The following is a 576,716-nucleotide window of genomic DNA, read 5'->3' on the forward strand; positions in this document are numbered from 1 at the left end:
GATTCTCAGCGCCCTGGGGCGGGACGCAACTCCAGGGGCAGCCTCTGTCTTGCCTACTCCCCCCGCGCCCGACGTTCAGCCCAGAGCGCATTGAAGGGGGACGGAGGTAACCTCGCCAGTGGCTGGCTTTCCATGAATGGAGCGACTCCTGGCAGACTCCGCAGTCTGCTCGGGGATCGCTCTCCCCGAGCTAGAGGCGCCGAGATGCACAAACTGGCGGCACACAATACGGAGTCGATGAGTTAAACATCTCGTCTTATGTCACCGCTCCCCCAACGCCCATTCTGCTCTAATAGCTGGGAAGGGTTCCCGGCGGATTCGACCTGACTGCGCCTCCAGATCAAGGGGTTTAGGGAATGGAAACCCGCCTGTTACACAGTTTAGAGCCACGAACCTGCCTCTTCAGGCCAGGAGAGGGTTTTCTAAATTCTCTACCATCTCCCCTTCTCTAGCCAACCATCGCGGCTCTCTGCTAGAATGTGCGGAAGGAATATGCAGGTGAAGAAGAGAGGGGGAGGAGATTCGGAACAATTTCCAGCACCGTTTAATTGAGCAACAAAGGTGGAGAGTTCATCTCCCAAGCTGAAGTGTATCCCTGAGCTTGCGGATGCGAAGGAACCCCACTGGAACAGAACCCCTGCACTGCAACAGGGCCCTATAGAGAAGATAAGCACCGCAAGGGAGCCCCGCAGAGAACATTTGCACCCCAAGAGAATCCTGCATTAGAAAATCTGCGCCGCAACAGAACCTGCACAGAACTCTTGCACTGCAAGATAAACTCACGTAGAATCCTTGCACTGCAATAGAACCCAAATCCTGTAAAAGAACCTCCCGTAGAAACCGCCCACTGCAACAGAACCCCACACAAGACCCAAGTACTGCAACAGAACTGCAGGAGATCCCTGCGCTACACCAGAACCCCCGTGGTCCAACAGCACCCAGCACAGCAGCCTTGCCCTGCAACAGAACCCCACCACTGCAACAGAACCTCTCAAAATATCCCTGCCCTGCACCAGAACACCCCCTCCAAGAATATAGTGTCACGTTCTTATTTAATCATGGCCTCCCTCGCTTTTCTCAGGTTATGCACTCCTGTGCTGATTCCTCAAATGCTCCGTCAGTGTAACAGATCAGGCAGCACAGAGATCAGCGATGCTATAATAATCATAAAAAAAATCACAGAGAAAGAAAATAAATCACAAAGGAAGCAGCTGTTCACATTTCAGCAGCTGACACACAGATTTGAAACCCTGTAATTTCACCTGACGTTAATTTCAAATATTTATGGGAAATTTTTCCCTCCCCACTCCCCACTTTGCCGTCTATTTCAGAAAATATCGGTGGGGATTCCACCCCCCAAAAATATTTCTATTCTAAAGTCAAAAGTTTTCCTGGATGTTTCAAATAAGCTATTCAGAGGTCTTCAAAGTCACTACTGCATCTGCCCTCTAGTCTGGCTGAAAAGCTACCGCCCTCAGTTCAGCACCAAGGACAGAGGTACGCACGGGAGGTAGATGGGGGCGCTGAGCTTGTATCGCTCAGGGACCGACACGTGGGATCACTGTCCTCGGACAGGAATTTCTAGAATTTTGAATGCCGCGGATTGGTAGGAAAGTTGCTAGCAGAAAAACCTGGGGAAGAGGTTCCATGGGAAGAGGCCTCGCGATCACAGACAACCCCATGCTCCCCCGTTTAGCCATTGGAGATGGTCCTTCTTGAAAATCCACTCCAATCCCTGAAACCTTCAGCTCTTTACAAAGAGCTTCATACCAGCAAACTGATCGATGTAGTTCATTTACACCTAGCGCTAATGTTCTGCATCCTCTGCTGCATGTGAGAAAGGAGACCATGGCTCTTTCTCCCATGTAGGATTAGGGATAGGCTACAGCGGACGCCTGGGAGTCCCCGATTCATATCCCGCCACTACAAGGAGGGCAGGGCTGGGTAGGTTTCTTGCCTCTGCTGGAGTCCATTTTCCTCGCTTCATACTGATAAACTAGCACTGCCACAGAGGATTTATCCAAATCCAGTGAGCAAGATGTTTGCTTTTGAAATGGAGCAGGCTGCCCACGAGGGCGGGGATTTTTCAAAGACAAGACCTCCTCCTTCAAAAAATTGTAAACAATAACTCCTTTCTTGCCCCCCATACACTCGCTTTCAAACACTCGGTATAGTTTCCCAGGGACAAAGCATCAAAACACGGTTCCATAATATCTGATTTACCCCACAGTGCTGCCTTCTCTCGTGTAGCTATGAGAGCGGTTTTGTTAGGGAGGAAAAACAAATAAAAAGATTTCTCAATCCCTCCCTCCTCTCCGCACATACCCTTCCCCGCTGGAACACACGCGCACACACCCCTCAACCCACAACCCTTCTCCCTCCTCTTTGTTTCCACATACACGTACACACACTCTCTGCATACAAATCCTCCCTTTTCTGCACCCTTTCTCTCTCCCTCGCATGCACAACCCCCCCTCCCCCCCCCCCCCACCACCACCACCTACCTTTGGGACAGAGGAGTTATCACAGGTTAAGGGGGACAATTCTGCGGAAGCCCTTTGTTAAAATATTGGCAGTATTTCATAGTCGCAGGATTGCAGGAGAAACAGGGGCCCAGCCTGCAGTGCCCCCTCCTTGGAATCTCCTGCCCTAAGAATGGGGGAGATTTCTGAGTCACACCAAAGATAATGTTGTATTGTAATTTAGACAATTTTCTTTGCTGACACAGTTCCAAGGCTGGAAGTTTCCCTGCATCGCTCGGCACCCTGAGAAAGGTCAAGCAGGCAAGTCACTTGCATAAATTCCCATTGTGCTGTTCCCCATCAGCACCAAGAGGATCCTCCTCTTCTGGCTACTGCAGGGGCCAAAGACAAGCTCGCCACCGGCCAGTTCCTGGAACTTCTCAGTTAGTGCCAGTTGCAAGGCTGTTTGCAGGTGCCTTCTCTCCTGCCTCATCTGGAATTATCAGAATGGAATTATTTCCTAGCGCTAGGGCCAGGTTCTCAGCTGGTGCAAACCAGCACAGCCCCATTGACTTCAGTGGAGTTATGCTGATTTATATGATAAAGATCTACCTTCTTCCCTCCCTCCCTCCCCCCCCAATAACCCACACCCAGCTAAGGGGAAATGCCTCATATTAACCTGTTGTAGTGACTGGTGGGATGGCTAAAAGGCAGCCAAACAGTCAGGGTTTGTGTCGCCAGTCCTTGTCCAGCAGGGTCTCAGACCACGTCTACACTACAAACTTTGGTCAATGCAAGTTTTGTTGGCATAAAGCCACTGCAGTTAGTACATTGCTTGTGCGCATGTGCACTTGGCTCCTTGTGTGGGCATTGCACGAGCTCACCAGGAGTGCCTGTGTTGCTGCACAGTGCACCATGGGCAGGTATCCCAATGTGCAACCTGCCACCATCCAGCGCACTATCTTTTGGGACGTTTTGGCAATGTATGGTGGGGCTGAAGCGAGTTGCGCAGGGGTGACTGGGAGTAAGGGGTCAACTTGCTAGTGTGCAACTGTCTCCATCCCATAATGTCATCTATACCACATAATTTTCACACCTTTTCTCAAAATTCCACAAACCCACACAGTCCACCTTGCTGTCTGCCACCTCTGACAGAAGTATGGAGCCTGCACAGCTCTGTGCTATTGTCAAAAGCATTGTAAGCACAGCCTGCACAATCCTCCTGTATTTGCAGAACCTCAAGAAGAACCGAATCAGTGGGCATCATGACAAGTTCTTGGTGAACTAATTGCTGTGGGTCATAGCAAGAACCAATTCAAGCTTGTTGGGGGCACTGATGAAGGAGCTGCAGATGGTGGAGTGCCACTTTTGAGTCCAAGAAAGGAGCACTGATGGAAGGAACTGCATTGTAATGCAGGCTTGGGATGATGAGCAGTGGCTGCAGAACTTCTGGATGCACAAAGCCACATTCCTGGATCTGTGTGCCAAGCTCACCCCAGCCCTCTAGCATAGGGACACCAAAATGAGAGCTGCACTGACAGTGGAGAAATTAGTGGCAATCCACCGTGGAAAGCATTTTGGAGTTGGAAAATCCACTACAAGGGCCATTGTCATGAAAGTGTGCAAAAATGTGAAAGTTAATCATCTCCTGGTACACGGGACTGTGACTTTCGGCAATATGCAGGATCTAGTGGATGTATTTGCAGAAATGGGGCTCCTGAATGGCATTGGGGTGATAGACAACACGCATATCTCTATTTTGGCACTAGACCACCTTGCCATAGAGTAGATCAACGGAGTGGGCTACTTTTCTATGGTTATGCAAGCACTGGTGGATCACCGGGGATGCTTCACCAACATCAGTGTGGATTGGTCAGTGGAGGTGCCTGACACTCGCATCTTTAAGAACACAGGACTGTTCAGAAAGCTACAAGTAGGGATTTTCTTTCCCAGATGGCAGATTACCACTGGAAATATTGAAATGCCAATAGTGATCCGTGGGACCCAGCCTAGCGCCTGTTCCCCCAGCTCAAGAAGCCATACACTGGCCAACTTTACAGCACCAAGGAAAGATTCAACTACCCACTCAGCAGGTGCAGAATGATATTTGAATGTGCTTTTGGTAGATCGGAGGGATGCTGGCTGTGACCATGCAGGACTCACCCCTGCAGCGCCTCCTGCTGGTCGTCTCAGGAATTAGCTCTTCGCCAGCCTCCGAAGCACCCTCTGCAGGCTGGTGTCCCGCTACTGCTTGGGCCACACACCCCCTGTGTCCCTCCCAGAACCAGTGCCCTGTTATCTGGGGCGCTGCCCCCTGGCAGTAACCCCTTAGTCTTAGGGTCTCCCCTCCCTGGGGAACCCCCACCCACTATCCCCACCTTGCCCAGTATAAGGCTACTCCCAGTCATCATCTAGCCCCTCCCCCCCGACCCTGGGGCAGACTGCAGTATCAGCCCACTCATCACTGGCAAGGTTGGGTTTGGACCTGCTGCCTTGGCCTACCCCTGGGCCACCCTCTGCAACCACCCGTACCTGTCGGCCTTATGCTAGGCTGCAGCCTGGGGCTTTCCAGGCTGGAGCTCCCCAGATCCTCTGCCTTTCCCCATCCCTGCTCCACTCAGATACCCTGTCTCTAGCTCCCTGCAGCCAGGCCCTTCTCCCTCTACAGGCAGAAGGAGACTGTTTGGGCTCCTGGCTCACAGCCTTTTTATACAGGCCAGCTGTGGCCTGATTGGGGCATGGCCCAGCTGTGGCTGCTTCTCCAATCAGCCCAGATTTTAGAGCTGCAGCCCTCTCCAGGGCTGCTTTCCAGCCCTCCCAGGCAGGAGCGGTTGTCCACCCTGCTACACTGGCATTTTTGACTCACAAGATTGGATCTGAATGAGCAAAATATCCCAATGGTTATAGTTGCCTGCTGTGTCCTGCATAATATCTGTAAAGCAAATGGAGGAACGTTTCTGCTGTGAGGAAGGGCAGAGGTGGAGTGGCTATCTGCTCAGTTTGAACAGCCAGACACAGGGGATATTAAAAGAGCTCAACATGGAGCTATACAGTTTAGGGAGGGGCTTGCAAAGAGCACTTTAACTATGAGCCACGGTAATGCATTGTGGTGCACTGTGCTCTATCTGCCCCTGATGTTTTGGGGTCTGTTTGGAATTGTGTGGTGTTTGGTGTACATCTATGACAATTGCACTGTCAATGCAACTGTTAATTTTGCAATGCTTGCTGTACATTTATGGTGATTTCACTGTTTGTTACTGCTCTATGAGCTATGTTACATTGTACAGTAACAAGTAATGGGTTGCTTTCAAAACTGCTAGGCACTCTGAAGCATATGTTGTGAACTAATAAACATTAATTATGTTCCAAATAATAGAATTTTATTCAGTAACAAAACTGGTGAAAAGAAAAAAAATCCTGGCAATTTAAAAGCAAACACATTAAAAACTTAATAAATTAATATAAACTTTTGAAGGGGAAAGAACATTCATATCCATTTTAGCTAACCATGGCTTTCATGGGTCCATGTATGTGAAGCTGTAGTTGTCTTTAATGTACCCAGGGTGGAGTGGTAGGGGGAGGTCAGCGACCCCTGATGCCACATGGAATATTGAATGGGGCGGGGGAGGTGCTGCAGTGGAGTCCCTCATGGACTGCAGAGGGAGATGAGCTCAAGATTGTTGAACCTGTAGGTCCCCAAGAGTTAGCAGCATCTGTGTCTGCTGCCAGGGAGTCCCTATTATGTCCTGGTGCATCTCCCTCTCCTTTTCCTGCTGGGACTCTGGGGCTTTCTCCTCTGCACTCTTTCCTTCTCCAAGCTGTCCGCAACATTCACCTGCCAGGCACAATGCTCATGGTCTAAGTCAGCACTGGGTTGCAGGATCTCATTAAACATGTTATCCCGAGTCCTCTTCTTTCTCCTGCTTGTCTGGTCCAGGCATTCCATGGGTATGGAGGGGGACCCCCTCAAGGCTGCAGCAGCTGCAGATAAAACACACAGAGGTATCATTATCAGTCTACTCACAATGGAAAGCAAAACTTAAGATTCAGAACTCCCTTCCCTTGCTCCCTATAACTTTTAATTGAGACATGCTCATTGACACTTCTGCTTGGGAGAGCTTATGCACGACACCACTCACAGCATCAGCTCTGGTGAGTGTGAGCTGCAGGGGTGAGGGAAATGAGGAGAGAATTGCTCAGTTGCATGAAACTATGAGTGTAGGGCAATGGCACTGAGTACTGGCACCATTTTTTGCAGGCAGTGGTGATTATAGCTGATATCTCACTCCTGAGGGTAACAAAGGCACAGATGCTGGTGGTGTCCCAAAGCCTCCCTATGCCGCTAGTCTGTGTACTGCATGCTGCCTGCCAAAGTTATCACTGACTGGTGTGTGAAAGTGTCCTACTGCAGAGGAAGAAATAAGGCTGCCATCCCTAGAAATCTCCAGGAGAGCATTGCAGAGTACCTTCATGACAATTTCATCAAGATCTCTCAGGAGGATTCAAGGGACATCCTATGTACGTAAACAAGCTGCTCTGGATGCCCCCCCTTGCCTGACTCTCCCAGGGAATGAAAAGCAGAGAACAGCTCTACTTCTCTTTGTTGTAACATTATCTCTTCTAGTATAAGTAAATTAATGAAAAGTCAATCACTGAGTCCTGTTGAAGTTGGGGATGCCATCACTGTAATGGGAAATACATGTACACATGTACCAGAGGATGCTTCCCCTGCATCGGGCTCATCCATGCTCGATTGCCAGGACTGATTGGCCTGCAGTGAAATCTCACAAAGGTCCTGGCTTGCATCACAGCTGGACCTCCTGGTTGCATGTCTCCCATCCTCCTCCTCTTTCTCCTCCACCTTCACCTCATCCTCACTGTTCAAGCCAGGGGCCTGTGGCTCGGGCTCCTTGGAGATATCAACAATGGTTTGCCGGGTGGTGGTGGGGTCTCTGCCAAGTATGGCATGCAGCTCTTTGTAAAAGCAGCAGGTCTGTGGGTCAGCACCAGATTGAGTGTTGGCCTCCCTCGCCTTCTGATATGCCTTCACTTTCACATGGCACTGCTGCTGATACCTGCATCCCCCATGCAATCTGTTCCTATATATCAATGTTTCTACAGCTGGTCCATAGCTGTGCCTGTACAGCCTCTTCTCCACACAGGCCCAGAAGATCCAATATCTCCTCTCTACTCCAAGCCAGAGTGCAGCTGGAACGTGTAGCCAGCATGGGCACTTGGGCAGTTGCACACAACAATGGGAGCTGCTAGGTGTGCTTGCCAAGCTGGACAATCAGGAAAGGGTACTTCAAAAATTCACAGGGCTTTAAAGGGGGGGTAGTGGGCCTTGCAGTCTACATAACCCCTGAGCACTGGAGTTCACAACTGTGACCAGAGCGGTCAATGTTGGGCATTGTGGGACAGCTGCTGGAGGACTGTTAGGGTAGACAGAGGTAATGCAGTGTCTATACATGTGCTGTGTTGACTTCATTACACTGACCATGGCTCAATGCTGCTTGGAGATGTGGTGTTACTATGTTGGCATAACAGGGCACTTACATTGAGGGGGGGGGAGGCAAATTTAAAGTGTAGACACATGCACAGTTAGTTTGACTCAAAGCAGATTATGTTAACCTAACTTTGTGGTGTAGACCAGGCCTCAGGCTCAGCAATGCATACATGGTTAGATTAACATGAGCAAATTACAAGAACTAAACACCTCTGGGAAGCAGGAAGATCTATCATGAGCTACCTAAGAGAAGACATTCTGTCTCTGAGGATGGATTGTATGTGGGATGAGATGGGGACAAGAGATCCAGTCAAGGCAGGTCACTGGGGAAGCCAACCAAGTGGCAGACAGCATGCCCTTTTTACCCCCGAATAACTAAATTTCTGCATAGGCCAGGTCTGGTTGTAGTATAGGGCTGAGCTACTGTCCTTTCGGACTGGGGTTGCTATAGGTTTGCATGGCAAAAGACAAAATCCACTGACTAACAGTTACACTATCCTGACACTCCACCAGCCCTTTACAGTTCACTAAAGTCTTCAGTCAATCAATTTCCTCCTCCCCATCAACAAAAACTTCAGAGAAAACTTTAAGAAGTTTAGGAGGAAGGCAGCAGGCTGAGGAACTAGCTCAACATGTTATGCTTCAAAGACAATTAGATTACACAGTAGTTGTCTTATTTGACCAGGGCTCCTGTTTAAAGCCTGGGCTCCCCATGGATAGACATCAGACTGTAATGAACAGCAAGGAGTCTTCTTCCAGGGCTGATCAATCACCAAGATCAAAAAGTGTAATCAGATTAGAAGGAAAAAGCCTGTACTTTTAAACTTTTAACTCCCATCCTAGTTTTATTCAACCTCATTAGTCAAAAGAGCTCAGGTTTGCAAAAGTAAAAGTCTCCCCATGTGTAATCTTAGGAGAAATGGTGGTTGCTTCACTTACTTTGGAATGTTAATGTACTTGTTGTTGTTTCACCACCTGTTAGTAAATTACATTGGTCGCATTTTTCTTCACTCAGAATAGAAAATGACATTTCTTTCTCTCATAAGCCATTTGGATGGATGAACTGGCCAACAAGAAGTGGTGATTAACTACATCTCTCTCAACCAAGCTCCTGGCAATCTGGATTGTTGCCCACTCAGTCCCACCACTTGCAGATGTCCCCGAGATACTAAGACATTCCTGAAACTTTCATATTTTGCCACATCTTGGGGATGGAATTTTCCACTGACTTAAGTAGAACTGATTCCTAAATGCAAGAAAACGCCATGAAAATGTAATGGCTACACAGGTCCATTAAATGATGGACTTTGTAGACCCACCAGTGTTAAATGTGGAACAGTGACTTACCTGCATCTTTTCAGTAGTAATTCATTATTCTTTTCCAGGACAGAATAGACTCTTCTTACAATTATCAAGACCACACTCATCTTCTGAGTTTGTAGATCTACTGGGTGGGACCATTTTTGTGTTGTAAATTGGGATGTCAGCATATAAGAAGTTTTATTTAGTCCAGTTTTGTAGTCAATTGCATAGGGCCGTAAAGTGTAATCTTCTTGAGGCAGGGTTCTTGGCACCTTATTACTTTGTAGTTGAGTGCTATATAAACAATATGACAAATACTAATACTTATCTTTACAACTCCCAGACTCCGCTTGCTACTCAGCCTCTGGGACCTTGTTCTGAACTTGCCAATTTTCTCCCTGTACTTATGTGTATTAGTATATACCTAACAGTTCATCAATGACTGGTTTCACTTCAGACTTAATACCTCTCTGAAAAGAGAATACTCTCCCTTGAAAACAAAGGCCTGTAACATGCCCAGCCACTGGCCATCCTGGGTGATTTACACAACCGTGCCTCACAGTTCATCCAGCTGCAGTTAAAGGAAGAACATTTAATATCGTAAGGAAGTTAGAGTAGAAAGTAGTCATGGAGCTGGCTGTGTTTCATGTAACTGTGTGTCTCTGTTCTCTTTCTTCATCATCATATTTCTAGCATCTATTTTCAGATGGCTTCCTTTTTATAGTCTTTCCCATAAGCTTCACTATAATTCTGTCTGACCAGTCATTTCTTCTTCTCCATTATCTGTTGGCAAGAATCCACCAAGATCCTCTTGCTCTAAATCTCCTCTGTTCCCAAATCATTTTATACTCCTGGAAATCTACAAATCCACTTTGCCCTTTGAACACTTAACTCAGTGGTGTTTAGGCTCCTGAAGATCCTGAGGTTAAGTGGGCTAAAAGGCAGATGACCATTTTTGATGCTGTTTCTTCATTGCCACTTGCCATCCATAATCATCTCTCCAGAAGACGAATGGTCTTGTGGTTAAGGCATTGAACTGGGATTAATCAAGAGATTAATAGGTTTTAAAACCAGGAGAGACCATTATGATCATTTAGTTGGACCTCCAGCATAACACAGGCCATTTAATTTCACCCAGTAATTCCTGCATAAATCCCAGTGATTGTATTAGCAGGTAGCTTTTAGAAAGCCAGTCAGCCTGGGTTCAGTTCGCCAGAGCTAGTGCACTTTCCCTGTGTGACCTTAAGCCTGTCTGTGCCTTAGTTCCTCCTGTGTAAAATGAAGAGACACCTTCCTTTCTCATGCCCTGTCTGTCTGATTGCCAGGGACTGTCTCTCACTATGGGTCGGTAACCCACATAGCACAATGAACCCCTGATCATGGCTGGGGTCTTTAGAGACTACCATAATACACACTTAAACGAAGGTCACATAACCAGATACCAGCCCTCAGCTGCGGGTGAATTACAAAGAGATTCCAGTGACAACGGTCCTTGGCCTGCTTCTCTTGGCATGGTAACTTCATGCAGGTGGCATGACTGCCTCCTAGTACCAGCCCTTTCAACCTGGAGAAACATCATCCATAGCTCTCCTGATTTAAACGACCAAAGCCATAAATGAGCCTGTAATTCGTGGTGCCACCTGCCTGAGACAGCCCTGCCTCCCCGCTCCTGTCTGGGGAGCATCTTTCTCACCGCCTTTGCATGCATCCCCATAACCCCCTCCCCCCCGCCCCAGGCTCTTTGCCCCTCACCGAGCGCCCCAGCTCCTTTCTCCGCAGTGAAATCTCCTTGGCTCGCCTCGCCCCCCACCCCCACCCCCCAGTGAGCCGGGCTGGGGGGCAGCGCCAATCTGGGAAGAACCTGGTTCCGCCCCGAGGTGTCCGGCGCAGGAGGTGGCTGGGAGGAGGCATGGGGGGGGGGGGGGGCAGAAGTGCAGCCTAGGGAAAGAGGTGACGGGGGAAGCGGGAGGTCCAGGCCCACACGCGGCCCTTCTCATGCCTCCCCCCATCCACACACAAACCCGGCTGGAGCAAGCCGCCGAGCTTTATTATTCAGACCCGGCCGGGGGTAAAGCGAGCGTGGCGGGTATTTCCATTGCAAATAGCTCGTAATAACCCACCCCCGGAGTCAGCCCGGCGCGAAATGCTCATCCCGCCAGCAGCCGCAAAACAGGAGGGGGGGGAGCCAGAGACTCCAGCCCGTCCCGGCGCCCCCCGAAGGGAGAGCGACCCCGAGCCACCGGCGGGCTAGCGCTGCTGCCAGGCACGGAAGGAGACAACCCGGGGGCGGGGGGGAGCCCGGCCCCTGGAGCTGCGCTCTGCCTTGCAGCCTGGGGGGCGGATCGCCCAGCTGGGGCCCCTTCCCCGCAGAGCAGAGCAATGGGGCGGGGGGCTGTGATCCGCCACAGCTGTAACCGGAGCTGCGGGGCTCCGGGCACGCTGCCCTGCGGTCACCAGCCCCCAGCCCGGCTGGCTCCGTCCCCGGCCACCGCCCGGGACTCTGGGGTGCTACTGAGGCTGCCCCAAGCCGGGCTCCCGGCAGACCCATTCCCTTGGCACCGGGGTCCGTCCCCCCTCCAGCCACGGGGGCCCTCGGCCAGTGTGGGAGCCGGGCCGCAGCCCTGCTCATGGCTCTGGGTGGGCCGGGGGAGGGAACTGGCAAATCGCCTCCAAGGCAACACCCGCCTCTCCCCTGATAAACCCCGAGCGGGAGCGGAGCTGCGGGAACATTGACAAAGTGATTAGCCCGGGAGCGGGGCTGAGCAGCTGCGTTTACACCCCCGAGCAGGACGCGGGCTGCTGCCTCCCTGAGCCAGGAGACGCGGCCAGGTGTGAGCGCAAAGTCCCGGCCTCCACCACCCCTCATGGGCACCTGCCATCCCTGGCTCTCCCCGTCCGGCAGGTGCCGCCGCCCCCTCATTAGCGTTTAGGAAACGAGTCCTGGCCTGAGTGGGGACCCACTTATGTGGGTGTAAAGCAGGGAGTCGTGCCCGCGCCCGCGCGAGGAGAATCCGACCCCCGAGCGAACCCACCCCAGGGAGGGCGGTGGGAGCAGGGTGGCTGCACGGCTAGAGGAGAGGGAAGGGTTAAAACTCGGCCTGGCCCCTGCAGCGCTGTCCCAGCACCCGAGGGTGGTGCTCCGGACACAGCCACACGCCGGTTGTTTGATCACAGCGCGCAGAGACCCAATGATTCAGCCCGCGGGCGTGTTAGGCAGCTCGCTTAAAGCTCCCCTGTCGTCCCACCCCCCACCCCTCCCGGGCTGCTCGGAAAGACAAGCCAGTGGACTGGGGGTTTCATTCGTTTGTAATATAGTGCCGGGGAAAGCTGCCAGCCAGACCGCTCCGGGGAACGGACTCCTGTGTGTAGCCACGGAGCAGGTGCAACCCCAACACCAGGAGTGTACACCGGCCCCCCCAGGGCCCGCCCCAGCCTGGCCTGAGGGACCATGGGCTGGGGAGGGGACGAGAGTTCAGTCTCCGTGACCCATTCAGTCCTTGATTTCTCTGCCGAGGCTGCCGCCAGAGAGGCCGATTGGCTGTGAAGGGGAGTGTTGAGAGAGCTGTGGAAATGCATCCACTAATACAATTCACACAAGCCACTGAGCAGCCATAAAAAGGGACCAAGGCTTGTCTGATGTTTATCGTAGGGCTACATGAATACTGGGCAGAAGCCCCTCGCTGTTGTAAAAGATTGTTGTTGTGCACTCTAGGGGCCCAGTTGGCAAACTTGGGTGCCTACAGTCAGAGGCTTAATTATCCCATTTCAAGCTCTGAGCTGATTTAGGTGCCTGCACAGAGACTTAGGTGCTTAGTGCGAGGCGCCCACGTTTGGAAATGAGGCCTGGCTTGTAATGTTAGCGTTTGTCAATATTAGACAACTAGCAGCTATTCATCAGTCAGACAAAGGAACACTGAAACATGTTTAGAGCACCGACTGGGGAATTTTGTAGACAACAGCTCTCTAAGCAAAACAGCAGATGAACTGTTAGGCTATGCTACATTTAAAGTGCCCTTCTCCAGTATTGTTTAGACGAGTTACCATTTCTGGATACAGCCAGAAAGAGAAAAATAGCGGAATCTTTCTTGATCTGATTTAGAAGCTTTTAGAGAGACAGTCTGAATCCAATTCAGAATGGTGCAGTCATAGCTCTTCCCTGATCTGTTAGCAACTAGTATGATCAAATCAGCCAGTTCATTCCCTGAGCAGTGCCTCACAAAAGGGCCAAAGAAGTGGCATTTCACAGTGAGCCCCAGGACCATGCAAGCATTCCCTCCTTGCCAAAGTAGACTGGTGGCCATGAATTCATGACAATAAGTGAGCTACAAAGAGGATTTCTCCCTCCTGTTAGAATTAAATACAATATTCCACCCCCCATCCTGGTGCACTGCACTCTCTTCAAGTCAATACTCATCTGCTTTTGGGATTTGAAAAGACTGCTGCTGCTATTTTAAGGTTGCACTCAATTTTGTCACATTTACCATATAAGCACGACTTGGAATATTTCAATATAATTGTTTTGCTGCATTCTCCATTTTTGCAACTCTTATTTTTTTTCTGGTTAATAGAGGGGTTAAGTGTCTCTGAATCACTCCTTTTATACTTATTGTTCAACAAACCCCAACACCTCAAAATGTAGGCTGGGGCTGCTTTATTGGTATGCCATTAACGTGTAGCTTCCCATGCTGCAGCAGAGGAGAATCAGAACTCCCTAGTAATTTATGAAACAGTGGGTCAATTACAGCCTCAACTAGGGACATTAATGCCCACCCACATTGGAGGAAACACCAGTTCTAACAGTGATCCCCAACTTTCTCAGTCAACTGTACCAGTCCAGCAGATTAAGACCTTGACTGCACCAGCCAGTGCCTGCCCATAAGTTCCAAACCCCAGTCCAGCCATCATAAGACCCATTGAGGGTTACGAGCATACACAGGTGACTGGTCACTGGACCCCAGTGGAGCCCTGCAAGGAGGCTTATCACTAAAGCTGGGAGGTGGAACATACAGTAACAGTCACAGAAACCAGAGAATCACTGTTCTAGAGCCTATGTGAGCTGAGCTGGGGAGCTGAGCTGGGGAGACAAAAATATTGCTTAGGCTACAGTAACAACAAATTCTCATTCGCAACCCCAATCAGGCAACAACAGTCTTGGCACAGCTCCCGCTTTCAGCATCAGCCAAAGAGTCTGGACTCTGCTGATTTGAGGCAGTGTGAGCATAATTACAATGTACACAGTAATGTCAATAGAGGCAAAAGCAGGTCCTTATGGGAGAGTTACTCAGAAATCTAATCAAGTAATCAGCTGCGCAGTGCTTGGGAACCAGGGCACTGTAGGGGAGCGAATGAAGAACAGAATTCACCTTGGGAAAAAACTGCACATTTCCATAATGTTCCATGTCTGATGACAATGAAGAACAAGTGGTTACACAAGTTTCCAACTACAAACCAAACCTTGGGAATGTGCTTGGAATGTGACCTCCTCTCTTTAGTGATTGTCAGCCAAATCGTGTCCCACATCTTGGGAAACTCTGGAAGGAAAGAGGAAGTAGAGGAAAATCCCCCTTGTGCTAGGGAAAGGGCACACAGATCCTATACAGCTGCGCCATAGTTATTGTCTGGCCAGAAGTAACATGCATCTCAATGACAGGAATAAACTAAAGGGCCAGATCCTCAGCTGGTCTAAATTGGCCTAGTTCCATTGAAGTCAGTGTACTGAAGTCAATAGAGTGACAGTGATGTGCACCACCTGAACATCTTCCCAAAATGTTGTTTGATAGTAAAAGCCACCAGTGGGGATCTGTGGATGTGGAGACAAAAATAAGCTTAGAATGACCCAGAGCGGGGGTCCCAAACTTCACAGGCAATTGTCCCTCAGATTGAGAGCTCAGCTGCACCAGCCAAGACCTGCTAGCCCACAGTCAGTAGCACACACACTGTCCCATTTGTGCTGCTTCAAGCCCAAATCTTAATTTCAAGAGGCCCAAGCTCCTTTGGGGGCAGGATGCGGTTTAGAGAGCAAGCAATTACATGAGTCAGGCAGTGGCAGTCTATCAGGGCTCAGCTCAGAGGCTTATCATTTAGGTAGGGAAGGGGAATCTAGAGTATCCGCCACTCAAGCCTTCAGTACCAGCACTATGCATGAACCAGCAGCTAGGCCCCTTGACCCAGAGAACCATGGTGCAAGCTGCTGTGTCCTGTGGAGGAAATGCACCCCAGGCAGGGGGCTAGCACAAGCCATATATACTACCTGAGTCCCACTCAAGCTCTGTTTTGAAGGCATAAATGGGACCTCAGTTGTGCATAGGCATTGCACTAGCCCTCTGCACAGGAGGTGAATTTCCAAGTCATGCCATTAGCTGTTGCATTTGCTTGCAGCACCCTGGACAGAGAATTTAGAAGCATCACCTCTAATTAGGAAGCATTAATAAATGAACCAGCAGTCATGCCTTTTTTCCACCTCTCTTGTTCATATTTAATTCACTAGGAAGTTTGGTGAAGCCTGGCTTGTAATAAGTATGCAGCCTAATAAATATTTGCCTTAATGAACTCACTGGTAAATGTTTCTATTAACAAGAAGAGGAAAGGCTCTCTGCTTGAGATAATCGCCATTGCTGCTTGGGGACAATGAATGGTGCATGTGTCACCCCAGGCAGCTCTCCTCAACCCTGGCGTTTGGACAGGATTGCAGCCACCCACGCACATATTTACCTAAGTTAGATACCTCATTAATATTAATGCCATCCACAGACCTGTTCAAAAGGGAATCAAACCAGGGGGAACATTGCTGCTTAAAGCCCATGAAGCATTAACCTGACCTTTTGTGCAAGTGTGCAAAAACCACAGCAGTTACAAAACAGTAGGCAATTGCTATGTCAATATAGAATTTAATACAGCCAGAGTACAGCTTGTAATTTCTTCCCTTGAGGAAATGCATGCTCTAGCTTTTGCAGCCCCTTTGTGGGAGTGTTTGTATGAACTGATAACTCTAAACCAGCCATGTGATTCTCCCCCCTGCCCCATCTGTCCCCTTGCAAAGGGAATGGCTCACCCTGAAGTCAGCTCCATAGCTTATAGCAACAAAAAGGAGCAAACCATCATTTTCTGATTCCAAAGCTGGGCTCTGCTAGCCTGCAGGAGAGACTCCCACTGCTCTAGCCATAGGATAGTATGATGTTAGTGAGCAGGCCCTACACAGTCAGACATTGAGTCTACTCGCCAATGGCTGGGTGGCAGTTCACATAAGCTTCTCCAGGACAATTATTGCTAGAAATGGAAGGAGCTACTAGGCTTTGGGCCTGAGTTCAGTGAACAGCTCAAGAGGTTTTGGCCAGCTGAGGGCCTCTGCCAATTTACTATGAACCTGAAGGCTGCCTCTAAAAAATGGAGCCATCCTCATTTGCAGTATAAAGATGCAGCTCAAAGAGACTACAGGTCCCAGCATGCAATGCAGCCAGACACAGAGATCCTGATGCGGCACCCGCACACTGCAACTTGTCCTCTGTGCCCTGCGTCTCTCTATAATGATGAGAGAATGGCCAACATTAGCTTACCCGAGTACAAATCAGAGACCCTACATTCTTTTTCTATAAGTTGACACTTGCTACCTTGTCAATCACTTGCTCCCAGTTCCATTCAAAGTGTCCTGGGTTAGATTAAAGCGTCTGCTCCTACTGCTGGTCTCAGAGGCTGGGTGTTGGAATCCAGATTTCAGAAAAGGGATGAAGACCACATCTGGTTGCCCCTGAAGGTACTCCTCTGCCCCTCCCCAAAGCCCCATTAGAATTGTTTTTTTCTACACAAATACATGCAATGTCTGTAACTGAGGCCAGGGTGACTGGGATAGAGGAAGAGGAGAACAGGGCTGGCTTCAGGTCCACAATGCTCAGCTTGTTCACACTCATCATTGTATGTGGTGGCATGTACAAGAGAAGAGAAGAGCTGAACTCTGTCTCTGGCTCCCTGTGAAGGCTCCTGCAGCCTGTAGCATTGGCCTTCTGGAGATAGACTGGATCAAATGCATGCACTTGTCCTGGATCTGTTGCAGAGGTTGGGGAGGCTGCAGTGGAAACCCCCCTGAGGTAGTGAACCCCAGACACTGCTCTAGTCTGCCCTGCCCCCAGGAGGACAACATGCTTCCAAACTTCCAGTCACTCCAGCTTTGCGTCTATCCGGTTTGCTAACGAAATGCACTAAGAGAAGGAGCTTCTCTCCTCTCCTTGGCAGATGGTCATGCTGGAAGTGCTAGATCCAGGCAAAGCAGGTAGTTGGTGAAGGCGCTTTCCCTTTTCAACCCAGCTTGTCAGGCTCATCTGCAACAGGATTAACACAGCAAAGATACATCGTCTTCCTGTGATCTGCTGCTTCTCTTCTAAAGTGGCACCTACTTGAACTAAAGGGAGACTGAAGAATGTGGAGATCCCGAGCATGCAGGTGTTATAATGAGGAATCTTCTCCTTTGCTCTCCGCTCCCCCGCGCAGCCTTACTACGCTTACCTGGTACTTGGGTTCATTATACTGACACTGTGCTCATGGCTATTGTATTTCAGCCACTACCATAGCACTGGTTGGCTAGCCCAGGATGCTGTAACCAGCTAGATGGAGGGTGGTAGGACCAAGCCAAAGATCCTCCACCTGGCATGTGGGTGTGTGAGAACCAGAGAATCAGAAAGAAAAGGCAGAAAAGACCCACCTGGCCCCAGTCAAGAGTTCAGGATTGGCACAAAGACTTCACTAAACCAAAAGCTTCCTGGATTTGTTTACTTCCTCTTTGCTTCCATTTCCATCTCTCCTTTTCCTTCCCACCCTCCCTCTAGTTCTGGTACTTTTCTCCTTATTCTTTCTGCCCATCTGTCTCTCACTTTCATTCCTATTCACATCTTTCTCTCCTCTTCCTGACTCCACCTTTTCTCTTCCAACCTCTCCCTGGCCCTTTCCTCTCCCTTTCCAATTCTCCCCTCACTCTGCTGCAGTTTCCTTTTCCTCTCCCCCTTTCAAGAGTTCCATTTTCCCTTCTCACTCTCTTCCAAGCACCATTGGCTCTCTCCATAGGACCACCCACCTCTCCTTTCCCCCATGGACTCCTATCCCTGGCGTGCTCTAGCCTGGGTCTTGCCTCTACACACACCTCGGGAGGCCCGCTGAGGTGGGTGCTGGAGTACAGGAGCTAGGGGGCAGCACACAAAGGGGTGACAGCAGCAGCAGTGAGGAGGAGCCAGCAGCTATGCTCAGCAGGTCAGACCCCAGTCTGTGCATGGGTCTGGGCTTCATGGATGGGGGAGGGGGGCAGTTTCCTGAGCACCCACATATGCTGCAAGAGATTCAGACCAGCTCTGCAGCCAGTGTAACCTGGACCCCTGAAGTGCCACAGGTGCCATTTGCTATTAGCTTGCTTGCTCAATGGTTAGTCCTGACCTTCTACTGCTATGCTCGGAGCATCTTGTGCTGCAAGTGGCTCTCCCCAGCAAGCTGCATGCAAGGACCACTGCTGTGCAAAGACAGAGCCGAGAATAAGCATTACTAAGGAGCTACTGCGAGAAGCAAGAGCCCATTTCTCAAGGAGGAGCCAGGGAGTGTGGAGACTCAGGCAGCAGAATGAGCGGGCTCTGTTCTCTGCCAGCCAGGCTAATAACCCTCTATTCAATTACTGGCTGGGTTTTTTTTAATCGGCTGTCTCGTTAGCTTTATCCGCATAATTCCTGATCCTGCCTTGTCGGGGAGCATTATGATAATCTCCATACTGTATCCTTGGGGGCATAGTGGGGAAAGCGAGGGGCAGGCCTGGGAGCTGGGGAGACGCAGCAGCAGCACCGTCCCACTCTCAGACCCAGCTCCAGTTCTGAGCTGGTGAGGGTGTCAGAGCTGCAGAACTTTTCTCTCTGGATCAATGTGCATGAAAGAGGGAAGCGTGTGTATGTGGGTTATTCTACAGGCCCTTTCACTATAAAGGATCCTAAGGCACTTTGCTGAAATGCGGCCACCTCTGCAGTGCAGAGCAACAGCCAACATACAGTACAAAAGAAGCACCAGGGAAAAGGGAGATTTGGCTCTGTGGGTTTCAAACCTGAGGCTGAGACCATAAAGCCACTTCCCTTGTCTGCCCCATAGAGCCAATGGCCATCCCTGCCCTGCTACTTGGGCTCTGGGAGCTTACTGATGGATACTGCGATGCATTTTCAGCAAGGCACTGCAAGAAAGCAAGCCTGTATTGGGGAATGTTAGTGGCCACATGGAAGTCATTGAGGAAGGTGCGCCCAGGAAAGGGTGTTTTATTGTCAGTTGGTGTTCTACACAGCACCACTGTATGGCACACAATCCCTTTGTGCTCTTCTAAACAATCCCTTCCTCTGCTGGGTAAGAAACATAAAGGGGGCTTAGAAGACGTCACGTCAAAAGTATTTACTGTACAGTGCCCGCGAGCTACAGCTGAACAGTGAAGAGTAGGAGAAGAAAGCCATTAGCAATGGCAGCAGCACCCCATTTCAGAGTGGACTGGGGCAGAGACGGTCATTCTTTTCCTCTCTCCTCTGAATCACGCACCAGCCCCATACCTTGTGGTGGAGAGTTCTCATTTGCACTAAAGCAGTTAATGCCTCACCCTGTGTTTGCCAGGAGCCCACATGGCATAATTTTAGTACACTGGGCTGTGTTTCATCAGCACGTCTTCCTCATCCAGCCATTAGAAAGCTTATGAGGCAAAGGCAGGATGGCCCAGTGCTTAGGGCAGTAGCCTAGGCATTGGGAGACCTCGGTTCAAGTCCCTGCATCTCCACAGACATCCTGGCTGACCATGGGCTAGTCACTTATTAATGTTGTTCCTGGGTTTCCCCCCCTGTAAAACGGGGATAACAGCACTTCCCTCCAAGGGAGTGTGGTAAGGATAAATACCCTACAGGTTGTGAGGTACTGTAATGAAGGCCTATAAGCACATCACATAGATAAAGCAAACAGCAGCCTGTGCTGAGAAGAGGCCCATCATAGAGCCAAAGGAGAGGCATCCCAGTGACTGTGTGCTACATTACTGATAAATGCCAATACAGGTAACCAAGCTGAAAACAAGACTAATCCTGGCTTGATGGTTAAATACCATCAAAGTCACCCGAGGGACCTCAGAAATTCTATGGGTCAGGGCCAGATTAGGGCAGTTCAGCTATTTTAATAGGCATAGGGAGGCAATATTCCTCTCCAGGGCTCCTCAAAGTTCCAAGAACCCCTGTTCCTCTCATCTGTTTGTTGGACGTTTAGTGTCCCTGGCTAGGAGAGATTTAATATCAGCTCTTGTTCTGCTCCTTCAGCAGGTGGCTCTGTAGGGAATGAGAAAGCAGGAGTGGATGTGGGGAGAGCTCCCAGCTACTGCAGTTCTCTCTCTCAACAGGAGGTGTTGCAGGGAAGGACAGGGGCAGAGGCTGAAAGGCACTCCCAGATACTCCAGTCCTGGACTCTTTCAGCAAGGTGCACTGTAGAGGCAGGGCTAGAGGGGCAACAGTGGGGAGTTCACAGCTACTCGAATGCTGGTGTCTCCCTGAAGGAGTCTTTGTGGAATGGTGCAGGAGCACTGGCTCAGGCTCCCAGCTACTCCAGTCCCAGCCTCTTCCAGCAGGAGGTGCTAGGGGGAACAGTGCAGGAGCACCAGCCCTAGGGGCTCCCCCTGGGCTGAGATCCCTCACAAGATTGCACGAGGAAGATTGTTTTTAGAATGAGTGCAGGCAAATCCTGAGGATCCAGTGAAGCTTAATTCCCGGTAATGGCATCATTTATTTAAATAAGGCTCAGAGCAGAAAGTGTAGTGAGGGGAGGGTGGGGAGGCCAGCCTCGCCCAGCCAGCCATCCCTAACACTTGTTTTCTCATGTCATCCTGAGAACCGAGATCCATAGGGCTGATTCTGTCAAGCTACAAGTCTCTATCACCCCCCTTCCCCCGCTCCACTCCTAATTGCAACAGCTGCAGCTGGGCAGCTCTGCATTTCGCCCCACACAGCGGGATCCACGTCAGGCCGAGACATGGAATCTGTTTCGTAGCCCTGCCCTGCTTGTTCTGTTTATAAACACTTGCTTGGCAGAATGCAAAGCACAGGCTGTTTTGTTCCCCAGCCTTTCAGTGGTGATTTTGCATGGAGAACCCTTTGCCCTAACAAGCACTAGCCCACAGCTGTGCCTGTGTCACAGTGGGAGGGGGAACAGTGCCTCTTGGATCAGTTTGCAACGATGTCAGTGGTACTCACTGTCAGTGGGTCTGCTCCTCAGCTTTACCACGAGAGGGATGCAGGCAAGGAGTCCAGCAAGGGCTTCTGGCAGCATTCCTCTCCCCACAGACACGGCTTGCATCACCAGACAGGCAACTCACATCCATCAAGGCTAAATGGCGATCCCTCCCTGCTCTCTGATACTCAGTCCCCCCTTGGCCAACGGAAGCGTGGAATGCAAAGCCCCACTCCTGCCCCCGCCCCGATGGGCCCAGCCAGTGGGCTCCCCCCTGCACCCAGGTGAATGCCTGCGCTCCCACTCCCAAGAGTCAGCAGGGGTGGGAGGGAACAGCATCTGCCTCTCTGTGATTGCAATCGCTTTCCCACCCCAAGCAGAGCTGGAGTCATCAGCAACCCTCACTTCTACAGTGTCCCCTGGCATGGCCGTCAGCTCTTAACAGCGCGGGAGGAGCTTGAGTCCGATTCCACCCAACTCCCACACTATTGATTTTATTTATTTCTATGGAGTTCTTTAGATTCTCCCATCCCGCTCTGGGCTCATGGACTCGAAACACAACAACAAACCTTATGGATAAACCAACAGCACAGGGTGAGCTCTTCTCTCCCCTGCAGCCTGTCTGGAGTCAGAAACACCTGAGCCCCCCATCCCTCCTCCTAGCCCAAGAGAACAGACAGACCCTGCAGCAGGTCACCAGGCTCAGGTTCTGCCAGAGCAAGGGGCAAGTGCAGGTTCCATGCCCACATTCCCCTCATGGTTAAACTTGGGGACTGTCAGCTCTCGTGCCTTGGGGGTGTCAATTGCTGCAGGATCACATCAGGTGCAGCTCTGAGGTAACCAGGGACCAAACCAGTCAGGGCTTTCTAGACTGGAATCAAAGCTTTCAGTTGCACCTCGGAATGATCTGTCTGCCAGTGCAGCTGCCAGAGCCCCAGGTAACGTAGCCCTATGGGGTTCGCCCCAGCCCCGTTCTGCACCAGCTGATGTACACATTGTGCGGATCCACACTTGAGGCCTGGGGAACTGTAGCAGAGGCCTCACATCCACAAAATAAGAACAGATGACAAAGACGTATGCTTGGCTGTCAAGGTTCCTTCCCCACTCTGAACTTTAGGGTACAGATGTGGGGACCTGCATGAAAACTTCTAAGCTTAACTACCAGCTTAGATCTGGTTTTGTTGCCACCACTCCCAAGTGCTAACTCCTTTCCCTGGGTAGCCTTGAGAGACTCCTCCACCAATTCCCTGGTGAATACAGATCCAAACCCCTTGGATCTTAAAACAAGGAAAAATCAATCAGGTTCTTAAAAAAAAAAGGCTTTTAATTAAAGAAAGAAAGGTAAAAATCATCTCTGTAAAATCAGGATGGAAAATAACTTTACAGGAACCCCCTCTAGCCTTAGGTTCAAAGTTACAGCAAATAGAGGTAAACACTCTAGCAAAAGGAACATTTACAAGTTGAGAAAACAAAGATAAACCTAACACGCCTTGCCTGGCTGTTACTTACAAGTCTGAAATATGAGAGACTTGTTCAGAAGATTTGGAGAGCATGGATTGATGTCTGGTCCCTCTTAGTCCCCAGAGCGAACAACCCCCAAAACAAAGAGCACAAACAAAAACCTTCCCCCCCACCAAGATTTGAAAGTATCTTGTCCCCTTATTGGTCCTTTGGGTCAGGTGTCAGCCAGGTTACCTGAGCTTCTTAACCCTTTACAGGTAAAAGGATTTTGGAGTCTCTGGCCAGGAGGGATTTTATAGTATTGTACACAGGAGGGCCGTTACCCTTCCCTTTATAGTGACGACATTGGCCATTGCTATGCCTGGGCATCCAGAGGTAGCTGGGGATCCACTCCGACACCCAGGCCCGGCAGGCAGGGAGACAGCATGCCCTTGGTCAAATCTCCCCATCACGTCCCCCATCCAACAGCTCACCTCAGTCTTGTCTGGGTTGCATCTGAGACAGCGCACCCCCATCTAGGAGCCCTGTTGGTGGCTGGGAACATGACTCCACTGCACCAGGTCAGACCGAGGGGCTTAAATACAATGGGAGAGAAGGTGGGGAAAAGAGAGGAATTCAGGGGAATGGAGAGAATGAGGGGGAGGAGAAAAAACTGATGGAAGAGAGGAGGAGGAGGAGGAGGAGGAAGACAAACAGCAGTGGAAAGAGAGAAGAGAATAAGAACCAGGAGCTCTGACCTAGGAGCCTGTCACACCCACTGAGATGGTGCCGGCACACTCTGGGGGCTTTTCCCCCGCCCACCAGGGACTGTTCAGCTACTGAAAGGCAACAGCCCCACCAGAGTCTCCGTCAGAACCCCAGCTGCATTCACACAGCTATCAGCAGCCACCAGCTGGGTATCCCCACCCATGTGTCTGCTCCCCAGTGGGCTGGCTTGGCCAGAGCAGAGAGGGAGAGGGAGACAAACACAGCAGAAAAATAAAAACCACCTGATGGTTTTATTAAATAAAAAGAGCCTCTGATGGGACTTAACTTCCAGCCTTTCAGAGATTAGGAGCAGTGCTGGGATCTAGCCCAAGAACCCGGAGACAATGAGCAGAGAACAGAAGTGACAGGACTGGAGGGGAATGAATGAGAACCATTAGGGCCAGCTAGAGAAAGGCTCAGACCATGTGAGTGAGAACTGAGGGCCCTGTTTGAAATGGCAAAGGAATTCAGGTGCTGCTCTGCAATCAGTAAGAGAAAGGAGAGAAGCAGTCAATATGACTAATGCAAAATCAAACACATGTAATTGCCTCACTCAAAACAGGGCACTTGAAGTAGCAGCAATATTAACCCCAGTGATCAATTAAGGGGATGCTTTGGCCAAGGGAAAGGGAACCTGAAACTAGTTTGAGACCCTGCATTTAGGTGACAATCCTGCAAATATTTATACCCAAGAGTAATTTTACACACATCCCATTTTATACACGTCCCATTAACTCTATGCAGGGCAGCTCCAGGCACCAGCGCACGAAGCGCGTGCCTGGGGCGGCAAGCCGGGGGGGGGTGGCCTGCCGGTCGCCGTGAGGGCAACAGTCAGGCTGCCTTTGGCGGCGTGCCTGAGGGAGATCCGCCGGTCCTGCGGTTTCGGTGGCAATTCGGTGGCGGGTACGCCGAAGGCGCGGGACTGGTGGACCTCCCGCAGACGCACCGCCGAAAGATGCCTGCCTGCCGTGCTTGGGGTGGCAAAATACATAGAGCCGCCCCTGACTCTATGGGAACCCCCACATGCCTAAAGTTACTCTCCTGTATCGATGTTTATGAGATCAAGGCCTTCAGTTTTAGCAGCCCCACTAAATCACAGCCAGGTGAGTCGGGTTGCCTAGAGGTACCAAACCGATCACCTAGGTGCTAACATTACTACCACGGTGCCTGTCTGACAGCTCAGGGGCATGCAGCTCCTGGGCTGAATATGTTCCAGAGTCCTGACTATGAAGGGCAGGGCTTCTGTTACAAGCTATTTTGCCATGCGTGTTTAGGGAGCCACCTGAGTGTGATGGAATCAGAGCAGCTTCCCTCACACCCTCTCTCTGTGCACAGAACCCCAGAGCTGCAGGTGTGCTGCTGTTGCTTGGTATTTATTCACAGTGGATGTGTCCATCAAAGGAAGTGGTTTTCTAAGGAGGGACAAATTATTATGAGACCCACATCAAATCAGAGCTCACTGCAGACCTAGGGGAAGTCGTACAGTCCAGCCCACGACTCCCCCAGCCAGATGGAAGGAGTGGCTGAGTGTTCATGGCTCCCCAGATCATATGCACAGTGAGCATTCCTTAGCATCCTGACACTCAGAGCTAGGGGAGACATTGTCACTCCCACTGTGGCCTTTCCCAGCCACAGGATCGTCTCTCACATGGCCATTCCCCCCATGGTTTGCCCAGGCACATCTCAAAGCCCCTCCCTTGCACTACTTCTCACTGTCAGGACTGGTCTCCTGCTCAGAGGTGCTGGAGCTAAGGGTGCTGAGCGTTGGCAGCACACCCTGGCTTGAAGAGGTTTCCATCATATACAGGGTTTACAGTTTGATTTGCTGGCTCTCAGCACCCCACTATACAAATTCTTCCAGCCCCCCTGGTCCTGCCAGTGTACCTACATCTGCCCTTTCCCACACCTGCTCCTCCCAGCTCTAATGCCCCCGGGCACCACCCTCAGCAAGCCCTCTCCCTGCTTGGTGTTTACATCCTTCCAGACACACAGGCATTTCTTACCTCTCCCCTTTGTTATGGCTTACCAAGCTACGCCTATTTAGCTCTTTTAATCTCCCCTCAGAAATCAATCCCTCCAGTTGTTCGCTATTTGTGTTGCTTTTCTCTGAACCCCCTCCAGTTTGCATCTGGCAGGTGCTGGTTTCCCTGCCTTTGAAATGGGAGCTGCGGGCACTCTGATAAATGGATTGAAAGATCGTCTAGTTTCATTCTTGTTACTGCAAAGTGCTTCTGTCTCCTCTGCTGAAATGCTGCTCAGTAACTTTCTGCAGCGATACCCGTCAGTGAGCCACAGCCCAGATCCCCTGCAGCAGCCATAGCATGGTGGGGGGCATGTTTCCTCTTCCCTCCCCAGCAGTAGGAGCGCAGCACCGTTCCAGGGGGCTCTGCTCCCTGCCCCTTACAACACAGAGGCCTACAGGGCCTGGCTGGAAACTGCAGCCCCAAACAAATCAGCATTCTGGAAAAAGAGCGCTAAAGAGGCGAGTGTGTGCCCCAAGGATGGTTTGTTACCAACTGGCAGGGAGGGAATGTGCAAAACATTCAGACAGCACACAGCCCATGGCAAACGCCATCCAGCCCCCTGGATGGGCAGAACGGCACAGGAATCATTAGAGTCTGAGATCAGGGCAGCGGAGCACGAAGCACCAAGCCTAGGAATCTGCCTGGCCATGTGAAACTGTCCCAGATTCCTGGGAAGCAGCAGCCCCAGTCCAGTCTCACACACTGCACAAGGATGGCTGAGGGTGGAGTAGCTAGTGGCTGGGTTTCAGAGTCTGTCCTTTTGGATGGGCCAGACAGTCCCTTAGCAGCTGGGCTCAACTCCTTAATGAGCATAGAGTAAACAACAAACATTTGCAAACCTTCCTCCGCCTCACAGCTGTATCAGAGAGACCATTGTGTCTGAATGCATCAAACCCCACAGACAGCTGGGGAGAGGAAGGGGCTGGAGACAGCCCAACCCTCAAAAACCAGAACAATAGGAGAGCAAAGCACTGAGCCCCCGAGGCAGGTTTACACAGTAACCAGTATTGGGGAGCCCAAGGGGGGGGGCCTCACCCCACAGAGAGGAAGGGCCCAATCCTGCATGGTGCTCAGCTCCCCCGACCACTAAGCACTTCCCAAGGTAGGTTCAGCACCCCTAGCAGAGCAAAGAGGGACCTTTAGCTCCTGTCCAGGCTCTCTGAGGCAGAGGCTGTCACTCAGTATATGCCTGCACAGCACCTAGCACAATGGGGCTGGCCTGGTTGAGGCCTTAGGGCTATGGCAATGTAAATGTTAAATAACAACACTAAACCCGAGGCAGGGCTATTGCTTTGGTCCCTTCCATGACTCCACCCTCTAAGCTCTGATTCATCAGCATCTCTGGGGGTGCTGAGAAGAGAGATTTCAGGGTAAATCTTGGTGGCTCCAATACCGCCCCTCCCCACATCCTGCCGTTGGCATAGAGATGGGATTATCATCATTATATACAGAGCGCTGACAACACACCTGGCCTTGTACAAACACAGCCGAAGGGCTGCCTGCCCCAAGGTGCTTGCACAGTGCCGGGGCTGCATCACAAGGTGACACTGGGACGGTGAGGTGACCGCTCCGGAGGCCGTAATGGCAGGTGACTCCGGGCCCGGCCCAATAGGACACCCTGCCAGCAGCACAGTGCCTGCTGCAGAGGTTGAAGTCACAGAGCCAGGCACTGTTGTGTGTGGAGATGTCACCTGCGCAGCAGCAGACTAATCCCCATGTAATTTAAGCAGGAAACTCCTCATTAGGGCTCCCTCTCATGCAGCCTCGCAGGGAGCAGAGCTCAGCTCAGCCACTAAAGATGCTATTTGTCTGACAGCCAACTCTGTGCGCATTAGCAACTCCCCTGACAGCAGTGGCTTCTAAACCCCAGCACACAGAGCTAGCAGGGCTGGCAGCAAATCTGGCTCTGGGAGCTTACTGGGGCACTTTGGCATTATGTTCCCTGGGCAGCAAATGGAGGCCCCACAGAGGACAAGGGAAATGGCAGGAGCAGGAAACAACAAAGCCTCCTCACCCTTTATCTCCATTTTCTCCTTCCACCTGCCTCTCCCCTGCTCAGTAACTGGGAGACAAGAAAACCTGCTCATAGAAGGACCTCATGCTCACCAGAGCTGTCTGGGCAGGGCTGACCTCAGGTGTTACACAGGGGCCGTTGGAGTTAACACTCCCTTTATGCTGAATGGTCTCTCTAGCAGTCCAGCATCCTTCTCTGCTCTGGCTATAGGAAAACTAGGCAGCTGCCTTAGGTGGCAGATTCTGACTAGGGCAGCTGGGCAAAACCTGAGAGAGTGGCCCTGAAACTTGAAGCTTGGTTCCCCCATTTCTACTGCAACCACTGAACCATCATAAGGCTCTTCACCTCCCCGACCAAAAGTACACCCCCAGCCCCGAGTTGAAAACCTCTGTTGGGGTTTAAGAGCACAGTGAAGTTTTGCCTAGAGCAGCAGATTGTCCTGAGCAGTCTCTGTTCTGGACTCTAATACCAGGCTGGGAGGCTGAGATTTGAACCTGTGAGCTTTAAACTCAAATGCATGGTAGCTAGTTTAGTGACATCTGTGTGTCCAGAAAAAGCCAAGGTGAGAACACGCTCACTGCCACAAACCAACTGTGCTCAGCAAAGAAAGAATGGAAGAGCTGCAGAACCCCCCCCCCCCCCGCCCCACCCCAAAACAGCCTCACAGTGCATGGCGCCCCTTGGGTTTCCACTCTGCCAAGGGGTAGCTGAGCTCAGACACAATGACAGCAGCAGGAGTGTGGGACCCATCCCTAGGCAGCTGGTCCACATTAACCAGACTAAGAGCTTAGCTGCCCCAGCCAATGCCCACTGCTTCCTGCTGTGTGGTGCTACACCGACCTATCTCAGAGACTGGGCTGGTTAGTGCACACACCCAAGAATGGCATAGGATATAGGCAGCAGCAGCAATACACTGGGGCCCAGCAGAGATCCCCCTTGCTAAGGTTGGGAGAGGGGAGCGTAGAGTAACTGCCTGAAATGAGGGCTCTGAAGTGCCAGCATGGAGCCAGATGGCCCAGTCGGATCATATCAGCTATTGCCATTTGACTGTAACTTTCTATCTCAAACCCTTTCTAAGGGGGAACCTAAAGCCAGCTGACCTTTCCACTGATCTTTCTCACATCCTCAGAGCTGGGTGACATATTTTGGACAAATAGTAAATGAGCCAGAAAATGCAGTTTTGGTCGACCTGAGACTATTTGCGGGTTTGACACAAATTGGCCAAATAGTTTTGGCCAGAAAAAAAAATCAGGCTAGATTTACAAACCAGCTGCTGGCGGGGAGGTGATCACATGATAACTTTTAGCCCAGCTGTTAGCACTCCGGGATGTGGGGGACACAGGTCTAACTGCTCACTTGGAGCAGGGACTCAAACCCAGTTCTCTCCCTTTCAATGCGTGTGCTGTAACCATGGTGCTAAAAGTGATACGGTGAGCACCAGCCCTCTCCTCCCACCCCCGTTGTGTTTGTGAATCTAGCCCTTTAAAAATAGTTCAGATCTAACTACATGTTTTCTTTGACCCAAAACAAATGTTTCTGATTCACAAAAAAAAAAATCTTCTGGATTCGGGTTGGACCCAGTTCTTTTCCAATTCTTCACAACTTCCAGGGAACTGAAAAATCAGTTATTTACCCAGCTCTGCTCACCACGTGCTCCGTAGCTCCAGATGTGCTTTCTGATCGGCTCAAAGAGGGGCAGGGGATTTACAGGGGATTGGATGAAAAATATAAAATTGTCAGCTTCACCCCATCCAAACGCTGCAAGGACCAGACAAGGTTGTTTCCCAGCTTGTAGGGTCCGCGTGGGCTTGGCTCCAGCAGGGCAGAGGCTCGAGAACAAAGGAATCTGTGTGTGACAGGTCCAGAAGGGAGGGAAGAAGCCGAAGCCTGTGGCAGCCCGGCCTCTGATTTGTTATCCTGAGGCACAAGTGCTGCTGGCTGAGGATTACTGAGGTTTCTTGCTTTCTCTTCTCGTGTCCTGGGCATGTCCCTCAGTCTGGCTGGAGGAGAGTGATCTGTCAGAGGCTGATCTGATCCAGAGTGGGTTGGTCAGAGCCCTCATGGAGTGTGTCCCCTGCTCTTCCCTTCCCAGCCTGCGCACCAGTGACACCAGCCTTTTGTTCTTCCTCTCCGCGTTCGCCCTGGTGAAAGCAGCGTTGTCACTATCCAGTGGATGCAGGCACTGGTAAGCGAAAGGCTCACACACACAGCAGTGCCTTGCTTTTCTAGGAATTAGGCCTGAGAGCTGACCCAGAACATTTCCTCTGGGGGATGCCACAGGCTGATAGAGCCTGAAAGAGAACTGGATCGGAGCACAAAGGAGGCATGCACCAAAACATCTCAGTGAGCTCAGGGGAGCTGCCGGGCCAGTGGGAGGGTGAGGGGCTCTCGCAGAGAATTGGGCTGCCACTCAGAGTAGCTCTTCCCAAGTGATGGGAACATGTGGTGGCAAACATTAGGAGTAAGACATCTTCCCTCTGCACTAAGACAGCCACAGGTCTGGGAGTGGGGGGTGCATCCCACTGAGCATTCTTCCAAATGGTTTATAAGCATTTCTCTGGCCCCCATTAGTGGTGTGTCTGAGCCCCTCACTGTCACTCCTGAATCCATCCTCGCAGCACCCCGGGGGACAGGAATCATAGAATATCAGAGTTGGAAGGGACCTCAAGAGGTCATCTAGTCCAACCCCCTGCTCAAAGCAGGACCAAAAGTACCACGATCCCCATTTCACAGACAGGGAGCTCGGCCCAGAGAAACTGAGGCCAACATTTTCAACAGAGGCTCCAGCTGTCAGGGGCTTCAAGAGTTTGGTGCCCGACTTGAGCCCCCATTTTCAGAAGTGCTGAGCACCCTACAGTGAGCCCCTGGCTGGCTTCCATTGGGCACCCAAATCAGGGGCCACTTTTGAAAGTCTTGACCGAAGTGATTTGCCCAAGTCACAGCTGGAATCTGTGGCCGAGCTGGCTATTGAGCTCAGGGCTCCTGATTCCAAGCCCAGAGCCTTAGCGTTCAGGCCAGCACCGCTCGGAGCTGCCTAACTGTCAATCTGCCAGCATCTGATCTCCCCTCAGTGCAAGCCTTCAACCAAGCGCTGGCACTTCCGGCGCTTCGCGGTTGGTGTCTAGCTGCTGTATTGATGGGTACACCAGACGGGCTCAGGACTACATGAGACCAGGCCCTGCCATCTCACTTGGCTCAGCACACGCTGGAAACACGTCAGCACAGCAAGCACAGGTCAGTGCTGGGGGTCCAGCCTTCATTAGGAGAGAACAATGCACATATATGCCAGAAAAATGGGCTCCTTGGTGCCAAGTCAACATGGCATTTCTTTCAGAGCATGGCAGAGGCAAGGGCAGCGCAGCCTCTGACCCACTGCAGGTTGCTCTCAGGTCTGCATTAGGCATCACAACAGAGTCTGGTAAAGCCATTGTTTTAATCTATGCAACATTGAAAGCCCATTCTGCTGCACCAGGCTTGGGCATGCCAGGATTTCCTGAGCCCAGAGCTCCTGCACCAGCAGCAACTGCAGGGCCTCATTGCCTTCACTCCCCTGAGAGAGAAGAACCCATAGGTGATGCAACACAGCAACCACCGTCCTCTGGAGCAAGAGCCACAGTAACTGTGGTGGTTTAGGAAGCAGCTTCCCTCACTGATGAACCTGCCAGAGGAACTCACATTGTCAAACTGTCTCTGGGGCAGTTCTTGGAAGACTAGGATCTGAGCTTGTCATCAGCTTTGCCAGGGCAGCAGGAGGCAATATAGGGAATGTCACAGGAGCACCAGCGGCAAGGTCGCACCCTGATACCTTGGTCCCTGACTCTGCCAGCAGCAGGTGCCTTAGGGAAAGATGCATGCAGGAGTACTGGCTGTTACTAGGGGTCACCGCTGTTGCAATCTCAGCATCTCCAAGTGGAGAGCAGCCTGCACCAGGGCAGGATGGCATTGTAACCCGGTTGGAGAAGCAGAACTGTGAGGCGTGGCGGGAATGCAGGTGGAACAGCTGTCTGCACTGGGGCTGTGTGTCTGCAAGGGCTTGGGAGATTTCAGTGCTCCAGCTGTTTCCTAAAGGATATGACTTGGTGCAAACCCAGCTCCAGCAGCAGCAGTTGTTCCCGCAAAGGCTTGGGAAATAAGCCACCACAGCACCACCACAATGGGATCTGAACAGTGACAGCCTGCAGCGCGGGAATAGGCCTCCCTGCAGGAACCCCCTGCCTGCCTCAGCATCCCAGGTCAGGAGTCCCTCTGTTATTCATCTTCTTGATCAATAGAGATGGATGTGTGACAGGTAGAGCTGAAATGTTACCATCATTATCGAGCTGGGATTCTTCAAACAGCTCTGAACTGTGACACAAATTGTACTTTTATGAGGCCCATTAGGCCATCTGGATGGACTTAAACAGCCTTAATTGAGATGGAGCAGGGGCTGCTTAAAGGAAAAAGAATCTCAGCAGCTTCAGCTCATTTGCCATCCTAAACTAAACATTTGAATTGAGCGATCTGGGGATAGGGACTTGTGTCAGCAGCCGGGAAGGGCCTAGCAGTGGCAGGATGTGGTTAGCTGGCTCCCTCCCCCACTTATTGTGAGAATAGAAGGGCCTTCAGCAGGGGTGCCTACCCCCATGTACTCTGCCCTCCCTGCTTTCAGATTGCAAGTCCCCCTCCCCGCATCCTCTGGGTGACCAAGACTGCCCAGGTGCTGCCCTTCCCAGGGGACATCTTGAGCTGAAACAGGGGGAGGTTAACCATGGAGGGTGAGGGGGAAGGAACCTTTGTGTGTAAGGGGCCTTCCCCCTGCATTTCCTTTGGGCTCCCCAAGTAGCTGCACTCAAGCAGCATTGTGGCCCAGGGCTTGGTGCTCTCTGCTGGCCCTTGGGAGCCCTGGGTTCAGTTCTCACGGGACCCAGAACCAAGAGGCAAGGAATGGGGAGCATGAAGCTGGAAATGCGGGAGAAGAGGCTTGTAGAGATGAAGTGCTGGAGATGGCTAGAGCATGTGTACCAGTTTCCAAGCCCTCCTAGCACAGAGCACAACCCCAAGACCCTTTCCCCAGGCTCAGGCCAGGCTAGAGGGTATCGGGACTGTAACCGGTAAGAGGCTCTGTTAGGGTTCCCTTCAGGCAGGGCCGGCTCTGGCTTTTTGGCCGGCCCAAGCAAAAAGAAAAAAAAAAAAGAATGGCGGCACCACCGGAGCGCAGGTGCAGGGGGACCGGCTGGTGGGGGGAAGGGGAGCAGCCAGGGCTACAGCGGGGCGCTGCCACGCGGCCCCTCCCGCCGCGCCGCCTGCCGGGAGGGCTCCGCTCCGGTCGGCAGGGAGGGAAGGACGAGGACTGCCCTGCCGGGCTTGCTGCAGGGCGCTCCTGTCCTCCGCGCCGCTGCCCCCTACAGGGCGGCCGGAGCGGAACAAAAAAAAAAAAGCGGCCGTGCCACCCTAAGATTGAGCAGAATGCCGCCTCGCTCAATCTGCCACCCCAAGCACCAGCTTGCTCGGCTGGTGCCTGGAGCCGGCCCTGCCTTCAGGAGCAGTTCTCCTCTGCAGACTGCCTATTGGACCACAGGCCAGCTCTAACCCAGGCCTATTCCAGGCTTGAGCCGGACAGAAAGCTGCTTCCCCTGCTAGGAGGTACTTGGTGTGGGGCTGACTCACTGCCCAAACCTGGCACTGACAAACTTCTTCCTGTCCACAGAAGGGGCCACCCACTTCTCCCCTCCGCCCCCGGAAAGACAAAACCAGGGGGAGGGAAGCTGCTCTGCTCTCCCCCTGGTAACCCAGCAGATGCCATGAATCTGCAGACAGTGCTGTGGAACAGGCAGCTCTGAGCAAAGGGTGGCATTCCACACCTGGAAGTGCTCCTCAGCGGCAGGAGTTCAGTGCTGCTGCACAGAGCCCAAGCCTCACACACCCATCATCCCCTCCCCTTGACACCAGGAGCAGCCCCAAGAGGGGGGCTCAGGGGGGTTGGATTCTTTTCTTATTCAGCTGCCAGAGTGATGAATGAATGTGGAGTTAGGGAAGGGGCTCACAAGGTGCGCCAGCCGAGTTAAAGCCTTACTAGTTCAAGCCTTATTTCCCTCCTAGCACTCCAGTGTGCCAACAGCCCAGGCACCTGCAGTCTGCACCCCCGTGCTGGGCTGGCAGAGGCGGCATTACAGTAGGCATTTAGCGAGCTGAAAAGAAAGCAAAGGAGCTGCGTGAAACAATTGAAATCTAAATAGATTCGAGTTCCACTCAGGCATTGTGGAGCCAGAACAAAAACCAAAGCAAAAAACCAGAAGGGAGGGGATGGCTGTGTAGGCAGTGACTGGCTAATACGCTATCAGCTGCATTAAGAGGGATTTGTTAGAAGGGCTTTCCCTAGAGGAGAGCTAATTTATTCTCTAGTTTATTATACCTCAAACAAGAGTCTGCGATCCCTCCAGGGAGGAAAAATACAGAGGCTGCAAAAACCATTCGCAAAGGATCAGCAGGACAGGCCGAAGGTGGAGGACAGGGAAAACAGCTCTCAGCCCTTGTGGGGACCTGCCCCAGTTTATGCAAACTAAGAGTTTGGCTTCCCCCACCTGCTGTGCCACTGACCCATCTCTTAGCCCCAACCGCTCCAAACACCAATCTCTCCCTCACGGAACAGGGGACTGACAGAGGCGCTAAACAGAACAGCCTGTACGTCCTTCATCAACCAACGGTACATGCTGTGACCTTGGTACCAGGATTAGCAGCTTTTAGTCACATCATCACACTTGGGGCTCATGTTTACTTGGTATCCACTATGACCGTACCTCCCATAAGGCTTTATGGGAATAACTGGAATATGTTTTGTGCTGCCTGTGCCATGTAACATAGCTCTGTAAAGGTTATGGTCTACTATATCTATTCATCCTATTTGTACAAATATATCATTTTGTACTTGAGGTTAAGAATATTGGCCGTATACTTGCTTGATTTCTAAGTAAGCTGTGTGAGGCATTTGGTCAGCTTCTTTAAGAAGGAATTTGCAAGGTTACATACCCCATCAGGAAGCACTTGGGGAATAATGCATCTTGGAATGCTCCAATCCACATAAGAAGTCTTCCTGGCGACATACAAGATACCATGTGGACAATGGCTTCTGCCTGTAAAGACTGTGAGTCATGCATGGACATGTGACTTGCCCAGGTGACTCCAGAACTCCATCTTGGAGCTGGACTTTGCATAGGAGTGAGGAGGGGGGTCTCCACCCACAAGAGAAAGTCTATTTAAACCCGTGGGAGACCCTCCTTTTTGTCTTCAGCTGGCTAAAGAGAGAGCTTCCCTACCCCGCAGGATACTTGGAAGAAACTGGAACAAAGGGGTGTGAGTGATTGCTGGACCCAGCCTAAAAGGAGATTAGTCCGTAAAAGGGAGCATTCTGGAACTGGTGAGGATCTTATCTGTATTCAGTGTTTGATTGGACATAGATTTGCACATTTTATTTTATTTTGCTTAGTGACTTACTTTGTTCTGTCTGTTACTACTTGGAACCACTTAAATCCTACTTTCTGTATTTAATAAAATCACCTTTTACTTATTAATTAACTCAGAGTATGTATTAATACCTGAGGGAGCAAACAACTGTGCATATCTCTCTATCAGTGTTATAGAGGGCGAACAATTTATGAGTTTACCCTGCATAAGCTTTATACAGGGTAAAATGGATTTATTTGGGTTTAGACCCCATTGGGAGTTGGGCATCTGAGTGCTAAAGACAAGCACACTTCTGTGAGCTGTTTTCAGGTAAACCTGCAGCTTTGGGGCAAGTAATTCATACCCTGGGTCTTTGTTGGAGCAGACAGGAGTGTCTGGCTTAGCAAGACAGGGTGCTGGGACCCAGAGCTGGCAGGGAAAACAGGAGCAGAGGTAGCCTTGGCATATTAGGTGGCAGCTCCCAAGGGAGTTTCTGTGATCCAACCCATCACATCCACTATGATTCCTAAGTCCTTTTCTGAGTCTAAAATACAGTTCCCCACCCTACTAATGTGACCTACATTCATAGTTCTTAATTGTCTGACCTTGCATCTAGCTGTAGTAAAATAGTCTAATGCTGCATAGTGCTATTTATTTTTAATCAATGTCATGCACTAAGTCTAAATCTATTATGCCAACACTGTTACCGTTCACCAAACTTGTGATCTCATCACAAAATGATATCATGTGGGTCTTTCCCAGCTCTTTTTGTAACAAATCCATCTTCAGGGCTCTCGCTTGGTCATTTCCCAGGGTTCTTAGCCTGTCACTTTGGACAGAATGTGCACTTAGAACCAGTAGCTCCAAACTCCTGAAAGACTGCTAGAATATTAGTTCAAGAGAGAGCAGCTTGGGTGTTGGGAGGGGGTGGGGTTTACAAAGGAATAACATCTTTGTCCTTTGATTCCGGAGCTGGAATTCATTACAAACATTGGCAGAGTCCAGTGGTGGCTTAGGAGAAGGCTTATGTGATTTTGACAGGAAGTACACACTGGATATCCCTCTTCCCAGTCCAAGAAAGGGTAGACTCTGTGCTCCACCAAGCATAGCTCTGGTTGACCCTAGAAGAGATGTGTAGCCTGGGCTGGACCTGGAGACTGAGCCCAGGTCACATGCCAGGATAGGGTGTAACCCCAAGCCTATGGCTGGAGAGTGCAAAAGTGTGGCCCAAAAGCTGAATGAACTTGGAGGACACAGTCACAATGGACATACATTGGTGTAGCACTGAGGGAAAGCAGGGGCAATAAAATGAAGGAAAAGCCCAGGACTGAATGAACACAGAGACTGAAATCTCTCTGCAGAAGAACACCATGGGATGCCATGTTGGTGTCCCTTGGGCAAGCAGCATGGGAGATACAATGGGCTAAATTAACAACACTGAATTCTCATCTCATACAGAGCATGGTGGTCTTCTCAGCTCAGGCTGCTGTCAGAGGCACACTGCAGCATGACCAGAGAACACAGCAACTCTGAGTGAGAGTGAATCAATGGAGGAAGGTTATTGCTGCGGCTGCTATTGCAAATCCTGGTCTCAGGTTTGCATGTCAGACCACTCCGCACAGGGCAGGTTCCTGCAGCCGGAGCACTGATTTCACATTACAAAACATAAAACTGTATTTGTCATTCTACTTGTCAGGGTGGTTACACCACTTCCCAGTGCCCGATCGCTGCTACTTAATGGCTGAGTTTGGCCACTCAGAAAAACAAAAAAAAACCAACCAGCCTTGTTTCCTCCGTGAATAATGGTTTTAATTAGCATTTGCTTTGATGCAGATGATTAGCACGGGGCTGCTAGCAGTTTCCGTGGGAACTTTTGCGGTGGGCAGACAGATAAGTGCAGCCCTTTGTACTGCCATAGCATTTAAACACTTTAATGTCACCTCCCTCAGAGCTGCCAGTCAGTCTTCATTAGGCCATTGGAGTCTCATCTAATTAGGTCTGTGATTGAACCATTAGATGCAGAGGCGGAGGTGACTGCATGGAGGCCTTAACTGTTTCAACGAGATCAAGTTCATGAGCAAAATCATGAGGACTTCCTGACAGAAAAACACTCCAGTTCCCTCTCTAATCACCTGCACTCTCCAGCTACCAAATACCATTGAACAAGAGCTGCCTCTCTCCTGCTGTGGAGGGAAGGGGTGTGTGCGGGGGTGGAAGAATGGCTATTCTAGCATTACTGACACTGCCGAAGCACCCAGAGGCCACAGTCAGGATCATTGTGCGGGGCCCTGCACAGCCACAAGGTAAGAGCATTCCTTGCTCTGAAGAGCTTCCAATGCAACAAGTGAGTGTAGCAAACAGGAGGGAAGGGGCTGATGGTGTCTAACAAGGTCATGCAGCCACACAGGTTTGCAATGCAGCCACCTTGAGGGTTCCAACACAGCCAGTATTTTCCTGCTTCCAATAAGTAAAGTCAGCTGAGCCGGTCAGTCCCTTCGCCACCGCTGGTGGGGTGATTTCGTGAAAGGATTCAGATCACAGCACAAATGAGTCTTGAGAAGGGAGGTGGCGAGAGCTCTGGCTTTAGGGGTTACTTCTGTGTCTTACCTACAATTACTGCTTCGTGTGGGTCACTCCAATCCATACCCTCGCTCTGTTTGAAGGAGCATTTTCCCACGCTTAACCTTTCCCTCTTTGTTGGTTGAGCCACTTTGCTGATTTCAGCACCCAGGACAGGGGACACCTCCTTTTCAGCTGGGCCCCAACCTGGAAGGAACTTAGAAAATCCATGAGTGATTGCTCATCTTTCACTAAGGTGTCTATTGCAAAGTACCAAGCATCTTCTCCACAAGGCTCTTATTAACTGGTAGAGTCCCTGCCCAGGGAATTATATTAGCAGAGATGAGAGACCTTGCTAGGGTGAATGGAAGAGCAGAAAGTTGGGTTTTAGAAGCCACATGTCAAAGTGCTTTGGAGCCTGTTAGACTGCTCTGAATTGGCTGGTCAGCATTCTGAGAATGCTGTGCCAATAACAGGAACTCGCTTAGCCCCCAATTGGGTCTGAAGTCAGCCACAAAAATAAATAATCTCCAATTAAAATTTCCCTGTAATAGGGCCGCTTTGCCCTGTGCTCTGCTCTGAAGGAGAGATTAGAGCCAATTTGATCAGAGCCAATCCATGATCCTATCAGGGTATTACAGTACTATTGAACTGGGAATTGAGAAAACTATTTTAATAGCTACGATCTTATCAGAAGTCTAGCATTAAACTCCAGGAGAGGCAATGACTCCTAGTGCTTTCTCTGCTGCAAGCCAATAATTGCAAGACACAGAATTCTTGAGGGTAAAAGTATTTTCACCTCTGCCCCCAGATTTATACACAAACACCATCAATTGGAGCCAATAAAATTGTATTATTTATCAGGCACTGACTGTGTGCTGGTAGCATTACAAACATCCCAGGAGACTGATCCTGCCTCAGGGAGTGTGAATTCTAGTTCAGACACCAAGTGCCTGGTGCTGGTGGAGTGAGGGAAGGCTGAGCAGGAGGTGGGAGTTGACCACTCACTTTCTGAGCAACTGATATTTACAGGACTGTGTCCTGGAAAGTGGTGACTCTGAAAAGGATTTAGGGGGTCATAATGGACAAGCAACTCCATCTCAGCTCCTAGTGCAATGCTGTAACGTGCCAATGTGCTTCTTGGCCATATAAACAGGAGAGGAGCAAGTAAGAGTAGGGAGTAGTTTTACCTCTGGATACAGCATTGGTGAGCCCATACTGGAATACTGTGTCCAGTTCTGGTGTCCACATTTTTAAAAAGCTGTTGAAAAGGTGGAGAGGGTGCAGGAAAGAGCCACTAAATTGATTGAAGCTGGAGAAGATGCCTTGCAGGGAGATTTGAGGAACTCATTGTCTTTAGTTTAGCAAAAAGACGACTCAGGTGACTAGATTAGTGTGTAAGTACCTTCATGGGGAGAAAATACCCAGTACTAATGGGCTGTTTCACCTAGGGGAGAAAGGCATTATAAGAACCAATGACTAGGGGAAGTGCTGGATTCTCCATCTCTTGATGTCATCTAATCAAGACTGGCTACCTTCTGGAAACTATGCTTTAGCCAATCACAAGTTATTGGGCTCCATAAAGGGGTAGGTGGGGAAAAGGTAACAGCCTGCAAATGTGCAGGTGGTCAGACTCGATGGTATAATGGTCCTTTCTGGCTTTAAACTCGCTGACTCTCAGAATTTATCCAACCTCTGCAGTCTCTACCACCTATGAAAGCTCATCCTCTTCTCGCCTCACCCAGCTAATTGTTAGTCCTCCATTGGCAGGGAGTCTGGGTTAGTCCATCTGACAGGAGGAGCTTGACTGGAGTTGCTGCCTCAGCAGAATGGCACAGGGACAGTCACAGCAGGCAGAGCCCCTCTTATCTCAGCTCTTCACCCTGGCATTGCCCCAGGCTGGTCCATTTATACCACTCCTTACTACTATCTGAGAAGTCAGCATTGCAGGGGAGGGAAGAATGGAGCTGCTCCCAGTGGGGGCACTGCAAGGCCCATCCCCATTGTCAGCCTTTCCTCCCTGCATGAAGATTTTCTCCCCTCAGCTTCTGGCAAGGAGTGTCAGCCCCTCATGGGCACCGTGGGCTGGGTACCATGCCTGGTTGTGTGCACTTGTGCTGAGTATTTTATTGGGTGGCACAGGGCTGGCAGAGTTTCCTTGGGAACTTTTGCAGTGGGCACAAAGGGTCAGACCCTATGATACAAACACAGGGAAGACTGGAGAGAGGGTCTGTGGCAGGGTGTATTAGGCCCAGAGGCCCCCTGCTGGAGGTCTTGTGGTCCGACCACACCCATTCCAGAAGGGAGCAGTGGAGGTGAATCCTTCAAGCTGCCCAGAGTGGCTATGTGAGAAGCAGCCAATTGGAAAGCGGCTGCAGGGAGCAGGCAATCAGGGCTCAGTAGGGCCATATAGAAAGAGCTGCAGTCACTATGGCCCGATCAGTCACTGGAGCTGCAGGAGTGAGGACTGTGTTCCTGGCTGGCTGAAGGAGCGGCAGGACCACAGACAGATCAGTTGCTGGCTGGGACTGGGGGAAGCAAGAGGGAGCTCCTGGCTGGCTGCTGGGACTGAGGAAAAGACTTCAGCCCTATGGTATGGGTCAAGCCATGGGGAAGTGACCCATGGAACTGTAGCAGCAGAGTGACTAGCTAAAGGGGATGCAGCGGCCTGTGGCTGCTATTCAAAGGGTCCCAGGGCTGGGACCCAGAGTCGTGGGCGGGACTGGGTCCCCCACCAGCCACTAGGGAAGTGGCTTAAGCCCTGGGGAAGGGAGTTGAGAAAGTCCAGAGAAAGGGCTGCATATTGAACTGTGAAACACTCCCAGAAGGGGATCAGATGGTTTAGTGGCCCAGCTGGAGAGCTGGGGTCAGTGAAAGGCCCAGAGCGGATGAAGACAGTGTCTCCAGGGAGGAGGCCCCATAGGTAGGGCCCCATACCAGGGCCAGGCCAATTAAAAGATTGAGCCCGGGAGGGCTTCAGAGATACCAACGGATGGGTACTAGGATAGGCCCGTTGGATTGTATGCCCTGGAAGGGGTCTGTTTTGTTTCACATACAGACTGTGTGAGACTCAGCCGGAGGGTTGTTGAAAACTCGCCTGAGAAACCACCAACAGAGGTCACAGCAGACTGAGTGCAGGCACACGCACCTGGCCAGCAGGGGCTCGCGAGAGGCGGGTGCCATCCCATTACAGGGTCCCTTACCAATCAACATTGTTCCCCATTGCTCACACTGCCCTTGACTTCTTTCACTGTCGATGGTGACTCAAAGGGATGAAACCCCCTCTCTAGAAAAGGATCCTGCTGCTAATTCCATAGAGCAGCCACCTTCATCTGCTCTCACGTTCTTGTTTATACTCCAGACAAAAGTTTCACGGGGTCAGGAGTGTTTCTGCCTGTGAAGGGAGGGGCAGATCCAGCAGCAGCTGCAGTTTTGTCTGAGCGTGCAGTTGGCTTTTTGACCTTGTCCTTGGACCTTCAAGGCATAAGCTAAATGTACAAAGAAGAATAGGATACTCTTAGAGGGCCATGCTCTGTGTTTGGGGGGTAGGTAGGGGGAAGCATTAGACAGAGCCTGAGCTGTAATCTAAGAAAAGAAAAGACAGTTACCTGTTCCGTAACTGGTGTTCTTCAAGATGTGTTGCTCATGTCTATTCCACAATAGGTGTGCGTGCTCGCCATGTGCACCGATGCTGGAAGATTTTCCCCTAGCAGTACCCATAGGGGAGTGCCCCAGCGACCTCGGGAGTGGCGCCTCCATGGCATGGTATAAGGAGTGCTGCGCGCTCCCCCCACCCTCAGTTACTTCTTGCCAGACAACTCCGACAGAGGGGAAGGAGGGCAGGATGTGGAATGGACATGAGCAACACATCTCGAAGAACACCAGTTACGGAAAAGGTAACTGTCTTTTCTTCTTCGAGTGATTGCTCATGTGTATTCCGTAATAGGTGATTCCAAGCTATATCTGTTGGAGGTGGGAAGGAGTTCACAAATTCTCGGGACGGAGCACAGCCCTGCCGAACCCGGCGACATCCCTGGTCTGGGAGACGATCGCATAGTGCGAGGTGAACGTGTGAACTGAAGACCATGTAGCAGCCCTACAAATGTCCTAAATGGGGACTTGGGCCAAAAAGGCAGCTGACGAGGCCTGCGCCCAAGTCGAGTGCGCCTTCACAATTGGTGGCGGAGGGATTCCCACCAGGTCATAACAGGTACAGATGCATGAGGTGATCCAGTTGGAGAGCCGCTGAGTGGAGATCGGCCGACCTATCATGCGCTCGGCCGAGGCAACGAACAGTTGCGAGGACTTTCTGAATGGCTTAGTCCGCTCCAGGTAGAAAGCCAGAGCCCGTCTCACATCCAGCGTGTGGAGGTGGCGCTCCTCACTGGACACATGGGGCTTGTGGCAGAGGACTGGGAGAAAAATGTCCTGACCCATGTGATAGGCGGAGACCACCTTCGGGAGGAACGAAGGGTGTGGGTGGAGCTGGACCTTATCCTTATGAAACACCGTGTATGGGGGCTCGGTGGTCAGGGCCCTGAACTCTGAGACCCGCCTAGCCAATGTGATTGCAACCAGGAAGGTCACCTTCCACGAGAGGTGTGACCAGGAGCACGTGGCCAGCAGCTCAAACAGGGGTCTTGTGAGACGGGCCAACACCAAGTTTAGGTCCCACTATGGGACTGGGGGCCTAACATACGGGAAGAGACGATCCAAACCCTTAAGGAATAGGCCAGTCATAGCATGGGAGAATACCATGTGGCCCTGCACCAGCAGATGGAAGGCCGATATGGCCGCCAGGTGCACCTTGACTGACGAGGGCGCCAGGCCCTGGGCTCTAAGCTGAAGGAGGTAGTCCAGAATAAGATGGATCAGGGCGGCCACCGGGGAAACACCGAGCTCGTTCGCCCATCTGGAAAACCAAGACCACTTTGCCAAGTAGGCTCAGCGCATGGAGGGCAGCCTGCTTTCTAGGAGGATGCGCTGAACCCCTTCTAAGCACGTCCTTTCCTCCCGACCTAACCATTGAGCAGCCACGCCGTGAGGTGGATTGCCGCTAGGTTGGGGTGGAGGAGGCAGCCCTGGTCCTGAGAGAGCAGGTCCGGGCGGGATGGTAATGGCCAGGGCATGACGACTGCCAGGCCCATGAGGGTCCCGTACCAATGCCGTCTGCACCATGCCGGGCCAATCAGAAGGACCCGGGCCTTGTCCATCTTTTTCTCTTCCAGGACCTTGCTGATCAGCGGGAATAGGGGAAAGGCATAGAGAAACTGGCCTGACCAGGACGGAGATAGTGCCCCGTCCCAGCCCCACCGGAGCAGAACTAGGGACAGTGACAGTTCTGCTGAGTAGTGAACAGGTCCACCTGGGGAGTTTCCCACATTTGGAAAATTCTATGCACCACCTCTGGGTGGAGAGATCTCTTGTGCTGAGAGGAGAAATCCCTGCTCAAGCGATCCGCCTGCGCGTTCCGGGCCGCGTTCCAGGTGCTCAGCAGATGGAAGGCCTGTAGGCAGATGTCATGGGCTATACAAAAATCCCACAGCCTGAGGGCTTTGCAGCAGAGGGCAAAGGATCGGGCCCCGCCTTGCCTGTTGATGTAGAACATCAAGGCAGTGTTGTCCATGAGGACCCTGACTACCCGGCCCTCCAGGTGTGAATGGAAGGCTATGCACGCCAGCTGTACTGCCCTGGGGTCCTTGACGTTTATGTGGAGGGTCAGATCCCAAGCTGACCACAGACCTTGGGTCTGAACGTTCCCCACATGGGCCCCCCATCCCAGGTCAAACGCGGCAGACACCAGCTCCTGCGATGGGGCCCTGCCCCTGAACGGGACCCCTTGGAGCATGTTCCTCTGAGAGGACCACCACCGTAGGGAGGTGATCATTGGCTTGGGTACAGTGAGGACTTTGTCCATCCTGTCCCTGGCCTGGGAGAACTCCGAGGCCAACCAGAGCTGGAGGGGCCTCATCCTGAGTCTGGCGTGAATGACCACATACGTGCACGCCGACATGTGACCCAAGAGCTGGAGGCACGCTCTGGCTGTTGTCACCGGAAACCTTGTGACCATGTCGATGAGCCCCGTCAGGGTCTTGAACCTGTCCGGTGGAGGGAGGCTCTGGCCGATGAGGTGTCCAGGACTGCCCCGATAAACTCTATGCATTGAACCGGGACTAACGTGGACTTGGTGTTTTTTTTACCAACAGAGCCCAAGTGGTGCACATGGACAGAAGCAGCACCACATGATCCCGCACCTGCAACTGGGAGCTGCCCTTGACCAACCAGTCGTCCAGATTGGGGAAGATCTGGACCCCTCAGCGCCTGAGGTGGGTCGCCACCACCGACATACATTTTGTGAATACTCTGGGGGCAGTGGATTGGCCAAACGGGAGGACCGTAAATTGGTAGTGTTCCTGCCCCACCGTGAAACAGAGGAAGCGTCTGTGCCCCTCAATTATATGAATGTGGAAGTACACGTCTTGCAGATCGCGGGCGGCATACCAGTCCCCGGGATCCAGGGAGGGGATGATGGAGGCCAGGGAGACCATGTAGAACTTGAGCTTCACCATGTACTGGTTCAGGCCTCGCAGGTCCAAGATGGGCCTGAGTCCCCCTTTGGCCTTCGGGATAAGGAAATAGCAGGAGTAGTACCCCTGGCCTTTGAACTCCCCGGGTACCACTTCCATCACTCCTAGGCCCAGGAGCCGCCCCACCTCCTGCTCGAGCAGAGCCTCATGCGAGGGATCCCCCAGGAGGGACAGGGGTGGTTGGGAGGGAAGGAAGTAAACTGGAGGGTGTAGCCCCAGGACATGGTGTTGAGGACCCATCAGTCCGAGGTCAGCCGCAACCACTCCAGGTGGAAAGCACACAACCGATTGGAGAAGGAAAGTTTTATTGGGGTGGATCCCTGTTGAGAACTGGCAGGGCGCCATCAAAACCGCCTTTTCCCCATTTGCTTGCCCTTGGAGGACCCAGGCTGGAGGGCAGGCCGAGACTGCCTCTGTGGGCACCTCTTATAGTCCCGCGACTTTTTATAAGCGGTCTCGTATTTTGGGTGGTTGGCCTGAGCGGGACTCTGCTGCAGCTTGAACTTAGGTTTAGCTGGAGCCGGAACATAGAGACCCAGAGTCTGGAGAGTCGTGCGGGAGTCTTTCAGAACATGCAGCTTTGTACCTGTTTGTTCCATAAACGGAGCTTTGCCGTCAAACGGGAGGTCCTGCCGGGACGTCTGCGCCTCGCTGGACAACCCAGAGAGCAGGAGCCATGACGCCCTTCTCATGGACACCGCGGAGGCCATGGACAGCACAGCCGTGTCTGCTGCATCCGAAGCTGCCTGCAGGGTTGCTCTGGCAGCCACTGTACCCAGTAGCGTAGCTAGCGGGGTGCAGGGGAAGCAGTTGCTTCCCCACAGCACGTTCCATAAGCGGCACCTTTCCAAAAGCAGCCGGAGGAGTGAGGGGAGGCGCAGGCTGGCGGCCCGCAGCGCGGCCGGCAGCCATGGGGGGGCAGTGGGCACAGCCGGAGGAGCGGGGGGGAGGCAGCATGTGGCCTGCAGTACGTCCAGCAGCCGCGGCCAAAGGAGCAAGGTGGCGGCCGGCAGCCATGGGGGGGGGGCGCTGGGCGCAGCCGGAGGAGCAGGGAGGGCGCAGCATGGCAACCGGCAGCCGGAGAAGCGGGGGGGAGGAGGGCCCACAGGGGTGGCACAACAGGGCCAGAGGAGCCATGGGGGGGGGGGTGGGGAGGGGCGGTGCAGCTGGAGGAGGAGCCAAGAGGGGGGCTTTTTTTTAAATGTTTGCTCCCCCTCCTCTTAGAAGCTGGCTACGGCACTGGCTGTACCCTCCTCCATCAGCACTTTGAACTTCTTCCTGTCGCACTCCTGGAGGGAGTCCTCGAACTTGGGCAGGACAGATTGAACTCATACTGGCCCAGGAGAGCATGGTGGTTCACCATCCGTAACTGGAAGCTCAAGGACGAATACATTTTCCTTCCAAAAGAGTCCAGCCTCCACCTATCTTTATTTTTCAGGGTAGGGGCTGGTCGGCCCTGCTGTTCTTGTGGTTGACCGACTCGACCACCAGGGAGTTAGAAGCAGGGTGGGTGTATAAGTATTCATGCCCCTTGGCGGGTACAAAATACTTGCGTTCTGCTCTCTTGGAGATGGGGGCCAATGAGGCCAGGGTTTGCCACAGGGCATTTGAAATTTTTGCCACCCCTTCATGGAGAGGCAAGGCCACCCTGCCTAGTGTCGAGGAGGACAGCACGTTAAACAGGGAGTCCGAGGGCTCCTCCATCTCCTCTGCTTGGAGCTGGAGGCTTGATGCCACCCTTTTTAAGAGTTCTTGGTGGGCCCTCTGAGGGACAAAGGGAGGCGGGGCCGTAATCGCCTCATCCAGGGAGGGCAAGGAGGCCGGCGCAGTACTTTGGGTGTCCACCAGCACCGGAGGGTCCACCACCTGGTCGGTCTCCGGGCATGGTGCCGAGGATGTATGTCCCACTGACTCCTTCCTCAGAGGTCTGGAGAGGGAGGTCGATGGTCCTTCTGAGGCTCCAGCCACCGAGTGAGCCCCCACCAGGTGCTGTGTCAGGGGCCACGGTGCCCACTGGTACCATTGGGCCGGCCACGAGGCCGGTGCCACTGCACCTGCTGCGGCACCGGCGGGGCCGGGTGTTCAGCCTGGCTGGCCTGGCCCATCGATGGATGGCTATGAAGGGAGGCCGGGCTGACATACGACCTGCCGCTGTCCCCGGACTGGGAGGAGTGGCGGCGTCGGGAGCAGTGCCGACCATGGGACCACGATCCTGATGTAGAGGACCGGTACCATTGGTAACAGCTGCTCTGCAATCGGCTCCAGAGGGTGGACCTGTGACAGCGAGACACCGGTGATTGACGCCCGGGGCTGCAGAGGTGGGGCTGTGGTGGAGTCCTGGAGGGGGACGCCAAACAGGAACGATGTCAACATCCGTGCCGTGACCAGCTACGATAACCCCTCTGAGACGAGGACCTTTGGCGACATCTGCTTCAGTCCCGTCAGTGTTCGCTCCTCGAGGCGGAGAGGTGCCGAGAGTCTCGGTCAGACGGAACCCAACCAGACAGCCTGGTGGGCGTTGAGGGCGATCCACGTGGACTTTGCCCTGAACGGTCGCTGGACAGTGAACGGTGTCGGGAACGTTCCCTTGACCGAGACCGAGCTGGGGGCAACTGCGGAGATCCCAGTGGCAGATTGCCTCTGGACTGCGGGGTCGACATCGGCGGTGCTCCTGGTACTGGCATGGACATAACATCCTGGGCTACCTGCAGGGCCTCCAGTGTGGAGGGCATCCGGACATCCAGGGAGGCCTGCTCTGAATGGGCTGGGCTACTCCGTCAACTTGAGTCGGAGGCCGGTGGGGATCAAGGACTGCTCGACCTGGGTCTAGTCTCTGTCCTGGGTTTACTCTGGTGCCGTGGCAAAGAAGGCCTCTTTCTAGCCTTCTTGGCTTGCCCTAGGGATGGGGAGTGGTGCCGACTAGTCGATGGTGCCAGAGGGTCACTGCGCACTGACACCGCGGTGCCCAGTGCTGACTCGGAGCGGCGGGCTGGAGCCAGGGTCAGCGCCGACTCCATCAGGATAGCCTGGAGCCTAATGTCCTTTTCTCTCTTGGTTTGAGGCTTAAACGACTTGCAAATCTTGCAGCGATCGCTGAGATGGGTTTCCCCCAAATAGCGTAGACAGTCCCCGTGCAGATCACTCAGTGGCACAGATCGTCTACAAGTGTCGCATGACTTAAAACCTGGGGCATGCCCCAGCCCGGGCGCTCTAGCTAAACAACTAACTACAGGTACCATACACTGAACGAACAAGCCATTTTGGGGACGAGCTACAGGAAAGCTGGAGCAGAGCAGTTCCAAAGCACCTTCACTGGCGGCAAGAAGGAACTGAGGGTGGGGGGAGTGCGCAGCGCCCCTTATACTGTGCCATGGAGGCTCCACTCCAAGGGTTTCTGGGGCACTCTCCTACGGATACTGCTAGGGTAGGGTTACCATATTTAACAAATAAAAAAAGAGGACCCTCCACGGGGCCCTGGCCCCACCCATTTCCCACCCCCACCCCCGCCCCAACTCCGCCCCTCCCCCACGCCAACCCCACCCTAACTCCGCCCCCTCCCACTCCCAGCCACGCGAAAAGGGCTGCCCGAGCGCTACCGGCTTCACGGTTTACCGGGCAGCCCCCAGACCCTGCGCCCCCGGCCAGCGCTTCCCCAGCGCAGATGGAGCCTGGGAGGAGAAGCGCCCAGCCGGGGGCGCAGGGTCTGGAGGTTGCCCGGCAAACCGTGAAGCCGGTAGCGCTTGGGCTTCGGGTAGCCCCTATGCCTCCGGACCCTGCATCCCCGGCCGGGCACTTCCCCTCCCGGGCTCCGGCGGCGCAGGGTCCGGAGGCCTGGGGGCTGCCCAAAGCCCGTAGCGCTCGGCTCTTAAACAGAGCCGAAGAGTCAGGGGAGGAGCAGAGCCACCACGGGAGGGGAAGTGCCCGGACGGCATTTTCCCGGACATGTTCAGCTTTTTGGCAATTCCCCCCAGATGGGGGTTTGATTGCCGAAAAGCTGGACATGTCCGGGAAAAACCGGACATATGGTAACCCTATGCTAGGGGAAAAACTTCCGGCACTGGTGCACGTGGCAAGCACATACACCTATTGTGGAATACACATGAGCAATCACTCAAAGAATCTCTAGCCCCAGATAATGTACAGTAGAAGCGTAAGTGTTTGTACAGGCACTTGTATGGCATCAAGCACTACAGAACCTGGGCACCTTACATCTAATCTTAGACTCAGTTTATGAGCTCCAATGGCAAATATGAGGTATACAAGGAGGCTGGTGTATCACCAAACCTGAGCGAGCCTAAGTCCAGCAGTCAGAACCCACCAAGCAAGCAGGGGTAGGCTGTTCGGTACTTGGAGCCCTAAACAGAAACCCCACTGGCTGCGAGAAGTGGTGTGTGACTCAAGAGATTGTGCCTGTCAAGTGCCTCAGTGTGGCGGGAAGGGGACCTTGCTGGGGGATGTGCCCATCTACCTGCCTCCTCCCCCCAACCACAGCATGAGTAATTGAGAAAATTGCAGGAATTGGCACTTGGCCCTGTAGTGCCTCCTTTGTTTCCTTAGCACAGGAGCTGGTAACAACAGGAGTGAATGTGAGTCCTCTCCAAGAGCAAGGCCCAGTTAGTCCAACAAATGCAGGCAGCCTCGCAGCATCCAGCTATTCCAACAAAGTCCCCCAAATCTGGGAAACCTGGCTCTGAGAACCCTCATATCTTGGCTCTCCCTTCGAAGATGCGGAGGTCAACACCCAGGCCTCGCCTCAGACCAGTTTCTTTAGCCCCGGCCATTGCTGCTATCTCCATTTTAGCATTAGCCTTTTCCATCTATGTCGGCTCCATCATGGTCACTGTAGTGCCCAAAATCTCCTCCCAGGATGGTGGCATTTGGTCCATTAAATCAAAGGTAACTTAGCAAGTCACCGAGGGAGGAGGAGCTACCAGAAGGCAACTCTAGTCTCTGTCACTCTAGTCTCACTTCCCCACCTCACCCTTCATTTAAGTTTTATGTTCAGTACAGCTGCAGCGATCCAGCTTTCTCCCCTGTGGGTTTGTGCCCCACACCTATCCTGCCTCTGAAGCACGCTAGCAACGTGGAGAACAGAAACAAAGCAGCAGCTACAGCATCTTTTCTCTTCCTAGCACCACCCCATCTCCCTTCCATCGCGTCTCCTTGTGCCATAAACACACTGAGCAGCCTAGGTCAACCTGGCACCCATCAGAGCCTGGGGCTGGAGAGCCAGCTAGGGGAGGGGTGGAGGCAGAGGAACAACAATGGTGTTTGGTTTTCAGAATGAGGGGGTATGGGAGGGGCTTAGTGTTTCCTCGTGTCAGGGTGAAGGATACTGCACCATAGCAGGTTGGGGATGGGGGGCATCTGCTGGTCTAAGAACCTACAAACCAGCTCCTTCCTGCTACTCCTGTCAGTGAGCAGAGGGTTGGGGAAGCTTTGGGGACGAAGCAGGGAAAGTAAGAACCGTTCACAGGTGACACCATGTAGCTTCAGTACGAAATCTTCATGTGTCCCCACACCCACCAACTGGAGACTGCTTGGACGATGCCCTCCCTGCCAAAGCCAGTGGGCAGTAACTGGGTACTGCTGTGACGGGGCCCATGCTTCTGGGTTCTCAGCGGGTACAGATTGGGCACTGCTAGCTCCTGCCTGCTCTACATTAGCAACAAATCGCTTGAAAGAAAAACAAACATTAGCAAAGGAGCTAACCAGGAACAGATGAGACGCGCCTCTGCTGGGGACGCTGTGGGGAAACAAATAAATGTCTTAGCTGGGAAGTGCCAAGCATGTTTTAATGAGCCTCCCACCTGTTCCCCCAGCAGGCACGCCAGGCAGCGACAGCAGGAGGGGGAGGAGACAGGCCCAGCCCTCTTTGGGGGAAAGAGAGGAAGGGGCACTAGACATTAATTGGCTGGTTTTTCTCAGAGGGTGCTGGCTGGAAATCAAAGGCCATCTCCCCGCCTGGGCCGAATCCCTTCTGCACATGGCAGAAGGGCATTTCCACACCATGCGCTGAGATCCCAATTAGAGCCATGACAGCTCGCCACATGGCACGTTTTAATCAAGTTGCCTTTCCCGTGGAAGAACAGTTCCGCTGACAGAGTGGAGCTACGCAGGGAGGGCAGCTGATCCCAGGCAAGCTGCCTCTTCTGTCAGCTCGAGCCGAGGGCAGAGAAGCTAGCTCTGGGCCTTCACCCTGGCTCAGGGGCAGGGGAACAGCAGCTCCCTCCACACAGTCCCCTGGATGCTTCTGGCAGGAGCCCAGAGTAGCAGCTTGGCAGCTCCTCCCTTTCCAGGCTAAAATGATGCATGTGGATGAGGGCAGAACTGACCAGCAGCAAGTCACGAGCCACCTGTGGGTGTGAATCTGATGCACATGCCCTCAAAGCTCAGCTCATTCATTTGCCAGCACTTCCCTGGGGCTCAGCACTATGGAATCCCACACCTGAGTCTCCCATTCGCTGCTTTCTGTCTCCCCCACACAGCCGGAGTGGAGCAGAGCCCTGCAGAGAGAGGCCAGGCAATATTAGCCGCAGGTGGGGACCAGCCCCACCACGGGGGAGACAAGCAAATGCACAGGACTTACAATGTGGGCTTAACTACCCTGCTATCCTGTGCTGACAGTCACTGAAACCCCCCCACAAGCTCCCATTGCACTCAGCTGAGCACTGGGGGTGGCACCAGACACCCCCACCCCAGCAGCTTGTAGCCTTGCGGTGAGTGGAGGAAAAATATATAAAGACCAGGAGGAAAATAACAGAAAATGGGAAAAAAAGAAGAGAAGGCAACTGTCAGGTCACTGTGTGGGGGAAACTCATCTGCTCATGCAGCCCAGGGGCTCTAGCAAAATCCAGCTGGGAATCATGGCCTTAGCTGCTGATTGTAACTAGTTAATTTAACTTCAGGGACTGGTCCCCAATGGTGCCTTGAGCTTACTCCTCCCTCTCTCTAACACACCCCTTGCTGTAGCATCCTCATAGGTTAGCACTGTCAGTGCATCTGATTAATTCCAAGCTGACCTTCCAACAGCCAGCACCTAGCACTCCTCTCCAATGAATTGCACCTGCCCTTGTTCTCCCAATGACCTAACTTTGCTGGTTCCTTCCCTCCTCTTGACTAACCTAGATAATGTTGCATCTTCAGCAAATTTTGTCCTCCTGCTATTCCCCCTCCTTTTCCAACTCATTAAGGCATTTATAGAACATGGGGCCTTGTACTGATCCTTGGGCCAACCCACTATTAACCTCTTTCCCTGCTGAGAATTGGCCATTTATTCCTAACTGTTTCCTATCTCAAAAAGTTTTAATCTACAAGAGAACTTTACCTCTCACCCTTGAGGTGACTATGTTTCCTTAACAGCCTCTTGTGAGGGACTTTATCAAAAGCCTTTTGAAAGTTAAATAAATTCTATCCACCAGGCTCTCCTTTCTCCACACTTCTGTTAGCTCCTTTAAAGGTGTCTGATGGGTTAGAGAGCCAAGAAAAGCTTGAATTCTCAGTTTATTTCTTGTTCCCAAGAAACAGACGCTCCCATTTCCCCATCTGAACGGGGCCAGGGAACGGCGTGTGGCCATGGCACGGCTTCCTAAGGCAGCTCTTGTTGACATGCTGGGGTAGCGGGTACAAGGGGCTGCCTCGCCCTCACTCCTGGAAGAGTGTTTGCTTCAGACTGGGGTGTTTTCTCCTTTCAGAGCAGGGTGCTTGCGAGAGGTGCCCTTCTTAAAACTGCCAGAGAAGCAAGGCTGGTGCAGCACTGAAGGCAACCAGCCCTAGCACTGGCTGCAGGCCCTCACCAGAAGAATGGCTCTGCCATGATGCTATTAAGAGACGGAAAAACCCTAATAGGTCTCATCTAATCCATCTTCATACCCACATCACCCTCAGTGTAGGATTGACCCCTGCAGCATACCTTTCCAAGGCTTTCTGTAGCTCACTTGTAAGAAACTCAAGGAAAGGAGGCTCTCACTCTTTCCCCATAGGCTAAGATCTCACCAGTCATACTGCCCTAGATCAGTGCAAGCATAAGGGATGGAGTGGGAACAGCAGCCATGGCTGCCCTGAGATTCGCTGGGGTCCCCAGCCTTGAGAGCCCAGGACTTGTTAACACAGCCTCTGTTCAAAGCTTAATGTGAGGAGAAAGCTGTTGGCCCTCTCTTCCCTGACTGACGTCCTAAGAGAGCTAGTACCTGTCCTAAGGGATTGGGGGTGTGGGCGAAACAGTACATCTGCAGGGACCGGAGAAGGGGTGGCAGTCAGTGCCAAGGGCCAGGGAGCTGGAGGGAGACAACCTGAGCAGGAGTGTTTCTACTCACCTTTTCCCTCCTGAGTGCTGGGCTCCCGCTGGCAATCCAGATCATCCCCTCGCTCTGCTCCACCAGGGACTCTGGGCCTATTCTAAGGAGTGGGCTGTTGAGTTGTGCAGATTCTTTGCCTGCAGCAGCTACAGTAAACTGCTGCTGCCTCTGCAGGCTCAAGCCCACCAACTTCTTGCACCAAAGAGCACCTGCCAGGCTTGCACCCCTAGAACCAGGTTTCCCAGCAGCAGCCTGACTTCTATTCCCAGCAAAGCTTCTGAAGAAGAGTAAGCAAGGGTTCAGAGGCTGTGGTCTGGAGAATTGGTTTGTCCATCTTCCCCCGCCACCTTCCCTCCAAGCATTTGTAAATAAATCAACTGCAACTGCGATCTCAGCCTCTGCACAGAGCTATATTTGCCAAACAGACTTGAGAGAGAAGTGGAGAAGAGCCTTCTTCTCAGTCCTCGGCACCTCTAGGAAGGCTTCACTTGAACCTTCTCCAAATGAAGATCTACTTCCATACAGGAGAGAAAGTGAGTTCAGACTGATCTGAGACATTAGGGCTTGCTCCTGTTCCCACCGGAGCTCATGGGAGTTCTACCCATCAACTTCAGCAGGAGCAAGACCTTAATGTGGGGGTTGAGGAAGCGTGCCCAGAATAGCTGACTAAGATGCTTCATGTGCATTCACAGCTGCAGCAAAGTGGCCTAGCTCAACTGCTGCAGGGTACATGAACAAATTGGGCCCTCATGAACCAGGCACCACTGCAGAAAGGGCATCGCAAGGAACCATTTCCCTGTCCCGATGAGGCTCTCCCCCAAGTCTGTCTGGCCACGGGCTGTAGGGAAGGATGTAAGCACTCTGCAAAGCATTCATCTAGCCTGAATGTGCCTAGAGGCTCTTCTGGGAGGCAGACCTGGAGAAGGGTGGGGAGAGGCCAGTCTGGTGCATTGGCACCTTTCTGCAGGCTCTGCTCCTTTTTATTTCCAAGGGGAGCAGTAGTTGGACCCACAAGCACTGGGAATATCCAGTGCAGACTCTGGCATAGCAGGAACATAGCCCCTCTAGCTCAGGGTATCAGCGCATGCCCATTGAGCCTGCACAGACGCAGGCAGGATGTGTGAAGCCATCAGGGCCGGCTCCAGGCACCAGACGAGAAAGCACGTGCCTGGGGCGGCACATTGTAAGGGGCGGCATTCTGGCCAATTTTGGGGTGGCACATTCCGGCCGCCCTGACGTGTTTTTTTTTTTTTTTTTTTTTTTTTTTGCGCGCGTTGGCAGCCCGGTCTGCAGCTCCGGAGCTCCCAGCCGGCTCCCCGCACTCCGCCAGTCCCAGCCCAGCCCTGCAGGGGCACGGACCCTGGCCCGGGGGGGCAGGAGCTAGCAATCCCCGCCGCTCACCGTGCCGCCGGGCTCCCCGGGACGCGCCACTCCTCACCGCCTGCACCGGCCTCCGCCTCCCGTGCTGCTCTGAGCCCAGCCCAGCGAGCCACCTTTAAAGGAGCGGCTGAGTCAGCACCTCCTGCAGCCCCCGGGAGCTCTGCCTGCCCGGCCTGGAGAGTCACCTCAAGGCTGGAGAGGGGAGCCCTCTTGCCCGGCTGTGAGCGGGCTGCAGCGCCTGGCTGCCCAAGGGCAGAGGGAGAGGGTGGGCGCCGCCCTTCACCCCCCCCGTGAGCTGCCTTGACTGCCCTCCACGCGCTCCCTGCGGCTGCCGTGTTTTTTGTTTTTTTTTTCGTCGCTTGGGGCAGCAAAAAGCTAGAGCTGGCCCTGGAAGCCATCATCTCCACAGAAGGGAATCCCATTATCAGGCCCTGTCAGCTCAGAGATGCGACTTGCACAGGGCAGGTTTTAGAGCCTCATTAACACCCTGTGATGAGGCCTGGCAGTGGCTGATTTGATTTAAGGTTCATTTCCAGGCTGTGATTTAAGGGAAGATTTGCTTAATGTTCTTTAACAGACTCTTCTGACTGAGAGCTTGAGTGCTGCGTAATGATGGCCTTATTTATTGGGATGCTCTCGAAGTGTTGAGATGGGCCAGGCAGGTGCTGGGTGACAATAACTCAGACACAGTGGGGGGAAGTGCACTTCACACCAGGGTGGTTATCACACCTAGCCCCCATGGGTTTAAGTGCACAGTCTCCTCTCTGAAACAAGCCAATGGCCACCTCTCCTCTCCTCCCCAGGAAGCAGGCAGGCAGATGTTTCCTGGCTCTCTTGGGGTAGGGGACTGGACAGGAAGGACATTTCCTGGCTCTCTTGGAGTAGACAGCTGTGTCCCTATTGTTTTAGTGGAATATAGTGGGATTCAACTACTTTCCCCTTGCCTTAGGCAGTGACGGGGAGAGCGAGGGGAAAAGCAGGGAGGAATGTACCCAGCTGTGCAATGTTAGAGCACGGCACTTGGAAGCAGGACTCCTGAGCTCTATTCCCAGTTCTGCCAGTGACTTGTCACAGAGGTGATTCTACCCTTGTGGGGTTGAGGGAATGAGAGGTTGTTTATGAAGCACCTGGAGCTCCCTGGCTGCAGGAGCTATGGCAGGGCCAATCACGCAAACACACCCTCCCCCCAGCACACAAGAGAAGACAGCAGGCCAGAGAAGGGTTTGTCATATTTTAATGACGTTGATCTTTGGTGTTTCCCTCGTTAGCACTCAGACTCTCCCCCTACCCTCCTGCCACAAGCTTGCTGGGATGGAGAGTTACAAACGAAAAGGAAAATCACATTTTAGACTAAAAACAAAATATTATCAGAGCCTTGATTTCTCCACTAGAAACTACATGTACAAGGTCAAGATTTCACATGCAACACCTTACGTCACAGACCCATACCTCATGCCCTGACCTGGAGCTGGAAAGTCACCCCCTCCCCGCCCCAAGAGAAATGCAGCCAGCCAATGGTGCCATGATACTGGCAGGCTTTGCCAAGATGGCTCATTCACGTGAATATTGGCACAGCTGGGGGTGTGAAAATATTGGAGTATCCTTGTGCTAACTGCATCCTTACTGGGGGAGCCACACCCACCTCACTCCCACCCCCTGCATTTGCCCCCATTCTCTCTCCCCATCGATAGCAGCTCGGTGCTAAGCTGACATTCAAAGAAAAGGTCCTCACTTCTGAGAGGCTCCTGGGTATATAAAGGATGGTGAAGCTTAAGCCTGGCTCTTTCTACTCCAGCTCTGCCCTGGGAAGATCGCAGACTGGACCGGAATAATGTTCTCTCTAGTCTCCAAAATGCTGCACCCTTCCCAAGGGGCACTAGGGCCATCCCATGGAGTGGGACTCTGGCCTGGAAGACTCCTCCACTCCACTGGCAGAGCTGGGGCATCAAATCCAGGATATGCCCAATAGGGTTGCCTGTCTCTGGAGGACACCGCAGGCCCCCTTCCCTGATATTCGTTCTTCTGCTCAAACCTTGGGGCTGGTGGCAAGCAGTAGGAAAACACTCATGTTAGGAATGGTAACATTTAGAGCACTCCAGGGTTAGGGCTAAGCCCAGGGATTCCCAGTAATCTGGGATATTTACACAAGGCTCAGAAGAGCATTGTAAGGGATCATTAATGTTCTCATAGAAATTGTGCAGGAGCATGGGTGCTGGAAGCTAAGACCAAATAAAGCTTCTTCTGCCTGGGGTCCCTATAGATTTGGTGGCTTCTCTTCCACTTCGGCCCCCTCCTCAATTACCATTATCCTGTCAGAGCCACAATACCCCCACTCTTCCAGCTCCTGATCAACTGTGAGGTACAGGTCTCTGCTTAGCAGTACAAGGGTAGCACCAAGACACAATTCATCTCTACCTGTTCCGCGACTCCCCACTGGTGCTGTCGTTACTATAGTAGTTGGTATTGTCAGGAAGATGGTTATTATTGGTTAGGTCACTGTATTCAATTGGTCCCTCAGTGTCCATAGAGGATTGGGACTGCTCTGGCAGATCCAATCCATCGGCTCCTTGTCCTTCACTCCTGCCAGGAGCTGTCTGCGGGCTCTGGCCTTGCTCTGCCAGCTGCATAGACTCTGAAAGGATCCGTCCCTCCAGCTCAGCTGCCAGCTCGTGCGAGGTGGACTGCTGCATCAAGGCACCATCAGCTCCCATGGATTCCACACCAGTCTGAGAGCTGCGGTGAATCCGGTGACTCACAATGATGTTGTTGCCAAAGCCGCCCATGGATGCCATAGTGGTGCTCTGCTCCCGCTGGACCACAGCAGTCATACCACCCTCAGCCATCAGCCTCTGGATCCTGCTGAGGGCATCGTCTCCACTGGCCCCATATTCTGGACCTTCACCTGGAGGAGAGAACATAAGAAGTGGCCTGAGTGCACAAGAGACAAGAACTATGGGACAAAGAAAACCATGCCGGCCAGCCAGAACGGAGGAAGCAGAATGGTCAGATGCAGCATGGTGCACATGGACTAGGACAGGTCAGCAACAAGGCACGCTAGCTCCTCTGCAGATGTGCAGGGTTTGCTCCATACAGACCCTGGAGTTTTACTGTATTTTGTTTAACTTTTATTAAAGTGCCAAACGAGAAATTCAACTTTGACATCACACATCACACAGAGAAGAACATCTGCCCAAGCCACAGGCCCCCAAAGCTGCCATAGGACAGAGGACTGACCAATCCCTGCCAGGCAGCATCAGGGATGGGTAATGTTGCCCTGTCTAAAGGGCCCTGAGGATGGGACACTTGAGGTAAAGCTCCTCAGACAGCCACAGGTGAGTGTGTCCATGGTATCTACACACCACTGAAGCCAGGCTCTCCCACAGAACACAGCCAATACCACACAACCAAAGTGACAAACCATCCTCAATAACCCACACTCTGCACATGCTACTCCTCTCCACCGCCACACCGGGGGGGGGGGGGGGGAGCAGTCACCACCCCCAGAGCACTGAGAGTCGAACTCCCCTGATGTGCTCCACCTAATCTAGAAAATATCCCAAAGTGACAGGCCCTGTTGCCTGAGGGTCAGTGCACCAGCCCCAAGCTCACAGGCTGCGATAGGTCCCAAGCCAGCAGACAGGCCCCCAGGCAGACCCCACCCACTCTTAAGGCCACGTAGACCAAAAGACAGATTGTGCAGCACGTCTGGTGGGCAAGAGGCTGCTAAGCACAGCACAGCCTCCCCCTCGAGCGGCTGCATTCTGCACTAGCTGCAGCACAGGAGCAGTTTCCAAATGAAAGAGAGGCAACGGGACCGGTCCCAGACTGCGGCAAAGATTAATAAGAGTCCTGGAGACCCCTCTCTAGCACAAGTTCACACCCATCCTGGGCTCCCTCAGGCTCTAGGAAAGCGAAACAGCATCCCTGAGACACACAGCAGAGTCCGGGAGGAAGCTCTTATCAAGCCATGCAGGTGTGGAGTGAAAAGGTCAGAGAGACAGAGAGTTTCTTCTCAGCTATGAGAAAGGTCAGTGAGTCCCCAGGGCCCTGAGGGGAAGAGCACAGCTCAGCATGCACTGCAGTAAACCAAACACTTTGCCATGTGGCGAGAGGGGCTAAGAACTCACCTCCAATGCCCTTCCTCCCTTACCCCACCAAGAATCTCCCAGTGGGGGGTCCCCCCGCCCCTCCAATCAGAGGGAGAGGCCAGGGTTGGAATGGATAGTGATCCATTGCTGTGTGCACAGAGCAACCACAAAGCAAGGTCGGGGCCCACACATCACCACAGGGGAGAAGACTCAAGAGTCTAAGCATAGGCTCTATGGAGAAAAAAATACTACAAGAAATAAAGCCTAGTAAGAGGAGGAACAAGTCACCAGTGCAGACAGGTCTGGCCCCATATCCACTTACTCCATTAGCAGTAAACCTCACCCAGACTGTGCAGGGAAAGGTTCTGATTCACTGGAATGTGTTAGAATCATTCCACAGAGGGATGCAGTAGCCTACCTGATTCTTATTAAAGAGATAAATTTCACTCCCAGCTCTGCACTGATTAGAACAGAGGAGAAAGGAACCAGCTTCTCTGGCACCAGGGGAAAGAACACAAATATGAGCAAGACTATAGGGAGTGTGAGGTGTTTAAAAACCAACAAAACACTGAACTAGGGGGCAAAACTGACACTGCTCCTGGCAGTGGCCTGGATAACATGGCTATAATGAGGGAGCCGAGAGAGATTCAGCCTGGTCCACACACAATTTTTGTACCACTGTAACTATTTTGATTAAAACTGTGGCGTTTCTTTTTTTAAACCCTGTTACACGCATAAAGCTTGCCAAATTTTACTATCCATGGCACCAACACCGGGCTGGGCACTTCACAGACTGAAACAATTATCAGATCCCTGCCCCATGGAGCTTACACTAACTAGGCAATACACAGACCAAAGCAGTGGGGGATGGGATGCAGCGACAAGCAGGACCGGATGGGCAGGCTGAGCGCCTGGCTTGGTTTGGAGGTTTCACTTTGGAGGGATGGCTGTTGTAATTTACTGACATTACTCGGAGGAGGAAGGTCTGGTTTGTGGAGGAGAGGGTGGGTGCCTGGAGGACACAGATAGGTGCCTGCACAGAGGTGCAGAGCTGATTGAGTGTGGGGGAAGTCTGGGTGAGGAGGACTCAAGCGCAGAGAGGCAGACAGGCTGTGCAGGGCTATGAAGAGAAGGAGGAGGAGCCTGCGTATGATACATGGTGGATGGGAACTAGTGTTGAGACTAGCAGGGCCAGATGTGGTAAGAGCAGCGGCAGGGAAGAGGATCTTTATGGCAGCATTCCAGGGAACATCTAGGAGGCCATAGAGGAGGCAGTCACAAGAATCAGGGACCCATCAAGGGTTTTAGCCAGGGGGACAGAGATGCAAAAGTGATTTTGAAGCTGCCGCGTAGGAAGAAGGGCAGGAATTAGAGACAGCATCAATGTGGGAGAGACGGAGGGGAGAACAATGCTGAGGCTTGAGCTTGCTGGGCAGAATGTCACCAGAAAGAACCTAACAATGGAATCCCAGCCTCACGGATCAGAGATGCTGGTTATTTCAGCTACGCATTAACCTCTCTTCCTGCATTGCCTGGGGAATAACAGGAGAAGTGAGACACACACACGGACAGGAATCATACAGGAGCACACTAGCCACAGAAACGAAATACTAGGTTGTGGGCGAAGCTGAACCAGGTGGTTAGCAGCTCTGAACTCTTCCTTTCTGGAGGCAAAGAAAAGCCAGGAGAGCCCCAGGGCAGGTTGTGGGAGGGACCCACATCTTATTGCTGCAGAATGACTGTTTGAATTTTGGGGGTATGGATGGTGAAGTTCTGAAATCCCATGGATTGGTCTGGATGGTAACAGCCACCATCTGCCTAGGGCAATGGTTTTCAACCTTTTTTCATTTGCAGACCCCTAAAAGATTTTGAATAGAGTTACAGAGCCCTTTGGAAATCTTAGACAGTCTGCAGATCCCCAAGGGTACACAAACCACAGGCTGAAAACCATTGTTCTATAGCAATGACAATCTTTCGCAGATCCCTTAAATATAGTCTGGGGACCCCCCCAGGGGTCCGCAAACCACAGGTTGAAAACCACTGGTCCAGGGAATGCTCTCCAGGACCATGGGAAGAAGAAGGTGCTTGAAAAGGGCAGAACATTTTGGGGCAGAGTTTATTTTGGTAGAGAGAATTACATGTTTTTACTTTTGAGGTGGTGTGGCCAAAGGCCTCTGGGAGCTAAACAACATCAGCCCAACTGAAAATGAGACTCTTAGCACCAGTCTGGCACAGTGACCAAGATCCCAGAACAGTTACTATAATGAGCCCCCAATAAACCAGCCCCTCCACCACTAAAGAGGCAATGAAAACACAACACTGCCTCCTCAGAAGGTACATGGAGCACTAGTGTATATAAGGCAAAGATGCAGGCCCTCAGGAGAGACGGTCTTTCCTCCCATCCTGACAGGACCCAATACAGGGCAGCAGACACGGCCCCTCAGCTGCTGCAGGATAGGAGGATATTCTACCTAATGACTGGTCACAGTGCATACTCTTGGGACCAGCAGCAGCCAAAGCAGAGTGCAGCTGACAAGTCTAACCCTCACAGCAGTCATGCTGCTGTCTACAATTACTTTTCAAGGGCAGCCACATGTAAAGTGCATTGCACTAATCTAGCCTAGATTGCATGGGTGCAGGTCACCACAGTGCAGAGGATATCTTCAAGAAAGATTAAATCCCAAGTGAAGAAAGTTTCTTCTAAACACCACCAAGACATGAGAGTCTATGTTCAGCTCTTGGTGGCCATTCCCACAGCATCTACCTAGCTGCCTGGGGCAAATGGTAAAGGGAGGACATTCATTGAGCAAGCAAGTTCCTCCAGACATTTTCCCCTTCTCTGGGCAATACTCCCACCTTTTAGAGGTATAGCTTCGGTCAGCGTCTCATCCTCTGCTAGACAGAGACTGAATGGCTTTGGTAAGAATATCAGGAGCATATTGATCACAATTCAGACCACACCACTGCATGTGAATAAGTCTTTTGTTACTAAGTATCTGGCAATGCTGGAAATAGAAAGCATTAGAAATCCAGAGCTCACAGTATTGGCTAGGGGCATGCAAACCAGTTCCTAACTTTAGAGGCTGTAAATACCTGGTATTTCCCCTCCCCCCCCGCCCATGCACACCCTGGGGCTACAAGTCAGCCAAGATTGTCAGCTGGCACAGGTGCCAACTTTCTGATTTCCCCTGGAGTGCTCGACCCCTGCTCCGCCCCAGGCCCTGCCCCCAATTCCACCCCCTCCCCCAAGGCCCCACCTCATCTCTTCCTGCTCCCACTCCTCTCTCTTCTGCTTATCAGTGGCGGGCAGGAGGCGCTGAGTGGGAGGGGGAGAAGCAGATCAGTGGGGCCCACCGGTGAATGCTGAGCACCTATTATTTTTTTTTCCATGGGTGCTCTGGAGCTGGAGCACCCATGGAGTCGGCACCTACGTCAGCTGCTACTCCTGCCTCTGACACGCTCAGACATAAACAGCATGTGCTGAATATGAGCACTCCCCGCAGCCAGCCTTCAGGCAGAACATGCCTACCACCCTTAACTCCCCCCCCCCCAATTCAGATCACGTGCTTTACTAAGCTACAGCTGGAGAGGAATTCCAGGGTTTGAGGCAGTTGTCTGCTCAGAGAACAAATGCTGATTCCACAACAGCAGGCCCTGCTGCTCAGCAATATATCATGTCAGGAGCGATCATATTAAGAAACCCGAAAGGGCAGAGAAATGAGCGCTAGAGCTTCTAAAAAAAAAAAAAAGGCCAGTGAGGACAGGCCTGCAATATCATTGCTGCACCAACTGGCTTGGTCACTCCAGTCCCTTACCCACATACAGCTGGGCAGCGCGGCTTGCTCTTTCCTTGGTCCAGCTTGTTACTTTTCTTTCCCCCTCCTCTCAAATGTATAGCAATTGCCTCAGCTACTAGGCAGCAGAGACAGTGTCTCTCACAGTCTGTCCCATCAGTTGGATAAGATCAGGACAGGAGGGAGGGAAAGCTGGGCTGGTGACTGGTGTCTCACTACGTCTTCCAACTCTTTCAGGCTCCACTGGGGTTTTGGCTGGTGCTCAGCGTTAGCAGAGAGCTAGTATAAGAGGAATGAGCTAAGTGACAGTTCATTCCACTTTTGCATTAAGAGGCCGTTCGCTCTCTCCTCACCTTTAAAGCTCAACAAATGCATTGGGCCCTACTGGACCTTGCAAAGGTCCTCACACACACTGCACAGAGGGCAGTCTGGAGGTCTGCCTCACCCAGCTGGCCCTACATTGCCTTTCTTATGAATGCCGAGTCAGCCTGCTCAGCAGAATGCAGATTTCTCACGGATACTAGTATGACACGCACAAGTAACATACTCCCTTTTGTTTCTGGATGGGGCACGACCCTGTGACTCTCCAAAGGTGAGTCTTTCTGAAATGGTCTCTGCTGCACTAGGTCTTGGGAACATTGTCCCCAGGGCACCACTTTCTTGATTGCTGGTGAATTTTCCACAGCGCTAAGCAGCTCCTGAGAAAAGTCTCTGCATGATCCCAAGTCCTTCCTTGCAGAACATGGTCCTCTTTACTAACAGCTCTCCTCAGAATACTGGGACAACTGGCACAGCAGATGGCTTTAGGTAATGCTCACATTGCAGCAACATGGTCTAGGCCAGGAGACAATGGCAATTCTTTGTGGGCCAGGAAAGCAGCCAATACCCCACATCACACCAGAGGCAGAGAATTCAGATTAGCAGGCAGCCAGCTCTGCAAGTGAGGGTATTGAGTGGAATGTGAATGTGGACATATCACACAGAGAAGGAACAGCTGCTCATCTTCCACCTGGGTTGCTCCGATGTCAGAATTCATCTCGCAGCAGAAACTAACCTTGAAACACCTGAACTGCTTTGCCATTCACCTGAGATAGGGATAAACCAGCTCCACTCTGTCAGGCACAGAACAGGATCACTGAACCCAGCAAATAGCCCACAGCCAGCTGGTTGGAACTCCTTCAAGGAATGCAAACATTAAATGGAGCTGCCCATAGCATTTAAGTTATAAGGCACTTCCCAAGGGTCCAAAAGATTCCTATTCCTATTCCAAAACAAATGCAAAGCCATAGGCAGAACTTATGGCTACTTATCCCAAAGAGTAGGGGATTCCACCAGTCTGTGCAGCTGGCCCCAATATCATATTAGTGAGTGGAAACCAACTCAGATGTCCTCTGCCAGGCTGCTCTAGGAAGAGGAGAATTTTGTTTGGAGTAGCAAGACTACAAACTGGGAATGTATAATGTCTCCAGTAGAGCCAAGAGACAGCAGGCAGGAATTTTATAGCTAGCAGAGGATGTAAAGCACTTTCCATAGGACATACAAAGGTGTGACATTTATTCTTCCCGGGTGCAGGGATGGCAACATAACACATGATTAGCATGGACCCAATGGGCAGCAGGGCTTGGATTGGGCTGATTTGTGGTAGTATGGCATACCGGCACCTCCCTCCAGGTGTTATTTTGTTCTCCAAAATCTCAACACCCCTTTTTAAAAGGAAGTCAGTCTTTAGCTGTTATGGTTGTGAGCCTCAACAATGGGAACCAAGCGTAAATGATAGAGAGAAATCTATTAAATGAGTCTGCCGAGAACAAGGAACAATAGCTCAGAGGTGTGAACTGCCCCTTAACTTAGATGCTCAAGGATAATTCCAATGTCAACATTGTTACCTATTGCACACCTAATGTCAGAAAGGAACAGGAGGGTCAGTTCTGCACAATTTATTGTGAGGGACGTCTCATTTTGGTACCATACAGGATACCGCCACTTATTTTTCCACAAACCCAAGAATGTAAATTAATATTGGAAGGTTTTCAAAAAGCTCTACTCTAGGGAATATTTTGGAAAGTTCTGTGGCCAGTGCTATACAGGAGGTCAGACCAGATGATCATAATGGTCCTGTCTCGTCTTAGAATCTATTAATTGACTCTAGCAGGGCCCATGGCCACATTCAACCCCCACTGAATGGTAACTAAGCTCAGGGAGCTCCGAGAGCAGGCACAGTCCTTTTGATCATTAGCATGAACTACTCAGCAGTGAATCGCCAAAATGAGACACACAGGTGGAATTTATTTGGTGGGAAGATCTGCGTGTACCACCACCATTTCTCATCCACGGTTTGACCTCTGGAGGGAAGGGAAATTGACAGGGAACCACAAAGGATCTGATGGTATATGCCACTCAAACTATCTATCCTCTCTAGCTAGTCCTTTTCATCAGAGGATCTCTTAACTGAACAGTAACTGAATTCACACCACCACATCTGACTATGGTACTACAGTGACATGGCCTTAGATGTATGTGCGCTCAGCGAGCACTCCTAAGGTCTTTACAGGGTGCTTCACTTACTCCAGGATCCTGCTGGAATGTTTCAGGCATATGCGACGTCTCCTCGCTACCTGCAGCTTGAGAGCTCAGCATACTAGCCCAGTGCAATTTTCTGGCTTTATTTTTAGAACCTCTTTCCACTCGTGAGCATCCAGTTCATTAAGTTAGAGAAACAACATCTCTAAGGGCCCAGGTGATAGAGCTATTTGTACTGGGCTGTAAAACAGGCTGGACTGATTACAATCAAATCAGAGAGACCAGAAGTTGCACATGCATGAGGATAGTCATCCTGCTCTGGTCTCCCAAAAGAGGGACAAGATGACCTACTAATAATAGATCTTCTCATTTTTAGGATACTATGCGCTCATACTGCACTTATCTGCTCAATGGATAGTAAAATGTCTGCATTACAACCCCCTAAACACAGGCAGATGCTGGGAGTTGGGATGATAAACGCCACACACCAGTCTCCCATCAGGGGTTTGTTTGGTTTGAAGTTCATGTAGTGATCAGAAGACAGAGGGACAGATCTATATTGTTAAGGACAGGGATAGGGCAGGCAGACTGTTGCACATGCTTCCCTCACCCAGCTCTGCCAACACTTCTCAAGCTCAACCCGTAGCACCTCTCCTTTAATATTTCAGTCCTGGGCTTCTCCTGATAAACAAATTGTGTTGATTCAGTGATCTGTACAAATGTCAATTAGGGACTAAGCTGGAACGCATCAAACTCATGTCATTTCTGACATGGTCTGGATTAGAAATCACGTTTCCTAAAGGTCGGTGTGTTGGGAGGTCCTCCTTGTTTCTAAGGAGATTTAATTTGGTCCTTAGGCAAGCAAGACCCTCCCCACTGCATCTCTCCATTTGCAGGGAAACTGAGCAATGTAAATACCAACGTTTAATAAAGACTCCGTGTTTGAGCCCAATCGGAATTACTCCTACATCTGTCAATTTAAAAGGAAGCAGGAGACAGACAAATTTTTCAGGAGTCAAAGCATCTTTCAAATATTTCTTAGTGCCTTTCTCACAGCCTTTCACCCAAACCTGGGTCTCTCTGGCTTATGCATGCTTCACAGGCGACAGTTCACAAGGCAGTGATTAACTAATGGAAAAGGCAACATGTGCACTAGAGGGATTTGCTTCTAATAAATTCACTCCCTGTACATTCATTCTTCCAAAGCCAGCACAAAGACAATCAGAAAGGCAAAGGCTCTGCAGAGCTTAGCAGGGAGGGAAGGAGACTGTATTTACACACAGAGAGTTTAATTAGATTTCTGATGCTACATTGCATATTTCTTGCCACAGAAAGTATACATCTGGGAGAGCACCATGACATGGAATTCCCCACACCAGGAGAGGGGACAGCAGGTGGTCCAGAAAGCCGCACCCTTGTTTCCAAAGGAGCTGCAATGTACACTTGCTTTTTTCTGTCTCATTATGAAGCTGGTCACTAAACATTTCCCTTGGTGCTGCCCAGACTCACATCTGTTTCATCCATCCTGCTGAGTGCTTCCAATAATAATACTAAGCCCTTATATAGTGTTTTACATCTTCAGAGTGCTATACAAAAAAACACAAATTAATCCTCACAACCCACTCTGGGATGTACTATAGGGAAGTTTATCCCCATTTTATGGACAGATTAAACAACATGCTCAAGGTCACATATTGAGGTAGTGGTAGCACTGGGATTCATGGTTAGGAGTTCCTGGTTCCTAGCCCTGTGAGCTTACTATTAGACAATGCGGTTTCCATTTTAAAATGGCATCGAACTCAGTATGGTTGAAGATTCTGGCAGGTGCAGAAAACAAGAAAACCACCCAAAAGGCAGCAAGACATCTAAACAGCCCAGTGTAACGTGCAGCCCCGCTGTTGCCAGGCATGGTGGGAGCATTACGGTGGACTGGCTGATGACAGCCTGACCCTGTTCTGGGCAGGGTTAGATGACACAATGGGATAAAACCGGCGGCCACTCTACAGCAGCGCTTCCAATATTTCCAGCACAAATGGAGCCATGACATTGCTACAGCAACCACAGGCTCTTCAGCACAGATGCAGCCCTAAAGCGTAAGATGCTTCCGCTCAGAGAAAACACAGCATTACCTACATCTAAATCTGCTGCCAAAGGCGGCAACAAACAAGCTAGCAATGTTCTCTGCTTACTGTGGACAAACAGACTGTTTGAAATCATGGACAGTACAAGTGAAATCAAGGAAGGAATGTTACCAACAAAACAGCTGATTTCACACAATCACTGAGCAGACTCCAGAGGTTACCAGTGGCTCAGGCTATGTTAGAGCAAAGTGCTAACTGGTTCTTGGAAGGAGCAGGCCAGTGATGCTGTAATTGTGCTGGCTAATTGGCTGAGGTGCCAGTCACAGAGGAGCCAAAGGACCCCGTCTATCCAAACCCTGTGACCCTAACATCACCCCAGTGACAGATGGAAAGGGGCTCACTGGTATCTGGTAATGAGTTTCAGCTGGCCTGATCTGGTGAATGTACCCCAATTCACTAATGTCATAACCTCTGTGTGTCATGTAAGATATCAATAGAAAGAGTATCATACTGATAATTGGCAACAGAGAGTCCTGTGGCACCTTTAAGACTAACAGATGTATTGGAGCATAAGCTTTCGTGGGTGAATACCCACTTCGTCAGACACGTGTGCCTGACGAAGTGGGTATTTACCCACGAAAGCTTATGCTCCAATACATCTGTTAGTCTTAAAGGTGCCACAGGACACTCTGTTGCTTTTTACAGATCCAGACTAACACGGCTACCCCTCTGATACTTGATACTGATAATTAATATTATTGCGGGTACGTACCGAGGACAAATTCAAAATTACAAACCGTGTGTGCCAGGCAGGGCTAACATTACCCCATCCTAAACGAAGGTAGTGCCACCTAAAAGGTACTTCCAAGATACATTTAGAGACAATAGCACTGCAATTTATATAGAAGGTAAACAGGATCATCAAGCCAACAAGGGGAGGGGATAACTACTCAGCATCATGGTAGGGGGAGGAAATTGATCTGTTCTTGCAATCTGCATTTTAGCAAACATGAGCAGGGGAAGAAACCAGCATGAAAATTCCTTATCACCTTCCTCACAGCTTGAATGAACTTTACTTTGGGGGGGTAACCTTCAGAAGAATCCATTTCAAAGGTTTACTGGACTATAAAGAACCCCAAGTGATCTTTCACCTAAGACGACAGAGAGACTGAACACTTCGGACTTTGTGGGAGATGCTGACCAGAGGAGTTGAGGTCTTTAAACCATGATTTGAGGACTTCAATAACTCAGGCATAGGTTAGGGGTTTGTTACAGGAGTGGGTGGGTGAGATTCTGTGGCCTGCGTTGTGCAGGAAGTCAGACTAGATGATCATAATGGTCCCTTCTGATCTTAAAGAATAATACTCTGCCCATCTCTAGTGCCTCCTTCCAGGCTACAAACAATTAAATTTATTCCCTCAGAACCCCGTTGGCAGGTAGGCAAGTTAGCTCATTTTGCAGGTGAAGTGATTTGCCCAAGGTGAGCCAGTGACTGAGCCAGCAATAAAGTCCACGAGGCCATGCTGCCATCCCGCAAAAGGCAGAGGGGACAGCAGGAAGCATTTTTCACACTCTCCTCTCTTCTCGAAGTGCCAGATCTGTGGTACCCTGAGAGCTGGCATTGCAAGATGGGGCCGCCACATGAACAAGAGGAGATTTCACGGGCTCAGGCTCTCAACACAGCCATTATTTCAAGTTTATTGATGAACTGTGCCTGCCCCGGGTGCTCGTGTACATGAAAGTATGAGAGATTTTCTACCTGGACTCTTATAATCAACCTGTCCACCTGACAGGGACCTGCAAATAGACAGCTTGAACCACTGGTGAGAGGATGCGATTCCCAGAACCCTCCTCAATTGCCTCCTTTCCCACGCACAGAGACATATATATCTATGGTGAGCTTTCTCCTGCACTCACCACCTCAGCATTCTTTTCCAATGCTCCCCACTGAGCCAGCTTAGCATGTCTGACTTCTCCAGTATGTCCAGTCTCTAGCGCCCAAGGCTCTAGTGAAGAGAATCTCTTCCCAGACTGGTTAGGGGCTGGTCACAAACCAGCCCGTGTCTGGAGACTGAAGAGCTGTTTAAAAATGGAAACAAAATCAAGCCCTCAGCTGGAACAGTAGCAGGGGAGAGGAGGGTTGGAGAAATGCCCTGGTTTCATGGAGAAACGAGGATAAGTGACACCCAAACCAGCCCCATAGCCCCAGTCACTACGTTGAGGTGCTGAGGGTCCCACAGCCTGCACATCCAACAACCTTCACTTTTCTGTGTATCAATAGTTTTCCCTCCACTTGCTTTTCTCAGGCAGCACGCCAGGTACAGCGAAGGGAAAAGGATTATCCTTCCCATGAGTCTGGCATCTGCCCAGCCCATGTAGCTTCCAGCATGGTTCACATGCCCTCAACTGCACTAAGCCTCCCAAGAGGTTAATTCTGATCCCACTGAGACAGGTCGCCTGGAAGCCACTCTCAGATCAGGAGGGCATTCCCCACTTAATTGATTCTGAACTGAAATGTCAGGACCAGAGTAGTGCAAATCTGTATCTCACACACTGACTGCTGGCTACAGTAGCAGGAACAGTTTAGGGGCACAGGCCACAGAACAGGCAGTTAGCTCAGCTACAGGTGTCACAATAAAATGCCCCCCCCCCCCAATGCGGTCCCCTAGTTCACACAGCCTGTTCCCGTAGCCCAGACTTCATCATGAACATAAATGCACTCAGAATCACCTCCTCTGAATCACACTGCCACTTTCCTTATAGAAGCTAGACTCAAGTCTGAGTTCCCAAACTACAAGCTGGGAACAGGTAAGCTGGCCCTGACACTAGAGGTACTTGGAAGAGCTCTGAGGCATGTTCTTCATCATGGGGGAACTGCACCTTGGAAGCTTCCATCCCTGGCTTTGTCGCACACTCCAACACATCCCCCCCTTATCTGGGAAGTGGTAGAGATGTTCTTGAGCAGTTCAGCTGGGCTCTCACTGAGGAGTTAATACAACCACAGCCCCTGCGCAACCCAAACTAAGGCAGATACACAAGCACACTCTTGGAGCTGTGATTATACAATGGCAGAAGAGGGTTTGCAGTGTCCGGCCCTGGCAACAGGATGACATCAGAAAGTATAATCAGCTTTTGAAGACTGGGGTAAGAGGGAGCCTAGCTAGACTCAGACAGGGGAGGGAAGAGTGAAAAATCTTTGCACTGTCCAGTCTCCCATTCTGGGAAGGGAGCAGGGAGATGTCTGCAGAAGCAGCACCATGAGGAACTTATTTACCAGGAACAATGTTCTAGAGAAAGCTTCTTTCTGAACTTTGAAGCAGAGGCCATAGCTATTGCTCAGAGCTGACAAGCGAGGGCCAGGAAGAGGGGAAATGCTATGCTCAACTAGGGAGAGTAACCTTCAATGGAAACGAGAACCTTATAACCATCAAGGCCTGGATCCTGGTTCCACCTCAGCAAGGCCTCACTGCAGAGGATAACTCCGAGGCTGGAGATGCCTCTTTGCAGACAGATGCTGGAATATCGACATCGCAAGCGGTTCATGGGTCACCAGAACGCTGTGTGTATGAACTCCCTGCCATGCAGCTGGCAAACACAAGGTAGCTCTGTCAAAGAGAGGATACTGCCCAAGCTCCTACCTTCTCCAGTTCCTGAGGTGGCAGCACCTGGCTCCTGTACCTCCCTCTCTGTCTGAGTCTCTGCATTCTGCAGCAGAGGAGCCAGGGTCTGAGTACCCTGTGATGTCACCGAGGTGGTGGGGTTCCTGGGCTGCAGGCCTATGGCATTCATTAGGCCCATGTCTCTGTCCGTCCTCCATGTGGCTCTGCTTGTTCTGAATAGAGAGACAAACAAATAAACCAGGAGCAATGTGGGGCCTGACAGCTCAGCCTCCCATGTCCTTAGGAACACAACAGCACCCAGCTCACTCTCCTCTCTCCATCCCAGCCAGGCACCTGGTAGTCTAATCTAACTGCTTTGCAGGCAGGGAGGAATGGCACTTACATCATGCTATGAATGCCATCTCCCTCCTTGGTTTGCAGCTCACAGGACTTTCTGCTCGATGTTTAAATCACACCGGGGCCTTGTCATAGGGTCCTTTACCTAATGTTACCTCCCCTAGGCTGCATGGCTGTTTGAGAGGCATGAACATACCAGCAATGCCACCAAGACTGTATAGCAAACTTTAGGCCTTCGGAGTTTCTAGATTGGCAGGAATTGCAATAAGCAGCTCAGGAACATACATTTATGGAACCCTTCTCTGGCTCAGGAGATGGGTCTGGGTTCCAGAGCGATTTGGCAAAAGCAGGGTTTCTGCTCCAGAGTGTATGATCTGCATCGCTTCCCTCACCTTATCCTCTTGGTTTGTCAGCATCACACACTAGCTCCCCTCTAGCATGTGTTTCAGCCTGTGCTGTGCGGGCCAGCCAATTCGCCTCTCTCCAGTGCAAATTCCACTAGGACTGGACACGAGGCTTATTGTTTTATTTTCAGAAACAAGTAGTTGATATGTAGGAGCTTCCCAGGTGACAGTGTTTGCAATGAAAGGGGACTTTTCCCTGCACTGGCCTCTGGCTGCCTGTCCTGCAAGTGCTGAAGGGGCTGCAACAGATCACCTCATCACATGGCTCATATTCTTCTGTTTAATGCTCTGTAATCTTTTGATGTTCTGAACCCACCCAGCTCCCCAGCCCTCCAACAGGGATCAGAGGTTTCTCAAAGCTGTCCTCCTGCCTCTGGCGTCCACACCAGACGGAGAGAGAAAGGGGAAGTCTGCATTTTCCCACCATGCTGCTGCTCCCCAGCACATCACACTCCTGCAAGACTAAGACACAAGGAGAGAGATCTGATGACTAAGGAGGGGAAAGAGCTCCACCTAGTTGGAGAGGATGACACCCAACAGAAAAGGGAAAGCATCTCTCTTCTCCCACCCTGCAGTCTGACTGGGATCTTAGGACTGCTTGGGGGAGGGACAGGGGGAGCTTGGACAGAACCACACTCTGAGCTCCAATTTCCTTGGGATTCTGGAGTTCAGGTTCAGATGGATAGCCTGGGGAGGGAGTGCCCCTCACTGCGGCAGGAAGCTAGAGGGGACCCCATTCCCATGTTTAGGGTATTGTGTGCAACACTGGACAGAGGGGACTGGGATTCCTCATTGATCCTGGCTGTCTATGAAAAACCCTTTGGGATTTTGGGGGAATCTAGCTCTGCTTTTAGAATTTGTTATAAAGTAACAACTGTCCTGTGACCAAGAATTTAGGGATTAAAGTCATTAGCATTATCCTTCGATTCCTGGTCACTGGAGCTGTTTAATGGATTTGTCTTTGCCTGCAGCTGACCCATTATTCTCTGGGTACCTTCCCCGGTGCCATTTATTTTACACAGCACTTTTCATACTCTGAGCCACACATGGCGCCCCAGTAGGGTGACCAGACGTCCTGATAAAATCAGGACCGTCCCCATTTTTAGCTGTTTGTCCCGCATCCCGACCAATCTCTGGTCGGGACGCAATTTGTCCCGATATTTCGCTCTGCCGGCGGTTTATTTTATTATTTTTTTGCTCCGCCGGCAGCACTAGGGGTTTGTTTGTTTTTTTGCCCCTCCGGTGTCCCGATATTTTCTTCCTCTGATCTGGTCACCCTACTCCCCAGCAGTTTGCTTAAGGGTGCTACTGATGGCAGGCAGGGCCAGAGGTGATAGATGTACTTCAGTATTGTGGTCTGCCCCTCTGGTGACCAAATATTATTGCTAGTGGTGTGCCAGCAGGCATTGGCTGGGCAAGCCAAGCGAGAAGTTGTGTACCTAATGATGCCAGTAGGATGGGAAACAGGAGGAAAGTATGGGCATGCAGCACTGTCAGCTGTATTAAACTCAACAAGAACCACCAAGACGGGGAGCACTCTGCTTAGCTGCCTCTAACCCTCTCCTCTCCCCCCAGACTCACCCAGGCCGCTCGGTGCTCCTGTTGCTGGAATGCACAGTGAAAACAGTCTCATTCAGCTGGTCCCAGTAGTACTCAACTCCAGAGTTTAAGGCCCTGAAATGCCAAAGGGGGAAAACATTAGAAGGGGAGATTGTTCCATGCAAGCCCCATACTGGCTGCACTGCATGACAATACTCCGCACTTGTCTAACCTGCCCACCCAGCTTGGCTGAGCAGGCATAACCGTCTGCAATAAGGGTGTCTACTCCTGATGCACAGAAGGTCTTCAGTGGACCCCCAGGACAGGCTCAGATCCTGCCCAATTTAAATGAACATTTCTAGGGCTTATTGTTGCACAGGCTCCCAATCATGGAGAGCTGTCTTAGAGCATCTCTGTACTCTGAGCTGAAGGTGTAATTTCAAGCTCAGGTAGATGTTCACACACTAATTTTGATTGAGCAAGTTCACTAAAAATAGTAGTGTAGGCATGGGCTAGCTGTCTGTATACAGTCCTGTCAGAGACCCTACATAAATATTCAGATGGCTAGCCCTCCACCTGGGCTGCCACGCCTACACTGCTACTTTTAGTGCACTAGCTCGACCTAAGCTAGCGCACATACATCTATCCAAGCTGGAAATTACACCTTCAGCTGCAGCATAGATGTATCCTGAGCCAGAGAGTAGTGAACTGCCCCCTTTATTTCAGTGGTGTGTTAGTTCTGAAAGACCACGCCGCAGGCACGCAGCTGCACATGCATTTACCACAATTGTTTGTGTAAGTCAGGTAACTATACATCCAAGTGGGCAAGTACACAAAAGGCAGAAAAAACACTTGTCTAAAAGGCAAGGTGTCTGGCAGCATTTTACCCCACTGGGCATGCTAACAATTATTCAATACTAAACATCTAGGTACTAAACAAGGGTCTTTCCTTCTACTCGTAAATCTCAGTGCAAACATCTCACTGGCATTGGCAGGGCCTCTGTGGAATAAGGATGGATGTAGCTCAGGTTCTTAGACCACAAATGTAACTTGGCCCTACCCACAGAATAGGTTTGATACAGACCAGCCCTGGCCCAAGGGCACAGACTAGACAGGACCTAATAGGACTTTGTCAAGTCTAACTACTGTGAAGGGGCACAAGAAGATGCAGGGAGGGATGTGCATGTGTATCATCCACACTGCTCCACTAGTCACTTGGGGTCTGTAGCAGAGCAAGTGGGTCCTTCATCTGGAGCTTTGGCATGCAGTGTACAGCACTGGTGCCTTCCAGGGATTTCAGCAGTCACATTGCTTGGTTGCTGAAAGCCCGGTATGTCTAGGAAAGTCACAAAATGCTGCTATTGTTAGTCCAGTCAGCAGACTTAGGGAAGAGGCCTCAGGTGCTGCTCCTGTCCTGCAGACACTGGATACAAAGTGAGAAAAATATCTCAAAAGATACGAATGCACACGTGTTCCAGTCACCCTAGAATATGTGCTGGAGAAGCAGGGAGCAGCTGAGCCTCCCACATCCCATGAAGCACAGAGCCGGGAAATGCACAGTTCCCCAGAGCTCTGAGAGGCAGCCAAGCTCAGTCAGCAAGTTGCATGGGAGAGCGTGTGCAGCATGGTGAGCCGAGTAAGGGCAGAAGGGCTTCTTAAAGGAACAGGCAATGCAAATACAAAGATATAGTGACACATGAAGCAAAGGGCCAGGAGGTGCCAGGCTATCGTAAAACACATAGGAGATGATCATTGCACAGCAGGAGAATCCAGCTTGTTAACATTAGGGGTCTGAGGGAGAGAAAAGAAACAGGATTACATCTGCAGACCTGGGTTCACATCTAATATAGATCACATCAGAAATCGTCTCAATCTAGTCCAGAGTAGATGTTTGTCCAGGGCATGGGAAAGTCTAGTCAGGGAGAGGCCCAGGATAAATGATATATAGCCAATTAGTTCTCAAGTGCAGTGACAGAGCGATTGTGACAGCAGTGCTCAGTACTGGATTAGTGAGGGGGGCTGTGGGTCAGGAGTGAGGTGCATTATCAGGATGGCTGCAGGGGAGGATTGAGAATTATTGGCAGAGCTGTGCGTGTTGGAGGACCAGGACCAGCAAAACATGAATGGCTCTAGTTCAGGAGCAAATGCAAAAGCCAAAGAGAAGAAAACATGCACAGAGTCTGCAGAACGTGATCTGTCATCACATTTTTCACTGAGCTAGTCCGACAGCATTATACCCATGTGAAAGCAGCTGCCAAGGAGACAACTATTTACAAACTCTTCAGAATTTATTGACAGATGGCCACCCATCACTAGAAACTCCCCAATCCTCCCCAATGCTCTGCCCGATACACTGAGACAGCAAAGCTTGACAACTAAGCCTACAAGGCAGCAGCATTCCCTGGGAATGAAAGCCGTTCAGATCTAGCAGTGAAATGCTCCCAAAAGCATCTCGCTGCTTTGGCATTTGAGACTACTGGCCATCAGAGCTGTGCTGAGCCCAAACTCCCACCCTGTCCTCTGAAGCTCCCTCTGCCCCCAAGAGCACACAGTCCCCACAGTAGCCCATGCTGCTGCTACTCTTCATTAGGGATGCATGCCAACTGCTGCTATCATCTTCAAACAACTGGAGATATAAGATTTCAGTGTTGTCCCAGTGCAGGTTCTGGGATGGTGAACTCCCCACATGCTCCACTCCCCACTTCAGCTGTTCAGTTTCCATGCTGCACAGGGAATATGGCTCCCTGCCTGCTCCCTTCTTGGGGAGGAGTCTAATCCAGCTCGCGGCTATCAAAGCAACAATATAGCCAGGTTGCCTGCCCTGCACATTTCAGAGAAAACAAGATTACAACTCTCACCCCCACTGCCACCCCTGCCCTTTAGCCGGAGCTCTTGCTGCTGCTCCCTCTTCCTGCTCCCCATTTGTTGGATGGGAAGGTCCATTCTAACTCCATGCTGTCGGCTTGCTCCTTTCCCTGGACAGGGAAATCAATAGCCATTTAATACATTACTTCATATGCAGGTCTTAAATGGTAGCATTTATCAACTAAGCTCCCGCTGCCATGCTCCTATTAACCACTCATTAACTGCCAGAGGGCTGCGGCCTTTTGCTTTCATTCCCCTGGGAGAGGAGCCTGTTGGAAGCATCAGCTGCTTACCCCCACCACTGGCTCTGGGAATCCTGACAGACAGGACAAAGCAGAGTCTGGTTGATTTCATTATCTGTGGAAGTAGGATGCCCTTTTCCCTCTTCACTCAGGACCTGCTCTGACCTGGTTGCTAGGTTTTCATTCAGAGCGCTCAACGGGAGGCCAGGAGACTGGGGAGTACCATCCACCCACTCTAAGCCAATGTGCCAAGCATCCTAACTGTCCTCCTTTTGCCCTCCCTGGGCTAGCTACTCCTCCTCACCCCAACTTTTTTAAAAGTGTCAGGGTGCTGGAGTCATCTGACACAATCTTTATTCCATCCTTCGCCATGCCCTTCCTTACCCTCTCTCTTTGCCTGTCGGAGACTGTACACACTCATCAGGGCAGGGACTGACTGCTCTCCCTCTAACATGCTATGTAAAGTGTGGTGCTAGATTATTGAAAAAACAACAAAATAATCCTCCAGCCTTTGTGGACTCAATTTCAAGCCCAAGTGGTCTCCAGATCTCAGACAGGGAAAGGCACACTGATCTTTGTGGGAACTTCAGATATCCTGGTTCAGGTACAGGAAAATGGCACAAATGTGGGCTACCATTCTCTGACACAAAAGGGCTGCCTGTCTTTCCCTTACCATTTTAGGCTATGTCTCACTGCACAGTTAACCCAGGTGATTAGCACCCAGATTAGCCTAGCCCAGGTGTAAGCATCTCCACAGTAAAGCCCTACCAGCGTTCATGTGTCCTCACTAGTTCTGCACTAGCTCGTGCATGTCTAGGGGTATATCCCATGACTTTTTGAGGAGAGGCTCTAGGATTTTTTCCCAGAAAATTATGGAAGAACAGGTCTGTCCTTTGACGGGAATACAGGAAGGGCACTAGACGACTGTCAGCACTTGAGTGATTTAGCCACAAAGCAGGTGGGTTCAAGCCAGAGTTGAAGCAAAGCCTGGGTTTTAACTCCCATCCCAAGCGAGTAAGCTAGCCTAGGATGAAAGCATCTTTGGACCTGCATCAGAGGTTTTTCTGTGTGCATGGGTAGGGGGATGAGAGGAGGGTGTGGAGAGCTAAAAACCAGGTTAACCATGCAGTGTAGCCATACCCAAAGATGTAACCACAGAGATGCTGCTATACTGAGGGCTCCTATTAAGTCTTTGTCTACATGAAAAATTTGTACTGGTTAAATAAGGTGTGATTTTTAAACCAGTTTAGTCAAACTAGCGCAACCCCCTGTGTGGGCATTTTGTTCGGTTTAAACCAAGTTTATTTTGTTTTTGCTTACGACAATTTAAGAATTGGTTTCAGATAAATCAGAATAAGTCGGTCTTGAACCAACAGCAGATTGTCCACGGGTTTGCACCGGTTTAACTAAATCAGTTTAAAAAAAAAACAGTGTAACTTTCTTGTGTAGATAAGGCCTAAAACTTCATTTCTACATCTTGCATTACAGAATATTGTTAACTTGAAACATTCAGTCAGTCTTTCACAATGGGTTTCCCAGTTCCAGTGAACGTCATCAAAGTCTGACTATTCAGTTGAGAGATGCAGAACTAGTAATGTACTGGAAGGAGGAATAGTGTTCAGGTAATGGGAACACTTAACTTTTGTCCTAGCAAGCTCTAGGCATAGAAATGCTGGAAACAACATCTTCTGAGGCTTGAGGTGGCATCTTTCGTCGGCATAGCACCGGATGTCTCTTGGATGCAGCTGCAGTAAGGAGGGCATTCACTGCCCAGGGCCTCAGAGTGAGAAATTGCAATTCTCCATGCTGCTGCTAAGTTCTTATTTTTCTTCCTTTTTATGGCTGTCAAACAAGATCCTTAAGCCCTCCCTGGAAATCCCCATCAGCTTTGCTGATTGCAGAGCTGGTCACAGACAGGCTGCCCCAACAGGGTATCTGCTCAATGAGGAGTTTATCCAGCTCAAACTACTGATGTGTTTGGAGAGTCTGAGGGGCACAGAGCCCCATGCTGTATTATACAGTTGTACAAGGGCTGGGAGTAGGGGCTTCAAAAACCAAGCAGAAATAACCCAAGTAGTCTTGCCCCTCAGTCTGGGAGCACTACCTACACTGCATGTGAGCCCTGTGGCAGAGAAGAAACTGGTGCTCCTGTCTCACAGAAATGCTTGATTGATTTTGCCATCCATAATGGGAAAACGGAACACTCACCATTTGTAGTTTCCTAGGCCAGAAGGGACCATTGTGATCATCTAGTCTGAGCTGTATAGCAAAGGCCATGGAACTTCCCCAACATAGTATCCAAAGCAGAGCTTTTAGAAAAACATCCAAACTTGATTTAAAAATGTCCAGTGATGGAGAATCCACCACAACCCTCAGTAAATTGTTCAAGTGGTTAATTGCCCTCACTGTTAAAAATGTGCACCTTTTTTCCAGTCAGAATTTATTTAGCTTTGACTTCCAGCCATTGGATCATGTTATACATTTCTCTGCTAGACTGAAGAGTCCATTATCAAATACTTGTTCCCCATGCAGGTACTTACAGACTATGGTCAAGCCTCCCCTTAACGTTAAACTAAATAGATTGAGCTCATTGTCTCATTGGCTTAAAAAGAATTTACCAAGAGAGCTGCCCCAGGGCAAGTCCAACATCAATCCCATAGTGAGACCATCAGGGATGAAAACCTCCAGCAGGCATATACCCATAGACGGAGCTCAGTAGGGAAGCGGAACTAGGCCAACAATGCTAAAGCCTTGCCAGGTGCAGAGAAGCCAATCAGTGTGATGGCAGGAGCTGTTATGAAGAGGCCTTCATCTTGCAATTGGCTGAGCATGCCTGGCAAGGGATCACGGTTCAAACAACTCAGCTTGTGGGACCTGGAAATAATGCTTATCAAGATAACGCTTATATGTCTTTCATTTCAAACCATCCCAAAGACCTTAAAGTTAAAGTGAAATACAAGCAATGGTCAGGGATAACCTCACACCTTACTAAAACCCAGAACAACCACAGTACAGTACTCCATGGAACAGAGCTGGGGCACTGTGTTCAGTTGATTCAGGGCCACCTTTACCACTTCCTGCAGCCTCTAGGACAGAGGTGGGCAAACTATGGCCCACAGGCCACAACCAGCACATGGGACCGTCCTGCCCGGCCCTTGAGCTCCTGGCCCGGGAGGCTAGCCCCGGCTCCTCCCCTGCTGTTCCCCCTCCCCCGCAGCCTCAGCTCACTGCTCTGGGCGGTTGGGCTGCGAGTTCTTGCCGGGTCTTGCAGCTGCAGAGCTGCGGCCTGAGCCAGTGCTCCGTGCTGCACGATGCGTGGCTGGATCCAGCTGGGCGGCACGGCTGCCTGTCCTGGTGCAGCCGCGCTGCCAGCCACCGGTGCTCCAGGCAGCACGGTAAGGGCGCAGGGAGCAGGGGGGGTTGGATAGAGGGCAGGGGAGTTTGGGGTGGTGGTGAGGGGGCGCGGGTGTGGATAGGGGTTGAGGAACGTGTGTGTGTGTGTGTGTGTGTGTGGAATGGGGGCAGGGGTCCCGCGGGGGGCAGTCAGGAAGGAGAGGAGGGGGTTGGATGGGACAGCAGGGGGCAGTCGGGGGACAGGGAGAAGGGGTGGTTGGATGAGGCAGGGGTCCCGGGGGGGGGGCAGTCAGGAAGGAGAGGAGGGGATTGGTTGGGGCGGCAGGGGGCAGTCAGAGGTGGAGGTTCCGGGGGCGGTCAGGGGACAGGGAGAAGGGGGTGGTTGGATGGGTCAGAGATCCTGGGGGGGGGGGGGGCAGTCAGGGAACGGGGGGGTTGGATGAGGCAGGAGTCCCAGGGGGGCCGTCAGGGGGCGAGAAGCAGGGGGAGTCGGATAGGGGGCCAGGCCATGTGTGGCTGTTTGGAGAGGCACAGCCTTCCCTAACCGGCCCTCCATACAATTTCAGAAACCCGATGCAGCCCTCAGGCCAAAAAGTTTGCCCGCCCCTGCTCTAGGAGGTCTCCTCATCTGAATACCAACCTAGCCTGAAGCTACTTGGCTTGTGAGATCTGAAAAGACTCAACATGAGGTGAACTAGCGGCAGACCCAACCCATATAGAACAGGGCTGGGTGAAACATCTGGCTTTCACACTGCAAAAGCTCTTCTCTTGCTACAAGAATATCAAATTTTAAGCCAGTTTCCGAAATCCACCATCAATTCAATTTCATCATCGTGGGTCATTTTGTAAATTTTTGGGTAATATATTAAACAGTTTGCATTTTCCATGACAAAAAATACCTTCTCCCCTCTTCCTGTGAAAATTCCAGCAACTCTGCCACCTTCCTGCTAGGGTGAGGGAATGAACAACCAAGTGAAATTGCACCAATCAATCAATCAATCAGGATTTTGTTGTTCTTGTTTGGAAAGGCTGAAACACCAGAACCTGCCTCCCTGGTACTCCACACAAAGCTCGCCCCAGCTCCCAGCTGTACTCCACACAATCAGCCTTTATCTCCTGCCTACGGAGAGGATGAGTAAGGGACCTAATTTCAGTGTAGTAATCATAGTGCTTGTTCCCATGAATAGCTGGACAGTACAGATTTATGTACGTGAGAGGTTTGGATCTCTCAGCAGCTGCCCAGATAGGGAAATACTGGCATCTATAGTCCTGATTTCAATACAATTTAATTTCCTGTGCAAGAGATGGATCATGTGCAGAGAAAGAGAGAAATCCAAGGTCCTTCAACAAAGGCTCTTAAGCAAAGTAAGCAGTCATGGGTAAGAGGTAAGGTCCTCTCATGGATCAGTTAAAACACAAGAAACAATAGGTAGGAATAAATGGTCAGTTTTCAGAATGGAGAGAGGTAAATAATGATGTCCCCCAGGGATCTGTATTAGGATCTGGGAAAGGGGGTAAACAGTGAGGTGGCAAAGTTTGCAGATGATACAAAATTATTCAAGATAGTGAAGTCCAAAGCAGACTGTGAAGAGCTACAACGGGATCTCACAAAACTGGGTGACTGGACAACAAAATGGCAGATGAAATTCCATGTTGATAAATGCAAAATAATGCATATTGGAAAAAATAATCCCAACTATACACCCAAAATGATGGGATCTAAATTAGCTGTTATCACTCAAGAGAGATCTTGAAGTCATGGATAGTTCTCTGAAAACATCTGCTCAATGTGCAGCAGCAGCCTTCTTCTTCTTAGTGTATGCACAACGCGCCTCAGGTGGCAAATGACCAGGCTCCATCAACGAATTTGGTCCGCTGGTTGGATCATTACCTTCCCCGGCCCAAGCTGGGCACTGACAAGGAGAGCGGCATGAACGCTGATCCATGAAGCTAACAGAATGTTAGGAATCACTAGGAAAGGAGTAGATACGAAGTCAGGAAATATCCTTGGTACACCCACACCTTGAATACTCTGTGCAGTTCTGATTGCCCCATCTCAAAAAAGATATACACCTCTACCCCGATATAACATGACCCGATATAACACAAATTCGGATATAACGTGGTAAAGCAGTGCTCGGGGGGCAGAGGGGGCAGGGCTGCGCACTCCGGCGGATCAAAGCAAGTTCGATATAATGCAGTTTCACCTATAACACGGTAAGATTTTTTGGCTCCCGAGGACAGCGTTATATCGGGATAGAGGTGTATTAAGAAATGGAAAGGCAGCAAAAAAAAATGATGAAGTGGCTGAAACAGTTTCCATTATGAGGAGAGATTACAAAGACTGGGACTTTTCAGCTTGGAAAAGAGATGACTAAGGGTGGATACGATAGAGGACTATATAATCATGAATGATGTAGAGAAAAAAAGTGTTATTTACCTCTTCAGAGAACACGAGACCCAGGGGTCACCCAGCAAAATTAACAGGCAACAGATTTAAAACAGACAAAAGAAGGTACTGCTTCACACAATGCACAGTCAACCTGTAAAACTCATTGCCAGGGGATGCTGCAATAGCCAAAAGTATAACTGGGTTAAAAAAAGAACTAGATAAGTTCATGGATGATAGGTCCATCAATGGCTATTAGCCAAGATGGTCAGGGATGTAACCCTATGCCCTGGGTGTCCTGAAGCTTTTGACTGCCAGATGCTGGAACTGGATGACAGGGGAAGGATCACTTGATGGTTGTCCTGTTCTGTTCATTCCCTCTGAAGCACGTGGCATTGGCCACTGCCGGAAGACATCATACTGGGCTAGATGAACAATGGGTCTGACCCAGTATAGCCCTTCTTATGGGAAATTGGGTGTGATGCAGACCTGAAGGGAATCAGAAACTGGGATTCCTTGAGTGGATGCGTTGGGCAGTAATTGCCTCCAACCAGGGGAAGAGATACCAGTTCAGACTGGGAATCACTGATATGGATTAGAGCTGTCAATTTAGCGCAGTTAACTCACGCAATTAACTCAAAAAAATTAACCGCAATTAAAAAAATTAATTGTGATTAATCACAGTTTTAATCTCACTGTTAAACAATAGAATACCAATTGAAATTTATTAAATATTTTGGATGTTTTTCTACATTTTCATATATATTGCATTCTGTGTTGTAATTGAAATTAAAGTGTATATTATTTTTATTATAAATATTTGCACTGTAAAAATAACAAAAATTGTATTTCTCAATTCACCTCATACAAGTACTGTAGTGCAATCTTTGTCGTGAAATTTATAAATGTAAATTTTTTGTTACATAATTGTACTCAAAAACAAAACAATGTAAAACTTCAGAGCCTACAAGTCCACTCAGTCCTCCTTCTTGTTCAGCCAATCGCTCAGACAAACAAGTTTGTTTACATTTACAGGAGATAATGCTGCCCTCTTATTTACAATGTCACCAGAAAGTGAGAACAGGCATTTGCATGGCACTTTTGTAGCTGGCATTGCCAGGTCTTTACGTGCCAGATATGCTAAACATTCGTAGCCCCTTCATGCTTTGGACACCATTCCAGAGGACGTGCTTCCATGATGATGACGCTCGTTAAAAAATAATGCGTTAATTAAATTTGTGACTGAATTAGTCGGAGGAGAATTGTATGACCCCTGCTCTGTTTTATCCTCATTCTGCCATATATTTCATGTTATAGCACTCTCGAATGATGACCCAGCACATGTTATTCATTTTAAGAACACATTCACTGCAGATTTGAAATAATGCAAAGAAGGTACAAATGTGATATTTCTAAAGATAGCTACAGCACTTGACCCAAGGTTTAAGACTCTGAAGTGCCTTCAAAAATCTGAGACAGATGAGGTGTGGAGCATGCTTTCAGAGCAACACTCCTATGCAGAAACTACAAAACATGAACCACCAAAAAAAAAAATCAACCTTCTGCTTGTAGCATCTGACTCAGATAATGAAAATGAACATATGTCGGTCTACACTGCTTTGGATTGTTATCAAGCAGAACGCGTCATCAGCATGATGCATATCCACTGGAATGGTTGTTGAAGCATGAAGGGACATATGAATCTTTAGTACATCTGGCACGTAAATATCTTGCTATGCCGGCTTCAACAGTTCTATGAGAATGTCTGTTCTCATTTTCAGGTGACATTGTAAACAAGAAGCGGGCAGCATTATCTCCTGCAAATGTAAACAAATGTGTTTGAGCGATTGGCTGAACAAGAAGTAGGACTGAGTGGACTTGCAGGCTCTAAAATTTTACATTGTTTTATTTTTGAATGCATTTTTTGTACATAATTCTACTTTTGTAAGTTCAACTTTCATGATAAAGAGATTGCACTACAGTACTTGTATTAGTTGAATTGAAAAATACTATTTATTTTGTTTTTCTACATTGCAGATACTCATAATAAAAAATAAATATAAAGTGAGCACTGTACACTTTATATTCTGTGTTGTAATTGAAATCAATATATTTGAAAATGTAGAAAACATCAAAAATATTTAAATAAATGGTATTCTATTATTGCTTAACAGTGCGATTAATCACAATTATTTTTTTTATCGCTTGACAGCCCTAATATGGATATATTTTTTGATACGAGTCCCTGTGGTGGAGCCCACATGGCTAACATGGGTACGAATTTTGGAGGTAACATAAGAGGATTTCTAACAAGGTAACTCATGTGGAAAGTGAGGTTTTCAGTTTGAGATTTAAAATCCATTTGTATTTCAGTGACCATGATAGCTCTGAAGTTTACCTGTTCACCCCAATTAGGGTTGCCAGGGGAAGGCCATCTTTTGGTTGACTGGGTAGCAGGTGCACTTGTTACAGTGCAAACTCCTACACTGCCAGCAGCTCCTTTTCCTCCAAATCCCACATCCCAAAGAACTCAACACGTTGGTGTAGTGCAGAAAAGGGCATCCTGCTGCTTTCCCTGAAGTGCAGAAACTCCAGTCTGATCACTATGTGGTTGAGTAGAAGGAACGCAGAGCCCAGTGCAGCCAGTAGCCCCATGCCTGCTTTAGGGAAGAGGCCAACTCAACTCATAACACGATTGACCCAGTAGTAACTGACTGCACAAACATGCAAGCTAAGAATATAAGTGGATTGGACTGGACTCTGTTCAAAACCATGACACTTGACTAAAGTCAGCATTATAAATCTGGAGGCATGGATGGCTGGTGAAATTTTCTTGTCTTATAGCAGACATGGTATTACATGAGCCCCTTCTGCCCACCACTAGGCATCCAAACTCTCTCTTATCCAGTGGCTTGCAGGCATGGAGAAAGAAGCCAGCTTTGTCAACAAAGACTCACATCAGTCAGTCTCTTTCCCAGGGCAGCATGGTCACTCTTCTTTAGCTAGGATGTTGCATCTGCCAGCAAGGCTATACGAAGGATCTCATTAAAGAGACAGACTTTAAAATCACACACAAGACACACAAGTGGAATGGTTCCAGCTGGTTTACTAGGTTACCGTGACTAAGACTCAGGAGGTTTACAGGCCCCAAAATCTTTATGCAGCCTTAATCTCCTATAGGCAACGTATGATAGGTGTACTGGCTTATGATTGGCATGAAAGATACACTGTGAGAGGAAATGGACTGCAAGCGGAATTCATCTCTGAACTTCCTGGGATGAAGAATCTAAATTAAGAACCAAACTTTTCTAGGGTTCCCAGCAATTACTGAAAATAGAGATTAAGTACTGGTATAGTGACAGACAAAGCGGGGAGTGTAGCATGCAAGAGTGCCAGCAAGGCTGTCTTGGAGCATGACTAGGAGTGCTCTGACTGGGAGAGTGCCTCATGCACGGCCTGTGGGACAGAGAAGCTACAGAGCAGAACCATGCTTTCCTCTATGCTGAGAACACAGGCAGAGGATTCTCTCTCTCATGGAGAGCCCCCATGACCTCACCATCTTCTTTTGCTTGTGGTGACTCTCCTTACAATCAAGAGGGTTAGATGCAGCTCCCTCCAGAGCTCATCCATGCTATTCTAAGCATCAGACAGAAGGAAGTATTCCAGGGCCCCCAGAGAGTGACAAGGGCCCCTTCCTTTGGATTCCTGTCTCAGACATACTGTCACTAGACTGCCAGCCACAGATAAGCTACACCCCAGTTGGAGTGACACCCTGAGGCTTTAATTAAATGCAACAGTGAGAGTTGAGGCAATCAAGACAGGAAATTCTTCTAAAGTTAAGTTTATTCCAATAATGACAGGGCTCTTGCACATCATGAATGTTTATGGGATAGTAATAGATTCATGGTATTAAACTCTTTGTTTACCTGCACCAGAAAAGGACAGAACAGAATATATCACCTACATGGATGGGGCTGAGGAAACACAGCAGAAGTAGTCTTTACTTAGGGAATTTCCTGAATTTTCACAGTCTGATGCCTCACCCATAACAATACTCTAGTGCTGAGGAGCTTTTTTCATTTACCGTATATACTTGTTCATAAGCCGAATTTTTTTTAGTAGAAAAGGGAAGCACCAGAGAAGGGGGTCGGCTTATGAACAGGTATAGAGAGGGAGAGATGGGACACAGCCCCTCCCCCCAACAGAGGGAGCAAGGAGAGGCAGCACAGCCAGAAGGGAAGAGGCAGGGCTAGAGTCTCTCCGCTTCTGGCCACGCTGCTCTCCCCCCAGCCTCCGAAGCAGCTGCAGCTCCGGTGCTGGCAGGCTGCAGCCGTGCCGCTTGACCCTGCCCCCCCAGAGCAGGCTGTGGCTGTGCTGCCCGGCCTGGCTTGCTGGAACACGCTGCAGCCATGCTGCCCGGCCCGCTGGAGCAGGCTGCGGCCGCGCTGCCTAGCCTGCCGGAGCAGCTCCAGCCAGGCCAGAGACATCCAGAGATAAGGTGGGAAGGGATGGGATGGGGAGAGTGTGGGGGTCCCGGGCCAGGGTCATGTGGGGGGAGGTCTCAGGGGTTACTCCCCTGACTCCCAGCTTCTCCCCCCCAAAAATTTCCCCACCAGTTGCTGTCCCGGCCCGTCAGGGTAAGCACATGGAGCACCAGGACACTTCGTTCACTTAGGTTTACCTCCGTGCCTGCAGGTGCTCGAGGTAAACAAACCATCTCGGCCCACCAGCGGCTTATCCTGATGGCCCGGGAGCCAAAGTTTGCTGACCCCTGAATTATAGGATCGGCTTATGAACGCGTTATAAAATTTTTCCATTTTTACTTATTGGGGGTTGGGGGGTCGGCTTATGATCGAGTATATACGGTAATTCCCTCAGACCAACCCCCAAACCTCCCCTACACAAAAGTGAAGCTATTTAAGGTAAGGAGTTTATAAGCTCCACTGTCAATTTCTCTCCATGGAAGCTATCTGCAATGTGGAGTTTGTAAGTTCCTTGAACTAGACCTATTTGGTTTGAGATCTCCTTAAATCAAGCTTCATAAGAAGAATAAAGTGCTTAAACCACTCTAAGGACTTAGTGTGGCTTCAACTGGATCATGGACTTAAGACTAACACTGCTCAAGCTGCTTTGATCCCTTATGTTCTCTTAATAAGATGTTTATGTCCTGTCAGGCCTTATAGTGGCTTAAACTACTTAAGATGCTTAAAATCTTTAGGGCAGTTCAAACTGCTTAAACCCTCTAAGAAATTAAACATCTTAAACTGCAATAAGGGCTTAGAGCCAAGTAAGCTGTTTAATCTACTTTAAACACTTACAATGGTTTAGCTGCAGTTAATGTATAATCAGTTCAAAGTAGGCTTGTTTTGTAGATCTTATGGAGGATTAATCAAGACAAATGGGGAAAACGGCTTCAATTGGGAGGAAGTTGCTTCTAAAGTTCTGAACATTTAAGGCTAGAAAGCATAACAAAAGCTTTCAGATAGCGCATTCTTGTGAGCATGCATGAAGCTGCCAAATCTTAAACATTCACCAGTTACAGAATCAAAATCTTGGCTTGCCTGAAGTCTCAGAGAGATCCACAAACCAAGACAAGTTTGATATATTTCTAGTCTCAGCAGCTTTGAAATTAGCTAAGTAAAAAAACTTCTAATTGGAATATACGGAGAATGAGGGGGAGTAGCAGCATATATTTTTTCCCGTTTGAATAATGGAAAAAAAAATGCTCCACCAATTACTTTCCATAAAAGTTAATATTTAGATTGAGATCAAACATGGAACATTTCAATCCATAAGAATATCTGAAAGTTATGAACAATTGAAAGAGACAGCAGGTAAAAGAGAAGCAGGAACTCAACCTTGGCTATTGTGGGATCTACCCAAGCTCACTACAATACTTTGATAAACCACTATAATCCCTCTGTCAAAAAAAACAGCAGGTAAGGAACTGGGAAGATGGCTCCATAATGGACTGCATCAAAGTTCAGAAGATAAAAAAACTGTACTGCAAATGATGGAGGAAGCAACCAAACAAGGACAGTCAGTTAAGGCTTGCAGGGAAAAGGTGAATGCTGCAACAAAGCAGAATGCGTTAGTGCTGTCAAATGGGGAAAATAAGGGGTTTTCTAAAATTATCAGGGATGAAACTAATGATGCGTCAAGTGAATGAGACCCTGAACTGTTTTTTGAAATTTGCATTCAAAAAAGAAAATCAATGGAAGTTTAAACCAATTAGGAGCAAGATAATTTCTAAAAAGTGTTCTTGACAAAAGGCAGGTAAGAGAACATTTGGAAAAAATGGAGCCCGTTTGAGAGACGTTGTCATCCTTGGAGATTTCAACACTCACCACCAAGGCCACAGATACAAAAGCTCAAAAACTAATTTTCTCATTTGCCTCTGTAGGACTTTCACAGGTCATTTCTGGTCAAACCCGTACAGCTGGTCACACCCTGGACCTGATCTTTGGCCTGTCTAGTTCAAGAACATTGCAACCCAAGCCATTGTCTGGGACAGACCATCACTTCATTAAGGCCATGGCCAAAGTTCTTCCAGCTCTCAGGCAACAAGACAGACCCACAATCCCAATTCAACCATGCAGACTCATGAACTCCAACACATTCCAAATGTCTTCTAAAGGACAACAGCGCCCCAACCAATGACAAACCGAGGTCCTGGTGAATCATTTTCACTAGACTCAGCCATTGATAGGCTGGCCCCCAAAGGATCCTTCCTTCCCATCACTTCCAGAGAGCTCCTTGGTTTTCTAAACTCTGCACAGGATGAAAAGAGGAGTGGAAACCCAAGCGCTGATGCCAGTAAACAAAGCTGATTCAGACAGGATGAAACAATGAATTCCTCCAAGCCTATGCTGAGGCCATACTACAGGCCAAGAGAGCATTTCTATCATTCCTCATGGAAGCTGCAAAATCCCACCCCCAGGAGCTATCCAGCATGATAAACCACTTTTCAATCCTGAGTGTCTAGAACGGAGCACCAAGTGCAGGGAAGAACTCTCATGCTACGTCGCTGAACAGATCACAAACTTTTGGGAAGCTCTCTCAAAAACATGGATCCTTTCTGCCTTTACCCACTGACTGCCAGCATGCCTCCATTCCCAGGGTTCACTGCATTCACTCACCATCAAGTTCTGAACACCCTAAAGAAGTCTTGTCCCAAGTCCTGTGAATCCCACCCATGCCCTTCCAGGCTTGCAAAAGCGTCACGTGCAATGGGCATCACTCCTCTGAGGCACTGGCTGTTTCAGTCAGAAGGAATCTCTCTTTCCTCCTGCAAATACATAACCGTTCAACACCGAAGAAACCCACCTTGGATACATCAGTTCTAGCCAACTACTGATCAGTGTCAAACCCCACACGTCTGAGCAAGCTCAGAGAAACTAGCCAAAGGCCTACTACAAACTCATCTAACAAATTAATATTCTAAACCCAGAACAATCTGGATTCAGGCCAGATCTGAAACTGTTTATTGGCACTGATGGATAATCTGCTCCTGGTCAGAGGGCAGACATCCATTCTCATTCACTTCTTTGACCTTGGCTTCTTTAACATAAATACATAGCAAAACAGAATCCTACCCAAACAAGAGATTCCACTGTATGTACCTCTCCCCCGGGGACAGAATGACACAGATGTTAGTCATGTCACTTTAATGCAGTAGTGAAAGACACTCGGATACTATAGTGATGAGTATAGTATAAGAACCTACATAGAATAGAATAAAGTGGTTGTACAATGTGCACTCCAAGATGGTAAGAAAACTACCAGATCAACTTCCGTGCAACTGATGACTATTTTTGACAAGTTACATAAAACTGGGGAGGTACCAGAAGACCACAGAAAACAAATGTAGCACTGATCTTCAAAGAGAGAAGGCCAATTTAATTTGGCAATTACTGTCTCTCCTCAGCCTAACCCCTTCCCTTCCTACCCCTATATAAAACAGACAGAATAATAATTAATTGAATATCCAGAAGGGAACAGAAGAATGAGCAATAAGCAATATTTTGGGGGTTAGAGAGAATTTCTTGCCAGATAAACCATTGCTTTTCTTGACTGAATTACAAAATTAGTGAATAAAAGGAAAGGTAGATGTGATATACTTGGATTTTAATGACTTATCGGATATGGTGTCTCACACAAATCTTACTCAACATATATTTCTACCAGCTTGGATACAAACACTGCCACCTGAGCTGAAAACTGGCTGAAGAACTGCAAAAAGGTTACCGCAAAGGCCCAATGAGTTGATACACCAGATGCCATACATAAAGGTTTTAATATAAGGACAGAGAAAATAGCTATGAAATATTTTTAAATTACTTTTTTGATCTTTGACCTTTAACCTGGGTTAGGATTTTCTGATTTTTTTTTTTGAAAGAAGAATTAAGTTTATGATTTATGGGGTCTATTCTAAATTAATAAAAAGCTTACTTAAACTTAATCTTTTATTTAAAATAATTATATTTTTATTCAACTGTGAATAGCACAATTCAATTAAAATCGGAATTTGATTTAATGAATTAAATTGATAATATGGAATAAAATTAACAATTGACTAAATTATTAAATATTGTGGATGAACACAATTAAGGCCTAAATTATGGAGTTAACATAACACAATTAATTTTTGTACATACTTAAGCCTGGAAAGTTAGGGAGGCATGGACGTAGTTTGGTTGCTAGCCTATAATACACTGACTCCTTCAAAGTGCATACTTACTGAACGACTTTTGCAGTTAACTAATTTTTTTTTATAATACCGAATGATTAACAACCATAACTTTCCTCTTGAGGCAGATTGTGTTACACAGCCCAGGGTGACCTGAGTGATTTCAGGTAGTATTTACTTTAGAGCAGTGGTTCCCAGACTTTAACAACCTGGGAACCCCTTTCACTAAAATGTCAAGTCTCACGAACCACCTCTTAAAATTAATATTTCCAGGGATTTTCTCCTTTACCAGAGTATAAATTATAAAAGCAGTGATCTTGGAAATACACAATTTGTTTTTATGACATGCTTATTACACACTATTATTAATTATTTATCATTACAGTATTTTGATTACATTATGAAAATACCAACACTCTTCCAAGATCTCACTTTCGTAGCTTGTATCACTTTGAATAAGCCTGTTATAAGACAAGGCTCCTATGTTTCATCAAGGAATACCAGATGTGAAACAGCATGAAGGTATTTAAGAAGCCAACTCAAAGAGTTCCTCCTATACAAGCGTTCAGGTCTTGAGCAGTCCAGACAAACAATCACATTACAACAAAGCTTAAACTTGTTCTTCATAATCATTTTAAAAACAAGACTAGCAGCCTATTTAATTTTAAAAATCAGCAAAAAATATCCGCCTCCCTTTCCACTTCTTATAAGGAGTCTTGAAGTTTAAATCCCCTCAGTGTGATAGATAGGCTTGCTTTGATCTGCTTAGCTCTTGGAAGTCCAGGGGCTCCGGGCTGCTGGCCCCGTGCTGCCCGGGGTCCCTAGGGACAGCTCTGTCCGCCATTAGGGATTTTTTTTCCTGAGAACCCCCTGTAACATTTCATGAACCCCCAGGGGTTCACGAACCCCAGTTTGGGAACCACTGCTTTAGAGGTATAATAAGCATGTACTTTTTCACAAGTAAATTACAAAAGGAGAAACATTATTTAAAAAGAAGATGGTTATTCAGAGAAAAAGACTGTTTCTCTGGCTTGTTGGTTTTGGGAACTTCAGAGCCAAGGAACTGCACTTCAGACCACCAGGTGTGGTTATTTTTGGTCTTAGTACCTTACACTGGCAGGTAGGTTTTCTCAGGCACTTGGCTGACACAGCCTACAATTGTCTTGGTCTCCTCTTTCCTTGGGGAAGGAGGGGCAGCAGCCCTTTTTGGTATGGGTAGTGGCCCAGAGGATTACATTTGCCTCCCTGCTTACCTGGATTTTTATGGTTGTGATTTCAGTTGGCTTCACCCAGTGGCACCTCCCCTGAGGTCTTCAAGCAAATCAGGGGATTGCAAATCTTGCACTCTGATACATGGCTCAATCTGGGTTGAGAGATTGGCCAGCTGAACGATTTTGGTAGTTTGAAAAGTACTGATTTACTGACATTTCTGTCACCAACCGCAACTGATGTTCTGGAGATGTGGCATCAACAGATGACTGCACAGATGTGATTCTGGGCCCTCTCCTATGGGATACCAATTACAGCAGTGGTTCTCAACTAGGGGTCCGGGGCCCCCTGGGGGCCATGAGCAGGTTTCAGGGGGTCTGCCAAGCGGGACCAGCATTAGACTCGCTTGGGCCCAGGGCAGAAAGCCAAAGTCCCACTGCATGGGCTGAAGCCCAGGGCTCTGAGCTGCACTGCTCGGGGCTGAAGCCTAAGCAATGTAGCTTTGCGGGGGCCCCTGTGGCATGGTGCCTCAGGCAACTGCCCTGCTTGCTACCCCCAGTGCCAGCCCTGGCTTTTATATGCAGAAAAACAGTTGTTGTGACATAGGTGGGCCGTGGAGTTTTTATAGCATGTTGGGGGGTGGGGGCTCAGAAAGAAAAAGGTTGAGAACCCCTGAGTTACCGAATACAAACGGTTTGTGGCCCTTTTGAGTTTTGCGCATGGGATACACATTTAGCAGAATTTTTTTTTAAACCTATTAGCTGGAGGACTTTTTACATTACTTATACTTCCAATCATATTTCATCCTTTTAGCACTTTTAAAAATATAAGGGGATTTTTACTGGTAAAGACTGGGAAACTAAGAGGTCTGTATAATCTAATGGGGTGAAAGGCTATTCCTGAGCAAAGGGCTGTCTTAAGCTTTATTAATATCAACTTTACTTGACCTGAAGAAAAGCTAAAAGTTTGTCAAACAAGAGGTTGAACTTTATAAAACTATGCCCGCGCTCAGGTAGGTTGATTTACCTTATACAGACTAGACTGCTCAGATGTCCATATACTTCCGCAAATGAAATCCAGACACATGATCCGAGCTCCCTAGCAGCAAACTACTAGTGTCACATTAGTCAGTACTTTAGCATGTCCTGGGGGACAGAAGGAAGGAAGGAACCCATTCATATGCGACACACAGAGACAAGTGTTAAATAAACTGATACTCAAAACCAGCACGTGGCAGTGATACAGATGAGCTAAGCAGTGTTGTGAGGCCAGAGCTTTGTCCTTCTAAATGACATCTTTCAACTGACACCAGATCCAATCTCAGCTCTCAGGAAGCATGATGTCAGAAGGGAGACACTGGTTCAAACCCAATACTCATTTTGCCACTGAGAGTATATCTACACTGGAATTAAGAACCAGCGGCTTGCCCTCGTCAGCTGAGTTGGGCTCACGGGGCTCCAGCTAAGGGACTGTTTAATTGCGGTGCAGACATTTGGGCTTGGGCTGGAGCCAGGGCTCTGGGACTCTGCAAGGGGGGAGGGTCCCAGAACTCAGGCTCCAGCCTGACCCCAAACATCTACACTGCAATTAAACAGTCCCTGAGCCTGCGAGCCTGAGTCAGCTGACCTGCTGAGGGTTTTTAATTGCACTGTAGACATACCTTGAGATGCTGCTGTGTCCACAATGACTAGGTCTCAGAGCACAGCATGGAGCTCTCAGGAAACACGGGCTTCCATTGTCAATTTAAAAACAATTTAGTCGAATTTCCACTCACAAAATGTCTGGGACCACAGGAACTCCTAACCTAAAAGGGACAGCCCCTGAGGGTATGTCTTCACTGCAGAGTTAACTTGAGCAGTGCCCCTAGCCCCCCTCCCATCCACACACAAAACCCTCTCACCTGAGTTTGGTGGTGCTTTCAATTTGGGCTAGCTGACACGGCTGGGGATATAGGTTTTCACTCACGCTGGTAACCTGCCCACATTACAACGTTGACACAGGCGAAATCACTGAAGTGCAGATAGTTCTCCAATACTTTCCCACAATTCCCCTATGTGTCCAGAAGGACAGACAAGTTCTCCCACAATTCACTGGGAAAGAATCAGAGCATCTCATCTTACTGCAGCATAAAGAACCTTAAGATATTCCCACAGGAGTCCTCGCAACACACATGGGGAGTACAGCATCACTGATGACACGGTAACTTGGGCATGACTTTGCAGTGTGGCTGCTCAGAACCAGGTGCCAATCATAGAATCATAGAACTGGAAGGGACCTCAAGAGGTCATCTAGTCCAGTCCCATGCACTCATGGCAGGACTAATTATCTAGACAATCCCTGACAGGTGTTTGTCTAACCTGCTCTTAAAAATCTCCAATGATGGAGATTCCACAACCTCCCTAGGCAATGTATTGCAGTGCTTAACCATCTTGACAGTTAGGAAGTTTTTTCTAATGTCCAACCTAACCCTCCCTTGCTGCAATTTAAGCCCATTGCTTCTTATCCTATCCTCAGAGGTTAAGAAAAACAGTTTTTCTTCCTCCTCCTCGTAACAACCTTTTACATATTTGAAAACTGTTATCATGTCAATGATGACAATGTCATGTTAACTCAATCGCTTGAGTTAAGTCTTCAATAAAGATATACCCTGAGTGCCTGGGACAAGATACCATCTAACATACTTCAATTACACAGGAAGGAGAACACAGAGGCTTCTCTTTCCCTCTTCATTCACCCTGCAACCACTGAGGTTACTCTTAAAAGGCAAACTATGCATCAGGGCTTATGTTGCTGGGAGGCATCTCGGCTAATAACTGAACAGGCTGATAAATGGGATCAGCCAGCACAGAGACATGACGGATGTAGACAACGGGATAGATTGCCATCTCTCTGCCAGCACTAATAACTGGATGAAGGCATGCTGCCCCCATAGCTAGTTTAGATGATATGCAGTTCTCAAGAAGAAACTGGACTGGCACAGGCAAACAGTCTCAGTGATAAAGCATGGAAGCCTTGTATAGTGAAGTCAATTTTCACAGAACAGTTTCACTACAAAGAGAATTGCAATAAGTGCACAGCACAGCACTGAATTAATCTGGGACACTCTACCTACTTCCCTATAAGAGGATTCCACTGGAAAGTCTGTGTCTCAGAACCAAGACATACTGTATCTTCAGGTGGTATTTTAATTTGTTACCAGAGGCTCCCTATCTGCAGAAGGAATGATTCCTCAGCTCTGCCTGCACTGCACAGCTGGCCCTGGAAAAGGCCTTTGCAGCTCTTAGTTTTGGAATTACCTGTAGCCATGTTCAAAGCATGTTGAGGTTTTGGAATCAGTGTTTCCAAAAGATCTGGGCAGTAAGTCCCACCTGAACCTGTTCCTGGAGAGGGGAGATTGAGAATGGAAGAACACAGAGAATCGTGCTTAGCTTACCCTGCTGCACAGCCTTCTCCAGGAGAAGCCAAAGTGGGCATTGGGCAGCACAGCGGCCTCTGCCTGCCAGCTAGTGTTCACACACACAGGCTCTGGAAGGCCATGAATGTTTCATAAGATGGGACTGCAGGTCATTTCTGATGAATGGAAAAGATCTTGATTGGACGTGATGGGGTGGAAAGATTATGAGGAGCTGATATGGTGAGTGTCAACTGGGGGTTGGGACAACTACAGAAATGCCAGTGCTCCCCCTAGGGAAAGTTCCTCCTGCTGCACAGTAACACTGCTGATGGGTCTGGTCTCTACATTGCAATTAGACAGCCTCACTTGTTTAAACAGTGATTCCTGTTCTTATCTACACTGGAGGGCAGTCACCAGTTTTCTCTGAGGACATTGCACTCTACATGGACTAATAGCACTGCCTATATCTCCACTCTTATTCCCATCCACTCCTCCCTCATGCACCATACTCTGCCTGTTCCTCTGGGAATGCCTTTTTCATGCTACCCCCTTGAAGGAAACGTCTGCCTCTACCTGTGCCTTAAGTGTTCTCCCTCAAAACTCACTTTCCGCCAACCATCTTCCTATGAAGCATTCTAGTTCCACTGTGGTATCTGCTAATTTATGAACAAAACAGAGCAAAAACACTCACCTGCACCAAGAAATGAGAAATAAATTGCTTGTACCACCCGCTTTCTTTGCAAATGACTACCTCTAAAAGCTGGACTCCCTTCCCATTGTCTCCCCACTCACGATGAAAGACAGGGATGAAAGACTGCGTGCACGTCTGTGGGGTCTATCTTAGATAGTAGGTCTCTGCCCCAAATGAACAGTCAGTCTTCCATCATCTGTTCAGTACAGAGAGGACCAATGGTGCTGTGATAAATGAACAGGGGAGGGGTAGCTCCCTTTTATGGACACCCAGCCAGCCAGCTAGCTATAAAATCCCTCTTAGTAGCTGTTCTCTACTTGCTTTACCTGTAAAGCGTTAAGAGTCACTGCGATGCATAGGTAAAAGGAAATGAGTGGGCACCTGGCCAAAGAGCCAATGGGAAGGCTAGAACTTTTTGAAATTAAAACAAGACTCCCCTTTTGTCTGTTTGTTGTTGTTTTCCGGAGAGAGGGAACAGAGCAGCAATGCTGTAAGAAGCTTTGGGCCAGGTATGAAAAATCATCAGATCATACCTAGAAACTACTCATTTGAAACCCCAGATATGCAAGTAGATTAGGGAATGTCTAGGAAGATGTGATTAGGTTTCTCTCTTTTTTATTTCTTTATGGCTTGTGGACTCCTCTGTGCTAACCCAGGTGCTTTAGTTTTGCTTGTAACCTTTAAATTGGACCTCAAGAAACTATTCTTATGCTTAATCCTTGTATTTGCTCTTTTAAATCTAGCAATAGCCTGAGTTTCCAGGTGTATTTTTCTCTCTTTTGTTTTAATAACATTTACTTTTTTTAAGAACAGAATTGGATTTTTGTGTCCTAAGAGGTTTGTGCATATGTTGTTTAATTAGCTGGTGGCAACAGCGGATTTCCTTTGTTTTCTTTCTCAGCTCTTCCCCGGGAGTGGAGGGGGGCTGGGGCTTGAGTGTACCCACAGGAAGGAATTCTCAAGTGCGCTTTCCTGGTTCCTCAAAGGGGTTTTGCTCTTGGGTGGTGGTAGCATCTACCCATCCAAGGTCAGAGAAAAGCTGTAACCTTGGGAGTTTAATACAAGCCTGGAATGGCCAGTATTAATTTTTAGAATCCTTGCAGGCCCCACCTTCTGCACTCGAAGTGCCAGAGTGGGGAATCAGCCTTAACAGGTGCTATGTAAACAATTTATGCCTTTCCCTCTCACACATATGGAGACTGATCAGAGGCCACCCAGATCATTGCCCTTTTCCTCTCTGTCCAGGGGGTTCCTGTGCTGTTTAAAGCAGAATGTTTTCCATTTCATTCAACTTTGGACCAGATGCTGGGTAGGTAGGGCCAGATCCCAGTTGTGCTACTCGAAGTCGTTTGTCTCCTTGGCATACAATGGAGGGAATATTTGCAATTGGTGGGGGTTAGGATTGAAAAATTGTAGGAGTACCCTTCCAAGCTGTGCCCACAAAATAAATCCTATCTACAAGATGCTACTAAAAGTAGACGTGCTCTCAGGGCACTACTGGGCTCCTTGGATTTTGTCTCATCCCCCTCCCCCCCCAACCCAAATATAGTCAAATAAACTAGTTGGTTCCTCAGTTTGGCTTCCCTTCACTGGGGCTTGAAAGCTCCACTAGGTTTTGGTCTCCTTAAGTGGGGCTCAGATGCTCTGCTAAAATCCTTGGGTCTTTATTGACGGGGAGCTAAAAGTGGCAACTCTCCCCAAGGCCACCCGCTTGTGGTTTCATTTATAGTCTATTGTGCAGATCTTCACAATATCATCTTCCCACTGCTTTCTTACTTGCTTTGATAGCAGTAAAATAGTTCAGAATGTTTGACACTTAAAGTATTATCGCTGGGCATGTGAGTCAGCACCCAGTGTAATGAATGGTGCAGTTCACATCTCTCAAAGCTATTGTCCTAGACTGTTGCAAACTCAGACTTTGCTACATTGGTTACACTGTCCACACTGAGGTTCTCTCAACAACCATAACTATAGACATTTTTCTTCGGTCTTGTCTACACGGGGGACATTGACCAGCATGGCTATTCTGGACTAATTCCACCAGGTAGATGGTCTACTCCAGAATAAAAACGAGACATCCTTGTGGCACCTTAGATACTAACCAATTTATTTGGGCATAAGCTTTCATGGGCTAAAACCCACTTCATCTGATGTATAGAGTGAAAAACACAGTAAACAGTATATATATTACAGCACATGAAAAGATGGGAGTTGTCTTACCAAGTGATTTTATTCTGGAATAATGACTCCACTTTGTTAGCACAGTACTTATTCCAGAATTAAAATCACTTTCATTCCACAGTGGAGCCTCCATATGGGGAACTATTCCGGGGTAGTTTACTCCACAATAGCTAAACCAGTGAATCTCCCCATGTAGATAAGGCCTTAATGAAAGCTGAGATTCTGGAGAATCAGCAAGTAGTTTGAAAGAGGTGCTGGTATGTTGTACCACTGCATACTGGCTCAATTCAAGCTCTGGTTGCAGTTTCCCCCGTGGCTCTCTGCTGAATTAGTAATTATAAAAATAGTCTATATTTGCCCTAATTCAATAAGTTTTATGCTGACCATATAACACTTTACAAGTACCACATGCTCAATCGCATGCAGAGCAGAAGGAAATTGCTTCCATGCTCTAGTATTCCAATGAGCTCATCTGCTGCAGGATTACAGCTGCACCTTCCACAGAAAGAAAGAGAGCAACTTCACTCCCCAGGTATCTCAGCAAGTGAAACATAACCCCAAACAAGGGCACAGTTCAGTGCCAAAGGCAGCTCACCAACCGGAAATCACTAATGCAGAAATATATAAGAAGTGTCCTGCATTTCAAAAGGAGCTACAAAGAACACGTGGACTTGCCAGTGGAGGAAGGGATCTCAGCCATAACATTTAGTTCCTAAGTCCCCTTGACGAACCTCTCATATCACAAGAGAAGTGTGTAAGCAGTCCACTACCAGGAACTCCTTTGCCTGTCATTATCTCTTCCTATGTTGTATAATTTCTAAATTAGATTGTGTCTACTTGCAAATCTATAAAGTGACATGCATACTTACGGTGCTGTATAAATAATAAATAGAACTGCCAGACTGGATCAGACCAGTGGCTTTTCATGCTAGAGCCACAACAATTCACTGAATTGTTCTAACAGCCCATACAAAATGTTCTGGTTAATATAATCTCACATTGAATATTCCTGGCAGATTCAAAGATGTTTGCGCATATATGAGCACTAGAGCATCTGGAAGGATTGTGAAGACTATAGCAAGCAGAAATAAGATATGTGAGATATCCCGTCCCCACTCTGCCTCACAGGTTTCATCATCAGGGCAGAAACACTGTTACTTTAATTTTCAAAGACTGAAGTAAACTTTACAGCTGCTCAAACAAAAAAACGAAAAAAAAAAAAAAAAAAACACCAGAGTCAGACTCCTTGCCCCCTAACACAGCCCTACGTGAGGAGAAGCCACCCTGGCCTGATTCCCCATAAAAAGCAGAATGGTTAAGGTTTCTCTCAGGTTCTAAGCCATGCCACTTACTCTGGTCGGCAAATCACCAGGTCCCCCTTGTTAGTGCCATATGCCAATCCCAGGCCTGGCTCAGGTAGCCAGCGAGCAGAGTTTATGCTGACGTGTCTCCTCTGGTCAGCAGGCATCGGGTACAGGACGTTGAAAACTCTCTGAAAAAAGTCACAGAAATGGATTATTTGAAAGAGCAATAAAAAATCAGGGTTGCCAAGGAGGCTCAAACACTTGAATTCCCTGTGGCAGCACAGCAGGGCAGGGAGGTTAGTCACTTATTTACAGGCTGTTCCAAGAAACAACTAACCTGTCAGGGAGAGTAAGCATCTGATAGAAACATATACATACATCCACAAATGTTTAACAGAGCGCTCAGCAGATAGCTGTGGAGCAGGACAGCTGCTCCATCATCAGATCTTCACTTAGATAGTGGGCTACACAGCTGCAGAGTCCCTTCACTGACACTAATTAATAAGAAAGCTGGGAGCTGATGGTATATTCACATCAAGCTGGACAGCAGCACAACTTGGAATTTTCTGGCCCTTTATTAGCCCCACTTCCCATCTTCATGCTCTCACCGTCACACAACTAGGGGAACTGTGTCAGCCAGGAAATGTACAGGCTTCCACCAGCAATGGCCCAACAGCTACATGCATGGCTTAGCTATTAAACAAACCTGAGCCCCATCTACAAATGATATGGGATCTAATCCATGTTAATTGTTTCCTGAATTGCCTTTAGCAACTGGTTAACTTCCCCCTTCCAGGCTGCAGAGCGTTGAAGGAAATGCTGAGTCCAGAGTTTACCGAGGAGACGCACAAGCACAGAAGTGACATACACCCTCTGAATTCAGTTTGCCTCCCACCACAGTCCCCTTCACCAAATTAATTTTGTTCCCTTAGCAAGGCCCTAAGCTATGGCTTGCTCCATACCAAGCACCAGCTGCCTCTGCTTCCCAATCTCACTTGAGCCCAATACTGCAGGGCATAAACTTGTGCTAATCTCATAGAATCATAGAATCACAAAATATCAGGATTGGAAGGGACCTCAGGAGGTCATCTAGTCCAACCTCCTGCTCAAAGCAGGACCAATTCCCAACTAAATCATCCCAGCCAGGGATTTGTCAAGCCTGACCTTAAAAACCTCTAAGGAAGGAGACTCCATCCCTCAACTTTAAGTCATAACAGCTCCGCAGAAGCCTGCAAACTCCATCTGCATTCTCAATCTCCTATGGGCCAGGATTTTACATGCCAACCACACTCCACATAGTCAGGAAATTTGGTAAATTTAGGAGAGGTTGAGACTATAAAACCACGGTGGGAGAAATGGAAAAGAGCAGCAATGTGCTGGTTTGGCCATTGGGTAAGTGGGGGAAGCTGCTTCAGAACACTGGGCCATCCAGGGCAGATTCCAGTAGGGGGCTCTGAGCATCAGGGCTTCAGACAGAGGACCAAGAAGTACTTTAAAAAAAGACGATTCATTAAGGAGGCTAAGGAGGGTTATGCAGGAAGCAAGTTAAAATGCTGACCTGGAGCAATCGTAAGTGACATGCCAATTGTCTAGACTTTCCTCTCAAGAGGTCTGGGGTCTAATCTGCTCTGAGTCACAAGTGAAATGTGTGTTCCCATTAGAATCACTAGTCAATTTTAGCTCATCAAAACCTCTACATAAGTGTGGCCAAACTGGCCAATCTTTGTTCAGAAGAGGCCCAACAGCCTGCTTGGTGGTGGGCCACAGGAGATGGGGAATACTGGCTGCAACAGTATGGGGGTGCTGCAGGTTAGCACTGTGGTGCATTGTCACAGCTGTGGGGACCTAGGCCTGGAATAGCAGCAGTTTGGGATCCAGGGGCAGCATGATCAGTTGATTAAGTCCCTGGACTGGGACCCAGGAGATGTGGGTTCTACTCCAGTGCTACCACTGACCTGCTGTGAGATGCTGGCCAAGTCACTTTATGTCTCTGTGGCTCCATTTCCTCTCCCACCCATGTCTATTTAGACTGTAAGCTCTTCGAGGCAGGGACTATTTTAGTACGCGTTTAAAGAATGCCTAGGTGCTGGGGGCCCTATCCTGGCAACTGTCAGACAAATAAATAGATCAGCAGAGTTATGTGACACATTATTTCTAGCTACAGGCAACTTTCAGTCTCTCCTCAGAAAGGATTGTGAATAGCAAATGAGTCCTTTAGGATTTCTCTGAAAGACAGAGGCCAGTCACTATCTTTGCCCTTGGTGTCACTTGGAAGTCAGTGGTGTTCACAGAAGCTCAGTGTCAGAGTGGAAAGAACAGGTCCCTGGTGTTTTGCTAAGTGTACCTCTATCCTGATATAACGCGACCCGATATAACATGAATTCGGATATAACGTGGTAAAGCAGCGCTCCGGAGGGGGAGAGATCAAAGCAAGGTCAATATAACGCGGTTTCACCTATAATGCAGTAAGACTTTTTGGATCCCAAGGACAGCGTTACATCGGGGTAGAGGTGTACTTTCCACAAACCCCTCCCCCACTCTTCTAGAATGGCCATCCCGTTTGACTAGCTAGCAAAAAATCACACGCACACTGGTAGCACCCGTTGCCATGGAGACTGTGGTGCACTCTCCGAAATGGGGATTGTGGATTTTGATGGATCGGGGAGGAGAAAGTGGCTTATAACAGCAAAGAGCATTACATTTGGAAAACGATAAACATTTGAAATGTCACAGAAAAGCCACAAGAGGATTCTGTTGCACACCTATTTTTCCACAAATCACAGAGTAAACAGTCTCCCTCTCTTCCTAGAGAGCTGCCTTCTCCCGAGGAATCACTGTTGGTGAAACTAGTTTTCTGAACTAGCCTCTGACCGTCATCAAAGGAATGGAACCCATTTGTTCAGCTGCGGCCCTGCACACTCAGTGATCGGGCGCTTGGAGGCCCATGGCTAGTTAACTACAGTTTGAAGTCCAGGTGTCTCTCAGTAAGGGGCACCCAGTGGAACATGATGGCAAGTGCCCAGCTCTGCCATGCTGTGAAACTGATAGCTAAAGATGGAATCTCAAAGGTAAGAACAGCTGGAAGTTCTCCCTAGCGACACCTGCTTCGTTCAACCCACTTCTCCATTCATTTCTAAATAGCCAGTAGCTCCAAAGAGTTCGCCTCCCCTGCTGCTTCCCACATCCTTCACTAATGGGACAATGCCATGCAGTTTTAAGAGGTGATGACATCCATGCGTGTGGTAATTAACAGATACAAGGAGAGAGAGAACAGCTGCACTGGCATAATCACCACTCGCAGCAGTAACCAGGCCCCAGCTAATCAGTCTGATGTAGTCATACAGATGAGCTGTTGCAACCGTATCCATTAATAAGACCTTCCACCCACACACAAAGAGAACACCAGAGCCCTTTCACATGCGCAGGTGGCCTGGCCCAGAGGACACTCAGAAAGCTACCAGGCACACCTTTCTCCCCTAAACAAGGACCAGATCCTGTTTCTGTCTGTCTCACTGCAACACTAACCATCTTCTGAAAAGCTAATGAAATACTTCAACCAGACAAGCATGCCAGCTAGAAAATTCACTAGGGAGGGCCCGACACCAACCTCTGGGAAAGGTGCTTTTCCAGCTCTATACTTGTAGGTACAGAATTCGTAAGATCAGAGAAGCCACTTAATGTTCACTCGTCTCCACTTCAGCCAAAGGGTTATGGGACCAGCTGTACTTTCTCCACATATTCCAGATTTGGATGGGGGGGGGGGGGGGGGGAGGGGGAGAAAGAACGGTTACTTACCTTCTGTAACTGTTGTTCTTCGAGATGTGTTGTTCACGTCCATTACACATTAGGTGTACGCGCGCCGCGTGCACGGACGTCGGAAACTTTTTCCCTTAGCGGCTCCCGTCGGGCCGGCAGGGCCCCCTCCTTCCCGCCAGAGCGGCGCCCCGCTCCGGGGTATATATATCCCTGCCGACCCGACCCCTCCGGTTCCTTCTTGCCGGAGACTCCGACAGAGGGGAAGGAGGGTGGGAAGTGTAATGGACGTGAACAACACATCTCGAAGAACAACAGTTACAGAAGGTAAGTAACCGTTCTTTCTTCTTCGAGTGATTGTTCACGTCCATTACACATTAGGTGATTCCCAAGCTTACCATTGGAGGTGGGTAGGAGTCAAGGTACAACTGACTGTAGCACAGCCCGTCTGACCATCGCGTCCTCTCTGGTCTGATGATGGATCGCGTAGTGGGCTGTGAACGTATGCACGGACGACCAGGTGGCCGCCTTACAGATCTCCTGGATAGGGACCTGTGCCAAGAAGGCCGTTGAGGACGCTTGGGCCCTAGTCGAGTGGGCCCGGATCTCTGGGGCCGGAACATTGGCGAGCTCGTAACACGTGCGTATACAATGCACAATCCATGCCGACAAGCGCTGTGTCGAGATAGGCAAGCCTTTCATACGTTCCGCAATGGCAATGAACAGCTGAGGTGTTCTGCGGAATGACCTGGTCCGTTCCAGGTAGAATGCCAACGCCCTTCGAACATCAAGGGTATGCAGGCTGCGGTGATGAGGGTCCGTATGGGGTTTAGGGAAGAACACCGGTAGACAAATGTCCTGTCCCATGTGAAACTGCGATACCACTTTTGGAAGGAATTTGGGGTGCGGCCTCAGCTGCACCTTATCCTTATGAAAAACTGTATAAGGGGGTTCTGAAGTGAGGGCCCTTAATTCCGATACCCTCCTGGCCGATGTGATGGCCACGAGAAACGCCACCTTCCACGAGAGGTGCATGAGGAAGCAAGTGGCTAGGGGTTCAAAGGGGGGTCCCATGAGCTTTGTTAGGACTAGGTTCAGACTCCACGCAGGGACAGGCGGGCACAAGTAGGGAAACACCCTCTCCAGCCCCTTGAGGAATCGGGCCACTGTGGGGTTGGAGAACACTGACACTCCCAACTCTCCCGGACGGAAAGCCGAAATGGCGGCTAAATGCACTCTAATCGAGGCGGGCGCAAGCCCTTGATGCTTGAGGTGCAGTAAGTAGTCCAGGATCGACGGAACTGAGGCCTGCAAGGGCTGTATGTGCTGAGGCTTGCACCAGTGGGAGAACCTTTTCCATTTGGCCAGGTAGGTCGCTCTTGTAGAGGGCTTCCTACTATTAAGGAGGATTTGTTGAACCTGGTGAGAGCACCTGTGTTCTGCATCGTTCAGCCAGAGAGATACCACGCCGTGAGATGTAGCGAAGACAGGTTCGGGTGGAGCAGGCGACCCTTGTCTTGTGTGACTAGGTCGCGATGGAGGGGGAGGGTGATCGGGTCGGCTATGGACAATTCCAGCAGGGTCGTGAACCAATGCTGGCGTGGCCAGGCCGGGGCGATGAGTATAACTGTCGCCCTGTCCCTGCGGGTCTTGAGGAGGACCTTGTGTATGAGCGGGAACGGAGGGAAGGCATACCTCAGGCTCCCTCCCCATGGGATCGTGAAGGCATCTGCTAATGATCCCAGGCTGAGGTTCTGGAATGAGCAGAACTGAGGGCATTGACTGTTGTCCTTGGTGGCGAACAGATCCACCCGCGGAAAGCCCCACCTCCGGAAGATTGAATGCAGGACGTCTCGCCTCAACGTCCATTCGTGCATTCGGTAGGATCGGCTGAGGCGATCCGCTAAGCCGTTTTGGATCCCCGGAAGATACGTTGCGATGAGGTGGATCGCATGGGCTATACAAAAGTCCCATAATTGGAGTGCCTCGCGACAGAGGGGAGAAGACCGGGACCCGCCCTGCTTGTTTATATAGAACATGGCGGTAGTGTTGTCCGTCAGGACTGCCACGCTGTGACCTTCTAAGGTGGCATGGAAGGTCTGACAGGCGAGGCGAACCGCTCTTAGCTCCTTTAGATTGATGTGAAGCAGTTTGTCTTCTCTGGACCACAGCCCTTGGGTCCGCAGTTCCCCCAGATGCGCACCCCAACCCAGGTCCGATGCATCCGTTACTAACGTCAGAGTGGGCTGTGGGGCAGCGAAGGGGATCCCTTCGCAGACCTGCTGTTGATCGAGCCACCAGCGGAGCGAGCCCAACACCTGATCTGGGATCGTCACCACTCGATCCAATGGGTCTCTGTTGGGGCGGTACGTTTGGGCAAACCACAACTGCAAAGGCCGGAGCCTTAGGCGGGCATGTCTGACCACATGTGTGCAAGCTGCCATGTGTCCCAGGAGCTGCATGCAACACCTTGCCGTTGTCGTGGGGAATTTTTGGACTGAGCTTACGGCCCTCTGAATTGTCAGGAACCGTGACTCTGGGAGGCTTGCCCGCGCGGTTACCGAGCCCAGGGTCGCACCTATGAAGTCCAGCCTCTGTGTGGGGACTAACGTGGACTTGGGCACATTGACCCGGAGGCCGAGTCTGTCGAACATCTGCAAGGCCAGCGTCACGTGAGATCGGACCTCGGCCTCCGACCTGCCCGCGAGAAGCCAGTCGTCCAAGTACGGGAACACACGCATCCTTCTCTTCCGAAGGAAGGCTGCTACCACGGACATGCATTTCGTGAATACTCGTGGTGCTGATGCCAGGCCAAAAGGCAGGACCGTAAATTGGAAATGGCGCTGGTTGATAATGAAGCGCAGGAACCGCCTGTGGGCCGGATTGATAGCGATGTGAAAGTAGGCATCTTTCATATCGAGGGCAGCGTACCAATCCCCCGGATCCAGGGATGGGATAATAGTTCCAAGGGAGACCATACGGAAGCGCGCTCTGACCAGAAACTTGTTTAGGTCGCGCAGGTCCAAGATAGGACGGAGGCCCCCTTTTGCCTTGGGAATCAGGAAGTATCTGGAGTAGAATCCTTTCCCCCTTAGGTCCGGTGGGACCTCTTCCACTGCTCCTGCTGCGAGAAGGGTCTGTACCTCCTGCATGAGAAGTTGCTCGTGAGAGGGGTCCCTGAAGAGGGACGGGGAAGGGGGATGGCAGGGAGGGGGCGAGGAAAACTGGAGGGTATAGCCCGCCTTCACTGTGCGCAGGACCCAGCGGTCCGATGTTATGCGCAACCATGCCCGGTAGAAATGGGACAGGCGGTCCTTGAAACTTGGAGGAGGATCCGGTATGGAATGTGGTACGCTGTCCTCGGGCGTAGCTTCAAAAGCCTGGTTTGTTCCCTGGCTGCGGCTTGCCCTGGCCGTGACCTTGGCCCTGGTTAGGCGTATTGTTACGTCTCCGCCCGTTATCCCTGCCACGACGGCGGTACGGTTCGTGCCGAGGGCAAGGGTGGTACTGCCTCTGTGGTGGCTGAGGTTTAAAGGGCTTGCGCTGTGTCACCGGGGTATGCATACCCAACGACTTAAGGGTTGCTCGCGAGTCCTTAAGGCTATGTAGCCTGGCGTCCGTTTGGTCAGAAAACAAGCCCGAACCTTCAAACGGGAGGTCCTGCAGTGTGGTCTGCGCACCTCTGGCGGAAGCCCTGAAGCCTGTAACCATGCCGAACGCCTCATCACTACCCCTGACGCGATAGTTCTAGCCGCTGCGTCGGCTGAGTCGAGGGAGGCCTGCAAAGAGGTCTTGGCCACCGCCATCCCCTCGTCCACCAGGGCCGTGAACTCAGGATGCGCGTCAGGTGGTAGGGAGTCCTTAAACTTGGAGACTGATGCCCAAGAGTTAAAATTGTGTCTATTTAGAATCGCTTGCTGATTAGCGATCCTCAGCTGAAGGCCCCCAGATGAATAGACTTTCCTCCCGAACAAGTCTAATCGCTTAGCTTCCTTGCCCTTGGGCGCAGGAGCTTGCTGGCCATGACGCTCTCGCTCGTTGACCGCCGAGACCACCAGCGAACAAGGAGACGGGTGTAAAAAGAGGAAGTCAAATCCTCTAGATGGGGCGAAGTATTTCCTCTCCACGCCTCTTGCAGTTGGTGCACTAGAGGCCGGCGTTTGCCACACCGTCTTATAGTTGGACTGGACTGTCCGTATAATCGGGAGAGCGACTCTGGAGGGCCCCTCCGGGCTCAGGATATCGACCATGGGGTCCTCCTGTTCTACCGTCTCCTCCGCTTGCAAGCCCAGATTGAGGGCTACCCGACGAAGCAGGTCTTGGTGCGCCCGATGGTCAATCGGGGGAGGGCCAGACACCGTCGTGCCCGCTACTGCCTCGTCCGGCGAGGAGGAAGAGGTCGGGGCCTTCTGCCCATCCTCCTCTTCCTGCAACCCGGCATCGACCGGTTGCTCATCTGGGGCCTGACCCACAGTATGGGACTGGGACAGTACCGTGCTCGGTGCCGAGTCCACTCCCTCCCGCTCCTGCGGTCTAGAGACCGTTGCCTCCTTATGCGATAGCGGGCGGTACCGCGGGGAGCGGGATCGGTACCCTGAGGGCCCGGATCTCGAGGTCCTAGATGGGGGCCCTTGCTGGTGATAGGCCCAGGGTGTCCAGAACGGCCATTGGCTCGGTTGGCCCCACTGGGGATGGCCACAGGCTTCGTAGTCCCTGCTAGCCTGCGCCCTATGGGCATACCCGCCGTACTGTCCCGAGTCAGTCTCCGAGACCATGGACGGTGACCTGGAAGGCCACGGCGGAGCCGTAGGACGGTGCCGGTCTGGGTTTGGGGAGTAGCGCCTCCGCGACCAGGACCTGGAGCAGCGTCTCGCCGACCTCGACCTGGATCGGTACCGGTGATCGCGGGACGGGAACGACTACGGCTGGTCGGCCTCGGGTAACGTACCGCCGACGCTTTGCGGTGCCGACTAATGCTTGGTTGCTGAGTCGGTGCCGACTGCTTGCTGAAGCCCGACTGCTGCGGTGCTTTCTGTGCCGAGGGCAACCGGGAGTCCACCGAGGCGGAGCTCGACCGGGACCGGTGCCCTGAACATGCCGAGACGGCGACCGTGATGGGCGCACCATTGCCGGCTTGCCTCTGTGTGGCAGCTTCGGCGGAGCGTCCTCAGTACGTGTAGGGGCCTCAACGGACAATGCAATGAGGTCCTTAGCTGCCTCAAATGTGTCCGGAGTGGAGGGCTGTTCCAAGAGCTCCTCCAGCCCTTCATCCTCACTCGACGTGCCTATCCCGGGGCTCGACGGGCCTTTCGGCGCCGGAGCCACTACCGGGGTCTGTGCCGGGGCCGTGCCGGCCTTAGGCGCACTCGAGGTCTTCACCAGCGCCGCCCTCTTATGCGGGGAGCATCCTCGGGCCTTGGGTTGGCCCTTCGATTTTGCCGGCGAAGACGACCGGTGACGTCCATGCCCCCGTTGGGTCGGTGCCGTGGGCTTCGGGTAACCCGTCGGCGCCGGTTCCCGCACCGATGCCGGGGCGCTCCGCACTGAGGCAGACGGTGCCGCCGAAGTGGAGGGCTGCAACGCCGTCTCCATGAGCAGCTGCTTGAGGCGAAAGTCTCTTTCTTTCTTAGTTCTGGGCTTAAAGGCCCTGCAGATCTTGCAGCGCTCTTTCTGGTGAGCTTCCCCCAGGCAGCGGAGACACGAGTCGTGGGGGTCGCTCAATGGCATAGGCTTGCGGCACGTGGCACAAGCCTTGAAGCCTTGGGCGTGCGGCATGCCCCGCCGCCCAGGGCCGGTGCCGGGGTTGACCAAACAACCACAGCAGGAACTTTAAGTACCTAATGAGCTGTTAACTACTAAGCTCAACACTACTACTAAATAACTGATAACTGTTTGCTAAATAACACTAATGACTATGCTAAGGGACACTCTCAGACGAGAGACAGAGTTGTTCCAACGCCGCCACGGCACGGACGGTAAGAAGGAACTGGAGGGGTCGGGTCGGCAGGGATATATATACCCCGGAGCGGGGCGCCGCTCTGGCGGGAAGGAGGGGGCCCTGCCGGCCCGACGGGAGCCGCTAAGGGAAAAAGTTTCCGACGTCCGTGCACGCGGCGCGCGTACACCTAATGTGTAATGGACGTGAACAATCACTCGAAGAAGAACTTCATTTAACTTGGGCACCAGTTTCATCTATGCAATTGCAATGACATATCCAGCAGGAATGGCACATTTTCAAGTTCTACCACCTACTGGCCAGCAGAATGTGTCATTTATTACCACATTCAAGCCCACTCTAGTATAATTGGGTTACTGACTCAACATTCCATGACCAGGGATATTCCCAAGCCCGGACACCTCATTATCTCAGTAAGTTACCCACTGTCCACTCCATGTTCTCTTGTTATTAAACCAGTGTCTGGGTATGAGATTCTGAAGAATTTTGATTCCAGTGCTGGGAAATTTCAGAGAATAGGAGTCTGGGAAGCTGCCGAGCAAATCCTTAAGAGCATGTCTCGGAGGCCTTGAACCCAACAGGTGATGCAAAAGTAACAATTTCCCTCTTCAAGTGGAACATGACAACCCAGGAAAAGGGGCATGATACAGTCAGTCAGAAAATGCCTTTTCATCAAGTAAGAGATGTGCTTCCAGAAAACTTTTACTGTGGGCAGGTCACTGAATCTCAGGGATGTGTGAAAGACTCTGAACCCAAGGGACCAGAGGAAGAGGGGGTGTCACCGAATCCAGGAATGTCAAAAGGGAAAGTGATTTTCTCTAGACACATCCCAGCAGTATCTAGCTAAGTTCTTATAGCATCATACATTAACGGTATCAAAGGAAAGCAATTTCTGCTAAAGAGAGGATAATACACACGACCCTTTCCATTTTACATCCCTGCATCTGAAGGGTGGGAAGAGACTCAGCTGAGTCATTTGTTACTGTGCTTTCACATTTTCAGATGTCTCACAAAGATTATCTTTCAAGCAGCCACTTACAACTTGGGTGCAGGTTGGGGGAGAGTATCTATTTTGTTCTCCTTGAACATAGAAGCTGTGTGCATATAAAAATCATTCACAAAAAAAAAAAAACAGGCACACCTCCATCACCCCACAGCCACCTTCAAGGCTAATCAAGGAGCATCTCTGCAGAACGATTTGTCCAGGACACAGAGATTTGAGGAGGGAGGGGTATTAAGCTGGAGGGAAATGGGTGAACAGAGGTCCAATACCCAGAAATGTTCTGCATATGTTACGCTGGAGAACATGAAGGCTGCCAAACTCTGCTGCTGCTCGCCCTCCATCTCAGCAGTGCTGGAGCATCAGCACTGTGGCACCTGTCATATCCAATGTTTGGGTATTAAGCGAAATATTTATTTATGGCAGGAAGCCAGGAAAGGCTTCATGATGATCAGCAGCCTCAAGGAATCTTTCCTGATGATTCCTTCCAAGCTATCAAGCTGCTGTACATGGGTGGGCTTGAGAGCGCTTAGGGCACAGTGCGCACACAGAATTATGGTGCTAATTTGGTCTCACTCCAGGGGATGGGGACTTTTTATTTTTCTTCAAACAGCTACCTCTGCAAAGTGTTACTTATCCACCTAGTGCTGCTCCTCCACCTGCCCCATCCTAAGGTAACGGCTGCTACCTAACAATGTCGTTTAAATTCCACCTTCCCCCCTGCATTTAAGGGGGTGTCAATGAGAAGAGTTGGAAAGGAAACTCCCATGGCCTGGGATATTGCTCACACCAAGAAGGCAGCAGGCTGCCCTCAAGCTTATGCTACAATTGCCAGCAGACACTGCTGCTGCAGCTGCCACTGCCCCAGTCCCAGCAGCATCACATCTCAGGCGCCACGTCAATGACAAAAGCATCTGACCAACGGCTTCCCAGCTCTGAAGGAAGGGATAGAAAGCAGAGGGAGATTCCTGTATCCTTGGCGGAGTGGGGGAAACATTCCCTTTCCTACTCTAGGCGCCGAGGGAAGAAAAGCATGTTTTGAAGCTGGAGAAGAGGAGAAAGAAGCTATAGGCTGTGCTGAAGACACAGGCAGCCAGTGAAACTCAGCAGGAGCTCTTGCTTTTCTTCATTTTTAAATTTAATAGAGAGGCATTTCTGCTCGTGATGAGGCGCTTCTCCTTTGTGAGAAGCTGATAAATCTCAGGCCGTTACCTTTACTTAGCCCCAGCAGCAAATGGGGCTGCTAGATCAGTCTTGATAAGAGGGACTGCATGAATAAAAATGCACAGCCGCTAACTTGTTTACATGGGGAAAAATCTTGTCATCTGTAATGCTCCAACCTCATGGGTTGGGGGGGAGAGAAGCGGCTGGAGTGGTACAGGAGGATTTCACAGGCACTAGACTACAGTTACACACTATTATTAGTAGTTTTAAATAGACTGCAGGCTCCAATCTGAGGCTGAATGCTTGTAGAAAGAAAGTATGAAAAACAGAGGTACGCAAAGTGCACTGGGCAAGGAGCAGGTTCAGACATCAGAAAAGGGCTGCAATATAGGAAGCCATGGAAATGGATCAGAGCCTAAGAATGGCAAGTGCCTTGAGAGTATCAACCTGTGTTTAAGGAGGCATATTTCTAAGGGACTCTATTGAACAAACAGCATTAGAATGAGGGAAGTCAATGGGGACCCGATGCTGAGAGACAGCTGACCTTTAAGTTCAAGACTGAAAGCACTCCACCCTAAGGTGGCAGGAAGCCATTAAGCTTCACCTGTAGGGTACCTGAGGAGGAACTCAACCCGTAAGCTTGAAGAAGAGCAAACAAACTGTGCAAGTGTGAAGGCCCTTCGGCTCACTCTGGAGGTCCTCCAATCATCGCACCCTCCTTTCTCCCTGGGCTTTTCCATGCCTCTTCATTTCAGTGATTGACACACTGCACGCAGGCCTTGAATATCTCCTCGTGTGGCCGCAGCTTATACTGGCAAAACTGCACTTTTGTCAGTACAGGTTCCCCCAAGTGAAATAACCTGTACTGACAAAAGCAGTTTTGCTGGCATAACTGTGCCTACTCTAGAGGCTTTTGCTGGAACAGGTATGTTGGTCAGGGATCATAGCTTAGTTGGGGGTGTGATGAGGTATGTCCACAAAAGTTTGTAGCACAGACCTGGCCTTAGGAGCAGAATCAAATACAGACAGACAAGGCCCTATCCAATTCGAGCTCATTCCAAGGCCAAATTCACATACATCCTGCCCTGGCTAATAGATCAGAGCCTTTTTAGTTATTTATACAATGTCCACATGTTTGCAGAGTGCTTTTCAGAAACAAATAGGGAGTGTATCAATACCTGGCAATGAGGGAGGGGATAACTTGGGGCAAGATAAAGGAAAAGTAATGTATCTGGGCTCTGTATTTTGCAATTCCCAAGCTGTAGAATTCCCTCCTTGCTGCTCTGGAATCTCAGCTTGCATTTATAAAAAAATCTTAGCTCTTTCATTGCAAACACTACAGTGAAAGTATGAACTGTGTATAACTGATGCAATATTTTCTTGCCCCATTCATCTCGGAAGGGTGTTAACTTGGAAATCTAAAAGTGACCATTTCAATGTCAAGATTAACTATTACTTTAGCAGAATAACTCCCCACATGTGCTTATCCTACATCCCAAACTGCTTCCCACTCTTCTTCAGATGCTGCAAGCCCCACATGTCCCTCACTAGTTGCCAGGATCTACAGCTTCAGCACCATCTTCTATGGATGCAGTTAGGCAGTTAATACAAAAATCTGTGGCATACTGACAGCTGAAAATTTACGTACATTGTAAAGCCAACAACTTATCAGAGGAACGATAGTCTTCCTGTGCTGATTGTCATTCATTTCCACATTTATTCAGACCACAACCTCCTATTTTTAAAAGTGGCAATGAAGTTGTTGGTGAATTTCAGTATGCTGCGGGGCTGTGCCAGAACCTTCCAACTGTCTTGTAGCAGAGTTTAGGTTTAGCTTGCCATGGAGCATACAGGGCCTCAAGTGCATGTGAACATGATGACTGGGTTTAGGTTGAGTTATTGATGGTTCGAGAACGCATATATTTTATATATAAACACTGTGATCAATGCGCCTTTTGCAAGCAAGGATTTTTGGCAAATCTTTCTAAGAGTTTCCAGTTTGGTAAGAATTTCCCTAAATTAAGGCACAAATAGGACGCTAGTTATGGCCCTGAATCTTTCACAACACATCTTGCCCCTTCTTTCATTGGTTCATCCCTGCTTGGATAGGTTAGTCTGTGCCCTTCCCTGCAATTTATCACTGTCAACTCAATAAACGTTTCTTCCCACTAGCCATAATGGGATAAATCAATCGGTTCTTGCCCATCTTTTTGGCTCTCTTGGAATTGATGCGTCTCACCCTAAATTTTGCCATGTGCAACAAGACAGGAGTTTTTTCGAACTCTGTTCATCTTCCCCAGATGTGACAGGATCACATGTTTTCTAAGTTTATTTTTCACTCTACAGATACAACAAATGTATATGTTGCCTTCGTATTCCATTTAGTCTCCAACTAAGCTGAAGAAGATCCTAGTTTTGCCTTTCAGGATACACTGATTCAACTGGGACCTAACTCCCTGACTCCTAGTGTTGACAGACTATGAACAAGGATACCTGGCCCACTTCCTGAAACGGATGAGCGGGACATGAGGCCGTGGGGGAAGGAGAAACTCTACACAAAGATAAAACGCTGCCACTTTCTTACTCATTGTTCTTGATCATGTAGCTTATTGTCATCCCTTAGACCAGTGCAGGTCTCACAGAATAGAATATCAGGGTTGGAAAGGACCTCAGGAGGTCATCTAGTCCAACCCCCTGCTCAAAGCAGGACCAATCCCCAGGCAGATTTTTGCCCCAGATCCCTAAATGGTCCCCTCAAGGATTGAACTCACAACCCTGGGTTTGAGCCAATGCTCAAACCACTGAGCTATCCCTCCCCCTCATTAGAGCACACCCAACTCTTCCTTTCTTCAGGGGAGTTCTTGGTGTTGTAGCCTGGTATCCCATCTCAAGAAGCCTATCATGACATAATTTCCTAGGAAGCTTCTTTTAATAATCAACTAGCAGATGGGTTGAAGAAAATTAACAAGGACTGAATCTTAGGAAGGCGTTCATCTCAGGCAAAAATGCCGCCTCTCGCTCAGCAACATAATACTCCTTCAGCAAAGTGCCTCATTACCTTCCTTCATTTCCTGCTAGTTTCTCCCAAAGGCTATAAAAAGGGAAAAGAAACCCAATGCCTCAAAAACTAGAGGGTACTGTCCAGTACTAGATCTGAATCCAAGAACAGAGGAAGCAACGAATAGAACTAAGCAAACAGGCGCTGTCCTTTAGGGGAGAAACAGATAAAAGGACAGAAGCAGCAGGCATGTTGAAAAATGGGCCGTCAGCATAAAAGAAGACAGATAAATGTATGTCAGTGCAGATATGAATGCTGTACAAACAAGACTGTGCCCTAAGCTACTGCTGATCTCTAGCAAATTACTCTGACATCTGCCAATGCTGCAACAATCTAGCAAAATTATGGCCATTTTTATGGCAAAAAACGGATGATCCTCTGCTAATTTTTAGCCTTAATTCAGCCAGTGAACCAAAAATAGTACCTTTGAGTTGCCCGTTAAATGTCATGCTGAGAGAATGAAAGCAAAATTTACAGTATCGTAAAGTGACAATGACAAAAGCACAGGATTCACATACAGCTGCCACTCCATCCTGCTCTCAGCCTGTTGGGCACTCAGTGGAACAATAAATGAGATCAAGTGTCAATAATATGCTGACGAAACAGCTATGTGTGTCCTCATCTGGATCAGAAGATGCTGTCAGCCAGCTGCCTAAATGTCTGAAATGAATAAACAACTAGAGGAAACAGTTGTCTTAAAACTTAACCTAAGTAAGGTAAGAGGAAACACTTTGAAAAATCTTTAAGAAAACATGACCAACCCCTCAATCAAGAGTCAGACTGGTGCAAATCTTGAAGTCGCACTCTCTTCAGAATTATGCTTGGGCGAGCAAGTTCCAGAAATATATTTCTCCATCTCTGACTGACAAGATTACTGCACCCAACTCCTCAGGTACTAGGCCACAGTGATGCTTGGCTTTATTACTTCAAGGCTGGGATACCACAATGCTCCCTATGTGAGGCTGACAGAACCAACTGCAGATTGTGTCTACTATAGAGTGCAAGAGCTCATCATGCCCTCACCAGAGCACGCAGACTGGATCATATCACTCTGGTGGTCTGTTCTGGTTCCTTGTTCAATATCAATCCAATTTAAGGTGCTGGTCCTAAACTTCAAGGTCCTTACCGGGTTAGTGGCTGACTATCTTAGATACCCTATTTCTCTCTCCAGCACACAATGGGCATGATAAAACTGACATTCCTACTTGAATGAGACGCATTTAATTATTGTATTTGGTGTCTAATACCATAATTGGTGCACTAGAAACAGATCTTGCAGGAGTTTCCAGACCATTGAAATACCTACTCTGAGTTTTGGACTTTACTGGCTTTTGTACAGGTGTGGGCCCCAGTGGACAGAGCAAAATATTTTCAGCACATGATCTTCCCATCAGAGAATGCATCTCTTAACTCTTACAGTGTGCCAGCCCTACAGCCATAGACAACAAAGCCCTTTGGTTATCCACAAAACAATATAGAACAGGTAGCAGCAGTGCAAATTTCCCACAATGCCCCACACCACTACAAACGTCTCAGCCCATAGCCATGTCTCGTCTAGAGTTTTTGGTTATGCAGTAATTCCACTGCTGATTCCACAGAAGGGGTCTTATGGAAAAAAGTAGTATATGATTGTGTATATGATTTAAAGACTGTAAGTTAATGCATAGGCATAAGGGGGCTGAGATAAAGTTACACAGGCAACATTAATTCAAGTATTTCCTAACTTTAGATTAAGGTTGCAGAGTCAAACAATGTTCTTTTAATGTAGTTTTTAAACATATAATTTAAGTTTTTTAACACCTTAAAAACAAAAATGTCATCCTGTGGAACCATACTGACCCTACAGGAGGCTTGAGCATGATTGAGATCTTCAGTTCCACAGTGCAGTCTTCTACCATTTCTGCTAATGGAGTAACTGAGAGCAGCTGAAAGCTGTTATCTTCCATGTGGACCTGCCACTAGAGCCGTGGTGGGCAACCTGTGGCCCATCAGGGTAATCCACTGGTGGGCCATGAGACAGTTTGTTTACACTAACCGTCCGCAGGCACGGCCACCCGTAGCTCCCAGTGGCCGTGGTTCGCCGTTCGCGGTCAATGGGAGCTGTGGGAAGCGGCGGCCAGCACGTCCCTGCGGCCCGTGCCTCTTCCCGCAGTTCCCATTGGCCAGGAATTGCAAACCATGGCCACTGGGAGCTATGGGCAGCTGTGCCTGTGGACAGTCAATGTAAACATTGTCTCGCGGCCTGCCAGCGGATTACCCTGACGGGCTGCAGGTTGCCCACCACTGCACTAGAGGGATGGAGATACTTTGCAAGTGAGTTTCACAGCTATTTGCTAGACACTAAAGGAATACAGAGACTCTAGAATAATGAGTTCAATTCCATATTCTGCAGAATGCCCTCTAATGATCACAGACCTTTCTTCCCTTCTGGTCTCATCACCTCCAGGTTCCTATTTCCCCACCTCCTCCCCCATCCACCCACCCACCCACCCAACATTCCCCGCCCCTTTGAATTCAAATAAATCTGCTTCCTCCTCCTACTCCAGGTTGCCTGGGCATCAGCAACAGGAGCACAGGAGAGTTTCCCTGCTCTCAGGCCCTATGCTTGGTGCCACAGCAGCTCCTGGCAGTTGCAAGGAGCAATTGCTGGGAAAGTCCTTCTCAGCCATTACAGCACCAGGGTGGATGATGCAGAGTCCAGTCCAATCACATGAAGCTTTGAGATTTAGCTGCCAAGCTAACGAGTCTCTAGGCATATACAAACTACAGTTTTTCAGGGGCTTATAACTTGGTGTGACAAAGTTCCTCCTCTATCTTGGTGGGTCCTGCACTTATTGGCGGATTTTCTTGCCTCAGAGATTCACCATGTGGGTTGGGGAACAGCCCAGAGACCTTCCCCTCTGGAAGAACCCACAGTCCAGGTCAATTGGGAGGTTTGGGGGGAACCTGGGCCCGCCCTCTACTCCGAATTCCAACCCAGGGCCCTGTGGACTGCAGCTGTCTATAGTGCCTCCTGTAACAGCTGCATGACAGCTACAACTCCCTGGGCTACTTCCCCATGGCCTCCTCCAAACACCTTCCTTATTCTCACCACAGGACCTTCCTCCTGGTGTCTGATAACGCTTGTGCTCCTCAGTCCTCCAGCAGCACACCCTCTCACTCTCAGCTCCTTGTGCCTCTTGCTCCCAGCTCCTCACACTCACACCACAAACTGAAGTGAGCTCCTTTTTAAAACCCAGGTGCCCTGATTAGCCTGCCTTGATTGATTCTAGCAGCTTCTTCTTAATTGGCTCCAGGTGTCCTAATTAGCCTGCCTGCCTTAACTGGTTCTAGCAGGTTCCTGATTACTCTAGTGCAGCCCCTGCTCTGGTCACTCAGGGAACAGAAAACTACTCATCCAGTGACCAGTATATTTGCCCTCTACCAGACTCCTGTACCCCACTGGTTTAGGTCTGTCACATTGGCTAGAACTTCTCAATGAAACAATTTTAAGAATTTCTTTAAAATCTTGCAAACTGAAGAACCATTTTAGCTGGAAAAAAAACCCAAAACAAAAAAGCTTTGCTAGTGTAAAACTGAGTCTGATCCCAGTACATTCCATGTTTTGCGAAAAGCAAACACAGCGAGCAGGATTTGAAAAAGAAATGTGCACAAGTGAAGACTTCCATCCCAATTGTCAAGCAGGTAAAACTTCCAGAGCATGTGATGGAAAGAACCCAATAGATCTTAAACACCCAGTCCTGTGTTCCCACACAGCTCTGACACACATTATACTTAACTTCACACCTCTGCTATTCAATTTCTGTGCCCGCGCTCTTTACCAGTGCACCTCTGTCAATTCACCTCAATCCTGACTGGCACAACTCAACTCAATCTCTCCAAAATATTAAACCCAGGCTCACTGTAAACAGAAGATGGACACTGCAATGTAATCTACACAGGCTGCATGTTAAAGCAATTCAGGAATGTGGTACTTTTATATGGAATACATTACTCCGGAGTTCCACAAACTATGCAGGATGACAGTTGGCTTTTAGGTGCAATTTAAGATGTTGGCTTTCGTTTATGAATCCCTAACGAGTTGGATCCTGATAATGTTAGTCTCCTCTCCTCCCATTTGATACTGTGGCTGTTGAGATCATCTGAGGCAACAGAACTAACACCCCAGCTTAATTGTGAGAGGGATGAAGGCTTGTTGCTTCTGTTGTAATCGAGAGGGGCAGAACTGTAGAATTCTATTCCCCTGTTAGCTTACAAAAGCTGGAATCTGATTACCTTCAGGTCAAGTTGCAAGGCTTATTTGTTCTCCCAGGCTTTTCCAGTGTCAGGGTGGAGAGTATCTGCATAAGGTGATGGGAGAGCTTTCTGAGGGATTCAATAGAATTTGGAGTGCTGTTTCTCTTGGACTTTGCTCTCAGGAGTTGTTAAAATAATGTAAAATTAGAACATGTGCCCAGGGCATCGGTTTATAGAGCATGGCTGTGATTTTTAAATAGAATAAAAGTAAATGTTAAGCAGTATTTCCTTTGTCACAAACTCTGTCAGCACACTGGCAATATGGATGATTACTGATTCTTTATCTGTAATGTACTTGTTTTAAATTACAAAGCAAAGAATAGAAGCTTTAATGGGTGCTTATTTAAAAAATACTTTTTCTATTACAGACTTGCCAAGCTGCCAACAATCTTTTACCCAACCGAATATGAATACAGCAGCCACTAGTCAGCACCGAGTGTGCTATGACTATTATAAAACATCTTAATTGAGGCCGTGGTTTTATTTTACATGCTCTCAGAAGCAGGTACAGAGCAATATAATAGCCTTATTGCAAATCCCAAAGATAACTTGTAAAAATGAGTCAACAATTCGTAAAACTAGATGATGAGATAAACATTTAAAAAAAGAAATGGCAGTTTTATTGTGCCTCCCATTTATTTTTTATATCTTGGACTGATTACAAAGAAAGTGCAGGGCAGAAGGCAATAAATGCAGCACTGCTCAAGTGTAGTGCAGCATGTGTCATACTGCCACATGAAATCTTGCTTGCAAAATTCATTCAAATTGGTCAGGACATGGACACTCGTATTGACTGAAAACTAACTGAAAGACTGAAGGATTATGATTAACAGTCAAGGTCAGCAAAGAGGCATTTAGTGGGGCCACAGAGAATGGGGTTAGGTCCTGCTATACTTAACATCTTCATTAATGATCTGGGAAATGGAAAAAACAGATTATTAGTGAAATTAGCAGCTTCTGTTAAACTGAAAGGAGCAGCAAACACCAGTGCAGGGGGAAAAAACCCACAAAAAGGCCCTAGAGGTTAAAAATACAGGCAGAAAATAAAATGAAATTCAACCTGGATAAATGCAGCTAATCCATCTGGGGAAAATAATCCAACACAGAGCTATTCAGATGGAGGAAGAGAACTGGGGAGCAGTAATGCTGAGAGTGAACAGCAAATAGGACAGAATTTTGCAATGCAGTAGAGTGGCAAAAAAACAAAAAACAAAAAAACCAACAAAAAACAGAACGATGTCAATTTTGGATTGTATCTACTAAGCCTAACATCCAAGAGAAAGGAGGAAATATTACCTTTATATGGTTCTTGTGAGACCACACCTAGCACATTACATAAACTCAAATACTAGAAAGACATTGACATGTGGAGAGAATTCAGAAGAGCAAGAAAAGTAAGTATGAGGCTGGAGGATTAAGTTACAAGGAAAGATTAAGGGAATAACAATTTATTGCTTTACTAAACAATGACTAAGAGCAGGAGAAAATAAGTGTCTACAAGTACTTGAAGGGTGTAAACACCAAGGAAGGAGAAGACGTGTTTAAAACTAGTTCAAGGGGATACAAATTGGAGGAATGGAACTGAAGAGGAAAACAGATTGACTATTAGGCAATATTTCTTAAAAGTCAGAATTAGTCGGCTGAGGAACAGTCCCCACAGAAAGGGAGGGAAGCCCCATCTATTGGGATTTTATAGCCTATCTAGAGAATAGGCTTTAAGGAACAATCCTGGCCTGGCTCCTTGTAGGAATGGATGAGATGTGAACTAAGAGGACTATTCCACCTTTAACTTTTATGATGTGGTACAAGAGGACCCTGGGAAGTGACACACCCATCTATGGCAGTGAAACTTGGGTAGGTCAGAGGGATCCTCAAACAGCTGAAGATGGAAAACATTTTAGTACTAGTGAGAAGTGCAGTCATCACGCTAGACACTGCTGCTTATCACATCCATATTCAGGCCTCTACCGCAGCTGACCATTAGATGATCTGTGCTGGGATGTCCCTCTCTCTGCAGTTTGGAGACTGACCACAGAGTTATGAAGCAGAGCCAAGCAATTTATCCCAATAGAGAGGCGGAGTGTCTCCCCTGCATTCTTACAGAGGGACGTCTCAGAGCAACTCTCACACTCTGGGAAAGCACTGCCAAAATCAGAGATAACATTCAGAGGAAAACGCTATTTGTGGCTTTGTAGCATTGGTCACAGAACAGCATTATGGAAGCTATTCCACTGTGTAAAGCTACCACCATTCAAAATGAAAAGGTTCAAAACCTTAGCCAGTCAGGCATACCCACTAATCCACACTGCTTCGCAGCCACAGTTCACTATTTGGGACACCTACTTGGTAATTACTGATAAAAAAAAGACATACATTAGCCGTAGGCATATTTCAGAGATGTAAAGATGCAGTGTGGTGCTCCTGTGGTAATGGAAAATGCCATGACACTGTCCTCAAGTGTATAGGAATTAACTCCAGTATCCCGTCCAGATTTAAATTCTAATTATTACATCATTCTGCCTCCTTAGCATTCCTTCTGCAGTTTCAACTAGGCATGGTTTTCATCCTCACTGCCTACCTTAAATGTTATGTAGCACCGCTACTGAACAGCTGCCATGTTTTACAGTAGAAGTGGTTACATTTCAGTGGTGATTGATGGGATCACTGTGCCCATTTTGTTAAATTTGCCCATTGTTTTGGGAGGAGATAAACGGACTCTACAAATATCAGACTTATAGGGTTGACACAGCTCATCCACACCAGCTCAAGCACTTGTGTTAAGTTAGATAGCAAACATCCACTCAGAGTGCAACAAGAGTGCATTTATTTGGTATAAGCATTGCACTGATGTGGTAAGCACCATGCTCAGCCTTCAGACGGGATACTAAACTGAACTCTCGTCCTTTCCCAATCACTGGTGGCTGCTCTCCAGGTAGACGTTAGGCACTTTTCAAACACAGTTGACAATCCCAATACCCCAGCAGAGAGACTCCTTCAACTCCTTAGTGAAACCAATTCTAACACCCCAGGCTGGGTGCAAGATATTTATAAGCAAACCATGGCTGCCACACATGCTGACCTGGCAGTAGTAATGTTCATATTTGGGATGCTCCAAGTATGGGGCATGCTACAGACAGAAAACTGCTGCATGGTTGATGTCAGGCTTCAAGCCATAGTAAACTTTCACAATTCTGTTCCATTTAGGTCCATCACTGTGGTATGCAAGTACCTAGTAGATTTTTAATCACTCAATGGGATGGGAACTTTTGACCCTTAGCCTCATAAGCCAGCAACCACAGCATTGAGCCACAGAGCCAGCTAAACAAGACACCAACACAGAAACAAAGTGCTGTATGAGCAGACGAATACTCACCCTCATGGATGTTTCTCCACCATGTGGCTGCTGCAGCCTGAAGACCTGAGCCACCATGTGTTCTGTGGAAGGGTGCAGTAGGATGCGTCGGGAAGCCAGTCCCACCATCACGTACCTGCCCATTGGAGACAGGCTCACGGAAATGGCATTGGGGCCTGGGGATAGAACATAACAGGTGACATTTCCCTTGAGGGATTGCAGAGCCACTGGCCCTTGTCCTCATTAATTGTCTACTCCCTCATGTGCCTTATAATTCACTATGTAATGAGCTCACGCTGCAGTGTCCACTGAACTAGGAGAGCCCTACCAATGCCAGTTAGAACTCTGCTAGGAGATTCCTCACAGCCGTGCCCTCCCATTAGCAACTAGCCAGGATTTCAGCAACTGGAGCTTCACCACAGCGGTGCCACATCATTGCCTGGTCAGATCATCAATTATGTGATCTTCCTTAGAGCAGTGACATGCTACTTCATTGTGATCTTCAGATCAGGGCATTTCAATGCCAAGAGTATGCTCCTGAAATAACGGTTCTGAGATCTCTCCCATTCCATCCCCCGATGCATTCTTACCAAATCTTTTTGTGTATAGCATCTCGCCCAGGTTGTGAGGTGCCAGAGAATACACAGCCAGTATGCCTTCATCAGGAAAGCCCCGCTGACTGCTGGGAATGAAGGCTGCCAGGAGCTGCCCATCTGCAGAGATATCGCAGCTAGCATCATTGTAAATCTTGCAGTTCTGAACAAGCACATTCACAGAAGCTGCAAAGGAAAAGGAAAGAAAGGAACAGGGGTTAAAGAAGTAAAGTTGCAGTTGGGAAGAACTGAGGCTCAAGCCTAGTGCCAGAGATAGGGATCTTCCATGTAAAAGGGCTACAGATTTTTGGTCTCCTTAAAAAGGTCCCACAGTATTTACAGCCCTACTGGAATACAATCTATTCCAAAATGGAGAACAGACATTTTGAGGAATCTTCAGCCTTAAGCAGAGAACCAAGGACGATTACATGCTATCAAACCACTTTCTTCATCCTTAGACCACACTTTGCTAAAGATGGCGTAGTTTAGAACAGGAGTTTAGAACTGTGGACCTTTGAACACTTGAGGTCCACAGAGAGGTGGCTGTTCACAGGGTTCTTGTTTCCAGCTGCTAAAAAGGCATTAAAATATTTATTGTCTTTAGCTACTCTCCTGATATTTTTCCCATGTTAGCAACTGCTGTAGTTGCCACAATGATTTTTGTGTTCATGAATGGGAGACGAGTAGGGGACCCAGACAATGGATTCTGAAGAGAGATGTCAATGAGAATCTGCCTGTTAATCTGTAGTGTATGCTGAAAATCTAAGAATCATTATTTTAGGGTAATTAGAATACATAGGTCAAACACACAGACATCTTAAAAGAGCTCAGAGTTCAACAGAGTTGCCAGCCTAAAGCTATATTCCCTTTAATTGCTCCAGTAAACAGGAGATAAAGGGTAAACACTCCTCACGCCAGATAAGAAAGCCCACTTTTGGTGTGAGCATGCCAAATCCTCCCTAGATATGGCTAGCAAGAAAGGGCAATTTTCGCTGTCAGAGCATTCTCCTCTGGCCAGTCCAAACACCTCATCTCCAACCCATTATTCGACTACTCCAAAGCAAAAAATAAAACAGAAAAAATGCATTGTATGCTATTGTATTTGAGAAACAGTCCGAGATAGATGAGGCAGCATGGTCCAGTAGACAAGACACTGCACTAGACCAGGGTTCTGCTCCTGACTTGATGTGTAAATTTGTGCTACTCACTTCCCCTCCACTGTGCCTGTATAGCCTCCCACCATAATCATTTGTCTGTCTTGTATATTTTGGTTGATGGCTCTAGGCACTAAAATAATAACAGATTATTATAATGCATACTCAAGGGGCAGAGAGAAGTTTACCCATGCAGCTTAAACATTAGCACTTCGGGATTTCTGAGGGTTTAACTGTGCAATATTCTCAATAAAGTCTGTGCCAGAATTACATAGGCTCTTTTTACAAAGAAAATTAAGAACCACCTTCACTTTCCAGGACTTTGAAACTCAGTGGATTACAAAGCATTTGCAATATTAGTGTGTTTAAACTCCATGTTGTGGAACTGTTTTTATAAAAAGCAATGGAACATACTGTTCCACTCCTTAGCTGAAGGCCCCAAGTGCACAGGGGCCTTCCCACAACCCCTTCAGATCTTACATAGTCTGCAGAAGGACTCAATATATTTGGCTACAACTACACATAGGTGCACCAAATGCTTCCTCAGCTGGACAACCAATGAGTTTAGTAAAAAGAAATCTGCTGGGCATGCATGCTATGTAATTTTGAAAGGCCCAAACTCAAATCAAGCCCAATTTTCTCTGTTCCTAAGGTATTTTTTCTGAAGGCTGGTCCCTGCCCAATTTCAAATTTCAACTCCTGCTATTTCATCTAAAAAACTGATCAAAAATAGCTACAAGAATTAATAATAGACAAATTAATTCCACTCCCCACAAAAAATACTCTTCTTGTACTTAAAATGGCTGAACCATTTTGCTCAACCTTGGATGACACCAAGTAAGGTGAGTTTAGCTTAACAAAGAGAAGGTTCAGGGGTGACAATCACAGTCTATAAGTATAAACCTGGGGACAAATATTTGGCTCTTCAGTCTAGCAGAGGAAGGTACAACAACAGGGGTCGGCTACCTTTCAGAAGCGGTGTGCCGAGTCTTCATTTATTCACTCTAATTTAAGATTTCGCGTGCCAGTAATACGTGTTAGCATTTTTAGAAGGTCTCTTTCTATGTCTATAATATATAACTAAACTATTGTTGTATGTAAAGTAAATAAGGTTTTTAAAATGTTTAAGAAGCTTCATTTAAAATTAAATTAAAATGCAGAGCCCCCGGACCAGTGGCCAGGACCCGGGCAGTGTGAGTGCCACTGAAAATCAGCTCGCGTGCCGCCTTCGGCACCCGTGCCATAGGTTGCCTACCCCTGGTATAACACGATCCAATGGCTGGAAGCTGAAGCTAGACAAATTCAGACTGGAAATACGGTGTTAATTTTTAATGATGAGAGTAATTAACCATTGGAACAGTTTACCAAGGGGATGGTGGATTTTCCAACACTGACAATTTTTAAATCAAGATTGGATTTTTTTTTTTTTTAAAAAAAAAAAAGCTCTGCTGTAGGAATTATTTTGGGAAAGTTCTATGGCCTGTGTTATATAGGAGGACAACCTAGAATAGATGATCACAACAGTCACTTTTGCCCTTGGAATCCAGGAGTTTCATCCCATAAAAGTGAAAGTGTCAGAATATGATGATACTGAAAACAAGGGGTTCCAACAGAAACTGGTCAACAACCGTAACTATAGAGGTCTGCTTCTGTAAAAAAGCTCCATAAGTGTACAAGACACTACAAAATATATACAGTTGCGCAAAAGAGGACAAAACACCAATTCCAGGGAGCTTACAGTCTAAAGATGCACGAGTGGATACAGTACAGAACAGAATCTCTAGAGATCATTCCATCTGGAATGCTTTGCAAAATTCAGAAGTTTGCAGGAGGAAAAGAAATGGCAATTTACAAACTAGCCTGAGACAGTGCCAATTTGAGGTGTTATTAGAAAGTAAAGTGTGAGCCTGGTAGTTGTATCAGTCCATAAGAGGAGAGCAGGGCAAGGGAGTAGAGACAAAGCAGCAGCACACATTATATGGAGTATCTGAAGAGACATCTGCAGAGCATTGTTCCTTTTTAAATTTGCTGCATATAGTGAAGCCCTCTTAGCAAGACAGATTGTTAGCTTCCCTGCCAGAAGTGAGCCATCTACCCAACTTGATGTGCGCCTGGAATATGAGAACATCACAGATGCCAGCTGTACTGTACATGGAGAGCATCCTGCATTTCAATCTTTTCAGATCTTATTCACACTGACTTTGTGAAGGTGCTTCTCTTGCCCAGTTTACATATGGTCAGGGCAGAGGTAGCACTGCCATTCAGGGTTGAGAGATGCCAGGTTGCCAGGAAGGAAAAAGTCTTGACTTAAGTGGGGATCTCAGCAACCATCAGCAGGTTTTTGGTACAAGCAGTTACTCTCAAAGAATAGGGATTTCAGGACTTTCCAAGTCATGGTGGGTGGAGCTCTCTATTCACCTTACAAGATTCTAGGTAGTTACTCTTTGGGACCTGCTCTATAGGAATAGCCAGTACAGATGATTTTAGAAAAAAGTTTGCTATTTCAGTAAAAATCATCGTGACAAGGCTGCCCTTTCATCTCCTGTTTTCTTTCACATTTTTAATGCAGCCACTGGGCTGACAGAACAGATCAAAAGAGACATCAGACAACAAATTAAGCTGTTGTGCCAACTTGGAGTACATTACACCTACAGCACAATTATGCTCAGAACCAAGGAAGGCTTGGAATGCCAGCAAGAGAAGTGTTCTGTTTGCTATGGGTATCACAGGTAATAGTAGCAGCCAGAATACTCAGCCCATTCCCAGCCGCCCTCAGTGTTCATCTTCCTCATGGGCTGCTTCATGGGCTATATATTGTTTCTCATAGACTTTATTTATTATAATTTCTCATGCCGCACACTGGTGTGGGAGAGGACTTACAAATCAGTGGGTACTGATTGTCTCCCATCTTGAGACATGGCCAATGTTACATAGGAGAATGGATTTCTGGCTTGTGACTAAGTGAGGTGGAACAAGACCAGTTTGCCCAAGGTAGTTAGAAATCAAAATATTGAGCACTCAGCAGCATAAGAAAAAAGACTAAATTTAAAAGGGTGATGAGCAAGAGATTTATGTTCAAAGTTTCACCTACTTTAATTTATATAATCTGGAGAGGAGTATTCAAAATTTTCTAATCAATTTACTGTACATCATTACCTTGTTGCTGAGAAAATATAAGCAACACTCACTAGAAGAAAACAACAAATGGGCAGTGTTGGCTCTGCTTCTGCCACCAAACCAACTTCCCAGTCCACTGCTGACATGGTGACTATCATTAAGGATATGTTTTAGTCACGGAGGCCACAGACTGTGGTGTTAACGGACCTCCGTGACTTCTTGAGCTTCAGCCCCCACCACAGCAGCTGCAGCTAGAGCTGCCAGCAGCAGGGGCTAGAGTGGTCTCCCCCTGCAGCTGCCAGAGCTGTCTCCTCTCTCCCCCACGGCCAGAGCTATCCAGGGCCGGAGCTATCCACACCCCCCCTCTCCCCGCCAAATGGGCACAGCTGACTGCAGCCAGGGCTGGAGCTGTCCCCACCATCACGGGCAGAGCTGTCAGCAGCTGCAGCCGGAGCTGCCCCCCCCCCCCCCCGCCCCCAGCAACCGGACCTGTCATCCTACTCCCCTCCCTGTCAGCCAGTAGACAGGGCTGAAGCTGTCCTCCCCCACTCCAGAGGCCAAGACTGGGGCTGGGGCTGTCAATTCCCCCAAGCAGTCAGCCCCTCTTCCCCCTGGTTATTTATAGTAAAAGTCATGGACAAGTTGAGGGCTTCCATTAATTTTTGTTTATTACCCATGACCTGTCCGTGACTTTTGCTAAAAATATCCATGACAAAATCTTAACCTTAACAATCATGGCTCTGCCACAAGGAAAACAAAGAATAATGTTCATTTTGGGACACTTTAAAAACAAAGGTTGGGGGGAGGGAGAGAAGAAATAAAAGCTTATTAGTAAAATGGAAAAAAAGACAAATCAGTAGGGAACGAGATAGGATTTTACAGTCTTTACTCTAGCTGGTTATAGGGTGCCCATCTCTGCAGTGTCCGAGGCTTCTCAAAAGAATGTGTGTCTGTCTCTCTCTCACACATTATCTCCCACACCCATCCTCAGCTTTCAGTAATACCTGCTGTTGAGATGAATTCTGAATCATATCAACTCGGAGCCTGGCTTGATTCTCTGACAGGGTGCTCCTGCCACACAATTGAGGTCACAAATAATGTAACTAATCAACAAGACCATTGCCACCCCCAGCTCAAAAGTGTCCACTTCAATGAAAGACACACCCTCATTTCAAACTCATCTTCCCCTCCTTTATTTGTGGCAGGAAGTGCTGCTTCGAGATGGCTGTTGGCCACATCACCTTCCTTTTGATCGCAATCCCAAATTTGGGATGTATCATTGTGTCAGCCTTAAATCCCAAACCACTTTTGCTTTCCAGGATTTACTTAGACACATCAACATCTTCTTGCAAATGGACAAGTTTCACCTTAAACCATGGCTTCTCAGGTAGCGATGGGAATTGATCAGGAGTGAAGCTATAAAACAGGGCCACACTGAGTCACATTCTCAGGGATTCAATTTCTTAGCATAAGCTTGTCCAGAGACAACCTCTTTTCCCCTGGCATTCTCTGTGATGCATTAAGCTTCATGGCATCGTCCCATGAATTCCATGCCTTAAGTGTTAGAATAGCTGCCTATGCATTGGGAAATAGTTGGATGAAGAACGTTTTATCTAACCACATTTTGTTAATGACATCCTCTTCCAGATTCACATCTCACGTGAAAGATGGCATCTCCAATAGCACAATACCCCCAGCACCATGACAGGGCACGGGTTCAGTACTGACACAAAGGAAAGAACACTGCTACAGAATGCCTTATCACTACCTCTGCAACATATTCCTTGAAGGTGTCCCATTCAAGTACTAACAAGATCACAGTTCAATGTAATTAGGCTACAGGCCATTCCATGACAGGCAGGCCTGATGCACTAGAAATACAGAAACACAGCAGAAGAGGAGGTAAGCCTGTCTACATCAAGGCACACCAGTTCAACTAAACTGATTTAGGTGATGTCTACACTACCAGTTCTGTCAGCAAAACTCATGTCACTCAGGAGTGTAAACGCACACCCTAGAGCGACGTAAGTTACACCAACATAAGCACCAGTGCGGAGAGCCCTATGTCGGGGGGGGGGAGGGAGAGGGCTTCTCCCGCTGATGTAGCTACCGCTGCTCACTAGGGATAGTTTAATTATGTCAATGGGAGAACTCTCTCCCATTGGCATAGACTGGCTAAATGGGAGATCTTACAGCAGCACAGCTACATCAGTACAGCTGTGCTGCTGTCAGCTCTCTAGTGTAGACATAGTCTTAGGGAAACCAGTGTAAGTCTGTATATAGACACGCTTATATCGGTTTAAAATGGTCTTTTTGGTTTAGCTTAATCCTGCAAAAAACACACCCCCAAAATTAACTTAAACTGAACCAAGCCACTCAAACCAAAATACAAGTATCTGCACACAAACTTTCATCAGTTTCACTAACACCAGTTGAAAAACACACCTCTAATGAATATGGTGCAGGCTTGCATGTAGACAAAGGCAAAGTTAAAAAGACCAAAACCCTGTGTGGACATGCTTATTTCAATTTAATCCCTCCTCATATTGCTTTAGCATCTGTCAGGAAATTTACAGGTACAAGCTAACCCAGTATAGAGGGCTTCAAGAGATATAAAAGTATGTCCCACAGAGGTACAGTTTGCAAGCTGATTTTGGTTCAATTGGTGTAACGTGTGAGATTAATCAGGACCTTGGCAAAGAAGTGAAAGTGAGGGGAAAGGAACGGCTCAGGGTCACATCAGTAGGGCCCTTCCAAATTCAAGGCCATGAAAAATGCATCACGGACCATGAAATCTGGTCTCCCCACCATGAAATCTGGTCTTGTGTGCTTTTACCCAATACTATACAGATTTCACAGGGGAGACCTTAGACCATCCCATGCTTTTCTGCACATTGGTCTACCCACATTTGCCATCCTAGCCTGTCAACTATCCTTCTCTCCAAACCTTCCCATTTCACATTGAGGTGCTTGATGTCGTTCAGAACTGTTCGTTTCCATGTTATTCATGGTCTTCCTCTCTTTCTTCTTGCGTTTTCTGGCTTCCATTCGAGGGTGGTATTTGGTAAGGGTTCTTTTTCCATTCTCAGCACATGTCCCAGCCACTGGGGTCTTCTTTTGCAGATTATTTATGAGAGGGTGCCTTGTCCAATAATTTTTCTGACTTTTTCATTCATCTTCCTATCTCCATATGTTATTCCCAATATCCTTCTCAGACGTTTGTAATGAAATGCATCCAGATTTTGCGTTTCTTTCTTGGTAAGTTGCCATGTCTCACTGCTATACGTTGTGATGGCGATAACAATTGCTTTGTACACGTTCAGTTTTGTCTTGAGGGAGATGTTTTTGAGTTGCCAGATGTTTTTGAGACTTCCAAATGCAGCGTTTGCCTTCCAGATTCTTCTTATTTCCTCGGAAATGGTACCATATTGGCTGATGGTACTTCCAAGATATGTAAAATTGTCCACCTTCTGCAGTTTCTCTTCTTCCACTTTGATTTCTGTCCCTGTAGTCCCCATTAACATGGCTTTACATTTCTTTGCACAGGGTAGACCAGCGTTACTCAAATTTGGGATCCTGACCCAAAAGGGAATTGCAGAGGGATCGCAAGGTTATTTCGGGGTGCGTGTGTGTATGTGTGTCACGGTACTGCCACCCTTCTGCGCTGCTTTCAGAGCTGGGTGGCTAGAGAGCAGTGGCTGTTGGCCAGGTGCCCAGCTTTGAAGGCAGCACCCCGCCAGCAGCAGCCCAGAAGTAAGGGTCACAATACCATACCATGCCACCCTTACTTCTGCGCTGCTGCCTTCAGAGCTGGGTGGCCAGAGAGTGGCGGCTGCTGACTGAGGGCCCAGCTCTGCAGGCAGCAGCGCAGAAGTAAAATTGGCAATACCATACCATGACATCCGTACTCTGCCTTCAGAGCTGGGTCCCCGGCCAGCAGCCGCCACTCTCCAGCTGCCCAGCTGTGAAGGCAGTGCCGCCGCCAGCAGCAGCAGCACAGAAGTAAGAGTAGCAGTACAGCAACCCCCCCACCACAATAACCTTGTGACCCCCCCCCCCAACTCCTTTTTGGGTCAGGATCCCTACAATTACAACACTGTGAAATTTCAGATTTAAATGGCTGAAATCATGAAATTTATGATTTTTAAAATCCTAGGACCGTTAAATTGACCAAAATGGACTGTAAATTTGCTAGGGCCCTACACATCAGGGTTCAGTAACAGACAATCATAGCTCAGGAGTTACTGATTCCCAGTGGTGTTCTCTTTCCTCTGTGCTTCAGTATAAGGTCTCAGGTTTCAAGTGCAGCTCTGGAGTAATTCTGGCCACTGAACCAACAAGAGCAGGCGTCCATGAACCACATGTTGCAAACCATTTCTGTAAGATGTTGCAAACCATTCTGTAAAGTGCCAGAGCTGGGTACAGTGAGTGAGGAGTTGGAAGGAAAGGGAGAACAAAATACCTAAACATTTTAAAATTAAAATAAATATAGGCAAGCAGGCCTGGAGACAGGCTCTGGCCAGGCACAGAGTAGGGATGGGCACAACACAGGCTTGCAGCAGGGACCGAGGCTGCAGACAGACAGAGAGAGGATGGGCATGATGGCAACAGAAGACAGAAATATTCAAGTCCAATAATCTGCTAGTTATAAATGATCTCTGAATGGAAGTGTCCTAGCAGGGGAGAGGGAGGAGTTTGAAATATTGATGCCTCGAGGAGCAGATGGTTCTGCCTTTCTATGGGACTCCATAAATTATAAACAAACACCCTGCACAAAAATTTAACAGCAGCCTGCTCCAGGGCAACCAGATGAGCCCAGAAGAGCTATTAGCAGCTGAAACACTTTTCAAATCCATTAAAAGCATGTGGAGAAGCCCAGAGGATTTTAAATCAGCAGCGTTTCCTCCTCTCTGATCGCAGCTTTATCCTTGTGCCAGGGTCTCTGACTAGAGAGGGAATACGTCTTGTGGTCAACAAGGCAGAGACCTGCCCTTGGGCACAGGTCTGCTCCTCAGGTTAAAAAACTGATTAGTACTACAAATTAATCCAATCACTGACATCTGGTACCGTGCTCACAACGCCTGAGAAGATGCTACCTGCTACTCCCAAAGAGATACAATGCCCCTTAGACAAACAAGATTCCATGTAATTACCTTTTTCCATGCAAAATTAAGAAGCAACTTTTGGAAATGGGCCTCTCATTTCCAGCAAGGGTGTAATCCGTGAAACACCATCCTATGGATTTCTATGGGAGGGGCAAGAGACAGAGAAAAGGAAGCAGGGCAACACTCCCTCTAAGCACGGGACCACCAGCACTCTTATCTCTATATATACAGTAGCTGCCTTTATTCCTGGGATAGGCTCCACATACTTATCTGTGAAAGAAGAGGGCTCCTTAAAACAGAATCCATGCCCCTCCAAGCAACATCGAGTCACTGAAGGCTGCACTCTGCTGCACAGAAATACACTACAACAGTGTTTCTCAATGACCAGTCCATGGACTGGCACTCGCCCCTAAGATCTCCCTGACATAGTTTAGGAAGGCAGCAACTGGTCTCTGGTATCAAAAAGGTTGAGAAAAACAGATCTACATCTCAGTTGTTTCATGGGTAAGGAGGGTGGCTTGGCGGGGGAGAGGGGGGGGGGAAGAGGGGAGAGAAAAGTCCAGTGATAATGTTTTCATCCTCCACCTCCAGCCAGACAGTGGATGTGGCTCTCTTCGAGATCCCAAACACCATAAATCCCAAGGGTCATTGGAAGCTACAGTTACAATTCCAATCACGTATGGTATGCAAGAGACCAAGTACTTACGCCAAACTCTAACCCAGCTGGGTGCTACCAGCATACCACCCAGTCAGCCCTTCCACTCCATGCAGCTCTCCTGCACTCATGAGAATTTTCGCTGATTTGAGGAGATACCCACAGAAACTGATCCATGCAAAGAACCCTAGATGCAGTCAACAAGGTGTATGTGGGCAAAACAAAGTGGTAAGAGCACCCTACATGATTCCAACAAGCCTATTTAATGGCTCCAGTTAAAGTGACAATCACATCAGGAAATCCAGTGTGCTGGACTGGACCTTTGGGAATTCCTAGAATTTCTGGTGCTAATGGGGCTCGATGGGTGAGGGGACCTGCAAGGAGGCATTAGTTCCCTTCCCAGCTTACCATTGCTGATTTCAGGCAGGTCAAACTTGGTGAAGTCCCACCACTGGAGCCGGTAGGTGGTATTGGCAATGTTGCTGGCCACAGCTGACTGTCCATCTCCAATCACAGCCCCTGGGGGGAAGGAGGAAACAATTAGTAACTAGACATTTTTGCTTTCCCTAACAGATGATCTGAAAAATCACAGTATAGGAGATGAATCAACAAATGTTTTCAGTGCCCAATGCACAAAGGCCTGTGGTTTCCTAAACAAAAGTAACGAAGCAACATTTACAGAAATGGCAACAGGTCACAAACCTCTGAGCAGAGGAAATGGAGAAAAAGTCCTTCTGGGGAAGGAAGATGGTTAACAGCAAATATTTGCCCAAACACAAAGGAGGTTTCATTTATTCCTACCTACTCTCATTTATTCATTTTAGATTTATCTTAATTTATTGACACCATCACAAGGTGCATGTCATTGACTCCCAAATTCCTATGCAATTTGGAAAACAGGAAAATGTATGCTAAGAAACAAAAAGCTATGGCCTTTAAATGGCTCTCATCAGAATCAATTTGTTCCTGTATGAATAGCCGCTTTTGTGGGGCGTATTCCCCATTTCCACTCTTACCTCCCACCCCTGGAGGGACTATTTGACTGCAATATCTACCCCTATTAATGGGACATATATTTATGAAAAATCCAAGAACCAATATTTGAGCTGATCCTTGGGGAGTCACTCCCGCAAAGGAAAGATCAGAGGACAGGACAGGACAGAAAGATACGTTCCAAGCAGTCACAGAATGGCAAACTCATATGATCCCTTTGTATTAATCCATGACCTTCCCTTCCCTTTGCCTTTCCTATTAATTTTATGTGCCATGTTTGTCTCAGGTAGGTGTAAGCTTTTCTGGGCAAAGAATCTCTCGCTCAAGCCCCATATAAAGTTATGGTGCTATATAAATAGCACAGTGCTCATTATGCTAAAATGCAGGTGAACTTGATGACTAGGCTGGGCAGAATTCAATTTTTTAATATTATTTTCATGCATGATATTAATGTTTATTCATAAGCTTTTTTTTAAGATTTTTATTCGTTTACATTTTCACAGTTGAATGAAATTGGGGGGAGGAAGATTAACATCACATGTCTAAATATACAGAGTAAATATCCTTAAGTCAAACTAATAAGTTCTCAAGCAGCATTTTTCTTACTTTGTCTATCTGTAAACTTAGATCATCATCAATGGAAATATTTTTTCATCATTTGTGTGTATATGGCGACATGGACGTTGATCGACATTTATCAACAAAAATGTAATCCTGCCACATCTATTTCTGACTGACTTATGCTGTTGAGTCACATTTGTGCCCGTCCTGGCCCTTTAAAATGACACCTGTGTATGCAGTGTTGTTGTAACCTCACAGAGGTGGTTCTTTGGTAAGTCACGTTTTATTAGATATGGAACAGCCTCAGCACTGAGAGAAACTTAGAAAACCACCTCCTATTTCTTAATTCACTCTGATCTCTGGCTGGCAGGGGGGAAGAGAGGCTCAATATAGCTGTCTGCTTAGTTCTCTTCTCTCTCTAGCTGTTCTGTTCTGGCTGGTCATACCTACTGCCACACAGGCAGCCAGAAACTCAAATTCCCCCTTGCTGGAGCTAGGTGCCATTTCCAACTCCAGCAAGCCCTACCACAAAGCTCAGACAATGGACCAGAGCATTAGGTTAAGAGAATGCCCTGGAAACTTGTATCTACAAGAGATGTGGCCAGAAAATAAAATTCTAAGCACACTAGTTTGGGAACAAAGGAATCACCCTGGCAGATCAAAATGGAGTAGCTCAGTGGGATTGCACTCAACTCCTGGGGAGGTGGAGGAGAAGAGAGACAGTACCCACACAGCAACAATGTATCTGAGGGGTTGGGAATAATCAGAGATTTCATAGTCCTGCATATACAATGCCACTTTCTTCAAATGCAAGCTGGCCCAGTGCTATGGACACACAGGTGTGCACACAGACAAAAGCCCAAGGTAAAAGAATTTGGTCATGGAAAGGAAGACAAGCCAAATGAGGGAGAGTGCAGACCCCAGCCTTTAAGGGAATTTGTTTAGCTGGAGCATTCTTGGCACTAACGGTGAAACCATTAGACTGTTAGTAGCCAAGTTCTTCCAGAAAGTCTGCACAGGATGCTGCAGCAGCCATATTAGACAAGATGGAATTTCTTGGACAATTCAGGTTTTGATTTGTGCCAGACAGACCAACAGCCCTGGCAGATGGCTAGGAGTTTGCTAGGCACCCGTTGGCACAATGGCATGCAAGGTGATCAGGCCAAGCTTCTTATTAGATTCTTTCATTCTCCCTTCACTCCTACCTTATCAAATCCTAGCAGAAAGCTCAGGGCAGCAAAATAAAGATGGTCTGAAAACACACTGAGCAAGGCTTATGCTCTGTCTACAAATAAAAGAGAGATGAGAACAAGGGCGAAGAGCAAATTCAAGAACAATCCTGACGAACAAAGAGGAAGACACTGAAAAAGCGGCTGCTGGTCCCCTTTATATAGATAAGCTGTCCTAGGCCCTGGTTTGTGGTTCCAGTGAAAGCTCTGAAAATATGCCCAGGATGAGATTTCTGAGAAGTCAGAGCTTTATATTGTGTATTCAGTTATGACAGGCCTCCAGCGACTGACAGCCCTCCATTGTGCTCCCCTTGGCCTCTCTATCTGCCTCTTTCACAAACACTCACAGACTGCTTGGAAAGCAGAATTGAGAACATTTTCTATCACTGTATAAATGCCCAGTGCTTTCCCCCTATATCCCCCCCACACGCACAGGGCTCCTCTGAGAATGACGACGGTAAATGACATTCAGTATGCTAATAAAACTACCCTGCACCCAAGAGTTAATACCCATCAGCCAGCCCAGTATCTGGGGAAGGGAAAGGGAGACAGATCGGCAAGTTTAAACTCCATACTCTTAGGTCTGCTGCTTTCAAGCCTGCCTTGAGCAAGCAACTGCAGCTTCCTCTGGTGCGGTCCCTGAGCAAGGAGAGAAGAAAAGGAAACTGAAGTCTCTGTACAAAAGGCACAGTGATGGAACCAGCAGGGTGGGAGAAGTAACGGAAATGATCATGATTAGGTTACAGTAATTGCCCTATAAGACTCGGTCACAAAAGGGTTTCTCTTCTACAGAGATACTGCAGCCAGTAAAGGAAGCAGACATACCACGCAGGACACCTACTCCTGTATCAGCCTAGCTGCAGTAAGACACAAGCCTTTCCTGGCTTCTGAGGAGGGCCTTTACATGCCCTTTGGCTCCCAAAGAGAAACCTAACAAGCCCCCCAGTAATGCCACAAACAGCAGTATCCCTTCCCAAATCCATGCACCACTTTGTATGAATGAGTCTTCTTAGTGTATGTAAAACATGCCTCGGGATGACCAGGATTCACCACCGAAATCTGTCCGCTGGTTTGATTATTAGCTTCACTGGCCCAGGGACTGACGGGGAGCACAACATGAACGCTGATCAGTGCTCCCCTATGAGTGAATGAAAGTGGGAGCGCACTTCTGTCCACAAAGCCCTGCCTATCAGCTGCACTCTCAACCCCGGGATAAAAAACCTTTCCAGTGTTCTTAACCTTGTACTCTTTGCTAGGCCTGGCATACTGTACAGATGCTATTTCCCCCTCAGTAAAAATGGCATATCTGTTTGTTGGCTTTATGACACAGTTGTATCTATTGCTACAAACACTGATCGATAGCAAGCCATTAACAAATGTTTCCTGAAATTTTCCTCAAGACCTTCTGGTTCTGCCCAGGGCTCTTTCCAAAGGATAATGGTGTCCATTACCCCCTTTGCTTTTTTGTCCTGGGGTGCCAGACCCTCTCTCAAGGGGTAAAAAGCAGATCCTCCTCTGTTGTTCCAAGAAAGGGTGAAAGCAGCCCTCTGCCCCTTCACCCACATGGCAGCCCCCTACACAAAAACACACACAGAGCCTGGCAGAAGCTAATACAATAGATGGGTGTTACTGCCACAGCTAGCCTAAACTAGAAAATGTCATCCATAGGCAGAGAGGAGTGGGCAAAGTCACCAAATCTAGAAGGGGTCTGCTGTGTATGGATGTCCATGGGCAAAAGGGTTCTGGTCACTTCTCAAAGGATACAAAGCAGTTCACCCCACGTTAATGTCTATTCTGCAATTTACATGCTTCCATTAAGCAATTACCTGCATTTACAGTAATTATGTAATTGAGAAGTGTAATTATTAAATTACATCTAGTTACATGTAATCAATGTCATTCAGTTTTGTCTCTCAAATCCAGCCAGAAATTTCACACATACATGCACCATCCTACAATAAAGACAATTAATAGAAAACAAATCTTGGACTCTCAGTAAAAGGGGAGAGGGGGCGAAATATACTTCCATGTGTGCCCCTCATTACCCAGGGCCCACACAGCACTGCTCCAACTATTTCAATTGGTCTCTCCGATAGAAGAGGAGTCAGAAAGGTGAACAATTTAGGAAGAAAGCTAAAATTCCCTCTCCCATTACTCAGCAGAGTTTCTTCACAACAAAAAGCATCTGGGACTTGCTCTCACTGCTGGCTTTGCCAAACCAGGTACAATACTAACCCAGGAAGGTGCTGCTGTCTCTTAAGCCCTGATGCAGCCTGGAGACAATGAAGGTACATCCACACAGGGATAAAAAAAATCTGGGGCTGGAAAGGTCAGCCGACTCAGGCTTGCAGAGCATGGGCTCCATGCTGAAAAACTGCCATGTAAATGTCTGGGTTTGGGCTCAGGCTGGAGCCCGAGCTCTGAGACCGTCCTCCCTGGCAGGGTCTCAGAGCTCGGGCTCCAGCCCAACCATCTACACAGTAATTTTTAGCTCCACAGCCCAAGTCAGCTGACCTGAGCCAGCTGCGGCCATGATGCAGGTTTTTTTCCCCTGTGCAGACGTATCCTAAGAACACTTCAGCTTCTTTCGTAGATTCCAAGGCCAGAAGGGGCTATTGTGATCATCTAGTCTAACATCCCACATAACACAGGTCAGAAAATTTCCCCAAAATAATTTCTAAAGCATAGCTTTAAGAAAACAGCCAGTCTTGATTTAAACATTGCCAGTTATGGAGAATCCACCACGATCCTTGGTAAACTGTTCCAGTGGTTAATTACCCTCACTGTTAAAAAGTTACATCTTATTTCCAGTCTGAATTGGTCTAGTATCAGTGTCCAGCCATTGGATCATGTTATAACTTTCTCCGCTAGATTAAAGAACTCATTATCAAATATTTGTTCCCCATGTAAGTACTTGTATAGTAATCAAGTCACCTTACCCCCCTCTTTGTTAAGATAAATAGATTGAGCTCCTGGAGTCTATCCTAAAAGGCAGGTTTTCTAATCCTTTAATCATTCTCATGGATCTTCTCTGAACCTTCTCAAATTAATCAACATCCTTCTTGAATTGTGGACACCAGACTGGACACAGCGTTCCAGCAGTGATCACACCAGTGCCAAATGCAGAGGTACAATAACCTCTCTTCTCTTAGTGAGACAAGGTGGGTGAGGCAATATCTTTTATTGGACCAACTTCTGTTGGTGAGAGAGAAAAGCTATTGGTCTTACACAGAGCTCTTCTTCAGGTCCAGGAAACTAACTCATAGTGTCACTGCTAAATACAAGGTGGGACTGTTTAGCATAAGTTGTTAACACATATTTCAAGGGACGATTCAAGGTGAACTACTCATAACTCCCATTTATGCAGTCAGGGATTACATTAGCCCGTCCTGCTACAGCATCGCACTGGGAGCTCATGTTTAGCTGATTATCCACCATAAGCCCCAAAATCTTTTTCAGAGTCACTGCATCCCAGGGTAGAGTTCCCCATCCTCTAAGCATGGCCTACATTCTTTGTTCCTAGATGTTTATATTTCCATTTAGTTGTATTAAAACACAGTTTGCTTTCGCCCAGCTTACCAAGCAATCCAGATCGCTCTGTATCAGTGACTTGTCCTTCCCCAATTTTTGTGTAATCTGAAAACTATCAGTGATTATTTTATGTCTTCTTCTAGGTCACTGATAAAAATGTTAAATAGCATAGGCCCAAGAACTGATCCCTAGGGGACCCCCACAAGAAGCACACCCACTTGATGACAGTTCCCTGTTTACAAGTCTTAAGTCTGGACAGTAGCAGATCAACTCTTCCAGGAAACAGTTCTCACCAGTCACTTGACAGATTGTTCTGATTTCTGGAGCTTCCTTTGTTTGGTGGAATCACAAGTGACTGGAGCAGGTACCCAAGAGTCTTGGGCTTGTCATCACCATGAGCAAAACGACCTTTTTCTACAAAGATGTAGATTTCACAATACTGAAATCTGAAGTGAAGGGCAATTGAAATGCAGTGAACGTGGGTTTGATTGGCAGCTTTCCTGCGTCTGTCTATCACTGGGTAATAAGCACTAGGTGATGGCAGAAATGAAGATAAAGGCTTTCAGCATCTCCCCCTCCCCCAGTCTCTACCCGCCCCCACTCAGCACATGACGAGAGAGTTATAAAAGAAACATCTGCCTTTTAACAAAGGTCTGGTTAAAAACTTTCCTTACATGCCACCTCCATATGACAATTAACCACCCATCAGCCTTATCCACTCAGACGGTCCGATTCATCTCAGACATGTGGAGGAATCAACTGCTCATTTGTGAATCAAGCCATGCAAGCCCAATATCGGAGTGCAGAGAGGGGCCCAGGAAGAAACATCACAGAGCTTGTCTTTAGAGCACTCTAATGTTCCTTCACTGAAGAGCAGGGTACTTGCTCTATTTCCAGACTCTCACTGGATGAGTTGGTAATATTCTCACCATCTTTATACAAGTCTTGCTGCTTAAGTGTCAGAAATGGGGAGCAGCCTTCTCCCTTGCTGTACATCAATGAAGCCAATAAGAACATCTAACAGAAGCAATAGTTCAAGTTCTTCCAGAGCTTGGCATAAGAGTAAATCCCTTATTCAGAACCACAGTTGGCCTATAAGATGCTAGAAACTTAGGGCCGCATTTACAAAGGTCCTATGTGCCTAAAGATGCAGATAGGGATTTTGAAAATCCCACTAGATACCTAAGTAGGTTAGGTGCCTGACTCCCATTGAAAAAGTGCTTAGACACTTTGTCAATCCCACTAGGCATTTATTTGCATCTTTAGGTGCCTAAACACCTGTGAAAATTTGGTCCTTGGCCCCCATGTAAAATCCCATAAGTCTGTGTGTTGCTTATGGACAACGAAACTCTCCTTTGGAGCTGCCCACCAGTCTCTACATTTACAACCGGGGCTCAGCATACTACTGACACTGGGTTCTACACCTCACTAGCCTTTGTTGTTAGTTCTAGACATAGCGCAGACCAACAGCCAGGTGGCCTGCAACACTGGACACGTCCACCAAAGCTGAGAAGGACAGTGGCGTCTCTCTAACAAGTCCAGACAAAGAAGCTTTCACTGAAAAATATTGGAACAGCCTTCCGAGGGAAACGGTGGGGGCGAAGGACATGTCTGGTTTTAAGATTAAGCTAGATAAGTTTATGGAGGGAATGGTTTAATGGGATAACATGATTTTAGTCAAATGAACAGCGTGCCATCGCTGGTAAATAGTATCAATGGCCAATGAGGGTCTGACTGGACAATCTTGCCTACATGCTCGGGGTTCTACTGATCGCCATATTTGGGGTCGGGAAGGAATTTTCCTCCAGGGTAGATTGGCTGAGGCCCTGGAGGTTTTTCGCCTTCCTCCGCAGCATGGGGCAGGGGTCGCTAGCTGGAGGATTCTCTGCTACTTAAAGTCTCTAAACCACAGGATTTGGGGACTTCAACAGCAGAGTCAAGGGAAAGGGGCTGAGACGGCTTTGTGGCCTGCATCATGCGGGAGGTCAGACTAGATGATCATAATGGTCCCTTCTGACCTTAAAGTCTATGAGTCTATGAGAAAATGGATTGGCCCATTCTGCTGCACACAGTGATCTGGAAGTTCCCAAGGAGAGGCATACCTCTCACACAGACAACTCTGAAACAGTTTAATTAAATTCAGTTTAAATATTAACACTGGCCACAGAAGCCAGGTGAGGAGAGTACACTGATATCACAATCTGGTTTGTGCAGGAAGCCAGGTGTTTTACAGGACAGTCTTGTTCCTGGGATCACCTCTGGTCACAGTAAATGGTCAGATGCACCCCAGGAGCTAACCAAAATCCCAGTGAGCCTCCTCTGTTCCAGGCTACCAACAGGGCATGGTTCTGAGCTAGCACAGTTGACTTCATACAACATTAGCCCAATGCAGAAAGATACAAGTGCAGACAGCTGTCACTCTTGACATACAGCCATCTAGGGTAATGTTTTCCAGCATACCAAGAAGTGTACAACAGCAGGCACAATGCGTCTCCTGCCAGAGTTCTTACCATTTCAGTAACAATTCCCATGCCCATTCACAAACGTAGGAAGTGGAAAATCTAGTTCCATATATGCTAAGCAGAGAGACACTTTAGGCTTTGTGCAATGTTAATGAAGAAACACTGGCAGAGCTGAGTGGGCTCTGAAGGGTGGATCTTTTAAGAGACCTGTTTTCTTCCCCATACGTGAGGTGCTGTGGTAAGGAGAGTTGCAGTTCCCTAAACCATACTCATTCCTATTACAAAATCTCTTTTCAAAACTGGGGTTTGATTCAGCAGCCAAGGGGTCAGTGGAGAGAAGAGTAAACCCCAACTACAGACTATGAACATTCTACCATCTTGAAAGGATTCAGAGTTAAGTGCCTAGAGGTCTTTACATGGCAGACATTGCAAATGTCACACGGAAAAGGGGAATCTAGCTGCCATAAGCTTCAGAAGATTTAAAAGATCAATTGGTTTGCAAGAAACACAGGTGACAGTGAACAGCTGTCCAGCCCAAAGCCTCCATCTCTGATGTTGCCTTGATGGCTCCTTGACATCTTACTTTGAAGACGGGGAAGGGCTTATTTTTAATGTCAGGTCAGATAATTTGATAAAGAAACGCCTGGAGCACATGTCTCGCTTTGATGGTAGGATGGGTTTCCCTGAGGGATGCTTGAAGAGGTTAAGATCCCTTTCAAATGTTTCCCCTCTTGTCAGAACTGTTTGTGCTTCACCTCTGTGAAAAGACACATTCAAGCTGGTAATTGTTCTCCCTAGGAGAGAAAATCCAGATTCCCAGAATCTCTGAGCACATCCTCACTGAAATGCCACTGCTCAGACAGGCCTGCAGAGTGGGGGACAGACTCAATTAGGAAAGGGCACTGCAATTTCTAAAACAAACCACGACTGCCTCATGGGACACTGGCATTTAATGCAGAATCCCTCAGACCAGGACACCACAAGTCTTACATTGCAGGGTGGGAAATATCATGCCCCAGCATGTTCGGTGTACAAAACACCCCTTCCTCCCCGCCACAAGTGTTATCCTATAGAAAGTATGGCCAGCCATTCTCATCATAAACAGAATTAACAGGGAGGAACAGACTGTTCAGTTTCCTCTCGTTCCAGCCCCAAAGTTTCTGAACCCATGTTACAGACAGAACACACAGCTGTAGTCTCTGATCTCCCAAGAACTCACTACACCCCCACCACCCGCCTCTTTCCATCAGTCAGATACTCAGCACTGAGCAAGAAACCTGATTCAGGAGCTGCTTCTTACCACTCCCTAGGTCACTGCCAGCCATTGTCCTAGAGAACTTGCCATGAGAGAACAGAAAAATACTTGTGCTTTCAATTGCATTTGCCCCAGTGAGACCGAGTCTCTTCCGTGCTATCAAGGAACTACAGAGTGAGCAATCCCATCAGAATTGTGTGGGGAATCTTTTAATCAGGCTTCACTATGTAATAAATTGAGATAAAGAGATGACTATTTGCCTATTTAATGAGTTGTTAGGGGGACGAGAGCATGACAGTGGCAGTCATGATTAATGATTAAATTGGATTTATTATTGATGTGTAATTATTTAGCTTGTGTGTATCCACCATCTTAGAAGACAATTAGTTTGAATGGTTTAGACACATTTATTGTAGGGTAACAAACATCAATGAGTGAAGAGAAGCATCATGTACTTTGCCTGCCTAGGAAGGGGGACTTTGGGGATTGACTGTGCTGTTTTTGTTCCTCAATTTCTGCCGGGTTAGTGGGGGGGAGGAGGAGGATGTGGCTGGTGCTTGTTTAAACGTTACTGGAAATGGCTATTAGCGGCTCCTTGTTTGCAGCTTCAAATCTATCAGCAACAGTCATTTGGGACACTTTTCTCTCAGGAGGAAGGAGGAAAAAGTTCCCCAGCAAGGAGGAGGCATTGCTTCCACTTTCACATAGCACTAATGGGGTCATTAAAGTAGTTACCCATGACTAAGTCATTGCCAAGCTACGTTTGGGTTTAGGATTTGGGAAACTTGTTGGGAAATAGAATGTAGGGCTGGAATGTTCCTGACATGCTTCTTGGGATGGCTGTTCCATTTCTACAGATGCTACTACCTGGGCTCTTTTCTTGGGGTAAGTCTTCACTGCAATCTAGGGTGTAACAGTAGCACAGGTAGACATACCTATGCTAGCTTTAAACTAGCTGGTGCATTAACAGCAGCAGTGAAGACATGTACCCCAGTGTGGACTACCAACTCATACACACCTAGGTCCCTGGCAGGCTTGCGGTACTACCAGCTAGCTGCCTGACTGCATCTTCATTTTGTTACCTGTGATAGCTAGATTAAAGCTAGCGTGGGTATACCTACCCACACTGCAATTACATGTTAAATGGCAGCGTAGATGTACCCTGTGAGACCATTTCTCTCACATTTCTGTGTGGCAGTGATTTATCTTAGGAAATTGTTTCATGCTGCCATATAATTTAAGTGGTACGACATGTTCCGTTTCATGAGGAAATTGTAGATTTCGGAATCGCTCTGGTGAATGTTTTATGTTAAAAATTGTTTTATCTGCATCTTGTTTCATCAATTGTTTTAAATTGTTTCCGCCTTTTATGAAGACTCGCTGCCTTTTTTAAGCTGTTTTTGTTTTCTGTGGATTCTATATGCATCATTCAGCTTTTATTGTAAGAGAATGTCTAGATGGGACCTGACAGGCTTTGTCTCTTTCTAAATTCTATGATTCTGTGAGACAAGAAATCCACTACCTAGCAGTAAGGGGTTCAGATGCAAGAACCATCAGTGCCTGTCTGATCACGGGAGACAGGCTCTCCTATATCTCCTGGCTCAAATGGGGGAGATGCATCTGACTGGTAGCTTTCCTCTGTCAATGTGAGGAGAAGTAAAGATCTGGGGAAATGCACACTTTTCTAAGTCTGGAAGGCAGTATGGATCCACTGAAATGAACAATGAACACTATATCAGAGACCACTCTCTCCCAGACATCAGACGCTGCAGCAGGGAAGCTGAATGATTATAGAGGGGTGACATGTGGCCTGGCCTCACAGTGCAGGATGAGGAGGCACAGTGCACTGAACTTTCAAGAATGCTAAGGAACAGATTTTTTTTGGCTTAACTTCATTTGGACCCATACACAAGGGGAAGTTCACAACCCCTCTTTGCAGCTTGCCAGAAACAGGAGGTGACTTTTAAAATCAAAATGCCAAACCCTCCTGCCACAGCTCTCTCCCTGTTCTGTGAAATCCCGGTGAACTTGAACTAGTGGGCTCCCAATAGCTAATCTGTGCTGTGTGTCAATCGGGCTCCTCCCATTACCAGTTCTGTCCTTTGCAGTGCCTCCACTTTATCCTACTGCTGAGTCTCTTGCATCGTTTCAAAACCCTTCATTAAATGCTGCTAGAAGTCTGCTTTTTAACCTCCACATCTGTGTTTATCCTTTGCACAAAACTAAAGTGAAATATGTGCCTGGCAGGCATTTCCTTTTGTAAAACTCCCTTTCTTTCCCTTTCTGACTTTTCAGAGCATGAAATGTGTCTACTAATCCTAATTGCTTCAGATGGTGAGCCTTGCAAAGGCAGGACAAAGAGGGCAGCCTTTCACCAGTTAGCGTAACCCTGCACAGTGCCTGCACACCCTCCTCTGATTCTAACCAATCGCAGGCCTCCAGAGAGCTTCCCTGTCCTGCTTTGCTGTCATTGATGAGGAGGAAGAGCACAAACTTCCCCATGTTTATTCCTTAGTCAGCTGCATAAAGCTACATTGAAGAAAGAAAGTCACTCTTCCTGGAGTTGTTTCCTTTTCTCCCTGTATGTAGTCCAACAGATTAGTTCATGCAGTCCAGATGATCTGTTCTTGTAGTCAAGGATCACCCGGATGTGAGAATTCCTGTTGGCGTGACCAAGACATTGGTTGGCCAATGTCCTGGAATATAAGTGCCTTGTGCAAAAACAAAGATCTGAGATTTAGATTTTCTAAGGTGCATCTGTATGACTTAGAAACCCCACAGACACACAAGGCGAGTGAAGTAATATCTTTTATTGGATCAACTAGAAACACCTCAGAAACTCTTACCTTCCTCAGCAAGGAAAGGATCCTGCAGATTCTGCTGCTGCTGTTCCTAGGATATCAGCTGTTCTTGGGAACAGCTTCTGAACCCTCTTCCTCCAGTGTTACCTGTGGTTGGGGGCACGAAGTACTAGGTTCTTTACTAAACTGGCTTGGATATAAAGCGGGTATCTGCAGAGCTGCAGGGCTCTAGGGACAATGAGCGAGACCAGCAGGGCTCTGGCTAGCGACCAAGCCAGGAACTGCAGCGGCAAAAGCATGTCAGGATGCTGCTTGCAGGAGCCAACGCCCAGCCTGGGCAGCTCCTTGGGCGTGGCTGTGCTGCCCGGCCCATTGGGGCAGGCACCCGACTCACAAACAGCTGTCCCTGGTGACACTAGTGCGTGCAAGCAGCTCACATGCTCCCGGACAGGAGTCACACATCGCTGCGTGGACACCACAGTTTTCTCCCACACTTGGAGCAGCCTCTCCAGAGTCCTGAAACCTTACCAAATGATGGTTCTCAGTCCCCAGATCAGAAGGTCCTTCACTTCCTGAGGCTGGTGGTACCTTGCAGAGACAGGAAGTGTCAGCCTAGCCATAGCACCTAGTAGGCCCCATCTAGTCCTCCCCCTACCCAGGAGGCCAATGGAGAAAAAAATGTAAGGATCAATACTACAAAGCTTTTTCTAGACTAGTTTTAGACCCATGTTCATTGTTTTGAAACAAAACTGTACCCCTCTCTCTCTCTCTCTCGTCTGCCTGGAAAGAGAGTCAGACAAACTTACTTTCATACCAGAACACATATTCAAGACTAATTTAGAACATACCCCCTGGAGAAACCAGGTCTATAATAAAAATGCTGTTTCAGCCTAGCAATAATAGCAGCGCTGTCATCGCAACACAGAGTACTGGGCTAAACACACACAATGGTCGATTATATTTCACAGTTATAATACCCTGAACAGGATAGCTTTGCTCGGGAGATGTTTGCTGATGCTAAATTTACACACATGTAAGGGAAGGTTAAGGCTAAGTCATGTGTCCTCAGGGGAAATGCAACTTCAGTAATAAGAATTCAAGTCCGGACAATGTAAATGCACCTCATACTGTAAACTAACAGTGTCCTGGGGGAAATGAATAGCTGACAGATCGTGTTTATAGAATACATTTTCAGAGAGTACTGTGCTCATTAAGAGCACCTACCCAGTGCAATGGCTCACACGCAGTTGCTCTATCTGCAAGGAAAGCAGTCACTAAGCTTGTCTATGAAACACAAAGCTGGCAGGACAGCACACCGGAGGGAGCAATTTCTGAATCCTCCCCACAGCTCTATAAAGAAAGGGAAAGAAGCCAGTGCAGCAGTTAGGTAGTGAGCAGGGTCAAGTGAGCTGTTTCCTGAGTGGGATGAAGGGAAATGGAGATTGTGAGAAAAGCAGAATGGAGTATACTAGGGAAAAAGCTCGTGATAATGCAATTAATGGCCAAGGGGTAAAACTAGGGACAATGATAGGAAAGCCGGGAGATAACAGAGGCCGGAAGAGCATCCAGTGAAGAGTGGTTTGTTCAGACTGGATGAGAAGAGGAAAGTGAAAGGGAGTCAGGTTAAATATACTACCCAGGCTCAAGGTAGCAGGACAAATTAAGATCTTCAAAAGGAAGAGTGTAGCCAATTCCTCATTCAATTTGGTGAGGGTCAGAAAGAGGGTGGAGGGAGGTGGAGGACAGTTTGGAACAAGACACCAGTGCTTTCTGCAATAACCAGAGAGCAGGTGCTTTGAGACTGCAGCATGGAGGAAGGGAGTTTTAGTGCACAAAAGAGTCTTCCATATCTCAGTGAAGAGCAAACTCCAGAAAAGCTGCTGAGATGTGAACCCTAATTAGTGTGATCTGGGTATCAGAGTGAGCAGCACAGGACTTCGGGAGACTGATGTGGTTAAGAGACAATAGAAGGCTAGAGCTGTAGGTCCCAAAACTGACAGTCAGGTGAAGAACAGGGTAGCATTCAAGGGGTTAAATGTTTGGTATCCAAGATCACAGGAGGATGCAGGAGTCCAGGAAGGAGTTACACTGAGCAGATAATATTGAAGTTATCTGCATGCAACAGGTGCCACAACAAAACACAGCCCAGCCCAGTAGGGTCCAATAAAAGTACAAAAAGTACAAAAGCAACAATGAGAACAAGAGAGACAGGCACTTTTTTCTTTATTTCAAATTAGGTTAAAAGTCAAAAACCCACAACTGACAAACAAAAGAAGTCAAACCTGAGCTTAGGATGCAGAACAGCAGCTCAGCTAGTCAGCCTGCAGGCCCTGGGCTGAGAGAGGGCCAGATACTTCAAACAGGTTCAACTTCTTTTTAGGGCAGACCTTTGACCTTAATCTAACAGAATTAGTTCATAATATTTCAAAGGATACCAAGTAAAGTGACACAGCACCATCTGCCGCTACCCAGCAGCTACACTCAGTCAAATCTTCAATCAGGAGTAGATGGCAATTCAGATAGGAGAAATGGGACGATCATAGTTTGTTGACTCACAGCTGAATCCATTAAAGTATATGAGTGGGGTTTGGAGCTGGCTGAACTCCATGGTAGATAAGAGCCTCACAAGTAAATGGGAGACCACAGCAGCGCACCAGGATCCCATGCTGACAACAGCGAAGTCTAGAGTACCATGTCACAAGTACCAGTGCTAGTGTGGACCAATGGATAACAAGCACTGGCTCAAGTGAGCCTCATATTCCTGGAGTTGTGTGTGAACTCTCATCCTTTTAGGATGATTCTCCTACTAGGCCTCAGAGTTTGGGGGGCAGCAGAGCTAGTCCATATCTCACTACATGTGAGAAATGTGAGACAGGCATCTCTGCGTATGCTCTGCTCAGGCAGCCAGCTGGAGGGGGTGTGCTATTACCATACTTCCTGGGTTTAGAGAGACAATCAATGCACCCAAAGACTAGATAGAAATCAGTGTGTGCATGCACAAGCGGGGCAGGGGGGACTGAAATATGACTCAACTGATGGTTTGAAAGAGAATGGTCATTAGCTAGCTATGAAACAGCACCATTGTCATCATAACTAGAACTGAAAATATCAACACAGCCTCCTTTACAGAGGATTCTTCTGCTACAGTTCTGAGCTGTCCTACTGTTATGGCTATTAGTTCCTGAATTATTCTCTGCAGTACTCCCTGCTGGAAAAGGCTGGGACTGCAGTAGTCGATAGCTCCCCACAGCCAGTTAGCTATCATTTTAGAAAACATATGCACCCTGAGCATACTACGCAGCAGCATACTGATATTTCCAGTTCCAATTAGCCATTTAACTAGCAAAGTTTGCACTCTAATATCCTGCTCTTACCTTCATAAGAACATAAGAAAGGCCATACCGGGTCAGACCAAAGGTCCATCTAGCCCAGTATCCTGTCTACCGACAGTGGCCAATGCCAGGTGCCCCAGAGGGAGTGAACCTAACAGGCAATGATCAAGTGATCTCTCTCCTGCCATCCATCTCCATCCTCTGACAGACAGAGGCTAGGGACACCATTCCTTACCCGTCCTGGCTAATAGCCATTAATGGACTTAACCACCATGAATTTATCCAGTTCTCTTTTAAACTCTGTTATAGTCCTAGCCTTCACAACCTTCTCAGGTAAGGAGTTCCACAAGTTGACTGTGCACTGCGTGAAGAAGAACTTCCTTTTATTTGTTTTAAACCTGCTGCCTATTAATTTCAATTGGTGACCCCTAGTTCTTATATTATGGGAATAAGTAAATAACTTTTCCTTATCCACTTTCTCCACATCACTCATGATTTTATATACCTCTATCATATCCCCCCTTAGTTTCCTCTTTTCCAAGCTGAAGAGTCCTAGCCTCTTTAATCTCTCCTCATATGGGACCCGTTCCAAACCCTTAATCATTTTAGTTGCCCTTTTCTGAACCTTTTCTAGTGCCAGTATATCTTTTTTGAGATGAGGAGACCACATCTGTACGCAGTATTCGAGATGAGGGCGTACCATTGATTTATATAAGGGCAATAATATATTCTCAGTCTTTTTCTCTATCCCCTTTTTAATGATTCCTAACATCCTGTTTGCTTTTTTGACCACCTCTGCACACTGCGTGGACATTTTCAGAGAACTATCCACGATGACTCCAAGATCTTTTTCCTGACTTCTTGTAGCTAAATTAGCCCCCATCATATTGTATGTATAGTTGGGGTTATTTTTTCCAATGTGCATTACTTTACATTTATCCACATTAAAGTTCATTTGCCATTTTGTTGGCCAATCACTTAGTTTTGTGAGATCTTTTTGAAGTTCTTCACAGTCTGCTTTGGACTTAACTATCTTTAGCAGTTTAGTATCATCTGCAAACTTTGCCACCTCTCTGTTTACCCCTTTCTCCAGATCATTTATGAATAAGTTGAATAGGATCGGTCCGAGGACTGACCCTTGGGGAACACCACTAGTTACCCCTCTCCATTCTGAGAATTTACCATTTATTCCTACCCTTTGTTCCCTCTCTTTTAACCAGTTCTCAATCCATGAAAGGACCTTCCCTTTTATCCCATGGCAGCTTAATTTACATAAGAGCCTTTGGTGAGGGACCTTGTCAAAAACCTTCCACTGTCTCTGGGTCATTGTAAATATACATGTGGAGAGACCTACTGTCTTGGGATTTTCATTAACTGCAGGGGCTGTTTCATTTGTTCTGCTTTAGTCAAAAAAAAAAAAAAATTAAATGGGTTTGCATACTGGAAGGCCGAGGACCCACTTTCCAACTTCAGCTACAGATGAAAGCTCTATGCTCTTCTCTCCTTCATCAGCTAAGACAAAGATCAATCTGAAGTACTGTCACTGCCATCATATTATAATACTGACAGCAATATAATAGCCATAGCTGAATCAGTGGCAGCTTTGTCCCTCTACCCATCTGCTCTCATTTTGGAACACATTGCCCCCACTTCCTCCTCCAGTGATGATGGTCTTGACTGCCCATTTGTCTGCTTTACCCACAATCAGCTTCTCAACTTCTCCCATATTGTCCTTGGTGCACAGAATTCCACACTTGAACCCACTCCCTCAAATCTCTCCTCAACACAAATACCTGCCATGTCTTCAAGAAAAAAGGGGTTAAGAGGAAGTCTGCTGCAGCTGAAATAATATCACTACATGTAATTTTAGATGCAGCAAAATGTATTTGAATTCCTTTCCCCCCACCTAGCTCATCTTAGGACTCATCTACACAGGAAATTCAAGGGGAAGTTAGTGCAAAATAGTTAGGGTGTGAATTTAAAGCATGATAGCTGTTCTGCACAAACCGTCTGTGCGGACACTCTTATTCCTTGCTAAGCATGCCTTTGGTATAATTTAAATTAATCTTCTTTGGAAGTGGATTAACCTAAACTGCACAAAGGTATGTTTAGTTACAAGTAAGTATGTCCCCATGGGGAATTAGGCTATGTCGACATGATAGTTTATGTCAGCATAACTTATGTCGCTCAGGGGGTGAATAAATCAAAAGCAGGTGTGGACAGCTGTTATGTCAGTGGGAGAACTTCTGCTGACATAACTTCTGCTCATGGGGGTGGGAGTATTTAAGCTGATGGGAAAGCTCTCTCCCGTTGGCTTAGAGAGTTTACAGTGGCACAGCTGCATAAGTACAGCTGCGCCACTGTAAACTCTCTAGTGTAGCCATATCCTAAGTGTATAATAGCTATTCAGCAACAGCTATTCTAGGCTTTTTTCCTAGCCCTAAGATTGTAAAATCCTTAAGAGAATGTGGTGTTCACACAGTGTCCAGCACAAAGGAATCTAGAACCTCACTAGGGCCTCTATGCCATGGCAATACAGATGATGCACAGGGTCCTCATTTAGATGGAACATTAAGTTCCCCTCTTAGTGCTAGATACTCATGATCTGCAACAGTTTTAATACAGAAGCTTCCCTTTGCCTTTGTGTGTGTTTTGGAAGGAGGTCTGTAGCCTGATTTACTCCTCTGGCTCTGCCCTTGCCAAGACCTTTTTCCAAACAACTCCAGCCTCTGAACATAAAGGGTGATCTTACTAGTGACATACTCTAGGACTTGTCTGCAGGGCCGCCCGGGGGGAGGGGGCGGGAGGGAAGTGGGGCAATTAGTATTCTATAGTATTGCAACTTTTTTTTATGGAAGGGGCCCCTGAAATTGCTTTGCCCCAGGTCCCCTGAATCCTCTGGGCGGCGCTTCTTGTCTGCAGCATTGTAGCTGTGTTGGTCTCAGGATGTTAAAGATATAAGGTGGGTGAGGTAATACCTTTTATTAGACCAACTTCTGTTGGTGAGAGAGACAAGCTTTCGAGCTTACACAGAGCTCTTCTGCAAGTATGGGAAATATATTAAGCATCAGATATAAATGCAAGGTGGAACAGATTGTTTAGCACAGTGGCTCTCAACCTTTCCAGGCTACTGTGCCCCTTTCAGGAGTGTGATTTGTCTTGCATACCCCAAGTTTCACCTCACTTAACAACTACTTGCTTACAAAATAGACATAAGACACAAAAGTATCATAGCACACTATTACTGAAAAATTGCTTACTTTCTTATTTTACCATATAATTATAAAATAATCAATTGGAATATAAATATTGTACTTACAATTCAGTGTACGGTATATAGAGCAGTATAAACAAGTCATCATATGAAATTTTAGTTTGTACTGACTTCACTAGTGCTTTTTATTAGCCCGTTGTAAAACTAGGCAAATATCTAGATGAGTTGATGTAGCCCCTGGAAGACCTCTATATACCCCCAGGGGTACCTGTACCCCTGGTTCAGAACCACTGGTTTAGCAAAAAGCAGTTAATACATATTTCAAGGGACCATCAAGGTGAAGTGGCCTATTAAATACCTCTCAAGTTATAAGGTGGAAAAGAAAACAAAAAGCTGGTGTGTGTGTGTGTGTGTGTGTGTGTGTGTGTGTGTGTGTGTGTGTGTGTGTGTTAAGTGGGTTATAGATTGTTGAAATAAGCCATAAATCTAGTGTTTCTATTCAGTCTATGATTTTTAATATCTAGCAAAGTTATGAATTTAAACTCCCAGGGAGTTTAATGGATGTGTGGTAGAAATCTATGAGGGAGTTTAAGTCATCTGTCCAAAGGATGAAAATATCTCAGGTATATCATTGGTTCCATGGTGCATAATCATCCTCTTGACAGACAACCTAAACTCCCTCATAGATTTCCACAACTTCAACAACCACTACTCATCCATTAAATGCTCTAGAACTCTCCCACACTAGCATCAACTCCCTGGACACCACGATCAGCTTCAACAATGGAACCCTGCAGACAACTATATACAAAAAACCCACAGATCACCACACCCTGTCTCACTAAACAGTCCAATAAAATAATATTACCTCACTCACCTTGACACTCCATGACATTAATCTATTTATCTTAACAAAGAGAAGGTTAAATGGTGATTTAATCACAGTCTATAAATACCTACCTAGGTAAACACAATTTTGACAATCGGCTCTTTAATCTACAATACTATAACAAGACTCTATGTCTGAAAGTTGAATCTAGATAAATTCAGACTGGAAATAAAGGGCAATTTTTTAACAGTGAGGTTAATTAACCATTGCAACAATCTACCAAGGATTGTGGTGGATTCTCCATCACTGGACATTTTTAAATCAAAATTGGATGTTCTATAAAAGATATCCTCTAATTCAAACAGGAATCAATTCAGGGAAGTCCTCTGGCCTATGTTATACTGCAGGCCAAACGAGATGATCACAATGGTCCCTTCTGGTTTTATAATCTATGAGTAAGAATGGTTCCCTTCCAGATTAGGGTACAGTAACAAACAGTTTCTGGGGTTAATTGAATGGGAAAGATGCAGGCAAGTAGCGATCAATATTTACAGCACCCCTTAGCTTACATTCATCATCCTGATGCTCAGAATCATACTTCCCTTGATGCTCAGTTTATTGTCTTGGTGGCTTAGAAATGCAAGAACTGATGCCTAATGACATCCCCATCAATTACATGCCTTTTTGCTCACCTAATTCCTCTAACATTTAAAACAAACTCCAGGACTGCAGTCAGAAAGATGTGGTGTTCTATACAGCCAAATTTACACAAGAAAGAAAGTCTATAATCAACACTCAGAACCCTGATTACAGCACCCAGTGTGGCCACTGTGTAGCAGTAGAGATTTGGTGGTGTCCTGCATTCTGATGCCCCAGGCTGGATGGAAAATCTCTGTCTGGGGCTGGCCCGGGCTGGACCCTCAGTCCTTTTGTAAATCTGGTTCAGAGATTCTTAAATTAATATTTGAATATACATTTTTACTATTATCTCCTGGCGGCACATCTGTAGCACATTGCCACAAGCCCCAAAGCCCACTGTCCGAATTCACAGCCTCTTTGCATACTACCTTCTGGGGGTTCCACTCTGCCCCTCCTCCTATGAAATCTGAAGACTGTGGGTGATGTCTTATTTTTAAAAGACCCAGCAAGTTATGAGAAAGTACATTTATGGCTGATTAAGTGAGCTTTACCACCCACGGAAAGAGACACACAGCCCCAAGGGACCCTCACCACCCACAGAGAGATGAGCACTGCTGCAAAACGTTACCCCTTCTAGCATACTGATATCTAAGAATACACCACTTTAACAATGCACAGAGAAAGAGCAAGCAATAAACCAGAGCCCTTCACACACGTGAACATTTTCATCTCTCCAAGGCTCACCTCTTGCCAGTCTGAATCTCAGGCCAGCACCAAGTCAGGGCGTGCTTCTGTGAAACTCCACATTTGTGCATACACAGCTCCCTGATCACTTTTCCCTGGGGAATCAAGCCAGCCTGAAGGTTGCGACATGGTGAAGAAAGCCACTTGGGCCTCTCCTGTGATGAGCTCACCTTGCAAGTTTGCTTCACTCTGTGACAATGTTCCCCAAATGTTTCATTATGGTATCCCTCTCCCTTTAACTGCCTTCTGCTTGAGTACAATGGCAGGTCAGGTGGTCAAGATGCTTCTGGGAGACTACACCTGAAGAGAGCCTTAGCAATGTTCAGAGCTTCAATCCCAACCCTATTCTGAGCAATTGTGTATTACACAAGCAGATTGAAGGAGCACAGGACACAGCCTTCAAACCACTGGGAGATGCTGGTACCAACAGCAAAAGAATCCAGAGGTCCTGAAACCAGGATGCAGCAAGACTCCTCATGTTAGTGAAGCTGGAGTAGCTTCTTGGAATACTGTTTCCAGAGCAACCAAGCCAGCTTCTTATGCTCACTTTCATCACTACAGCAGAAGTGAAAAATAATTGAGTTAATTATCAAAGCAGCACCAGCCAGAGCACTACCACTAATTGTCCATTTATCAGGGGCTTATAAATAGCCAATTGGAGAGGCATTGGGCTGAAATGTGCCACTTAGGCACATTCACCTGCCCAAATATGCCTGAGTACAGCATAAAGTAAGTGAACACGTAATGGGAAAACTGTGAAGCACTTTGAGATCTACTGAGTTATACCAGAGTTAGAAATAAGAAGGCAGCATGTCTAACAGGTATGGTCCAGTATATATGATTTGGATACAGGAGACCTGTGTTCTAGTTCTATCGCTGACATGCTGAGAGACCTTGGGCAAGTCCCTTCCCCTCTCCAAGCCTCAGTTTCTCTATTGGTATCATGGAGATGACAACACTTACCCACCTTTGTAGAGTACTTTAAGATTTACAGATAAAAACACTAAATAGTTACAGGCAAAGGAGTGGAAGCTTGAAGGGTCCAACATAATGGTAACCTCCTGACTCACTTTATGGCCTTGGGCAAATGATCCAGAATTGCCTCTGTGATCCAGGTTGTAAAATGGGATATGGTACAGTGTCTGGGGTGTGATAATTGAATAGATATTGAGCCTTTCATCTTGGCCACTGATTCCAGTCAAGCACAAGCTGAAAGTGAACATAAGTCATTACTAAGGTTAAGACTTTGTCATGATTATTTTTAGTAAAAGTCCCAGACAGGTCACCGGCAATAAACAAAAATTCACAGAAGCACATGACCTGTCTGTGACTTTTGCTAAAAATAATGGGCGGGGGTGTGCGTGTGTGTGAGCTGACAGGGGGAATGACGGAAGCCTGACACGGGAGGAGATGAGAGCCCAAGCCATGCCGCGGGGAGCGGGTGGGGTGTTTGCCCAGCACCTGCCATAGCCGCATCTGACAGCACCAGGGCCATCCATGGCAGCTGAGAGCTCCAGGGTGCCCTGCCACCCGCGGCCGATGGCTTGGAGCTCTGGGTTAAACTCCACTGCCTGAGCAGCTTGGTCCTCCGGCTTGGAGCTCTGGGTGCCTCCGCCACAGCTGCGCGCTGCCCCAATGTAACCCTGGTGGCTCAGAACTCTGGGGCTGGTGGCTTAGAGTGCCGGGGGGTCCCCAGCTGCCTGCAGGGCCAGTGGCTTGGAACTCTGGGGTACTCCTGCTGCAGCTGACAGCTCCGGGGTCCCTGCTGCAGGGCCAGTGGCTGGGAGCTCAGGGACGCGAGGATGAGAGCTGCGGGGTTCCCACCCAGCTGGTTGGAGAATGAGGAAAGCTTGTACTACCACTGCTTGCTCTTGGGATAAGCAGAGCTGTTCAGTGTCTGGGTTGTATATGTAGCACGCTTCACCAGCACTAAATTCACTCAAATATTTAAAATGTTTGTATCTCACAACTCAACAGGAAGCCACACTGGGAGACCAAGCTCTCCACTAAAACCAGGGTTCAGAGTCCAGGGATACAGACTAACCCTGTCAGCAGGGTCTCACAAACTCTAACATAAGCTGTTTGTTTTCATCCAAAGGAAATTGTTAAATTCATTGAGCTGCACACATGACAGGGCAGATGCTCATTAAGATAAAAGACAAGGTTTATGTGGATTCTGTGCTTTCAGCCAGTGGACTCCACATGTAGGTTCTTTGTTGAGTAACAGGACTATCAATAAGCTGGTGTTACCTTTCAGGATTTTAAGAGTGTGGGAAGCTGAGAAAATACACGTGATCCTGTGCTATTTGGCAAACATTGATTTCTTTTCTTCAGGAGTTTCCACAGAACTGAAACAGAAGTGTTTTTCTGTTCCGTTCCTCTGTCAATATCGCGCTGCTCAGGTAATTGGCATAAAGCCGGTACAGGGAGTTCACACAGGCAAACATGGGGCTTTAAGTGTTTGGTGACGGGGTTAGATTTTCTAGGTATTTATTGATTTTTAAATGGATATTTGAATCTACAATTGCTTCCCACCAACTCAGTTTCTCCCCCACCTTACTTGATAGTGCGCTGTTCAAGTTCTGACTCAGAGTGAGGAAGGCTCTGCAAAGAAAGCTGCTGGTCAGAAATGTTCAGACCGGGGTGGAGGGGTAGGGGGGTGGGAGAGCAAGTAGGCAATATAACACTAACACTGCAAGCTCCAGGAAGGTGTGCTAAACATCCTCGATTGAGGCACGACAGACCATATTAGGTCATTGCACTAGTTCCCTGTCTGCTCTCTTTGATAGAGACAACATTTTTCCTCATCCCATAAAGCAGCTCCTCACCTGAGGAACATGAACATTTTAGGATGAATGCCTGCTAGCTAGGGCAGAGGGAAAATTGCCCAGAGGATTGGAAATAGTATTGTGAGAAGACTAACATCCTTGTGCCACATACTACACTACACATGGGTTGAGGGGAGTCTATGAAAATAGAAGCCAACTGTTCTCATTTCAAGATATCTCCCTAGCTGGACTGCTCCCATGTGTCACAGGATTCACTTTACAGGCTTTTCCTCAGAGGCACAGTTCCCACCATGAGCTCAGAGTTCATGCTGATTCTCCTATGCATATTGGTTGGATAGGGAAGAACTAGAGTCCAAAGGGCCAGTGAGATCCCTCACCATCCTGCTAAGAGTTTTAAAAGAGCTGACCGAAGAGCTCTTTGGACCATTAATTAGGCTTTTCAATAAATCTTAGAACATTGGGAAGTTCCAGTGAACTGGAAGAAAGCTAATGTTGTGCAAATATTTAAAAAGGGTAAACGGGACAACCTGACATCTATGCTGAGCAAAATATTGGAGCAGCTGATACAGGACTCCATCAATAAAGAATTAAAAGAGGATATAATTAAGGCTATCAAATAAATGTTTATAGAAGATAGATTTTGTCAAACTAATAACATTTTTTAATGAGATTACAAGTTTAGTTGATAAAGGTAATAGTGTTTATGTAATAATATTCTTAGGGCAAGCTTACAGGGTGCAGTAATGTGCTCTACAGGAGTATGATTTTGAAAGTGCATGAATGTGTTGCTTATTATTTGGCCCAGGTAGACCCTGCTGGTGCACATTAAAAGCTCTCTAGTGTGCTTTAACAAAATGCTGCTTCAAACAGCACTATGTTAGAGTGCATTAGGGAACATTTAGTCCGCACCAGCAGGGCCAGTGCTGGTCTAATGGGCCAATTAATGCACAATAGTGCACTTTGGAAATCACTGCTCCCCCGTAGTGTACATTACCCCATCCTGTAGACGTGCTGTTAGGTTTCTGGAAGGCGTTTGACTTGGTAATGCACGACATTTTAAGAAACTAAAATAATATGAAACAACATGGCACACATTAAATTGATTATAAACTGGCTGATAGGTCTCAAAACATAAGTTGTGAACTGGGAATCATCATCAAATGGGTGTATTTCTAGTGGGGCCTGCTGGGATCGATTCTTGGTCCTACTCTATTTAACATTTTTATCAGTGACCTGGAAAAAAGAAAAAATCACCACTGAAAGTCTGCAGATTACACAAAGATTAGGGGAATGGGAAATAATGAAGAGGACAGGTCATTGATACAGAGAAATCTTCAATGCCCGATAAACTGGGCTCAAACTCATGTGAGTTTTAATGTGGCCAAATGTAAAGTCATATCTAGGAACAAAGAATGCAGGCCCTACTTACAGAATGGGGCCTCTATCCTGGGAAGCCATGACTCTGAAAAAGACTTGGGTGTGGTGGTGGATAATCAGCTGAACATGAATTCCTAGTTCAAAGTTGTGGCCAAAAAAGATAATATGATCCTTGACTGCATAAACAGGGGTCTATATCGAGCAAGAATACGTAGGTTGTATTACCACTGGTGTGACCACTACTGGAATGCTGTGTCCAGTTCTGGTGTCCACAATTTAAAAAAGATGTTGATAACTTGGAGAGGGTTCAGAGAAGAGCCATGAGAATGACTGGAAAACATGCCTTACAGAAAAAGACTCAAAGAGCTCACTCTTCAGCTTAACCTTCTCTTTATTAAAGCGTGACTTAAATCACAGTCTATAGGTATCTACATGGGGAACAGAAATGTGATAATACAGAGTTCCTCAATGGAGCAAATACAGGTATAACAAGATCCTATGGCTGGAAGCTGAAGCTAGACAAATTCAGACTAGAAATAAGGTGCAACTTTTTAACAGTGAAGGTAATTTACCATTTGAACAATTTACCAAGTGTTATGGTGGATTCCCCCATCACAGAAATGTTTAAATCATGACACAGTATTTTTCTAAGAGACACACTCTAGTTCAAAGAGGAATGAATACAGAGAATGGGGGGAGGGATAGCTCAGTGGTTTGAGCATTGGCCTGCTAAACCCAGGGTTGTGAGTTCAATCCTTAAGGGGGCCATTTAGGGATCTGGGTCAAAAATCTGTCTGGGGATTGGTCCTGCTTGAGCCAGGGGTTGGACTAGATGACCTCCTGAGGTCCCTTCCACCCCTGATATTCTATGATTCTATGATAAGTCCTATGGTTTATGTAATGCAGGAGGTCAGACTAGATAACGATGGTCCCTTTTGGCCTTATAATCTAGGAGAATTTTTTTTCCAGATTGCTGCAAAGCCAAGCTGGTTCAGCATGGATATTCCAAAGGTGTTCAGTGACCAACTGGCATGTCTCATTCAGAAGGCGTTTCCCTTCTAAAGTGGTTGGCAATAGAGAAAGCAAAACAACTACACAGACCTTTCCTGCTCAGAGGATCGGAGGCAAGTCTGTGGGAGATGGGCATTCCTGGAAGAGCCATAAGTTTTCCATGCATGGGGTGTAAACATCTGAAGGATTTAGAGATTAATAAATTCATCTCCCACTTCCCTTTCATCTCTAAACTCATTCAATTTGCAGACAGGAGCTCATCTCCTCCAACTCCATCCTAGACCCTCTCCTATCTGGCTTCCTCCCATTGCACCCTATTGAAACCACTCCCATTGAAGTCTAACGACCGCTTTCTAGCCAAATCTAAGAACCCGTACTCCACCCTCACCTTTATTGACCATCAGCTGCCTTCAACACAGATATCTATGTTCTTCTTGGAATCTTGTCCTCCCTTGATTTCCATGACTCTTCCCTCTCCTGGTTCTCCCTCCTACTTCTATAATTACTCCTTCAATATGTCCTCCATAGGTTCCTCCTCATTCCCTCTTCAACCTTCTGTGGGGGCTCCACAGGGGACCAATGACACAGTCTTTCCTTTCTCCGGCTTATCTCCGAGTTATCTCATCCACAAACAAATTAAACTACCATTTCTATGCTGATGATTCACAGCTCTACCTCTCTACTGCAGACTAATTTCTTTCGGTCCAAACTAAAATCTGACATTTTGTGGATGTCTAGCCATGAGCTCAAGTGAAACGTGGCTAAAATTGTTCTTCCCCTCCACGCCCACCCCACTACCTCCTTTCTCAACCCCGGTGACACCACCACCATCCTGCCTGTTAACTCAGGCCCGTAACATGGGTGTTACCTTCAACTTGGACCTCACTGTAGGTTCTCACACCCAGGCTGTGTCTAAATCTTGTTGATTCTTTCTGCAGAAAACCTCTAAGATTTAGCCTTTTCTGTCTAACCACAAAGCTAATTCTCCTGTACAAGCATCATCTCACATTTCAATTACTGCAATAGTCTTTTCTTTGGCCAAATGCAGTCTTACCCCACTCATATCCATTCAGAATGCTGCTGCAAAGATCATTCTCTTACCCCATCACTTTGACCATGTCACCCCTCTTTCTGAATCCCTCCACTGGATCCTCCTTTTCTATCACATCAAACATAAGTCGCTTGTCTTCACTTTCAAGGCCCTTCATAGTCAATCCCCACCTTAGTTATCTCTCACTCGCTACTGAAATGTAGACTCCTGCCTCTGATCAGCCTCTGAAGCCCTCCAACCCCCCACTTTTCTTATATTTTTCAAACAAGCACATTTGTGCTTTCTCTCATGCTGCCCCCCATATGGGAGAAGCTCCCCATAAACATCCACAGAATTACCACATTATCCACCTTAAAACTCTTCTCTGCTGTAACACCTACAAAAAAACTAACAACGGTTAGACAGCTGGTGCATCGAGACCACAGCCTATCATGCTGACCAATACTGTCTCACTGTTTCCTTGATTTTCTGGTCTATCTGTCCATAGCCACCTGTGGCCTCTTGTCTTGCCTCTTAGATGGTAAAAACTAGTTGGACATGTCTACACAGCAATTCAATACTTGCAGCTGGCCAGGGTCAGCTGACTTAGGCTCACAGGGCTCAGGCTGCAGGGTTGTAAAATTGCGGTGTAGACATTTGTGCTCAGGCTGGAGTCCAAGCTCTGGGACCCCGTGAATGGGAACGGTCTTTTGTTCTAGTGTAGACATACCTTTTGGGGCAGACACAAGTCTTCTGTTCTTTGTACAGCGCCTAGCACAATGGGGTTCTGGTCTTTGACTAGGCCTCCTAGATGCTACAATAATACAAACAACAAATAGGCAGGGTCTTGGGTATTAACTGGTCAGGAAATTTGCACAGAAGCTACCCCATCCTGGAACAGTGTTAAAGAATATAGGTTTCAGGGTTTTCACAAAAAAGTATGCTCCAAGCCTTCCATACTTGATACAACTATAAACCAATGTAGCGTGGCCTTCCCAAGTCAGCAGGCATCCTGAAACAATAGCTCTGAGCAGTGTGAACTGGTCTTTTATCTCAAATATTAAAATTCAGAGCTAATACTCCATTGTGTTAACACTCAGCTATTTCATTGCTAATCGTTTTAGCAAAAATAATGAGTGAATGTGCTTATTCCACAATTCCAAGCTCCCTCCAGTTCCAAAAGCCCCCTGGGCCTCCAGCGAAGTTTCGACCTCCACCAATTTCTATAATGCAGTTACTTGTTAACACTTAAATCTGTGGTATGTCAAAAACCGAAAATGAGGAGGGAGTAAAATAAACTGAATTCAATATTAAAACAAACACCACAAGGAGCCGCTGCACTGATGGGATGTAGCATTTCAATTAAAATCATTCAATAAAAACTCCACTGTGGAAGTTACTTGGACTTGCAGCACAATTTCCAGTCTGATGCACTGGAATGCTGCAGAAACCAAGGAGCCTTGCCATAGAATTTAGGTCCATCTTGCCATGGAATAGACTGGGATGGACCTTGGTCATTGGGAGATTTAGTGGAGGAGCTGTAAACACCTTGCTTGCTTCGCTTAATGAAGTCTCTGTGATAGGGTGCTGCAGCTTTTACATATGAATTGTGGGGGTTACGTTTTCTGCACTGAGAGGGGCTTGGGCTCTTGCACTGGATTACTGTCCATCAGAACAGCATGAAGAAAGAGGAAGCAGAATAAATAAAAGGAGTCATTGAAAGCCAGGAGCAAACTGACTGCTTCTCTTAAAGCTAAATGCCAGGAAAAGATAGAATGCTCCTCAGCTGCTGGGAAAGAGGTGCTGTGCAGGGAGGGCTGAAGGCAGATGAATCCAACAAAGCCCCACTACAGAAGAGTTCTGCAGTGTTGCCTGGCAGCAAGTAATTATCTGCCAGTGAGCTGTTTCCAGAAGCCGACAGCCAAATTCCACACAAGCAACAGTCATGAGGAAAGTATGTGCGTCAGCTAAATGCTACAAGCTGGCTCCCCTGCTCATCAGGTAGTGGGATGGAGGTGCTCCATAGCCTGGGCTTTCGCTACTCTTGCAATTGTTGCGACAGGATGACTAGGAGGCAAGTATTGTCTTGGCTGAGTGTCCAAGTGAGATACAAAGATCCAGGAGACAGTTCTGGATTTTACAGATGACAATGAGGTTTTAAAAGGCTACACTGGCACATTATACTATATAGCCACGCAAAATACAGGGGCTCTCCCCACGCAGGTAGCCTCTGCCTGAACACGCCACAATGAGAGAGAAAGACTAGATGGGAGACCACGCTCCTTCCGGGGGGGTTTATGTCTTTCCCGCATGTGCCCCATTGCCAATAGTAGCAGCAGCCAATGGATCTCCATCTGGCAGGTACATAGATACCCGCCTTCCCCTTATCCAAAAAAAGCCTTTCCACTGCTGGTACTAATCACAGAGCAGCTCAGACGCCACCAAGAAGCACCCTCAAGAATTATACCATCTATCATATAAAACTGTTTCATTCACAGGCTGCCAAAGCCCCACTCCTCTTCCCCTCCACCCCCGCCTGCCCTTTAAGGCTCCCAAATGCCTGTATGATGTATGTGGTGGCAGCCGAGGTTTTAACACGCACTTATTAGGATCCTAATTGAATCCCGCGCTCCCTTGTGAGTGGCTTGCCAGCCGGAACATGAACAAGGCACCCTATAATTCAATTAGAAGGACCTGCAGCAAGCTGATCATTAGGCTGTCAGTTTGCTTTAAAAAAAAAAAAAAATTCAGATTGGGGAGGGAATTAAACATCAGGAGAATTATTAAATTCCCCCCTGCCTTAGGGGAACCTCAGCACAGAGCCTAATATGCACTCAAAGTATGGTATCTGCAACTTCTAGGTACTTGTATGAACCCCATCACTATAGTATCTAGTTCCACATCCTCTGCTGGTTCAGGAGGTTTATATACCAATACCAGGATGGACACAGACTTCTCATAGGTTCTTTTTCCAGGCTGACCTGCTATGCGCAGACTGTGGACAGAATCCCACCTAGCACAGGTCACTGTATTCCAGAAGAGGTATTTTTTTTTACCTGCCAAGACCCGGTTAACAGAGGAGTGGGTGGCCAACCCTGGCTGTCCGCGTTCATGGAAAATCCCAGCATAAGGTAAGTACTCTGGCAGCAAGAAACGCCTAAAGAAAGAGAGTGCATACTGTGAGAAACACCCCACACACTGAGAAAAAACCTCCAATGTGTTGTCAGGAAACTGAGGCTCTAGTCCAGGAATCCCATCTAATTTGGGCGAGCAGTACTGGGCTCTGGGACCCTAACAGGGGGGGGAAAGGGAGGTCAAAGAGAGGAGCCCAGTCATCTGAGTGCTCCATCCAGCAGAAAAATGGCATGTCATGGCTCAGGAGCACAAACCCTCCCCTGCACCACCACATGCTCCATCCAGCCAAGATGGAATTGAAGACCTGCTGAGCTATACCAGCAATCTAATCCCCATCTCCTCTCTTCCCTACACCTTCATCTTTGACCCAGTATGCTTCACTGAGAATCCCCATCAGATTTTCTCCTCCCTTCCATTTCGGCTCCACACTACAGCCATCCATTTCCAGTTAAGAAAGCTCAGGACAGGGCTCTGGGAAATGTGGCTATGAAAGCTAATCACACTAATCTCACCCTCTCTTTTCCAAGAGGAGGGCCAGACATCCACAGTAGTCCCAGACACAGATAACCTAGTTCACATCAGATCCGTGCAAGCAAATGAATCTGAGCCTCTGACATGACAACAGAGAGCTCTGTTGTAAGTGGCAATGCAAGCTTCTATCCCATTCTCCAGATGGGTGTACAGGTCTCACCTGGGGACGAAGCGCCCAAGTGACGGTGCAGACATACGGGCGTTCCGGGGAGCTCGGTGCCTTGATCTGTCTCCATTGTCCCTTCAGTAAAACAAAAAAAATTGCACATTAAAATATACACATAAGAAGACAAGGCCCCAGGAACGAAGCACCTGAAATCTTAATTTACCACATTGTGTAATGCCAGAGAGCTCCAGGGTACCATCAGCTCAAGCTATCTGCCTTCAACATTCTGTATTCCCAAAGCAACCTTCACCAACAATCTCAAAGTGATTCACACACACCAAGCCTCTTGTGTCTCATAGTTCATCTCCTGAGGTGCTAGTACAGGACTGTTCCCTGCAGTCTATTCTTCACTGTTTTGTCGTGGACAGTTTTAATTTATTCCATATCCCACAGTGAGTTTTCCAGATGAGACAGAAAAAAGAAACAGTCCCAACTAGGAATTCACCCCCCTCAAAACAACTCATTTCTATCTGCAGCACAAAAGGAGGGCTTCAGGTATTCCTTGAAGAATGGACAAACGATCCCCCTTTTCCTCACAAGTCTTAAGCCACACAGCTTAATATATTAGACTAATATGGCAAGGAAGATAGTGAAGAGTCACAAAAGGACCTGGACTCTATCTCTGACCCCAAAGTCTGCTCTGAAATGAACTACTGGGATGGTTCTATTCCCAATTCTGAGCTTGACCTATTGCATGACCATGGTTAAGTCTGTTCTCTGCCCTGGGTCCCAGATCCTTATCTGTAAATGGGGATAATACTTGGCTACCTCCCAGTGGGTTGTGAAGAGAAGCTAATGTGTGCAGAGCACTTTGGAAGCAAGAAGCTTCAAGGGCTACACATCCTCATTCCTAGAGTCTTTGGAATATTAAGTCTTTTTCTGATGCAACAAACCTGGTAGCAGCAAATTCCTAACCCACTCCAGCAAGCTGTGCGTGTAATTTCTTTTTAACAGTAAGCAAGGAAATGTGGGCTGAGAAGAAGGGTCCATTACGTGGCTGTTTCCCACTCATTTGAAGAGCCAGGAACAGAAGAGCAGAGGTTGCACTCCACAGCTCATTAGCATCTTAAACTTTACTTCATCAAAATCAAATCTAAAACAAAGCCCAGAAAAGGAAATCCATCCATTTCTCTCCCCATCTGCCTGAACAGTCTGCAGTTGTAGTGCTTGGCCACATAGCTAGATCTCAGCGCATAGTTTATATGTGACCAGCAGGGCTCCTGTCATCTGCAAAGGAAAACAAGTTGCTGTTCTTGTCTCCCATTGACTAAGAGGCCTCCTGGCCATTAAGAAGCAGATCAATAGCAGAAAGAACGCTGTGGAGTTTCTCCATCAAAGATGATATATGTCAGCACTCAACTTCATTCTCTTGCCAAAGAGAAAAAAAACCAACTATTCCCCCCCCACCACCACCACCCTCCAGTCTTGTCTCACTGTGCGGGGAGGGAGAGAAGAAGAAGATATTGAGGAACAGGGAGTAATATGCACAAAGACCACTGCATACAGCTAATGCTATTAAAAAGCCAAGACAAATCTGCTTTTTTAAACTCTTAAAGCCTCAAACCATGCTGGGAGCTTGGCAATGAGCGAAGAGAGGCAAAACTAGCCCAGAGAGAACCCCTTAGACCAGCAACATGGAGGCATCCACTGGAGTTAGAAGCTGCTTTTTGCAGAGGAGAATCGCAGCGAGAGAGAAATCAGCAGGCGGCACCCTGCAAAACTCTGCATCTAAAAATATTTCTCTAGCAGGTTTTAAAGGAATGAGATATTAATTCAGGCTGGCAGAAATAAAGGGAGAAAAAAAAAAAAAGGATGCAAATGCCCATAGCCACCTCTCCATGCAGGTTCGGAGACCTAAAGCACCACAGTGACTAATAATTATTCATTTTGATTTTTAAAATGCTTTCTGGATGCTGCTGGCACCCATGCAAATATCATAAAAATAATTCAGTGTCTTAAACACAAACTTCAAAATCCAACCAGATACCTCAGAGCTCTCCTACCATGCCACATCAACCAATTCATTCCTCTCTCCTCCCCGGCACAGAAATAGCTTGAGAGAAGAGATAGGCCTTGTAATGTGGCCTGAAAGTAAAGAAACAAGAGTTCTAGTGAATTGGCAGGTAAAGCAAATCCTACAGTTTCAAACCACCTGCCCCAAGTGTGCCCGGACTCCAGGTAACAGGATTTGGGATAAGAAAAGAAAAGCAGACTATATTCCCAAAGAATGCTGATGATTCCCATTTATTGTAGTCCCTGAAGAAAAAGAACAAGATGATTAAAGGATGAGATGGACAGCCTAGGAGGAGAGGAAAGAAGAGGAATATTACAAGCAGACACCATCTAGTTAGATCTACTAATTTACAGAATCTTTACCTAATCCCATGCTCATCATCACATACTGAATGCCTCTGTGTTACCCGAGCGCCTTCATCTACTGCTGAAAAGCTGGAGCAGCTGGTGTTACCCTGATGCTAGCTGAAGATTATTCCTGCACCTTCTAAAAAGGAGATAAAAAAGCCTACAGATTGGTAAAGATGGATGGTGCTTTCTGTGTTATTTCTGTACCATATATGCTCCGCTTACAGAGAGCAGATGTTAACACGACTGCATGCCAACATGAAGTAGTGCTGCCAGGAATGAAACAAGTTTCCAATAAAGTTCTCCAAAGTACTAGTGGGACTTTATATTCTATACCAGTAACTTGAGTTCCAGCTCAGCTTTGAATTTTCTGTCTTTGTGTCAGCTACTTATTAGACTCACCGGCTACCATGGCTGAGCAGCAGGAAGATTTACAATGCTCAGTTTCATAGCAAAACGCACAACTTGAATAAGTGGATCCCTTCTATATAAAAAGCAGTTACTCCCCTGAAATCAACCCAATATCTTCCCTGCCAAAGACGGGGAAAAAAGGAAACAAAAAGGTGCTGCCTTCCCCAGTGTCAGGATCTGGGCTATATAACAAGGCCATGCCAACAAACAATAAAAAATGTAGCTGAAGTAGACGTACTTAGATCTACTTACTGCAGGGTCCACTCTACGCTATGTTGGCGGGAGACGCTCTCCCGTCGACTCCCCTTGCACTTCTCATTCAGGTGGAGTACAGGAATTGACGGGAGAGCAATCTGTGGTCAATTTAGTAGGTCTTCACTAGACCCGCTAAATCGATCACTGATGCATCGATCCCCCAGTAAGGGTAGACAAGCTCTGATATAAACAGATAAAAGCAGATTTGAAAAAACATGAACTACAAATTCATGCATGTAAAGAAGGAAATTAGTTAACTTACCAAACTAAGCCATTTTTAAAAAAAGCATTAAGAACTGGGCAGTTACCAAGACACTGGAGAAAAGCAAAACGTAATCGAGATATTCAGGAAAGGGAAGAAGAGCGATCCTAGTAATTACTATCCTGCACATTTAAGTTCACAGCTTAATAAAACAAATAAAAAAAAAATCTCTAAAGGTTTAGGATGGGATTGACAAAAGCACTCTACGTTGGTCTAACTGCTCCCATTAACTGCAATGGGACTAGAATTAGGTCAACACTGAACACTTCTGAAAATCCCATGTAAGTTTATTAGGAGGTATAAGCAGTAAGCAAACAGGCTTATAAATATCAAATCATGCCAGATAAACCTAATTGCTTTTTAGAGAATTACTAAATTAGCAGATCAAGACAATGTGGTAGAGGTACTAACTAAAACCCTTATTTAGAGCATTTTATACTGTGTTTCACAAAATCTAATTTAAAGAGTTAGATCAAATTCGTTTATAATGTAATCATATTTAAATTTCAATCACATGGGTAGGAAAGTACTTAGAGGTTGACAAAGAAAGAAGTGATAAATAATTGGTGAAGTAGACACTGGGTTTGATTTGATCATCTTTGGTTACATTGTGAAGCCCGTGGGAAATTTATGTATTATTTCTACAATGCCTCAGTTTACCTGCTTGATATTATTCTGTATGACTGCATGGAGTTAAATCAAAGGTTTTTGGTGGAGGAATCAAATCAGTGATAGAAAAAAGTCAGGATAGAACAGTTCCTGAACAGAACCCTGGCAGAGCTATTAACTGGGAAATACCCACAGCAGGTTTATTTTTCCAAGGTCTAAGCGTAGGATCAAAGAGACACTAAACTATTAAAGACTCCTGCCTAGAGAGGAAAGAGTACGAGTGAGCAGCTGAATCTGGAGGTGACTCTCTGACAGTGAGACATGGAGTACGCTTCAGGGGCTGACTGTCCCAGTCCAGGAGAAGTGTCTAGACTGCATGCAACTTACCCAGAACTTGCAAGGAAAGAATAAAGTTTCAGTAAGATTCACATGTGTAAGCCTGCTTTGTTATTTTAATCCATTTCTCCACTACTGTATTCCTATTGACTAATAAGTAGAACTTAGTTCAGCCTTTTCAAAACACTGACCCCACATACATTTTTGAGTACAAAGCTCCTATGACACATGGCCAGAAAGGTTTAAGCATCCTGCAAGACAAATGATCCAAATTCAATCTTTAGGGACATATTAGTAGATAATGTTTGTGTTTTTGTGTGTTTACATATATATTATTAGAGGTCAAACGGTTCCTGTCTATGCTGTAGTCTTAATTCAGAGACCAAAATGAGACCTTAACATTTAAATGAACTATAAATATATTAATATCACTGTATTGATCTCTCTTTGAAATGTATAGCAAATCACCTGCGAATGGTGGAAAACAGGCAATTGCCTTATGTTAATTTATGTAGCTAATTACCGGTGATGCTTAGGAAATAGGTCTACTTCAGAGTCTCGATGATTGCCTATTGGTCGCCTAGGAACTCTGAGCTGTCAAGAGAAGGCCTGGAACTATATAAAAGCCCTTGGGTCCTGATCCTTTTTATCTCAGATCTGCTTGAGGCTTTATGCAGGGGAAGCTTAAGTCGTAAGACGGAGATCTCCAGTCCCACCTGGATCTCCCTGGATATGAACATTGGACTGAATCTATGGACTAATTCCAAGAACTCTTTGTAACTCCATAGCTCACCATCTCTACTATGAAACTAATCTCAGAACTGTACTCATGTCTGTATGTATACTGATCTTTTAACCAATACTCACTCACTCTTTTTTAATAAATTTTAGTTTCGTTAATAAGAATTGGCTGTAAGTGTGTATTTGGGTAAGATCTGAAATATTCATTAACTTGGGAGATGATGTGTCCAATCCTTTGGGGTAGAACTTTCATATTTGACTTGGGTGTCTGGGTGGAAGTCCAAGGCTGGGTTGCTACAAGGGAACTGTGTTTTGGCTTCTGTGCAACCAGTAAGGTATTGTAGAAGCTGTTTTGTGGTGGCTTGGTAAATCTAAGTATTGGAATATCCATCAGCTTTGGGGATTGTCTGCCCCATTCTTTGCAGTTTGCCCTAATTGAGTAACCTCAGTGTGGTCCCCCTGGGGCCCCGATCACAGGTCCTAAGAGAGAAGACTCCTGCAGGCAGCCAAGCCAAACTGCCAAGCTATGGGAAGAAACAGAGGTGCTGAAGCCTGGAGATCCAGTGAAAGAGTCAGGACCTACCCTGGAGTGAGTGAAAGTTCAAGGCCTATCACTAGGAAGGTGTACTCACAAGAGACTACAGAGGGGTGCAAGGCATAGCACACCCTGTAATCCATGACAAATAAGGAGGAGGAAGGAAATAGCATGTTAAATGAAATGGGTGGATGATACTAAGGATGTGTTGTCAGTTACCCTACATACCTATGCTGGTAAGTAAAGGATGTGCGTTGCATGGGGTGCCACTGAAGACAAATTAACTGCCAATTTTGCCCTGAATAGGGAAAAGATGGAAACATCATTGAGGACAGAGAAACAAAGGGATCTAAGGCCTGATACTGCAGGGTTCTCAGCTCTTTCTGGAAGTGCCTTCAACTTTCACTGACTTGCACTTACACGGATCAAAGCCCCTTAGAGAAGAGAAATGTGAGCAGTAAATAAAAGAAAAAATGTGGAAAAATGGAAACCAACTACACATCTGGGAAAAAATAATCCCAAACATTCAATAAAAGGGAGATAACGAAGAAGCAGAATGCAGAGACATCAATAGGTCTGAACACAGGCAGCAAATTAGACAAAAGTATGCAATACAACATGCACCTGAGATTACTGCACTCTGTTCCCAGTCCCTCAATTTCAGAGGTCTCACGAAATGAAATTAATAGGTTTAAAACAAACAAAAGGAAGTATTTTTTCACACAACGCACAGTCAACCTGTGGAACTCCTTGCCAGAGAATGTTGTGAAGGCTAAGCCTATAACACGGGGTGGGCAAACTACGGCCTGTGGGCCAGATCCGTGGGGAATTGCAGCCAATGGGAGCTTCGGGGGAGGTACCTGCAGGCAAGGGCAGCGCGCGGAGCCCTCAGGCCCCCCCCACCCCAGGGGCCGCAGCGACATGGTGCCAGCCACTTCCGGGAGCGGCGCAGCATGGGGCCAGGGCAGGCAGGGAGCCTGTTTTAGCCCTGCTGCGCGCCGCTGCCAACCCAGAGCTGCTCCAGGTAAGCGGCACTGGGACAGAGCCCACACCCTGCACACCTCCTTTACCCCAACCCCCTCCTGAACCTGAGCCCCCTGCCGCACCAACCCATACCCCAACCCCCTGCCCTGAGCCCCCTGTACACCCCGCACCCCAATCCCTTGCCCTGAGCCACCTCATACACCCTGCACCCCTCCCACATCCCAACCCCCTACCCCAGCCCTACATTCATGGCCCTGCGTGCAATTTCCCCACCCAGATGTGGCCCTCAGGCCAAAAAGTTTGCCTACCCCTGCTATAACAGGATTAAAAAAAGAACTAGATAAATTCATGGAAAATAGGTCCATCAATGGCTATTAGTCAGGATGGGCAGAGATGGTGTCCCTAGCCTCTGTTTGCCAGAAACTGGGAATGGGCGACAGGTGATTACCTGTGATCACTTGGTGATTACCTGTTCTGTTCATTCCCTTTGGGGCACCGGGCACTGGCCACTGTCGGAAGACAGGATACTGGGCTAGATGGACCTTTGGTCTGACCCAGTATGGCCGTTCTTATGCTCATGCCCCAAAGCAGAAAGGCGGCAATTGCTCTTGACACAGTTTTGGGCATAGGGACACCCTACCTGAAATACTGCACTTAATTCTGGACATCTCATTACCAGGAAGAACAGATTGTGATTTCTTTGGGCAGGAAGGGTGCACACGTGTGTGCGCGCGCACAGCACCTAGACAGTATAAGGACAGAAATAACTACTAACACCCACAGTAGGTAAAGGGCTAAAGGGATTTAGAAATAAAGAATCACAATTATACATGCATAACTTGGTAAAAAATGAGTAAACAGGGATCAAACATTTACAAGTATTGAAAGATGCAATAATCATGAAGGAAGGAGAAATATTTAAGGTGAAACATAGGAATGTAATTAGAAAGAATGGGATAAAATTAAGCAAAGTAAAAATTTAGGCTACACCAAAAATCTCTTTACTGACAGGGAGATGCATTAGGACTGTGGAATAAACTCCCAAAGATAGCAGATAAAGCACTAGAGACAGACTGTAGGAAACAATCCTGTCCTGGCTGACGAGATGGAAACTAGCAGAATAGGTCTTTTTCATCTCTACTGCATGTAACAACTGAGATGGTAGCCAGGTAAAGTTAGTACCTTCCCAGTATTTCACCTCTTTCTTCTGAATGCTAAATATGATCATCTAGCACTAGAAGCTGTTCCAGGGGAAACACCAGAGAAATCCTCATCAATTTATCAGCTAAAGCTTCCTTAAACCAGCAGGATTGTAGATGGCTGGGTTTATTAACAGCTCTCCTGACCGCCAAAAAGAACATAGCCTTGATTACCTCTCAGAGGGCCATTCAGGGAGAAATAAAATGAGTTTTACAAGATGAAAAAAAGGGCACTTCAGAAGATCAAGTATCTCTGACAAGCACCACATACAAGAGGATTCATCACCTGGTCAAAAAGAGAAACACAGCAACAGTTCCCTGCTAAATGCTAAGGATTAATCACTTCAGAAAAAGACCAATTTGAAAATACAGTGAAAAACTCACAGGCCTACCATATACATTCTGAACAGGCAACCAGTTGTGTCTATTCCAATCCCACCTGTCACATTGACACATGATTAGGGATCCACCACTGCCTTTTGAAATGAGACTAACCAAATCAGTGGCTGCATTAGTCACTAGTGCTTGGAAACTTCATGGGATAGACTGAAACTGGCTGTAAATAGCAAAATAATATAAAACCACCACAACCATGCAGGTTGTGTCTGGAACACCACTAGGGCTCTGCCTGTACAAACAGAGCACACCACCCAGGTACCAGCCTCCTTCCAGAGATACAACTGCATTAGCCAAGGTAAAGTTCCCAACATTTACCGTCCATTTGACTACTTCCCATCAGTAAGTGTGACTGGGAGACCCCACACCAGGTCTATCCCTAGCAGCAAGAACATTCACAGTAATTGGTGCTACTCTGCAAGCAGTTTACAGCCCTGCAACATACACTGGATGCTCACTGTGCACTTTCAATATCCATACTGGATTTAGGGGGTCAAAAATTAACAAAGTCACTTCTCTACATACTGAGCCATTAACAGTCTCCAGGATTCTGACCCAACAGGTGATGGGGGAAAAGAGTTGAAAGTGTGGGAGTCACAGGCAGCAATGGCAGAATATAGGGTAGGTCTATACTTACCTCCGGGTCCGGCGGTAAGCAATCGATCTTCTGGGATCGATTTATCGCGTCTTGTCTAGACGCGATAAATCGATCCCGGAAGTGCTTGCCGTCGACGCCGGTACTCCTGCTCCGCAAAAGAAGTACGCGGAGTCGACGGGGGAGCCTGCCTGCCGCGTCTGGACCTGCAGTAAGTTCGAACTAAGGTACTTCGACTTCAGCTACGTTATTCACGTAGCTGAAGTTGCGTATCTTAGTTCGAAGTGGGGGGTTAGTGTGGACCAGGCCATAGACAGGTGGTTACTTCCTAGAGCTACTCTTAGGAAAGAGCTTTGTTTTAAAAGTGCCCCATCTTGTTGAGAATCATCAGAATTGCTCAGGAAGCTGGAGCCATCGACGCCATAAGAGCACTGTTGTCAGGAAGCTCACACTACTGAAGTCTACCTTGATACTGGCATGCAGAAACTCATCCAAGCAGCACCCTTGTGGGAGTCAGCATTCATGGTTAACAGGATGCTATTCTGCAGAAGCTAACAATGTCCTGCTAATAGCAGTCCCACTGCAAGGAAGAAGTCTTGAACTATCACTACATCCAGGCATTGTCATTGTGCATTAAGATTAAGAAGAGGGGTGGAAGAGTGTAAAAATAAATGCAAAGAATTAGGGAAGACAGAGCTGCAGGCTATAATGAGTAGATCACAGGCCAAATTAAGACACTTCCCAAGCACTAGTAAGCAGAGTTCAAAGTGTAGACTCAGTATCTTTCCCATTCCTCCAGATCTTGAAGGGTTCTTCACCTGCACTGTTTTAAAGGAGGTGAATATAATTAATATAAATTGTTGCATGTTTGGTAGTGATATCCCAGTGTTTAGTGTCCCAATCCAAAGATCTTTAGTAGAAAGAGACAGAACGAAAACAAAACCCACCACCAAGTCCTAGGTAATCCCTTTCTACTTAAAAAACTGCTTCTGAGAATGCTCCTTCTCATCAAACCATGGGAAGCAAAGCAATGTGGAATAGGAGTAAGCTTAAATCATTACCCCACTATGCTTCCTCCTTAAATACAGATCAAGAGAGATAAAGAGGATCTGGGAGGAAAATAGAATAATAAAGTCATGGACAGAAACATTTTAAGCTCTTGTTTTTAACAGTTCTATCTGGACTCCAGTGACAAGAAACCATCACTCAGAAGAGTATTCATTGTAGTTATGCCAGTAAAAGTGATCACAGACAATTTGCAATTGTTACATCTACGTCTCCTGAAGAGAGACAAGTAGTTAGGAGCCATTAGGAAAGGAATAGATAATAAGACAGAAAATATCATAATGCCACTATATAAATCCCTGGTACACCCACACCTTGAATATTGCATGCAGTTCTGGTCACCACATCTCAAAAAAAGATATATTAGAATTGGAAAAGGTACCGAGAAGGGCAACAAAAATTATTAGGGGTATGGAACAACTTCCGTATGAGGAGAGATTAAAAAGACTGGGATGATTCAGCTTGGAAAAGAGACTACTAAGAGAGGATATGATAGAGGTCTATAAAATCATGAATGGTGTGGAGAAAGTAAATAAGGAAGTGTTATTTATCTCTTCCCCTAACACAAAAACAAGGGGTCACCCAATGAAATTAATAGGCAGCAGGTTTAAAACAAACAAAAGGAAGTACTTCTTAACACAATGCACAGTCAACTTGTGGAACTTGTTGCCAGGGAATGTTATGAAGGCCAAAACTATAATGGGGTTCAAAAAAGAATTCGATAAGTTAAGGAGGCTAGGACCACAAGTGGCTATTAGCCAAGATGGTCAGAGATGCAAGCCCCTGCGCTGAGTGTCCCTAGCCACTGTTTGCCAGAAGCCGGGAGCGAACAACAGGGGCTGGATCATTTGCTGATTACCTATTCATTCCCTCTGAAGCACCTGGCATTTGCCACTATCAAATGACAGGCTATAGGGCTGGGATCAGAGGTTCCCAAACTTCAACAACCTGTGAACCCCTTTCACTAAAATGTCAAGTCTCGTGAACCCCCTCCTAAAAATGAATATTTCCAGGGATTTTCTCCTTTATCTGAGTATAAATTATAAAAGCAGTGATCTGGGAAATATAAAATTTGTTTTTATGACATGCATATTACACACTAATTATTTATTATTTATCATTACAGTATTTTTATTACATTATGAAAATGGCGACACTCTTCCAATATCTCACTTTCGTAGCTTCAAAAAGGACAGGAGTACTTGTGGCACCTTAGAGACTAACAAATTTAAAACCTTTCGTAGCTTGTATCACTTTGAATAAGCCTGTTATAAGACAAGGCTCCTATGTTTCATCAAGGAGTATCAGATGTGAAACATCATGAAGGTATTTAAGAAGCCAACTCAAAGAGTTCCTCTTACACAAGCATTCAGGTCTTGAGCAGTCCAGACAAACAATGCACATTACAACAAAGCTTAAACTTGTTCTTCATAATAATTTAAAAAAAAAAACAATACTAGCTGCCTATTTAATTTTAAAAACAGCAAAAATGTCCATCTCCCTTTCCATTTCTTATAAGGAGTCTTGAAGTTTAAATCTCCTCAGTGTGATAGATATGCTTGCTTTGATCTGCTTAACTCGTGGAAGTCCAGTGGCTCCGTGCTGCTGGCCCCGTGCTGCCCAGGGTCCCTAGGACCAGCTCTGTCTGCCATTATGGAACTTTTTCCCGAGAATTCCCTGTAACATTTCGCGAACCCCCAGGGATTCACGAACCCCAGTTTGGGAACCACTGGGCTAGATGGACAATTGGTCTGACCTAGTATGGCTGTTCTTATGTAATAACTAGTTTCTTTTTTCATTTTATTTATATGGTGGTCATATAAGTTCAACCATCCAAGATGACACTTCTTGTTCTTGCATTAAAGGTCCTACAGATCACAGTCCCTTCTGGCATACTTCTCAGAACTGGTCACCTTATATATCCTCTTCAGAAAAAGGGGATCTCCTGATCTTCCTGGCTGAATGTTTAGCCAGCCATACATCTTTCCCCTTTGTGTATGTGTAAATACGACGACCAAGCCAACCTCACAAGTTTACTTACAAGCTGGCCTGGAATGGAGAAGTCACCGAGACAAGGAAGGATGGAAGCTCCCAAACCAAACACTTTTGCCTGAAGACAAGACAGTAATAATCTGCTGTGCTGCTCACCGAAGTAACTACCCCATACCTCTACCAGTGCATGTAAATTTATGTTCTCAAAAGCACTGGAAATCTGAGAATTACAGAACATCTCCACGTAGGAAAGGATAGAGTGGCACTGAATGTAAACCAGTTCTCTGCTTTATAAAATCAAGGTCAAAGCGTGCAGCTCTCAGATCCTAAAGCCTCCTGTTTCTTTATGAAAAGATGACAACTGTTGGAGGAACTCAGAGATGACTCCTTTGGACCCCAGTGTGAGAGGTCAGTGAGGCTGTCAAGAATGGTGGAGAGAAGGCAGGTAGGAGGCTGGAGGCCTTTGTTGAATGGAAAGGCCATGGCTTATCCTACATTGCCTAGAGTGTTTACTTTAAACCTGGTGCAAGGTAACTTGCTAAGAGACTCATAGGTCTGGGAACCAAATATTCCACAGCTGGCCTCATTATAGAAGAGAGCCAAGTAATCCTTGGTGCTCTGAAGCACATAAACATTCTGAAGAAGGCTCGTCCACTCTGCAAGTCAATAGGTAGCTGTCATGAACCCATGGTCTTACCAACTGGGGCTGCCAAAGACTCACTCCTGCAGTGCACACATACTGATCACAGATCTCTGTCTAGGCATTTCTAGTGCACTTGCATTGAACTGAAAAACCTAAATACCATGATGGGACCTAAGGTCAAAGAGCCCAGTCCCTCTCCTTGTCCATAGGAGATATTGCCGAGGACTACTCATTTGTGTCACAGACCAGAAAGGATCTTTCCCAGTACTGATGGGAATTGTTCAGCTTTACAGTCCAATTTACAGGATTTAGGAGGGAAGAAACAGAGCTAACAGTGAGCAGTGCTGGTACAACGGTGACCTCTTCCTATGGGATGAATGGTACCAGAGTCAGAGTAGAGAATGGGAGAGACAGCATGCATATAGAAGGGGAGAAGGTACAAACACTAAACAAAATGTAATTGCTGAGCTCTTCCCAATCTATATTCTAACAGGCAGCCGATTTTTTAAGGCAGACAGAGAGTCAGCCACAATCACACCTTTAGCCTTGGCTCGAAACCCTTTATGAAACCGTGGTGAAGCATTTCCGTGAAGGTTTTCAGACAGAGCAACATACTGTCCTAAATATTTGCCTTTCTGACAAACACAGTAAATCTGCATTCTCTCCCATGCTTGCTGCAGACAGAGACAGGGAGATAGATGGCAGAAATTCAGGACATGGAAATATTTCTGCATATGAATATGGCAATCAATCTGCACTGCATGCAAAGATTTTAACCTGCTGGTGTCCAAGGAACCCCAAGAGCATTGCCCACTGCAAGGATGACTCCCGTGTCAGAACTGCTCCAAGCCAAAGGAAATCTCCAAAAGAGACCTGTTCTCTCTTGTGCAAGTCAATTTAAGGGATTTTAAGCCTGCGGGATTTACTGGAATCAATAACAAGGACATCTTCCCTCATTAAATGTACCAAAGCATGCTCCTCAGTCCAAGAATGCTGAAGGATTGCAAACAAGGCTGGGACATTAGGGAGCCCAAGATGGATGAGAGCTTGTCTACAGTGAAAACTTTTACCAGTTATACCGCCATAATTGTATCAGTGTAGTTCGATAGTTATACCAATAAGGCCCCACATAGACACTCCTATTCCTGTATCAGAGAGTTTCGGCATGGGGAGGTATAACAAGATAACTATATCAGTTTAAATTCACATCTTAGTTTATACTGGCATAACTTTCCTGTGCAGACAAAAGCCCTGAGCTTACAATTGTCAGTTGTACTTAGTATGGAAAAGTATGCTGAAGCTGAGAGGTTAAACATGCATTAGTGGGTGGGTATTAGTGAGTGGGAAGTGAACAGAATCTGTCTTAGGAGAAAATCCCAACAGGGTTGCACAGGAGAGAGTGGGGTTTGGGGCAGGGAGGAGAAGGTGGGTACTGGTGGCAATTCTACAGGGCCACAAGAGTGTAAACTTGGCATTGCTGGGGAAGTTTCTTGTGGGCCAGCAAATCTGAAAGCGCACAATAAATACACACTTAAAACTTAAAACCCTGCAAAAGAGTGAAGGGGCTGAGCAAGGCCTGGGCCTCCAGAGCCCTGTGCAAATATGGAAAGGGTGAGGGATGAAGTAACTATTGTGATTAATGTGCACAAGCCTTGTCAAGTAGTGTCAGGCTAAGCAGTGTTAGGCCTAAAACTTCCGGAAGTTGTAAGAAGCGAGTACAGTTGAATCCTGCAAGCATAAGCATAATCTAGCTAGGAAGCTTTATAGGAAGCCTGGTAAAGATAGATACAGACTTGTGGTTACTATGCTCTACAACCAAATACCTCTTGAAACGGACTTGAGCATTTTTGAGTCTAGCAAATTAACCACAATTAGCCGCATAGAGAAGAGATGAGCTGAGCACAGGTGCACAGTTCATAAGATCAAAACAACCGCAAATACCACACTGAAACATTTGGCCACCTTCATTGGTTGACCTGTTTTGAAACGTGGTCAGCAAATACCGTATAAAAAAGGTGCAAAGACGCAAGTGTTTGTGTATGTGTTAACCTAAAGGAGATCACTCTTTGTCAGGCTCACATGCATCCCCTGAACCAAAGGGACTTGCGCTTCACCGATTATCTGTGCCCGGCCAGCGTAGGAAATGGTCGACTGAAAGGTAATGTATCTTTGGAAAAACACAGGGTAAGGTTTTGGACTAAACAGGCCCGGTTGTGCTCGAACTAGTTAATCTTAAGTCTGTATTAATACTATAGTTTAAGTATATTAGTAAATTGTTTAAGTTGTTTAAAAATAGTAGTAGTCAATAGTTAATCAATATATAGTAACTGTACATGTTTTGTGCCTTGCTGAAAACAGGTGCAGCGCTGGTGAGGCTAGTAGTTTATAAATCATAATAGCTTTGCAAGTCGCTGTGCCTGTCTTCAGTATAAATTACCATCCAGTTTATCACAAAAGTCAATAAAAGTTTATAAGTTGTTATATAAGGTTATAGGTAGGTTAAGGTTAGTAAAATATAGTTAATCAATGTATTAATATCACATATGGAATTGTATTTGTTGGGGGTGGTTACAGTACATGTGAAGATGCTAGGCAATCAGTAATAGTAGCGTTGCATGTGCTTGTGACTATTTTCAATATTATTTACCTTTTATACGTGTACTTATAGGAATAGGTAGTTAAGGCATAATATTACTTGTACTTGTGCTCGTCTCCAGTATAACTTGCCATTTGTATTAATCCTCACTCAGTGCTGGTCTTTAATTCTGGTTTTCTTATTCTGCCTGTGTTGCCTTTATAGTCGTAAGTCATTAAAAACCTTTCTTGAGGAATAATTAGTAGTTTAGTTTCTCTTTTGCGGACACTACTCAACCTCATTACATCTGTGTTGTGTGGTGGGAAGTAGCGATCACCCAGAGCCCCACTAGGGCTCTGATGTGTGCCTCCTCCTTCCATTAATCTCCACAACTATCACTGCCTGCTTATAGACCCAGATCCAGTAGAGCACACGGGTACTAACAATCACATATGCCTCCTTCCCCAGGATCCCTAAACAAAGAATAAAGAGGGGGAGAGAAATTTACAATCTGATTCATCCAGAATAGAAAGACAAGAAACCAAGTCAGCTTGCTAGCACTTCAGGGAACACTCTCTAGGATTCCAGAAGTAAAAGCAAGCCTCTGAAAGCTGAAAAGCATGGTGGGGAGGGAAGGGAAGGATAGCGATGAAAGTACTGACCTATCCCCATCTTTCTCACCCATCACAGAGGGAGGGAGAGATGTGGTGTAAGATCTGAGGCCTTTTTTCTGCAGCCACATTAGGACAGCAGTAGCTATGAGCTAAAAAACAGGTGGGGGTGGAGGGGAGAATTAAAAAAAAAAGTCACATCCTCACATTCCATCTAAATTATATTAAAACAATGAAATATTGGGCTGTTAAGAAGATGCTCTTGTCCTAATAGTACCCACCATCACCAGATAAAGAAACAGATCTTTAAACATCTTAAGAAAACTTTGTTTGATAGCATTCTGGCTGGCAAGGAATCACTTATTAACAGTTGTGATTGTGAAACCTATACATCTTTATTGTTTTGCCTTCATGGTTCCTACTTTATTGTTTATCGATTTGATTTCTGTCTGGTTCTTTGTTTGCCTGTCACATAACTAATTTCACAAAATTTAAGTCAATTAAGGTGGTGGGGTATGGTTGGTTAAAGAATTGTTTCACAATATGCTAGGATTGGTCAAATAATTATTTTGTAGTACTTTAGTTTAAAATGATTTGTTAAGGTATAGCTAAGCAGGACTCAAGTTTAACTATATAAACTGGGGTCCAAAAGGAAGCTCCTTGGAACCTAATTCCAGGACACAACCCAGGACCAGAGCTGCCAGACTCAACCCCCGGCCAACCATATCAGGCAGAAACTGGAGGAGCCCCCGGACAACCTGATCCTGACTGGCCACCAGGAAAAGTTCATCTGCCTTGTTGGCAGTGATGAGCACTGTAAGCTTAGCGTGTGCATTCTGCTTTGGTAACAGTTAACAAATAGAGGTTAAGACTATTAATGTGTAAGGCATTTTCACTGATAAAAGGCCCCGCAAACCCCCAGAAGAATACGCCCTGAGTCCTAGGAACCGGGAAAGGGTGGGGGGCCTAATTTAACCAGGTTATGCCTTGAGCCCACAGAAGGATAAAGGTGGGGTGCCCTAGAGAGTGCGGGTAACAGTGGAAGCTAAACCAGCTCAATAAGAGCAGAAAAGGGAAAGATGAATCAGGAAAGGTAAAGCAAAGAACGGACAATTGGAAAGATGGAAGGAAAACAAACAAACAAAAAAAGGCTTCACTGCGAGAGGTCAGCGGACAAAACTGAAAGATGAGTCACAAGGCAAATTCCAATGCAAAGGTCCCCACGCTAGGTCCCTGTTATCAGCCAGAGAGACAATGAAGCAGAGGAAAGAGAGGCAGAGAATGTCCTTAAGATGCAGAGGGGCAGAATTCAATATGGAACATTCATTCCCAAAAAGCTTGGTTAGCACAGAGGGAAGAAAGACTCCTCAGCATGAAATGAAAGGTGGCCTCAATGTGCCTGAGTGAATTGCTTCCCCGAATGGGCTCTGGAACTGCGTGAATATTATCTGCAGGGGAACACATTTCTCTACAGGTATCGGCTTTGCTGTGTGAATGGAGAATGTACCATCCATTTTCACCAGCAGAACCACTTTCCCCAGAAGATGAATGGGAGGCAATAATGGAAATACTAAGTGCTGTGTTTGCTGGGCTCTCCCCTCACACAATGGGCCTGTGAGGCTGTCACACTGATGCTCCTCCAGCCTGCAGAGTTGCATAGGGAAAGCTATTAGGCAGCTGACACTTCTGCATATCTCCCCTCATTTACATCTTACACAAACAAGGCCACAATGAAAAGAGAAGATGCATGCACTCCCCTTGCGCTTTCGAGTATTTAATTGCTGGAGCGTGAAATGACAGCTCCACTGAATAACATTTCAGAAAAATTCTGCCACCCCCTTAATCCTCACCAGGAAAGGGATTTATCTGCCGCTACTTTGGGAGGTGTAAAATCAATACTGTCTTTCATAAAAGGGGCTTCACCTTGAATCAAATGACATGGGGCATGCTGCTACCCCAGAAGGTGGTGCTGTAGGAAGTGAGGGTAAGAGCTCTGACAGTGGGAGAGGTTAATCCTTCTGATGCCAGAAGGAGACAATGTTGAGGACAGTCTAGAAGCCCAGGCCATTGGAGTGCTCACAGCTCCCACAGTCCCAATACCCCTGAGCAGATTGTTTTGTGTGGGGATCCTGTGCTTGGAGAACATAAGTGTGATAAGGATCAAAATAAAAGTGGACACTTGCAACAGCTGGGAAAATTCTACTTGGAAATGGAACAAATAATGAACGAATGAAAAGGTCACAAGCAGCAGGGCAGGGAATGCAAGATGGACCTTTCTTATCTCAATGCCTCTGACAGTAACTGATGCTGAAACTCTGAGCAACCCACTACAGTTAGTCAGATGCCTGAGTGAAGAACCTCACCCTTCCATATAGGGGAAAGAACTTGTTGCAAATCAGTTTGTCAGGGCCACACCACAGTACAATCCAACAACACAGTTCCAAGCAGAGGCTTGCATGGAACCCAGCATAGGGGATTAAGAATGGAAGAAGGCCTCGTCTAAGAGGAAAACTACCCAGCAGAAATAGTGAGAGAGAGAGAACCAGTCATCCTAGAGGTTTGCGGTCTTCAGCTCTGACTGGAGGAATCTCTCTTTCTGCCACACAGTGGTCCATTTATCATCTGTACTGAAGTCAGGGTTCAACCTTATAACCCCTGTAAGAAGGGAGCCCCCCAAAGCTGTCTCCATAGCTACAGTAAATGGAGAATGGAAACACATGCTGACTATTCTCTCCCTCTACTCAGCTCAATGAAGCACTACTGTCTCCTGAAAGATCTTCCTTGCTCCTACTCTGCTACAGCTTTGAGTTCATGTCCCTCCTTGAATTCTGCCCTTGACATGAAGGACAGGACAGGATCCTGCTTAAGAACATAAGAACGGCCGTACCGGGTCAGACCAAAGGTCCATCTAGCCCAGTATCCTGTCTACCGACAGTGGCCAATGCCAGGTGCCCCAGAGGGAGTGAACCTAACAGGCAATGATCAAGTGATCTCTCTCCTGCCATCCATCTCCATCCTCTGACAGACAGAGGCTAGGGATACCATTCCTTACCCGTCCTGGCTAATAGCCATTAATGGACTTAACCACCACGAATTTATCCAGTTCTCTTTTAAACTCTGTCATAGTCCTAGCCTTCACAACCTCCTCAGGTAAGGAGTTCCACAAGTTGACTGTGCACTGCGTGAAGAAGAACTTCCTTTTATTTGTTTTAAAAACTTGCTGCCTATTAATTTCATTTGATGACCCCTAGTTCTTGTATTATGGGAATAAGTAAATAACTTTTCCTTATCCACTTTCTCCACATCACTCATGATTTTATATACCTCTATCATATCCCCCCTTAGGGTACATCTACACTACAGGGGGGAGTCAATTTAAGATACGCAAATTCAGCTACGTGAATAGCGTAGCTGAATTCGACGTATCGCAGCCGACTTACCCCGTTGTGAGGACGGCGGCAAAATCGACTTCTGCGGCTTTTTGTCGGCGGCGCTTACTACCACCTCTGCTGGTGGAGTTAGAGCGCTGATTTGGGGATCGATTGTCGCGTCCCAACGGGACGCGATAAATCGATCCCCGAGAGGTCGATTTCTACCCGCCGATTCAGGCGGGTAGTATAGACCTAGCCTTAGTCTCCTCTTTTCCAAGCTGAAGAGTCCTAGCCTCTTTAATCTCTCCTCATATGGGACCCGTTCCAAACCCTTAATCATTTTAGTTGCCCTTTTCTGAACCTTTTCTAGTGCCAGTATATCTTTTTTTGAGATGAGGAGACCACATCTGTACGCAGTATTCGAGATGAGGGCGTACCATCGATTTATATAAGGGCAATAATAGAGTCTCAGTCTTATTCTCTATCCCCTTTTTAATGATTCCTAACATCCTGTTTGCTTTTTTGACCGCCTCTGCACACTGCGTGGACATTTTCAGAGAACTATCCACGATGACTCCAAGATCTTTTTCCTGACTTCTTGTAGCTAAATTAGCCCCCATCATATTGTATGTATAGTTGGGGTTATTTTTTCCAATGTGCATTACTTTACATTTATCCACATGAAATTTCATTTGCCATTTTGTTGCCCAATCACTTAGTTTTGTGAGATCTTTTTGAAGTTCTTCACAGTCTGCTTTGGACTTAACTATCTTTAGCAGTTTAGTATCATCTGCAAACTTTGCCACCTCACTGTTTACCCCTTTCTCCAGATCATTTATGAATAAGTTGAATAGGATCGGTCCGAGGACTGACCCTTGGGGAACACCACTAGTTACCCGTCTCCATTCTGAGAATTTACCATTAATTCCTACCCTTGTTCCCTGTCTTTTAACCAGTTCTCAATCCATCAAAGGACTTTCCCTTTTATCCCATGGCAGCTTAATTTACATAAAGAGCCTTTGGTGAGGGACCTTGTCAAAGGCTTTCTGGAAATCTAAGTACACTATGTCCGCTGGATCCCCCTTGTCCAAATGTTTGTTGACCCCTTCAAAGAATTCTAATAGATTAGTAAGATACGATTTCCCTTTACAGAAACCATGTTGACTATTGCTCAACAGTTTATGTTTTTCTATGTGTCTGACAATTTTATTCTTAACTATTGTTTCAACTAATTTGCCCGGTACAGACGTTAGACTTACCGGTCTGTAATTGCCGGGATCACCTCTAGCGCCCTTTTTAAATATTGGCGTTACATTAGCTAACTTCCAGTCATTGGGTACAGAAGCCGATTTAAAGGACAGGTTACAAACCTTAGTTAACAGTTCCGCAACTTCACATTTGAGTTCTTTCAGAACTCTTGGGTGAATGCCATCTGGTCCCGGTGACTTGTTAATGTTAAGTTTATCAATTAATTCCAAAACCTCCTCTTGTGACACTTCAATCCGTGACAGTTCCTCAGATTTGTCACCTACAAAAGCCAGCTCAGGTTTGGGAATCTCCCTAACATCCTCAGCCGTGAAGACTGAAGCAAAGAATCCATTTAGTTTCTCCGCAATGACTTTATCGTCTTTAAGCGCTCCTTTTATATCTCGATCATCAAGGGGCCGCACTGGTTGTTTAGCAGGCTTCCTGCTTCTGATGTACTTAAAAAACACTTTGTTATTACCTTTGGAGTTTTTGGCTAGCCGTTCTTCAAACTCCTCTTTGGCTTTTCTTATTACATTCTTGCACTTAATTTGGCAGCGTTTATGCTCCTTTCTATTTGCCTCACTAGGATTTGACTTCCACTTTTTAAAGGAAGTCTTTATCTCTCACTGCTTCTTTTACATGGTTGTTAAGTCATGGTGGCTCTTTTTTAGTTCTTTTACTGTGTTTCTTAATTTCGGGTATACATTGAAGTTGGGCCTCTATTATGGTGTCTTTAAAAAGCGCCCATGCAGCTTGCAGGGATTTCACTTTAGTCACTGTACCTTTTAACTTCTGTTTAACTAACCCCCTCATTTTTGCATAATTCCCCCTTTTGAAATTAAATGCCACAATGTTGGGCTGTTGAGATGTTCTTCCCACCACAGGGATGTTGAATGCTATTGTATTATGGTCACTATTTCCAAGCAGTCCTGCTATAGTTACCTCTTGGACCAGCTCCTGCGCTCCACTCAGGACTAAATCTAGAGTTGCCTCTCCCCTTGTGGGTTCCCGTACCAGCTGCTCCATGAAGCAGTCATTTAAAGTATCGAGAAATTTTATCTCTGCATTTCGTCCTGAAGTGAAATGTTCCCAGTCAATATGGGGATAATTGAAATCCCCCACTATTATTGAGTTCTTAATTTTGATAGCCTCTCTAATTTCCCTTAGCATTTCATCATCACTATCACCGTCCTGGTCAGGTGGTCGATAATAGATCCCTAATGTTATATTCTTATTAGAGCATGAAATTTTTATCCATAGAGATTCTATGGAACATGCGGATTTGCTTAAGATTTTTACTTCATTTGATTGTACATTTTCTTTCACATATAGTGCCACTCCCTCCCCGCACGACCTGTTCTGTCCTTCCAATATATTTTGTACCCCGGAATGATTGTGTCCCATTGATTGCTCTCAGTCCACCAGGTTTCTGTGATGCCTATTATATCAATATCCTCCTTTATCACAAGGCACTCTAGTTCACCCATCTTATTATTTAGACTTCTAGCATTTGTGTAAAAGCACTTTAAAAACTTGTCACTGTTTATTTGTCTGCCCTTTTCTGATGTATCAGATTCTTTTTTATGTGAATGTTTATCATCTGATCTGGCCCCTACTTTATCCTCTTCCATCCTCTGCTCCTGACTATAACCTGGAGATTCTCTATCATTAGACTCTCCCCTACAAGAAGTCTCTGTCCGATCCACATGCTCCTCTGCAGCAGTCGGCTTTCCCCCATCTCCTAGTTTAAAAACTGCTCTACAACCTTTTTAATGTTTAGTGCCAGCAGTCTGGTTCCACTTTGGTTTAGGTGGAGCCCATCCTTCCTGTATAGGCTCCCCCCATTCCAGAAGTTTCCCCAGTTCCTAATGAATGTAAACCCCTCCTCTCTACACCATCGTCTCATCCAAGCATTGAGACTCTGAAGCTCTGCCTGCCTACCTGGCCCTGCGCGTGGAACTGGGAGCATTTCTGAGAATGCCACCATAGAGGTCCTGGATTCCAGTCTCTTCCCTAGCAGCCTAAATTTGGCCTCCAGGACATCTCTCCTACCCTTCCCTATGTCATTGGTACCTACATGTACCACGACCACCGGCTCCTCCCCACCACTACACATAAGTCTGTCTAGATGCCTCGAGAGATCCGCAACCTTCACACCAGGCAGGCAAGTCACCACACAGTTCTCCCGGTCATCACAAACCCAGCTATCTACGTTTCTAATGATCGAATCTCCCAATACTAATACCTGCCTTTTTCTAGCAACTGGAGTTCCCTCCCCTGGAGAGGTAACCTCAGTGTGAGAGGCAACCCCAGCACCATCTGGAAGGAGGGTCCCAACTATGGGAAGGTTTCCCTCTGCTCCCGTTGACTGCTCTGCTTCCCTGGGCCTTTCATCCTCCTCAACAACGCAGGGGCTGTCTGACCGGAGGTGGGACAATTCTACAGTGTCCCGGAAAGCTTAACTAGAACTCCAGCAGCAAGTCAGCTGGAGGCATTGAAGTGAAGTAGGCAGCTCAATTTGTGTCTCATTTATTTGTTATAAAAGTGCAGGGGACTGATTAGTGATAGATGCTGCTCTAATTTCTGATCAAATGGCCTAAACAAGCCTGAGACAAGTTTGCTTACTGAGCAGTAGGAACTTATAGAGCAGCCATTGGGTAAACAATGTGACGTAGTGGGAAGAGGCAGGGTGCACACACTTACTCAAAATCTTCAAACTCCAGATCATTTCCCTCTACAGATGGGCCTTGGTTCTCTGAGGTGGAAGCAGACGATGAGGAAGAGCGGAGACGATTCTGTTGGTAACGCATGGAGCGCTGGCGAATACTGTCCCTCCGGGAAAGATACTGGATCATTCTCTGGGCATAATATGCTGCAGGAGACAACCTGAAAAAGGAAGAGAGAGAAAGAAACACGTTATAACCTGTAACTTGAGGACCCAAAGGAGCAGAGAATGAGAGTGCAATCCTACTTTTTCTGTTGAAATCTGCAAATAGAAGAACAGGAGTACTTGTGGCACCTTAGAGACTAACAAATTTATTAGAGCATAAGCTTTCGTGGACTACAGCCCACTTCTTTAGATGCATATAGAATGGAACATGTATTGAGGAGATATATATACACACATACAGAGAGCATAAACAGGTGGGAGTTGTCTTACCAACTCTGAGAGGCCAATTAATTAAGAGGAAAAAAAACTTTTGAAGTGATAATCGAGATAGCCCAGTACAGACAGTTTGATAAGAAGTGTGAGCATACTTACAAGGGGAGATAGATTCAATGTTTGTAATGGCTCAGCCATTCCCAGTCCTTATTCAAACCGGAGTTGATTGTGTCTAGTTTGCATATCAATTCCAGCTCAGCAGTCTCTCGTTGGAGTCTGTTTTTGAAGTTTTTCTGTTGTAATATAGCCACCCGCAGGTCTGTCACTGAATGACCAGACAGGTTAAAGTGTTCTCCCACTGGACAGTCTCTACGCAAAAGAATTAATGGACACAAATCTGACATCAGGAATCAAAATACTCAAAAACCAGTGGGAGAACACTTTAACCTGTCTGGTCATTCAGTGACAGACCTGCGGGTGGCTATATTACAACAGAAAAACTTCAAAAACAGACTCCAACGAGAGACTGCTGAGCTGGAATTGATATGCAAACTAGACACAATCAACTCCGGTTTGAATAAGGACTGGGAATGGCTGAGCCATTACAAACATTGAATCTATCTCCCCTTGTAAGTATGCTCACACTTCTTATCAAACTGTCTGTACTGGGCTATCTCGATTATCACTTCAAAAGTTTTTTTTCTCTTAATTAATTGGCCTCTCAGAGTTGGTAAGACAACTCCCACCTGTTTATGCTCTCTGTATGTGTGTATATATATCTCCTCAATACATGTTCCATTCTATATGCATCCGAAGAAGTGGGCTGTAGTCCACGAAAGCTTATGCTCTAATAAATTTGTTAGTCTCTAAGGTGCCACAAGTACTCCTGTTCTTCTTTTTGCGGATACAGACTAACACGGCTGCTACTCTGAAACCTGTTGAAATCTGGTGATCATGAGGGAAAGGACATTGCACCCCATATACAATGGCTGGGAAATAGGTGGTACAGAGACAAGCAAAAAATAGGAAAAGAGCAATGGAGAAGAGTGCAAGGAAACTTCCCCTTTAAAGATAAGCCTTCCACCTCATTCTCCTGCTGGGGGACAGACACAACAGTATCTGCAGATAGCACCACTGATGGTTAACAGACACTGTTTTTTCAGATTCCTTGGAACATGCGCTTTCATTTATCAGCACCTCAGCCAACTAATTCCAGCAGAGGGCTCTGAACAACCACCAAGAAGCAAGGCCATTCACAAGAAGGACCCTGCTAATCAGTTCTGAGGGGAAAGGCAGCAGCAACTTTCAGATGAGACATTAAGCAGAGGTCTGTGCCTGCTGCTAGTTGCCACAATACAAGGTACAGGAGGAATTTAATTTTTCACGAAGAGCTACAAATAAATACTTGGTTGAAGGCCCTTTAGAATTGAGTCCCAAGGGACTCAATTCTAATGACCTGGTCAATAATCAAACAGATTTTATCAACTTAGGCTGTGCAATGTCTGTAGATGGAGACTGATAGGAGTTGCTAGACTCCTGGGATATATGTTCTTGTTATTGTAAAGCACTTTGGGATATCGAAGAATCAGAGCAGGCTGAGCAGCGGGGACAGAGGGACGGTGAAGAAATTTGGCAGCATGTGACCTCCAGAAGAAGGAAGAGGAGCGTCCATGTAACAGCAATGGAGATACAGGTGAGCAACCGTTTTCATGTTCTCGCCACAGGTACTAATGCGGAGAGTGGACTAGATGATACATCTGAGGGAAGGGAGCAGAAGGAGACTCCACCAATTGGAAGGCATGAGATGCACTGTCCTAGGGATGGGGGTTCCATGACCACCGCTCCCAAGAGAAGGAGGCGGGTGGTGGTGGTCGGGAACTCCCTCCTCAGCGGGACTGAGTCATCTATCGGCCGCCCCGTCCGGGAAGACCGAGAGGTCTGCTGCTTGCCAGGAGCTAGGATTCATGATGTGACAGAAAGACTGCAGAGACTCATCAAGCCCTCGGATCGCTACCCCTTCCTGCTTCTCCACGTGGGCACGAATGATTCTGCCAAGAATGACCTTGAGCGGATCACTGCAGACTGCGTGGCTCTGGGAAGAAGGATAAAGGAGTTTGAGGTGCAAGTGGTGTTCTCGTCCATCCTCCCTGTGCAGGGAAAAGGCCTGGGTAGAGACCGCCGAATAGTGGAAATCAAAGAATGGCTACGCAGGTGGTGTTGGACAGAAGGCTTTGGATTCTTTGACCACGGGATGGTGTTCCAAGAAGGAGGAGTGCTAGGCACCTAACGAAGAGAGGGAAGAGCATCTTCGCAAACAGGCTGGCTAACCTAGTGAGGAGGGCTTTAAACTAGGTTCACCGGGGGAAGGAGACCAAAGCCCTGAGGTAAGTGGGGAAATGGGATACCGGGAAGAAGTACGAGCAGGAGAGACACCAAGAGGGGAGGACTCCTGTCTCATACTGAGAAAGCAGGACGATTAGCGAGTTATCTTAAGTGCCGATACACAAATGCAAGAAGCTTGGGAAACAAACAAGCAGGGAGAACTGGAAGTCCCGGCACAGTCAAGGAACTATGATGTGACTGGAATAACAGAGACTTGGTGGGATAACTCACATGACTGGAGTACTATCATGGATGGATATAAACTGCTCAGGAAGGACAGGCAGGGCAAAAAAGGTGGGAGTGTTGCATTGTATGTAAGGGAGCAGTATGACTGCTCAGAGCTCCGGTATGAAACTGCAGAAAAACCTGAGAGTCTCTGGATTAAGTTTAGAAGTGTGAGCAACAAGGGTGATGTCAAGGTGGGAGTTTGCTATAGACCACCAGGGGAATGAGGTGGATGAGGCTTTCTTCCGGCAACTAACAGAAGTTACTAGATAGCAGGCCCTGATTCTCATGGGAGCCTTTAATCACCCTGATATCTGCTGGGAGAGCAATACAGCAGTGCACAGACAATCCAGGAAGATTTTGGAAAGTGTAGGGGACAATTTCCTGGTGCAAGTGCTGGAGGAACCAACTAGGGGCAGAGCTCTTGTTGACTTGCTGCTCACAAACCAGGAAGAATTAGTAGGGGAAGCAAAAGTCGATGGGAACCTGGGAGGCAGTGACCATGAGATGGTCGAGTTCAGGATCCTGACACAAGGAAGAAAAGAGAGCAGCAGAATACGGACCCTGGACTTCAGAAAAGCAGACTTTGACTCCCTCGGGGAACTGATGGGCAGGATCCCCTGGGAGAATAACATGAGGGGCAAAGGAGTCCAGGAGAGCTGGCTGTATTTTAAAGAATCCTTATTGAGGTTGCAGGAACAAACCATCCCGATGTGTAGAAAGAAGAGTAAATATGGCAGGTGACCAGCTTGGCTTAACAGTGAAATCCTTGCTGATCTTAAACACAAAAAAGAAGCTTACAAGAAGTGGAAGATTGGACAAATGACCAGGGAAGAATATAAAAATATTGTTCAGGCATGCAGGAGTGAAATCAGGAAGGCCAAATCACACTTGGAGTTGCAGCTAGCAAGAGATGTTAAGAGTAACAAGAAGGGTTTCTTCAGGTATCTTAGCAACAAGAAGAAAGTCAAGGAAAGTATGGGCCCCTTACTGAATGAGGGAGGCAACCTAGTGACAGAGGATGTGGAAAAAGCTAATGCACTCAATGCTTTTTTTGCCTCTGTCTTCACGAACAAGGTCAGCTCCCAGACTGCTGCACTGGGCAGCACAGCATGAGGAGGTGGTGACCAGCCCTCTGTGGAGAAAGAAGTGGTTCGGGACTATTTAGAAAAGCTGGATGAGCACAAATCCATGGGGCCGGATGCGCTGCATCCGAGGGTGCTAAAGGAGTTGGCGGATGTGATTGCAGATCCATTGGCCATGATCTTTGAAAACTCAAGGCGATCAGGGGAGGTCCCGGATGACTGGAAAAAGGCTAATGTAGTGCCCATCTTTAAAAAAGGGAAGAAGGAGGATCCAGGGAACTACAGGCCAGTCAGCCTCACCTCAGTCCCTGGAAAAATCATGGAGCAGGTCCTCAAGGAATCAATTCTGAAACACTTAGAGAGGAAAGTGATCAGGAACAGTCAGCATGGATTCACCAAGGGCAAGTCATGCCTGACTAACCTAACTGCCTTCTATGAGGAGATAACTGGGTCTGTGGATGAGGGGAAAGCAGTGGATGTGTTATTCCTTGACTTTACCAAAGCTTTTGATACCGTCTCCCATAGTATTCTTGCCAGCAAGTTAAAGTAGTATGGGCTGGATGAACGGACTACAAGGTGGATAGAAAGCTGGTTAGATCATTGGGCTCAACGGGTAGTGATCAATGGCTCCATGTCTAGTTGGCAGCCGGTATCAAACGGAGTGCCCCAAGGGTCAGTCCTGCGGACAGTTTTGTTCAATATCTTCACTAATGATCTGGAAAATGGTGTGGACTGCACTCTCAGCAAGTTTGCAGATGACACTAAACTGGGAGGAGTAGTAGATACACTGGAGGGTAGGGATAGGATACAGAGGGACCTAGACAAATTAGAGGATTGGGCCAAAAGAAACCTGATGAGGTTCAACAAGGACAAGTACAGAGTCCTGCACTTAGGACGGAAGAATCCTATGCACTGCTACAGACTAGGAACCAAATGGCTAGGCAGTAGTTCTGCAGAAAAGGACCTAGGGGTTACAGTGGACGGGAAGCTGGATATGAGTCAACAGTGTGCCCTTGTTGCCAAGAAGGCTAACGGCATTTTGGGCTGTATAAACAGTGGCATTGCCAGCAGATCAAGGGACATGATCGCAGGGCCGGCTTTAGGCCGATTCTGCCGATTCGGCTGAATTGGGCCCCGCGCCAAGAGGGCCCCGCGCTGCAGCTATCCGCCCCGCCCCCAGCTCACTTCCCCCTCCTCCCCTCCCCTGCGTCCCGCGAATCAGAGATTCGCGGGAAGTCTGAGACTAAGCAGGGGCGGGCCGGCGGGCAGCACAAGGTAAGCTGGGGTGGGGGCGGGAGAAGGGCTCCGGGGAGGCGCAGACCGTTCCCGCAGGCCCCAGCGGCTCTGGCCCGGCTTGGCTCCAGCCCGGCCCTCGGGGCCCGGCTCCAGCCCGGCCCGGTCCCCGCGGCTCGGATTCCCCCCCCCCCCGGCGCAGCCCCCCCCGGTGCAGCTCGGGCCCCCCCCCCCCCCGTCCCCGCGGCGAGGCTCGGCTCCCCCCGCCCCCCCCCTGTCCCCGCGGCGAGGCTCGGCTCCCCCGTCCCCCCCCCTGTCCCCGCGGCGCGGCTCGGGTCGTCCCCGTCCCGTCCCCCCGTTCCCCCTCCCGCGGCTCGGGTCCCCCCGTCCCCCGTCCCCCCACGGCGCGGCTCGGGTCCCCCGTCCCGTCCCCCGCGGCGCGGCTCGGGTCCCCCGTCCCGTCCCCCGCGGCGCGGCTCGGGTCGTGTCCCCCCCGCGGCGCGGCTCGGGTCCTGGGGGCGGGGCTTGCTGCAAGTTTTGTTGCCCCGCTCTTGCTAAAGCCGGCCCTGCATGATCATTCCCCTCTATTCGACATTGTTGAGGCCTCATCTGGAGTAGTGTGTCCAGTTTTGGGCCCCACACTACAAGACGGATGTGGAAAGATTGGAAAGAATCCAGCAGACGTCAACAAAAATGATTAGGGGGCTGGAACACATGACTTATGAGGAGAAGCTGAGGGAACTGGGATTGTTTAGTCTGCAGAAGAGAAGAATGAGGGGGGATTTGATAGCTGCTTTCAACTACCTGAAAGGGGATTCCAAAGAGGATGGATCTAGACTGTTCTCAGTGGTACCAGATGACAGAACAAGGAGTAATGGTCTCAGGTTGCAGTGGGGGAGGTTTAGGTTGGATAGTAGGAAAAACTTTTTCACTAGGAGGGTGATGAAGCACTGGAATGGGTTACCTAGAGAAGTGGTGGAATCTCCTACCTTAGAGGTTTTTAAGGTCAGGCTTGACAAAGCCCTGGCTAGGATGATTTCGTTGGGAATTGGTCCTGCTTTGAGCAGGGGGTTGGACTAGATGACCTCCTGAGGTCCCTTCCAACCCTGATATTCTAGGATTCTAGTATGAAAGAAATAATGAGAAACCAATGTCTATTCACCTGTGCCTAGCAGTCCCCCCACTGCCATACCATAAGTCCTGAGCACACATAAATGCTTCTACACATAACCAGCACCTGTTACAGGCGGACAGGGAAATGACTATCTACGTCCTGGTAGTCAAGACCACATTAATAGCTAGCCAGAAGGTATCTCATTTAGCTGAGCCTAGCAATGAAATTCTCTTTTCACTAGGAAGACCAGTGAGACAACTAGGGCCTTGAATCACCCTTCCAGATGACAGACTAGCTTCTAGTGATCTGTACTCTCCAACACTCCCTACTGGATACCAGCCTGCTTTTCTGTCTACATATGCTTGATTAGACAATCTCAGGAGGCCAACAAAACACAACTTTTAGTGGCCAATATATGTAATTCAATATCTGTAATCAAACAGTAATAATCCAGATTTCTTCCTGCAGCACTTGATCCAGAAGAGGAGGTGAATTTAGTAAGTCACTGGGGTAAGCAGGAGGGTCACTTCAGAGCCCACAATAGATGAACAGTGCTATCACCAAAACACATGACATTCACACGAATGCCAAATGGAGTCCGAGCTCCACAGCTCTCTCTCACTTTGCAAACAGAAGGGCTGAGGCTTCACTCAGTGAGGGCAATCTCATCAGGTAACCATGGCATTTACCAACTCAGATGGATGCCTCAATGTTATGAAGCCTTGTGTGTTGTAATGATGCTCATTTTGTAATATGGTAATGCCATTAACTAGAGAGCTCTGATGACTATATTCCTGTATAACGTCTCTTTAAACAAAAGCTCACTGTTGTAATGATTATTGTTTTGTTTCTGATAGTTATATGGCAAGGATTTATAAGCTGTTAATACTTCCTAAATAAATATTTTTTGGGGGGAGGGGGAAGCAACAGATGTACATGTGATTGTTCTAGTACAAAGATTTACTAGGGGTACAAACCTTTAACACCTCAAATATTTAAATAACCATCTCCCTAGCATACTGTTTATGAAAATGCCTGTTTATTATTAGAACTGAATTCTTGACTATTTGGGATTAGATTCTCACTCTTTACCTGGTCTGCACTGGCTGCCCTGAACGAACTGTGCTCAGATTTCTACCTAGTGCAATTCAAAAGTGTCTCCTATGCCCTTAAAGTTCACTTTGCACTTCCAGCCTCTCTCATCCCACTGAATCATGGAGAGAAAAATCCTCATGCACTCATTGGAATGTATTTATTTAAAATAGGATGGGGACCATGGCGCTGGAACATTTTAAATAATGAGGGCACTGAAAGCCAACCCCCTTGCCCCTGTCCAACTCAGAAATGGTTACAAGAAAAATAAAGATAAAATGTTTACTAATGCCTAACAAACTATATTGGAGTCAAACAAAGTTTTTCATCTCATGCTCCAGCAGATTAGTGACCAAATTCTCACGTCAGAATCTTTCCCCCAGAGTCTAACACCTGCTTCCTTTGTCTCTTCAAGTGCAGTGAATGTGACGGGCAGAGAGAAAGAGAGGGGTCCCTTTGGGTGTTTTCCCTCCTTTTTATAGTTTCAGTCCCCCTCTTGAAAAACATTTCCAGCCAAGAACCTGGAGCCAAAGAGAGTCTATGTGGAAGGATAGTCCCTGCTGTTTTTTTCACCCATTTGAACTTCCTTTCTTTTCCCTTCATGCTCGATGGCAGCGTTTACTGCTTAAATGTAAACTAAGCAGAGCACACATTCCTTTGTTTAGGACAGATCTGTTTGCCAACTTCTGTTTCGGCAGGGATGTCTGGTTTGGAACATGTTTAACACCACCATACAGGGGAATCTTATAACTTCACATACAATGTTGCCACACATATTTTACCAGGACAACACTGACCAGCAAATTATGGAGTTTTCAAATGATATCTTACAAGGCATATTTTGTACAAAGATTATTACAATAGTGTATAGGATGTGAATAAAGGGGTGTATTCTGTCAGAGCCCCCTAGCAACACACAAACTTTGTAGTAGTCCACAAGACAATAGGCTACTTTTGACATCACAGGATCCAAATTAACTCAGTACATGAGGTGCATATGGATCACACAGATGCTTGCAGTGAATGGACTCCAATTACCAACGCAGTTGGCACTGAGAGACTGCATTGCTGGATGTGTGACAATTGTTCAAGCTGCTGACTGTGAACCCTGAGGCCAATTTCAGCAGTGCAGAATCCAGCACCAAGCAGCGTAGTCTAACAGCGTAGACTACAGCATGGAGCAATGGTGCTGACTGATGAGGAACCTAGAGGAGGAGGATCTGAATGGCAGCATTCAAACATTTGCTTTAGTTGGCACTAAAGTTCAAACATACTGCTCCCTAAATAGAGAGGTGGGCATGCAAGGATGGATTACTAAGCAATACAAAGTGCTCAGTTACAACCCACAGAACTCTAACCAGTCTGGCCATGTAGATAAATGGGCAATCAAGATCTTAGGGAAGACCACTTCTTTTCAGAATTAGGATTCTCCAAGCCTAAAGCATCCCTCCCTCCCCTTGTTTCCTGGGAAGACTCTCCACCAGCTGAAGGAGCTCTGGTCTCTGTTCCTGAAAATACCTGAAGGATCGCTAAAGTAACACTAGGCATTCCTTCTGACCACGGGAGAATTACACTTGCATTTTCATGTCCCCAGCCCCAAGCTGGCCAGAAGCAGAGTAACTTCCCCCTCCCTGTTGCTGACAGCAGAGCTGTTTAAAGCTGATGGACTTGCTTCCATTAGTACACAAGACTCAGCAGTCAACATGTATATTTTAATTAAGTAACTGATTTCCTGTTTCTACTCTGTTGTCAAGCCTGTAAGTACCATTAGATCAGCCGAGCAGGTCCAAAAATCTCTGCTGTCTGTTATCAAGATTCTGTAGTATGGCTTCCAACACATGGATACCCACAGACACTTCATGGCTGTTCCCAAAGTCAGCCTTATGGCAAGATGGCAGATTGGGATACCAGTCTACAATAGGAAAGTAGGAACACACCTCGCCAGCAGCAGCTGTTCCACATAATGAAATATCTCCCCTTCAGGGGTTAACCCTCGTTTTATGCCTATTCCCTGCTTGAGGGAACAGAGCGAAAGACGAATGAAAGACAAGAAAACCAGGAGGCCTCTTCAGTTTTGGCAATAAAGAATAACTGCAAGTGAGCAACCAGACTACTCATTCTAGTGATCTCACATATTGCCCGTTATCTTGCAGATTGTGCTACAGATACATGCCCACCCATTTGATCTGAGGCAAAGCTAGGTACCAGGCACGAACTGCTGCTCCTGTGTCTTCCATGCTACCTGAGCAGAGGACAACATATTGCATGTAAGCAACTCAACTCATCAGGGTCAACATTCAGACCTGCTGAATAGACAACGCCACAGTCCTACCCATAGTAACTGCTCCAGCAACTTTGATTTTCTTGGGAGTCTTTTTTACTACACACAGTCTGACATGTAGCTGCTTGGAGAGACAGAGTCCAGGTAAAACTGTCTAGCTGGGATATTAATATGAACATCCTTATTTCAAGCTGTACTAGCATAACTGCCATCAAAGAGCACCTGTCCTAGGGCAGCAATTCTCTTGCTGCTTTCCTTTCTTGTCGTCTTAGTAAATCTGGAAGTCCAGGGAAAGGACTTAACAGCCAAGCTGACCTTGAAGAAGTCCAACCAATAAGACCATCTAAACAGAGGACAGGCCTTTTCAACTCCATCATAAGATGCCTGTGAATTTTGAAACATAGCTTCAAAGTGATCCAAGTTTTCCTTGCCTCATTCCATATCCTACACTATTCATTCAAACCAAGCACCACTCCTCATACAACAAGTGGTTGGTGCAACCTAAAAAATCTAGATCAAACAGAATCACCTTGAAATTCTTTAAAGTGTGGCTGAAGTTTTTAAAGCTTCCCTAGAGACAAGACACAGCTTGGTCTTTTTTAAAAGAGTTATTTAATTCCATCTCTGCTTCAAGTAACTTTTCCACTGTGTTTTGTAGGAGGCATCTGGTAGGCGCAGACCTATTGTTGCAACATCAGAAGATTCTGCAGCACACTCAACTGCAATCAATGGAAATAACAGCTTCCCCTACATTTCTAGGAAGGTCTCTAGGGGAAATTGGAAAGATCCCATTGTCTCAAAGGATGCCCTTTGGTCCAGCATAATCAATAAACCTGAGGGAAGCTATGCAATGATCATACCCTTACCCCACTCAAACTTTCAGCTCCAGTTGATGGATCCATGCACCTAACCCTCTGCAGGAGAGAAGGATCTGCTGTTAAACACAGATTAATCTCACAACACTGACCTTTTCCTCCAGTAGATCCTTATAATCCCAATTCTCTCACTTAAAACTTCCACAACTATTTACAGCCCGCAAAGTTCCATGTGGTGAGAGCAAGAATTTGTTTTAAAAATTGTTTCCAAGATGAAAACTGCACTTGATTTTGTTCTCCAGTGTAACGGATACCTGGAGCAGCTGTACCTTCTGTCACATGTCACAGAAATTCAACATGGAAGAGATCAGTTAGGCTTTGCCTACACTGGACTTTCATCGGTAAAACTTTTGTTGTTCAAAGGCGTGAAACACACACACACCCCTGAACGACAAAAGTTTTACTGACGACAAGCACCTGTGTGAACAGTGCTTTGTCGGCAGGAGCGTTCTCCTGCCGACTAAGCTGCTGCTGCTCACTGGGGGTTGAAGTTTTTGGTCAGCGGGAGAACTCTCTCCTGCCGACAAACAGCGGCTACACTGCGCACCTTTTAGCGGCCTGGCTGTAGCAGCACAGCTGTGTCGCTAAAAGCTGCATAGTGTAAACATAGCTTAAGACTCATCTCCCAGAGAGCCAGAGCCACTCTGGATTTAGGTGTTCCAGTCAATGGGGTATCTTCCACATTACACCTAATAGCGCTCACTGTTAGAAAATTCCCACATATTCAGATTAAGTTTTCTGTTGCCCCATGTATTCCTAACATTTAATTTTAATCTTTCCTTGTAAATAAATCCCTCCAGCCCCCCTTTAGCCACTTTCATTAGTCCTCTAACACACATTTGATACATTTGTCAGCATCTTTCTGGTTTTCAAACACCCAAGAGTGATGGCAGCATTCTCTGTGGGTCCTTCAAAGCCTCAGAGAAACACTAGCCCCCAGCCCACACTCCAGAATGAAAGCTCTCAGTTCATGAAGGTTTTGTGGCAGCGGACTCCATCACATTTTTGACACCATGTTGAATTGTAGGCTTATAATCATTTATTGCCTTTTTTACCCTCAAGTCTTTCCACAGCATTTCCCTCCTATTGAATGCTGGGATTTCAAATTAGCTTCCCAGAAATGGATTAATATGCTTATATTTTTGGGGACTAAGATGTGTATTTTAAGTCCATACCCATATTATTAACCTTGTCTACCCAGGGAGATTTATTGCTGTAATTGTACAGGTATTATACCAGTGTAAGTCCTTGCGTGGACATTGCCTTTTTTCAATTTAGCTTATGTTACTCTCTTTACTGCCAAACCTCCCAAGTTAGCATCATGTAACAACATACAGATTTAATCTCTCTTTCAGATCATTAAAATGGTAACATTAAACCCAGCTCCTGAAGCAAATCACTGTACACTTAACCTCAGTACATTCTAGGGTGACCAGATAGCAACTGTGAAAAAACGGGACAGGGGTGGGAGGTAATAGGCGCCTATATAAGAAAAAAAAATCACCCAAAACGGGACTGTCCCTATAAAAACGGGACATCTGGTCACCCTAGTACATTCCCACTGACTGTTTCCCTTTGCATAGGGTCCCTTTAACCCAACTTCAGTTCACATGACAGTATCAAAGGTTTCATGAGTAGCTATACCAGATGATATAGCTGCCGAATTCTCAGTCATTAGCTTTGCTAATTCCTTCCAAAACAGATCACATTTGTCACGATTTAGTCTTTATAAACCTTCAATGCCGCTTATTGCTCATGGTTCCATTACCCTCTTCTGACAGATTCTCTCTGTGGGTCACACTACCCCATCTGTTGCTTTCTTGATATGCTAAGCAGTATGGGCAGAAATTACTCCTTTCTGGTTTTGATAATTCTGCCACATTTGATTTTTTTTTTTTTAATTCTCCAAAACATTCTCAACTATCAACATCTCTGTGGGCTAAACAGCACTGCATGTGTTTTTCTCTCTCTAATGTCAGTGTTTCGGAACTTTTCAGAAATAATTTTCACTGGTTTGCTTTTTGTTAGCCAACACACTCAACGTCGTAGGTCATGCCATTCAGACTCACAGATGTGGATAGGTTAAATTTTTCCAAGTATTCTCTCACCTGCTTCCATCAACAGTTACATTTACAAGGCTCTCAGACTAGGCCTTTTCTCTTCCCCGCCCCCCCACCCCAGCCCACTTCTTGTGGAGAGACACTTATCATTGATTTTATCACTCATTTATTGATGAGCCTGCTTCCTCTGTAGTATTTTCTCCCCAGTATGTTTGTAAGGTCCCTTAAGACTCTTACCCCCTTCAGCAGCGTTAACTCATCCTTTCTTTATTATTTACCTCCAAGACTTGACCACATATTGTCTTTTATTTCCACATTTTGTTAAGTTTCTTCACACTCAGATCTTTGAGCCATGTCCTCAAAGTCACTCCGGTCTCCTTGTCTGTATTTTTGTTTTTAGAGCCATTGTAGTATATGGCATCTAGGGATTCTCTAGCCTTCTCCTACATTCATGCATTACAATATTTCCATCACCTTTACTTAATTTCTTAGTTTCTTAATTTCCCAAATATTTGCTTTCCTAAAATCCAGTATCATCATCCTCTGCACTCTCTACATCCCCTCGCCTTACTATGTTATATCCAAATAGGTTGCTATCATTGGCTCCAACCTACCCTATTATTTTCACATCCTCACTTGGTCCCTTCCTATTAGTCAAGCAGCATATCCAGGGTGACTTCTCTTCTGGTTTGAATTATCTGCTTTCTGGATCATAAGGTTATCCTCCAGGTTCTTTAAGAACCTCAGATCTGCGTTCAGTTGTATGGAGTCTTTCCCTCCACTTGGCTCATCTGACACACAGATGTAGGCAGAGAGAAGGAAGAGGAAGAGTTCCCTTCCCCAAATGGGGCTAAATACAACCTCGACCAAGACCCTCACACAGTAACAGGCTCTTTGTACCTCATTACCTCTCTTCTGTCTCTCTCTAATTGCCCAAGGCCTTTTGATTTAAATGAAAGGTAGTGTGGAAGGGGCTCGTCAAAACATCAAAGGGCATGGGACTCTCCAAACCCAACACTACGGTCATCTCCATAGTGATGCGCCATAAAGGGTGAGATGGATCAGATATCAATACTATTCCCAAGGGGCTCAGTATATGTTGCTGCCACAGCAGTAGTGCCTCTGGCAGAGAAACAGGATTGAATCTGGATTGTACTTAGTCCTTACCTGGCTGGATCTGGGTAGATTGGGTGCTCCCGGGACCCTGCTCCATCATAGCGTGACAGTGAAATGAGGGAAGATTCCAGCAGCCTCCTAGAAATAAAAACAAAAACGTTAATGTCAGTAAGTGACCAGCTGAAAGGCCATACAGCAGCAGCTCCATGTCTCCTGCTTCCTTATTTATCTCCTGAGATTATTTGCATTACTGATTCATTGCTATAGACCTGCATGGGACTACAGAAACAGGGCCAGTGATAGCTGGCATAAATTTTTGCCATATAAAACTTCAAAGCATACAAGAGTCCCATTATTATTAATGGAAGAACTCCCATGCAGGAGTGAGTCAATTTGGATGTCTCAAGAGAAAGCTGCAGATGGCTGTTTTTCCCTTGGGGCAAGCAGTCCAAAGTAGCCAGGCCTGTAATCACTGATGCTGCTTTAGCAGTCTGTCAGGAATTTCTGCCACCCTACGCTAAGGGGCTCATACAGGGCTGGAAGATGCTCTTGACATGGACAAACTGTGTTTGTTTACTGCCCCTCACTGATTCCCTTCCTCGGAAGTCAGGCCACGGGAGACCAAAAGCCCTCACTAGTATGTGTTTATGGGTATTTTGGTGTTCTAAACAAAACAAACACACACACACACACACACCCCAAAACACCTTGCTTACACAGAGCTCCCTAAAACCAGCAGCCTCCCATCAACCATGATGGAAAAGCTGAGACAATGACCCTCCCAAATGTAGCACTGCTTGGTCATAGCATGGATGTGTCAGACCAGGGAATAGCTTATTGGCTGGAAACTGTCCATTAACCATCCTGGACTAACTAGTATTAGAGAGTACCAGTGGCTCTATGTTCTGTCAACCACAGAAAAGACAGAGAAAAATGCTGCAGTGTAAACTTCACTGAACTTGCACAGCAAGGCAGATTTCCTGTTGCCTTGCTGTCTGCCTAGGCTTGATAGTGATTAAGCTAAACACTTAGGCTCTTCAAGATAATTGTGTTCTCAAACCAAACCTCTATTATGGTTTGAAAATTGACGTCTCTGCTTTAAATTATCAGAGGAATCCAAGAGAATTAGAGGTTTCAAGACTGACAACGAATGCTGAGTTACCTAGGCACTGAGTTACTTTTACATTGGGTTACTTTTCCAGAGATTCAAGCTCTGTTATTTCTCCTGAAGAGCACATAACTCAGGCCTTGGCTACACTTGGCGGCACGAGTGTAGTTGCGCTGAGAATAGAGAGTAGAGAGCTCTCGCAGCGCTGCAAGTACTCCAACTCTCCGAGGGGAACAGCTTGCAGGCGCTGATTACACTGGCGCTTTACAGTGCTGCACTCGCGGGGGTGCGTTTTCACACCCCTGAGCGCAGCAAGTTGCAGCACTGTACAGCGCCAGTGTAGCCAAGGCCTCAGTTTCCAAAGAAACCACAATTCCTGCCACTGCTGCATGACGTCATCACCCTGAGCACTGCAGCATTCCCGCCTCCACCCAAAAACCCCATAGCCCCTGGGCTCTCTCCCCAACCTGGAAAGGAATGTCACATGCACTCCACTGAGCATTCTCAGAGACTCTGCGGTAGTCTCTTGGAGATTACCTGCATGGATTAATTCAAAGAACAGTTATCAGGTACCAGCATGTTCCTCCAAAGGGTAAAGCCTTCTGAATTTAGGGATAGCAAAACCACCCTGTTCATCACCATGTCTCATACCCACCTGCCTTCCCTACATGCACTCTAAGGCCCCATCCAAATGCCATGTATAAAAGTTCACGAGCAGTAGTTGATTTTAAGCTTCAGTGCCGGTTTTTGGTTACCTTATCACTCTTGATACTCTGAGAGGACAAAGTTACAAGTGTGCTCTGGACATCAGACATCAATGTTAATAAGAAGTTAGGAACAAAACAAAGACAACAAAATGTGATCATGTGGGATCCAGAGGGGCAATTTCTACTTCTGTTCCTGAGGATGGCAGAGATGACCTGCACCTAAAACCACTAATGTCAAAGTGATTTGTTTTATTAGTTAAAATAAATTTGTTCCAAGATAAAGCCCTGAGGACCAACTTGCAGCTCAGTGTTCATTTTCATAGCCCAATAAATGGGTTCAATAAATGAGGTACTGTTAATCATCATCAATAATGCCTCCATGGTCTACAACACTAATATTGTTACCTACAATCCCCAAGGAGACTGTGGTGCCTGCTTTTAAAATGATACACTTTCATAGTCTTTAGACTTCAAACTCCAGTTCTTAAATCCATATAATGGGCTAATGGATCACTCACCCCCTCCCACATTAGAATATGCCCAACGCTGGGAACCTGAAAGCAGAAATCAATGATCTTTGGTCAGAAACAGCTGCTTCTAGAAAGACCTAGTCTAGGAGGCAAAGACTGGGTTTAATTTTCATTATTAACAGAGGGGCTAAAGCAGTCTGAAGTACTGTCAGTGCTAACAGCATTACTAGTAATTCTGTTATAGGTAGAAAAAGATGATCCCTGAAGGAACAGCAGCTGCAACAAGTACTAGCCACTAAATAAACAGTCTATGATGTTTTCACAAAAAATTCGGGTTGCACCTCCTCTTGAAACCCTTCACTTGGCAATGCTTGATTCAAGTGTCCCTTCTGGAGCAATGAGCTCCCTTCCCCCCCACCCCAGTGCTGCCCAGATCCATAGCAGGCTAACACTAGGCTCTGTTGAAGCAATTGCTCCACAATCTCTGTCTAGACAACATGAAATTGTCACAAATGACATCTAAAGTACAATTAGCAAAGAAACTGCAATTTCCACTCTCCTCCCCCGCTCACAGGGAGAATCACACATTAACATCCTCCAGATTGTCAATCAATGCCTCGGTGATGAAGATTAACTCTGCGCACACTAGGAGACGCTTCAAGCCCAGCTTGCTAAAATAGGCTTTTTTTTTTTTTAAACACTACAAGGAGATATAAATTGCCTTCTATTCGGCAGCACTTTCTGTTGTGATCTCAACGGACCGCCTGCCTGCCAGACATCGGCACCTGAGGAAAAGGTTTTGGAACTGCCATTTTACCCCGCACAATATTACTCAGGGACTGCAAACAGAAGCAGTAGTCGAGAAGAGGAAAAAGGGAACTGGAAGTCCAAGTTATGGAACAACACAATTTAAACAGAATAAAAAAGGGTGAGGAGGGACAAGGCAGGAAGAAGCTTTTCCTCACGCTGCTCTCCACCTGGGAGCACACTGATCAAAAGAGGAATGGGCAGCTACAGACAGTAGCAAAGCAAGTGGGGAGGAAAAGGAAAATGGGAGCTGCAGGGCAGCCAAGCATCCCAAGAATGTTTCCATGCCTCCAACCCTCTGAGCAGTTTTGATTTTCATCAGCCACCAGAGCAATGGTGAGTTTCTCTAGCATGGAGCAGCTGAATGCCAGAAGCCATAGCTTTAAAACACCCAGCACAATCCCCTCATGTTACAGTAGGAGTTAGCAGATTAATTCCTCCCTACTATCCTCATACTCTCCCCACTGGCAGCAAGACTTAATCACCCAGGCCACTTGGGACAGAATGACTGATTCATCCACAAAGGATCTCCTGAGGTATTCAAATGCAGCAAGTTTAGCTTCTTGGGATCAGTTTCCAAGGATACATGATTCCTAAAACCTTCTAGCCCAATGGAGTCTCAAACCCAGCAGCACAGCATGCACATCAATAAATAACTAAGCTATCCAACTGTACAAAGCTTACGGCTTTCCTCCCCTCTCAAAAAGGGAGGCACTGATCAAAAGGGGAGCTCTTTAAAAAGCAACTCAAGCACTTTGTGCATGTGACAAGTGTTCACCCCAAAGCATGCTACTGCTCAGACAGCCTCCATCCCCACCCTCCAGAAGCTGCTAAGTGCTGCCAGGCAAAAACAGCAATTATGCTGAAGCACTCCCTTCTAAGGATGGCTACGGTCTCCCTAGCCCTGCACAATCACACCCTCAGTCCACTTCCAAATCGAATGAGGGTGGAATTCATAGTCAAGATGCTTCAGCTTCAAAGGGACAATCACTCTGCCCACTTTTTTACTATTCTTCTCGGCATTCAGTCTTGCATCTTCCCACAAGGACAGTAGGGCCCAAGAAACCTATGTGGAGGTGGAATTGAAGCAGGACCATGGATCATATCCTCCCATTCCTCTCAGCTCACAACTATCTGTCAGAGCTCTTAGATTCTGGCCCCTATGGATGCAGAGTACCACACACACGGCTCTATGGAGAACTAACAGTATTCAATGTTCTTCCCACTATAAAAGGGCAGGCTTAACCCAGAAAGGTAACAAAGAAGAGTTGAATCCCCACAACAAGTGAGGCATCGAGAGCTGTCCAACATCACCTCCTGCTCATCCTCAAATGCTGCCTCCAGGCATTGAAAGGGGGTTTCATAATTAATTCCTATGGACCAGGAGACCAGCATTGTGGCATGAATGGCTATGTCAGACCAAAATCCTATCCAGTCCATATGATCTCCTCAAGGCCAAGCAGCATTTGTTTTTCCAAAAATCTTCACATTTTAGTCTCTTCTCTTCACAGAGCAGATTTCAGGGTCTCAGCCTACTCGTGTACAGTCACGCAAGCAAACAGGGATCTTGAACCACCACCCTTTGTAGCTAGCCAGATTTTACAGCTCTTGGGAAGATGTGAAATTTCATAACTCTTGGATCAGAAACAACCTATTCAAGCTCAAAGAAAGAAGAGCTAGTAAACAACTCTACAGGTTTCTTGAAAAGGACCTAATTTAGATTATCGTTAGTGGAACCCTTGTCAGTCCTGCTTCAGTCCTCAGGAATCTGAAAGATAAAAAGCTCCAGAGTCTGAAATGTTAAGTCCTGTGGTTCTCAATGTTCTTGGGCTCAGGACCCATTTGTAAACCTTGATGGCCCGTCGCAACCCAGTAAATAGCTTTAGTACAAAAAACATCTGACTTACTCAATATTTTTTACCCAGGATAAACAATATACACCTTAAGTACTAAAAAAAGTAAACAGTGCGTACCAGAGTGACAGCTCCTGACCCCTGGGGCTGGCTGGGCTCATCTCCCTGCTGGGGTCATTGTGACCTCAAGGATCCTTAAATTGCAGTAAGGGAGGTTTAGGTTGGACATTAAGAAAAAACTTCCTGGCAGGGTGGTTAAGCAGTGGAATAAATTGCCTAGGTAGGTTGTGGAATCTCCATCACTGGATATTTTTAAGAGCAGGTTAGACAAACACCTGTCAGGAATGGTCTAGATAATACTTAATCCTGCCATGAGTGCAGGGGACTGGACTAGGTGACCTCTCAAAGTCCCTTCAACTCCTATAATTCTATCTCAGTGCCGGTCAGGTTTGGCCAATTTGTTTGAGTAGCACTGCAACCTGACACAGATGGTTCCAGCACCCCTCATTCAAATTTGGCCTGGCTGGTCCCCCATCTTCATGACAAGAGGAGTGGCTGGGCCAAACCTCAGCAGTGCTGCAACCCCATGTACCAGGTTGCAACACCCGGAGCGGGGAGCTGAGCCAAGCCCAGTCAGACACACAGGATCAGAGCTGCCACCATGGAGCAAGTGAGGGGCAGCCATGGCCTCCCCCTGGTGGCTTTCCACCACCACCCCAGGGGCAGGACCACCACCACCAGGGCCTCCCACACGACCCTTTGATACATCCTGGCAACCCAATTTTGGGTCGTGACCTACAGGTTGAGAAACACTGTTCTAGTTTATTTCAGTTTTTGCATGGTTTAAGATAGTTCAAGTTTGTGACTGACTTCTGAACTGGATTATCACTTAACAGCACTGCTCAGGCATAAGTAAACAGGGTCAGAAGAGTAGGAAGAGACATCCAGTGCATGCTTGATTTTACTAGTCCTATGAACTGAACCTATATACAGTTTATGAATTTAGTTGTAAGAAAGTACTGCATCATGGAATGCCTAAGGCCTTGGCTACACTGGCAATTCACAGCGCTGCACTTGCTGCGCTCAGGGGTGGGGAAAAACACCCCCCCAAGCGCAGCGAGTACAGCGCTGTAAAGCTCCAGTGTAATCAGCACCTGCAGCGCTGCACGCTTGCTCGCAGTGCTGCAAGCTATTCCCCTCGGAGAGGTGGAGTACTTGCAGCGCTGCTGGCGGCGCGACTACACTCGTGCTTCACAGCGCTGCCGCGGCAGCGCTGTGAATCCGCAAGTGTAGCCAAGGCCTCAATGTATAGCAAGTCAACCATGCAGTGACAGGGGCTGTGGTCACATACCTGCCAGATCAGAGACAATGGTTCGTCATTAAATCTTAATGGTCCTCTATTCAAGTGGAAACACCTTGGGACAATGGGATGGCTGAAGCAAGGAGAGCCAGTTCTCTCCAACTGGGGAAGTGGGAAGAGGAAAATACTCTGCAACAGAGCAAAGAAACTAAAGGGTGTTGATGCTAGCTTGTAAAAACAACAGAGGCTGGGTTGCTCAGACACAGAAAGCTCTGGGCAGGAGAGAGGAAGACACTGACATGGTTTTATAGCAGGGGCATCTTGTTTAAATATGGAACAAACTAAGGAAGTCAGAAGTTAGCTGACCTCGAGACAGACACTAGGATTCTTAACAGAAGCCACATGAAGGGAGAGCCTAGACACCGCAGAGGACTCGGTCCTAAGCCCAGAGAATGCTCCAGAGTCATGAGGAAACTGAGGCAGGGAAATACATACTGGTGTGTTTATTATTTTGTCTAGATCTGTGTATTTGTCATACTAAGTAAATGCTAATGGTATTTACAATCCTGGGCAAAGTCTATCTGTTTACTTCACTCTCACATACCCCTGAAGAGTTAAACTGTGACCCCAGAACACCCACACAGCTGAGTTCTGGAAGAGGGTGTGCTTAAGCTACTGGGAAATCAGCATTGGTCATAGGCCATGGGCAGCTGAACCACATGATCCCATTTCTCTGAAGGTGTAACACACAGAATGGCTGTGCTCAGGAAATGTGCCAGAGAGGCCACAGGAGGAGTGGTGTAGCCTACTCAGCTCAAGAGAGGTTTAAAGCACACGTGTCCCAACACATGTAGCCTGGAAAGTGTTCAGCAGAGGGAGAGAGGTGTGTGTGTGTGTGTGTCCATTCTGTATTCCAACTGTCAGGCTGTGTACACAGTGCACCTTTCTGCAGTAAAGGTTTCTCTCTTTAAATGGGGTAGGTGGAAGCAGAAGTATAGTGAATCCAGTACACAATCAAGCGAGTTTTCCAAATTCAGGCTCCAGCCTCTCCAGAAACATCATTCTGGGGAGGGCCTCACACTTAATAGCATTGGAGTGGCATGTTATGGTAGCATTTGGGGTTGGGGGAAGACGGGAGTTGAGGAGGGAGGAACACCTCCCGAATTACCCTTGGCCATTCCACACATACTAGCAGAATCCAGCCCTGAGGCAGAGGAATGGATTGGTTACCGAAAAGAAGAGACTGAAGAATGCATTTGCACCAGTACAAAAATGTAGTTATATGGAGAATGGCACTGCCAAATAAGAGACCTATAGGATTCAAGCTTTAAGAATTTTCTACTCAAGAAGAGATGAAAGAACACTAAACCTTCTGCCAGGATGGTGGAAAGTCCCAGACACAGAAAAAAGGGGAAAAGAGCACACTGACAAGAAGAATGAGGTATGGACTATAACAAACAAATGTATATATACCTCTACCTTGATATAACGCCGTCCTCGGGAGCCAAAAAATCTTACCGCATTATAGGTGAAACCGTGTTATACTGAACTTGCTTTGATCCACTGGAGTGTGCAGCCCCACCTCCTCCCCCCGAGCACTGCTTTACTGCGTTATATCCAAATTCGTGTTCTATCAGGTGGCATTATATCGAGGTAGCGGTGTATATTTATTTAAGTCTGCAGGGAGATAGATCCTTGGATTTGAATTCTCCCTAGGAAAAGGTTGGGGGAAAGGAGGACTCAAAAATCCCTTTCCCGGTCTCTGAGAGAAATGGGGCTAATGCTCCAGAATTCACCGGGTTTTGTTAAGTGAACTGAGGTGTTGATTGTTCAGCTTCATCCCTAGAGCAGTTCTGCTCTCTGGCTCAGACATTAACCTCTATTTAACTGTCTGATGCCACAAAAGCCAAGCAGCATCTCTGGTGGAGCTCCTCATCTCCCTTTGGTGAGTGTTGTGGGCACCAGGAAGAGTGATTAATTCCTCAAGTAACCCAAGGTTACACTCAATCTGCTATGTCACTTGCAGACAAAGGTGGTAAATCAGTCCAGGAGATGAGGGAGCATTATGCAGAGGTCTCTCATGATACAGCACCCAGACAGTGATTAATGGACTGGTTTGCAAGTGAGGAGAAGCATGCATCTGTGATGAACATACTAAGGGCTGAGAACAGAGCTGAGAGCATACTGTCTAGTTTGGCAACGACTTTGCAAAGATGGAGACTACACAAGTGAGAGGCCTTCCACTTTGCTTTTCAGGTGCTGGAGTTCTTTTGGAATTGGGGTGAGGGAAGAGATAAAAACATAAAACATTGAGTCAGACTGTTTATTACATTTGCTATTTACTCCATGTTTATAGTTCTGTACTCAGAGAGCTGGAAAAGCACCAAGGCCAGATTAAAGGCACAAGCACGATACTCCTGTGCTGGAGTGAACTGGTTATATCAGAAATTCAGTTTTTCACTTTTTAAAATAAAACTTTCTAGCCCTCATGGTTTGAAGAAAAGCTTGAAGATGTGCCAGAATGTAACCAAGACAGTGATGTCTACTCGTGCATGCAGACACTGCCTGAAACAGCAGCCCTCAGAGCAGTGAATAGCTCCATACATCTAACTGGGATGTTGGCTTCAAGACCCATTGCTCTGAGAGGTCCCACCACTGCCACTCATAGAGGGAGAGCCGCTCAGGGACCATATCAATGTGTGCCCAGAGCCCCAGCCTTGTCTGAACTCAGCCCCACCAGGCACATTTTATAAATAAAAAACAGGCCTATGGACCTTCTGACGGTATCTAGGCCACTTACCCCAGCTTTCCCCTGGGAGAGTATTTGAATTTGATACAATTCAAAACAAAAAAATTAATCACTTTCTTGGCAGATGATAAACCCTGCTTGCTCCCTGAACTTCAGTTCCAGCAGGTGCTTTCTCAAGAAAAACAGGGATCAATTACACCAGCGCAAACGTAGCCATTTCGACCAATCAGTTAAATATGTATGTAGGGAAAAAAGAAAAATCTTTAAAATGCATGTTAGTTACTCAACAGACCACAATGGTTCAACTGGAGAAAGCCAGTTGAAACAGAGTCGAGTCATCACTATTTTGTTTAAATTCATATTTATTGAGGTCTCTCTCCATTTGCTCAGGCCCAGAGCCCGACTGGGCTCAAGGCCCTGGGGAATCAGTGCTGGCTGTAACTTCTCCAGTCAGGAATTCTGTATCAAAGTGACTAATTGAATCAGGGCAGCTTTGTCCCCAAGCACGCTTACTGCGTATGTTTATACAGAAACAGAGTGAGAGAGTGTGAGCGCGCATGTGTGTAGACAGTACATGCTTAATGATGAAGGAATTGGAACAATCAAATATCCATAATGTATATAAACGCTACCATCTTCTGCTGTCTCTCTTTAAAACCTTCAACATCCCCCTCTCTTTGAAAGGGCTACAGTGGGGAGACAGGGTGGATCAGTAAACTGACATGTGACAGTAGATCTGAGGACCTGCCCATACGTTTTAACTAACTGGTGCATCTAGGTAACTGAAGAAAACTGGAAAAACCAGGGCAGCTGCCCTGCAACAAGGGAGGTACATCTGGATCCACAAGCTAACCCAAATGCAGGGGCCTGATAAGAGGATCCTGGGGACAGCAGAAAAAAGCAGTTATCTGGACAGCAAGAGAGGAAGCCAGTCTAGAGGAGTCAGGGTATTGCATTCAAGAGATACAAGCTATTTGCCTTTCCTTTTCCCTCTTTATAATTAATCTGGGAATGGATTATCTAGTTTAGTTTATGAAAAATATAAATCTGGATACATTAAGCAAGTTGTGTTTGATTCAACTGTCCTTCAGTTGAATCAAAGGACAGAGGGGGGGAGGGATAGCTCAGTGGTTTGAGCATTGGCCTGCTAAACCCAGGGTTGTGAGTTCAATCCTTGAGGGGGCCACTTGGGAATCTGGGGCAAAATCAGTACTTGGACACTGCTAGTGAAGGCAGGGGGCTGGACTCCATGACCTTTCAAGGTCCCTTCCAGTTCTAGGAGATGGGATATCTCCATTAATTTTTTTTTTCCAATTTTAATAAATCAGTTTTTTTAAGATTATTGTTGTATGGGTAATCTCATGCAGACTCAAGGAGAAGAGGACCCGTAAACTCAGAGGAGGTGCTGATGGGTTTCCCACAGCTTCCCAGAGTTTCTGGAACCTACATCCCCTCTCAATCTTAGCCAAGGGGCTTGTATAGAGCCTTCCACTCCAAGCAGCTTGTATTGCCAACAGACTACAGTAGGCAAATATGAGGGGAGAAGCAAAATGGCCCAGGTGGAGATTAGAGCTAGGGGGCAGGTTACAGGCCATTTTCCCCAAATTCACACACCTAAGTACAGAATTTGGGGAAGGTTTCACTTGCTCATCAACCCTGTGCACTCTTGTCCTTTGAATGGGAAGGGAATGTTGGAGATTTAAGATAGTAAGGTAGTGGAGCTGATATATATTACATGAACAGAATTTGGTCCAAGTCAGAGAGGTAACTCCAAAGAGGGCTGGTCAGACCTTTTCAAATTCAATGCACATATGAAGCACAACCACATCTGCTCTCCATCCAAGAAGGATAAGGGAGGCAATTTGGATCAGGTTATAATATATTAATTTGGCCTCAGGTGGGGGAGGAGGTTCGTGCTAATCACAAGAGGTTGGAAAGTCCAGGTTTCTCATTATATCAAAGGGGCAGTTTTGACAGCCTGAGCTTATTCTTTCACTCACTGCAAGACCTGATGGAGGAAGACTGACAGCATGGAGCTCTATGGAGGAAGCCTGCCCTAACAGAAGAAAGGGGGAGAAGGGGGAAGAGCTCGTATGAGTGGGCCTGAGCTTTCTCAGAAATTTGGGGGGGAAAGAGTGTACACATGGGAATAAACCCAGCATTTAGACACACAACAGCAGCTCTGCAGCAGGAACAGCGAGTAACCCCTATTAGTCACTATGGGAGGGAGGGAGGATCAGCTTTTCCCACCAACCCTCCCTAACAAAGAATCAGAGTAAAGAGCAGTAGCAGCATTAGTTTATTCCTAAAATAGGAAGCTACAGTGGGTGCAAGGAGGCTTGCGTAAGAAACAGTTTCACTCAGAATGGTGAGTCAAAACTGAAACAATTGGGAGAGAGGCAGACCTGATCTTTCCCCATCAGCAATGATGCTACAACACAGTTGGGGGTGGAGTGGCCTATGGAACATACTGGCATTTCTTTGGTAGTCACAGAATAGCTAACTTTGGCACCTGACATCTCATGAGCAGGGACTCCTGATTGCTCCAAACTAGGGCAATGCAGGGCTTCAACAGTTCCAGGGGCTTGGGAAATAGGTTACTTCTAAGCATGAGGAAATCTGGAGATGGAGGAGGCAGGGTTGTAGGTTGGAAACAGTTAATAGAACAGAGTTAGAACAAATGTAACTAAATGAGAGTATACTATAAGAGTGAAATGGGCACAAAGTTGGAAAGGGTAATGAACTGTGTGACTGCAGATTAGGATAGGATTTCAAAATATTGTGTTTTCTCTCTTCCTCTCTCTTGTCTATTTAGACTGTAAGCTCTGAGAAGCAGGGATCTGTTTTATTTTTGTATTGTTTACTATGGCTCTCTGTGAATACGCTTATGTATGAGCATCCTTAGTAAATTAAGTTTCTAGTACTTATGCAAACAAAAGCTTCCAAACTGGATCCAACGCAGCTCAGAGTGGTATGAATGGTCCATTCCTATAAGTAGCGTGTTGACTCTGAAGTCTAATGACCACTTAAACATCAGCAATCTAGAGTGACAGTAACTTCTCCATAGTTAAGGTTGTAATGAAGGTGCCATTATGAACCCAATTCTGGCCCTACTTTTCTCAAATCCAATATTTCTCAAATCCAATACTTTTCTCCAATCCAAATCCACAATAATACTGGCTTCCGAAGTGTAAGGTGGAACTTCACCAAATCTGATGAAAATACAAATTTATAACTAACATTTGGGGCTTAGAACTCTAGGCCCCTTTCAGTACAACATCTGTGCAACAGGCTGTGGCAACAATTGGGAGTGCAAGAGTCCAGCGTTCACCATACAGGCATCCAAGGACTGGCCATTTCAAGAGGCTGCTTACTATAAGGAAGAGAGCTAACTACTGTTATTTATTATTTCTATAACCATCTTCCAAGGAAAAGAAACAGAGTAAGGCAACGGAGGGGAGTTAACCAAAAAAAGAGTAAAATAGCCAGCTAATAAACTTGGCCAGAGAATTGCAGCAGCTCAGGGAAGAGGATGGGTATAGAGGAAATTAAAAACAGAACTGAAGGGAGGAGAGAGATTAAGGCTTTGTCTACACTGCACTTTCGTCGGTAAAACTTTTGTTGTCAGGGGGGTGAAAAAACACCACACACACCCCCAAAAACAACAAAAGTTTTACGAAAAGCGCTGGTGTGGACAGTGCTTTGTCGGTGGGAGCGCTCTCCCGCCGACAAAGCTACGGCCTCTCGTTGGGGGTGGATTTATTTTGTTGGCGGGAGAACTCTCTCCTGCTGACAAAGAGCAGCTACACTGCGCTTCTTTTAGTGACACGGCTGCGTAGTGTAGACATAGCCTTAGCTGAAAGACAAAAGCTGAAGGGGGAAAAGAAGTGAGAAATTAAAAGTGATCCCACATCAAGGGGAGGACAGGAAGAACCTGAGAGGAATGGAAAGTGAATCCACTGCATCCCCCTTCCAACTTTCTGTGGGGGTTCCATGGGGATCTCTCCTTGGTGCCTTTCTCTTCTCCCTCTACGCCTTATCTCTGAGTAATCTCATCCACAAACTCATCTATGCAGAGAACTCACAGACCGAACTCTCTACTTCACCCCCAACCTCTCCGCCTCGTCTCCATTCTCAATCACTGTCAATACCACCACCACCCTGCCTGTAACCCGGGCATCATCTTTGATTTAGACCTCTGTCTAGGTCCTCACATCCATGCTACATCTAAATCTTAGTGATTCTTTCTTCATAACATCTGTAAGTTACGGTCATCCCTATCCGTCCACACAGCTAAAACTGATCCAGGCTCTCACTATCTCGATTACTGCAACATCCTTCTCTCTGCCCTTGACAGATGCAATCTTACCCCACTTATATCCGCTCAGAATGCTGCTTCAAAGATAGTTTTCTTAGCTTATCACTTTAACCATGTCATCCCTCCCTTTGAATCTCACCACTGGTTCCTCCTCCTCTGTCGCATCAGACAAACTATCTCCACCCTACCTCATTCGCTACTGAAATGTCAAGTCCCGCCTCCACTCAACCCATGTGCCACCCTCTGTGATGTTATTGACACAAACTGGGACCTTACAGAGCATTGTTGCAACCGAGGTCCTGTAGTGGCACTAAATCTTGTATAAAAGGAGTCAAATAAGGTGTCTAAGACAAGGTTATGGTTTGCTGGTTATGATTATGCTATCTGTATGCATGTATCATTTTTGTATTTAAAGTTATAAGTATTGGCTCTATACTGTCCGTATTTCAAACCTGCTATGCTTCTGGGTGACACCCTGGACAATTTGGTGTCAGCACTGCCTAGCCTGCTTGATGGCCCATTAAGGACCCATCAGCTATACAATTGACCCATTGAGAGAAGGCAGATACACCTTGTGACTCAGCAAGACATGCAGGGACATGCCTATGGACAGAACTCTAAGGTTTGTCCAGGCCATGTGCTGGGTAGCTTGTCTTTGGAACAAAGACAGCAGAGTCCACATGGCAAGAGACTATAAAAGGCTGCTGCATCTCATCCATCTTGTATTCAAGACTGCTTCTGACCTCTGGAGGAACTTTGCTAGAAACTGAAGCTCTGAACAGACTGAAGGACCCATTCCAGCTGTGGATGTATTCCAGAGACTTGATTTGAACCTGCAGTTTATTCCATCACTGCTACAAGCCTGAACCAAGAACTTTGCCATTATTGTATGTAATTGATTCTATTTAACCAGTTTTAGCTCTCGTCTATATTTCTTTCTTTTTATGAATAAACCTTTAGATTCTAAAGGATTGGCCACAGCGTGATTTGTGGGTAAGATCTGATTTGTATATTGACCTGGGTCTGCGGCTTGATCCTTTGGGATCAGGAGAACCGTTTTTCTTTTACTGGGGTATTGGTTTTCATAACTATTTGTCCCCATAACAAGTGGCATTGGTAGTGATACTGGGAAACTGGAGTGTCTAAGGAAATTGCTTGTATGACTTAAGGTTAGCCAGTGGGGTGAGACTGAAGTCCTCTCTGTTTGGCTGGTTTGGTGTGCCTTAGAGGTGGAGAACCACCATCCTGGGGCTGTGAATGCCCTGCTCTAAGCAATTTCTCCTGAAATGGTACTCTCAGTTGTGTCCCACCAGAGACAGCTTCTTTACACCCTCCATCACCCCTCCCCCCCACTCAATTTTTCCAACAAGCACCTTCCTGGTTTCTCCTATGCCACTCCTCACATTTGAGAGAAACTCCCCCTGAACATCCACAAAGCTACCTCAGCCTTCTTCAAATCCCTCCTTAAAACTCTCCTTTGTGTGATACTTACAAAAAAAACTTGACAACTGTTAGGCCTCTAGTGTGCTGAGACCATGCACCACTGACTATCATGCTGACTATACTCTCTTACTGTTTCCTTGTACTCCCTTGTATTTATCTTTTGTTTGACAACTCCACATACAGCAGCCAGCAGTGCACACTGCTTTACCCCTCCCTCTCCGGTCTCAAGGCAAAGGGTCACCTCTCCCCATACTACAGCTTTGCACAACTGTTAAGTTTTGCCATTTTTGAAGCATTCTGTAGTGGGCTCTGCTGGAGACAGAATAGTAGACTGTAGTGCTTATGGTTTGTCTAATCATTCCAGAAACAGCTAATCCAAAATGTGAGAAAGTTTGATCTTGTGGGTAAGGCACTGGAATGGAACTCTGAAGATCTGGATCCACTTTCCTGTTTGATCTTGGGCACGTCATTTAGTATCTGTGCCTCAGTTCCCCACCTATAAAATGAGGATAGGATATTATTACTTTCTTTCTTCCACCCTTTGTCTTTCTTGCCTATTCAGTTTGTAGGCTCTCACTAGGTGTTTGTACAGCACATGGCATTTAGCACAATGGCACCCTGACATTAGTTGAGACTTGTGTACATAGATATACAGAGGTGTCGTCTGCAAGCCCCAGCTTGATCTGAGTGGTCTGGTCATCGGCATCAAAGCATTACATAACAGGACTCAGACTCTACTGGCTTTGCCTCCATATCAAGGTGTAAAAGAGTGACTGTATTCTGCTCCATTTTATGTATAATAGTTACCCTTGGTTGGGTAAAAGCAGGATTGCTCCTTCTCTATCAATCTGGCTTAAACACCAGACTGCTCCTAGCCTGAGACAATCATTGCCTTATCTGCAGTTCGGGTTTGAGAAGTGATGAGGAAGAATTGCTTGCTTGTTTTTAACATAAATGTAGCCCGAGGCTAGAGACATGAGAGGCATGCCTACAGATCTATGTAATTGTTCAAGACAGACTTGGCAAGGAGAATATTTACAACTCCATTTAAGGTGACCAGCCAGCCCCTATCACAAGCTGCCAGGCATTCCTCAGACACAAGAGGAAAAATATCACTTAACATGGATTATAGAGCAGTCTCCTAGGGAAGGAGTGAAAGCTATTTAAAGTGAGCAAAGCCCTAGAGAATACAGCCTATACGGACACGCCTGCCCTACCCTCAGGGCCAGAGGTGTGGAGGGCACGACAAATTAGATGGCATTGGATGGGGGCGGGGGGGGGGTTGTAGTTCTAACTCACTTTATTCTATGACAGGTTTCAGAGTAGCAGCCGTGTTAGTCTGTATCCGCAAAAAGAACAGGAGTACTTGTGGCACCTTAGAGACTAACAAATTTATTAGAGCATAAGCTTTCGTGGACTACAGCATCCGAAGAAGTGGGCTGTAGTCCACGAAAGCTTATGCTCTAATAAATTTGTTAGTCTCTAAGGTGCCACAAGTACTCCTGTTCTTTTATTCTATGAGCACACTTTCATCAGAAGCAAAGCAAGACTTGCTTCTTCCTTGTACTCTAGGGTGACCAGAGAGCAAGCCTGAAAAATCAGGACGCGGAGTGGGAGGGGGTGGTAACAGGCGCCTATATAAGACAAAGCCCTGAGTATCGAGACTGTCCCTATAAGATCGGGACATCTGGTCACCCTATTGTACTCCCAACAGAGCCTTCACATACAAGCCAACACCACCCGCTTCCTTCCCACTCCCTATCCATGACACACATTTTCCCCATATATACCCCATAGATTTTTTTCTCTACTGTAATGGGAAACACTTGTAGACCCATAGTAACTCCGAGATCAGAAGCTATAATTTAAGATTCAGGAAAAGGAGTCTCAAACCACATTTTCTTCTTTTCTACAGGCATTCCAAGAGACATTTGGGTACTGTAATGAACTGCAGGAAAGCAGTGAGCAGCAGCAACATTACCCCCTTGTGGCAGGAAGGCAATATGGAAACCAAGTAACACCCAGGAAGTCTAAAGGGAAACTAGAAGGATAGTATGTTTCTTTGCAGATCTCAAGGCATAAAAAAGACATTTGCAGACAGGAATCTGAATGTTGCTGAGGGGAATGCAGAACACATGGGAATTGGAGATAAAGGCAGAAGGGTCAGTACTGTCAAGTCAGCACAAGACTCTCTCTAACTTGTTCCCACACCATCTCATCCCCCAATCCTGCTCCTGAGCTCTGCACAGCACTGCCAGAAGCAGCAGACAGAGCTTAGGTGGGTTTGACTTCATCTCCCATCAGGAACATGAAAAGCATTCACAGCTGTCCCATAGAAAGGGAAAGACACACATGGGCAAAACACTTGTGGGGAGTTCAGGCAGTTAATGCACTGAATTTCATGTTCATATTTACGAGCAGCACTGGTGCCACAATCCAGACCACAGCCACTTGGGGGAGGGATAGCTCAGTGGTTTGAGCGTTGGCCTGCTAAACCCAGGGTTATTATGAGTTCAATCCTTGAGGGGGCCACTTAGGGATCTGGGGCAAAAAACTGTCTGGGGATTGGTCCCGCTCTGAGCAGGGGGTTGGACTAGATGACCTCCTGAGGTCCCTTCCAACCCTGATATTCTATGAATTCTATGAGAGGACAAAATCTTAAACCAATCCACCTGGGTTTTGGGTAAGTCGGTGTTTTAAACCACCAATTTTAATCATGACATAAATCAGCAAGCAGGAAACCTTGATTTAAATAATCAATTGTAATCTTATTTTGCATATGTTCTTTAGTTTCCTAAAGAAAATTCATTCTAATTGGTTGGTATTATTTGGTATTTCTTTTTGTGAACCAGTAGGCTATGCTATATTTATACACACTTATAAGTAATTATACAGCTTAATATACGCTTATTCATATTCTTACATTTTACATATTTTATGTTAGAAAATGGTGAATGACGTATTTCTAATTTACTACATTATTATTGTCTTTTTTGTGTGATCAGTGTCAAGCTGTAACTGGAAATCTGAATTCAATAAAAAAAATGCACAAGAGCAGCATTCTTAAGATGTTTATTAGTTAAACAAAACTACCTTAAATGTGCTGATCTAGAAGAAAAATATTTATCAAAACATGTTTTGTATTTAAAATGAACTGTTTAAACAAAGGAAGTACAGTAGAACCCCGTTTATCCGAACCTCCATTACCCAGCTCTCTAAATTAACTGAACCTAGCTGACAGCTGAAGCCCCGCCACGTAGGGCTGAAGCTCTTTGCATATTCTCCGGATTATCTGGATTTTTGATTATGCAATCTGGTCCCGGTCCCAATTAGATCAGATAAATGGGGTTCCACTGTATTATCTGTAGTCAGTGAAACGAACTGACTGTTTTTGGTCATCATGTTCTTCAAAATTTAGAATTAGTAGATCTTATACTCTCGCACCTTGCGTTTATTAAGACTGGAAGAGGAAAACAACCTTCCTTGCTTCAACTGGCAATTAATTGGTTTCTCAACTTTGAATGAGCTAGTCATTGAACTGAACTAGTTGAAGAAAATACTCTGCACTTGCAGAAGAAGCTATTGGGTCAAATGCTGGTTTAGCACTTCAGCAAACTGGTTCCAGGTTTTTAGCCAGTGACTTCCACTAGTTCAGTGGTTTGACTTTCTTTAAAACTTCAGCAAATATGAACTGCTTGAATATTTTTAAATTTAATTTAAATGATTTCAATAAAAATGTAACTGTAGTCCTTAACAGAGTGACAATTTCAAATAGGTTTATTTTTTAAAAGATGAATTTTCAAAAAATCCAATTTTTAATTTATTTTATCCAGCCTGTCTAGGTCATTCCCCCCACACACACACTTTACAGAGCCTGCCTACAGTTGCAATTATCTTCATACACACAATGTCCACAGATAAAAGTAACTCTCTCCCTCCCACCTCAATCTGGTCAACTCTGCAGTCTAAGCAGGTGGATTATTTTACACAAGAGCGCTGAGGTGTCACATATTGCTGGCTTCTTTAACACACAAACCCAGATACAAGCCTCAGGAATAGCTGGAAGGAGGCTGAATAGATCCCACCCAGGGCACAAACCATCCCAGTGTGTGGCTGAACCTTTATCTGGGTCAGTGAGACTGCTAGGGGTTTAGATAGATTTGACAACTCATTTTTCCTCATAGCATCTCTTATTTTCTCTTTCTATAATCTCCAGTCTATTGCCCCTTCCATCTCCCTACTCGCCAAACCAAACAGCTGAGTGAGGGAAAACTTATGCTCCCTCTTCTAACACAGGGAAAGGAATTAGTTATGCCAAGGTCTGAGGGAGTATGAATATCAGGAATGGGGGGGAAAAATTTGGGCTGAATAACAGACCAAGTTTTTTAATGGTAGGATCTAGACAATGAAAAAAAGTTTCCTCTTGGGCCTGGTCTACACTATAGAATTAGGTTGACATAAGGCAGCTTATGTCAACCGAAGTCTATCAGTGTCCACACTATAGCCTTGCTCCCACCGAAGTAAGTGCCCTACTACACTGACATAACTCCACCTCCACCAGAGGCGTAGACCTTATGTGTAGGTAGGGCGATGCAGTGTCCATATAGACACTGTGGGTTACTTACATTGGTGGTTGGCTGTCATTCTTGTCAATTTCACAGCTCCAGCCTGGCTCACAGCTCAGGCTGTCATCCTGAAGTAGGTGAAGGGCTCCCCACTACAAGCCAAGTTGGGCTTCCCCCGGGCTCCCAGATGGGTTGCCCCCAGGCTCCCTGCCTAAACCAAGCCTCCCCACTGGACTCCTGGAGGAGGCAAGGGTAGCCGAGAGTCCGAGGTGGCAGTCGGGCTCTCAGCAGGTTGCTGTGCATGGAGTTTAGAACCCTGGTTCTCAGCCCCCCATACCGCCCCTCTTAAGTCAGTGGAAGTGCTTCTGGTGAGGAGAAACACCATTGCCAGAAGGAGGGTAGTATGGACATGAACCACCACAGTAATTACTGCCAGTAGCTATAAAGTTGACCTAACATAGGTCGACTTAAGTTTGTAGTGTAGACACGCCCATGGAAGGGATAAAGCACCAACACAGGAATCAAGGAGTCATTTCAAACTGGACAGGCTGGCTCAGGTCATTGGTAATGGGATAAAGTGCCTCTTTCATCTATAGATTGCTAGTCCAAATCCAGCCAAGATAGGTAAACCACTGTCAGACTTATGATGGTTGGTCATGTGAGGAGTAGCCAGGGACTGAATGAGCCATGGAGACTGAGACTGAGGGGTTTGTTTGTTTGTTTACTCTTCTTAGGAGTGGTCTCACTGAGTCAGGTTTGAGGCAAAATGGTAGGGGACAGCACATGGCAGAAGCTTTTCCTAGAACAGATGCAGCAGGGCAAGCAGATTCTGGCCTCGGAGGTCATCAAGCCAGCACCTTACACCAGCACTAAATTCACATGAAAATCTTTAAACAAAACTATAATATACAAAACTCTGAAGACGAGACCAAAAGGGGCATTTCAGTACAGCCAAAGGTTTACCAGATTCAAAGAAGGATTAGACAATTATATAAACAACTAGATCATCAATTACATCAAACAAAGAAATAAGGGGGAATATAAACCCTTTCAATTCAGGGAATAAAAACCAACCACTAACTGATGAGGAGGGCCCTACCAAATTCACAGTCCATTTTGGTCAATTTCATGGTCATAAGATTTTTATAAAATTATAAATTTCATGATTTCAGCTATTTAAATCTGAAATTTCATGGTGTTGTAATTTTAGGGGTCCTGACTCAAAGGAGTTGGGGGCACATCACAATGTTATTGTAGGGGGGTTGCAGTACTGCTACCCTGATTTCTGCACTTCTGCTGGCGGTGGTGCTGCCTTCAGAGCTGGACAGCTGGAGAGCGATGGCTGCTGGCCGGAAGCCCAGCTCTGAAGGCAGAGCCACCGCCAGCAGCATCACAGAAGTACGGATGGCATGGTATGGTATTGCCGCCCTTACTTCTGTGCTGCTTCCTGCAGAGCTGGGCCCTCAGTCAGCGGCCGCCACTCTGGCTACCTAGCTCTAAAGACAGCATCACAGAAGTAAGGATGGCATGGTATGGTATTGCCACCCTTACTTCTGCATTGCTGCTGGCGGGGCGCTGCCCTCAGTGCTGGGTGCCCGGCCAACAGCTGCCACTCTCCAGCTGCCCGTCTCTGAAAGCAGCGCAGAGGTAAGGTTGGCAATATCACAATCCCCCTAAAATAACCGTCTGATCCCCCCCTGCAACTCCCTTTTGGGTCAGGACCCCCAATTTCAGAAACGCTGGTTTCCCCCGTGAAATCTGTACAGTATAGGGTAAAAGCATACAAAAGACCAGATTTCATGGGGGGAGACCAGATTTCATGGTCCGTGACACGTTTTTCATGGCCTTGAATTTGGTAGGGCCCTACTGATGGGGGTTAGGAAGAAACTTCCATAATAGTCCACTCCAGGGATTTCATGCACTCTTCTCTGAAAAAATTGGTACTGGCAGCTCTCAGGGACAGGCTATTGGGCTAGATGCCAATCAACTATTGCAGTTCCTAGGTAACAATCCGTAATTGGCCAGTCTGATAGGGATGGCTTGAACAGAATTTTATCTGACTTTTCAGGTCACTAGAACTATAGACAAAACAGGCTAATCTTGAGGGTTATCAGGAAGTTAAAATAGAACGCATCTGTGTCTCAATTATTTTCCCCTTCATTCAGATTTTGCCAACAGCCTCCTTTATCACTTCATGCAGTAACAAAGTTCACATGTCAGCATTCAGATACTTCTAAGACTCCCACCATCTTGATATCCAAGACAGGTAGAGAAAATACCTAGTGGAAGTACATATGACAAATATATCATCTATAAGATGCACTGACCTGGAGAATAGTTGAGAAACTGAAGCCCAAATTTCACCCACTACTGTTTAGGACAGTCAATGACTCTCTCTCTCTCTAATCCCCCCTCCAGAATTTTTTTCCCCTCCCAAATTCTTTTACCATTGGGCTCATCACACAGCAGCTAAAAGTGCAGATCTGAACCCTGACAGAAGGCCCCATCAACTCGCTTGGAAAGTGAAAGCTAAATGCAGCAGTCAGGCTGCCTGTCCTGTCATCATACCAAGCCAAGTGAGAGAGCCAATACACTCTGCTAAATAGAGTGCTCAGTGACATGTCCCTGTTAACAAATGATGCCAGAGCTGTCAGTCAGGGAAAACCTCATTAGATGCTTATTAATGTCCTCATTATTAGCCCAAATTAATTAGTCCAGCACCATCAGAAAAAGCAGAACGCTTCACTCCCCACCTGGCATAAAGGCAGCAACACAACCCAGAAAGGGTCAGTCTTCATTAATTACTCATTAACTTCTTTGACCCTCTGCAGCAACGACTTCCCTAGCAAGTTACTTCTGTGCCAGACAAGCCAGGTCAAGGAAATCAATCCCACCCACAGATGGTGAATGAAACACACACCACCTTCTGGTCCTGCTTTATCCTAGGTTTCCAGACAAACTGCATATAGAACTCTACTGCCCAACAGTGACAGCTGCTGGGGAAACAAGGAAGTGAACAAGATTATGAGACACCAACTAGCTAGCTAGCACAGGGATTTCTTCTAGCCCTAATTTGCACCTTGATACTTTAATGAAACGGGGCTTAGAATTCAGTTATGAAGAACCTGCATTAGTGCTCCCTGTTCTTGGGCTCTGGTGCTCACCAGACCTGAGAGCATGGAGGTAGGGAGGTTGGGTGGGGGTCCATCCTATGCCAGGGAAGGGTAAATCAGTGGGTGAGCATTAGCTGGCTTGCCATTGTTCTGAACAGGAATATATTTGTAAATTTTAGAATAGTGAATGGGGGCGGGGGGTGTTTGTAGGATGCCCACCCCACTCTGGGGTTACCCTTTTTTTTGGTAACGAGATTTTATGACACTTCCCTGACTTAAGAACAGCCAAATGAGCTTGTTCCAGCCTAACTGCATGTAGCATTTAATGCTGATTTTTACTCACGGTTCAGCCAATCGAGCACTCTGGCCCCATTGTTTTATGGTTCACGTTCACTTCCTGATAGGTGTGAATGAACCCACAAGAAAAGTCCTGAAGGAGAAAGAGTCTTATGGCAGATGCAGGAGACAGGGACTTACAAGAAAGCACAGTACCTAGTATGGCTTCTTAGCAGTGTCTTCAAACAAGAGCTCTGCCAGGGCTCCTTGCCATAGGAATCCCATGGAACGAATTCCAAAGCAAGCCCAAGCATTAGACTGCTTGCTCCAAATTCATTTACCTTGGCAAGAAGCATCTGTTTGCACAGGTGAATGATTGACTGCGTGACTGACTGTGCACAGCTGCTACAGCCACAGCGCAGCAGTAACAACCATCTGGGACAGCTAAAACGGCCCATATTGAAGCACAGGAATCAGAGATGAAAAAAAAAAAAAAAAAAAGACTTTTGAGGTCACAACTAATCCACCCCCTGGGAACCAGAGCAGGATTGCTCTCTGCGGTGTACGCTCCAGTGCAGTTTTAAGTGACACTTTAGGTGGCTCAAAACCCCTCCCCTTGGACTATATAACAGCCTATGTCGTCTCCTAGCCAGAGAGTTCTGAGCGCTTTTTTTTTTTTTTTAATTTCACCTTGTTACTTCTACTGAGACAACACTGAATTGGCCCAGAGAACAGAAACTAAGATAGATAGTTGTACAGTGTAGAAATTAAGAGAGGGGAATTATTTTGCCAAGAAAGGAGAGGAGTAAAACACACTTGAGTGTCAGTTATAATGTTGTAACAAAAACTAATCAATCCCCCCTTTTTTCTCCTCTTTCCTAGAATACGAGACCAGAGGGTATTTACTTAAAATCATTGCCCAGTAAATTTAAGACCAAGAAAGGAAGTAATCATCACCATCATGCAGTCATCTTGTGGGAGTCACTCATACAGACAGTGAAAAACTGGAGCAGGAATTTAGAAAGAGCAGAATAATTTCATCACCACTACCACCTGCTATACAAATAAATAATTGAGATAATCAAAGCTCCTGCTTCTGAGAATAAGCGGATTACCTGCTGATTACCTGAGAGAAGGAAAAGAAGAATTTCCTTCCATCAAACACCCCTATGAACAACACTGCTCAGCTGGTTACATGTATCAAAGTAGGAGATTTCACCTTCCTCTAAAGGCATCAGGCAATAGCCATTGTCGCAGAAAGGATTAGACAAACTTCCTCTGAAGTGGCCGGTACAAGCCATTGACAGACAAGATGCCAAACTAGACAGACCATCAGTCTGACCCAATATGGCAACTCCTATGTAATATATCAGAGTGGCTGGACCAACAATATGAGCCAGCCCAGACAGCGTTTGAAGTGCAGATTCAATTGAGCTGCTCTGCTCCACTTGCCACATCTGAAGTCTGTAAGAAACTCACTTTCTAGTACTGCACATACTAAATTTGGGGGTGATTAAGATGACTCTCTTATCCAGAGCATAGATATACTCTCAGGCTGAGCTCTGAATGCCAGATTCAGCATAATGGGCTCTCTGTAAAGACTCAGGCTCTGAAAATGTTTTTCAGTCACCTACCTGCTCAATGCCACAAGAAGAAGTGTTTCTCATGGTACGAATATGAACTGCATTGGTTTAATAAAGGCCATGTATTAAAACCAGACTGGAAGTGCAGTCCTTCCCCTTTAAGATAAGATAGGCCACTGCAGAGCCCACCCTGATGTAGCTCCAAGATGAAGTTCCTTCACCTTCCTACCCCAGTGGTTGCAGTCTCTGGGCCACTCTTCGCAGGACACACTATTCTGAGGAAATAAACCATCAATGCTGTTGCTCATGATTGCTCTGTGCCAATCCTCAGGGTGGGCATTGCCTATGCTGCAGTCACCATAGTATATCGGTTGAATGCTGTAAAGTGGACATTGCAGTACACTCCATGCCCAGACATGCCAATAGTGTCTCAGTCAGACCCCTCCCGAGAGCAGAATTTGCCCCATAGAATTACTATTCAATATCCTCTCTCTCCCTACTCCACCCTCCTTCCCTTTAATGGGCAGGGTCTCTTCCCTCATCCCTCCCTACAGACACACCTTCAGAAGTTACCTCTGATACAGCAGTAATGCCTACTGAAGATTGGGGGGGAGGGGGATAGCTCATCTTTGATATCACAGAGGGCCAAAGAAATGAAAGGGTCTACTCTGGAAGCTCCTGGCAGCTCAGACTAGATGGGAAGGGTTTAACAACAGACTGAAGAGGAAGGCAATGGAAAAAATGTGTCTTACCTCCTGAGCGAATCCTCCTCTGTACTTTCCTCAGGCATTTCCTGGCTTAAGGCCTCCTGTGATACATTCCCAGGTCTGCTCGAAGCTGACTGGCTGTAAACTCTCTCCCAGTGCCCTGTCTCCTGGTTAAAGACCACTCCCACGGTCCTTTCCTCCTGCGAGTTGGAAGAGCTTCCCAGCTGCAGCCTGCTAGAGGTAGGAGCTCTGCCCTCGGTTCTCTCTGCAGGCTGCGCCTGGCTGCTGCTTGGTGGCACGCCATCAAATGTGCTTTGGACCTGCCCCGATGGATAACTGGGTGTGCTTCTTTCCCAGCGTAGTGTGTCATTGTTAAAGGTCAGCAGATTGTGACAGGCGCGACAGCGGTTCAGGTGGCCCCGAGACAAATTGGAATTGTTTTCACTGCTATGTGGAGTCTGCTGGTGGGAGGGACCTGGCCTATCAGGCTCAATGTTGTTGTTAAGCATTTCTTGAGCCTGTTGCGACTGGCTGGGCTCCCCACCAATCCCTTGATCTAGCTCTTGAAGTCGGTCGTATTCCAAGAAGAACCGTCTCAAGTCGCATTGGAGCTCGTTGCGGATGCTGGCTGGATTGCTTGGGCCAGCACTACCGCTGCTGTCTGCTTCAGCCCCTGGTGCCAGGAAGCCCCTCCCTTCTGTAGCAGATGTGTACACAGAGGACTGGGAACCTCCCTCCTGCTGTCTGAGCACTGACAGCAAACTCACTGAAGAGGCACTGGTTCTAGGTGGAGGCATGGCTTCCAACTCCGAGCGAGAGCCCATGTTCAGCACTGTTCTAGTCCAGTCGGACCCTCCTAAACCAGATGCCATCTCTCTTGCAGACTGGTACCTGGAGGGATGGCCTGACAAGGGCCCACTGAGGGATCTGCGAGTTGGGCCCAGGCTAAGGTTGCGTAGGGTGTTGCCAGCAGTGCTGCTCTGAACAGTGCTGAAAGCAGAAGGCCTGTTAAGCAGACCCTGTTCCTGCTGCGCTGTGGATGCCTGGTCTGGGGGTTGGTATGGCTCTGTCTGCACAGAGGAAAAGGAAGTGCCAGTGGCCCCAGAGGAAGTGGAGGGGGCATTTTCCTGATGCGGGAAGAGAGAAGAAGGAAGTCTTGCACTAGAGCATCGACTGCAAAGGCACAACATCCCCAGGTGCTGACAGCACTCTGTTGTGGGGTAACTGACACGCTCACGGAGCCTGGTGTAGGCCGCTGCTCTGGTGTTCTCGCTGGCCGGAGGCAGTGGTGGAGGTGGTGGGGGTGGTGGAGGTGGTGGGGATGGGGTGGCAGAATCTTGCACAGTGTTTTGCTCTCCCACCTGGATGCCAGAGGAGCGTGAGGACAGCATGTGCAGGAAGTTGTGGAGGAGGGGCGTACGCCTCACAGGCTGAGACTGGAGAATAGAGCGCTGGCGATAATGTGGTATATCTGTGCTATCCACTGGGATCTCCACCTCCTCGTCACTCTGCAAAAGAAATCACCAGAGCTCAGTCACCTCACAGCAGAACCCTATACTAGTGTTAAAGGGGACAGGTGTTAAAAGCCCATAGATAGGCATTAAAAAAAAAAAAAAAACCACTATATGTTGGGGGTGGGGGAGAAGACATGGAAAATTACAATAGGATCATAAGAGCAACAAGAGGGAAATCAGTAGGGGGAATCTATTCAACATCTTAGATGTCTATACACAAATGCAAGCAGTATGGGGAATAAACAGGAAGAACTGGAAGTATTCGTAAATAAGCTAAATTAAGACTTAATTGAGTAAACTGGGGACAGTTAACGGGATAAATTTCATGAGTGGAATATTGAATAGAGGGGTATAGCCTGTTCAAGAAGAACCAGCAGGGGGAAAAAGGAAGAAGTGTTGCAGTATACATCACAAATATATACATTTGTTCTGAGGTCCAGAAGGAGGTGAGAGGCAGATCATTTGAAAGTCTCTGAGTGAGGGGGACAGCGGGGGGAATAAAGGGTAACATAATGGTAAGGGTCTACTGCAGACCACCAAATCAAGAGGAGGAGGTGGATAAGGTATTTCTAGAATAACAGAAATATCCAAAATACAAGACCTGGTAGTAATGGGGGACTTTAACATCACAGAGAGCTGTTTGAAAACGAATATGGAAAAACACAGTATTTCCAGTAAGTTCTTGGAATGTACCAGGGACAACTTCTTGTTTCAGAAAGTGGAGGAAGTAACCAGGAGAACAGCCAATTTAGACTTGATTCTGACCAGTAGGGAGGAACTGGTTGTGAATCTGAAGGTGGAAGGCAACTTGGGGTCAAAGATTTCATGATTCTAAGGAAAAGAAGAAGTGACAGCAAAAGTATAAGGACAATGAACTTTAAAAAAAAAAAAAAAAGGCAGACCTTAAGAAACTCAGTGCTGAGAAGAAAATGTAAGGGATAAAAGAATTCAGGAGAGCTAGCAGTTTCTCAAGGAGACAATATTAAAGGCACTACTGCAAACTATCCTGATGTGAAAAAGATAGGAAGAACAGAAACAGGCCAATACGGTGCTATCAGGAGCTCTTTAATGACTTGAAAATCAAAAAGGAATCTTACAGAAAGTAGAAACATGGATGAATTGCTAAGGGGAAAAGATAATACAACAAGAATATAGGGACAAAAACTAGAAAGGCTAAGGCATAAAATGAGTTACACTTAGCAGAAACATAAAAGGCAATATGAAGCTCTTTAAATAAATTAGGCCCAAGAGAAAGATGAAGGAAAGCGTAGGTCCAGTATTTAGTGGAGAAGGAGAGCTAATAACTGATAACATCAAGAAGGCAGAGGTGTTTAATACCTACTCTGCTTCAGTCTGCACTAAAAAAGTTAATGGTGACCAGATTAACACAATTAATATTAACAACAAGGGGGAAAGAACGCAAACCAAAATAGGGAAACAACATGTTAAAGAATGTTTAGGTACGTTAGAATGTATTCAAGTCAGCAGGGTCTGATTAAATTCATTCTAGAGTACTTAAGGAACTTGCTGAAGCAACCTCAGAACTATTAGCAATTATCTTCAAGAACTCATGGAGGACAGGTGATGTCCCAGAGGACTGGAGAAAGGTTCTATCATTAAAAAGGGAATCATTAAAATCATTTAAAAGGGAAACAAAAAGGACCTGGGGAATTATAGACCAGTTAGCCTAACTCTCCAATTGCTGGACAGATACAGGAACAATTTATTAAACCACCAATTTAGAGGATAAAAGTGTTATTATAAGGAAAAGCCAGCATGGATTTCTCAAGAAAAATCATGCCAAACCAAAATTTCCTTCTTTGACAGGGTTGCTTTCCATAGTGGACAGGGAGAAGCAGTAGATGTGATACATCTTGATTTTAATAATGCTTTTGACACAGTCCCACATGACATTCTCATAAGCAAACTAGGGAACATGGTGTAGATTAAATTACTATGAGGTGGGAGCACAACTGCTTGAAAGACTGTACTCAAAAGAGTAGTCATCAATAGTTTGCTGTCACATTGGGAGGGCAAGTCCGGTACTATTCAGTATTTTCATTAGTGACAAGGATAACAGAGTGGAGAGTACACTTCTAAAATTTGGAGATGACACCAAACTGGAATGGATTGCAAGGACAGGATTAAAATTCAAAATGACCTTTAAAAATTGGAGAATTGGTCTGAAATCAAGAAGATGAAATTCAATAAAGATAAGTGCAAATAGTTCATTTAGGGAGGGGAAAAAATGCACATCTACAAAATGGGGAATAATTGGGTATCTGATAAGGATTTGGGGATTATAGTGGACCACAAATTGAATGAGAGTCAACAACGTGACGCATTTGAAGAAAAAAAAAAAAAAAAAAGCTATATAATGCTGGGCTGTATTAACAGGAATGTTGTATGTAAGAAGTGGCAGGTAATTGTCCCGCTTCAGTTGGTACTGGTTAGGCCTCAGCTGCAGTACTGTGTCCACTTCTGGATGACACACTTTAGAAAAGATATGGACAAATTGGAGAGAACCCAAAGGACAACAACAAAATGATAAAGGGTTTAGAAATCTTGACCTATGAGGAAAGGTTTAGGCATGTTTAGACTTGAGGAAAGAAGACTGAGGGGAGGCCTGACTCCAATCTTCAAATATGTGAAGGGCTGTGATAACGAGGATGGTGACCAACTTTCTCCATGTCCGCTGAAAGTAGAACAAGTAGTAATGGGCTTAATCTGCAGCAAAGGAGATTTAGGAAAAACTTAACTATAAGGGTAGTTAAATTCTGGAATAAGCTCCCCATCCTTGGAGATTTTTAACAGGTTGGACAAACACCTGCCAGGGATGGTCTAAGTTTACTTGGTCCTGCCCCCGTGTAGGGGGCTGGACTTAACGACCTCTGGAGGTCCCTTCCAGACCTACATGTCTATGATTTTATACACATAAGTGAACAAAGGGAAGCCAGTTACAGCCCATAGACAGATAAGGACACAAACTTCTTCCAAAAGGAAAGCAGAGATACTATCCTTGGGTTGCATGAAGCTATCTAGCTCCTAAGCCATAAGGAAGCCTTGTATGGACCCTGACAAACCCCATACTTTGCAGTTCCACAATAAATGAGCCACAACAAAAAAGGAAGTCAGCACCTGGGAGATTCAGCAACTGTGGGGCTCTGGCTAACAGTTCTACAGCCTAATCAAGGGCAGTGAAGTTGCAGCAAAATTCTTCAGCAGGATTTCATGAAAAGTGCCAAGGAGGCCTTTGCAAATGTAGCAGGGATGGCTCTGGAGCCCCTCATCCTGCAGCAGGATCAGGATGGAAGTCACTGTCTATACTTAATCTCCCAGCCCCTATTCGTTAATGTCCCTTGTGCATGTTCCGGTGTGACCGATTTAGATGAGACACACAACTTTGAACTTAGGAAGGCGTCCAATTTTAAACAAAGCATCAGACTGCCTAGCAACAGGCTCTGGTTAGCACAGAGCACCTTGATTGATATTATCATCACCTGTTGGTTAGAAGGGTTGACAATCGCTGTGAGCAAGTAGTGTCCCAAGGGATCGAACCGTACCAGCCTGAAACAAGAACAAAGTCGGAGGCTTAGTTATCAGTTGGCATTTCACATTGACAGAGAAAACCAGATGTTCCAGGGATAACAGACTTAACACATGGGTTTATTCGAGTAGGAAGTTTTACATTTCTATAGCAGCACCTCTCATTCTGAAGTATCCCAAAGTCCTTCATAAAAGTCATGTATTAAGACTTATTCATCCACCCCTAAAATATAGCTACCTCCAAGGTGAAGACTGCAGCTGTTCAACAACATGCAGCAATACTACGCAACAGTTTAGGAGAGGGAGTTCTTGTATCCAACTGCAACTGCTAGGGAAATTTATGGCAACATAAAATAAGTACCCTAGAATTTGGCCAGGAAAGAGAGGTGTTACCATCTCTTGTGGAAGTGCCTGGGGATCTTTAATGACCATGGATTTTTGTCAGGATCATATTTTTTAAGTCATTCAAAAGAATGAACCTCCAGCAGCATAGCACCATTTAGCATCATGCTGGAGTATTGATTCAGTACTGACTCCAAGGGTCGAAAGTCATCTTCCCACAGCATCTGGCTCTCCCATCCTAGGAACAATCATACTTAACCCTGCACTGCTAATGAAATCTGAAGATCAGTCTTACAAATGCCAACCCTGTGGCAGAGTTGGGAAGGATCCCATAGCACACAATAGCCTAACTTATATTTGTTCATATTTCTGATCTAATCTTGTTCCTTTAGTTTTACTGTCCACAGTCACTGATCCACGAACTGAGCAAGAGCACTGAGAACAAGGCAAGACAATGCTCCAAGTAGCTGAAACCAAGGTCAGGGTGGAGAGGAAGTTACCTTCCGAGTGTCCTCTGCCCCAGAGAGACTGCTACATATTCCTCCACACCATGCCATTTCTCATGCTGGAAGTACAAGTGTTCTACTCCCCTAGGAATGAGCACTCACCGGACTCGCTCCATCTCACTGGCTGTCTTCACCACTGCAAAGGGTTCTCGACGACTCCAGTCCCAGAAATGGATCTCATTGGCTGTTGCAATCAGCAGGAGCTGAGCCGTAGGATGGAAAGCCAGAGATGCAATGGCATTGTTGCTGTCTGTGAACCAGCTCTCGCTTCCACCCTGGAGTGGGAAAGTGGGAATCATCAGCTACTTAACACACAACAATTTTAGGCAACTAGTTTTCTCTGTCAATGCCACAGACCCGCCCCAAAACTCCACATATAACATGGAACTGCTGTACTACTTCTGCAACAAAAAAAGTCATCATCTACTCTCATTTTACACTGCCATCTGACTCTACAGCCATAACACAGAACGTCTGGCAACAGTGACCACAGACATGCTGTAGGTAGTTGCGTCTCAGATAGCCTGTAGAACACCACATTCCAGAGCACTCTGCTAGACAGATCATTTGTCTGTGCATCAACCACTGGGCAAGTCATCAGTGGAGAAAACAAAAGTAATGGCATAGCACTTTTCCTAGGGCAGAGTGCAAGTTATTCCCCACAAGACCAGCAACAGAAAAGCAATTTTTTTATACAAACTAAGATGGAGTGAGCCCCAGAGCCCTGTGGAGCTCTGAAATACGGCCCACACCACTCGTCAATACAGATGTGTGGCCTGGAGAGGAGACAACAGCCAACATGCCATGTGGCCTGGGCGTTTAAATCAACTAAAGAGTTTGTTGGAACTTTACGGTCTCCAGGAGTTTCATCTCCATATAAGACAGGGGGGTGACTGCAATCTGCTCTGTTCTACACATTTGGGACAGTTCTCAGAAAGCTGCACCAGAGCAGTTCTCAGCTGGGCAAAGTTTGGGTGCTTCAAGCGCAAACAAAATTGCTGCACTACAAATACTAAACACTTATGTGTTTCAGGAGAGACTTACATGTAAATCCCAGATTCTAACCTCCCCATCTAGGCACCCTGAAGCAATGAGTCCCGGGATAGTAGGGTGAAAGGTCACACACCACGGTGTGCGCCGATGTCCAACCAAAGAATGGACACACTTGCCCGTTTTCACCTCTGTGATGTAGATATTGTGATTCACGTGGGTGGAAGCCATGAGGGTCCTGGGAAAAGGAAAGGGTAGAATTAATGCTGGGGAGGGTGGAGAAGAGAGACAAGACAACATGTTACGCTAACTCAACCAGCTCCATCAGAGTATTATTATTATTTATTATTTGTATTAAGAATATGCAGATGCAGCCCAGACTGAGGTACATCTACATTTTAGAAATCTGGCCCCCTCAATTCTCTGTTGCTGAGAGAACCCTACAAATATATAAGGACTAAAGCTCAGAGATACAGCACACAACCAAATCCTTCCTCCCTCTCACCAGCTGGCCCAGGTCAAATGACACTGAGCTTTCTTCCCTCGTTTTCCAATTCATCCCGCTCACTGCCGTGCCCTCACCTCCCTCCATCATCCCTATTTCCAAGACATTAATCCTGCATCATTCTGTCCTGATTTTAGACTGTCAGTTCCTTCAGGCAGGCACTCTGAGATTTGGCTCAGTGCACTGGTACTTCATTGGCACTGTATAGTTTTTCGTGACACCATTTGCTCCCCAGGCCTTCCTCCTAACAACCAGAACAGCTGGTCAGAGCCTCTTCCCTGAACACTATGCAACTCTAACAGGCACTCAGAAATTAAGTGCTAACTGTGTATCATGGGCTGCATAGCTGGATAGATGACTTATGTTCTTCATCTCTGCAGCACAGAGACCTGAAGTCTCATGTCTGCTGCCAGCTCCTGATCTCTCAAGGGGCACGAGTCTTCACAACCTTTGCTGGCATAACAATGTGTTTAAACAAGTAACAAAATAGAAGTCAGTTACCTATCTGGGCTGAACGCCAGCAAGAACGTGGAACGTGGGCTGTCTGGTAGCTCAACTTTCTGAAAAAGCCAATGGAGCAGGAAACATGAGTGCCATATGATCACAGTCTCAACTCTTATCCAAACACAGACAACAAAGAACTCACTTCCCTCCCCACTACCCAGGAACCTGGATGGGTCAGATACAACATATCCAAGGGCCATATCTGACACAAAGTGGAACATCCCACAAAAACACAAATATTAATCTCAAATCCCCACCTCCAAACCTGCTGGGACAAACCCACCCGCCAGATGTGTCCTTCTGCCCCATTACCTTACCTTGCCCTCCCATTTCATCCATCGGGTTTTATCCTCCACCAGCTCCTGCAGAAGCCGCTGAGCGCCCAAGGCTTGGGTGCCACGTTCTCTGCCCCACAGGATCCGCACAGCATTCTTCTCTGGTACAACCTTCATGGCTCTCAGTAGCCACTGTTACAATAGGGACTGGGACGAGACACCAGCGGGTTCCAGATCACAAACAGCCAAGAAGCTACAGACAGGCCATCCACATCTGAAGAGGTTGACTCATGGAACTCTAGAAAGAGAGGAGAACTATATGAATGGCAGCTTTGGCTTGGGTGGAAAGAGGAAGGCTTCAAGACCTCATCCAGCAGTTCCACTACCCTCAATCACCACCGCACTTTCCTTTCTTCCATTGTCAATGCCCTGGGTATTCCATGATTCTGCATCCAGAGATTTTAATAATCCACTCCTTGGAGTTATACCCCAGAATCTAAACTTTCACCTTTGCTAAAGGTGACCTGCAAAGGAAAGAAAATTGGACTTACGCCCATTTTTGTTTCACTGCAAATGGGATATAGAATGAAGGCCTGAAAGAGGTTCTCAAAAATGCTTTTTCTGTCTTTAAAAAAAATAAAAAAACCTAACTAAATATTCAGGTCCTGACTATGCTGGATGAGTTGATGGCTAGAAAACTAGTATAAATGACACACTGTATGCAGCAAGAGAGTGAAAGTTCAGCTGTTAAGAGGGGAAGGAATTTGTCGTCAGACTGTTTAATACTCTTGTTTTTTGCTCATACAGATTCAACTCTGTTAACATTTTGAATACAAGAAGTCTTTGTTAAATATTCAGTGACTTTAGTCAGTTATTAGAACTCACAAACTTTCTTTTTGTCCTCCTGCAGGTACTCCAACAAAAACAGGGAAGATGAGGATTGATGTTCCCAATATCTTTATGTTTAAAATGAAGTAGAAAAAAAAACAACCTTTAAAAAGCTTTTTGGGCCTTCTTTGTTCATCAAAAAGAAGCAATAAAGGACACAAGCTATTTAAATAAGCCTTTGCAAATCTCTTTTGTAATAAACATTAGTTTCTACCCATTCCGGTTACAAAAATGTATTCTCTAGGTGACTCAAGTGCAAACTGACAGTGTTCAATTCCAGCTCTAGAGAGAGCCCAAAACAGTAGTTCAAAGAGCTCTGAACTTCCTGGTTAATCACAATAGTTAGGCTGAGTTCAGTCTTATCACATGAATGCACTTCTCACAAACCCAAACTGCCTTCCCCACCAATATGTGCCAAAAGCCATTTGAGGAGCCAGCTAAGCACACACCTCATCATCACATGATTTTTAGTTCAATGTTCTAAAACCTCTCTAACAGGAACACCATCTGTGACACTGGGCATGTCACTTCGCCTCTCTGCAGTCTCCCCCTCCCATTCCCCAACCGCTATTTGTAAGAACAGGATAACAATTTACATAAGGCCATGTCTACACTATAAACTTTGGTTGATGCAAGTTGTCAGAGTACAGCCACTCAAGTTTGTATATTGCTGGAGCACATACATACTCGGCTGCTTGCATCAGCACTGCACGTACTCAACATAAGTGCTTGTGTCAATGCAAAGCACAATGTGCCAAAGGTAGAAGTCTCAGTGTCCCATGAGCCACTGTCCAGCACAATATCTTTTGGGAAATTTTCACAGTATGTTGTGAGTTAAGTTCCTACCATACAACTTTCTCCATACCATAATGTCATCCATATCCCCAAATTTTCACACTTTATTAAAAAAAATCCCACAAACCCATGTGACGCTTCTCAGTGTCTGCCATCTCTGGCAGAAGCATGGAGCCAGCAGAGCTCTGCACTAGTCTCATGAACATTGCAAACACAGAGTGCATGATTATGCTGTATTTTCAGACACACAGGAAGGACCAGAAGAATATGGGACATGATTTCAGTAGGCAGAAGACAGCAAACAAACAACTCCAGGTTGTTGGTGGCATTCACAGAGCAGCTATAGAAAGTGAAGTGCCAGTTCTGAGCCCAAGAGATGAGCACCCACTGGTGAGATTGCATCGTAATGCAGATTTGGGCCAAGCAGTGGCCAAAGAACTTTCTGATATGAAAGGCCACATTCCTGGGTCTGTGCACCAAGCTTGCCCCATCCCTTCAGGGCAAGGTCACCAGAATGAGAGCTGCATTGACAGTGGAGAAGTGAGTGGCAATCACACTCTGGAAGCTTGCAACATCAGATTACTACTGATCAGTGAGAAATCATTTTGGAGTTGGAAAATCCACAGCAGGGGCCATTGTTATGCAAATGTGTAGGACAGTCAATTGTCTCCTACTATGCAGGCCTATCATTCTTGGCAATGTGCAGGATCTACTGGATGTATTTGCAGCAATGTGGTTCCTGAATGGCATTGGGATGACAGACAACACACATATCCCCATTTGGCACCAGCCCACTTTGCCACTGAGTACATGAATAGAAAAGGCTAGTTTTCCATGGCTATACAAGCACTGGTGAATCTCAGGGATGCTTCACCAATCTCAACATGGGCTGGTCAGAGAAGGTGCATGACGCTCACATCTTTAAGGACACAGGACAGTTCAGAAAACTGGAAGCAGGCACATTCTTTCCCAACTGACAGATCACTACTGGTGATGTTTAAATGCCAGTAGTGATTCTGGGGGACCCACCCTAGCCCTTGCTCCACTGACCACCTCAATAGCACCAAGGAAAGATTCACCTACTGGTTCAGCAGGCGCAGAAGGATTGTTGACTATACTTTTGGCAGACTGAAGGGACACTAGAGGTATTTACTCACTAGAATGGATCTCAGTGAGCAAAATAGCCCAAAGGTTATAGGTGTCTGCTTTGTCCTGCATACTATCTGTAAGGCAAAGGGGGGGAAAGCTGCCACCAGGATAGAAGGGGCTGATAGAGTGGCTGTCTGCTGACTCTGTGCAGCCAGACACAAGGGCTATTACAAAAGCCCAATGTGGAGCAATGCAGCCGACAGTAGCATCCTGTGCTGGAGTAGGCTCTGGGCTGAGAACTTTGGGTGCTCCTAAGAATGGTGTAGTGTTTGCTGTACATTTAAAAATATGATGAGGTGTTTTCCTGAACCTATGAATTAAGTGGCGCTGTATACCTTATAAGCACCTTGTATTTGAGTACCACTATGCATTCTGCAATGTGTTGGGAACTACTGAAGATAATTTTATTCTCCAAAAATATAACTGAGTGGGAAAAACAGTGAAGAAAAACACATTGTGTAAAAAATACACAGGCAACGTAATGCACTTTTTTAAACAAATTATCAGAGTGGAACTTTAAAATTGGGAAGGCAGCAAACATTTCTGTCCATTTCAGTGCACAGATGTAATCCATTGGGGTTACGTATATAACAGCCATGGTTCTCATAGGTCAGCATAGGTGAAGCTATGGTTTTGCTGGCTGTAGAGTGGTAGGGGAAGGATGTGGCCTGGGGGGTGTAGGGAGCAGCAATCATAGAGTTCTCCAGAGACAGCAAATGGCGGGGAGTCTGGGATTTTTGGACCTGTAAGTGGATCAAGCTCCGCAGCATTTGGGTTTGCTGCCTGAGAAGACTTCTTATGTCCTGGTGCACTTCCCTCTCCTTGTCCTGCTGGAACTTTCTCCTGTCCTCTTTCTTTCTCCATGCTGTTGGTCATCCTCCAAGCCCTTGGTTCCTGGTCCAATGCAGCACTGGCTTGCAGGATTTCTCAGAACACGTCCTTCCTTGTCCTCTTCCTTCTCCACCTCATCAGGGTCAGGCATTAGGCAGGTGTGGAGGGGGCACCCCATAAAACCTTTGGGCCAGAAGCTGCTGATATAAACAGACATGTGCCATTGGATTTACAATCACAATGGAAAGCCAAAGATCTGTTTCAAACTCCCTTCCACTATTTCCAGAAACATTTTTAATAAGAAATGTTTATTGACACTTCAGCTTTGGAGGGCCTTGGCACAGCACTGCTTTCCGGCCCCAGCCAGGGTGAGTATGACTTAACAGAGATGGGGACGGGGAGATAGGATTTTCTGTAACATGAAGAGCAATAAAATGTTGGTCCCTATTCCCTGGATATGAGTATAGGGTAATTGCACTGAATATTAGCATTATTTTCAACAGGCAGTGATGGTTTTTAGCAGATCTCTCACTCCTGAGGGTTACAAAGTCACAGAGAACATAGCTGCTACTGGTGTCCCACAGCTGTATGCCACTAGCCTCTTTACTCAGCAGTGGTACCAGCCAAAGTCATTGGGGAGTGGCATGGGAAAGTGTCCTACCATGGAGGAAGAAATAAGGCTGCCATTCCTAGAAACCTTGGGGAGAAGATTGCAAAGTATGTCCAGGAAATGTTCATTGAGATCTTTCAGTAGGGTAAGAGGGACATCCCTATGTGCATAAACAAAGTGCTTTCCATGCTCCCACACCCCTAACCCAACAGGGGCAATGAAAAGCAGATGCCAACTCTACCTCGGTTTGCTGTTCCTCTACCTCCTCTTGTAAGAGTAAAACAGTGAAAAGTCTAAACCTGTGTCTTTTTAACTAGGGGAGGGGCCAGGAACCATCTTTAAATTTAAACATTGTAAAGGAAAAAAAAATGCATGCACGCACTTACCCAAGTTCCCTTCCCCTTCATCAGTGCTCGCCTGGCTACACTGTGGCAGAGTCCCAAGGAGGTCATGGCTTAGGCATGGATGAAGCCTTCTGCTGTGTCTCTTCCCACCATCCATCGCTGTTTATAGCAGGGGTCTCTGCTTTGGGCTCCTCCAAGGTATCCATGGTGGTCTGCAGGGTGCTGGTGAGATCCCTGCCAAGTATGGCATGTAGCCCAGCAGGTCAGTGGCTCAGCACCAGATTGATTTTTGGCCTCCCTGGCTTTGTGATATGCCTGCCACAGTTCCTTCACTTCCCTGCAGCACTGCTGCTGATCCCTGTCATAGCCCTTTGCCTGTATCCCCTGTGTAATCTGTTGAGAGACGTCCGTGTTTCTACAGCTGGTCCGTAACCGTGTCTGCACAGTCTCTTCTCCTCACAGGCCCAGGAGACCAAATACCTCCTGTCTAGTCCAAGCAGAAGAGCCTCTAGACTGAGCAGTGTTCTTCACTGCAGGGCCATGAGCCAGTGGCGGCTCCCATCCACCTTAAGTGCGGCTCACTAAATTCCCTCTAAGCCATACAGCATGCTATAAATAGCCATGCAGCAGCTCAAAAGGGCCACGCAGCAAGGACCTGGAGAGAAGAGAGATGGGGGTGGGCAGGAACTGGGGAGAGGAACAAATTGGGGCTTGCAGGGCTGCTGTGGGCCTCTTCCCCGGCCCCGGAGCTCCCTGCTGCTGGCAGGAGGAAGAGAGGGGCCCCTTCCCCTGGAGCTCCATGCTGCCTGCCGGCAAGGGGAAGGGAGGGGCCACTTCCCTGGAAGCTCTGTGCTGTCTGCCAGCAGAGGGAAGAAGGCTAGGGGGGGGGGGCGGAGTCCTTTGGCCCCAGCCCCAGGGCAGATTGCCTGCACCCCAAACTCCTCATCCCTGTCATCCGTCTCCTCCCCCCCCCCCCGCATCCCAACCCTTTGCCCCAGCCCTGAGCCCCCTCCTGCACCCCTCATCCCCAGCCCCACCCCACAGCCATCACCCCTGCACCCCAACCCTCTGCCCCAGCCTGAGCCCCTCCCACACCCCTCACCCCCAACCAGAGGAGTGAAAAGAAAACAGAGGAACAAATTGACCAACGAACATTTGGACTGCCTTACTTTGGATTGCGATGACAGGTTACAAATACTTGCATGAACAAAGTCAAGGAGGAAGAGGCACACTTTCGCTCACCCAGTTTTTAAAGTAAGTTTTGCATTATTCTGCTCTTAAAAAGTTTACTCGCACAGGTGCCTTTTTAATTCCATATATTTTCCTGGTTATTATTTTATAAAAGGAGTATTGTTTTACTGTACAAGTAGACATTGTTTTAGTTACATGAGTGGCTCTGTAACATTACATCCTTAAGGAGCAGTAAGCAGCATGTTAATTTAGTAGTTGATGTGGCTCTCACATTGAAGGTTTTTTGCCAAAGTGGCCCCCACTTCAAAAATAGTGAAGAGCACTGCTCTAGAGCACAGAGCCACCATGGTCAGTTGGGCAGCTGCATACAAAGGAGTGCTGCTAGGTGTGCTCACCAAGGTGGGCGGTTAGGAAAGGCATTTCAAAAAACATGCAGGGGGCTTTCAAGGGAACGTGCGTGGCTTCCAGTCTGTGTGACCCCTGTGCAGTGTCATTTACAATTATGACCAAAGCAGTCACTGTTGCAGGGAATGGGACATCATGAGACCGCTACTGGAGGACTTTTCAGGTTGATACAGTTTGTATACTGTCTACACTTGCACTGTCTGGACCTCAGTAGGTTGGCCACTGCTCCACGCCATTCGGGGAAGTGGATTTACTGCGGCACTGTAACAGGGCGCTTACTGCGAAAATGGACACCTGCTCAAATAAGTCAGTGCAAGGAGACTTGTCAGACTAACTTTGTAGTGTAGACCAGGCCAAGGTAATAGTAACCCTAGGAATTTCCTGCTTGTCAAATGTATTAAAATGTTAAGTGTTACCTAAGGGATAAGCACTGTAACTAGAAGTTTTTGTGGTCACTTGAAATCATCAGATATTGTGACCGACTAGTAACCCATTTAAACAGTTTGAGCTGTTTGGTTCCCACAGATCTGGGTTGGTTGTCCAAAACCTTCCACGTACAAGTGACTCCCTAGACTGTGTCCAAATAAGAAACACTCCACATGATACTGCTACCTTTTGATCACTGCAGGTACAGTAGTGTTGTGTCATCTCTACTTAGAAAGCAAACTCCAGGAGGGCAAGGCCCTTGTGCCCTCTGACTTTTACAGCACTGAAAATATTGTCAATACTCAATGAAGGAGAAAATAAAGATTACTACAAAAAGAGCAGAAAAGAAGTGACAGTCACATAGACAAGAAGAGACGGATGGCCAAAGTATGAAGCTGGGAATTCTCACTAGAAACCTCACCTTATGGAAAAAAGCTTCTATACTGCTAATCCAAGACAGCAGCCGCTTACAAGGAAGAGCTTGTCTGACGATTTCAAGCCTGACAACTCTGAATCTAAAGTAGAGCATTTTCCTTTGTAAAAACATAAGAGAGAAGTTAATGCAGTGAATTGCTAAAGGCAGCCTTCTAAAAGAAATGCTTCTCTCTTCTAGCTAAGAATAAAAGGGAACTAAATTCAAGCTAAGCTGTTATTAACTGGGAACTTTCAGTGGCATTTAAGAGCCAGGACAGAGTAGTAAAGAGAAGAGCTAAAACCCCAGTGCAGAAATCTACAGCGTAGACAACCCCTCACTCTAGAATCTATTCTGAAATCAGCTGAAAACAGACAAGAATAGGACCCCCTGCTAAGGAAAAGCTTCACTGTAAAGCAAAACAGAACTACAAAAGCCACATCCCTCAGGAAGACCCTCTGAAGCCAATTGTGCTGGTGAAGAAGCCCCAAGAAGGGAAAGGGGGAGAAGACAAATGGTCAAAAGTGGGGTACCATCCAGAGCTTCAGGACTTGCTAAGCCATGCTGTGCTGTTTTCAAAACCTTAGCTTCTATTCTGTGGAATTCCAGGTCATCAGATAAAAGTGACCAGGAAGCCAAGAGGTTATAAAACATTAAGATTTCTGAGAGACAAGGTGGGTGAGGTAATATCTTTTATTGGACCAACTTCTGTTGGTGAGAGAGAGAAGATTTGGAGCTTATACAGAGCTCTTTTTCAAGACCTAACCTGAAGAAGAACTCTGTGTAAGCTCCAAAGATATCACTTCATCCACTGTGTGTCTAATATCCTGGAAGCGACATGGCTACAACAACACAGCATAAAGATGTTTGTTACTTTACAGTAACAAGCTTGCTCGCTACATTAACGTTTCCAATTGTGCTTACTGAACCATGGGTATTTGTTATGTGGAAATGCCAAGTCCTCTGAGGTGCATTTTCATATTTTCATCTTAAGTCATTCTGCCTAAATCTTTAGTGTGTACGCATAACACAAAGTCATTATTAGACAGCTTGATGCCAACTGCTCAGGAGGAGGTGAAAAAATTCATTTTATCTCAATTATCTGGTCTCATATCCTGCTGCTCTTGGAAAAAAGCCTTAAATTTGAGAACCTGAAGGTTGAGCACAGGGAAAAGGGTTATACTGAATGCAAAAAAGGCGTTCCCTGAAACATCCCCAACTGAAACTCAGTATGAACTGATCTCTACAATATGTAAGACATTCCGATCTGCTCACACCAGGTCAATCTGTGTTGGAGAAGGTACTCCAAGAGAGCGGCATTGCTTCACCTCTTGTGTTCTGGTCCCAAATTCATAGCTTTTTGGACAGAGGTTCTTGTTTATAGAGAACAAAATACTTTGGATCATGATCCCTGTGGAGCTTGCTACCTGTTTTTTCATACCCCTAATAGGATCTCTTGCTCCATTGTTTGAAGGGATGTAGTCAGCACCTACGTGGTAAGCGGCTGAGCTGCCCAGCTTTCTATAACTTACTGTAGGGCTGACACACTGTACATGTTAGAGCATATCTGGACACATACAAACAGCCCCCCCGAGTCTATAAAGAAGTCTTGAGTGAAAGCTGGATTATAGGGGCTTTCCGGAATCCCTTCTGGGGCTGACCCAATTAGAGCTCACTAAGGATAGAGGTACATCGTTTTCCTGGCTTAATGACACCCTGAATGTTGTGGTGAAAGTGGCTTTAATGGGGAGAAGTGCTCTGTAAGAATTTCAGATTGCATTTGTTTCCCTGTGTGTAGGTTATATTTTGCTGTATCCAGTTTAGTTGTGGGCACCAACTATATTTGCTGGCTTCCCTTTAAAAACAAGAAACCTTTCACCTTTCTTAATAATGGACTCTCTTCCTAATTTTCTTACATTGAGCCAAATCCTTCTATCCTTGTCAAAATTCCCTATCAGCTTCAAAAGGGTTTTGTCTGAGGAAGAAAAGCAGCAAATGGCATATAGTTTGTGGTTAAATATCATTGCCAGGTATGATACAGAATGCAATTGATATTTACTGTATTATATCAGCTATGTGACCCTAAAATAGGACTAGTAGAAGCTCCACAGGCTTGGAATGGTCTACATTCTGGTCTCAGCATAGACAGAAAGTGCAGATCAATGGATCAGGCCTTTCCAGCCCACTGTCTCAGTAACATTGGATTTGTTATACCCAATATTAAATATCACACCTGAAAGTTGAAAATCAGAATGAGAAGCAGGGTTTTCTTAACTCTCATGTTCTAGGGGAAAACACCCACAAGTTTTGCCTGACAACTGCAAGATTAATTATTAGTATAGAGTCATTAAAGATCTGGAAAATTGCCCACTATACCAGGGAAACTCTACAAGTGGAAAGCCAAATGATTTTCTACAACTGGTGGCTTTGTTTTCTTTAACAATTTTTCCTTCAGGGCATTTCAGGACACTACAGATTGCATGTTAGGCTGTTTACAAGTGTGGAAAGAATTACCCAGCCCAAACCCAATTCTCCCCGAATCCTGCTCCATGCCAGCTACCCTCAAAAGAGTCTTGAGAATTCCCAGTTTCTGAATGAGCTACACGAGTCCAGCTGTAATTGTTCAGAATCCATAAAGGAGGCTGTAGTGAGGCGGCCTGGCTCCCACTCGCCCCTGCGAGGGACGAGCCAGAACAGCTGCCGGAGTGGGTGGAGTCACTGCCTCCTGTCCCCGCCCCCCAGAAGTCAAGGGGCGGGACAGGAAGTATAAAGGCCCAGCCCCAACGCTCAGTTGCGGCCCGACCGTGGGAGAGGGCAGACGCTGGTGCCCAAGCTCCTGCTGCACCGCGCCTGCCCCGGGCCCGGTATCCTGAGGAGGACTGGCCGCGCCTGCCCCGAACCCGGTATCCTGAGGAGGACTGGCCGCACCTGCCCCGAGCCCGGTATCCGGAGGAGCGGACTGAACTTCCTCTCACCGAGGGTCCGGAGGAGCTGCCCAATCTACCCAGCGCTCACTGCCCTGAGGAGCCCATGATCTGGGACACGGCGGACGAGGCTAAGGACATGCAGGTACCCATGGAGGAGGAGATGGGAAGTAGCCTGGGGGTAGCAGACCCCGAACCCATGTCAATGTGTTGCAGTCAGGATCCCCACTGACCCAGCAGCAGACAGATTGCTGCTGATAGGGCCCCGGGCTGGGACACAGTGGAGTGGGTGGGCCTGTGTCGTCCCCCCCACCCCACCCCGAGTGGCAGTCTCTCCTCCTCCCCTACCCTCACGCCAATGCTCAGCCCTGCCTGAGGGCCTGAGCCCGGGACTACTGATTGCTCATGACCCTGCCCCGGCTTAGGGCTTGGACCTGCGAGATTGATCTGTTCCCCAGCCTCGTGGAGTGAGGCGGCCTGGCTCCCACTCGCCCCTGCAAGGGACGAGCCCCACCCCGGAGGCCTACAGAGCCCTTTAGTAATCCCAGAATGAATGCAAAACAGGAGACAGAGATCATTACAGTACACCAGGATAATGAAGACCATGACAAATGGCCAGCAGGAAGCACACTGAACTGATCTGACAGGAACCCATCTGTCCGAGAGGCAGTCCAAACAGAAATCTGCCCACAGCAGGAAGGACAGTCAAGAATACATCATTTTGGAACATTCAGCAGATGTTCTGTAACTGACAGTGAGTAACTGGAGAACACTGGCATGTTGCAGAGACTGTGGGTCTCCCCATCTTTCCTTTCCCATTACCCTAATTGCTGTTGTTTCTTGACGAGTTTACATAACACCGTTCTCAGGGACCACAGCTGGTTTTGATGCAGGGGAGGATTTCAGATGGTGTCAGCACAAGTGAATTATCCACTAAAGACACTGGAAAGGAATTTCTTATGGCCTTACAGGCTCTTAAAATAAGAATCTCATCTTTCCAGCACTTCATAGGATTGGTTGGTCATGTGCCAAATCAACCACTGAAAGCCTTCTCTGATGAGTGCATCTGAAAGGGTTAGGACCATCTCTACCAATAAAAAGGCTGAAAGCAGCAAATGTTGTGCATCTTCTGCACACAACCCCCTGTGACAGGGTCGGGCGAGATGGCTACAGGAGAGTGATTCTATTGGGATCCAGGAAGTGGGCGGGCGAAGCCCACCCACTGCTAAAGGACCTCCCCCCAGGCTAAGGGGAGGGTCCACTGGGCCTGGAGACCAAATGATTCCGGGGGACAACTAATGAAATATCAGGAACAGGAGCGCAGTCAAAGGATAAAACGAAGAGAACCTGACTGGGACACTGAGCAGAGAACCCCGGACAGCGCCCACTGCTCCTCGAAGGCATCAAGGGAGCCAGTGGATGCCGCCCAGAAGAACTCTGCCCGGACTACAGGAGAGTGATAGAGGCAGATTATTAGCCTCAGATTAAGCAGGTCCCTTTTCCCTGGGTAAGGTATCAGGGGCGGTTCCAAAACAATCAGGAATTTGCTGGAACCAATTAAGGCAGGCAGGCTAATTAGGACACCTGGAGCCAATTAAGAAGCTGCTAGAATCCATTAAGACAGGCAGGCTAATCAGGGCACCTGGTTTAAAATTGGCCTCACTTCACTTAGTGAGAGGCATGCAAGGAGCTGAGAGTCAGAGGGCTGGAGGACTGAGGAGTACAAATGTTATCTGGCATCAGGAGGAAGGTCCTGCGGTGAGGATAAAGGTGTTGGGAGGAGGCCAGGGGGAAGTAGCCCAGAGAGTTGTAGCTGTCACACAGGTGTTACACGAAACACTGTAGACAGCTGTGATCCACAGGGCCCTGGGCTGGAACCCGGAGTAGAGGGCAGGCCCGGGTTACCCCCATCCCTCCAACTCCCTATTGGATACAGGAGGAATTGACCGGGACTGTGGGTCCCACCAGAGGGGAAGGTCCCTGGCCTGTCCCCCGACCCACTAGGTGGATCAGCAGAGACTGCGGGGATTGTTCTCCTTCCTTTTCCCCATGCTGGCCGGTGATGAGGTTAGCTGAGTGAACGGCAGGATTGAGCCACTAGCAAACGTGGCAAACTGAGGGCTGCCGTGAATCTCTGAGGAGAGCAAATCCGCCAATAAGCGCAGGACCCACCAAGGCAGAGAAGGAACTTTGTCACACCCCTTTAAAAAAAAAAAAAAAATTCAAGTCTTTCAGCCTCCCTGCTGCCCAAAGATGTCCTAAGTGACTGACAAAGACAACAGCAAGTGAAATATAAAAGCTGTCTCTGCCTATACATTCTGGAGGACAAAAGGAAGCCATGAAGAGAACTTGCAAACAAACCTTGCCGGGAAAGCAACACTGCCTCAGAAGGAGAACACTGCACTGTTGGCTGCTGAACTCTAGTCTGGCCACAGAATATAAGATTTTTAGAATTCTGTGTGTTTGCTTAATTGTTAAAGTTATGTTCCCCATGGCACTCCCCCAATGAGAGGGGAGTGTATTCACAACCCCAAATGAAGTTGGAGAACACTGCAGGAGAAGTTAAGTGATGTGCTGCTGCCCTGCAAGAACACCAATAAAGAAAAACCTACAAATCAGACACTAACACTTGGTAAACTGTTCCAGGCTCATGGCACAGCCCTAACCAGCCCAACGGTGGGATACAGAAGTGCATTCTCCAAGAACAATGGATCACTGAGGATAATGCCTCCTGGCCAGTCAGGCACAAAAAGTATTTTTGGCCTCCACAAGTACACCCCACCTTAACAACCAGAAGACAGGTGTCTTCTATTGAGGATGCTACAGCAGGTGCTGCTATTTTCTCAAAGTGCTTCCCCTGCCAATCAATCAACTTCCCCTCCATTTTACCTGGGACTGATCTTGAGACAGATGTTCATCAAGATCCCTATTTCTTTTAGTAGCTGAGAAGAGAGCACTGTACACACTTACAACAGAGCTTGGTGTCATCTTACTGGTGGCACTGCAGTCCACACAGTCCCCCAAAACATTACAACTGGAAAGAGGATAAAACTGAGTTCTCTGGGACCAAGTGGTAAAGGCTCTCTGGGAGGAGGAGCAGATGCCAATCACAACCCTCCGGAACCTATGCAAGAAAAAAAAATAAAAAGCAAAACCAGCTTAACACAACTATCTATTCCTGCTAGGTCCAGCACAAAGGAACAATAGCCCCAAGAGATCACCCATTAAACACAACCAGCATCTTTTCTATGCCATCTACCAAACTGAAGCCAGACTGAAAGGAATCTAGGATCTCATAGGTGAAAAGATGCTGCCAGCGGTAGCATTCCACAGTCTTAGATTACCTTATTCAAGAAAGAGAGACTGGGAGTAGGGGCAGTTGGTGGCAAGGCCATTAGCTTCAGGAGCAGATTTACTTAACATTGGGAGGACCAACATGTGTTTTAGAGATGGGGGGGCGGGGGGAGGGGAAGAGAGAGAAGAATAGAGCAATGGACTGGGATTCAGAAGACCTGGTTTCCATTTCAGGCTCAGCCACTGGCCCATTAGGTGACACTGAGAAAGTCATTTCCCTGTGCCTCCATTTTTGCATTTGCAAAATGGGGATGATATTGCTCTCAGATGTAAGATATGAAGAGCTAAGTATTACCTCATTCACAAAGGGACCCTAACTCTCCCTCCAGATTTCACTAAGCAAATCGTGAATTGAATTAATGCCCAGGCGGTGGTGTGAAATGTCAACACTTTCAGAACCTCTACTTTCCAGACAGGCAAGGTTGATTTTCCCTTCCTGCACTGGCTCGATATCCATGATTAGGGCCCTACCAAATTCACAGCCCTGAAAAACATGCGATGGGCCATGAAAATCAGACCTCCCCCATGAAATCTAGCTACTGGAGGGTAGTGGGAGAGGTAGGGCTGGGGGCACCCCCAGCCAGGGGCTCCTAGCTGCTAATCTGGGCTAGGCAGGGGGCAGGCCTGCACAGCTGCTCTCAGGGGGAGATCAGACCCACCTCCAGGTACCTCCCTCAACTGCAGGAAGCCCCTTTGGGGCTGCTGCCTTCAGAGCCCAGCCCCAAAGATGGTGCAGAACTGAGGGTGGCAATCCTGCTACCCCCTACAACAGCTTTGTGACCGCCCCTCACGACCTCCTTTTGGGTTGGGACCCCCATGGTGGTAACACCATGAAATTTCAGATGTAAACATCTGAAAACATTAAATTGACCAACTTTTAAATTGATCAAAATGGACTGTGAATTTGGAAGTCCCCTAGGTATGATCACTCCTTGCAGCATGAAGTACTGGAAACTGAACTATGTAAAGACAGTTTAGAATGATAACATGGCCATCTATCCAGAACAGTTCTACTAGTCTAACTTTTTACAAAGGTTATAGCAGAAAAGGGCCTCAGCATCCTTCACTGCAGTGGCATAGGACCATATGAACTTCCGAGGCTCCAATCCATGAGCTTAACATCTAGTCTTCTGTTTAGTGACTCTAATCCTCTGCTTTTCAGCTTCATTTCTTTCATGTCAGCCATGAACCATATCATAATCACATAGTTCTTGTTCCTGCTTTTATTCAAACTTTAAAAAGACTTATTTCTGGGGTTGTAACATGGCACTTAAAGACAGCTGCAAGGAAGTTTAATGAATATGCAGTGGAGACACAAAGTATGTTATGATGCAAATCTTAAGGATTTCAGAGCATTTTACCCAGAGTTAAGACCAACACCTTCCCCTCCTGTGACACAGGTGTTATAAAATGGGAGGTATAAGGAGATGAAATTACTTATTAAGCACGACACCAGAACAGTGGCAGAGCCAGAACTAGAACTGCAGAATCCCAATACTCAGTCTCCTGCTCTAACCACAAGCCTACACTGTTCCCTTGTACTTGATTATACCAATTGAGATAGACTAATACCTGAAACGATATAAGTATCATAGTACACTATGGTGGGAAAAGAAAAAAAATCCCTACACAAATTTGAAAGTGTTCTACCATTTATTTTAAACATTCCTGTAATGGTCTCTTGTTGGTGACCAGTCTTGTAGCATAGGATGCATTCATGGAATCCTACTTTTGACCCTCACTGTCATGACTTTACTCATGAAAAAATCTGCACCATAATTACACTGGAAGTAGTAGTTCCCTGCGACCATTTCAGCCATTGCCTTAGAGCTCCGAGAACCCGAAGTCTGTCAGCTCTCAAGCTACACCAGGGGTCGGCAACCTTTCAGAAGTGGTGTGCCGAGTCTTCATTTATTCACTCTAATTTAAGGTTGTGTGTGCCAGTAATACATTTTAACATTTTTAGAAGGTCTCTAAGTCTAATATATAACTCAACTATTATTGTATGTAAAGTAAATAAGGTTTTTAAAATGTTTAAGAAGCTTTATTTAAAATTAAATTAAAATGCAGAGCCCCCCAGACCGGTAGCCAGGACCCGGGCAATGTGAGTGCCACTGAAAATCAGCTTGCGTGCTGCCTTCGGCACATGTGCCATAAGTTGCCTACCCCTGAGCTATACCATAGGATAGTATTAGGATGGAGAGAGGAGATAGAAATGGATAGACAGAATATGATCGCCATGATGCAAGACGGATTTCAGCAACTTTACAGAGGATTGATCCTCTACAGTCTTTGTACACAGAAAGCTCTCACTGAAGTTAATGGAAAGTCAACTTGTGTGGAGATTACATAACTGGGCCCAGGGTTAGGGATGAGGTGGCACTTTCATTGCAAGACTCTGTTTTTAGGCTTTTAACTGTTTCAAACTATTACCCTGTGGGCTGAAGTTACTCACCCCAGAAAGACTTGGCATGTTTGCTAGGTTTTTATTCTGCCTGTTCTGAGATATTGAAAAAGAATAATCCATTCATTCAGACTTTTTACATCCTTCAATTTTAAAAAGTTGAAATTTAAAGATCTTCACACTTGCCACGGACCAAGCTCTCTGTGAAACAGAAAACCTTTCGTCTGTTTGAAAATACCTGGTTTAGACATAATGGAATAGTAAGAATTGCATGCTGTGATCTTCTACTGGGATTTTAAATGCATCAAAGTGCACTGCTCAAAAGGAATATGTATCTTCAACCTGGCATATTTCAATCTTTCATCAAAAAAGAAAACAATTTTCTTTCAATGGGAAATTTCTTATTTTGAATTGTTTCATTTGAACAAAAGGGAAATCCAGTACCAAAACTGTGTTAATCTAATTATGTTTGAGAATATAAACACAAGTCAGGAAATTCAAAAGTTAGTGTTGCTGCAGCAACACAAACAACCACTTTGCACAGACATTAAGCAGCACCCTCATCAATACAAAATATTGTGCAAGTACAACAAGGAGTTAGTTGCCATGAGAACCTTAACTGGAATTTCCTGACTTGTGTGTTTTAAATTCCCAGTCACAATGATGAATTAGTAGTTTTTGCATGAAATATAGACAAGCTAGATAACATAAAAAGAGCAACTGACACCAAAATTGCAAGAGACAACAGGGATTAAAATGTGGAACTGAAGACAGAAGACTCAGGGAGATACTTTATCATGAGAAGTATTTTTGACTAAGTTAAGGAAGAGAACTCTTCAGCTGATAAAAGAGGAGGAGAAAAATTAAGCTGGCAAAGATTTAGGTTAGTTATTGACAAGATCACATGGAAGAGGAAGTGCCAAGGGAAATTTGAGGAGGTACCAACACTGCAAAGACTGGCAAACAGGCTAGAAGAGACATTTGTGGGGAAAATGTAAGTGGGTACTCCCTTCAAAATTTAGGTGGTCAGATTGGACAACCTGACTGGTCTTTTCTAGCTTTATTATCTACTATCTATTATCTCAATACTTAGCACATGTATAGCAATTTTCATTTTCCATACAAATTTCACAACCCCTTCACAATCGACAAATGAGGAAATGCACAAAAAGGGGAAGTGACTTGTTAAAAGCCACTATCTGAGTCAATAGCACAGCTGATATCAGAACACTAGAGTTCCTAGTTCCCAGTTCAATATTCTCAGACTATGCCTCCCTCTCAAAAGTATGGTATGGAGAGGAATGGGGAACAGAGTGAGGTAAAGTGTAAATTAACACTTAACAAAAATTGTAGGTTTCTTTACCTCTCCATCCCAAAAGAGCCAATCTAAGCCCCAGATAAGGCAAATACATATAGGAACATAGTAAATCCCATAGGGATCAGACCCAAGGTCCATCTAGTCCAATAACCCATCTCGGACAGTGGCCAGAACCAGATGTGGCCCACAGATTTCAGTGGAACTACCCAAAGCAGCATGTATGTAAGCATTTACAGAATGGGGGTCTAATCCTGTAAACAGATTTGCTGCTAACTCAATGGGCAGAATTAGATCTTTTACAGATTCAGGTTGAGCCTGAGGGTATGTTACCACAAAACCAGTACTCGGAAAAACCAACTGGAAGCAAGCACCTCCCCTAAATCCAGAGAGCTCCTTGTGATTCCCTAATTCACAGAAGCAAGCAGGCAGATAAGATGGTGAGTCAGAGTAGGTATGACCTGGCCAAAAGCTGAAACTGGAGCATTTCTGAATTAAGACCTTCTAAACAAGAGAGGGGAATGAAAAGTTTGGGCTTGGTACAGGATGCACATCAAATTCTACCTGGACAGACTATCACCAATATAGCAGGAAAAAGGAGGGACAGGAAAATGTATGTGATTTTTAAGTGACTCTGTGGTTAACAAGAAAAGTCAGTTTCAATGCCTATTCCTGATTCCCTTCTAATTTATCCAATAAGCCTCTGATTGGCCTAGAATTTCACATGCTCAGCCTCAATCCAAAAGAAAATTTTGTTGGAAAGGCTCAAGGGAATCAGAGAAGAAGTTTCGGAGATAGAAGCCTTGTGGGAATTATAAATTGCACAAGATGCAGGATAAATGTTACATGCTTGTGTCTAACAACTTTTGTAAGACCAAGAGGGTGGTGCCAGGGTTATCACCTCTGCCAACATGGCCAAGAAAGCCTCATAAGAGTGATAACTCAGCTGTACTATTGGATGAGCACTCAAAACCTCATATGAAGGTTCTTCATGGAAGTTGAAAGATGAGCTCTGCTAGCACATGGGTTCAGACAGCTTCCCTCTACACCCAATCCCAGCATCCAACACCTCCTGGAAGCTTCAGAGAACAGATCATAAAAATTAGAGCCAACAAAGACTTTCATTTATACTCCACTTTCTTGGGTGCCGAGACAGGATGTTCTTGTCTATTCCCTGAGCCTATATCCACTCCTGTTTTAAATGTCCCAAGCAATGGAGCTTCTATCAGGAGACAATTCCAAAGTTTAATAGATCTCACCATTAGGAAGTGTTTCCTATATTCCTGCCTTCTCCTTTACACAATTTCATTATGTTACTTCCTTGTGGGTCACCCTATACTATTCCTCCCCAACACCCTTATTTTGAACTTATTAATATTTAATTCAATCACTTTCCCTCATAAACTGGGTTAATTAATATGTAGTAAATATGAAGCAGATTCTTCATACCAGATTGTTTTGTTACTCTGCAATGTCCCCTCTCCATGATGTCAACACACAGGCTTCCAATAATGTAACCTTAGTGAAAATACAAGAGTAATAGGACATACATAGTACCAGTGATCAGGAGTGCCCTCAATTCAGTAAGTTCACTAACTATAGCATTAAAAGTATAAGTAGTATCGAGGGGGAAAGTTTTGAGAAAAAATTCTAATGAATGAAGGAAGCAATACAAGTATTCAAATGCACACTGGTGAAGGCAGTTGGGAAACACTAAAAGGCACAATTGTCTAACAGGGATTCCTGCACTGTACACATACATCACTGGTGGTACATGACCTTGATGTTCCAACAATTCATTTCACAACTTTTTTTAAGATGGTAGTAGCAAAACCAATCAAGTTTGGGAGCTGCTGCTCTACAACTTCTCTACAAAAAATGCAAAACAATTGCTAGTTGAGTCAGATGCATAAGGCAGTGCTCAAACATCTGAAGTTAAGAAACTTGTATAGGAAATGAAAAAGTGGGAATGCAAACACTCAGGTCAATTATGGCTTTCAGAGAAGACAGCAGAAAAAAATTAATGCTATCCAAAGAGTTAATGGAAATAAGGGCTCCTATAAATCAAGGGGAAAAAGCAGTAATGGAGAGAAAGTAGGTCCATTATTAAGTGAAGAGGGCAATGCAATGCAATGCTGAACTCCTTTTTAGTCTGCCTTCAAAGAGAAAAAGTAAAAGTACAAAAAAAAAAGATTGTAAAATAGCTATGGATATGGAATAGGTGACTTTGAATTTACAAATCAGGATATCTGGATAATATGCACCCTAGGATGAAAAAGTATTAGTCAAGCAGCATACCAATCCATTAACAATTATTTCTAGACAGTAATGAAAAAGTTCCAAGTACCAAAAAACTGGTACCTGTAGCCTCCTTTGCTGTTTGCCTACCTTCCTAAAACAAAAGGGGCTAACTTTAAGTCACTGATTTACAGTGATAGTGGATTATAGAACTATCAGCCAGCAGGATGTTGCTAGAACACGTTATTGTTTATTCTGACAGATTAGTCATAAGTGAACAGTCAATATTATATTTGAATTTTAGCAAAAAGTCTCAGACAGGGTCCCATGATGTCTCACTCAAAATTCATTCAAAAGTGCTTAGCTAGGACCCTGTCAAACGTATTGAGAATTAGCTGAAAAACTATTAAACAGCAATGTACTAGACTGGTGGTAGGGAACCATATTGTATGGTCACACAGGGCCACTGTTAGGTCCCATTTTAAAATCTGCAAATTGGAAGAGAGGGGATAAACAGCATAATGAAATTTGCAGGGGACACCAAATTGGGAGGAGTTGTTAACCATGATGAATACAAAGAAATACATATGGTTCTCATGCAAACATCTGTGAGCCTTCTTCCATTGGGAGGGACAGCAGAGAACACATTCCCTAACCATATTTGAGAGGCCACTACCCTCTCCATATTCCTATCCCTCCTAAAGACCCACTTCTGCCTTCACGCCTGTAAGAAATAGGCCAGTTATGGCTGCATGTGGAAACTCAAGGATATTCTACATCTATTGATTGCCACAAAGATATAGGAGGATATACAGCTGTGGCTAGTTACCCACTTAGGGTATGTGTACACTTTGAGCTGGGAGTGTGATTCCAAACTTGAGAGACATGCATGCTATCTCGGTGAGAGCTAACATAAGTTAAAAATGGAATGTAGCCACAGCAACACAAGAAGCTAGCGGCCCCAAATGCATACTCCTCAGAGATGCTAAGTATGAACTCAAGGCAGCTAGCCCCTCCTGCTTCTAGCCATGGTTACACTCTGTTTTTAGGATGCTGGCTCACTGAGAACTAGTGTGAGTAAGTCTCTTCGAACTGGGAATCACCCCCCCCCCCCAGCCTAAAGTGTTGATATACCTTTAGATCGGCGGGCAGCGATCGATCCCCAAGCACTCTCCCGTCGACTCCTGTACTCCACCGCCAAGAGAGGCGCAGGCGGAGTCAATGGGGGAGTGGCAGCAGTCGACTCCCCGCAGTGAAGACACCGCGGTGAGTAGATCTAAGTACGTCGACTTCAAGCTGAAAAGACCAAAGGTTAGCGTGGTGACCATGTATCACAGTATCAGAGTCACGTATTAAACCATTTATTTAAAAACAAAAACAAAAAAAAACCACCACCCCCACACACAATGTTCTGCCACAGGGAACCAGGAAATCATAGGACTGGAAGGACCTTGAGAGGTCATCTACTCCAGTCCCCTGCATTCATGGCAGGACTAAGTATTATCTAGACCATCCCTGACAGGTGTTTGTCTAACCTGCTCCTAAAAATCTCCAATGATGGAAATTCCACAACCTCCCTGGGCAATTTGTTCCAGTGCTTAACCTATACTGACAGTTAGGAAGTTTTTCCAACCTAAACTGCCCTTGCTGCAATTTAAGCCCAGAGAATAATTTTTCTCCCTCCTCCTTGTAACAACCTTTTACGTATTTGAAAACTTATGACCCCCTCTCAGTCTTCTCCAGACTAAACAAATCCAGTTTTTTCAATCTTCCCTCATAGATCATTTTTGTTGCTCTTTTCCAGAATTCCTCCAATTTGTCCACATCTTTCCTGAAATGTGGTGCCCAGAACTGGACACAATACTCCAGTTGAGGCCTAATCAGCGCAGAGTAGAGCAGAAGAATTACTTCTCGTGTCTTACTTACAACACTCTTGCTAATACATCCCAGAATTATGTTTGCCCCCTTTTTTTTTTCCGCAACAGTGTTACACTGTTGACTCATATTTAGCTTGTGATCCACTATGACCCCCAGATCCCTTTCTGCAGTACTCCTTCCTAGGCAGTCATTTCCCATTTTGTATGTGTGCAACTGATTGTTCCTTCCTAAGTGGAGTACACTTACAAGCTAAATGTAAAGTGCCTTCTCCAAATTTCAGATGGAACAGAGATGAAAGGAAGACACTGGTAGCCTCAGTTTATATACAGTGGCATCTCAACATGTAAGATGTCTACAGTCCCTTACTAAGGACGTCAAACTCCTTGGAATACGTTTTTGATTCAAAGTTTCTTACAGAGTAGGTATGGAAGGAGCAAAATTAAAAAAAAGTAGGGAGACATGAAAAACTTAGTTACAAGGAAGATCATCAATTGGAGGGATCTGTGTTTGTTTTAAGTTAAAAGCAGTTTCAGGCCCTATATCTGCCCGAGTCCATTGGTCAGTTTTTGCAGATTAAAAAAAAAATTTTTTTTTTTTTTAAACCTACACACACACAATGGTTGTTTCTCTACCCCCATCTCAATGAGACACACTCCAACAAGGGAAACTGACTGCATGGGGAAACAGTGCTGTCAAATGAACAAAAAATGAAAAAAGTTGTTTTTTCCTCTAGCATCTCAGTTCTTACCTATAAAATCTTAACTATAAATCATAACAAGATTAGACAAAAAGTCATCAGAGACACGACTTTTAAGATGACAATATCCCTTTAAAATCTACACCCTAAAATTAAGTAATTTACTTGCACCTCCTCTTCTCTGTGGGTGACCTCCCTTCTTTTTTGGATATTTGTTCTTCCCTCTCCACAGGGCAAGCCTGTGCCTGATTTCACCAGATACTTTAATTCATTCTGCTGCTGGAGGTGTTTGTACCAGAGCCTCCCTTTGGCAGGATGGTACTACAAAGGAATTTCAAAATTATGTAGGAAGACATATGAATTTAAACCACCAATTATTTTAACTAATGACCCCAACTCCTTGCCCTATTGAATGAACAATTGAGACTCTGCCAGCATGGACAGCTGTACAAATGTAGAACCTACCTCTAAGAGTAGGAACTCAAAGCCAATGAAGAGCTGAAATACCCAATCCTCTCTCATAGCTGCTTTGTAACAGCACATGGCTTCAAAAGGACAAGGTACTTTACTTCCACATCACCAGGCTGATGGGTAATGAGTACCCTGTTCAGAACAAATTACTCTCATTCCTCAGAACAGACGTACAGTAAGCATCATTACAAGGAGAGAAAAGGAATTTATTCTATCCCAAAACCATCGTGATAAAATAACCTGTCCTATGCTCATGTTTCACAACACCACTGACCACTACAGGAATCATTTTGTAAGGCAAGTTGTTCAAGGACAATCAGCAATTTATGTTTAATTAAACTTGGTTATCCTAATTTTGGTAGCCCAGTAAGTTTTGTTTATTGCTTTTAAATATTAAGTCCTGTTGCATGTACAGCATGTGTCAAAACAGCAGCAACAAAAAAACAATAGCCACTCTGATATCCCACGAAAGTCCTGAGTGGAGGAACTGATTGGTATATTCAACCTGAAGATAAAAACGGTCCTCCTGCTTTTGTTTCCATCCAAGTGCCTTAGAACAACAGTTATACCACAGCCGGAAAAGTGAAAACAGAATTAACCCTATCCCTCCTGCCCTGTTGTGCAAGGAGGAGTGTGATGACCAAATGGAGCTGGAGACAGAAAATGGAGCAAATGAGCATGACAGACAACTCCGTCATTTCTGCTGCTGTTAGTTAGCGGGGTTTCCAAGGGCCCTGAGGCACGGCCGGTGACCAGTCTCCGGTTTAACGTGGCAGTGGACATGCAGATCGGCAGCGCCTGACGAGCTGGAAGCCATTCAGTTTCACTCAGGGTGACTCGGATTTTCTGTGCCTGGGGCTGCCGGACGGTGGCATTGTCCGGGCCTATGCCCAGGGCGGGCAAGCGGAGGGCGCCAGGCAGCCTGTTCTCCGAGGCAGCGGGAAACCCAGTGCTGCACCTGTCCTAGGGAGACTCCGCGCCGCGGGACACCCAGAAACCAAGTTATCACCTTCCCGGAGCCCAGCTCGGGGACACCCTCCCCCGTACCACCCCGCTTCACCCCAGCACCTGCAGGCCCGGGACCCTCTGGGGGCCTCCCAGCCCCGACACTCCCGCCTCCGCCCCCCTGTCCGGTGCCAGCCGGTGGCTGTGGGGCGGCCAGGCCGGCCTCGGGAGGGGCACGGGCCGTGCTCAGCCAGGCCGGGCCGAGCGCCTAGGCCCGGAGCCTACCTGCTGCAGGAAGGGTCTGGGCCTGGCTCGCCGCGTAGCCCGAGGGGGTGGGGCGAGGTCGCGGCGGAGCTGGGGGTCCCGGGCGCGGCGGGGCCTGGCCTCGGGGAAGTAGCCCGAGCTGCTCGATCTCCTCCTGCTCCTACTGCCGCCGCCGCTCCGAGGACCTCGGCCAGGGCGGGTAGATGAGCGCCAAGTAACCGAGCCAGGCCCTAACAGCCGAGCAACAGAGCCAAGAGCTGAACCAGGCCCTAGCAGCCGAATCTAGAGCCGTGCCAGGCTTTACTAGCCGAGCGTCGAGCGATTCTCCTGAGTTTTAAACAGGAAAACCCAAGGGAGCCCGGCTTGGGACAGGATAAAGAAATGGAGCTCAGAGATGAGGATGGGCGGAGGGCGAGACTTACGTCGCGGGTGGTGGTCGCTATTGGCGTTTGTTGCAAACTTAAGCCTGGGCCAGGGCAGAGACGCCAGGTTGTGCCAGAGGCTGTGCCTGCCCTGAGCCCTGCAGGAATCGTTGCTAGTCCCCAGGGTCCAGGCAGTACCCAACATGCTCAGCTTGGCCACACGCCCTGAAGTCCATGCAAGGGAGTGGAGTGGCAAGGGACCATTACCCACAGTATGTGGAGCCAGGTACTGGCCTCCCAGTTGCTTCTGGGTGCAATTCAAAGTGCTGATGACATTCCGTGAGGCTCGGGAGGGACAAGCCCACCACTCTCTCCCTCTTCTCAGCTCGCAGATACAGTCAAGTATTTACCTCACTGAATGGGACTTTCTCAGATATCTCCACACTTTCTCCCATATACCCTTATGCACAGGAAACATTTCCTGTCAAAATTTGTAAAGTCACCGCCTAATCCTTTAAGCATGTGCACAATTCTGCATGCCACTAGTTTCCTGTACATCAGTGGGACCACTCACATAAAGTTACACGTGCATAGGCCATTGCAGAGCTGGGACCCTGGATTGTAAACTCCCTGGGACAGTGACTGTCTCCTTTATCTGTCTGTATAGTGCCTTGTATAATGGCAACCTGATCCTTGTCTAGGGTTCCTACAAAATACTGTAATAAATCACACTGCTATTTGTTTTGTTATTATTTCTGGCAGTATGGTTCCTATGTGGTGGATCACTGTCTTGTGTGCCCATTGCACACTATATACATGTGCTTATTTACAATGTGTTTTTGCTGAATGGTCTGCATAAAGCATAATCATTAAAGCAATAACACAGATTAATAAGACCTATCCAACCTCCTATTATCCGTCTCCCCTCACAACCAATATTCAGATCCATCTAGCCTCCCTCTAAATCACCCAGCAATTCAGATCCAGCCAATCACTTTATTACCACACCCCAGAGATTCAGATCTATCCAATTTTCCTATCACCCCTTCTAACTATTCAGATTTACCAAACTTCCCCATTCCCAGTGATTTCTGTTCAAACATCTTAATAATTCTCCACCACATAGCAATTCAGATCCATGAAATTTCGCAGTAAACATCCCCACCCCCAAAGACAGATCATATCCATCAAACCTCTCTATAACCGCCAATCATTTTTTTTGTTGCTGCTGCTGCTGCTTGGGGCAACTTATCCAGCCACACGGTCTATAAAAAGTGCTATTGCTTGTACCTCTTAGAAATTTTCTTTCTTAATGACCTTCCAGGATAGGATCCTGTTTTTGGAATTTCTCACTTTCACTCTTTATCACTAAGGATATTGATCTATAAACAGGAATTTGGTTTCTTAAGAGTTTTGTTTTCTGCTGCCTTCTCCCCCACCTGCAGCCACCCGCCTGATTTTTACCCAGATAATCTGGTGTCCGGGTGCCCTCACCTGCAGCTACAGTCTCTAGAGTGGGTGACACTGTAGTGGATGTTATATCATCCAGGTAGAATGTCACAAACTAGATCATTGCAACTTCAGAAGCATCTGAGAATCAGGGTAAGACAAACTGTCCAAGGAGATATGAGTATCCCAGAACATTCCTGTGGCTGAATAAAGCTCCCTTAAGGTGGTGCTAAGATAGAAATGGGATGGTACCCTCTTCTCTCAGCACTGAGAGGAACATAACTCCAAGATGACATCCATCAGGAACCTAGAGCTCCATGGATCTACTGGCAACTGATATACCTTACATTCGTAGATGTTAAGGCCAGGACAGACCATTATGATCATCTATTTTGAGGAGACAGTAACAACGTCACCCAGTAATTCTAGCGTCAAGTCCATGACTTTTGTTTGCCCTATAGCATATCTTTTAGAAAGATACCTAGTCTAGATTTAAAGACTTCAAGTGAAAGAGAATCTACCACATCCGTAGGTAAGTTGTTCTAATGGTTAATTATTTTCAATTCAAAATGTGTACCTCGTTTTTAGTCTGACTTGATTTAGCTTCAGCTTTGTCATTGGATCTCATTAGGCCTTTGTCTGTTAGATTACAGAATTACTATCACACATCGGTTCATACCTTCTCTTGGATAAACTAAATAAATAGAACTTCTTAAATCTCTCACTATCAGGCACATTTTCCAGACTTCCCTGTTTTACCCTGGTGGCCTAAAGATTGATATGGAAAGGAAAAAAAGTGATGAAAGAAATAGGCTAACAGAAAGAAACAGAAAGATTAAAGTGCAGCTAAAGACAGTATAATAGAAGAGTTAATTAAAAATAGGTATTAATTCAACTAAGAAGAGAAGCAAAAGAACTTTATTGCTAATTATATATTATTTATTAAGGACTGACGATGTGTTTGGTGCTCTATAAAACACAAATGTCAGCTCTGAAGAGGAGTCAGTCTATAGGACAAAAACAGAGAAGTCAACATGCATTGGGGAGCCCAGAGCAGAGGAGGCAATAATGGGGATTTTTTTTTAATCTTAACTCATCTGTGGAGGAAGTGTGTCTGAAGAGGGACTTGAACACACGAAGGAAAGTAGTTTGTCAAACTGGGCTGAGGAAGACTTTCCAAGTATACGGATCAGTTTGAAAAAGACTCAAAGACTAGAATAAGAGTAGAAGATGAAGCGGGCATCAAGGCTAGCATCACTAGTAGAGTGGAGGAGAGGGGATGCAATCAGAGATTCTTTAAAGAAATATTTTTAAGAGAAAATTCAAAGCCAGTTAATAATATGTTAAGGTAGAGAGATCCAGCATCTTGGAACTAGAAGGCAGCTCACCAGCACATGTCTCCTAATAGAAAGCAATGGTCTAATGGGTAAATATAAAAACTTTTCATTTTCCCTAGCCACAATGGACATTGGCATTGACTTCCATAGCCTCTAACTCAGATCCATCAAAGTGGATTGTAGCTGCAGGCAACAAAACCCACTGCAGAATACATTCCATCCCCCACAATTTCACTATGGTCTCAGCAGGGGCTGCTGTAAAGACCTGTATCACAGGCCTGTCATAAGAGTTAGAGAATATGTTTGAGGACCCTCATCTCCTTATTAAATAACAATTTGTCACACCTGAACATGTCTAAGATTCATCTGGCCGTGACATCTCCGATTCCTGATCAGTTCTTACCTTTATTTGGATTAAAGTGGCATATATTAGCATAATTGATAAGATGGATGTCTGTCTCCCATTACCATACTATCATCATAATAGCATCTTCCTCCTATTGTTACTGTATTACAATTATTTTTAAGCTTCTAAGAATATTTTACCAACAATTACAAGAAAACAGTTACTTTGGTTCTCTTGTTAGGAAAGTTCAGGCATCTGCATAGTAGAAAGAGGAGAGTTCTCTACACAAACTGAGCAACTGGAGTTCTGAAGCCAGACTTTATGAGAAAAAAAAACAAAGGAAAAAACAAAATATGTGAGCCAGATAATTATATGCATTAGATAATTGTAAAGTTTTAACAGTTCTAACGAAGGGCTCTGGTGAGTCTTGTTTTATCCCTGCTAAAGCACACTATTTATCATGGACGTGATACTAAATATTGACAGTCAGTGCAAAGTGGCAGGCATATTCTGGCAATGTCTAATTCCAGGCCACAACCAGCACCAAGCAGTCAATTTCCTCTACTTTCCCATCTTCAAAGCTGCAGGTCACAATCTAGTCTCATTTCCCCTACAAACTAAGAATTCTGAGCTCTGACATGACAGATGTCTATGCTACCATTGTAAGTGTCAAAATCTTTGCAGGAGTCACCAAATTCCATTAGAACATTCCATAAATGAAACTGAAGTCATGACCCTGCTAAAAGATAGAACCTCTCCCAGAGATAAGCTTCCCAAGACTGTGGTCACACTGGTGTTCAACAAATCTCTTGGAAAAGAATTTACACTTGCATTAATCCGATGGAAAGAAAGAACCCTGTTGGGACACTTGAAACTTCAACAGCTTTTAAAAAAATATCATGTGCCATGAAAGTCCTATAAATTGAAGTCCTCTGTTTATCTACAAGACATATACTCCTTGGATAATGTAGAGTAATCTTCCCATCCCATGCCTCAATCTTGATTTACACAGACCACCTCTTGCGGTGAAAGGAAATGCAATTTATGTGTCCCAGTCATAGGACAACCAACAAGGAGGCCTTGCCACAGGCAACTGTGATAATGCTAGTGTCTGTCCAGTGGGAACAAGACTTAGACACACCAAGTAGCTGATGCATCCAGTTATGGCCTAACTGCTCCCTTTTGCAAACACCTTCATATGCCCTTAAAAAATCTGGGACCAATGGGTTTTGTGAATACAAATTTTAGCACTTGTGTGTGCACTGGTGTCAGAATAATGAAAAGATGTGCACAGGTATTTAGCAAGGATATTTAGCAAGTGTTTGCATCTGTAAATTGCAGACACATGTAAGTGCATATGTACTTTGGCATATGTACAAGCAGAGGCTGGGTAGGTGCCCAACTGGAAATTTGCCTTAAAAGGGTTTGAAAAAAAAATTTGAAACTGATTTATGATGGATGCTACAGGCCACTGTAATACTCACAAAGTGACAAATTTGTAATTCTTGTGTTATTTTTTATAATATTGACAGACTTTTCAAAAATGTCAGCCGATTGGAAGTGATTTTATTGGGAAACGATCCCACATTATTGTCCCTGCCTAACTGTCCTCTAGACAAGGTGGGGTCTGCACACATTAGGTATTGAGAATTCAGGGCTCAAAACAACATTTACAAAGGAATCAAGAGTCTGGCAGATGTAAAATATCCCCTAAAACAGAGTGAATTTGTTACAAGTGTTTCCCTTTCTTCCCCAGCTCCCATGCCCATCTTAGTTTTTCTCTTTACTAACTTAAATGAATATGAGAGTGTATTTGCTCCCATATTTTCCTCAAGTACATCTGTAAAGGTCTCCATCCCTCGCTTTATTAGCTAAAATGAGTAAGCAAAAGCTCGCGGCGGATACGACAGGCTTCAGAATCCAGCGATTCCATTTGCTCGTATTCCTCCTCTGGTTGCTCCATCTGTCCTGTTGCTGGGGAAGACCACACATCTAGCCCATGTTCAAGAGAGATGTTATGGAGCACACAGCAGGCCAGAATGATGTGGCTGGACTTCTCTGGAGAATACTGCAGGGTGCCTTTGGATCCATCCAGGCAACGGAACCGGGATCGAATGGTCCTGAATGTCTGCTCAATGACACTGTGAGTGGCAGAATGTGCCATGTTATAACGGTATTCTGCGGTGGTCTCAGGGATATGCAGAGGGGTCATCAGCCATGTGCGGAGAAAAAAGGAGCTGTCACCTATCAAAGGAAAAAATGAGAGAGCTCACAAACCAGTAGAAACAGCAAAGATTTCTGCTCTTTATCCTCAACTGGGGGGAAATAAATTTGGGCACCTGTTTGTAGCCAGTTTCCTTGCACCATAGGTACAGACTGACTTAACTGACTATCAACACAGAATATGGGAGAATCCAGGTAAGAGTGACAAGAATTTAATTAGATTTGCAAATGAGACTAACAAGGAGAAAAATCAAAATATTCCATTTCACAAGACTAAATTCTGTAAAAGTGTGGGAAGGGAGTTTTAGGAGAGTCCAATTAATAAACATAGGCAATGAAATTCAGACATTTGAACCAGGCCCAAGTGTAGAATACAGGGTTTGTGCAATTCAGTCTAGAAAAAAGAGGGTAATGAGAACAAGGACAAAGCAGAAAAGTGGATGTATACAACCTCAGTAATCATACTGTATGAAACGCAGAGCAGGAAATCACTGCTCTTCCAGTACTATGTGAGCCAAGAAGAGCCCACCTTGACTCTCAGATCCCAGGATGAGGTTGCATGACTGCAGTTAGAAAAAGTATTTTCATTTGTAAACTGTCAGTTGGTTTAGAGTCAGAGAGGTGATAACAATGGAATCCGGGGGGACATTTTTACAAAGTTACTGTCTGAGTAGAACCACATTTTAAACCCTCCCTCACATACATTTTCCATGGAACATGATCCTAAATCACTTTTATCTGATATTTACATTTGGGTAGATGTGCATTTATATAGATTTTGTAAGACAAGTTAGAAATAATTAATGTCTTATTTGCCAGTGGGACCAAGAATGACTTATATGAACCCAATCTGGTTGTATTAAAAAAGCAAATATGTCAGGGATTTTCATGCCAGGAGTCTGTTTTGCTGCCTTTGAGTCAATCAAAAAGCAGCCAAAGTGCAACAGACTCTTAGAGGAGACAACAACTGGAATTAACTTACCAAGTAGCCAGCCATCTTTGTGCAATCCAGCTTCAAATTGGCTATTAAGAGCTGCCTGCTGCAGCACAGTGCAGTCCAGCAGGCTGCCTGGCCAGTGCGTCTCTGCACTCAGCAGTGCTCCTCTAGCATCACACACCATTAGGCAGTTTAAAGAATGCAGACCCTTTCGATTCACATAGGATAGGTCCTCGGCATTGGGTGCTTTGATTGTCACGTGGGTGCAGTCAATTACCCCTAGCACTCCAGGCATCCCTGCCAGCCCATAGAAGTCATCCTTCAGACTCTGCACAGAGGCTTCATCCTCTGGAAAATGAATGAATTGTGAGGCTCTCTCCACCAGTGCTTCAGTGACATTGGCAACACAGCGGCTCATAGAGGCCTGGCTGATGCCAATGGCATCCCCCATGCGAGTCTGGAAGGAGCCAGAAGTGTAGAAACCTAATGCTGCAAGAATCTGTGTCTCTGGACTGATGGCTCTGGACCGCTGTGTAGGGCGAGAGAGGCTGGCTCCCAGCAAATCCACTAGATAGTAAATGAATTGTCGGGGGAAGCCATACATGGACACCAGGTACTCATCGGTGACATCCTCCAGCTTGAAGCGATCTAGCGTCCGGTGTCCTCGGCCATAGAGCAAGAGGTCACAATCAAGAATCGCAATAGGAACAGCCATATTCAAAGCGTGGGCGAGTTCTTGGAGCAGTTCTTGCTGCAGATCTTTTCCCAATGCTGTCACCTGCATTGAAGTGAATTGGATGGAAACTCAGAACTCAGTTAAAGAAGTTCAGCCTTTCAGCTCTATTGCCCTCTTCATTCTACACAGGTTACATAACAGCAGAGTAAGAAACACACACCTCAGAGAAATTAGTAAAGATAATCTCTTTGTTTTTCAAAAATAAAAAACGTTTTGTTTTTTTTTTAATGTTGGGGTCAATTTTAGTGGCAGATGAAAGATGCCCAGGAAATTGAAGCAGTCAGTCCACAGTATGTGCGCAACAGCTGCTGAGCTTCCCTACAGACCCATCAGTGTCTCAGCCCTTAACAAAAGGGACTTTCTGCAGGAATGAGAAGGGAGTTCAATCTCTTTGGGTCTTCTGCTGCAAATGCCAAAAATGAGGCAAGTAATGGCAGTAGTTGCTGTCAAATTCTTAGTGGAAAGTTGTTAAAATCACAACAAACTAATCTCACATACATAGTACAATTTTCAGTCACTACCAGGTTAGGCCATATTCAGACTAGCAATCTGAAACTACATAATTGACAGGCAACTACCTTATTTCTGCTGTGTCACTGAACTAGTTACGCAAGTTGGATGAGTCTGTTGTTTCTTTCTGAACTAATGTGCTTGTGCATAACCTAAACTGGCTGTATCAGGCATGCAGTTTATGTGGATTATTAGAACAACAAAATCCAAGAGCTGCTATCACCAGAAACTTGGGAGAAATAAAACCTGCCCTTCAAATTCAAAGTCACAAGTCTCAGAGTGTGATACTATGGGTGTGTGTGGGAGTCCCCTTTGACTATGCCAGATCACATCAGAAGCTACAGCCTACAGTGGGAACATTAAATACTAGATATATGCAAATAGATGTATGTATATGACACATGGGCAGCCAGATGAACTTCACTGTTGGATAGCACCAGGATTTCCAAAGAGACCAATGGCAAATGTAGTTGATATTCTATCATATATACCCCGCGGTTTAAAACATACCCACTAGCCAGAGACCAACATGAAAGTTAAAGGTCCTCTGGAAGTGCTGAGGCAGATGAGAAATCCAGTGCACCACACACACTCCTGTGGACTTACTGCATGCAGAAGCAGCAGAAGCAACAGAAAGAGTCCATCCTCCACTGTTAATGGGGCAAAGGACAGGAGATAGTTTTCTCCTTTCCCCTCCCCATCTTGGAACATGGGAATTGCCAGACCCACTCAAACCAATAGTCCATCTAGTGTGCTATCCTATCTGGCCAGTTTCAGATGGTTCAGAGAACTATGTTAAGCCTCCCATAATGGAGAACTAAACACTACCGTGCCCACTAAGGAAGTTTCTTCCTGGCTTTAGTCAGTTAGTTATTGCTTTAATCTCCTGAATCATGAATTCATTTTTACTTTACAAGATGTGTTCTCAATATGGTCATGAATACACAAATTAAATGTGAAACAGCTAAGGCTCCTTCCTTTGGGTGGGAGGAGGAAGTGAGCAGATTCCACTCAGGGATCAACTATAATAATATCCATGTTAGTGTAAAACATGACTGTCTTTTAGTGTAGCTGGAACCTAATTTATTTTAACCATGTTTCCAAAACATGCTACAGTTTAACTCTGTCCAAGAGCATGACACAGTTCAGTGCCAGGGATAGGGTCCCATCTATGTTAGAAGACAAAACTGGTTTTAACAGTTAGGAAACTAATGTGTTAGAACCAGGTCCCCTGATATGGATGCCCTTGTGGTGTAGTTAATCCTCTAACAGCTGCCTCCAGAGGCCCCTCATGTTACCAGGAGATTGGTGGATGGATAAAATACAGAGGGCTGGTGAATGAGGAGGTAGATGGGGAGGGCAGAGAGAGAACCAGGGGGAGATGGGGAGGGCAGGGAGAGGGCTAGGGGATGAAGAGGGAGAAGGGGAGGGCCGGAGGGAAGGCAGGGTAGATGGGGAGGGCAGGGAAAGGGCCGGGGGATAGGGGAGCCGGAAGGGGGAGGTGGGGTAGATGGGGAGGAGAGGGAAGAGCCGGAGGGGGGCGGGGTAAGTGGAGAGGGCCGGGGGAGATGGGGAGGAGAGGGGAGAGCCGGAGGGGGGCGGGGTAAGTGGAGAGGGCCGGGGGAGATGGGGAGGAGAGGGGAGAGCCGGAGGGGGGCGGGGAGGGGGCCGGGGAGATGGGGAGGAGAGGGGAGAGCCGGAGGGGGGCGGGGAGAGGGCCGGGGAGATGGGGAGGAGAGGGGAGAGCCGGAGGGGGGCGGGGAGAGGGCCGGGGAGATGGGGAGGAGAGGGGAGAGCCGGAGGGGGGCGGGGAGAGGGCCGGGAGAGATGGGGAGGAGAGGGGAGAGCCGGAGGGGGGTGGGGAGAGGGCCGGGGAGATGGGGAGGACCTGGGGATTGTTAGTGGGGGAAGGACCCGACTCAGCTGGGCTAAGAGTAGGGGGCGGACCGCCCAAGCTCTGCCACCCTCCCCCGGCCTGGCCCGGGATTTACCCCGCGCTGCAGGGGATGGTGTCCCCCCGCCCGGCTCTGTCAGGCGCGCGGAGCCCGTGCCCGGATCCTCTCCCGCGAGTCCCGCCGCCCCGCACAGCGCAGGGGCTGCCCGTTCCCAGCAGCAGATTCCCCACGAAGCCGGGCTTCCCTCACTCCCGACCTGGATCCTCCCAGGCCGCGCCCCCCACACCTACCAGCACCGGCCGCAGCGCCCCAGCCCAGTCGGGAGCGGGGAGGGGCTGTCCCGGCTTCGTGCGGAAAGTGCCGCGGCGGATGCGCAGGCTGCGCCCCTCCCCCGGCCGGAGCGGATGAAAACAAACAGCGGCGATGGCGGCGGCTGCGGCGAGGGGGAGCCTGGGACCCTAGGAGACCAGGACACCCCCCAGCCCGGGACGCGGACACCGGGGATCCCGGGCTCGGACAGTGGGGCCCCAGGGCACTAAGATCCCCCAGACCCTCGGGCGTGTAGCGCCCCGCAGCAGGGCCCGAGTTCCCCTAGGCACGGCTGGGCCCGAGAGCCGGGACCCCTCGCTGGGCGGGTATCGGCCCCCAGGCACCAGCGCTCCCGGCGCTAAAAGGCCGAGGCAGCCCCTCTCGTGCCGGGGGCGGGGACCAAGAGCCCCCCGGATTGAGCCCCTCCCCGGGCCGGGCACCGAGGCTGGCTCTGCTCACTGGCAGTGAGAGCACCCGCGCTGAGGGGGCCCTGCTGGGCACAGGCGCTCTGCAGTGAGATCGGGACGAAGAGTTCACGGGTCCGGCTGCCAGGAGACTTCTGGAGCCCCGTACCTAGAGCTGGACCCCGAGGAGAGACCTTGGGCTGGGCATCGAGACTGGGACCAAACCCTGCCAGCTCAGAAGATTCCACTGGCTGAGAATTGAGGAGATCCTATAACTGAGATACCACCTGGTCCCCTGGCCCAACAAGAAGACCAGTGAAGATCCCTGAGGTCTAGATGGGTTTGGCCATGCAGAGAGACTAGGCTCAGCCAGCCCCGGTCCCCCGGCATGAGACCCAGAGCAATCACCTCTGCCTCCTCCCTGCAGGTATGGTGTGAATGGAGGAAAGTACAAAAGGTAGACCCGGTGGCCCACACTCCCACTGCACCCAGTCTGCGTGGCATTTCTGACTGGGGTGTCTGTCCATTCTGAGCTTGGCATTCCATGTACTGCGGCAGGGATCCTGGTGTGGGACCTCGGACTAGTTTTTGGATGGGGATGGAGGGAGAACAAGGTCTCCTTCAACTCATGAAGATTTTGATTCAGAATTTTCTTTATTACATAGTGTTATAAGTGAGTCTTCATGTGTTGAAAATAATTTTGCAGAAACATCTTTATGTACTTACACTTTAAAGTGATGAAAAGACTTCAGAACATAAAGATTTTAGCATAAAGCCCTAACTGATTTAAATCAATAGTCTAGTCTTGAGACAGCAATGCTATAGTTGTGGTATGAGATAGCACTTCCATTCTTAAATCTCTTTTCAGTTGCTTATTAACATGCTTAAACTGTGTGCTATTTGGGGTGAAACTTATGCTTGGTCACTCCAAAGTGACGTTTTTGGTAAATTTGTTAACTCAGTGGCAGCTGAACAGATTTATGGAAAGGTGGAGAAACTGTCAGATGCTTTTTGTTTACTTGAATGATTAACTTGCCAGAGCCTGAATGTTGACACTGCAGTCAAACAGCCCCTTAGCAGGGTGATCCTGAGTCAGGTGATATGGGCCAGCTGAGGAAGTGAAGAGCAGGTGGGCGGGCAAACTTTTTGGCTTGAGGGCCCCATCGGGTTTCATAAATTGTATGGACGGCCAGTTAGGAGGTGGGGGCTGGGCCATGACCTCTTCCCCTATCTGCCCCCCCCCGGAACTCCTGCCCCATCCAACCCCCCCCTGTTCCCTGACGGTCCCTCTGGGACCCCATCCACACATCCCCGCTCCCTGTCCCCTGACTGCCCCCGGACTCCTGCTGCCCCATCCAACCCCTCCTCTCATTCCTGATGGCCCCCAGGGACTTCTGCCCCATCCAACCACCCCTTCTCCCTGTCCCATGACTGCCTCTGGAACCCCTTCCCCTGACTGCCCCCTGCCACCCCATCCAACCCCCCTCCTTCCTGACTGCCCCCTGGGACTCCTGCCCCCATTCAACCCCCTGTTTTCCCCCCCGACCATCATCCACACCCCCTCCCCCTGACCACCATCCCAAACTCTCCTGCCCTCTATCCAACCCCCCCTGTTCCCTGCCCCCTTACCGCGCTGCCTGGAACACCGGTGGCTGGTAGTGCTACAGTCATGCCTCCCAGCTGCAGCTGGGCCTCACTGCCACCGCCACCAGCACAGAGCACCGGGTCAGGCCGGGCTCTGCAGCTGCGCTGCCCCAGGAGCTCACAGCCCCACCACCCAGAGCATTGCGCCGGCGGCGGAGCGAGCAGGCTGAGGCTGCAGGCAAGGGGGGACAGCAGGGGAGGGGCCAGGAGCTTGGGGGCCAGGCAGGATGGTCCTGTGGGCCATAGTTTGCCCACCCCGGTGTAGACATATGCTCAGAGGTCTGGGAGATCAACTTATTGGGGCAGGTCTATATAACTATAATAGTTCAGGGCTTTTATGTGGGCTCCATTTCTGCAGTGGTAACCCTTCTTGCCTCTTCTGTATGCCTTTAAGATGTCAACTAGTCCCATAGTGTAACAAACTTGAATAGTGGGTATTGCAAGTGTAAATGCTGGAGAGCCGAACTGAGTTCCAGTTGTAGGGCAGTGCAGGCTAAGAGTGCAAAAGTTTGTAAAGAGGCCTGCCTACCTACCTTTTATTTCTTACCCATTTAGCTATAGTAATTCTCATTATACACCAGGCTTTAAAACTCCTTTTCTGTTTACTTTCTTTATATGAGCCTCAACCATAAATGAGACTTTATTCTGCAAAATGTTGCCCATGCAGTTCAACAGTGCTCCCTGTAGTCACCCCTTCTACATTAACGTGCAGCCACCTTACACACAGACTGCAGGTATCAGCATGCAACCAGGCTGCTCAAATCAAAATAGAGCATGGTATGCTGGGACTTACTGTATAAGTTTCCGTGGGAAGGCTGCTGCAGTCTGTTCCATCACAAACATTGGGTGCAGCAGTCAGGCTCTTGTCAGGTTGCCAGCATGGCTCTTGGTCGAACAGAGTTTAGGCAACTCCGACATATATATGAAAAAGTGTTTAGATGCCAAACTATTGGGTAGGTCCTAATATTGTTTTAACTCTACCCGTCTCATTAGTGCCTCATTAGAAAGGGCATGGCTTTAGCTAGAGAAGCAGGGCGTGGAGCTTGTCCTTTGAACACCTGCTTTTGACATCCATTGTTTGGAGGCAAGGAGGAAAAGACTTGAATTACCACAACTGCATGAACATGGATATTGGAAGGAGGGGCAGACAAGCCATTCACAGGTAAAAGCATATGGTATAAACACTAGTTATATCATTGCTGCTCATATTGGGTTAAAAGACAGTGAGGGCAGATATACACTTAAAATGCTGCATTGGTGCAGCTGGACCGATCCAGCACTTAAGTGAAGATACTCCTATGCCGACGGCAGAGCTTCTCCTGTCAGTGTAGTTAATCCACCTCCGTGAGAAGCTCTGCCGCCGACATATTGCTGTCTACACCGGGGGTTAGGTCAGTATAACTACATCGCTCAGAGGTGTGGATTTTTCACACCCCTGAGCAATGTAGTTACACCGATATAAGTCTATAGTGTAGTCCTAGCCTAAGGTATTTGATTGGCAGGGGATGACCTGGCTTTGGGGATTTGTAATCGAATTTGGAACCTTTCACTTGTAGGTCTCTGGTTCAAGTGTGGCTCTGGTCAGTAGTACCAAAAGGTACCACTATCGGTTGGCTGTTTAGTAGCCTGAGTGAAGTTAATTGGTGGTCTCACTCCTAGCACAATAGCTGACCCTATTGCAAAACCTATTATAATAGGCACTTAACTGGGAAGCCTTGTGGGCATTTGAATGAAAGGGGTTAAGAACTGAAAGGGCACGGTGGAGCCAGCCTTCCTTTCCACTTTTAGAGGGGTTCCCTTCAGGTCCAGTTAGGCACTTTGGTGGTAGCCAGTGTGAGGAAGTAAGATAACTTCTGTGACTAAACAGATGACTTCAGTCTCTAGCACTGTCTCTCTGGCACTTTTTACGAGCAGGGAAATTCATTTTAGAAATGGAACAGAGTTACTCATCTTATAACAAAGCCTCAGCAGGCATGAGCTAATGGTCAGGTGCTCCCATTCATACGTGGAGACATGCTAATCATCAAATTACATGCTTTAGACTTGCCAGGACCCAAGTTCTGGGATCAGTGTTTCCCCTGAAGTTATAATTTCCTAACATGGAGCATTGTCCTGTGCTCCTTGCTCCACTTTAGGTGCTGGTGACATCAACTGTTGCCAAGAGAACAGGATCCTGCACTCAGTACTTGGCAAGTAAGTAAAGGAGGAATGGCTTTTCAAGTGTTTTGTGAGTGACACACACACACTGTGACTAACTTGGAATCTTAATTAGGATTCTTTCTGTGAGGTTTTACTGCTTATTAAGGTAGATGAAAAGGGGCATCTGCTGGAGGAAGAGGCTATCGGGAATTTGATAGTATCCTTTTTGAAACTAATAACTGCAAAATAGTAAAAACAAGGAAGTGCTTTATTTACATGGTGTCGTGAAGGCATATGGCAGTTTTTATTACTAGAGCCCCTTACATCCCTCAGGCAGGATGAACTAAAAAGTAGCAGAAGTCAAGGGAGCTGAATTAGATTAGATGTGGGGAGCTAGATAGACATAAATTATTGTTGTGTGGAACAGAATGAAAAATGTGTGAAATCTACAACAGACCATTTCAGAAAATGTGAAATTGGATGGGAGCTAATTACATTTAGCTAACTATCCGTGCCGGTGGGTGGGGGGCAGTTTAATTAATGCTGACGTATCTCTCTGTTTAAACCGAGTAATTCAAACTATTTGCTATGGGGCATAATCTAAGTGCAAGTTGCCCAAATGAGTTTGTTTTAAAGAAGTTTGTCACTGGAAAAATAAAGTGAAGAGTTTGCAGGAAAGTTCAGAGCACAGTTGGACTTTATATCTGAAAATCTGAATATTTGTAGAGGCTCCAATTCAGCCAGCTTTGAGCCATGAATCCCTGGCCCTTCAGGTCAGTGCAGCTCCTGATTCACTCCTAAGAACAATTCAGAGACCTGCTCTCCCTTCTCAGTTAATAGAGCACTGAAAAGAAGTTGAGTGACCAAACATGATCACACATTCATGGATAACATATCTGCATACCATATAGATGCTGTGTTGCTGGGTCTTACAGCTTTGTTTACAGAAAGTTTTACCAGCTATATCGTTCTAGTTATATTGGCATAAATCCTATGTGGACACTTATTCCAGTATAAGGGTGGATTTTTTTGTTTTTCAGTTTAGCTTAAAACACTTCCCAAGCTAAACCAAAAAAGACCCTCTTCTACTGGAATAAGAGTGTCTACACAGGCCGAATAATCATATCTGTTTAGGTTCTTTCTCTGGGTAGGCATGGCCTGACTTTATATAGTGGCTAGATTTTGGGATGATCACACAGTGAAGTGGTGACCCACACACACACTGTTACTATTGTTGGCAGCTGGGTTTAGCAGGTTCCGTATATAACTGTCAGTTCTGTCCTTTCACAGGTAACAATGACACTACACCTCAACCCAAACTGAGCAAAGGAATTGGTCTTTACTTTGCTCTTAACCATCCTCAGAAGATGATATTTGAGACTGAGTCTCAAGGTTAGGAAAACAACAGAATAAACAGATTAACATTCAGTTTTCAAACACCCATGTAATAAAGGGGGAGTTGGTAGTGATTCCTGTGTTAGGTTACCAAGCACTTTCTATTACAAAGGATTATTGGGACCTTTTTCTAGAAGCTCATTGTTTCTAGTAGATCTTTGATATTTGGCAGGGGAAATTCCCTCTGGCTACAGAAGTGCCTTTATCCCATGAGATTCTATTCAGATTTGGCTGAGCTATAAAGTATTTAAAATTGCCATTTCCTTTCTCTCACTTGTGTTCGTTAGGAAAATTTTGCATGTCAAAAATCACAACGTGTTCTGAGGCCAGGGTCACGCTGCTGTTGTAGCAGCAGCACACACTGCATCAGGGATGATACAAACGTTCTAGCATCAGAAGGTTCCCTCCCTCCCCAGTAGGGGGTTCTTTATGTATTATGAGAGCTATCAGACAGGGATACTTCCCACCTCAAAAGTATTTCAGAAGAGCCCCTCATTTCACTCTGCCTTCAAGACCAATCTGTCTACTTTCTCTTGGTTATTTATAAAGGTGCTTCTCATCTTGATAATCTGAGTGTCACCATCCTTCTTGCTGAGCAAAGACTTCTTACTCAGAGCCAATTTACACTGCTCTTTAGTTGGCCAGAGAGGTCACTCCTGAGTTATGCTGAGCATTCCTGTTCCCTCCCCCAGGGGCTTTTTGTGGTCTTTCTGAAACACTCCCAATTCCTACCAGAACAAGAGAGCTCTGCAAATGGGGACATGGCTTTGGTAATCATTGGTTCCTATATCAGTCTCATGTCTAGGGACCAGAAAGGATTTGGCTCAGATGCCAGGTTTCCTTTCACAGCCTCCCTTGCACTACAGGGACTGGGTTCCACGCCCAGCTTGACTGGGTCAGAGGGGATAGGGGAGTCTAGTTCTTCTGGTAGTGGAGTTAGTCACTTCTGACAGGATAGGTCACTTCTCTCTAGTTAATGCTAACTGATTTACACCAATTGTTTTCATATGAGATCATTAAGTGTTATAAGAAAAGTGCCAGGCTCGAGGGACAATGTGAATACAAATCTGACCTTCCTTTTCCTCTCTGGTCATTCGTAGACAGTTCTCTTCCCTCTATATTGCAGAGTAAGGTCTGTAGCTGTACTGCAGTAGGCATACCCATGCTAGCTTTAATCTAGTTCACACAGGTAACAATGGCAGTGAAGATGTGGCATGGGCTTTGGTGTGGGCTAATGCCTGATTACAAGACAGCTGGGGACCCTGGGTACATACTCAAGTTCCTAGCCCACACTGGGGTCCATGCCACAATGTCTTCAGTGCTAATATTGCCTGTTCTAGCCACTTTTAAGCTTGCACAGGTATACCTACCCACACTACAACTACAACCTAAATTGCAAGGTAGGCTTATATTAAGTCAGTGCTGACCTGCTGCCCCAACATGGGGCAGTGTAGTACTGTACTGTTGGAGTGGCCTCTTTTCAAATGATGTTTGCAGAGCACTAACTAAAATACATGCTTACTGTCCTTATTCAGTTGAGATGTAAGATGAAGGTTCTGGCCACTTTTGGTCATTAAGATCATACAGCACTTCCTGGGTGAGCAGGATGGTTATCCTCTGTGCCCTAATCAAACTTTAATTTGTGTTATGACATTCTTTCCCCCCAAGTAGTTTCAATCAGATAATATTCTTCTGGTGCTAAATTTTTGTGCAGTGTTGCTGTGTGCTCTTAAACTGCCCATGCTTCCCAACCCAGCAGTAGCTGCATTTCAGTGATTAGCAAGGTGGTCCATAAATATTATTTGTATGATCAGCTCTTTCTGGATAAGAGAGGCTTCAGAAATGCAAGTATATTTTATAGCAGTCATACTTTGCACTTTTTCAGAGTTCTAAGCCCAAAGCAGTTTTTAAACCTCTTCCTCTCTGGTGTGGCATTTGTACAGCCCATCACACAAGGAAACTTGGGACTCGTGGGGTTCTCGCCTGTACTTGGTAAAATATATCCTACAGTTAGTTGTAGCTAAACCTGCAGCCTAGAGACCATTACTAATAAAGCAATGGAAGCCATGTTCAGTGTCAGCCTAAGCAAGGGGCTGGTAGTGTAGCCAGACTCCATTTTCTCCAGAGGCAGAGCTGCTATTACGTATTATGTATGACTTCGGTACCTGCTAATAATGGAGCTGAGACATTTGAGGCTCCAGGATCCTAGTACCAACAGGCCTGGTTTGTTATTTCAGTGCTATGAATTTCAACAGCTTAAGTGGCCTGTGATCTGAGATCTAGCCTATCGCAATTGATCACCCTCTATAACTGTTCTAATTTTAACCCTCCTTTGCATTCCTTTTCTTCCTAGTTCTCTTTGTATTGACCCCATCTGTTAGTCACATGATTTTAACCCCCACAAGTCCTATATGTCAGACCTCTGGCAGTGGCCTTTGATGCTTATGAGTTCTTATGTTGGTCTCTAATATCCTGTGAAGGGGAACACTTACCGCCAGTGCAGCTTGGTGGTTGGGTAGGGGTGTGGCAGGTTGAGTGCTTCCCAGGCATTCCCCTTTTCCACTGCTGCTCCACCTGTGATGGTCTGGCCTCTCAGAGATTCAGCCCTCCAGCCGGGGTCAGTCTTTCAAGTCTACCCCTTTCAGAATATATATAAAGAGCCCAGTAACAGGGAGGCTTTCAGGATCAAGTGAGGGATTCAGGCCTTCCCCCTTGAGTCAGGGTCTCATAGGAGGGTCTGGACTATCTTCCGGATCTTCCTCCAGCTAGGTTCCTCACCAAAGGATAGACTCCTGCAGTTGTCCCTCTTTAGGGGTTGTAGGGACCCCCCCCCCAGCTTCCAATCCAAGGCCCAAGGGTGGGCAGCTAAGTGCTGCACCCTGAGGTGCTATACAACTGCTTCCCTGGATCACTTCATACCTCCCCTCTCTTCCCACAGAGTAAAGATAAAATTTCAGACCTTCAGAATCTCCCATCCCCTCTTTGCAGGCTTGGTCAGGCCACCATAGTCAGGCTTCAGGCAGCAAGAGCACCTTTGGTGCTGCTTCCCAAGACCACAGAATGTGGCTCAGCTCCCTTCCACTATCTGCTTGCAAGTGAGCTACTCTACTTCCCTTTCTAAGCTCCTCCTCCAGCCTGGGCAAACTTTGCAAGTGCAGTGGGGTGGGACCACCTGGGCCCCAAGCCGCTCCATAACCCCTTCCTCTCCAGTGTGGGTTTATATACCCTATCATGTGGCCCAAAGTTTTGAAGCAGCTGCTCCAAATCCCAAGATCAAAGTAGAAGGGTGCATGACCGTTTTATTTCCATGTTTGTTATATGTTTCAGATTTTCATGTGCAATGGACACCGATCTCAACTCCCAGGACAGGAAGGACCTGGACAAGTTCATCAAATTTTTTGCTCTGAAGGTAATTTGTGTTTCTTGTTATTGGGACATTGGTAGGAACCCTCTCCTCTGAATTCACCTTCATTTATACTGAAGTTAAACCACAACTCCCCATGGGTAGAGTTATAGGCTTGTATATCTGTTAATAACCAAACTGAGACGAACTGAAGATAAATGTAGATAGAAGATTTCTGTTTTAAACATTTATTTGCCAGAAAAGGGCTGTTTTTCAGCAAAATTGTCATGCTGTAAAGCCAAATTGTGGGATCAGAATGCCCTTGTTAGCTCTGTGCCACTTTCCCCTGTGAAATTGACAAGGTGTGACTTCATCAAGCAGCCTGGCCAAGTTTAAGTCTTCGTTCACTTAAGTAGTATTTCCTGCTGAGTCCTGATCTTCTCTTTCTGTCCATCTAGGTTCTTATATAGTACTCAAAATTATAATAGCAAAATACTTCTTGTCACACGTTCACAGGTAACTAAAAATTGAAACCCCTAACTCTAAGTAGTTCCCTGTCTTGTTTAGGTAGGTAGATACTGCAGTGATGGATGTGCTATAAATGCATCAACCGATAGACCCAGGTTACCTCTTTATGTATCTCCAGCTCCAGGGTGAAGTTCCATAGTTTTTTGGTAGAATTGATTCAAATGCTACGACCGCTGATTATGAAATGGCTTCAGTGATTCCTTATTATTGTTACAGGGACATGGTCAACTTAAAAGTATACTTCTGTCCAAAACATGTTTACCTGCTGCTGTTATAAGTAACACCTGAGGTGACTATAGTGGAAGGAGATTAGCAAACCCCACTGATCCTAAATTCTAATCTCCGCTTAATCCTTTTCCAAAAGTGAGGCCATTTAACTGGTGTCCAGCTGCCCTGAATTGGCACGCAATGCAGGCTGAGAGTCCTAGAGTGCTCTAGAAATCAGTGAGCATTTTTGGCTTTCTCTTTCAGACTGTACAAGTGATTGTCCAGGCCCGACTTGGAGAGAAAATCTGTACTCGATCATCATCCTCCCCAACAGGCTCTGACTGGGTAAAGTCATGTTACTTATAGCAATCCCATATCTCTCTCATCTACTTTATCATGCTGATAATATGGGGAACGCTTTCAAGTAGGATATAAAAACAATACTGTACAATGTGTTGATTTTATATCTCGGCATGTACAGTGCCACCTTGGCCTCTTCCCAGGCTGAGGAGAGGTTTGTGATTCTCACCAGTCACTTCTGCCAGATGACCAAGACTTGTATCTAAGTTCTGAAGGAGGGTCTTTACCTCTTCATTCTGAGGTTTGAAGCCCTGATAAGAGGTGAGGGTATATAAGGGTAATGGGGGGCTTCTGGATTCTCCATGGGTGCATACAAGAACTAAGTGAGGACAGAGGGGTGTGTTTTGCCTTAGTACCCAATGTACAAGAATCTAATTAGAGCCAAAACAAATGTTTATTAGTAAATATGAAAAATGTAAGCCAATCTGGGATTTGCCTGTGTTGGACTGTGATTCACTTACTCAGCAGCTGGGTCTTACAAATCCTTATGAAGGCGAAACACTCAGCAAGTGGTGATCAGTTACTTTGCCCCCAACACTCCCCACCGTGAAGCCACAGAATCCTTTCTAAGGCTTTATCAATGCTTGTATTTCATATACCTCTCTTCTCTTTCCCAACTGCCTAACCAAGCTCCTAACCTTCTAAATCAATGCAATTAACTTCACTACTAGTATGGCTTGACACTTACAAACTCCATTGATGTCATTAATATCCATGAATGTTTCCTGATATTGTATGCTAATTCCCACCATGGAGGATTGCCCAGTGTATCTGTATCACTCTGACTATTTTGACTGTCTTGTCTGAAGGTCAACAAATGTTCTGGGTGTCTCCTCATTAAGGCCTGCACATTTAAATGCAGTGATGATATGACTCTGCTTAGCTATACCACAGTGTCTAGGGTAGCATCAGTCAGAGGGGCATCAACTGGTATATTGTGAATCTCATGCTGGGGAACTGGAAAAATTATCTTATCCCCTATGTGGGCAACTCTTTTTGGAACTAAGCAAAACATTGGCCAGTCATAACATGTTTGTGTCCCATATTGGAAGTGTCCGACCCCAAGTGGCTACACAATATTTACCTTCTCCAGCCTTTGCAACCTTCGCTTGATCTTGTCCCCATTGCCTCTGTACTGTACAATTCCAGGTTTCTTCATCCAAGGTGAACCCACATGCCAGCAATGCAGTATATCACAATGACATAACCAAGTGCCATGCCTCTTGGAACAACATGAGATATCTGGGAAATCCCCCACACAACCTTACCAATATCTGAGGACGTGACATATTCCTTTTAAGATGTAACCTCTCATGTTTGGTTCCAGCGTACCTATGGACTGGACACTATACACTCTCAATGCCTCGCTTAGTCCTGTGGCCACTGGTACTGCTAGTACCATAGGAAGGATCCATGTTTCATCAAGCTTGAATCTTTACTCAGCATAATAGATTATTGAGTAGCACCTAACCCTGCACCAATATACTTGTTTTACTTTTGTCCATTGTTCCAGCATCTTATTTTTATGAACTAGCATCTTCCGCTCCCATTGAATTTCCTTTAGTGCTCCCTGTAGCTCCTGTATTAGGAAGCTGCCATACTATGAACCTTTGATACATTAAGATGGTTTATAATTTTTCCATTTCATTGATTGCTACTTCCACTTCCCTAAACACCTATCCTATTGTTCTAGCACCCTGAACATACTTTAAATCCTCTCCAGATCTCATTCTGTTGTTTTTCACTTTAAAAGGTTTTGAACTGAACTCTCATTTTCTTCCCACAATACTGTGATATCTATATGATTCCATGCTGATGTTCCCAACTCCTATTACTGTTTCTATATCTCTCTTCCCCTGACTCTTCCCTGTCTCATGCCACCAAATTTCCTCCAGTTCCACCCCATCCATTGACTGTCTGAAATTTTGCAGTGCTTTTGCTATCATTCACATACAGAAGTGCGTATATTTTGCATGACAGAGCTCCTGTGGTAAAGTAAAATTGGTTTAAATTCAATACTACAGGTATCATTTGGAACTATACGTTACTATACGTAGTCTGATGGTCACAATTTATCACTAATCCATTGTCAGGTTCTGCTTCTGTTTCTGTGGATGGTTCATCATCTTGCTTAAATTCTGGAGTAGGAGGCATTGTTACTCCAGTATGTTCAGGAGTGGTAGTGGTATTTTGACTATTCTTAATCCCATTCAGAGAGAAGGTCTGGCATGTTAGATAGACTCCTGGGCAGTAGTTCGATGAGCTGTTAAAGTAACTCTAATATTTCCTGTATGTGTTAATTCATGGCATGCAGTTTTTAGATTAGCCATTACCATCCCATTTAAACACACTGTCCCCACCTAGATCACGTCCAAGTCCCTGCTCCTGAGAGTTGTTTGTGCTCCAGGATCCTCCACGTTGGCTGTTCTGCAGTCTGTATCAGAACACTAGGCTTTCCTGCATGGTTACCCAGGAACCATAAGGCTAGGGCAGTGGTTCCCAAACTAGGGTTCGTGAACCCCTGGGGGTTCACGAAATGTTATAGGGGGTTCTCGGGAAGCATGGAGCGAGCAGCCTGGAGCCTTGGAGACTTCCAAGAGCTAAGCAGATCAAAACAAGCATATCTATCACACTGAGGAGATTTAAACTTCAAGACTCCTTTTACGAAATAGAAAGGAAGGTGGATATTTTTTTCTGTTTTTAAAATTAAATAGGCTGCTAGTGTTGTTTTTAAATTATTATGAAGAACAAGTTTAAGCTTTGTTGTAACATGCATTGTTTGCCTGGACTGCTCAAGACCTGAATGCTTGTGCAGGAGGAACTCTTTGAGTTGGCTTCTTAAATACCTTCATGCTGTTTCACATCTGATACTCCTTGATGAAACATGGGAGCCAGAGGTGCCAGTACAGGGGGATGACGACGGTCATGTGCCACCCCCACATCGGTGTGCCCCCCCATGGGTCCCTCCCCTTTTTTTCCTTGCCCCCCCCCTTTTCTGGCAGTGCCCCCTAGCCTCTACTGGCGCCTCTGATAGGAGCCTTGTCTTTATAACAGGCTTAATCACAAGCTACAAAAGTGAGATCTTGGAAGAGTGTTGCCGTTTTCATAATGTAATAAAAACACTGTAATGATAAATAATAATAAAATAGTGTGTAATAAGTATGTCATAAAAACAAATTTTATATTTCCAAGATCACTGCTTTCATAATTTATGCTGAGGTAAGGGAGAAAATCCATGGAAATATTCATTTTTAGGAGGTGGTTCACGAGACTTGACATTTTAGTGAAAGGGGTTTGCGGGTTGTTTAAGTTTGGGAACCACTGGACTAGGGTGACATTCTCCCCCTCATGCACTGTCACCATCTTGTTCTGCTGTATCACAAATTCAGTGGACCCCAATGCAATGCACATTATGCCTCTCATGGTGACCAACACCTGAGAGAGACAACAAATATTCTCACTTCTCTCTTTTTACATCAGTAGATTCACTTCTGTCCTTTCCCCTGTATGGTTTCAGCTGCATAGCATGCAACCGATCCATCAGTTCACCACCCCTTTCTAATCTTTTACCTGAACTAGATATACTGATGCCCTATCCTTGTCCGTTACATGGTAGCAATCCTCCCAACTGGCTTTTGGAAAGGGCTTTTTATCTGAGACATGTTGCAGAAGTACCTGATCTCCCACTTCATACTCCTTGCCAGAAGTTTGGCCATAAAAATAACTTTTCATTTTTCACTGGGCTTCCCATTAATGAAGCAGCTCACATTTTATTTTTATATTTCAGTTTTGAATACATTTTTCACAGGTGAGATTTTTTTTTGGTCTGGCCTCTGTTAACTGCTCTATTTTAGCAACATTCTGTTTTACTGTTGCTTTGATTTCTTTATTCTTTTCTGAGTCTCAGCCAACTTAGATATCTGTACCTCTGCTGCTACACTTAAACTGTCCTGACAGACTATTAGCTGCTGTGTTCATTTTTTTCTTAGCGTGTACAAAGTATTTTCCCCCACACACTTTTTTAAAAAAAAAATCAATATTCTCTTTAACACTTAGACGTTTAACACTTGCATTACCCCCCAAATATCTAGTCCCTTCGTAGCTCTGCAGTGTTCTTGGAGTTGTGCAAAACTCCTTTTAACTTCACCTTACTTTTCCTTAAATCACTCAACTTCAGTTTTTCATTGTGAAGTAGGACATTTCCCAAGGCCTCACTAGCGACTAAATCCTGGGATGTAAACTTTTTACCTTTTTGCCCAGAGTGAAATGTTTTCAGCCAATGTATTCTGCAGCTTTAAGTTTCTGTCTCTGCCCTTTGTACTCATATTTTAGTTTAGCACATTTTGTAGCTGTGACTGCAGTTTCCTAAGAATCATGGGCCACAAAAGTGTGAGCTACCGTGACATCTAAGGGTTTAGTAAGCCAACAAGTGGCTTCTTGTCCTGTTGCTCCAGTCATGGTAATACACTATTGTGTTCCATATCCCGCCTGAATTCTAGATGTTAGAGACAGATTCTCCACTATCAAGCAAAGCATGTTTATGGATGCCTCCTATAACTGATACTACATTGGGGCATTCCCGCTCATCCAAGGTAAAGTGGGTAAGGATCCTGGACGAGTGAGAGGAGGCTCAGTATCCCTATTGGGGGATGGACGAAGCAGTTCCAGCCAGTAGACCACATGTCCTGTTCCCTAGGACATCTCTTGAAGCCTCCACATCTCCTCCTCCAGTTCCTCATTGCACCTCTCTTCCTCGTAACAGGGGATCCATGGGTGCTCATAACCACCTCCTTTCCCTCTGCCACACACACTACCATACCCAGGGTTTTCTGTTCTACCCTCGGAATTGGGTTCCTGGCCATTTTCAATCCTGTATGCTTTAGCCTCATCCACTGGGTCTTTATTTTTACCCCCCAGGATGTGGTGAAAAGCACATTCTGCTTTTTCAACCTGAACATTAGTTCAACCCCTCTCAAACACCATTTTAACTGCCTCTCTAACCTCTGGAAGTGGCCCATCTATAACAAGTTGTGGGTAGTCTCAATCATCACAAAATGGATTAGTCATGACCAGAGAACAAGCAAAAAAAGTCGCTCTTCGTGTTCGTCAGGGGGCTCATTAGGGTTTCTGCTTAACTGCAACAACAGTGGTGATTGCTCCATCAGACCAGAATAAAACTCAGATAAGCTCTGCATACAGGAACTGCCACTATATCCGGCCTCTATAGCCCTGTGGAATACGCAGCTAAACCCCAGAGCCAACTCCCTTTTGTAAAATTCTCTCTCATCCCCTATAGTCAGATCACAAAATTCAACCTGCTCTCTAGTTTTCAGAAGCCACTTCAATACTTCCTCTATGCCCATGCTTCTGGAGCAAGGGCCTATTTCTTTCAGAATGGCTGATATCTCCTCTGGTGAAAGGTTTTTAACCTTCATCTCTGAACGGGTACCACCCTGATTGTTTTGGACTGTGGACATGATTATAGGCACCATAAGGGCAGCTTTAGAGTCCAGACTGCTCAAGGAAGGAAAAAGTAGATTATAAGGAGGTGGAGCCTCCTTAGACAATACAACGCTGTGCACATTAATGCTTCCTCCTTCCAAAAGTTTCATTGTCTGATTAAAAGCACTTGTCAGTTCTGTATTCTCCAGTTGCACTGCTTCTAGCTGTGGTTGCAGAACACCATTCTGCTCCTTAAGAGACTCGCATTCCTGAGCATTCTCAAAGTTCGTAGCTCAGTGACCTCGTCTGTCCGTTCTTGTGTTTCACCCTTCTGCATTTCTTTAACTTGAGTTTTATATTTTCTGAATTCTAGTTTCAGTGCTTCATTTTGTTTCACAAAAGCTCTGGCAGTCACTATCTCACCCTGAACTGTGCCTTTTACCCTTTTCTCAGCAACCTTTTTGTTGCGGAAAAGGGTGCTTTCAAGCACATTAGCCCCCACTTCAAGCAGATTCTGACTTGCGAGGATGTCCATCTCCTTAAGGGGACCCCCACCATGTCTTGTCTACATATCTCTCCAGCGACTCCACTGTCCCTTAAAAACCCCTTAAACCCCTCAATATCCTTAGGTTGCAGTCCTTGGGATATTGGCTGTTAGCCCAATCTACAAACTGACTAGCTCGCCAGAACGTCGGAATGAGATTCACTTACTCAGCAGATGGGTATAACATATCTTTATTAAGGCAAAACACTCAGCACGTGGTGGTCAGTTACTTACAAGTGGGAAGCTCATCAGGACAATCTCATCACAGTCGCCTCCAGCACCGGACAGTACAGGTTCAACCTTCCTGTATTACACAAACTTATGTATAACTTTTTGTTACCTTTTCTTATGCATACATATTAGTCTTTCATTTCCATGTTAACTCTCCTCCCTGTCAGTACAGGTTTAGTGTTAGTTCAAATGAGTCTTTTCTAGCTTTTTAGTTACTTTCTTTTTGTTTTCTCACAGACATGATTACTCTGCAATTTCTTACACATGCACAGTTCTACTTATGCTTACGGTGTTAAATGTTATCAGACTAGACTCTTAAAATTCACAGAAGGCTTCTGTCAGGCTTAAATATGTATTCACCCCCAATAGTCTGTTCTGTAACTGTTGCAGTGGTCACCTCTTTAATCTGTTGTGTAGCAGATTGCTCTAACTTGAGTCTGTCTGCAGTGTGCCACTGGACAGGTTTTCCAAAGGAATCTGACAAATTAAATAAGCTCTTTCATTTTGCAGTTCAACTTGGCAATCAAAGATATACCAGAGGTAACTCATGAAGCAAAGAAAGCCCTGGCAGGACAGCTACCTGCTGTTGGACGGTCAATGTGTGTGGAGATCTCTCTCAAAACCTCTGAGGTAACAACCCAGCCGAGATACATCACCATTTGTTGACTTGCCCCTTAAATTATCTGCCTAAGCTCTTATTCTTTTGCCCAAGGCCATGTAAAAATCTCTCTAGTCCTGCAGTGTGCTAGTATGCCACTGAAGATTAACATATTTTACAATGAAAGGGAAATCTCACTGCAAATTGGTGAGGCCAAACACTTAGGAGTGGGAGAGCTGCAAAATCAGCTTATTAGCTCACCTTGGGAGCTAACCCATTCTCATGTAAGCATGTCCTGAGTACAGCCTCCAGCCTACTTTTTATGGGGCTCCCTTGTCCCACAGTGAGATATCTTTGGGTCCTGCCCTTGTTAGCACATGCATATAATGAGGAAATAATGACCATCTGTTTACAAAGAATCAAGAGTCAGGAAAAATACATTTCCTTAGAACAATGGTTCTAAACCTATTTACTATTGTGGGCCACATCCAATACTACCTGTATGGCCCTGAGGATGTCACATGGGCCGCAGCTCTGCGTTGATTGGGCTTCAGGTTGAGAACCACTGCCTTAGAGCTACATTGCTGTAACTGATTTTTAATGAGATGTGAAAGAGCTTGTTTGTTTTAAATGAGCTATGTTCCTGATCCTTTCTCTGATGTAGGGAGATTCCATGGAGCTGGAAATCTGGTGTCTTGAAATGAATGAAAAGTAAGTGTATGTTCCTCGGTTTTGTTTTGATTTTGTTTTTTTAATCAAATGAGCAAGTTTTTCCTGGCTGGCTGAATGATTGAGCACACAGGGGACCTGACCTGCAACTGAAAAAGCTATGGGGAAGAGCTCAACAACATTCCAAGACGTTGCCAAGGGCAGATCAGAAGGTGTTCCAGACCGGTTCATATGAGAGGCATTTAACCAGTCATTGGAGCTGACAAGCTCTGCTGCAGTGTCCTGTGCTGTCTGGCATGCACCCTGACGTACATCACAGTGGTCAGCAACCTGGTGGGACTAGAGAGACCATGGAGAAGGAGAAAAAAGACAAAATATTCTCTTCTCAAGTGCAGCGAGATTTGTAATAAGTCCTTCAGGATCCCAGTATTATGTACCCGACACTGATTCTCAAGATCTCTGTGTAAAGGAATTTGGAGGCAAAATTGGCAGTCCTGCTTTTGTACTTTCCATCAGTTAAGTTAAAGGGAAACACTGTCATCTGCTTTTTCAGAGTACATACTTTTTCTCCATAATACAAAAAGCAAAAGCTATCTCATAGAACTGGAAGGGACTCTGAAAGGTCATCAAGTCCAGCCCCTTGCCTTCACTAGCAGGACCAAGTACTGATTTTGCCCCAGATCCCTAAGTGGCCCCTCTCAAGGATTGAGCTCACAACCGTGGGTTTAGCAGGCCAATGCTCAAACCACTGAGCTATCCCTCCCCCAAAACTGACTTCCTGAAAGTCACATAGGAAGTTCAGGGCAGAGTGGGAATAGAACCCACATATCCTAAATCCCAGTCCAGGGCACTAACCACAAGACCATCCCTAACAGAAGGATGTTTCTCCCAGCCTCTCCAAAACTGAGAAGTAACAAAGGAATGTAAGATTTGCCTGATCATATTAGATCATTGGTCTTTCAAGTCAGACAAACCACTCCTGATGCTTCAGAGGCAAGCCCCTCCCCCATGCACAATGCATCTCTCCTGCTGTTTACTGTATGTCAGAGAAGAGGATTAGAAATTTAATTCTTTCTTGGTCCCCTGTGGCAATCAGTGTGTGCACTCAAGCATGAGATTCAATTACCCAGGAACTACAAATGTTAATCATGCTAAAGTTACCCCTCTCTAGTACAAGGTCCTATGCCTTCTGCAGCAGTGAGTTCTACAGAATCACTATTTACTGTTTGTCCTGCACTGGAATAGGAGTCTTGGCCTGCTAGCCCAGATACAGATTACCATCCTGATGCTTTATTTCAGGTCTGACTGTTACTCTGAAGCAAATATTAGATTACTGGCCCAACCCCCTTTTGGTGTAAACTTGTATTGCTTAGCTGGAAACACTGGACTAACTGCTTCTATGTGCTCTCTAGGTGTGACAAAGAAATCAAAGTTTCCTACACTGTGTACAATAGGCTGTCTCTGCTGCTGAAGTCCTTGCTTGCTATAACCAGGGTGACTCCAGCCTACAGACTTTCAAGGAAACAGGGCCATGAATACGTAATACTGTACAGGTAATGTAGACTGATATTCTGTGTCTGAACTGAAACAGTAGGAGACTTTTAGGCCCACAAAATATAGCTACTCAGTTGGAATTTGGCCAGAAAACCAAAGCCAACATCTGAAACCCATGCAAAAATTGCCAAAAGATAGATAATGATCCCTAATGACCAGGACTTCAGTGTTATATCTGATTTGTAGGACAGCACCTCCATCTGCAGCTCGCCGACCCACCCTGGGATGCTGGAGAATAGATTTTAAATGGTTTGGAAAAATGTGTGTAATTGTATATGTGACTTATGCACACCATAATTGTACAAGTATCAGAGGGGTAGCCGTGTTAGTCTGAATCTGTAAAAAGCAACAGAGGGTCCTGTGGCACCTTTAAGACTGACAGAAGTATTGGGAGCATAAGCTTTCGTGGGTAAGAACCTCACTTCTTCAGATGCAAGTCAGTGAAGTGAGGTTCTTACCCACGAAAGCTTATGCTCCCAATACTTCTGTCAGTCTTAAAGGTGCCACAGGACCCTCTGTTGCTTTTTACAATTGTACATGCAGTTGAACAGTTAGTTGTATAACTGGTCATTTTGGCAAAAACAATTACCAAAGTCGTATATAGAATCACAATAAATGCATGCGCAAATTGGACACTCAAGGACGTTCCTACAGAACACAGTTTAAAAAGCTAGTTCTGGAAGAGGTCCCTTCTTAAATCCTCAGTGCCACTTCCTAGGATTTTCCTGTAGATCTCCCACCCAAATACTAATCAGGCTCAGCCCTACTTAGCTTGTGAGATCTGATGGGCTCACAGCTTGAAGTAGGATGGTTAATCCCATTCTTTTTGACCTCAGGAAGTGGTTGTATAGAGCATTGGGGTGGTGAGTTGAAGCTACTACAAAGTCACAGGCTTGTTATCATGATTGGCACAGAAGTTGTGAGGTTTAACAAAATTCCCATCTTTTCTCCGTTCTTGCCCACGTTGCTTGTTTCTTTAATGTGCAGGTAAGAGTGTAACGGGGTTCACTCACCGCTGAGGGTGCCTTCTTGTGGCTGGGTCTGGGAATAAACGCTAGTCTGGTCTAGTGCCCCCTTCTGCCACTTGCTCACCCTGTGGTCCTTTTCACTCTCCAGCACTCAGGGTGCTCGCTCTTCATCACCACTGGCCAAGTCACTATATAGTTTTTCCCTTCTGGTGTATCAGCATCTCACTGGACCAACTGTCCAGATGCCACCTTCACCAGTACTGTGCCACTTCCCAGTGGCTGGTAGGGGAACTTGGGCCTGCCTTCTACTCTAGGTTTCAGCCCAAGGACCCTATAATCAGGGTACCCAATGTCTATGCCAGGGATAGGCAACCTATGGCACGCGTGACAAAGGCGGCACGCGAGCTGATTTTCAGTGGCACTCACACTGCCCAGGTCTTGGCCACCGGTCCAGGGGGCTCTCCATTTTAATTTAATTTTAAATAAAGCTTCTTAAACACTTAAAAAACCTTATTTACTTTACATACAACAATAGTTTAGTTATATATTATAGAAAGAGACCTTCTAAAAACATTAAAATGTATTACTGGCACGCGAAACCTTAAATTAGAGTGAATAAATGAAGACACAGCACACCACTTCTGAAAGATTGCCAACCCCTGGACGCAGTCTCAACCCTGATTGCTCTTTTCCTGAGCTTCTTCCTACTCTGCCTTCCACAGGCTTTCTTACCTACAACTCCTGTAGGTAAATCCCTTCCATCAGGGCCAGGATGGGATTCTAGGGCTTTTTCTCCCCCATAGGTTTCCTCCTACCCACTTCTCTGTGCCCAGAGAGGAACTGAAGACTCTCTCCCTGCAATCCCCTTCTTTGTCATTGTTTTTTTGGCACAGCAGCCTCATCCTACAAGGCTATGGCTGCCATTTTCTCCATTCATTTTATGAAGAAACTTTCTTTCCATAGACTATTTCCCAGAATCCCATAGAACATGATGAACAGTTTCTTTGGTTTTGTGCATATTATACAGCCCACCTTCATGTCTTTTTAATCAGGTTAACTTATTATTTAATGCACAATGACCTGCTAACACTCTAAAAATTACTACTTCACGTTATGATAAATGTGGCATATAGTATGATCTTCAATTTTTTGAGTATATGTCATAAAACCTTTGTCCCTTTGTTTCCTTGACCCATAGTTTTTTGCCATTCCTTTGCAAGCTTCTTCACGATCACACTTTTAAATTCTCCTCTACTTAAAGGGTATCTTAATATCCACCTCTACATGGTATCTTTGTCAGCCATCTCATATCCCTTTGTCAGCAATCTCATTTCCAGGTATTCTGATGTGCTTCAGAATCCATGGTATTGTTACACAGACACCTGCTTGCATTGTTTCCATAGTTAGAAATTACAAGTGAAATAATGTTCCTACTTTCCAAAGTCCCTGTTCTGATTGTCATAATGCCTGACATGGAATCAGATAAAATTGCAGCTGTAGCTGGTCACGCATCTCCTACCCAGCTCAGTGCCAACATTATGCCCATTAGTTCAGCTGTCAGAATGGTCCCATAATTTGATGGCATTTTAGATTTGTGGATTCCAAAACTGGGAACACCGAAGGCTGTTTCCACTTTACCCATGCTGTCATCTTTTGATCTGTCTGCATAGACTTGGCAAAGCTGGCCTCATTTTTTATAAATACATTCAGAAATTTGATTAGTCAATGTGTGGAGTCTTTTCTTCGCTGCGTTTGTTTTTTTTACATACAATTCCAAATCCACAAATGGGGAATAACTGCAGCTGTAATTTGATTTCCCATGATTAAAATTTTTAGTTCTCTCCATTTTTCTTTTTTACATATCTCCTTTACCCATTTTTACCCTCATAGTGTGAGGATATCTGTGGCAATCCATATAACTTTGTCTACTTAGCTCCCAGCAATCCTCGTATTTCTATTTTCATGATTCCCTTTTACCTTTGCTCAAAAGGTTAGATCTAATAGTTTCATCCTTAGATTTATAGGTCCTTCTTCAGTGGCTAGTTGCGGCACACACACTGAGGTAATCATTGCACCACATGCCAATCGCAGAGCTTGGGCCGGGAGCAGTTCCAGGTGTCTAAAAGTTGTTTTTGAGGCTGAACCAAAAGCTTGGCATCCGTTGTCTAAAACTGGTTTTATCAATGCTCCACTATACATTATCATCGATACCTTCTTATCTGCACCCCATTTGTTTCCAGCTACGCTTTTAAGTAAGTTCATCCTACTTGTACATTTCCGTATGTTATCTATGTGACCTTTCCAAGTTAACTTTTTATTAAGCACTATTCCTAGGAACAAACTTTTGATCTGAATTTTTTCACCATAAAGAAATAAGTCCTAGTCTTCCTTAATTTTCCTTCGGGTTAAAAATATTTCCTTAGTTTTTGCATGTGAGAATTTAAATCTCCAATAATTTCTGCACTTGGAAATTCTCTGGAGTGCCTCATTTTCTTTTCCACGGCTACTTCAAGTCTTTTATGCTTAGTTCATATAGCACGGTCGTCTGCAAAAAGGAAAATACTCACCCCCATCTGCACACTTTCCAGGAGGTCGCTTATCATAATGGAAAACAAAGAAGGGCTAATAATATTCCTTGTAGAGTTCCATTTGTAAGCTTGTAGGTTTTGGTTAAAGCTGTTCCCTCTTTGACTTGTGTAGTTCTGTCCCTTAAAAAGTCCTTTATCCACTAATATGTCCGCTTTTGTTAATTCCAATTTTGGTTATTTTTATATAGGAGGCCTTCCCTTCATAGCATATCATATGCTTTTTCAATGTCCAGGAAGACTTATCATAGAGTTCTTAGTCCTTATGCTTTTTTGTCCCTTCAGTTCTAGTCTCAATATATGATCAACTGTACATCTTCCTTTGCTGAAACCATTTTGTATCTGTTATAATATCATTTTCTCCAAGTATTCCACAAGCCTTAAATTTATCATTTTCCCCACACATGGTATGAGGGCAGTAGGCCCATAAGCATCAGGTTTTGTATGAACCCTGCCTGGTTTTTTAACTGGTATTACCAATGTTTGTTTCCATGCTATTGGCCCCAGTCCTTTGTCCCATATATTATTATATAACCACAATAAAATCTTTAAGCTCCCTTCTGACCAGTGCTGGCGCATTTCATTATGTATATTACCTTTACCTGGAGCTGTATTTTTCCTTTTTCTAATGGCTGCAATAAGCTCCTGCGTTTTTTAAATTTTTGTTTAACACATCATTAGTATATTCTCTCCAGCCATTTAATTGGTCACCATTTTTCCTCAATAAATCTTTCTTCTCCCAAAACTCATTGCTTTGATTCATATCACTACTGACCTTTTGGAAGTCTTTTGCTAAAATGTCTGCCTTTCCTAAATTGGAGACCTCAATTTCATTGTTTACAACAAGATCAGGTATACGTTTACTTTTACTTCCAATTCCATGCATTCATTTTGCTTGTATATTTTTGGAAGCTTAGAATCTTTGTACCATTTCCTATAGAAATTTTTCCAATTTTTGATAATCCTTTGTGCTACTACCTTACATCTTTTATAATTCATTAAGTCTTTATTGTTCATTGTGTGTTTTGCTTGCTTGTCTGCCTTATTTCTTTCCTTGATTACTAATTTGCAATCTTCATTACACCAGGGAACCAGATTTCTGAGTTGTAGGCAATTTCATGTTTTGTAGATGGCCATATCAGTTGCTGCTGTAATTCCTTTTATTATATTATAGAATTCTCCCAAGTTATCACTTACACAGTCACTACATAATTATTCATCACTTTTATATCTTTAAAAGGCCCCAATGAGCTTTTTAAAAATTCCAGCTAGGAACTTGGTGTTTTTTTTCTACATTTCCTTGGCAATAAGCATAGGAAAGTGATCACTTCCCATTCTGTTATCTTTATGAATTTCCCAGCTGCATTTAATGATTATTTGCTGTGGTTCCCAAATCCAAAACTGAAAAGGATCCATCCATTAAATTAAGTAGGTGTTCCTATATACAATATTACCAGGTTATGCATATCAAATTCTTCTAAGCATTTACTATTTAGATCAATTTTCTTATTTCCGCATAGCTCAGTATGACTATCAAAGTCTCTGCAAATTATGAATGTTTATTTGACATTGACTATTTTTTCTAATTCTAAAATAGTTTATTTGGATTACAGTAGAACCTCAGAGTTATGGATACCTTGGGAATGGAGTTTGTCCGTAACTGAAATCAGCAGCTGAGCTGCGCAGACCCCAGCAATGCTTCTGCTCTGCTTTCTCCCCAGCGGTAGGTGTAGGGTGGGGACAGGTAGCCCAGGTGTGCCTACCTTAAGATGCAATACAGGCACAGTACAATACTTGATTTTTATAAAAAAAAGCCCTCTGTTGCTACATAATTGGTTTCTTCCGGTTTCACATGGTGTCTGGTTGACTGGTCAGTCTGTAACTCTGGTGTTCATATCTTTGAGGTTCTACTGTGTAAACACTATAAATCTGTATTTAACTGTTTCTGTTCTGCATGGGAGTCTCAACAGCATTATATTCAAACCTTAGTTTCTGCATATCCATTTTGATGTAATTAAGTCCCTCTTTTATAAATATACAGACCCCTCCTCCTCTGATATACTCTGGAGTGATCAAGAGGCTATCATATCCTGGTAAATTGAACACAAGTTTACTTATTACCCATATTTCTTGCACACATGTTACATCAGGCTTTTTTCCCATTTCAAAGATGGCTTTCTTAAATTCTTGTCCATGGAATATTAAACTATGTGCATTCCAACTAAGGATCATTAAAACCAGGTGGTTTAGATTGTATTATTGCCTTCATTTAAAATCACATGAATGCAGTCAATCAAGAGGTTGTTTATCTTTAAATATTTTTCTACTGCTTTTGCTATGACTTTAATCTTTTCAGCTTTTTCCCCCGTCAGCAAGATGCAGTAAATTACTTCTGTAATGAATGTTATAAACGTCCCTTTACCTACAAGCAATACATAATCTCCCATTCCTCTCTCATTCTCCTCCCTGAGTAGAGGTGTGTTCTGCTGCAACTGTATATCTTTTCTCTCACTTGAGTATTTTTCTTTTTCTATTTTCTCCATTTGGGTATCTTTTCATGGCCTCAGCATATGATACTTCTTTTTTGAATTATTTTATTTTTTTGAATTTCTCTAACTTGTTCTGCTACTGAACATCTGTTATATTCTGCACTGTGCTTTCCCCTGCAGTTGTCGCATTTAGGTTCTGTTCCTTTGACACAGTTGTCATTTGAGTGATTTCCTTCACATTTACTGTACCTCATTGTTCCCTTAGAAATGGCTGTCAAAGGTTCGACTATGTGGCAATTATAGCACCTCATGGCAGAAGATGGGGGAGGGAATATATGGCTTAACCCAGAAATATTGATACCCCACCTTTAAGTGTTATGCCTCTTGATCCCTCTGTAGATGGCCAGTTTTCTCCCTCTCTCCTAAGTAGCTGTTTAACAAACAATAGTTTATCTTCGCCTGTACACTTTTTGATATCCTCGGAGAATCCTAACCTTATTCCCTACATAACCCCTCTTGCTTATGTCAGGAATTTAGGCAATTGACAAGTAACTTTCATTTTCCCTAAGCTTACAGATTCCAGAAGTTTTCAGCTTGCTCCTGACGTGTACAGTCTATCAATAGATCTCCCCCCTGCATTCTTTTAGCTCTTTGTAGGTCACCACCACTCTTCTTTATCCATTCCATTTTCAGGGGTTCACATTTCTTATCTTGACATCTTCTCACTGATTTGACAGTTATGAAATGTTGACTTTTATCCTGCGTTTGCTTTTCATTTCTGTGCATTCCTTCTTCAAATCCTGATATATCAAGACTTCTTTTCCCCCTGTTTTGAGACCATTCTTTGTCCCCTGCTGCTTCTCCTTCGTAGTCCAAGGACATTTTATCTTTTTCTCCCCCTGCTTCCATTGTCAGTTTCAATGTTCAGCCTCCTTTCAGCCAAGGACCAGCCACAGCCCTCCACCACCCAGACTGCTCCTGTGGCTCAGTCTCACAGTCTTCTGCCAGAACCCAGCACTCAGCCCAGTTCCAACCTCTGGGCGGGCTGGCCAGCCCACCTAGTCCTCTTCTGCTCTCAGTTTCCTGACTTTTTACAAGCCCAGCCTGCTCCTGCACAGCTGGGCTTCATCTTCAATTAGTGCGTATCAGTCAAGCCTGAGTCTCCCCCAGGTGCAGCCAGTAAGGTTAATTGGTCCCTTTTGAGCTACCTTAACCTCTTCAGGGTTTGTGTGGTGTGAATACCCCAGCACATCAAGTTAGTGTCCTGTATGTAGCAAGATAAGCACCAATACTAAGACTCAGAATAGGCAGCTCCCCTTGCCTGGAATCCCAAGTCATTTCTGAGTCTCACTCTTGCATGGATCTGTAGACCTGTCACTGAGCCAGGTGGTAGGATTTTTAAAAAAAGAAATCCCTGTTTTTAATAGGACATGGGTTCTGATGTGTCTAAATATCTGTTCTTTCCTTTCTGATCAGATCCTATCCCAGCTTACAACGGATGTTGCTGCTGTCTTTTCCTTTTCCTTCCTCAGACAATACTGTATGTGTTCCTCTGATGGGATGGAATTAGCCGTTTGGCTGGCAGACTCTTTGGGAATAGGCTTTCTAGCCAGTCCTAGCACAGTTTGCCAAGTGCAATGTACCATCTTCTAAAGAGGAAAGATGGCTCTGATCCTTCCACTCCTTATGCTCCTTATTAAAACCATAAATGTATTTAGTTTTATGCCTCCGGATAGATTGTGTCTGATGTACCCCCTCTCTTCTTTCCCCCATAGGATATACTTTGGGGAAGTGCAGCTGAGCGGCTTGGGAGAAGGTATGGTTGTGCAATGGATATAAACTAGCTGATGGCTCTCTTCCAAATTGTCAGATGTTGTAATAGTATCCTAGTGTTATAAGAAGACCAGGCCTGCAGTTCAGAAGTAATTTCTGTTCTGCTTTATCTGTAAGGAATGTTACAAAATGACAGTTATGTCCTTGTAACACTAACCTTAGCCTGAGAATCCCTACTAGCCCATGGATCCCTACTGTGAGTAACGCTAATTCTAGGCTGGAAAGCCCTAGGCTGTAAACCTAGCCTAGAGAGGCCTACCCTTAGTAACCCTAGCCCTAGTCTGGAGAGACGTACTGACTAGACATAACCCTAAGATGGACAGGCCTACCCTTCATAACCTGAACCTTGGCTTGAGGATTCTTACTGGCCACAGGACTCCTCCTAGCCCAGGGATCCCTACCTTTAGTAACCCTAACCCTAGCTCGGGGACCCTATCTTAGTAACCATAACCCTGGCTGGGGAAGCCATACCAGCCCTAGGTCTACCCATAGGCTGGGCACCCCTAACCTTGGTAATCTCCAACAAAGCCCAGGGAGCCCTGCTGCCCCACTACGCTAGCACAGGGAGGCCTACTCTTAGTAGCCCTAACCTTAGCTTGAGGCTCTCTACTGGCCACAAGACTAATCCTAGCCTGGGGATCCCTACTCTTAGTAACTCTAATGCTAGTCCAGGGAGCCCTCCTGGTGCCAGACCTAAACCTAGCCTGGAGAGGGCTACCCTTGGTAACCCTAACCCCAGCCCTGGGAGCGCTACCTAACCCTAACTGTAGCCCAAGGAATCCTATTAACTAAAGGTCTAAATTTAGACCAGGGATCCCTCCCCTCGCCTGGGAAGCTCTACTGACCCCAGTCCTAAACCTGGCCCAGCGAGGCCTACCCTTAGTAATCCTAACCCTCACCCAGGGACTTCTATCCTTGGTAACCCTAACCCTAGTCAGAGGAGACCTACTGAGTCTTGGCACAACCCTGACCTGGAGAGGCCTTCCCTTAGTAACCCAAACTCTAGCCTGAAGATCCCTACTGGCTACAGGACTAATCCTATCCCAGGAATCCCTACTCTTTGTAACCCAAACCCCAGTCTGGGGAGCTCTACTGATGCCAGGCATAACCCTGGCCCATAGATCCTTGCCCTTAGTAACTCTGACCATAGGATGGAGAGCCCTACTGTTCCCAGGCCTAAATGTAGGCCAGAGAAGTCTACCCTTAATAACCCTAACCCTGGTCGGTGGAGCCCTACTGGTCCCAAGCCTATTGATAGCCTGGGGATCCTATCTTTGGTAATCTAACCCTAGGGCAGAGAGCCCTACTGACCCAGGCGTCACCCTAGCCTGGGGAAGCCTACCCTTAAAAACCCTAACCCTAGCTCAAGAAGGCACACTAAACCCAGGCGTAACTGTAGTCCAGAGATGCCTATCCTTAGTAACCCTAACCCTAGCCTGGAGACCACTGCCTTCAGCAATCCTAACTCTAGCTCAGGAAGCCCTGCTGACCGCAGGCATAACTCTAGTAACCTTATCCCTAGCTTGAGGATCCCTGTTGGCCACAGGCCTAATTCTAGCTGAGGGAACTCTACCCTTAGTAATCCTAACCCTGGTCAGAGGAGCCCTACAAGCTCCAAGCCTAGTGATAGCCCAGGGTAGGTTTGCCAACTTTCTAGTCACACAAAACTGAACACCCAAGCCCTGCCCCTTCCTTGAGGCCCCCCCCCCTTACCCAAGGCCACGCCCCCTGTTCACTACATTCCCCCTCCCTTGGTGGCTCGCTCTCCCCCCACCCTCGCTCACTTTCACTGGGCTGGGGCAGAGGGTTGGGGGTGTAGGAGGGGTTGAGGGCTCTTACTGGGGGTGCGGGCTCTGGGGTGGGGCCAGAAATGAGGGGTGCAGGGGGGGGCTCAGGGTTACCTCGGGTGGCTCCCGGTCAGCGGCGCGGCAGAGGGGCTAAGGCAGGCTGCCTGCCTGTCCTGGCACCCAGTGGCACTGGAACATTTTTAGTAGTGGGGGTGCTGAGGTGAGGGGGTGGAGGGCCGGGAGCAGGGCATAGGCACGGGAAGCAGCACCTGCAGCCCTACTTCCCGTGCCTATGCTGGCACTGCGCTGTGCATGCCCCGGAAGCAGCAAACAACCAGCAGGTCCGGCCCCTAGGTGGGGGTGCTAGGAGGCTCCACGCGCTGCTCTTGTCTGCAGAGTGTGGAGCCAGGGCAGGGGGCAGCACGCGGAGCCAGGACAGGTAAGGGCTTGCTGGCCATTTCTGGAGCGCAGCACGGCGCCAGCCAGGACAGGTAAGGACTAACCTGCCTTAGCTCTGCAGCACCGCCGACTGGACTTTTAACAGTCCAGTCGGTGGTGCTGACCAGAGCCGCCAGGGTCCCTTTTCGACTCGGTGTTCTGGTCAAAAACCAGACCCCTGGTCACCCTAGCCCAGGGCCCACTACCTTAGTAACACCAGCCTGGAGTGCCTTACTGGCCCTAGGCATAACACTGTCCCCAACATGCCTACCCTGAGTAATCCTAATCCTAGCCCAGGGAGCCCAACTGACCCCAGGCATAATCCTACTCTGTGGATCCTAACCCTAGGCCAGAGAGCCCCACTGAACCCAGGCCTAAACCTAGTCTGGAGAGGCCAACCCTAATAAATAAATAAATAATACATTAATGGAGATATCCCATCTTCTAGAACTGGAAGGGACCTTGAAAAATCATCAAGTCCAGCCCCCTGCCTTCACTAGCAGGACCAAGTACTGATTTTGCCCGAGATCCCTAAGTGGCCCCCTCAAGGATTGAACTCACAACCCTGGGTTTAGCAAGCTAGTGCTCAAACCACTGAGCTATCCCTCCCCCCAAACCCTTAGAAACCCTAACTCCTGCCTGGGAAGCTGGGCCCTTAGCAACCCTAGCCATGGATCCCTAACGACCACAGGCCTAACCATAGCCTGGGGACCCCTACCCTTGGTAACACTTCCCCTAGCATGAGAAGCCCTCTACTGACTCAAGACATAACCCTTGTCCAGAGAGGCCTACCCTTAGAACTTTGACAACGTTCACGATGATGGTCACTTCTACTCTAGCAGTCCAGGACTGAAATAGTAGAACTGAGGTGCAGCTGTACGGTTTAGGACTGGAATAGCAGTAGGTGATGCCCCTCTTTCCTGAATGGCATCAGCAAAGCTATGTGTGGGGCCAGGACTGGAATTTCAGGCAGTGCAGCTGTCTAGGGTGACAGTAAGACAGATACCACAAGACAACGTATTGCTGCTGTTTTCCCTTCCTGTTTTTGTTCAGAGCTCAAAATGGAGGGATTAATGAAACAGAGTTTAGGAAGATATAATCCAGATTGGGTGTATGGAATAGAAATAATCAACCTTTATGACCATCACAAGAAGCTAGTGAAACTGATAACCACTCTTCTATCCCTTTAGGTTTCCAGACTGTCCGTGTTGGAACAGTGGGTACCCCATTGGGCACCATCACTCTGTCTTGTGCCTACAGAATCAACCTGGCCTTCATTTCAACTAGGTGAGGAAACATGGTCAGCCCAAAAAGCATCTTCTAAGAAACCATTAAGCCTCTCGTTCCCTGAGCCCTTAAATCTCTTCCTCACAGTTCCTCATTCCAGCTTAGGTATTCTCACATTAAACATCCTCCTGGATCCTCAAGTCTTGCAGAGGGGGAGTATTTGGGTAGCCCTGAGCCAGACTCCAGAACACCATGTCACTGGTTCATGCTTGGAGTTGCAGGGTTGAATTGTGGCGATGCTCTGGTCCCCATTAATAGATACAAGGGACTCTTTGGGAATGAGTGGGGACACAGTAGAGAGGGGAAGCCAGTCTTATCAATAACACCATTTGCTTGTTGCGTTACAGGCAGTTTGAGAGGACCCCACCTATCATGGGGATTATCATTGATCACTTTGTGGACCGTCCCTACCCCAGCTCCTCGCCCATGCACCCCTGCAATTACAGGTGAGGAAACAGAGATGTGGTCACGGGCTATAAATGAAGGCATTCTTATGCCCAAGTACAGAGCCTTCTCTAGCACCTGCTGACTGGGCGTAAAGGAGGACTGCAGGATCAGTGTCACTCTTATTAGAAATGGAGCATGTGAGGAAAGGCAGCATTTCCCCCTCTGGTTTAGAGGTTTGAGTGCAGCTAGCCTCAGAGGATTCTCAATGGTCCTAACTTCTTGCTGTAGCATTCTAGATCATTTAGCAGTCAGGGTGCAATCTCCTTTGTGTCAGTGATGGAGTTATCTGATTACATATTGTACGGAATGGAAAGTGTATCCATTATCATGCAAGACACTTGGTACAGAACCTGGTGTCACGGAAGCGTGCATTTATAGGAATTCGCATAGGTGCATATCAGTGTGGAAAAGCTCACAGGGTTCAGATTTTCCCTCAGCAGTAGGGTACATATGTAAGTAAGAATGGAGGAAATAAGTGCATGAAGTTTGCCTTCTCTAAAATTCCTGTGATGATGATCTAATCAAGAGCAGTGGCACAATATTTGGTATTGGTCCCAGGTCCAAATTTGGTATTGGTCCAATATTTGCCAACACCAAAGCTGGTTCTGTTGGTCAGTATATCAAAACCTTTTCTCTTTGAAAAAGAAACCAGATGGAGGAGGAAGCACCTCGTCCTTTGGAAAGTTCTAAGCTCGAAGGACTTAAACTCCTGACAGTGTTCTCTTCAGCCCTGCCAAAGAAAGAATCAGAGCCCCTTCGTAATTCGTCTTTCAACTCCACCCAAATACTCTGTCCTCCTGCAGCATCTGAGTCTCACGCAATAGACTAGATGATCACAATGGTCCCTCTGGCCTTGGAATCTATGAATACTTTTCATTATTTCTTTTTGTCTTATGGAATATTCCTATCGTGAAATTTCTCTCCTCTTGTTGCTCTAGAACGACTGGTGAGGACAATGGGGCAGCATACCCATCAGTGGAAGACTCCCAGGAAGTGTGCACTACCTCTTTCTCCACCTCCCCTCCATCCCAGGTAGGAGAAAATGAGCTCCTTCAGTCCCAAAGGCAAGTTGAACAATTAATTCCCTTTAATGCAGCTCAGCATATGTCCTCTGAAGTAGCAGGTTTACAATCTAACAGCAGTATGCTGTGTGTTCAGTTTCTGTAATTAAAATTTGTTTACTTATACATATGTATTGCCCAGACTTTGCTCCCCTCTTTGTAAAACCCAGGTGGATGCTAATTCCAGCAAGACTCCAGGGGACAGAAGGGACTGATTTATGAGGAAGGATTCAAAAACTAAATCATGTAACTGGGCTAAGCAATCTTTGAAGAGGGAAACAGCAGTCTACAGATATGTCTAGGGGATAAACACTATAAAGAAACGAATGAATTCAGATAAGGCCAAGCAGTATAACTAGGTGTAATAGCCTTGAATTGAGAGGAGGAGTATCAGGAGAACACTTACCTTACTTTGCAGTCTCCTAGCCCATGGAACTAGTCTAGGAAAGGGGTGGAAGCCCTATCACTTGGAGCATCTAAAACTAGACTGGACAAACACTAACAAGTACCTGATGGGGAACAGTTCTGCATTGATCCTTGGGGTGAATTATATGGGACCTAGTAGGTCTTTTCTAGAGCTGGTTGAAATTTTCCACTCATTTCATCATTTTTAAACTGTTCATGAAAAAATGTCTATTAAACATTTTTTTGCAAAATTTTCGGAGACCCTTTTAAAAATTGATCCATTTTTGTTTATTTAAATCTGCATTTTCTTACTGCAAATGCAGTTTTCAATAAATGGAAGCATTTGCATAATTGTTTTCATTTAAAATATCTCTGGAAACAATGCAAAAAACAGAAAATGGGTCCATTTCGAACCCCACAAAATGGAAACAACTTCAAAATTTCTAGCAGTCTTCTTCCCCCTTTTCAACCAGTTTCACCCCCCCACCCCCGCTTTTCCTGTTTGTAATTTCTATAGCTCTCTAACTAAAGCTTGGTCAGATTATCTGTTCTCCTGTAGCTTTAGAAGATCAAGAACATTCAGTCTAATTCTCTGCAAAATTAAGTGGCTCTGGTGAACTTTAAGATCTCTAGTTCATTTTTTATGTGTCTGTGTTACTATGGACCAAAGTGAAATGCAGTTTGAGAATGTTTTTCTCATTTGAATGAGTTTGCTTTGGGTCACTTATTGCCTCAAGGTGATCAATCTGATAAACTATTACTAAATGGATTTATTACTAGATTTATCAAATTAAATACATCTCAGCAGGCCTCTCTTGTCCCTCACTGATATTTTGATGACCGGTTCACCCAACAATGTTGAATCAGCCAGGGAGTGCTCATGGTAAGTCTGAGAGAGTAAAGCTGTTGGTTGCTAGACGACCAGCACAAGAGACTTGTTTGAGGCTCAGCCCCATGCTCTCTGCCTTTCAATAAATGGTGTTAATACCTATTAATGTTCATGACAAAATTTTTACTGGTCCCTGTCTCAATCGCTCATAGCCAGAGTTAGTTACATAATAGTAACAATGATGTGAAATAAATTGCCATCGGGTGTCTTTTCGGAGGGCATGAATCTTTCTAATCTTGGAAGAAAAGCTCTATGAAACCATCAGTGCTTTGAGGATTGGTGACTAACAGCAGCCTCTGGTACCACTGCTGCATGGTTTATAATTTACATACGTAGTATGATCAGATGTAAAGCAATTGTCAACCTTTCTGGCCAAAGGCAGCGTTTAAAAAGGCACTATAAGGGGACAACATACACTGAAAAAAGACAAACCATCTTTATATATTTATAAACACCTAAAAGTCCAGGTCCTGTACTGAGACCTGTCTGTGCACTGGACCCTGTACATACAGACTGTGTCCCCCCCAAAGCTGCATCCCACATTCCTACTGAGTGGAAGGGAGGCTCAGCCACTCTTTGCTGCTGAACCTCAAATAGGCCTATCCAGGGATCCATATATTGGGAGGGGGTAAACACAAGATTGGCGGAACACATCCTCCTCCTTTTAGCCTTGCAGAGCTTACCAGAAAAGATGCAGACTACCCTGCATTGTATTTTCCGTGGAGAACACCAAAGTGTTCAAGGATTGTACCTGCTAATGTGATTCCAATGGAACTGTGCTGCCAGGAAGCTGGGAGACAGACCTGGTGCGGTGGGAGGGACCAGGATTTCCCATGGATGGTCCACCCCTCTCACATCAGGCACCCTCTGCTAGACAATTTTTAATGCCACAAATTGCCAATTTCCACTTATGGCCCTGCTCCAATTGCTGTGTTCTGGTATAAAAATGATTTGGATCGTGGTAGTGCCCAGAGGCCTCAGCCTGGATCATGGCCCCATTGGGCTGAGTGTTGCACAGGCACACACAGAGACATGTTCCCTGCCCATCAGAGTTTACAGTTTTGGAACACTAGCTACATCTGAAGGGGAGACCATCAAAATATAGACAACTTGTATGTGTTCAAATCAAAATCAGTCTCAGCTGTTCCCAAGAGCCCCTCAGCATAGCCTTCATGAAGTGACTAGCGGTCTTAGTAAGCTGTGCAATGGAGATTTTGCCAATTGCTTTATGTCTCATTCTCTCTGGAGTTGTGATGGGGAGCGGTTCACTGCAAGACTGACGCCTTTACAAATTAAATTAATTTCTGGCCGTACTGAGAATTTTACCATGCATAAAGCTGTCTGACTGCTCTAGCCATAGAAGCTCCTCACTAGTGTTCAGTTCATCCAACTCTTTTCAGTTCTTCTCTCAAGTCCTTTTCTCTTTCTTCCTTCCTTGTTTTCCTCTGTGTGTCTGTGTATTGCACAGTGTGTTTTTACTGTCACTAAGGCACATTTTCAGACCCCTCCTCCTGTGGTGATGGACACCTTGAAGGTCCCTATGATGGGACTGGCCTTTTCACATCAAGTGAGTTCACAATAGAATACAGTATCTATGGCCTGATAGTACTTTAAAAATGGAGGAAGGTACAAGTTTGACTATCCAGAGTGTACATTGGGAAATAAATCTGTTTGATGCTTCCTTATGCTGAAGAAGCTGCTCAGCCCAAAATGGGATGGGCTTTTTATTCTGGTTAGAGCTGTTCGCAATGTCTGTGATTCTTTCTATAGCAGGTTTTTTTGTTTGTTTGCTCCAGTGCTCTTTAAACTAAAAACTACTTGCTGCGTAGCACTGAGCAGCAGCCCTATAGGAAGCAACCAATGCATGCAATTTGAGAGGTCAAGGGGGGAGGGTGTCTTGTCAAGGTTTCAAGGGATCTTGACTGCAGTGGGTAGAAGAAATTTAATTTCTCAAAGTGCACAGTGCTTTGTTGGCTGGCAGGGGCTTGGGAAAGAAGCAGCATTCCTCACCTCTGCAGGGAGGGAGGCCCAGCATACCTCCTGTGATACCAGCGACCACCTCACAGACACAAGGCTTCTTATTGACAAGCGATAGAGGAGCTTTAGGCAGCTCTTCTTGAGAAGTAGGCAGGGAGTAAAGAAAAGGGGAGGGGTGGCAAAGGTCTTAGACTTAGAGGGTCTTGGAAGGCAAAAATGAATTGAATGCCCCATCTTGACAGTGTGCTTTGAAGCATTTCAATGTAAACATCTGGGGTAAAATCCTGACCCCTCTCAAGTCAATGGGAGATTGGCCACTAGCTTCAATGGAGACAGGATTTCATCTGTGGTTGTCGAGGGCTCAGATCCTAAACGGTATTTAGGTCCTAACTCCCACTGAAATCAATCAGAGTTAAGTACCTAAATATCTTTGAGGATCTTGACCTCATTCTCTTCCCCAGTCAGGATGTTTGCTTGTTACTCACGTGTTCTGATTGCAGGAACTTAGAGACCATCATCTGTTACCCATATGACACAACAGGCATCAGTGGATAGTGCTTGAAGTGTTCTCTCAGGAGTAGCCTCTGGCTCTGGAACCTGTCCCTCCTGTAACGTGGCACTTGTTCCAAGAGTGTTAAAGTTGAGACACTGTTAACTTGAAAAAAATCCCACCACTCTGTCTGAAAATGTTTGATCTCTGGTTATTACAAGCAACACCTAAGAGGACTAGAAAAATGTCTATTCTCTACTCTTGTTTGTTTATTTTGTGCTTCTCACAGCACTTTGTATAGTCAGTTTCTATATCTCCCCTGACTAGTCAGGTAGGTTTCTCCTGTAAGTCTGGATCTTTCACACAGCAACAGGGGAGAGAATCATTTTTATAGAACAGAAACATTTTTATTATAAAATCACACACATTGCTGGGGATCTGAGTGGCAGGTGCAGGGCTGAGGTTACTTTTAACTCCACTTTTAAAAATGAATTGAATTTCAAGTTGACAGTGTCTGGTGAAGAGAGACTGGCTGTCTTAATTCATAGTAAATCACCGGGTAGTGATGGGAAGGGATGTCTGCATGAGTTGGGGGACTTTTTAAATAAAGAGAAAGACTGGCCCCTAGAGTTCCCTGAGGGACTGGGGACTCTCTGGGGAGCAGAAAGCCCTATGAAAGTCCGAGTACCATCAGATGATGCTCCTAGCAAAATAAGAGTTCTTGAGACTGGGCCAGCCTGGTTTGTGAGAAGAGACCACTCCATCCAGCTTAACCCAGACTCTAGAAGGAGCCCAGCTGATATCTGTGGGCAGCCTTAAATTGTCAGGCCCCACCTCAAAAATGTCAGCACTCGGAGTACTGATTTACTTGGGGATTCAGTGTTGTAGCCATGTCAGTCCCTGGGTGGGTGAGGTAATATCTTTTATTGAACCAACTTCTGTAGGTGAGAGAGACAAGCTTTCAAGCTACCTCTTGCGGCTCCTCTTCAGCTCTGGGAAAGGTACTGAGGGCTGGTCTACACTGGGAACTTATATCGGCATTAGCTACATCTCATGTGGTGTGAAAAATCCACATCCCTGAGTGATGTAATTAAGCTGAGTTACCTCCAGTGTAGACAGTTCTAGGTTGATGGAGGTGGAGCACCTACACCAGTGGAAGAACCCTTCATGTCCTGGGGGTCGGGTCTTGTGACCGTTTTGTGAAAAGTGTTCATCCGTGAGTGATATGGTGTTTTTTGTCTTTTATCATTTTTCTGTGTGAATTCAGTTAAGAGCGTAGTGAGTGTCTGATTTCCCCCCCCACAGTTGTTGTTAGGGCATTTAGTGCACCAGATGTGATAGGCATGTGTCAGACCCACCCATCATAGATTTCCACCACAATTTCTACAACCACTACCCATCTATCAAACTCTCTCTAGAACACTACCGCACCGGCATCAACTTTCTGGACACCACAATTAGCTTCAGTAATGGCATTCAACAGATAACTATATACAAGAAACTCCTGGATCACCCTACTTACCTTCACAGATCCAGTAACCACCCCAAACACACCAAGAAATCTGTTATCTACAGCCAGGCCCTCAGATACCACAGAATATGCTCTGAGAAGAAAGTCCAGGATACACACCTTCACCAAATAAGGACACTCCACCAGAAAAATAGATCACATCATGGAATGGGTCACCCAAATACCCTAAGAGAACCTGCTTCAATATGGGGGGGGAACCCTCCGACCACACACCTCTAGTTGTCACCTACCACCTCACACTGGAACAAATATGGGGTATCATTAAACAATTACAACCCGTACTTCATGGGGACCACCTCCTGAAAGAAATCTTTCTCCAGCCCCCTCTTCTGGCCTTCAAACAACCTCCCAACCTCACTATCCAAAGCAAGCTTCCCAGAGACTAGGATCCACCAACTCAAAGCAGCACCAGACCCTGCCATAACAGATGCAAAACTGGCAGACCTATCTCCACACCTTTCAAAATCCATGGGTCCTGCACATGCCTATCACAATATGTGATATATCTCATCCAGTGCATTAAATGCCCCAATAAAAACTATATGGGTGAAATCAGGCAATCACTATGCTCTCAAGTGAACTTGTATAGGAAAAGGTTAGAAGACAAAAATACCCTATCATGAGTGGGTGCACACTTTTCACAAAGTGATCGCTTTATATCTGATCTCTCATCCTCGTCCTCAAAGAAAACCTTCAAAAGATGAGCCTGGGAACTTAACTTCATAACTTTGCTAGACTCTAAAAATCATGGTCTTAAAAAAACCACTGGATTTATGGCTTATTACAACAATCTGTAACTCATTGCCCTCCCCTTTTCATCCTGTGACTACATGGAGTTAGCAAGCCACTTCTGAAATGTTCCCTTAGAATATGTGTTAATTACTTATGCTAAACAATCTCTTCCACCTTGTATTTAGCTGTGACACTGAGAACCTTTCCCAGACCTGAAGAAGAGCTTCTTTAAGCTTGAAAGCTTGTATATCTTTTACCAACAGAAATTGGTCCAATAAAAGATATTACCTCACCCACCTTGTCTCAATTGAGGATATCATGTGATACATGGCTCCTAACAGAGTGCTGCTTCTGAGGTCAGAAGAACAAACAGGATTCCTATTGATCCCACTAGCTGTGTTTCTAATTAGGATCAAGTGATTGAGAAGAGGTGGCTGAAGATGGGGAGCATCTCCTGATGCTCATCCTTCTGGTTGGGTTTGGGATACTGGGAGGAAATCTTGTGGGGCTTAGCTTGCTGGTTTTCTTTTTAGCTAGCAAGCTTGAGGGCCTGTATGTCCTATGGCCAAGGTTTGTTTCCTTTGATTAGGTGGGGGGTGTCCTTCATTCCTGCTACATCCCCCTGTGTTTGCAGTAAGTATGCTGAGAGCTTGAATCCCTGATGAGGAAGTGGCTTTAAAATGCCAGTGTTTATATGAGCTTTTCAATGAGTTTTGAAGTGGTTGCGCTGGTCCTTTCTCCAGTATGTGATGCAAGAGCTGTCATGCAGGCTTTCCCTACATTCTCTCTCCCATTCAAACCAGGCTTGTTTTAAGGCCAAACCTTTATCCTCTTTCTGTTACAAGGCTGATTTGTTTTAAAATAGATAAATTAAATCAAACCTTGGGCATTGGTTCCCATATAAATCTTTGAGGCACTCTGGTAGTCCAGAGCCATGCATGTACTGTGCCTCTGTGACATCTCCTGTTCTTTCTCCAGTGATTCTGATAACTATTCAGACTGTGGGGGCTTTCCCTCTCCCCTTTCTCTCTCCTCTCTCTTTGCCCCTCTTTGTATTTTTTCTCTTGTTTCTTAGCTTTCCAGCTCTCGTCTTTCCTATCAGCCTGCTGCCCTGGGAGTTGGATCAGCTGACCTGGGGTATCCAGTAATCTTTGCTGGTGGTTTGAATGCTGCACATCCTCATCAGGTACTCTTAGAGGTTGGGAGAATGAATGTGGCTTGCACCACAGCCACTAAGCGTGTCACAGCTAAGACATCCCTTAAAACCATTGCATGCCTCTGTATGCAGCTAGGTCAAGACTGCAAAGGATCTAAAGTAATTAAAAAAACATGGTGCTAGCAAATAAGCCAGGAAGTAGCTCTACTATGCTCTTGGAATCACCTGAAGTGGGACTTTAATCAAGGTGTTTTCCACTGGGTAGAATGGAGACATTGCACTGAGAACAGGGTAAGGCCAGGGATAAGTCTGGAGAAATGACACTGAATCAGCATCAGAGAGAATTAGGAAGGAAGCGATATATGAATTCTCTCATTGGGAAAGTCCCCTCCCACATGACTTCCCCTCTCTTGCTCCCTGTCAGAAAGTCACTGCTATGTTCTAGCAGGAGTGTAGTCAGAGCATATAATGGAGAGCCAAAAAGAACTTATTCCTGGCATTAGAGAATCCACTCTAGTGCTGTAGTGTGTTGCTGTATCAGTCTTGAGATTGCTAACTTGATCATTCCTTTCCACCTTAGTTGATTGTTCCAGGGAAGGAGGGTGGGGTGCCCCCAGTTCCTAGCCAGCCAGCACATGGCACTCAGGCTGACCATGAGAGAATGGTAATGTGCACCCCTTTGGATGGAGCCCTCTACTCAGCAGCTACTCCTTCCAGTAGGTAGGTCGTAGTAAGAGGTGCAGCACTTCTAATCGTTCATCTGTGAGTGTATAAAGTTGAATCAAATTTAAAACTGACTTTTCTTTTAAGCATTTGAATGGCAGTTCTTTTAAATTGATCAATAACACTAGATTGGCTGCTCTGCCTTAAAAAAGCCGGGAGCTCTCAGTCTGAGCACAGAGAAGCTGAAAAACGCCTCAAATAAAGATCGAGTCTATCTGCTTATACTTTGTGGCCCTCGTAGTCTCTGAGCACCTTGTGTCATTTCAATATCAAAACACTACTTCTGGGTCATTTGTCTGATCCATGAACAGCAAGTTGAGGTGGCTTCAATAGTAAATTTTACCCTCCCAAAAAGGCTTCATCTGAATTGTCGTAAAGCATCAGTGATAGAAAACAGCTATTTAACTGTTCTATCAAGAAACCTTGGGGGCAAGAGTCCTTGTCTAACAGGAAACAATGCAACTTTAAACTCCAAATTGCATGAAATCCTAACCTCCCTCTCAGCCAGTTAGCGCTTCCTGTTTGTTTTTCCAGATCTTTGTCCCCTGTGGTTCCATCTTCTCTTGTGGCCACGGGACAATTGCCATAGAAAACATCTTAACCAACTTGGTTTTCTACTCAATAAAAAACTCCTGTTTATGTTATAGTAGCACTAATGCACTGGCCTGTGCTCCTTGACTAACCAGTCGTTATCAAATGGCTAACACCTGCCGGACGACTGAGGACCAGATTCTTAGAGCTGCTGAATACTTCTGAAAATCAGGTTTTGAGACTATAATTAGTAGCCACCCAGTGAAAATTAACCTGATTAGCACTAGCTGCTGTGATATTGGACTACTCTGGCTTCGTGGGGCCTGGGAAGGAGCATGGGGTTCAGATTCCCGATCCTGTCTCCTGACAGGGAAGAATTCTGTGTTCCTGAAAGAGTGATAGTGATTGGCAAGAGCTGCTCGAGCATCCTTGCCATTTCTCAAATTAACCCCCTCCTCCCACGCAGCTCTTCTGAACAGCCTTTCCTCAGGACTGGCTGAGGTTTTCTGCCCTACTGATGGGGGTGGTTCCCTCGCAGAGCCAAGCAGAAAGCTGCTCCACGGCCTTGCAGTCTCTATTGCAGTGGTCACCAACTTGTCCATCCTAATTGACTGGTCGATCCTAGAGGATTTCCCAGTCGATTGCGATCTCTGGTGGTGCACTCCTGGAAGCGGCCAGCACACCCCCCAGGAGCGGGGGTCTCCCTCCGCGTGCTGCTCCTGCCTGCAAGCACCGCCCCCGTAGCTCCCATTGGCCGGGAACGGGGAGCTGCATGGAGCCATGTGCCGTCCACTCCCTCCCAGAGGCCACAGGGATATGTTGGCCATTTCTGGGAGCGGAGTGGGGCCAGGGTAGGCAGGGAGCCTGGCTTCGCCTCGCTGCGCTGCTGACCAGGAGCTGCCGGAGGTTAATGTTGCCCAGCGGGAGGCCGTACCCCAGCCCTGAGCCTCCTCCTGGAGCCAGCACCCCATACCCCCTCCTGCACCCCAACCCCTAGCCCTGACCCCCTTCCCAGAGCCAGCACCTCATCCCCTCCTGCACCCCAACACTCTGCCCCAGCCCAGAGCCCCTTCCCACACTGTGAACCCCTCGGCCCTAGCCCAGAGCCCACACCCCTTCCCAAATTGCAACCCCCTACCCCAGCCTGGAGAAAGTGAGTAAGGGTGGGGGAGAGCGAGTGAGTGGGGTGGGACTTTGGGGAAGGGACAGGGCCTCGGGGAAGGGGCAGGGTAGATCCTGGATTGCCCTTAAATTCAAAAAGTGATCTTGGGCATAAAAAGGTTGGAGACCACTGCTCTATTGCATACTGATGGCTGAAGGGTAAGACTGTCTGACAAGAACAGAGATGCTTCTCCCTCCCCTTCCTCACAGCATTAGGAGAAGGCATAAAAAAAAAACCAAGGGGATCTTGACAAAAGAATGTGGTTTTGTCTAAATTATTTATGTGCAATGAGCCATCAACCCTTCTCCCCCAGTGAGGACACGGAAACCGTATCGAACAGCAGCGAAGGGAAGAGTGGCTCCCCACACGATCTCTTGGAGACCATCTTTGTCCGGAAGGTGGGGGCCTTTGTCAACAAACCCATTAATCAGGTAACTTGCAGTGATCATTCTGAGGTGGACTCATGATGCACTTTTCTTCATGCCACTGTTCCTCTTTTCCATTGCTGGACAGAGGGGGCCAGGCGCTGCATTACCAGGGCAGCCAGAGGAAACGGGAGGCCAGACTTTAGCAAGGACAGCAGGTCTCTGTATGTGGTGCTTTACTGTATGCTGGGCCCTGTAGGCTCTGCGGGCTACACCTGTGTATTAAAGGGGATGGTGACTGCAGTCTCTCCGATGTTATGCCCTCGAAGTGTAGCCCTTGGGTTCCAGTCAAGTTGCCAGTGTGACTTTGGTGGGGCAAAGTTTCAAATCCTGACATACAGCCTTGCAATGGGATGATGCATGCTGCATATGCAAATAATCTGACTGAAGTGCTGAGGTTCTACCCATTGAATCTCTCCAGGTGACCATGGCCAGCTTGGACATTCCTTTCGCCATGTTTGCTCCCAAGAATGTTGAGCTGGAGGATAATGACCCCATGGTAAGAACCCAACCCCCCCAGCAGCCCCCGCGAGCCAGCTATGCGTGTCAAGTTTGAATCAGGCAATGCAGATGTATCCTTCCTGGCCTTAGCTTTGCATGCACTTCTGACCAAAGAACTAGCTACTTGCATCAGCTTGGTTTCTAATAACATCCTCTATGCCTGAGTCTGGGCTTTCCAGAGATGGAAACAGCTACAGGTTTAGAGCCCCTGCTAGTCTGTGCTTACAGTCTGCATGCCCTTGTAATTGTCAATATGCTTCTTCCCATGCTGGCCCAACACACAGATGGGCTCACTAACAGGATCTGAAACTGATGAACTCTGGTTTCTTGGGCAGGTGAATCCTCCTGACTCCCCAGACATTGAGTCTCCTCTACAGGGCAGCTTGCACTCAGAGGGCTCCAGTGGCAGCAGCACCGGGAACACACATGATGACTTTGTCATGGTTGACTTTGTAAGTCCATGCAGTCCTTTATCAGCCCAAGCTAGCACTTTCACAGAGCACCTGTATCTGGGGTGGGCTGCAGATGTTGGTGTGATGCTGAATTAAAATAGATGAATTTCTCCAAACAAGGGGTCATTGTGCTCCCATATCAAGGACAGGGTCTCGGGGCATCCTTAAAAATGGTAAAGACATTGACATTCGTAAACCCACAACTTGGGATATTATTTCCTCCTCCTTTATCCACCATGGCCTGGGTTCAGGTTTTCAGGTTTTCCCTGTGTCCCATACACCTAAAGCAGAGTACAGATTGTAGGGAAATACTCTGCTTTAGGTGCTCATGAAGTCATCAGGGAAAGACTAATTCTTCATGGCAAGGGATATAGGTGATGCTGCTGTTCAATTATTTGACTTAGATTTATTGCTGTAATGTGGAGTTGTTTGCTGGTAGCCGATGGTACCTCTGTCTGTGGCTAGAGCAAAGGGGGAAATCTGACAGAACTCTAAATGGGGATTAATGTTTGTATCTTTAATTCTAGAAACCAGCATTCTCAAAAGATGACATTCTCCCAATGGACTTGGGGACGTTCTACCGCGAGTTTCAGAACCCCCCTCAGCTCAGCAGCCTCTCCATTGACATTGGGGCTCAGTCCATGGCAGAGGATCTGGTATGGGAAAATGGGATTTTGGTGTGTGGGGGACATACGTTCTCACAATGCTCTCCTCCTCCTAGCTCCCTGAACAAGCCAACAACCCATAAGAGAGCAGAGGCACCTACCAGAGGGGTCCCTTGTCAATCTGCTGAACATGCCTGTACATCTCGGAACCTGAAACCTTTGGAAGGAACCAGATGTGAGACCTTTTCAGTCTGATTCCTTCTCAGTGCATGTGTACAGCTGCCATGGAGAATATTAGATGAGTTGTTGGTTTGTGCTACATGTGTGTGGAACAGTATCCGTGTGCTGCATCAGGTATCCTCTTCCCAGAAGCCATTGCAGCTGCAGGACTCTTCCACTGTCCAAGACTATTCCCTACTGTAATAGTCCTGAACTTCCCCCCTCATTCCTGCATCTGCTAAGCTCAAGGCCATATGAATTAGGACCAGTCACAGCAAAGGAGTGATTTGGGAGGTCAGGTCTCTTCTGGAAGAGTTTGATAAGGTCTGGGAGAAGAGCATAACCCATCCTCTAAGGTTCTGGGGAGAAAACATACTGCCTTAATTCCAGCCCTGTCCCATCCTATCTGGTGTGTGAGACCTATTAGCCTGGAGCCTAAAATTGGAGTAAACTGAAATGTGCCTTATTTTTTTTTTTAACTGCACATGCTGCATTTGTGAGCGAGTCCTTTACTTTGCTCTCCCATTAAATGACTGAGTCTCTGTGGCAGCTTTGAAACATCTGTTTCATCTCCTAGCTGAGTGCCGCTGCCTGTTACCCGGAGGGGCAAACGTGTCATAGTTCAAATCTGTAGGTGAACCCAAATCTAAGAACTGAATGTTGCCTCTGCCACATCTGGTTTAGTGGCACGCTGGATTTCATTGTGCAGTCCTCACTCAGAGAAAGCTCCCAATGAAGGCAGAGAGAATGTTGTTGGATGAATGCAGTATCCGGCCCATCAACTTTGTAACATGGTTTTGCCTGGGAAAACCATAATGCCTAGTGATAACAGCTGAGTGACTTTATTCACATAGCTTGACAAAGTAATTGTGCTGCAGCTGCTGTAAGAATTGCACCAGTCCTGGTTATGGCACACCTGCTGCTTCCGTAGAAAAAACAAACTGGGCAAACTGCCCTTCTCAGGTTCATGTGCTGGATCCTGTCTGATATCCTGCTTCTGCTAGGAGTGGCACATGTATAGGGAGGGAGAGCACAAATCAAAGCAGAAACCTTTGGCCAGAGTTTACCGTATACGTTTCCACTGTTTTATAGCTTCCTTTAGGCTGATGCACCTTCTGTGAGTGAGTCCTGATCTGAGTTTTTCTTTGCCTTCACAGGACTCGTTACCGGAGAAGCTGGCAGTCCATGAGAAAAACGTCAAAGAGTTTGATGCCTTTGTAGAGACTTTGCAGTAAAGCTATTTTCTTATTGCAGCAGCAGTGTCCTTCTGGAGCACCTGGAGGAGGAAGCCCACAGTGTCTGTCTGCCACTCTCCCTTTTGTGTCCAATTTCCCCCCCCTGCATCTTGTGGGCTTTGCCAGATCACCTCCTCAATACTGGGTACAGATTCAGCTGTCAGTCTCCCCTCAGCCAGGCCCCGGGATAGTTTTGCACCCCTTTTCCTACTGGCATTTGAGTACTTATCTCTGACACTACAATAGGGACAAAAGAAATCAAGCTTTGTTGTAGGTAACCCAGTTCCCCTTCAGTCTTTGTTGTGTGTATGGAGGGGTTTTATGGAAAGCTGCCAGAAATGCTCCCTGCAAAGCCTCTTGCATCACAATTCCCCAAGATTTAGCTTCTGGGGCACAGACCATCTTTTCCTTGCATCCGCAATTGCACTGGAGTATAGACAGCCTTGGCTCAGAACAAAGGATCTGTGCAGTGGCAGACTCAGCTGGCTTGAGTGCAGGACATCAGCTCTTAGAAATGGGGCATTTCATCCTGTCTTCAGTGAGCGCATGGACTGCAGAGCACAAGGGGATGAGGCAGACTTCCACCTCATGCACTATACTGTGCGACACCTATAGATGTCTTCATTTTCTGCTCCCAAGGAACTGGGGCTTTGCACCAACTCTCTCTCTGGGGCCTTGTGCTGGGCCTGTCTGCCCGAATCACAGATGTGAAACTACAGAAGATATGCAGAAGGGCTTTCCACATTTTCTTGAGTGTATGAAAACCACAATGCTAAGGTCCCAGAATGTGATTGTACTGGTGCATCTGCAAGTGGCACAGTGGGAGTATGTTAAATTTGTAGTCGCTGCTCTTGAAATGCAGTTGTAAATATGAATAGGAATTCTATTTCTCCAGGGTTATGTAACTAGGAGTCTTAGTCCCTTTTCCCTGCAAACCTTGCTGCTTTATGGTTAATATATAAGAAACAGGAAATATTTATTGCTTTTAAAGAAACCTATATTAAAAAAAGTTATGTTTTCACATACAAGTGCAGGTCATTCGGTCCTGTCATTGCAGACAGCAGTTGTGCCATGGAGCTCTGTCCCATGACAATAGTCTGCCTTTGGTAGGGAAAATCCAAGATATTTATTTTCAGAGACACTTATTTACTCTAATACAGTGTTCTGTTCTGGGGACTTTCTTCCATGACACCTGTCTGGGCATTGATATAATAACACACACGTGTTGGTGCAGCAGACTGGCAGGGACTTCCTGAAGAGCTACGTTCTGATAGGCTTGGGAAATGGACTTGTTCTGTTCCTCAGCCATTCAGGAGGGAGCTTGTTCACAGAAGCACACTTTTGGAAAGTTGATGGTACTCTTTTTAATCAGCTGGCTTATGATTAGCTAAAAGTTTATTTTTGTAATGAGCTAGCCATGAAGTAGTGATTGGCTGGCAGCGCTCTGTGTTTGATCTGGTTGTTGTGCGTCCTGTGTCTCACGTGAGGAAGGGAGAAGCTGTGTAATGGCACTAAGCAGGAACTCAGAGTAGGGCTTATGCAACTTTCTCCACCCTTCAGCCACCTGTAACTGGGCTGAGTAACTGAAGAGACTCCTGCGAGTCCCCCTTGCTATCCACGGACGATATTTCTATAGAGTGGTGGGAGTTCTCTGTACTCTGAGGATCCTTGCTAGTTTCCTTACTACTGGTGGAGTAACTAGCTTCTGGTCAAAAAAGGCTGGATGTGGTTTTCTCCAGAGCTCAGCACAATTCCTTAGGTTGAAAAGGAGGGTTGCTAGAAAATGACACAAGCCTTGGGTTACCCCGTGGCCTCTGCCGCCCTCCACCCTGTGCTGCTGCAAGAGCAAGGAATTGAGCTCAGGACCTGAACTGATTCCCAATATGGTAACATGTTCTTTTGCTTTCCCAGCCCTTGAGTTGACAGGTGTTTGCTGTGCTTGATCAGTGGCAGTGTTTTAGTGTATGCTCTAAAGCACCAGGTAGGGGTATTATAACTACTTGAAGCAGCAAGAACTCCCCCCTCCCAGGTCACCCCCCAATCCAACTAACTCCCATATCAAAAGAATCAATCCTTGATTTGCAAGGAGTAATCCAATCTCTTCACCTGTCTGCACCAGTGCTAAAAGGCCTCCCAGTGAAATGGAATTGGAAATGCTGGAGGTGAAAATCCCACTATTCCTGTCAATTAATAACACTGACTTAGGGGGCTTCAAAGCACTTGATGAATACTCCCTACAACCTGCTTATGAGGGAGGTAAGTAAGCTGCATCCCCACAGTATAGCTGTGGAAACTAGACATGGGGTCAGGGATTTGTCCAAGGTCACACAGTGAGTAAATGGCAGAGTCAGCAATAGAACCCAGATCTCCTGATTTCCCCCTCCCCCAATCAGCTGGTCATTCTCTGGAGTCTTGTAGTAAGTTGCATGTGGACACACTCTGGCACTCTGACCTTTAACTTGCAGGCTATGCCTGGGTGAGCTCTCCTGTCAAGTTATTCGTAGAGATTAGTAAACTACTGGCATGCATTGTGCCTGCTAGGAAGAATAGAATAGACCTTCCTGGTGGTGATCCTTCCCTAGGCAGCATTGACTCTGTAGTTCCTCCTCTTCTTCACACTGAACTGCTGTGGTATCCACAGAAGGCAAGCCATCATTCCTGTTTCTGTCTAGAAAGCCTCCAGGGCCTAGTGTCTGTGCTCAGTCATGTTCATGTGACTTTAACAAGATCGCAGCTCCTGCATCTCACAAAGCAGAACTTCTGTGTAGCAACCATGTTTGTTTAATGCCACCCAGTGGAAATCTGCCCACCTGGGTTGATAGGGTATAGCTGGATAGCTACAGCAATAAAGGGTTTCTCTTGGGATGAGAGATGTGCTTATTCCTGGGCAATCCTGAGAGTTTTGACACCTCCATTCCAAAATCTAGGCGCTCAGCTCTGTCTAATCAATGCATTAGAAATGATTGGCCCAAAGCAGTTCTGCAAGAGGGACCTAGCTACTGATGCTGTGGCCTGCTGTAGAATTTGTTTAATGATGAATATTGTCATAATTTTAATAGCCATCTGCTGAGGCCTGTGCTATGTCAAGGCAGCTTGTACATAGCGGATGACCTACAAATGCTTTGGGTGCAGGGTACTAAATTGCATTGTTTTGGAAATAGTCTCCAAGGCACGTCATGTATTCAAAGAATTTCCAATAAATCTTTTATGTAAGCAACTCTGACCTGTTTGCCATGCTGATCCAATTCTTCTGTGAATTACTCTGCAGGTTCCAATGCCGGGACCTTCCCACCCTTATGGCTTTCCCTTCCAACAGCCAGATTTTAACTGCAGCAGTCGGTACAGCTGCAGGAAGGAGCAGGGTTAATGCCTACCAGCTGCTGTTTTGGAAGGTGGAATGGGATGCAATGAGGAAAGTTATGGATAGAGCCGTGCAAATCCGCAGATATCTGCTTTATATCCGTGGACCATTTCTGGGGATAGCAGCACGGATGCGGATACAAATTTTGTATCTGCGCAGGGCTCTGACAGTAAGAGCCTGGCAGGCAGCTTAGAGGAACCAGCACGGATCCTTCACCTGCCCTGGGCAGGGACACTGGGCCGGGGGCTGCTTGGGCCCCATGCCCAGGGCAGGTGGAGGGTCCACCACGGCTCCTCACAGCTGCCAGTGCAGCTCTCCCCAACCCAGCTCCAGCCAGGGAGAGGGGGTGGCTTGGAGCCGCAGCCCGGCCACAGTAAGCGCCGGGTGAGGAGCTGTGGTGGACACTCCACCTGCCCTGGGCGAGGGGCCCAAGCAGCCCCTGAGCAGCTCCACATGTCCCCGTTCCTCCTCCTCCCCCCCCCCCCTCCCCAGGCCAGTGTGGAGCCCAGCTGGGGAGCCGCGCAGATCCTCCACCTGCCTGCAGTGGGGCGGGGGGGGGGGAGAGAGAGAGTGTGGCCCCTGACCGTGTCCCCGCCCCCCAGGCTCCTCGCCCGGCCGAGGGCAGGTGGAGGATCCACGACTCCATGTGGGCTCTCTACAGCTGCCCACTCGGCTCTCCCCAACCAGGCTTGGGGGGGATGCTTGGAGCCTCAGCCTGGCCCCCAGTGTAGAGCCCTGCAAATCCATGGATATCTGTGGATATCCACAGATAATTTTTGCGGATCATGGCTCGGATGCTGTTCCTTGTTTGTGCAATGACACAGCATCCTGTCTTGTGCAGACTGCACTGTTCATTCGGCCAGTGTGAACAGAAACATTGTCCTGGTGCCAGCTTCATCCCATGTTGCACAACTCAGGGTAGAATAGGTGAACAGAAATCTAGAGCTAGAACTGGACAAAGGGCTGTTTGGAAGAGAGTCCCTATCTCTTGTAAATCCCTCTTAGCGACATGCTTACACTTGAATAGTGAATTCCGAGGCTGGGTATGGGCACAAAGATGTTATCTTGCTTCTCTAGCTGTGACTTCTCCATAAACAAAAGCTTGACTGGCAGCACTTTAAGTTTCAGCTGGGAGTAGAAAATCCAGCTGCATTTAGCCTGCTTCCTCTATCACCACAGCGCCTGCCATCAGAGCAAAGCTGGCAATTGCATCCATGGTGTGCCAAGCAGAATAGCTTTGAGCATGTTGTTCTACACTGCTGTGGAGATTGCTCCATAGACATGCCAGGGGCAGAAAACTCACGTTTCTCTCTGCTGGGAGTCTGACAAGCACAAGTTGAAATACAAGGTTCATCGGCACACTGTTTGGTGCGAACAGCCCCTATCTGGGTATCTGCTTTCAAGTTCCTAGCCCAGCTAGTGCCACCATAACCAACATATCCCCAGAGAAATGTGGAGGTGCACCACCTGCAGGAATGACCAGGAACCCAAATGGTATTTGAAAAACGCAAGAGGCCCCATTCAGTGCTTTGGGCAAATTCTCTCCTGTTCTGCTCAAGCACCACAAAACGTGATGAAACCTACTGGGCTTCCCCTGGTACAGAGACCCCCAGAGGGAGGAAGTGGTGCTGCTGCCTCCTCCCCACCAATGTAGCCTCCAGCTAGTAGGGGCAGAAGCAGCCACAGCAGGAAACTTTGGACGTTCCCAGAACTTTCTACAGTTCTGACTGGACTTTGCCTGCCTGCCTGCCTTGTGCTGAGGGGCTGTTTGTTCCAACCCTCCCTCCCCATCCCTCAATCTCCTCACCTTAAATTCACACCACACCTGACTTGAGCCTTGTCACCATCCCTTCCACGTTAGCTGATTTCCTCCCCCCCCCCCGAGTAAACCTACCCCCCACACCCACACCCACACACCAAAAAAACCCCACAAAATAGGCATGGATCTAGCATGCTGTTTGTTACTATCATATTACTCGCTCTGCTTGTGTTCTACCCCTCCCCCACAGGCTAGTGTATTTTGATTGCAAGCGATTCAGGGCACAGACTGTCTATGACTGTTTGTAAGGGCCCCCTACTCTTCGTTGGCCCTTACACAGTACTGTAATAAGTGTTTGTCGTACTCTGCCCAGGAGACCCAGTGACCTGAACAGGGGCCCAGCGGGCCGGGAAGTCATGTTCCAATTGACAGGCTGCAATGTACCAAGAGCATGAAATGTTGCTGTCTTGCTGCCAGGCCAGCTCACAAGAATTGGGGCCTCACCTCCAAGGGGCTGTGCTAGCGTATAGCGTGCAGCTGGCCCTACATGGAGCCCTTCTGGGAGAAGACGGTTCTTGGGGAAGAGAGCCCTGAACCTCACTGAGGGGACAGTTGCCTTCTACATCAGTGGAAATAGCAGGGGTACAATCCCTTCAGCAGCCTTGACAAGGTTAGCAGGTGTGAGTGCTCCTGGGGGCAGTAGAGATGTAGGACATTGTGTGTGGAACAGCGCCCCCTCTGCAGGTCAGGTCCCCTTCTGCAGGTGCAAGGAGTGTGGCGGGTGGGTTCCCCTCCAACTCCTTACAAGAGCTGTATTCCTATGGCCCTTCAAGAGGCTCATCATGAGCTCCCGTGTATCAGCCACCTGTGAGGTTGCATCCTAAAGGAGAGGGGAGAGGACTGAGTGGGCATAAGCCAAAGGTCCCCTGGGTAAGAGCGTCGGCCTTGTAGCCGTTTCACTCATGTTGGGAAGGTGACACACTGCTTCAGCCCCATGCCCCCCTTCCCTTACAGGTCAGGGGTCTGCTCTACATCATGGCCTGCTCCACTGCTGCTGGCCCTGAGATCCAGCCTGGAGGCCAGAGTTGCCACCTACAAGAAAGGTGCCTTTGTACTGTGTCCCTAAGCCTGGCCAATGCACTGCCTGGCTACACAGCTGCTGCCATAGGCTGGCCAGGGCAGCTCAAGCAGCAGTGGGTGAAGAAGCACAGACAACCACCTCAGGAGCCCATTCACCAGACTTCAGCTGCATGTCCCTGACACGTCACGTATCCCAAACCCTCCCAGGTGCTCAGTTCCTACCCTGTGCAGAAAGTCTCACTCCCCTCAAAGAACTGAGCAAAGAGGGCTGTTAAGAAGATTCTTCCCCTTGCTCGTATTTCTCTGGTGTGAGGATTCATGTAGTAATGTCAGACACCAGCAGGTGGTCGAGGGAACACATCACCAGACATCGGCAGTACCAGGAGAGGAGCTGGAGCGCCGCTGAGAAGCAAAATTGGAGAGTATCTGAAATACCTCTCCGCTGAACTGTATTTACTGAGGGACAGTGTCTCCTAGGTGCTCAATTACTGGGGGGTAATCTACACTGACTGCTATATTTGCTTTCTACAACCAACTCTCTGGATAACTTTTCATAAGTGTACCCCAATATTTGGATGCTAAAATCTAAACTGTATTGCTAATTTATTCACCTAAATTTGGGTTGTTTCAGATTATGCACTATATGTATCTTCTGACTTTTAAACCAAACTTTTGATAAGCTAAGCACTATACCCAGATGCACAGACACTCTTTTCGTAACCTGTATATTATATAATTTTAACATTAGCTTTAATAAATTTGCTGCTGTCCTAGCTCCCGTCTGACCTGCCAGTTTAGGAGCAAAGATCCTTCCCTCTGAAATCGTAATGATCAGCTTGGGGGGGTTGGTTACTAAGCGCTGGAGCAAAAGAGTAGCCACAGAGGTGGTAGAAGCGCCCTGTCCATGTGCTCACTGTTCTTCTGGTCTGTTCTTTAGTGGTCAGGGAAGAACTTGGTGTGCATAGCTAGTAACCAACCCCTCATGACAGTCATTAAGATTCCTGTGTGGTTGCCACTTTTGCCTTCTAGAACTGCCTAGAGGGGCAGACCCTCAACCAGCCTGAAATGGGGGCTGGCCCTGGACCCTCTGTGCTTATAGCAAACTGTGTCTGTGAAAAGCACAGAACTTACTGTCCTGGCCTTTCAGGGCTGGATCCAAAGTGAACTTGGGTCACACGGTCAGCTGACCTATCTAGCTTGGGGGATGTACCTGTCCAGAAAGGGAGTGGACCTGAGGGCCAGTGGTGAAGCTGTGACTCACCAAATGCTAAGGGGCTGGCGATTCAAACAGGAAGGTGTGCTGCACAGGGGGTGAATCTGTAAATGGCAAATGAGATGGGGTATTTCTAGATCCCTCCACTAGCCCTTGTTTAATCACCCCCTTCCAAGGACAGCAGCACATGTAGTTCAGTTTAGGCAAATTGGGCACATACTGTCCTGAGCTCCTCAGCTTTACAGGCTAGGCCCTACTGAGGTGAGAATGGAAAAGAATCCAACTTCAGAGTAAGGGCAGCTGGATTATAAAGCCGATCCCCTTCCCTTCCTGCTCAGGTCCGGGAGGCCTGCAGGGAGGGAGTGCTCTAAGCCCTGGGCTGTTGGAATAAAGGGGGGCTGCAGCAGCACTTAAGCCCAATTAGCTCTATCACCAGGAAAGGGGGCCCAGCTCTGAGTCCCAAGTGAAGGAAGGCACATAACTACCTTTTGAGGCCCCACCTCTCTCCTTGATAATTCCTACTGGCTAGTTTAGGCAGTTCTCTGCACAGCCCTCTGGCTTTTGTGAATCCTGTTCTTAGGCACCCAACTCTCCCACTGCACAACATAGGGAATCTGGCGCCTAACCAGGATTTCAGGGGCAGGAGGGTGCCTAAAGTTAGGTGTTGTAGTGCAGTGCCTGAGTCCCCTTTGTGGATCTAGAAGCAAGTGGCCTAGCAGATGGCTCCTGTCCATAAGTGTGTGCACATTCCATGGAGAGGCACAAGGAGGATATACCATGCACAGCTCTGCCCTCTGCTCAGTTGTAGCTAGGTGAGTAACCAGCCATTCTGCTTTCTCTTGTAGATCAGCCCCAGAGGCTGCAGCTCAGACAAATACACCATGTTCTGGGGCTGAGTTTTGGTTTTTATTGAAATACAAAAAGTGCAAACTGTGAAATACAAGATCGGTGCAGTGTAGAAGTCAATAAACATGGATGTGAATTAATGTCACAGTAAAAACCCCAGCCCTGTGCCTGCTGAACATCAACTGGAGAGAAGGCAGGGAACACCAGCAACAAAAAGCAAAGCTGTAAATTGCACTAGAGCACCACTGCTTGAAAGAGCAACCAGGGGCTAGTTTGGCCCTCAGAAGTCTCTGCTGAGTTAGCAGAGGGGTTACCATAAGGCATCAAATTGACCTTGCCCTCATCTGCATCACCCAAAGGCTCTGGTTCCAGAAGAGACAAAGAGAGGGCTGACAGTTGGGGCCAGTTGTGGAGTGTGCGCTCACAGGCCGCTCAGACACCACTGGAATGAGGGGAGGAGGGAAGTTGGGTGCTGCAGAGCAGGGCACAGAGAGGAGACAAAACATGTAATCCTCAAAGGGCCACTGTGGCCACTATTTATTATGGAAGCCACGCTGGGGAAGGGGCTCTTGGGCGGCTGTACCCAGGAGTAAGACACATTATGGGAGACAAATACACAGAGTAACCATGGGTCCCTAACATGCTACCAACCACCTCTTACAGGCAGCAAGGACTAGAGCCTAGTCTCTTGGGCCAAGGTTGGTCCTCTAGCCACTCCAGCTCCTGCATGCTGCCTCCCCCCCAGCTCTGCCTCAAGCCATACACCCAAGGAGGCAGACAGACTAGGAAGGCAATTCAGTCCTGAGTTAGTTGGCAGAGACGTGGACTCGGTTGCCCACCTGCCACTCAGCGTGGGAAGCCAAGGGCTGCAGTCAGGCCCAGGCCACAGCTTCACACACAAGCCACAAGAGTAGTATCTTCATAAAAGGCATCCCGAAGCATAAATTGCAGAAGGAAAGTAGCCAGCGCTGCTGTGCCTCTTGGCAGCGCTGGGGGAGCAGGCAGGGGGTGGGTAAAGGAATGGGAATATTTACACTGGAGTGCTCCCAAGACCATGCGAGCCCATTCCCACCATCTGCAGTACCAACAGACTTCTCCAAGTCCACTCCCTTCCCTATGCAGGGCTCTGCCCCAGGAGCAGGGTTATCCCCTAGTACAGGGATTTGCAGCAGGTCCCGTTACACTCAGTAGGAAAGCCCATAAACTCAGGAGTTTTAACTACATAGAATTTTTTTTTTAAAGTGTCTCTGGGAGGCTACGGAAATATCTTCCCCAAGTGCAGCCTCAGCCTGCCCCTGCCCCTAGGCTGCCCAGCCCAGCTTTTTTCAACATCAGGCAGATCAGGATTCAGTGCTCCCAGCTGGAACTCACTGCAGGGAGCAGCGGCTGAGCCTGCAGCCAGGTCCTTGTGCCCCAGCCCATGAGGAATTTCTGTTCTGGGCTACTGGCCTTAAGATTCTGGTTGTTCCCAAGGAGACCAGCAGGTTTTTCCTTTCCTCTGGGGAGATCTAGGCCAACGAACATTTAGCTGTGACCCAGATAACGTCAGCAAACCCAGCTTAGCTTCACTCTGAAATACATGCAGGAGGGGATGCTCCCTTTAGAGTGGGGAGACAGAAGCTGTGATATGGGATCACGCAGACAACACCCCTTTCCATAGTGTCCCACTAAGCATGGCCTAACAAAACTCATGGGGCAAGTGTAGGGCTCTTCCTACATTGCCCCACCCCCTGACCTCAATAGGAGCACTGAGTCCCTCCAGCTTTCCCAAGAAGCTTCCATGGCAGATCCATCCTCCATGCTGGATCTAGCAGAAGTCAAGGTGAACTAGAAGCCCTCTGTGACCCACCCAAACCATCACTATGGACTTATTCACAGCAAAGGGCATTCATGTCCCAGAAATTTAACTCACACAGCAGCACGTCCAGCTCCAGGCCTGGTCCCGCCCCACCATGGGCCCTTCAACCTCCCAGAGAGAGATTCACTCAGTAGCCAGGGTGGGATGGGAGGCTCCAAGCTGGGCACAGCCTGTTCTCCAGCCCTCCTCAGAATTCTCCGCTCCTCCACTTGCCCATCTCACCCTTTTGTGGGTCACCCCAAGAGCAGTCAATCAATCGGCAATAGCTAGAGCTGCCGAGCTGGGCCTGGGCTGCACTTCAGGACTGACAGAGTTCTTGCCAATCCTGGGCCCCTGCTCCTGGGCCTCGCAGAGGAGACCCCATTCCTGTTGTTGATGCTCATTAGCAGTTTGTCATATTTTTAAATCAGGGTATCAGCCTTTGGTCAGTTTCTAGGGCAGGTTAAAATCCTATTAAAAGCAGATCAACTGCCACTTTATAAAACGAGCTCTGCTTGGTCCCAATGTTTCCCCACTGCTCTGGTGCAGCTGGGACCAGGACTGGCCTGGGGGAGCAGGGCACAAGAATTATGGGTCTTGGGGAGTGAGGCTAGAAACGGAGAGTCTTGCTCCAGTGTGGAAGCTCCTCTCTCACAGGCCAAGGCAGGAGCTCCCTGTTACTTTAGCATGTGGCAGAGGAGATCCCCCACACACTAAAATCAACCCTGAGGCAGTGACTGTAGTGCAACTGCCTCAGGAGGGGATCTGGCCTGCTCTGTTCCTGAGCCTGGCCTGTAGAGAGCCAGCTCCCTCCCTACCCACCTAGCTCATAAGGGGTGCATCAAAGCAGCTCCCCTGAAAGGCTAGGGGCATGCTGCATGGCACAGTTCTGCCCTAGCGGCTTTGGCACGAGAGCTCAGCACCTGGGCAGGTTCCTCCGATCCAGGCCTCGCTCACTGGCTAACGTTTGGCCTCAATGCACAGGCCCTTCCCTTTGGGCCACATTCTGACTTACATTTTTGCTAGAAAAAATTCCACTCACCAGACGGGGTCAGGGGCTGGCCAGCAGACAAACAGGGCACCCAGGAGTGTCCCTGTGCTGCAGCCATGAGGAAGGGAAGTGTCAATTATGGGGTTTGGCAGTGGGGAGTCAAATGCCACCAGGGCACTTGTCCCCTGCATGGTTCCAACAAGCTCACTGATCACAGAGCATTACAAAGGGGACCTCGCATCCCCAGGCAGCGCATGCCCACTGAGGCCGTGTCTGGAGTGAAACCCTCCCACCAAGAGCCGAGGACAAAGTCAAGGGGACCATTAGAGCCAGAGCTGAGTAGTCATGGGCTACCACACGCCACACACCCCATGCCCACCACAGCCCTGTTAGTGAAGGTGAACAGCACCTGCAGTGGGTGCTAGCGCCCCATGGAGAGGCATTACTAGCTCCCTGGGGTAGTAGTGTCAGCAAGGGGCGGGCTAAGCCAACTCCCCTCAGTCACAGAGTCTCTGGCAGGGCCCAATGGCCCAGCCCCCGGAGAGTTAGTTTCTCCTTCACACACCTGCTGCGAGCCAAGGGCAGGGTTGGTGTTAGCCCAGGAGCAGCTGGTGCTGTCCTCACCAACACCTGAAGCACAAGGCTAACCTGATCTGCTCTGGGTGGGGGCAGGGAGCCAGGACACTGCACTCAGCTCCTGAGAGGAGGGGCTGGCACAGGGAGCCTCCTGCCACACAACTCGAGCCAAGTCCTGCCCAGGTGATGCAGGCAGGAGGAATGAGCTGGGATCTTGGGGCATTGCACAGAAGAGGGGCTGCTGGGGGGAGGAGAGGAGGGCAGAAAGAAGCCCGTGAGGGGAAGGAGGGAGGGAACGGCCCCCAGTAGAGCAGCATGGCCAGGGATGAACTGCACAGAATGGCCATGGGGACAAGACTCCGCTCCCAGGAATGCGGAGACCAGCTCCTCTCCCCCACTTCTGGCAAATGGTTGCCTGCTCACTCCCACACCATCTCCACAGCCCTTACTCAGCTCAGCGCCTGCAGCTCCAATGGACCCTCTGTGCTGGAGGCTCCTGGCCACGGCTCCATGACAAGGTAGGAAGAGGGAGGGGGAAGGTGGGCACAGTGTGCTAGTGTGGACGGGCCCTGGCTCAGGCCTCCATGTCCTGGAACAGCTCCCCCTGGTGGTCCAGCAGGAACTTGGTAAAGGTGTTGATGGGGTTGATGGCCTTGAGGGTGATGGCTACATCCTTATCCCACAGCAGGTTTGGACCAAAAACCACAGCCAGGTTGGTGTTCGTCATCTTGTTTACGTCGCTGTGAGCGGAGACCTGCATGGGAGGGAGAGAGGACCCCTAATGACTCAGAGCAGCAACAACAGCATCAGCACTCTGCCCTCCCTGGTGCCTCACAACCGCACGGTGGGGGCTCAGGCGCCTAGCCTAGAAGGGGAAATTGAGGCACATGAAGCAGTACAGGGCCCCCGGGACGGAGAGGCAGGATTGCAATGAAGACACTTGACTGGGCCTCAGGGGACCTGGGTTCAAATTCCCAGCTCCATCACAGACTCCCTGTGGGACCCTGGGCAAGTCACTTGGTCTCTGTGTGTCCGTTCCCCACCAGTGAATGGGGATGACAGTCCTTCCTTTCTCACACTGTCTATCTTGTCTCTCGCTGGGCCCTGAACCTGCCTCTCTAGGAGACGTTGCAATACAGAAGATGACAAAGGCAGAGCAGGAGAAGGATTCCAGCAGCCATGAGCCCAGGCCTATGCTCTAACCACCCTCTGCTGTTCAGTTTGCACCTAATTTCCCAACCCACGCCAAATAATCAGCTAAATTAATGTGGACGTGACCCTAAATTACCCCAACCCTCCCCTACCCTGGAAAAGCTGGAGGGGAAGGATAGGCCTGGAAGGGGTGGGGGAGGCAGGGAATAGAGTCCAGGGCCCCGCGCTGGCCCCCAGGAACTGTCAGGGAGGGACGGCTTGGGTGATATATAGGGCCCCAACACCTGCAGGGCTTTTGAGATGGCAAGTGACACCCTGCCACATTCTGCACCAGCTGGCATCTCATCCTCCAGGCCACACAGAGACACCTTGACCTGGGGGTGCTGTCATCCAACATGCCCAAAGCATTCGGGGGCTGAGTGTCTCTGACCCTTTCGCTGGGGATAGACTTGGCTCAGTAGAGCAGTTCCATAGCAGTGGGAAGCTCCCTGCAAGTCCAATAGGGCAGGATCTGGAGTTCATTTTCTATCCCGTTCTCACCACACACCTGTTTCTTGGTCTTTACCGGCACTAATGGGAGTTTCACCCTGTCTCAGCTGCCGTCCTGCCCTCTGCCCCCAGCCCCAATGGGAGGAACTACCTGAGCCTGACGAGTCAGAGCCGGTTCCAAACCTTGGGGAAGGGGGACGGGGATAAAGAAGGGTGGTTTCCTGGCTCAAGCCGCGCTCCCTCTCAGCTGGGCAGCGCATGTGTTGGGGAGGGAGGGAACGGGCAGTAATGGAGCTGGGCCCAGGTGTAGTCAGCTCAGAGGAGACCCCCTCAGAGCCAAGTGGAGCAGCAAACCTCTGCCAGGAAGGCCATCAGGAAACAGAGCACTTGGTAGTTTTCCTCGGGCAGGGTCTGGAGGGTTTTGCGAACAACATCCACGCGATTCGACTCCTCCACGTCTGAAAGGGAAACACACGGGGCATGTAAGTAAGTGAGCAAGACCCTAGCTCCCACCAGGCAATGAAGGGGGGGAACCTCCAGCTCCCACCAGGCAATAGGGCAACCCTGACTCACATTGGGAGGCTCCTCTGATAGGAGCCCAGCTCACAATGCACGGGTACCCCAAGCAGGACTCCCTCTCCTCCCCATCCCATGCAGACTCCCTTGGCAATGGGGGCTCATCCATGCTGCCCGGATTACTTGGAAAGGCACCAGAGCCACAGCCTGGGATCAGGGGGCGTAGCTGTGTGTCTGGGGTAGCCTGGAGGAGATCCCTGCCATCAGGGAGTTCAGACTTTGGTTGCCTGCGCCCTCTTGCCCCCAACTCACTCTGGAAGTTGACAACGTGGTTGTAGAGGCTAAAGGTGAGCAGGGGCTCTGGCAGCTCCCGCAGGAACGTCTTGAGGATCACGGCAGCAAGGTGAATGTCCTCGTATTGCTGGAAATCCACCTGTATCCCTGAGGACAGAGAGCAGGCACAGGCTCAGAGCCCATCTATCAGAGCAGGAGCACACTCCATAAGGGAGAGGGGCAAGGGGCTGGACTCCCTCCAGACCAACAGAGCAGAGCATGATGTCAAAGCCCAGCTCTGAAGCAGAAACTCCCTGGGGACGAGCATGGGGCCAGACTCACTTGAGATGCAGGTAACTTACTTGCCCAGAAGACAGAAGCAACAGCTCTGCCAATTCCAGCCCAATGTCCCCAAGGCTCATCACCCCAAACAGGGGTCTTTTCTGGTCTTGGTCTCACTCTACAGGGCAGCAATGGGAAGGTAGCATGCCCAGCCCTGGGAAACAGAAGCGGCTCCTCAGGGAGCAGGTGGGGAACCTCCTCAGGGAGCCTCTCCTGAAACAGGGATGGGGGGTTCGCGCTTTGCACTGCTCAAACACAATTCCTCTGGCAGATTACGGACAAAGTTCAGTCCCCCTTGGCCAGCAGGACGGAGCGCAGCGTTCAAACAGGCTTTCAGATCACAGTGGAATGAGTTGATTGGATCCCAGCCTAGATCCAGAGCTACTTGTCCACACACTCCTGTGTAGTCTCGATGGAGCTCATATTCCCCAGCACTGGGTGCAGAGCCAGAAGCTTGAGGAGAGCAGAGCCCCAGAACAGGAACAGTGCAGAGGAGCAGAGGCTGCGTGTCAGGACGGGTGAGGATCAGAGAACTCTAACTTGGAGGTGGGAGTTGGGGGAAGTGGAGGGGTCATGATGCAAGGCTCTTCCGAGGAGGGACACTTACCCATGTTGTATTTTTGTTGGACCTCTTTGACAATCTGTGTGGAAGCTGATCTCCGAAAAATCCCCTCTTTAGTCAGAGCTGGGGAGAGAGAGCAGAAGGAAAGGGAGAGCTCAGACCAGGCCTGTCACACACCGGAGCTCTCCGACCCTTCCCAGCTAGCCACAGCACACAGCAAGGCTGTCAAAGCACCAGCTTCTCCCATGTGCACAGGAAACCTCTGCACTCAGCTGTGGAGAGAGCACTGCCCATGCCCAGTGTGACGCTCTGTACCTTGGGGCAACACCCAGCACCCCCATGTTCATCCTTGTAAAGCGATTGTGTGGTATCCAAGGCAAAATTTGTCATGTCGGGTGTCTTCGGAAGGCTCATGACACACTGAGCACGGTTGTTATAATGATGTTATAATAATTGTTACAGTAATGTTATAGGTTATAATTTCATGTATATAGTTATGAGGCTGAAAATGTATCCTCATGGCTTAAAGCAAGCCCAGGCAAAAACTCTCCAAGAGCAGAGAGGCAGTTTTCACACCTCATCAGGGCATGGATCGAACAAACCCAGCCCAGCCTCACAGGAACAACGGACAAAAGAATCTGTTAGACTCTCAAGGGAGTCACCCCCACTTCCTTTGGTGAGTTTGGAACTGTGACGAGGTAACGCTCACCTGACTTGGAAGGGGTTGGGGGTAATGCCAAGAGAGAAGAAAGGACATGATAAAAGGGAGAGACATTTGCCATGCTCTCTCTCTCTTCCACCTACATCTACAGACACCACACAAGCGACTGAAGCGCTGATCAAAGGGGAGAGCCTGGCCAAAGAGCAACCAGCCAGCCTGTGGTGAGAAGCATCTAGTTTATAAGGGCACTGAAAGTGTTAAGATCAGCTTATAATGCGTTTTGATTTTATTTCATTTGACCAAATCTGACTTACGTTTTGACTTAAAATCTATCTTTATAGTTAATAAATCTGTTTGTTTATTCTGCCGGAAGCAGTGCGTTTGGTTTGAAGTGTGTCAGAGGCTCCCCTTGGGATAACAAGCCTGATACATATCAATTTCTTTGTTAAATTGACAAACTCATATAAGCTTGCAGCGTCCAGCGGGCATAACTGGACACTGCAAGACGGAGGTTCCTAGGGTTGTGTCTGGGACCGGAGATATTGGCTAGTGTCAGTCGGCGGCACAATCCAAAGAACAGCTTACATGCCAGAGGCTGTGTGTGAACAGCCTGGGAGTGGGGGTTCTCACAGCAGAGCAGGGTAAGGCTGGCTCCCAGAGTCAAGGATTGGAGTGACCTAGCAGATGATCAGTCCAGATAACACCAGAGGGGAACTTCACACCCACATACTGTGCAGGAAGAAGGGCATAGCAGGATCTCTCTTCTTGGCTCAATCACTCGTATTTGGGCTCCAAATTGTTCTATGGTCATTTTCCTTCTGTTTCATAAAGATCTGATTGGCATTAGGAAGGGGAGGAGAAGGCACCTGCATGTAGGTGGAGAAGGTACTGGGTTGGGTTGAGGGTTTCATTTATGCACTCACCATGCTCCCGCAGATAGGCAATGGTTTCCCTGACCACCAGCGGGACTGGGGCCTGATCAGAGCTCTTCTCCCTTAGGCTGTGGGGAGAACAGAAGGTTACCTCTCCCCCACATGCAACTCATCATATCTGACATATGTACATAGCAGGGACCTCTGCAGGATCCCTCTCCCCATCCAATCCTATCCCACTCTCTGTCCCTCAGCCTGCTCCCCCTCCCTCTCCCCAGCCCAGTCCAATCAGGGCAGCATCTCATGTTTTTGATACTACAATACACATATGTTATGCTGCCTCCTACTGCTGGTCTGTGTTGAGGAGCAGTGACTGCATTACAGCCAGCGTCAGGGGCCCAAGCTGGAGGCTTTGGTTGCTGGGAAGAGGCCAGGAAACAATTGAGGCGGTTCTGTGGGATGCAACTCCTTTTTCTTTCTCCGCTTTAGGCAAGGACGGAGGAGAGTTTAGATGTAGGGGAGGGAAGTACAGGAATCCACCTAGACCGCAGCTAGCTGCTGTGTATTTCTCTCTAACATCTGCCATTACATCCCGCAATGACAAATGCCGGCTGGTTCTGTTAAGATGATCAGTAATGTAATATCTAACGTTGACATGTACATCACCATCTTTTGGCTTCAGAGTCAATCCCCCATTGCAAAGAATGGGCCAAGTCACCTCTCTCAGAGAGATCGGTTCAGGACGCCTGCAAGCTCAGCCAGCAGTCACTGCAGTGGTTACACTGAGCTCACGTTTGGAAGGCTTTCACTGCAGCCAGAAGGGCTAGAAAAATCGCTTCCCAAACTGCCTCAGGAAGAACTGCCAGAGCACATGGAGCTGGTTCCCCCTCATTTCCAGTGACCAAATTATATTAAAAGCTAAAAATACATTTTCCTGATGTCACTTTCCCATGTCAGTAATTCTGAAGCTACCTCAGGGATGTGATGGGACCAGGAAAGGGTGGGGAAACAGAGGCAAGGGTGAATGGGAGGGGATATGTCTCTGAGAATCCCTCTATTAAAACAGCATCGAAGCTATGGAAAAAGTTGAAGGTCAGATCCTCTGCCCTGCTCCAGCAAAACAACACAGGCCTAATGCCATTTCAGCTGGCCCCTTGAGGAATCCTCCAACTCCAGGAATCCTCATATAGCACAGAAGGGCCATCATGGCTTGTACTCCAGCCCTTCCCACTCCTAGCCCCACGCACACAGGCGTGTAGCTGGGGTGTCCTGGCACCCTAGTGAATCCTTAGTTACTGAAACAACCCCTTGGGGGTTGTTAGCTGTCAGCATGTTAGAGAAGCCCTGAAGCACCTCTAGTTTACACCAAGAACCAGCCCAGAAATCAGGCAGGCCAGATTTTGAGGTGGGCAGAGAGTAGCTCAGGATCTGGGCTAGATAACTGAGTTTTTCTAAATGACAACTCAGATTCTGCAGCAATTTCAAGAAATGGGCAATTTTGAGGCCATTTCTACAGCTGCACTATTGCATTATACACAGGTCCCTGGCATTAGCTGGCCCAGCAGCCAAAGCAACGCAACTCCGAGATACTCACTGCTGCAGAGAGACCCCAAACTGCTGGTTTGGCAGGGGTGGGCGTGGGGGGGTCGGCTTCTGGGGCACTTGAGAGGGTTTCTGCAGTGATTTCAGGTACTCGTCATATCTGTAGTAAGAGAGACAGATTGGTAGGGAACCAGCCCAACTCACACAGAGACCACCAACCAGTGCCTGCCATCTCACACCTGGCACCTACTCCACTGCCTTGTGGACGCAACCAACCCAGCCCCTGCTGATCCACTGGGAACTGCCCCAAAGACAGCTCTAACCTAGTACTTGCTGACCCCAAGGACAGGCAGCTCAGGAGTGCTGGGGCAGCAAGACCAAATGCCTCAGCCTCTAGCAGAGAAGAGAGAGGGGGGGGGGGAGAATCTGTACAAAGAGAGGAGCTTGCAGAGAAAAGACAGGGCGAAGGACCGTGCAGCTAGGAAGTCAGGGCACGTTTGTTGGAAGACGAGGGGTGATGGGGTGTGGGTGTGCGCGTGCACGTGTGTAGGAGAGAGATAAAGCCACAGGGATCCGAACAGACTGGAGGTGCAGTTGAAGCACCTTTGGGAGGCCACAGCGGAAAGCTGAAGCGAGAAGGCCCCACTGAGCTATTGAGCAAAGTGGCTGCACAGGCAGCAGCAGACAGGGCGGGACAGCAGAGAGATGCCCAGGGGCAAAGTCACTTGCCTGAGAGGAGACCAAGAGGCGGAAGACAGAGGCAGCAAAGGGGCCAAGTGGGCCTGAGCCAGGCACTGATGCTGGAGACAGGCAGGAAGGGGTGCTAGGAAGAGCCCACTCTCCGAAGCATCCTGGAGCTGCTACCTTGGATGAACCATCACTTGGAAGCAAAACAAGGCCCCTCCCCATTGCTTCCTTCCCCCTTGCCATTGTCTCCCCACCCCGCATCTTCCCGCCTCTCACGGAGCTGTGGGTAAGTGGGTAGGCAGGCCGCATGCTCTCACTTTAGCACCTGGCTTGGGATCCCCAGCTGCTCCAGCTTCACATGCTCCTCCAGCTCACTCAGGAAGTTTGCATAAAAAATCTTCCGTCCAAACTTGAAACTGCAAAACAGAGGACAAGCAGCTCCATGAGGGATCCGGAGTGACTAACATCAGAGCTGAGGGGAGTCCAGGGCAGGAGCAGCACGAGTGAGGGGGCGATAGCAGAGCTATCTGGGGGTCCAAGCACTGGAAGATCATGGGGCCTGCGGGGCAGAATTGAGGGGCCTTGGCAGTGCTGGAGGCAGGACAGGTTCAGCAGTAGGGGTACCACACAACGCAGCTCTCTCAACCCACATATTCAGTGAGGCAATGCTAAGGCTCCTCCACAGCCTGGCTCAAAGCCTGGCAAAGATGGGCTCTGTACAGCACAGCACTGCCCCTCCCTGGGCTCTGCAGCAGGCCGGAGACCGCTCCTCTTCTCAATTGTGGCCCATGGAGCTGCGGTTTCACTGGTGACACACTGAACATAGTGCCCCTCTGGGTTTCATTCTCCTCCTCCCCTTCTGTCCTGGTGCTAACGCCTGGGACATGTGTCTTTGCAGGGGCTGAGCTCCCCAGGCCCCAGTAGAGGGGCTCATTTTGTCTGCATCTTTCAGGAATAATGGGAGGCAGATCCCCCGAGAGGTTAATGCAGGAGGAGTCACCAGCGCAGGCACAGGAGGAGCTAGGAGCCTGTGCTCCCCTCCTGGCCTGCTGAGGAATGCTGCACATCCCCCTGCACCCAGGGAGCTTGAGCCAGCCTCCGCTGCCCCCTACCTGATCAGAGGCTTGAAGAGAATCAGCAGAGTCTTGATGAACATTGTTGGGTGCACGATGTACAGCGCTTTGATGTTCTTCTTGTACCTGCCAAAGGAAGCCGAGTGAGGGAGAGCTCTGCCTGGGCTGGGGAACTGGGCAGCTCCATGAGCTCACGCCTGCAAATGGCTCCCTGGTGCTCTAAGTCCCTCCCTCCACACGCTCAGCGCACTGTGCCCCTTTTTGGGGCCCCCTGTGCTAACCCCATTCCCCTCATTTCCTAGCCCTGAGCCACCCAGCAACCTCAACCCCTGCTCTTTGCCACCCCACGACTCCACTGATGAGGCACTGCCCCATGAGGGGACAAGCTGCCACGTGGCCTGGACACTTGTGCTGACTCTTGCCTTTGCTATCCCCCTACTGACCCAGAGAACTTCCCGCAAGAGCGGTTTGTATCCCTCACGCTGTCTGTCTATAGAACTTCCTACTAGCATAGCATTTGACAAACATCAGTTCATCCCCACCACCTCCCAGCAGATAGAGATGTGGGAGGGATCATGATCCCCAGGTTACAGATGGGGAAAGGACTTGCCTAGGAAATGTTTAGCTCCAAAGAGGATCACACAGGGAGTCAGACTGTAGTAGAGAACTCAGAAGTCCTGTCCTATTGGCCACACCTACTCACTTGCGGTCAAATTCCCGGTAGGCATCCCGCAACCAGCTCAGGGACGGCTTGTTCTCACTGGTGAGGCCATGGTGCAGATACACCAATGTGTAGTCACTCTCCACATACTGGTCCAGTGTGAACTTAAGATACCTGGGAAGACACAGGAACTTCTGAGCTCGCAGCATGCATTGGCATGTATATAAGCTTGCTCTCTACTGGCCACAGTTGGCATAAGGAAAATTCTGCCACACTGCAGAAACGGAGGCACTTGTGCCTTGGGAGAGGAAGGAGAGGAGCATACAGGAGGGCAATTTCTGGCTGGGGGTGGGCTGAATGTGTGGGGTGCAGTCCCCACCTAGTTGGAGATTGTAACAGAGTGCACATATCCAGCCAAAGCAGCTGCTGTCTGTAGATCTGCCCCCTAGGACTCAAAGCTCAGGGACTGTCTCAGATCCAGGCTGTCACAGGAGCAGTGGGCCCCCAAGGCAGTACTCACTGCAGCAGTTTCACATGGTCAAGTTGATGGCTGGGCGGCATCCGGCAGGCACTGAACAAAATGACTTTCCGTCCATACTTGTCATCACCTGGGAATGAAATGCCAGAGATCACAGGGAGATTCAGGGACAACACTGGGCTCCCAGCAGCACATGTGCAATGGAGCAGGAGTTCCTGTCCCTCCACCACAGGGCAGAAGCCTGGGATTTCACAGCAACCAACACAGCTTGCCTGACTCTGCCTTAGCAGAGCCCACCTGGTCCATAGGTTGGAGAAGACACTGATCTGAGAGCACACAAGGCCCTAAGGGCAAGTAATGTGAAAGACGTCTGGAGCCAGTGAGGAGTATATGCCACACAGCCAGCAGGAAAGTGCAGGATTTGGGACTCGGATGTCCTGAGGCATGCAGGAACTGTTCCCCACACAGTGGCCTCAGATAGAGACACTGAAACAGAGACTGCCCAGAGTTGGGCACTCGCGGCACTGTGGCTGTGTGCATTGCTACAGAGATGTGAGTACCCTTGGTGGAGGGGAGACCTTCCCCTCACAAACACAGAGGCTTCAGAGCACGGGCCCAGGCTATGTGCTTCTCTCTTGGCATATTTGCTCTTGCTTCAACTGAAGTTTTCTCCATAATGCACACTGAAATCAGACCACACCCTAAGTCAGAGGGTAAAGCTGCATAAAGGACAGGCTGGCTCTGGGCATGATGGAGCAGAGCAGAGCCAGGGGATGAGAGGCAGGCCCCACCAGGTGGTCCCGCCCCACTCCTCCCCGGAGCCTATCCTGGAGAAGTAGGAATTCGTACCACTAGCCTCTGAAGTGTTTTGCAGAACTATCTTGTTTACTGGCTTCATCACCTGATGCAGCCTAAAGGTATGTCTACACAACAAAGAAAAAGCCCACGGCTGGCCCATAACCCTCTCATCTTGCAGAGTCCTAGAGCCTGGGCTCCAGCCCAAGCCCAGATATCTACACAGCAATTAAACAGTCCCAGCCTGAGTCGGCTGGCATGGGCCAGCCATGGGTGTCTAGTTGCTGAGCAGACATTCCCTAAAACTGTTCTGGAGAGATCACCTGGCAAATCCAGTGTGATCCTACCAAACTTAGCATGGGGACAACCCTACCCAACTCAAAGCCCAGCAAAGAACAGCTCTCATCACACCAGAAGAACTCCACCCTAGGGAAATGGTCCCTGATCCTCTCCTGTGGTTTCACAGACCATGGGCCAAATTCTCACCTGACATAATTCTTATTACTTCAGCAGACTTCTGCCAACAGAGAATGTGGCCCCATGAATGAAGCTCTAGTAGGGAGATGAGGAGAGAGTTTGAGTGAGGGGATAGAGGGACCTGCACTCTATCTGATCTTGAGCTTTTCTCCTTTGTACTGATTCACTAAGCATGTGGGTACACAGAGCTTCAGGTGCAGCATGTATATATATCACCTGCAGGAAGGAGCCCTCATCCATTTCCATCAGGGTGACTTATTTTCAAATCCCAAGAAGGGGTGGGAACAGCTTCCCTAGAGGACAATGAAGACCAAACCTTGTCCTGAGAGCCTCAGTTTCCTGGTGAGCCAATGCAGCGTGTCCCTGCCTAGTGAGAGAAGGGGGAATACAGACTGTTCTAAGTAGCACCAACAATGCCACAAAGGCTGCCGCATAGAGAAGAAGCAGAAACTTTTCCCCATTTCAAACTGTAGAGTTGCCCGGTATCATTCACAACCACTGAGTCCCCTCACTTCTCCGGTTCCCCATTTAAACTCACCTCCCACAGGGCATGCAGCCACTTCTCTTCACAACCCTGCACTGGGATCTTGGACCCCAACTGCCCCTTTATTACAATCAACGCCCAGCAACTGAGATCTTTAGTCAAAACAGAGCAAAGCAGGTTATCATGTCTAACAAACAAGGGCCAATTCCAAAATTTGCAGAAATAATGCCTGCCTGCGCTGAGGCAAGTGCTTGTTGATGCCAAGAGCAGCCGCAGGTCTGCATGTGTGTGAGCTGTGGCCACAACACCCAAGAAAGCATTACCTCTCAGGGGCCAGCAGTCCTCAACCCCATCCACGCAGTCCCGGTGGTGAGATCGGATTTCCTCTCCAGTCTCTCACTCTCATTTTCCCTTTCCACTGATATTGTATTGTAACTCACCAGACAATACAAGAGAATGTGGAGTTCACCAATATAAACAAACCAGTCCCTGTACAAAAGTTAGGGAGACAACTGAGGCACTAGGGGATAGCTCTGGGTACAGGCCAGGAGGGGATGATCAACCATCACATGAACACAACAGTGACATGCTGGGGTAGAAGGCACTGAGAGAGGACATGGTACCCAGCAGATACACAAGACCTGGAGAGGGTGATACAGAGACCATTGGGAACAACTGTACACAGCCACAACCAGGCCACAAGACCAACATCAAACAGATTACCCCATGGGTGCCCAAACTCTGTCTAACCAAGAAGCTTCTTGACAGCTTGCCATACACCCACGGTGCATAAATGGGTACATTGCAGCTGCCTTTATATTGAAAATGGAAGCGTAGCCTGCAAAGTCATGGGGTTGTGGATAAGGCACTATTACAGCTTCCCAGTGTGGACCGGTCATTCAGCCTCTATGTGCCTCAGGTCCTCATCTGTACAGTGGGGATATTTCCTGACTTCACAGGGTATTGGCAATATGAATCTGTTTATGTTTGTGATGCTCTCAGGCACTGTGATGATGAGGGCCCAGATAAGAATACAGAGAGACTCCAGGTCCCAGTACGCAGTGTGGAAAGGCACTGTATGTTGGGAACTGCATTCTCTCCAGGCCACCCCTCCAGATTAATAGCCGCATGGTCCACATTTAACTGCCTTTCAGGCAAGGCTAGTTTGTGCAACATGAGTCAGGAGTGGAGCCCAAGCATGGCCAAGTTCATGCTTTTGTTGTGAATGCTCTGCACTGATGCAATATCCGCAGCAGAGTTCTGCGCTGAGGTCCTTGAGATTTCTGAGCCTGCCAAATCATTAGACATGGACCAGCTGAAGCACATAGCTCTTAAGGGCAAATCAAACTACAATACCAAAACACCTGCCACTGGAGCAACATGAAAGACAACGCTTAGGGTCCAGAAGGCAATGCCTGTAACCACGATCGGTACAGAGTCCTGGTGAAAATGCTTGGTGCTGTCAGTTCTGCAGCCTGTGTTATACATGAGGTCACATGAGATGATCACAATAGTCCCTTCCGGCCTTAGAATCTATGGATCCAGGACCAAGGTACAGTCCTTGGACCAGCCTTAGAGAGGAAGGCAAATTCTCTTGGATACTTGCCAGAGTAAAGTAAACAGAAAGGGGCATCTAATCCCTCAGAGAGCTCCAGAAACATGGCTAGATTTGCCTTCCAAATCAGGATAGTATATTATGTAAGGGCATTAGGGAAGGCAGTTGGAGAACTATACTGAGACCAACATACCACCAGTGCCAAGGCTTCTCCTTAGCTTCCCTGTACTGAGCTCAGTCAGCTAACTTATAAATCACCTAAAACAAACTGCTTCAAATCCCATTGCCATCTCAGAACAGACTGGTCTTTCCAGCCAAGGCAAAGCCAGCTCCCAAGCATTCAGGGGGCTTTGAATCATCAATGGTTCCAATTTATAAATGAGCAACTGCAGCCAATTCTACAAGCTTTTGGCTAGCTGAGGAAACTGCCTCCAGGTGGCCTCTCTGCCTTGGAAAGAGCAGATCATGTTTCATCTCGGACAGATGTTCCATTCCTTGTACTGTTTGGTTTTGAAAATGCAAGGTTAATCTTATTTTTAAGTCTCTAAATTTTAGCTACTTATTTGCAGTGCAAACAGCTATTGCTTCCACTAATCACAACCACGGACCTTGAACTAATGACGCCACTGTTCGTTTGTTCCCCTCCTCTCCCAAATGGGGTATGTTCAGCAATAACTCAATTAGCAAACAACCAGCAATAAGTGATTATACAGCACCCAGAGTCCAAAGCACACAACAAACATCGCACGTAGATGTCCAGACACACAAGGAATCACTTCATCCAACACTGAAGTGCAGCTACCTTTGGCGTGGAACATAGCAACAACGCACAATGGTATGCAAAGAATAGTACTATATTCATTTCATAGATTCCAAGGCCAGAAGGGACCACTGTGATCATTGTGACCTCCTGTATAACTCAAGCCATAGAATTTCCCCAAAATAATTTCCAGAGCAGAGCTTTTAGAAAGACATCTAATCTTGATTTCAAAATTGACAGTGATGAAGAAGCGCCACGACCCTTGGTAAATAGTTCCACTGGTTAATTAATTACCCTCACTGTTAAAATGTATGCATTATTTCCAGTCTGAATTTGTCTAGCTTCAGCTTTCAGCCACTGTATCGTGTTATACTTTCTCTGCTAGATTGAAAAGCCCACTATTAAATACTTGTTCCCCAGGTAGATACTTACAGACGAATCAAATCACCCCTTCATGTTTTCTTTTTGAAGCTAAGTAGATTGAGCTTCTTGAGTCTATCACTGTAAGGCAGGTTTTCTAATCCTTTAATCGTTCTCATGGCTCTTCTCTGAGCCCTCTCTAATTTTTCAACACACTTGAGGATTGAAACTAGTGTGAATTTAGGGAGACCCAACATAACTACTCAAACTAGAATTAGAGCAGGACCCAAGGTAAACACCCTGAAAAGTACATGGTGTTTTTAAGGACCAAGTGGTCAGCACCTCAGTTTTCTCCCTCATCCATAGGGCAGCCTCCAGCAGCACAATACACTTCCAAATACCATACTGGGGCAACAAGAATGATGACACCTTCTAAATTGTCAAGACAACACCTTGCTTTTTCTTAGAAAGCTGCCATTCAAATGTTTGAGATCACAGCCTGAGATGTGCTGGCTGTGTCTGAAGCACAAGGTGTATCAGAGCTATAATATAGTCCTAATAAGACCACTCTGTTAAATGGAACCATAAACCCATTAAGGGAACTATTTGCTTAACTGTCTGCAAAACTCCCTAAACATTTCCAGGCGTGTTTCACCTGGGGAAACACTGCCCAGACTACTTGAGATCTATGCCCTGATTTGAGTCTATTGCATGATTAGGACAGTTAACTAGAACCAGTTCAGGACTCTTAATCTCTGTATGAACAATCAACTGGGTATCCAATTTCTATGCAAATCTCAAGTGGGAAATATCCTAGTACTTAAATATCATCAGAATGCAGTTAGACAGGGTCTGCCACCAAAGAGCCAATATTACAAAATACTTCAAAGATACAACATTCAGGGACAAGTATACGAAGTAGCAGAGCTCAAAGATCTGGCCCTCAGCCACACTTGAGGTTCACAGAGACTACAGGTCCAGAATGCAAGACTGCCTGATCAACCTGGAGCACTGCATGCTGGTACCTTTATTGGAGCAGAAGCCAGTAACAAACTACTCTATTTAATGTAATTTCAGGCTTGGGGCAAGTTGGTGACACAGCTGGGCAGGGGTCAGATATCACTGACATATTTTAGTTTCACCTCAGTGCCGAAGCCGATTGAGCATTTCATGCAGACAGGAAGCAAATCCTACAATTTTCAGGCATAGTTACGAGGTGTCCTAGCACCCAGTCTCTCTTTATCTAGGTATTTCTTCCACACCCATCACCAAGGTACCTGAGCACTACCAGAATTATAAAGCCATATGAAGAGCCCAGAGCCTGTATCCTTAATGGGTTTTGGGGAGAACCAAGAGAGGGTATCTGCAGAAGCTAGGGAGACGGAGTTGAAGTTGGCAAGATGCAGTTTTTCAAGGTTATATTAGGAACCAGTTGACTCCAGGATGAAGGACAAATATATCATACCCATTTAATGCTTTCTTTGTACTTACACTATTGCAGAGGGAGAGGGTACAAAAATGTAAAATGGAAGGAATATGCTGAGGGCATGGCAGACTGGTGAACAGGAAGAGATAAGGCAGTGGGGAACACCCACACAAAAAGAATTGCACTAAGGCAGCTGTGAAAAAACAAACCTGAAAAGCTCTTTGTAAGCTCAAAAGCTTGTCTCTTTCACCAACAGAGGGTGGGCCAATAAAAGCTATTACCTCACCCATCTTGTCTCTGTGAAAAACAGTGGCATTTATCAGCACTTCCAGGGCCTGAGCAAAGGGCTCAGCCAGCAGAAAGTTCAAAGATAATGGAAAGAATTCCTAGCACCAGAACAGAGCTCATCTGCATTGATAAATCCAATGGCATTAGAACAGTCAAGCTCCTGACATTTGGGGATGGACTCCAGAGAATGTTAACAAATGTGATCACCTTCCTCAGCAAGCACGTTGTGCCACCTAGCACAGCATCAGGCTAGTGTGGAGGACACACCACTGTAACATGATGTCCCACCAGCAGCTGGCAGCAGAAAAAACTGCCCCTCAAGGATTTCACAGAAGCGTGGCCAATCGGAGTGCCAGCTGCACAGCAAGTCTATTTCCTGATTACAACAGTGGATGAGAGGGAGGGAAGCAGTCTCAGCGTGAATGCCTGAAGCATACGCCACAATAAGATGAAGCTGGATCCAAGCTAACCAGGCCCAAAGAAACCATCACCACCCAAGAGGAGGAACAGAACTCATGCCAACACCTGAGAACCCAAGGGTGCCCAGCATGAAGTCTGCAGGCTAAACTCAGCTCAGAGAGTTCTGCCATGTCTAACATGGAGGTGCAGTGCACAGAGATGACAGTCCCAGCTGGATGCACCTCCACATTAAAGAGGAGGAGGGTGGCTGCAATTTACTTGGTTTAGTGCACATTACATGCAGCCTTCTCACTTCTGGCAAGTTGCCAACGCAGCCCTAGGCTGGGCAAAGTTTGGGCTCCCCTGAGATAACCCAGCTACAGGCCACAATCATGCTAAAGGAGTACCATGATCCAGAGCATCGAATGCCAATTACATGAGAACCAGTCACTCTACCTACCTGACTGGGCCTCATCAAGTGCACCCTGCCCTGGAGGAACAGAAACAAAGTTACAACAAGCCATGTCTGAAGCCCCTTTACAGGAACAATCTTAAGAACTGAATTCCGGAGTCCGTACAGGCAATCACACACACACTCTCTCTTAGCAGTTCTGCTGCAGAGATCAGGGGTCTCTCTTCCCCTTCCCCTATGTTCTTATGAAAAGCAATGTCATCTAGTGGTTCAAGGAGAGGACTGGGAGTCAGAACTCCTGCGCCTTTCCCTGGCTCTTTCACTGACTCAGCATGTAACCTTAGTCGAGTCACTTCCCTGCTATGTGCTTCACTTTCCCCATATGTAAAACTGAGATAGCAGCACTCCCCTACACACTAGGGTGAAGTGAATCTAGTTCAAAGTGTCAGAAACCTCTGACTGAGAGGGGTTTAGAGATGGATGGAGGATGTGCCTTACAATATGGATCGATATAATTAGTAGAGCCTACTTTGCAATAAGCCAGATCTCACTTATAAAGCAGTGGATGGGGACTATTATCCAGGAGCTTCCATGATATTTTGTGAACCCTGAATATTATTGCCTACCAATAAGTGAAAAAGAGCAACTCTTAGATGGGGATCTGTATATCTGAAAGATCCCATACCACTCCCACCCATTTCCATCTCTCTTGTTCAGAGGGCAGGCTCCAACATGTATACTAAGCCAGTTTTAGGGGGCTGACAAGAACACAGCTACCCTTAGGAGCCACCCCATCCTCTCAACCTGACATGTCACAGGAACCGGGCCTTCTTGGGCACATCACAAATATCAATTCTGCAGAGCAGGGCCGGCTCCAGCTTTTTTGCTGCCCCAAGCAGCAAAGCAAAAAATGAAAAAAAAAATATAAACCCGATCGGCGGCACCTCAATCATGCCGCTTCATTCTACTGCGGCAATTCAACGGCGAGTCCTTCGCTCCCTCTCTTCCTCTTCGGCGACACTTCTGTGGCAGCTCAAAGAGGAAGAGAGGGACTGAGGGACCTGCCCCTGAATTGCCGCCAAACACCCGGATGTGCCGCCCCTTTCCATTTGCCACCCCAAGTAGGGTGACCAGACGTCCCGATTTTATCGGGACTGTCCCGATTTTTGCTTCTTTGTCCCGCGTCCCGACCGATGTTTGGTCGGGACACTGGACAAAAAAGAAATGTTGCGCTCCGCCCCCCCTTCCCCCATTGGCTCCCTCCCCAAATCCCCGCCCTGGCCCCGCCTCTTCCCCAACCACGTAGCATTCCTCCTCCCTCCTAGTCTTGCAGCATGGCGGCGCAAGCCTGAGAGGGAGGGGGTGGCGGCGGTGCCTGGATCCTGGAGCTGGTGAGTCACCTCAGGCACCCGGCGGGCAAAGGGGGGCTGGCAAGGGAGGGAGAGAGGGGCTCAGCTTTGAGCCCCCCCGCCGCGACAGAGGGCTCCTGCCCGGGCCGCTGCACCCGGGGCCGGGAGCGCAGCCTGGAGGCTGCTCCAGCCCTGCAGCCCACAGGGTAGCGCGGTGGGTCCAGGCGGGGGCAGCGTGGAGCGGGCAGGGGCCGGTTGGGCGGCGTGGGCCGAATCTCTGCTGCTGCCAGGGAGCCCCGCGCCTCTCCCTCCCGCTCGCAGCTGAGGCTCCTTCTCGGCGGGACGCTCCCCCCCGGCCTGCCCCGGCCACATGCGGCACACATCCAGCTGCTTCTTCCCGGCGGGAGGGAGAGTAGGTGCGAGGGACCCGAGCCGCATGTGGCCGGGGCAGCGGGAGGCGCATCCCGCTGGGAAGGAGCCGCAGCCGCGAGCGGGCGGGAGGGGCGCGGGGCTCCCTGGCAGCAGCGGGGATTCGGCCCCTGCCGCCCACCCAGCTCCTGCCCGCTCCGCACTGCCCCCGCCCGGATCCACCACGTGCTGCATATGCCCGTGGCGGGCCAGGGGGTGGGAGGCTCTGCGGGGAGGGCAGCGCGCGGGGTCGGGGCCTGCTAATGCCCCCAGCTCCTTTTAAACGCCCCCCCCTTTTTTTTTTTGCTCCGCCCCCCCTTCTTTTTTTCCCTCCCCCCCCCCCCCCCCGATATTTTGGACTGCTGATCTGGTCACCCTAACCCCAAGCACCTGCTTCCTTCGCTGGTGCCTGGAGCCTGGAGCCAGCCCTGCTGCAGAGGCAGCTCATCACTTTGCACCATGTCAATGTCTCAAAGGAATGTCACCAAAGCCAGCAGATAAATACAACTGAGTGCAGAGGGGAAGGGATCCCTGTCCAAATAACAGCAATGAAAACACACTGCACTAAAGGGGAAAGGACCAGTGTTATCACTGAAGGAAGGCAGCGCAGGGGCCCTGCTGAGCACACCTGTCACCAGCACAACCCATTGCGACACACAGCTCCAATACAAGCTCTGCAGACAGTCACTGCCTTTGCTCTAGTATCCCCTTGAAATGGCAGTTGCAAGAACTCCGAGGTGTTCAAAAGTCAAATAGAGTCAATGTCGCTCCTGGATCTGTCATCAAAGTACAACACAGTAAGATACAGCAACACCCAGTGCTTTGCCTTTTGCCATGCCTGCAGGAGGACTGGAATTCCTTTCCCTTTGCAGAGATGGAAGCTCTCCACTGCTACAGCAGGCTGTGCTATACACCAACACTAGGCCTGTTCTGCCAGGGCACCCCAATAAACTACCAGTTAGTGTTTGAAATCTACTGCTTCTCACGCATAAAAACAGAAACAAGCCTCAAATTTCAGGGATTGGGCAGGGGCCTATTGGGCAGGGGCTACAGATTATTCACAGGAAATCACATACAGGGTTCTAATTTCCCTGTGCCAGGTGGGGGAAGCCAATTATTTGGGGAAAAGCAGAGATTATAATGCATCTCACAGCTGCAGGTTTGTGAGACAGGCACTAAAGGGGTAAAGGCAGCTCCCTTGTCTCCTTCACCATTACCTGGGCTCTGGAATGCAGTCCCACCGGGCAGGAGCATAAGTGGGAATTCACTACCTTATAGCAGCTCTAAGATTCTCTGCTTTCCCCAAATTCCAGTGGGATTTGCATTCTCTGGATCCTACTCTCACCTCCTTGATGGCCCCTAACCATTAGCCACGTTTGCTGTGATTCATTCTCGTCTGTGATTTGGGGTCAGGATTACTGTACCGCAGTTCAGCTTTGCCCCCAAGGTGTCAGAAATGACTACTAAGTCTTTTAGACGTTACTAACAAAATACAGATCTCCGGAGAGGAGGCCCAGGGGGTGAGCCTCAGTCTGGAGTGGTTCCAACAAGGCCCTCAGAACATGGGCTAGCAGGCTTTTCTCCAAATGTTGCATGTTGTGGTTTCTCCCAGATCTCACATTGCAGAAGTGGTTGCTGAAGTGTTGAGCAGTCTTTGCACGAGTTTCTGCAAAAGTGGTTAAGGAGTTTAACTGCTACAGAGCAGGAATTCCACTGCCAAGAAGCAGAGGAACCCACAAACAAGAAATGCATACAGGATGCACCAGAGATCTCTACCCTTGGCCTAGTCGAAAATTTTGTCAACAATTTTGACAAACAAAATTTGAAGAATTTTTTTATTCACAAAATAGGTCTGTTTTCCATGGAAAATATCAATGTTTCATCAAAAAAATTAAACACCCAGAAAACAAAATAATTTAGCCAAAATCTAAAATATTCCGATTCCAAAGGGTGCCACAGTGCCTCATGGGAGTCATAGTCAGATGCCTTACGCCTCTATTCTTCTCTATGCACTAGGCTCTCTAGCAGAACTACATCTCCCATGATGCACCACAGCCAGGGACTCCTCAAACACACCCCCTCGCTTTATCAAGGAGGGTGAAATGGTGCATCATAAGAGAAGATGTATTCCTTACAGAGAGCCTGACCCACAGAGGAGAATGGGAGCATACTGTCCCTCAAGTACAACTCTCATGGGGCAACTTGGAACCACTGTGGATCAAAATATTTTGGTTTTTGATATTTCACTGGAAAGCCAAAATTTCCAGGGGGAGCAGTGGAGAACAATCATCAAAAGACTACTTTCCAACCAGATCTACTCCACACTTCTTAGAGTTCAAATCCTTCCTCTTAGGGCCCAGACAGCTTGCGAGTCCAGAGGACAGCCTGGATCACAAATTAGTACCAGCAAGATAATGACTGTCCCAATTCTTGAGTAGCCATAATTGTTTTTGTAATATTAAGCTGCGTTGTACAAACATTGTGCATCCTTCAATCAAGAAGCTGCGCTAATCTGACCTGACAGTCCTGGATGCAACAAGCTCAGCCTGAGGATGAGAACTAGCCTCCTGCTTCTATTTCCTTGAAATGTCTCAGAATAGTGCCCCAGACTGCACTTCCGGAAGAGATGGACAGAATTAGCCACATGCCCTCTGCCCTGAAGTGCAGGACAGGGCATGGGTGGCTGAGCAAAGCCACAGGAGGAATCTGTTGAAGCAACAGGATGGGCAAAACCTCTATCTCTGCAGCCATTTGGTAACGATTACAAGAGAAATGAGGCAGGGGCTGCCCCTGGTGAGCTGTCACTGCACGGAGAAGGCTTAAGTGCAGATCAGCAGCTTGTCTGGTGAGCCAAAAGCCGCTCAGTGTTAGTTCTCCAGGTTTGGGTGGCCAAAGGCGATTTTCTAATCAGTTTCTTCCTAGTCTGTAAGATACTCCCTTAGTGCTTCTTTCCAGCAATGACACCGTGCACTCTCCACCATTAATGGGGGCCCTGCTCCCACAGCACCAGTTCAGACCCTCCTGGATTAAACATGTCCCCCACTGCAGTCCTGGGAATGTGACCCTGTGATTCCAAGGTCTGGGCTGTGGTTTGACATTTTAAATATTGTTTCAGTTACTTTATTAATAATTGACTAAGAGGCTGAATAAACAGCCTTGTCACGGAGCCCAGAGTGTGACTCAGGCAGCCCCTTTGAGCAACAGGGCCTGCTGCCAGGAGCTGAACACGTCAGGGAGCCTCTGGACTACATCTCCATTAACTTGCTAACTGGAGCTGCACTGCCAACTCCCCACTGCCGGGACGGGTTGTCATCAGTTCTGAAAAACTGGTTGCTGGTGAAGGGTCCCAGACTGACATCTCTGGTGATCTATAGCAAGGATGGGCAAACTACGGCCTGCGGGCCGAATCCAGCCCGTCAGACCTTTTAATCTGGCCCTCGAGCTACTGCTACAGAGTGGGATCAGAGGCTTGTCCCACTCCGTGCATACCATGGCTCCGCACAGCTCCCGGAAGCAGCAACATGTCCCACCTCCAGCTCCGCACGCTGCCCCTGCCCCAAGTGCCAGCTCTACAGCTCCTCTTGGCCAGGAACTGCAGCCAATGGGAGCTGCAGGGGCGGCACATGTGGACGGGGCAGTGCACAGAGCCACCTGGCCGGCGCGGCACCTCCACATAGGAGCCGGAGCGGGGACATGACGCTGCTTCCAGGAGCCGCTTGAAGTGAGTGCCACCTGGAGCCTGCACCCCTGCTCTCCTCCCACTCCCGAAACCCCTGCCCCAGCCCTGATCCCCCTCCTACACCCCAAATCCCTCAGCCCCAGCCCGGAACCTCCTCCCCTGCACTCCAACCTCCTGCCCCAACCCAGAGCCCCCTCCCACACCCTGAACCACTCATTTCTGGCCCCATCCTGGAACCTGCAACCCCAGCACACAGCCCATACCCCCTCCCACACCCCAACCCCTTGCCTCAGCCCAGAGCCCACTTCCGAACTCCGAACCCCTCTGCTCCACCCCCTAGCCCCCTGCCCCCTCCTGCACCCCAAACCCCTCATTCCTGGCTCCACCCCAGAGCCCCACCTCCAGCCGGAGCCCTCAACCCCTCCCACATCCCAACCCCCTGCCCCAGCCCAGAGCCCCCTTGCGCACCCTAAACTCCTCATTTCTGGCCCCACTCCAGAGTCTGCACCCCCAGCCGGAGCCCTCACCCACTCCCGCACTCCAACCGCCAATTTCGTGAGCATTCATGGCCCGTCATACAATTTCCATACCCAGATGTGGCCCTCAGGCCAAAAAGTTTGCCCATTCCTGGTCTAGACCCTCCATTCTCAGAACAAGTTTAGCCTGGGCAGCAGCAGGGTGAGCTTTCCCCCACCAGCAGCTGCCAATGTGCTTCAGCCCAGCCCTAAAGAGACCTGTCCCCCTTTTAGGAGTCAAAAGGGAATCCCGTTTCCATGCTACATTCAGTCCTGGGCCTCTCCACTGAAATTGCCAACAGCAAGCTAATTCATGCCAACTATGCAGGTGGGTGTAGTGATGTTTATCTGGACTGAGGCCATCTCCCTTTGAACTGAGTACTAGCCTTCCCTCCATTCATAGACTGGTTCTGCAACTGCTGTGGTCCCCCTCCTGGAACCTACAGACACAGAGAATCCAAACAGTGTCACATTGGGTTTCATGGGTCTTCAGAGATCAACTCTGAATCTACTCAACATAGTTCCAAGATATCAACTGATGGAATTCAAAGCTGAGTGGCAGGCACTGAGCATGCCCAGGGCACATGGTTGCTGGGTGGGAGAGTGGCAAGCAGAGGACTATTTGCAGGGGGAGGAAATCACCAGCCTGGAATAAGACAAGTCAATGCCCTCCAAGTTGGACTTGAGATGATCACAGAACACAGGAACTAGACAAATGTAGCAGACCATCAGCAACCCAACTCCAACAGCAGTCACTGGCACAAGCTTCAGAGGAAGGCTTTCAAACCACACAAAGATCACAGGGCCGGGCAGTTAGAAATTACAATGGATAGATAATTACCTCAATGGTGGGGGAGGAGACTCCTTCCACAGCCCAGGCACACATTCCAGTCAGCCATCCTGCCAGATGAGAACCTCCTGAAATCCCACCTACCACTTCTGTTAGATATGGAATTTTTCACTTTGTACCCTACACTGTTATGTAGAGTTGTTGTGCCCTGCCTCTGAGCTGGCTGGATTTCAGTGATGCCTATTCATGCAGTTTGTAAAATACACTGGGATCCCTTGGGATAAAAGCTCTACAGAAACACTGGAGATTATATCAGCACACAACACATAGCAGAGGACATCCTTGGTTTGGACCCATCACTCTGTGGTTCTTGTTGGTTCTGATCTAACCACTCCGCTAAGCACTGTGGCCTTTGTCTGAGGTGAATGAGAGTGTCATTTAAATCTTCAATTCCTGGTGTTTAGAAACACCTGCCTGCTCCACCTTAGCAAATATCTGAGCTTCTGTCACTGAAGCATTAAATGGTACAAACCTGCACTCCTCCAACCCAACCACAGCATTATTGAGAACAGGGTGGTGATCAGGGACGACTGTAATGCTGGGAATTTTGGACCCTGGAAACAGGATCAGGAATCTGGCAAACCACTACACTATGGACAAGAATTTAATGGTATGTCTACACTACAATAAAATAGCAGTGGCTGGCCCACGTCAGCTGACTCGGGTTTGTGGAGCTCGGGGTATGGGGCTATAGAACTGTAGTGCAGATGTTTGGGCTCTGGGGTGTAGCCTGGGCTCTGGGACCCTCCTCCCTAGCAAGGTCTCAGAGAACAGGCTTCATCCTGAGTCTGAACATCTATACTGAAATTTTATAGCCTCGCAGCCTGAGCCCACGTCAGCTGACCCAGGCCAAATGCGGCTGTGCTATGATCTTTTATCACAGTGTAGACCAATGGTTCTCAAACTTTTGTACTGGTGACCCCTTTCACACAGCAAGCCTCTGAGTGCGACCCCCCCCTTATAAATTAAAAACACTTTTTAATATATTTAACACCATTATAAATGCTGGACACAAAGCGGGTTTGGGGTGGAGGCTGACAGCTTGCAACCCCCCATGTAACAACCTCACAACCCACTCAGGGGTCCTGACCCCCAGTTTGAGAACCCCTGGTGTAGACATACCCTCAGAGACACTTTGGCCAGAATTATTCCACTCATCCTGAGCAGCCAAGGCTCTCTAGACACAAAGTAGCCTGGAAAAAACCATTGTTTTAGGGACACACAACAATAGTGAGAATCTCCAAAAAGCTGGCATGGCATCACTGAAGAGGAGAAAGGAGCCAGACTCCAGCCAAATGTCCCAAACAACCCAGAGAAGGAGATAATACCAGTGCAACTTTCATTTCACCAAGGGATCTGATATTCTTCGGGCCTGGGATTCTTTCCGCACCCCGCCCCCAATTTCTCTTCACATGTAAGAACACAAAAACACAAACCAGGGTGCAGAGCTAGTGGAGGGGTGCATGGATAATGCAAGCTGAAGAAGTGGGAGAATCAAGTTGTGGGGGACTGCAGAGGGTTTCTAGCAGCAGGAGAACTGGGCAAGCTGGAAATGGTTCCAGAGCAAAATCCTGACCTGCATCCCCACTCCCAGCACCTTCCAAAAACTCCAATCACAGAGATCTCAGCTGTAACTGGCAAAGGGTGTTTGCAGTGCTCCAAGAGTTAATATATTTAAAAGGATGTTTGTGAAACAGGGAGGGAATCAGGAATGTTAGTGCTGCAGCCTAATTATCACTGAAGTATCAACAATATTAACCCTTTCCCATCTGCTCCCGGCAGCAGACACATCCAGCAAAGGCTGCCCCCACAGTCCAGCTACAGTAAAGGGTTTTGCATAGGAACAAGGCCACAAACTTTGACTTTGCAAACTGTATGGTCCCCCACCAGTTAATGTGCCAATTGCTCAGACAGATGTTAGTTACTGCCCTGAAGAACCAGGGGGAAGTGGCAATTCTGGTGTGATCAGCTAGAAGGTGCTCCACCCTGCCTTGGGTCATGGTGGGGTTCCAATGAATGCACCTCAGCAGAAGTGACCAGTCCTCACTCTAATAACTTCAGAGACAGTGAGATCTGGGAATGAATCTGAGTCAAACCGAGAACAATGGAAAATAAGAACTGCCACAGACATCCCAAAGGTTTGAGGCTCCCATCTCCCAAGATGTCAGCTGTCCCTGTTGTCTGCCACTGGTGGTTGGCACAGGGTTTCCACAAGCCCACATCTGATCCCACTGCAGAGGCAACACTCGAAGGAGTGGGAAGAATGGGTCATTACCTGCTACTTCCACGATCTGGTGCCTAGCAATATCGTAGTATGGATCATCCCAGCGCAGGTGAGTGATGGGCTCAGGGGAGCGGTTGGTGTCATCTGCACACAAAAAACCAGAAAACCAGCAATTAGCAGGAAAACCGAAACGGACCTTGAGCAGCTCAGGGAGGGGCCTGGAAACACAGGGATGGGAACCGGAGGCTCAGTGACATGGGGAGAAGTTAATGCACTAGCCTGGCCTTCCTGAACACCTGTTTTGAAATCCTGATTTGGTCAGAGGACAAGCAAGTGTTGTCAAGTCTCAGCCTTGTCCCTGGAAGGCAGCTGTGCGTGTCCCAAACCCCACAGCTCAGAACAGTGTCCAGTCAGCTTCTGCTCAGGACTCTCCTGAGCATGAAAATTCACCCAACATGTATGAGAGGAAAGGAGCCAAGGGCATTGTCAGGGCTGCTCACCGCACAGGTGCTTCTGCACATACCCTCCTGCCTACCCTGCATGCTTTGGCTGACTCACCTGTTCTCTCTGGGCATCAGAGCCCGCAAGGGCCCAGCCAGGTACTGCACTGTGGGCTTCGGGCACAAAACGATTCACACATCTCCATTTCCCAATCCTCGCATCCCAGATGGGACTGAGTTAGAGTGTGAGAGGGTCACAGTTCCCTGCAACAGGCCAAGGCACAAGGTGTCCTAGAATACCTCTTGGCCTCAAAACCAGCCCTGCACCCAAATGTCTGCTGGCCCCAGCAGGGATGCCCACCTGACTTGGGAAAAACAGGCACTTCATCTGCTGGCCAGTTCTTATCATCTAAGGAAGCCAGTTTGAGCTGGCTCAGGGACTGGTTGGTGTCCTCCAGGTTCAGGTCATCCTGCAACTCCGAGAGCGGGTCCATGGCAATGGGCCCCAAACTCAGCTGCTTGCCTGAAGAGCCTAGAAGGAAAACTACAGAGATTCTTAAGTCAGACACATACAGATCACACAACCCCACTCCCACAGCCTATCCAGAGGCTCTTCCCTTGCTTCCCCTTCCCTCCCCACTTGGCCCATCCACTGACTTCCTACCCCTTCTCCTGACTTCCCCAACGACTGCTCACACTTTACCCTACCCAGAAACTTTCTCTCCCCCAAATCCCACCCACAGACCTCTTCTACTTGCAGCCATGGGCACCCTGTACAGCAGACCCTTCCCTTCTACCTCCTGTTGGGAGGGGGAAAGAGTCCTAGCTAACCCTTCCAGTGAGTCTCTGCCCTGAGTCCAGCTGTGGCCTGACTGTTCTCCCCGCCCAGAGTACTCAATTTGGGAGAGACACTGAGATACAAGGGAAGGTGACAGGCTATACCAGTCCCTCCCTGATAGACTGACTGTACCAGCCATTATTTCCACACAACAACGCTCCTCCCTGCACCAGTGGAGCTGGCATTGGGCCCAGCTGCTTGCACAGCAGGGCCCTGCTCTGGAAGCTTTCCCAGATTTCATGTTCCCCAGCTCTCAGGGAGGGTCAGGGGGCTCTTAACAGCTATCTGCACTGGCACATATGGGTGCTTCAGTGCATCAGAAACAAAATCCTGTTGAGGGCAGCTTGATTTCACTGACTGGACTAAAATGCAAGGAGAACGCCAACCCCCCTCCCCCCACACAACCATTCTCCGTTTAGCATCACACACAGCAAAACCCTTCTCTCTCATCCCAACACGTAGGGCAAGAGGCTAGGATACACCTCATGTTATTTCCATAGCACAATAACCAGATGCAGGCAGCACTGCATAGGCTGTGCCACAATACTGAGGAGGCTAGGGAGTTTGGAGATTCCAGGGGTGAGAATCAATTGCTGCTGCTGAGACTTTTTCCTCAATCTCAGCTGGGGTAAAACGTGTGTGCTACCCCAAAACTGAACTAAAGCAGCAGATCTTCAGAAGGTTCCTATTTCTTAAGGGAGCCCTCGAAGAAACAGAGGATTGAGTTTAATGCCGATGCCCTGGTGATATGCAGGAAGCTGATGGATGGGGGACCGAGGTACTGATCCTGCTCTCAGGAACTAATATTAGCAGCACCATGAAGATGAGAATTCTGCGGCCAGCAGGCTGCATCCCAAAGGGAGCTATAACAAAACAAGGCCAACGATGGCACCACTGTTAAGACCATGGGTGGGGGCTGAGGTGGCTTTGTAGTACTGCAGCCATGGAGGCACCTGCCATTCACAGGGATGCACACATCCTGGGGGTGGTTCAGAGGGGAACTCAGGCATGTGCAGGCTGTAGAAGGACGGGTTCTGGGATGGGAAAGAGTCTTGTTTGTGTGTGAATGCCCAGAATACAGTGGCTGGGAACTAAACAGCAGCAGAACACATGACCTTGCTTGAAAACTAACAAAGGAAGCTGTGGTTATAGACCCAAGGTGGCTTTTTCCTGGAGTGCAGGAAGGGGGAGTAGCTTGATGTTTTGAATTCCAAGTTCCTACAGCTGCTTGTGAGATCCAAGGGTGCAAGAAGCCTACGAACAGTTAGCGTGACCAGGGTGACATTCCAAACTCTAGAGAGTCTTGCTCATATACTTGGGGCTACACCCATTGCCAGGTTTGGGGTGGGGATTTTGCCAGGGCATTAGTTAGAACCTTGAGAGTTTGTCCCCTCCCTTTGGCAGGGGGTGTTGGGAGCACTGACCCTTCCTAATCTCTTCCCCAGGAACTCAGAGACAGTCTTTAACTCGTCCTTGGCTCCCTGATGTCTGGGAGCTATTGCAAGTCAAGTCAGATTCCCATAATCAGAGAGAGACAGACATATATGGGCAGAGGATCTTCGAGGCAAATCAGAAACTATGCAGGGCCTGACAGATCTACAGTCAGCTAGAGAGCCAAGCAAAACTGTTCCCTGCCCCCCTCCTGAAAGCTGGAAGAGCTGCCTGACCTTCCCTTGGATCTCAGTAGGGACATGGAGCAGGACACTACACTCCTCTGGACCATGACCTAATGCTGGAACTATGCAGCAGCTGTAGTCAAATGACAACCAGCTCCCCACACCTAGCAACAACAGATTCAGTTTCTATAGCAACTGCAGCCAGCATTTGCAGTGATTTAGTCTGATTATAGAATCCCTAGCACTGGTATAATTTCCCCAATAATCCAGCAGACACTCAGGTGTGAAGTCTGATAACCCTGGAGGTTGCATGGAAACTGTCCTCAGCTGGTCCCATCTCAGACCCTAGATCCCTGCAAGCTGCTGTCTTAACTCACAGCAACTTTAATAGGAATGGAGGGAATTCGGGTTCAGTCTTAACTGCTGCCACCCCCTAGATCAGTGGGACGCCTTTGACAGGAGTCCTCTACATCTTAGGGACTAAGACCAAATTCTACCAGGCAGAGGTGGTGCTGGCCCAGGGGCAGCATGGAGCTGGGTTCCCTTAGTCCTCACCATAGGGAGTGCCACAGCCTGGCTTCAGGAACAGCTTGCAGCACTGAGCCACAGGCCCAAGTTATTGGTTTAAAAGCCAACATCAAGTGGATTCCACATTAGCAGGCTCCTCTCACTGGTGGGGTCTCCAGTGCTGGCACCACATGGCATAGAGTGCAGCAGTGTCTAGGTTCCTTATAGTTCTGCAGTAAAAGAGGGCCTCAGTGCCCTGCGTGACGGCTGATGTTCCCACCCAAGAAGAGCCCTCCCCAGCCTTCGCTTCAGAGGTTGAACTTCCCAGCCCTTACACATGCAGACAGCTCCCCAAGTCCGGAGAATGGGTTCAGGCTCCACGTGACAGAGAAACCCTTGCCATGGAGATTCAAGGGATAGCAGACTGAACTTGCATCATCTCTTTGTGAGTTAGTCCCTCTTCCCCCTGAGAATTTCTAAGATGCTTTTCAGGATCCCTGCCAATACTGAGGTACCCAGCGCTGAGTGCAGTACCCCAAGGGAGGTCTTCCCAAAGCAGTGCACCCCACCCCACCCCTCTCCTTGCTTTGGAATGGGAGGGCTCTGGGATTGAGGAGCCTAGAACTTAATGCAAGATCCCCATGGGGTCTCCCCAAGGAATAACCCCTCTCTGTTCCTCTGAAGTCTCTGCATACATAGCCTCTTACTGACACTGGCTTTTTTGCAGAACTATCACATCACAAACTTGTCTCATTTGCTGCCTTCTCCACCAGGTTCTCAGCTATTTTTGCTCCCCAGGCTTCCTCCTCCAACTGAATCTGGGGTTTGGTCATTTTTCTCCCAGCTGCATTATTTATTTCAATATAATACTCTACACCAAAGAACGCTCATCTACAACACCAACTGCTTTTGACATGTATTTAAATACATTAAAGAAGAAATACCTCATCAAGCAAAGAAGCAATTCTCCTTCCTCAACCACATCTCATGTTAGTCAGCAACTGCCAGACCCAATATGGATAAAAATTCTAGGGCCCTTTGAGTTATTTCTCTGTCCTTGCTCTATAACTCCTGCCAGTTTAATCTCTGCTGCACACATAATTATTTTGCCTTACAAGTCAGAGAAGGTCCCTAACCCATTACTGTGGGCAAAGATGTTAGCAATTTTTATACAAATATACACAGAATTTTTTTTTACCCAGTTCAGCGTCAACATCACCCTCACAGCCCATTCAACATACCAGGACTTATAACTCACCACTGAACTAGCCCAGTCTTTCTGAAAGAGCCTGGAAAAACAGATATGCCTTGAAACCAACCAATTCAGGCACTGCAAGAATGAGTTCCAGAGTCCATGATGCCCAACCCCGAGTGACAATATCCTGCCCAACCCCCACCTCGAAGTTTAGGAGCGGTTAGCTCTAACTCTCAGCTGACTACACCTGCAGAGGTATCACCCTGAGAGAGAGACGCCAAACAAGCAAAGACCCTCTAACCTAGCAGAGACCAGGAAGGAAGCAGAAAAGCTGAACTCAGGTTTATCCCTCAGAGTCTCAGCACAAGCTGCACAGGCTGCTTATCTGTTTCCCTCTGGACCCACCCACCACACAAGTTTTGCTGAATTTCTGAGGAACTGGAGTCATGTGCCAGCCACAAACCCAGTTCCTTCTGACCTACCCCCTTGTAGCTCAGCCTCCTCTGCAAACCTGGCTAGCTTGAGCCAAATTAAAGATTCAGACAGCAAGATTCAAAAAGGGAATGGACATTTATATGAAAAACAAGAATATCAGGAATTCTAACTGTTAATGCTAACAAAAAGTTGGAAAGGATATTAAACCTCATGCGTCACAGCTTAAGAAAAATCTAACCATTAGAGTTCAGGATGAGACCTAATGGGGCGGAGGGCAGGTGGATATTGTACCACATCTTCCTACTGCAGAGTTCTTACACTTGCATCTGAAGCATTCGGTTCTAGCTACTATTGGAGACAGAATATTGGACTAGATGGACCTTGGGTCTGCTTCAGTATGACAATGTCTATGTTCCAAATTCAGCACTACAGAAGGCAGTGCATCTTCACCGATTTCAACAGAGCAGCCTGAGCTTACACCAGGGTTTGATCCCGTATTCAAATCCCATATATGTATGAACAACAATATAAAGTGACCTCCTGGGCACCTGATCCAGAAGAGACATTTCCCTCGCAGTGTCCCTTAACCTCCTGTTGACTCCCCAGTACCCTAGTCTATCTTGTGTTCCAAATTTTAATTGTGAATGTGGATCTTTGACAAATACTTTGGGGAAAACTGAAGCATATTACAGTTCCTGATCTTTGCTTCTGTCCCACACAGAAACAGTCTTCTCCTTACAGAGCTCCAGCACATCCTTAAACCTGAACTCTCCTACCCAGCACGTCTGACTCCCCCTCCATCAACCTGAGGTTCTAGAACTTCTTCTGCCCTCTAGGCTCACTAGTCTGCACTCACCAGCACTCACCGGCCTGCCAAGCCTCACACAGTTCTCCCCGAGCACAAAGGAATAAAATCAACCCAGGCTTCTAAACCAAGCCCCTTCCAAGACACAGGCACCCCGCACCCTCCACCCCCCAATCTACCCATCGACAGCTGCATCATCATCATCATCACCACCACCTCGGCAGAGCATCCTGGCTCTGTTAAATAGTGGATTTTGGTCTATCACTGCCCAAGCCTCAGGAAACTCTCCTGAATCCAAGAGTTCATAAATGATCCATTAAAAGGCCTTCAATTCCCTTTAGCACTGTAAACCTGGGCATTAGCCAGCCTTGGGGCCCTGAGCATTGTTAGTGCGGATTTCCTTATCTGAACAAGTTCTGCTCCCATTCTGTATCCGCTCTCCACCCTGTTCCAATACAAACCCATTGGGCTAGCCTCTAACCCTGCTCTTCCCTACCCTATTTGCAGCTTTCCTCAAGTGGGAGGGGTGTTCAAGGAAGGTGACCTAGACACTTAAACTTTGAAAGTGCAAAGGAAGCCAGGGAAAGGCACAATGTCTGAGTAGCCAAAGGGAGGATAGAAAAAGCATTTTCTGGTCTTCTCCCTCTAAAAAAGCGGTGGCCAGTGAGTATTCTGAGTACACCCCATCCAAAGGGTACAAAGAGTGATCTCTGCCTGGGGCTGACCACTTACCGCTAAATCTGCCTAACCTTTTTTTTAATATAACAACGACATTCTGAGACTAGAAATGCAAACTAGGAGATCTCTATTTGCAGCGTGAACAACTTTTTGTCTGGGAATTTCCTTATTTTTAAAAAGAAAACTAAAAGGTCTAAGGCCTCGCTCCCCCCCGGAATGGTGGACCTGGGTGCAGCCCCAGCGCATAGTAGACAGCTCCGCAGCTGGACACCCGGCCTGCCAAGCCCCACACACGGCCCAGTTCTCCCCGAGCAGAAAGGGATAAAACCAACCCGGACTCCCAAGCCAAGCCCCTTCCAAGACACAGACACCCCCCAATCTACCTATCGACAGCCCCGCGCCGCTCCCCCGCGCCGGCAGCTTTGCGGACGTCAGCTCCCTCACCCCCCGTCTCCCCGCGCGGGGAGCGAGAACCGCGATCCCCTCAGCCCCCGGTCCGAAACCACGGCACTGCCCGCTGACAGCGCGGTCCCGGGCCAAGCCACGGGGAGAACCCAGGAGTCCGGGCGGCCAGTGCCCCACTCCAACCGCCAGGCCGCGCTCCGCTCCGCTCCCCGCCCGGACCCGGACCCGAACCCCGCAGGCCGGCGCCGCCCCCTACCGACCCCCGCCCCGGCTCCTCCCGCGACACCGACACCGCGACCGCCGCTTCCGCCCCCCTCACCAGTCGGCCGCTCCCGGACGTTCCCGCCTGTCAAACCTGCTCATAAACATCCGCCTCCGAACCGGAAGAGGAATCCTCTCTCCATGGAAACGGCGGCCCACCCCCATTCTCCACTTCCGGTCCCCGACGCCTTCTGGGTTCCGAGAGAAAGTCGTCCGGACGCGGCCGTCGGCTCCGCGGATGGTTCCGCCCCAAAGGGGGTAGCCAGGAGCGGGGACCCTGTTCTCGGTTCCGGCCGCTCCCGACCGGAACCGGGCCGGCGCGCGCCTCTGCGGTGCAGCGGCAGGATCCGGCCCCGGGCCGGCATGGAGCGGAGCCACCTCGGTGAGTGGCACGGCCGGCGCTGGCCGGGAAAGCGGGGGCTGCCCTGGGCCTCCCATGTAACGCCGCCGCTCCCTTGTCTCCCCGCAGGCCGTGAGCAGCGCCCCGTCCGCGGCCACCCGGGGCGGATCCGAGACCCGCCCGCGCAACCTGGCGCGTCCTGCGGAGTCCTGCGGAGCCTCCCTCCCGGACTGGCCTTGGGGCCCTCCCTCGCCCAGGAACCGGGCATGGGCGTCTGGTGCGTGGGGAGAGCCCTGCCGCCGGGAGCGCTCTTCGGGCCCCGGGCGGAGGGGGAGCTGGACTGTGCGGCAGAGACAGCGCCCTCGGAGGTACGGTAGGGCTGGGGGGCCTGACAGGCAAAACCCAGCGCAGCTCCAATAACACCCAGCTGAGTGGGGCGGGCAGGACTCCCTGTCCACCACAGAGGCTTATCACGAAAGAAAGGGAAGGGGGAAAGACTAAGGTCTCAGCCCAGGTGCACAGCCTGGCGCTGTCCTGCTAAAGAACCCAGATGTCCAGCTGTGAACCGTCTGCTGAAGCTCTTTGTTCTCTACTGCCCAGTGCCTGGCTCCCATGTGCAGCATTTGCCTCCGCATTTCCAGTGTGGCGGGGGAGTCTGCAAGCACCCAACACTAGGTGTCAGGCCTCACTTTTATTCAGGTCCTTGTTGTCTACCCATCACTATGGGATATGAGTGCCTGAGTCGCTACAGAGACTGGTTACAGGAAATGCCAGGAGCATCAGCCAACTCCCAATTAGGGGGCAGCCACTGGGCTTGTAGGCCTATTCTGAATTAATTTTGCTTTTCAGGCAATTCAGTCTGGCTGCTGCTGCAGTGATGAATCCATTTGTGTGAGGAGCTCTAGCTGGAGGAGGTTAGTAGCTGTATATGGAACAACATGGGAGTTCCCTTTGGGACATACTGTTAGTGTAAAGAGAGGATCTGTAGCCACTGTAACACTGTGGGGTGGTCTCACTAGGCAGAGTCAGGCTTGGCCAATACACGGATGGCAGACTTCCAAAAAAATAGCCCAGGTGCTTCAGAATATGGTGTTGGTAACTCATCATGGGGTATTTTTCAGTTGTCAGTTCTGTGCCCTAGTTGAAGGTTGCATTGCTGGAAGGTGCCATCTTCCATGTTCTGCCCCATAGTTGGCTGCATTTCAGGGGTGGGTGAAATGCTCCCTGGCTGTATAAGGGCTTCTTTGGGATGAAAGATGCTGTGTAAATGGGATCTCACTCTTTCCTCATGTATGTAAGGGGAACGATGGATTCTTGGCTGTCTGTGTGGAGAGAGTTTGTTTCTGTAGCAGGGCCTCCCAGTGACCCATCTGGAAAGCTAAAGTGAAATAGAGACCTGGTGAAGAGTGTTTTAAGGAGTCGTAGAGAGCTTTATTCTAGAACTAGTTTGGAGCTACACTTAGCCCAAGAATTCAGAACATGTCTTGATAAGAACATCAGGGGCCTTTTGTAGGCAGTTAAAGGGCTTATTTCCTATGGGGACTCTTCTCCGTTAACTAACGTTTGATCCTTCAGAGCTTGGCACTCCCATTGAAGGCAATAGGATCTCCATGTGCCCCTAGTGGGTGCTGACATTGAGCTTGGTGTCTTGCAGCTTGGTGAAGCGAGGCCGGGGGGAGGATGAGGCAAACGTGGCTTTGGTGTGGATCAGTGGAAGGCTCCACATCCGAGTGCGGCATCCTATCGCTGCAGGCACTGAGTTGCTGTACTGGCCTACAGAGGCCCAAGCTGGTCCTGCCCAAGTGGAGGGGAGAATGCTGCAGAACGTATTGGAGGGGATAGCTGTTCCTGATGAGAAGAAGCCAAAGGGGCAGCTGGCAGTGGCAGCTGTGACAGAGACAGCAACTCCAGAGGCAGAGGCTGTGGTGCAAAGGGAAGGAGCCTCTCCATGTGGGAATGCATCAGAACCCTTTGCAGGTACGTTCCTTTCACAGGATATATGCAAACCTTGTTCTCCTCTTATGAAAAGGCTATGACTACAGTGCTGTTAGGCAAAGATCATTCTGTGATTCTGGGGACCCCATAACCAAAGTGTCTTCAGAGCTTGGAGCATTGGTGCAGTCCCAGAATAAGGCAGGCTTTAGGGATTGCGAACCCCTGGGGGAGAATTTGGAGGGACCTATAAATTCAATAAGCGATTCCTCCCACACCATTGTTGGAGGGATTGAGGCCCCTCCCCTTGGGAATGGGGAAGTAATGCTGCCCTGCCTTCCCCACTCTCTCAGAAGAGGAGGGTGTAGTATGGGGAGGAGGATACTGTCTAGTGTGCCAGGAAAGAGGAAGAATCTGCCTCGGGCTAAATATCCCACAACCATCTCCATAGTGAGTATTATGGAGGTGTAATGGGGACTTGTCTATTTTGTTGCTGGTCAGATACCCAGGTGGGAGGTGGGCTGCTGTCTCTGAAGTGGCTGTAACTACATATCACACAGAAGGTAGCCGTGTTAGTCTGTATCTACAAAAACAACAAGGAGTCTGGTGGCACCTTAAAGACTAACAGATTTATTTGGGCATAAGCTTTCGTGATGCATCTGAAGAAGTGAGGTTTTTACCCATGAAAGTTTATGCCCAAATAAATCTGTTAGTCTTTAAGGTGCCACCAGACTCCTTGTTGTTTTTATATCACACAGAAGTGACTCTTCATGGCTCTAATCACAGCTGCATTCTCCTCCTCCTGTTCTGAATGTCCCCTTGCGGTTAGTGTTTGTGTAGAACTATCCATTTTTGAGGAGTCCAGAAGACATACTAACAGCTGGGACTCAATGGCCAACGCTCTGGCCCTGCAGCCCCCTGGGCCCTGTGACTGACACCCTGACCCTACATCACAATGCAGAATGGAGAATGTTGCAGTTCCTAGCCTTACCAGCCATGACACAGCTCCCCAAAGTCCTGCCTGGATGTGCTGGGGTTGAAATCCCTCCCCTGTTTGGAGAGAGGCATTTAGGAGCCAGATGCTTGATGTTCCTGGGTAGGGTGGAGTGTCTGTCTCTGAGTTCCTCCATTTTCTCTGTTCCAGACAGCACAAGCCTGTTGTCTTCCAATAGCCAGTGTTGATTTTTCCCCCTGTTGTGTGTCTGTGTAGGGGATCCTGATAACTCCAAGGTGATGGAGAATGAAACTAGAACCGAAGGCAGGAGGCAGCCAGCCAAACGTTCCCACAGGCTGCAAGACAACAGCAGGAAGGAGGAGGAAAGCATGACCCCTGGACATGAGTCTGGGGAAACCAAGGTGCAGAGGAAAGAGAACCAGCACCATGAGAGCACCTCAGCAGCTAAGGCTAACAGAAGATGCAAAGAGGACTCGGTCAAGGAGATGGACCCCCAACCCAAGGCTGAGAGAGCAGATGGGGAGCCAAAAGAGGCATGTCGTGGGAAGCTCCATCTGCCGTTGTCTCCCCCAAACGGGGTTCGACTCAGCGCTCGCTTGGCTGGGAAACCACGCAAGGTGCATGCACTGACCGGCCAGTGCCTGCAGGAGTGCAATGCTAGGGTATCTGGGCAGGAGGCCAAGAGCCCAAGCACTTCCGAGGGAGGTGGTGCAGAGACACGCAAGAAAGTAGGGCAGGTTTCCAAAGGCCATTCCAAACTAGAGCCCCTGGAGCAGAGGAAGAAGGGCCTGTCTGATGGTCCTGATGAGCTGGACAAGTACCCAGAAGTCGAGGTCAGTATTGCACTGGAGGAGGGGCCTTCTGGGAGCCTGGGTGTATCTCAGCAGAAGTCCCTGCCACGTGGGGATGAGGCTGGTGAGCGCAGGTATCGCTGTGGGGAGTGCGGCAAGGCCTTCCTCCAGCTCTGCCACCTCAAGAAACACAGGTTCACCCACACTGGCTACAAGCCTTTCCTGTGCACTGAATGTGGCAAGAGCTACAGCTCTGAGGAGAGCTTCAAGGCCCATGTGCTCTTCCATCGGGGTGTGCGCCCCTTCCAGTGCAAGCAGTGTGACAAGGCCTATGGCACTAAGCGGGACCTGAGGGAGCACGAGGTGCTGCACACGGGCGAGCGGCCCTTTGCCTGCGAGGAGTGCGGCAAGACATTCGCCCGCCGGCCCTCCCTCCGCATCCACAGGAAGATCCACCTCATGAAGGAGCTCAACCTAGCCAACCCCAAGGTATGCAAGTGTGCCATCTGTGAGCGTTACCTGGCCAACCCTGGCTCCCTGCGCAACCACATGCGCCTGCACACTGGGGAGAAGCCCTACATCTGCCCCTACTGTGGCAAGGACTTCCGGCAGCAGGGCAACCTGCGGGGCCACCTGCGGCTCCACACCGGCGAGAAGCCCTACAAGTGTCGCTTCTGTGGGGACGCCTTTCCCCAGCTGCCAGAGCTGCGGCGGCACCTCATCTCCCACACTGGGGAGGCCCACTTGTGCACGGTATGTGGCAAGGCGCTGAAGGACCCCCACACGCTACGGGCCCATGAGCGCCTCCATACCGGCGAGCGCCCTTTCAAGTGCGAGCAGTGTGGCAAGGCATACACACTGGCCACCAAGCTGCGCCGGCACCAGAAATCCCACCTGGAGGACATGCCTTACAAGTGTGATGTCTGTGGCATGGGCTATACCCTTCTGCAGAGCCTCAAGCGCCACAAAGTCACCCACAAGGGGGCCAGAGACTCCATTAAGCTGGTGGAGGCTGCTGTCTTGCTGGGCATGGACATGCCAAAGGCTGCAAGAAAGAGGCTCAAGAGGAAGGTCCCTCAGGAGGCGGGTACTGAGGAGCCTACAGTGCTCATGGTGCAGTCAGTGGAGATGCAAGCACCAATAAATGAGGCAGAGCTTATGATAACTGCCAATGGGCATTACATTGCCACTTACCAGCCCCCAGGCAGCCCCCCCGAGTCTGGGGTGCGCAGGGTGCTGGGCAGCGCAGCCCCTGCTGGGCACCTGGAAACGAACAATGACATCATTGAGATCACAATCTCTGAGCACGAACACAAATGTATCATCATGCAGGACGAAGGCTCCCCCAGTGACGTGGTCATCATCCAGGAGGGCGTGGGTTTCGGTGCTGTAGCTGAGGTGGTGGAGGTAGAGACAGGGACCTGACACCCAGCCTCTTCCCAACCCCTGTTTGACTTCTCTACAGCTATACGGAATATAAAATCTATTTTCTAACTTGTGTTTGTTGTCTGTGTTGCTGGCAGACCAGGCCCTACCAAGCAGGATGAGTGGCCAGCAGTGCTTCATACCTGTTCGTGGAGAGGTCAGGAGGGTGTGACATAAGGCCTGGTCTACACTAGGAAATTAGGTTGGTGTAACTATGTCGCTCAGGGATGTGAAAAATACGGCATAGTCAGCGCTAGGTTGATGGGAGAATTCTCCTGTTGACTTAGTTACCGTCTCTCAGGGAGGTGGATTACCTACATTAATGGGAGAACCCCTACCATCAGCATAATTAGTGTCTTCACTGAAGAGCTACAGCAGCACAGCTGCACCACTGCAGTGTTTTAAGTATAGACAAGCCCTAAATATCACTAATCCAGGACTCTGGCAGCTGCCCCTCTCTGCTGGAAATTTATAGGTAGTGTGTGCTGGGCCTGGTGAAAAGAAAACACTGGCTGATGGGGTGAGAAACTCATTACTGAGGAAATCCCACTTATAACTAATGCAAAAGACAGTGCCCCTGCTGTCCTGTCCCCAGACTACTTAAGGGTTAAATGAGCATCATTGCCCTGCAGTGCTCAGGGCTGGCTCTAGGTTTTTTGCCGCCCCAAGCAAAAAAATGTTTGGCTGCCCCCCACCCCAGCCCTGGCCTACCCCCCTGCCGCCCCAGCTCTGGGCCTCCCCCCCATCCCCTGCTGCCCCAGCTCTGGGCTTCCCCCTGCCGCCCCAGCCCTGGGCTCTACACCCCCCCCCCCACATCCCCTGCTGCCCCAGCTCTGGGCTTCCGCCTCCCCCCCCCACCCACAAACCCCCTGCCGCCCCAGCCCTGGGCGCTCCCCCCACCCCGCACCCCCTGCTGCCCCAGTCCTGGGCTCTACCCCCCCACACCCACATCCCCTGCTGCCCCAGCTCTGGGCTCTACCCCCTCCACCTGCACCCCCTTCTGCCCCAGCTCTGGGCTCCCCTTCCCCCCCCACCAGTGCCCCCCACCCACACACCTCCTGCGCCTCAGGCCTGGGCTCTCCCCCTTCCACCTGCACCCCCTGCTGCCCCAGCCCTGAGCTCTCCCCTGCCAACTGTACCCTCCTTCCGCCCCACCCCTGGGTCACTGGTAACTCGCTCCCAGGGTGGGTCATTGAGCAAGAATTTTAGATGTGCACAGAACACAGACAGGATTGGTTCCCATATGGTTACAGAACTGCAGTATTTTCACAATTTTCAGCTTGTGTGATTGGAGGATATCTGGAAGCATATTATAAGACTGTCCTCCATAAATGAGGAAAAGTTAAGGAGCCTTTATTATTCTTTTGTTCCATTCTTTGTTTCTATGGGGAATTTGCCAATGCAATATCACTGTCTTCCTTTTAAACAAATAAACCACCACCAACAAAAATGGCAATGGCTGTTGAAAATAGCAATTCCAGTCCTAATAACCACTGGGAAGCATTTCTTGCTCAATTTTATCCTACTTTTTCTACAGCAAGTTACAGTGGATCAGTATATTTGATTTGGGAGAAATGAAGTAACAGCTGCCCGAATTGAGCTTGAGCACTCCTGAATGTTGAGGTGTTCAAATCTGGAGGGCAGGGGCTAGATTCCCTTTCTGAATATTAGCTAAATCTGGAAAGGAAAAATCATTTTCTGCTTCCATGGCTCAGATGTGAAAATCCTCCTCTGTGCCTGCTTCTGTATCTAAAGCTGCCCGGGTCCAGAGCCTCCCCTCCCTTACTTTTCATTTTAAATTCTAGTGGGATCCACATACCTCCCTTGCTAGGCTTCAGATAGAGAGGGGCACTGTCCATTTAGTCCACCCAATTCTTTCTTTGAGGGCTGCAAGGTGAGATCACAGCAGTATCCCTAATCCAGTCTGGGGATGTTTTCAGAAGGGGATAGCTGGGCCAAAGCCTTCTACTTCTTGGGCACACTTGTTCCCCGTTCCCAGGGCCACCCCGCTCTAGCAGTGAGCTCTCCACTCACAGCAGGCTGCAGCATGAGGTTTCAGCTACCTCACTCCCTCCACCTCCCTTTCCTGTTGGTAGTGGCCAAGGGAATGCTGGGAAATGTAGTTCTTTCCCTGCTCCAGGGCTGGCTGTATAGGCAGGGAGCTAACCAAGGAACTACAGCTCCCAGGGCTCCCTGTTGGTTCTCAGCTCCCATGCTGGATCCCTGCCGCCCCTGCAAATGTGCTGCCCCAAGCACCTGCTTGCTTTGCTGGTGCCTAGAGCCGCCCCTGGCAGTGCTGCTCCGTAGTGAAGGCAAGGAGCGCAAACAAGCAGCTAGTGAATCAATTTTAACCACCCCTCCTCTCCTTGCTTTGGTTTCATTCCACAGTTGCACTGCAGTATTTCAATTATTTCTTCCCCTTTCGTCCGCTGAGGGTGATCGTAGCACCAGGCACAGCTGAAGAGATGCTGAGTCAGTTACCAAGGAGGTTATAAAGTTCTTTTGTTTCAAAGATTACTCTTTACAATTAGAACAAGCAAAGCTCCATCCCATTCCCCACTAGAGGCCAGGGCAGGATGCTTCTCCTCCATATGGTCTGTGTTTTGCCTGTGTTTAGCAATATATAATAATTCAAGGGCCTGACAGTAGTTGCTCCCTGGGATTACCCTCTTGACCTCTTCCCTGCAGGCTCTGCTTCAGCACCTCCTTTGGTGCCTACAGTAGTGAATGGGTCAGCATTGCATTGCAAACGGGACACCGAACACTGTCTTCAGTTTCCATGGGCTGAACCTCTTCTGCCCCAGTGAGGGTAGTTTGAATGCACTGTGCAGTTCCTCTCTTCATTAAAGGGCTCTAGTCTTGGAGTGGCTCCTTTTCCCTTTGCTGTGTAAAGGCTTTGGGTCTCTTTCCTAGTCACTCATGGGAGAACCGATCTCTGGGGGTTTCCCATGGCCTTACACCAAGATTTCTACCAGTGAAAGACACCAACAAATGGGCTCTTCCCCAGGGTGATGTGGCTTCATTTCAGCTGAGCCAAAACCCATGCCCATTAATCTAATTTTTAAACTCCTGGCACCTGTGAACAGGGGGGTCGTACTTTCCTTTTCTAGCAATCATGCAGTCCTAGCCTCAAATCCAGGAAGAGGCCACACTTGTGCCCTCGCAGAAGGCAAGAGTTCAGCCTTGGTCTTGGCTGTTACTGAATTGTGCCCGTATCCCTTTGCTGTGAGGTGAACTGAGGGCAAAGAGCTTCTGGAAGCCAGTCTTCATTAGTTGCTGTTATTAGATGCTCAGGGTAGGGCAGAGCTTTTTCAGCAAAGGCTTATTGGCCATCACTGTATCTGTGTTTATTCCCATCAGTAAAAACAATGAGGATTCTTGTGGCACCTTAGAGACTAACAAATTTATTAGAGCATAAGCTTTCATGGGCTACAGCCCACTTCTTCAGATGTATGGAGTGAAAATTACAGTAGGCAGGCATAAATATACAGCACAAGAAAAGATGGGCGTTGCCTTACCAAGTGGGGGAGGTCAATGATTCAATCAGGGTGGGTGTGTCCCATTCCCAACAGTTGACAAGAAGGTGTGAATGTCAACAGAGTAAAAATTACTTTTTGTAGTGCTAACAATGCCAATTCCATCAGCGTGGATGGCCAATACTTCTTGTAGTGACCCAGCCATTCCCAGTCTTTATTCAGGCCTAATTTGATGGTGTCAAGTTTGCAAATGAATTCCAGTTCTGCAGTTTCTCGTTGAAGTCTGTTTTTTAAGGGGTTTTTTTGTTGTTGAAGAATGGCCACTTTTAAGTCTGAAATTGAGCATCCAATCCCAGTGTGCAACCTGCCACCATCCAGCACAGTGTGTTTTGAGAAGTTTTGGCAAGGCATGGTGGGGTAGAAACAAGTTGTGCCGGGGTGACTGGGAGCAAGGGATCAGGTTCCCAGAGTGCAACTGTCTCCATCCCATAATGTCATCTATACCCCATAATTTTCACACTTTTGTTAAAAAGCCCACATACCCATGCAGTCCTCTCAGTCCACTATTTCTGACAGAAGCATGGACCCTGCACAGCTCTGCACTATTGTCCTAAACATTGCAAGCACAGGACACACGATCCTCTGTTATTTGCCAAGCCATAAGAACCACCGCATCAGTGGGGAACATAACAGCTTCTTGGAGGACAAATTAATGTGGGACAGTGAGAACTAATTCAAAGTTTCTGATGGTGTTCACAGAGAAGCTGCAAATAGTGGAGCACTGCTTCTGGGCTTGAGAAATGAGCACTGATTGGTGGGATCAGATCATAATGCAGGCTTGGGATGATGAGTAGTGGCTGCAGAACTTTCAGATGTACAAGGCCACATTCCTGGATCTGCGCACCAAGCTCGCCCAAGCCTTCTAGCGCAGGGACACAAAAATGAGAACTTCACTGACAGTGGAAAAGTAAGTAGCAATCACACTGGGGAAACTTGCAACACCAGATTGCTACCAGTCAGTGGGAAATCGTTTTGGAGTTGGAAAATCCACTGCAGGAGACTTTGTCATGCAAGTGTGCAGGGCCATTAATCATCTCTTGTTATCCAGGACTGTGACTCTTGGCAATGTGCAAGACATAGAGGATGGATTTGCAGCAATGGGGTTCCCAAACTGCGGTGGAGCAATAGATGGCATTCAAATCCCTATTTTGGCACCTGGCCACTTTGCCACAGATTAGAACAACAGAGAGGGCTACTTTTTTCTGTGATTATGCAAGCATTGGTGGCTCATGGGGGATGCTTCACGGATAAAATGGTGGCTGCTCAAGGAAGGTGCATGTTTAAGAACACAGGACTTTTCAGAAAGCTACAACTGGCAATGTTGAAGTGCCACTAGCAACCTTGGGGGGGACCCAGTCTCCCCTGCTCCCTTGCCTCTTGAAGTCATACACCAGCCACCTCAACAGCACCAAGCAACTAGCGCCCAAGCAGGGTGATGGTTGAATGTGCTTTTGGTAGATTGAAGGGACGCTGGCATTGTTTACTTACAAAATTGTATCTCAGTGGGGAAAAAAAATCCTAATAGTTATAGCAGCCCACTGTGTCTTGCATAAGATCTGTGAAGCAAAGGGGGGAAAGTTGCCACAGGGCTGTAGGACAGAAGTGGAGCAGCTGTCAGCGGAGTTTGAACAGCCAGATACAAGGGCTGTTCAAAGAGCTCAGCACAGAGCTATATGGCTCAGGGAGGCTTGCAAAGAGCACTTTTAACAGTGAGCCACAGTAATGTACTGTGCTGTACCTGCCCCTGATGTTTTGGGGCTGTTAGGAATTGTGGGGTGCTTGGTGTACACCTCTGAATAGAACACTGTCAATGCATCTATTAATTTTGCAGTGCTTGGTGTTCATTTATGATTATTACACTTTGTCACTGATCCTATGAGCTGTGTTCTGGTGTGACAAGTAAGTGGGTGTTTTCAGAACTGCAAGGCACTCTGCAGCATATGTTGTGAACTAATAAAGATTAATTATTTTCCAAATAATATAATTTTACTCTAACAAAACCAGTGCACAGAAAATCAGTGTAACTTAAAAGCAAATACATAAAAAAATTACTAAATTAATGGAACAGAACTTAAGGAGAAAGAATATTCATGTCCATTTTAGCTACACATACACTAACCTGCAAAAGCCATGGTTGCTGTATGTGACGTTGTGGTTGTCCTTAATGTGGCAGGGTAGGTATGTTCCCCCTACTACCACATGGAATGTTGGGTGGCGGGGTGTGAAGGGAGGTGCTGTAGTGGAGTTCTCCAGGGACTGAAAAGGGAGAGGATCCCATGGTTGTTGAACCTGTAGGTCCACAACAGTCAGCAGCATCTGTTTGCTGCCAGAGAAGCTCTATTAAGTCCTGGTGCATCTCCCTCTCCTTTTCCTGCTGGGACTCCTGGGCCTTTCTCCTGTCTGCTGTTTCCTTCTCCAGGCTGCCTGCAGTGTTCGCCCTCCAGGCCTAGTGCTGATGGTGTGATGCAGCGCTGGGTTGCAGGATCTCATTGAACATGTTATACCGAGTCCTCTTCTTTCTCCTCCTTATCTGGCTCAGGCGTTCTGCAAGTGTGGAGAGGGACCCCTTCAAGGCCGCAGCAGCTGCAGATAAAACACACAGAGATACCATTGTCAGTTTAGTCGCAACAGAAAGAAAAACTTAAGATTCAGAACTCCCTTCCCCTGCTCCCCATAACCTTTAAACAAGACGTGCTCGTTGACACTTCTGCTTGGGAGTGCCTGTGCATGGCATCACTCAGCACCAGCCACAGTGAGTGTGAGCTGCAGGGGTGAGGGAAATGAGGGAATTGCTCAGTTGCATGAAACTGAGTATAGGGCAATAGCACGGAGTACTGGCACCATTTTCTGCAGGCAGTGGTGATTGTAGTGGATATCTCACTCCTGAGGGTAACAAAGGCACAGAGAGCACAACTGCTGCTGGAGGTGTCCCAAAGCCACCTGGGCCCCTATGCTGCTAGTCTGTGTACTGCAATGGTACCTGCCGAAGTTATCACTGACTGGTGTGTGAACGTGTCCTACTGCAGAGGAAGAACTGAGGCTGCCATCCCTAGAAACCGCCAGGAGAGCATTGCAGAGTACCTCCATGACAATTTCATCAAAATCTCAGGAGGATTCAGAGCCCATCCCTGTGTACATAAACAAACTGCTCTGCATAGCCCCCCCGCCTACCTCTACAGGGGAGTGAAAATCACATAACAATGCTACCTCTCTTTGTTGTACCACTACCTCTTCTAGTATGAGTGAATTAATGAAAAGTCGATAGCTGTGTCCTGTTGAGTTCGGGGCGCCATCAGTACGTCGTTGTAATGGGACATATGTTTACACACTTACCTGAGATTCCTTTCCCTGCATCAGGCTTGCCCATGCTCAACTGATTGGACTGCATTGGAGTCTCAAAGAGGTCCTGGCTCACAGTGTAGCTGGATTCCCGCCCCCCGCCCCGCCCCAGTTCCCTGTCCCTCATCCTCCTCCTTGTTCTTGCTGTTTACGCCAGGAGCCTGTGGCTTGGGCTTCTTGGAGGTATCCATAGTGAAGAGCAGGGGAGGGCGGTCTCCGCCAAGTATAGCACGCAGCTCTTTGTAAAAGCGGCAGGTCTGTGGCTTGGCACCAGATCAGCTGTTGGCCTCCCTGGCTTTCTGATATGCCTGATGCAATCCCTTCACTTTCACATGACACTGCTGATCCCTGTCATGCCCTTTCTCCTGCATCCCCCATGCAGTCTGCTCATAGATGTTGATGTTTCTACGGCTGGTCCATAGCTGTGCTTGCACAGCCTTTACTTCCCATAGACCCAGGAGATCCAAGATCTCCTCTCTACTCCACGATGGAGCATGGCTGGAGCATGTAGCTGGCATGGTCACTTGGACAGTTGCACACAACAATGGGAGCTGCTAGGTGTGCTTGCCAAGCTGGACAATCAGGAAAAGGCATTTCAAAAATTTGCTGGGCTTTAAAAGGGAGAGGGGCCCTCCAGTCTGCCTGACCCTGGGCAGTGGAGTTCACAATTGTGACCAGAATGGTCAGTGTCAGGCATTTTGGGATAGCTGTTGGAGGACTGTTAGAGTTAACAAAGGTAACGTAGTGTCTAAATTTGCACTGCATTGACCTCAGTACACCAACCAGGGCTCAACACCACTAAGGGAGATGGTTGCTGTGTTGCTGTAACTGGGCACTTACATCAGTAGGAGACAAATGTAAACATGGACACATGCACAACTAGGTCAATGCAAGGCAGCTTACCGCGACCCAACTTTGTAGTGTAGACCAGGCCTTAGAATAGGTATATGTATCACTTGGATAACACTGGTCTACAATTTTTGAGAAGTCGTCTGCTTCAGATATAAAATGTGCTATTTATTATGTATTTTGATGTGCTGAATTCAAATATGACAATTAAAACAACTGATTGGCTACTGTTTCTAAGATATTTAAGTTTTTACATTTTATGTCTATGTATATTGTGTAGATAGTAGAGTTTTAATCATAAATTGTAAACCTAGGTCTTTTCATGTGTTTATGGTTGCTTTACATGATAATATTTCACCTGTCCTGTTTATGTAACACTTTAAAAATCAGCAAAAGGGTTATATAAATAAAATGTATTATGAAACAAAAGGCAAAAAACTATTATGTACATAGTTTAGTCCTATTCAGTGTCTACTCGGCGCTTCTTGGCTTGTCTCTTGTATTCATTAAATGGAGCATCTCTTGTCACTGTCCAGCAATAGTCTGCAAGCATTGATGGGCTCCATTTGCCCTGGTAGCGTTTCTCCATTGTTGCAATATCCTGGTGAAATCGCTCGCCGTGCTCGTTGCTCACTGCTCTGCAGTTTGGTGGAAAAAATCTAGATGAGAGTGCAAAAAATGTATCTTTAGTGACATGTTGCAACCAAGGCTTTTGTATGCCTTGAGGAGGTTTTCCACCAACAACCTGTAGTTGTCTACTTTGTTGTTTCCGAGAAAATGTATTGCCACTAACTGGAAGGCTTTCCATGCCGTCTTTTCCTTGCCACGCAGTGCATGGTCAAATGCATCATCTCGAAGAAGTTCACGAATCTGAGGACCAACAAAGACACCTTCCTTTATCTTAGCTTCACTTAACCTTGGAAATTTTCCACGGAGGTACTTGAAAGCTGCTTGTGTTTTGTCAATGACCTTGACAAAGTTCGTCATCAGACCCAGCTTGATGTGTAAGGGTGGTAACAAAATCTTCCTTGATTCAACAAGTGGTGGATGCTGAACACTTTTCCTCCCAGGCTCCAATGACTGTCGGAGTGGCCAATCTTTCTTGATGTAGTGGGAATCTCTTGCACGACTATCCCATTCGCAGAGAAAACAGCAGTACTTTGTGTATCCAGTCTGCAGACCAAGCAAGAGAGCAACAACCTTCAAATCGCCACAAAGCTGCCACTGATGTTGATCATAGTTTATGCACCTCAAAAGTTGTTTCATGTTGTCATAGGTTTCCTTCATATGGACTGCATGACCAACTGGAATTGATGGCAAAACATTGCCATTATGCAGTAAAACAGCTTTAAGACTCATCTTCGATTAATCAATGAACAGTCTCCACTCATCTGGATCGTGAACGATGTTGAGGGCTGCCATCACACCATCTATGTTGTTGCAGGCTACAAGATCACCTTCCATGAAGAAGAATGGGACAAGATCCTTTTGGCGGTCACGCAAGATGGAAACCCTACCATCACCTGCCAGGAGATTCCACTGCTGTAGTCTGGAGCCCAACAGCTCTGCCTTACTCTTGGGTAGTTCCAAATCCCTGACAAGGTCATTCAGTTCACCTTGTGTTATGAGGTGTGGTTCAGAGGAGGAGGATGGGAGAAAATGTGGGTCCTGTGACATTGACGGTTCAGGACCAGAAGTTTCATCCTCTTCCTCTTCCTCGTCTGACTCAAGTGAGAATGATTCTGGTGCATCAGGAACCGGCAGTCCTTCTCCGTAGGGTATTGGGCGTATAGCTGATGGAATGTTTGGATAATGCAGTCCACTTTTTATTCTTTGACACACCTTTCCCAACTGGAGGCACCATGCAGAAGTAACAATTGCTGGTATGATCTGTTGGCTCTCTCCAAATCATTGGCACTGCAAAAGGTATAGATTTCCTTTTCCTGTTCAACCACTGGCGAAGATTTGTTGCACAAGTGTTGCAGCATATGTGTGGGGCCCACCTCTTGTCCTGATCTCCAATTTTGCAGCCAAAATAAAGGTGATAGGCTTTCTTAACCATAGTGGTTATACTGCGCTTTTGTGATGCAAAAGTCACTTCACCACAAACATAGCAGAAGTTATCTGCACTGTTCACACAAGTACGAGGCATCTCTGCTCATTTTGGCTAAACAGAAATGTGTCCCTTTGCAAAATCAAACACTGACAAATAAGAGAGCATGACACTGTATGATTTCTAGAGCTGATATAGGGCAATTTGTTCAGCAGAGTGATGTAAGCTTCGTTATGATTGCATCATCCATGACTTCTAGGAATAACATGATGCAATTCATATCATGTATGATGCAATACCAGCTTCAGATTGCATCATTCATTGTTTTGCCTAAAAAGCAAGTACTGTCCAAACCCAGTCAGATTTATTCATAGATCCAGTCAAAGATGTATTTTAGTCATTTCTGGTTTAAATTGAGATCCCTTCCCTTTATAACTCACTTATCCTCTGCCATTCCCAAGTCAAGGGTCGTATATACTGACCCAATAGCATATCTTGAAAACTAGAGCCAATCAACAATTTTAAGCATCATTTTCATTCTCAGTGACCCAGAATTAGTAAAGTTTGACTACATTTATTTCAGAAGCATTTTGGCTGTAGAGCAGTGTTATTTGTCTGTCCTCATAGATGTCCAGCTCCTCCCTATTTCTTATCACCTAGGAATGTCATTGGTGTTTTTATTCCCCATTTTGGAATGTTATTAAAGCAGTAGGAGGACCATACTGCTACTTCTGCTTCTTGTGGCTCCCCACTTAGACCCTTTCCCATACCTCATTACATTGTCACGTATCGTTCCCCTCAGTTTAGGGGTTTTTAGCCAGTTACTAGGCCAGGCAATGGTCCCAGGTCCAAGCTGGTTTGAATTAATGTTGAATAAGATGATAGGCTCTCCTATCTCAGATGCTTTGCTGGCATCTTGTCACTGCTGGGTGCACCTTTATTCAGTAATTTGTATGTTAATAGGGTGCAGCTGGGCCCAGTACAGCTGCTAAACTGTGTGGGTGGAGGTTGTTTTTGAAGCTAGAAAGATTTGTACATTTAGTATGTTCCTGCTCCTCTAACTCCAGGTGACTGGCCCAGCTCTCTGCATTTGTCAAATATTGACACAGTTGCAAAGTGACCTTAATGACACAGAGATAGCCATGTTTGATCCAGGCATCTGTCCTCTGCCACGGTTCCTGGGGAGTGAGGCACAGTTGCAGGGGTACCTGCAAATTGCAATCTCCCTTTCCCTGCTGTTCAGTCTCTTACTCCCTGTGCTGACCCCAAGCTGCCTCCTTTCTTTTGGGAAGACAGGAGAGAATAAGCAAGACAACTGTGAATGGCCTAGCTGTAGTATAGAGAAACCTTAACCTTCCTCCAGTGCTTTGGCGTGAGGTGATAGACTAGGGGCTCTGCTTTCCCACCCTGTCAGGCCAGACCATCCTGCCTCAGTGAAAGGGGCCCTAAGGTCACTGCAGTCCTGGAGCTCAGGCCCAAAAATCAAATGGACTTGTAGGGACTGTGAAAGAGCACAAGGACTGAGACCAGGCCCTACCAGTAACCTCTGCCCCCTCCCCCTCTGCGTGCAGTTAATCAGCTGGGCAAGAACCTCCTGCCCCCAGCTGGGACTTAGAAAGTACTGTGTGCTAATGCTATTGACACCTCCCCCTGTGCGAGAGAGGCTCTGGCTGCTGCACATGGCCCTATTTCCCCAGCTGTCCCAATGGTGTATGTTCTCCTTTGCCTTCCCCCTTCTCCCTTCCACAGCCCCTCTGCATTTCTCTCTCTCTCTGGGGATGATTTGCTCATGCTCTCTAGGTAACATAGGTTGTTTCCAGGCTGATCTCTGACCCATCATACAACATTCCTGACCCAGGGCATCTCAGCTCGTTCCTAAGGGAGTCCTAGGGGATTTCTCCAAATGCCTCAGGGTGTGTCTCTCTTCTCCCCAGAACCCCTGTTCTCAGGTCGGGGAGGGAGCCTACGTAACTGCTCTTTGTACCCCTGGCCGAAGAGTCATTTCTCCGGCTGCCCTAATACTAATATTTGCACTCCCCCCATGGAGGTAAACACTAGTTAGAAGATCTATCCAAAGCACAGACCGGAAAAATACTCCATGAGAGCAGAGGGACATAACAAAGAGCTTCATATTGAGCCACTGTCCCCCAGGCTCTGGCAGCCCCATTTTCTGTGCTCTGCACCTGTCCCTGTTACTTTTACAGGCCCTGCTCTGAGGTAGCTCACACTCATGATGGCTGTTCTTTAACATGCTGTATGAAGCACTAGATCCTTCTTGGGTTCATTTTGATTTCACAGCCCTCAGGTTAATCCTGCCTTCCTGTTCTCAGCAGATTCCTTCCCTGCATTTCCAGGGGCTTATCTGTCCACCTGACTAGTAGTCTTGCTTGGCAGAATCTTTTCATCTCCTTTCTTTTTTGGTCTCCCTTTAGTAGATTCCCCCTTTCTCACTCGTGTAGGATAAAAGGGGCCGCCAGCACTGCCCACTTTGTGCCCCCCCCCCGGGGGGGGTGTTGTATCAGGAATTGCTTTATTAAACTAACTGGAAATAACTCCAATAGGCTGTAGCAGCAGCTGCCACCCCCTCATGCTTCTTGGCAGTGGGGGGAGGGAAGCTGATTCTCTGGCAGACCACCGGCTATGGTGCTCAGAGAGGAGAAGAAATGGTTGAATCCTGAACAGGAGGCTTGTGGCTAAGCCATGGGGCAGAGCTGGGAGAAAGTTCACTTCCTTAAAGCATTGACTCTGTTACATTTCTATAGGGACCAGCCCCTGCTCTGAGGAGTTCAAGATGCAATGCCCAACAAGTTCAGAGGAGAGGGCAAGCATAGGGGTAGGTAGTCTTCATCCTGACCTTGATCTTTGTGACCATAGTGAGTCTTTGGGAAGGGTTTGGAGGCGGAGAGCGGGGGGGGGCTGGCACACATGGACTGGGAGGTTGCTTCATGTGAAAGGGGCCACATGGAGGAGAGTGAGCGTGGGCCCAGGAAATGAAGGGAGTGGTGGTGTTGGCATCCTTGGTGAAGCAAGGGACTAAGAGGAGACCCTAAGAAATGAGCCAGGATGAAGACCATGCTGGAGTTGTGTAGGGCACTGGAGGCAAGGATGAGCAGTTTAAACTGGTTTGTGCTGGGTAAAGGGGAGCTAGTGGAGAGATCCCCAGAGGGGAGAGATGCATTTGGGATTGGTGAGTAAGGGAGAGAATCCTTGCAGTTGCATTTTTTGATGGAGTGGAAGTGGGGGGTGAGTAGTGGGGAGGCCAGAGAGGAGGATGCTGCAGCAATCACAGATGACCAGGGCATTGACAAATGTGCGATGGGCAGAGCAGGGAGACTTGGTGCCAGCCTGGATGTGAGGGGAGGTGTTGAAAATGAGTCTAGGATTATGTCTACACTGTGGGGTAGGCAGGTGATTCCCAGATCACATACACGTGGCTCAGCCGTGCTGAGTACAAACTGTCTGAACCCTGTGGGCAAGTACTCAGCATGTCAGCCATGCAGCCGCTACCCATGCTACCATAGCTACCCTGCTATTTATACTTGCACTAGCTCTCATCGAGCTAGTGTGAGTATGTGTAAGTGAGCTGGGAATCACACTCGTCGCTCATAGTGTAGACATAGCCCATGTGACAGGGAGGTGGTGGGGCCAACAGCAATGAGGCAAGGTGGGAGCAAAGATGGCTTGGGAGAAATTGTTTCAGCTATGTTGATCTAGCAGTGACCTCACCAAGGTGGGCTGTGCTCTCCTGGCTCTGCTGCTGGCTTGCTGTGTGCCTGGGAGCATCCTTCTCTTTCCATCTGCTTCCATTTCCCCATCTGTGACCTCCTGGCAGTTGTGAGGCTGCAGTCACTCGTCTTTGAAGTGTTTGACCTGCCCAGTGTGATGGTGGTTATGACAACGCTATATCAGAGCTAAGTAGTATAATTATTGTTGTTTTATTGTGCTGCTCAGACCAGTAAAATGGTTGAAAGTGAAAATGCATGAAGGGGAGGGAGAGAAGCCAAGCGGAGGAGGGACAGCAGGAGCCTCAGCCCCTGCTGTCCCTGACACACCACACACCCTGACCTCCTGGGTCCTATTTCTTCATGTTGGTTCAACATTAACCCAGACGGGGCTGGGACTTCTCTTGTCCTGCTCCCTCTTCATTTCCCCTGCAGCTGAGGCATATACCATGAGGCACAGCAGAGTCAGAGTGCTGGGCAGCCTGCTCCTTTTCTGCCTTCTGCACCTCGTGCTGAGCCATGACAGGGGTAAGGGCTCATTGAGTATCGAGGGAAGGGCAGGGGTGATGGGAGGCTGAGGAAAACGAATGGGACTGTTCATTCCCAAGCTGCAGCTGGAAGGGGAAGCCTGTATGAGGGGCTTACAGTCCCTGGAGTGGCCAGGGGTTTGTTCCAGCTAAGATGGTAGGAGTTAGCTTGCTAAGAAGTGGGGAGAGAGCGCGCAGGGCTTCCCTATTGCTGTGTAGGGAGAAGCAGCAGTCCCCAGGTTCTGGGGAAAGAGCTGGATGAGGTGGGGAGAGTGGCTGGCTACTACAGAGTTCAGTGGATTGTGTTGGGTTATTCTGACTGTATATTTCAAAGCCCCCTGTCTTGGAGCATGAATGAACCTGGGGGGGGGGGGGAAGGGGTATCTTAATCAGTCCTGCGCCTTGTGCTGGCCACATGTGGCATTTCCTGGGCCAGGGACTCACTTTCTCTTGGTGACCTGCTTTATTTATGGGGGGCTATTGTTCTCCACTTTGCCTTTGCCCCTCTGGTTGTCAGAACAACACATGTAGTACAGGCTAGGCCCTATTTCACTCCCAGGCATATGTAATATATTGTGTCCCTGCTCCTGGTGCTCCTCCTTTGTTCCCCACTAGGGCGTCTGCTCCCTCATTCCTGTCTCTCCCTGATGTGGGGGGAGGGTCCCCTCAGACAGGACCTTCTAACGATCTCCTCTGCCCCACTGCTATGCAGAGGAATGGGAGAAGGCTGAAGCTAGGTTGGAAGTCAGGGTCTCTGAACAGGCAGATGGAAGTGATTTTCCAGCATATCCCACTGAGCTGGGATTGCAAAAAGACGCACGCCAGAGTGAGAGAAACAGCTGCCAGTATGTGGCAGTACAAAGACAGTGAGTGCTGATGCTCCAAGCAGACAGACTTTGGCCAAGTAGTGAACTAGTGGAGTGGCCTTGCCAAAGGAAATGTACAGGGAAGGAGTGGAGGCCTCAGCGATTGGGGCATCTAGGACTGGTCACAGCCTTAGCTCATATATTGCAGGGAGGTTTATCCTGCACGGGCCTCAGGGTGAACTGGATAGGCCCTATTGGGCCTCTTTCATCCCCTGTGTTCCACTAGAGGTCAGGCAGTAGGAAAGGCTCGCTGGCTGTGTGTGTTCACTGATTCAGACCCATGACCAGACATGCAGAGCCTGCAAAGGAAACGGTTCTCTCCCAGCTCTGTGTCGAGTGACTGGTCAGTGTTCTGGTTTGATAGTTTTCCTTGGGCAGCAGCAAGCGCTTTCCCTGCTCAAGCGCCCACGACGTGCCAACGGGGGATTCTTTGAAGAGATGCTCAAAGGCAACCTGGAACGGGAGTGTCTAGAAGAGAAATGTAGCTACGAGGAGGCCTATGAAGCCCTCGAGTCCACTGTTCGCACGGTATGTACAGCCACTCTCAGGAAATGTTCCTTCATATGCGTACCGTGAGGAAAGACCAGATAGTCAAGGATCATAGCTTCTAAAGGGTTCATCAAGGGGCTGCCAAGGTGAGGTCCATTGTGTTCCCAGACCCCCTTCAAGGAATGACTTTGGTTCTGTGGCATATTTCCTAATTGGGGCAGGAACTACCTTCCTCTCCTGAAAGGTCAGATCGGTTCTGGTGGCAGCATCCTTTCAGTCCTGGGAGCCCTCCTGTCTGACAGAGCGAAAGGGAAAACTCTAGAGAGGTGCCTGACAAGCCCTATCCTCATTACTGGGGGGATGCAGCTTGGTGGAGGTGGAGGTTGGGGGTAAGAGGTTACTTTGAAGGAAATTGGGTATATTTAGTTCTATTTGGAAAAAAATGAGCATCACAATGAGTGTAAATCAGTGTGTGCTGGGGGCAAGGTGGAAGACAGCTGGGAAAGGTCTGTACAAGGAAACTAAATCTTAGTTGATACAGGGAAGAGCAAAATATTCTAAAAATGAAAAATTAATTGAAAACAGGTAAGAGTGCACAGGAATTAGGCCTAGGTTAAAGTACAATCTGCGCAGAGCCCCAGGGGTTGGAGTTATTAGGTCTGATTGCAAGATGGGGACCTCAAATGAAAAAAGGCAGAGACTTTAAAAATAAAACTAACTAAGCAAGTAAGGGTTAATACAAAAGCAAGACTTCCAAACAGCCACAGCCCCTATCCTGCAAACAGGGCACATGCTTGCTTCTCAGCTCCTGCTAGTCCCAATGGAGAACATGCATGTTGTGGGGATCTGGGCCTATTTTAAATTTTTAGGGCAGTTAAACTAAGCTTGGTCAATTGTCTTTCATTTGCTTTTAAATTGAGACTAACAAGGGCATTCAGCAGAACAAAACAGGCCTGAAAATATCTAGTTATGCCATATCTGAGGATGATTTTTATATATATATATATATTTAAAATAAGTGAAACTACAGGCTTGCCTACAAGCTGCATTAGTCCACACCAGAAGGGTGTAAATTCTAGTGCGAGCTAGCGTGTAACACACTAGCTGGCCCATGATGGTGTGCACTAAAGTTCTCTAGTGCACCTTTGAAACAGGACTACATTAATGTTCACTTAGGGTTACCAACTTTCTGATTGCAGAAAACCGAACATCCTTGCCCTGCTCCCTGTCCCATCCCTTCCTGAGGCCCTGCTCACTCCATCCCACCTCTCCATCACTCGCTATCCCCCACCCTCGCTCTCTCACTCATTTTCACTGGGCTGGGCAGGAGGTTGGAGTGCGGGAGGGGGTGAGGGCTCTGGCTGGGGGTTCGGACTCTGGGCTGAGGCCTCCGGGCAGGGGGATAGGCTGTGGAAGGGGAGTATGGGCTCTGGAGTGGTGCCAGAAAGAGGGGTTCAGGGTGCGTGTGGGTTCCAGGCTGGGGGTTGAGGTGCGGGGGGGGTGGGTGATGGCTCCTGCTGGGGGTGTGGGCTCTGGTGTGGGGCTGGGGATGAGGAGTTTGGGAAGCAGGAGGAGGCTCCGGGATGGGGCCAAAGGGTTCGCGGGGGGGGGGTTTGCAGGCTCTGGGAGGGAGTTTTGATGCGGGAGGGGGCTCATGGCTGGGGTGCGGTAGGGGATGAGGGATGCAGTCTCCAGGGATCCAGACAGCATTTACCTCAGGTGGTTCCCAGCAGTGACTGGCATGTCCGGCTCCTAGGTGGAGGCATGGCCCTGGGGGCTCCGCAGGCGCTGCCCCGGTCCACAGGCGCTGCCCCCACAGCTCCCATTGGCCGTGGTTCCCAGTCAATGGGAGCTACGGAGCCGGCACTTAGGGCGGGGGCAGCATGCAGAGCTCCTGTGGCTGCGCCTCCGCTTAGGAGCTGGAGGGAGATGCTAGCTGCTTCCAGGAGCTGCGTGGAGCCAGAGCAGCCTTAGCCACGCTGCACCGCCGACTGGACTTTTAACGGCCCAGTCAGCAGTGCTGACTGGAGCCGGCAGGATCCCTTTTTGACCGGGCATTCCAGTCGAAAACTGGACATCTGGCCAACCTACGCACGCTCTTAGTACACACCAGCAGGGTCCACATAAGCCAGTTAGTGTGCAACATGCTAGTGTGTACTAGAATGTATACCCTTCTAGCAAGGACTAACGTGCCTTGTAGATAAGTCTGTACAAGATTGCTACCAATCAGCCCCTGACTCCTTTGCTTATGATGTATCCCTTGCCCCCAAGCTTTGTCAGTTATTTCTTTCCAGTTTAGGAGGTTTTGGCACCAGGGATTGTCCCTTACTATATGTCTAGGCAGCACCCAGCACATTTGGGATATTACTGTAATATAAATCATAGAGATAATGCTTGCCACTGTGCCTGACCTTGCAGGGATGGAAGCAGAGAGGAGTTTGTGGCTGGCTGATGTAAACTTAGGGATCCCAAGCCCAGAATGGAGAGGGAAGGCAGCTGACCACAGGAAAGGCCATTACTGCCAGTGTTCCCCACCTGAACTACTTTGTCTCCAGTCCCCTGCTACTCTCCAAGTGGGGTAGTTCTCAAGGCAGTATTCTGCTTGAAGAGGATTTGACAGCTGGAAACTGTGATGATGCTGAGATAGGTCAGCCAGAAGTGAAATGGGCTGCTTTCAAATGGCTTCCATTGGGGCAGGGCTGTGATAGGAGAGGTATCCCCAGAATTTGACAGGAAAGCATGTGACTCAGTGTCACTTTCTCTCTGTTTCAGAGTAGCAGCCATGTTAGTCTGTATCCGCAAAAAGAACAGGAGTACTTGTGGCACCTTAGAGACTAACAAATTTATTAGAGCATCTAAGGTGCCACAAGTACTCCTGTTCTTTTTTCTCTCTGTTGTGCTCCAGTATCTTTGATCTCAGCAGGGCCAGAGTTTGCTCCCTGTTTGCCAAGAAGGGACATTCTCTTACTGAGATGGTGTCTGGCTTTGGTTTGAATTGCAGAAGTTAAGGCAGGGCTGAGGTTCCATTACTCGGATCCTAAGTGTTTGCATTTGTTTTGCAGAATGAATTCTGGAGGAAATACACGGGTAAGTTGGTTAAAGTCCTGCAAATGCTTTGATGTCCCACAGGCTGTACTGCTGTACCCCAAAGAGCTGGCTCCCTAACTTCGTTAGCAGGGCCCACTCCCCAAGGCTCTATCCTCTCATATGTTATGCTGACTTGAGCTGCAGTGCTCATTGGAGTGCCTTTGACCTGACAGGTTTCTTGCTCTTGTTTGTTAGAATGTGAATCCCAGAGGAAGCTCAGGACAGCTCTGGATGAGTGTCTGACAGGTAAGAGGGGCTTGGAGACCTCGTGAGCCACTGGAGATAGTGAGTTCCTGGAAACCTGCTCCCAGCACAATTTGGGAGGAAATTCTAAAGAAGCAGGGAGGTCATCAGATGGACAATATCAGGGGGAGCAACAGCACTTAGAGGGGGAGGCAGAGCCCCCTAGACTTTCCTGCCATAATGATCCCCCCACAAACACTTTTTTTTAACATCCTAAAAACCCTGGAGTCCCCCTTGGAATAGCATAGGATAGATGCCCAGCTGCTGCCAGCTCCAGTGAGGAGCCAGTTCCTCGCTACTATTCCCAGCTACCCCCAGCTCCAAATCAAGGCACTGAGATACAGAAGTGAAGTCCATCAGGATGATCTGGGGGTAAAATTTGTTTAAGGTGGGTCTATGCATGTATGTGAGAACCCATGTCACGGATTTGTAGGCTGGTACCTATGGACTCCATGAAAATAGTGCCTCTGATTTCCCTCTGGATCTGACTTGCCCTCTGTTGGGACTTTGGCAGGAAACTGTGTCGCAGGCAGTGGGCAGAACTATAAAGGGACAGTTTCTGTCACCAAGTCGGGGATTGAATGTCAGTTCTGGACAAGCAAATTCCCTCACAGACCTAAGTAAGTCCATAACCCTCTTCCGCACACACTAAATCCCAGCTCTGGTTAGAGAAGCCAGGTTGTGAGGAAGACCACAACTCTGACTGGAGGGGTTCTCTAGGCTGCTAGCTACCTCATCACTCCTTTCTCATAGGTTTAACACCACCACCCATCCAAATGCCAATCTCACCAAGAATTACTGCAGGAACCCAGACAACAACCCAAATGGCCCCTGGTGCTACACCCGAGACCCAGCAGTGCGATGGGAGGAGTGTGCTGTTCCAGTGTGTGGTGAGCCTCAACACTGGGCCTTGAGATACCCCGCTCCCTGGGAGGGAAGAATTTACTCTAATGCTGATACTAAGGACCTCAAGAAAGGGGAGGGTCTGTGGAGAGTGGGTGTGGGAGGGAGGAGTCCTGTGGGGATGGGTGGCGGAGCTATGGCTTGGAAGGCAAAGGCACACTGAGCTGGAGAGGGCTCCCCATTGTGCTGCCCATTCACCTAGCTTGCTTAGGTCCCTCTGAAGTGCTCAATCTTTCCTATTCTTCGCTACTCTAAACAGGGCCGGCTCCAGGCACCAGCGAAGGAAGCAGGTGCTTTGGGCGGCCAATGGAAAGGGGCCGCACGTCCGGGTCTTTGGCGGCAATTCGGCGGCGGGTCCCTCAGTCCCTCTCGGAGCAAAGGACTTGCCGCTAAATTGCTGCCGAAGAATGAAGCGGCATGGTAGAGCTGCCGCTGAAGTGCCGCCGATGGCGGCTTTATCTTTTTTTTTTTTTTTTCCCGCTTCACCGCTTGGGGTTGCAAAAAAGCTGGAGCCGGCCCTGACTCTAAATAATGTTGTTCCCATAGAGCCTTGCAGCAGCTGCATCACTGCTGCCAGCCGCAGACATTCATAAATCAGGAATGAATAAGTCACATTTTTTTGCCTACTTTCTGTTTTTTTAAGTAACCATTATGGCAAAACCATCCCTCCCCTATTTGTGTGATATACTCTCAGGTTCAAAACACACACACACACTCACTCACTCACTGCTTGACCTCCGCTTATCCTCTCATCACCGAGGGGGTGGGGAACTGCCGTTCTCAGTAGTGCCAGCCCCAAAGGTTCCAAAATCATGTTAGACATGAAACACGTGTGAGATTGCCCCCAAAACCATGATTTAAATATAGAGAGAGACCAAAAAACAAAATATAGGTTTTGGGGTTTTTTTTTTTTTTAATTCCTGCCCCCTCCAGTGTGTGTGGGGGGTGACAATTGGTGGTACCAATGGTCCCAAATTGATTAAGGTGATTTTTGGCACCTTGCTGCAGGAACTCTCAGCCCCCATCTGCCAGCCTCACATCTGTTCCTGCAACTCCAGGTATTCCTCGCCCCCTCCCTCTTCCCAGGCCAGGTGTTGTAGGGAGGGAGAGTGAAGGGGGAAGGCGCAGAGGAACCCTGCTGTTCCCACTGCTCACAGGAGGGGAGCAGAGCCATCCAGAGCTGCTGGGTTCTTTCTGCTCCCTCCTCCCCTCCTGTGAGACTGGCATGGGGGCGGGCAGGTCCTGAGGGGATAGCTCTGCTGGCTTCCCCAGGCGGTGGGGCAGGCAGCCAATCAGAGAGGGTTTTACCTCAGGCAGAGCTGAAACATGAGAGGGGTTGGCAGAAGGGTTTTGGCCCTGGCCAAAGGCAGGTGATGCATGAAGCACTCTCCAGCCTTGGCAGTGCTGTGTCCTCCTCCTCCCTGCCCCTCTCTCGCTTGGCAGCTGCCCCCCCCCTTGTGCTCTGCCCCCGGCTCTCCCACAGGCTGCTGCACCCCCCTGGACATCCACTTAGTCTTCCCTGTGCAGGCTGCAGCCCCCTGCACCGCATTAGCCCAGCCCCTCTCCCCAGTGTCCTCTCTAGCTCCCTCTAGAGTGGCAGCCATCTTCCTTGAGATCAGCCTGGCCTCAGTCTCATTGAACAGATGGGATGTGATAGCCATCTCGCTAGGAGCAGCCTCATGTCCACATGCAGAGTAGGGTTACCATACGTCCGGATTTTCCCGGACATGTCCGGCTTTTGGGGGCTCAAATCCCCGTCCGGGGGGAAATCCCCAAAAGCCGGGCATGTCCGGGAAAATCGGGAGGGAGGGCTGGGCCGGGGTCGCGGGGCCGGGGTTGCGGGGCCGGGCCGGGGCCGCGGGGTCGGGCCGCCGAGGGGGTGCGCTGGGCCGCGGGGCCGGGAGTTTGGGCCGGGAGCCGGGCCGCCGGGGGGGTGCGGGGGGCCGGGGGGGTTCGCTGGGCCGCGGGGCCGGGGGGTCGGGCCGGGAGCCAGGCCGCCGGGGGGGTGCGCTGGGCCGCGAGCCGGGGGGTCGGGCCGGGAGCCGGGCCGCCGGGGGGGTGCGCTGGGCCGCGGGGCCGGGGGGTCGGGCCGGGAGCCGGGCCGCCGGGGGGGTGCGGGGGGCCGGGGGGGTTCGCGGGGCCGGGGGGTCGGGCCGGGAGCCGGGCCGCCGGGGGGGTGCGCTGGGCCGCGGGGCCGGGAGCCGGGGGGTCGGGCCGGGAGCCGGTCCGCCGGGGGGGGTGCGCGGGGCCGGGGGGGTGCGCTGGGCCGGGCCGGGAGCCGGGCCGGGGCCGCCGGGGGGGTGCGCTGGGCCGCGGGGCCGGGGGGGTGCACTGGGCCGCGGGGCCGGGAGCCGGGGGGTCGGGCCGGGAACCGGGCCGCCGGGGGGGTGCGCTGGGCCGCGGGGTCGGGCCGCCGGGGAGGTGCGCTGGGCCGCCGGGGCCGGGATCCGGGGGGTGCGCTGGGCCGCCGGGGCCGGGAGCCGGGGGGGTGCGCTGGGCCGCCGGGGGCCGGCCGGCAGTGCTGGGCGGGCCGGGGGTGGTCGGCCGGGGGCCAGGGCCGGCACCCCAGGGCCCGAGCCGACCCAGGCTGGAGCCGCCGGGGGGGCCAGCCTGGGCCGCACCTCCTCCCCCCACACCCCCCCTTACCTGCCGAGGCTTCCCGCGAATTAAATGTTCGCGGGAAGCAGGGGAAGGGGCGGAGACTTTGGGGAGGGGGCAGAGTTGGGGCGGGGGAGGGGGCGGGGCTGGGGGCGGGGCCAGGGCCCCGTGGAGTGTCCTCCTTTTGGAGGCACAAAATATGGTAACCCTACATGCAGAGTCTATCAGGAAATGGCAGCCGTTGTGCCCGGAGTCAGCCCTGCTGACAGTAGGCAGTGGCAGCCCCTCTGATAGGGGAGCATTCAAGGCTGAAACTAGGAATAAGAGCATCTGAATATATATATATTTTTTAAATGCCACTGTTCCCCTTTGCTAGGGGAGACTTGGCCACTAGTCCCTGTGCTGTTCTCTGCTCCTTGGCCAGTTTCTGACCCATGGCAGAGGCTTTTACTAGCTGACTCTCCCTTAGCCATCATCTTGCTTACATGCTGAGAGACTAGCACGTTAGAGAGGCATCATTTCCCTTCATGGATGGTGCCCTGGTTGCTCATGCAGGGCAGGAATTGGCTACACCAGGGAGGGGCAGCTTCTTGGAAACTAGGCTTGACCCTGCTGCTGCTTGGTCAGGTAGCTACGATATCACAGATGTGCCTGCTGCTGTCACAGCAGCTGCCAGCACTGGGGCTCCAGTACTACACAAGGAGAATGAAAGGAGGGTGAGGCCAAGCTACAGCTGCACAGTACCTCTCCTGGTGTCTGCCTGCCTGCCCAGGAAACTGGAGCCCTGCTCCCCATGACTTGCTGCCAGGCGAGACCTGTGAGAGAATGAGTACAGAACTAATGGACTTTGGGGCTGTGAAGAATATTTTATGTCTCATTGACTGAGGCAGAAATGTTTTGAGGGGGCCTGTGGTTTGGAAGCTGGCTGCACATCACTGCGAAGGGCTATCTCCCCATGTGCTCGAAAGGAGTGGAAGGCTGTGGTAGCTCTAGCTCAGAACTATAAGTGGTTTCTTGGGTAACCCTCCATACAGGGCCGTCCTTACCCATACGCAAAGTACGCAGCTGCGTAGGGTACCAGCGTGCTGCTCCAGCTCCTGCTCCACCTCTTTCCCCAGGGCCCCGCCCCAGCCCCACCCCCACTCCCCTGAGGACTCCAGAAGCGGTTGGTCCTGCACTCACCGGTAAGTGCCTGCTCCGCTCCCCTGGCTCCCAGACACGCAGCCGACGAGTGCTGGGGGGCGGTTCTCCCCCTCCCCCCCAAAGCCTGGGAGCCAGGGGAGCAGAGCAGGCTGGGGCCAGGTCACTCCACTTCCTGCAGGAAGTGCCTGGGGCATCAATATAACTGCCTTGTAGGGAGTCTTCCCCTGAAAATGCAAACACACTGAAGTTCCATTAACACCTGGGAATGGCACAGAGAAGTGGGATGAAGGTCTGTTTCATTTTACTTTGAGTGAAGCAGCACCCCCAGGTGCCTCACTGGAGAGGAGGGGGCTCCTGGGCTGTGTGGGGTATCCCATGGGATTCAGGGTGGGGACTCCCAGACATAGTGGAGTGATGGGACATAATGAAGTGCTCTGGGGCCTGCTGGAATCTGGGCTGTAGCCAGACACCAGCACTTCCCACTGCAGGGCCGTGAGTCTGATAACGGCTGTCTTGCTCCTTCTCTTTCAGGTCAGGACAAGACCACAGTTCCATTTAGTCCCCGGTCCCCTCCACTGGACAAAACACAGCAGCCATGTGAAACGGACAAAGGGATGAATTACCATGGGAATCTCTCTGTCACCGTCTCTGGGGTCAAGTGTTTGCCATGGGCCTCAGACAAGGCAAAGGAGCTGTCCCATGGAAATACATTTTCCCGAGAAGTGAAGCTGCTGGAGAATTATTGCCGGAATCCTGATGACGATGATGAAGGTGTCTGGTGTTATGTGGATCATCCAAATACTACCTTTGAGTACTGTGACCTGCATTACTGTGGTGAGGCGCGTCAGTGGGTATGGGGCTGCCATGGGGATCTTGGGCTTGCAGGGTGGGAGAAATTCACAGTAGCCAGGAGGATACAGTACTGTGGTGAAGGGACCCTGTAGTGAGGAGTGGGTGGGCCACAGCCTCATGGGAGGCTACACGTATGGGATTAATCTGTTTACATGAAGCCATGCATGTGTGGGTCACATGGTGTATGTGTACACATGTAAGACTATGCCTGAGGTTTGAGGGGCCCTTTATTGACTGACAACCCCATCCCCCTGCATCACCTCATTATGTGCCCCCATATTCCAGCTAACTGGATGCTGCTTATTAGTTCACCTGTTGGCCAGAGGTTGGGAAGGAGAATTAGTGAACCAATGGTCTTTCTTAAAAAAGCAATATTTCCACCAACCCCACTACGTGTGGGAAGGGATGGTGCCACTTCTGAAGTCCCTAAGTAAAACGCTGGAGCTTTGCCTCTGAACATCTCTGTCTGTCTCTCTCAGCAAGGCCTCTGGATGAGATGTACGAAGTAATAGCAGGGAGGACCATTACCCAACAGCATCAAACCTTCTTTGATGTTAAGACTTTTGGTTCAGGTGAAACAGGTGAGCAAAGGACCCAGGAGGCACAAACATAGCACCAAAAGTGCTGCAGAAGCTGCAATTCCTTCCCACAATGCATTGTTCCTCAGGAAAAAAAGCCTGTTAAATGCCTACTGCTGAAAGCAGAAGTGGATGTTAAAACTACTTTAGGTTGTGTCTAAAAAGCTCATCCAAAGCTAGCCTCCAGTTGTGAGGAAGCTCCCAGTCCTTACAGTCCCAGCTTTCCCCAGCAGGAGGTGCCATGAGGAGATCCCTGCTACTTCAACACTGGTTCAGAGCAAGAAGTGCTGTAGGAGAAGGTGCAAGACTGCTGGCTTTGGGAGATCTTCCAGTCCCAGCCTCTCCCAGCAAAGAGCACAATAGAGAATGAGTAGGGTTACTGTCTTTTGAAATGCAAAAAAATCATCACTTCCTACCCTCCCACCCCCAAGGCAAGCCTGCCACAACCCCAACCACAAGGCAATTCCGCAACCCCCCCCCCCTTCAACAGCCACTTATAGTATATAGGGAGAACATCATCGATAACAAATGGGCATTTGTTTTATCAGCACATTTTGCCAGCCACCCTTTAGTCTGTTTCGTTAACCAGTTGTCACTGAATGTGCATTTTTTTGCATTCTGATGTGAGCTTTATTTTTTTATTGCGGGGAGGGGAGTAGTAGGATCACTCACACCATCGCCCTGATCTTCCATTATTTAATATGCCTTGCATGTCTCCTCAATCCTGCATGACTCAAACCCTCTCTCGCACGTGCAGTGTGCTTGCATGTTGGAGGGCAAGGAAGCTGTTATATTTTCAACAGTTTTGATTTGTTATTGCTTAAACTGTGGAAGTGGGAACACTGCAGCATTGTTAGCTGGACACACAAACTTTTAACATTAGATATCCCAGTGTAGTGTGGTGATAATGTAAATCTTTAGACCCATCTGGAAGAAACCAGGCAGATTACATTTATTTTTCTGGTAACTGGCAAATTCATAAAAAAAAACCAGCCAGGCCAGTCAAATACCAGCCAGGTGGTAACCCTAAAAATGAGGCAGCTATCAATTACTCCCAGTCAAGCATGTTGTTGTCTGTAGAGTGGGTCCCCTGTATTGCAAATCAGGCAGAGTAACAGAGACAGGCTGCCTGGTTTTTCAGATTGTGGCATCCGTCCCCTGTTTGAGAAGAAACAGATTTCTGATAAGAGTGAGCATCAGCTGTTGGACTCCTACATTGAGGGCCGGGTTGTAAAGGGGGAAAATGCAGAAGTTGGCAGTGCCCCCTGGTAAGTACCGTTGCTGCAGTTTCTCTACAGTCTTTCCTTTTAGACCGGGGAAATCAGGAGTCTGTCAGCTGGCACGGTGTATTCAGCCAGTACCACCTCTACTCAGAGCCCTTTCTGGGGTTGACTTGGCAGCACTACTACAGCTGGACAGAGACTCCCTCTTTCCTTTGGAGCCAAGTGCATGGCTGCCATGGAAAGGGAAGCACTCTGCAGACTGTGTGTTTCACCCTCATCCTACTTGTTCCAGTCCTGCAGGCACAGGTCTCTGTTGGTGGCCATGGCAGGGATTAGAAGTCTAATTAGATGGGGAAAGTGGCAGGGGAAAAGTACCCTTCAGATAGGACTGCAAGGAGAATACTCATCCTCAGTTCCAGGTCCCAAGGTCCTAAGAACTAGACCTGACTCATGCTAGGGGAGTGCTGTCATGGTCTCCTGGGGCAGTGAGGGCAGGTTTCCCTGGTCATGCCAAACTGCTGTTCCTGCAAAGCACGCAAGAACATGCAGCCAGCTGAGCCAGTGCCCTAGGTAAATCTCTCACCTTCTCTTCCCATCCCAGGCAGGTGATGCTTTTCAGGAAGAGTCCACAGGAGTTGCTGTGTGGTGCCAGCCTCATCAGCGACCGCTGGGTCCTTACTGCTGCCCACTGCCTCCTTTACCCACCCTGGGACAAGAACTTCACCACAGATGACATCTTGGTGCGGATTGGGAAGCACCAGAGAACAAAGTAAGAACTTGAATGGGGGAGGGAGGGGGAAGCAGATGGGAGTCCCCCATGAGTGTAGTGGGAAAATAAAGTTGGGGTCTAGAGAGGATGTCATCTGGCATTATGGGAACCCCCGTGGCAAACCAGACTGTCAGGTGCTTCCCCAGGTTATAGTGGGTTCCCGTGGAGATACCACTCACTGAGGCTCTGCTGATCCCAGAGTCTAAAGTGAAAGGGAGGGCAGTTTGCACCCCTCCCAGGGCCACTCTTTCTTGTGAGAAGGATGGTGCTGCAAGCCAGCCAGAGGGCCAGCAGCCCCCAGAGCTCACAGCTGCTGCACAGTCACTTCTCTCCTTCCGTTGGAACCGTTTCAGGTACGAGAAGAACATAGAGAAAATCGCCATGCTGGATAAAATCATCATCCATCCCAAGTACAACTGGAGAGAGAACCTGGACCGAGACATTGCGCTGTTGCTCCTGAAGAAACCCATAGTCTTTAGCGACCGCATCCACCCTGTCTGTCTGCCCACCAGAGAGCTGGTGCAGAGGTGAGGAGGCTGGAGGGAGAAAGCAGCCCCAGAACCCCAGGGAGCAAGGCTGCAAATGTCTCCTTTGGGTCTACATGAAGGATCAGGAAAGCCCTAGCAAAAAGCAGGATGCATCTTTTGTGCTGGTTTGCAATAGGGGAGCCAGTTGGTGAGGTGCCCCTCCAGAGTCTGGGCAGTGCTAGGCTATAAGGGTGACATGTAATATTTCCATGTGCTTTAACCTTGCTTCTTCCTGCAGCCTGATGCTGTCAGGATTCAAAGGGCGGGTAACTGGATGGGGAAATCTGTATGAGACCTGGAGCTCTGGCACCACCGCACTGCCCTCAGTTCTGCAACAGGTGAACCTCCCCTTAGTCAGCCATGATACCTGCAAGGCATCCACTAACATCAAACTCACTGAAAACATGTTCTGTGCAGGTAAGTGCTGCTGGGTGTGCAGAGCTAACTGCTGCACATGGGGGCAGTGATGGATGGGTCAGTGGGCAGAGTTGCTCTCGGCACCATGTGCCATAATGCAAGGGCTCACTTAGCTTAATTACTGTCCAGTAAACGTTGATCTATCCTAAAGAAATAGTATGCCCAGGGCATGAATGAGCCTCTGGAATTCCCAGCCTATGTAGGAGATGAATAGGGGGACCAGACAGCAAATGTGAAAAATTGGGACAGGGGATGGGGGGTAATAGGAGCCTATATAAGAAAAAGACCCAAAAATCAGGACTGTCCCTATAAAATTGGGACATCTGGTCACCCTAGGGATGAAGAATTTAGAGCCATGAATAAGGTTCTTGGGGATCAGCTGGTTGTGAGAGATGAGATAGAATGGGGCTTGGAATTCTCCCCTCCTTCCTGTACAGAATTAGCAGAGTCTAGCATTAGGGGATTCCGAGGGCTTGGCTGTAGTAGTGGTCAATACCTAGGATACTGAATGTGAGGGAGTGACTGCCTGAGCCTGTTTTACATAGTGCTTCATTCAACTTGCATTGCTGAAAATATTAGTGTTAAATAGCACCAGCTGAGGGCAGAGACTGCAGCATTTGGAGGCAAGGAAACAGACTTTTAGATAATGAAAACAGAGGGAGGCTGTTCCAGAGCTGCAGCAGAGAGCCCTGACCCTAGCAGTGGTGATATCAATAATATAGGAAGGGGTGGGCAAACTTTTTGGCCTGAGGGCCACATATGGGAATAGAAATTGTACGGCGGGCTAGGAATACTCACAAAATTGGGGTTGGAGGGGGCGGTGAAGTGTGGGCTCTGGCTGGGGGTGAGGAGTGTGCTCCAGGCTGGGACCGAGGGGTTTGGAGGGCGATCAGGGCAGGGGCTCTGGGGATGAGGGGCTTGGGGTGCAGGAGGGTGCTCCAGGCAGGGACCAAGGGATTTGAGGGGGGATTTAGGGGTGCAGGCCACAGGCAGCACTTATCTCAAGTGGCTCACGGAAGCAGCAGCATGTCCCTGCTCCAGCTCCTACGTGAAGATGTAGCCAGACAGCTCCCATTGGCCACAGTTCCTGGCCAATGGGAGCTGCAGGGGTGGTGCTTGGAGTAGGGGCAGTGTGCAGAGCAGTCTGTCCCTACCCGTAGGAGCAGGGGGGCTATGGCACTGCTTCTGGGAGCCATGTAGAGCAGCCCCCGGCCCCACTCCCTAATGGGAGCTTGAGGGCTGGATTTAAATCGGTGGAAGGCCATAGTTTGCTCACCCTGCTATAGGAAGAAATCAGGTGAGAATAGCAAAAAGTCTTTTAAGGGGAATAGAATACTGCAAGGCTAGGGATGATCTTAAATAAGGGTAACTGGATCCTGTAATAAATAGGGGAGGGGATTAAATGAATGTGAGAAGACTGACTGGATTTTGCTCAAAAAACCTAGGACTTAGAGTAGGGACCTACAATATCCCAGGCCAAAGCTGTAGTGTGCGTGGGAGGGAGATCACAGTAGATGGGAGTCTGGGGCAGTGTACCAATCCAGGGGAGAGGAGATGGAATTAAGGCAGCACTGGAAACAGAAGGTGGGGGTGGCTATAAGAAAGCACCTTTATTTGCTCTTTTCAATGGAAAGATACTAATCAAGTAAGCAGGTAGCTTTATGATGACCAGCACAGAGGGTGAGTAAGGGCATGTTTGGAAGGGCCATACTGTTAGTACCATTTCCCAGACTTAGCATCGGTGTAACATTAAAGGTACAAATGAAGAAGTAGAGAAAACAGCCCTTTGCCTCTTCTCCTGTAGGGTACAGTCCTGAAGACCCCCAGAGAGGGGATGCTTGCGAGGGGGACAGTGGGGGCCCTTTTGTCATGAAGGTATGTGCAACAAGCATGGTTGCTTTGCTCATAGGAGACTTTGGGAGGAGGTTGCCACAGAAGCCTTATAACGTTAAGAGGGCTGAAGTGATAGTGGGGAGGTGTTCTCTCAAATGGCTGCAGATGCAGTTACCTAAACAGTAGATCTATTTCTGGTTTTGAACCGAAGAGAAAGCCTGATTGATCAAGCTTCATGCATTCTCAGACCACCTGTGAAGAGTTTAAGGGAGTGATAGCTTGCCTGAGCAGATCTACACCAAGTGGGTATCTAGCTAAACAGGTGACTGTTAGTGCTCCCATCCAACTGGGCTACAGCTATCACTGCTGAGCTCTACCTAGCCTAGCTGGAAGTCTAGACTGGCTAGGGCACAAAAATCTCACTGCTCGAGGGTAGCACTGTGTAGAGCACTAATTTATTTTCCTATCTGTCTCTGTAAGAGCCCAGAAGGAAACCGCTGGTATCAGGTGGGGATCGTCTCATGGGGAGAAGGCTGTGACCGTGATGGTAAATACGGATTTTATACACATGTATTCCGCTTGAAGAAATGGATGCTAAAAACCATCAACAAATATGGGCAATAAAGAAAGCATCTGTCACATCTCAACTCTTACAGCTGCTTTAATGTGTAGCAATATGAACACTAAGGAACCTGAAGTAAAATGTCTAGAGGTATTCTCTGGCACCATTGCCAATAAAATGGTTATAGCAACAATTGTATCTGCTTTGTATGTTGGCAGTGCTGAGAACAGAACTTGGTTCCATCCAACTCTAATCTGTGTAATTAGCACCCTAGCACCAATAAGGACATGATGTGTATTAAACAAGTCAGCTTACCAATCTTTACCCCTGCCCCCAGTTTTAGACAGAGGTAATGCCTAAAGTCACAAACCAAGAGACCTTGATTATGTGTTCCTTGTCAGTTGTAGAGCATCAGCTTCTAGCAACTAGACTGAGCCTACAGAGAAGAAAACACTAAACTGCTACAAGGGGGCAGTTAAAATGCTACTATAAAAAAACCTCACCCTCAGCAACAGGAAGGCAAGGGGCAGCTGTCCAACAACTCCAAGGAAAGGGTATTGTATGAGTAGAAGACAGGGAAAGCCCCCTAAACAAATACCTACAGTGTTCATCTTCGAATAAGCACTTTGCTAGTTAGGTGGCTGGGGCTCTTAGCTAGAACCACCACTTTGCACACACCCCACACTGCCCCAAAATGGCCTGTTCTCTGACCATCTTCATGTGTTGACAATGTAGTCAGTGTAAACAGTTGGTTGTGCTGCAAGGGAAAGATTGCATTTTTGAAAAGGGATTAGATAGTAGGTTAAGAAGGTGGTTACTTAGTTTTTCTGAACTGCTGGGATGTAATTAAACCCATCAGAACAATTGCTGGACTCTAGGCTCCCTCTCCCCCACTAGGTAATCTAAAAGTCATTCCTACAGCAGTATAGTGAATCTGGGACAGCTAGTGTGACAAGGCTGAGAGCAGCACCATATGGAATAAGGGAACACTTTAAAAGGGTCAAATTCAACAAAAAACTTACAGGGCTATCAGGTGCTTGTTTTATACATTTAATGGCCTCTGCTTACAAGAGTCTGGAGTAAAATGTCCTGACTATGAAAACAGTTGTCAATTCTAATGTACTTAGTCTAACAGTAGGAAAATGAGGAAAAAGACTAGTTCCATGTCTGGTACAGTCACTTTAAAGGCAGACTTGTTACACACTTGTTTTGAAACAAAATTTAACTAATGGGATGGAAATATCTGCAATAGGCTGATTAGTGTGCTTTTTTTAATTAACAGCCTACATTTACCTATCAAGTAATTCCTGGCCCAACCATACACCATTAGCCAAGAATAAGCTATACTGCAGAAGCAACATAGGGCAAAAACCTTAGATAATACTGGTTTCTACCATTGATACTTAATTGCTTCTGAACTTAACATCCAAAATAATATGAAATGTAAGTTAGTGTTGTACAGGTTTACAGGCATTCCTTTTACTTCACTCACTACTGCACCAATTGGTAATTACAAACAGAGGATGCAGCATTTTACAACATATAGTAATGTAACAGCAGAACTGAGTCGGTCAGCTACTTTGAGACTTTGTGCAAAAGGCAAACCATAACCCAGAAAGTAACTGGCAATTTATCAGTGCAACACAGCACTAATTGAGTGATGACAGCAGTGGCTCCCATTCCAGCAAACACAAACTGTCCAGCTACACCCTGTCAACACTTTGCCCCAGCTGCAGATTGTCTGAGTGCTCTGTCATACCCTTTTCAATGGCATAGAGCTATGAGGCCACCCTCCGCCTAGAATTATTTTCAGAAGAACTCGACAAAAAGCCTGGCAGGAATAGAACAGGGGTGAGAAGTGATGGACACCAGCTGGCCACTAACATAAGATGGGGATTCCTTCCATACTACACAGATTCACTCCAGGCACTAAGTAGCAGGTTACTGCCTCACTAGAACTCCAGCCCCATCATTTCTGCAGGAGAGAATTGCAGAAGCTGCAGCACAGAATTGATGTACAGACAGTAATGATTTAAACTATATTCTTCAGAGATGCCTTAAAATTCAGCCAAGATTAGTTAAATGCCAGCCCTGTGGTAGGAACTGCTGGCTTAGAGAATAGATCATGAAGCAGCACCTTTTCAGGGAGCAGAGATGAACCTAGAAGCAGAAATATACTACAGAAACCCTCTGTACCATGAGTATCACAGGATACAGCTCAAAAACACATGCAAGTCATATTCCATAACAAGTGTGCTGAAGACAACCATCACATTAAATAGTAAGCAGTCAATGCAATATGGATCAAAATTTTATGCCCAAGGATTTTTGTGGGAAGTAGTAGCCAGAGGAAATGTCCTCTTACTAATCACAACCAATGGCAACAATCTTCAAAAAGTGGTATTACCACAGAACTTGTAGACATTTTGATTTTAGCATGCCATCACCCTAAGCAGATTCTTATAATTGCAATGGTGGTTCTGTAGGCTGGGATGCACTTGCATATACACAGCTACATGATGGAAAACCCCATGAGCTTTGACTCCTAGCTGAGAGTATTTTGAACATGGGACGCCGCTTACCTATTCTGTAAGAACATTTCTCTCTCTCAGTAACCTCTCTTGAAGGGGGCAGATGTGTCACTGCACTTATTCACAATAGGGACTATGCCTGCTCTTGGGTAGTGACTTCACAGGGCCTGTAACTTGAAGTTGCTAGATAGACTAACAAATGTCTAGCAAAGTCAATAATCCCTTTCTACTTCCTGAATGTTCTTAGGAAGAAGTTGAAAGGCAGCCATATTAACAGCAACAATACTGCTGGTAGAAATAAAAGGCTGAGAAGTCCAGGGTTCCCTTCCAGGAATAGTAGCAGCAGCAGGGCAGGGCAGTCCATTGCTGTATTCAGCTCAAGAGCTGCTGGTTTCAGCTCAGCAATACCCATTCACTAGCATCTAAGAATACACAGTGGCTTCTATTCCCATGGACAGTCACTGCTGCTCCTACAGGGACTGGTATAGTTAATGCAAACTTTATTTACAAAAGACACTTAAATTAGTTACGCCATGCCATGCGTCCATACAGAATCAACAGTTCAAGGATTACATGGAGAAGAATTCACAAAATTAAAAGTGAAACCACTAAAGAGCTTCTAAGAGTTAAGAAAAGATCTTAATACAATTTTACAAATAAAAAAACCAAGGTATGAGAAGCTAGTCTGAGCAGGAGGACAGCTGTTTACAGGTCTGTACACTACACCTAATACACAGACAATCTTCTATTGTCAAGAGATGCTCACTGAGAAGCAGAGTATGTACAAATACTTGTGCCACAATGACTCAGATCATCCCCCAAAATCCACTGTATTATACATAAATCAGTTTGTATACACTAGGCCTAAATGAGGCCCCTTTAACTATGAAGACTTCTAGTTTAGTAAACTAAAGCTGAAGACAGCTAAGCAGCAGCCATGCTCTCTCTCTCTCAAACAGCTTCATTTGCGACTGCTTTTTATTCTCTCCAGTCTTTTTTTCAAGTCATCAATATTGGCTGCTGTGGAAGAGGAGGAAGAGGTGGTGGTTCCAATGCCAGAGGAGTGAGTCTGATTGGAGTCTAGGTCCAAATGCTGGTAGTGCTCCCGTGACTCACGGAGCTGAGAGAGCTTACTGTGCAGCATATCCGTGGAGGATGCAACTGTAGGGGCTGCTGGTTTGGACAGCAGTGATGTCAATGGTGGTCTGTCTTCCTGCTATGGGGTGGGGAAAAGGAGATGTTATTTAAGACACTGGAGGGCAAAAGCTGCGCAAGAAATCCACACCATAAATGGATGGCTCCTCTCCCTCATGGGAAACATGCTGAACAGAGGAAGAAAAGGAGCAGTCCAACATTAGTACAGTGTATACGTTCCAACTCCTCCATTTCCAGGACAGATTATATGTAAACTATTGCCATGGTGCATTAGCTACTTGGAACCAGGAGGTCACCATTTTGTGTTAGTGGTGCCCAGAGTGAATCGCATACTTCTCATGATCACTTGCATTAAGCACAAGTCTTCTGAATTACCTGTATGTATGAAAAGCTTTCTACATGTTTGGGCCTACCTACCTTAGAGCCTAAATCTTTGCTTAATCACTTACTGCTTCTCATCTCAATTAACTAAAGGAGCCAAAGGTCTGCACTATTGTGTACTACTTAGGATTTAAAGCGAAGCCCATCCTCACACAACAGCTCTCATTCTCTTCAGAGATGATAAAAATCAGTTCCCATTTCATTGGGAAGGCCTGCTGCGATCCTGCAAGTCTCCCACTGTATTTAAACACTCAGTGTAGACAGCGGTGCTCCCACATATGGCATCATGAGGACTCAGTGAGGAATTCTGAAGTAACTGAGCAGAAAATAAACTTGGGATTGCCTGACAGAATTCTTCTGCCATATGGTGCTTCAGAGTCAAGTCACTGCTCTCCTGGGAATCTGCAGCTACAAAAGTCAGTGACAGAGTTGAGTTTATGTCTGCACCACATGCCATTTTGCACTCAGCTGTAAACTGATGTGCATGTCCTATCTTAAAAGGTAAGGGTAGTGTTTTACCTAAATCTATACCACCTAATCCTTGTAGCTATTCCTGGAGTTACCAGTGTGTCTAAAGTGGCTGGCAGTAACCATCTTTCAGTGTGTAACTAAGATTCCCAGAGAGCAGTGGATGTAGTGAAGGTTTGACCCATTCCATAGGTTCCTGATGTAACGTACTGAGCACATTCAGCATTATTGCTGTCTCAAAATCCCATGTTCCCCAACCACACAGCCCTTCATTCATGCAGCTTTTAGTTGTTGTAGAGTGGGAGGGTACAGAAGTTTAGAACACTCACTGTCATGTGACCCAGGAGTACAGCTTAATATAGGCATTACCTTTTAGAGACCAGAAGGTAAGTCATTTAGCTTTTCCCTGAAACTCACAGTTAATTACCTGACAAGAGAAGACAGACTCCAGAGTTGTAGCGGCTAGTGGTGTCTACATCAGTGCAGCAGACAAAAGGGAGTTGAAGCACTAACAAAGTCTATTCAGCCAGGTAACGGCTTTAAAGCCATTTACACCAGGAAAGGTGACATGCAGTCAGATGGCAAGGACATGCAGTAAGACTCATTGGGATCAGAGTCTGGGCACTGTACAGATCTCCAAATGACTGGCCTCACCCAAAGTGAGCCACTTTCCTTGTAGAGTTTATAGGGGTCTTCAGAAGTACAATACCTTTGCATTGTCAAGGCCACAACGCTGCCTGAGGATTTTTAGCCTTTCCAGGTAGACTGAAGGCCCCACTTCCTCCCCATTTGTGTTGCCTATGGATGAGGACACTGTGTTGGTGGAACTGGGGACACACGTTAACTCCGTCTGAGGAGAAATTCCTAGGAAAGGGAAAAAGAACACACTTAAGCCTCTTAGTAGCCTCATACAGTATCCAACAGAACAATCTAGAGCTTGAGCCTACATCAACCCACATTGTGCTCTTGGAAATCCCATTAATCAATTATATTTACTGATAGGGCAATGGGTTTGAGAGTTGACAATGATTAGCCCATTTTTTGAAAGAAGTCAAGCCACCATAAGTGAGCAGCAAAGCAGCTCCAAAAGGTAACATGCTCTGGCCATTAATTGGAACAGCTGAAGAGGCTATTGTGGGTCATGAGTAGCCATTAAAACCAAATGGTAAATTGACATTACATGAGGGAAAGGCTTTGATGTTTATCCTTTGCTCTTCAGTGCAGCAAGCCAAGTTAGAGGAACACAGAGGACTGAGAGTCCTGTGGCACCTTTAAGACTAACAGATGTATTGGAGCATAAGCTCCAATACACAAAGTGGGCATTCACCCATGAAAGCTTATGCTCCAATACATCTGTTAGTCTTAAAGGTGCCACAGGACTCTCTGTTGCTTTTTACAGATCCAGACTAACACAGTACCCCTCTGATACTTGACAGAGGACTGAGGTATTCCTCAATTGACCTAAACCCACCCAGTATTCTTGTGCAGGAAGCTTAAGGGCACTGCTTCTCCCAATTCCTTTTCATGTAATTGAGAGTGGTGAAAGAGCTTCCAAAGATTCCCTTTCCCTCTAGCCTCCACATATCAGACAGACTTTATCAAATTAATGAAAAGAGCTCTCTCTCTTCATGGAATGGAGAAACTAAGAAGAGAGACTGAGGCAGAAGGTTGCCTTGGATCTTTAAAGTTGAGGGAGTTTAGGTACATATATGCTCTCTACCCACAGGAAACACTGAGTCCTGAAGTATTCCTTTTAGCTTTTAAATGAAGCAAAGCAATATGATGAATGCAGTTTGGAAGGCTACATTGCTGAGGTGATAGCTAGCACATCATCTTTTGACTGTGCAGATTTTTCAAGGTGGGGACAGAAGTTAGTTCTGCATTACCAGCAGCATTTAGGAGGTTCTGAGAGACTCAGTCACTCCTTCTGCCAAAGCTTGTGACAAATTACTTGGGGGAAGAGGGAGTTAAGGGGAAAGACCACAATGGGCACAATGTGGGATCTTCTAGGAGCAAAAGGTCAAGCATAGTATGTGCCCCTTACTATAAGAAGCTATTCTACTGCTATGTTTCATGATTTCCTAATGGGATCTGTAGTTTTATTATACTGCATTTTCTTAATTACTGGAGTGTGCTTACGGACAAATTTCCGAGTTCTGTTCTACTGAAACACTTCACTGAGCAAGTTGAGACATCTGAAATTCAGAATTCAAGGGAGCAAGGATTTAGTAAACAAGATAGCCCATTAAGCAGGCCTCTGTGGTGACCAAGCTTTGAATGGAGAACTGTGACTATCCCCTGGCTTCCTGGGACATTTACAGGGTGACTTAACAGCTTACCTGATATAGACTGCTCCTACTAAGGGTTGCCAGGCTATTCCTAGCCAAGATTGGGGAAATTAGAAGAAAAAGCTATATCTTATGTCTGCTGTGTTGATGTGAAATATACGAAGTTTATGCCTTGCTTCAGTCTGACAGTTTCATGCAAAGATCCTATGACACTATTTTAGCGGCCCTAAAAGAAGAGAGAGAATTTTGCAGCTGCCACTGTGATGTCCTGATAGTATGCTTCACCAAGGAAGCCTAGCTTAGGATAAGGAGAACGTCACACTAAGTTACTGCAACAAGAATCGCTTGCTTGCCAGGCCTTCAACACAGGACTCCAGAGCACTGTACTCCATTAGACAGAGTAAAAGTTTTTGAATATTCTTTTAGAGGCGGACTTCTCTAACTATGACCAGAATGATGTGCACTGAAGTCCTTTCAGATCTTTACCTCTATCTCTTCCCACCTAATTCGGTAAGGTAACCACAGCACCTTCCCGGTGAGTGGCAAAGCATGAGTGGTCTTTGCAACAGGTGCTATAGTGACTTCATGAATGTGCCACGAACGAGTGCTCAGAGAATAAGGGGGTCACTTTGGAAGCCCATAAGGCTCTCAAACATAGTGGCACTTAATGGGAGCAGCTACAGTTGCCACATTATAGCTAGATTCAGCATGCCAAGTCCCCAGGCCAATTCACTTGTGTTGCCAAGAAGCGCTGTACCTGTAGATGAAGGAATGCGTCCTTTGCCCTCCTTTTCCATCTCAATGTGCCGGAGGCCTCGTTCTACGTAGCTCTGGAAAAACTGAGATGAGTTTTTCAGGAAGGGCTCAATGTCTGCATCAGAATACTTCTTTTTGTATTCATACAGCTCTGCCAGACCCTGGGGAAGGAGGAAAGTATCTATGTGTTACCCAAACTGCAGTAGGCACATGAGGTGGTATAATCTTCCCCTTCTTCCTATGGTAAAAGTGCACTCACCTCTTTAGTGTTCTCCTTGGAGCCAATCTTCTTAAATATCTCTGCTAAAAAATCATTTACTTTGGCCTTTGAAGACTTTTCATCCTAAGAAAGAAATTGAGACTCCTGAACAAGATTGTTTAAAGTGGTATCCCCCCAAAATTAGAGATACTTAGCTAAACAATTTACAATACACTCAAGTGCCAAGGACCTACCAGCTGCTGTGGAGCTTCAGGGACAGACAGACACACCCACGACAGCACAGGCTAGCTGGGTCAAAAGAACTGTCTTTTACAAGACTGGGGTTTATACGGATGTCAGGTACAGAGGATGACACATCAGACTAGAAGTCTCATCTTGGGAGACGTGCATTTAAAGCCTGTTCTGGCCACAGTTAAAGTTTAGTGGACCAGCCATTATCAGAGCTCATATTCAGCAAGCAAGACGGGTACTATTGAGCCTTAATGCATCTCAGAGGCACAGCATTAGAGGGACCAATTTCAGAAACAGATCACATGTTCCAGTGGGTAACCTAACTTCACATCTGACTAGAGCTAGTTAGGAACTTGTTTCTTGGAACAGAGTTCATTTGCCACCTCTACCTCCACTGTAAACTTCATGTTACTTACTATGCGAGACGCCCCCTTTTCTGTCTCTTTATCAGTCTTGCTTCCAATTTGATCCATGGAGTGCTTCATTACTCGACACAGGTGAGCCTCCAGCTCAGATTCATTCTTGTTTTCTATCATTGTTAAATGGTCCAAGATCTGAGAAAGACATAATAAAAATTGTAAAGACCGCTTGAGCATCTTAAATTAAAGCACATAGCTGGTTTCTGCTCTAACCTTGGGCCCTTTCAGCTTGCACAGAGTGTGAAGCAGAGTCTTAAGTGTCCTTATGGGGAATTCACTTTTACACTGCTTCAGCTTCTCCTTAGGAAACACCTTCATGAAAATGTGTATGTCCAGCAGGATTCGGTCCAGGTTGATGCTATTGATGGTTTCAGGAAGAAGCCGCACCATTCTCCACAGACACTGGAGAGAAAGAAAAGTTCATGAAGAACCAACTGCTCAAGTCAGAGGGGAGTTCCTGCTGCAAGTTTTGCTGTATCCAGGGTATCAGTATCTGGAGCTAGATGCCCAGAAGAGTAAGTGCTGCTGTTGATTCCATTACCAGTAGCAGGAGATTGACAGAGTTATTAGTGTATGTACACTACCACGGCGCTTCACACACTGCTCTGGGCCTGCTGGATGCTTCTAATCTCACTAAGGGTATGTCTAACCTAGGATAAGGGGTGTTTAACACATCAATATTTTAACTAGCGTGTTTTAGAACCTTAGCATAGATGGGGCAGGTTTTATCTTAACATGATCTAGACTAGGCACTAGAGTAGTATTTAAAGTTGTGTTCACCAACTTGGTCTTAAAGTACCTTGTTTCTGTTGAACCAACAAGTCTGGATTAGGAACAGACACTTCAGAGAAGGACCAAGTGAATACACAACCCCCATTATAGGCTCACCTTCATGACAAGCTCCGAGAACTTGGGAGAGCTGGCTGTTGCTAGCAGACTGTCTTGGAGCAGAACAAGCAGGGCACTGGAGAGAACAAATAGCATTAGATGGGCAAATGCTATAAAGGGATTGGAATAACACCTCCCTACTGAACATCACACCAGGGACTACAGATCACAACTAGTTCAGCTTTCACACAATGCTCTGCACCTCCTCCCTGTCTCCAATATCTTACTATCAGCTCCATAAAAATGGAGAGCTGAATTTCTGCAGAACATATCATGTCAAAACTGTTCAACTGACAGTCCAACGACACAGACTACAAGTTTAGGCTGTAGAATGGTTCATTGTAAAACTTTACCCCAATGATATAGATTGGACAGTGATTTAGTTATAACTGTGCCCCTTTAGATACATCTACACAGCAGCTGAGAGCATGCTTCCCAGCAAGCACAGAGAGACACTAACAGGCTCTGCTTGAGCTAGCGTGCACAAACAGCAGCATGGCTGTAGCAGTACAGGTGGCAACTCAAGCTAGCCACCCAAGTACATACCCAAGGGAGTCAGGCAGGTTTGTATTCAGGTGGCTAGTCTGAGCAGCTGAAGCCACACTGCTATTTTTAGCATGGCTACCTGCACTGGGAAGCACGCTCCCAGCTACTATGTAGACATTTCCTTAGATTCAGGGCCATAAGCTAAAGTTACTGTCCTGATATGCTTGTTTTTTCAGTAGCCAGGTGAACTATTCTACAGCCAGCTTTGCTCACCACTTTAGTTGACAGGCCATTGTCTTGCAAGAGGACTCAATTAGACAGTGACTAACATATGGTAAAAGCAGACTGGAGAGCCATGTTCTCTGAAATCACATACACGAACAGTGACGTGGTATTTCATATGTGGTATAGGACTGTTGTAGAGGAAGAGAACTTGTGTCTTCTCTGATTCTAGCAAAGACTAATTTACCTCAATATGTTGGTCTGGTCAGACTTCTCCAGAACCTTCACCACCAAAAGGTTGACTGATCGGATGACCTGCTGCCCTTCCTCAAGGTCTTCAACCCGTGAATCCAGCATTAATGTAATGAGGCCATGCATTAAGTCTTTCAGCACTCCTGTGGAGGCCTCCCGAGCCAAGCTCTCCATCTGGAATAGCTGCCAATCAAAGCCAGGATTAGAAATTTCTTCAGCATGCACCATTTAGTTTAGGGACTCATCTGGGATTCTACTTGCAACTCCCTCTTTAAAAATGTACCTCTTTCACAAAGTGTTTATATAGTCTATTAAAATGTATGGAAAGAACATTAAAATTATAGAGTCAAGCATTCAAAGGCATGAAATACCGAAGTTAAGGCTGTACATGTAAATGTTAGTTGGTTTTATTTTGAAAACATAATATGTAAAAATGGTTTCTTACCCCAAAAGATCTACTCCCCGTGTGTGTATTGGTCAGAGCTACTGATTTCAATGACTAAAATGGAGATTCACTATATTTCCTACTCTTGGCCCTCCTGAGCCAACCCAGCTCAGAGGGAGAAGCAAGTTTCTACTGCTTCATTTGTGTCAAGAATGGTTAAAATAAAGCAACTCTATTACCTGTGCAAACGCGTGGGGAAAAAATATGAAGTTGCACTGGACCCTGAGGAGCTAATTTGACTTGCAGACCTTTATTGTTGGTGGCAATGCAAGAAACTGACAGACAGCACCAGCTAAGATAGAACTGCATTTTAATTGTTTCTCTTTAGGTGTATGCATTAAGATACTATGTTATTACATTATTTTTCAGATACTGCAATACGCTATTTTTCCTTCAACCTTAGATACACATGAAGCATTACCGTGCATGCCAGAGAATCTAGAGAAAAGTTATAGGTGGGCCTGGTACCAACACTTAAGGTTTCCCAATACTTCCCGCTATAAGCCCCTGTTTTCAGTTGCACCTTTGCCAAATTTTACCTGTTTTGGCTGAAGTTTTCCATACCAGCTATCTGCCTCAAGTTAATTTTTTTTTAATTTTCAGTCAAAATGGTTCAGCCGTTTCCAAGAACAAAGCTAGGAATAAAATAAGTTGTTCTGCCCATGTTAAAATATTCTGGTGACCTATTCTTTGAAAAGCTTGAGCATCCCCATGCTTTGGGACGGGGGATGAAATTTGGCAGGGAGAATCCTGTGAAAATCTACCAGAATCTGGCCAAGTTATTCTGGGCTACTGTAGGTCATGCTGGGTCCAGGTCTCTAAACAGAGCAGGGAGACTGTCCAGGACCCCCCATAGCTAGTGCCCAGGCAGCATAGAGAAGGAACCTGCCTGCCTGATTTGAACACAGAAGGGACAAGACTTGCAGGGGGACTGGCTGGGCAAGAAGAGACAGGGCCTGGGAGCCCATTAGCTTGAAGAAGTGGAGGCTGAGAGGTGTCTAGGTGAGGAGAATGGAGCTCAGACAATAAGCCAAAGGTGGGGAAAGAGACAGGACTGAAAGAGAGTAGTTGGGGCAGAAGAGCCTGTGCCCACCAGAGCATACTCCCCTCCAGAGCCTGGATGGAACCTAAATTTTTTTTTAAGTCTCACCATTCCTCTACCATTGTCATTCATATTCATGATGATAATGGGTAGTCACTGGGCCAGGTAAAGTGAGAGAATGATTCCACAGCCCAGTAGACAGGGCACTAACCTATGATGAGGAAACCCAGGTTCAAGTCCCTGCTCCAATTACTCTATTTATAAACAACAATCTCTCCTCTTGAAGCTGTCCCACGTTAAGACCCACATCAGTGTATCCCAGCAGCTAGGGCACTCTCCCACATGTGAGACCCAAGTTCAAATCTCATCTCCACATCAGGCAAAAACAGGGGGAACTGAACCCAAGTCTCCCAAATCCCTGGTGAGTGTCCTAACCATTGGGCAAAAGCTTATAAAGGAAGGCATCACTGCCACCTCTTCCTACAGCCCTTTTGTGAATCTAGTTTTCCTGTTCTTTTGTCAAAAATGACTGAATAGCTAAACAAATATGTTTTCAGGCTGAAATGAAATTGTTTTTAAATTTAGTTTTGACTCTGATTGGCTGAAAGATTAAATATATATAGGTTTCAATTCAACCCCAAACTGAAAACCTTTATTTGATTTTTCAGAATTGCCAACGAACCCAAAAATGTCCATTATTTGCCCAGCTCTAATTACAAGTTAGGAGATGCCAGAGTTAAGGATGCCTCTGCAACCTTAGTTCAGCCCCCTTGTGCATATGCATTATGATGAAAATACATTTTCCTCCACAGGATGGGGCTGCTGTGGGAACGAATCAGGGTTGTGTGGTGAAGGAGACTTTTGTCTATAGCACAATTTCTCAACCTTTTTGATACCAGGGACTGACTTGCTGCCTTCCTAAACTGTCAGGGACTGGCGCTGGTGCATGGACCAGTCATTGAGAAACACTGGTCTATAGGACCCCTGCTTCATTTGTTGCAAAAACATGTGTAGTAAATGAAGCAGAGGATTGCAGGAAGAAAAAGGATGGTCTCCTGATTAAGGCAGTTGAATGCTGCTTGGAAAACTGAATTTTGTCCCCACCTCTGCCACAGAGTTACTATGTGATGCTAAGCAAGTCACTTAAACCAGACTTTTCACAGGCGGTCACTAATTGTGTGTTCCCCATTTTTTGGGTGCTTGACTCAGATCTTGGGGTCTAATTTGCAGAACCGCTGCACACTCACAATTGCATTCAATGGAGCTGTGCTTTGACTATATGAAGTACTGTACAATGCTACATATACTCAAACATCAGGACTAGACATCTCAAATTCCTCTGTGCCCCAGCTCCTCATCTGTAAAATTGGGATAATAAGCAACTCTCCCTGCTCCCCAATCTCTCTCAGGGGTGTTGTGAAAAATAAATTAATAATTTGAGAAGCACTCACACTATGTGATTAGCACCACAGAAATGCCCAAAAGAAATAAATAATTCTGTCTTAAGAGCAAAATTTGAACAGTGAGCACTAAAGAAGGCATGGGGATGCACAATGAACAAGGGGAAAAAATAATAGCATATCATTAAGTGAGCACCACCCATCCTGTGCATTGAACGAGGTGGGTGTTGGATGGGGGAAAAACAAAAAACAAAAACTAGTGATCATAATGCATATGCACAAGGGCTCTGAATTAAGGTAACACAGTCTATGCCTTCTCCACCATACACTGAAGTCAGGCAGACCTATACAACTCAGCCTTCTTTCATTTAGGATGTTTGGAAGACTAACATCCAGACCGTACCATACCTCATGCTCTAGTTCAGCCACAAGTTACTGGGCTTGATGTACAAATTCTACAGTCTGTGTTATGCAGGAAGTCAGATTAAATCATAATGGTCATTTCTGGCCTTAAAAATGCTAGAACAAAAATACATTTCCCAATCCCCTGACCAGGGATAATACAAGCCATTTTCAGTAGTCAATGGTACTTCCTTTAGACAAGGCCTCATCCCTGCTCAAATTCAGCACTAGAGTTATTCAGGATGGTCACAAGCTGTTGCAACAGGGAAAGTATTTCCCCCTTGCCACTGCCTCATTTCAGATAACTGTGCCATATTAGAAAGTTTAAAAAAAAAAAAAGTTATCCTCTGACAGAAACCAAGTCTAGAAACTTTCAGCAATTGAAGACAAACAACCCAAACTGTAGCAATCACTAACCTTTCAGCCGCAGTGTTCGTGGCAGAACGAAAGTTCACCATTCAATCAACATCTCGTGTATAAATAATGTTTGGAATGGGCTACCATTTATCAGCAAGTTTCATAAAACAATGAGTGTACATATGTTCTGTACAGTACTAGACACAAAGCTCAATTTATACATCACACCAACCATCCAGAGGGGGTGTCTAACTATATTCCTCTTTGGAATAAGATTCCTTAACCCCTATTGTCCCAGGATGCTTGCAGCTAATCTGAGCATTGGCTGGAGACAGACATGAAGCACTCACTCCCCCTATGCCTCATGTACTTTGTACCCAATTTGATTTCCTGCACAGGGCTGTTGCTAGACTAGCTCCAAATGAGCCATTTTAGAGAATAGCTAGAAAGAAGCCTTCTTAAACAAGATTCACTAGATGGCAAGGCCAGTGCAGGACATAGTCTCATCTCCACCCATCCACTTGCACAAGGCTTGTTCCCTTTCCTCACTGCCTTACCGAGATCATGTTCCCGATGATGCAGCTGTAGAGCTTGACTATCTCATCCTTGTCCAGTTTCTCATCTGCCATGTGTGTGTTGTAGATCAGTCGGAGCTGCATGAATGTAGCTATTAGGAATTGGTCAATGTGGCCAGACATGGCTTCTGCTTTGTCCTCCTGTCTGAGGACCTCATCAATCTAAGAGCAAAACACCCCAGACACATTAAAGTTGATCCTCTGCAAACAGTACAGGAACAATGTTTAACTTAGCTTTCCCCACACTTACTATTCCATTAGTTAAGACATCTGCTTTCTAAAACTTCATCTAAAAATTAGTGACTTTGCACTTCTACAACTAATCCCAGTACATTCAGTGGCATTAGTGATCCCTTGCTTAGCTATGACTTGTATCCTATACTCATAGAACTGTGCAGAATTTTGAGTGAGCAAGAGCTTATATTATGAATTTTGTAATTATTGGTCTTGTGTAGTTTTCTGGGCATGGCGCTCCCTAACAGAATGGTTCAAGGGTTATGAGTCAGGGCATGCAACTCCTACACTTGGGATATGCAAGGCAGTTTCATCAAAAACTAACCCTCGCCGGCACAACATGGAGGTGAGTCATCCAGTAACCTGAACGGGTATCAGGATAAAAGCAAAGTTGAAATAGGAAGAGTCTTAAGACACCATCACCATCTCATCATCACTGACAGCCATCACCAGCTCAGAGCTGGAGTCTATATGGATGATGATCTAGTACAAGTTCCCACCTACAGAACACGTCCTACGTTCTGTCTGATGGAAAACTGTTATGGAATTAGCGAGTCAGATGGCCCCTGTGCACTTGGCTTTGTCATCAGGGAGATTCTGAGTGGTGACCACATCACCTGACATGGCAACACCACCAGTGTGCAACTCATCACTCTCGCAGACTACTGGCCTTAGCTCAATGCAGTGTAGCCTGCCAACTAAAAGTTCCACTTACCTGTGCCAGAGCCTGGATACTAGTATTTATGTCACCACTGGCTACCTGGGAGATGACAAAGTTGATGGTGGAAGCTGTATTACTGTGCATGTCATCGAAGTGTGGGGACACAGCACGGATCCTAGACAGTTGGGAAGGGAAAGGTCTTATGATTCTCCGTGGAAAAATAGTTCCAACCTGCACTTCACTGGTGCCTTCCAGTCAGATCTCAAAGATACTTAAAGCAGGATCCAGCCTCACAGACATTCCTGTGAGGAGAGTTTCATTCTCATTTACAGAGGATGGAAAAGAGATGTTAAGTGATGTGTCTTAATCACATAGCCACCTGGGACAGAACTGAGAGTACAACCTAATCTCACTCAGACCATACGTTAACCATGAGACCAGGCTTCCTTTTCCTCTGTGTAGCAAGATCATGGGTACCTGACCACCCCCCCAAAACTCCCCTGCCCTCTATCCAACTGTGCTGCTTGGTGCACTGGTGGCTGGCGGCACTACAGCTGCGCTGCCCGGCTGGAGCTGGGCCACGCCACGCGCAGCACAGAGCACTGGGTCAGGCCGGGCTCTGCAGCTGTGCTGCCTGGCCGCTCAGAGCATTGTGCCGGTGCCACAGCGTGCTGAGGCTGCAGAGGAGGGGCCAGGGGCAAGCCTCCCGGGGCAGGAGGATCCCGCAGGCCAGATGTGGCCCACAAGCCGTAGTTTGCCCACTTCTGTTCTAGACAGTTTCAATTGGCTTTCAACTAAGCAGGATCACATTTAAACTCACTTGGGTTCCGGGATGAGGACTGGCTCAAAGATGTCATCTAGTTTGTGCTGTACAAGTGCTGGCATCTCGCATCGAACTGTGCCATTGTCATTCTCAATTTCATCTAGATCCAGCTGGAATTCCCGTGGAACTGTATGTGTTATCTCAGAATGGCCACTCGTGTTGCGGGCTTGGCTATGGAAACCAGAAGAAAGGTGTTTATGTCTATACACTCTAAGCCAGCATGGTAACACTAGCATCCAGTGGTAGTCCTAAACACTCATATCAAGGTTGTTATTTTGCAGATCTCATTTTATTCAGTCCTCTAACTGAACCCTTTACAGTTCCCCCAGCTGTTAGCAGTAAAAGTTTACGCAAGCCAGGAGAGTAGCTGCCAATTACTTGCTTTCATAGTTAACCTGAGAAGCTGCTGGTTTTCCCTACAGCCCACTATAAACCACAGTGAAGTTGTGACAGGCATGCACTGCTCTGCCTATGACTGAGATCCAGCACCAAAGATGGCATTGATGGGACATCTTATTGAAGCTCAGGTCTTCTTTACCACAGCTAAGAGAAGGTAACCTGACAAGCCAGTCAGTATCCAGGACTACCCGAGGATCCTGAGACACTTGCATGTTAGAATGTTCCACTTAAAGGGAATCTAATCTCTATTACGTAAGTTTCACTAGGGGCCTTTTCTCCAAAAATCAGAATGATCTAAAATACATTGACATGTGGTGCAAGGTACAGTTACTAAGCTTTGTTTGTAGTATGGGTATGTAGCCCCAAGCTCAGATTCAAAATGCTCATCTAGCTGGCCTCTGTACACTGGCCCTATCAAATTAAGAATGGATTCCAATCAATACCAAGTTTAATGCAACACATGGGAATGAGTTCTCCTAATATTTCCAGCAGCTGCCCAGCATGGAATTGCCATGTCTGCTAGCAGTTTGGGTTGTAGTTGCTCTTGGTAGAAGCCCTCTATTCTTGTAATTTTAGTCTAAGTTATTTACAAATACCTAGAACTGGCCAGCATAAAAAGTCAGGCACTCAGAAGGAATGATTAAGGCAGAAGTTAGAAAGATACAAGAGCCCTGCTACCAAGAGGTTAGTGGACAGTACTTACATCCTATAAGTGCGATACATAATTCTGTCCATGGAGAAGCAGTGAAAGAAGGCACAAGACCATTTAGAAAGGATTCAAGAGACAGACAGACAAGACAAGACAAAACAATGAAGAGAGATTCAAACAAACACTTTGTTTTACAGTATTTGCCCAGACAGTTTTCACAACATGCAAAGACAATGACTAGAAGAACTAAGGTAACGCTGCAGAACATGTTCTTAGCACATACACTGCAGAAGCCATAGAAAACCATAACTATTTCATTACATACTTGAGTTTGGAAGACATGTCCTCAGCCGGTCCCTTCCTCAGCACACTAGCATTAGCATTCGTGCTCGGAGCACGCTGAGGTTTCTCTTCTGCCTGTCTTGCTGGAGCAGCAGCAGGTCTCTTAGCAGCCCGCTTTATTCTCTCCTCCAGCATGCTCATGTCTTTCTCAGAAAGCTGTGAGAGAAAGACAACTTCAGTTCAGTCTGCAAACTCTGCACATGTTTTAGGAATTGCAGCTGCCACCTATGATATACACAATCCTACTCATCTGAAGTTACTGCATAGTGCTATGGGATAAAAGGAGAGGTCAACATTTAGCCTCCTTCCTCTGGAGAAGCAACCAGACCATCAACTTAAGGCCCTGAATATGACTAACCTTGGAACGGTTAGAATCTATTTGAAGTGTCCTCCAGATTCTAAGGTCTTCATGGTTGAGAAATTACAGCTAGTAGTTATGGTATACAAGTAAGAGTATTAAGTTTTAGCAAAGGGTACCCCTGCAATACAAGGTGGAGAATGATAAAAGCACATTCAAGACCCCAGGCAGAAGTACAGGCAGTGCTGACACCTTCCTATAAAGAAGAGAGGTGCCTTCTTAACCTCTTCACTGCAACCTCTCCAAGGTATCAAGTGTGAATGATCCAAGCTGAAGCTACATTAAAGGAGCTGGGCTCCCATATCCTCTAGTGAGAAGAGGTAAGTTCATAAACTTACTAAAAGGATTCAGGAAAAGAAGTTACTTACTGGGAACTATAATCTGATTGAATGTTGGCTCTGCATATTCACACTTGTCAGATGTGCTCTCCATCCCACTGAGCTCTGGGACCCTTCTAGAAATTCAGGGCCTTTTGGGAGTGCACAAGCAGCCATCTTGGGGCAGTGACCATGCAAAGCTGATTATAAGAGGCTGGGAGGTCCAGCTACTTCAGTTCTTTCTGCTAAACCTTGGTATTCTGAGAACAGAACTTCTGAGAAAGAACAGGTGACTGAAAGATTAAGTGTTGCTTCTGCATAGTCACACTAACTGCTCATTCTGGTGAGTAGTCCAAAACACTAATGGATAAGCAAGAGGAAGAAAAATAAGAGAACTTAGGTGGGACTGCTTCACATAGGGAGCAAAATTACCAGGAATAAGTGACTGAAGCAAAATAAATTCATCCCAATAACTTCCATTTCCTTGGGGGGGGGGGGGGGGGGAGGGGGGGAGGGGGGGAGAGGGACAAGGTAGCAGCAGCCTTGGTTCCCACCTCATAATATTCTTCATGTAGGACCTCCAAACACTTGCACACACTCTTAGGAATGCTGTATTTCACAACTAAGCAGTGCAGACACAGACATGTACACAAACTCCATGTTTTAACCACTCTATAAATACCAGCTGGGAGGGCAAGCCAATTAGACTAGTATAATGCATAGGGAGAGGTCTCACTGCCAAACCACAAACCTTTTTAGTTACACAGAGTAGGGAAACCCTTAACTTGCTGACAACAAAACTTTATGCAAAGTCAAAGTTGCCTGGTGGTATTTCATGCTCTTAGAGAACATCAAGTTCAGCAAAGCCTGAATTTGTGAAAGCCAGGAAGTGAAGAGCTAAGGTGCGTGCCCAGGCAACTAACTCCACACCTCCCCTCCCACCAAGCTGGAAATAGTCACTAGTCACTCAGAATTATCTGCATTCCCTCCAGCTGCATTCACTGTGTAAATGCACTGAACAGTGGAAGAATCAGTTGGAGCAACTTGGAAGAGCTGCGACTGACAGGAGGTGATCTGAGGGGCTGTGACCCTTTGAGTGTGTATGGAAGCCCCTCTCTGACTCGTGTGTGATCAGAAGGAAGAGATGCATCTGGACCTTGAGAGATACACTATGTCTCATTTCATCACTGCATAGCATAAATTGCATCAGTAATGGGGCACCGGGGTCGTCTTGCCATGGGGAATGACAGCAGTTAAGTGGGAGATTAGTGTGAACTGAATTTAATGAAGGGTAAATGAAAGTATAGCATTAGATGGCATCATGCACATAAAAATGAAGTGGTTGTAAAATTTAGCAAATGTGGTGTACTTTCTGCGAAGTAGGTTAAGGCCTGGTCTACACTAGGAGTTTAGTTCGAATTTAGCAGCGTTAAATCGAATTAACCTTGCACCCGTCCACACAACGAAGCCATTTACTTCAAAATAAAGGGGTCTTAAAATCGATTTCTGTACTCCTCCCTGACGAGGGGAGTAGCGCTGAAATCGGTATTGCCATTTCGAATTAGGGTTAGTGTGGCCGCAATTCGACGGTATTGGCCTCCGGGAACTATCCCACAGTGCACCATTGTGACCGCTCTGGACAGCGATCTGAACTCGGATGCACTGGCCAGGTAGACCGGAAAAGCCCCGCGAACTTTTAAATTTAATTTCCTGTTTGCCCAGCGTGGAGAGCACAGATGACCACGCAGAACTCATCAGCACAGGTAACCATGCAGTCCGAGAATCGAAAAAGAGCACCAGCATGTACCGTACGGGAGGTACTGGATCTGATTGCTACACGGGGAGAGGATTCAGTGCTAGCAGAACTATGTTCCAAAAGACAAAATGCCAAAACATTTGAAAAAATCTCCAAGGGTATGATAGAGAGAGGCTATAATAGGGACTCACTACAGTGCCGCGTGAAAGTTAAGGAGCTCAGACAAGCCTACCAGAAAACCAAAGAAACAAATGGAAGGTCCAGGGCAGAGCCGCAGACATGCCGCTTCTATGCTGAGCTGCATGCAATTCTAGGGGGGGCCGCCACCACTACCCCACCCCTGACCATGGATTCTTAGGAGGGGATAATCTCAGCCATGCCTGAGGATTCTGCGGACGGGGAAGATGATGATGAGGACGACGACGACTAGCTTGCAGAGAGCACACAGCACTCCGTTCTCCCCAACAGCCAGGATCTTTTTCTCAGCCTGACTAAAGTACCTTCCTAAGGCATTATCTCAGACTTTGACCCCATGGAAGGGACCTCAGGTGAGTTTACCTTTGTAAATATAAAACATGGTTTAAAAGCAAGCTTTTTTTTAATGATTACTTTGCCCTGAGGACTTGGGATGCATTCACGGCCAGTACAGCTACTGGAAAAGTCTGTTAACGTGTCTGGGGATGGAGCGGAAATCATCCAGGGACATCTCCATGAAGCTCTCCTGGAGGTACTCCAAAAGCCTTTGCAGAAGGTTTCTGGGCAGTGCTGCCTTATTCCGTCCTCCATGGTAGGACACTTGACCACGCCATGCTAGTAGCAAGTAAACTGGTATCATTGCATGACAAAGCCTGGCAGCGTATGGTCCCGGTGTTTGCTGGCATTCAAGCAAGATCCTCCTACCCTCCTCCCAAACCCCACACAGGCTACCTTGTCAGTTCTCTCCCTCTTTTTAAAATCAATTAATAAAGAATACATGATTTTTAAACGATAGTGACTTTATTTCCTTTGCAAGCAAGCTGTGATCGAAGGGGGAGGGTGGTTTGCTTACAGAGAACGAGTCAATCAAGGGGGTGGGTTTTCATCAAGGAGTAAAACAGACTTTCACACGGTAGCCTGGCCAGTCATGAAACTGGTTTTCAAAGCTTCTCTGATGCGCAGCGCTTCCTGGTGTGCTCGTCTAATCTCCCTGGTGTCTGGCTGCGTGTAATCAGCGGCCAGGCGATTTGCCTCAGCCTCCCACCCCGCCATAAAGGTCTCCCCCTTACTTTCACAGAAATCGTGGAGCACACAGCAAGCAGCAATAACAATGGGAATATTGGTTTGGCTGAGGTTTGAGCGAGTCAGTAACGTGTGCCAGCGACCCTTTAAACGTCCAAATGCACATTCTACCACCATTCTGCACTTGCTCAGCCTGTAGCTGAACAGCTCCTGACTACTGTCCAGGCTGCCTGTGTATGGCTTCATGAGCCATGGCATTAAGGGGTAGGCTGGGTTCCCAAGGATAACTATAGGCATTTCAACATCCCCAACAGTTATTTTCTGGTCTGGGAAGTAAATCCCTTGCTGCAGCCGTTTAAACAGAGTAGCGTTCCTGAAGACGAGAGCGTCCTGAACCCTTCCCAGACATCCCACGTTGATGTTGGTGAAACGTCCCTTGTGATCCACCAGTGCTTGCAGCACTATTGAAAAGTACCCCTTGCGGTTTATGTACTGGCTGCCCTGGTGCTCCGGTGCCAAGATAGGGATATGGGTTCCATCTATCGCCCCACCACAGTTAGGGAATCCCATTGCAGCAAAGCCGTCCACTATGACCTGCACATTTCCCAGAGTCACTCCCTTTGGTAGCAGCAGCTCAGTGATTGCTTTGGCTACTTGCATCACAGCAGCCCTCACAGTAGATTTGCCCACTCCAAATTGATTCCCGACTGACTGGTAGCTGTCTGGCGTTGCAAACTTCCACAGGGCTATCGCCACTCGCTTCTCAACTGCGAGAGCTGCTCTCATCTTGGTATTCTGGCGCTTCAGGGCAGAGGAAAGCAAGTCACAAAGTTCCATGAAAGTGCCTTTACGCATGCAGAAGTTTCACAGCCACTGGGAATCGTCCCACACCTGCAACACTATGCGGTCCCACCAGTCTGTGCTTGTTTCCCGGGCCCAGAATCAGCGTTCCACGGCTATAACCTGCCCCATTAACAGCATGATTTCCAAAGCGCTGGGGCCCGCAGTTTGAGAGAATTCTGTGTCCATGTCCATGTCCTCATCACTCTCGTCGCCGTGCTGCAGTCGCAGCCTCCTCCTCGCCTGGTTTTCCAGGTTCTGGTTCAGCATAAACTGCACAATAATGCGCGAGGTGTTTACAATGTTCATGACTGCTGTCTTGAGCTGAGCGGGCTCCATGCTATGGTATGGCGTCTGCACAGTTCACCCAGGAAAAAAGGCGCAAAACAGTTGTCTGCCGTTGCTTTCACGGAGGGAGGGGAGAGGCTGTACCCAGAACCACCAGCGACAATTTTTTTTGCCCCATCAGGCATTGGGATCTCAACCCAGAATTCCAATGGGCGGGGTAGACTGCGGGAACTATGGGATAGTGCACACAGTGCAATGCTCCGGAAGTCGACGTTAGCCTTGGTACATGGACGCACACCGCCAAATTAATGTGCTTAGTGTGGCCGCATGCACTCGACTTTATACAATCGGTTGCCCAAAATCGAATTCTGTAAATTTGGAGTAATCCCGTAGTGTAGACATGCCATACACTTGAACCATTAGGGTAAGTGTAGGTAGCTCCTGTTAAATACAGCACACGTGCGTGTTGAGGACATATTGGGACATCACTTGAAGAGGCAGAGTTAAGGTTGTATCAACACATACCTTCACTATTCCCTGTTTTTCACATGACCAAGTTTTGCTGAACTCTACTTTCTGGAAGAGCATGATATACCACAGCAATTGTAACTCTGCTTTGACAAAGTTCTTTGTCAGCAAATTTTCTAGGTTTTTTTAATTAAACAAAACCCCCCAGAAATTTTAGGAGTTAGTGGTCACCAAAGCAGTTGTTTTAAATTATAGTTTTATTACATGGTTACAATAGCTGGAAGCATCGAGAGAGACTGGTCTCTTGCCACCCATTCCTTGCAACATATGATGCAAGTCAGGACAAGGTGCACTGACATAGCTAGGAGAGGCTATACTTGCTGAAAGAGCAAGCGATGCCAACCAAACACACTGTCCACTCAAAGTATTAAATCAGTTGAATGAGTTGGTACAGATGAAAGGAGCCAAGGGAAATTGAAGGAGTCTTACGTCAGCATATAAATAGCAGTGCTGGAGTGGAAGGTTAGATTAAATGAATTCCTATTTCAAAGAAACAAGCCATCAAGACAAGAATTGCTACAGCTGGTTTTATGCCTCATTTGGAAAACACAAAAGGGTTTATAGCAGTAGCGCGCAGCGGGGCTAAGGCAGGCTCTCTGCCTGGCCCCGCGCCACACCCAGAAGTGCTGGCACCACATCCCCGCAGCCCCTGGGGGAGGGAGGGCAGAGGGCTCCGCATGCCTCGCTTGTGGGTACCTCCCCAAAAGCTCCCACAGTTCCCCATTCCTGGCCAATGGGAGCTGCGGGAGGGGGCAGTGCCTGCAGGAGGGCAGTGCACGGAGCCCTCAGTCCTCACTCACCCAGGGGCCACAGGGACATGGTGTCAGCTGCTTTTGGGAGCAGCGCGGGGCCAGGGCAAGCAGGGAGCCTGCCTTAGTTCCACTGTGCCACGGGGCTGGCAATCCCCCGGGCCAGATCCTAAGCCTTAACAGGCCGGATCCGGCCCATGGGCCGTAGTTTGACCACCCCTGGCTTAGAACTTCATCCAAGGTTCCTCCGAAATCACCAGAGGCATCACATCATTCTAAAGTAAGTCACTATTTACAAACAATACAGTCCCCTATGAAGGGATCACAGTCGGCATTTACTTATTCCTTCAGTATTCTATTTTGTCACCTATGGTTACTGGAGATTAAAGGTCCCATAATCTGGAATTAACCAATCAACTTTTAAAGGATGTGTCATGGTAGATTACCATAAGTAGAGCTCTTGGCATCTATCCCACTGTCAGCAGCAGGATGTGCCGTGATTGATCATTACCACTTCAGTGTGAATGATTCCTTTACACAAGATTAAAACCTGGTTCAGGCTACCTCTTCCCATTTCCAATTACTCACATTTCCAATCAGCTTGAACACCTGGTCCCCATGCACATTGTAGACAGTCACGATGGTGTTGAGTGCAGCATTGCGGACAGTGTTGTCTCGGTCGCCAATGTGAATTGCCATCTCCTTTAACGCTTTGCCAGGAGTTGGCTGGCACACATTCATGCCGTATGACTCAACAAGACACCCCAGCTCTTCCAGGCACTCTACAGGATCAGATACACTGATTTTTTAACTGAGCCTCAACCAAGATTGTTAAATAGACAAGTGTCCCACTCCAATATACTCCGCAGTTACCTGAATCTATATTCTGTGGTAATGCCTCTGATGTCTGTGGCATTCTAGTGCTCAATTTGGTGACAAACTGCAAACTCCCTTCACTTTGTGGGCAGGGTTAGAGGCGATTTAGTTTTGAAGGGGGCTTGAATTTTTAAATTTGTCATCCAGCAACCCTTGACAGAAGTCAGTTGCCCCACAGTCCCCCACCCAAATATTGCCATCCATAAGCACATTAGCTTAGTGTTTCTAAAATTTAGAAAATTTTAGTGTTGCTAAAATAAGCAGCAGTAAAATAATTCATGCCAACATTTAAACTATAATGTAATTATTCGTTAACCCCCCATAGATAAATAAGAACAGTTCACACAGCTGTTTCAGGCTGTTGGCAGATTCTGGAACGCAACCTTGCATCAGTTATATTCTGAAAGTTCTCTTCACTACCATAGAGCTAAAAATCTTTAAGTGACGCTTCAAACCCAATGCATGGTTCTGGGGTGGGGGAGGGGTTGAATTGAGGGAGCTCTGCAGTATTATGGAAAACTGAACCTTCTTCCATATATCAGGACAGGAATAGTGCAACTGGTGGGTGGGAGGTGGGTAAATCAACGAGAGTTGGACAGCTTAACCATTTGTGTGTGTGTGTGATGTTGGGTTAGATAAAACTGACTTCTAACACTTTCTGCCTAATCACTCTTATTCCAGAGCAGGCCCCTCCCAGATGACTGGAAAGCTGCTTGAGGCATAATGTTTGTGGCTCAGGCAGAGAGCTTGCGTGCATGCATGCGAGAGATGACAAGGAAGCTTGATATTTCTTCTTTACAATCTTCTCCTTGTCACCAAAGTTGTTATGCATTTGGGGAAAATATCAGATAGGCAAAACTCAGTTTTCAGAAAATGTTATGGCCAGCATATCCTGATCCACATTGCATTCCCAGCCAACAGTGCTATTTCTTACCTGCCCGCTGTTTGGAGTTTTTCGACTTTGTCCCCTCCATGATGAAAGTGAACATCTTGCTGGCTGGATAGATTAAGCACATCCTATTCAGAATGGCACGCACATCCTTGCGGACAACATCTTTTGGTTCCCCAACCTGGGGGGTGGGGGAGATGATCAGAGAAAGAAAAGAAACCAGGACAGACACTTTTAAATACTCTGCACCAGCAGCATACTTTGCCAGTTAGTCTGTATGATACCAGACTTACACTCAAAAAACCCAACCACACCACCCACCCATGCTATTCAAAGATAACTGCAGCAAAGCAGTACAGAACAGAATAACTACACCATTAGCTGGTGCCCTGGTAGTGTCCAGGGGCAAGTCATTATCCTAATTTCCCTCAGTATGTGGTACCTTCAGGATAAGATATGGGATGAAAGAGGATGCCTCGTTCTCAGTAAGATGATACTCCTCCTGGCTCAGCAAGGTGAAAAGCAATTTAAGGTATTCAAGGGCCTTCATCAGAACACTTGTGTTGGTATCAAAGAACCGTAGGGTGAGCCATTTCAAGATCAGATCCAGGCAGCTGATGACTCCATCTTTTTCGCTCTCCAAGTGCTTGAGATGAAGGGAAAAAATATCAGGTTGTGCAGGATCAAATACATAAATGGTATAGTCCATGGAAAGAAAAGTGAGGAAGGGCAAAGTATAAATCAAAAGCCATGTCTGTTCCAGTAAAATGCATTTATTTATAGGTAATGGCTTCCTGTTGTAGATTCATAAAAGATTCTTGGGTTTTAAGCCTTAGTGAGACCCCTCAACTATTACACACTAAGCAACTGTACCACATTGCATGGTAGCAGCTGGCACCTACTACTAGATTTCACTAATAAAATTCAGAGCAGTAGCCAAAGTTGAGTAAACAAAGCTTCCCCCGCCTCAGCAAAAGAGATTAATACTAATTGTATTGTCCCTCTGAAAGTGCTCATTTAGGCCTATAACTTGAGAACTGGGTACCCAAGCTAGTAACATGAAGTCTCCTAACCTACTGCCCACTTAGGAAGAACTCCTAACTTGATATTTCACTGCTGCAGTATGTGGACGTGGCAAAGGACATCCCACGTTCCATTGTTGTCTGCCATAGGTCCCTAACTCACCTCTACCATCGCAGCCAGTGCCTTATTGTGGTGCTGAAAGTCTGTATGAAACATCTCATCTTGTACCCATCTGGCAACACAGCTGGACATCTGAGTCTTTAGCTGCTCGATATATTCATCACGGGGAGTAGTGAAGTTCCATTTCAGCACCTTCAAAACAAGAAACAAAAACAGAACTCTCATAACTCAAGGCCAGCAATATACTGCTTGTTACTGAGCTGATACCCAAGAGCCACAGTGCACAACTAATAGAACGGGCTCAGAGAATAGCAAACTCCCTCCTGCAACCAAAAAATGCACAGTTTTAGCATTCTGCATCCATAAGAATGGAAGCAGCAATACTTCAGTGTACTTGCTAGTATGCTAGTGTTAACACAGGTCATATCTAAGCCAAACACCTCATCTTTAAACCGTGTCTACAGATGTGTGCCCATTTAACCAACTGGAGGTCCAACTATTAGCAGATAACCGAAAAAGAGTAAGTTTCAAAGTAAGAGGAGCCTACAAATTAAGATTTGTTATGAGAGCCAAGCTTGACAATAGGTGTTTGTTAGAATAAAAAAAAACCTGTGGAGTCTCTCAGAATTCTAGTACTTAGAGATGGAAGAGGCCTATTAGGTCACCTTGTCCATCCCCGAGAGCTTGGCCAGGCTTGTTACGTATTGTACTTTTTCTATTGTTGGGTCCAATCTAGTTTTAAGAGTGACCTAAAGCAATGAGGCTTCTGCCAGTTCTCTTAGGAGACAATTTTTGCTTTCTTACACATGCTGTGGAGACTGAAGACCTTGTAAACAGCCTATAAGAGATGGTTCTTTGCTTTGAAGTATCAAGACATGAAATGAAGACTGGATTGCACAAGGTGCAACACTAAGCTCACAGGTAATACAATGCATTTCCTTTAGTGCCTAAACGTCTGAAAATTGAGTATGCTCTTAAGATCTGTCTCACCTTCAATCCTTTCTCATCTTTCATTCTTTGCTCTTTCCCATTTGGGACAATGATAAAAATAGGACCTGATTTGTCATCATCTTCCTTCAGGTTGGGCTTACTTGGTACCTTCTTCCCTTGTGCACCCTGAAAAAGCAAAAGTGGTACTGAGCAGAAAGCACTGCAAAACCTAAATACAACCCTTCATCCCAAGTGATGCCAGACACCAACCCCTGACCTCATGCTGGCCAAGTGTACGAGATGCAGGTAGAAGCTGGCAACAGTGGTTAGAATCCTCAGGTACATGCTCTGGTGGTGTGGAAGCAAAACCCACAGCAAAGTGTGCAATAGCCTTTTGTGAGATAGGACACTTCAGACTTGGCCAGTGCACCAGCCACCTAGGGGTGTCTAAACCCTAAGTTGGTACCTGCTTGATGGGTTTGTTCTTTGTCAGACTGGTATTGCCTTTGGTGAGGCTTGTATTAGCCTTGGGCAGGCTGGGATTGTCCTTGGACATACTGTTATTACCATCAGACTGCTGCAATAGGCAACAGAAAAGGCTTGGTCGTTAGACAACTCAACATGTACCTCTAAATCACTCCCTTTAGACCCTGAAGCCCCCAAACCTGCTGTGCACTCAGTGTTAATTCTAGTTTATTTGAAAGAGTTTAGATGAAGGAATTCAGTGACTGCAGGGTGGTTTACAAAGACACCTTAACCTCTGATGTTTTTCCTGTTCCAAATCTGTCGCAGGGTGAACTGCTATAGTTGCAGTGGCACCCAACACATGGAGCAGCACTTGAAGTTTCTGCCCCACTTATCTGGTAAGTTCAATAGCAAAGTAACAGAATATAAAAAACAGACTCTAATGGGAGTACAACTTAAACTCTACAGTTCAGGTACAGCCAGCTGTAGCTACCATTGCATTCTTAACCATCTCCTTTGTGTACTGTGCGGAGAGATATACCCTTGGATGCAGTGGACTAAAGACGGGAATTTCTCTGGCATGTGGATTCAGAATTATTGTTCAAAACTAGATTTTACAATATTAGAACTGAATACAAGATTGAGTTTATCAAGATACATTTTAAATACAGACCATATTCGATAAAAAGCCAAGCAGGTTTATAGTAAGGGAAGTTAAAGACCCAGTGATCTGAATTTCAGACTGTGGCAAGCCTATTAAGTAGGACTGGGCAAAAACAATGATAGCAGCACAACAGATATGAAGGGCATTTTTCACTTAAGAGACTGGATATTCTCATGATGCTTTTACAGAGGTGATCTGTGCAAGCCTAAGGGCTCCATTAACAAGCTATTACACTCCCCAACTGGAACCCAGCTCATTAGTCTTGCATGATGGCATCACTGTACCTTAGCTTTAGAGGCAGCTCCTCCTGCTTTGGCCTTTTTGGGGTCAGGCTTGGGCTCCATGGTGCTGGACCCTGAATCTTCAGCAGGTGCTTGGAAATAAGAGATTATTTCAAACATATTTTGCAAAAATTAGTCCATTCACGAACAGCACATTCAGTCCTGCCCTGTTCTTCAGTCCCACTGCAGAGAAGGGATGCTGCTCATAATGACAACAAAACCCTTAATCACAAAGAGAAGCAGGGGTTTCAGATGCACAAAGGAAGCTGACTGTGCTAATAGTCAGGTATTTACAGACTACGTCAACACCAAGAAACTAACTCTCGTATCTAAACATATATAAAAATTTGCGCATTTTAATCTTCCTCTTTCCTCAATCTTAGTATGTTTCTGGTCTTAGATGGCAAGCTTAACAGGGATTGTTCTTTACGGTTTATGTGGGGCTGCTGAAAAATAGGCTCAGGTCCCTCAACAGCTTTGCCACGCAGGCACTCTAGAGCAGTGGTTTTCAAATTGCGGGTTGAGACCCAGTACTGGTCGCGGCAGCTCTGGTCAGCATCACCGACAGGGCCGTTAAAAGTCCCATCGGCAGTGTTGCCCGGCTAAGGCAGGCTAGTCCCTACCTGTTCTGACACCGCACTGTGCCCCAGAAGTGGCCAGCAGGTCCAGCTCCTAGGCAGGCGGGGCAGCCATGGGGCTCCGCGTGCTGCCCCCACCCCGAGCACTGGTGCCGCACTCCCATTGTCCGAGAACCGGCCAATGGGAGCTGGGGGGGAGGGTGCCTGCGGGCAAGAGCCGCACAGAGTCACTTGTGAGCCTCCACCTAGGAGCTGGACCTGTTGCTGGCCGCTTTTGGGGCGCAGTGTGGTCCGCGGTGCCCGGACAAGCAGGAAGCCTGCCTTAGCACTCCTGCTGCGTTGCTGCCCGGGAACTGCCCGAGGTAAGACCACGTCCCAACCCCGTACCCAAAACCCAGGGCCCCTCCTGCACCCCAAACCCCTCATCCCTGTCCCCACTCCAGAGCCTGCACCCCCAGCCCAGAGCCCTGACCCCTCCTGCACCCAGCCCACACCCCAAACCCCTCATCCCCAGCTCTGTTGGGTCGTGGCATCAACAATTTTTTTCAACTGGGTCGCCAGAAAAAAAAGTTTGAAAACCACTGCCCAAGAGAGGGGCAGGCATAAACCCAACTATTCAGAGTGAGTGACTTTCCAAGTTGGTGCTAGAAGAACGGGACAAGAGGGCAGGATGAAGCCAGTGCACCACTGTCAGAGGTTACCATTGTTGGTTCACAACAGTTCTCAAAACTGACACTGCATAACTTCTCCTATACCTTAGTTTGGAAGTGCCAAGGAGAAGGAGGAGCAAAGGTTGGTGGGAGGGGGAACACACACAAACAGACAACACATCAAGAAAAGCCAACAGTCTGCAGCCTCCCCAAAGAGCTCAGAGCAAAGCTGCTCAGAGTGCCACAACAGAGGCACCAGAGGAGGACTGCGGCACCCTTTCGAGGCTGACATACGGCAACTTTTCAAGCACAAAGAACTTTGACTCTCTGCTCCTGATTAATCCAACAGTCATGTTCTACAGACCAGAGAGATTCTCCACATATAAGAATATCTCCATATTAAGCTAAAGGCACCAAAACCCTGGGAACCTGCAGCTCCAGCCCCCAGAGGTGGGTTTCTATAAGTAGTCCTTAAAAGCTTTTCAGACTATGGAGTGACTAACTCCACAGTAGTAAATCTTAATAACTTGACTTCCCTGTGATTTACCAGTACCACACCAAGACCTTGTGATTAACTGGCTTGCCTCTATATTCCAATGAAACCCATCCGCACACAAATGAAACTTATCTTCCACAGACATTCAACCTACTATCTTGACAGGGGACATTACAGAGTGGTTCTTATTCTCTATACCCTACTTCTGTAAACAAGGCCTTCCCCAAAGGGTCTGTCTTTTACACACACACACACACACACACACACACGCTTTTCATGCTAGCATAACTGAACATTGAAATTTAGTGTTTCCCTTCAAATTACTCTATTCTGAGGAAATTCTTTCCCATACATTTCCCGGCATTACAAGATAGATTACCTGATGCAGTCTGGAATTTGGCTGGAGCTGCTCCTCCTACCACTCTGGAAGATGCCTTAACAGGAGCAGCAGGTTTGGCTGGCATGATGGCTTTGGCTTTTTCGAGCATGGCCAGTACCTGATCTTTGGAAGTTGGCTAGAGAGAAAGATGCACATACAGAAAGATATGCCATAGTCTATGAACATGGGATAAATGGCTGCAGTTTAAAAGTGCAGTGTGCAAGAGGCTAAATGGAAGGTAGTTTAGCCAAAGGGACAGTGCTTTGAGAATTTGAAGTCATAATGTAGTTAACACATGCAACTACTTTCAACCACACCCATTGAAGATCAAGTATTTCACACCTGAAGTCAGCAGTGATTCCTGAGTTTTTAAATGGCTCAAAACAACATTCACAAGATCACTTTCTAGGAAGAGTCAGACATTTGCCATAGACATTACATCCACTTTCAAACCAAGCTCATTCATACGCTGCCTTCTTCCTCAGAGTCTAACAATACCTTCAGCTTGCCAGTAGCTTTGGCCATCTTCTCAAAACCGAGATGCATCATAAAGAATGGCAAGGCATCCTGTGCTTTTTTACGCACATCTCCATTTCGATCCTCCAGGCAGGAGTACAGGTGAGGCACACACAAAAGCAAGTCAGAAGGAACAGAACGGAGGGTAGGCAGCTTGTCAGCCAGCCAGCCCAGAAGCTGGAAGGAGATAGCAGAGGTTAGCTTTGCCCTTCAGAATATGATAACTGATGTCTGAAATACGCATTGTGGTAAGGAGTCACCAGCAGTCTTAATAAGAACAGAATTAGTTGTGTGAATTAGTTGAGGGGACCAAAACTCAGCTCAGATATTCACCATTTGCAACCATCCTGATCTTCAACACTAAAGTGCAGCCCACTGAGATTACAGATCCCAATATACAAGTAATTTGATTCAAGTGGCCAGGCTCCATTATGGCTACTATTCCAAGCTAAAGATGAGGGCAGCATTTCAGAGTTGTGCATTACTCTTGGTCAGTGAGTTGCAACATCCCAAAACCTCAGCTCTGCTCTTAAGAACTTGTGCATAAAGGAAGACTCATTTGAGGGAAGCAGCACCTTTATTTAATTTGATTTAATTTGAGCAACACTGAAGTTTGAATTTCAGCACCACCAGTGAGAGTAACTCAATACCATCCTTGTTAAATTTTACTGTTACAAGTCAGTATACAAACTGAATTACACATTTCTTACCCTCATGATACAGTGCTCAGTTACTGCAGTCTACACGAGCCTCACCCCTTTATTTCTATAGCTGTGCTCTAACTATGGCTAAGCAGCAATTCAAAAGGTACAAGGAACAAACTCATGTACACAGTACCAATCTTTACCTCTTGTCTTAAGAAAGGGTTTTCTTTTTTGAGCTCCTCAGACAGGTCCTCTCCTTCCAACCATTCTTTCATGCCAGTCTGTTCTGTCCAGGCATTCACGGTAGCCAGGGCAGCAGCACGTACATTGTTCTGTAGCAAGAAGAAAAAACTGGGGAGGTTCTGAGATCACCCTTTCCATCAAAGATTAAATCATCCTGCACCAAGGACTCAAGAACTCACATTTTTGTTCACTGCTGGGAAACCCAAGTCCCAGCATCACAAAATGCAACACATTCTATCAGACAGAGAAGTCTCTGAAAAGTAGGCATAATACACTATTCAGCAGACAAGTTTAGGTAAAGCCTGACACAGAAAAGGAATGGGAGCATCTTTGAAAGAATTTTGTCGGCTGCCCCTCCCTAATGAAAGGATAATCTCAAATCCACAGCTCACAAGAGGGCTAAAGAATGCAGTTAATTACTTACATGAAGGTTAAAACAGGTTTAGCATGTTTATGAATCCAGGCAGGATTAGGAGATACCTCCAGCTACTTTTCAGTAACCCAGTTTATTGTGGATCACAAATTGAATGAGCCAACAATGTGATGCAGTTATGAAAAAAAAGGCTAGTATTCTGGGGTGTATTAAAAGGAGTGACATGGGAGGTAATTGTCCCGTTCTACTCAGCACTGGTGAAGCCTCAGCTGGAGCACTGTGTCCAATTCTGGGTGGCACACTAAGAACGATATGGACAAACTGGAGAGAGGACAGCAACAAAAATTAAGAAAACCTAACCTATAAAGGAAAGGTTAAAATACTTGGTATATTTAGTTTTGAGAAAAGAGGACTCAGAGGGTACCCAATGACTTGTCTTAATATATTTGAAGGGTTGTTATAAAGAGGACAATGATCGATTGTTCTCCATGTCCACTGAAGGTGGAAAGTAGTAACGGACTTCATCTGCAGCAAGGAATACTTAGAAAGATTTTCCTAACTATGAGGATAGTTAAGCACTGGACTAAACTTCCAAGGGAGGTAGCGGAATCACAATAATTGAAGACTTAAGAACAGGTTATACAAATACCTGTCAGGAATGGTCTAAGTTTACTTGGTCCTGCCTCAGCACAGGGGGCTGGACTAGAGGACCTCCAGAGGTCCCTTCCAGCCCTACATTTCTATGAACTGCCAAAACCTAGGTACTTCTACTTCAGGGCCTGATCATCGGCTGAGGTCAAGGAGAATGCTCTCTCTTACTCCTACACACTCACAGCATGACCCGATACTTCCCAGTGACACCTAAAAAGGAAAAGGCAACAGCTTGCTCTGAAGCAGCTAATTTACACCCTTGTTCAAGGATGCCAGACTACATGGACTAAAGTTTTATAGGCAATATGACATCTCTATTAAGTTTGGACTACTTAGATCTTATTTACTTCAATCTATTCACTGCACCTATCACACTAAGCAAAATAGAATTTAAAACACAGCCATGTAAAAAATAAACTCCAACCCAACAAAAAAATGAAAATCTCCTTTATGATATTCCTCCAACAGAATCATATTTAGGACCTCCAAGATACCTTATTTTCAGACAAACGTTCTGAGAGGGCCCATGTCAGCAGGATTCTTCACAGCTAAATACTGGACAGAAAGCTACACATCACCTGGGGATAGTCACTGGAGTAGCATAAGTGCTCACTCTACCTAGAGAGCTAGGCCTGGTACTGATACCTGTACAGCAAACCAACTTGCTGTCCTAGTACTGCTAACCTGGGCTGTATCATCTACATTGAGAAGCAGAGTTTATTAAAAATCAGTTTAAGATAAAGAGCTGGACACTGTGCATAAATGGGCTGTATTGCACATCACTGACATTGAACAAGAAAGCCACCAGCTTAACCACAGCACAGACAGTATTCATATCTGTGGATAGTAAATCTGCAGTAATTTGGAAGACAGAGCTCTGAGTAGCATTCAGAAAGCTTCTGAAACTAGTCTGAACGCTCACCTGCCTCTGAACATCTAGGCTAGTTTAAGTCAAACACTGAAGATTGCTCCCAGTGTATCTGGAAGTATACAGAGGATGAGCCTTCATTCCTAAAGGAAAATACAAGACTTGATTGCCTACCTTACTGTCCCCAAGAACTGTGATGATAGGAACGCCCAGGTTTTTCACATGTTGCCTAATGTTTGGGCCCATTGCCATGGCTAACTGCTGGAGGATGCTTAGTGTTTGTTGAACCTGGATGAGAAAGAAAAGTGTTTTAATAAACTAGTTATTAGGTGTTCTGTGCTCCAGGCCCCCACTACAAACGAACTGAGTAGCAACATCATGCTGCTATTATGGCTTATCTAGACTTTGTCTCTTGAAGGGCTGTGAGAACATGCCTATTCCTGCATTTACTTCTATTTGATAGCAAGCGATAGCTTATGCCATGCATAGGTGAAGTTATTGTTATGTTTCATGTAGATTTAAAGGGACACCAATTTAAAAACCATTTTCAGGCAGAAGTGACTTAATCTCCTGGTGTTGCATATATTATTATGAAGTATTGAACATAAAAGACTGGCTTATTTATATCATCCTTCCAGTTTGTGGGGTCTTTTACACAGCAATGGGGAAAGTGGCAGGCAGAGGCCCTGGAACCACCCACTTCATTAACTGACCAGATGTCGATTTTAATGCTCTATTATACAGACTTCAGTAAAAAAAAGTTTCTTTCATGGATGAAACACTAATCTACTTTTCAAGCCCCACTCAACCCATGAAGGAACTGAAACAGGCTGAATAATAATCTGAAGTGACTGCAACAGGAATTTGCTTCAGACATTAGGATTTTTAGTAGCATACCAAGATTTTATTGGAGTCATTGAGACGACACTTCAAGGCAGCTGAAAGTTCTCCTATATTTGGCTGTATAAATTTGGCATCATTAATGATGCTCGTGACTTCATCCAGACCCTCCTTTCGGATCTTCCAGTTTTTGTCCCCAATCTTAGACACCAATTCAGCTGTGATCTTATCACTGTAGAAAAAACGAACAAAAAACCAATCCCTGACATCCAGTACCATTTTGTATTATAGCAGCACAACATATGAAACAGACACTCCTCTGTGAATGCCCTTCAAAGGATATAGTGAACCAAAACAGAGAAAAGGACTTGGATACAAAGTTGCTCATTTTAGAATATGCAGCAGCAAAGAGTCAGTCCTTAGTTTGTTGACTCTAAACCCACCTGATCTCTGTTCTTGGCAGAAGATCCACAACATCATTTCCTATATCCTCTTGCTCATCTCTTTCCTCACCATCATCCCCGCTGCCACCGCTGTGTCTGGAAGTGCCTCGAGTTGGAGCAGGTGCAGTCTGCCCTTGCATCTGCAAACATGGCACACATACAAGTTAGATGTTTAAGAATCCTACATTTGGGGTTGTTCACACACTTCCATATCTCAGTCATGTGGCCCAGAGCAATGTCTTTTCAACATACAGCGTTGCTCCAAAAAGCAGCAGCTTCTGGAATTCATCATAAAACCAGAAATGGATGTTACTTACCTGTAACTGGAGGTTCTTCAAGGTATGGGGTCCCTATCTGTATTCCACACATGGGATACGCATGTACACTGTATGCCTGAGAAATGTGAGCCTCACCCAATAGAGCCAGCATTGATGTTCCTCACTCACAGAAGAGAAGCAAAGGCAGGAAAACAGCTTTTGAATCCTGGGATCCTGGCATTAATCCCAGACTTCTCAGAGGAAAATCCCTGGGGCTGGGAAAAAATTCCCCCCAACTATCTATGCTATACTATGGTATAGCAACTACTAAAACCAACTATACACAATTCTTAAAGGAATGACACTAAAAAAGGAGCTGAGGACACCAAAGATTCTAACTCAAATCATGAGGTGACAAGAAGGAACTGGACAGGAATTGGCCTGAACCACCCTTTTTCCCCTTGGGTGGGAGCACAAGGACAGCTACAGTCAGACACTGCCTGCAAGAAATTATGCACTCAGCCACATGGTGCGCATGTGCATCCCACATGCAGGCTACACGTAAGGACCATCACTCAAAGAAGAGCGACTCCTTATTCAAAGCCAAAACAGCCAAGTCCCCCCACTTGTGTGGCTACATGCCCTCCAAAGTGTGGTGGGCTCGCACACTACTAATCAGTCATCCTGAAATACCAGTAAAGAGACAGCCTACTTAGCGTTCTAAACCCAGTGCAAATGGCACTATATTGAAGTTAGCACTTCCAGCTATTTACTGAGAGAACTAAGGCTTGCAGAGGTCTTACCTTTTCAAATTCTGCATCTATCTGAGAGAGAAGAGCTGGCTTCTCATCCTCAAAGAACATTCGCAAAGGGGGTCCCACATAGAGATACATGACACCCAACAAGGTAATAGCAGCAGTCCTTACAGCCTGCCAAAATAGAACAGAAAGCACTTAATAGACTTCAAACTAAACAGACAGTGTTCAAGTTTCAGAATTAATTTACATTTACTCACTGGGTTAGTGGCTGCAAGAGCTGTCTTTACGTTGCTGATGAAAGCCTTAACATTCAACCTAAGAGAGAATATGAATATCATGAAATCAAGATAGCCCACAGGGCAACATGCAGGAGGCATCAGTAGAGGCAAGGCAGCTACAATCAGTTATGGAAGATACAGTCTAACAGGTTAAAAGTTAATTTAAATACCAACAAAACTCCAACCATCAGACATTTATATTTGTAGATAAGCCTAAAGGTAGTGAGAGTTAACAGAAAGCTCTTTCCAAAGTTGTATAATCTTTTTCAGTGAAATACTGCCCCAAACCAGATTACTATAACTATGAAGGCAGCCCTTTTATTGTCTAAAAAGCTAGTCCATGAATAAAAAACGGTTACATATATTGCAATATGGTTCTTCTAGATGTTTTCAGTATGGATTCCACTATAGGTGCACACATTCCCCATATACAGAAGACTACATTTTTTGAATAGCAATGGTCCATGGACCTCCATGTGAGAGCATAAAGGACAGAGTGGCTGTGACCCCCCCCTTAAGTTCCTTCAGAATGTGAAGCTCATGGTAGCGAAGGACTCTGAAAAGTGGGGACATGGGCTCCACACTGACAACATATGGAAGAACCACAGCCAGTGTAGGTAAAGGAGAAGTTACTTACCTTACAGTAATGTGAGTTCAACATCTTTCTGTCCATACAGGTGCTCCACCGTAGGACGTGCATATGCTCGTACACTCTTGATCAGAGACTGTAAAGTAGTACTCACAGGCCTGCGCAGAACAGCACCTCGTATTCCAAACAAGGGGATATAGGCAGGAGCAGGCTTGTCGCCACTCAGTTCCTTCACAGCCATGAAGCCAGAGACTTCACAGCAGAAGGAAAGGAAGGTGGGAGGTGGAGCACCCATAGGAACAAAAACATTAAGAACTCTAGTTTCTGTAAGTAAGTAACTTCCCCTCCAAGTATATGCCCCCCATGGATGCTCCACCATAGGAGACTCTCAAGCAGTAATTTAAAGAGAAGGTGAGTGCTGGGGAGTTAGGTCAAGAATTGTGTAAAGAACTGCATCACCAAAGACAGTGCCCCCCATGGTAACAGGGAAATGATTAAACGAGGTACACACTGCAGAGAAAGGCAAAAAAATTCCTTCCCAACCTCACATATGATCAGTTAAACCCTGAGCACATGAGCAAGAACCAACAAGCCAAGCACCTGAAGGATACTTGGTGCCACATCAAAGCTCTGGACCTCCTGGATGCTTTCCTAACCCCTGCAGGCGGCCAGTTGAAACCCTGAAGCATAAGCTTTTAGAAGAAAAAAAGACAAATCAGAAGTGAGCTTCAGGACTGTTGAGCCCTGTGCCCCCTACCATCACAAGCCACCCCATCATAAAATTGCACTCAAGTTTGTCCAGCTCTCTGGAAACCAATTAAGTTGTTTGCACCCACAATTCCTACTGTGAGGCTGTTCCAGAACCTCACCCCTCTGATGGTTAGTAATCTTCTAATTTCCAGCCTGAGTTTGTTCATGGCCAGTTTATAACCATTTATTCCTGTGCCAACATTGTCCTTTAACTTAAATAGCTCTTCACCCTCCCTGGTATTTAACAAACAAGCCAAGCTCTTCCAGACCATCTCACTTTGAAGACAGTCTTAGGAGAGTAGTGTTTAGAGCATTCCAAGATACACTGAAATAGAAGGTCAAATGGAGTCTCCATGTCAATAGGAGTATATAGACGTCCCATGCAGGAGTGGGTTCTCTGACTGGTGGGTAAGTGAGTAGCAGCCCTTTAAGAAGCGTCAGTACTGTGGGATGAAAGAAGACCAAACATGAATGTAAAGCAGGCAACAAGCTGGAATGGCAAAGTGGACTTTAATAGAGCTGAACTAAAGACTAGCCTGTCTGAGGTACAATATAATCAAGGTTCTGTGGTACTGAGACCTGCACTGGGTTTGGGCCTTTATGGCCTGCTCATATCAAGAACCTCTTCTTTTCTGAATAATATATTCTGGTAAAAGTTTGCCTGTTTTGTATCAGGATTTCCTGGATCTGCAGGGAGAAATCCCTGTCTATGGTGCTTAGCCACTTCACCACCACATCATTAAATACAGTGACTTCGGGTCTGGATGAAGAACTTCGGACCTGATCTGGCAGTGATGGCATAAACAGTCTGAGAGCTGGATGGACATCTGTAAATCAGAACTACCTCACAAAGCCTGGAGCCACCAGAGTGATCATGGCTTTGTCTCTTGATTTTGGAAATCACCCTGGGAGTCAAGGAATTGGTGGAAAGGCATAAAGCAAGCCTCTATTTTACTGCAGAAGAAAGACATTGGGTAGAGACTCTGGACTCAGGCCTCCTTTGGAACAGAAATCAACAATTTGCATTTTTCTTGGTGCCAAACAAGTCTCTCATGGAGGATCCCTACTGATAGAATATCACTTCCATGACCGATCTGTGCAAGGAACATTCATGGTTACTGTCTGCCTACTCAGGAAGTCTGCTAAGTTTTTGCTGACTCCCAGGAGTTGAAGGACTATCAGTGTTACCCTATTCTAATGTCACCAATTCCAGAAGCTGATAGCCATGCACTACATGAAGAAGCTAAGAGCTTCCTCCACCTGGAAGCTATCAGGTAAATACTGCAGATCTGTATGGTGCTATACCTGTCGCATACAGGCCAATCTGATGGCTCGGAGCTCTAGGACATTTGTATGTAGCCCCACATCATCTGGGGATCAAGTTCCTTGGATCTGCAGATGGTTCAGATGAGCTCCACAACCTGCTCCTGACACATCTGTACTTAGTGTCTGTCATGGAGGGGGATGTTTTGTCATGTTTGTGAGTTCCAACAACCAAGCCAGTTGAGTAGTGATCATCTGGTAGGACCTTCTTATCGATCCAGTGTTTCGCCTCAGAGCAACCAGTCATCCAAGCAGGGGTAGATACGAATGTCTTGTCTCCTCAGATCAGTTGCTACCACCTTGAGGCATTTCATTAAAACCTTCTGTAGAAGTGGCAGTACCTTTTACTGATAGTGATATGATCCACTAGGAAACACAGGCACTTTCTGTGGGTTTGGTGGATGGCTACATGGAAGTACACCTCTACCCTGATATAACACGAATTTGGATATAACGTGGTAAAGCAATGCTCGGGGGGGGGGGGGGGGGGGGGGGCTTGCGCACTCCGGTGGATCAAAGCAAGTTCGATAACGCAGTTTCACCTATTACGTGGTAAGATTTTTTTGGCTCCCGAGGACAGCGTTATATCAAGATAGAGGTGTACAAGTCTTACAGCCTGAGGAGAGAGAGAGAGTGCACATGTGGGCCCAACAGTCACCGCTACCGAAGTTCTCTAATCAGCAGTGCAGAGTGGCAGACACCTACAATGGAGCATCCATAGGAACTCTACTCGAAGAAACTAATCAGTATTCACCCATGGTCTTCCTTATTTTTACTATAAGGATATATTAAACACTTAACCTGACCCACCAAGACGTCTATATGACTGAATAGCTTTTTGAAGCTCATAGTTAAATGCTAATGTCAGAGAACTCTGGGAACAAAGGCTTGATGCATTTGTCTCAGCAGTCTTTCAAAGAACAGTATAGATCCACACTGCGTTCTGTAGAGAAGCAGAATCTCAGTTTTTCCTACAATGAAAACTTGCATCCCAATTTTTCTATTCAATACCTTATCTCAAGACTTACCCAGAAAAGCCAAACTCTTTAATTGCATTCGAAAGCCAGTTCAGGGTTTCCGACTGGTTTTTAGGATTCTTTTGAGAGAAAGCCATGGACATAACCTGGAATAGAAAGGAAAATTGAAATCTTTATTGTCACTAATGGATCAGATGGAACACCCTCATAACAGAAGAGTGCTGGCACCTGCTAAGACTTTGCAGTGCTGTTAAACTGAGATGGATAGGGATATATGCACAACAGAATTAATGCTCTACTGTAAGGAGAGAGTGGTTGCAATAAGGTATATATCTGAAGAAGAGAGAGTTATGAGCTACGCTAGGCAGCCAGAGGTAATCTCCATTCATTCCTCACTGACCTGTTCAGCAGTCCATGGCAACAGACATGCTTCTGCTATTGCTGTCATTGCTTCTTTTGCGTTACTCCCACATTTCACATCACCAATCTTGTCCACGAGACCATCCAGCACAATTTGGGCTGATGTTTTGGAAAAGTTCCCCTTCTGAGCAATCAGGGCAACTATATGAAGCTTCATTTGCATTACCTGGGAGGGACAAACAGGATAGCCATAATACTAGGAAAGTAAATAGACTTGTGTGCTGCTATATGCTCTAGCCTGGACCACAATGCAGCTCAGATTAGCCTGAAGTCCTGTCAAACAAAATCTCAGAAGACCCCAGTAGAAATAGAATAAAGAGTAGGTTTACAGATACTATGGAGTAATAACTAGCAGGACACTAGTAACTAGAGCAACATCTCACAGTAACACTGGAAGGGTTTTAAAATCTTACAACCCACCATATTAAGATTTTGTAAATCACTTAGCTTGGACAGGAAGACAGTCAGATTAGCTTTCTGGAACAAGTTATTAACAATTTTCATCAATATATTTAAAAGTGCTTTACAAAGAAGGATACAGATAGAAATGTACAGAGAGGCTGTAACTTACCAGCAGTCATACCACAAGTCAATAGCAGCATCATGTCTGCTGACTTCCAGTCTGGTGCCCTACCTACTGGACTGGCATGTCTTATTCAAATTTATAAGAAAGCATAATTTACTGCAAGTCCTGGGTTTCACTATTAAATGCTTTAAAATTTAGCCATGCCAGTGTTGTGAAGAAAGGTGCTCCATCATTAAAACTGATATTCAAACTTCAAAGCTGATCTTAGAGATGAGAAAATACAGATCAAACAGAAGTGTGGGGATCTTCTAGAGTGTTCTACAGGCTTCTTTTCATGCAACACCACTACTTAAAATCCATATACATCCTTCAAGCAATATTTTCAAGTTACATGGATCATCTCCTCATTGTTATACAGGCGAAAAAGACAGTTACCTTTTCCGTAACTGGTGTTCGAGATATGTTGCGCATGTCCATTCCATATTAAGTATATGTGCTCGCCACATGCACCAGTGCCGAAGTTTTTTCCTCAGCAATATCCATAGGGGACCGGCTCTGGCACCCTCTGGAGCAGTGCTCATATGCCATGGTACAAGGGGCATTGCCGGCTCCCCCTACCCTCAGTTCCTTCTTGCCGGAAACTCTGACTGTGGAGAAAGAAGGGTGGGTTGTGGATTGGACATGAGCAACACATCTCAAAGAACACCAATTACGGAAAAGGTAGAATAGGAGTTCACGGTCGTGTAGATTGCAACACAACTCCGCCGAACCCAGCATCGTGCCTGGCCTGCTGAGTGATGGCATAATGAGCGGTAAACATGTGAACAGAGGACCACATTGCAGCTCTACAGATGTCCTGGACAGGGATGTATACCAGGAAGGCAGCTGAAGATGCCTGCGATCTCGTCGAGTGGGCTCTGACAACCAGTGGCGTGGAACCCCTACCAGGTCGTAACAGGTACTTATGCATAAAGTAATCCAATTGAAAATCCTCTGCGAGGACACTGGGTGACCCTTCATCCTATCCGCTATAGCGATGAAGAGTTGAGTCGATTTTCAGAAAGGCTTGGTACGTTCTAAGTAGAAAGCCAAAGCCCTCCAGATGTCCACGGCATGAAAATGCCTCTCCTCACTGGTCTTGTGCAGTTTGGAACAGAACACCGGGAGGAAGATGTCCTGATTGATATGGAAGATGGAGACCACCTTAAGCAGGAAGGCCGGGTGGGGCTGTAACTGAACTTTATCTTTGTAGAAGACAGTGTTCGGAGGTTCTAAGGTCAAGGCTTAAATTTCAGAGACCCGTCTTGCAGACGTCACCACCACCAGAAACGCGACCTTCCATGACAGGTGGGAAAGGGAGCAGGAACCCAGTGGCTCAAAGGGTGGGCCATGAGCCTAGAGAGGACCAAGTTAAGATCCCACTGCAGGACAGGCGTCCGTACCTGCGGGAAGAGTCTCTCGAGCCCTCTCAAGAATCTGACAGTTATGCCATGGGAAAACACCATTTGTCCTTGGATCGGTGAGTGAAAAGCAGAGATGGCCGCTAGATGCACTCTAATGGAAGAGAATGCCAGGCCCTGGTTCCTCAAATGAGAAGGTAGTCCAGGACAGCCAGTATGGAAGAACCTGAGGGAGAGATGCCACGCTCGGACACCCAGCTGAAAAACCCCGTCCACTTGGCGAAGTAAGTCAGCCTGGTTGAGGGCTTCCTACTCCCCAGGAGGACCTGTTGGATTCCTTCCGAACAAGTCTGTTCCTCCGGGTTCAGCCATGCAGCATCCACGCTGAGAGATGGAGGGACTCGAGGTTGGGGTGTAGGAGCCAGCCATGGTCCTGTGGCAGTAGGTCCGGGAGGTTGGGCAGGGGCCAGGGACTGGGTGCTGACAAGCTCATGAGCATGCCGAACCAATGTTGGCAAGGCCATGCCAGGGCGATCACGATAACCTGTGCTTTGTCTCTCAATCTTTGCCAGGACCCTGCCAATTAGTTGAATCTGAGGGAACGTGCACATCAGGCTCCCTGACCATGACAGGAAGGCATCGGAGAGGGAGCCCTTGCTCAGATCTTGCCAAGAGCAAAACCAGGGGAATTTCATGTTCTGTCTGGTAGCAAACAGGCCACTTGGGGAGTTCCCCACCTTTGGAAGATCATGCAGGCTGGATGGAGCGACCACTCATGATGAGAGGAGAAGTCCCTGCTGAGCTGGTCCACCAGCGTATTCTTGACACCAGGAAGGTAACAAGCTTCCAGGTGGATTTCGTGGCTGATGTAGAAGTCCCGTAGACGGAGTACCTCTTGACAAAGTCTATGAGCTCACTCCCCCTTTGCTGTTGATGTAGAACATAGCGGTTGTGTTGTTCATCAGAACTGCTCGGAGCTCTTTGACATTTATGTGCAACTTCGCCTCCTCTGGGGACCACATCCCCGGTGTATGGAGGTAGCAGAGATCCACACCCCAGCCAAGGTCCGAGGCATTCAACACCAACTTGATGGAGTGAGGGGGGCTGCCGAACAGACCCCTCTCCAGGACTGTCTTGCGGATGGTCCACCATTGCAGTGAGGTAAGTATCGTCTGGGGAATGGTAACAATCTTTTCCGGGGGGGGGGGGGGGGGGGGGGGAAGAGAGGAGAGAGAAGGGAGTGTCGTCTCTGGACTGGGAATAGACCGTCCCTAGCCATTGTTACAGGGGGCCGCATCCGGAGCCTGGCATAGCAGACCACATAAGTGCATGCTGCCATGTGACCCAGGAAGCACAGACAGACCCTGGCTATAGTCAGAGGGAACATGGAGACTTCCGCGATGATGTTAGGCAACATCTGGACCCTTTCCAGCAGCAGGAACGCTCTGGTGCAGGTCAAATCGAGAACTGCTCTGATGAACTCTATTCTCAGCACCAACATCGACTTTGTCATTTCCCAGCAGGCCCAGAGAGCAGCACGTGGCCTGAAGCACTGCAATATCCCTTTGGACTTGAAACCTTGAGCTGCCCTTAACAAGCCAGTCATCAAGGTATGGGTAGCTCTGAATACCCCAGTGCCTGAAGTAAGCCACTACCACCGACATGCACTTGGTAAACACTTTCTGTGCTATCATCAGGCTGAACAGGAGGACTGTAAACCGGTAGCGGTGGGGGCCCCCCCACTGTAAACTGGAGGAAGTGTCTGTGTCCTTGAAAGATTGCTATGTGGAAGTATGAGTCCAAGTCAAGGGCGGCATACCAGTCTCCCGGATCCAGGAGGGAATAATAGAAGCCAGGAAAACATGCGGAACTTTAATTTCTTTAAGTACTTGTTCAGGTCTCGCAGGTCCAGGATGGGCCGTAGACCGCACTTGGCCTTTGGGATTAAAAGTACCAGGAACAGAACCCCTTGTTCATGTACTCACGAGGAACTTCTTCCACAGCACATAGCGGTAGTAATCCCTTTACCTCCTGCGTGAGGAGACGCTCATGAGAGGGGTCCCTGAAGAGGGACGGGAAAGGTGGGAGGAAAGGGGGGGTAGAAAGGAACTGTAGGATATAACCCAGTTTTCCTGTACTAAGGACCCACTGGTCAGAGATTATAGCCATCCAGGAATGCAGGAAGAGGGAAAGGCAGTTGGAGAACACAGGGAAGGATGGATCCAGTAAATAATCTGGTAGGTAGCCCTCAGGCACACCCTCAAAACGACCGTTTGGCCCCCTGCTTTAAAGGTCGAGCCTGACTGGGCAGAGGGTAGAGGCGGGTGGCTCAGGTGGCGCTTGTAACCCTTGGCTCATTTATGGGGGCTGGTCCTGCCAAGGCTGACTCCCCTGGCCCTGCGACTGCTGCGGTTTGAACTGCTTATGCGCCGGGGCTGGGGCGTAGAAACCCAACGTTTTTAGGGTGGTGCGGGAGTCCTTGAGGCCATGCAATTTGCTGTCTATCTGCTCCGCTAGTAGGGCCTGGCCATTGAAGGGCAAGTTCCGCATTGACTGCTGGGCCCCGGTGGCATCCAGAGAGGAGCAGCCAAGAGGCTCACCACATGGAGATAGCGGAAACCATGGCGTGGGCAGCAGCATCTGCAGCGTCTGATGCTGCCTGGAGGGCCACTCTGGCCGCGGTCATGCCCTCATTGAGGATCACTCAGAACTCCTTCTTGGAAGCCTTGGGGAGCAACCCTTCGAACTTGGCCATGGCTTGCCACATATTGAAATCGTATCAGCCAAGGAGGGCTTGGAAATTGGCCACTCTCAACTGAAGGCTGGAAGATGAATAAACCTTTCATCCGAAAAGATCCAGCCTCCTTGAGACTTTATTTTTGGGGGTGGCCCCAGGTTGTCCCTGCCTCTCCTTGTGGTTAACCGCCTTGACCACAAGGGAATTGGGGGCTGGGTGGGAGTACAAGTACTCATGCCCTTTGTCAAAGTACTTGCATTTGGCTCTTTTAGAGATAGGGGTCAGGGAAGAGGGGGTCTGCCACAGGGCATTAGTGATCTTAGAAACCCCTTTATGAAGGGGTAGAGCCACCCTGGCAGGAGCCGATAACATCAGAGTCCAAGGGCTCTTCCAAATCCTCCACCTGAAGCCCCAGGTTAGAAGCAATCCTCTTCAGAAGTTCCCGATGCGCCTTGGCATCATCCTGAGGAACTGGATGAGGGGGGTCCCGGGATGTTCTCGTTGTCGCCAGACAATGCTGATGCCAGTGCCACGGGAACCCCCATGTCCATTGGTGGCCCAGCAACTTGCTCCCCTGGGTCCTCCTGGACCTGCGGGGTCTTACCCCCTGAAGTCTCCAGCACCAGAGTGTGATGGGATACTGAGGCCGCTCGCCTCTCCGAGGCTCCCGACACAGAGTAAGCAGCCTGGAAAGGCTGGGTGAGCCCCCAAGGGTTCCACAGATACCATGGCGCCGGACACTGCACTTGGGGCAATGGGACAGGTTTTGGTTCTGATAATGTAGTTGGCACCATCGATACCGGGGCTTGTCCCGCAATCAGAGAACCTCATTCCCAGCTGGAGCTACCAATGAATTAGTTGGTCCCGGGCAACCAGGATTGAGCTGAGCGGTGGCTCTTGTCTGACTGGTGCCAGTTGCTGCATCCCGAAGCCGACCTGTCCAAGTGAGACTGTCTTGGTAGGGCTCTCGGGGACTGACAACAATCAGAGGATCTGCGTTGACTACCCAGCAATCCCTGCGCCTCACACTACTCGACCGGTACTGGGATGTCTAATGAGACCAGGAGCTACTACAAGCCAGTTGCCGGGAGGATCATCCTGAGTAGGGCGACCTTCCTTTTGAAGACAGATGATGATGATGGCCCGGCGATCTCCGGTACCCGATCAGTCCTGGGATTGGCTCTGGGCCCTTGAAGATGGTCGGAGCTGGTCCTGGAGCACTTGCCAGGTGGTGTGTGTCTTAGAGAGTCTGTGCCAATCTACCAGCGAGGTACGCCTTGAGTCTCTCAATCGGTGCCCCCAGTGCGGGGACCGAAGAGGGCTCTGCTGAGCCTGCCTCTCCCGTCCTGAGGCAGGACAGCTGTGGGTAGGTGAACATTGGAGGGACGTCCCTCTTGATGGGGAATGCTGAGGTGGGGATACATGCATAGATCCCACAGGTTTTCCCCAAGACTGGGGTACCGCAGGAGCTGGTGAAGGGCAGCGCCGGGAGCATCAGGATCTCTTGAGCTGCTTGAAGGGCTTTGGGAGTCGACGTCACCTGAAGCTGGCCAGGGCCACACTACTATCCGGAGTCACAGTCAAGACATAGGATGGGCTACACCACTCAACTTGAGCTGGGGGGGGTTTGAGCTGCCCAACCCGGGTCTTGGCTCACCCCCACCCTCTCCTTTCTAGGAGGTAGGAGAGCTTCTCCTCAGTCTTTTTTGGCTTTTTGACCGGAGCCGTGGAGGGAGACCGGTGCTGGCTTGTGGACAGCGCCAGGGGAGCCCTGCGCACAGAGGCCACAGTGCTCGGTGCAGAGTTGGACCACTACGCCAGTGCCGGAGTGCCAACTCCATTAGGAACACTCTCAGATATTGAGCTCCTTCTTCGTCCTAGGTTTGAAGGACTTGCAGATATGGCACTTGTCACTTACATGCCCCTCACTTAAGCACCTTAGGCAGCTGGTGGATTGCTGACGGGCATAGGCCGTTTGCAGCCATCGCAAGGCTTAAAGCCTGGGGACTGGGGCATGCCCTGACCGGGTCCCATTCGGGACTAACAAAAAGAGTTTGAGAACTACTACTAAGGGTAACTAAGCAAACTACTATGTATAACTATTTTACAGAATTTCAAAGTTTGCAAGAACAGAAAAGGAATCAATGCTAGCCGAAGCAACAGACGTTCCAGCACGGTCATTGGCAGCAAGAAGGAACTGAGGGTGGGGAGAGCTGGCGGTGCCCCTTATAACATGCCATGCGGGTGCCGCTGCAGAGGGCACCAGAGCCGGTCCCCCATGGATACTGCTGAGGGAAACATTTCTGGCACCGGTGCATGTGGCGAGCATACACACCTAATATGAAATGGACATGAACAAGCACTCGAAGAACTCAATTTTCTTCTCTTGCTGACAAAGCCACAAAAACATAGCTGTTCATATTTTACCCAAGAATGGATGGACAAAAGGACTTCTAGAACTACTTTTAAAACTGAAGTGCTTCTATCACTGCTTACACCAAAAACTCTTGTGCCTTCAACCATTGTTTTATCTGATATAGGAGCATTATGCTATAGCTATGTTAAAATCCCCAGAAAATTTTAACTGAAATCAACTGAAAAGAAATTCTATTTATATTGGGTATCAAAAATATTTTCTACAAAAGCCCAAGTTCAGGCCTAAATGAAGCTAACAGTATTTCTTTAAAGGTGGTCTCTAATATGAATTCCTTTAGATTGTTCCCCTATTACAAAGGCATGAAGAAAAACAAGTTACTTGGAATGAAGTGCCCCACTAAGAATCCTAAAGCAGAAACTGACATGCTCAGTTTGTATTTATTGACTAAGCAATTAAGTAACCGGCCACCAGCAGTTGCGTTTTTATAGCCTAAGATCTGCATTTCTTTTAGCAGGTAAGAGGGTGTACAATGGAGTAAGAGACTACTGTTGTAGCAAGAGACTGCAACCAATTATATATAGGAAAAGATAGTGGTCTACCTGAAAGTTGGTTTCCTTCCACCCAGGTTTCTTGGCCAGCATCCTCACCAGAGCTTGGCAAGGCATTTCACTTCTCTCCATCAGTTCTACGGCCTAAAAGGTCAAAATCAAATTAACCATTAGGTCCAAAACATGCAAAATAAAATCCAAGGAAACTATTGGGAGTGAGATTTGCAATTTAGGCTTCTCTGCAAGATAATAGAACTAGTCTGGATTTCATTTTACACCAAGGGGGGCCTATGAGTTGTTATGTCCTTTAGACAAGAGCTCTTTTTAATGCATTTGTATTTATTTCCTTCGTTTTATTTAACATGCGCCCATACAACACTCCAAACACATGAGCAGCCATGCCCAACAAGTTTTTTTAAATGGCAATATTGTCTTGGACAAATAACAGCATCCTCTAAAAAAACCCAGTAACTATTGAGAGCTGCATCACATACCCATTACCGTTTCAACTTAAAACAGAGGTTGCACCAGACAACTCCTCATAAGGATGGAGTCTAAACATCTTGGACTTAAGAGTCTACTTTGTAGCTTTTAAAGCTGCTCTTTAATCCATTCCAAGAGGGGAAGTTGCATCCTAGTGAAAACGTGAATGCTTAATGATTGCTTAGAGGCTAGATGCTGCTCCAGACCCCATCGGACTATGAAGTGCAGCCCTTTGTGGTAAAAGAGATATGCCACTACACTTAAGCCTGTTTTTATACCAAATACTGAAGCTCAATAGCAGTTGCAATAGGATACGAAATATTTGCAGATGTGCAGTAGCTGCTTTTTAAAGTAAGATTCAGTCCAAAAGCATCACATGGTAGCGATGCTTTAGGGAAGAAAGCCAGCTCCACATTAAATAGAGCAGTGTCTGTAACTCATAATGCTTAGTTTGTGTCCTTCCAGGGGAGACAATGGAGATCCCTCATATTCCCAGCTGTAAAGGCTGATGTAATAGGATGCAATCAGCGGGCATTTGAAACTAGAAGTTTGCCAGCCAGCATTTTGTATTTTAATTGCTGCCTAGTGTGGAGCCAGCAGGGATTTTGGTAGATTCTGCAAATGTCTGCCACTAGTCAGAGTAACAGGTTGAGACTAAATGGCAGCAGAAAGTCATTAATTCCAGTTTTTCATGCTTCCTTCTTAAAAAAAGTCATCCTCTTACTATCCGTTGCACAATACTTACCTTCTGAAACTCCTCCATGCAGGCAAGTCTCTCCTTCCAATTACCACTATCCAACTGCTGTATGCAAGAGGCTGGGAGGACAGCTGAAGCTCTCTCTTCACACACTTCTATCTGCAGACAGAATACAACAAGGTTAACACCTTACTGCATGCTCTCTTGTATACCAGGCAGTAATCTGACTATTAAAGTGCAGGAGGGCATAGAGATAACCATGCCTCAAGGCACTTGCAATGTAGGAGACCAATTAGTAGATCCACACGGGAGATCGAGAGGAGGAACAATATTTTCATTAGTTGAGATGACTGATGTGGATTACAGCTTATAGGCCTTGTGAAAGTGGTATTCAGAAGGCATTTAAATTATGAAAAAGGATACCAGTGCATTGTGATAGAGGAGATCAATCTAAGCATAGCAACCAGAAAAAGTTATTCAGACATACTGGGAGAAGAGCAAAGCGTAATCTTGTGCTGTCTTCTCTTAGTTTTAGAGTTAAGCAAATTTTAGTGCAGCTTTGCAAATATTATGAATATTTAGTCAGGGAGGCACAAAGTCAATCAGCAGGAGGACTGATAAAGGGGGGGGGGGAGAGAAGAGAGAGTAGAGAAGACATTTCACATGTCCATTCTAGGAGAGGGGATGAGTAGCACTTAGCAAGTTTATTTTAGTGCATTATCCACAAGGAGGGAGCTTATATCATTCTTTCACTCCCACTAGGTTCTTCATCTGCATCTCCCTCAAGGGCTGCATATTTGACAGCCTGTCAGACGTTCAATTTTTACACCAGTAGCATCAAATGACTAGGAAAATTCTCATTCTTAGGACTCTCCACACAAGTCTAGAGCATGAAGGCTACACCAAGGAGTTCAAACACAATAACTTTCTTTTTATTGCTTCTCAGCACGCAGACAGCTTCCTTGTGGGTTTCTAACTTTTTCTTGTACTTCATCAGAACATAACTACTGCTACAAACTATACATCTCAGTCTGAAGCACTTCAGAAAGAGTTTGAGAGTTTTGCAATTTAATCTGAATAGCCCAGGAGCAGATTAGGTTTTCAATAGGTAAGCCTGAGCAAATCACTGAACTATCTAGGGTATTTCAGTCTAGGTTTCAGAGTCAAGCTCCAGGATACTCTTAGGTTTCCAAGGCTTTTAACTCCAGACAATAGAATTTAGTTACACACCTGGTAATTCCACAGAAATTACATCTCAGCCTCCCCACTCCTCCCAACAGCTCAGTTCAGCTGAGAGGCAAAAGGACTCACACTTAGGCCACAGTCAAGTTCATAAAAGTCCCCACTAATATTTGAATAATGGATTGTGTGTTTATTAGAGGCTTCACAATTCAAGATTAACAGTTATGTACAGTTCTTCACACACTGTCCCAGTTTAAACCCATTGCTTTCCCCTGCTTCAGGTGTTTCAATCCCAACTTCAGGACCATTAAGTCTACAAAATCAAGAGAATAGCCCAACTAGCACTGCTTACATGATACTGCATTGCACTTTGAATTTCAGAATATAGTACAGTACCTACCGAGAGTTCAGGTTCAAATATCTCTTTGGTCTCAGATCCTTTCTTGCCTTTAGTTCCAGCACCTCCTGCACCAGCAGCTGCAGCTGTCTTGCCTTTCTTGGGAGGGCCCCCGGACTAAGGAGGAAACAAGAGTTAGCAACAATCAAGCTCTTAATTCACCAGAGTTCAAAATCAATACTTAAAATCAAAGGGTCTTGCTTTCCAACATTCCATGCTCTACTTCCAAGGATACATTAAGGCCAGGGTACTCTATTTTTTGTCAAGGCCCAATTTCTTGGTCAAGGTATAATCAAGCCCCAGACTCTGGAGAAACATTTTTCACACTGCAAGAACCATGATAGTACTAAGTAAACAAAAAGATTTTGTGGTCCGTTCAAAAGTGTCTGCCCGTCTGGATTTGGCCCCAAAAGTCTGCATACTGACTACCCCTGCATTAAGGAGACTTACGTCTTCAGTAACAATGTAATTGGACAAACAGTAGCAGTGTGCAACAGGCAGGGTGATAACAATGAACAGGCTAGCTCAGACGTCATATTTCCAGGACAGTAAACTTCAGGAGTTGGGTCAAATAATAGTGAGAAGTTAAGGCAGTGGAAATAGAAGGATTAATGTTTGAAAAGGGTGCGAGACCAACAAGTTAATCAAATCAATTTCCTTTGAGGTTGCAGTTAGCCATAAAGTGTGGCTGGCAGTCTGGAAAAATAAAATTAGTTTTTCACTACAGTACTAAACAGGTGTTTTGAGACCCCTGATCAATATAAATATTCATTTCTGCATTCCTCAACAATTGTTTGACCGAGCAAAGGTAACTGAAGGGTGCTAAGATAACCATGTATTGCTTAAAGCTTTTTAAAATGTAATGATCAGTTGTTTTTTTATCCAGACTGGTGGTTTACACAACAACATTTGATAATCAGGAAGATATAACACTCCAGAGCATCTTTATTGCAAGAGCAACATATTGTCATTGAGTGTGTTCTCTCTTCAGCGATGTGTTAGTATTACACTGGCACGCCCAGTTGCATTATTGCTTATAGAACCCTTTGAAAGTATTCATTGGGCTATCTGCAGTATCACATCATCAGGACTTGGCATCAAAACACAAGCACAAAATCATTTAGTGGACAGATGAAAAATGGTGGAATTCTCAATTCCACACCAGATTGCTTTCTGAAAGAGTACAGGATGCATTCTTTTAAAGCCTGTTACTGCATACCACCTACTCCTGAACAAGAGGTAGAACAGGAACAGAAGAAAAAAGATTTGTTCTGATTAACTTGTAGACTAGATTTGCAGAGGGCTGCAACTGGAGGAAATTTAATAGGCCAACTTTGGGTTTTCAAGCAGTAACTATCTCAGGCCATCATGTGCGAGGCAGACTGTCTATATTCCACTTACCTTGGCAGCAGGAGCCTTTTTCAAAGGTCCTGATTTGGCTGAAGTGTCTTTTGTATCCTTGTCCCCAGCAGCCCCTGAAAGAACTGGGGTCTTTCCAGCAGCAGGTCTGCATTCCTTTTTATCAGCTGCTCCACCTGTGTTCTTACCATAAGCCAGCTCCACCTTTTCAGCACACTCTTTAATCTAAGGAACAATGTTAAGAGACCAAAGCCATTTAAGTACAGCTGCAGCATCTAACCAGTCAAAGCCACCAATCCAGAGCCAGCTCTGAGCCACTACAGCTCCAGGAGCTACATGAAAATCATACAACTTGTTTTACCGCCAAAAAGCTAATGCTATTTAAGCAGCACTTAGCAACGTTAACAGGACAATGGTATCAATTTGAACTTCTAGTCCACACAGTACAGTCTCTTAATGTGTGCATACTACTCCCATTAATGCAAGTGGAAGATGTGTATATAGAAAGGAAGACCTTATAAAGGAGGTTAAAAGCAAAGTCAGTCTTTAGAGCAGGTATTACTGAATGACTAACTATATAGTTTAAAGCTTATTTAACAAGCCTGTCAGCATCTGTACATGGGTGAATACCTCACCCTGAAGGGACAAGTCCATACATAGTGTTATGCAGGATTTGAAGCTTAACTAGGGTCACAAACCAGATGGCAGAGTCCCAAATGTCACCTGGCAGAAAGGAGATAAGACAGATTTCTGTTACAGACTCCACAACTTCCAAACCAATAATAGAGACCTCGTATCTAGATCAGGATTTAAGGTGCGATGTTAGCTAATGTACACTAACAAGTTTTTCAAGTCAGTGCCTTTAACGATCCTAAACTGACCAAGTTACAGCTGGCAGGAGGGGGGAGTGAACATCACACTTTTAAATACTAGTCCACATTAAACCTGAGATAATACACCTTAGAGATGGATTATTCCCTACATGGGTTTTAAGAAGTTTGTTACCCACCAACACACTAGGACACTGCAGAGGTATGAAAGCACTTCACTAGCCACTACATATACAGCATTCTGTTCAAATCCATAAGCTCACCCGATCAAGTTTGAGTTTGTCCACATCTGCTAGGAAAGGGTTCACAGCTTTCTCTCCAGCCACCTTCAGAGCTGTGCCTAGAGCTTCAAATGCAGCATCTCTAACTTCAGGGGCAGAGTCATTGATATGCTGTTGAGAGGATTCATTTGTAAAGAACAAGGTGAGTACTAAGTACTATTATAAATTATAAGAGCAATGCCCTATTTTTACTGGAAATACTTGTGGTGAAGAGTGGATTGTATGAAGGGAGGAGGTATTAGTCTAGTCCACTGATGACTAGTTATCTTAAAGCTATTGCTCCCCTCCGATTTCATTTTATGACAGAGTGGTAGAAGTTTAGTTCAGTGAAAAAAGCTTATACAATGTCACAAGCAGGCCTAGTCACTGGGAGTCTCTCCTAAGTCAGTGATTTCCACTCTTTGTCCTAAAACTCCATCTGTACCATAGAGAAGAGTCTTTTCCATTCAGGAAACTAAACAGGACCAAAGAACATTATTCCACAGGAATAAAGGTAACTAGCCTCCATTGCTGCAGGCTAGTTGTCACCCAGCCCTCCCAGTTATTCTACTTGGTGCACCAGAATATGCAAAGCTTCACTACATGGTACATCCTATCAGAAAGGCTTCTCACCTCACCCAATCCAATGCTTCCATCACAACACACTGCTTCCTACAGAAATATCAATCCATCCGGTTTTACCTTAAGAAGAGCAGCACAGAAGGGTTTTAGCAGGCTCTTTGGCAAGCTAGAAGGTGTACAGTGACGAAAACTTCTTGCAATGAATAAGGAAGTCTGTTGCTTGATTGTTGGGTTTTTGTTATCCATCACAGCCAAAATATCCTCACTTATGTTCTGCAATGTAGTCTAAAAGGTTTAACATGTGAGGTGGTTAGCTTCAGAAGAGGGATAGGAGAAGAGTCTTCTCAAACAACCAGCATGATCAATTCCCAGTAGCACAGTACTGACAGAGTTTATAACACTTGTCCTTACCGTAAGGAAGATTGCATCTATGGCTTCCTGCAGGGCCTGCACAACCTGAGGCTTCTTCTCTTTAAACTTCTCCAGGATAGTTGGGACAACCTGTTTTTAAAAGGACACACAATACTTCAATTGCCTAATTGCAGAAAAAACAAAAACCCTCCCCATGTGACACTTCGCACCCTCATGATTCATGAGTGTATGCACATAGTTAAGGATTCCTCAACTCGCCTCCCTCGCCCCTGCCACAGGGACATAGCAATGGTAAGGAACCAGCTCCTGCTGGCCCTATATTCCACCATTATCACCACCAGAAACAGCAGGGCACTGGACTTCACTCATTTATGACAATTTTAGAAAAATCTCTGGTTTCTAAATGTCAGAGAGGCTGAGACACTTCTCCTAACACCTCCCCCTCCAGCAAAAGAGCCACCACCAGGAAGAAGGCTGCCTAAGGGCTCTGCCCTCTGAGGAAGGAGCCCTGAGCCCCAGTCCTGCTCTTCCAGCTTTTGCTGCCACCTGTTGGCCAGAAAGCCACTTTACAGTTGTAATTCAGCCTATAAATAAGTACTCATCACCCCTCTTCTCTCCACTCCATCTCTTCCCCCAAGCAGGTAAGAGCATTAGGGACATCATGATACCAGAAAGTTTATGTCAAGGAAATGGATGCCTGATACCATTAATGCCTCCCATTTTTGCTGGGCTCATCACTACATATTGTCATTATTTCCATTGTTATGCCACCATGATTACAGCATACCTACAACTACTTTAGGAACACACTGCTCCAGCACCACACATTCCCTCGATTCAACCAGGTTACAGTTGCTAAAAGGTATCCAACAGATCTGTTTTTCCTATGGCATTTTTCTACCCATAAAACTTGTTCCTCCACTCTGATCATTCTATGGCCCATTCCACCTATCAGTCCAAAAGGAGAGGAACTATACAAATAATCAGCACAGCAGATGTAAGAAACTAGCTTCCAGACATTTAATACCTATACATTGCATGGGACTATTGCCTCAGCATGAGCTGGAAACAGCCAGCACGAAGCAAAAAAAAAAAATTAGGAGATTTCAATGTGCCTATTGAAAGATTGCAGATGCAAAAGCTCAGAAACTCATTTCTTCACTCACCTTCCTAGGGATCTCACAGGTCATCTCCAGGCCAACCCACAGACCCTGAACTTCATTTTCAGCCTCAAGATCATCACAAACCAGCCACTGTCTTGAACAGACCACCACATCATTAAGATATCTGGAAGCTGAAAGATCCCTGACTGTTAACAAGACTTATGATCCCAATTTGATCACAAAAGACTCACTGATTCCAACAAATTCCAAGGTATATGAAAGGATAGCTGCACTCAAGACAAGGAATTGAAGATCTGGTAAAACCCTGTATATTAGCTTGGAACATCAACACACTGGTATCCTTAAGGCCCCTTCCTCCTATCACCCATACTGACCCACTTGGTTTTCTGAAACTCAGCATCAAATGACTAGAAGAGATAGAAACTCAAGCACCAGCACCGAACACTGATTGATATAAACAGGATAAAACAACCAATTCCTCCAAGCCTCTTTTGGCCTGTAATACAGCCGCCTGATAATGCTCCTATCAGCCTCCACTAAAGCTACTAAATACCACCCAAAGGAGCTATACAAGCAAACTACATATCACACATGAATGCACACATACCTAAAACCTACCAAAACAAGACACTTCATTTTGCACACTTCTCCCCTCAGGGAGAGAATGACCAACATGTGACAGAAGTCTGTCACATCACTTTTAAACACACTACTGGAAAATGCTCATACTCCAATGATGAGTGCTGTGTAACAACTGACATAGAACAGAAATAAAGAGAGGGAGTTCCATAGTCCCACTGGACTCTTGGTACCTCAGGAAAAAGATTAAATGTAGTATGGACACCCAATTAATAGATGAGAAAGTTCCATAATTTAGGGGTGAAGTAACGGGAGTTGGTCAGACAGCAAGAAGAAATTCACTTGTGAAATCTCCTTTTCACCGACCTTCCTGGAGCCTGCTGAGTTCAATGTACGGTAGTATTCCCAATGAGACTGTTACAAAGAAAGTCAGAGTTGGTTAACTGAAAAGCCAATTTGCGCTAGGCTATAAATTAGTTTCTATCATATTGCTAAACCCTGGGTTCAAACGCACCCAGCTAGGATCAGGAATACATTTCTATGTGGAGTGACTTAATTACAATCAAGCTGATTAAACGAAGCTTCAAGAGAATGTCAATGCATTTGACTCTGGAAGTGTTCATACTGTGTAAATTCTTTTGGAGGATTAACAGATGCTATGTTAAAATATTGGCCAATAACTCACAGGAAAGGTCCAATTTCTTAGGAAAAAAACTAGGCAAACCAAGTTCCCTAGCAAATAGCGGTGTACTAAGTTTGTGCAAGTCAGAGATGCCCATTACAGTACTGAACAGAGCATGTACTCAGAGCAACTCCACCACCTCACATATCCCACAACTACAGAATCTATTCCTTGTATCAGAATTTAGCTGTAGAATCTCACCTCTTTTAAATTATGTTACTATCTCTGCAGCTATAAGGGCTAACCTTTAAAACACAAACCAAGTGTAAACAGAGGCAATAATGCTTGCTTGTGTCTGCCTAAAACACGTTCAGACAGACAATGTCCCATTCATCTCAATCAAGGCCCTCTGGACTCAAGTGATTCTGCAGCAGAGAAGATTTGGCATTTTTCCCCAATGTCAACACTCATTTTTACAACTGAATGCGTCATTCTGCTGCAGCCAGGTACCTGGGTTCTCTCTATTCTACTAGGCCCTACTTGCAGCTCCCATTTGTTCTCCACAAGAGAGTTAATTGAATTATAGTGCATACTCCCTGCACTACACCATGGAGCCCGGTAAAAGACAGTTACCTTTTCGTAACTGGTGTTCGAGATGTGTTGCTCATGTCTGTTCCACAATAGGTGTGCATGCTTGTCACATGCACCAATGCCTGAAGTTTTTCCCCTTAGCAGTACCCGTAGGGGGGGCAGTGCCTGCCTGGTGTGGTATAAGGGGAGGTGAGCATTCCCCCCACCCTCAGTTCCTTCTTGCCAGACAACTCCGGCAGAGGGGAGGGAGGGCGGGATGTGGAATAGATATGAGCAACACATCTAAAACCAGTTATGAAAAGGTAACACTTTTCTTCGAGTGATTGCTCATGTGTATTCCACAATAGGTGATTCCAAGCTATATCTGCTGGAGGTGGGTAGGAGTTCACAAGTTCTCGGGACGGAGTACCGCTCTGTCGAACCTGGTTTGTGAGACTATCACATAGTGAGAGGTGAACGTGTGAACCGAAGACCACATGGCATCCCTACAAATGTCCTGTATAGGGACGTGGGCCACGAAGACAGCTGATGAGGCCTGTGCCCGAGTTGAGTGTGCCCTCACAGTGGATGGAGGGGGACACCCACCAGCTCATAACAGGACCGGATGCATGAAGTGATCCAATTAGAAAGCCGCTGGTCCCTTGCACGCTTGGCTGAGGTGCCGAACGGTTGCAAGGACTTTCTGAACGGCTTGGTCCGCTCAAGGTAGAAAGCCAGGGCCCGCCGTACATCAAGCGTGTGGAGACAGCGCTCCTCACTGGTCGCATGAGGCTTGAGACAGAGAACTGGTAGAAAAATGTCCTGAGCCACGTGGTAGGGTGAAGACCACCTTCGGGAGGAACGCAGGGTGTGGGCAGAGCTGGACCTTGTCCCTACGAAAGACTACGTACAGTGGCTTGGAGGTCAGGGTCCTGAGCTCCAAGACCCGCCTGGCCGACGTGATAGCAACCAGGAAGATGAGGTGAGACCAGGAGCACATGGCCAACGGTTCAAAAGGGGGCCCCATAAGATGAGCAAGCACCAGGTTCAGGTCCCACAGTGGTACCAGGGTCTTAGAATATAGGTAGAGACGGTCCAAACCCTTAAGGAACCAGCCAGTCATAGCATGAGAAAACACCATGTGTCCTTGCACCAGGGGATGGAAGGCTGAAATGGCTGCCAGGTGCACCCTGACTGACAAGGGCGCCAGGCCCTGGGCCCTCAGGTGGAGAAGGTAATCAAGGATAAGCTGGAGCGGGGTGGCCATCAGGGAAACATCCTGGTCCACCGCCCACCTAGAAAAAACGAGACCACTTTGCCAAATCGGAGCGGCAAGTGGAGGGCCGTTTATTTTCGAGGACGACTCGCTGAACTTGTTCCGAGCATGTCCTTTCCTCACCACCTGGCCACTGAGCAGCCACACTGAGGTGAAGAGCTGCTAGGTTGAGATGGAGGTGGTGGCCCTGGCCCTGAGAGACCAGGCGGAGTGGCAACGGCCACGGCGGAGCCACTGCCAGGCCCGAGAAGGTCCCATACCAATGTTGCCTGGGACATGCTGAGGCTACGAGAAGGACCCGGGCCTTGTCTGTTTATCTTTTCCAGGACCCTGCTGATTAGAGGGAATTGGGGAAAGGCATAATGAAGCTGGCCCGACCAGGACAGGAGAAAGGCATCGGAGATAGCGCCCCTCCCCAGGCCCTCCCGAGAGCAGAACCGGGGGCATCTGTTGAGGACACATCGGCCCGAGGTGAGCCACGACCATTCCAGGAGGAAAGCACACAATCTGTTGGAGAAAGGCAGCTTTATTGGGGGTGGATCGCTGCTGAGAATGGTGGGGTATCCCCAAGTGTCCCGTCAAAAACGCCTTTTACCTGCCTGCTTGCCCTTAGAGGACCCCAAGTTGGGGGGCAGGCCGACACTGCCTCTGTGGGCGTTTCCTATAGTCCCGCTGCTTCCTATGGGCGGTCTCATACTTTGGGAGGATGGCCTGGGCAGGAGCCTGCTGTGGCTTAAACTTGGGTTTTGCCGGAGTAGGGACATAGAGGCCCAAGGTCTGGAGGGTTGTGCGGGAGTCTTTCATGCCGTGCAGCCTTGTGTCTGTTTCCTCTGCAAACACAGCCTTCCCATCAAAAAGGGAGATCCTGCATTGAAGACTGCGCTTCGCTGGACAGCCCAGAGAGCAAGAGCCATGATGCCCGTCTGATGGATACTGCTGAGGCCATGCACCGCGCGGCCATGTCCGCTGCATCCGAGGCAGCCTGGTGTTTGCCACAGGGCATTTGAAATTCTTGCCACCCCTTCGTGGAGCAGCAAGGCCACCCTGCCCGGTGCCGAGGGGGACAGCACATTAAACAGGGAGCTTGAGGGCTCCTCCATCTCCTCTGCCTGGAGGTGGAGGCTTGCTGCCACCCTTTTTAAGAGGTCTTGGTGGGCCCTGTAGTCCTCTCGCAGGACACGGAGGGGGGCGGGCTGCGATCACCTCCTCCAGGCGAAGCGAGAAGGCCGGCGCAGTGCTTTGGGTGTTGGCCAGCACCGGAGGATCTACCACTTGGTTGGACTCCGGGCACAGTACCAAAGACATGGGTCCCACCGACTCCTTCCTGGACAGTATAGTGAGGGAGGCTGACGGTGCTCTAGCCACCAAGTGCGCCCCCACTGGGGGCTGCAACAGAGGCCATGGTGCCCACTGGGCCAGCCTCTACTCTCGGTGCCACTGGCCTGGCCTGTTGACGGGTGGCTATGAGCGGAGGCCGGGCTGGCGTATGAGCCACTGCTGCCTCTGAACCGGGAGTAGCAGCGGTGCCGGGATCTACGTCGGCCACGGGAACCACAATCTCGATGCAGAGGAACGGCAACGACTTTAGTAGCTGCTCCACGAACAGCCTCGACAGGTAGACCCACGACTGAGATGCCAGCGATTGACGCCCAGGGCTGCGGTGCCTTGGCGGAGACTTGGAGTAGGAGTCCGAGCAGGAACGGCATCGATGGTCGTGCCACAACCGACTGCGGTACCACCTTCAAGACGAGGACCATTGGCTACTTCTGCCACAGTCCCGTCGATGTTCGCTCCACGAAGACTAGTGGTGCCGGGAGTTCCAGTCAGACGGCACCCATCCGGAAAGTCTGGCTGGTGTCGAGGGCGATCCACATGGACTGAGCCCTGAACGGTCGCTGGGCGGTGAGCGGCATCAGGAACGTTCCCTTGACCATGACCGGTACCGGCCCGGTGGTGAGTGTGGCGATCCCTGAGGCGGCTTGCCCCTGGAGTGTGGGGCCAACATCCGCGGCGCTCCGGTTCTGGCATGGACATGATGTCCCTGGCCACCTGGAGAGCTTTGGGCGTAGATGGCATCCAGACATCCGGAGAGGCCTGCTCCGAAGGGGCTGGGCTACTCCGCTCAACGCGAGTCAGAGGCCTAGGGCCCGGTGGAGATCGAGGACTGCCCGACCTGGGCTTAGCCTCTGTCCCAGACTTCCCTCAGTGCCGCTGCGAAGAGGGAGTCTTTCTGGTCCTCTTGGCATGCCCCGTAGAGGGGGAGCAGTGCCGATTGGTCGATGGTACCGCAGGGTCTCTGCGTACCAACACCGCAGTGCCGGTTCAGAGCGGTGTGCCAGGGTCAGGGCCAGGGCCGACTCCATCAGGATTGCCCGGAACCTAATGTCCCTTTCTTTTTTGGTCTGGGGCTTGAACGACTTGCAGATCTTGCACCTTTCGCTGATATGGGTCTCTCCCAAACAGCGCAGACAGTCCGCGTGCGGGTCACTCCTGGGCATAGAATGCCTACAAGAGCTGCACGACTTAAATCCCAGGGCGTGGGGCATGCCCCGGCCCGGGCTCCCTAACTAACTAAACTAACCTAAAACAGCCAACTGGCTACAGGTACTAATGAATGAACGAACGAAGAGTTCTGGGGACAAGCTGCAGTAAAGCTGGAGCTGAGTAGTTCCGACGCGCCTTCACTGGCGGCAAGAAGGAACTGAGGGTGGGGGGAGCGCGCAGCTCCCCTTATACTGCACCAGGCAGTTGCCACTCCAGGGGTCGCTCCCCCCCATAGGTACTGCTAAGAGGAAAAACTTCTTGCACCGGTGCATGTGGCGAGCATGCACACCTATTGTGGAATACACATGAGCAATCACTCAAAGAAGAACAGAGCGTTAGACAGCCAAAGTTGGGTCCAGACGCTGAGGCTGGCAAGCTAGACTGCCTAGAGCAGCGTTTCTCAAATGCGGCCACCAGGGGCTTTTCTTGTGGCCACAGCCTCTTGAGGTGTCATTAGGGGAGAGCAGCGGCCCTGCCCCCTCCTTGGTGCTCATGGATGCACAGCTTTGGTGTTGGTTGCTTGGGCTTCCAGCAAGGGTTGAGCAACCGGTGAGTTCCCCATCTTTCCAGGGGTTGTGAGGCTCAGGATTTGGGCTTCAGCCCAGTGGTGGTGGGGAAGCAGGGTCTGGTTGGGAGGCTTTGGAATCCAGCCCCGGGGCTTCAGGCTTCACCTCCCCCCATCTCCATTGCCCACTGGCGCCTCCCTTGCTCCCCCCATCCAGGGCTTAATTTGTCCCCAGACTTCCCAGGGCTGAGTAAGTCCGCTGTGAACCGTGATGTTAACAGACTTCCTAGCTAGCAATAAATAAATTACAGTGATTTGGACATGTATCTATGCATATTTATTTGTTTTTCCTAAAGCTAATTGGAGTATTTTAGGAAAAAGTGAGCGTGGCCACCAGCAAGAGTTGGTGGCCACACTGAGGCCACCAAATAATTTGTCCTGAGAACCTCTGGCCTAGAGAGCAGATGATCAACTGAGGCCTGAGAAATCAGATAGATAAGCCACTGAAGTCTGCTACAAGCTCCCCTTCTTCCCCAACATTTGGCATTCTAGGTCAGTGAATATTTTCTTCTATGAGCTACAGATCTGTGTTTCTGTGGGTGTTTCTCTGGTAATGAGGGAATAGGAATAAAGGGTATTTGAGGGCAGAACAACAAATTAAATATCATGGAATTTAAGAATTGTTCCTGCAATGACATTGGATCCTGCTCATGCTTAGCAGCAAAGAACAGGAAACAAACAAGGACCTTGTAACTTAATACCACGACTAAAGATTTGCACATACTTGGAAACTTTCACCCCTTAATCCAGCAAGTATCCAAGTGTAGAAGGAACATACGCATATCAAGTTTACTTTGTTTAAAAAGAGAAATACCAAGCCCTGGCAGTCATTAAAAGGAGTAGTTATTTTTAAAGCAGTTTTATTACTGTCATCATATACGAAGGAGGAAATGCAGAGTGAAGTACCTATTACTTACTTGTCCTGCATATTGTCCAAATTTCTTCCTGAGGCCGGTAGCCAGTCCAGCAAGGCATTTGGCAGCCAAAGCAACCAACATGACATTTGTGTCCTTTCCAACAACCTGCAAAGGAAGGACAACATTACAGGCAAACAGATATCAGAGAATCAGAAGTCTAGGCAGAGTGCTACTTGCATTGAAAGAATAGCCACAGCAGCAACAGTGAATTTGTCCAAAGTTAAGAGTGAAGCAGTTACTTGGGGTACCAACTTGAACTGGGCCGGATAATTTCATTCAATCCCAGAAGGATACTGCATCACTGTCCTGGTACACTGAATGATAAATGTTGCTTCAATCAGTGAACTGTAGTAGTCCTAGCCAGTCAATGAAGTTCCCATCATACTATGTTAAATTACTCCTGGGGGAATTCTGACCCACTGTGCAATGCTGAATTTATGCAGAATTAACGATCTGTGCAGAATTTCATTTTTCCCCATGGAATTGGTGTGGTAGAGCCGCTGGACCCAGCAGAGCCCAGCTCTCCAGCTAGTAAATACAAGACACTGCCAAGGGGGAGGGAGAGCTGGAGGGTTCCAGGCAGCTGCAGTTCCCAGTGCATCTTGAAGGAAGGTGGTGGTGTGCAGGAAACTCTGTACAAACCCTGGAGCCAGCATCAGCTGTTCCCTTGGGCTTTATTTATTTATTTATGGGGGGCGGGGGGGGGGGGGGGGAGGGGGGAGAGTGGTTGATCTCAAACAGGTACATTTCAGGACTCCCTTTAAAAGGATGTAGTTTTCCAGTAACAAAGTGTGCCTGACTAACTTGAAAGTCTCAGACAGGAAGCCATATGGATTTCTGATAGAAGAGTAAGTCAAGGGCTGGATGAGACAAGTCTTCCCCATTTTGCAGAACTATACTTTAATAAATACAGACTGGAATTAACTTAAGACCAGGTGTTTGGATGGGGAGCTAAAAAGGTCCGTTGAAAGCATACATCTAAATGCATGTACATATTATACGTTTACAATGTAGTGCCATTTGTGTGTCTAAAAATGGCAGTTTTATGAAGAGCTGCAGGTTGTGGAGGTACCAATCTCCTCTACTTGGACTTGTGAAATCCCAAACCGGCAGCCAAAGCCCTAGAAAACTGCAGTCCCCTAAGAGAGCGTTGAGTAGGGAAAGGATTTTGCATGCTGCTCCCCCAAAAATCAGATCTGAAAGTTAGGACTGTAATACAATCAAGTGAAAGCATTAAATTGCCACTATTTTTGCACCTTCATAAGGAGACCATTTGGTCTGAAGGTGGAAGGAATATGATCAATCCCTAGAGACTTGTGGACAAGGTTAGGAACATAGGAACTGCCACACTGGATCAGATCAGTGGTCTATAACCTATCTCCAACAGTGGGCTGCACCACCTGTTTCAAAGGAAGGTGCAAGAAGCCCTGCAGTAGGAAGTTGTGCAATAACCTACCCGGAGTGTTACAGGACAAAGGGGAAGTTTCTTCCTAAACCCCACCCATTAGAGGTTCTCCTTTTTCTCTGAAGAATGGGGTTTATAGCCCTTCTATATCTTTTTATTTTAAATCTTTACTAGAAGAACTCTGAATATTCTTGTTATTTGTATAATCATCCAATCCTTTTCCAAATCCAGTTAAGCTCTTAGCCTCTGATGTTACATAGCAATGTGTTCTACAGGCCAATTGTGTGTCATAATACCCTATAATTCTGCTATATTCTTTTTGAGAAAGGGTGACCAGAACTGAACACAGAATTCAAGATGAGAGCATACCACTGATTTATATAATTATATTTTCAGTATTTTTCCTCCATCCCATTTTTTCCTAAACTTCTCTCAAGTGTCTGTAGAAAGAGGCACATACCCAAATGTATTATTGGAGGAAAGGTCTGTTGGATTCTCATACTATTTGAGAAGCCTACAGGTCCCAATGTTCAACAGGACAGAAGCAAACCAAAATAATTTAAGCACCACCCTATTGGGTGGGTCTGTTAATCAAAGGTGTAATGTTAAGAGTAATTTGGACATAGGCATTGTGCCAGTATTTGGTCTTATGACCAGTGGTGGCCTTTCAAGGCATTAAAATCTAATCTTTTGGCATTAAGCAGTTAACTGCTGCAATATACAAATGCAAAATACATATGACTGGTACAGCCATTTTTACCTTCTTAAGAACTTTCACCATGTCTGCATAGTCCCCTGCTTCCAGTTTGGGATTCTTCACCAGCATTTCAACAGCTTCCAGAGCTTCTTTCCTCTCTTGCCACTTTTTGGCTTCCTGCAAAGCAAAGCATTCTACATTTGTGTACACCAGACACCTAACAGCTCTAGGAAAGCTCACTCTAGACAGACCGTAGACTCTAGAGCCTAACTTTGTACCAAGAAATTCAAGTACTCTTAGTATCCTCATATACTCTAAGCTTGGTGGTTACAGCTAGCCATTGGAATGCACTCACATTTCAGTTTCTATCTTGATTTTACACCTATTTATGCAGATTAGACGGCCTATATCGTGCAAGCCAGCTCCCTATTATTCGTGTAACAGTACTGCCTATTTGCAGGATGTATGTCAGTCTGAAAGTCCATCAGCCCTCACCTCTCAATATCGCAGAGATAAGAGGTAGCGGTTTATACTTACTATTTTGTCATAGAAGTCTTTGGGAAGTTTGGAAAGAATCTCCACAGCTTCCAGTAGCTCATAAGCATCCACCTGTGGGACAACCTCATCCCCATCATCTCCTCCTGCAGGTCAAGAGAAGATTAGTGGAGGTATGCAAGCTTAGCAGAGAGGCTTGTCATGTCAGTCAAATTTCATTCTTACACATCCCCCATGTTCCCTTCATCAAAGACAAGAGGGGAAGTGGACTATGAATGGTAACGTTTTTGCTACTTTGCTACTAGGATTATGTTAAATACTATTTTTTCCCCCAAATGTGTCTTGTTGATAGGATGGTGTGCCCCACTTGCTTTACGTCTCTTTTAATTAAATGCACCTTTCTGGTCTGTTCTATTTCTTACTGTGTCTTTTAATAATGACGTGTTTCCAAGTAGAGTACCATCACCACATAGGTTACCTCCATCTGCATCCCCTCCAGCTGCCTGCTGCTGCTCAAATTTGGCTTTCAGCTCTTGCTGGGAACGCAGGAATCTGGTCTGTTTGGGAGCTGCTGGAGGTAGTTTGACCCATTCTTCTTCCAACTCTTTTAGCTGTAAGAATCACAAGAATAATTCTCAAGGCCTAAAGCATGAAACATAACATTCCACCCACTGATACAGGATAACTCCAGGCAAGCTTCCACTTTATTAAAAAGCAATGGTATTTCTCCCCCCCCCCCCCCAATTGTCAGGAATTTTCTTCTTTAGGTTTTAATCTTATAATCTGGTTGTGCTATCCTTTCAGTTCACTTGCAATGATATTGTAATCCTACAATATTTGTCCTATTATGGAGATAGAGCTTATAGAACTTATAGAATATCAGGGTTGGAAGGGACCTCAGGAGGTCATCTAGAGATGACGAGAGGCTACAAAGCTAACCTCCCTCCTCCCAGAGGTATGGTAAACTCACTGTTTAGGATTTTGACTAGTTATATTTATAGTGCATAGAAATATTACCAGGGGTGAGGGGAATGTTTACTACAATAGAAACTGGTTAGAACAGTGGGAAAAGGTTATTTTTGGCTTTTGTGAAGAGGTTATGATCTAAATAAAGAGGAAAAATGGCGGGTTGAATATATTAAAGTCTTATGCTATAGCCATGCCATCGCATGCAGAGAGATTAATAAAGTCACTAGGTAAGCAGGGTTGGGTCAGCCCAGCTTTGAATACCTAGTTGTAGAAAGCAGTACTGGTAATTCAGTTTTTCAGGAAAAGGAATATCTTTTTGAATATCTCTGTATACCAGAGATGTTACTACCTTACTGTTTAAAAGCAACAACTTCTCATCTGACCGCAATACTCAATTAAACGGGGGATGGATGTGTGGGCATTTGAAAAGCTCTGAAGATTGAGTATTTAGTTTCCATAACACCATGCTATTACATTAAGACCTTCCTGTGCATAGACAATGCCTATCAAATCCTGGACATTACCAGAACATATTTATTTTTGTTATAATACATTGCAAGTTCTCTCTTCTTTGCCAAGAGAGAATGGTGACCCTGACACCTAGTTCTTAAAGGGAGCAGATGGCAAGTGTAGTTGCCCAAAAGAGATGGGGAGAATCTAAACTACCCACCTAAATTCCCCCTCTAGTTGCAATTGGATATGGTATTTTTCCTACCTCTCACCCACCGAAGAAGTAGTGAACAGATTTGCTATGCATCTTTAACCAGAATGTTGCTTAGTTACCATTTTGAAGCCACAAAAATGAAAAAAATAATTTTGTTTTATAGAGAGAGAAAAAGTTAAGTGTTTTTACCAGACAGCAACAGTTTTCAGTAAGACAGAAAGGCTCAAGAAAATACATGCTCAGGTAAAAATATCTCATCCTGGTATATAACAGGGTTTTATGAGAATTAGTTTGAACACTGGAATATTTATGAACCTTAGTTCATAAAACTTTGCTCAGATAGATACTTCCTGTAGCCTACCTGAACCGAGTTTATGTTCTGTAATGGTGGTCTCAGAGCATCCCTTATCCAGCGGTAGATCTCTACAGCAAGGAGTTTGGCTTCATCTCGAACAGCCTTCTCTCGAGACTCAAAGAGTTTTGGCAACACTTTGATAATTGGCTTTAGTGAGATTATTTTTGAACCAAATTCACTGAAAGTTAAGAAGAATACATACGGGTGTCAATGGCAGAGTGCAAAATCCAAATTTAGCCACAAAGACCATCAACATTAATTAGCTATTATCTTGACACAGCTGGGGTCCTAGACAGAACTATTGTATAAACTGATGCCTTTCAGAGGCTGTGTCATAATATATACTATCAGCAATGGTTCTACATATTAACATGCATTGCCATCATTTACCAATCTGAAGCTACTCATTTGTTGTGTTAAAGAACAGTTGCTCTATCACAATTCCTTCCCTCCTTCATATAGTTTGGAATAATAAAACCAGGCTTTTGAAACCACTTCAAAGCACATAATCCAACCTGCTGCTTAAGACTGTCCCCTTGCCAGAGAACAAGAAACCTCTTTAGAGTGGAGTTTGTGTGACCTATTTTTCTGATCACACTAGAATCTCCTCTGACTATCCCTTGGAGGCACACTGCAGAAAAGCATTAGTCATTTTGCTATTTGTTAGACCAGATTAGTGAGCCATGGGTCATCTCACAGAAAGTGTGCGCTTTGACACACTTCCCTGCACACACACCTGGTCATCCACCCTTTGGTACCAGATTCTGCAAGTTGCCCTTGTGCCCATTGCACAAAGTCTCAGCTTTCAATCACTACTGAATGGAAGCACATCAGTACTCTTTCCGTACTCAGCTACTAAGAACTGGTCAGGTGCTATTGTACTCTTATGCTATCAGATGTTTACAAGAAGCTTTATAAGAAACAGATTAGCTGCAGGAGGAACATCTCAATCATGGATTAAGATACAAAATACAAATGAGTCACCAATCCTGTGCAAGGAAAGGTTAATATATACCAGAGTTTCCCAGGGAAGCATACTAGGGCCAATGTTGGTCCATACATTAGCCTATAACATGATTATGTCAAGAGACTAGGAATGATTGTGAATAACTATGGAAGAATTTAGCTAGTTAACAGGGAAACAACAACAGACTAAAACCTGAGAAGTGTGAGGTAATGCACATTGAAGGAACATTTTCTAATTAAAACAAATGGGTTCTAATTGGTTACACGCTTGACAAAGCTAGGCACCAATGCAGACAGCTCAAAGATGCCTGCTTGATACACAGGATGGGCCACAAATGCAGAGATCTCTGTTCTTGTATTAATACAGCAAAAAATGCAAAAAAAAAACAAACAGTCTAGTCCCACGGGTCAATATTCCACCTTGAATAAAGAATTTAGTTTTACCATCTCATCTCTGAAGGATATAAAATAATTTTATAGACTATTTTAAAGAATTGAACGTAACTACAGAATGAGCTAGAGCTGAAACATGATAAGTGGCAGAGAAGGCTCATCAGGATTCCCAACTACACGGTTTGTTTTTATAGCACAATATGGCATGATTAAATAAGGCAACTTATAACTGATAATTACTCTTAAATCTGGGACACTACTACAGAGGCATACATCTTAGAATTAAAAATAGGCTTTAGACATAGGACATCATCTGCAGTAACAGTAGACGGGATAACAACAAAAGGCAATCGATCCTCATGCTTTAGGAACTAGCTGATTATTAGGGGGTTGCTCTCTTCAGAAGGACTCAATACTGGCCATTTGTATCTGTTCTAGAGATTCCTATGCTTAAAGTTTCTATTTCACATACCAAATACTGATAGGATCATGCATCAGACACAATAATCAGATATTGAAAATTTAGAGATATTTAGACTGAGAAAAAGGGAGGGGGGGGGAAGTGTCTTGGGGGGGAAGAGAAGAGGAAAACAATGATAATAAGCCTACATTTAGCAAAGAGAAATACTACAGAGATTTGGCAAACTCCACATACTGGTGAAATTAGACACTTCCAAGGGAATATTTTTAAAAGTTAGTCTACAGATCAAGAGGACAGCTAAGTAACGGATACTACATGGAATTCCTGAATTAAAAATCTGAAAGTGCAAATATATTGAAAAGTATTCAGAAACTGCTATAAGCAAAATTCCTTTTTTGCAGATTTGACACATGTAAGACACTTCATGTGACATTTGTACCCAAGATATGCTGTAAGTCTAAAATTAAATGTAATTTTACACTTACACTGATTGGGCTTCTGAGAAGTTTCAGTAGTATGTTATAGCCTTTCCTATTAAGAAACTCCTAGACTATGCCAGACCCACAAATTCCCTTGCTCACCAGTTCTTGCACAATCATTTATTTTAAAGCAATACAAGACGCATCTTTCCTTTGGTTTGGTGTGCATGCAATTAAAGATATTTAAAATTTGCTTTAGGACTGACCTGAACAATATCGAATTCTTTAGTGAAAGCTGTTAATATCCCAAGTGAAGAGTGTTTCATCAACACCACACTAATAGATATTATTTTATGCATTAGCAATCAGCAGGGGGAGCATTTGTGGGGAGGACACAACCATTTTTATTTTAAACTCAAAGATATTTATTTACAATTGTTCTAGTTCATTCAACAACTTTGTTTTATCTGTTCAGAAGAGGCAAGTTCCCAAGCATGGAATCAATAGTTCTGCTGGGAAATAGCTCTGGACCTAACATTCAAGAAAATGTTTTCATTAAACAAAGTCTGGCAAACAGATTGCCAAGACTGAAACTGATCAAGATACAAGAACAGTAATTGCAGAGAAAACACTCACATGACTAATTCCCACACTGTCCCTGTCAGGGCAAATGCGGACATTAAAAAAGGTTCAGTTCACTGAAGTCATTACAATCTAGAAGATTCAACAATACCAAATTCCAGAGCCACCTACAGCCTTATCTAAATTATCTGTTACTTAACAGCATGTGGAGTTGAAACAAGAGAACTTACCTCAGTGCTTTCCTCAATGTCTCTATACATGCTACTATGATCTTAGGGTTCTTGTTGTCCAAGCCTTTCAACAGCTCTTCTTGTACAGGTTCCCCTTTCTCAATTTCTATATACATTAAACATATGTCTATACCCAACTCCTTTGCTCTGGCTTTAGGTTGATTGAACACTTTATTTACAACTCCAGAAATCACTTCTCCTGTTGTCCTGAAAACAGATGACATATTTAGTTTTCAGCAGACAGAACAGCGAACGTAATTAGTTCTACGACCCATGAGGCATATTCACACATAGTAATACTGAGATAACTAAGCAAGCCTCACCTTCTGGAAACTAGATCCTATTTAGGATAACCATGGCAATAACATTCCCTAAAGACTTGCTCCACTATGTTACTGAACTTGGCTAGGTACCACACATGCAGTTTACTAGCTAACGAGTGTTCCCCACCTCTACGCTTGTTTCATGTGCCTGTTGTATCTTGTTTAAGATTGTAAAGCTTTTCATGGCAGGGACTGTACAGTGCTAGCACAATGGAACCCACCCTAATGGGGACCACTAATAAATAAAATAAAATATATATATACACACACACACACACACTAATTTTTCAATGCATGCAGAACAGCATGACACCCGAGGAGACTAGTTTTAGGAGTTCCAAAGCACCAAAAGTTGTGTGAGAGAAATTATATATATGCATACACGCACACGCGCACACACACACACACACACTGCCCCCTCATAGGTATACACTACTTCACACAGAAAAAGATGCAAATCCATGTTCAAGAAACTTGCAATCTAAGTATAGTACAAAGAGATACCAGGAAAAGAGGGAGGTTCATATACAGCAGTTATGGAATTATATGTTCTGTCCTTTAGCTTCTTTTAAAAATCTTTAGATAATATAGAAGGTTGGCATAGAAGAGTGGGTTTGAGGGATGAGGAAAAAAGATTCTCTTCCAAATCCCTCCTTCAATTAATAAGGGAAAGTATGCTGGTATGCACCATCAGGATGGATATTCCAAGTGCTGGAATTTAGCATATGCTATAGTTTTGAAACTATTGACAGGACTTTTTATATAACTCCCGTCTGAGGTACTAATATTTCGCATCTTCAATTTTATCATTTGAAATATAGAGTAAAAATTTCCAACACAGATGCTCTCTTCATTGAGCTGAACTTAAAGTGGACGTACATCTACATAGCCAAGAAAAATCTGCAACTGGTCCACGCCAGCCGACTCAGGCTTGCAGGGCTCAGGCTACGGTGCTGTTTCATTGCTGTGAAGACTTCCAGGCTTGGACTAGAGCCTGGGCTCTACGACCCTGCAGGGTGGGAGGGTCCTAGAGCCCGGGCTCCAGTCCAAGCCTGGAAGTCTTCACACAATGAAATAGCCCTGCAGCCAAAGCCCCATGAGCCAGTGTTGGCTGGCATTGGCCAGTCCCGGGTTTTTCTTTGCTATGTAGATATACCCTGGGCTATGGAAGCAGAGAAAGGTAAAAGATTTATACGATCTGAAGAGAAATCTAGGATACTATTGCGGCTGGCAATACTGCACTTTGGTTGGGAAGGACAGTCTATTCTAAAGACTTCTGTTCTTTTTAATTAAAAAACAGCGATATTAGAACACCATTGTTCACTATACAACCAGTTCTGGCTGTCTCTAGCCTGATGTGGCAATTCCCAAAAGCATGACAATTTTAACTTCTCCAGTATACAAGAGAAGATCACTTACAATTTCTTGGTGTGCTGTGTTTTCTTAACGTTCTGAGTTAAGGTTAATGCTTCTAATGCTAGTTTCTAATGCTACATCTAACGAACATGGTGAAATGGGTTACTAGTTTTGAACTAGAGATAAAAAAAGTCCATTTGTTTGATTTCTAAAAATTTCTAGAGCATAAGAATTTTCCAGTTAAATTCTGAAAGTTGACTCATTTAATTGCAAAACTTCCCCTCCCCATTTTACTTTTTCTGCAACATAGAGCGTAAGTTTAGAAATGATTAGACTACTAACAAAATTCACTACATATTAAAAAATTGTTTATTATTAAAAAACTAACAAGTTGTCCCACACTATTTCCTGTAAGTTCCTTATGACAAGGAGAGAAATACACAAGTTTCAAAAAGTTCAGTGAATAGTTGTTGGGGGCAGAATAGATCTGGACAAGGAGTAGTAGTCTGGAGATAAATGTGAGAAGGGAGGGAAAAGCAGTAGAAACAAAAGTGAAACTGTTTGAGCAGAATATTCCAGGAGTCTTGAGGTCTGAGTCTAGCCTTCATTGATTTGAGATCTACCATACCTTCTCTCACCAGAAGGGAAAACCTATAATGGCAGTAGGCCGTAAAAGAGACCCAGTTTGGGTCTCATCTATCTCAGAGTTGTGAATAATATGTATTAAGGTTATAACTACCAACAAGAATGCACTTTTATGTAAACAAGGAGTCTGGTGGCACCTTAAAGACTAACAGATGCTGGTGACTACACACCACACCACAGAAACACCAACCCAGGAACCAATCCCTGTAGCAAACCTCGTTGCCTACTCTGTCCCCATATCTACTCTGGCGACACCATCAGAGGACCCAACCACATCAGCCACACCATCAAGGGCTCACTCACCTGCACATCTACTAATGTTATATATGCCATCATGTGCCAGCAATGTCCCTCTGCCATGTACATTGGCCAAACCGGCCAGTCCCTCCACAAAAGAATAAATGGACACAAATCGGACATCAGGAATGGTAACATACATAAGCCAGTAAGTGAACACTTCAATCTCCCTGGTCATTCTATTACAGATTTAAAAGTCACTATCATTGAACAAAAAAACTTCAGAAACAGACTTCAAACAGCAGAACTAAAACTCATTTGCAAATTTAACACCATTAATCTGGGCTTGAATAGGGACTGGGAGTGGCTGGCTCATTACTGAAGCAGCTTTTCCTCTCCTGGAATTGACACCTCCTCAACTATTATTGGGAGTGGACTACATCCACCCTGATTGAATTGGCCCTGTCAACACTGGTTCTCCACTTGTGAAGTAACTCCCTGCAAGTCTCCATGTGTCAGTATATAATGCCTGCATCTGTAACTTTCACTCTATGCATCTGAAGAAGTGAGGTTTTTACCCACGAAAGCTTATGCCCAAATAAATCTGTTAGTCTTTAAGGTGCCACCAGACTCCTTGTTGTTTTTGTAGATACAGACTAACACGGCTACCCCCTGATACTTAACACTTTTATGTAGAAATCCATGATTAAATCAAGTCTTCCTGACTAGTGATTTAAAATCAATGTGATTTAAATCAAATCCACCCTGCGTCAGGAGGAAGAAAGTTAACCCAGATGGCTCTTTTCTAAACCTCAGCAGGTTTGAAGGAACAGCTACCATGCAAACAGCAGCTCCTGATTTCTTATAACCTTACTGGGATTCTGTACATTAAAACTAAAATCACACAGTATTTTTACCATACATAATCCAGGCAATCTGATCTAAGCCTTGACTCCAAAGCTAATTATGTGTTCTTCTCACTCTATATAGGTCAATTGAGGAGGAGTGCAGTTTCATTTGAAGGATTTTTAACTTTGAACTTTTTATTCCACTTCTACCCTTCTCAATTTATAAGACTGCTTAATGCATTATGGTCAAGTGAGAAAAGGAATCCCAGTTTATGACATTCAATTGCATTTTACTTGTCTTTCCTGTTTCAGAAAGAAATTTTTTTTAGGATTTAGAATACTAAACACACTGTTTTGTCACAGAGCTTATGAATACAAGAAGTTACAGTCACAGCACAGCAGAGTCATTAGCAACTGGCCATCCAGTAAACAGTTTCTTCAGATCAGGAAGTAAATGGGAAACATGGTAGAAACGCTGAAAGTGGCAGCTGCACAGGGCAAATTAGCTCCTCCTAGAAAGGTCATGTTAACTATCACAAAAACATATCATTAGGAAGGAGAAAGGACTTACTTTCCTGCTACATGAGCATTTTCAACATAGGCAAGTGCTGCTTCTAATCCTTTCAACTGAGCCACCGCATTGGAGTCTGTCACAAATTTCTTTATTAGTCCCAGATACTTGGACCATTCAGGGCTTTTCTCATCTTCTATTTTCTGAAAAAGCTTCAGAGCTTCTTCGTAGCCATTCACTCTGGCTTTCCACAACTAGGAAAAGAAGTCATGAGTTAGGCACTGTGTTTAGTTAAATCGCCTGCCATTTAACTTTCATTATCACTTGTGTAGATTTGTCCTTCTCAGTACATAGCTGGAATAGTTGTCTCTGATCAAAGGAAGCACAGGATAAGAATAGCAAGCACATAGAAGATCAGTTGTGAATTAAATTTGTGTAGATATACCAGCTGCAGCTAGTCTGCCTATTTTCCATTGAAGAAACATCAGGTTCATGTAAGAGTTAGCTTTACCCACACTGGTATTATTGCTAGTTACTGCACTGAAGGTTTGAAAATGGGTTTAATCCTGCAAGCCTTCTATGTGCAGAATTCTTATATTCCTCAATAGGAATTTTGTACAGCTTCAGGTCCTAAGTGTATGTACTAGCTTTGTATAATTGGTTTAATTTTGATCATGGCAAGAATTATGATTAATACATTTATTCAGTTACAGACACTGTTTATTCTGCCCTAGCCTGTATGTCCGGAAGAGTACATATTAGGTCACGTTTAATTTCAAAAAACAAAAAACACTGCTACCTTAAACGAATACAGCCAAGATTACTTAGAATATGCAAGCTAAACAAGAACATTTTAGAACAGTATTTAAAACTTCTCTTTCTGTATGAATTGGGCAACTATATAATCCCAAAGCACTCTTTCCAAGGATGATCTCAACATAAAATGCATGCAACTTGATGACACACATCAAGACAGAACATCTGAGATGCAGTTTGAAACTTCCCAGTGAGGGAAAAAACAGGACAATTTTTTGGTTGAGTATAAGAAGTCAGACAATACAACATCTAAAGCAGCATCTCTCAAACTGGGGTCCATGGACCCCTGGGAGTCCCTGAGGGTACCTCATGGAGCCTGCTGATTAACTCCTTCCCTCAACTCCTTTACGCTAAGTCTGTCGGCGCAGTGGGCGCAGTGGCTTCCTACCTGCTCTGGCTCCACACTGCTCCCGGCACATCCCTGTGGTTCTGGGGCTGGAGGGGGGGGAAGTCCCCCTCTTGTACTGCCACCGCCCCAAGCTCCAACGCCACAGCTCCCAATGGCCAGGAACTGTGATCAATGGGAGCTGTGGGGGCGGTGCCTGTGGGCAGGGGCAGTGCACACAGACCCCCTGGCCCCCGCACCTAGGAGCTGCTGCCAGAGAGATGTGCCGGTCGCTTTCGGGAGCCACCAGAGGTAAGCGCCGCCCAGCAGGAGCCTGCACCCCTACCACTTGCTCCTGCCCAGGGCCCGCACCCAAACTCCCTTCCATACTCAGAGCCCGCACCCCCTCCCACACCAAAACTCCTTCCCAGAGCCCGCACCCCAGACCCTCTCCTGCACTCCAACCACCTGCCCCAGCCTGTGAAAGTGAGTGAGGATGGGGAAGAGAGCGCCATGGAGGAAGGGGGGATACAGCGACCGGTGGGCAGGGTAAGGGCTGAGCAGGGGATGCTTGGGGGTCCCCAAAATTTTTTAAATTAAAATGGAGGTCCTAGGGCTGCTAAACTTTGAGAACCGCTGCTCTATAGATCAGCATAAGTCTTGTGGCTGTGGGAATCTCCAAGATTCTTATACTGATATATGTCAGGCTAAGCATAGATGCCTCCCACTTTAATTCATGAGAAACCAACTTCTAAAGTGTACTACATAAAAACAAACAGTCATATCTGCAGGGACAATCCTGGATTAGAGAGGAGGTGATTCTAATAGGTCTTTTCCAACTTCAATTTGTGATTCTATGTCCATTTTAGCTGGAGTGAGAGTCTGGAAAGTGTTTTATATTCCAATGCAGCTTTTCTTGAAGGTAGGAAAGGTTTTCACAGTTAAGAAAGCATGGAAGACACATCTTAAGGAAATTTTTTTTTTTTTTTTTTTTAATAGTTGATCACCCTTAGTATTTGCCCATAAGTGTTTGGTTACCTTTCTTCCAGTTTGTTCAGTAAGATGGAGTGCAAGGATGCAAAAGCTCCTTAAATTCAAAGGTTGAGTACAATTCACTTTGGCCTTAAGGACCTCCCAGCTCAGTTATACTTGCCAGCCAACTGGAATCAGACTCAATTCCTCCACGTAAGACTTGTCAGGAGATTTAAGTGGGAATAAAATCCACAGAATGTACATATACACAAAGTTACATGCATACCTAATCTCAAACTCCTAGTACATACTAGGGTGACCAGATTAGCAGTATAAAATATCGGGATGGGGCGGAGCAAAAAAAAGGGGGGCGGAGCAAAAAAAAGTTTTAAAGGGGCCTGGGGCATTAGCAGGCCCCGGCCCGGCACGCTGCCCTCCCCGCGGAGCCTCCCGCCCCGCCACGGGCATATGCGGGGCGCGGTGGGTCCGGGCGGGGGCAGCGCGGAGCAGGCAGGAGCCGGGTGGGCGGCAGGGGCCGAATCCCCGCTGCTGCCAGGGAGCCCCGCGCCTCTCCCTCCCGCTCGCGGCTGCGGCTCCTTCCCAGCAGGACGCGCCTCCCGCTGCCCCGGCCACATGCGGCGCGGGTCCCCCGCGCATAGTCTCCCTCCTGCCGGGAAGGAGCAGCTGGACGTGCGCCGCATGTGCGCGGGGCAGGCTGGTGGGTGCTTCCCGCCGGGAAGGAGCCGCAGCCGCGAGCGGGAGGGAGAGGCGCAGGGCTCCCAGGCAGCAGCAGGGATTTGGCCCACGCCCCCACACCACCCACCTGGCCCCTGCCCGCTCCATGCTGCCCCCGACCAGACCCACCGCGCTGCCCTGCGGGCTGCAGCAGCCTCCAGGCTGCGCTCCCGGCCCCGGGTGCAGCAGCCCGGGCAGAAGCCCTCTAGCGCGGCGGGGGGTTCACAGCTGAGCCCCCCCCGTCTCCCTCCCTTGCCAGCTCCCCTTTGCCCGGGTGCCAGAGCTGACTCACCAGCTCCAGAATCCAGGCACCACCGCCACCCCCTCCCTCCAGGCTTGCGCTGCTATGCTGCAAGCGTGGGAGGGAGGAGGAATGCTGCGTGGTTGGGGAAGAGGTGGGGCCAGGGCGGGGATTTGGGGAGGGAGCCAATGGGGGAAGGAGGGGACGGAGCCGGGGTGGGGGGTGCGAGCGCCAGAGCGGAGGGCAAAATTTCTTTTTTGTCCAGTGTCCCGACCAAACATTGGTCGGGACGTGGGACAAAGAAGCAAATATCGGGACAGTCCCGATAAAATCGGGACATCTGGTCACCCTAGTACATACTGAATAATTGATTGGTTTACCAAATGTGTTAGCCTAACAATTTAAATTCTGAAAATTTTATTTTCCTACATATCAAGACATCCTCACTGTGTTGGCAACCTCAAGATTTCTCTTCAATCATTACAGTATAACCTCAGAATTACAAACACCTCAGGAATGGAGGTTGTTCATAACGCTGAACAAAATATTATGGTTGTGCTTTCAAAAGTTTACAACTGAACATTGACTTAATACAGCTTTGAAAATTTACTATGTAAAGAAACATGCTGCTTTCCCTTTTTTGTTAGTAGTTTATGTTTAACATAGTACTGTACTGTATTTGCTTCCCCGCCCCCATCTCTGCTGCTCCCTGATTGTGTACTTCCAGTTCCAAATGAGGTGTGTGGTTGACTGGTCAATTAGTAACGCTGGTGTTCGTAACTCTGAGGTTCTATTGTACTTGAAGGTGGACATGGAAATAATAGGAGTACTTGTGGCACCTTCGAGACTAACAAATTTATTAGAGCATAAGCTTTCGTGGACTACAGCCCACTTCTTCGGATGCATATAGAGTGGAATAAATTTATTCTCTGAGGTGCAACAAGTACTCCTGTTCTTTTTGCGGATACAGACTAACACGGCTGCTGCTCTGAAACATGGAAATAATATATCCATTTTTCTTCTTGGTAAAGAATGATTACAGGTTGATATCAATTCTTCCCATCACTCCTCAAGGGTCCTGGCAGCAGTTCAACTGCAGAGGAACTGACATGGACATTCATTTCACATGTGTGGAACATTAACATATTGGACACTACACTTCGATTGATTTATTAAGAAGAGGCTATCAACCAAATTCTGCTCTAGAAATCCTACTCAGCTTTCAGTTCCCCCTTTTGTTAACAGAACTGAGGCAGTTTCAAATAAGATTGCATGCTTTAACATGGGATTGTCCAGACTCTACCCACTTTGGTGTATTTAGTAGGTACAGCAGCCGCATTCAACCACCCACACTAAGTATATGGACCAAGCCAGCTCCCATGGACAAGTTCTCCTACCTTGTGTTCACATTTCTGGTCAATGGACAGTTTAATCCACTCGCTATCGTCTCCCATTGTGCCTCAGGTTCTCTCTATAGTTACAGTAATTCCTGGGGAGAGAAAAATATAGTTAACTCCAACAAGCCAGGCAGTTTCAGAAGGTGCTACATCTAGTTACAGTTTATTATTCCAACAGAAATAAAAGTGAAAATCCAATATTCCATAAGAACATTCTAATCCTTGTAGCTGAGGGTGAGTGGGAATTAAGCTAGCCATTACATTTAGGTACCCACCACTAAGACCATGCTATTTGTCTAGCCTTAGAAGAAAGACAACTAAACAGTTACAGGTTAAAGAATACTGATGCTGTAATCTGTTATATACCAGGGGATTGAAGCCTCAGTCTGGGAAAGTTTCAAATGGGAAATAAGACACGCAGAAGTCAGACTAAGTGTAGTGAGTTTGAGGAAGTTTTTAAAAAAAGCCAAAAAGGACTAGGTGCCTATCTACACTAGAAAGCTAGCTCATTGCTGACAAGAATTGTCAGCAACAGGCACCCTAAAAATAGTTGACTTGCTAGTATAAGGAGGACTGCCACTTCTAGGGCCTTGACAAAAAAGCATGATTGATTTGAACAGTGCTGAAAGAGGGACAGACCCATTTATGCTAGCAGTCAAATTAGTTTTATCACTTGTTCAGAGGGACACAGAGCTAACAGTTGACAGCAGCAGGTCAATTTTTTAACTGTAGTTAGGGCTACAAATTCACATCCATTTAAATATTTCTAGAAGTTTCTTAACTCTAATAGGAATGGGTCACAGACAATCCAGACCCAATCCCCATCTTGGATGTATTATGTGACTAATCTGACTGCTCAGCAAATAAACCAAGGATACTGCTACAAGGGAGAAGAAATCAGCAGAATGAAAATTCAGCAGCAGGAAGGGAAGAGTTCCCAGGTTTCTGTATACAAACAGATGAAGTGAATCTGGAAAAGGGTCAACTTGAAGCGGTTGCAAAGAATCCAGAATAGCGACTAGGATGTGCAGAACAGGAAGAAGAGTAATAGATAATACTAGGTGGGCCATCTTCTAGAGTTACTTTATAAACGCAAGCACTTTTTTTTTAATTAAATCAGGAAGATCTACTCAAATACTCTCAGCTTCTATGGATATTGCTCAAGATTGTTCTCACTATGGATGCATAAACCAGCTAATTTGCACAGTCTCCACAGTGAAAGAGTCAACATTAGGCTTATGTGCAGAAAGTACAATCAAAGTAGCAAACCTATTCTAAAGTGTAACTATGTAATTTGTCTTTCCCAGTTTGCAAACACTGATGCGGTTGTTTTCTTCCTTTTCAGCAACAGCAGTTACTTAAGTGGTATTGAAAATAGGGCAAGTTTGGTTTTGCAGCAGCAAAGACAGAAATCAAACTTAAGATGCCAACAAAAATGGGGACCTGTCCTATTTAGTTAAAAAAAACATTAGAGTAATAATAAAGAGGCCATCCCCAGATCACTCTAAGATTCTATGCATAGGAGGGTGGGATGGCCAACAATGGCTGGGTTTACTATTCCCGTTGGCCAATTTAATTTAGATTATGGGCCAAATTTAGCCTTTTGTAAGTGGATACAACTCACCAATTTAAATGGGCATTTCACCTATTTATACCAGAGCTTAATTTCAGCCTACTGACCAAATTGTTCCCTTGGTACATAAGGTAGGATAAGCCATCAACTTAAACACAAAAAGGTACTCTGTATCTAAGGCAGAATTCAATCCTTGAAGTTTGTGTTAAAGGAGGTACCATTTAAAACAAAACAAAAAAACCCCCACATACTCCACAGGAGAAGCACCATTAAAAAAACCCACACATCAAAGAGGTACGGTAACTCCTCACTTAAACTCATCCTGGTTAACGTTGTTACATTACTGATCAATTAGGGAACATGCTTGTTTAAAGTTGTGCAATGCTCCCTTCTAACCACTGCTTGCAGGAAGAGCAGCCCATTGCAGCTAGCTGGTGGGGGCTTGTAACCAGGGTAGACCAGCAGCCCCCCTATCAGCTCCCCGCTCCCCTAACTTCCCTGTGCTGCACCCGCTCAGCAGGCTATCCCTCCCCCCACTGTCATGTGCTGCTCCTGTTCTCCGCCTTGGGGCTGCTCCCAGACTCCTGCTTGCTGTGCAGGGGGGGAGGGAGGGAGCTGCTAATGTCAGGGTGCCCCCCCCGCTCCTGCACCCCGCTTACCCCTTCTCTATATAGAGCAGAGAGGGGACACAGAGGGAGAGAGAGAGACAGAGAGCTTGGGGCAGCAGCTGCTGTCTCAACTTCCTGATCCACTTAAAAAGACAATGCACTTAAGAGTGGGTCAAGCTTACTTAAAGGGGCAGTGTGCATCTCTCTCTCCCACAAAAGGGGTGTGTGTGTGTGTGTGTGTGTGTGTGTGTGTGTGTGTCTGCTATGTGGTCTCCCCTCCCTCGTGTTCGTGCTGCCTTGTGTGAGAGGCTACATTAACAACGTGTTAACCCTTGAGGGCTCAGCTGAGTACTAGTTCATCATTTAGCAGCAAGGCATTCCCTGGGAAATATCCCTCCCTCTTCCACCCTCTAACTTCACCACCTCAACCAAGCTTCACAATCATCATAGCTGTGAACAGTATTAAATTGTTTGTTTAAAACGTATACTGTGTGTATATCTATATAATATATAGTTTGGTGAAAAAAATTTCCCTGGAACCTAACCCCCTTTATTTACATTAATTCTTATGGGGAAATTGGATTTGCTTAACATCGTTTCGCTTAAAGTCGCATTTTTCAGGAACATAACTACAACGTTAAGTGAGGAGTTACTGTAGTACAATAAGGTCAGTTTCACTAATGCACCTTCTGGTGTCAAAGCCCCTCTGTTTCAAGCCAGATCACCAGCATTCTGTAACTGAATTTGCACCCACATCTGACCTCTTCTCTTCCTACACCTTATACTGATCCCCCTCTTCCACCAAAATCTCTCTGAACTACCTGTTATTTTTCACCTACTCCTAAAAGTAGATTAAAGATAACACTGCACCCTGAGACTCTGCCAGCCTGCTGGCACCCCCTGTCCCTTCCCCCCATCACTTGCTCCTCTCAGCCCCCTGGCCAGACCCCAGTGCATCTCCAGCTCCCCACTATCTGTGGGGCCCCAGCTGTCTCCCCAGAGCTGAGCCACCTGGGACTGGTGCAGAAGCCTGGCCAGTCTCGGCAGTCGGGTGGGGAGGGGGAAGCGCCGCGGGGAAATAGTGGGGGGGGGGGCTTGGCTGGGCCCCTCCAGGCAAGTGGTGCCAGGCCCACAAAAGATTAATCCTGCCCTGCCAAAGACCCACATTTCCCACAATGCTTGTGTGTACTAAAGTAAGGGTTTGAAAAATACATTTACCAGTAACAAGTGGGAAGCTTCCCAAGTGTGTGAGGGATTGTTTCTAGCCCTTATAATTGTGAAGGTAACCATCCAGAAAGGAACCAAATGTAAACAGATGCAGCGTGGTCTTCCCCAAACTTCAGACAGCTCCAGTGTCTGCTACTCAGCATGCCTCTCCAATTTTTCAAGTATTGTAGGATACTCCGAAGGCCTCATTTGCAATTAAGGTTCTGCTTTTATTATCTGAAGACTTCTTACAGGAAGCATGTAAATGCCACCTCAGACTTTCTAACATCTAAATAGCAATTAGCCTCCATAGGGAACAATGCATGCTATACTAAGACTGCTTTATTACTAATAGATTTGCAAGAATGAAGTGTTTTATCTCTGGAACTTTCCCAACTAGTTTCACTAGTAAATAGGATGAAAGAAGTTCAAATAAAGAACAGATTCTAGTTCTTTCAAAGTCAATTGTTACAATTCAACACTATCCAAAAAATGAAAGCCTGCTAATCAACTGAAGAAAGTTTTGCAAGACTAGTTTGGTTTTGGCTTGATCAATAAGACATTTATAACTTCAAATCCCCAGATTCATTTGCAGAGATGAAAGGCAAACCCTCCCTAGCAACTCTTGGCTGGACAAGCTCCTATAATACATAGCAGTTGACCTATAAAGGATGTCAAGGAAAGGGGTATGTCTAAAGACCTTATAGATAGTTTATAGGCAAGAGAGGGGAGGAAAGATGTGGCAAGGGGAATTTTCTGCAATATTTATGAATCTTATGTGTGCCTCAGTTTCCCTCTGCACTTCACATTGTAAAAAAGTATGTCTCCCGGTCAGACAGCATAGAAGGCATGAGGTAGGGTATCATCTGGTTGTCATGAACAGGGTGATAAAACTGTCTGAAACTGACCTTGAATCAGAGCAACCAGCAAGACAAAGATGTCCAATGACTGAAGATCAAACAGCAGAAAACCCTGGGGAGACAGACAAGGGGGAGAGGGAGAGCAAGAGATGGAGTCTATCACAGCTTGGCTGGCTCATCATGGCACTGGTTTAACCTGGGTCGACTATGACTTAGATTAGCACAGAGAGGCAGAAGTTAAGGACTTTCAGCTTGTGTATGCGCCAGGTGACTAACATATGTTACCTTGTTTTGAAAAGGCTGCCTGTTTCACTGTAAATACACAATGAGTGTGTCATGCCCTGAAGGGGTACAGTACAAGCCTGGTGTGTCATGCCCTGAAGGGGTATAGTACAAGCCTGGTGCAGGACTCTGGCTTGGCTGGATTTACTGCAGAGAGCCAGAGAGAGAGATAGGAATACCTGGTGCCAAAGGCCTAGTCTCAGAGTCCTGGAGACTATGGGCCTGCCCATGTGGAACTCCATGGGTCCTTGGGGCCCAGCACACTAAATGGGCCCCTACCATGAGACTTGTTACAGGCTGGGGCACAGACCAGACCCTATGACTAACACAAGGCTAACACTTGGAGGATTCCAAGAGACATAAGAAAGTGTTAAAGTGGGAAATGCTGAGAGAACATTATAAAGCTGTTGACAAACTGCCCAAAGTTTGTGACATAATGAGGAAGAGGCTGTCAAGTGAAAGTTTGGAGTAACATTGAAGAGCAACAGTTGGCTGCCAAATTTAACTAGAAACTTAGGCCATGTCTATAGTAAGAGTGACAGTGTATTATACTGCCAAAGCGCCCCTAGTGTGGATGCAACTATAATGGCAAAACTGCACTTTACTGGTTTGGCTACATCTACACCAGGGACTTTTACCAGTGCAGCTATGTTGGTCAGGGATCACACCCCTGAGCGACATAACTATGCTAGCAGAAGTCTGCAGTGTAGCCAAAGCCTTAGTTCTGTTACCTAAACCTGGCTCTTAAAATCTTGAAGATGCAAATAGTGAAGACATTTGGTTTTGAGATGTTTAGAAACAGAACTTATTTAGCAAAAATAATACTGTTTCACCTTGCAAACGACCGGCGACCGCCATGACAAGTGCAAATACCAACAAGAGGACTAGTTTGTCCTAAGCCAGAATGGACACATTACTGGAACTGACATCTGCTGCTGCTATCGCAGTATTTATATGACTCCCCACCACTTCAGTATCAAAACATTACTGTTCCAAAAGAGTAGATACCTACTGTTTCAACGCTGTTGTACTCTTACAAGTTAAAAGCAAACTTTTCTAGAAGATCATTTAAAAACATTAAATTCTGAGAAATTGGTCAGATCAAGTCAATTTCCAAGGAGGCTCTCTGAAGTATTAAAAAAAATTAAGCCACTAAAGTTTCTCCTGCAGTGGAGGCACTGTTTTGCCCACCATAAAGAAAGCTACAATATTAGTTGAATGAACCAGCTGAGATTAGACCTGCCAATTCAGGTTGTTCCCTTCTTCCTGAAGGGATGACTACACACTGCATTGACAGGACTGGATTAACTGTCCACACGTACTTGTTTTACAGCAGTTTCAAGTCATGTTTAATTTCTAGCTCTGAAAATGCCAAGTTTTACTTGAACTAGATTAAAGTTTTATCACATTTACAATATTTGTGAGTTTCATCACCATGGCATCTGAGCCTCAAGTTTCACCTAAGCTAAAATCTGAACATACTAAAATAGCCTGATAGAAAAGTTCTTCAGAAAACCCAAGAGATCAGAGCAGCAGATACCTAGCATTTATTTTATAACTCTCAACGGGGCAACAGAAAAATTGAGTGTGTAAGATCTCCCTAATCCAAGAACTATAGTCTGTTCAATCAGACCAGAGTAATAAATAATACCTAGTTAGAACTCTTTGGGCTTGCGTAGCAGGTTCTATGTTACTAAGTGAGAAACTGGAGCCCCATTACCAGTCCTGACCTCTTGATGCCTGCAAGAGGAGCAATGAGAAATCAGGGGAACTTTAACCATGTCATTCAGTAAAAATTTCTCAAGATGATTAAAGAGAAACACTAGCAGGCTTTAAGTCAGAGGTGGGCAAACTACGGCCTGCGGGACCGTCCTGCCCGGCCCTTGAACTCCTGGCCCGGGAGGCTAGCCCCCGGCTCCTCCACTGCTGTCTCCTTCTCCCCCGCAGCCTCAGCTAGCTCCTCCTCCGCCAGCGCAATGCTCTGGGCAGCAGGGCTGTGAGCTCCTGGGGCAGCGCAGCTGCAGAACCCAGCCTGACCCGGTCTCTGTGATCTGTGGTGGCGGCAGCGTGGCCTGACTCCAGCGTGGCCCGACACCGCCAATCGCCAGTGCTCCAGGCAGCGCGGTAAGGGGGCAGGGAATGGGGGGGGGGGGGGGTTGGATAGCAGGCATGGGAGTTTGGGGTGGTGGTCAGAGGGCAGGGGTGTGGATAGGGGTCAGGGGAACAGGGGGTTGAATGGGGGCAAGGGTCCCCGGGAGGCAGTCAGAAAGGAGGGGGGGTTGGATGGAGCGGCAGGGGGCAGTGAGAAGGGGTGGTTGGATGGGGCAGGAGTCTGGGGGAGCAGTCAGGAATGAGAGGGGGGTTGGATGGGCTGGCGGGGGACAGGGGTTCTGGGGGAAGTCAGGGGACAGGGAGAAGGGGTGGTTGGATGGAGCAGGGATCCCAGGGGGGCAGTCAGGAATGAGAGGAGGGGTTGGATGGGGCAGAAGGGGTCCAGGGGCCATCAGAGGACATGGAGCAGGGGCGTGTAGATGGGGCAGGGGTCCCAGAGCAGCCGTCAGGGAATGAGGGGGGGGGTCAGATAGGAGGTGGGGGCCGGGCAGCCCTCAGGCCAAAAAGTTTGCCCGCCCCTGCTTTAAGTCAATGATTGGTTATTCCTCGGCAATGGAAGAGGGCTGGGTACTGTTTTGGGAGGATAGAGAGAATCTCATTAAGCAATCTGCAGGATGACAACTATCTTGAAAAAATCGTGCCCAAAGATTATGGAAACGCACAGCACAAGTCCTCAATGGAAGGAAGCAAACAGGTAACGCAGACAGGGAGAAACGAACTCCAAACATGATGGCAAAGACAGTTGAATAAGGTTGTTTCTCTCAGCTGAAGAGGCAAGATAGCTATATACTAATGGCATATCTTCACTAGCAATGCAGCAGCGCTTTAATGTGGCTGTGTAGTCGCACCACCAGCGCTGGGAGAGAGCTCTCCCAGTGCTATAAAAAACCCACTTCCACGAGGGGAATAGCTCCCAGTGCTGGTGCACGTTACAGCGCTGGGGGGGAGGAGGGGAGAAGAGGTGGGGGGGTGTTTCACACCTCTCAGCAAGAAAGTTGCAGCGCTGTAACGTGCCAGTGTAGACAAGCCCTAAGATGTCCAGCAATAAGGTGTTCTTAGTAAGTCTCCCCTCTAGTATTCAATAACTTTGTTCTATATCTGTCTTGCTGAGAACTCACCAAAAAAAGAGCAAAATGCAAATTTAATCACATTACTGCTATGTACTGAAGAATGAAAACTGAAAGAAATTCCAGAAAATGTAACTTTTCCTAAATGTGCCCTTTGAATGCAATTTAGATGCACTCTAGAAAGAATATATACAAGTTACTGAGGTGAGCCAAAGCAAACTGACTTTTCATCCTGGCTAAGAAAGCAAGAGTGATTTGTGCTGTAAGAATAAAATCTGAAACAAGGCCAACATTAAAAGCAAATGGAAAGGGGGAGGGCGGGAGGAGAAGGAAGGAAGGACAAAATGTGATCAACTTCGGAACAAGTAGGCTAAATTCTAATGCTAGATATAAGAGCTCCAAATGCTGGTGGGTCACTACTTACAGACTGCCTTGCCTCCCCTCCCCCACCTGAGTGTTTACAAAGCTACAGGCCATGAGAACCTTTAAATATGTTAGGCTGAGGGGGACTGAATCCTCCTTCACCAGCACGTCAAACATAGGAATCACCCCTAGCAAGAACCCCTATATGATCACCAGCTGCCTCCCCCTCCCATATGGAGACACCCTCCAACCCCAGTCTAGTTCACACACAGCCACCCTCCCCCCCTCAACAGCTAGAGCTGTCACCCAGCTGGACTTCTTGCTTAACCCCTCTCACCCAGGCTTTCCAGCAAGCTATCCCTCAAACTCTGCCAGATCCTCAGGCCTAACCTTCCCCCAGCCAATAAACAACTCATTTTCCTGCCAGATTCCCCCTGCCCAAACACACACGAGGCCACAAACGCCCTCCCTCCCAAACTCTCCAGCAGGGCCCCACCTCCTCCAGATGCGGCAGCTCGGAGACATTTTATAAGCAGTCTCCCTGCAGCCAAAACAGAGTGGTTCCACGAATGGAAAGACTCTGGGCCCGGAGCTACGGCTCAGTGCAGCCCCTAATGCTCAGCTCGGAGGCCTGATGCGGCGAAGCAGGCCGCCCGCCCGGCATTGTTTATCCTCGCAGTCTCCTCCGCCCCCCCCCCCCCCTCCTCCCGGACGCTAGGCCCCGCCATTACTCCGGGACAGGCAATTATCCCGCCAGCTTTCCTGGTCCACGGCAGACCAAGCCAGACACTCACCCGGGCGGCCGCGACCCGGCTCAGCTGCAACAGCGGGCGGGGCGCTTCATCCCCGGCTGGGAAGCAGGCACCTCCTCCTCCAAGGGCGGAGCGCAGAACGCTGCAGCCGACGCCACCAGCCCCCGCCTCCCCTCGCCCCTGGAAGGGAGGCACCCCCTTCCATGTGCCAGACAAAGGCGCTCAGAATAGTTAGAGCCCTACGGGGCCCATTCTATACCCCTTTTCCCAGTGTCTTCAGAGGTTAGCAGAGTCGCCCACCGCCCCATGGGGTCCAGCTTCTCTACACCTGTCCCCAAACCTCCTCCCCTTTCCAGATCACATGGACCCACAGTTCCAGGGGTACCAGGTCTCCTCCAGCCCTTCATCAAGAGCCATTTCTTTCCTGAGGCACCAGCTGAGGTGTCCCCCTTGGAGGGCCTGAATTCCTCTGCTCCGAAGTTGAAGAGCAAAGGCTTGGCTCCTATGAGAGGGGATGTGCTGTTCCAAGCCACTTGTCTCCTTTGGCAGCAGCTTGGGGCAGGCCAGACACCTCTCAACACTTTAGGCATTTCTAAACCAGTCACTGCATGTTGTTGGTGCTTATCTACTTCAGTCAGTGAGCCACCACCCAACAGCCCTTGGGATGCACAATTTTCATGGGTAACAATATCATCTAGCTCCTATATAGTATTTTTCCTCAGTAGAGCTCAAAGCACTTCAAAGAGGGAAGTATCATCCTCATTTTACAGATATGGAAATGAGAGGTGAAAATGACCTGCCCACAGTCACAACAGACCAGTGGCAAGGCTGGGAATAGAAGCCAGGTCTCCTGGGTCCTAGTCCATTACTTTTGAATTCTGACAGCGAATCACAGTATTTTGTCTGCAGGACCCTAGCCCTCTGATCTAGATATGTGCTTAGTTTTACAACAGGCTACATAAAAAGGACTATTGAAGTCAGTACAGACTAAAATTTCATACAATTACTTGTTTATATTGTTCTATATACGATACAATGAAATGTAAGTACAATGTTTATATTTCAATTGATTTTATAATTCTATGGTAAAAATGAGAAAGTACGCATTTTTTCAGTAATAGTGTGCTGTTACACTTATGTCTCATTTTGTAAGCAAGTAATATTTAAGTGTGGTGAAACTTGGGGGTATGCAAGACAAATTATACTACTGAAAGGGGTACAGTAGTTTAGAAGGATTGAGAGCCATTGTTCTAGAACATTCATCTCAAAATGTCAAGCAACAAATGAGAAGTGTTACTGATTGATCTGCCCCACAGGATAGCTGTAATTGCTAGTGATGATCTGCTTTTTCAGCCTTCTACTCGGGTATCCTGAAGAAATAAGTCTGCTCTGGGCAGTGGAGTATCAAAACTGTGCTCAGGGAACTGGTCTCTGAAGATACCTTTCCACTGTTACAGCTCCCTCACGAGCAATCAACAGCACACAACATTTTCTTCTGTTGAGTTTATCATTCACTGTAACCAAGCTGCAGAAGTAATTGTTTCTATGCTACCTTGCTTCAAAGCTCACAATCCCAACTCAAAAGGCAAGAATCTTTTCAACAACTCACTTCAAGAGACTTCTTAGGTTGGATGGACAACCACAGAGACATTGCCTTTTCATATATGGTCCAGACAGAGTTAAATTTAAATGCAAACATACTAGATTTTCCTGCAGCACACATCTGGATTCACCACCATCTCTCCTTGTGAGAAAATATCCTGGGGAGTGCTGTTCCTCCTATACTGTACAATGCCTGCAAAGATGATGCAAACCTAATCAGTTTCATTCGACTATGGAAGGAGGACAACCATTCAATCCTTAAGGATGCAACAGGACTTCTAGTAGGAACTCAATTCCCTCCCAACCCTGTATAAAATCCATAAACCAGAATCATATTACATCAGTTGTTTCAATGTTAAAAAAATTAAAATCTAATATTCTATACAGTTAGGAACACAGGAAATTCAGAGCAGAAGCACACTGCAACCATATCTATCCATAATATATAGCTTTATTTTAGACTGTGACCATAACTTTGAGTTCCATAATCATACATGATAGTGCCACTTCTTTATGGCTCTTTAATCATACATCAATGAATCTTACAAACTCTTGTGAGATGGTTAACAGGTAACCAATTAGTTATTCTCCACTCTTCATTATAAGACCAAATCCTAAGTTACTCAGCACCTCAAAGGATTGGATGCTATTCTTCCACTCAAGTGGCCAACTCCCCCACCTAAGCACAGAACCAGCACGTCTTCCCAAACATATCACATGCCTAGACCATGAAGCTATAGCACATGGACAGCAAAAATTAACATGGAAGTCACATTTAAAATATGAGATGTACATATGAAAAAAGTTTAAAATGTTTTTCTATAGAGTACATATTTGTTGTTCCAACAAAAAGGAATGATGGGATTCTTGAATCTCTACAGGGAAGAGAGAAGGTAGTTTGACTACCTTCTCTGGTTTTCCACACTTCAGAAATCCAGCTCTTCAAGTTTAACCTGAATTGTGTGCGCACACATGCCTCTCACACACACACACACACACACACACACACACGTTGGAACTCCCAGCTACTGTTCTAAACTTCCCATCTTGCTGAGAATTCTCACCAATAAACTAATTGCAAGTTTAAGGTCCTCTGTTTAGAGCCACATTAGGGCAATGAACTGTTACTTTTGCTGGCATTTTCCTCAATATAACATGTTCTTTGAATGCAACACAAGTGTTTTAATTTCATTGCAACTCCATTTGTTTTTAAAAGAACATTTGCAAATTTTAAAGAGGGGAGCTACCTGTGCTGAAAGGATAAAAACTTCAAACAAGGCCAAATGTGGAAAGAGAAAGGATGTAGGGGGTGGGAGAGAAATAGGAGAATTAGATCACCTTTTGAATTTATAAGCTCAGCTGCTCCAGTGTTGGAGCCTATATTCACTACACTGCAAAATGCATATTTAAAAGGACACACTGGCAGGTAAATTTCCATGGCCTGCAAAGACAAGTGTGTTAGTAGAGGTGATACCATGTGACCTCTCTATCATGAAGAAGTTCCCCTATAGCAGACAATCCAAAATTCAAAGTTCCATTTTTTTCCTGAAAATTAGATAGCTAATAACAAAAATGTTTTGCTCAACATTTGCACTGCTGAAGAATAGAGTAAGCAATTGCAGAAACAAGCCACATTTTAACAAGATAAACAGAGCACCATCTTCAGCCACAGCACATTTCAAACCCTGTCTGCACCTCTGTATACAAAACAAAAATGAGAATCAAGAAAGGAAAGAATGCAGCATAATGAGGCAACCTACACATGGATTAAAATATGCTCCAATCTAGCACTGTAAATACACTCCATGAGAAATATATGGCAGAATGATTTGCTTGCATGGGTAGCATCCAGTCTTAGCTTATGTTATACGCACCCAATCTAATTTACATTCTCTATCCTCTTAGGCTGCATAGTATCAAAGCTGTGCTGCATTTTTGGATTGTCACTGACAGCCAGATTCAGCCAAAGTAAAATTTGCAAAAGGTAAATAGACAGCCTAGCCTGTTAGCTGGTGCTGTGCTAAGGGTCACAAGACATCTTTCTACTTAGCAAGAATACTAAAAGATTTGACAGAAATGAGAATATTATTTTCATGGGCTATCTTGTGACCCACACCACCGAAAAGTCAGTAAGAAACTCATCTTGATTATCACTTCAAAAGTTTTTTTCTCTTACTTAATTGGCCTCTCAGAGTTGGTAAGACAACTCCCACTTTTTCATACTCTCTATATGTGTGTATATATCTCCTCAATATATGTTCCATTCCATGCATCCGAAGAAGTGGGATGTAGCCCACAAAAGCTTATGCTCAAATAAATTTGTTAGTCTCTAAGGTGCCACAAGTACTCCTGTTCTTTTTGTGGATACAAACTAACATGGCTGCTACTCTGAAACCTGTCATTTTGAAGCTAGATCACCAGAATCCAAGACACATCTTAAGTATCAAGAGCTGCAAAGAACAACTGAGTTCCAAGAATTATGAAGCGAGAACTCAGCTCACAAGTTAGTCTCTAAGGTGCCACAAGTACTCCTGTTCTTCTTTCAGCTCACAAGACATCAGTTTTTTTTCAAATCACTTCTGGATGCAGGAATTGTCAAGTATCATATAAACTGGTTTCCACCTAGAAAGTCTGGCCTGATCTAAATTCCATAGCGAGTAGTCAAGTGACCTTTTTCCAAATTAGTTGTTAGGAAGTCTGTCTGGTGCTAATAAAACTCAGCATGCTGGGGTAGCTGATAACCTGCACAGTGACCCAAAAAGTACCTTTAACGCTACCAGGTAACAAGAGTCCGATGCACTACACCTTAGCTCTGACTGCCCAAAGTGCCAACTGAATCCCGCATTGACAACTCACGGAAAGTCCAAGGGCTGCAGCCAACACTTTCAACCAGGGCACCTTTCAGCCACGAGCTGCGCTAACACTGAGGTGCGAGTACAGGGGAACACGGCGACTTCAGAGCTAGAACCGCTCATCTCCGCAGGCCACACGCTGGGCCCCACCGAGCGTTGGTAGGCACCTAATGCGGGTGCCTCACGTTCCCCAGGGGCGCCTGTGCGGACTCGCCCGACGGCCTCTCCGGGGTCGCTGCCGGCCAGGGCGCTCTGTTCACGTTCTCGGCCTACGGCAGCTCCGCACCCCCATCGCCGCAGTGTCGGCTGCTGGCAGGGGCAGGGCCCGCGCTCTGGCTCGCAGGAGAGGCCCAAGGGGACGGGTTTGTTCTTCCCGGCCCGGGGGCACCTCACGGGGTGGATGGGCCTAGAGACCCGCGCCGGCCCCGCCCCCCAGTAGGACGTTAAACTGTCCGCTCACTTCACTGCCCCCCCGCCGACCCTGTTGGGCGGGAGGGGGGGAAACGCCACCCCCGAGCGGGAGACTCGTGACACGGGCGGGAAGGCCCCAGACTAGGCATGTAAATCGGGGGGAGGGGGGCGCTGATAACACTCACCCGAGCCGGTGCGGCAAACGCCGGGCCGCTCCTCAGCGGGGTTTGAAATCACTAACGCCCCCCGCACCTCGCAGTGTCCTGAGCACCCATTGGTCGCTGCCGGCCCCGCCCATTCCCTCAACCTGACACCCCATTGGGTAGTTTGAATCCGGCAGTCACGTACCGTCCCCGTTCTTTAAAGGGGCAGCTCCAGGCCACGGTGGCTGCGGCGCTATGTCGAGCATAGGAAACTTCTACGGCCTGTTCTCCGGCCAGTGCCGATCAAGGCCCTGCCCGCCTCACTGTCCGCGGGTGCCGGATTACCGGCGCGGGCTGCGCCCTGCGAGTGACTCGGGCAATGCAAGGAAGGTGCCGGGGTGGGGAACAAGGGGCCGGGCCGCGCCTCTCGCAGCTGTATTGACAGAGGGAGGAGGGGGCGTGCGCTGCGCGGGGCAGGCAACACGTGACACTAATGAAATGATTCTTTTTATAGGACGCATCATTGACCTGTGGAACTCACTGCCAGGAAAACTCATCAGGAGTTTAGCAGGATTCAAGAAATGGTTACTAGTTCGAGGACCAGTGAACAACCATAGTTACATTAGAAATGATAAATCTATACCGGGGACATATGGACTGCCTGCTTTAGGAGGGGAGTGAGGTGCTAATTAAGTGGTAGGTGAAGAAAAGGCTTTTGCTGAAAATCATTCTGTAATTGCCTACTTCATGTTTTCGTAAGTCTTCCTCTGACTGAGACAAGTTACTGGACTTGATGGACCACTGGTCTGAACGAGTATGGCAATTCCTATCTGAAGTGATATAAAAGTAATATAGTTGCACCTGGGGGTTTTAGTTTCCCAAGCTACTCATTAACCCTCATGGCATGTCCACCATAGACTGCATTATTGCTTAGACAATAAAGATACAAAACCTATAAGGAAAACAGCATCTGAAGCATAAGCAAGAAAAATACTGATAATAACTAATTCCTCTCTTCTTTAAATATGCAAGTTCCTGGAGCCGGGCACTGAAAAGAATCCATGGAAGGTAGATCGGGGATGTAAATTGCACTAAGTATCTTAGTGAAGGGCTAAAGATTTAAATTTCTGACCTTGGATAGCAGAGTGATATGTTTACTGATAGCCTGCATACTTTGCTATTCCTTACTAGGAAAACAGTTTAAAAACAAACAAATCTATAAAATGAACTAGTCAACAAATGAGGAAGTGGCTGCAGGAGATAGAACTTTCACAGAAGATGGATTGAGACTGGAATTTACTGCTTGAGTAAATAAGAATGACTACTAACCTTGCTGCAGGTGGAACTAACTGTAGAGAAGACTCGTCTTCCAAAGCAGACCACAACAGGGTAATTCAGTTTGGGCATGGCAACTGGGAGTGCCTGAGTCCTCACCTTTTTATGTTTTAATGTTGCAGTGGCACTTGCCACTGAGTACATGTGCTCCAATTTCTGAAACAAGTTCTCTCTACTGCCAAATCAGAGAGCCAGGCCCAATTCAAACTCACTTCCTAACCTGGCAGAGTTTGGGAATTATGCACAAAATGCACCTTACTCCTGGGAAGGGTCGGAAGACAGAACCTCCTGTCATAGGTGAAGGAGTTTCTGCAGCATAAGGAGTCCTGAAAGGAGATTCCACTCCTTTTGACAAAAGGAGGGTGGACTTTAACTTAGTTTTCTCAAAACAACCCTCTTCAACATCAGCATCCTTACATTTTGTATATATAAAAATATACAGAACTTTAACCTGTTGGCAGGGTTGAAAAGAAGGGCTTTTCTTTTTGTATTTACTTTTCCAGAGAGGTGCTCAGATATCACTGTGTCAACCACACTATAAATTCCTAGACAGAGGAGTCAACAGCTCTAGGTGTTTATACTGTACTCCTCAGTGTGGTGTTCAAGCATCTAAGGCCCAATCTCTTGTCTCATGGGGGAGCCTAATATTGTTGTAAACAAGAAGTGGTTCTCTGATGGCTTTCTGAACACTTTCCAATTGCATTGAGGTATTAAATGCAAACATCTAGGTTAATGGAAATGGTTATGGTAAGAGTTTAAATGTTCTTAAGTCAAGAAATGCACTAGTTAATGTTCCCATGGGAACTAACTACCCCACATGTTTTTGTGGCCACATTTCATTCTGGCAGACAGCCTTGGACTGAAACTCCTATTAGTCAGTCTAGGTTCTGCTGTACCTATCAGAGGATATTAGAGCAGCATATACTTGAGTAGTAGTTAGGCCTGTTAAATGAGACCTTAAGATATACTACTATGCAATGTGACAAGTTAGCATTGTGATTAGCCTTCTGTATTGTGACCAACCTGATTGCCTTCTATGATGAGATAACTGGCAGTGTGGATATGGGGAAAGCAGTGGCCCTGATCTATCTTGACTTTAGCAAAGCTTTTGATACAGTCTCCCACAGTATTCTTGCCAGAAATTTTAAAAAAGTATGGATTGGATGAATAGACTAGAAGGTGGATAAAAAGCTGGCTGGATCGTTGGACTCAATGGGTAGTGATCAACGGCTCGATATCTAGTTGGCAGCCGGTATCAAGCGGAGTGCCCCAGGGATCGGTTTTGTTCAACATTTTCATTAATGATCTGGATGATGAGATGGATTGCACCCTCGGCAAGTTCACGGCTGACACTAAGATGGGGGGAGAGATAGATATGCTGGAGGGTAGGGATAGAGTCCAGAGTGACCTAGACAAATTGGAGGATTGGGCCAAAAGTAATCTGATGAGGTTCAACAAGGACAAGTGAAGAGTCCTGCACTTAGGATGGAAGAATCCCATGCACTGCTACAGGCTGTGGCCCGACTAGATAAGCAGCAGTTCTGGGGATTACAGTGCATGAGAAGCTGGATATGAGTCAACAGTGTACCCTCATTGCCAAGAAGGCGAACGTCATATTGGGTTGCATTAGTAGAAGCATTGCCAGCAGATCGAGGGAAGTGATTATTCCCCTCTATTCTGCACTGGTGAGGCCACATCTGCAGTATTGTGTCCAGTGTTGAGCCCCCCATTACAGAAAGGATGCGGACAAACTGGAGAGAGTCCAACAGAGGACAACAAAAATGATTAGGGGGCTGGGGCACATGACTTATGAGGAGAGGCTGTGGGAACTGGGTTTATTCACTCTACAGAAGAGAAGAGTGAGGAGGGATTTGATAGCAGCCTTCAACTACCTGAAGGGGGGGTTCCAAAGAGGATAGAGCAAGGCTGTTCTCAGTGGTGGCAGATGACAGAACAAGGAGCAATGGTCTCAAGTTGCAGTGAGGGAAGTCTAGGTTGGATATTAGGAAAAACTATTTCACTAGGAGGAGGATGAAGCACTGGAATGGGTTACCTAGAGAAGTAGTGGAATCTCCATCCTTAGAAGTTTTTAAGGCCTGGCTTAACAAAGCCCTGGGTGGGATGATTTAGTTGGGGTTGGTCTTGCTTTGAGCAGGGGATTGGATTAGATGACGTCCTGAGGTCTCTTCCAACCCTAATCTTCTATGACTTCTTACAATTCAAAGCCATAACCTTAAGATTAAATTAATTTACAGTTTGTGCAGGGAGGAGGGATAGCTCAGTGGTTTGAGCATTGGCCTGCTAAACCCAGGGTTGTGAGTTCAATCCTTGAGCAGGCCACTGAGGGATCTGGAGCCAAATCAGTACTTGGTCCTGCTAGTGAAGGCAGGGGGCTGGACTCAATGACCTCTCAGGATCCCTTCCAGCTCAATGAGATAGGTATATCTCTATATATTATATGATTATAACTTCCCTATTTGTTTTGTTCTAAGAAAATAGAAATGTAAAATGAGGAAACAGAACATAATTTGTCCTGTTGATCTAATTGAGTACGTGTGAGGTGTGATACACACATACACCTCTGAAGTTGCCCCAGGACAAATCTAAACTCTTAAACAGTCCACCTTATGGGAACTTACAGAAAAAAAGAAAACCTCTGAGGGCAGAGTCCAAGATATTAGGGGATGAAACTTTCTATGAATGTTTTGCAGAGGAACAAGCATACATACATGGAGAAAATCAATCCTGCTGGGCCAGGCTCCCTTACTATCCCCTGCATGTGTTTTGGAGCATCATGGCAGTCCCAGCTCAGGGCATTCATCACTGCATTGATTTTGTTATGCAGTTGGTGGCTTCTGTACTCCCCCTTTTAGGATCATCTCTGTCCATACCCTATGAATAGTTGACTCCTGTTTAGCTGTACTGCCCTTGAGTCTACCCGCCTTTTGTCAGAGGAGTGGACCTCCTTTTAGGCCTTATGCTGAAGTAACTCCTCCATCTGTGACAGAAGGTTCTGTCTTCCCACCTTTCCCAGGAGTTAGGTGCATTCTGTGCCTACTTCCCAAACCCTGCCAGATTAGGAAGTGAGTTTGAATTGGGCTTGGCTCTCGGACTTGGCAGTGGAGATAACTTGGGTCAGAAATTGGAGCACATGTACCCAAACACAAGTATCACTGCGCCATTTAAAAAATAAAAAGGTAAGGGCTCAGGAGCACCAGCTGCCATGCTCACACTGAATTACCTTGTTGTGGTCTGCTGTGGAAGACCAGCCTTCTCTGCTCTTGTTGCCTGAATGCCATATTGGGGCTGGTACAGAGATGGATCTCTGCATAGAGAAGCTTGAGTATCCTCTTCTTTCAGTTTTAAATTATTACTAAAATGAAAAGGTCCAAATCCCACTTCCCTCAGTAAACTGTGTGAGAGTCAATCTTGTCTAGTGGTTAGAGCAGGGAGACGTGGCTGGAGATTTTGATTCTATTTACAACTCTGCACTACACACCCCCTACCACCAAGAATGATTTTAAAGCATCAAACTGCATTAAGCAAAGGCACCAGTGAAGAGAGGACTTCTGCAGCAGCCATAGAAAAGGTAACACTATTCCTGTATGGCTTACAACAATTAGATCAGAATGTTCTTCAGAAAGACTAAGCCACTAGCCCCTGTTGTCATGTCAAACAGAGAGAATGCATTTAAGCCACAGCTGCCTCTTTCTTGGCAGTGGGCCTTAGTTCAGGCTTCACTGCTGAAGAATGTGTGTATCAGTCAGTGGGATTATCCACAGAATACTGCTTCCATTTTCATCTTCTCACTCCCTCCAACCGCAGTGCTCAGTGAGCAGAGATGAGGTTCTATGCAAAGAGAGCCTGGAGCTCCTCGTCCTCCAGAGGGAGCCAGTATAACATGCATGATTCACAACCCAAAGCCAAGCAGAGTGATTAAGAAAAGCTAAATTTATATTAAATTATCAAACTCCTAAAATACTGAACATAGTGGTTAAATAACTCCAGAAAAGTCCAATCTCTCCAGTGAGTAACATTAAAATCATTACACAAGAATGCAGGGGAAATCACTGCCATTAGCTCAGGACAGAAAGGAGAGAGAAGTTTGCTTTTTACGTAGTATATCAGTGCTCAAGAGATCATCCCCCACTTCTGGCCTTTCTACATTCTGTATAGCCCTTATGCAATTAAGGCCTTTTCCTCCCCAGAATGGGAAAATGCAATGCACCCCCTAGGCAGCATCTCACAAGGGCTGTTTGCTCACATTGGGGAATCTTATGTCTGCTCACATCAGTAGTGGAACTAGGGCTGTAGGAGATTTCCCTGCTCCATCTCCCCAATGTAGCAGACATATGACCTCTGGCGGGGTTGGAGGGGAAGGGATGGGAAAGTTTAGAGTAGCTGTGTGAATGGTGTTGGGGCTGGAATGTACAGGTTTCCTTCCTAGGAATAGGAATGTGCATAGTTTCAGGCAGAGTTTGAACACCAGTAGCTGTTGGAAAGACTGATTGAGCTTTTCCTTCTATTCTGCATTCTCAACTCAAGCAGCTATTATTTCCATAGGTCCATTGAGTCCCCACTGAGAGGAATGGGTGGATGTTTCCAGTCCCTCTTCCCCACACACCTGGCTGTTTAATGTGCAGTGCAGAGTGATGCATTCACATAGCTCATCAGGGGAGAAGAGAGGTAGGGCTGTTCTCCCAGGATGTTAGAGCCTTTTCCAACACAGGCTAGTTCCCTACCCTACTTCTACTGCCCTCCCTAACCTCTACACACAGGCTCCCTCCTAACTGTGGTCTTCCTCCTACACTTGAGCCCGTGCTCTTGCCCCTGTGTGATGCAGCCTGGCTAGCCCAAATCCATGTCAGTGAGATGGCAAAGCTCTGGCTCCTGCTGCTCTTTCTCCCCCGTGAATCCAGACCTTGGAGCTTCTGTCCCAAAGTGCATCTGCAGCTAGTACCACGCAAAGCAATAGTAGCATCTGGACTAACAACTCCTAGTCTGGAGCCAATCAAATACATTAAAATATTCACTCTGGGAACAGGAAAGAGTCCCATATTAACATGGAAATTCTCAAGCCCCAGCCCTAACTCACTTCCCACATGAGTACACACCAGACAGGCTAATGGTGCAAGTTATAGATGGAGTTTCAGGCCTGGCTTGAAAATTTAAGATGAACCTTCCCTGCCTTAACTGTAGAGGTATCTCTGGGTATAAGTAGTATTGCGAGCTTGATGGTAACTGCCACTTTCTCTGGGCAGTACTAGGGTTTCTGGGATTTGAGCAAGGCTAAACAGAAGCAGGAGGGACTCTCCTCTGTTCACTAGATGAAAAAATATTGCCTGGGTATCCCATCCAAATCACCACTCCATGCAGCACCCCTGCGCCAGCTGGGTCCTCCCTACCCCATGGATGGGAATGCACATGGCCTTTCCACAGCAGGATTGTCACAAGGGATCCTTCCTTGGGACAGTTCTGTTTCCAAACATCTGGCTTGGGATTTCATTTTTTACCTTGGATAAAATTCCTATGAATGAAATGTAGGGACTAAACCCTCTTTTGGAAGGGGGAGAAGTTTTTTTCCTTTAGATGTGGCAAGTCAAGAGAGCACTAGAGCTTCAAATGTTGCCAGGGATGTCTCTCTTGAAGCTCAAATAATTAGATGTGTGGGTTTTCCACACCCTACCTTCCCTGCTCTCTCCTTCCCTCCTAAAAAATGAGGATTTGCAGAGACTAGTTCGTATGTGGTTTGTCTCTGGGTTCCCCTGAGCCCTATTCCATGTGGGTGTCTATTGCCTATGTCATGCCTGGGACACCACTCAGCACCCAGGCCCAAACACACCCCAAAATTACCAGGGCCCAGCAGGAAACCAACCATGCACTGTGTATAGGAGCCAGATATAAGGGAAAGGCCTCATAGGCTGCAAAGCCAGAATAGAATTGTATCCTCATACAGCTGAGGGGAAGAACATAGACTGCTGCAAGAATTATTTGCCAGTAAAAAAAATGGAGCTTAAAGCACAGCTCTAGTTCAGGGGTTCTCAAACTGGGGGTCGGGACCCCTCAGGGGGGTCACGAGGTTATTACATGGGGGGGTTGCAAGCTATCAACCTCCACCCCAAACCCCACTTTGCCTCCCACATTTATAATGGTGTTAAATATATAAAAAGTGTTTTTAATTTATAGGGGGGGGGTCACACTCAGAGGCTTGCTATGCGAAAGGGGTCACCAGTAAAAAAGTTTGAGAGCCACTGCTCTAGTTGATAAGTGACTATTCAAAAAGGGCCCCTAGAGCTCCATAGTTATTTTCTCTGATTCCATGTCAAATGGGCTCAGTTTACTAATAGAACAGTTTCCCCAGTCATCCCATTTCACACATCACTAGTAATAAAAGGTTCTACCAGCCATAACAGACCCTCAGTGACATCTAGTCAGCCCCATGGCCTTCCATAGGCTTGCACAAGTGTAACTGGCTGGCCTTCTGATTGGAACTTTATGAACAGTTTTGTTGATGTAAAAGAAGGAATAGACTCCAGCCTCTCTCCCTCTGAGCTGAGTTTCCTCTCAGTAGGCCTGTGGAGCTAAGAGCAGTAAAAATATACTCTATCCCCTGATCTGGCAGCTCTAACTCCACTATACACTGAAAGCAGTTCGGAGAGTCCTATCTGATTCAGTTACTTTTTGAAGTGGGTGATAGCAACCAGCTGAATAGGAGCAGCGTCCATTGCCAGCAACAGACACAGTGCTCCAGCACCAGGCTTCATCACTCCTGTAGAGATGTGCCAGAATGTGGGGGAAGTGGCAGTGACATTCTAATGACATCAATCACAAGAAACATAGCAGCTGCGGTTGCTCTCTTTATCCCCTTAGAAGTGACCTGCTGCTACATTGCCCCCTCTTTCAGCCCTCCACCAATTCCCTAAAGTAGAGAGAGCAGAGCTGGCCTCTGAATGAATCAGGGGCAAGAGGTGCTGAGCCTGATGAGAAGCTGGCAGTGGAGAAGCTCTGCTCTCCCAGAGGCATGAATTGTGAGCTTGACAGTGCAGGACTCGCAGATTGCCAGAGGGGACATAATCTGAATTAGACTCAGCCCAGAGGGGTCACTGCAGAAGTTATCATGGCAGCTTCCAGGAAAAGGGAACATATAAATAAACCACAAAACAGTGAGAATGAGCCAAAAGGGTCTCTGAGGTCCATTTCCCCCTGCCATGAGGGAGCAGTCTGGCCCCGGCTCCTTGCTGAAAGGCAGCCAGTCTCTGGGCTCCTTGCAACACGAAGGCTAGTCTCTGGGCTTCTCCCTGCATGGCAGAATGAGTCCCGTCTCATTCATATGGAACAGGGGCTGGGGAGGAGCTGGGCATCTCCAAGGTAGTGCATGCTTTAGACCTCACTCTCCGTGGAGGGCTTGCATTGGTGTTTCCAGCCTGTGTCTGGGAGTGAGCCGCGTCGTTCTGGGGTGGCTGCTGCCGTGTTGACACTGCTGCACTCAGACTGCTCCTCCTGCAGCAGCTGCTCAGTTTCGGTGTCATCCAGCGAGCCAGAGCTGGCCTGGATAGAGACAGTGTCAGTCTTCATGCAAACATGGTCCCGGAGTATCCCTCCCCGGGAGCTCCGTATCTGCTTGATATCATCCCACTCAGACTCGTCACCGGACAAGAGGCATATCCCTTCCACAATCTTGATCTTTTCCTTGGTGTAGCAATGATCATGACCAGCCTAGCAGGGAGACAACAGAATGCAAATACCCACAGAGCATCAGTCACTTCTAGCCAAAGAACAAAGCAGCGACTGGAATGAGGACAGGCAAAGAAGCAAGCAAAGGGATGGCCCTCAATGAAAAGAGTAACTGGTTGCTGCCATCAGGACAGGAGAGTCCATTCTAGGCTCCCCCTTCACAATGCTCAGCCTAGCACACCAGCCCTCCCCAAAGGAATACCCATTCCAATCTCCAGGCTCCTTCAATCCATGGGAAAAGGTGAGGGAAGATGGCTCTTCTGCTTCACTTGGACAAATGGAGCCAATGCTATTTGGGGGCAGGAATAATACTAGAGCCAGAGCCTGAATAGGAAGGAGAAACCTGGGAAGCAGGAACAGCCAAGAGAGACTCGAGGGCAATAGGCAGGAAATCAGGTAGGAGTTTGTAATGGGATAAGGCTGCTAAAAAGGTTAATCAGTTTGGGAGATGCATATGCAGTGGCTTTAGATCGCAAAGCAGGGAGAAGCAAGTTGCCCTCTATACACATCTTGAGACAGCTCACCTGGGCTACTGTGTTGGGTTTGAGCACCTCATTGCAACGAAAATAATGGAGGAAGTATAGAGAAGAACAACAGAAATGATCAGAGGGCTAGAGGGACAAAGTTATGAGCAGAGATTAAGAGTGAATTCTGTCCAGCTTGGCTCAGTGATGAGTAAAGAGGCATGGGTGTAGACATCTGATAGGTGTTTGTAACCCCCCCCCCACCCCCCCCGAGGAGAGAAGAATTGTGTGTGTGACATGTGGGTATATCTAAACAATGGGACTAAGAAAAAAAAAGGGAAAGATTTAGAGTGAATCTCAGGTAAACCATTCTGACAGTGGAGTATTGGAGGCTGGGAAATACAGAGGAAAGGTTGGGGGATCTATTTCTTGGGGCATTTAAAACAATACCACTAAAAATTGTCCTATATGGAACAATCCTATCCTGGCCCCTGGGAAAGGGAGTCAGTGGCATAACAGGCCATATCCATCTCCAGGGTCTATAAGAATCATAACAAACAGCCCCAGGTAAATTATTTTCTTTAAGTAGCATAAACTGCAAACCCTTAGCCATACAACCAAAGGACCTGTGCTAGAAAATTCCCTCTCCATCCCCAGCCCAGGGAGGTAGTTGAGCTAGTTCAAAGGCACAAACACAGACACATGGGAAGCCAGCCAAGCAGCAATTAGTAAATGACAGTGTTAGAGCCTTTCAGTGCTGCAAGAGTGAGGGAGGTGGGGGTCACTCACACATACACAAACCCACATACAAACAGTGCAGTGATACCTGACGTGAGGATGTGAGCAGAAATCAGAAGAAGAAAGATGAGAAGCTATCAGGGGGATGAGAAAGTTGCTGAGGAAACAAAGAGGAGAAACTAAGTGCTACATGGTAAAATAGATACAGCCCTATATGGGGCCCATACCAATGTCCTGGTCATCAGCATTTTCAGTTCTCCTCTCCACCCTACCCCTCCACACAGTGCATAGACAATAGCTGCGTCCTTTCTAGACAGACTCTTCCTGGTTCTCTCCGTGACTACCCAGGGCAGCGTTAGGGTGAGTAGGGAAGGACAGGGCTCAGCCAAGGAACATGGGTCCAAAGGTAGAATTTTCCCTTTAAACCCAATAGCCTGGTGGCTAGCAACACTGTAAAAGGGACACAGGAGACTAAAGGAATGGAGGGGAAAGTTGGAGCCTCAGGCAGGTATGTGCAACTGGGACACAATGAGGAACTGAGAGATGCTGCTAGTTAAGCCCTGTGAGTCTTGCTTGGTAGCTTACTGCAGCTGCCCTCACCCATCCCAGGGATCCTCTTGGGACAGACGGTGGAGAGCTCTGGGGATGGGGATGTTTTTGGGGTTCAGGCACCTGCCAAGAACCAAGCACAATTCTCTCTCACTATTTACATACATTTGTAATGTTAGGACAGTTTGAAGTTGGTCCCTGAGGCCTCTACCAGCAGCTCTTACCTCCTTCTTATAGCACAGCTGGTTGTACAAGGTCGGCTTGGGAATAGTTTCGATCTTCACCTCTTGGGTAGATGTCCGGTATGATGGGTTACTGTAAGTCAGGTTCCCCAAGCCAGAGTCTGTGAACTTAGACTTCTTGTGTCTGTAGGAGGAGAAACCAGGAGGAGGTGGAAGAACAAATAACAGAAATATCCAAAACACATGACCTAGTAGTAATGGGAGATTAACTACCCAGATATCTGTTGGCAAGGTAACACAAAATGTCCAGTAAGTTCTTGGAATGTGTTGGGGAGAACTTCTTGTTTCAGAAGGTGGAGGCAGTAACTAGGGACACAGCTAGTTTAGACTTGATTCTAAGTAACAGGAAGGAATTGGTTGCTAATCTGAAGGTGCAAGGCAACTTGGGTGAAAATGACCATGATGGGCTTCATGATTATAAGGAAAGAAAGAAGTGAAAGCAGCAGAATAAGGATGATGGACTTAAAAAACCAGACTTTTAACCAACTCAGAACTGGTAGATAAGGCCCCATGGGAAGAAATTCTAAGAGGAAAAAGAGTTCAGGGAAGCTGGTAATTTCTCAAAGAGACAATATTAAAGGAGCAACAGCAAACTATCTTGATGGTAAGGAGAGACAGAAAGACTAGTAAGAGGACAGTATGGCTCCATCAGGGGCCTTTAATGACCTGAAAATCAAAAAAGAAACCAACAAAAAGTGGAAACACGGACAAATTGCCAAGGAGGAGTACAAAAGAATAGCACAAGCATGCAGGGACAAAGTCAGAAAGGCTAAGACAAAATGAGTTACACCTAGCAAGGGACATAAAAGGCAGTAAGAAGAGGTTCCATCAATACAGTAAGAGCAAGAGAAAGACAAATGAAAGTGTAGGTCCTCTACTTAGTGGTGAAGGAGACCTAACAGAGAACTCCAGAAAGCTGAGGTATTTAATGCTTACTTTGCTTCAGTCTTCACTAAAAAGGTTTATTGAGACCAGATGCTTGATAGAATTAATTTAACAACAAAGGGGAAGGAACACAAGCCAAAATAGAGAAAGAACAGATTAGAGAATATTTAGACAAGTGAGATGTATTCAACTTGGCTAGGCCTGATGACATTCACCCTAGTGTCCTTAAGTAACTAGCTGAAGCAATCTTGGAACTGTTACCGATTATCTTTGAGAACTGATGGAGAACAGGTGAGGTTCCTGATGACTGGAAAAGGGGAAATGTAGCAACTATATTTTAAAAGGAGAAACACAGAGCACCTGGAGAATTATAGAGCAGTCAGCCCAACTTGGATTAGGAGAAAACAGGGTTATAAGGAATGGTTAAAATGGATTTGTCAAGAACAAATCATGCCAAACCAAACTAACTTCCTTTTTGACAGGGTTACTGGTCTAGTGAATAGAGGGGAAGCAATACTTATGATATATCTTGATTTTCGTAAGGTTTTTGACACAGTCCCACATTATATTCCCATCAGCAAAATAAGGAAATGTGATTAAATTACTATAAAGTGTACAACTTGTTGAAAGACCGTACTCAAATCGTAGTTATCAATGGTTCACTGTCAAAGTAGGGGAACATATCTAATGGGGTCCCACATGGGTAGTATCGTTCTGGGTCTGGTACTATTCAATATTTTAATTAATGACTCTCGTAATGGAGTGGAGAGTATGCTTATAAAATTTGAGGATGACACCAAGCTGTGAGGGATTGCAAGCACTTTGCAGGACAAGTTTAAAATTCTAAATGACTGACAAATTGAACTGAAATCAACAAGATGAAATTCAATAAAGTACTACATTTAGGAAGGAAAAATTAAATGCACAACAACAAAATGGGGATAGTACTGCTGAAAAGGACGGGGGTGGTTATAGTGGATCACTAATTGAATATGAGCCAATAATGTGATACCCTGTGAAAAACGCTAATATTTTTCTGGAGTATATTTACAGGAATGTCATGTGTAAGACATGGGGGTAATTATTCTGCTGTACTTGGTACTGGTGAGGCCTCATCTGGAGTTCTGTGTCCAGTTTTGAGCGCAACACGTGGATAGATTGGAGAGTGTCCAGAGGACAGCAGCAAAAATGATAAATGGTTTACAAAACCTGACCAATGACGAAAGGTTTAAAAAAAACCTGGGTATGTTTAGTCTTGAGAAAAGAAGACTGAGCGCGGCACCTGATAACAGTCTTTAAATATGTTAGGGGCTATTATAAAGAGGACTGTGACTGATGACCTCTTGAGGTCCCTTCCAGCCCTACATTTCTATAATTCTGTCAGTAGAGAGATAGGGTCCCATTGTCAAAAGGTCCATTTCTACAGACAAGGCCCCAACCCAGTGACCAGAAAGCGCCAATGATCTGTTTGTTCCCTCAGGCCAGAAAGAGCCTATTTCATCAGGTACAGGTGTTCCCTTTAGCTGCCTGTACAGCCACCATGCACCAGTGCAATGCAGTCAAGTTGTGTCTCGCTTATACCAGTGTAAGTCAGAGGTGACTCCACTACTTGGCAATGAAGTCATATTAGTGTAAAACCCATCAGAGCAGAATCAGGTCATGGACTTGACAGAGATCAGTAGACAGAGATCCCTTAGGAGAGAGACAAGCTCTGAAAGAGCTTGAGAGAGCAGCTGGCTGAAAGCATTTGGAACTCAGAGATTTACTAGACCAGCATTTCTCAAACTGCAGGTCAGGACCCCAAAGTGGTCACGAGCCCATTTTAATGGGGTCGCCAGGGCTGGTGTTAGACTTGCTGGAGCCCGGGGCCGAAGCCCAAGCCCCACTGGCCCGGGTTGAAGCTGAAGCCAAAGGGCTGCAGGCCTGGGCAGCAGGGCTCAGGTTATAGGCCCTTTGCCTGGGCTTTGACTTTGCCCCCGCCATCCCCCTTCCCCCAGAGTGGTATGGCTTGGGCTTTGGCCCCCCAACCCGGGGCAGCAGTGCTCGAGTGGGCTCAGGCTTTGGTCCCCCGTCCTGGGATCATGTAGTAATTTTTGTTGTCAGAAGGGGGTCGCAGTACAATGAAATTTGAGAACCCCTGTACTAGACAAGGTCCAAAGCCATGGTGATACAAATTCCATCGCACTCCTGCATATGATTTTCTAGATTCTCTATAAAATAGAGCCCAACAGGATTTTGCAGAGCCGGGAGCAGGAGGGCTGGGTGGACGCGCAGAGGATGGCTCGTCTCACATGCTCTTTAGAGGGAGGAGGAGAACTTTAGGGCTGCCCAACAGTTCAGTCTGCTCCCCAAGGTCCATGTGGGGCAGGGGGCTTTGTAAATAAAATGAAGTAGTTATTATTACTGTTTCCAGATAATAAGATGCTTGTAGCCTCAGTGATGAAGGACCTCTGTTGAAAGTCTCCTTCAACCAAAAAAGACTCAATTCACCAGCAACAGGGAAGAAGGGGACAGGATGGGAAGTGGAGGGTCAGATACCTGTATATAATTAGAGCAGCAATAAGCAGCAGAATGACCAAGACACTGAGGAGGCCTCCAATAATGTAGCTGACATGCAGCCCTTCTCCTGAAAAAGAACAGCAAGGGTGAGAGGAGGCCCTTTCTGTGCCACTGGACTATGTTCAAAACTAGTGTAGCTGTGTGTGCATGCGTGTACCCACCTATGTACTGGGGTTTAGCAGCCCAACTCTAGGGTGGAGCTTGGCACAGCTTGAGCCCATTCTCTCCCCCTCAGGGAATCTGGAGAAGACTTCTGAAGTAGGGGGGATATTATTTCCCAAAGATAGGGGCAAGTTAACCCCCTTCTGCTACCAGGTTACTCCCTGCTACGGGGTCAGTCTTCCTCACCAACCAGACTAGAAGGGGAAAGTACCCTATGGGAACTAAGCTTGTTCCACCTGAGTGATGAATTTGGGGGTTGGGGAACTCTGCTGTCCTTCAAACTAAAATCCTCTCCTCTGGCCACCCAGGGAAGAGCCTGTTTGGGGCTGAAAGAGAGCATGACTGATTTTCATCCTTGGGATACTCCTTGTCTTGCTCAGAATGAGATTGAAGAAGGTCACATTTGAGTCCTCAACACCTTGGAGCGAAAGCCCTGGCATAACCTGGAAGAAAGGTTCAGCTAGCAGAGGGTAAGGAAGAACAACTCACCTGTGGTTGCCAGTACTGCCTCATTCTTCCGGTTGCACAGGCCTTGGCCAACATCTTTGTCAGAGCAGCTGAAGGGCACAAAGATACAGAGTTATCATCTCACTGCACAGAGCAGCCAGTCATCTTCTGGGCATGGATGGAGCCATGTAGGATACGGCAGGCTGCAGCTGGGAATGGAGGGTAAGCTGGGGGGTAGAGAAGGGGCACTATGACAAGAACTTCCTTTGCCTACTCAAGTATACCCTTCTACCCAGATGTGAGAGGTTTCTCTGGACCCAACTCCGTAGATCCTAGAGTGTCCACACTCTTCTGTCTCGCTACAAGTGAAGCTGGAATCTTTGGACAGCTTGTTCATGGGACATATTCAAGAAAGGGCATTAGCGCTGAGCAGTCACTCTTCCTCTTCCCTCTGCAGTGAGACTACGTAATGCTAATCTCTTAGGAAAGGAACCAAAAAAAAAGCCAGCTCTGCAGAGAGAAAAAATTCTGCAAGGATTTTTATTCCCAGCAAAGAGAAAGTGGTATGTCTTTGCTTGGAGTTAATACCCCAATAGGCGATGGAAGAGCTCTCCCTGCTGGGCAGGGAGAGAAGTGGGCCAAGGGAGAATGGCAGAAAATACTTTCTATGCATTGAACCATAAAAGTAAGACCTGCAGACACGCTGTTTGGTCCCATCCTAGCCATCTCTTCAGGGTCAAGGCAGGACTGCTCTCAGGGCTCTGCCCAGTCTAGTTTAAAATGATCAAAGCATTGGAGCTCCCACCCCATCCCCTGGGAAACCATTCTCCAAGTTAAGATTTCAGCAGTCATACATGTGAAGCACAGGGTACCATGGGCAGGGCCAAGAGGATTCCTGCACCTTGCACAGTCAATCAGGCTAGCAGGAACATTTGAATGAAGTGGGTAGCGAGGCCTATGCAGCCCATGCCAGCTCCAGAGAGGTACAAAAATGTGGATCCGCATCCGAAAGAATCAACTTGTATCCGACCTGCAATCCGCACTCTGTCTTGTATCTGCAGCCGCACCAGCAGCACGCTATCTCACAGTGCCTCCTAGGAGGAGTGTCTGTGTGCGAGTGTACTGTATACAGGATCTCAAAAGCGGGGAAGCAGCAGTCTGCAGCTCATAGCCTATGAGGCTGCTTCCTCACTTTCTAGATCCTGTATTCCTGTCCCCTTCCTGCCCCCATACAGAAAAAGGGGAGGAGATAGATCAAGAAGCATCTATCTGCAGCTCATAAGGCTTCCTGACTTATTTTGCAGAAGCAGCTGCCTCCCTCTCCAACTGACCTGATATGGCAATACTGAAGTCAGGAGTTTCCTAAATTGCTTGGCTGCTTAAACTACGTCAATAGGAGCCTGGGGGATTTTGCTGGCTGTCTTGATCTATCACCTTCCCTTTCTCTGCATGGAGCGGGGAGAGGAAATATAGGATCTGGAAGGCAGGGAAACAGTCTCACGGGCTATTAGCTGCAGACAGCTGCTTCCCCATCTTTGAGATCCTATATTTAGAGCCCTGCGTGAATACAAAATTTGTATCCGCATCCAATCTGCAAAAATGGTCCTCGGATATCCACAGATTTGCAGGGGTCTAGTGCGAGTCTCTGTCTTCATAGACAGGGTCTTCTGTGGCTATTTACAGGGTGCCTAGAGGTTATGTGGTCTCACTCCATCTTGGGGTGCTGTGATAGGGCGGTGGAAGGTGAAGGGGACATGCGCATCCTGCATTCAACTCTTAAGTCCAGATTGCAAGCTGCAAAGTCACTCACTTTCCTTCCGTTGCTTCCAAGGATGTGTGGGGTTTGGTCGTTGAGGAGCCTGATCTGCCAGGTGAGGTCTGGCTCCTCTCGCTCACACTGGTTGTTTCAGGAACACGGGGCACCATGCCAGGAACTAAACAATACAGACAGAAAAATAAATAGGAGCCCAGTTTTGTGAGACAGATGGAGAAGTCTGCTAGACCACAGATCATTTCCTAAATAGTGAGACCAAGAATTTGTGTACAGAGCTTAGACACCCCATGCCCATCCTTTCAAGCAGGAAGCAATGTAAGAAAGATATTTGAAGCTCACAGCTGCTTGACTTACAGTATAGAACATTGTAGGGACTTTTTGTAGGTTGTGGAGACCTCCCAGATACTCTGATTCTCAACAGGAGATGCTAAAGGCCAGGGTGGGAGTGCTGGCTGTGGTTCATATATGGATGCTATTACCCCAGAGAACCTCTCTGAACTCACCAGTGGAGCAGGGTCGTCCATCTGGTTCATCTGGACATGCACAAACAAAGTCAGAAACCCTGGCGAAGCAGAGATGGGTGCAGCCTCCATTATTCACTCCACAGGAATTTGTACCTGAAGGAGACAACCAAGCCATTAAACCTGGAGCAGGTGATCAGGTGAGGCCTTGATGGAGTTCAGGAGCCTCACTTCCCTTTCAATCAAGATAGACTGCCCAGAAGGCCAAGGAATTTCTGTGCCACATGAACCAACCCCTCTACCCCACAGTGCTGAGAGAATGAGGAGAGAGTCAGGCATCAGTGGATTACAATAACCATGTAAAAAAGGGGCTAGAATCTTCTGGGAATCAGCAGAGAGGACCAACCAATGCAGCCAAACAGTAGATCTTAGGAATAGACTCTCTGTGTTACTACAGAAAATTCTTTCCCAGGTCTCTGACTGGAGGATCTTGCCCAAATGCTCAGGATCTAACTGATCGCCATATTTGGGGTTGGGAAGGATTGCCCAGGTCTGATTGGCAACGACCCTGGGGCCTTCCTCTGCAACATGGGACATGGGTCACTTGCTGGTTTGACCTAGAGTAAATGGCGGATTCTCTGTAACTGAAGTCTTTCAATCAAGATTTGAGGACTTCAATAACTCAGCCAGAGGTTACGGGCATAGGGCAGGTGGGTGAGGTTCTGTGGACTGGGATGTGCAGGAGGTCAGACTATACGATCATGATGGTCCCTTCTGGCCTTAAAGTCTACGAGTCTAAACTGATTGTTTAATAATTTCTTCCAGGATATCTTCCAGGTATCAAAGTTAAGCTAACTGGTCTATAATTCCCCAAGTCCTCTGTTCCCCTTTTTAAAGACAGATACTATACTTGCCTTCTCCTGTCCTCTGGGAACTCCCCCTCCCCTCCATGAGTTCTCAAAGATAATTGCTTATGGTTCCCAAATTGCTTCAGCTAGTTCCTTACAGACACTAGAATGAATTTAATAAGGTCCGGCCAACTTGAATACATCTAATTTATCTAGATGTTCTTTAACCTGATCTTTCTCTATTTTGGCTTGCGTTCCTTCCCACCGGTTGTTAATATTAACTGTGTGATGCATCTGGTCATAATTAATTCTTTTAGAGAAGACTGAAGCAAAATAGGATGAAACACCTCAGCCTTTTTCCAGTTGTCTGATATTTGCTCTCCTTCACTGCTAAGTAGAGGTCTACACTTTCCTTCATCTTTCCCTTGCTCCTACCCTGTTTATAGAACCTCTTCTTATTGCCTTTTATGTCACTTGCCAGGTATAACTCTTTTTGTTCCTTAGCCTTTCTGGTTTAGTCCCTACATGCTTGTGTTGTTATTTTGTAATCATCCTTAGCAATTTGTCCATGTTTCCACTTTTTGTACGTTTTTTTTTTTTAATTTTCAGGTCATTAAAGAACTACTGATGGAGTCATATTGGCCTTTTGCTATTCTTCCTATCTTTCCTTCACATCGAGATAGACAATATCAAAGGAGCAACAGCAAACTTCGAGAAACTACCAGCTCTCCAAAACTCCTTTTTCCCTTAAAGTTTCTTCCCATTGAACTTTACCTATCAGTTCTCTGAGTTGGTTAAAGTATGATTTTTTTTTTTAAGTCCATCATCCTTATTCAGCTGCTCTCACTCCTTCGACTCATGAAATCTACCATTTTATGATCACTTTCACCCCAGTTGCTTTCCACCTTCAGATTTGCAACCAATTCCTCCATTAGTAAGACTCAAGTCTAAACTGATTGCCCCCTGGTTACTTCCTCCACCTTCTGAAACAAGAAGTTGTCCCCAACACATTCCATGAAATTACTGGCCATTTTGTGTTACTTTTCCAACAGACATCTAGGTAGTTCAAGTCTCCCATTACTACCAGGACTTGTGTTTGGTATTTCTGTTATTTGTTCTGGACATGCTTCATCCTTCTCCTGATTATGGTCTGTAGTAGTCTCCTACCATGACACTGCTCCTGTTTCTCTCCCCTCCACCCCCATCTTCACCCAGAGACTTTCAACGGGCCTTCCTCTCACCTCCTTCTGGACCTCAGAACAAGAATATATATTCTGGACGTACAATGCAATTCCTTCTCCCTTTTTTCCCTGCCTGCCCTTCCTGAATGAGGAAAGACAGGCAGCTATAAGGAAGTTCTGACATAGGCTTCCTCAGCTGAAATCTCAAAGAGGCAGAGAATGTGCCCCAACAAGACTGAGGGAAGAGTCACAGTTTGTAGGGCACACAGAGAGGGGTGGGTGGAGGGTAAGGGCTCTCTGGATAGACTCTGCACTCATTAAATATGCCAGGATACCTGCAGCCTGCTTGGCACCAACTAGCAGAGGCAGCAATTAGGATCACCCCATATACCTGTCTGCCTCTGTGGGGAGACCACAATGATATCCATTAGCCCCTCAACATTGGCCAGGACAGTCTCCTTGTTTCGGCCTGAGTATTTGTCCACTCGCTGGATAGATTTGGTTTGCCAGTCAGTCCAGTAGATCCATCTGTCCTGCTGCTCAGAGGGAAAAATCAAATGCATTAGAGCACTTGGCCACGTATATAAAAGAACTGCACAGAATAGTATTCATGGGGCTTAGGGCTCCAGACAAAGCCCCTTCCCAGCCTAACTTCCCTCTTCTCAATGTCAATCAGAAGCTTCCCCCACCTCCTCGAGCCGCTTAGCCTAGGAACAGCCCTAGGTAAATCCCAAACCAGAGAAGCACACACCAGATCCCCCACTACCCCATATATACCCAAGAAGTCTGTACTATCCCCTAGGGAGCCTGGCTGTACAGCAGTCACTGCATTCACCACTACCCGTGGGCTCCTCTTTACCTGTGTCAGGGCAAAGGGGTGCGACACCTGGCTGACCAGCACCTGGCGTAGCTTCCCATTGAGATCAGCACTCTCGATACGGTCAAGATGTGCATCCACCCAGTAAATCCTGTACAGACAGGGAAAAGAGATGAGACCAAGCCCCACGGTTAGTCTTCCACCCATACTCACACTCCTCACTTCTGAGTCACTCACTAGCCCAAGATGCCTCACATCAGGCAAAACACTTCAGAGGATCGAGCTAAAAAGGCTCAGGTGCACTACATATCTTACTCAGTTCTCCTGGGTATGACAGCATCACTCCCACTCTTGCACTGACCTTCTAGTATCATAGTCTAATGTCAGTCCATTGGGCCAGCCCAGGTCGGTGTTGATTAGAATTTTGCGCTCAGAGCCATCCAAGTTTGCCCGCTCAATTTTAGCGATGTGACCCCAGTCCGTCCAGAAGAGGTACCTGAACAGAGAAAAGGCAGATGCAAGAGACAGGTAAGCCCCTGGGGGATGGGGGAGGAGGCAGAGGGACAGGTTTGAGACTTTGCATTATTAAGTCCACTAAAAGCTTTACTTGTGGACAAAAACAGCTGAGTCTACATTTTTCACTAAAGTTCCAGTTTTGTTCATTTACCGCACCCCATTTTCCCAATCTTGGCCCCCATCACTCCCAGCTGGACCTAACTCTTCCCCAGTTGCTATCATCATCCCACTCCATGCACAAGCAGCCCAGTCTCCGGAAACCTGCCAGACTTAGACCACACATCCCTCCTTTCTCCCAGATCTCCCTCCCATTGAACTGGCCTTGTACAACCTGACCTCCCGCATCTTCCCCTCCACTTGGCCCTAGACCTACCCCTTCTTGGGAAAGGCAGCAATTGCTCGGGGTTCGTCCAGGCTGTTATTAATAAGCACTTTTCTGCAGCTACCATCCAGTCTGGCCACTTCAATGGTGTTGCGACCTGTATCCGTCCAGTACAGGTTCCTGGCAACCCAGTCCACTGCCAAGCCATCCGTGGTCTTCAGCCCGTGACCAATGACCGTCTCCATGCTGCTGCCGTTCAGGTCTGCCCGCCTGGGGGAATCAGTGCAAACAGGATAAGGCATAAGAGGGCTCCTCATGATCCTTCAAGTCTCCCTGTGATATTCTTCTCTATCAATGGGACCAACAGTCCCTACCCCCAGTTACTATGAAGGCTAAATGTGCCTCCAACAATTAGTTCAGTAACACAAACTGCTCTGTGTGCTGTCGGCAAGTATCATAAGAACATAACATAAGAATATAAGAATGGCCCTACTGGATCAGACCAAAGGTCCATCTAGCCCAATATCCTGTCTTCTGACAGTGGCCAGTGCCAGCTGATCCATCCCCTGTCACCCATTCCCAGTTTCTGGCAAACAGAGACTAGGGACACCATTCCTGCCCATTCTGGCTAATAGCCATTGATGGACTTATCCTCCATGAATTTATCTAGTTCTTTTTTGAACCCAGGTATGGTCTTGGCCTTCACAACATCCTCTGGCAAGGAGTTCCACGGGTTGACTGTGTTGTGTGAAGAAATACTTCCTTTTATTTGTTTTAAACCGGCTGCCTATTAGTTTCATTTGGTGACCCCTAGTTCTTCTGTTATGAGAAATAGTAAACATCACTTCCTTATCTACTTTCTCTGCACCAGTCATGATTTCTCTGCACCATCACTACATTCTCAGGCCTTCAGGCAGGAACCACCTCCACCTACTGGAAAAGTCTAATCTATAAGAGCAGCCAACAATGCAAAAAATCTCAGCCTGAGAGGCTGGGTGCCCAGCAGCCACTTACCCCTGGGCACCTACCTGATGACATCAAGGAAGACATCTGTGTAGTAAATCTTGCCGTCCACACTGTCATAGTCCAGAGAGATGACATTGTTCAGCTCTGGGACAGGGACATGCACATCAGTGTGATCATTTGTGTCCAGTGAGATGCGTCTGATAGAGCCACGGCTGGAGAAGAGCAGATAGGTCTCTGGAGAGGGGTCACAGGTCTGTTCATCGCTCTTCAGCTGGATGCCGGTGGGGCAGGCACAGGAGAAGCCAGCAGGGTGGGGCAGGCAGAGGTGGGAGCAGCCACCATTCCTTATGCTGCACTTGTTAAAGCCTTTGGGAAAAAGGGAGAGGAAAAAATCAGCCTGACTCCATGTTTCCAGAGACCTAAGCCTTCCATCTCTTTACAGGGCATGAACACACAATTCACTGGCAACTGATTTCATTCCAAGCACATCCTTGCTAGGACTAGATTGTAGGTCACCACAAAGGGACATTTACCCAAAGATTCAACTGTGCTCTGCAGGGATCAGTGGATGTGGGGGATCCAGTAGGGATAGCCCCCTGGCCTGTACCCCTTGATATCAGAATTTCCCAAAGAAAGAAACAGCAAACAGCTGGTTTCCATTGGCCGGCTGAGGCTCATGTGATTCCAGTTTAGCTCTATTTGCAACAACAGCAACAAGACCCTAGCTGGGAAGAGTGCAGGAGTGGCATAATAAGCCATCCCTAGCCAGTCTGGCCCAGGAGTTTCCATTCTAAGTTAGACACATGCAGCAGGGGTGCTAGGTAGGCCCACATTAAGCTAATGGCTTCTTAGTGGGTTTGCATATTTAGTTTTAACATGGGAGTAGTCAGACTTTTTAAATTAATAAATCTATATATATTTAGTGTAAGGGTGGAAAGTCCAGCAGAAGCAAGGGGGAAGGCAACAGGTATGGGACAAGGGCGGTGTCAGGGCTGGAGTAAACATGAGGGAGTGGGGCTGGGATGCTGACCAAAAGCAGCACGTCTTGAGGAGGGAGTGGGGTTGCATATTGCACAGTGTTACAGAGGATGTTCCAGCCATGTGAGAAGAGGCCAAGAGCTGCCTGTAGGAGAAGGTAAGAAGGCACATTCCAGTGAACCAAGCCAGCAGAGTGAGGGAACAGCAAGGATGGGAAATGAACTAGAGACAGGGAATGGCTGTGCAGGCCTCAGAAGGGTAGGGTAAGGAATTTTACACTGCCAAGGAGACATTGGAGGAGGAGGAGGAGGATGTGATGAAAACAGCAGTTTAGCAGCAGTAGACTTGAGTATTTGCTGTGTCTGAGAATGGGCTGGACTGAGTGACAGCCTCAATGTAAGGAGAGCAGGGGAAGCAGGAGTCAAAAATGACACCAAGACTGTGCATCTGGGTAACTGGGTGGATGATGGAAACAGTCAGTTACTGTGGGAGGGATTCAGGGGAGGGACTGAGGTTGGAGAAGGAATTTATTTTCGGCCCTGGGCGATCTCCCAATGAAACACCAGAAGATCCCTCTCAATGACAGCTTCGAGGCCCCTCTAGTCATTAAGGCCTGATGATGCTCCTGGCTCCAAAGCAGCCTGGAAACTCACCAAGCTGCCGTGTCCTGTCAACAGCTTGAATGTCCATCAGGCCGGGCAGGTTTGCCCTCACCAGGATGACGTTGGCACCGGTGTCCTTGTCAGCCCTGTGAATGCTGCGAGTTTGCCAGTCAGTCCAGTAGATGTATGAGTCCAGTAGGGTGAGACCATAGGGATGCTGCACTGGGGATAGCAGGGTGTGGCGGTTTGCACCATTTAGGTCTGCAGCCTCAATGCGCTAGAAAAGGGGCAAGAAGGAACGCCCTGCTCAGTCCTTTCCCTTAGATAATGTCCTGAGCAAAGACAAGCATGCGTGAAGCTGGGACTGGAGTCCAAGCAAGCAACATGGCTCTGGTCCACCATCCCCAACAGCCCAAGCCCACAGGAAGCCTCAGAGTGCTTCCACACAGTCCTCTTCTCTTCTGACACCTTACCAAGGGGCTTCAGAAACGGCCTCTAGGATACCAAGGCTCCAATGTTAATCCCATAGGAATCGTTAAAGAGAAGACACCAACCTCTGTGTGCGCATCAGCCCACAGCAGCTGCGATCCAGCCTTATCCACTGCCAGCCCATTGGGCCAGCCCAGGTTGTTGCTGATCAGCACCAGGCGTCCTGAGCCATCCATGCCAGAGCGCTCCAGCTTGGCATTCTCACCCCAATCTGTCCAGTACATGTATCTAGGGAAAAGGGGAAAGCCAAGAACACATCAGAGAAACAGCAAAGAGGTTAATGCCTCCAGGCCTCCTCCCTCAAGACAGTCCCCTGCCAGCACTAACCCCATCTCGTGATACAATGCAATTGCTCTTGGGCTGTCCAAGTTCTGCCAAACCAAAACCTTCCTCATTGATCCATCCAGGTTGCCCACTTCAATCCGATTGGTTCCCGTGTCTGTCCAATATACCTTGCGGCCAATAGCATCCACTGCCAGCCCATCTGTGGTCAGCAGACCTGAGAAAGCAGAATTGTACCAAGGTAACTTCTCATCCTTCAACACCGATCAGATAACCCAGGAGATTACCCCTGCTCACCACTCAAGTCTGGGAGCGCTCCCCCTACAATACCTACAGAACTTCCACCTCTGACCTCTCAAGAGCTGGAAACCCAAGGAATCCCCCTCCAGGCTGCTACATGAAGATATGGTGCACTCTGCAAACCATCCCTCACCTGTGGTGATGATGTCCTCATACTGTGAGCCATCCAGGGCAGCCCTGCTGATTTTCCGCAGCGTGCTATCTGACCAGTAAACCTTTCCTGGTAGGGAAATAGGAAAAATTAAAAATCAGCAAACTCCTTCAAATAGCCCCAGGCCTGCTTGAGATTATAGGCACCTGGATTACTCTGAAGAGCAGCAGGGTCATGCAATCCAGTGGTCTGTCAGAGTCCAGCAACACAGGACACAGAGCCACGGTAATCCAGTTAAAGGGATAGAAAAGCCACAGCTCCTCCAGTTCCAGCCTCTCCCAGAGGGAGGTGCCATAGTGAAAGGTGAGGAGCACTGCCTCTGGGGAGCTCCCAGCTGCCCTTGAAAGGGTCCCTGTACAGAATGATGCAGTTTATTATTTAAAATGTTACTGACCAATAGTGTAATCAGACCCATGTCTGGTTTTCAGGAGGGTCCCAAAGGACAAGAGTCAGACATTCTAACCCACCACACAAAATGGGGTTCAACCAAGACATATAATGCCAGATACACAGGCCAGGTCAATCCTCAAAATTTAAGTCAAACCAGTTAAATTGCTCAGGGATGTGAAAAATCTGCAGCCCTGAGCAACAGACAGAATTCTTCTGTTAACTGAGCTACTACGCCTCTCAGCAAGGTGGATTACCTATGCCGATGGGAAAACCACTCCCATCAGCTGTGCTGCTGTAGCATTTTGCGTGTACACAAGCCCTCAGTGTAAACCAACAGCCACCAGCCCAGCTCTCTTTACATTAACAAGACTTAGATAGGAGAGCAAATTATTTAAATTCAGACTATGTGAGCCTGTCTCAGTGGACCAGCTAGTTGGGGTTTTAGCCCTGCATGTCAGCCAGCTGGAGCCGGTCTTAGAATCACAACAGTGGTGAAGGAAGGGAATCTATGCAGCATGCATTGGAGAAACGGGAGCCTACATCTGTCCACGTTTATGACACTGAGTGAACCACTGGCAGTGCCTTCCCTCAGAAAGACACCGCCAATTGAGAGCTGCAGCCCTGCAATAATCAGTGTTGAATGTGGTTAGATATACAAGGCAGTTCAGACCTTCCTGGGGATCCACTCCAATGGCAATGGTGTTTTTCATAGTGACATTGACTGAGACAACGACGTCTGCAAAATATGGGATATCCAAGGAGACCATGCGGATGTCCGTCCTTCTGGCAAAGATCAGGAAGCTGGTCATCCCTGCAGAAAGTTGAGGATAGACCAACAGTGTCAGTGAAGGGCAGGGAGAAGGTCAAGCCAACTGTCCCTGGGACACCATCTGCTGAATCATATCCTTGAGCCACCCAAGAGACAACTTCAGCCTTTAGGAGAAGGGAAGATCTTAGATCTGAAATACCACAAGCAGAAAGACTCTTCCACTCCACTGAATAACACAGAACAGTTCTCTAGTTACCTGTGGGGTGGGAAGGGAAAGCCCTAATAGAAGTGTTAATTGTGCGGGAATGGAAACCAGTTTTCCTACTGAGGTGAACAAGATGGGACCCATACAGAGTTATTGCTTCAAAGGCCTGAAGCCAAGACTCTTCATGGTACTGAAAGGGAAGGTGGCTGTGAAGGGAGGAGTAGGCTTTATTCAGCCGTACTATAGAGTACAGCACCATTCCAGGAAGGGACTGAGCCCACTTCAAACTCAAGATAGATCTATCGGAGAGACTGACATACAGATGAACCATATGGCATCACGTTGGTGAAGTTTTCCTTTTGGACAATTTAATCTCCGCACACCCCTCCCAGGGCACCCCAAGCCAACCCACAGACTTTTACCACCAGTCCTGAGGGCACAAGCACTACATGGGCTTCTCAAGGGGCCGAGGATGGTGAAGTCACACCCAAGTCCCCTGAGGAGTGGGTTCCAGTAACTTGTGCCAAGGGGCCAGGAGTGGGATGTGGGGCCTGAGATCCAACTGCAGTGAGAACCCTACAGAGGAAACTTACCAGATGAGCAGGTCTTGCCATCAGCTTGGAGGTTGATACCAGTGGGGCAGGTACAGCTATAACCTTTAGGGAGAGGAGCCAGGAGGCACAGGTGGCTGCAGCCACCATTATTAACTCCACATGCTGTGCGTACTGAAGGGGGGGAAAAGGAGAAAACCATCAGGCACAGGCACACACCCAAGAGCTCAGCATTAGGTTCGTGGAGGGACGGTCACTATCAAAGTGGGCAACAGCTATAGAAATGCATGCTGGGGGTATGGGAGCACACTCTCTTTAAGAGGCCAATAGGGATTTATTACACACACTCACTCCCTCACCAGATGTGCAGGGCAGCAGGAGCCTGGGTGAGTTCAGAGCTCCCCATGGGGGTGAGGCTGACTCTGTACCTGTAGGTCTGTGCCGGTGGAAAACATGGATGTCCATGAGGTTCTCCAAGTTATCCTGCAGTGTTTCACGAGCCTGCCCCGTCCTTCTGTCTGCACTCTGGATGCTCTTGGCTTGCCAGTCTGTCCAGTAGATCCGCTCACCATAAAGAGTAAGGCCAAATGGGTGGGGCAGATTGCTTCCAATCAGCACCTGTCAGCCCCCAAAACAAAAGTCCTCAGGAAATCACATGGTGATGCTTCCACCCACACCTCCAATCATTCCCTAGAATGGATGGGGCTTGGAGAACAACAAAGGTGATATGTAAATGGCCTGGTAGCATCAAGGTGGGGAAAGGTTGGTGTGGGAGAGGTGGCTGCCCACATACTTTGCAGTCATAAAGGGGGCTCTTTTCTCTCTGTACAAGTAGCTGACAATGTCTTGATTTGGGAACTTTACTTCCATTTGACCCATGCCATTCTTTCCTGCCAGCACTTTGTCCTCTAGGATAGGCACTCAGCATCCCAGCCTCCCCTTCCCTCTGGCCTGGTTCTCTTACCTTTCTCTCACTGCCATCCAGGTTGGCATACTCAATGGTCTTCATGCCAGCATCCGCCCAATACAGGCGCTGAGACTCGTAGTCAATGGCCAGCCCGTTGGGCCAAGTCAGATTGGAGGATATGATCACCAGGCGGCTGGAGGCATCCATACCAGCACGCTCAATCTTCGGGCTGACTCCCCAATCAGTCCAGTACATGAACCTGAACACAGGGCCCAAAGGGAAGTGAGCACCTGCACTCCTACTCCTGCTCCCACAGCTGCTCACCATTAGCCAGAAAAGTCAAGTGTCTTGGTGCCTTCAGCAGCCAGAGGAAAACAGTGTCAGGCTAACATGATCTGTACTTCCATCTCTAGGGCCCTGCCATCTTTTTATACACATTGTCCTGGTCAAGAATTCATAGCCCCTCCTCTGCCAAGAACCTGGCAAGGAGGAGAGAGATGGTAAGACTGAAAGAGGATGCAGAAGCAAGTTGCCTTATTGTTGCCTTAAGAAGATATTTCTTAACTGTCTTCAAATCCCTGCAATCATGAGATGGAAGCAGAACTGCTCTGCATCAGCCTCCCAGTAAACACCAAAGAAGAGAACGGTGCAGATTTATTCCAGCCTTCCAGCACTTGGGAAGCAAGAGCTGCTGGGCTTGTGCCCAGCCACCCAACCTAGTCTGATGCTTGGCTCTGCAAGGTCCTGTGGCTCAAAGGCAGAAGCTTTTATTACAATTCACTTCCTACAAACCTGATATTTTGAGATTTTCTTTCTGTGGGAGAATGAAACCTGGGAGACACACTCATTGGATATGATATTCCTGGGCCCATGGATTCTGCAGCTCACTTGGGACCAAAAATGTTTGCACTAATTTAGCTGGTGATATGCCACTGTAATTCACTTCTGTCTTCAGATTAACCTAATGGCCAAGCAGATAGCAGGGCCCTCACAAGAACTCAGCATCAACATGGAATGAAGAACACACTATATAAATAAATAAAAGCCCTCTTCTCAAACTTATTTTACACTAGTGTAATTATATGGACTTCAGTGAGTTACTCCTGATTTACACTGTGTGAGTGGGATGAGGCCCAAAATAACAGCTATCACTCTGAGCTGCTTGTTCTAGAAGTGCCTGCTGCTTGTCTTGTCAATGCCACCAGCATCCACAAGTCAGGCTCTTCTTTTCAGACCTTGGTAGACCTGTTATGGAGGCCTTTCTAGGTGTGGGTCTCTCTAAAGCCCCAAGGTGTCCGATATAAGGGCAATGGCACAATGAATCAAAACCAAACAATTCAGAGAGACAGAATTTATCGCCATGTAATCCCAAGAGGAAAGAAGTTCTCACCCTCCAACAGGATCCACCACAATATCTCGTGGTCTATCTAGGTTCTCCCAGATCAGTACAGTCCTCATGGTCCCATCTGTGTTGGAGACCTCTATCCGGTCTGTTCCTACAGAGATCAGGAGAGCGGGGGTGACAGAGAAGGAGAGAAAGATCAAAGACCTCTGGAACCTCAGGAGACAGAAGAAACCAACATTGATACAGTGATTCAGTTTCCCTGCCTGCTATCCTCTCACCTGACCTGAGAGGCCTGAAGTGAGTGCGGAACAGACTTACTCAGCAGAGAACTCTCACGTTCAACTTCCCAACCCCAGCAACTGCTGAAACCCAGTGCAGCTGGGAGGAAGTGCTCTACCAGACCATCACAGGCATCTGGCTAGGCCCCAGAGGATGTCTCGGGGGATACCTTCCTGACATACCTCAGAACTCTAATTCTCTGGCAGAAATATCCTCCAGATTCTAACCATTCTGTCCTGAGGTACGTGGTTGGAAAACTCAAGTGAGAGCCCTCTGCAGCGGGCAGCTGTTGTCCTCGGACATACACATTCCTGCAGACATCAGCAATGGGGTTAGAGCCCCAGTAGAAGTAACACAGGAAGCCAAATTGGTTCCTGCTTCATCAGAAAGATGGGGAAGGAGAACCCATGTTTGCCAAATGGAGAAAGACAAAATTGAAACAGATCAGGCTGCCAAGCTAATACTGAGTTTTTATGAACAGGGAAGAAGATTACACCCTGTAGAGAGCATAAGACCCCTGTACCTGCATCAGTCCAATACAGCTTGTTGGTGACCCAATCGATAGCCAGTCCAGCTGGGCTTTCCAAGCTGGTATCCACCACAACCTGAGCAAGAACCAAAACAAAGGTCAGCAAACAAGAAACTCCCTTGAGAAAAGTCCTTGAGCCTGGCTCTCCGCCTGTCCACTGCCAGCAACACAAACAACTCAGGCTAGCAAAATCCAAGCAGGAAAAATCCACATGAGAAAAAGTGTTGAGGACTTCAGAATTCAAACATGTCAGTTAAAGAATGGCTTTTGGACACCCCCATTTTCTACCTTTATTTCATTCCCCAACCGTCAAACTCTTGAGCTCTGTCAATGGCAACCTGAGCATGAGCCAAAGGGGATGCCCAGAAAGTAACTCACGGGAAAGCACAGTCCCTGCCACGCTCTCAGTTCCTGCTGAGCCAGGGAAAATGGGATTTAGAACCTTGTTCGTTTGTGTTTTATTGAGACTCTGCCTGTGAAAAATCGAAGCCGTAGCTGGGTATTTACAAATCAATGTTCTCTCTTGCCCTAACTGCAGGGAGTCCCAGACAAGGAGGTGCACACACAGGACACACAAGGGTCTAAGAGCTCACCTTGGATCACCAGTGATTAACACGAGCCAAAACTAATGTGGGCATGGACAGGACCAGGGTAGCATACCCCCAGAAGGCTGATACAGCCCCAATGGTTCATACAGAAACCTCAATCCAGATTCACAACACAGAAGGCTGTCAAGTAACAGAGGGGTAGCCATGTTAGTCTGAATCTGTAAAAAGCAACAGAGGGTCCTGTGGCACCTTTAAGACTAACAGAAGTATTGGGAGCATAAGCTTTCGTGGGCAAGTCTTGCATCTGAAGAAGTGAGGTTCTTACCCACGAAAGCTTATGCTCCCAATACTTCTGTTAGTCTTAAAGGTGCCACAGGACCCTCTGTTGCTAACACAGAAGGCTGAGATCCCCAGAAGCTGCTTGGCCTGGTAACCTCACATCTACAGAATATTGTACCTTCTGGCCTGATCCATCCCATTTTGCTCTGCTAATGGAGTCGGTGCTGACATCTGTCCAGTAGACATAGTCATCCTTGGAGTCCCAGTCCAGAGCCACAGCACTGCGCACATCAGCCAGGGGGATGACATCATCTGACAGGTCTTCTGTGTCGAAGCTGATCCGACGGATGTCCATCCTTCGGGCAAAAAGCAGGAACTTGTCAAGACCTGATCAAAGGTCGAAAGGTCTTCTTTTAATTTCTCTAAGTTCAACAACATAGTGACAAACACAGACAATTCTCCTGTTACATCGGAGCTCCACTGCATACACACCACTCAATGCTGAGTCACAGGCCAGGCCCTCACTGCTGGGAATGGGGGGCGGGGGGGAGAGGTGGGGAGGAGGAGGAGAATATAGTAATGGGAATCTGTTTCCTGGGGGTGGGAGAGATCACACTGCATGGAACAAACCCATCAGATCTGGAACCTACATGGAACACAGATCTGACCTACAGCAGGTAGCTTTGCCATCATCTGTGATTCCAGGAAACAAGGGGGCTAATTCTCCTGTAATTGAGCACACTGTAAATCAGGAGTAACTCCCCTGCAGTCCTTGGAATTAAGCTATTCATTGCTCACAAAGGCCAAAGGGTGCAGTTCATGTGGGAGTTTCCAGGTGACACACCCATTCAGCTGTGGACACACACTGTGGCATAAGCACTACCTCAGCTGTAAGCAGGCTGGAATGGATATACAAAGCAAACATACATCTTGCACCAATCTGGTGCTCAGTAGGGGGGTGCAAAAGGATGACATGAGCTTACAGTAGACCTCTTATGTTACCCTACCCTCCTCTAAAGGCTTTTTCTGCTGCACCCCTCTCACCCCGTGCCTGGAAGTGACACAGCTGCTGCTTACGCAGATTTCTGACCCACTTCTACACATGGGACGTGGGGCTGCGTGAGCACATCTGAGACTGGGAGCATTTGGGACTGTGACATGCAGGCTCCGATCCCACCCCACTTACTCTGAGCACAGGTGTGGCTGCTGGTCTTGCGGAAGCCTGTGGGGCAGGCACAGGTGTAATCCTTGCTGTTTGGCAAGCACAGGTGAGTGCAGCCCCCATTGTTGGCCCCACAGCGGTTTTTCCCTGCTCAAATAGCCAAAAACAAAAACAACCACGCATAAGGCAACCAGTAAAGAGAGCAAGAGACATAGCAGGGGTGAGGGCAGGTGGGAAGGGCAGAGAGGGACATGTAGGCGCACACGCAAGAGCTGGGAAATGTTCTACTTTGGGGTAGCTATTTGGACCTCCTGCCCATTCACGTAGACTAGCCCCGCAGGGACATGGGCACAAACGGCTTGTCTACATAGGAAAATTATTCTGGAATAGGGTAGGGAGTGAATTTAGAGTGGTGTAACTATTTCAGAATAACTTGTGTGTAGACAAGCCCTAAACTAGTGGTCCCCAAACTTTTTTTGTCGCATTCTCCCCTTTCCTGGTACACATCCCCCCGCCAGGAGCTGCAGTTGGGGCTGGGAGCCATAGTCAGGGCTGGGATCCATGGTTGGGAGCAGGGCCAGTGCTGCAGCTGAGGTCGCAGCCGGGAACAGGGGTGTGGTTGAGGCTGGGAGCAAGGCCGCAGTCGGAGCTGCAACTGGGGCCAGGAGCGGGGCTGCGGTCAGAGCTGCGCTGTGGCCAGGAGTGGAACTGTGGTCAGGAGCCAGTGGCTGGGGGTGGTGCCAGAGTGGAGCTGGGAGCAGGGCGGGGCTGGCCCAGGCCCCACTGCACCCCTCCGAACATTCCTCCGCACTCCCCTAGGGGGGTACACTGTTTAGGGATCACTGCCCTAAACATTCACGATCAGAAAGCAACTGTCCCCCTGTGCCAGCGGGGGGGGGGCGGCGAGGGGTAGAAGGGGCGGCTGTGGTACACCCATCCAACAACTGGAGAAAGAGCCTTGAAATAACATCAAGCCAAAAGTTGCTGGATGGAGAAATTAGTACTGGACTCTGGTAGCAGAGGTAAGCTTGGGGTCGTGCATGGGCCTCACGGGGGAGATAGTGAGTAGTGGATAGAACAGTATCCCTGAGTCCCAGGCCTGGACTCTCCCTGCCATAGAAGCTGGGCAGTGACAGGTCCCCAGCTGGTTCGCTTTCCCTCTGCAGATGTGTCTCCCTGCCCCCTCTGCAGTTACCTGCTGGCTGGCGCTGAGGGTGCAGTGTGTGGATATCCATGGGGAAGTGGAGCTTGTTGCGGATGATCTCCTGGTTCTTGCCGGTGAATTTGTTGGCACTATTGATGCTCTTGGTGTGCCAGTCCGTCCAGTACAGGCTATCCTCAAACACTGTGATAGCAAAGGGGTGTGGGAGGCCTGCAGCAAAAGTCCAGCACAGACATACAGGTTAATTCAGACCTCAGGAAAGCCAGACTAGCAGAAAAGCAGAGGAAAGCCCCTGAGCCTGCACACCCAGGGGTCTCTGACCCTAACAGACTCAGCAGAGCCAAATCCAGCGTTCACCAAAAAGAACTTTGCTTCTCTTCAAGGGCTGGGAGGAGAGGGGCAGAGCCTGTCCCCAAGGGATGGGAGAAGTATGGCAGACTCACTCCATGGTGGTGTTTGGGGAGTTGGGGGAATGGAAAGTAAATGTAGCAGCCCTCATACAGGTTGCTCCAAAGCTCACTCTGTACTGCTATATCTTTCCTGATGCAGTATAGCTCTCCCCACAGCTGAAGCCTAGTTCTCACCTTGGCTGATAACAGCCTTCCTGTTCCGCCCATCCAAGTCAGCCCTCTCAATGACATGGTGCTTGGCATCCACCCAGTACATCCGGTGTCCAGCATAGTCAATGGTCAGCCCGTTGGGCCAGAAGAGGTGCGTATCAGCAATGATGCGTCGATTGGAGCCATCCATGCTGGAGTATTCAATGCGAGGTGTGTTGCCCCAATCTGTCCAGTAGATGGTGCTAGAGGAGGGAAGGAGAGGCCTGAAGGCTAGGAAATTGAGGCCCTAAGAATGGCACCAGGCATCACTTCACAGCAAGGGAGAGAACAAGCTGGCTTTGTAACCTCAAGCCATGGGACTGGGTCTCAGTCACAGGGGAAGCGAGAGCAGCCCCAGCCTGCCATGCAACACTCTTTGGATTCAATTTGCAGTGACCCAAGGAAAGGGCAAGCATTTCCCTGGATGCATCCTGGCCTGGAGCCTCCTGCTTCGTAAGGCTCCCTAACCCTGTGATCAAAGGCAATACTGTGTGTACAGAGGAGGCCCTGGGCCAGGAAACAAGGAGAAGTCTAGATCAAGGATAGGGCCCTCACTGCTCAGTCCCATGTATTTGGAACAGTACTTAATTTGTAAAGAAAGAGGTGCCGGGGCTCAACCAATTAGGTGCCAGGGCTCAAGCAATTTTTTTACTCTCATAACTGACTCGACAAGCCCAGAGATGTCAGGGCTAAGAACTTCCAAGCCTAGAGGTGTCGGTGTCAGCCCTGGCACAAATTAAGCACTAATTTGGAGGGTTCCCCCAATAGAGGAGTTAGTGGAGCCCCATGCCCCCACTCACCCCTCCATGGGGTGGAGCGCAATTGCTCGTGGTTTCTCCAGGTTCTCCCACAGAAGCACCTTTCTGTGCGTGCCATCCAGATTCGCCACTTCAATCCGAGACGTCCCAGAGTCTGTCCAGTACAGCTTGTCATGGATCCAGTCAATGGCAAGTCCACCTAGCCAAGGGGAAGAATTAATCACAGACCAAAACCAAGAAGGGCAGATTATGCTGCTAGGAACAATTCCTCTTCTCCTTCAATCCCTCAGGCCAAGCCTCAAACTCCAGGAGGAGAGTACCCTCCACCATCCCCATTTAAGGAGAGCCATACACAGGGGACACATCCCAGCTGTCTCTCTCTTCCTCCACTCCCACATTGTGTGGTCTGGTCAACTTCCCATGCCTTTGCCCTGATTGCTGGCCACACACCTGGGCTCTCCAGCCCTGTGGACACCACTTCCTCTACGTTGCTGCCATTGAGGTTGGCCCTCATGATGCGGTCCAGTGTGACATCAGACCAAAACACTAGCTCCTTGCTGTGGTGGAAATCAAGGGCAATGGCATTCTCCAGGTTGTTCAGGAGCAAGGTGTACTCCGAGCGATGAGGCAGCACCTGCCGGATGTCAATCCGATTGGCAAAGAGCAGCACTGGCTCTGGCCCTGAGGGACACACAGAAGAGAGCATGAGGAGAACCTGACTGGTCACTCCCTGAGCCAACTGATGGGTGTAAAGGACTGGGAAGAGGAGATAAGGTGGGTGTTCCCACTAATGACACTGGGATGGGCAACTTTGAAGCACTTTGCAAATGCTCACCAAGAGCTGATCAACCCTATCCCCTGCCTGAGCGTCTCACATCAGCCCCATTAGCCATTCCCGCAGACACAAGCACCTGCCATCACAAGCATATGGTGTACTCCGCCCTCCCCCTCTACGACACAGCTTACAGTCTGAAAGGACAGGTGAGACAACAGTTACAGTCAGTCCTAGACAGCCAGAGCAAGCTTAGCAGAGAGGGGCTGCCTTATTTGTTTCTTTTTTTGGTTTTGTCTTGTAAGTAGGTGTACAACAGCACTTGCTGAGCTATGCTACATTAGGGGAGCTAAGGAACCAAGCTAGGGTGAAAACAATGTGTGTCTTTAAAAGCACACGGTGTCCATACTCAGAGAATGAAATATGCAAACATAAAGCAGAGTCTTGCCAATACAGAATCAGTGATCATGAGTCTGTTTCTATTTCTGGTTACAAAGCACAGTCCAAACCCATAGAGGAGCAACTGTGCAACCAGCATGACAGAGAAATTCTTTCTGCTGCAGGGTCTGGGACACAAGAGAGCAGAAGGAGAGGAGCTGGGCTTGACTCTAGCGGAGAGTGTGTTGTGGCACTACACAGCTACCAACCACTGGGCAGTAAACCCGGAGGGTGAATCTCTGTCCTAGGCAGATCATACCATCTCTGACACAGACTTGAGAGCCCCACCTCTCTTACATATTGGTAGGACTTATCCACCTAGCCACGTAAACAAAGAATTACTGAACTGAGTTACCAGAGTGTGCACACGCATGCACACACTCTAGAGCTGATAGTTCCTTCTTACCCAGAGCTTTGCAGCTGCGCTTGTCCGGGCGAAGCTCATAGCCTTGCTCACACCAGCACTGGAAGCCACCCTCACTGTTGGTGCAGCCCTGGCTGCAGTAACCCTCCTCAGCACATTCATTCACATCTACAAAAGGGCAAGGGAACAAAGTTACAATTAGGTCACCAAGATCCCACCCCTACCAGGAGCTGTCCACATCTCCCTGCTGCTCTGTCTCTATGTCCGTATTCCAACTTCCATCCCTGTCATAGACCTCCAGCTGCAAGTACCTTATTGCTGCAGTGAGGAGAGATGGAATGACTGACCCTGCCTGCTCACCTTGACATGATCGGCCGTCCTCCAGCAGCCTGTAACCTGTGTGGCAGGTGCACTGCACCGTCCCTCGCACCATCTGGCACTTCTGGGCACAGCCCCCATTGTTGAGATTGCAGTTCTCCTCACCTGTCCGTGGACCTGTAGGGGCAGCAACATGTAAAGAGGACAGAGATGAGTCAAGGCAGCTGCTATTATGCTCAGCTGTTAGACAGCAGCAGGCTTGTGGAAAAGGCTAACCCTGAAGGGAGGAGACATATCCTGCAGAAGGCTGCATCCCCTTAGGTGGCAGCAACATTCCACTCAAAGGGTAACAACTCCTCCCAAGATCTGTGCATTGGCAGATGGAGCAGGAACCTTTGGGATTCACTCTCTGAAAAAACATTCAGCTGTAGACAGCACAGGATTGATCTTCCAATTGCTCCCCTCACTCCCTCTTCAAAGCCTGCACATCAATCACCCCAGAGACCACTGCTGGGGTCTCTTCCTCATAACTCCTATTAAGATCACTAGGATCGCTTTCCCTAGGCACATGGCTCTCAATATCACGGGGGTTGACCCCCACCTTACCCAGCTCAACCATGAGGTGCTGGGAATGGGGAGACTTACGGCAGTTTTGGTGGGGACTCTCGTCGCTGCCATCTCCACAGTCGTTCACACCGTTGCACAGCTTCCTCTGGCCAATACAGCGCCCGTTCCCACAAAGGAACTGGTCAGGGGCACACTGGGGACTCCCTGTGGGGGCAGAAGGGAAGTCACATACCCAGAACTAGGATTCAAACAAGATCAGCTCAGCAGAGGTTTGCTGCACAGGACAGCAAGTCCCACGGCAGAAAGAAGAAAAGAGGAGTGCATAGTCCCCTTACCCCTTGGCTGTGCTACGTTACCTCATCTCCATCACATTCATTACAGTCTTCTCTTTTGGAATTAGATTGAACCTATTGTTTTATGTTTCTGTGGATCTTGGGAAAGCAGCTTAGGTTCACTTTACACTCCCCACTACTGCCTCCTCCCTTGTGTTGCTTCAGAGGACCTCAGATTCCCCTCCAGCCTGTGCCAAGTATTACTCTATGAAGAAGTCCAGATATTTTATTTCTCTCAGATTGAGTGCAAGATCACAGTTTAATTCCTGTTAATGCCAGATTCCACAAGCGTCCTGGGCCCCTTCTCAACATGTGTCCGAAGAGCTAGCCTGCACGCTTTCCTCCCACTTTAATCATGTGAGATGTCACCCTAATGCAATCTTACGTTTGTCAAAAACAGAGTTTTACCCTGTTCTATATGGAAAGCTCTTTGATGGATTTGGACTAGGGTTTACACAAAGCCTTGAAAAGTCATATGTGGAAAGAGGATTTCACAAGTGAGCCACACACTTCAGTTTCTGCTGATGGCAGGGAGACGCTGTGCAGTTTTATCCAGGACCTTCCTTTCTCCTTTTATTAACTGAAATTAATTTTTACTGTAAAAGAGCACTATATAAAATGGGATCATCTTAATCATCAGAGTCAGATCTGATGAGCCAAGTTACTAAAATATGTTGTGACTGCTATTTACTCCAGTTAGCCTTGCAGAACCAACCCAGCTCAGAGGGAGGGAGCTGGAACCGATTCCTTCTTGTAAATCATCAGCATAATTGGTTATGGTAACACCTGTGCAAAACCGTGAAAGGCAATGGGGCTCCACAGATGTACTGATGAAATAATTTGGCCTCCAGAAGCTTTATTACAAGTGATGTGTGAGAAGAAAAAAAATCAAGAGACTATGGTGATTGGCACCAATACAAGACCCAGATAGAGACACAAACCTGGAATCCAACAATATATTTACAGAGTCGCTTTTCAGAGCAGAGCCACAGTTTAAATGAGCCATTTTGACATCTGAAACTTGTTCATTATAACTGACAGAAAGATGCCATATTATTTCTGGATTTGTGATTTCAAAAAGCTTACTAGACAGACTAAAGCAACACCAACTGATCAGCTTTGTCGCACTGGCAATTACGTGTCTAGAAGGTGCTTGTATCCTTTTTTCATAGCTGGTAAGACTAATTCTCCACTGAGCCAAATTTCAGCACCAGTTTTGGACTCTTAAATGTCAACTTTACTATAAGCCGCTGAACATTAGGTAACATTCCTGGCCAGACAAATCCTCAGACATTTTACAGTGTGTGCGTATTGGATCCCATCAGTTAACTGTTATCAACTGACCTTCACCATATTTATGGTAGGTCTTGGCTGATTAATGAAGAATCTCCAAAAAGTTGGCTTTATTATAGTGTTGGATGTATCAATTCATCCTAACCCTGGTATTTTATTTCAGGGGTACTGCAGGTTTGGTTTGGTTTCTTGGTGGTCATCATTCCTTTGACTTTTTGTTTAGATACCTTCATTACTGGGGTGAGGACCAGTGGTGTTATCAGACTCCTTGTAGTTGTGGTTACATGTGCAATTGTTTTTTCAGGATTAGCGTCTCCTGCACAAAGGTACCTACAACAGCTGATAGCTCTAAAACAATCAGCATGGACACTTGAACTTCAGTCAGTATCTACAGGGATGTTATTGACTAATACAGTAAGTGCAGTCTCCATACCAGAAGTTGTTGCTGAAGGGAGGGCAAAGGGGGAGGTGGAGGAATCAATGCTTAGCTACCTATGATGTCTAATTCAGAGCCATTAGCTGTAACAAACAATGCAGCTTCCCCCTGCCAAGACCTACCTGTGTTCTCACAGCTCTCCTCATCACTGTTGTCAGAACAGTCATCCTCTCCATCACAACGCCATGACAGACGGACACAGCGCCCAGATTTACAGCGGAATTGGTCAGCTGTGCACATGGATGTGGCTGGGGAAACAAAGGAAAAACAGCTATACAGAGCAATTATAATCTAACCCACCAGCCTCATACCCTAATTCCCTTCCACTCCATATCACCACCACAGACCAGGCCTCTGCCTGGCATCCCAGGCACTCACTGCAGTTCTTCTCATCTGACTGGTCATCACAATCAAAGTCGCCATCACACCGCCAGCCTGCGTTGATACACAAGCCACTGTTGCACATGAATTCCCCGGAGCGGCACGGCTGGTGAGATGCTGCAGAGAGGGCACAGCACGTTAGTACCAAGGCATTTCAATTCCCCCCAGGCCATCCTCACGTCCAACTGGCACAAACGTGAACCCCATGCTCAGGGCAACCCTAAATCTTTGACTGCCAGAAGCAAGAAAGGGAACTTGGGTGGATCACTCCAGCTGCCCTGTTCCGTACACTCCCCATGAAGCTCTGGTACTGGCCTCTGTTGGAGACAGGATACTGAGCTAGATGGACCATTGGTCTGACCCAGTAGGGTCGCTCTTATGTAATTGACCCATTCAGGAATGCTTCAGCCCCTGTATCTAGGGCTCCTGGCTAGACAATGACCCTGCCACCCAGGCCAACAAAACCAAACTTTCCTTCTAGGCAGTGTCCCTCCCCAACCAATTCCAGCCAGGGCACTAGGGAGGGACACCTTCCCCAACTCCAGCCAAATCCTCCCATTTGGACCAGCTGCCGGGGGGACCCAGGGGATTACTCTCCCTTGCTGCTGACTCACAGCAGTCGGACTCATCAGACCAGTCCCCGCAGTCATCGTCTCCATCACAATGGTAGATGTCCAGAATGCAGCGTCCGTAGGCACACTGGAACTCCTCCAGGCTACAGGTTGTGGCTGGAACATCTGATGCTAACAAGGAAACCAAGGGAAAGGAAAGGCTAAGGGCAGGGACCAAGCCAGTTTATGCTTATGTTGGTGGGAACAAGAGGGGCCTGGCAGGCACCCAATATAGCAGGTGCAGTGCATGGGCACAAGTGGCTCGCTCCCTCCCTCCAGCCCTCAGCATATCCACAGCACTGACTGGGACTCAAACACTTCACTGGAAAGCTGTTGACATCTTCATGCAATGGAACCAACCCACTCAGCACCACCCGGAGATCCATCCTCATCTCCAAGCTTATCTCTGAGTTACAGATGGGGAACTGAGGCATGGAGAGGTGAAGCAACAGAGGGAAAGCCAGGGACAGAACCTAGAAGTGCTAACTCCCTCATTCTGTGGTCAAAGCACTAGATCATACTGCCCTATAATAAAAGCTTATATAATACCTCAAGGGGTCGGAGTAGGGTGAAGGGTGGATTCAAAGCAACAAGCCTGACCCAACCCTATACCTCTTAGAATAAAGTCAGCCTTTGTGGTGCGATGAACCTCACCTTATTGAGGTTCAAGGTAGGAGGTCAGACTGCAGGTCTGAAGTATGGGACTGTTCCTTTAAGGACTCAGAAATGTGATGGGAAGGTAAGCAGTGGAGCAGCAAGGTGCCCGGGTTTGCACCAGGCCTTTGAAGCGTTGCTTCCCCTGACATGCTGCCAAAACAAACTGCTCCAAATCACTGAAATCCTTCCCAGCAGACTCTGACCCTGCACAGGACCTGGCACATTCAGAGTCAAGAGTTTGCCCGCTGCCCTGCTCTGGGACAGCCGGGTGCTGCACAGGAAGGTGCCCTCGCCAAGAAATTCTTGGAGAGTTCAGTGCAATGGAGACTGAATTCCTCTCTCACCCTGGGCAGGGAGCTGTGGGGCATTGTCCAGAGAAGAAAATGCAACATTTAAGCACATGGAGGCTGAAGAACCCAGCTAATAACTTGGTGATCTCTGGAGTCATGGAGAGGCTTTGGGATGGGGACTGGACTGAAAGCTGCCACTGCTAGGAATTCATAGAGAACTGCCCCTCCAGCTGGGAGCATGGGGCAAAGGCAACAGACACCCAGTAAGAGCTTTATTTCATGCCAGTGTCTGATATCCAGATGCTGAACAGGAGCCCAGCTGACTGGCTCCAGGTGCTCTTCTAGAGAGCTGAACAGGCAGGCAGTGGGGTTCAGGGAAGAGAGGGCAGCTGGCAGCCCAGGGGAGGGGGATAAAAGGAGAAAGGGTAGGAGACCTACCCTGCTATCCAAATAAAATGCTTAGCTGCAAAACAGTTAGAAAGTAGAAAAGGGGACTAGGCAGGCTTTGAGAAACACAAACTAAGCCTGAGACGAGGCGACACCATTTCTACCCCATCCTGCCATGCAGCAGGAAGTTGGAGGTCTCCCTCTCCCTTCCCCAGGGCCTGTCCATGGCCAGCAGGGTAAGGACAGGCAGGGGAGCTGGAAGGAGGGAGGGAGGTTGGCTTCTTCTCAGAGCTCTTTCCAGGCTCAGAAATCTTTGCAGCTCTGGCTCCCTGCCAGCTCTCATTATCTGGAGAGATAAAAGACAACTCCCCCTCCCCCTTCCCCGCATACCCCCTCCCGCCCTTCAGGAGCTGGAGGCCCTGATCCCCCTCCCAGAGCCTTTTGAAGTTTCCTCCTATCTAGAACAAATTCTGCAAAATGCCCTTGAGAGCCGAGTGGGGGAGGGGAGCTCTGCAACTTCCACAGACACTAACTGCCGCTCAGAGACTCGAGAGCAAGGGGGTGGGGGGAGTAACAGGATCCTGCCCCTGTTGCTACAGGCCCGTAGAACGGGGACAGCTGCTTCTGGCTCCCCCACACTCCCGAGAATTGCTCCCAGCTCTTCTATCCACTTAGCTAATACTGGACAAAATTGTCAACAAACTATCCCAGTAAACAGATGAAGGTCGGGGGGACCCCAAAGGGGGTGCAGGCATGGGGGGTTCCTTTAGAATTCTCTGCAGGAATCAAAGGGGGAGGTGAGGGGAGGGATCCTTCCTCTCCTTCTCCACTTCATGTTATGGCCCATCTGTGGTGCACAGGATCCCTGGCTCCGGCTCAAGGTCACACCAGCCTGGCAGCAGAAGAGAGAAGCAGCCAGCCCAGGTTACCACCCAGAGAGAGACATACAGTACTTCTCTGCACCATGGGGCTGATGATGGCCCCCAGCACCAGGGATGGAACACAGCAAAGCTGCTAGCACAAACAGGGCCAGTTCATTTCCAACATATATTACAGAAGGCACACTAGGTCCCAGGTTGGTAGCAGGAGCAAGCAGCTAGCTCCCAAGGCTATGAGGGAAGGAGGATACTCACGGCAGTTCTCCTCATCCGAGCCATCCTTGCAGTCTGTATCGCCATCACAGAACCAGTGCTCGGCTATGCAGCTGCCATCGCTGCAGCGGAATTCCTTCTCTGAACATTTCCTCATGTCTGCAGGCCAGAGACAGCAATGCAATCAGAGCCCACGTCTCCCAGGGCACCCAAACATGTCAATGCCACCCATTGTGCCCAGGTCTCCCAGAGCACCCAAACACACCTGTGCCACTACTGAATCCCCCAGGGCACCCAAACACACTAATGCCCTCTGGTGCCTGGGCACACCAGCAGTGCTCATTCTGTTTAGCATTGGGTGTTGGATTAGAAAGGAATCCTCAAGAATTCAGAGCTCTGTGTCAAGGAACAACAAGTCCCAGCATGGACAAATGAGACCAGGCTGGGCTGCTGGTTGGAAGAGAAGCCCCACAGGCTCAGGTCCCAAGCAGTAACCCTGGCAAGCATGTCCCCAGCTGCTCATCTCAGGCAATCCAACTATGTGGCCTTACCATACTTTAGGAGATTAGCACCCTAATTAGATTAGACCATTCACATGGTCATGCCACTCACCACACTGCTCATCGCTGTTGTCACCACAGTCATTGTCACCGTCACAGTGCCACAGGCTGCGGATGCAATATCCATTCTGACACGAGAACTCATCCTCCTCGCATTCCCGTGGTGCTACAAGGACACAGCCAAGAGTGAGCTGAAGACAAGCTGATTTACTTTACAGAGCCAAGTCTTCAGCCCAGCACAAATGGGCCCTTTTGAACAATGCCCTCCAAGAGGGTGCCACCATGAAGGGAAAACTTGTCCCCCATCACACAGCACAACATGGGGTGGTTAGAGACAGCCAAAGCCAACCCAGGATTCCAAGTCATCTCTTCAGATCCCCTCCCAGAGATTTCCTTGCAGGACAATGAGGAAGGGACTGCAGTATCAGCAACTTTTCAGGGGGACCCTTCCCTCATTGAGAGGAACTGGATCCAACAGAAACTTTCAGCTAGGACAAGAATCTCCTGTACTGCAGACTGGGCAGCTCACCTCACTGACCCAACCCACACTTCCTGGGAGCTCACGCATGTAGTCAACTTTGTCCTCCTCCTTCCCACAGTTCTAGGGTTACCATACATCCGGATTTCCCCGGACATATCTGGCTTTTTGGTGCTCAAATCCCTGTCCGGGGGGAATTTTCAAAAAGCCGGACATGTCTGGGGAAATAGGGAGGCATAAGCCAGGGTCCGCCCGGCCCCAGCACGATCCGCCGGGTCCGCAGCGCAGCCCAGTCGCCCCGGCTACATCGTAGCGAGCTCGGGCGGGGAGGGAGGGGGGGCGGCTCAGCCATAGAAGGCAGCGGAAGGGCCGCTGCTGCCCCCCGCAGGCCGGGCGGATCGCGCGCCCCAGCCGAGCCAGCAGGACCACAGGGAGGCTGGGCCCAGCCAGCCGCTCAGGCTTCCCTCGCGGGCGGGGACCCCCCGGCCACTGGGGGACCCTTCCCGCAGCCCTGGCGCCACGGGAGCTGTTCCAGCGGGGACAGGCCGGGGAACGTGCTCGGCAATGGCAGGAAGGAGGCAGTGGGGAGTGCAGCGTGTGCTGGGGCTGCAGGGACCCACGCCGCCCTGGTCGCTGCTGAGCCTCCGAAGCCCCCGCCAGGCAGAGGCTGCAGGGCGAGGAGGAGCAGGGCAGGTAGGGGCATAGAGGCTGCAGAGGCAGGGGGACGCAGGGGCAGGGCAGGCGGGGGGCACAGAGGCAGCAGGGGCGGGGGGGGTGCAGAGGCTGCAGGGGCGGGGGAGTGCAGAGGCTGCAGGGGCGGGGGAGTGCAGAGGCTGCAGGGCACGCAGGGGGGTGCAGAGGCTGCAGGGCAAGTGGGGAGCAGGGAAGCACTTAGCAACCCCCAACCAAGATCAGAGCGGGAGGGAGAGGGGGGAATGCAGGGTGCTCAGAGGAGGGGGCAGAGTTGGGGCAGGGACTTTGGGGAAGGAGTTGGAATGGGGGCGGGGAAAGGGCGGAGTTGGGGCAGGGCCAGGGCCCCCATGGAGTGTCCTCTTTTTTCAGTGTTGAAATATGGTAACCCTACACAGTTCCAAATCTCTCTCCTTCCCCTTCCCTACTCCCTGGAAAGGGCCTATCCACAGCCCATGCTCCTCCAACACCCAACTCAGCATTTCTGTGGAGGGTGAAAGGTCAGCACAGCTCAGACCTGAACAAGTTAGCAACAGTACATGCCAAAGCCCACAGCAGAAATAATCTCAAGCAAGCTCTTGGCTTCAGGTCCAGAGAAGTCTGCCCTATTCCACAGCACTGTGCTCTGCAGGGAATAAAGCTGCTTCTCATCAACACGTTCCTTTTGTGTGTTATCCCCATACAGGAGCAAGAGTTTGCTGCTGGATCCTGCACATAATATTAGTTTGTCAGGTCTTCTGTTTCCCCTAGATTTGCTGCCATGTAACAGTCATGAGGAAGGGTCCCTCTCAGTGACGCCGGATTTGGTATCAAAGTTCCCATTAAAATCACCACCCCTGCCTTGCCGCTCTGATCTCCCAAGGGGGGTAGGGGATGGAACCAGAGAATATTGCCATAAATGACCAAACACTTGCACCCCAAATCTATGGGCATCCCAATCTCTGTCTAGAGGAATGTTCATGAGAGCTGGTTAACAAGCTCTAAGGATTGATAAAGGCATGGAAAAGATACCGGAAAGCTGGACAGCCAAACTGTCATACAAAATCTTGAACCTACAGAGCCCTAATTCCACACTCCCCCACCCCCAGTCTATATAAGAGGCAGAGATCAGGGTGTAGCCCACATTAAATAGCTACAGTCCCATGGGGAGCATTCTGAGGGCTGGCAAGAAGGCACTAGGTGGGCATGAGTTAAGCTCTGCAGTTGTCTGGGAGGTGGAAAGGGGTCATCAGGGAAAGCATCAAGTCAGGTGCTCTGGGAGCAGGGTCAGGAGCACATACACATGGATCACCCTGCACACTCCTCCCCCATTGCTCAGTGTACCTGGGGAGAAGTGTGTGTCGAGGAGCTGAGAGCACTAGCCTGACAGCACGCATCTCAGCATCTAACAGCAGCCAGACACCAACCCTAATGTCAGGTGCAGCTCCTGAGAGCTGCCATTGATGTGTGCTGCAGGAAAAGCTGGTTCTCTGGCACATGCTGATAGTCACTGAGATGGGTGCAATGAAGCAACCATAGAGCAGGGAGGGGCACTTTAATCACTTTACTTATAAAAAAAAAATCCCCAAGTAACCCCTGTCCCCAGCACGGAAGGAAGAGGGTGGAGCTGCAAGAGATCAGGTATATTTCCATTCACATTCTGTTAACTTTACTGGCATGACAACAGCCTTAGGTGCTGCCAGAGCTATTGTGATACAGTAAAAGTGGATGGGCTCTCTCATGTGGTGCCAGGTTGCCATGTCTCAGAGCAACTGGGCCTCTGGCCAGGCCAATATCCCTGCAACACTCTCCTTAGTGAAGCTGTTTGAAGGGAGAGGACCCTCAGGATGGCCCCACACAGCAGCGGAGTCAGACAGTGGAACCTGAGGCCACAGGAAACCAGCCAGACAAACAGTTTAGTGGGATTTAGCAGGGGTTAGGCATTTCCATGAACAAGGAGCACAAGAGCAGCTCGGCTCCCTGGGAAGCTTGGGGAAGTGCTTCATGGGACATTAACTAGCAGGCTGCAGGGCGTAAACTGTTCTCCAGCTGGGACCGGGAAGCATCCCCTCCCCCAGGATAAAGAGCTACACAATTATCTGGCCAGGTGCACTGGGGGAGGGTCACCCTCCTCTGAAGCATCAGGTACTGCAGCATGTGGAATTATGTGGGCCATTGGTCTGATTGAGTGGAAAAACTCCTATGTTCCCGTGTCAACAAAGTTAACACTGGTTAACCATTTGGGTGCCAGCTTCCCAGAGGCCTAGCAAGCCAATGTGGCACCCATCCTTTCAGCAGCATGTCATCCTCCCCTTGAAGGGTTAACTTACGGCAGTCCTGTTCATCAGAATCATCTTCACAGTCATTGTCTCCATCACAGACCCACGAGCGACGGATGCACTTCCCATTGTCACAGTGGAAATCCAAGGGCGAGCAAGTAGGCAGCACTGGACACAGGAGAAAGGAGTCAACTCACTATGTGCCTGCAGCAGCATTCCTATAATGACCATTTTCTCCCTCTCCCCCGCTAGCAAGGGACAAGCCCCCAAGCGATAATGAAGATGAGTTTCGGGTTATCAGTGAGAACAGACCCTGGGACAGTGCTGCATCACCACAGGAGCACCAACCTTCCCAATACAGGGGCCAAGCCACATTACCCAATTCAGCTTCTTCTCCCTTTCCCATCCCCTACACAAGGCAATTCTCCCCATTCCAGTCCCCTCCCTGTAGTTTCACATCCTTCTGGACGTTCGAAAGAGAGTTAGCAACATAAAAATATATCTAAATTCTTCCCCTCCCTGCGTGCTCCCCCAGTGCATCCTGTCCTCCCTTGTCTATTACACAGGAAGCATCTCTGAAGTGATGCTGTTGAGCAGTTGGGTTTCTGAGGCACATGCCCAGCCTGCCATAGCATGTGTATGAGGGGGGCTCTCCCAATGAGATTTTGTTTCTAGGGCTCATAAAAGGGAGTTTAAGGCAGCAGATGAAGATGCTACCCCCTGCCCCAGGCACAGTATATGGCAGAATCCAGGCCCTGTAGGAAAAAATAGGAGGATGCGGGAGGAGGGGAGGCACCTTTATGAGTTCAATAGAGTGGCAACAAAGTGGGGCTGCTGGACTGTGGCTTTAAAGGGGCCTGTGAGCATCCACAAGGCTGGAATTTGAGGTAGAGTATAAGCCCAGCCCTGCCTTTCCCTCACAGGTGAGAGGAACACTCTGAGCCCTGGGAGGTTCATGCTTTCAAGTGCTGCCAGCTGCTGTGGGAAGGAAGCTTACACAGGGCTCTGCTCCTGACAGGTGTCTTCTCCAAAGAACAATGTTACCTTAATGATACAAAGAGGAGCAGAGCAAGGAGAGACTGGTCTCTGAAACCCTTTCATCCCAGCCCAGCCTGCTGATAGCATCTCCCAGCTGTCACCAGCCAGGACAGTCCTGCTCTGCTAGGCTCATAACTCCTCCCTTCCCTGCCAAACACTCTGGGTGGGGGGTGAATACAGCAGCAACACAATAGACAAAGGAAGGGGCAGATCCCCTGTGGGCTAGAGAGAGAACATACTGGATGGCAACACTTTCCGTTTTCCCAGCCCCCTCGACCCTCCGGTCCCCCACAGCTCAGAATTGTTGCCAACATCCTGTGTAACCAGTGAAGATTAGACGGAGGAACCCCAGGGGCTCTTTTACTTAATCAGACCCACCTGGGACTGTAACAGGATTAATCTCAGCATGGGAGAGCACCTCCTGCAGCTTTGCAGAACCCACAGAGCAAGTGCCTGCACCCCTGGCTCCCACAGCTTCACTAACCCTCCTAACAGGCCTCTCCGTAGAACCCAATATTCTCCCTTCTCAGCAGGAATATTAGGGACCTAAGCCCAGAAGCGTGCATGGCTCTCTACTATAGGTGGAAAATGGCAAGGAACCGAGCGCCTGTCCAGAGAGCTCCCAAGGTAACAGCACAAAGGTGCAAGAGGTCTAGGGCCTGCTCTGCCTCACAGACACATGGTTCCCCCTTCCTAAGTGCAACTTCAGGTCCTTTTGCTAGGTCTTTTCTCTGCTTGGTGCTTCCTGGGACAGGCTTCATCTCCTAACGCAGGGCACCTCTGCAGCTCATCCCAATTCCTCAGTGCATAGCCCCTCTGCATCCCAGCCTGTTTGTCACCCTTCACTAGCTAAGGTAAGGCAGCTAGCACACTGGTATTTAAGTGCTGAGTGTGCTTTTTGACCACCTCTCAGGACTCCCACTTTCCATCCCACTTTTACTCTCTTAAATGAGCTAAATCACTACAACACGGTTTCACCCTTAAACACCATCTACTGAAATGCTAGCCCCTCCAGCTGACAAAGCGGTTCCATGGAGGAAACTGAAAAGAAGAACAGTTCCCCCTTCCATTATAGCAAAAGCCACATAGGATGGCAGACTAGGCACAGGGCTGAAAGCTAAGAGGACCTGAACTCTAATCCCACCACAGCCACTGACTGGTCTTAGAGATACTTTGTAACTAAACAAAAGCTGTAGGTACAATACAACTTTACAGAAGTTTAGGGGACTCAAAACAAGACATCTGTTGAAAAGAACATTCACAATGGATATTTCAATCACCCCTATTTAGAGTGATACATAGGGATATAAGTAGGTGCAGTGGGCTGAAATTAAGAGGGGACAAGTAGGCCAAATATGAAGGAAAACTTCCTGACAATGAGGTATCTCAGGGTATAGGATATTCTCCCCAGGGAAGGAGCAGAAGCCCCACCACACACAGCATTTAAAACAGCACTGGACAAATCTCTACAGAATCCTGCACTGGCCCCAAAGAGACAGACTGGAGGATCCAAAAGGCCTTTTCCATTTTTACTGCCTAGGATTCTACAAAGATCTGTGTTCAAATCACACCTAGCATTTTCGGATACATCTCCACAGCCCAGAGCAGTGAGTCTCAGAGCCCAGTCAATGGGCTTGGGCTCACAGGGCTCATGCTACAGCATTAAAAATAGCTGTATAAATATTGTGACTCAGGCTGGAGCTCGGGCACTGATGCCCACCACCCTCCAAGGCTTCAGAGCATTAATGTCAATACAGCAATTTTTAGCACTGTAGCACAATTCTGAGTCTATTGACCCAGGCTCTGAGTCTTGCTGCCGCAGGTTGCCTCTCCATGTGTAGACGTAACCGCCCACCTGTCTGAGGCCTGGATGGAGAGGAAGGCACACATACACGTCTCTACATTTACCACCCAGAGACTCAACAGCGGAGCAGGTTTTCTAGCTGCTGGTTTGTTTCCTTTGACCACGCTCTCCTTCAAGGCGGGTGCACACCTCCAACAACCTCCTCCTAGAGAATCGCAGTGCTGACTGAACATGGAGACTGGAATTCCCCTCCTGCCCCATGGCAGGAAGAGGGGGCCACACCCCCTCCCCAAACTTTACTCCCCAAAAAAAACAACCAGGAAGTGCAGGTTCTCGGATCTTGAGAGACAAGACAAGCCCATAGCTCTGCCTCTCTCCCATTAATGCAGCCTCCGTAGACTGCACACAGACCAGACCCTTCCTGGCCTCAGCAGCAGTTTCAAGGCTAAAACCATCCGCCCCGCCCCTCCCCTCCCCCCCAACATATGCATTTCTGTCTGCTTTCCCCAGTCCCAGCATGACTAATCACCAAAGGGCTGCGCAGAAGCTGCCTGGAAGGGAATTTGCATACTGACTCTCTAGGGAAGAATTTTTCAGGCTCCCAGAGGTTTAGGCCATTAGCACTGGTTCACAGCTGATACCAACATCCCATTGAACTCCTGCTTCTCTTCATGAGGTAACTGTGCAAAATGAAATTCCACCCCTACAGGGAGCAGTTCAGCCAATTTCATACCGTCCTTAAATATGAAAAATAAGCTTGAGGAGCTAGGAAAAAGAAAATGACACACAGAAACTGCTACATGCAAAGAAGGGCCCCATTCCCACCCCAGCAGACAGCAAGTGTGTCTGCGAGCCCAGACAACACCAGGGCACAGATAGAGCCCGTCTCTTCAAGAGCCTCCTGTAAAGAAACCCAAGGCTGAAGTTTCACAGAACATAGGAATTGCCAGCTCAGATCAGACCACTAGTGTCCATCTAATCCTGGGGCTGGGAGAAAAAGAAAAAAAAAAAAAAACCCCAAAAAGAGTTAGCTAACATGGATTTAAAACAGCAGCAAAAACACAGCAACTGAACTTTTCACTCAGGTTAGCAGCTTGAGTTCAAGCCTAAAAACTGAGTTGCCATATCTCCACTGAATTAGCCAACATTAATACTAGCTACCTACCCCAGTTAAGAACACCTTTTTTGCGGTGTGGACCTATCCTGACAGTGGCCAGTAGCAGATGCTTCAGAGGAAAATGTAGGAAACCCCCATGTGTGCCATTATGCAACAGCATCCCCAGAGAGTAAACTTATTCCTAAACTCACTCCCTTCTACCTCTCATCAGCTAATTTTATGCATTAATTTTATGTACTGTATTTGTAATCCTCTGTAATGTTACTGTGGATGTTCTCACTAACCATATATGGCTAATCCTTTTTTGATTCCTCCTTAGCCTCAGTTGGTACCTTGTGGTAATGAGTTCCACAGGCTAATTCTGCCTACTGCCAGTGACCAACACAAAAAGGCCTTTGAACTCCTGACCACTTCCGTACTTATCCCTATTGCACAATCACACTGGAAGTCATCCAAGATTTCAGCAGAGCTAGATCTACCGTAGACATGTTGTATTCACTACTTCCCGCTGTTTTTTATGGTCCTGGAGGGGAAAAGTCATGAAAGATGAACCGTCTGAATCATGTCCCACAGTCCTTGGAATGCTCTAGCGCTGCTTTGTGCTGCGGCAGAAATCACCTGGCACCCAAGAAAGCAAGTGCCTCATAGTCCTTACTAGATGGGCTGTTCGCTTGACACCAAGAAAGAGAGAGGTTGCTTTTTATATTCTTCACAGAATCTACATTAACATTTCCTAACACTATCTCCAGGCTGGGTTTGAGCCTCACAAATAACTCAACATGCTGCTCTCCAGCTGAGAGCCATCATCATCATCAGGTATCCCTCGATAGGAGGAGGATGTCTGCCGGGGCGGGGGGGGGGGAGGAGTCATTACTTAGACGTAAGATGGCTGAGGAGTCCAATCCGTGTTCTACAGGTTTTTCCACATATTTGACAGGTGGTTGCCTGGAGAGAGCACAACTGCTGGCTGGGATGCTGTACCCTTTCCTTCCTCCTCTGCCATTTCTCAGCCTCTCGAGTAAGGCAATTCTCTCAAAACGGGCTGAGGCTTGAGGTATGATGCGATGCCAGCCAGCTTGTCCCAATTCATGGGGTCAACGCCTCCCTTCTGAAGATATACTTTCCTGGTGAGTTTGTAACATTTCTGGTCCCCACGAGTCCTCTTACCATGACTAAGTTGAGAAAACAGAACTTGCTTCTGAAGAAGAGTATCCCCATCTGCACATAATGGCCAGCCCAGCAAAATTGATGGTTCATAATCTTTGCCTCAACATTGGTGATGTTAGCTGCAGAGAGCACGCTGGCACTGGTGCGACGATCTTCCCACCTGATACTGAGAACCTTCCTAAGGCAGCACTGGTGGCACCACACCAGACGCTTAAGATGGCTTCAGTATGTCACCCATGTCTCACAACAAAAAATAATAGTGGGGATAACTACTGCATTGTAGACAAGGATCTTAGTTTCCATCTGCAGCTCTCTATCAATAAAGTCACAACGCAGCAACATTTCAAAGGACACGCTGGCATAATGGATCCTATGTTCGATCTGCACATCAAGATTGTCTGTCTGGGAGAGGTGGCTACCAAAGTAAGGGAAATGCTCAACGTTTTCCAGGAGTTCACCACCGATGACACTTGTGTGAGAAGGGAGGCAACCTGCGCTGGGACAGGCTGGTGGAGAACCTTAGTCTTTCCCATGTTGAGGGAAAGTCCCAGGCTATGAAAGGCCTGAGAAAGGCACCGGAGAAAAGATCTAGGATGGACTGCAAGTCAGCCTTGGTGTGCACAAGGATAGCACAGTCTTCAGCATACTGAAGGTTGATGATAACAGTCCTGCTGACCTTAGTTTTAGAATAAAGACGTCACAAGTTGAAGAGCTGGCCAGCCACGCAATATTCAATCCCAACTCCAGAAGAAAGACAGTCATGAATAAGAATCAAGATCACAGCAAGGTAGATGGAAAAAAGGGTTGAGGCAATAACACAGCCCTGCTTAACACCAGTACAGATGGTAAACAGGTCTGTCTACAACCAATTACAGAGGACGGTGGCAGTCATCTCATCATGAAGTAGCCTGAGAACGTGAATGAACTTGAATGGACAACCGAACCTAAATAGCACTTTCCATAATGCTTCATGATTGATGGAATCAAAGGCCTTAGTTAAGTCAATAAATGCCATAAACAATGGCTGGTATTGTTCTCTTGGGTCTGTCGTGCAACAAAAATCATGTCAGTGGTGCCCCGAGATGGTCTGAAACCACATTGGGATTCCGGAAGGATATCTTCGGCAAGAGGGAGGAGATGGTTCAAAAGGATGTGAGCAAAGATCTTCCTCGCAATGGAGAGGAGGGCAGTGCCTCGGTAATTCCCGCACATTGACTTGTCCCCTTTCTGAAAAACAGTCACAATATTGGCATTCTTTAGGTCAGGTGGAATTTCCTCATTAACCCAAATTCTAACAAGAAGTTGATGAAGTTTTTGCACGAGTGCTATTCCACCAGTGTTGAAGACCTCCATGGGGATGCCATCTGGGCCTGGCACCTTGTTGTTTCTAGTCTGAGTGATGGCTCACCAAACTTCCTCAGAAGATGGGGGTCAGCAAGAGGTTCTATTACTGGTTGCTGGGGAATGGACTCGATGGTGGCAGCTGAGACTTTAGATCCATGGTGTGACATCAAGAATCAGTGGTGGCATGCACAGCCCATGGAGATCCAGAACTTCGCTGATCAACATGATATGAGAATTTTTTTTTCAAGCAATGAAAGCCATCTATGGGCCAACCTCAAGTGGCACAACCCCTCTGCAATCTCAGGAGAGCTCCACCCTTCTTAAGGACAATGTAGCCTCGTGTTCATAATTGATCTGACCAAACAATGCCCTGTCCAGCAGACATCCATACCTTTCATCGCTCATGTAATATGGATATCAGTACAATCATGGGCTCCAATGATGACATAGTCAAGAAGATACCAGTGTCCAGAATGTGGGTGTTTCCAAGTGGTCTTATATTTGTCCGTCTGTTTAAAGATGGTATTTGTGATAAGCAATCATGCTCCACACATTTGCTGAGGAGGAGAATGCCCTTAGAGTTGACTTTCCCCACCCCTTCTTTCCCAGTGGTGCCTCCCCAGAGTTTGGGGGACCAGCTGAGAGCACATCACACAGGTCTGCGCCACGCACAGAGGCCAGGGACACCGCGCCTTTGTTAGTTGCTGATGGTTACTAGCTAAAGGAAATCAGCAGAGTGTGCAGCAGGCCCAAGATAGAAGACTGAGACCCTTAATCCAGCCTTGAGCAGAAATCAGGATGCTCAGCAGGGGCCACTACATTTTGCTGTTATTTCTCCAGAAACCAAAATAGAAAATACTCCCTCTAGTGGTATCATTGAATTCGATGTTCAAATGTACTGTCAGAAAATCTGGACTCCCACACAAGCTGTGCAAAAATGAGACAGAAATAGAAAGGGACCATCTGTGACAAGCACCAAATCCTTTGCAATCCTGAAGTGGCAACGGCCAGTGCCTGGGAGCACCATATCTTCTGTGATGTGATTTGTCTGTTAGTTTCAGAGATATGAATTAAGCCAACTGCAAAGCCAAAATCCCCAAAGTAGGGCAAATGTGGGGCTGGTGTCACTTCAGGGGTAGAGTTAATGTAGGTTGTGGACTTTATTTTGAATTTCCAGACTTTCAAAGGTTGGGGATTCTTTTAAGTTTAGCCTGAACTCTTAACCATTGCTCAAAAATCAGGAATTTATGTAGTTTATGGAGTATGTGTTTGTTTTTTTATTTACTACTAACTACAGCAAAAGGCTGCTGTAAGAATATTTACCCTTAGCATCACCTCACAGTTTTGGTCTGGGACAGATTAGTTTAGTAATCTCACACACAGCCCAGTTCTCATAGGTGAAAAGAGAGACAGAGCCCAGGAAAAGGTCTCAAACAAAATGAGTTACACACTCCTGTGGCTCAAGAGAAGCTGCCTACACTTCCTACTGGGTTCAGAACAGTGGAGTTTTATCCCATTTTCAATAACCTAGACAAAAAGAGTAACCAGTCCCCCACTCTCCTTAAGCCCAGAAAGTGTGGCACAACGGGATGTTGGGTCAAGCAAGCAAGTCCCAAAGAGCCGACCGTTCAAAGGCAGAACGGGGCCAATACAAGCACAGGTGGAGTATGTTCATCAGAGCAGGAAGACTCCATGGAAAAGGGACAGCTGGGATGAAACAAAGAAATCTTTCGGGAAGTGGCCAGTTTGTCAAGGCTGAGGCTGAATTTACTCAGTTCTTCTCCCACCTTGGCCTCATAAAATGGTACCCACGTGTACAAAAAAAAAAAAAAAAAACAGAAATATTCCCAGTGACTAGGAAAGGGCCAGGCTGCACTTGAAAGTGAATGCAGACAAGAAGACCAGTCTTCTGCCTACACTCTGCTTTGGTTAGCAACAATCCCAGGCAGCCTCTGCTGGGCTAAGGTGTGTAGGCAGCTGAGCTGCTTTGGCACATGTAGCAAGTGGTTCCAAAACAGATGCTGTCATGGAGCCAAAGAGCTGACACCCGAAAGAAAGTCTATGAAGCTGGCATGACAGCTGCGAGGGTGCTTATTACTATTATTACTACAGCACTTTGGCTTCTAAACATGAACCAGAGCAGGAAGCAAATATGAAATGGACTAATTGGCTCCCGTAATAGCAGGGGTTCAGCTTTGGGAGGGAAGCAGTCCCTGCCACAGAGAGGTAGGCAGAGAACACATATGCTGGCAGAGGGTAGATTCTCCTTGCCCAGGCCATTACTGATAATCCTCACGGCCAGGGGAAGACCCTGTGCAAGTCAGATACACCAGTTACTCTGATGCAATAAAACTGAGCAAAGCCTCAGGGAAGCCGGGCAGGGGCTGGAGGAAGGAGGAAGGGTAACAAGTGGGGAACAAAGGAAAAGTGACTAACCCAGAAACCATGCAAACTTGCTTCATAGGTGGAAATGGAAAAAAGGCTACTCCAACACCTTTACTCACTGGTGCATTCATTCTCCTTAAACTGGAAATATAGGGGAGAAACTCTACACACACACACTTTGGGTATGTCTACACTGGCAGAGTTACATCATCGCTCAGAGAGCAGTGAAAAGAAACCGCGGTTGTGTGTTCACACTGTCAGCTGCTTGCACAATAGTGTGTTCACACTTGTGGCACTTGCATCGGTATTTGGAGCAGTGCACTCTGGGCAGCTATCCCACAGAGCATCTCTTCCTCTTGTGGCGCTAAGACTTGTGGGAAGGCGGAGGGGGCCGTGGGGCATCCTGGGTCCTGTCCCAATGCCCTGTGATGCATTGCTTAGCATCCCAGCAATCCCTGCGCTTCCGTCTGCATTTGGCGCCATCTTTCAATGGTTTGTGTACTGCGCGCTCTGCCTCTTCAGTCTGCAGGAATGGATCCTGCAGTGGTGACCAATATGCTGCTCGATCTCACTAACACGTGACGAGTGGCAGTGGAGTTATTCCTTAAACTACAAAGGCAAGAGGAGTGCGACATTGATCTTGCCACATATAGTAGCTACGACAGAAGATTACTTGTGGCATTCACGGAGGTGCTGATCACAGTGGAATGCCGCTTTTGGGCTCTGGAAATAAGCCTGAATGCTTATTTGTCATGCACGTCTGGGCTGCAGAACTTTTGGATGAGGAAAGCCACATTTATGGGACTGTGTGATGAGCTCGCCCCAGCCCTGCGGTGCAAGGACATGAGAATGAGAGCTACCCTGTCATTAGAGAAGTGCATGGCGATTGCACTGTGGAAACTGGCTACTCCAGACTGCTACCAATCGGTCACTAACCAGTTTGGAGTGGGAAAGTTGACCGTTGGATTCATGTTGACAGAAGTGTGCAGGGCCATTAATTGCATCCAGCTCCGAAAGACCATGACTCTTGGCAATGTGTGTGACATTGTGGATGGTTTTGCACAAATGGGCTTCCCTAACTGCAGGGGGACGATAGATGGCACACATATTCCAATTCTGGCACCAGACCATCTAGCCACTGAGTACATTAATCTGAAGAGGTATTTCTCTATGGTTCTCCAAGCGCTTGTGGATCACTGTGGACATTTCACGGACATTAACGCAGGCTCGTCCAGAAAGATGCATGATGCACGCATCTTTCGGAACATGGGCCTGTTCAGGAAGCTGCAAGGAGGAACTTTCTTCCCGGACCAGAAGATCACCGTAGGAGAAGTCGAAATGCCCATTCTGATCCTGGGAAACCCTGCCTACCCCTGAATGCCATGGCTTATGAAGCCATATATGGGAACCTTGACAGCAAGGAGCAGTTCAACAACAGGCTGAGCAAGTGCAAACTACTTGTTGAGTGTGCTTTGGGCCGTTTAAAGGCCCCACTGGCACTACCTATATAGGAGACTGAACCTGGCTGATGACAATATTCCTATGCTTATAGCCACACGCTGTGCACTCCATAATATTTGTGAAGGGAAGGGTGAAAGCTTCACTCAGCACCTGGGGGCTGAATTTGAACAGCCGGAGACCAGGGCCATAAGGATCAGGGATGCCCTGAGGTAGCAATTTGAAGCTGAAAGCCACTAATATTTGTTGCTATGCTTCGGAGTGCAGTGCTTGTAATACTAGGAGGTGATTGTGATTGGTGCAGACGATGCACTGCGGAGATTTAAGAAAATTGCCTGTTGCTTTGCAGGGCTCTGTTTGGTTTCAATTAATGGCATAAAGATTGCTTTCAAACCAAAACAATTCTTTTATTAAAAAACAACAACCAGAGGAGAGAGACAAACAAAAAACACATCAGCACTGTGGGGGATGGGAGGGTCTCAGGAGGAGGTGGGATCCCAGGACCGTTAAAGATTTGTGTATGTCCAGGTATCATACGCAACCTTCTCCTTTGGAGTACAGTGCAGCAGGTACTGTTCTTCAGCAGAGGGACTGGTGTTGAGTGCAGCGAGTACTGGGAATCCGCAGGGCTGGACTGTGACTGGGCAGGAATGGAATGCAGCAGGTACAGACTGGAGCCAGGAGGTTGATAGTGTGTTGGCGGCGTCTGGGGGGGGCGCATGGGAGTGTTTTGTGACAACAGTTGCAGGGGAGGGCAGGCACAGAGCTGCTTGGTTTGCAGTGCTAGTAGCGCCTGAAGCGTGTCCACTTGGCGCTCCATACGTTTAAGAGCCGCTCCGTGGCTTCGTTCTGACGTGCCGCGTTCTCCTTTCGGTCCCTCTTCTCACTGCCCCGCCATTCCTTCAATTCTTGTTTTTCAGCCACGGAGTGCATCGTGACATCACGCAGAAAGTCCTCTTTAGTTCTTCGTGGCCGCTTTCTAATTCTGCGCAGCCGTTCAGCTGGCGATAACAAAGAGGGAGGCTGGGCTCCCAAGGTCATATCTGTGAAGCCAAAATGCAACATTTTACAGAAGCAGTATTGTTTCCAACACACAGACCACTGATTCAGTGATTTAAAACACAGCCACTATTCACGTACCTGTCACTAACTGGCTGACCCCAAGCAAGCACACATGAGCCACAAGACCCCCAAAATGGTGAGTAGCCGCAGGAGCGGCAGGGGAAATCAGTGTTCCAGGACCGTACTGTACACTGGGCACGTGGCTCTTGGGGAGAGCCACCACTGTAGGTGGAGGCCTTATAATCATTACTGTCCCCACATTTTCCACAGGCTGTGTTAATTATGGAAGATATCTCGCTGCTGAGGGTGAGCAGGGAATTAAGGGAGGGTCTTCTCCAAGACTGTGGCTTCTGCCCTGGCCCTTATGCAGCTCACCTGTGCGCAGCATTGGTCGTCCCCCCCACCACCCGCCAGAGACGGCAGAGTGGCGCAGGAAAGTTACCCTTAAGGGGGCAAGAAACAAAGCAGCTCTGCCAAAGAACCTGCGGCAGTGGATTGTCCAGTATCTCCATGAGAATTTCCTGGAGCTCTCTGAGGCAGATTCCCATGAACTGAGGGAGTCAATCAACACCCTGTTCCATCGCTCAGACTGGGCATGTGGTGGTACGCGCATCATAAAGACACAAGCTTGCTTTCTGCAACCCCCTGCCCCCAATAACTTGCTTCAGCAATTCCCAAAATCAAAGCCACTTACCAGGGGCCTCCTCTCCTGTGCTTCACCAAGCTCCCATCGCTGTGACTGGCTAGCCTCCTCTGGGGTAGAGAAGAGCTCCTGATTGCATGTATCTCTGACCTCTGAGTCATCCTCTGCGTCCCCCTCCCCCTCCACATCCTCGTCCAAGATTTCCTCCTCCTGGCTCAGTCCACTCTCAACTGGCACGTGAGCCACCGAAGTATCCACAGTGGCCTTCACAGTGGAGGCGGGGTCACCACCGAGTATCACGTCCAGCTCTTTGTAGAACCAGCAGCTCATGGGCGCAGCACCAGAGCGGCGGTTTGCCTCCCGTGCCTTGTAGTAGGCGTTCCGCAGCTCCTTCACTTTGACCCTGCACTGCAGAGTGTGCCGGTCATGGCCCCTTTCTGACATGCATCGTGAAATCTGTCTGTAGGTATCATAATTCCTGCGACTGGAGTGAGCTGGGACTGTACAGCCTCCTCTTCCCAAATGCTGATGAGGTCCAGCAGCTCGGCATTGCTCCAAGTGGAGGATCGCCTGGTGCATGGAGCAGGCATGGTCACCTGGAAAGATGCGCTGAGACCACTGCACGCATCACCGAGCAAACAGGAAGGGATCTTTCAAAATTCCCAAGGAATTTAAGGGATGGGGCTCATGGTTGGTCACCTGAGGGTAGGGCAGTAGAGTTCAAACCGATGACCAGCGAGGTGAGAACAGGCATTGTGGGACACCTCCTGGAGGCCAACTGCAGCACTGTAATCGACCAGGGTGTCTGACTGGCACTGCGACACTGTAGCCCCAGCGCAGAAAGCTGTACACCTCTCATCGGGGTGATTTTTTTACAGCACTGCAACTGCGCCGTTTCTGCGCATTAAGTGGCTTGGCGGTGTGTACACCTCGGGAGTTACATCGCAGAAAGCTGCTTTACTGCGCAGAAACTTGCCAATGTAGACATGGCCCTAGATTTGGGGTGAGAGTTAGATTTCCTGCCTCCAGGGGAAGATTTGACAGAAGGTTGGTAGCCACCATAGTTAGACAGAGCTGAAAACCTGAGACAAGGCCCACTCGTAAAGGATGACATGTTCTCCTCTGTGCATCCCTTTCCTGCACCTGCTTTGGGCTGACACATCCCCTTTCATTGCTGCAGGTCTTGCTTTCTTGTTCACCTTCCATTTCAAGCCCTCCCCACAACAATTAGCACGTTACCACTTCAGAGGGGTTGACAAATGGCACTAATATAAAATTAGTTAATTGCAATTAACTAGCTCAATTACTCCAGCATACACCACACTTTATGGACACAGATCCCGCCTCAAGAGCTGAGACCTTTGGGTCTGGGTCGCTGTTTGCCTTTGGGGTTATGAGTTCTAAAGTCCCCACAGTCCCCTCCCTCTCGGGAGTTGGGCATGACTCTCTCAGGAGCTCATCAACATTACTTCATTGATTGGCCAGAGGAGGAGCTATAGCACCATACCTTGCCGAAGGCTCGTCCCTGTGCTTTCTTCTCTGTCTCAGATGGGAACACGCATGTGGCTGCATAGAACTAGATTCATGGACCAAAACACATAATATGGCTCATTCCAGTCTGAATCCTAGTTCCATGGTTTTCAAGGAACCTCAATGATGTCTTAACTGGGTCTTTAACTTCTGGAAGGGAAGTGTGCAATCCTATCCCACTGCCTGGTACTTATGCCTATAAAAGCTACCTGGGAATTCAGGAGTTTAAACATAGTGAAAATGAGCAGACAGGAAATAGGGCAAGTTCAGAATAGGAGACAATGAGAGAGGGGAGCTGGAAGCAGAGAAAATGCAACAGGAGGAGGAGGCGGCGGCGGCAGTAGCAGGAACTCTAACTGGGATAGCATATGGATCTTGAAGAAGCTGCATGAACAGTGGGAAAATGGAAGGAAGGAAGGAAAGGGTTAGGCTGTGATGTGAGTACTCTTAAAGGTGCTTTGCCAGGAGCTTGTGAGAATCCAGCACCTTCAGACATCTCTGGGAAGACTAACAGCTAGGTTAGGAAAGGGATTCAGCAATACTGGCTTTAGCAAGGAGCGTTCACCATAAGAATGGGAGATTAATAAAGAAAGCAGTCACCAGCACCCCACATCACAAAGCTGTCCTGTCCCGTTCCTAACAGGCTAGTAATATCACGCAGCATGATGCATGCTAGACAGCCACTCAGGCGACTCAGCAGCCTCAATGGAGCAGAAGTGTTCCAAGTGCCTCCGTAAGCCTGGCAACTGGGAATGCTCGGTTCTTTTCAAGTCCTTTGTGAGAGTCACCAGCTCCTCAGCTCCTGCATCTAGCTTAGGGGTGGGCAAACTTTTTGGCCCAAGGGCCACATTGGGGTTGCGAAACTGTATGGAGGGCCAGTAGAGAAGGCTGTGCCTCGCCAAACAGCCTGGTCCCCGCCACCTATCCCCCCCCCAACTTCCCGCCCCCCTCAGCAGCCCTGACCCATCCAACTGCCCCCCTCAGCACCCCTGACCCATCCAACTCTCCTCGCTCCTTGCCCCCTAACCGCCCCCCAGGACCCCACCCCCATCCAACCGCCCCCGTTCCCCATCCCCTGACCCCATCCACACCCCCGCCCCCGAAACTCCCACGCTTATCCAACCAGGGCTGGCTCCAGGCACCAGCCCACCAAGCATGTGCTTGGGACAGCACCTGGAGGGGGACGGCGTGGCGCTCCGGCCTGAGAGCGGGGCCGCGACTGGGCTTGCCGCCCTCCCCGCGGCGCTCCGGCCGCCAGGGAGAGCGGAGCCGCAGCGGGCGCTCCGCCCTCCTCCCGGTGCTCTGGCCGCCGGGGAGAGCGGAGCCGCGGCGGACTCGCCGCCCTTCCCCCGGCGCTTCGGCCTGGTTAGGGATTGCAGGCCCGCGGCCGGGCTCGGCGCCCTTCCCTGCTGTGCCCCGGGGGGGGCGGAGGTTGGGGGGGGCGGAAGGTGGCTTTTTTGCCTAGGGCAGCCAAAAAGCCAGAGCCGGGCCTGTATCCAACCCCCACACACACGTTCCCTGTCCCCTGACCGCCCCCCAGAACCTCCACCCCATCCAACCGCCCCCTGCTCCCTGTCTTCCCACCGGGACCCCCGTCCCTTATCCAACCCCCCGGCCCCCTTACCATGCTGCTCAGAGCAGTATGTCTGGCTGCCGCACTACCTGGCAGGAGCGCGCAGCCCCGCCGCCCAGAGCACTGCCTGCGCGGTGGCGTAGCTGTGGGGGAGGGAGAACAGCAGGGGAGGGGCCGGGGGCTAGCCTCCCGGGCCGGGAGCTCAAAGGCCAGGCAGGACGGTCCCATGGGCCGGATGTGACCCGCAGGCCATAGTTTGCCCACCTCTGATCTAGCTTCTGCTTTTGCCTTCCTTCCTACCCTGGCTCTGAGCTGAAGAATTCTTTCCCTTTATTCACCCTGTTTCCTTGTAGGCATTTATAGAGGCAGACCATTTTCCAACCCCTCCCCTCAAGTTACTTCTACCCTGTATAAATTTAGCTCCCTCCAGCTCGTCTCCCATTTTACCAGTTTTGTTACCCTTCTTTGTATGCTCTAGCAGTTTGTCTCTCTCCTTCTAAACTGTGGAGACCAGAACTACACACAATAGTCTGGCAGCAGGGGGTCTAATCACTCCTGTCTCAGACTTGCTGTTTTCCAGAGAGCTGCCCCCAGTTTGCAGCTGTGTTATCTCCCCTCCCTGAGTGTAAAGGGTCAGTCACTCAGACTGATTCATGTTGATGGCTTGAGATTCCCAGGCTTTATAGCTCACTTGGTTGCCTGCAACTGCCATGTTTATTTCTTCTCCCTCCCAATCATAGGGAGGTCAGCCAATCTGATCACAGATCAATTTTCCACCCCTCCCCAGTTTGTGTGAAGCCTCACTTGTTGTGTGAAACCCAAGTAGACTCTGTCTCCCTTGTATCTCCATCCTGCCTCAGTAAGTGCACTGGAGGCCAGCAAGACCAATTTTCAAAATCAGCCCAGGGTGTTTGGTTATCAGATATTCCTGCCTCAGCTCCCCTGGTCTCAACCTGAGACAGGCAACTGGTGGGTTCCTGTTTCTCTCCTCCCACCCTTTTCAGGGATCGAGATTTTCCCTGGCTCCCAGGCACCCATCCCCACAGCACATGAAAGTTCTTCTTGAAGGTTTTGTGCTTTTCTCCCTTGGGCCCAGTCCTGCAGGTCTAGGCAGATTCTAGCCCCGTTGTTCCACTTCCTCCTTTGTTCTTGGACTCTCCAAATATTGTCTCAGATTATTTCCCTGCTTCCTGCACAGGGTTCTCAGGTTCTCTTCCCACTGGTCACCTTTATGTCAGAGTCCTGCTCCATTTATTTTCCTGAGGGCCTATTTTCCCCCTGTGCGTTTCCCATGTTTCTAAATATTCTGTCCAGAGATGCATGGGGAGGAAGGTAACTTCCCTACAGCAGTGCAGGATTCTCCCAAGCCTACGCAGAGAAGCGAAAGGGGGCAGAGAAACATCAGTGGGATTCCCCAATACTCATTCCGCAAGGGGAATGAAATTTTCTCCTGCACAGATGTCAGAACAGCGGGAACCAAGGAGAGGTTGGGTAGGGACACACGTCTCAATAGAGAAAGATTTCCCCACCTCCACTAGAGAGAGAGAGGCCTGGATTCCCTTTGGATACTAGGTCATTTGAAGAAAAGTAATTCTTCAAGTTGAGCTTTTATCCTCCAATGGAATCTGAAATCCCAGGAGGTGAGTAAAGGAAGCAGCTGCATTTCCTTGTGGTCCTAGGGAAAGGACTTCTGCATTCTAATTCTTTTCCTTCCTGCTAGGCCCACTGGGAGCCCAGCTTTTCATCAGTTCTCATCTGTGCACACAGCTAAACAGACACGGACATCAGTTGTCAGATGATCTTGCTCACAGGATCCCACAGCAACAGGTGAATGAATGACAGGAGTGTAGCTTAGAAGGGCTGCTTTCCCCTCCCCTCACAGAGCACCGAGGGTGGGTAACATTGCAACCCACAAGAGGGAGGGAGGGCACACTTATCCAGAACATACTCACACCGCACATTTGTTTATTTTCTCCACCTATATAGCTCAGCTACACAAACCAATTTACTGGGCAGCTGCCCCTTTCACATGAGGAAGAGGACACTCCCCCTCCCCCACACAAACACAATTCCTCCCACATGACCCCAACCAATCCAGAAAGCAAGAATGGGCCTTGCACAATGCGCAAGGTTAGTGGATTTTGGCTTTGTCAGACCAGGGAATATGGGAGCCTCAGAGTCCAGAGCCCCACAACTACTAGCTCCCTAGCTCTGAAATCTGATGACTATCATCTCAAGCACCTTAGTGAACCTCAGCTGTTGTGAATATAAATGGAAAAGCATCTCATACAGTCAAGGCCACTGGGGCTCCCAAAAGGAGCCAGGTGGTGAAGGAGACACATTGCCCAAGGGCAATTGATTTGAAGGGAGGGTGGAGCAGAGAGGTAGGCTCATTGGGTGTGTCTGTCTGTTCACAGGTTTTACATTTTAGTTCAAAACTATTTTCACCAGCTCAAAAAGAATTAAATCAAAGTTTGTTTGTTTGTTTTTAAAGCATGCTGGGGACTGAACATGGGCATAGTACAGAGCAAGCCTCCTCTTTGACTTCTACTCTGACTACAGCTGCCTCCTCTATTCCCATCCTGCGCTACCTATACACATAGTCCTGACCAATAGCTCTCTCTTATTCCAGAAATAGGCCTCAGTCAAAAAGGACAGTTAGCAGGTGGGAAACAAACCAAGACAAACTCATTGTAACTTCTAAATCAGACAAAGAGTTCTCAGGTCCATAGAGGAAAGTTAAAACCTTCATATTCAGCCTTCTCTCTCTCTCTCTCACACACACACACACACACACACACTCCTGCCTGCACATGCCCGCTAGCGTGCTCACCCACATGTACACACAAAAGGAGTTATTTCCTTACTGCAGCCATCTTCATCACTATGGTCCCCACAGTCATTGTCACCATCACATTGCCACTGAGCCGGGATGCACGTGCACTCGCCAAAGGCACTGACTGCACAAGTAAAGTGATTGCGTCCACAGGAACAGTCAGTGCTGCTTGTTACACCTGCAGGGGGAGAGAAAGAAAATAATCAAATGGTCAGAGAGAGGGAGAAAGGACCCCATTGTTTTAACTTAAGTGCAACAGCTTCCAAACATCACAATTATTCCCCACATACACAAACACACATGCACACATGTGCATACACATATACAACCCATTGCAAAAAGAAAAACACCTTCCATCCTTGGTCTCAATGATGTGCACAGATTCCCGGAGTGACACTATGTGGAGGTAACACCACAAAGCAAGCAGCCAGGAAGAGGTCTAGGGATCAGCACAGCAGGCAGATATTTGGGCTTCCTTAAATTTAATTGTAACTGCCACCTTCTCACTGGTGCATCTTTGTTATTTACTTGAGTCTAGTTCATCTAAGAGCAGACCCCTACGGATCTAAAACGGTTCACTGTAATTCATCTACTGACATTTGCTGTCACACCTCGTTGTGGAGTTCATGGAAACAAGAGAAGAACACAGGGCCATTTAAGAGAAAACGGAACAAAAGTTAACATGGGTGAAATCTTCCAGAAGATCTGTAACAGTGAGATGGGTGAGGCTGTGGCATCAATTTCCAAGGGATAAGGTGGGAGCCCTGTCACCTAGGACCACAGAAGGGAAGACAAAGGCCATAGCGAACAGACTATAGGGAATATTCCATCACTAGACCCAAAGGAATGGGTGGACAAGATGGCTTAATAGGTATTTGCATCTTTAAATTTCTATGATTTGTGAATTAAGAACTCTTCCAATCAGGGCCGGCTCCAGGATTTTTGCCGCCGCAAGCGAAAACAATTCCCCCCCCCTCCCGTTTTTTTCTTACCCCACCCGCGGCCCTGCCTCAACTCCACCCCTTCCCCAAATCCCCAGCCCTGCCTCCTCCCCCCAGGCTCTCAAGCCTAGGAGGGAGGGAGGGAAAGGGAGAAGCAGTGCGTGCGCCGCGGCCACTCTGGGTCTCTCCCTCCCTCCCAGGCTCTCAAACCCGTGAGGGAGGGGGAGATCCCAAGTGGTCGCGGCGCGCGAAACAGCTGATTCGCGCGCCGCTGCTCACCCTCCCTCCCAGGCTCTCAAACCCGGGAGGGAGGGGGAGATCCCGAGCGGCTGCGGCTCCCTCACGGGTTTGAGAGCCTGGGAGGGAGGGGGAGCAGCGGCGCACGAGCGGCAGCAGCGGAGGTGAGCTTGGGCGGCCGGGGCACATTTTTAGGAGCGGCATGGCCCGCGCCAGAATGCCGCCCCTAAAAATGTGCCGCCCCACGCACCAGCTTGTTTTGCTGGTGCCTAGAGCCGGCCCTGCTTCCAATTTTATCCCAAGTCTTGCGATATTGTCAGGGGTGCTAAACAATCATACGAGTTTCTGATTTCTGCCTTCAATCTTGTGAAGTTTTATCCTTATCCAAAATGGCCATCAGTCTCCCTGATAATGAGAAATGAAACCACAGACTGCCCTCAGCAAGTTGGCCACCATGTCTTTTTAATCTGTGCATGCAAAAGTGAGCTGGCTGTCCCCAGGAAAGATGGTCACCATCTCCCAGGAGGATGCAGAGGAGGCGGGAATGAAACTACAGTGACAGCAGGGAGGGCGAATCTGTTACATAACAGAGTGTTGCCTAATCCTGTAATATTTGATATTTTATTTAAAGCCCTCCTGGCATCTCAATTACATGAGTATCTCCGTTTCTAGCCTCTTGTGGAGAAAGGCGTTGACATGGGACTCAAGTGCATCCTAAGGGCTTACAAACCAGGAGGGAAATATAAACAAAACTTTTATTTTAAAGTCTCATGATCTTTAGGGGCCTGTCTCATGATATTGAACATTTGAGTTTGGTAATACTGGAAATGGGACAGGAAACTATGTGGAGTTGGGGAATGTGGGGAGCAGGAGGAACAGAGTAGTGTGCTTAGGGGAACATAACATGGCAGAGGAGGAGAATGTGACTGGTAGGAGGCTGTGAGGGGAAATGAAGCGAAGTATAGAAGGGGCAAGAGAATTCAGGGCCAGGTGGGGAACGCCAGACCGTGGGAGAGCAGGGAGGCAGAGTGACTGGGACAGCCAAACTAGGGAGGGGGACAGAGTGGCAGTTCCCCACCCCCTCAGCAACAGAAGGGGATAAGCAGAGCCCCCTTTGAGCAGTGAACAGGGAGAACTGTATTTGTGTGGGGGGTGTATTTAAGGGTCAGTTTTGAACCTAAGATGATGGTGCACAAATTGGAGAAGGAGCTGGCACTTCTCTTCAAGGCGAAAAACCAGAAGGGAGGCAAAAAACGACAAGTATTAATCTTTAAATATCTCAATTTTTAAACTAATCTCATGAATTTGGGGGGTCTGGTGCATGATTATTGAACATATGGGCTGGCAATACTGAACACTTACTGCAGACGTTCCAGCCCCCCCCCCCACACACACACATACAGAGCACTCCAGAATGACTCAGTAGGAAGGAAAACAAAGGAGGCCATCAGACCCAGAAAGTGCTGAGCCAGGGTTGCCAGGCTTCCGGTTTTCAACCTGAACGCCTGGTCGGAAAGGGACACTGGTGGCTCCAGTCAGCACCGCTGACCAGACAGACCGCTAAAAATCCAGTCAGCAGCACAGCGGAGCTAAGGCAGGTTCCCTGCCTGCCCTGGCTCCACGCTAATCCCGGAAGCTGACGGCATGTCCGGCCCCTAGGCGCAGTAGTGGCCACAGAGACTCTACACATTGCCCCTGCCCCAAGCGCCGGTTCTGTAGCGCCCATTGTCAGGCAGGCGCAGCGTGCAGAGCCACCTGGCCACCTCTGTGCCTAGGAGCCAGAGGGAGCGGCCAGTTGCTTCCGGGAGCTGCCTGAGGTAAGCGCCACCCAGAGCCTGCACCTCTCATCTCCTGTCCCAGCCTGCACCCCAAACCCCTCATCCCCCGGCCCCACTCCAAAGCCTGCACCCCTAGCTGGAGCCCTCACCTGCTCCTGCACCCCAACCCCCTGCCTCAGCCCGGTGAAAGCGAGTGAGGGTGGGGGAAAACAAGTGACGGAGGGAGGGGAGATGGAGTGTGGGGGGCAGGGCCTCGGAGAAGGGGGTGGGGGAAAGGTGTTCAGTTTTGTGTGATTAAATAGTTGCCAACCCTATGCTGAGCTAATCAGCAACACCAGCAATGGAGGTTCCATGCTATCTGAAGTCAAACACCTACTAGTGCTCTACAGAGTCCTTAAAGGAAAAAAAAGAGGATTGATAAAATCTGAACTTCTAGTGTATCTGTTTTAAATTAAAGCCTCTTAGACCTTCTTTAATAGAACATAAGGAGAGTTGTGGGGAGGAGGAGACGAGACATAAAAGCTTTTCCCCTCTCCCCTGCCTCCTTTGCACATAACTTTTAAAAGACTTCATGGAAACATGTTCTGAGAAGGAATTTTAAAGAATAGAGAATAGTCAATATTTGGTGCAAAAAAGAAAGAAAAAATGCTTCAAGAGTAAAGGGCTGGGACAAAGGTGCAAAGATGAAAGAGTGGGAAAAGGAGACCAAGGGAATCATAGACTTTAAGGTCAGAAGGGACCATTATGATCATCTAGTCTGACCTTCTGCACAACGCAGACCACAGAATCTCACCCACCCACTCCTGTATCAAACCTACGTTTGAGCCATTGAAGTCCTCAAATCATGGTTTAAAGACTTTCAAGGTGCAGAGAATCTTCCATGCCCCACGCTGCAGAGGAAGGCGAAAAACCCCCAGGGCCTCTGCCAATATGCCCTGGAGGAAAATTCCTTCCTGACCCCAAATATGGCAATCAGCTAAACCCTGAGCATGTGGGCAAGACTCACCAGCCAGACACCCAGGAAAGAATTCTCTGTAGTAACTCAGATCCCACCCCATCTAACATCCCATAACAGGTCATTGGGCATATTTACCGCTATTAGTCAAACACCAATTAATTGCCAAAATTAGGCTATCCCATTATACCATCCCCTCCATAAACTTAACAAGCTTAGTCTTGAAGCCAGATATGTCTTTTGCTCCCACAGCTCCCCTTGGAAGGCTGTTCCAGAACTTTCCTCCTCTGATGGTTAGAAACCTTCGTCTAATTTCAAGTGTATAGCCAGTTTATATCCATTTGTTCTTGTGTCCACATTGGTACTGAACTTAAATAATTCCTCTCCCTCCCTGGTATTTATCCCTCTGATATATTTAGAGAAAGCAATCATATCTTCCCTCAGCCTTCTTTTGGTTAGGCTAAACAAGCCAAGCTCTTTGAGTCTCCTTTCATAAGACAGGTTTTCCATTCCTCAGATCATCCTCGTAGCCCTTCTCTGTACCTGTTCCAGTTTGAATTCATCCTTTTTAAACATGGGAGACCAGAACTGCACACAGTATTCCACATGAGGTCTCACCAGTGCCTTGTATAACGGTACTAACGCCTCCTTATCTCTACTGGAAATACCTCGCCTGATGCATCCCAAGACCTCATTAGCTTTTTTCATGGCCATATCACATTGGCGGCTCATAGTCATCCTGTGATCAACCAATACGCCGAGGTCCTTCTCCTCCTCTGTTACTTCCAACTGATGCGTCCCCAGCTTATAACAATAATTCTTGTTATTAATCCCTAAATGCATGACCTTGCACTTTTCACTATTAAATTTCATCCTATTACTATTACTCCAGTTTACAAGGTCATCCAGATCTTCCTGTATGATATCCCAGTCCTTCTCTGTATTGGCAATACCTCCCAGCTTTGTGTTATCGCAAACTTTATTAGCACATTCCCACTTTTTGTGCCAAGGTCAGTAATAAAAAAAGATTAAATAAGATTGGTCCCCAAAACTGATCCCTGAGGAACTCCACTAGTAACCTCCCTCCAGCCTGACAGTTCACCTTTCAGTATGACCCCTTGTAGTCTCCCCTTTAACCAGTTCCTTATCCACCTTTCAATTTTCATTGATGAGGTGGGAAGTGATAGCAGAGCAAAGGGGTGGAGGGAGCGGGGGCAAGGAAACAGAAATGTAGGCAGTAGCAGAGTATTACAGAGCCCTGAAGATGAGGCCAAGCTAAGAAACTTGAGCATGATTCAGAAGGTGGGGAAAGCCAGTGACGGTGTTCAAAGAGGAAAGCAAGATGTCATCCATGGAACTTGCTTGACTATTGGAAGTTAATTATTTGGGGTAAATAATCAGCTTGCCAATTCAAAAGTAAGTTTACAAGACCAAGCACCCCCTTCAAATCTCTTCACCAACCCACACTGAGACAGAAAAACACTCAAACTGGAAACTTATGAAAATTCTGGGCAAACCATCTTCTGCTGGGAGCCTACCACTGTCTAGAAAGGCAGAAACCTATTGCATTTGGTCTCTGTGCTCTCAAGTTGTCCTTACCTAACCGCTTTCTATGGTCAACTTCACAGAGCACCAATTATTCTACCATTTTGCCCAACAGTACCTGACAACTCATCTGAGCTAGTCTGAACTCTGACTGTGCTCTAAGGGAAGACACAGCAGCACCCCCAGCTTCCCCCTTCCATTCAGCAACAATCTGGGAGGTAAAGGAAAGTGGATGAGACTTTACAGTTTCAGTGTTGTCCCCTGCTCCACAAAAAAACAGAATAAAAATATAATTCAATAGAAGGCTAGGCCTAGAGCAAGTTTGAGCCAGTCAATTTGAGGTGGTATCTGCCAACAACAAGAGATAAAGTGTCAAGACAGTCAACTCCCAAACTTGGGGGGAAACTTTTACCAATTATTTTTAGATGAATGGCAAACCAGAGGTTTATTTTTATGGGGCATTAGTTTTGCTGCCAAATATCAAGATGGTGGTGGAGCTTAGAGAGCTGAAGGGGAATAACTGCAGCTGTCTAGTAATATTAAGAATTCACTGTGTGTGCTGCAACTTACTCTGCTATATTCCCAATTTTATTATCATCTTTAAAGTTAAACTCTGCTATTAATCATAGAATCGTAGAAATGTAGGGCTGGGAGGGACCTCGAGAAGTCGTCAAGTCCAGCCCCCCGTGCTGAGGCAGGACAATGTACACCTAGACCATCCCTTACAAGTGATTGTCCAAGTAAATGTACTTTGCGTGACCTAAATTGATACAGTACATAAAATAGTTAAGCCACATGCCTTTCATTATCTTCAGTGGCCTAATACTTTGTGGTTTGCAATCTTTAGTTTTACTGGCCTTGTGGTTATTTCTAATAGTGTCTTTTATAAACCCTGCTTTACCCTGACAACACTGCAAGCTGAGGACACGGCACCCTTGTACAGATACTATAACCCCTCCCTCCAACACTGAGAAATAGGCTTAAATTTTTATACATAACTAAATCACAATTAATGTGTGTCAAAGAACTAACCACAGCTAGGCGGACCGTATCTCTCTTCTACAAACACAAAAGGTAAAATCCCCCTTCCCCTCCAAAGTCAATGAAAGTTTTGCCCTTGATTTCAGTGAGGCAGGATTTCAGCCTCCTGTGTCCAACACTCTGCTCTATCCTCTCACATACAGCACACTCGGAACTTTATTGCTGCTCCCCTCTGTAACAGGAGACACCTAGAAGACTAGGGATTAGTCTACCCAGAGTACCAAATTACCTTGAGGGAAAGTAAAAAGAGTGCAGTGGGTGTGAGGAGACTCAATGAAGCGTCATTCCTTGCTGGTGAGTGCTCTCTCTAAAAATAGGGCATGTGTGATAGGAAACTAAACAAGTGCACATCGATGTGGAACATGATCCCGTCTCGCGTTTCAATCCAAATCAGCTAGAGGAATCTGGAAATGGGCCGGAAGTCAGGGTGTCTCCTGTGGAAGCATCTCTGTTATTCTCCGACACTCCCCTCCGGGTAACTAAATAAGCAACCAGGCAGAAACATCCCCTTATAACCACATTAGGATGTCACTCACTTGGGCTACGGCAGACTCCTCTACAACAGGCATACACACTGACATCCCCAATCTTGACTTTGCTACAACATTTATCTAGAATTTTTCATTGCCAAGGAGACCAAGACACTTTGCCTGTCTCTGAAGCAAAATGGAAGCGGTTTAACAGTGCACAGAAACGCCCTAGCCACAGAAAGATTGTAAGAATGTTGACTCAGTGGGCTAACTGCACCTCTGACCCATCCTGCTCTCTTTGAGAGCACCACCTCAGGTCTTGGGCCTCAAGATTCTACCTCTCTAGGGGTAGAATCACACAATTTTCCCACTCTCAGACCAGCCCCTGGGCTGCAGTCCCTGTGACCACCCGCAATTACCTCAGCAGAACAGACTTTTCCTCAGTACCTGCAGTTCTGTTCCCTCCAGGAGCAATGATAGTGGTGCCCAGTAATCAAGCAGTCTTCTTAAAGCAAAATTTTATTTATTTAGAATGAAAGCATTATAGAGAAAACAGATCTTAAAAAACAATCAACCATCCTATATGCAGGCCTATCTACCTAGAGTTTACCATCCAAAAAGCAGACTTTAACAAACTCAGAGAACTGGTAGGTAAGGTGCATAGGAAGAAAATTTAAAGGAAAAAGCAGTTCAGGAGAACTGGCAGTTTCTCAAGGAGCCAATATTAAAGATATCACTGCAAAGTATCCCAATGCAAAGAAAATGCTGGGATGAATAGTCAGAGGCCAGCAGCGCTCCATCAGGAGATCTTTAATGACCTGAAAAATCAAAAGGAAATTCTACAAAAAGTGGAAACATGGATGAATTGCTAAGGAGTACAGAACAATAGCACAAGCATGTAGGAACAAAATCAGAAAGGCTATGGCACAACATGAGTTACATCTAGCAAGGGAAATAAGGCAGTGACAAGAGGTTCTTTAAATACATTAGGAGCAAGAAAAAGATGAAGGAAAGTGTAGACTTAGCAGGGAAAAGGAGAGCTAATAATTGATGATATCAATAAAGCTGAGGTGTTTAATGCTTATTTTGCTTCAATCTGCACTAGAACAGTTAATAGCACCTGGATACTCAACACAATTAATAATAAAAACAAGGGAGAAGGAACACAGGCCAAAATTGGGAAAGAACGGGTTAAAGACTATTGAGATAAGTTAGATGTATTCAGGATGTCAGGGCTTGATGAAATTCATCCTAGGGTACTTAAGGAACAAGCTAAAGCAACCTCAGAACCATTAGTAATTATCTTCAAAAACTTCTGGCGGATAGGTGAGGCCCCAGAAGAGTGGCTGGCCTCTGAAGTTAACAGCTAGTTGGCTGATCGGGATGTGGAAGCTCACTCTGGAATGGCAGCATTTTCTAATAATCCCTGAATAAGGTTGAAGTTGCCTCAGTGGACATGGGCTGAGGGTAGCACATGTAATGATGCTGCTATGGATCCTAGGTGGTCCTCAGGAGTACCCACATTCCTTACTCCCAGACACACAGAACCAAGTGAGTAAGCAGGGTACTGCTTCCCACCCCCCAAAACACACCTTTTGAGTTATCTATCTAAACCTAATATGACTCTACAGAAACTGGCAGACAACAGTTTGCTTGTTGGATAGGAGTGATGCATTTTCCCATGATTAGCTAACCATTATGTTCTGGGTACACATACATCTAGACCTTTCATAGTATTGCAAATTTGAGAGATTTTTGGTGAGGTGGGATGGGAGTACTGATATAATGCTCTGAAAATCCAGAGAAGACAATATCTGCCTGGGTTTACTGCCTGTATAAACTATTCAGTTTTGAACCACAAGGATCTAGGAAGAACAATCATTCTTTAGGTCCAGGACTGAGTGTCACAGATCTGGGTTTTTAGATAGATAGATATAGATATAGATACTCACACACACACAACCTACGCAATGGACAAAACAAAACTTTTACCTTCACTTGGTGAACTAGAGCAAAATGTTAATGGCATACTGACTTTTGTTTGACACCTCATCACTAGAAACATACAAATAAATTGGAAGGAAGCTGAAAGAAAAATATTATGGGGAGGGGGCGGGGAGGGAAACTAAATATGTACAGTATAAAGTCTTTGGGAGAATGTGGGTGTGTGTCACAGGCTGGCTGACCCATTAAGGTGAGTCAGGCTCAGCCTCACTTCTGATGGCTGAGATCCCCCACCCCACTGATCCTGATAGACTAGAGATCAAATGGCCCTGTTCAATTATTAGGCCCAGCTGAGAAAGAGTCCTTTATTTCATATTTGTTTTGGACTGACTTTGGACTCTGCTACTCTGGATGGGGGTTGAAAGCTTGTAATGACCTGCCTGGAGGGTGAGCCACCAGAGTGGGCTGGTAACACAGTCAGGGAAACTGAGGCACAGCAACTGCAGTGCTGTGCTCACTATGAAGAGTCACGTGGGCGCGACAGTGAGATAACACACTAAAATATTTCAAACATCTGAACCCCTTATTGGGAAACCCCAAAGTAGACACTGAAAAACCTGCCTTACAAGGGAGGCTATCCTTCTAGCAGGAATGTCTCTGACACTCCCCTCAGAACACAAAGTTGAGGCAGTAGTGCTTGAAGGCTTTGAAACTACTGGCCTGTCCCTACAAGTGGTACATTAAGAAGTTTGTATAACTTGCATTCTAATCAGATATCAAATCTCTGAAGGCCATGGTACACGCAGGCAAAGTTAGTTCAGCTTCTCCTACTACTTAAACATCTTGGTGGCCTTTATCAGTGAGCAGTGCCCCTTCTGACATCAGAATGTATTGGTGTAATGTTCTTTCTCCACTGTCTGCCAGTAGAGCTCTCTGTTTAAACAATGGTCAGCAAATCCCTCTTCTAAAGCTGGATTAACTGTACTCTCCCCTTCAGTGGAAAACTGCTATTTGGGGAAGAGAGAAAAAATCCAAAATCTACTCTGAAACCAAAATCTTCAGTTTCCTTCAAGATAGACAAGCAAAGAAAGTGTAGCCATTTGCTATAGAAACTGATTCAGGGAAGCAACTTCCTACAGACCAGGAAGGGAATTTCATTCCAGCCTAACTGTGCTCAGGGCAATTCAAAGATCAGAGAACTGCCCTAACCTCAAGAGACAAACTGCATGATGCAAAACCAAGCCCAGCTCTTAACAGGGGACAACTACAAAACTATTCTGGCACAGGCCTTGTAACTGCAGGCCCATTGGGTGCTACAAACACTGGTAGAGGGGCATGCTACAGAATTTACCCCAGAGTCTTACTGAAAACATGAATTCTAACCCATACTTCAAATAAACTGTCAAGCAATTGTGGGATCTTGGAATAGAGAAATGAAAAAGGCCTTTTCAGCTGAACTTTTCTGGTGTCTTGTCAAGTGTAATTTTTAATATACCTCCAGCAATGAGGCTTCCATACCTTCCCTGGGGAAGCAATTTCAGAGCCTCTCATAATTTACTATCAGAACTCTGTTTTATTTATTTAATCAAAAATATTGCCTAATTTTTTTTGACTTATCTTCAGCCTATTACTCTTAGTACAACGGTCATCCGGGGCCAAGTTCAGCAAATTCAGTAGGTCTGGGTTATAATATAAGGAAGACAAGTGCAATAAGATAAGATTTGAGAGCAGCAAAAGAACACACGAGTTAATGCTAGCAAAAGGGATTCAGGGGAAGTGGAGACATTCTTACGAGTACTTTTAAGGGTAAATGAATATAAGAAAAACTGGTAAAAAACTGGCAGGAGTAGAATTAACGACTAAAGGGGAAAAGAGACAGGAGGCTTTTTAAAAATAGATCTTAAAAATAAAGAAGTTTGGACACTTACGGCCCAATCCTGCTCTCACTGAATTGCCACCAACTTCAGTGGAAGCCAGAGCCAGCAGTTAGTGAATAATGAAGAGCTTATAGAAAGAGCTATTGGTAAAGAGCAGATAGGGGAATATTTGGAAAATGTGAACATAAGACTCAAGAACCGAATGCTCAAGAGGTGGGGCTGACTTAGAGTTGCTTTCTCCTCCCTTTAAGTTATATACTCACACCTTGTGAGAGAGAACACTGGAACTCAAGACTCCTAAATTCTAGTCCGACCTCTTCCACTGACTCAGTGCAATATCTTGGGCAAATTATTTCTTTTCATCTGTAAAATATACTACTTCAGCAGGATGCCTGGCTTAAGGCTTAATGCTTGTAAAGTATTTTGGTATCCCTGAATGAAAGATACTGTAGAAGGGCAGAATATTATCCCCATAAAATCCTCCTACTCACAAAACTAATTCAACTTGTCTTGGTTATGAACCCACATGATCAAACTCTGACTAAATGACTACAAAGGGTAATGAGAAGTGGCAATATGTCAAGCTGTGGGGGGTGAAGATGCTAGTAGGTACCATTGGGAACAATGTTAGATTGAGTCTTATTAAATATCTTCATTCGTGATCTGGAGGAGAATAAATGGCATGTTAAAGAAGTCTGCAGAGGATACCAAAATAGGACTTGCTGCAAACACCACTGAAGACAGAAAAGTAATACAAAAGGGACCTTAAAAGATTAGAAATATGGGCAGGAAATTAAGATTCAACCTAGAAGAAATGCAGCTAATGCAGCTGGTAGAAAATAATTTGAAACAGACTCTCAAATACTATGAAGGAAGTAAAAATCTGGAAAGCAGCAATGCTTAGAGAAACTAAGGCGAGACAATGGACAAGGTAGACATGGGTTTATAGTACAATGCTGTGGCTATATATATATATATTCAGAGGCCTGGCATCAGGGAGCTGAGAGGTCCCTCCCTAAATAGATCTGAAATAAAACATTCAATTCTAGGTACCTCAGCACCAGAAAAATGTAGAGAAAGTGGAGGGAATTCTGAGAATGAGATTAATCAGGTGCTGAAGGGGTTTCAGAGGGGAAAAAAACAACTCCACAGTATATAGCTTGGTTAAGTGACAACTAAGGGAAGACATAGCAATAACCATCTACAAATATCTGAAGAGGTTAATACCAATAAAGGAGAGGAACTATTCAGGGATAAAATTATGAGTAAGGAAGTGCAATGAAGGTAGGGAACATTTAGTCTGAACATCAACATTCCTATTCCTAACTGTGAGATGCATTAGGTTGTGGTATTGTCTCCCTAGGGAAAGGATGGAAGTCCCATTACTTGGACCACTTAACACTAAACACTAACCTGGAGAACAGACTGTAGAAAACAATTTTGGTTTGCAACGGCTCGCAGGGAAGTGTGGAGTGTGAAAGAGGGATGGACTATATAAAAACCAATATAAGAAGTTTTCCATATCAGCTTCGCAACTGCTGAACCTGCTGCTCCAAATAACTGGTGTGGGAAGGCCCATTTATGTAGAAGAAAATTAAGTCACTCAAAAGTTCAAACAGTGCCATCTCCACACATTGCCTGGAAAGAGCTAAATCCAAGAGTCTGGACTAGTCTAAAAGAACCAAAAGAAACTCCTTCATTCTTTAGTTCCGTACTTCTCTTGGCTTAGGTGTACACAACTCAGGGATCTTTTCTCTGCATTTAGTTGCCATTGGATGGTGGAAAATTTGCATTGTTATATGGGTGTTATCAAGATATCTCACTTTGGTCCAGTTAAAAGGCCTTCACTGTCACTAACTGTGCCAAATACAGCTAAATGTCACACAAATCACAACCCCCAGGTCTTGTTAGCTGGCTCCAAGTGCTTGCCAAGGGATACTCTCCATCCAAGCAGTCCAACACAATACCAGCCTCTCAAACCAGTCTTCAAGCATCATGAGCTTGGAGGATTATGAATCCAATGACAATATCAATGAGCACATCTTTGTTCTAGTACCAGAACCCCTATCCTTCAGAGAAGGATTTGGAATGCCTGAAATAGCCTAGTGTTCAAGGCTGCACTATCGCCACTCTCTTCTCAAGAGTTTCTGATCGCATTAGATCCTAAATAAAGCAGTTTACATCCTTACAGTTTCTCCAGAAAATGCATCACTCGAAAACTTACACTGGGGCCCATTAATTTCTGTCTCAATATGTATTAATATTTTGTTTCGTACCTCCAAGGTACTCACTGGCTGGGGTCCAGCTTCTTCAATCTTTTATCACCACGTATTTGCACTCATTCTCTGAGGCCAGACTCAGTTGGCCACTTGCTTCGTCCTACATAGAACCTTGAGTTCCAGAGAGTAAGGGCATTATGCTTCCTGCGTGTAGAATTTACTTCCTATTACTAATAAACATAGCCCTGTCTTGACATGAGGTTTGCTGCAGCTTTTGCCTTTTCTTAAGCATAGACCATTTTATAACATATAGCTTATACAAAGCACCCAATGACTCTTGAAGGATACTGCAGAGAAATACCTTTTGCTTTAAGCCATGAGTGGTTTTTTCTTGCTTAGTTACAAGCTCCTATGAAATGCAACCAGTAACTATTTCCTACCACACAAACACAGAGTTGCAACTAAACATCTCAGGGACAGATCTTATGTGGCCACCCAAAATGATAAATGACTTTCATACAGGACCACTCCACTCAGACACATTAAATGGTAATGAGCCACCAATTGGAAAGAGGTAAACATGAAAAGGTTGCTTCTGTATAATGTGGTCAAAGATGTCACCACCAGCCTCTGGAAACACCAGCCAGAGAACTCATAGTCAGGACATCACCTGCAAGACAGAATGTAAGTGATTCAATCCCTAAAAATTCAAACACAACTGAATGTCTCTAACTTTAACCCAGTACTAACTACCTTACAAGTTAGCCAGTCACCTCAGCAATGTGATACAATGATCATCTCTCTCTTCCACTCAGATGTTGTTTACGCAGAGCCTCCCAACCAGTATGGGACAGCAAACAGTAAAGTCACCCACTGCTCATTCCCATTCATGAAATGACAGTCAAGTTAAATTAATAGTTAACCATTCTTCCAACTTATACTACTAGGAGACCTTATCAGACATTGGACAACTGCTAAGGAGCAACATGCTGCTGTAACAGAAGACCAGAGCTAGGAGGTGTTTCAGATGTATTTCACTCCCTGCAGTGGGGAGTGTCCTAATGAATTTCATTAATCACCCTCCTTAGGGAATGAAATTTGTTGAGCATTCAAACAGGGAGCCCCCTTCCTGCTTTACAACTCCTATTCTATGCCAACAGGACAAGTGCAGCACTTTGCTCCATCCCATATGCTTCCCTTCCCAGCTTGCCCAGTTACAGGACTTGTGGTGCCAAAGTTTCACTCCCAGGACCTTTCCAATTATCTACCTTTCAGAGAGACATTTCCCCTAATCCATAGGCAGAGGAACTCCTCCAACCTTACAAGTGTGCAGACCATTTCATGAAGGACATAGGCTCTCAGGCTTCAGTGAGATGGTTCTCCTATTGTGTTGGGTGGACCACTGGCTAGACACATGGTGTGATCTCCTCCTAGATCTCAGCTGCCAAACTATATTAGAAGCTTAAAAGTACATTAAAGACTCTTCTAAATATTTATTTCCCCTTGTAAACAACTGCTGTGGTAGCCAGAGGGAGGGTTATGGGATCACCTATAGGAGGAGAGGGGACCAGAGGTATCTCCAAGAATCTCTCTCTAGAGGTTCACATAATTAAGAGTTTGAGAATCCTCATGAGTCAGGGCATAAGCCAATGACTAACTGCCCAGGGTTAAGAAGAAACTTCCTCTGTAGCATTTGACACTGGCCACTCTCAGAGACAGAATATTGAATGAGGTGGGCCACTGGTCTAATCAATTATGGCAAGACCTATGACAGACCCAACTCCTCTCTACTTTCAGAGCTCAAAACCTCACTACTTGGATCTCAACATTTCATTCACAAAGGGCTCTGCAGAACCCTGGAGATCAAACAGATTATAGACCAAACAGTTGGAGAACTGTTTGCTTATTATAGCACTGCCAAAAAGGGTCCTGGGCTTTTGGATTTCACCGATCTTTCTATTATCCATCTAGGGACTAAACCAGTGGTGGGCAAACTACGGCCCAGGGGCCACATCTTCAGATGTTTTAATCTGTCCCTCGAGCTTCCAACGGGGAGCGGGGTCCAGGGCTTGCCCTGCTCTGCGTGTGCCATGGCTCCGCGCGGCTCCCGAAAGCAGCGGCATATCCCCCCCCCCCCTCCAGCTCCTACGTGGAGGCACAGCCAGGCAGCTCCGCACGCTGCCCTGCCCCAAGTGCTGCCCCCACCGCTCCCATTGGCCGGGAACCACGGACAATGGGAGCTGCAGGGGTGGTGCCTGCGGACGGAGCAGTGCACAGAGCCGCCTGGGTGTGCCTCCACGTAGGAGCCAGAGGCGGGATATGCCGATGCTTCCAGGAGCTGCTTGAGGTAAGTGCTGTCTGGAGCCTTCATCCCTGACTCCCTCCTGCACCCCAACCCCCTGCCCCAGCCCTGATCACCCTCCCACCCTCCGAACCCCTCGGTCCCAGCCCGGAGCACCCTCCTGAATCCCCAACCCCTCATCCCCAGCCCCAACCCAGAGCCCACACCCCAATCCCCTGCCCCAGAGGCCCCTCTCACACCCTGAACTCCTCATTTCTGGCACTATCCCAGAGCCCGCACCCCCAGCCGGAGCCCTCACCCCCCTCCCACATCCCAACCTCCAATTTTGTGAGCATTCGTGGCCCGCCATACAATTTCTATACCCAGATGTGGCCCTCAAGCCAAAAAGTGTGCCCACCCCTGGGGGGGAGGGATAGCTCAGTGGTTTGAGCATTGGCCTGCTAAACCCAGGGTTGAGAGTTCAGTCCTTGAGGGGGCCAATTTAGGGATTTGGGGATTTAGTTAGGGATTGGTCCTGTTTTGAGCAGGGGGATGGACTAGATGACCTCCTGAGGTCCCTTCCAACCCTGATATTCTATTATTCTAAACCCACTCCCAGCAGCAGCTATTTTCTCTTGACCAAACAGATGACCAGCAGTCACTCCCCATCTCCATCCATTACTGAGTCATTTCTTGGATCTTTTCAGAATCAGAGTTTCAGAGTTATTTCACAAGTCAGGAAACTTTACAGCTCTGCCTTACCACTGTTTGGCATGAGGTTTAGAACCCTTTGCTATGTGTCACCCATGCCAGTAGCATAGGATACTGGCAGTTTGAGTTACATACATGAATTCCTCCCCCTTCTACCTCAACCTCTCTCTGTGTTTCTATCACTCAGGCATTAACTTTCAGAACAGTTCTAGAACTTCCTCCTGTAATGGCAATAGTATCACCATCTTGGTTTATCTGACTTGCCCTATTAACAGCGTATAAGAGGACAAACATTCCAAAATGGACTCTTTCCCAAAAATCTCTATCATGTCTTTTCCAACCTGCCAGTCTCTGGAATTCACAAGTCACCTTGTTCAACAGTTGGGAGGCACTCCTGTCATCCCAGAATGAATACTTCTACCGCACTCGGAGTCTGGCTGGGCTCAAAGTTGCAGTTTCTCTTAGTTCTCTTGAGCCTTTCACAGGAATCTCCTCTGTCTGGGGGTTGCCAGGATTAAATCTGGTAACATAATTTGATTTTTGGAGAAGATCTTTTTGCAGCCTATCTCCTACTATTATGAGAATGAAGGTGCTGCCAGACCAGTCGTTTTCTACCTTAACTTTTATCAAGTTGAATTGGCTCTTTTCCCATGTGACATCCCACTAGCTCATTCACCTTTTGGGTAACAAAGGACTTCCCTGCTGGTGTGTGAACACCCTAATATTTCTAGCACACAGCTGATTCTCAACCCTCTCAGTCCTTCATTCCACTTGTCAGCAGTTTCTTATTACACATTCTCTGAAGGATTTGGGTTCCATTTTCTTCAGGCTCACAGGCTTCCCACTTTCAGCTTCCTCTCCCCCTGCCCAAATCTCCACTCTCTTCTGGTCATCCCATTATCCAGTCCATCAGGGCTTGCTGTTACATTCCTGAGGGTCTCCTCAACAGAGGAAGAGCATTTTGCATTTAAGGTATTCAGGCCCTCACACTTCTCTATTTGCATTTAAAAAACGTCTGTAAGTTATATGGGCACAGGGTGTTATTTTTTGATCAAGTTATCAAGCTTTCTGATGTACCGGTGTAACAAAGTGGGAATTGTATGTAATATTTTTATGTCTCTTGTGTGTGCCTTGGCTTTCCCTAAATTTCATGTGGCTACTCAGTGGGAGAAAAAGGGCTGTTTGCTTCAGGGCAGGCGAGGAAACATAGGTATGAATAAAGAACAGGAGTACTTGTGGCACCTTAGAGATTAACAAATTTATTTGAGCATAAGCTTTCGTGAGCTACAGCCCACTTCATCGGATGCATGCAGTGGAAAATACAGTAGGAAGATATAGATAGATATAGATTATATACACAGAACATGAAACAATGGGTGTTACCATACACACTATAAGGAAAGTGATCAGTTAAGGTGAGTTATCAGCAGGAGAGAATGAAAATGGCCCATTTCCAGCAATTGACAAGAAGATGTGGGGGGGGGGGGGGGGGGAGAATAAGCATGGGGAAATAGTTTTACTTTGTGTAAAGGCCCATCCACTCCCAGTCTTTATTCAAACTTAATTTAATGGTGTCCAATTTGCAAATTAATTCCAATTCAGTAGTCTCTTGTTGGAGTCTGTTTTTGAAGTTTTTTTGTTGTAATATTGCGACTTTTAGGTCTGTAATCGAGTGACCAGGAAGGTTGAAGTGTTCTCCAACTGGTTTTTGAATGTTATAATTCTTGACGTCTGATTTGTGTCCATTTATTCTTTTACATAGAGATTGTCCGGTTTGGCCAAATGTACATGGCAGAGGGGCATTGCTGGCACATGATGGCATATATCACATTGGTAGATGTGCAGGTGAACGAGCCTCTGATAGTGTGGCTGATGTGATTAGGTCCTATGATGGTATCCCCTGAATAGATATGTGGACAGAGTTGGCAACGGGCTTTGTTGCAAGGATAGGTTCCTGGGTTAGTGTTTTTGTTGTGTGGTTGCTGGTGAGTATTTGCTTCAGGTTTGGGGCTGTCTGTAAGCAAGGACTGGCCTGTCTCCCAAGATCTGTGAGAGTGATGGATCGTCCTTCAGGATAGGTTGTAGATCCTTGATGTGATGATGTGCTGGTGAGGTTTTAGTTGGGGGCTGAAGGTGACGGCTAGTGGCGTTCTGTTACTTTCTTTGTTGGGCCTGTCCTGTAGTAGGTGACTTCTGGGTTCTCTTCTGGCTCTGTCAATCTGTTTCTTCACTTCAGCAGGTGGGTACTGTAGTTGTAAGAACACTTGATAGAGATCTTGTAGGTGTTTGTCTCTGTCCGAGGGGTTGGAGCAAATGCAATTGTATCAGAGCTTGGCTGTAGACAATAGATCGAGTGGTGTGGTCTGGATGAAAGCTGGAGGTATGTAGGTAAGTATAGCGGTCAGTAGATTTCCGGTATAGGGTGGTGTTTATGTGGTCATCGTTTATTAGTACAGTAGTGTCCAGGAAGTGGATCTCTTGTGTAGACTGGTCCAGGCTGAGGTTGATGGTGGGGTGGAAATTGTTGAAATCATGATGAAATTCCTCAAGGGTTTCTTTTCCATGGGTCCAGATGATGAAGATGTCATCAATGTAGCGCACGTAGAGTAGGGGCGTTAGAACAACGCTTCCTCAGCTCTCATCCCCTAAGTCAGCCATAAAAATATTGGCATACTGTGGGGCCATGCGGGTACCCATAGCAGTGCCGCTGATTTGAAGGTATACATTGTCCCCAAATGTGAAATAGTTATGGGTGAGGACAAAGTTACAAAGTTCAGCCACCAGGTTTGCCATGACATTATCGGGGATACTATTCCTGACGGCTTGTAGTCCATCTTTGTGTGGAATGTTGGTGTAAAGGGCTTCTACATCCATAGTGGCTAGGGTGGTGTTTTCAGGAAGATCACTAATGGATTGTAGTTTCCTCAGGAAGTCAGTGGTGTCTCGAAGATAGCTAGGAGTGCTGGTAGTATAGGGCCTGAGGAGGGAGTCTACATAGCAGACAATCCTGCTGTCAGAGTGCCAATGCCTGAGATGATGGGGCATCCAGGATTTCCAGCTTTATGGATCTTGGGTAGCAGATAGAATACCCCTGCTCGGGGTTCTAGGGGTGTGTCTGTGTGGTTTTGCTCTTGTGCTTTTTCAGGGAGTTTCTTGAGTAGATGGTGTCGTTTCTTTTGGTAACCCTCAGTGGGATCAGAGGGTAATGGCTTGTAGAATGTGGTGTTGGAGAGTTGGCTAGCAGCCTCTTGTTCATATTCCGACCTATTCATGACGACAACAGCACCTCCTTTGTCAGCCTTTTTGATTATGACGTCAGAGTTGTTTCTGAGGCTCTGGATGGCACTGTGTTCTGCACGGCTGAGGTTATGGGGCAAGTGATGCTGTTTTTCCACAATTTCAGCCCGTGCACATCGGCGGAAGCACTCTGTGTAGAAGTCCAGTCTGTTGTTTCGACCTTCAGAAGGAGTCCACCAAGAATCCTTCTTTTTGTAGTGTTGGTAGGAAGGATTCTGTGGGTTAGTATGTTGTTCAGAGGTGTTTTGGAAATATTCCTTGAGTCAGAGATGTTGAAAATAGGACTCTAGGTCATCACAGAACTGTATCTTGTTCGTGGGGGTGGAGGGGCAGAAGGAGAGGCCCCGAGATAGCCCAGCAGAAGAATCTGTCCTAAGAGTACAGCTGGATGGATTAACAATATTGCTAGGTGGGTTAAAGGAACCACTGTTGTGGCCCCTTGTGGCATGTAGTAGTTTAGATAGTTTAGTGTCCCTTTTCTTTTGTAGAGAAGCAAAGTGTGTGTTGTAAATGGCTTGTCTAGTTTTTGTAAAGTCCAGCCATGAGGAAGTTTGTGTGGAAAGTTGGTTTTTTTATGAGAGTATCCAGTTTTGAGAGCTCATTCGTAATCTTTCCCTGTTTGCTGTATAGGATGTTGATCAGGTGGTTCCGCAGTTTCTTTGAGAGTGTGTGGCACAATCTGTCAGCATAGTCTGTGTGGTATATAGATTGTAATGGATTTTTTTACTTTCAGTGCTTTTGGTATGATGTCCATCTGTGTGCATTTGGAAAGGAAGATTATGTCTGTCTGTATCTGTGCGAGTTTTTTCATGAAGTTGATGGATTTCCACTCCATATGGAGTGGAAATGTTGCCTAGCTAGCTGAGCTAGAATGGGTCACTAAAAAAAGACTGCCTGAAGCCGATCCCACATCAGTAGAAAACCCAGTAACCAGGACATTAACACTTAGCAGCCAATGACCCAGAGGGAGCTGGATTTCCCCATGTCTCAGCAGGGAAGCTGAGCAAAGATCCCAGCTTGAGAACCAAGGACTGGGAAGGTCTGAGGTGGGGGATAAGAGTTAGCTGCTGAATGTACCTGGACTCTCATCTGTGAAAAATCCACATCCGAGTGATGCAGTTAAACTGACCTAATCTCCAGCACAGACAGTGCTAGATTGACAGGAGAATTCTTCCATTAACCTAGCTACTGCCTCTTGGGAGGTGGATTACCTACACTAATGAGAGACCCCCTCCCTTTCGCATAGGTAGTGCCTGTACTGAAGTGCTACAGTGTCACTGCTGCAGTTGTCCTGCCATAGCTGTCCATATGTAGACAAGCCCTGAGAGAGAGACTGAGCTTGAACAGGGGAGTTCACTACAGCGAGGCTGTGCTCTGGGCTAACCAGAATGGGCTTGGACTATGCATTATCCTTCATTTCTCTGGGCTAACCAAAGGAATTCCTATTCTTTGTTCCAGTTGACTAATAACCCCCTGTTTTGACAATGCTGTTTGCTTGATGAGGTGCATTAATCCCTGGAGACCGTACAAGTCTCTACCAGGAGTCCATCTCAGCTAGACTTGCTGAACACAGCTCACGGTGTGAAGCAGGAGTGCTGAAGCTCCAGAAGTTCAGTCTTAGGAGGCGGTGAGGCTGCGTGGCTTACCCTGATGGGGCCCGCCTACCTCCTGGAATTCAATAAGGCCTACCCTGAAAGAAGAGTGAGACCCTTTGCGGGTCTGGGACACTGAAGGGGTTCCTCCAAGAGACTGTTCCAAAGCTGGGGGTGTAGCACCAATCCCGCGGATCTGGGAAAACTGGCTCCTTGGTGAATGCTAAGTCAAAGAAAGAAAAAAAAAAGAAAAAGAAATAGATGGATCTTACAGTGAGCTGACAGTAATTAAGGTAGGTCTCTCTCTGATCTCTTTTGGGAGGGTGTTCCCAGGCATTGGGCTTGCTGTTAAAAAGGCTTTGTCTTCTCTTTCAGGACATGTGACTGCCCTTTCCCCAGAGCCAGAACATGGAACATTCATTGCTTTTTGTACCCCATTCATGCCCCAAATCTAGTTCCACTGCCCTCACAAATACCCCCCTCCCCCCAAAAAAAATATCAACATCACAACAGTCACACCTCCTTTTAGGGAATCAAGCTCATTAGTGTTACAGGATCCTCCGTATTGGGGGATCTTATACACCAGTGGGACTGCAATGCCCAAGCCCCACAGGGTGAGGAGAGGACAGGGGCTCTCTCCAAAACAGCCTATTTTGGCTTTTGCGGGTTGCAGTCAGACTCTTCCCATCATTATGGTATGATACAGAGAGGCCAGGCTCCCGGGACAGGACAGAGACTGTTCTCTTAGAGGGTTGGTTTAAGGGGGTTATTTTGGTGTTCTCTGAAGAGGCCATCATGTTGGTGGTGGAGCATCTGAGCTGTGTAGCTCCCCAGCTCTCTACCACACTAGAGACTGGGACACAAACCGCAATGGCTCAGCTTAGCAGAAGAGTTCTCTAGGGAAGGGATAGGATACGCAGTGTGGTTTTGTGGTGAGAAGGAGGCAGAAACTCATTTTTGCAATCCCACAGACAGAGGGACTTCAAAAGCAAGAACCACAAGATAAATGGAGCTATCTTGGGAGAGAGAGTTGCTCTATAAAGCTTTAAAAAAATAAGCAAACAATTGGTATGATGTGACCCTCAGAGGGTGAGCAGCAAGGGGGCAATTATTAACTGCCCACACTGAGTTGGCTATGGCAGAGCTGGGCTTGGCCTGGCAGAAACAGTACCTCACAGCCACAAAGACATCACAGCAACCCTGCTGCCTACCAGAAAACTGGAAGAAATTAACTTAAAAGTAAAAAGAAACCATGACCAGTTAAAAAAAATATTCAAACACAAATATGTTTTATGGGCTCAGATAGGACCGGCTCTTTCCAACAGAACTGCCAGCAGGAAAAACCAAGAACCTCAGCAGTCGGGTTACAGCAGGGTGTCCATGGCCTGCATCCTGCTCTTAGCAGGAGATACCAACCCCTGTTCAGCCCATCCACAGGTGCTTGTCTGCTTTCTAGGCAGCTCGCGAACTACCATCCTGAGACTCCCACTGCATCTGGGCTTCAGTCTCCTTTGCAATATTTAGAAAGGAGTTATTAAATTGTTCAGCTTCAACTGCATGAAGCAAATCTCTCCAGCCTCGTCCCAGATCAGAGTCTCTGTGTCTACACACCTGCAAACTCTGATTCATTCTCATTCACACCTCAGAACCTCTTCCAATGCTAACTGAGAAGCACCAGGGTACCCTTAAAAGGCCACCTCACACTCCTCACATCTGTGCCCAGAAATTGGATTTCACATCAACTTGAAGGGAAAGAACAGCAACAAAGACCATGGAAGAAAAAAGGCTCCCCAGTTACAGATCCAAATTTGACCAGGGGTCTATAGACTAGGTACTTCTATGGCCCCTGCCATTGCAATATCAGAGGGCCTCACATATATTAATGAATCTATCCTCAATACCTTTGGGAGTTAGGGAAGTATTATCACCACTTTACAGACAGGGAATGGAGGCAAAGAGATTTAGGGCCTGATTTTTAGGATTGCTGAGCACCCATATCCATCATTGACTTCAACCAGCATTGGAGATGCTCAAAGCCTCTGAAACTCAAGTCCTAGGCGACTTGTTCAATGATGCACAAGGAATCTGTGCCAGGGCTAGGAAACTAACCCAGATCTTCCTGATTGCCAGTGCAGTGCCTTAACCACAAGACCATCCGTCCCCCACATGTAGATACGTGTCCCTAAACTGATGATTAAAACACAAAGTCTCTGGAAAACAAATCAATGTCATGTAGATGTGACAGGATTTACACAGTCCATTCAAGAAATCAAAATAAAGCCTCCTGCTCCGCTTCAGCAATTGAAGTGCAACCAGTCCTCTCCCCTTATGCTCTCTGATCCAAATGAAATGGGATCTGCATCCTGCCAGAGGAAGGCCAGAGTTCGGCTCTTGAGACACTCCTGGGGGTCCCAAGTTCCTATACTAGCCTTATAATTATTAAGAGGCTAGCATTAAAGCAAGCCCAGCCTTCAAGCCATTGTTGATCTAATAAACAGTGGAGTTAGATTTCTTCTCAGTGAAGAGGCTGTCTGGCCTGCTGGCACGAAGCCAACACTTAAACGCTACTGTTGCTCAGAGCCCTAAATTGATTTTGGATCTAGGGAGTTTGTGTTGATCCACAGCCAAAAGAAACATGGAGGGAAATTTGTTAAATGTTAACAGAGCTACAGGAGGGGACTACTGGGGGTGTGGGGGAGGGAGGAAACCAGCTATCAGAAATTAAGAGAGCCATTCCCAGGTAGGGAGACCTTGGTATTGGGACTGAGAAGCAGGTCTACGGCACTGGAGAAAAGGAACAGAAAGGAGGAACATTGGGGGATCAAGACTTCCCAGATCAGATTCTCTTGTAGCTGGCTGTGTTTACATGGATCTCTACCACCTACCTCTCTCCACATTTGCCATGAAGACGGATCATAAGTCAGAGGAAACTATTATTCCTGAATCCTTAACCATGCAGACACTGAGCTCCTGGGCATCCAAGAGCAGGGTGGTTATTCCCAGTCTCTCTGACTGAGCGATGCTGCCAGTGACAGATCCTGTTCTCCTCAATCTCACTCACTGGGAGTTTATATTTCTCTTGGAGTGCACCTGCAGTGAGCTATACAGAACAGTGTTTTCCAAGCATGGGGGGAAATGAGAGGCCTCTCTCTCCCAAAACATATTCTCACCATGCTATTCTCCAACCTACTGATCAGATGAACTGACCCAGGCTGAAGGGGGCCTCTCTGCCCAGGACCCTCCCCATAGCACACAAAGACACATTCTACAGGAAGTGCCAGATCCAACTCACAACAAATGGGATGAAGTGGAGGGGCAGGCAGGAAGACATTTCTTCTAGTCATTCTAGACATTCTTTCCTTCTCCCACTAGAAAAAAAGCTCAATGAAAGAGGCTCAGCACTAGACATCTACCTCCTGTGGAACCAGCTAGCAAGGGAGCAAGCTGCATTACTGCTTTTGGATGGGCAAGACGGGGGGGGAGAGGGGGAGAGTGCAATTGAATGGGGGAAGGAACAGCACCCACTTCAGAAACCACCATCCCCCTCCTGACTGTATCCACTTCCCCTCTCCAAGCAAGGAGCACTGGATACTGAAAAGCAACTCCTCAAGAGCGGTCCACAAAAGACCTTTGTTCTCCTCCCATTTGTGTTCTGCTCCTTTTCACCTTGCTACAGAAACATTTCCGAGTCAGTGGGCGTGCACGTGCAGGGGTGTCCTAGAAGAAGGTGAAATGGCTGGAGAACTTACTCAGAGTTTTTACACTCCCATCTCCCACTACCCCACTCCTCCATATTGCAAGCTGGGCAGTGATGGGGGGCAAGAATGGCCTCTCTCTCCCTCCCCACACCAGAGCACAGAGACCCCTTTCTAGGCTCTGGGAGCCTGTGTGAATACATCAGCTGTGCTGCTCACCAACACAAAAAAACCCATGACATTGAACAAGCAACAAGGTGAATAGAAGGCACATATCAGGACGTCTCCAGACACAGGATCAGGGAGAAGTACCAAATACGTAACTCGTGGGGTAACAGGACAAGCAAGAGCCTCAGAACTATTCTTATGGTTAATTTTTCCTATTTGAATTCAGACTAAAAGGGGAAAAGGTTCAACAAGCCGAAGTGAAAACTCCCCAGGGTGCAATGGCAGGACAGATATACCATCTAGTTCTAAAGGACTTCTTGGAGAGCCCGTGGAACAGAGCCCCAGGTATGTCTACACTGCAATTAAACAGTTGATTCAAGCTCACAGAGCTCAGGCTACAGGGCTATTTAATTGCAGTGTAGATGCTAGGGCTCAGGCTGGAGCCCAGGCTCTGGGACCCTCCCCCCGAACATCTACATCACAATTAAACAGCCCCATAGCCCAAGCCAGCTGCCACAGACCAGCCGCGGGTATTTAATTGCAGTGTAGATATACCCCTAGAGCCCAATCCCATCACTGACGAGGCCAAGCCTTATGACAGCCTAGACACTTGTTACCAGAGGCAGGAAGCTGTGTTTCAAAAGGCCCTTCTGCAGTCACCCCCTCCCAACCAGTAGATTTAGTTAGAATGCAGCTTTGTTTTTTTTTCCATCTGAGAACACAGGAACAAACATACAAATATTTAACTAGGCACCCTTACAAGATACTAGTATGTGTCCTTTTTATGCTAAACATGCCATGGTAATATCCAAGGTCATGGAGATGAGTCTTGAATTGGTCCCCTGTAAGGGACAGAAGAGGGATTTTTTTCCAAATCTGTCTATGGATTCTTACCTTTTGCATTTGTAGGGTTCAGGAGGAGAAAGATATGGGCCCAGACTGCTGCACAGCTACTGAAACAAGTTCTCAGCAATTACCACCACAAGGGGAGTTTGGTTCTGAATTGCAGCCTTCAAGTGACGCAAAGGAGCCTTTATTCTGTGCAGCAGCCCTCTGCCCCATTTTCACTTCCTAGTGATTTGTCTTTCATAGGGTGGGAAACAGTTTACAGGTCTCCTATGGTGCATGCAGCCCCTTCCCCAAATGGTAGTAAGTCCTTCTCTCTCTCATTCAGACACACACATCTCTTGTGCAATGTTGGCTCTCACAGCAACCTCCTCAGCCTGCAAAGAGTTAAGGCCTGGTTATCACATGCTGGTAGGCTGACAGTTTTATGTCTGTAATGGTCTATGTGGGTTTCAGAGTCTCCCTTTAATCAGGTTCCATTGCAGTTAATCAGCAAGCTGCTTTTTAAAAAATAAAATGAACGGCCAGCACTCTATTCAGCCCAATTCAATCCGGCTGGCCAAATCTCATGACCAGCTGGAATGCCCCTTTCCTAGCCTGCCCAGCAGGATGCCCAAGAATGGCGTGTGAACGTTTCTCTCTGCCCCTGCTCCAGCGTTAAAATGAACAATAGTCCCTGCCAGTGTCATTCTCCAGCAATTCATCTCCTCCTGTCGCCAAACTCTTTCGTTCCTTCTTGCCCCTTGCACCCCTTTTTGTATGAAAAGCAACAGCAGTTCAGCAGCAATACAACGAAATAAAATTGTATTTATTTTTGGTTGGGGGGGGGGGGCTGGAGAGAAGAGAACAGTCCCCCTTCCACAGTGTAGCACTGTGAAAACACAAATCCCAAAAGTTCTCAGGCCCCCACTGACCTACCCCATTGCATGTCTGGTTTGCCTGCTGCAGGGAGAACCAGGTTTGAAGGGGTTAGGGGGACAAAACCTCTTTCTTCTTTAGGAAGTTGGAGCTATAAGTGCAGAAAAGCAGTTTCCTGGTGGAAATCCATATGGATCCCAACTCATGTTCTCTGTGTATTTCACGTGCAGGCATGTAGCCTTTAGCCCGCCCTTCCCCCTTTCTTTCACCAGGCCTCAGGTCAGAGAAGGGGAAGTAGGAGGTGAACACAGGGTAAGTGAAGATTCTGAACATTCTCTACACCCCAAAGCAGCAAAAATAGGGGGCAGTTCCTACAGGACAATTCAAAAATTGAAAACAGGATCCTGAGAAACAACACCCCCACCACCACCACCTCCAGTCATCAGGATGGGAGCTGTCAGTGTAACAATCAGGCACCAGTGTTGCTCCACTAGAACAGGCAGGGTAAGTTAGTCACCCAGACAACGGAGATGGTGCTGTGTAGGGAACAGCGTAGAAGAATCACTGGCTATGGAGCAACTGTGAGCTCCCCAATACCAACCTCTCCCAGTAGAAGAAAAACTGTCAGGCTTGGAGTGCTGGCTAAAGAGCTCATTAGATTTTAAGAATAATTTTGCATAGGTGAGAATTAAAGTGCTGCTCTTTGGTACATAGAAATTGCCACGGGAGGACTGAGCTATAATTCCGCTAGCTTGGTCTCTTGTATTGCATGCTTCAGAGAAAACTTAAACTGCTATTGATAGCAAAGTGTATATAAAATTACATAAAAAAAGAACATTAAAGCCGCAAAGTCAAGAACTCAAAAGTTAAGAAGGGATAGAATTAAGGTTGCCCGTGCAACCTTCATTGGCCTCCTTGTGTGTGTAGGCATTGTGATCATGTCATTAGACTAAAAGAAGAACAGGAGGACTTGTGGCACCTTAGAGACTAACAAATTTATTAGAGCATAAGCTTTCGTGGACTACAGCCCACTTCTTCGGATGCATGTGGGCTGTAGTCCACGAAAGCTTATGCTCTAATAAATTTGTTAGTCTCTAAGGAGCCACAAGTCCTCCTGTTCTTCTTTTTGCGGATACAGACTAACACGGCTGCTACTCTGAAACATGTCATTAGACTGTATCATATATTATGTTTCCACTGCACTCCAGCCTCAGGAGAGATGGGGCTCACGGAATAAGTAGCTATTGAATATTTCTTTTTAGCCTCACCATTCAATGTACAGCTCTATGCTATATTTACTGCACACCACCCAACTCTTGCAATGAATACCAAATTATTAAGTTTCCCCCTGAGCTTTCTGTAGCACTATATCTGAATGGTCCACAAACATTATAGATTTATCTTCACAATACCCCTGTGAGGTAGGGAAGTATTATTAACCGTATTCTACAGGTGGGGAACTGAGGCACAGAGAGATTAAGGTTAAATGTCCACTACTGGGTGCCCAACTTGAGAAGCTTTGAGCATGATTTGCATAAATGCCGAGCACTCAGAACTGCAACAGAAGTCATGGGAGCTGTGCTCTGAACACACAGAGTGCTATAAAAAT

The 576,716-nt window shown here is 47.3% G+C and overlaps 8 protein-coding genes, 1 long non-coding RNA gene and 1 other non-coding gene across 61 annotated transcripts in view; 4 read left to right on the forward strand and 6 right to left on the reverse strand.

Annotated features, from left to right (window-relative positions):
• Positions 1-55,173: 55,173 nt before the first annotated feature.
• AMBRA1 (autophagy and beclin 1 regulator 1) lies at positions 55,174-257,185 on the reverse strand. Of its 3 annotated transcripts, none has more exons than XM_005302264.4 (18): positions 256,987-257,185; positions 233,467-233,722; positions 233,147-233,205; positions 232,195-232,378; positions 231,253-231,425; positions 230,257-230,323; positions 225,288-226,750; positions 200,295-200,381; positions 186,381-186,563; positions 163,483-163,563; positions 162,713-162,813; positions 132,268-132,378; positions 121,826-122,014; positions 121,257-121,411; positions 98,705-98,844; positions 72,381-72,473; positions 70,078-70,271; positions 55,174-56,858 (listed from the first exon to the last, which is right to left on the reverse strand). In XM_005302264.4, exons 2-18 carry the CDS (start codon positions 233,599-233,601, stop codon positions 56,368-56,370), a joined length of 3,906 nt encoding a protein of 1,301 aa, XP_005302321.1. In that variant the 5' UTR covers positions 233,602-233,722; positions 256,987-257,185; the 3' UTR covers positions 55,174-56,367. The 3 variants fall into 3 exon arrangements, with proteins under 3 accessions (XP_005302321.1, XP_005302319.1, XP_065451208.1); XM_005302262.4 differs by having other exon boundaries at positions 163,483-163,566; XM_065595136.1 differs by lacking the exon at positions 256,987-257,185 and adding an exon at positions 238,084-238,105 and having other exon boundaries at positions 163,483-163,566; positions 233,467-237,287.
• Positions 257,186-261,954: 4,769 nt separating this feature from the next.
• HARBI1 (harbinger transposase derived 1) lies at positions 261,955-267,182 on the reverse strand. 3 transcript variants are annotated; one of them, XM_042849233.2, is made up of 3 exons: positions 267,051-267,182; positions 263,665-264,397; positions 261,955-262,703 (listed from the first exon to the last, which is right to left on the reverse strand). In XM_042849233.2, the coding sequence occupies exons 2-3, from the start codon at positions 264,332-264,334 to the stop codon at positions 262,327-262,329; spliced, it is 1,047 nt and encodes a 348-aa protein (XP_042705167.1). In that variant the 5' UTR covers positions 264,335-264,397; positions 267,051-267,182; the 3' UTR covers positions 261,955-262,326. The 3 variants fall into 3 exon arrangements, with proteins under 3 accessions (XP_042705167.1, XP_042705166.1, XP_005302323.1); XM_042849232.2 differs by lacking the exon at positions 267,051-267,182 and adding an exon at positions 266,857-267,044 and having other exon boundaries at positions 263,665-264,476; XM_005302266.5 differs by lacking the exon at positions 267,051-267,182 and adding an exon at positions 266,857-267,024.
• Positions 267,183-267,421: 239 nt separating this feature from the next.
• On the forward strand, positions 267,422-315,278 carry ATG13 (autophagy related 13). 22 transcript variants are annotated; one of them, XM_065595138.1, is made up of 19 exons: positions 267,758-267,900; positions 271,253-271,310; positions 275,979-276,060; positions 276,994-277,074; positions 283,817-283,936; positions 284,569-284,615; positions 285,986-286,126; positions 293,945-293,985; positions 297,418-297,514; positions 297,862-297,960; positions 298,900-298,993; positions 301,785-301,883; positions 306,122-306,232; positions 306,783-306,922; positions 308,932-309,049; positions 309,465-309,542; positions 309,829-309,996; positions 310,524-310,836; positions 311,978-315,278. In XM_065595138.1, coding segments are annotated over exons 3-19 (1,818 nt in total). In that variant the 5' UTR covers positions 267,758-267,900; positions 271,253-271,310; positions 275,979-275,991; the 3' UTR covers positions 311,980-315,278. The 22 variants fall into 22 exon arrangements, with proteins under 22 accessions (XP_065451209.1, XP_042705155.1, XP_065451213.1 ...); XM_065595139.1 differs by lacking the exon at positions 267,758-267,900 and adding an exon at positions 270,180-270,279; XM_065595137.1 differs by lacking the exon at positions 271,253-271,310 and having other exon boundaries at positions 267,422-267,900.
• A 1,631-nt stretch (positions 315,279-316,909) lies between these two features.
• Positions 316,910-319,111, forward strand: LOC135983411 (uncharacterized). The gene is made up of 2 exons (XR_010601028.1): positions 316,910-317,845; positions 318,190-319,111. It is a non-coding gene; the product is annotated as an uncharacterized LOC135983411 (long non-coding RNA).
• Positions 319,112-320,355: 1,244 nt separating this feature from the next.
• Positions 320,356-356,384, reverse strand: ARHGAP1 (Rho GTPase activating protein 1). Of its 7 annotated transcripts, none has more exons than XM_008162626.3 (13): positions 356,246-356,384; positions 349,809-349,991; positions 349,059-349,151; positions 333,069-333,156; positions 332,591-332,722; positions 331,927-332,013; positions 331,132-331,230; positions 330,180-330,287; positions 328,637-328,713; positions 327,098-327,175; positions 326,188-326,316; positions 325,714-325,817; positions 320,356-324,472 (listed from the first exon to the last, which is right to left on the reverse strand). In XM_008162626.3, exons 2-13 carry the CDS (start codon positions 349,939-349,941, stop codon positions 324,293-324,295), a joined length of 1,308 nt encoding a protein of 435 aa, XP_008160848.1. In that variant the 5' UTR covers positions 349,942-349,991; positions 356,246-356,384; the 3' UTR covers positions 320,356-324,292. The 7 variants fall into 7 exon arrangements, with proteins under 7 accessions (XP_008160848.1, XP_065451229.1, XP_042705165.1 ...); XM_065595157.1 differs by having other exon boundaries at positions 356,282-356,345; XM_042849231.2 differs by having other exon boundaries at positions 349,809-349,979; positions 356,246-356,342.
• On the forward strand, positions 356,298-361,699 carry ZNF408 (zinc finger protein 408). The gene is made up of 5 exons (XM_024100685.3): positions 356,298-356,569; positions 356,657-356,895; positions 357,377-357,441; positions 358,182-358,504; positions 359,670-361,699. Exons 1-5 carry the CDS (start codon positions 356,329-356,331, stop codon positions 361,628-361,630), a joined length of 2,829 nt encoding a protein of 942 aa, XP_023956453.2. The 5' UTR covers positions 356,298-356,328; the 3' UTR covers positions 361,631-361,699.
• Positions 361,700-375,174: 13,475 nt separating this feature from the next.
• Positions 375,175-391,939, forward strand: F2 (coagulation factor II, thrombin). Its single transcript, XM_008162644.4, has 14 exons — positions 375,175-375,657; positions 376,887-377,050; positions 380,074-380,098; positions 380,294-380,344; positions 380,856-380,961; positions 381,095-381,231; positions 385,517-385,819; positions 386,317-386,418; positions 387,557-387,683; positions 388,240-388,407; positions 388,761-388,934; positions 389,173-389,351; positions 391,156-391,226; positions 391,665-391,939. The coding sequence occupies exons 1-14, from the start codon at positions 375,384-375,386 to the stop codon at positions 391,806-391,808; spliced, it is 2,025 nt and encodes a 674-aa protein (XP_008160866.3). The 5' UTR covers positions 375,175-375,383; the 3' UTR covers positions 391,809-391,939.
• Positions 391,940-392,780: 841 nt separating this feature from the next.
• CKAP5 (cytoskeleton associated protein 5) lies at positions 392,781-484,861 on the reverse strand. Of its 16 annotated transcripts, none has more exons than XM_024100690.3 (46): positions 484,530-484,587; positions 481,181-481,274; positions 470,657-470,748; positions 466,231-466,424; positions 462,251-462,457; positions 459,246-459,417; positions 457,730-457,862; positions 457,294-457,397; positions 456,820-456,933; positions 454,655-454,759; positions 446,497-446,586; positions 446,206-446,370; positions 445,507-445,635; positions 444,456-444,638; positions 443,058-443,171; positions 441,524-441,634; positions 440,347-440,439; positions 432,688-432,873; positions 432,339-432,433; positions 428,628-428,685; positions 428,416-428,541; positions 427,356-427,495; positions 426,970-427,144; positions 426,247-426,360; positions 424,141-424,269; positions 423,276-423,470; positions 422,778-422,913; positions 420,678-420,766; positions 419,731-419,841; positions 419,325-419,450; positions 418,377-418,526; positions 417,634-417,837; positions 417,237-417,372; positions 416,015-416,208; positions 409,356-409,528; positions 407,980-408,153; positions 407,214-407,334; positions 406,247-406,426; positions 402,039-402,226; positions 401,084-401,159; positions 400,409-400,597; positions 400,193-400,330; positions 399,585-399,668; positions 399,327-399,486; positions 396,991-397,145; positions 392,781-395,493 (listed from the first exon to the last, which is right to left on the reverse strand). In XM_024100690.3, exons 3-46 carry the CDS (start codon positions 470,711-470,713, stop codon positions 395,239-395,241), a joined length of 6,228 nt encoding a protein of 2,075 aa, XP_023956458.2. In that variant the 5' UTR covers positions 470,714-470,748; positions 481,181-481,274; positions 484,530-484,587; the 3' UTR covers positions 392,781-395,238. The 16 variants fall into 16 exon arrangements, 14 of the variants coding, with proteins under 14 accessions (XP_023956458.2, XP_042705168.2, XP_042705169.2 ...); XM_042849234.2 differs by lacking the exon at positions 484,530-484,587 and adding an exon at positions 483,938-484,043; XM_042849235.2 differs by lacking the exons at positions 481,181-481,274; positions 484,530-484,587 and adding an exon at positions 484,693-484,861.
• LOC112059146 (small nucleolar RNA SNORD67) lies at positions 407,048-407,158 on the reverse strand. Its single transcript, XR_002888367.1, has one exon. It is a non-coding gene; the product is annotated as a small nucleolar RNA SNORD67 (small nucleolar RNA).
• A 4,894-nt stretch (positions 484,862-489,755) lies between the features above and the next one.
• Positions 489,756-576,716, reverse strand: part of LRP4 (LDL receptor related protein 4) — a 108,238-nt gene continuing 21,277 nt past the window's right edge. Inside the window, exons 2-39 of one of the 6 annotated variants that reach the window (XM_008162681.4) lie at positions 548,684-548,830; positions 530,747-530,863; positions 527,322-527,435; positions 526,752-526,868; positions 524,288-524,416; positions 523,671-523,790; positions 523,415-523,540; positions 521,310-521,435; positions 520,707-520,841; positions 520,389-520,514; positions 519,223-519,453; positions 518,815-518,971; positions 518,000-518,217; positions 517,449-517,625; positions 516,278-516,403; positions 515,270-515,478; positions 514,259-514,340; positions 513,502-513,607; positions 512,169-512,370; positions 511,633-511,822; positions 511,247-511,378; positions 510,350-510,490; positions 509,272-509,358; positions 508,884-509,055; positions 508,622-508,784; positions 508,119-508,344; positions 506,550-506,853; positions 505,573-505,791; positions 505,045-505,179; positions 504,726-504,834; positions 504,258-504,402; positions 501,880-501,993; positions 501,413-501,536; positions 499,645-499,712; positions 498,973-499,060; positions 495,532-495,673; positions 494,847-494,915; positions 489,756-493,538 (exon numbers count right to left, since the gene is read on the reverse strand). In XM_008162681.4, coding sequence (XP_008160903.1) covers positions 494,871-494,915; positions 495,532-495,673; positions 498,973-499,060; positions 499,645-499,712; positions 501,413-501,536; positions 501,880-501,993; positions 504,258-504,402; positions 504,726-504,834; positions 505,045-505,179; positions 505,573-505,791; positions 506,550-506,853; positions 508,119-508,344; positions 508,622-508,784; positions 508,884-509,055; positions 509,272-509,358; positions 510,350-510,490; positions 511,247-511,378; positions 511,633-511,822; positions 512,169-512,370; positions 513,502-513,607; positions 514,259-514,340; positions 515,270-515,478; positions 516,278-516,403; positions 517,449-517,625; positions 518,000-518,217; positions 518,815-518,971; positions 519,223-519,453; positions 520,389-520,514; positions 520,707-520,841; positions 521,310-521,435; positions 523,415-523,540; positions 523,671-523,790; positions 524,288-524,416; positions 526,752-526,868; positions 527,322-527,435; positions 530,747-530,863; positions 548,684-548,830 — 5,369 coding nt within the window. In that variant the 3' untranslated portion in view covers positions 489,756-493,538; positions 494,847-494,870. Of the gene's footprint in view, positions 493,539-494,846; positions 494,916-495,531; positions 495,674-498,972; positions 499,061-499,644; positions 499,713-501,412; positions 501,537-501,879; positions 501,994-504,257; positions 504,403-504,725; positions 504,835-505,044; positions 505,180-505,572; positions 505,792-506,549; positions 506,854-508,118; positions 508,345-508,621; positions 508,785-508,883; positions 509,056-509,271; positions 509,359-510,349; positions 510,491-511,246; positions 511,379-511,632; positions 511,823-512,168; positions 512,371-513,501; positions 513,608-514,258; positions 514,341-515,269; positions 515,479-516,277; positions 516,404-517,448; positions 517,626-517,999; positions 518,218-518,814; positions 518,972-519,222; positions 519,454-520,388; positions 520,515-520,706; positions 520,842-521,309; positions 521,436-523,414; positions 523,541-523,670; positions 523,791-524,287; positions 524,417-526,751; positions 526,869-527,321; positions 527,436-530,746; positions 530,864-548,683; positions 548,831-576,716 lie in introns of those variants that run through there. The other 5 variants (XM_065595135.1, XM_005302283.5, XM_008162676.4 and 2 more) reach the window with 5 other exon arrangements.

The sequence above is a fragment of the Chrysemys picta genome, chromosome 4, assembly GCF_011386835.1.
Source record: "Chrysemys picta bellii isolate R12L10 chromosome 4, ASM1138683v2, whole genome shotgun sequence".
In the NCBI taxonomy this organism is placed as follows: Eukaryota; Metazoa; Chordata; order Testudines; family Emydidae; genus Chrysemys; species Chrysemys picta.

What these genes read in the sequence shown, in the direction of transcription:
- ATG13 (XM_065595137.1), top strand. Translation starts at nt 275,992, where the DNA reads ATGGACACCGATCTCAACTCCCAGGACAGGAAGGACCTGGACAAGTTC. An exon ending in TGTCTTGAAATGAATGAAAA is followed by an intron (nt 284,616 to 285,985) that starts GTAAGTGTATGT and finishes TGTGCTCTCTAG; the next exon opens with GTGTGACAAAGAAATCAAAG. An exon ending in GAATACGTAATACTGTACAG is followed by an intron (nt 286,127 to 293,944) that starts GTAATGTAGACT and finishes TTTCCCCCATAG; the next exon opens with GATATACTTTGGGGAAGTGC.
- F2 (XM_008162644.4), top strand. Translation starts at nt 375,384, where the DNA reads ATGCATGAAGGGGAGGGAGAGAAGCCAAGCGGAGGAGGGACAGCAGGA. An exon ending in CTGTGACCTGCATTACTGTG is followed by an intron (nt 385,820 to 386,316) that starts GTGAGGCGCGTC and finishes TGTCTCTCTCAG; the next exon opens with CAAGGCCTCTGGATGAGATG. An exon ending in TGAAAACATGTTCTGTGCAG is followed by an intron (nt 389,352 to 391,155) that starts GTAAGTGCTGCT and finishes CTTCTCCTGTAG; the next exon opens with GGTACAGTCCTGAAGACCCC.
- HARBI1 (XM_042849232.2), bottom strand. Translation starts at nt 264,403, where the DNA reads ATGCAGGTGACAGCATTGGGAAAAGATCTGCAGCAAGAACTGCTCCAA. An exon ending in CAAAGATGGCTGGCTACTTG is followed by an intron (nt 262,704 to 263,664) that starts GTAAGTTAATTC and finishes TTCCTTTGATAG; the next exon opens with GTGACAGCTCCTTTTTTCTC.
- ZNF408 (XM_024100685.3), top strand. Translation starts at nt 356,329, where the DNA reads ATGGAAACGGCGGCCCACCCCCATTCTCCACTTCCGGTCCCCGACGCC. An exon ending in CATGGAGCGGAGCCACCTCG is followed by an intron (nt 356,570 to 356,656) that starts GTGAGTGGCACG and finishes GTCTCCCCGCAG; the next exon opens with GCCGTGAGCAGCGCCCCGTC. An exon ending in CAGAGACAGCGCCCTCGGAG is followed by an intron (nt 356,896 to 357,376) that starts GTACGGTAGGGC and finishes TTTGCTTTTCAG; the next exon opens with GCAATTCAGTCTGGCTGCTG.
- AMBRA1 (XM_005302262.4), bottom strand. Translation starts at nt 233,601, where the DNA reads ATGAAGGTTGTACCAGAGAAGAATGCTGTGCGGATCCTGTGGGGCAGA. An exon ending in ATCTACCCAGATCCAGCCAG is followed by an intron (nt 186,564 to 200,294) that starts GTAAGGACTAAG and finishes TTCCTTTTTCAG; the next exon opens with GTTGTCTCCTGCAGCATATT. An exon ending in CCTGCCTGAAATCAGCAATG is followed by an intron (nt 122,015 to 132,267) that starts GTAAGCTGGGAA and finishes TTTCCTTTGCAG; the next exon opens with CTTCTGTGAATGTGCTTGTT.
- ARHGAP1 (XM_008162626.3), bottom strand. Translation starts at nt 349,941, where the DNA reads ATGGACCCGCTCTCGGAGTTGCAGGATGACCTGAACCTGGAGGACACC. An exon ending in GACCATGTGAAACTGCTGCA is followed by an intron (nt 332,723 to 333,068) that starts GTGAGTACTGCC and finishes GTGTCTTCCCAG; the next exon opens with GTATCTTAAGTTCACACTGG. An exon ending in ATCCCAAGCCAGGTGCTAAA is followed by an intron (nt 330,288 to 331,131) that starts GTGAGAGCATGC and finishes CTCTTACTACAG; the next exon opens with ATATGACGAGTACCTGAAAT.
- CKAP5 (XM_042849235.2), bottom strand. Translation starts at nt 470,713, where the DNA reads ATGGGAGACGATAGCGAGTGGATTAAACTGTCCATTGACCAGAAATGT. An exon ending in GTATCCAGGCTCTGGCACAG is followed by an intron (nt 406,427 to 407,213) that starts GTAAGTGGAACT and finishes TTTTGCTCTTAG; the next exon opens with ATTGATGAGGTCCTCAGACA. An exon ending in ACGCATTCCTTCATCTACAG is followed by an intron (nt 397,146 to 399,326) that starts GTACAGCGCTTC and finishes TCCCTTTCCTAG; the next exon opens with GAATTTCTCCTCAGACGGAG.